The sequence below is a fragment of the Oncorhynchus nerka genome, linkage group LG27, assembly GCF_034236695.1.
Source record: "Oncorhynchus nerka isolate Pitt River linkage group LG27, Oner_Uvic_2.0, whole genome shotgun sequence".
In the NCBI taxonomy this organism is placed as follows: Eukaryota; Metazoa; Chordata; class Actinopteri; order Salmoniformes; family Salmonidae; genus Oncorhynchus; species Oncorhynchus nerka.
The window spans coordinates 14,604,964-15,181,679 of NC_088422.1; the positions used below are offsets into that span (position 1 = coordinate 14,604,964).

The 576,716-nt window shown below is 45.3% G+C and overlaps 12 protein-coding genes, 1 long non-coding RNA gene and 1 pseudogene across 26 annotated transcripts in view; 5 read left to right on the forward strand and 9 right to left on the reverse strand.

Annotated features, from left to right (window-relative positions):
• frmd3 (FERM domain containing 3) overlaps positions 1–17,541 on the reverse strand; it is a 102,452-nt gene extending 84,911 nt beyond the window's left edge. The window contains exons 1-2 of the mRNA XM_065011132.1: positions 17,443–17,541; positions 16,122–16,140 (exon numbers count right to left, since the gene is read on the reverse strand). Of these exons, the coding sequence (XP_064867204.1) occupies positions 16,122–16,140; positions 17,443–17,541 (118 nt within the window). The remainder of the gene's footprint in view (positions 1–16,121; positions 16,141–17,442) is intronic.
• Positions 17,542–18,311: 770 nt separating this feature from the next.
• Positions 18,312–21,227, forward strand: LOC115120397 (probable gluconokinase). The gene is made up of 5 exons (XM_029649323.2): positions 18,312–18,446; positions 18,711–18,741; positions 19,344–19,430; positions 19,827–19,870; positions 20,734–21,227. The coding sequence occupies exons 1-5, from the start codon at positions 18,409–18,411 to the stop codon at positions 21,083–21,085; spliced, it is 552 nt and encodes a 183-aa protein (XP_029505183.1). The 5' UTR covers positions 18,312–18,408; the 3' UTR covers positions 21,086–21,227.
• Positions 21,228–24,581: 3,354 nt separating this feature from the next.
• LOC115120398 (ubiquilin-1-like) lies at positions 24,582–35,693 on the reverse strand. 2 transcript variants are annotated; one of them, XM_029649325.2, is made up of 11 exons: positions 34,950–35,693; positions 34,298–34,449; positions 34,026–34,180; positions 29,069–29,304; positions 28,837–28,974; positions 28,460–28,670; positions 27,890–28,029; positions 27,518–27,601; positions 27,301–27,416; positions 26,924–27,095; positions 24,582–26,690 (listed from the first exon to the last, which is right to left on the reverse strand). In XM_029649325.2, the coding sequence occupies exons 1-11, from the start codon at positions 35,076–35,078 to the stop codon at positions 26,538–26,540; spliced, it is 1,686 nt and encodes a 561-aa protein (XP_029505185.1). In that variant the 5' UTR covers positions 35,079–35,693; the 3' UTR covers positions 24,582–26,537. The 2 variants fall into 2 exon arrangements, with proteins under 2 accessions (XP_029505185.1, XP_029505184.1); XM_029649324.2 differs by having other exon boundaries at positions 27,890–28,032; positions 34,950–35,692.
• An 815-nt stretch (positions 35,694–36,508) lies between these two features.
• On the reverse strand, positions 36,509–45,494 carry LOC115120400 (G kinase-anchoring protein 1). Of its 4 annotated transcripts, none has more exons than XM_029649329.1 (12): positions 45,399–45,493; positions 40,855–41,101; positions 40,561–40,719; positions 40,060–40,137; positions 39,794–39,926; positions 38,928–38,953; positions 38,610–38,756; positions 38,379–38,465; positions 38,155–38,218; positions 37,972–38,042; positions 37,812–37,892; positions 36,509–36,868 (listed from the first exon to the last, which is right to left on the reverse strand). In XM_029649329.1, the coding sequence occupies exons 2-12, from the start codon at positions 41,080–41,082 to the stop codon at positions 36,827–36,829; spliced, it is 1,116 nt and encodes a 371-aa protein (XP_029505189.1). In that variant the 5' UTR covers positions 41,083–41,101; positions 45,399–45,493; the 3' UTR covers positions 36,509–36,826. The 4 variants fall into 4 exon arrangements, with proteins under 4 accessions (XP_029505189.1, XP_029505187.1, XP_029505191.1 ...); XM_029649327.2 differs by lacking the exon at positions 36,509–36,868 and adding an exon at positions 37,027–37,208 and having other exon boundaries at positions 45,399–45,494; XM_029649331.2 differs by lacking the exon at positions 36,509–36,868 and adding an exon at positions 37,027–37,208 and having other exon boundaries at positions 45,393–45,477.
• A 1,061-nt stretch (positions 45,495–46,555) lies between these two features.
• LOC115120401 (arrestin domain-containing protein 3-like) lies at positions 46,556–52,816 on the forward strand. The gene is made up of 7 exons (XM_029649332.2): positions 46,556–47,045; positions 49,438–49,519; positions 49,696–49,843; positions 50,671–50,773; positions 50,936–51,192; positions 52,219–52,521; positions 52,657–52,816. The coding sequence occupies exons 1-7, from the start codon at positions 46,766–46,768 to the stop codon at positions 52,723–52,725; spliced, it is 1,242 nt and encodes a 413-aa protein (XP_029505192.2). The 5' UTR covers positions 46,556–46,765; the 3' UTR covers positions 52,726–52,816.
• Positions 52,817–117,049: 64,233 nt separating this feature from the next.
• LOC115111158 (adhesion G-protein coupled receptor V1-like) lies at positions 117,050–365,488 on the reverse strand. Its single transcript, XM_065011405.1, has 89 exons — positions 365,309–365,488; positions 363,086–363,235; positions 350,536–350,631; positions 348,649–348,753; positions 348,343–348,456; positions 347,567–348,135; positions 347,118–347,388; positions 345,695–346,024; positions 341,722–341,898; positions 339,104–339,327; positions 336,431–336,557; positions 335,934–336,119; positions 335,474–335,654; positions 335,090–335,253; positions 334,808–334,931; positions 334,396–334,656; positions 333,013–333,139; positions 331,839–332,056; positions 330,884–331,618; positions 324,690–325,063; positions 322,987–323,163; positions 321,760–321,940; positions 321,140–321,333; positions 319,813–319,942; positions 319,283–319,348; positions 318,451–318,590; positions 317,688–318,300; positions 310,463–310,678; positions 310,102–310,317; positions 306,681–306,925; positions 306,351–306,532; positions 304,529–305,346; positions 304,231–304,440; positions 295,815–295,945; positions 295,605–295,704; positions 295,128–295,307; positions 292,868–293,037; positions 291,088–291,175; positions 289,952–290,030; positions 289,438–289,576; positions 288,975–289,116; positions 287,834–288,099; positions 282,213–282,388; positions 281,961–282,088; positions 281,639–281,820; positions 277,162–277,308; positions 276,851–276,931; positions 276,391–276,652; positions 270,323–270,445; positions 268,835–269,057; positions 268,455–268,659; positions 268,115–268,261; positions 267,633–267,888; positions 267,125–267,327; positions 266,242–266,418; positions 265,329–265,511; positions 264,993–265,172; positions 264,704–264,868; positions 264,396–264,516; positions 264,019–264,142; positions 263,702–263,840; positions 263,262–263,447; positions 262,060–262,295; positions 261,472–261,620; positions 260,935–261,133; positions 260,121–260,340; positions 259,425–259,664; positions 259,111–259,260; positions 258,426–258,914; positions 257,014–257,157; positions 256,009–256,180; positions 254,943–255,084; positions 253,936–254,783; positions 253,394–253,514; positions 253,103–253,274; positions 245,281–245,523; positions 228,898–229,305; positions 227,265–227,449; positions 226,823–227,072; positions 226,247–226,386; positions 225,084–225,244; positions 224,627–224,727; positions 174,358–174,474; positions 164,147–164,325; positions 158,227–158,384; positions 132,423–132,544; positions 122,577–122,762; positions 120,615–120,789; positions 117,050–117,484 (listed from the first exon to the last, which is right to left on the reverse strand). Exons 1-89 carry the CDS (start codon positions 365,486–365,488, stop codon positions 117,366–117,368), a joined length of 18,630 nt encoding a protein of 6,209 aa, XP_064867477.1. The 3' UTR covers positions 117,050–117,365.
• A 33,959-nt stretch (positions 365,489–399,447) lies between these two features.
• LOC115111282 (lysM and putative peptidoglycan-binding domain-containing protein 3-like) lies at positions 399,448–403,848 on the forward strand. Its single transcript, XM_029637187.2, has 3 exons — positions 399,448–399,604; positions 401,856–402,127; positions 402,260–403,848. Exons 2-3 carry the CDS (start codon positions 401,864–401,866, stop codon positions 402,935–402,937), a joined length of 942 nt encoding a protein of 313 aa, XP_029493047.1. The 5' UTR covers positions 399,448–399,604; positions 401,856–401,863; the 3' UTR covers positions 402,938–403,848.
• LOC135565098 (DNA-directed RNA polymerase III subunit RPC7-like) lies at positions 403,162–409,281 on the reverse strand (annotated as a pseudogene).
• A 6,588-nt stretch (positions 409,282–415,869) lies between these two features.
• On the reverse strand, positions 415,870–421,732 carry LOC135565268 (uncharacterized). The gene is made up of 2 exons (XR_010461455.1): positions 421,644–421,732; positions 415,870–416,817 (listed from the first exon to the last, which is right to left on the reverse strand). It is a non-coding gene; the product is annotated as an uncharacterized LOC135565268 (long non-coding RNA).
• Positions 421,733–422,131: 399 nt separating this feature from the next.
• LOC115110976 (acyl-coenzyme A thioesterase MBLAC2-like) lies at positions 422,132–426,994 on the forward strand. The gene is made up of 2 exons (XM_029636860.2): positions 422,132–422,586; positions 423,704–426,994. Exons 1-2 carry the CDS (start codon positions 422,145–422,147, stop codon positions 424,090–424,092), a joined length of 831 nt encoding a protein of 276 aa, XP_029492720.1. The 5' UTR covers positions 422,132–422,144; the 3' UTR covers positions 424,093–426,994.
• Positions 426,938–553,431, reverse strand: rtkna (rhotekin a). Of its 9 annotated transcripts, XM_065011406.1 has the most exons (13): positions 552,958–553,429; positions 445,502–445,701; positions 445,274–445,335; positions 441,156–441,209; positions 438,241–438,358; positions 433,562–433,786; positions 433,262–433,356; positions 432,652–432,758; positions 432,434–432,565; positions 431,505–431,670; positions 431,188–431,292; positions 429,118–429,214; positions 428,865–428,946 (listed from the first exon to the last, which is right to left on the reverse strand). In XM_065011406.1, the coding sequence occupies exons 1-13, from the start codon at positions 553,066–553,068 to the stop codon at positions 428,940–428,942; spliced, it is 1,479 nt and encodes a 492-aa protein (XP_064867478.1). In that variant the 5' UTR covers positions 553,069–553,429; the 3' UTR covers positions 428,865–428,939. The 9 variants fall into 9 exon arrangements, with proteins under 9 accessions (XP_029493050.1, XP_029493051.1, XP_029493049.1 ...); XM_029637190.2 differs by lacking the exon at positions 429,118–429,214 and having other exon boundaries at positions 426,938–428,946; positions 432,434–432,562; positions 552,958–553,427; XM_029637191.2 differs by lacking the exon at positions 429,118–429,214 and having other exon boundaries at positions 426,938–428,946; positions 431,505–431,667; positions 552,958–553,427.
• Positions 553,432–560,507: 7,076 nt separating this feature from the next.
• smn1 (survival of motor neuron 1, telomeric) lies at positions 560,508–563,962 on the reverse strand. Its single transcript, XM_029637196.2, has 9 exons — positions 563,839–563,962; positions 562,876–562,947; positions 562,513–562,632; positions 562,222–562,413; positions 561,871–562,044; positions 561,609–561,683; positions 561,196–561,303; positions 560,872–560,953; positions 560,508–560,658 (listed from the first exon to the last, which is right to left on the reverse strand). The coding sequence occupies exons 1-8, from the start codon at positions 563,884–563,886 to the stop codon at positions 560,897–560,899; spliced, it is 846 nt and encodes a 281-aa protein (XP_029493056.1). The 5' UTR covers positions 563,887–563,962; the 3' UTR covers positions 560,508–560,658; positions 560,872–560,896.
• Positions 563,963–563,975: 13 nt separating this feature from the next.
• Positions 563,976–565,456, forward strand: hspb11 (heat shock protein, alpha-crystallin-related, b11). Its single transcript, XM_029637197.2, has 5 exons — positions 563,976–564,186; positions 564,563–564,669; positions 564,803–564,871; positions 564,967–565,010; positions 565,130–565,456. The coding sequence occupies exons 1-5, from the start codon at positions 564,095–564,097 to the stop codon at positions 565,217–565,219; spliced, it is 402 nt and encodes a 133-aa protein (XP_029493057.1). The 5' UTR covers positions 563,976–564,094; the 3' UTR covers positions 565,220–565,456.
• A 3,714-nt stretch (positions 565,457–569,170) lies between these two features.
• si:dkey-40c11.2 (drebrin-like protein B) overlaps positions 569,171–576,716 on the reverse strand; it is a 44,886-nt gene continuing 37,340 nt past the window's right edge. For both annotated transcript variants that reach the window (XM_029637199.2, XM_029637198.2), the window contains exons 5-16: positions 575,917–576,051; positions 575,568–575,645; positions 575,040–575,191; positions 574,831–574,885; positions 574,662–574,736; positions 574,210–574,318; positions 573,540–574,034; positions 573,121–573,414; positions 570,850–570,939; positions 570,462–570,586; positions 570,078–570,111; positions 569,171–569,970 (exon numbers count right to left, since the gene is read on the reverse strand). In XM_029637199.2, the coding sequence (XP_029493059.1) occupies positions 569,834–569,970; positions 570,078–570,111; positions 570,462–570,586; positions 570,850–570,939; positions 573,121–573,414; positions 573,540–574,034; positions 574,210–574,318; positions 574,662–574,736; positions 574,831–574,885; positions 575,040–575,191; positions 575,568–575,645; positions 575,917–576,051 (1,779 nt within the window). In that variant the 3' untranslated portion in view covers positions 569,171–569,833. The remainder of the gene's footprint in view (positions 569,971–570,077; positions 570,112–570,461; positions 570,587–570,849; positions 570,940–573,120; positions 573,415–573,539; positions 574,035–574,209; positions 574,319–574,661; positions 574,737–574,830; positions 574,886–575,039; positions 575,192–575,567; positions 575,646–575,916; positions 576,052–576,716) is intronic.

The following is a 576,716-nucleotide window of genomic DNA, read 5'->3' on the forward strand; positions in this document are numbered from 1 at the left end:
ATTCCGCGGGAATCCCATGTGGCTTCGTCCTTAGGGAGAAGTGAACCTAGTGGTGAATGTACCATAACATTTGCTCTATTGGACACACTTGATAATCTAGACAATCTCAATTAATTGGATATCATTGTCACATTCAATTGAATAAGTTAAATTGTCTAACATAACTTTTCAGGTTCTTCCAATTAAACTCAACAATATTAACTTAGATGAACCAACTTCTCAGGTTAATTAGTTTAAATTCCCAGATATCCTCTCCAGTTATGATTCATTTATTATTATTTTGCAAATTCATTCGCGTCCAACTCCCACACTACCGGTACAGTACTGATGGCTCATTAAGACCTATAAATAGATTAAAATCGTTGTTGCAGCTTCCAACGTATTCCAAAACCAAACTTTGGAAAAATAGGAACATTATTTTTTATTTGTTTATAAATGTTCTAATAATAAGCTACTAGAGGGAGTGGTTCCCTTTAGTGAAACCTCACCCATAAAAGGATTGATCTCTGACCTCAGCAGCGATACCAACCCTAACTATGCCATTAGCGGGAAAACAGTAGAAATCTCGACAAACACTCTCCAAAATCAACCATCAGGTGCAGGCCTTGTAAAGGTTTACTTCAGTTTGACCCTGATGTCTTGCCATCCAAGATTGGCATCGGTCCAATACTGCAGTGCACAGCTGAAGCACGAGCAGGACATGGTAGACATAAAGGGACAGGTGGAGAGAACAGGGAAACTGATGAAAAATGCAGACAAGGGAACAATTCTGCTAGCTATGGAAAACATTACAATTAAATGTAATTGCAAAAACTTACGATGAAGAATGAGCAAAAACTCTTCAACAAAATCGTCTTCTAAACTAACAAAATCGCATTCTAACAGGAACTCGATTTATTTAGCCAAAACCTAATACGATTATTTCCACGCCAAACTAGATAAATCTGAAGAGTTATCTACAAACGGGAGAGCTCAACTTGATAACATGCATGTCGTTTTGTTGAACGTCACTCAAAGTAATAATGTTCTCTCAACATGCTGCAGACCAAAGACGATCAGTGAATGAACACAATGACTAAGTTGGATGACAGGTCAGCAGAACTCATTGAAGTCACTGACCAAATGAATGATGAGAGAACTCAGGTGATGAAAATGGAAATATTGATTTCTAAGGGAGGAAATCTCATCACTGAATCTCTCGCTCCGTACTCAAGACCTCTATCTGCAAACAGTGATAAGTTTGAGACTGAAAGGAGCAAATGCGACACTCCCATCTACAAAATCAGTACTCTAAGCGCTCAACTCGACTCTGCAATGCAGCAGAATACCACCCTTAGGTACAGTCTGGTGGAATTCCAGAACGGTCACGTGCTACAGTGTGACTACCCAACCAAGCAACCGGAGTTCGGTACTCAAAGGAGTGAAGACGATAGAAGGTTTCAGACTTTGCCTCCCTCAAGCGTCCCTCAGTCTTCTCCTCTGAGTAATATGGTGCCTCTTTGCCAACAAAGCCAAAGCTTGGCTTCTCCTCTTGACCTTTAGGCCCCAATTTGCCCACAGGATGAAGCCATCCCTCTCCGCCCGCTTGGCATGGAACACCTTGACAAAATTTTCAAGAATTTCCTGACCTTTGACTCTGTTCCAGATCAGCCAAACGATACTGGGATGTTCCTAGCTGACATAGAGGATGCATTAGATGGCTACCTGAACGCTATGGGTTCTGACAGGGTTTACCATGTCACATGTCTATTCGAACGTTGGATAGATGCGTGACGAGGTTCATTTGTCTACAGCAGCAACACGTGCTTAACGACTACACTAAACTTGCCATAGCTTTGAAATTAGAATTCAGTGGTTCTACGACTCGCAAACACGATAGCTCACTGGTTAACACTGTCAAACAAGCTCGGAATAAACACCCACAAGCTTGCTATCATAGGCTTCGTTCAGATTACTTTGGCCTACTCACTGAAACGGGAATGGAAGAACTTTTACCATTAAAACAAATGTTTCTGTCGAACATGTATCCCACCTTCATTACCTACTTGGGCCCTACAGCCCACATTGGCTTGCCTGTCTTACAATTCAGAGAGCTTGCAAGTACAGCTTTTGAGGAATTAAAAGCTTGCAACGCTAAGAGCCCTGACCACTCGGTTTTGAAGTTTGACCAGGAGCACTCACTCCAGTTAGAGGGTGCATTGTCAGGTATTGGAGTGTTGAGAGATGACGCACAACAGTGGTTTTTGCAACGAAACCATGATTCCAATAACCACCGTGGTCCAAATAACTGTAAAGTACGTCGCCATCAACATGACTACCGCTACAATCGACCTGTTCACTACGTTCCTGCACCCAACCCACAAAGTGTCAGAGCACAAGGGTAACAAAGGGTTAAAGGATGATCAAAACGTAGACCAATGTTGTCTAGAAGTTCCATTACGTAAAGAACTAAAGCGAGAAAGATTTGAGAAAAGGGTCAAAGATTAGTCACAAGGACTAGATGGGGAATTACCGGACACCAGGTCCGCAGGAATTAACACCCATAGCAAGGACATTAAAATAAAAATGTCTCCTACTCTCACTCGAGACCATATCCAGGGCCCACTTGAACAAGAAACAAGCCCACAGGCTGTCTATAGACTCTGATACAAAGGTTGTGAAGAAAAAGGTCAAAAGCTTCGTTAAAGCCAAGCCCACTCAAAATACAAAAAGTCAATCTGCTTTCACCTTGAACAAAAATGGCGTCATTGCGAACTACCACTCCTCTTTGTGGGGAATATGTCCACTAAATATGTACAATGCGAATCTAAACGGCCATACCTGGAAACAGTCCTGGAGGACTGCTTAGCGCATGTTAATTGAGTCAGGCGTAACAATATCGCTCATCTCTCAAACATTGTTTGATGATCTCAAAAGGGCTTTGAAGCCAACTAAACATTGTCTAAAAGTGGAACGATGCGACACTACACTTCGAGGTTTCACTCAGACTACCTCGCCTCTCACATGGAGAGTCATGCTGAAACTAGACTTCGAGGTTTCACTCAGACTACCTCGCCTCTCACATGGAGAGTCATGCTGAAACTAGACTTCGAGGTTTCACTCAGACTACCTCGCCTCTCACATGGAGAGTCATGCTGAAACTACACTTCCAGGACGTATCGCTCGTTCACCCTGTGTATGTTACCAGCCTGGAACCTGAACCCCTGCTACTTGGAGCAGATTTGATAGATCAGTTACTCCCACTGATGGATTGGAAAAACAACCATGTATGGTCACAGGCCACAGTGCCTTCTCCACTGACCACACTGTCTACCTCTAACACTAGCTGCAACGCAGTCATTCACGAGGGGTATCTGTCGAAAGCACCCCCTGGGAAAAAGACGTTTCGAAACCTCTTGGTACGTAATATCTCCTTAGATCAGATTCTGATGTCTCGACACATTCCATCAGCAAACCTGATTGACCATTGCTTTCATGATTTCGAGCCAGCAGTCTCTGTGAATGAGCAACTTCCCTCCTCCTTGAAGTCATGCAATACGGTGGTTGAGATGAACTTCTCTTGCCCTTCGGACACTTCCACTAGCACTGCCGCCGTCTCAGCAAGAAAAACATTGATGCGAAGAGTGTACTCTAATTCTGATGATAGATCTTCCGCTTTGTGGGGGACTGTCACCCCTTACAATGACATTAATGGCGTCAGTCCAGCAACTGACCTGATGACTCCCACTGGTGAAACACTTTGCGATATCACAGACCAATATCCTCATCTCACTTCGCAGGTACTGAAGAGGTTGCCACATGCGGACGCTGTGGTGACTGACAGGTCTCGACAGCCACTGAGTGTTTTGAAGCACAAACACCAGAAGATTTGGTTACAGCCATTCTCATATCAAATCGGTCAATGACTCGTACATAAGGTCCGACTTTTTCGTTTGTGCCTCGGACACCAACATCAACCGCTGGTGGGGGGGTCCCGAGGGGGAATAGTAGTCCAGACCTATAATGAGCCTCATCGAGACTATGTGAAACACCGTACGAGGCCGCCAGAGCAGAAAACACATCTAGTAAACTCCCCTATGAGAACAGTGAGGAGCAGACAGGCCCCTAGATGGGGATAATCTTAGAACACATCTAGTAAACTCCCCTATGAGAACAGTGAGGAGCAGACAGGCCCCTAGATGGGGATAATCTTAGAACACATCTAGTAAACTCCCCTATGAGAACAGTGAGGAGCAGACAGGCCCCTAGACGGGGATAATCTTAGAACACATCTAGTAAACTCCCCTATGAGAACAGTGAGGAGCAGACAGGCCCCTAGATGGGGATAATCTTAGAACACATCTAGTAAACTCCCCTATGAGAACAGTGAGGAGCAGACAGGCCCCTAGATGGGGATAATCTTAGAACACATCTAAGATATTACTGAGGTGTACCACACTGGTCGTAAAAGAAGTCCAGTTTACTCCCACCTCTGAAACTAATGGCAGATAGTCAAATAGTCATGCCTTGCCATGTGTAGTTTCAACTACAATACATCTAGTAAAGTGCTCTAATCATGTGTTCCGGTAGAATAATATTTCAGAATAAATCGGTAGGACTACTGGTCCCCTTGAGTACCAATACCACAGTCAGTCCAGCAACAATCAGTAAGAGGATTAGAGACCTCACAAGTCAAATTGCTATTGACAATAGCGACAGAGGAGTTAGAAGTCACTCCGATTGCAACACGGGGAAGGGAATCTCCAGAACACTCTTCTGATGGTCAACACACATGCCACTAATACATAGAACCCTCCATTCAGGAGGAAAGTTATTAGAAGTCATGAACCATGATCACACCACGTACGACTGGTTCAGTGCTTAGAGAGTACTTCCGTGGTGAGATTAGCTCCTCCGTGGATAACAGTTAGGAAATAGACTCCTTCATAGCTATCACCGCTACAATGGTGTAAGACACAGTGACGTGTAGTAAAACTACACAGGTCCCCTTAACACGTCTTGAGGTCAACATCAATTCTTACTGACCTCCAGGCATTGACCTGGAAATGATCTGATGACGTCAGACTCATTCTGAACAAGTTGTAACCTACCAGGATACTTGGTTCTTTCCCTTGGCATGTGCGCTTATGTAAGCATAAATGCACACGTACAACGGAACATTTAATGAGGATTTATGCTCGGATCACTAAGGGTCTGGACAAAATACCAGCCTTAGAAAGTTGAAAATGCACCATTGTAGCGGTGATAGGCCTTTTTTGACTCTACAACTACAGTACTCACCAGTTTCTCCACAGAGGTCCATAGGTCATCCCTGTAGACAGCCCGAGGCTAGTGCCTTGCAGCTGTAGACGTATCATGTAGTTATCAACTTAGGATAGGGCCCTAAGCAACACACCGCAAATTAGGAATGCCCTAGAGATAACATTAGACAATGCCATGATAGGGTCATTTTGCCAAGATTTTGAATGTATGTAGAGTATAGTCCAATTAGATGATTAAGGTGTGATAACAATATTTTGTATATCTTTTGTTTATGCTTTCATTCCTTTTCATTTAATTTCCTTTGACACTTAGGAAGTGATTAGTCATAAACAAGTTCCCCATACAACCATCACTTCGTGCCACAACGCTGCTCATTTGGGAAGAAATGTAATTCTATATTTTGTGAGTGTGTGTGCATTGTTAACATCTGCTTAAGTTACTGCCCAGATCTTCCAGTCTGGACAGACGGGTCCGGAATGATGATCCCAATCCGGACATCCGCTGCCCATCCTTGTGGCGGCCTGTTCCATTGTGACAAATCCTACCCGGGTCGACCACCAGAGGGGGACTGCAACGGCGATTACCAACCAGACATCCACTGCCCATCCTTCTGTTGGACTGCTCCATTTCCAGGAAAGCTACCAAGGTTAACCACCAGAGGGGGACTGCAACGGGGATCACCAACTGGACATCCACTGCCCATCCTAGTGATGGACTGCTATTCTTTCAGAGAGCCTAACAAGGTCAACCACCAGAGGAGGACTGCAACGATGATCCACAACCAGGACAACCCATGGTCATTTTTATGTTGGTTTGCAACTTGCAGGATAATCACAACATTTAAACCACCAGAGGGGGACTGTCATGACTTTGCCCTGTTGGCTGAGGGTCATAAAAATCCCCCCCCCCCCCCCACCGGTTTATGACCCTTCCATAAATACCGAAACTCTCTCTCTCCACTCTATAGAATGGACTTTTGAAAAGCCTTTGTTACCACAGAGAGAGACTTTGCATTACTGTAACATAAAACGGTTGGGGAAATGGAACAATATTTCTGTAATCCAACCAGTTGAAAGTGTCCGTTGGTACTTAAAGAATATGATGTCAGATCAGTTGTTGTCTGGGACATTATATTTGATAGGACGACATAAATTGTATCTTGGAAAGTCTACACATTCTAGTTATCAGATTGACATGGAATTGTTGAGCAATTGAAATGTTTAAATATGAAACCATTTGCGAAAAGATCAAATGAAATTTTGGACTAGAAAACCATCCCACGTGGAGCATTGGATACACGGCTGGAAATGGTTCAACTCTGAGACTATCGATTCCCTACAGAATAAGTGAGAAATTGTAGACAACACAGATTACTAGACTGAAGCTAGAAATGATGTAAACCTAGGACGAGAATACTGACAACTGCCGAGGAATAGATGCTATGTGAACATTCCCGAATGGTACTCTGAAGTTTCCATTCTAACAACCACGAAAGACTTTGATCTTTGGGGAAAAGCAACCAGAAAGACTCTGAACTCTCCAGCAGACAGACCGGATACCAACAGAGAACACAACAATGACATACGGGCGTAAATATAAATAGCAATTTATTTTCTAATGAGGGACCGTTCGTGGGCAAAGGATTAGCATTTCAATAAATATAATTATAGACTGTGTGTAATGAATCCATGTTGTCTTTCCCGCTCTTTCTCAGTCCACACCCCCTTCACGTTGTCTACCAAGCCGTCATATCGCCTTAGCCCACTAGGGACTTTTCCATCATTATTAGTAACCAATATCTTCTGTTTGTTTGTTATGTATTTCTGTGATTGTTTAGTTAGTTAGTAAAAAAATAATTAAGCCAATTTGTATATTGTTGATTCATAATTTATGCAAGGGTTCGTGCAGATAACCAATAACTTTACGATTGTAAAGGTTTTCCTCCTCTTCGTCTGAAGAGGAGGTGTAGCAAGGATCGGACCAAGATGCGGCGTGGTAAGTGTCCATGGTTGTTTATTTAAAAACATGAACTGAACACTCAATGAATACAAAACAATAAACGTGAACAAAACCGAAACAGTACCGTGTGGCGAACAAACACAGACACGGAAACAATCACCCACAAACACACAGTGAAACCCAGGCTACCTAAGTATGATTCTCAATCAGAGACAACTAATGACACCTGCCTCTGATTGAGAACCATACTAGGCCGAAACATAGAAATTCCCAAAACCTAGAAAAACAAACATAGACAACCCACCCAACTCACGCCCTGACCATACTAAATAAATACAAAACAGGAAATTAAGGTCAGAACGTGACAACGATGTTCAGATGAGACTGATAGAAGGTGACGATTAATAACGGACTGCTATTGATATAAACATAGGATGCAAACTGGTGAGGGACCAAAATGGTGACACTTTTTTTTTTTTTTTTTGCACTGAGACATGTAAAAAAAAACACTGCTACGAGAAAATGAAGGTTTTAACTCATTAAAAAACAAAGAATATGCTCTACATGATCAGTCTCTGTGTGTAAAATAAAAAGTGCTTAATGTGAACCTAACTCACAGCTAAACAAATGTAAAGAAAGCAATCCAATGGGATTTGTTGCCTAGACTTTACTGCAAATGACAGTCAAGCCTTGAGAAAAAACAATACACTAATATTGCAGTTAGCCATGACAGCCTTGTATGACACAAGCATACAATAGAATGCTTGTGACCACACACACATCTAAATACTGCACTTGGGAAAAAACATCTTATATAGAATGAAACAAACAGGGATTCTAATTTATACTCTTATAGTGGCCACTATAGTCGACATTGATCAAGTGCACAAGGCTACATGTGTGCAAAAAATGACGTTCACTGAATAAAAAATGTAATTATCCCCCCTCACTCACACACGTTTTACTGTCAAGTTCAACACAACAAAAGCAATATCATTCGGTTACACTGCATTGTACACTTTCTGCCTGTGGACATCTGTTCTACAATGTGCCAGCAGAGCATGATACCCTTTGTTGGCATAATTTATCTCTTTCATGCAGAGTACACCTGGCATACCCATTTTCATCCACTGTATTTGAAAACTGAGAAAGAGGGAGTGTGTGGTGTTCTTTTCACCTAGTGGCATCCAGCTTAAGCCAGGCCCAGCTCCAACTACACTTGTTTGACAAGCAACGTCTCATTTTCACCTAATTCTCTCATTCTGAAAATGAACCACATGCTACTGTAAAGGGAAAACATTAGTTCACAGATGGTAGTTTGTTCGTTAGCTAATTAACATGTCACACAGATTGCCAGGGTCCAGTAAGCAACTAACACGTTATAACTTGAGGAACGGCAAGGAGTCGTATCAGGTTACCAGTTAATATAATAGCGAATTGGTTAGGTTACTAACGTTAGCTCATCTGATGTTGTGCTGTCTGACTTTATTAGCCAGATCATTTTCACACCATGAACTCAATTATTTGATCAGAAAGGTTTCTCTGGCTAGCAAACGGATCATTCGATCCCGCTAGCAAGATACTTAACAATACTTGTTCCACCACTTTCTCCCTCACTTCAAACTTTCCAAATGACAGTTGTTTTTCGGTTACAGCCCATGAAGTACGCTTCATCACCTTCTCACCCCCGTCTCCGTGGTCAGGCTTCTCACCTACCACTTAGTTATTGTTCATGGGACGCGCTGCTGTAAGTTAACTGATAAACTGCCTTTCAACTCTCCTGCTGTCTTTCCAGAGCGAGCGCTGATGTTGTAACTAGCCAATCTCTTCTCTCTTCAGTCGCATGATGCATTCTGTTATGTGAACCATTGGCTGAGCCTTGAATAAAGCCAGTATTGCCCCAAACGTGTATCACTAGTACAGATACAGCGAGTAGGCATCCAATGCACCCCCACCCAAACTTTTGAGGAAGGGGGAGGGTGGTGGTGGTGGGGAGAGGAAGGGGAGGGTGGTGGTGGAGGGGAAGGAGGTGGTGGGGAGAGGAAGGAGAGGGTGGTGGTGGAGGGGAGGGAGGTGGTGGGGAGAGGAGGGAGGTGGTGGGGAGAGGGAGGGGTGGGTGGTGGTGGAGGGGAGAGGAAGAGGGAGGGTGGTGGGGAGAGGAAGAGGGAGGGTGGTGGTGGTGGGGAAAGGAAGAGGGAGGGTGGTGGTGGTGGGGAGAGGAAGAGGGAGGGTGATGGTGGTGGGGAGAGGAAGAGGGAGGGTGGTGGTGGTGGGGAAAGGAGAAGGAAAACAAGCCCTGGAATTGCTACGCACGTGTAACAGAGTTAAGAACGTACCGTAAGCTCACTCCACAGTTAGCTTGAAATTCTGCAGATGGAGCAATCCAATTGGATCCTTTTTGATTGCTCAACCAGTTGGAAAGTTATCAGGAAGGGCTGTCACGTGTCTTAGCAAAGCAGAGGTCCCGAGTTTGCAGCCAGGTATGAGTCGAATTCAGTGGAAGTGGTACTTGCTAAGCAAGCAGCATGACGTCCATAACACACGCACACACGCTCTCTCTCTCTCTCAAAAACATACACACTCGCTTCCTCTCCTCCCACCTGCAAAGGTCCCGGACAATTCTGTAGCCACTCGGATCCTGTGTGTTGGTTACCGTCACTTTAATAATTTATCTAACATCTAGCACTTCAGACTCCAAGCTATAGGGATGTTTACAGCATATGAGAGATGAGGGGTCACACACACTGCCACACACTCATCCAAACATCTGTGTATATACACGGAGTATACCAACTATTAGGAACACCCCCACCCCCCACAACATCCGAAATTAGTTGGGGCATGGACTCTACAAGGTGTCAAAAGCGTTCCACAGGGATGCTGGCCCATATTGACTCCAGTGCCTCCCACAGTCGTGTCAAGTTGGCTGGATGTCCTCAGCCAATCAGCATTCAGGCCTCGAAGCACCCAGTTTATAATACTGTATATACAGACTTGTGGTCCAATGGGAAGGATAAAGGATCAGTGGACACATACAAGGTCAGACCCAGGTTTAACAAATTGATCTGCTGACCTTCAGCTTGATTATTTGTGTTTATATACAATATCATGAATGTATTTCATAACATTGCTGTTGTGGCTATATTGAGCCAAAAATAAAAACATGGAATCAGAGAAAATTTCAGAATTTAGTTGCAATACAGCTTTAAGACTAAGGTGGGGTTTTTCTCTCTCTCTCACACACACACACACACACACACACACACACACACACACACACACACACACACACACACACACACACACACACACACACACACACACACACACACACACACACGTTTCCTGCCACTGATGCCCTGTTGGTGAATGGGTGTCCATTACGAAAGAGACAGAGGCTAATTGGGATGAAAGCCCCATAAGTGTTCCAGGGAACATCTCAGAACGTGTATGTGTGTCAGCGGCAGCCTGCCCATTAGGGATTTAGGGGCAGCGCCCCACTTTTGATTTTTTAAATATACGTTAGGATACACCTACTCATTCCAGGGTTTTTCTTTATTTTTACTACTTTTGACTGGTACTGAATATATTGTAAAATTCATAGATATGTGTTTTAAATGCTTTATAAAAGTGTGGTAAGTGTGTACATTTTCCTATTTCTAAAATATAATGCTCAAAACAAGCTGTTCAGTTACTATTCTGCCCCTCAGTGACTCTGCTAGCAGCAGCAGCACCGTGGACATAGGCCGTGAGAACATTAGTTGGGTTATTTTGCCAGCTACTTGCTATGAGGGGGAACTGCCTCGATGAAATAGCAGGATTCCATAGCATACAATTTTATAGGACAAAGTAAATGGATCGTCTTGGGGGGCTCAAATGTGTGTCCAGTCAGAACGTCTGTGTCTGCTCTAGTCTCCCTCCCAATGCGTCTCTCGTGCCAGACTGCTTACTTCCGCACAGGAGACTAGATTTTTTAAATATATTTTGAAATGTAACCTTTTATTTAACTAGGCAAGAGTCTAGATCTGCTCGATCAGGTACAGATGGTGCTAAAGCACAAAGCAAATTGTAATGAACTTAATCATGATAACAACCATGGGAGCCTGGGACCAGATAAAGCGGAACAAGAGTCGAAGGTCAGAGGGATGCACTAGCTAGAACCTTCTCATCGCTGATCTGGTAGGACAAAGAGGCATGGCTGTGGCTGACCAATTGTATTATTTCCCCCAGTGTTCATCATGTTCTACTGTGGGTGACAGGACGACATGCGGTGTGGACTAAAACAGCATAAAACCTGGTGTAGCATGATCAAAACTAATCAGCCAGCTACAGTAATTTTGGGAAACATTGAGAAATAGTTTGGTAAAATTAACCAGTTATCTACCTTTGATACGCAACTATATGCTGGTCATGCTGGTAACTTGCTAGCAAGTTAGCTCCCATACCAATTTCAAGTATATCTAAACTAATATCTGACTAACTCGAAAAGAAAGTTATTTCAGAATGAAGTTAACTTAGCATATCATGCTTTGTGACATTATGTTAGCTTTCCCTGGTTAGCTAAACTATTTTCACTTATTGCATCTGCATGCTTGTTGCGTTCTCCCTGGTGTACTCGTTCCTTTGTGAGCTGGCTGCTCGTTCTAATTTGTTTAAAACAGTGGCAGCATGTGCAGCAGGGGTCATTCATTTTTGTGACATATAAAGGTAAACTAGGTGTATTTATGATGTTGTTCAAATGTACAGGTCCTTTTCTTCTCAGAGAAACTACCGGTAGTTCGAAAACTTGGCATCATATTTCTGTCATGCTGTTTGGTTGACAACCTGGCTACTTCTCTGAGTCTTCATTAAACATCCAACCACCTGGCTACCTCTCTGAGTCTTCATTAAACATCCAACCACCTGGCTACCTCTCTGAGTCTTCATTAAACATCCAACCACCTGGCTACCTCTCTGAGTCTTCATTAAACATCCAACCACCTGGCTACCTCTCTGAGTCTTCATTAAACATCCAACCACCTGGCTACCTCTCTGAGTCTTCATTAAACATCCAACCACCTGGCTACCTCTCTGAGTCTTCATTAAACATCCAACCACCTGGCTACCTCTCTGAGTCTTCTGTCATGACTTTGGCCTGGGGGTAGGTTTATGACAGTCATAAATACCTTTTCCCCCCTTTTTCCTCTCTCTACCTTACTGAGGTTACATTTGCAAACCCCTTGGTTAACATAGAGATTCTGGGAACATCAGAAGGTGCGGGGAAATTGACTATATTCTGGTAATCCGACCAATTGAACATATGCAGTGGTACTTAATGAATATGATGTCAGTTCGGTTGTCATCTGAGACATTCTCATCAATGATAGGATGACATAAACTCCACAGGGGAAAGTCTACACATCAGAGTTATCGGATTCACATGGAATTGTTGTTCAATTTAAATGTTTGAATATGAAATTATTCGTGATAGGATTAAATGTGATTTTAACTTCTAAAATGTGAGAATTTGGTTTTTATAAGGTTAGGGCTCTGCTCAATCAGTGGCCCGCCCCTGTGAAGGGACATGGGCTATAAAACTTTTCAAACACGCCCTCCTCTCTCTTCCTATATCAAGCCTTGACGACAATATAACCTCCTGTTCCGAGGACATGAGGACGACGGTCCAATGTCAGAGTGGTTCAGATAATAACTACAGAATGAAGCCAACATCAGCGTGAGCTTTGGTTGCAAATGGTATGAACTTTGAACTCTTATTCACTACAGAAGTGATACCTCCTAGCCGTTGAGTTAGCAACAGCAGATGCAAACGAGGGATAGGAAGGAACAGACAGAGTATCCCGTCTATCACCCAACGACGTTACTACAACGTATCCAATTGACAACCAGAGACATTCTTCAAAGGACTCGGTTGGGCAACAAGGCCTTCCATCTACCACCAACCTACCGAAGCGCAGCTCAGAGTAATGTCGTGGCAGAATCCAAATTCTTTGGGTAACATTTATAAATAAGATGTTTTATTCATTTTATAGCATGCTTATGTGGGCAAAGTTACGTGGGCCCAGAGAGGGGAGAGGTCGGGTTAGTCTTATCTGTGAATGTGTCATGTGTAAACGTATCTTTTAAACCATGTGAAGGGATGATTGAGGGGGAACCAATTATCTCTTGGCTCCACAATGTCTGTGTGCCAGTCACTGTCTCTCTGTGATCTTGTCCAGGAGGGGGTGTATTTTATATATGCCATTGGGTGAGGTAATGGTGTTGGTCCTGAGTGGTACCAAGAGCGAGATAAGCACATAGTTTAGGAGACCAAAGCTGAACGATAATTTATGGTCAATGCTGTCTGGCTATGTGTGTCTTTGCTATAAAGGATCTCAGTTGTGTAAGCACTCTCAGAGAATTCATTTATAGACACTGAATTGATCTGAGAGTCACAGGGTTGTGAAGGAGCTCATAATAATTAAAGATGGACTTTATGATAACTGTGACTTGTGTGGTGGTTTGCTCTCATGATTTGGTAAATACAGGAAATTTCCACTACAGTAAATATTTATTGCATTTTCCTTTTCCAAATGGGTGGTAATTTAGAATGCATAAGATACTGTATTTATGATAGCACAGCTTCTTCCCTTTGTTCCTCAGTCTTCCCGCTCTTTCACTCAAACCCAGACCCTTTTCTTTTGTGTAAGAAGTGGTCATATCTGTTCCGCCCGCTAGGGACGTTTTCCTTTATGACGTAATTTGTAATCAAGTTATGATTTAATTATGTGTATGTGTAATTCTGTGTGATTAGTTAGGTATTTAGTAAATAAATCATTAAACCCACATTTTGTATTGCTGATTCAACATGTTAGCCAGGGTTCGTGCAGATAACTAAGAATTTACAACTTTCAGATTAAACTGAATTAAGATGACTAAGATGATTAATATTGACTGCTATTGATGTAAAATATTACTAGGTCTTTAAGAGTTTATTCGGGAAGATAACAGCTCTATAAATATTATTTGGTGGTGCCCGACTCTCTAGTTAATTACATTTACATGATTAGCTCAATCAGGTTATATTAATTATGGAGAAATTATTTTATAGAATAGCATGTCATATCACTTAATTCGGCATAGCCAGACACGACACTTCATTCAACATCTAACCACCTGGCTACCTCTCTGAGTCTTCATTCAACATCAAACCACCTGGCTACCTCTCTGAGTCACCTCCCCATTACTCTCCTCCTCCCTTCATATTTCTCTCAGTTCCCTCATTCTCGTCTATTACTTGTCTATTGGCTCCTCTCTGATTCTCCCCATTACTTGGTGAAGTCTGGAGGATTGATCTCTTTTTTCTTTAGTCATCTTCGGAAAGACATCAAAGGTGCGCCGTGGAAGACAAGAATAGAAAACGCTGCTATTTTTAAACCCACGCTAAAGAATGCCTACTAACTGAAACACCAGCACTGCCTCAAGCACACACACATACACACACACGCACGCACGCACACACACACACACACCTCCCTCTTTCTCTCTCCTTTCCTCACAGACCTTTGAAATATGATGATTCCTTCCATTTGTTTACAGATTCTTAAATAGAAATGTATCGGTAATGTATCGATAAGGTGACTTTATAATGGACGGAAATACACTCATCCGGGGGAGGCTATAAAAGGCTCTCATCTGGTCTGATATCACAATACTATGAAGACACACACACACACACAACACAAAGTGCAGGGCATCAGTGACACCTGACTAATGTTGGCCTCATGAAGGACAATGATCATCCTTAATTATACATGGACTGTCTGAGAAGACAGAGAGAGAGGGGAGAGTGCGAGCGAGAGAGAGAGAGCGAGAGAGAGCGAGAGAGAGAGAGAGGGCGAAACAGAGAGAGAGAGAGCGAGAGAGAAGAGAGTGAGTGAGAGAGAGAGAGAGAAAGAGAGATAGCGAGAGAGAGAAAGAGAGTGAGTGAGAGAGAGAGAGAGAGAGAGAGAGAGGGTGAGCGAGAGAGAGAGGGAGAGAGAGAGAGAGAGGGTGAGCGAGAGAGAGAGAGAGAGAGAGAGAGAGAGAGAGAGAGAGAGAAAGAGAGAGAAAGAGAGAATCAAAATGCTGGCAATTTCCATTTTGAAGTGCTTCTGCAATTCCTTACATGTCCAACCATGTATCTTTGGCCAAACATTTGCTTTTCATAAAAATGGCTTAATGTTTTTGTGCATGCCAGAAAATCCCCAGACATAACAGTAGAACACAAAACTACTTTCAAACGCATGATGACCGAGGACTTTCGGTCATCTCTTCATAAGGGACAGGATGGAACTGCCACTTGACAGTAGACAGAGGGTGAAAGAGGAGAGGAGAATGTGGGGCAGAGGTGGATTGGGGGGAGGGAGGATAGAGTTCAGGGAATATTGATTGTTTGGGCTTGTCTCCCTCAGCAGGTTCGGGTTTACATTTAGACTGAACACGAGACCAGTGAGCTACAGTAGACATATTTACCCCCAGGCTCAACACCACACACTCAACACAGCCAATCTAACCCACACCAGCACTGGAAAACACACTCAGCATAAACCATTTTTAAATTTAGCGTCTTGTGAGAGCTGTCAATCGAGGGTGGGACTACATGACAACCAATAAGAATTATGCTTAAACTGTATTAGTAAGCTATTGGCTCAAATTAAGCAATGCATTACATTTCTCCCTCTCACATTGTAACTTCCTACACTAAGTACTGTTGTGAATGCATCTCCAGCACGGTTTTGAACGTCACTCCAAACGTGACATCTGTCCGAGGAACATATCTCCACACAGCTCCACACAGCTCCATACAGCTCCATACAACTCCACAGAAATGCTCCAGAAACCAACCCCCACTCACACCATGACATTTTCAGTCTGTGTCTTACATCTGTGGCTTCTGATGACCTACATATGAAGAAAGAACAGAGAAGAAGCCTTCTAACATTAAAAAGAATGTTGTCGGAGCAGAACGAACTCGGCGGAAGTTCATGAAATATGCAGAGGAATTCACCCTGGAACAGAAACCCATTAAGACACAACGACTGAAAAATGCATTTAGCTACAACACAGACATTTCCTCCTGACCGTGCACTCACTGACACACACACACACACACACACACACACACACACACACACACACACACACACACACACACACACACACACACACACACACACACACACTCTCTCTTTCTCTCTCTCACACACACACTCTCTCTCTTTCTCACACACACACACACACACACACACACCTTCTCTCACTCTATTTCTCTCTAACACACACACCTTCTCTCTCTCACACACACTCTCTCTCTTTCTCACACACACTTTCTCTCTCTCAATGTATCTCTTACATACACCCCCCACACACACACACTCTCTCTCTCTCTCTCTCTCTCTTTCTCACACACACACCTCTCTCTCTTTCTCACACACACACACACACACTTTCTCTCTCTGTTTCTCGCTTACACACACACACACACACACACACACACACACACTCTCTCTCTCTCTCTTTCTCACAGCATTTAAGAGTGGTTGTAAATCATTGATTGGGTAGATGTACATGAACACAGAGACTCTTAGTTTGTCATGGTCAGCGTTATGGTTGTGAGTCTGGTCAAACATCAACAGTTTAATGACAGATAACTATAAACACCGGTCACCCCCTTTGGGAAACCGGTGTTCACTGTCTTTGACGCTTTTTAAATGATCAATTCACAGCGTTGATTTATGCAATCAATATGAGAAATTCACTACTGGGTAGTGGTTGTTATTATTATTACGCAACAATAATAATAATAATTTATCTACGCTGATATATATATTTATTATTTAGATATCTCACACATTTTCTGATCAATTGTAGTGTAAAGTGTGTAATGTTAGTGTACGTTAATGTGTTGCTACGGTAGCTATCAGCTAAATAAGACTAGACTACTAACGTCGGAGGGGGGATATTAATCCTTGTGAGGAAAAATAACAGCTAACCAGTGTTTTGTCACCTATACTAAAATATGCGACTTGAAACCACAAACAGCCAGATGTTCTAATGTAGGCAGTAAATTAATAAAACTAGCCTATGATCTTACCCCGATAATGTGATCGTGGCAGTCAACATCCGACGCAATTATGTCACGGTTCGTAACAATCACAATAAAGATCATTGCATGCGGGCTGCGCGAGCATGGTCGCTCTTTACCTGGATGCTGCACGAGATCTCAGAGTCGTCCAGTAACCGAATCGTGACCTGGATCTCTTGATCCAGAGAGCGGAGGCTTGGACTACGAAACCGAAGCATTTTCATTCTTCTGCCCTGATTTGCCTGGTCCACATATCAAACAAACGCTTTTACTGGCAGTGACGCGTTTAGCGTAGGAATGGATGCAAGAGACTGGCGAGGTGGGAGAGGCTGCATCTGTCGCCTGCAAGAAGGGACCGGTCTGCCTTCTCTCTCTCTCTCTCTCTCTCTCTCTCTCTCTCTCTCTCTGATGTCAGTAACAAGATGCGCGCTACTCTGGCAATGTACAGTTTTGTCCAATAAATTATCAAACAGGTGCACCATGAGATCACCCACAGGAGGTGTAACAGGCCTAATATATTTATGAGAATAATCTCTAATGATTAAGCCTATAGTTGGCACATAACAATTGGCATGGTGTTAGAATCATTCCCAGCTGCGATGAACATGGCTGACGCCTCAAGTGACCCATAGCATAGTTACCACACCACTGCTTAGGCTATAGGTCTCTGGGGTGAGCCAATAACCACATGGTTCAGCAATTGTTATATCAAAACAATAGTCTCATGTAAGCTAAACTTGGGCCATCGATACGGACTTGATCCTGTCCAACGACATTACGAGTACTGGATCTATTTTCATGTCTCCATTTTGGACATAGATTTCAAACGATTAAATCTCTTTCGTCATTCACATAAAAATTGAAAACTAATTTAATGTATTTGTGCCATATGATGCGCCGTGTCCAATTTGGTTTTGAAACGTGTACTGTCGCTTTAAGCTGAAAGGGACAGGCGGCAGGCAAGACATGTATTGCGTCATTACGCTCAATACCAAAACAACCGGCAGAGCTGTTTTCCTGTATATGATCTACATTGGAGCGTCTGGGCTTCGCCTGGGCATCAGGCCATACTGACACCCAGCGAAATGATATATGTTATAATGGGAGTGTCTGGTTGCGGAAAGTAGGTGTCCTTGTTTTAGTTTATCGTTTGTGGAGCACACAGTAGTCGCATTCTAGATATCACCAGTGAGCGGCAGTCTGGAATATCATAGACTGGCCTATGTATGGATGTACTATTTCCCTGCGGAACCGCCCATCATAGCAGTGAAATCAGTCTGTTTAGGTTATGTGTATTATCGGTTTATGAGAATCGTAATATTGGACAGGTTAGCCTTACTGTATAGCTACTGTCCGAGCCTTAATGTTTTTTTTCTCTCCCACACAGGACGACACTAGGGGCCTTCCTGTCACACAAGGTAAACATTGAACGGTGCTCTCAAACTTTGACCTGGGATTCAGCGCACTCCGCCCACTTGTGTCTCTGCTGACCAGGGTTCAAATACTGTTTAAGTTACTGTATTTCAATTGCTATTAAATACATTTCGAACAAATCATTTAAACAAAGATTGTTTGAAAAAGAAGTAGTTGAATATTGTAATGTATTTGGAAGTATTTGCATATATTTACAACTACTTATATTTGAAGTATTTGTTTTGGGCTGTGTATTTGAAATAGAAATATACACACTTTCTCCAAATGCCTAAATACTTTAGTTATTGAAAACATAGGCCTACTTCATATTGTATATAAACATTTGCCTTTTTGTCAAATGTTTAGGGCAGGGTATTTAGGGGTATTTGAAATGTATTTGGAAAAAAGTATTTGAGTATTTGGTTTGTGAGTATTTGGTTTCACAAGTAGGCATTCAGATACTTCAAATATAAGTAGCGGTAGTTGATTTGGCCAGTGTATTTAAAAATACTAGCTAAAATAAACAGAAAATACAAATACTTAAATAATCATGTATTTGAACCCAGGCCTGGTTTGGCACTCCACTCACCTGTGTCTCTGTTCTCAGCTCGGGTGGCCGCTTCACGAGGGAGATGACTTTCACCCGCGGGAAAACGTTGACAAAATGGCTCGCGGGGAGCCTCTGACTGACCAGGTGACCAAATCACTCACATCACTTCTCTTAGGCTATCATCACGCCTCTGATTATTCTACGCAGTGTTTGAATAACTCAACCTTCACTTAGTGTCACCCTTCACTTAGTGTCAAAGGGAGCTCTTTCATCAAGTTCCATCATTTATGATGTCCAAAGTAATTATGATGTGCAGAAGTGAGTTCACTAAGGCTTACCTCTCTTATGTAGCCCTGTTGGATGATACTCAGAGCCAATGCCCACTGTAGAGAGAGACAATCAGTGACAGGAATATGGGGAGATAGAGCTGGCTTGTTATGTTGGCTGGAAATCACAACATAGGACTCTGATTCTGTTTCAGTATTTTGATCTGAAACTGATCCTGTGACTCATCTGTGTCTGATTATTCTAATTCATCAGGACAGACTGCCTTGGCTGCTGAAACTGCATGATGTCATTCAAAGGTAATTATAGGCTACGTACACATCATTATACATGTATAACCACCTATTATATATGCAAATACACATAGTGAAACAGTTAGTCACAATCTCTTTTTTTATGGAACAGTCTCAAATCTATCGCAAAGGCTGATATGATAGAGCTGGATGGAAAGAATGCGAGAAAAAACTCCAGATCAGAAATGCATTCTTAAAATAAGATGAGATGAGGGAGGGAGAGAGAGAGAGATGAAAGTGACAGCTCTCACTTAGAATCTGTGTGACGACTTCAAAGAGATCTGCTCCCCTTCCGGATTCTCCTAGTAATCCGCCTTCTCACTTTCCCAGTTAGTCACACGCTCCTCCTTCCTGATCCCGCTAGTGGTTTTCAACATTGAGGTTGTCCATTTTCATCTGATGAAAACTCTCCCCAGTCACATGTAATCACTGTGTTTTATACATGTTTTAAGTGTTCTTAAATGTTTGTATAACATTGTTGTTAGATGTGCAGTGTGTATCATGATACACACTTTTGCCCAGAAAATTCCACCCTTACAAAGGAAGATTGCCGTTTTGAAACTGCAGTGACTGCATTCGACTGTGGTATTTTTGATGCAGTAATTGCAGAATAACTTCAGTTGAACTGGAGTTGTACTGCAGTTGAACTGCAAAATACTGCAGTAAAATTTTCTTTGCTATTTTGGACGCAGTATTTGCAACATACTACAGTTATACTGCACTCTAACTGCAGTTATACTGCAGTGTACAGCAGTTATACTGCACTCTAACTGCAGTTATACGGCACTCTGACTGCAATTTTGTTTTTCATAAGGGCACTTCTGGTTTGTCGTCATTATCTCATAATGTTGTGGGTCTGTCTTCAATAGGGAGAGGTCTTCAGGGGGCGATGCCATCATGGTGTGTTCAGCTCTGAGGCGACTTTACAGGCAGGTTCTGCTGTTTGGCTCCGAGGCCCTGACCTACAGCTCGGACACAGCAGGCCTGCACATGTGCAGCCTGCCCGGCGTCTGGTTCCTCTTCCTGTATGGGACATATGATCTGATCCATGCGAGGATGGTGGCCCGGAGGGGACATTTCATGCAGCCTGGTCTCCTGCGCTCTCAGTTTGATGTTCTGGAGCCACCGGCGGAAGAGGAGAAGGCGTTGCTGCTTGATATTCGGAGGAGCACTGATGACATCTGCAGGGAGATACAGGAGCATCTCCGCCAACTTTCATAACCAGAGATCATGATCATGGACTCTCAAATCAAAGATAACATACTGGACTGCACTGTGTGCTAGAAAACAATTACATATCATGTCAGACTTTTATATTCTTTTATTTTACAAAGCACAATAAATCCGTGATTATATGACGCATGCTAGATGTAGAATCTCTATTGATTGTGTTTTTTAATCCAATAGGCTTGGGTCTAGGAAAACTAGCTGAGTTGAGGGAAATGTTTGAAAACATTGCATTAGTAATGCCACTCCCGAGGCACTCCCGAGGCACTCCCGAGTGGTGCAGCGATCTAAGGCACTGCATCTCAGTGCAGAAGGCGTCACTACAGTCCCTGGTTCGTATCCAGGCTTTATCACAACCAGCCGTGATTGGGAGTCCCATAGGCAGGCGCACACTTGGCCCAGCGTCGTCCAGGTTTGGCCGGGGTAGGCCGTCATTGTAAATAAGAATTTGTTCATAACTGACTTGCCTAAATAAATAAAGGTTAAATAAAATATTAAATAGTATTACTATACAGTATGACTTACTTGATTTATGCTCATAGCTCCTGAAAGGAGCATAAGCCGTTGACGAATGTCCTCCATCTTACTCGGTTCAGGGCAAGTGTTTCCAGGTCACACCAGTTGAGGAAGCTCTCAGTCATTTCTGCCTGGATGTCTTTCCTCCAAGTGTTTCTTGGTCAATACAGTATAACCATTCTTAAATGGTGACACAGACCTGCACACTATTTTGTAACAATGCCTGTCTGCCAAATGTCATGGATGGGGCGGTTAGCCCCATTAGAAACCTAAATTAGAAATCTATCACCCATAGCATCAAAGAGGGGTTAGTGGCCACTTGGGAAGACCCCACAGAATCATAGAGCTGTTTCAGGGGAATGATTCACTTCCCACCCCCAACCAGGGTATTTCAGGAGCCTCTAATCCTTGTAAACTCCCCACCACTACTCTCATATCACACAGTCTTGTACAACTAACCTTGTGGCGACACACAATACAGTCCCGTTCAAAATCCTATTTTCCCTAACCGTACCTTAACTCAAAAACCTAACCTTAACCCTAGCTCCTAACCCGTACTCTAACCCCTAACACTAATTCTAACCGTAACCCTAAACCCCCTAGAAATAGTATTTGACCTTGTGGGGATTAACAAAATGTCCCCAGTTGGTCAAATTTTTGTTCGTTTACTATTTACATTTACATTTAAGTCATTTAGCAGACGCTCTTATCCAGTTCTTGTGGGGATTCATGTTCCCAACAAGTATAGTTAAACATGTCCACACATATACACACCAGTGTTTCTACACTTACAGTATCTATACCCTTTCGGTATACAAACCTCAAAACATCGTAAGACCATGTGAGAATCTCAATTGCGTTTCCTTGATTCCTCGCATCCTCTCTACTTTCTTCCTTCTCAAAACCCATTGGATGAGAATTTCTCACCGTGTATGATCAATTCCAAATGAAAAGTTGCAATGCACATAACTGCAACTCCAGATCAGATATATAGTCCCATCTGCTGGACATCTAGATGTGCTACAAGGCAGTGGTGAAGAAGAGGGTTTCCCAAGGTCCTGCTTTCTGTAGTGGTGGGGAAAGACAGCAGAAAATACGGAGCGTTGCGCCGTGATTGGCTCAGTGCTGTGTCACTCATGGGGACACTACATCACCGCCAAGTCTAAGGGTAGACGTCGAAAATTCTAGCCCCTTGGATGCTGCCTTAGAGTTACATTAGAAGTGCCCATTAAAGAAGGCTCAAACTCATTGGCCACATAAAATTACGTCAAATCACTTTATATGTACAGTATATATATATATATATATATATGTACTTTGATTAGACTGATCATGTCAACATACATTCAAATTATTAGCTAGCAGTCATGAATCAAGTTGACAATCTACTGGCAAATTATTTTTAATCCTTGTCATAAAGAGAAATAATGAAAAATTATAGATAAAACGTATCGGTGCTCATCGGCCATTGGACATAAACATTACACAACCAGTTGGAAATCGCAAATTCAACAATGAGGGGTTCGGAAGGAATCAGTGACAGTGGCTGTTTAGTCCCAAATCTGGGATTAAGGGTCTCTTTTCCAAATTGAAAATGATAAACATTCAATATTGGCCATGCTGTCAATGAAGCATGATTTGTGCCTTGCTCAAAACAACTGTTAACTCGGAACTGCGAAAACTTGACTTCAGTGAGGTCAAGACAACTGGGAAGTCGGGAATAAACACATTTTGAACGGTCATCCAACTCTGGAATTGGAAATCCGGCCTCTTCCCAGAGCCACGACCTGAAGACCAATGACATCATCATGATTCAACCTTGTTCCCCCCCCCGAGTTCCCAGTTGTTTTTAAAGCACAATAAATCCAGAGAATGCCAGACTTTGATGACAAAATTTGCCCACAAAGGTCCGCCGCTCCACCTTCCTGTTCAAGTGAGCAGAGCACAACAAGGTGAGACCAAAAATGTATTGTATGCTGCTGCATAAATGATGTAATATGCCAGGGAGAGATGTATACTGTAGCTAAGAAAGTAATACTAAGTGTATATTGAGTAGTAAGATGTTAGTAGCCCATGTGCCTCACCCTAATAATTTGGTCTATTTACCCCTCTTAATTTCATCTACTGTTCTGACTTGGTGGTGCACATGTAGCCTGTTTTAGAGAAATGTAATAATTGAATATTGTAAGGGCTTTTATTTTCTGCTTATATGCCCCCTTTATTTATCCTACGGTTCTGACTTGGTGTACAGGCGGCAGGGTAGCCTAGTGGTTAGAGCATTGGACTAGTAACCGGAAGGTTGCAAGTTCAAACCCCCGAGCTGACAAGGTACAATTCTGTCGTTCTGCCCCTGAACAGGCAGTTAACCCACGGTTCCTAGGCCGTCATTGAAAATAAGAATTTGTTAACTGACTTGCCTAGTTAAAAAATAAATAAACAGGGAGAACACTAAGAATGGTCCACGTTCCAAATTCTGTCACTGTACATTTCAAAAGTGCTAAACAAATAATTATTGACTAAGTCTGTCCTAGCTCGCTCATTGTCTTGAATCGAAATTATGGCTTGCTTCTTATACGCTTGTCGTCCCCTTATGCCATAGTTCATACATCTCAATTGTCATTAGAAACCACATTTGTTAACGAAAGTCTGCCATATCGTTTTTTTTAAGGCAGTAAATGAGGCTGAATGAACCTATTCGCTGCCAGACAAGGCCCCCACTGACAGCCAGGAGTAGCAGTGGTAAGGTGTTGGGACTGCTGTTGGGACAGGTTTTTGTACTGTAGGCCCTAACAGTTTTTGGTCACCGTTATAATGCAATTAATGTATTGTTTAGTGTTGTATAGTGGCTTTGCTGGCATGCACTTACCTTTTATTACCCCAAGATGTACATGCTAAAATCGCCACTGCATGTCTACATCAGGAATGACCATGGCTTTGCAGTTTGTTGACAAAGACTAATACACACAAAGCAATCTTGTTTTTTTCCATTTCACTTTATTAACCAGCACACAGGAGAATGAATACAAATTAAATGCTGAAATCAAAAAGATGAAGGCTACAATTTTCCAAGGCAGTTGGTATCATCACCATACTGGCAATGTGCTAAGAAAGTGACTTCAGTAATTGCTTTGCTGAGCACTCTAAAAGATTCTACTCTATCCATTCAGGAATATCATTAAGATTCCATTCCTGCTCCCGTTTTTTGCATGTACAGTACTTCAATGGCTCCTGAATTGTATATTTTCTCTCAAGGAGGCAGAATAGTTGAGCCAACAGTGCCCTCCAGTGGTGGACAGAGCACATGGTTTTTGTTACACTAGCCAGTTTCAGTGGTGCAGTACAATTAATACATTTAAATTGTACAATGAATACATTAAAGACATGAAAAATATGAAACATGGGGTTTAGAAAGAAAAACACATATATAAGCCTAACCGTAGGAGCATAAAAGAACATACTATGAGGGTTTGAACATTAGACAATAAAACAACATAGCCTATAATAACCACGAAATAACACGCAAGTCAAAAGTACATTTTGTAAGAGTTAATAAAATGCACAGAGCTACATAGAGGTAAATAGAGCTACATAGTGAGTCATTGTATTATCAAATGGGAATAAATCTAAAGCCACAGGCACACTTATTCTTGATTGGACATCACTGCTACATCAATATCAGTGCTACAAGCTTGCACTCATATCCAAGGCTGTGCAAGCGTGATACTGCAGCGTGATACTGCAGCGTGATACGAGGGGCTGCTATTGAAGAAACTTGTCAGCAAAGGCCGGCTCCATGTAACAGTCAATTGAGCAGCCCACTTCCAAAATGAGCACCTCCCTCTGGCCTCCCCTAGTCTATACCACAACGAAGGGGTAAAACTGGCCTCCCCTAGTCTATACCACAACGAAGGGGCAAAACTGGCCTCCCCTAGTCTATACCACAACGAAGTGGCAAAACTGGCCTCCCCTAGTCTATACGACAATGAAGTGGCAAAACTGGCCTCCCCTAGTCTATACCACAATGAAGGGGTAAAACTGGCCTCCCCTAGTCTATACCACAATGAAGGGGTAAAACTGGCCTCCCCTAGTCTATACCACAATGAAGGGGTAAAACTGGCCTCCCCTAGTCTATACCACAATGAAGTGGCAAAACTGGCCTCCCCTAGTCTATACCACAATGAAGTGGCAAAACTGGCCTCCCCTAGTCTATACCACAATGAAGTGGCAAAACTGGCCTCCCCTAGTCTATACCACAATGAAGTGGCAAAACTGGCCTCCCCTAGTCTATACCACAATGAAGTGGCAAAAAGAACACATAGCATTTAGTGCATTGTGAATGCAGTCTGTTCACATTACACATATATACACACACACACACAACTAAGACTGCTATACACATGCTCTCAAGGGTCACCAGTAGGGAACCCTTGGGTTATTTTCCTGATTTGAGTTTAAGGCCTTGGTAGCAGCAGGGAAATACATCTTGATGCGAGACTAGCAGCATATTCACTCTTAAGAGTCTTGGATGGGACTCTTAGGTAGGATGGGACTCTTAGGTAGGATGGGACTCTTAGGTAGGATGGGACTCTTAGGTAGGATGGGACTCTTAGGTAGGATGGGACTCTTAGGTAGGATGGGACTCTTAGGTAGGATGGGACTCTGCATAAAGGAATGTGGCAGAAGCCAGCATGATCCAGATTAGAGCCTGAACCAACTAAGGCCATTCAGAACATACAGCACAGACAGGCCTGCACTTCACAGTTCAGCAGCTTACATATACAATATAAATGGCATTCAGGAGTGCATGTTTCACTAGTTCTCTGTGAGTGAAGAATGTGCAAGCATCTGATCGTACAACTGCATGATTGTACAAGTGAGTGTGCGCACATGAATTTGTTAATTGTATGTGCTCATGTGAAGTGTGTGTGTATTACAAGGATGGAGAGTCCAGCAGTCGTTCTACAGCGGCGTTGACGTCTCCCCCGGTAGCGATGAGGGCCTGCAGGTTGGCCTCTGGGTTGAGGAAACCCATGGTCGTCAGCTGCTCCACCTGCTCCTGGAACAGCAGCTCTTCAGTCTGAGCCTACACACAAAAAGTACAATACTTTGTCTTCCACTTGGGATGATGGTCATGTGTTTAATGCTCTCCTCCCCACCATGCTGACACAACATAGGTCCAATCCCAAATGAACCCCTAAATGCATGAAAGGGCTTAAAGGTTGATTGAGGATTGGGTCATACACACCTCTTTGAGAGGCTTTAAGTAAAACAGGGTCCGGTTTTGGGAGAATAATGCAGATCAATTCTGGGGCTAACCTGCTGATTGGTGCTAGCGAGAGCGTCTAGCATCTGACGCACAAACTGTTGTTGTTGCCGCTGACCCGTTTCCGTGACTACCTGGGACCCACTGCTGAGATCACTAGGGGCGGGGTCTGATGACAATCCAGGGGCAGGGTTAAGATCTGAGCCGGCGCCTCCCAGTCCAACCCTACAGGAACGACAGGCATCATGGTGTCAGCCGACCACAGCTCAACACTACGTTGCTATAGGAACTATGTGGGTGGAGTACAAAATATAGGTCGCTTAAAGAGGTACTGTACTGTAGGTCTTTCAGGTGAAAAGTGAAGGTGTATGTTGATATATGGATGTTCTGACTAAGTACATGTGGAGGTATGGAGAATTGGTGTACATACCCTGGTATGAATCCAGGTGCCTCAGTGGCAAGGGTCTGCAGTCCCTGTTGGATCTGCAGCAGTGCCTGCATGGCCCTGGGGTTGGACATGGCCGACAGCATCTCAGGGTTCTGCATCTGAGGAAACACCAATCAGAGAGACTCACAGCGGTCAGAGGACCAATCACAGCTTACTGTATAGTCATCCCAGCACCACTTGGTGTTTTAAGGTCACTGACCTGTTGGAGGAACATTGGGAGTTGTTGTCTCATTTGCTGCTGCAGTTGAGGGTTCCCAGAAAACAGTGGGTTGTTCAGCATCATCTAAAACATTCAGGGACATTAGAAGTGTGTGTGTATGTGTGTGTTTTTTTATTTAATTTATTTTTTAACCTTTATTTTACTAGGCAAGTCAGTTAAGAACAAATTCTTATTTTCAATGACGGCCTAGGAACAGTGGGTTAACTGCCTGTTCAGGGGCAGAACGACAGATTTGTACCTTGTCAGCTCGGGGATTCGAACTTGCAACCTTTCGGTTACTAGTCCAACGCTCTAACCACTAGGCTACCCTGCCGTGTATGTGTGTGTGTGTGTGTGTGTGTGTGTGTGTACCTGTGCTGCTAGGTCAGGGTTCTGGCTCAGGCTGTTGAGTAGGCTCCTCATGTAGGGGGCTGACAGCATGTTGTGCATCAGTGTGGGGTTCTCCGTGATCTGCTGCAGAAGACTCTGCATTCCCAGACTATTGAACATAGCTGCTATATCCACACAATAATCATTGAGGGATACAGGGGAGCTTATTAATGAAAGTGTAAGCCTACAGATTCGGTCAAGTATATTGGCACCCTTGCACAATTCATAATTTCTTAAAAAAATATGTTGAAATTGAAAACAACATGTTTGATTTACAAATGTACAAGGCCAATCAAAAAACAATTACTGAAATTGCAATTTTTCATTTTCAAAGAAAATAAAAATGGTCTAACTAAATTGTTAAAAATTCAAATGAATTTGGTTGCAGGCAATTCATTTTTTGTTTATGTGTAATTTCTCTCACATGCGGTAATTTGCACGTCTCTACATGGTAAGAATAGCCATTCAACCAGTTAAAAAACATATAACATTCCATTCTATTGACCTGTGTGAGAGGATAAATGTGTGTTTGTACACTGTTAGATGTTCTACCTCCCATGGCGGGACCTAGGTTGTGCAGGCTGGTCTGAGGGCCATTGCTGGACAGGGTGGGGGTAGTGGTGGGTGTGGCGGTGCCTATAGGGGTGTCTGTGGAAGCAGGGGGAACCCAGGGGTTGGCGAGGGGGTCTCCATTTTCCACCCGGGGGGACTGGATTTCCCCTGGTGACGAGGTCGTCAGAGAAGCAGAAGGGTTTCCTGCAATCTAAGCAAGACAGACAGACAGAGTGGGTGGGTTACAGTCCAACTAGTTAGTTAATTTACCTCCAATTTACCTTTACTTGTCCTGGTCAATGATTGGCATTAAGGGTTAACATTACACTTTAAAGTTCCATTAGGAGCTGTGTGTGTGTGTGTGTGTGTGTACCTACCGGTTCCTGAGCAGCAGCATTCAGCATGGGTCCCTGAGCATCAGTGGACATCCTGTGGAGGGCATTGTTGCTTAGTGCCCTGTCCTGGTTGCGCAACATCTCCTGCATCATGGTCGGGTTCCGTGCTATCTCCAGGGTCTGAAGGACAAGGAGAGGAGAACAATGACACAGGGAAGGGAGAGGAGGTTCGAAAGGAATAACACAGACACAAAGGTAACCGTAACACACACACCTGTCTCATGACATCAGGGTTGTTGAACAGGTGGGTGATGTTGGGGTTGTGCTGCAGCAGCAGCTGCATCTGGGGGTTGGCCATGATGAGCTGTCTCATCATGTCTGGGTTGGACAGCATGCCCTGGACCAAGGGACTGTCCATAATCTGGGCCAGCAGCTCAGGGTTGGACATCAGCTGCCTCTGCAGCTCAGCGAGACCAGGCCCCGCAGCAGCTGTCCCTGGACTGCCTAGACCTACAGGATATAGACAAAGCTAAATGTTGAGGTAGCAAATACCCATCAGAAACATTTGGCTACCAACTCATCCATCCATCCATCCGCCGACAGAGATGGCCGTCTCGCTTCGCGTTCCTAGGAAACTCTGCAGTTTGTTTTTTTACGTGTTATTTCTTACATTAGTACCCCAGGTCATCTTAGGTTTCATTACATACAGTCGAGAAGAACTACTGAATATAAGATCAGCGTCAACTCACCATCAGTACGACCAAGAATATGATTTTCGCGACGCGGATCCTGTGTTCTGCCTTTCAACCAGGACAACAGAATGGATCCCAGCCGGCGACCCAAAAAAACGTCTCCGTAAAAGAGGGAAACGAGGCGGTCTTCTGGTCAGACTCCGGAGACGGGCACATCGTGCACCACTCCCTAGCATTCTTCTCGCCAATGTCCAGTCTCTTGACAACAAGGTTGATGAAATCCGAGCAATGGTAGCATTCCAGAGGGACATCAGAGACTGTAACGTTCTTTGCTTCACGGAAACCTGGCTCACTGGAGAGACGCTATCGGAGGCAGCGGGTTTCTCCACGCATCGCGCCGACAGAAACAAACATCTTTCTGGTAAGAAGAGGGGCGGGGGCGTATGCCTTATGGCTAACGAGACATGGTGTGATCAAAGAAACATACAGGAACTCAAATCCTGATTTAGAATTCCTCACAATCAAATGTCGACCGCATTATCTACCAAGAGAATTCTCTTAGATTATAATCACAGCCGTATATATTCCCCCCCAAGCAGACACATCGATGGCTCTGAACGAACTTTATTTGACTCTTTGCAAACTGGAATCCATTTATCCGGAGGCTGCATTCATTGTAGCTGGGGATTTTAACAAGGCTAATCTGAAAACAAGACTCCCTAAATTTTATCAGCATATCGATTGCGCAACCAGGGGTGGAAAAACCTTGGATCATTGTTACTCTAACTTCCGCGACGCATATAAGGCCCTGCCCCGCCCTCCTTTCGGAAAAGCTGACCACGACTCCAATTTGTTGATCCCTGCCTACAGACAGAAACTAAAACAAGAGGCTCCCACGCTGAGGTCTGTCCAACGCTGGTCCGACCAAGCTGATTCCACACTCCAAGACTGCTTCCATCACGTGGACTGGGATATGTTTCGTATTGTGTCAGATAACAACATTGACGAATACACTGATTCGGTGTGCGAGTTCATTAGAACGTGCGTTGAAGATGTCGTTCCCATAGCAACGATTAAAACAATCCCTAACCAGAAACCGTGGATTGATGGCAGCATTCGCGTGAAACTGAAAGCGCGAACCACTGCTTTTAATCAGGGCAAGGTGACTGGTAACATGACCGAATACAAACAGTGCAGCTATTCCCTCCGCAAGGCTATCAAACAAGCTAAGCGTCAGTATAGAGACAAAGTAGAATCTCAATTCAACGGCTCAAACACAAGAGGTATGTGGCAGGGTCTACAGTCAATCACGGACTACAAGAAGAAAACCAGCCCAGTCACGGACCAGGATGTCTTGCTCCCAGGCAGACTAAATAACTTTTTTGCCCGCTTTGAGGACAATACAGTGCCACTGACACGGCCTGCAACGAAAACATGCGGACTCTCCTTCACTGCAGCCGAGGTGAGTAAAACATTTAAACGTGTTAACCCTCGCAAGGCTGCAGGCCCAGACGGCATCCCCAGCCGCGCCCTCAGAGCATGCGCAGACCAGCTGGCCGGTGTGTTTACGGACATATTCAATCAATCCCTATACCAGTCTACTGTTCCCACATGCTTCAAGAGGGCCACCATTGTTCCTGTTCCCAAGAAAGCTAAGGTAACTGAGCTAAACGACTACCGCCCCGTAGCACTCACTTCCGTCATCATGAAGTGCTTTGAGAGACTAGTCAAGGACCATATCACCTCCACCCTACCTGACACCCTAGACCCACTCCAATTTGCTTTACCGCCGAAATAGGTCCACAGACGATGCAATCTCAACCACACTGCATTACTGCCCTAACCCATCTGGACAAGAGGAATACCTATGTGAGAATGCTGTTCATCGACTACAGCTCGGCATTCAACACCATTGTACCCTCCAAGCTCGTCATCAAGCTCGAGACCCTGGGTCTCGACCCCGCCCTGTGCAACTGGGTACTGGACTTCCTGACGGGCCGCCCCCAGGTGGTGAGGGTAGGCAACAACATCTCCACCCGGCTGATCCTCAACACTGGGGCCCCACAAGGGTGCGTTCTGAGCCCTCTCCTGTACTCCCTGTTCACCCACGACTGCGTGGCCACGCACGCCTCCAACTCAATCATCAAGTTTGCGGACGACACAACAGTGGTAGGCTTGATTACCAACAACGACGAGACGGCCTACAGGGAGGAGGTGAGGGCCCTCGGTGTGTGGTGTCAGGAAAATAACCTCACACTCAATGTCAACAAAACTAAGGAGATGATTGTGGACTTCCAGCAGAGGGAACACCCCCCTATCCACATCGATGGAAGAGTAGTGGAGAGGGTAGTAAGTTTTAAGTTCCTCGGCATACACATCACAGACAAACTGAATTGGTCCACTCACACAGACAGCATCGTGAAGAAGGCACAGCAGCGCCTCTTCAACCTCAGGAGGCTGAAGAAATTCGGCTTGTCACCAAAAGCACTCACAAACTTCTACAGATGCACAATCGAGAGCATCCTGGCGGGCTGTATCACCGCCTGGTACGGCAACTGCTCCGCCCACAACCGTAAGGCTCTCCAGAGGGTAGTGAGGTCTGCACAACGCATCACCGGGGGCAAACTACCTGCCCTCCAGGACACCTACACCACCCGATGTTACAGGAAGGCCATAAAGATCATCAAGGACAACAACCACCCGAGCCACTGCCTGTTCACCCCGCTATCATCCAGAAGGCGAGTAGTACAGGTGCATCAAAGCTGGGACCGAGAGACTGAAAAACAGCTTCTATCTCAAGGCCATCAGACTGTTAAACAGCCACCACTAACATTTAGTGGCTGCTGCCAACACATTGACACTGACTCAACTCCAGCCACTTTAATAATGGGAATTGATGGGAAATGATGTAAAATATATCACTAGCCACTTTAAACAATGCTACCTAATATAATGTTACATACCCTACATTATTCATCTCATATGCATACGTATATACTGTACTCTATATCATCTACTGCATCCTTATGTAATACATGTATCACTAGCCACTTTAAGTATGCCACTTTGTTTACATACTCATCTCATATGTATATACTGTACTCGATACCATCTCCTATATCTTGCCTATGCTGCTCTGTACCATCACTCATTCATATCTTTATGTACATATTCTTTATCCCCTTACACTGTGTATAAGACAGTAGTTTTGGAATTGTTAGTTAGATTACTTGTTGGTTATTACTGCATTGTCGGAACTAGAAGCACAAGCATTTCGCTACACTCGCATTAACATCTGCTAACCATGTGTATGTGACAAATAAAATTTGATTTGACACACACACACACACACACACACACAGGAAGCCCCAAATCAAATAAAAACATGTCACATGCTTTGCAAACAACAGGTGTAGACTGACAGTAAAATGCTTACGGCCCTTCCCAACAACGTAGAGAGAAAGAATAGAAATGTCAAACACGTCATGATAACTTGGCTGTATACAATAAATACACAATGAGTAATGATAACTTGGCTGTATATAATAAATACACAATGAGTAATGATAACTTGGCTGTATATAATAAATACACAATGAGTAATGATAACTTGGCTGTATATAATAAATACACAATGAGTAATGATAACATGGCTGTAAACAATAAATACACAATGAGTAATGATAACTTGGCTGTATATAATAAATACACAATGAGTAATGATAACTTGGCTGTATATAATAAATACACAATGAGTAATGATAACTTGGCTGTATACACAGAGACCAGTACCAAGTCCATGTACGACAGATTTGAGGTAGATATGTACATATTACTAAATCAAATGTTATTAGTCACATGCACATGACTGCCTGGTATAGAGGTCTTGGATGGCAAGGAGCTCGGCCCCAGTCATGTACTAGGCCGCACGCACTACCCTCTGTAGAGCCTTGCTGTCGGATGCCAAGCAGATGCCATACCAATTGGTGATGCAGCCAGTCAAGATGCTCTCAATGGTGCAGCTGTACAACTTTGGGGATTGTGAGGGCCCATGCCAAATATTTTCAGCTTCCTGAGGGTGAAAGGGAATTGTTGTGCTGTCTTCACGACTCTGTTGGTGTGTGTGGACCATGATAGATCCTTAGTGATGTGGACACAGAGGAACTTGAAGCTCTCGACCCACTCCACTATAGCCCCATCAATGTGAATGGGGGTGTGCTCAGTCCTCCGTTTCCTGTAGTCTACGATCAGCTCCTTTGTGTTGCTGACGTTGAGGTTGTTGTTCTGGCACCACACTGCCAGGTTACTGGCCTCCTCTTCTATAGCCTGTCTCATCATCGTCAGTGATCAGGCCTACCACCGTCATGTCGTCTGCAAACTTAATGATGGTGTTAGAGTCGTGCGCAGCCAGAGTTGTGGGTGAATAGGGAATACAGGAGGGTGCTAAGCACGCACCCCTGAGGAGCCCCCGTGTTGAGGGTCAGTGTGGTGGATGTGTTGTTGATGAAGGGGGTAAGGGAGGGATATAGCTGGTCTTACCAAGGCTGAAGGTAGGGGTGGCTGAAGAAGCAGGAGAGGGTCGAGGGACAGAGGTAGGTTCTACAGGAGGGGGTCCAGGGACAGAGGTAGGGCCTTCTGGTTGGGCCTGTTCTGAGGCAGTGCTGTTGGAAGGAGAGGTACACAACTCCGGAGGCCTTCAACAGAAAGGGAAACGGACAGTTATAGTCCATCAATCCAATTTTGGGGACAACTTGAATGCTTTCATGTTTTCTTACCTACTCACACACAGTGTGTGAGATGTGTGTGTGTACCTGCTCTGGGTCTTGATGACCAGGTGGATGGTCAGTCCGTTGTAGATGCCTTGATGACTCAGCAGATCTGCATCTTTGAGGATCTTCCCAGCGAAGATGAGTACCAACTGCTCTGTTTGTGCCTGGAACCGCTGGGCTATCTGCTCCTTAAACTACAGAGACAGGCAGAAGGCAGGCAGGGAGACATGAACTAATCCCTGCCAAGTAGCAGACAGAGAGAGAAAACCCATTTTACTGTAGGCTATATCAGACATTGGGAGTCACATTTGGCCAATAACAGTAAAGAAAATGGAATCGCCATGATGACAGCATCATAAGAAAAATGTAACGTAGGCACAAACAACAAACATGGCATTATTCACAAATAAGCTGATTGCATCAGTCCAGCTGTGTGTGGCTGCACCTCGGTGGGGACAGGACCACTGGCCTGGCGGCATATAAAAGTTTACATCCATGAAAACACATAGGTGTTAAAATCCCAAACATCACATAGGTCTAGTACTGTCAAGATTAGAAATCGAAAAACTATTTAGAAATACTTGACAGTTGCCACGTGTTGTTTAGACCATGTTCCGATAAGACATCGTGACTTGACCGAATAAATGGATTCCACATAAGAAGCAAATAAGACAGTTCCAATGACCGCACTGACCTGTTTGATGGAGCTGTTCTCTGGAATGGCGATTTCCTCTTTTTCCTTTGGTGTTTTCACAGTAACTGTGATGATCTTACATTCAGCAGGGAATGGTTGTTGCTCGTCCTCATCCACAGTATTAGCCATCTTTTTGCTCTCGCGGTGGGGACAGACCTATGTCTGACCACGCGGGCAAAGAACAGACTGTTTGCATAAGCGAATCTCGTAATGTGATATTTTATTTCCTGGTGTCCTAATCTTGCTGGTTCGAAAAATATCTGCAAACGTCATAATGGATAACATTGCACGGATAACGTTATTTTCTTTACCTCTTAATATTTCAACATATTGTAGCCTAATTAATTTCGTTAGATGTTTCTGAACACTCGTACATTCATTCAGCTGCAGCCATGATTAAATACACTACATGCCCACAAGTATGTGGACACCTGCTCGTCGAACATCTCATGGGCATTAAAATGGAGTTGGTCCCGCCTTTGCTGCTAGAAAAGCCTCCACTCTTCTGGGAAGGCTTTCCACTAGATGTTGGAACATTTCTGCGGGGACTTGCTTCCATAAGCCATAAGAGCATTAATAAGGTTGGGCGATTTTACCTGGCTTGCAATCGATGTTCCAATTCAACCCAGAAGTGTTCAATGGGGCTGAGGTCAGGGCTCTGTGAAGGAAAGTCTAGTTCTCCACACCAATCTCGAAAAACCATTTCTGTATGGACCTTGCTTTGTGCAAGGGGCATTGTTATGCAGAAACAGGAAATGACCTTCCCCAAACTGTTGCCACAAAATTGGAAGCAGTCTTCTAGAATGTCATTGTGTTGTAGTAACATTAAGATTTCACCAGACCATTATTTCTCCACCAAACTTTACAGTTGTCACTATTCGTTGGGGCAGGTAACGTTATCCTGGCATCCGCCAAACCCAGATTTGTCTGTCGGACTTGTCAGAGAACGCGTTTACACTGCTCCAGCCGATGCTTGGCATTCCGCATGGTGATTAGGCTTGTGTGTGGCTGCTCGGCCATGGAACCCCATTTCATGAAGCTCCCGACGAACTGTTCTTGTGCGGATGTTGCTACCAGAGGCAGTTTGGAACGTGGTAGTGAGTGTTGCAACAGAGGATAGACTATTTTTACCCGCTTAAGTGGTCCCATTCTATGAGCTTGTGCACCTGCCACTTCACGGCTGAGCCGTTGTTGCTCCTAGACGTTTCCACTTCACAATAACTTAGTTGACCAAGACAGCTCTAGCAGGGCAGAAATTTGACAAACTATGACAGTGCCACGTTGAAAATCACTGAGCTCTTCAGTAAGGCCGTTCCACTGCCAATGTTTGTCTATGGAGATTGCATGGTTATGTGCTCAATTTTATACACCTGCCAGCAACGGTTGTGGCTGAAATAGCCAAATCAACTCATTTGAAGGGGTGTTCATGTACTTTTATATATATATAGTGTAATTTGTCATGAAACCACAAGTTAGCATCAAAAATAGGAGAAATATAGCATCTTGTGGTGTAGCCTACCATTAGCACATAGAAGTAATAAAACCACAATGAGACATGATTTTACACTGGAAAAGTCATTTATTTACCTTGCAGTAAAAGAAAAAAAAACAACTAATTTCACACCTGTCATTTGGCATCATACCAAAAAAAAAAAAGGGATGATGTCAGTCAACTTTACATGTATCTTTATCAGAGCGTTTATTAAAAGCCTTTTCATGACTTCTGCAGTTCAACACATCCAGGAGTTGGTGTGTGGTAATACGAGTCATGCATAACGCATGAAGACAGTAGAGAATAACAGTACAAACAAGGAGACCCTGAAGAATAGGAGTGGCTTAGTTTGTTTTTGCAGTCAATGTTCTTCCTTCTGCGGTCTTCATAGATCGGGCTCTGGACCCTTTTTCCCCTTCCTGTTTCCCTGCCAATCAGAGGAGACCAGGAAGTATGGAATGAGTACAGTGTCTTACATCAGTAGTTTGGTGGTTAGCTTGTCAGGGTCTAGACCGTCTACAAAGGCTTAAGACCGCTCAAGAGATTCAGCATTTCATGATATGATAAGACCGGCTTGTAAGTTGTTACCAAACTAACATCCTTCAACTGAACTACACTAGTTAGCATAGAGACTTATGGTAGTGAGTTGGACTGAGTGAATGGTTCAGTTTTGTGTCAGTCTAGTAGTGTCCTGTTCTGGAGAGTGAGGACTGCTGCAGCTGCACTGTTACCTTGGTAATCTTCCTAGGGGTGACTTCCTGGCTGATCTAAGAGGGGAGCACACACACTTGACTCACGGCTTTACACAGGTTGAACAGTAAGACAAACAAACACTGTAGCCCTAACTCCTCTCTCAGAACCAGGCGAGAGCTGCTGATTTTAAAATCAGGCAGCGACAGAGGCACTATGTAAAAACCGCTCCGCCCTTTCCTGGTTGCAAAAATTCAAATAATTTGCGACAAAACAAGTAAGTATAGTGTAGAGAACTATTGTACCATCTAAACCACTGTGTAATATATTTTCCTTAACCAAAAATATTGTTGTTTCAGCTGTTTGAAGCTGCTGTACAAAACCGAAAGTAAAAGACAAAAAGAAAACTTCACAACGGGAAGCATAGAAATAGCACACATAAAACAGATGTACCGCTTCGTAGACTTGCTTTCAATGAGAATGACATGTGATGGAAAATGTTATGTTTGTGCTTTTCTAATAATAATTTTCTGTAATTTATCACGACAGATCTATAACACCCATTTCTATGTGAATTTAGTCAAGTCGCCCAAAACACTACATATTGCAGCTTTAAACTAAATATGTGTTGTATTAAGTGCCACTTGCAAGTGTGATGAGTATGTAATGTGCCGTTCTACCTGATGGTGTTTTGGCTGATCTGTTTGTAAACCTTTCACTTTCGACTTCTCTTGTTCCAGTGAGGCATGTAGTGATGTCACCTGGAGAGTGAAATAAAGGTAATTTAACAAGGTCGTCAGCCTTGCATGGCAAGTTGAAAGGTTTGAGACACACACACACCTGTGAAGACAACTCCTCTTTGATATTTAGAAGCTCTTCCACCTGCAGTAGGATCTCGGCTTTATCTTTCACTGTGGAGAAAGGGAGAGAATAAGTGAATGAGAAGGTGAAGGCCTACCTAATGCATCAGTAATGGATTACAGTAGAGTCAGACTGAATTAGGAGTGCAGTAGCTGTACTCACTCTCTCCCTGCTGCAGCATCTTCAGGAGCTGGGAGTTTCTGGCTTTCACTTCTTTGTATTTCACCTGAGGATTGAGATCAGGAGCGGAGCCCATGGGGACCATATAGATTCATACGCACATATAGATTTACACCAAATGTAAATGGCTGATGGCAGTATTCTGTCCTTTGTATTTTAGGCATGCTCCATTAAAGCCTAGTACCAGTATCCCTACAATGACTCACCTCCCATTGTGAAATGACCTTCTTTAACTTGTCAATTTCTTGGTCTTTCTTCTCCAGATCATCCTTTAGCTGCTCAGTTCGAGGGTCCTGAGAGGTGTGATGGGAGTCACAGTTAGGCTCTGAGAGATAAGTTACACTGACCTCCATGGTCTTACCAGCAGTCACTCAAAGGTCGTTGTGCGAAAATGTTTTTTATTTATTTACACAAAACATATTTGCAGTCGGCCTTACCGGTTCATGCTCTGTTGAAGTCGTGACCTCGAGGCCAGTGCTGTTAGAAAACTGCTCACGTCTTTTTTCCTGCTGTACGATTTTGCTAACGTCATCCTCAAGCTTGTTGAAGAACTTGTCTTCTGGAGGTGCGGGTGGTTTGGGCTCCTAGAGAGTGATGTCATCAATGGATTCAGAATTTGAATTATGACATCATACACAATTTGCGCTAGTTCACATCATATCACCACCATTCCATCACATTCATCCTCACATGACAGGGTTTAAACTGTCGAAGCACTGTAAGCCCAACAAGAGTAAAACAACGTTTTCCCTCACCTCTTTCTCCTGCTTCTTACTCTGATCTGGAAAGGAGAATCATGTTTTTTAAGTCGAATACAACATGTCAAGTATTAATTCATTGTTTTTATGTCAAGTATTCATAGGTTGCACCTCCGTCACGTCATGCCATTGTTATGAACGTTGTCAAGCCGCCCTCTACTTGCTGCGCTGCAGTGGTGGATAAACCTAGTCTATGTTTTAATCTAAAATACACAATAGTGCCTTGAAATACGATAACATTGCTAAAGTAGTCAAATATTTAATAGGAACCAACTTTGCCAACATGATTATGTCGTCAATTTTACTTTACAATGATGGCAATGTTGTCATCAGCTAGCAAAGTTCGTCAAAAATATCTAGCAATGCTAACATTAGCTAGCCAAAATCAGGTGGCTTCCCCTCAATCTTAGCTAGCGAACGTTATACTGAAGTCAATCCGGTGACATCAATATTATGACAAAAGGTTTTCCTACTAATTATTTGTGTCCTTTTGAATTTCATTGCATTTCCAAGCCAATGTAATGCACTTGATGAAATTTTCACCAGCACTCACTGACAGTCGGGCATCAGTTCAAAAACAAACGGTACAAAAAATAGTGTGATTAAACATGCAACCCATGAACGTCATAAAATAAAACAGAATAATAAGATGAGTGGGACAACTGAGAAAACAGTGAGACATGTATGGCATTTCTACGCAGCACCTTGGCATATCTACGCAGCACCTTGGCATATCTACGCAGCACCTGCTCGAAGTGGATTGCTAAGCAAGTAGTGCTACTGCTATGATGGCACAGTATTGATGACGTTGGGCAGTGTTCAATGTTAACATAAGTGTAGCTCTCTGCCACTGGTGGTCTCACCCCCCTCCGCCTGGAAGTCCTTCAGAGAGACCGTCATCTTCTTGTCTTTTCCCTGCTGGTTCTTCTTCTTGTCCTTCTTCCCTACTGCTGCTCCTCGGGACTTGGGAGAGGGAGTGTCTGTACCATCATCATCCTGACAGGAGGCAATTTAAAAGAACAGCATCTCCTTAAATGGAACATTCATTAATCTCCCCTCTCTCCATGGTTCAGATTTTTGTCAAATGGATGTTTTGTAACAGCGTGCTGCGATGGGGGCAGTGTGGTACCTGTTTATGCTGCTCAAACTCCAGTTTACTCATCATCAGTGCCTTCTCCAGGTCGGCCTCATAAAGCTCGCTCGTCAACTGCATTTGGCAGAAACAAAGACAAAAAAATAAAGGACAGATGGGGACTATTAGGAAAGGGGAACACCCATGAGCAATGCTCATGCCCATGTCAGGTGTTATCATGGGCCCTGTTCAGAAACAACCCCTATCCGTTAAGGACTAAGCAATCAATATAGATCTGATTTTTTTGTTTTGGGGGGGATATGTAGCCTAGCAGTTAAAATATACCAATGTGCCCTTGGGCTAGGCACTTAACCCTAATTGCTCTTGTAAGTCTCTCTTGATAAGAGTGTCTGCTAAATGAATAAAATGTATTAGTAATATAGCAGGACCATATTTATAACTATTCAATCCTCTCAGATCTCAACAAGTTTCTGGGGGAGATAGGTTGTTTCTGGACAGGGCTCTGTTCTTAGTGATGGGGTGTCTGTCGGGTTGTACCTGGTTGTCCCTTTGCTTCCATTGCTGCCAGCCTTCCGGGGGCATGGCTTGGTCCCCTGCTGCAGGATGGAGCAGCTCATTGGCCACACCCTGCAGAGACAGGGAGGGGGGCGGGGCAGAGGACTTCTGAGGGAGCTTCTTAAAGGCAAGATTTCTTAACTGGGGACAGGAGACAGGAGTCATTATCAGTCCTCAAGCTCAGGTAAATTAGTGAAAGTGAAACCTTTGAGAACCGACAATGGAAACACCAGAAATTGGTGTTGACTAGGGAGTTGAAATGCCTCTGCCAATCACCTCATTGGCCTCACTCTGTTGCTGCTCTTTCTTCTTCTTACGCTTTTCCTTCTTCTTGTCGTTGCTTGCGGTGGATTTCCCACTGGTTGTCTTCCCGGGCCGAGTCTTTCCAGAGTCCCGGCCGCCTTTAGTCCTTCCTGACTCTGAATCGGAGTCGGAATCAGAGTCGACCTGGAGCAGGGCAAAGCGAGAGGCTGTGGTGTGGACGGAGATCATTGCTGACGCCATCTGCTGACCTGTGCACAACCTAAACCCAATAAGATACACACAGGAAGAAAACATGCACGTCAAATTAGGCACCTGCTTAGCGACAAAACCATTAAATCTAAACTTCTCCAGTACAACTCCAGCAATAAATCAAAAAACAACAATATGGAAAACGGACACAAATGTGAATGCCTGGTTCTACAATAAGCTAGACTGCCTATGTCTGATCTTTAATTTAAAAAATGTACTTTTGCTGTGTAGCCTAGTAGGAGTTAGCTACAAATGGCATGCCAGATAATGTGATAAGCAAATCCTTTTGGTGTCCATTACTGGGCATTACAGGGAAGTCCCATAAAAACCGCCATAGATTTTTCAACTAATAGCCTGTTCTTTCTTGCTGATACTTTTTTCACCGAATCGAAAACAAAGAAAATATCTTAGAATTGTCTGTTTCCAGTTGTAGGTGGTTTTACAAAAATTCAGAAAGATATTACATGTACAGTCGTTGCCAAATGGTTTGAGAATGACACAAATATTAATTTTCAAAGTCTGCTGCCTCAGTATGATGACAATTTGCATATACTCCAGAATGTTATGAAGAGTGATCAGATGAATTGCAATTAATTGCAAAGTCCCTCTTTGTCATGCAAATGAACTGAATCCCCCAAAAACATTTCCACTGCATTTCAGCCCTGCCGCAAAAGGACCAGCTGACATCATGTCAGTGATTCTCTCGTTAACACAGGTGAGTGTTGACGAGGACAAGGCTGGAGATCCCTCTGTCATGCTGATTGAGTTTGAATAATAGACTGGAAGCTTCAAAAGGAGGGTGGTGCTTGGAATCATTGTTCTTCCTCTGTCAATCATGGTTACCTGAAAGGAAACACATGCCGTCATCATTGCTTTGCACAAAAAGGGCTTCACAGGCAAGGATATTGCTGCCAGTAAGATTGCACCTAAATTAACCATTTATCGGATCATCAAGAACTTCAAGGAGAGAGCGGTTCAATTGTTGTGAAGAAGGCTTCAGGGTGCCCAAGAATGTCCAGCAAGCGCCAGGACCGTCTCCTAAAGTTGATTCAGCTACGGGATCGGGGCACCACCAATACAGAGCTTGCTCAGGAATGGCAGCAGGCAGGTGTGAGAGCATCTGCATGCACTGTGAGGCAAAGACTTTGAGGATGGCCTGGTGTCAAGGGCAGCAAAGAAGCCACTTCTCTCCAGGAATAACATCACAAACAGACTGATATTTTGCAAAAGGTACAGGGATTAGACTGGGGTAAAGTCATTTTCTCTGATGAATCCCCTTTCCGATTGTTTGGGGATTCTGGGAAAAAGCTTATCCAGTGAGAAGACAAGTTGAGCGCTACCATCAGTCCCGTGAGACCATTCATGTATGGGGGTTGCTTCTCAGCCAAGGGAGTGGGCTCACTCACAATTTTGCCTAAGAACACAGCCATGAATAAAGAATCGTACCAACACATCCTCCGAGAGCAACTACTTCCAACCATCCAGGAACAGTTTGGTGACGAACAATGCCTTTTCCAGCATGATGGAGCACCTTGCCATAAGGCAAAAGTGATAACTAAGTGGCTCGGGGAACAAAACATTGATATTTTGGGTCCATGGCCAGGAAACTCCCCAGACCTTAACCATTGAGAACTTGTGGTCTATCCTCAAGAGGCGGGTGGACAAACAAAACCCCACAAATTCTGACAAACTCCAAGCATTGATTATGCAACAATGGGCTACCATCAGTCAGGATGTGGCCCAGAAGTTAATTGACAGCATGCCAGGGCGGATTGCAGAAGTCTTGAAAAAGAAGGATCAACACTGCAAATAATCTCTTTACATCAACTTCATGTAATTGTCAATAAAAGCATTTGACACTTGTGAAATGCTTGTAAATATACTTCACTATTCCATAGTAACATTGACAAAAATATCTAAATACACTGAAGCAGCAAACTTTGTGAAAATGAATATTTGTGCCATTCGCAAAACGTTTGGCCACGACTGTATATTTTGTATCAAAACGAAATATACCTCTTGCATGTGTGTAGATCTTAGTTTCGGTTGCACTGTCATCTACAAGACTAGTTCCTGCAAAGATGCTGGGAAATGCTAGATGCCTGGCAGCTAAAATGGCAAGGAACCTCCTAATCTGGTACAAAACATGGATTTAATATCTGAGTTTTTGCAAATGGAAACTCACATTTTTAAGATACTTTCTTGATTCTGTGAAAAAAGTATCGCCAAGCAGTGGCGTAAAGTATTGAGTAAAAATACTTTTAAGTAGTACTTAAGTAGTTTTTGGGGGTATCTGTACTTTACTATTTATATTTTTTGACAACTTTTACTTCACTAGATTCCTAAAGAAAATATTGTACTTTTTACTCCATACATTTGGAACGCTTAGCAGGACAGGAAAATTGTCAAATTCACACATTTATCAAGAGAACATCCTTGGTCATCCCTACTGTCTCTGATCTGGCGGACTCACTAAACACAAATGCTTCACTTGTAAATGATGTCCAAGTGTTGGTGATAAATACATTTTTTTTAAACAAGAAAATGGTCTTACGGATAACCAGGGGCTGTCTGGTTTTCTTAATATAAGGAATTGGAAATAGTTTTACTTTTGATACTTTTTGAAACCAAATACTTTGAGACATTTACTCAAGTATTATTTTACTGGGTGACTTTCACTTTAGTAATTTTCTATTCCTTTTTAAAATGTAGCCTAAAATGTCATACCCAAATCTAACTGCCTGTAGCTCAGGCCCTGAAGCAAGAATGTGCATAATATTGGTACCATTTGAAAGGAAACACTTTGAAGTTTGTGGAATGTAGGATAATATAACACAATAGATCTGGTAAAAGATAATACAAATGGGAAAAAAAGCGTTCTTTTGTATTTTTTTGTACCATCATCTTTGAAACGCAAGATTTTGGCCACTAGATGGCAGCAGTGTATGTGCAAAGTTTTAGACTGATCCAATGAACCATTGTATTTCTGTTCAAAATGTTGTACCAAGACTGCCCAAATGTGCCTAATTTGTTTATTAACAACTTTTAACGTTCAAAATTGTGCACTCTCCTCAAGCGGGGCGAGAGGTAGCCTAGTGGTTAGAGCGTTGGACTAGTAACCGAAAGTTTGCAAGATCGAATCGCTGACAAGGTAAAAATCTGTTGTTCTGCCCCTGAACAAGGCAGTTAACCCACTGTTCCTAGGCTGTCATTGAAAATAAGAATTGGTTTTTAACTAACTTGCCTAGTTAAATAAATGTAAAATAACACTTTTTTTTTTTAAATAGCATGGTATTCTTTCACTATAATAGCTACTGTAAATTGGACAGTGCAGTTTAATCTAACAAGAATGTAAGCTTTCTGCCAATAACAGATATGTCTATGTCCTGGCAAATGTTCTTGTTACTCATGCTAATCGCATTTGCCTATGTTAGCTCAACTGTCCCGTGCAAGGGAAATCGATCCCGAAGAAGTTGAAGGTATCTTTACTTTTACTCAACATGACAATTGGATAATTTTTCCACCACTGTCGCCAACAGGCTATATTAGTTGAAAAGTCTATGGCGACGGTTTGTATGAAACCTTCCTGTAAACGCCCAGTAATAGGACACCAAAAATATTTGGTTATATCACATTATCTGGCATATAACCTGTAGCTATGACCCTACCTTATGGTGAGTAAGCAAAGTCGTAACACTTGAGTCTGGCTTCAGTGACTGGCTAGCTAGCTGGATGCAAATTAGTTTATTGCTAGTAGCTAACGTCAGTTAGCTAACTTACATGACATTATCATGTCACTCACAAGGACAGCTGGCTAGCTTGTTGCTGGCTTACCTGTCCCGCACTAGCACTTCTCTTCAGTTTAAGCTAGCCAACTAACGTTAGGTAGCTAAATTAGTTAACCAACTGGGTTTCAACGTTGTGCGAGTAATGTCTGCTAACTAGCTAGTTGGTTAACACCGTTTCAACGTGTAACGTTAATAAAACACGGCACAGAGGGTAGTGGGCATTAGATCATTGCAGATCTAGCTAGCTAACTACCGAAATAAACCGTGTCCGTCGATTAACTTGGTTCAAAAGAAAGCATCGAATGTCGTTGCCTAGCTAACTCAGTCATATAGATATAATAGTTCTAGGTGGCTAGCATATTAGCTACATTGCATCCATAACAATGATGTAGCTCGTATGTATGACAAACTAAAATGCTTTTATAATTTAGAAATCAGATTATTAAAATATTGTACCGTGTATGTTTGAGGGGGAAATAATTAAGATTTTAAAAAAGATAATTAAAAACATACTTTCACCTGTTCGAGTAGTTAACCACACGTTCACCACTTCCAGTTGCTAAAGTACCTATGGTGGCCCAGTTGCTCAAAATGTGTTCTGCAAGAAAAAAAGGGGTAATATGCGATATGGAGCAGCTCATAATATGTTGACTTCCCTTAAACAGAAGATGGAGACAGAGGTCTACATTTCCACGAGACTGTATTCATGACAGCAACATGGTACCATTCATGATGATCATAATCATACATTGATTGTATCGCGATTGGCGATCTGCTTATTTATATAGCATTCGTTCAGGTAGGACCACTCGTTTTCAGTATTAACAAGAAGTATAATCATACAATGTTTCCTGGCAGTATAATCATGGTCGGCGCCTCCATCATTTAGAATTTTACTTTAATTATCCGTGCTTATGTTATTTATTTGTTAGGGATTTTATAAATATGCATTGTGCCACCTCGACCTCTTGAAATTGGTATATGTAACCAACATGCAACAGGTGTCCTGTCATGTCTGCGAGCTTGCACCCATTGACAACGATATCCACGAGATGGCGTCTCGTGCGTCAAAGTCTGCAATGCCACCAGATCACCAGACTCAAACCAAGCCCGTCTTTTTGTAGCTATTATTTCGATTTTAATGTGATCAAATTGTTACATTTGAAACGCTGTCGAGTCCATAGCGACAGGTTTAGGCCTATTCATAGATTTAGTTGTGCACAGGTGTAGTCCCTACATAATAGCGTATAACGTTACTAAGATGTGCTGTAGCCTAGACTGTCATGTGTAAGATGTATTAATAAACAATAGGTTTGATATATACACATACTCCGGATTTTAAATTAATTAGCCTATATGAGGGAGTAGGCTAGGCCAGTATTGTATTATAGGCCTACCAACATAGTGACAGGTTTGTTTGGTAAAAGGTTATTTAATCAACCTAATCACATTTGGGGTTAACATTAAACTCGAATTATTTACACTGGATGCTTGCCTGCTATTGAAATACTATCAGCTGTTTAACCAAACTTGTTATTTGGCTCACTGCCTCAGCTCTCTTCCTTGTTTCATTAGGCGGAAGGAGAGGGGAGATAAAGTTCTGCGCATGCTCTATAGGTTGTTTTTCACAAAATCCTCGCTTAAAGTGAGCTGAGCGACGAAAGTTCCTTGTCTTTGACTAGAGACCAACGCGCGGAAGGGCGGACGATAGCAGCACCTACTGCTGTTATTAGCCTTCACATCTCAATGAGCTGTTGTCAAAGAATGCACTGATCATGCCCACTGCTTTTGCAGGGCAAAAATATTGATCAGTGTTAGAATAGTGCATTTTTTCTTATGAGATTATTTTTCATAGATTTTTATTTGTAGGTAGATATTTTTCCACCATGGTGCTAGGAAAGGTAAAGAGCTTCACCGTAAGCTACGACTGTCTCAATGACAGCAATGTCCCCGTTTTCGCAAGCGGGGATTCCGTCTCAGGTAGGGTTATCATCGAAGTCACCGGAGAAATCCGTGTGAAATCTCTTAAAATTCAAGCAAAGGGATTTGCAAAAGTTCGTTGGACTGAATCCCGAAATGCTGGATCTAACACTGCCTATACGCAAAATTACACAGAAGAAGTGGAATATCTAAACCATAGAGACATCCTAATTGGACATGAAAGAGGTAAGATAGCCTAATACAACCATATTTGTAGCTAAATAAATCACATTTTTTTCCTGAGATGCTCTGTGTAGACTAGTCATTGTGGGTCTTGAGGATCCTCACAGAGGATGCTGTTGTGCTGTCAACCTAACGTTATACGTTAGACTGGCTAATAATGAACACAATTGAATGCATAACAGATAAAGATTGGGGACGATCTGTAAATCAGCATCACAATCACAACACCTTTTTATTTGGTTTATTACTGGCTATAACACATGCATATGGGCACATGCATGTATTGCAGGTCAAATTATCATCGAGACATTTAAAACTACAGTAGGATGTTCTTCAATTAAATCATTTAAGCTTTGGGAATTTATTTTATCATGATACTTTAGAATTAGCCTGTGCTTGAAAAGGCCTACACGATTAATAAAATCTATTAAGTTAGCAATGTCTGAGCTGCAGACTGAATGACAGTGGTCTCTATCCTTCCTTCATTGTAGCCTATTATAACAATGATATAAATTACAACGTTTAATCAACACAGTACATTGAGGTACATAGCAGTCACCGTTTACATATTTGTAGTTTTACTAAAAAAATTATCGTTTTTATCGAGCGATCTTGTCATGTTTAACATTTAAGCTTTTCTTAAGTTTCCACCCATTGTTCAAAGCGGTTCAATCCTGTTCAGAAACTGGATGTGTGGGGGTTTAAGGGACTGTGCTTTCTCTCCGTTGATTGGCTGAAGTGCTCATGTGTCTTCCAATGACCTAATGCTTTTGCGGAAAGTGACAGAGAAACCTGCAATTTATCCGACCTGCCGGCACAAGGTTTACAAAGTTGCATAAAAAGAAAAATAGCATTCGTTCCATTTATTGTATTCCTTAATGTGTAGGCATGTCTAGTGTTTAGTGCTACTATATAGCCTAATATAAGCAACATTCAGATATCAAATGAATGGTGCATTAAGTCCTGCACTTGGCTATGAACTAGAAGTTGTACAATTACCAGGCCTATCTGAATGCACAACACTATAGCCTATCTGCGGATGATAAATATAGCCCTGTTTTTGTTCACTTTCAATTTACACCACTGAAACTCGGTGATCCTAAGCAGTAGAAAAGGTTTGTTAGTCTGTTGCAAATGTAAGTAGTAGATCTTTCAGCTGATTGGATAGAAAAGTCAGTCAATTTAAGTAGCTTAATTGAATATGGGGTGGAAATGCTTGCCATGAGGTATTTGATTTTGTAGGCTACAGTGTAGCCCAAACCACTTATTGGCTGCTCCTGGGTATTGTCTGTAAATGCATAATTGCATTTGAAATTAGTTTACAGACTGTAATTTGTTTCTTGATGGTGAAAATAATGTATTTGATCTGTCTCTGTATGGGGAATAATGTATGCATATGTTGTTAATGTTTTATATCAATTGTTGAATAGTTTGATTCGGTTTCTTGAAATGGTCAATGCCTTCCTTCTGTGGCTTTATTAAAATAATGTATGTAGTTTATGGATCTCAGTGGCGCTTAATAAAGGTTTAATTAATTGAATTGCTTCTTTGTCTGTTGTCTTTTTCATTCCTCTTTCCTGTCTCTTACAATCCCTGGTCCATGCTGCAGTAATTTACACGCTTCAGATCTTGAGGGGGTTGTCCCTGATAGTGAACCACTGACTGAATGCCGCACAGTGAATGCTTAATGAGAGAGCCGGGTTGGGGAAGCTGCTCGCTCCGGTTTAGGCCGGTCTTCTCCTGCTCCAGTCTGCTTTTGAGTGACAGCTCGGCAGTTGTTTACCACGACTCCACTGCTGCTAAGGCTGGGAGGATTGCTGAGCTAGAGGAAACCGAGATCCCGTTCTAAAGCGCGTTGCTTTCAAATAGCACACAGCAAGATATATTTTCGTACTGATCATATAATGTGTAATTAATTACAGAACACCAAACTCATCTCTCCATATTACACTACATAAGGAAGAATACTCCATACTTTCAGAGTAATATAAATTAGATTATATATTTTACAGTTCATAATTGGGGCTTTTATTAAACAATATATGTTATATATGTTCTCTCTTTCAATACTGACTTACACAATGTGTCAGTGTTATTGTTCGGGACTTTAAGGTTTTTGCTAGATAACTAAATATGTTTCTAGAAAGATCTTTAATTGCAGAGATCATCATTTCACATTTTAACATTTTTCTCTCATCATTCTCATATTACAGACCTTTCAGTGCCTTCCTGGTGTCCAATAATGATATTAATAGTTATATTGTGCTCTCTCTTGTGGTGTTATTGGGTTTTATCAGTGTGTTATATCTGTGTTGTAATACGTAGGTGATGTCATACTGCACATTTCCCAGGTATGGTATACATGTGTTGGAATATTGTCCTTCTGTTGTTTCAGATGAGGACAACTCAGAAGAAGGACTCACCACTATCCATTCAGGAAGACACGAGTATGCATTCAGCCTTGAGCTTCCACAGACGTGAGTATATACACCTAACTTATCAAAAAACTGACTTAAGGAAAAACGTTTCTATTGAATATCTTTATGTCTTTCCTTAGTTGAAGATTGCGCTAGAGGCTGTCTTTATGTTGTCCAAAAATGACCTGTTTTTGTACCTCCTTGTCTCTCTCTGTCCCCTCTCTTATCTCTCACAGACCTCTGGCTACCTCGTTGGAAGGGAAGCACGGGAGCGTGCGTTACTGGGTGAAGGCCGAGCTACACAGGCCATGGTTTCTGCCCATGAAGACCAAGAAAGAATTTACAGTGTTTGAACACATCGACATAAACACTCCTTTACTCCTGGTGAGCTCACGGATCTGTCTGCTGTACAGTGTCTGTATGTTTGTGCGTTGTGAACTTTTAGGGTCTTGTTCAATGTTTCAGTGGGCAGCAGAGATCTATTTCCATTGGCAGCCAAGAGAGAGACTTAAATGTGGAAGTATGACAAGTGCTTAGTTACAGGTGTTGCCTAGATATAGAAAGAATTAGCAAATGCCATTCTGTGGCAGAATGTGCTAGTCACACATTTTTTGTTTTACTAGTGGACCCCAAACCCATAGCACAGAGGACACCAGTGGACATGTCTTGTGAAAAACCCCTCATTTGGGCCATACGCTCCCAAGTGGCGCAGTGGTCTAAGGAACTGGATCTTAATGCACGAGGCGTCACTACAGTCCCTGGTTCGATTCTGGGTTTGGCCATGTTAGGCCGTCGTTGTAAATAAGAATTTGTTCTTAACTGACTTGCCTAGTTAAATAAAGGTTAAATATTTATATATTTTAAAATAAAACCTATCAGAGATTATGTTATGATCAGTTGGTAAAGTAGAGAAATCAACACATTCAAAACATGGTTCAAACAAAGCGGTGTTGTTGGTCATGTATAGATGTTAAATCACAGTCGAGGGTGAATGGATCTTTAATGTTCTGTGACAGCCACTTCGTATGGTGATGACCTCTACTGCCTAAACATGTCTTCCGGGTTTATGGAAAGAAAGAAAAAAATTCTCCATGTTTTTGAGTGACGGGCCTCAGGTGCTGTGGATCCCCCCGGGGAAGATTGAGAAAAGGAACAAGGAAGCCTGATTCTCAAGCTCTTACATTCCATTGTTTTTCCTGTCTGTTTCACAGTCACCCCAGGCAGGTACGAAAGACAAGACTTTATGCTGCTGGTTCTGCACCTCAGGTCCAATCTCCTTAAGTGCCAAAATCGAAAGGAAGGGATATACCCCAGGTGAGGAGAACACCCTGACTTTGTCACTCGAATTGATTAGTCATTTGTCACTCTTGTAGGTAAATGACTATAGATGACTGCCGTATTATGTTTGATGATGACATCTCAATCAAAGGATCTTTGGACCGATTTAACTAAACCCCTTCTTTCTTGTCTTTGCAGGAGAGTCAATTCAGATCTTTGCCGAGATCGAGAATTGTTCCTCTCGCATGGTCGTGCCAAAGGCAGCCATTTACCAAACACAGACCTTCAAAGCCAAAGGTAAACTGAAGGAGGTCAAACAGCTGGTGGCCAACCTCCGAGGGGAGTCGCTGTCCTCGGGCAAGACGGAGACGTGGAGTGGCAAAATGCTGAAGATCCCCCCCGTCTCTCCCTCCATCTTGAACTGCAGCATCATCCGAGTGGAGTATTCTCTCATGGTGAGTACAGCTACTGACCTGGGCAGACCCTCTCTTCCTCCTTCTCCCTTTGACCTCCTTCTCCCTCTGACCTTCTCTCTCTCCCTCTCACCTTCTCTTTCTCCCTCACCTTCTTTTTATCCCGCTCACATTCTCTTTCTCTCTCTCACATTCTCTTTCTCTTTCTCCCTCTCAACTTCTCTTTCTCCCTCTCATCTTCTCATTCTCCCTCTCACCTTCTCTTTCTCCCTCTCCACTTCTCTTTCTCCCTCTCACCTTCTCAACTTCTTTCTCCCTCCACTTCTCTTTCTCCCTCTCATCTTCTCTCTCTCCCTCTCAACTTCTCTCTCTCCATCTCAACTTCTTTCTCCCTCTCCACTTCTCTTTCTCACTCTCATCTTCTCTCTCTCCCTCTCAACTTCTCTCTCTCCCTCTCACCTTCTCTTTCTCCCTCCACTTCTCTTTCTCCCTCTCATCTTCTCTCTCTCCCTCTCAACTTCTCTCTCTCCATCTCAACTTCTTTCTCCCTCTCGCCTTCTCTTTCTCCCTCTCACCTTCTCTTTCTCTATCCAATTACTCATCTCTAATGTGGTGGTGACAATTGTCAACAGACTTAGTCACGTTGAGGTAAATCTGAGCATATAAATATAGAGTGATGTAAAATGTCAAGACACTGTTATGGGCCTCATATCACATTGGTACTAGGCACATTTCCAAAGGTTTCTTGAGTTCCTAGAAAGCTCTCTTAAGTTTTCCTCTGTACCTAGGTAGCTTTGGCAAAGGCATTGTCATTGTACCAGGTGTTCTCTCCATATGCAGTTAAGAGGATGAGTCTAGAATATCTGTGGCAACAGTTGTCGTAGAGGTGCTAATGACCTCTATACCCTGTCAGACTGCTTCAGGCATTCCCTTGCATCAGTGGAACACCCACATGAGATTATCTCCCATACAGAGGGAGTGTAACACTGTAGATCACACAGGTGTGATGTTCAGTGAAGGTGGAGCTACAGTACTTACCCTCTGTTGTGTGCTGCTCACCCTCTCCAGGTGTACGTGGACATCCCCGGAGCCATGAACCTGTCTCTGAACCTGCCACTGATCATCGGCACCATCCCGCTGCACCCCGTCGGCAGCCGCACCTCCAGTGTCAGCAGCCAGTGCAGCATGACCATGAGCTGGCTAGGCATGACCCTGCCAGAGCGCCCTGAAGCCCCACCAAGCTATGCCGAGATCATGACAGAGGAGCAGAGACGGAGCCTGGAGGTGACCTCAGCCAGGGATGAGTTGGAGGGATCACTCTTTGCCTACATCCAGGAGTTCCGCTTCCAGCCCCCTCCTCTCTACTCTGAGGTACGCATCAGCAAAACGTACACCCACTACTAAGACTAACTATTTTACACACTGCACTTAGTGAACATATTCAAGTCTGGTAGCCGAGAGGTGCCGTTCCAGTCATTAAAGCAGTGTTTCCTTCACTTCCGCCAGGTTGATCCCAATCCTGATCAAGCCAGCCGGACAGAGGAGAGGAGATCTGACACCTGTCCATCACGCTGAAGGAAACTCAGAGCCCCGCCCGGAGATGTTTCGGGCGTTTCTAGTCGGCTCCGTTTTTGTTTTATCCCCCCCAGCGACAGCGTTCGCATGCCGACGTCGATGTTGAGAGAAAACAAAACAGAGAAACAAACATGGATGATACCACGGTTGAACGAAGCCCCTCCCACAGAGAGAGGCACAGGAAGTCAGTACAGGAAGACTTCCTGGCAGCCTGCCTGGCCGGGGCACGGCTAGACAAACACACACCTGACCTGTGTAAAAAGAAACCCCTGTAGTGGAGACAGCCTTGGTGGAGTGATGATGCCGTGCCAGGGCCCTGTCTGCCTATAGCTCTTAATATCCTGCTCTGTTCTGTAACCATGGCATACAGACATGGCTCTCACACAGAGCAGAACTGTCATGTTGAAATCTGAGCAGAAAAAAAAGAAGAAACAGGAAGAAGAGAAAACAATATAAGCACCACTGTCTGGAGAGCTCAGCAGCAGAGAGACTACCTTCTTCCTGTCTGAAGAGCTCAGCAGCAGAGAGACTACCTTTTTCCTGTCTAAAGAGCTCAGCAGCAGAGAGACTACCTTCTTCCTGTCTGAAGAGCTCAGCAGCAGAGAGACTACCTTTTTCCTGTCTGAAGAGCTCAGCAGCAGAGAGACTACCTTCTTCCTGTCTGAAGAGCTCAGCAGCAGAGAGACTACCCTCCACCTGTCTGAAGAGCTGAGCAGCAGAGAGACTACCCTCCACCTGTCTGAAGAGCTTAGCAGCAGAGAGACTACCCTCCACCTGTCTGAAGAGCTCAGCAGCAGAGAGACTACCCTCCTCTTGTCTGAAGAGCTCAGCAGCAGAGAGACTACACTCCACCTGTCTGAAGAGCTGAGCAGCAGAGAGACTACACTCTACCTGTCTGAAGAGCTGAGCAGCAGAGAGACTACCCACCACCTGTCTGAAGAGCTGAGCAGCAGAGAGACTACCCTCCACCTGTCTGAAGAGCTCATCAGCAGAGAGACTACCCTCCTGTCTCATGAGGGATTTTTGCACATGTTATTCTTGGCTTCAGTTGTGTAGTTCCGTTTTGAAGAAGAAAAAATGATCCCTAATGTTTTTTTCAGCCTAGTAACATGCTGGACGAAAGAGACTGCAGGCTTAACGCCTAGACTCCTTATCCGCACAACTTCGAACAACGCAGAGAACATAGATACTTGGGGGAACGCAAGACTGAAAAGGACAGAAACAATGCACTGACCTTGTTTAATCTGTTTTAAGATGTTCTTTTTCTTGGTCACATTTCCTTAATGACGTGTAGACAGGACTTGAAAGCAGCAGCACACTCTCCATTCAAAAGCTATTTTTCAATGTCTCCTCAGTTGGCTTCCTTTTTACTTTACTAGATTCTGTCTTTTGATTTAGTTCCCAACTTAGAATGCCTTCGATCCGATCATATGTTGCTTTGTGTTTATGTTGCACTGTGTTCTGGAGTAGAGGAGCCTCAGACCAACACTTGCCACTCAAGTAGAGCATTAGATGCAGAGACTTGTCAGTGTGTGTATGCGTGCGTGTGGAACATATTAGAATGCCCATCCTCAGTGTCCCCGTCCCTCTACTCACAGCACAGAGCGACGCAGGCTTACATACTGGCAAAAAAAACACTGTAATAGGTGGTCTTCTCACTTGGCAAAAAACCCCAAGATGTTTTAATTGCACTGTTTGAAATAGTAAAAGGAGGATTTCTCATATTTTAAAATAGTATATTACCAAAACAAGAGAGAAGAGGAATACACAGAGCAGCAAGGTAGCTACCGAAGACCAACAACATTCCCCTTTTGTCCATACTTCACTTGCCGACTTCATTCACCAACTACTTCATTTTCCAGACCAGTGAAGACTGAAATGCTAGAATTATATATCTAAAAAAGTAAGAGTACATGGTATGATCTGCTTCTAAAAATGGGGCAGATGCAAACCCAGCCTGGCAGACTGCTGGGAGGCTGGTGGGAGGAGCTATAGGAGGATGGGCTCCTTGTAATGGCTGGAATTAATGGAAGGGTATCAAACATATAGAAACCACATGTTTGACCCCGTTCCTTTTATTCCATTCCAGCCTTTATAATAAACCCCTCCTATTGTTCCTCCCACCAGCCTCCACTATGTTAGATGTTGCTAAAGCTCCACTCAAACTGGCCAGAACAAATAGTGGTAGGTTGACATGAGTAATACATTGGTTTTCAAACTCATTCAACATCTAGACCAGCTAGACCAGAGCTCTGGCATCGTCTTAAAGAGGCACTTTTTGACAATAAAAACAAATAAACTAGCATCGATGGTGGGAGGTCTGTAAAAAGTCTGGTAACACATAATACTTTCTGATGAGAAATGTAGTCAAGCAGTGTTGTGATGGACATGAATGCATTATTTCATCTTCTAAGATTAGAGACTTTTTTAAAAAAGTTTACAGTTTTGAATTAGTTGACACAAGCGTGTATGTTATGTTTTTGTGCTCTGTTAAGATCCAGCTAGCAAATCTAAGGATACTGCTTACAGTAACAACAAACTAGGAATTCAAGTGATCTTATCTTAGTGGCCTTGACACAGATCTGACCTAATTATGATGCTTCATTATCGAATGTCTAAACAATTTACAACCTTACTCTTTTTTTTTCTCTTTTCTGTGTCTGTATGTATTAGTCATTTTATGTTTGTCAAAGGAACAAAAAGGGAATAAAAAAATAGTCCATAAAAGAAAAGAAATGACGATCCCTGGACGAGCCTTTTTGATTGTGCATTTGTCTGAATGTCTTTACTGATGGCTTGGCTAGATAATGTACTAGGGTATTGATGGTTTGTTTTCCAGTTAGTTAAGTTCTACTCACCTCTCAGCTTCATGGAACAGCTGTGGATCAGCAACCTTCCCTCCCCCACTGAGAATGAATCAGCTAACAAGTGGAATAGATCGATATTCTAAGATAAAATCTCTCTCACTTATTTTTTATTTTAATTTTTTTGTTGCTTTGATTTTTATCTTAGGGAATCTGTATCAAGTTAAAAGAAAAATGAATAAGCTTAAATCAGTTTCAGGTTGGTCGATTCTATAGTCCGTTGTTTGGTGTAGTCAGTGTAGTCCAGTGTTAAGTGAGGAATCAAAATGCTAAGAATGGGAAAGTGGATCTAAAATGTTTTAGAAACAAAGTGCAATATTACTCATTTGAATGTGTTTTATTCTCTATTTGTAAATCTAATTTCTCCTTTGTCTTTACAGTTTGTTGGGCATGAGATCGTCTATAAATATTGTATGAATATCCTGAATGATTGTAAACCATTTTGTCTAGTTATTCTTTTGAGTTTAATAAACTTTTGTAAAAAATCATTAATTTCTTTCTTCTTGATGAGACCACTAATCCAACTTCAGTAGATATGTTATTTGTATTAAGATTTTAAAAAACATGATAATTTACATCAGGTAGTCTGACATCAATTTAGTTAGGCTCAAATACCCATAGCCTATATGACGATCAAGGGCCGAACATCGGGGAAGGTGCAGCGGTCCCACATTTTGAAAGAAAACAAGCTCTCACTACCATATAGTCACTACACACACAGCCAAAGCTTCCATAATGTGCAACAGCGCCCCCTGTCGGTAATTCCTAGAACTTACACTTCACTCCAATGTATTCAATATTCTAATAGTGTGGGCCAGACACAAGACACACATAATGGTAGTGGTTTTCTAGAAACTAGATGTCACACAAGTTTCGGGAAGAGGCTTTCTAAACCGAATATTTAATCTATGCCTTTCTCTAGTCCAGTGGTTCCCAAACTTTGTATAGTCCCGTACCCCTTCAAACATTCAACATCCAGCTACGTACCCCACTAGAACCAGGGTCAGCGCACTCTCAAATGTTGTTTTTTGTCATCATTATAAGCCTGCCACACACACACTATACGATACATTTATTAAACATAAGAATGAGTGAGTTGTCGTCACAACCCGGCTCGTGGGAAGTGACAAAAAGCTCTTATAGGACCAGGGCACAAATAATAATATAAGAATCATCAATAATTGTGCTCTTTATTTAGCCACCAATAACTCACCACAGGTTAATGACAAGGGTATGCTTGAAAGGGTGCTCATTGCATTGTTGGGTTGTATTGGAGAGAGTCTCCACACCTGAAACCCCACCTCTTTAAGGAATACCTAGGATAGGATAAAGTAATCCCTCTCACCCCCCCCCCCCCTTAAAAGATTTAGATGCACTACTGTTCCACTGGATGTCATAAGGTGAATGCACCAATTTGTAAGTCGCTCTGGATAAGAGCGTCTGCTAAATGACTTAAATGTAAATGTAAATGTCTCAGTCTTAAATAATTTTCCACACACAGTCCGTGCCTGTATTTAGTTTTCATGCTAGTGAGGACCGAGAATCCACTCTCACGTACACTACCGTTGAAAAGTTTGGGGTCACTTAGAAATGTCCTTGTTTTTGAAAGAAACACACATTTTTGTCCATTAAAATAACATCAAATTGATCAGAAATATAGTCTAGACATTGCTAATGTTGTAAATGACTATTGTAGCTGGAAACGGCTGATTATTTTATGGAATATCTACATAGGCGTACAGAGGCCCATTATCAGCAACCATCACTCCTGTGTTCCAATGGCACGTTGTGTTAGCTAATCTAAGTTTATAATTTTAAAAGGCTAATTGATCATTAGAAAACCCTTTTTCAATTTTGTTAGCACAGCTGAAAAATGTTGTCTGATTAAAGAGGCAATAAAACTGGCCTTCTTTGGACTAGTTGAGTATTTGGAGCATCAGCATTTGTGGGTTCAATTACAGGCTCAAAATGTCCAGAAACAAATAACTTTCTTTTGAAACTCTTCGGTCCATTCTTGTTCTGAGAAATGAAGGCTATTCTATGCGAGAAATTGCCAAGAAACTGTAGATCTTGTACAACACTGTGTACTACTCCCTTCACAGAACAGCGCCAACTGGCCCTAACCAGAATAGAAAGAGGAGTGGGAGGCTCCAGTGCACAACTGAGCAAGAAGACAAGTACATTAGAGTGTCTAGCTTGAGAAACAGATGCCTCACAAGTCCTAAACTGGCAACTTCATTAAATAGTACCTGCAAAACACCAGTCTCAACGTCAACAGTGAAGAAGTGACTCCGGGATGCTGGCCTTCTAGGCAGAGCTGCAAAGAAAAAGACATATCTCAGACTGGCTAATAAAAATAAAAGATTCAGATGGGCAAAAGAACACAGACACTGGACAGAGGAACTCTGCCTAGAAGGCCAGCAACCCGGAGTCGCCTCTTCACTGTTGACGCTGAGACTGGTGTTTTGCGGGTGCTATTTAATGAAGCTGCCAGTTGCTCAGATGTGCACCGGGGCCTCCCACTCCTCTTTCTATTCTGGTTAGAGCCAGGTTGAGCTGTTCTGTGAAGGGAGTAGTACACAGTGTTGTACGAGATCTTCAGTTTCTTGGCAATTTCTCGCTGTTACTCAATTACCTTTCCTCATCAGGGGGCTCCAGGGTTCATGACCCCTGTGAAGATCAAAGGTCACTCACAGTGGAAGAGTACAGAGATTAGACTGGTACAGTATGGCTAAAAGGTCACGGTGACCCACCTCTCCAGGACCAGCCACTGACCCCCAACATGGCACAGAAGAACATCAAATGTGACACATGTTTTATTGATTCACATTGAATTAGGATGGACCACATGCTGGACCTTTACTCAACTTGTCTCATCATAGGAATTGGACTGGGATGTTATTTAGAGATTGACCTGGTTTTCTCTGACCATGTTTGATTAGAAACAACTGGGTTTTATTGTGCATGATTCCTTCCAATCAAGCAATGATATCTAAGGACAACAATCATATAAAATACACCGGATGGGTGTCACTATCCCGGATGGGTGTCACTATCCCGGATGGGTGTCACTATCCCGGATGGGTGTCACTATCCCGGATGGGTGTCACTATCCCAGATGGGAGTCACTATCCCGGATGGGTGTCACTATCCCAGATGGGTGTCACTATCCCGGATGGGTGTTACTATCCCAGATGGGTGTTACTATCCCGGATGGGTGTCACTATTCCAATAATTATTGTACTAACTGGACATGTTATTCCTTTCATTCAAACTGTCTTTGTACTGAGCAAAATGAAGAATATGATCAAGATATTTTGTAATGGTTCAGAACAAACAAAGCAATTGCTTACATGAATTCATTTATATTTTCACTCTGAAGATGTGTTTATAATGCCTGACATGGTTGGCATAGATGACAGATACATGACCTATTTATAATAAACCCATCAATGTAATACATATAAAATCTATTGCACTGTCTGTCATCTTTTGTAATAATTGATTATGAAAGAAGAAGAGAAGTATAGAATCTCACGGACAGTGGTGGGTTCATTCATTTTAAAAAATGCATTATGCTCAAACAAGGCTCTTGGCTCTACCCGAGCATGTGTCACGTCAACTGAACATGGCAGTATTTTGACATTGTATTACACCCATCTGGACGTAATCTGTTCTTTATCTGACCTCGAGCTTAAGATTCAAAACGATGTATGGTTCTTCGAAGTATGGACGCCAACCCTATTTGACAAGGTACTGTCAGGTAATCGGTACGCACACATGTATTTTCTGAAGTTCTCTCTGTTCTGCTCCATGATGGTGAGTCAGTTTGCGCTGTTCTGTGAAGGGAGTCGTACACAGCGTTGTACGAGATCTTCAGTTTCTTGGTAATTTCTCGCATGGAATAGCCTTCATTTCTCAGAACAAGAATAGACTTACAAGCTTTAGAAGAAAGGTCTTTGTTTCTGGCCATTTTGAGCCTGTAATCTAACCCAGAAAATGCTGATGCTCCAGATACTCAACTAGTCTAACAAAGCTGTTATTGCTTCTTTAATCAGACAACAGTTTTCAGATGTACTAACATATTTGCAAAAGGATTTTCTAATGATCAATTAGCCTTTTAAAATGATAAACTTAGATTAGCTAACACAACGTGCCATTGGAGCACAGGAGTGATGGTTAATGATAATGGGCCTCTGTTTGAACCCGATGCAATGGCGAAATACTTGGCCATGTCATCACACAGTTCCATGGTTAGTGTAGGCAATATTGTACACTATTTTCCCTATTATATTTCTATGTAAACTAATCTTCCAACATTACCATGGGTTGAAGAATGTGGCAATTTTCTGAGTGAATCCAACAACAATTTTCTTTATTTCGTGTGGTCTTTCCAAACCTGTTTTTTGTGATTAATAAATACTTTTCTAAACCTAAATAATCTACAAGATCAGAGTATTTTTAAATCTACCTATTGGTGCTGAAACGGAGACGAATATGCATATGTTTAGATGGCTTTCTTTCATTGATTGTTACTATTCTGAACCCGTTTTCTTGGTTCTGTTGATAAAATCTACACCGTATTTTTTATACCTTTATTTAACTAGGCAAGTCAGTTAAGAACAAATTCTTATTCTCAATGACGGCCAGTGGTTTAACTGCCTGTTCAGGGGCAGAACGACAGATTTGTACATTGTCAGCTCGGGGATTTGAACTTGCAACCTTTCGGTTACTAGTCCAAGGAATGGCTTAAGATAAATATACTGAAAACCCTATTGAATTTTAACTCTGTTGGCCAGCAAGTGGGAGTGTTTTCAGCTGTTGAATGAAACGTAATCAGAGTGTGCGAGGTAGCCACACCTGCATAGCCCGTTACTAGACTGAATAAGGTAAGTCTGAGAACCAAATAGTGAGAAGTGCGTCAGAAAAGCGTGCGCAAGAATGTTGTAAACTCAATCGGAATCCGCCCCTTAAGTGAATTATGTTTGAGAAGGAAATGTCAACCTCATTGTTGGAAAGTGCGTCACAGTCGAATAGAAACAATAAGAACGTTAACTTTAGCCTCAGAGTGATTTGATTTCAATGGGCAGACTGCCACGAGGACTCGGTTCTCATGCTCACTTCCTCCTTTTCAATCCCATTTTCTATTCCAGTGATGTCATCATTTTGATTGCAGCATGCTTCTCATTGTCATAAAGGAAGGTATCAGGGGATTGTTTCTACTTGAGTCCTGCATTGAATCCCGGCCTTAGTCTCAGAACCTTATAGAGTCAGAGTCCATTACAAGGGATATTTGTGTTTAGATGCATTTTAGAAGTGATGTTCTTTTCCGCCACCGGTCCTGCACTAACCCCAGCTCACACACTCTTCTTTAAAACCATGCTAGCAGTCTGCTGTTCATATCTGATATCAATACGGATGTTTTTCTGTTCCGTTTGGTTCATTAGACAGCGAGGCCATAATGTTCCCAACCACTTCAGAGAGTAAGAGTGGCCTCCGCTCTTCATTATCTTGCACATCACAGAGGAGATCAGCTCATTCCAGTTTCAAGTCCTTTTTCTCTGACACCCTCTAGCAAATCACAACGGAATGGATTTCTAACAACTGGCGTAGTCATGCCATGTGGAGGGGGACATAATGCCATGTGGAGGGGAACATAATGCCATGTGGAGGGGAACATAATGCCATGTGAAGGGGGACATAATGCCATGTGGAGGGGAACATAATGCCATGTGAAGGGAGACATAATGCCATGTGGAGGGGGACATAATGCCATGTGGAGGGGACATAATGCCATGTGGAGGGCATAATGCCATGTGGAGGGGAGATAATGCCATATGGAGGGGAGATAATGCCATGTGGAGGGGACCATAATGCCATGTGGAGGGGAACATAATGCCATGTGGAGGGGAACATAATGCCATGTGGAGGGGAGATAATGCCATGTGGAGGGGGCATAATGCCATGGGAGGGGACATAATGCCATGTGGAGGGGACATAATGCCATGTGGAGGGGACATAATGCCATGTGGAGGGGACATAATGCCATGTGGAGGGGACATAATGCCATGTGGAGGGGACATAATGCCATGTGGAGGGGAACATAATGCCAAAGGAGGGCATAATGCCATGTGGAGGGGACATCATGCCAAAGGAGGGGGCATAATGCCATGTGGAGGGGACATAATGCCATGTGGAGGGGACATAATGCCATGTGGAGGGGACATAATGCCATGTGGAGGGGGTCATAATGCCATGTGGAGGGGGACATAATGCCATGTGAAGGGAGACATAATGCCATGTGGAGGGGGAGATAATGCCATGTGGAGGGGGAGATAATGCCATGTGGAGGGGACATAATGCCATGTGAAGGGAGACATAATGCCAAAGGAGGGGAACATAATGCCATGTGGAGGGGAACATAATGCCATGTGGAGGGGGAGATAATGCAATGTGGAGGGGAACATAATGCCATGTGAAGGGAGACATAATGCCAAAGGAGGGGGACATAATGCCATGTGGAGGGGACATAATGCCATGTGGAGGGGGGAGATAATGCCATGTGGAGGGGAACATAATGCCAAAGGAGGGGGGCATAATGCCATGTGGAGGGGGACATAATGCCATGTGAAGGGAGACATAATGCCAAGGAGGGGACATAATGCCATGTGGAGGGGACATAATGCCATGTGGAGGGGGACATAATGCCATGTGGAGGGAGACATAATGCCAGTGGAGGGGACATAATGCCATGTGGAGGGGAACATAATGCCATGTGGAGGGGACATAATGCCAAAGGAGGGGACATAATGCCATGTGGAGGGGAACATAATGCCAAAGGAGGGGACATAATGCCATGTGGAGGGGGACATAATGCCATGTGGAGGGGACATAATGCCATGTGGAGGGGAACATAATGCCATGGAGGGGACATAATGCCAAAGGAGGGGACAGAATGCCATGTGGAGGGGGACATAATGCCTGTGGAGGGGGCATAATGCCATGTGGAGGGGAGATAATGCCATATGGAGGGGACATAATGCCATGTGGAGGGGAACATAATGCCATGTGGAGGGGACATAATGCCATGTGGAGGGGACATAATGCCATGTGGAGGGGGAGATAATGCCATGTGGAGGGGACATAATGCCATGTAGAGGAACATAATGCCATGTGAAGGACATAATGCCAAAGGAGGGGACATAATGCCATGTGGAGGGGGCATAATGCCATGTGGAGGGGACATAATGCCATGTGGAGGGGGACATAATGCCATGTGGAGGCCATGTGGAGATAATGCCATGTGGAGGGAGACATAATGCCATGTGGAGGGGGACATAATGCCATGTGGAGGGGGACATAATGCCATGTGGAGGGGACATAATGCCATATGGAGGGGACATAATGCCATGTGGAGGGGACATAATGCCATGTGGAGGGGAACATAATGCCATGTGGAGGGGAACATAATGCCATGTGGAGGGGACATAATGCCATGTGGAGGGGACATAATGCCATGTGGAGGGAACATAATGCCATGTGAAGGAGACATAATGCCAAAGGAGGGGACATAATGCCATGTGGAGGGGGCATAATGCCATGTGGAGGGGACATAATGCCATGTGGAGGGGACATAATGCCATGTGGAGGGGACATAATGCCATGTGGAGGGGAGATAATGCCATGTGGAGGGGAACATAATGCCATGTGAAGGGGACATAATGCCATGTGGAGGGGAACATAATGCCATGTGGAGGGGGAGGCCATGTGGAGGGGACATAATGCCATGTGGAGGGGACATAATGCCATGTGAGGGAGACATAATGCCAAAGGAGGGGACATAATGCCATGTGGAGGGGACATAATGCCATGTGGAGGGGACATAATGCCATGTGGAGGGGAACATAATGCCATGTGGAGGGGAACATAATGCCATGTGGAGGGGACATAATGCCAAAGGAGGGGGCATAATGCCATGTGGAGGGGGACATAATGCCATGTGGAGGGGGATAATGCCATGTGGAGGGGGACATAATGCCATGTGGAGGGGGACATAATGCCATGTGGAGGGGACATAATGCCATGGAATGCCATAATGCCATGGGAGGGGAACATAATGCCAAAGGAGGGGGCATAATGCCATGTGGAGGGGACATAATGCCATGTGGAGGGGGCATAATGCCATGTGGAGGGGGACATAATGCCATGTGGAGGGGGCATAATGCCATGTGGAGGGGGCATAATGCCATGTGGAGGGGGATAATGCCATGTGGAGGGGACATAATGCCATGTGGAGGGAGACATAATGCCATGTGGAGGGAGATAATGCCATGTGGAGGGGAGATAATGCCATGTGGAGGGGACATAATGCCATGTGGAGGGGGACATAATGCCAAGGAGGGGACATAATGCCATGTGGAGGGGAACATAATGCCATGTGGAGGGGAGATAATGCAATTTGGAGGGGAACATAATGCCATGTGAAGGGAGACATAATGCCAAAGGAGGGGACATAATGCCAAAGGAGGGGACATAATGCCATGTGGAGGGGACATAATGCCATGTGGAGGGGACATAATGCCATGTGGAGGGGAACATAATGCCATGGAGGGGGACATAATGCCATGTGGAGGGGACATAATGCCATGTGAGGGGACATAATGCCAAAGGAGGGGGACATAATGCCATGTGGAGGGGGACATAATGCCATGTGGAGGGGACATAATGCCATGTGGAGGGGACATAATGCCATGTGGAGGGGACATAATGCCATGTGGAGGGGGCATAATGCCATGTGGAGGGGACATAATGCCATGTGGAGGGGAACATAATGCCATGTGGAGGGACATAATGCCATGTGGAGGGGACATAATGCCATGTGGAGGGGACATAATGCCATGTGGAGGGGACATAATGCCATGGAGGGGGACATAATGCCATGTGGAGGGGACATAATGCCATGTGGAGGGGGACATAATGCCAAAGGAGGGGACATAATGCCATGTGGAGGGGAACATAATGCCAAAGGAGGGGACATAATGCCATGTGGAGGGGACATAATGCCATGTGGAGGGGACATAATGCCATGTGAGGGGACATAATGCCATGTGGAGGGAACATAATGCCAAAGGAGGACAGAATGCCATGTGGAGGGGGACATAATGCCATGTGGAGGGGGACATAATGCCATGTGGAGGGGAGATAATGCCATATGGAGGGGAGATAATGCCATGTGGAGGGGAACAGAATGCCATGTGGAGGGGACATAATGCCATGTGGAGGGGAACATAATGCCATGTGGAGGGGACATAATACCATGTGGAGGGGACATAATGCCATGTGGAGGGGAACATAATGCCATGTGGAGGGAGACATAATGCCATGTGGAGGGGACATAATGCCATGTGGAGGGGAGATAATGCCATGTGGAGGGGACATAATGCCATGTGGAGGGAACATAATGCCATGTGGAGGGAGACATAATGCCAAAGGAGGGGGACATAATGCCATGTGGAGGGGACATAATGCCATGTGGAGGGGGCATAATGCCATGTGGAGGGGACATAATGCCAAAGGAGGGGGACATAATGCCATGTGGAGGGGACATAATGCCAAGGGGGGGGACATAATGCCATGTGGAGGGGACATAATGCCATGTGGAGGGGACATAATGCCATGTGGAGGGGAACATAATGCCAAAGGAGGGGGCATAATGCCATGTGGAGGGGACATAATGCCATGTGGAGGGGGACATAATGCCATGTGGAGGGGACATAATGCCATGTGGAGGGGGACATAATGCCATGTGGAGGGGGCATAATGCCATGTGGAGGGGACATAATGCCATGTGGAGGGGACATAATGCCATGTGAAGGGGGACATAATGCCATGTGGAGGGGGACATAATGCCATGTGGAGGGGACATAATGCCATGTGGAGGGGGACATAATGCCATGTGAAGGGGACATAATGCCAAAGGAGGGGACATAATGCCATGTGGAGGGGAACATAATGCCATGTGGAGGGGACATAATGCCAATGTGGAGGGGGACATAATGCCATGTGGAGGGGACATAATGCCATGTGAAGGGAGACATAATGCCATGTGGGGGACATAATGCCATAATGCCATGTGGAGGGGACATAATGCCATGTGGAGGGGGACATAATGCCATGTGGAGGGGACATAATGCCATGTGGAGGGGGACATAATGCCATGTGGAGGGGACATAATGCCATGTGGAGGGGACATAATGCCATGTGGAGGGGACATAATGCCATGTGGAGGGGGCATAATGCCATGTGGAGGGGGCATAATGCCATGTGGAGGGGACATAATGCCATGTGGAGGGGACATAATGCCATGTGGAGGGGACATAATGCCATGTGGAGGGGGACATAATGCCATGTGGAGGGGACATAATGCCATGTAATGGAGGGAGGGGACATAATGCCATGTGGAGGGGGACATAATGCCTGGTGGAGGGGGCATAATGCCATGTGGAGGGGACATAATGCCATGTGGAGGGACATAATGCCATGTGGAGGGGGGAGGGGGGCATAATGCCATGTGGAGGGGGACATAATGCCATGTGGAGGGGGACATAATGCCATGTGGAGGGGACATAATGCCATGTGGAGGGGACATAATGCCATGTGAAGGGAGACATAATGCCATGTGGAGGGGACATAATGCCATGTGGAGGGGACATAATGCCATGTGGAGGGGACATAATGCCATGTGGAGGGGAACATAATGCCATATGGAGGGAGACATAATGCCAAAGGGGGGGACATAATGCCATGTGGAGGAGGGGACATAATGCCAAAGGAGGGGACATAATGCCATGTGGAGGGGACATAATGCCATGTGGAGGGGACATAATGCCATGTGGAGGGGACATAATGCCATGTGGAGGGGGACATAATGCCATGTGGAGGGGAACATAATGCCATGTGGAGGGGGCATAATGCCATGTGGAGGGGACATAATGCCATGTGGAGGAGACATAATGCCAAAGGAGGGGGACATAATGCCATGTGGAGGGGGGACATAATGCCATGTGGAGGGGACATAATGCCATGTGGAGGGGACATAATGCCATGTGGAGGGGACATAATGCCATGTGGAGGGGACATAATGCCATGTGGAGGGGGACATAATGCCATGTGGAGGGGACATAATGCCATGTGGAGGGGGACATAATGCCATGGGGGACATAATGCCATGTGGAGGGGAACATAATGCCATGTGGAGGGGAACATAATGCCATGTGAAGGGAGACATAATGCCAAAGGAGGGGGACATAATGCCATGTGGAGGGGGGCATAATGCCATGTGGAGGGGGACATAATGCCATGTGGAGGGGGACATAATGCCATGTGGAGGGGGAGATAATGCCATGTGGAGGGGGAGATAATGCCATGTGGAGGGGAACATAATGCCATGTGAAGGGAGACATAATGCCATGTGGAGGGGAACATAATGCCATGTGGAGGGGGACATAATGCCATGTGGAGGGGGACATAATGCCATGTGGAGGGGAACATAATGCCATGTGAAGGGAGACATAATGCCAAAGGAGGGGGACATAATGCCATGTGGAGGGGACATAATGCCATGTGGAGGGGGACATAATGCCATGTGGAGGGGAACATAATGCCATGTGGAGGGGACATAATGCCATGTGGAGGGGACATAATGCCATGTGGAGGGGGACATAATGCCAAAGGAGGGGGACATAATGCCATGTGGAGGGGACATAATGCCATGTGGAGGGGACATAATGCCATGTGGAGGGGAACATAATGCCATGTGGACATAATGCCATGTGGAGGGGACATAATGCCATGTGGGGGGAGCCATGTGGAGGGACATAATGCCATGTGGAGGGGAACATAATGGAGGAGGGACATAATGCCAAAGGAGGGGGACATAATGCCATGTGGAATAATGCCATGTGGAGGGGAACATAATGCCAAAGGAGGGGACATAATGCCATGTGGAGGGGGACATAATGCCATGTGAAGGGAGACATAATGCCATGTGGAGGGGGACATAATGCCATGTGGAGGGGAACATAATGCCAAAGGAGGGGACATAATGCCAAAGGAGGGGACATAATGCCATGTGGAGGGAGGGAGAGGGGGGACATAATGCCATGTGGAGGGGACATAATGCCATGTGGAGGGGGACATAATGCCATGTGGAGGGGACATAATGCCATGGGAGGGACATAATGCCAAAGGAGGGGACATAATGCCATGTGGAGGGGACATAATGCCAAAGGAGGGGACATAATGCCATGTGGAGGGGACATAATGCCATGTGGAGGGGACATAATGCCATGTGGAGGGGACATAATGCCAAAGGAGGGGACATAATGCCATGGAGGGGACATAATGCCATGTGGAGGGGACATAATGCCAAAGGAGGGGACATAATGCCATGTGGAGGGGGCATAATGCCATGTGGAGGGGGCATAATGCCATGTGGAGGGGGCATAATGCCATGTGGAGGGGACATAATGCCATGTGGAGGGGACATAATGCCATGAGGACATAATGCCATGGAGGGGAACATAATGCCATGTGGAGGGGACATAATGCCATGTGGAGGGGACATAATGCCATGGAGGGGGACATAATGCCATGTGGAGGGGACATAATGCCATGTGGAGGGGAACATAATGCCAAAGGAGGGGACATAATGCCATGTGGAGGGGACATAATGCCATGTGGAGGGGGACATAATGCCATGTGGAGGGGGACATAATGCCATGTGAAGGAGACATAATGCCAAAGGAGGGGACATAATGCCAAAGGAGGGGACATAATGCCATGTGGAGGGGACATAATGCCATGTGGAGGGGACATAATGCCATGTGGAGGGGACATAATGCCATAATGCCAAAGGAGGGGACATAATGCCATGTGGAGGGGAACATAATGCCATGTGGGGAGACATAATGCCAAAGGAGGGGGACATAATGCCATGTGGAGGGGGCATAATGCCATGTGGAGGGGACATAATGCCATGTGGAGGGGACATAATGCCATGTGGAGGGGAGATAATGCCATGTGGAGGGGAGATAATGCCATGTGGAGGGGAACATAATGCCATGTGAAGGAGACATAATGCCATGTGGAGGGGACATAATGCCATGTGGAGGGGAGATAATGCCATGTGGAGGGGACATAATGCCATGTGGAGGGGAACATAATGCCATGTGGAGGGAGACATAATGCCAAAGGAGGGGACATAATGCCATGTGGAGGGGACATAATGCCATGTGGAGGGGACATAATGCCATGTGGAGGGGAACATAATGCCATGTGGAGGGGACATAATGCCATGTGGAGGGGCATAATGCCATGGGAGGGGACATAATGCAAAGGAGGGACATAATGCCATGTGGAGGGGGACATAATGCCATGTGGAGGGGACATAATGCCATGTGGAGGGGACATAATGCCATGTGGAGGGGGACATAATGCCATGTGGAGGGGACATAATGCCATGTGGAGGGGACATAATGCCATGTGGAGGGGAACATAATGCCAAAGGAGGGGGACATAATGCCAAAGGAGGGCCATAATGCCATGTGGAGGGGGACATAATGCCATGTGGAGGGGGACATAATGCCATGTGGAGGGGGACATAATGCCATGTGGAGGGGACATAATGCCAAAGGAGGGGACATAATGCCAAAGGAGGGGACATAATGCCATGTGGAGGGGACATAATGCCAAAGGGAGGGGACATAATGCCATGTGGAGGGACATAATGCCATGTGGAGGGGACATAATGCCAAAGGAGGGGGACATAATGCCATGTGGAGGGGACATAATGCCATGTGGAGGGGACATAATGCCATGTGGAGGGGAACATAATGCCAAAGGAGGGGGACATAATGCCAAAGGAGGGGGACATAATGCCATGTGGAGGGAGACATAATGCCAAAGGAGGGGGACATAATGCCATGTGAAGGGAGACATAATGCCATGTGGAGGGGGACATAATGCCATGTGGAGGGGAACATAATGCCAAAGGAGGGGGACATAATGCCAAAGGAGGGGGACATAATGCCATGTGGAGGGAGACATAATGCCAAAGGAGGGGGACATAATGCCATGTGGAGGGGGACATAATGCCATGTGGAGGGGGACATAATGCCAAAGGGAGGGGACATAATGCCAAAGGAGGGGGACATAATGCCATGTGGAGGGAGACATAATGCCAAAGGAGGGGGACATAATGCCATGTGGAGGGGACATAATGCCATGTGGAGGGGACATAATGCCATGTGGAGGGGAACATAATGCCATGTGGAGGGGGACATAATGCCATGTGGAGGGGGACATAATGCCATGTGGAGGGGAACATAATGCCATGTGGAGGGGGACATAATGCCAAAGGAGGGGGACATAATGCCATGTGGAGGGGGACATAATGCCATGTGGAGGGAGACATAATGCCATGTGGAGGGGACATAATGCCATGTGGAGGGGACATAATGCCATGTGGAGGGGAACATAATGCCAAAGGAGGGGACATAATGCCAAAGGAGGGGACATAATGCCATGTGGAGGGAGACATAATGCCAAAGTGGAGGGGACATAATGCCATGTGGAGGGGGGGACATAATGCCATGTGGAGGGGACATAATGCCATGTGGAGGGGGGACATAATGCCATGTGGAGGGGGCATAATGCCATGTGGAGGGGGACATAATGCCATGTGGAGGGGGCATAATGCCATGTGGAGGGGACATAATGCCATGTGGAGGGGAACATAATGCCATGTGGAGGGGGCATAATGCCATGTGGAGGGGACATAATGCCATGTGGAGGGGACATAATGCCATGTGGAGGGGGGGGGGACATAATGCCATGGTGGAGGGGGACATAATGCCATGTGGAGGGGACATAATGCCATGTGGAGGGGAACATAATGCCATGTGGAGGGGACATAATGCCATGTGGAGGGGGGACATAATGCCATGTGGAGGGGACATAATGCCATGTGGAGGGGGGACATAATGCCATGTGGAGGGGACATAATGCCATGTGAAGGGGGACATAATGCCATGTGGAGGGGAGATAATGCCATGTGGAGGGGATAATGCCATGTGGGGGGACATAATGCATAATGCATGTGAAGGGAGACATAATGCCAAGGAGGGGGACATAATGCCATGTGGAGGGGACATAATGCCATGTGGAGGGGGATAATGCCATGTGGAGGGGACATAATGCCATGTGGAGGAGACATAATGCCATGTGGAGGGGAACATAATGCCATGTGGAGGGGAACATAATGCCATGTGGAGGGGACATAATGCCATGTGGAGGGGACATAATGCCATGTGGAGGGGACATAATGCCATGTGGAGGGGACATAATGCCATGTGGAGGGGAGACATAATGCCAAAGGAGGGGACATAATGCCATGTGGAGGGGGACATAATGCCATGTGGAGGGGGGGACATAATGCCATGTGGAGGGGACATAATGCCATGTGGAGGGGGGGACATAATGCCATGTGGAGGGGACATAATGCCATGTGGAGGGGAACATAATGCCAAAGGAGGGGACATAATGCCAAAGGAGGGGACATAATGCCATGTGGGAGACATAATGCCAAAGGAGGGGACATAATGCCATGTGGAGGGGACATAATGCCATGTGGAGGGGACATAATGCCATGTGGAGGGGACATAATGCCAAAGGAGGGGACATAATGCCATGTGGAGGGGACATAATGCCAAAGGAGGGGACATAATGCCATGGGAGGGGGCATAATGCCATGTGGAGGGGGGCATAATGCCATGTGGAGGGGGACATAATGCCATGGTGGAGGGGGACATAATGCCATGTGGAGGGGGACATAATGCCATGTGGAGGGGACATAATGCCATGTGGAGGGGACATAATGCCATGTGGAGGGGACATAATGCCATGGAGGGGGACATAATGCCATGTGGAGGGACATAATGCCATGTGGAGGGGAACATAATGCCAAAGGAGGGGACATAATGCCAAAGGAGGGGGACATAATGCCATGTGGAGGAGACATAATGCCAAAGGAGGGGACATAATGCCATGTGGAGGGGACATAATGCCATGTGGAGGGGACATAATGCCATGGAGGGGACATAATGCCAAAGGAGGGGGACATAATGCCAAAGGAGGGGGACATAATGCCATGTGGAGGGGACATAATGCCATGTGGAGGGGGACATAATGCCATGTGGAGGGACATAATGCCATGTGGAGGGGACATAATGCCATGTGGAGGGGACATAATGCCATGTGGAGGGACATAATGCCATGGGAGGGGGACATAATGCCATGTGGAGGGGACATAATGCCATGGGAGGGGACATAATGCCATGTGGAGGGAACATAATGCCATGTGGAGGGAGACATAATGCCATGTGAGGGGACATAATGCCATGTGGAGGGGGACATAATGCCATGTGGAGGGGGACATAATGCCATGTGGAGGGGACATAATGCCATGTGGAGGGGACATAATGCATAATGCCATGTGGAGGGGCATAATGCCATGTGGAGGGGACATAATGCCATGTGGAGGGGACATAATGCCAAAGGAGGGGACATAATGCCATGTGGAGGGGACATAATGCCATGTGGAGGGAGACATAATGCCATGTGGAGGGGACATAATGCCATGTGGAGGGGACATAATGCCAAAGGAGGGGACATAATGCCATGTGGAGGGGGACATAATGCCATGTGGAGGGAGACATAATGCCAAAGGAGGGGGGACATAATGCCATGTGGAGGGAGACATAATGCCATGTGGAGGGGACATAATGCCATGTGGAGGGGACATAATGCCATGCCATGTGGGAGGGGACATAATGCCATGTGGAGGGGACATAATGCCAAAGGAGGGGACATAATGCCATGTGGAGGGGACATAATGCCATGTGGAGGGGGACATAATGCCAAAGGAGGGGACATAATGCCATGTGGAGGGGACATAATGCCATGTGGAGGGACATAATGCCAAAGGAGGGGACATAATGCCATGTGGAGGGGACATAATGCCATGTGGAGGGGGCCATGTGGAGGGGGCATAATGCCATGTGGAGGGGGCCATGTGGAGGGGACATAATGCCATGTGGAGGGGACATAATGCCATGTGGAGGGGACATAATGCCATGTGGAGGGGACATAATGCCATGTGGAGGGGACATAATGCCATGTGGAGGGGGACATAATGCCATGTGGAGGGGACATAATGCCATGTGGAGGGGACATAATGCCATGTGGAGGGGACATAATGCCATGTGGAGGGGGACATAATGCCATGTGGAGGGGGACATAATGCCATGTGGAGGGGACATAATGCCATGTGGAGGGGACATAATGCCATGTGGAGGGGACATAATGCCATGTGGAGGGGACATAATGCCATGTGGAGGGGGACATAATGCCATGTGGAGGGGACATAATGCCATGTAATGCCATGTGGGGGGACATAATGCCATGTGGAGGGGGACATAATGCCAAAGGAGGGGACATAATGCCATGTGGAGGGGGACATAATGCCATGTGGAGGGGACATAATGCCATGTGGAGGGGGACATAATGCCATGTGGAGGGGGATAATGCCATGTGGAGGGGGAACATAATGCCATGTGGAGGGGAACATAATGCCATGTGAGGGGAACATAATGCCATGTGGAGGGGGACATAATGCCATGTGGAGGGGACATAATGCCATGTGGAGGGGACATAATGCCATGTGGAGGGGAACATAATGCCATGTGAAGGGGGACATAATGCCATGTGGAGGGGACATAATGCCATGTGGAGGGGACATAATGCCATGTGGAGGGGACATAATGCCATGTGGAGGGGACATAATGCCATGTGGAGGGGACATAATGCCATGTGGAGGGGGCATAATGCCATGTGGAGGGGGACATAATGCCAAAGGAGGGGGACATAATGCCATGTGGAGGGGGACATAATGCCATGTGGAGGGGGACATAATGCCATGTGGAGGGGAACATAATGCCATGTGGAGGGGAACATAATGCCATGTGGAGGGGGACATAATGCCATGTGGAGGGGACATAATGCCATGTGGAGGGGACATAATGCCATGGGAGGGGACATAATGCCATGTGGAGGGGACATAATGCCATGTGGAGGGGACATAATGCCAAAGGAGGGGACATAATGCCATGTGGAGGGGGACATAATGCCATGTGGAGGGGGACATAATGCCATGTGGAGGGGACATAATGCCAAAGTGGAGGGGACATAATGCCATGTGGAGGGGACATAATGCATAATGCCATGTGGAGGGGACATAATGCCATGTGGAGGGGGACATAATGCCAAAGGAGGGGACATAATGCCATGTGGAGGGGACATAATGCCATGTGGAGGGGGACATAATGCCATGTGGAGGGGACATAATGCCATGTGGAGGGGGACATAATGCCATGTGGAGGGGACATAATGCCAAAGGAGGGGGACATAATGCCATGTGGAGGGGACATAATGCCATGTGGAGGGGGACATAATGCCATGTGGAGGGGACATAATGCCATGGAGGGGGACATAATGCCAAAGGAGGGGACATAATGCCATGTGGAGGGACATAATGCCAAAGGAGGGGACATAATGCCATGTGGAGGGGGACATAATGCCATGTGGAGGGGACATAATGCCATGTGGACATAATGGGAGGGGGACATAATGCCATGTGGAGGGGACATAATGCCATGTGGAGGGGACATAATGCCATGTGGAGGGGACATAATGCCATGTGGAGGGGGACATAATGCCATGTGGAGGGGGATAATGCCTGGTGGAATAATGCCATGTGGAGGGGGACATAATGCCATGTGGAGGGGAACATAATGCCATGTGGAGGGGACATAATGCCAAAGGAGGGGACATAATGCCATGTGGAGGGGACATAATGCCATGTGAAGGAGGGGACATAATGCCATGGGAGGGGACATAATGCCATGTGGAGGGGACATAATGCCATGTGGAGGGGACATAATGCCAAAGGAGGGGACATAATGCCAAAGGAGGGGGACATAATGCCATGTGGAGGGGACATAATGCCAAAGGAGGGGGACATAATGCCATGTGGAGGGGACATAATGCCATGTGGAGGGGGACATAATGCCATGTGGAGGGGGCATAATGCCATGTGGAGGGGGACATAATGCCATGTGGAGGGGACATAATGCCATGTGGAGGGGGACATAATGCCATGTGGAGGGGGACATAATGCCATGTGGAGGGGAACATAATGCCATGTGGAGGGGGACATAATGCCATGTGGAGGGGACATAATGCCATGTGGAGGGGACATAATGCCATGGAGGGGACATAATGCCATGTGGAGGGGACATAATGCCATGTGGAGGGGGACATAATGCCATGTGGAGGGGGACATAATGCCATGTGGAGGGGGACATAATGCCATGTGGAGGGGACATAATGCCATGTGGAGGGGGCATAATGCCATGTGGAGGGGGACATAATGCCATGTGGAGGGGACATAATGCCATGTGGAGGGGGACATAATGCCATGTGGAGGGGACATAATGCCATGTGGAGGGGGACATAATGCCATGTGGAGGGGAGATAATGCCATGTGGAGGGGAACATAATGCCATGTGAAGGGGAGACATAATGCCAAAGGAGGGGACATAATGCCATGTGGAGGGGACATAATGCCATGTGGAGGGGACATAATGCCATGTGGAGGGGACATAATGCCATGTGGAGGGGGACATAATGCCATGTGGAGGGGACATAATGCCATGTGGAGGGGACATAATGCCATGTGGAGGGAGACATAATGCCATGTGAGGGGACATAATGCCATGTGGAGGGGACATAATGCCATGTGGAGGGGAACATAATGCCATGTGGAGGGGACATAATGCCAAAGGAGGGGGGACATAATGCCATGTGGAGGGGGACATAATGCCATGTGGAGGGGACATAATGCCATGTGGAGGGGGACATAATGCCATGTGGAGGGGACATAATGCCATGTGGAGGGGAGGCCAAAGGAGGGGACATAATGCCATGTGGAGGGGACATAATGCCAAATGCCATGTGGAGGGGACATAATGCCATGTGGAGGGGGACATAATGCCAAAGGAGGGGACATAATGCCATGTGGAGGGGACATAATGCCATGTGGAGGGGGACATAATGCCAAAGGAGGGACATAATGCCATGTGGAGGGGGACATAATGCCATGTGGAGGGAGGGGGCATAATGCCATGTGGAGGGGACATAATGCCATGTGGAGGGGACATAATGCCATGTGGAGGGGACATAATGCCATGTGGAGGGGACATAATGCCATGTGGAGGGGACATAATGCCAAAGGAGGGGACATAATGCCATGTGGAGGGGGACATAATGCCATGTGGAGGGGAACATAATGCCAAAGGGAGGGGACATAATGCCATGTGGAGGGGACATAATGCCATGTGGAGGGGGACATAATGCCATGTAATGCCAGAGGGGGGGCATAATGCCATGTGGAGGGGGACATAATGCCATGTGGAGGGGACATAATGCCATGTGGAGGGGACATAATGCCATGTGGAGGGGACATAATGCCATGTGGAGGGGGACATAATGCCATGTGGAGGGGACATAATGCCATGTGGAGGGGACATAATGCCATGTGGAGGGGGACATAATGGAGGGGGACATAATGCCATGTGGAGGGGGACATAATGCCATGTGGAGGGGACATAATGCCATGTGGAGGGGACATAATGCCATGTGGAGGGGACATAATGCCATGTGGAGGGGGACATAATGCCATGGGAGGGGGACATAATGCCATGTGGAGGGGGGCCATGTGGAGGGGACATAATGCCATGTGGAGGGGGCATAATGCCATGTGGAGGGGACATAATGCCATGTGGAGGGGACATAATGCCATGTGGAGGGGACATAATGCCATGTGGAGGGGGGACATAATGCCATGTGGAGGGGACATAATGCCATGTGGAGGGGACATAATGCCATGTGGAGGGGACATAATGCCATGTGGAGGGGACATAATGCCATGTGGAGGGGACATAATGCCATGTGGAGGGGACATAATGCCATGTGGAGGGGACATAATGCCATGTGGAGGGGGACATAATGCCATGTGGAGGGGACATAATGCCATGTGGAGGGGGACATAATGCCATGTGGAGGGGGGGACATAATGCCATGTGGAGGGGACATAATGCCATGTGGAGGGGACATAATGCCAAAGGAGGGGGACATAATGCCATGTGGAGGGGGACATAATGCCATGTGGAGGGGACATAATGCCAAAGTGAGGGGACATAATGCCATGTGGAGGGGGACATAATGCCATGTGGAGGGGACATAATGCCATGTGGAGGGGGACATAATGCCATGTGGAGGGGAGACATAATGCCAAAGGAGGGGGACATAATGCCATGTGGAGGGAGACATAATGCCAAAGGAGGGGGACATAATGCCATGTGGAGGGGGACATAATGCCATGTGGAGGGGGACATAATGCCAAAGGAGGGGACATAATGCCATGTGGAGGGGACATAATGCCATGTGGAGGGAGACATAATGCCATGTGGAGGGGGACATAATGCCATGTGGAGGGGGGCATAATGCCATGTGGAGGGGACATAATGCCATGTGGAGGGGGGCATAATGCCATGGAGGAGGGGGACATAATGCCATGTGGAGGGGGACATAATGCCATGTGGAGGGGAACATAATGCCATGTGGAGGGGGACATAATGCCATGTGGAGGGAGACATAATGCCATGTGGAGGGGGACATAATGCCATGTGGAGGGGACATAATGCCATGTGGAGGGGACATAATGCCATGTGGACATAATGCCAAAGGAGGGGACATAATGCCATGTGGAGGGGGACATAATGCCATGTGAGGGGGACATAATGCCATGTGGAGGGGGACATAATGCCATGTGGAGGGGGACATAATGCCATGTGGAGGGAGACATAATGCCATGTGGAGGGGACATAATGCCATGTGGAGGGGGACATAATGCCATGTGGAGGGGGGACATAATGCCATGTGGAGGGGGACATAATGCCATGTGGAGGGGGAGATAATGCCATGTGGAGGGGAGATAATGCCATGTGGAGGGGAACATAATGCCATGTGAAGGGAGACATAATGCCATGTGGAGGGGAACATAATGCCATGTGGAGGGGGCATAATGCCATGTGGAGGGGACATAATGCCATGTGGAGGGGAACATAATGCCATGTGGAGGGGAGACATAATGCCAAAGGAGGGGGACATAATGCCATGTGGAGGGGACATAATGCCATGTGGAGGGGACATAATGCATAATGCCATGTGGAGGGGACATAATGCCATGTGGAGGGGGACATAATGCCATGTGAGGGGGACATAATGCCATGTGGAGGGGGACATAATGCCATGTGGAGGGGACATAATGCCATGTGGAGGGGGACATAATGCCATGTGGAGGGGACATAATGCCATGTGGAGGGGACATAATGCCATGTGGAGGGGAACATAATGCCATGTGGAGGGGGACATAATGCCATGGGAGGGGACATAATGCCATGTGGAGGGGACATAATGCCATGTGGAGGGGGACATAATGCCATGTGGAGGGGAGGGACATAATGCCATGTGGAGGGAGACATAATGCCATAATGCCATGTGGGGGGGACATAATGCCATGTGGAGGGGGGGGACATAATGCCAAAGGAGGGGACATAATGCCAAGGAGGGGACATAATGCCATGTGGAGGGAGACATAATGCCAAAGGAGGGGACATAATGCCATGTGGAGGGACATAATGCCATGTGGAGGGGACATAATGCCATGTGGAGGGGACATAATGCCAAAGGAGGGGGACATAATGCCATGTGGAGGGGACATAATGCCATGTGGAGGGGACATAATGCCAAAGGAGGGGGACATAATGCCAAAGGAGGGGACATAATGCCATGTGGAGGGGGACATAATGCCATGTGAGGGGACATAATGCCATGTGGAGGGGAGACATAATGCCATGTGGAGGGGGACATAATGCCATGTGGAGGGGAACATAATGCCAAAGGAGGGGGACATAATGCCAAAGGAGGGGGACATAATGCCATGTGGAGGGAGACATAATGCCAAAGGAGGGGGACATAATGCCATGTGGAGGGGACATAATGCCATGTGGAGGGGACATAATGCCAAAGGAGGGGACATAATGCCAAAGGAGGGGACATAATGCCATGTGGAGGGAGACATAATGCCAAAGGAGGGGGACATAATGCCATGTGGAGGGGGACATAATGCCATGTGGAGGGGGACATAATGCCATGTGGAGGGGGCATAATGCCTGGGAGGAGGGGGGAGGGGACATAATGCCATGTGGAGGGGACATAATGCCATGTGGAGGGGAACATAATGCCATGTGGAGGGGGACATAATGCCAAAGGAGGGGACATAATGCCATGTGGAGGGGGACATAATGCCATGTGGGGGACATAATGCCATGTGGAGGGGACATAATGCCATGTGGAGGGGGACATAATGCCATGTGGAGGGGGACATAATGCCAAAGGAGGGGACATAATGCCAAAGGAGGGGGACATAATGCCATGTGGAGGGGACATAATGCCATGTGGAGGGGGACATAATGCCATGTGAAGGGAGACATAATGCCATGTGGAGGGGGACATAATGCCATGTGGAGGGGGACATAATGCCATGTGGAGGGGGGCATAATGCCATGTGGAGGGGGACATAATGCCATGTGGAGGGGACATAATGCCATGTGGAGGGGGACATAATGCCATGTGGAGGGGACATAATGCCATGTGGAGGGGGCCATGGGAGGGGGCATAATGCCATGTGGAGGGGGACATAATGCCATGTGGAGGGGGACATAATGCCATGTGGAGGGGGACATAATGCCATGGGAGGGGAGGGGACATAATGCCATGTGGAGGGGAACATAATGCCATGTGGAGGGGACATAATGCCATGTGGAGGGGAACATAATGCCATGTGGAGGGGAACATAATGCCATGTGGAGGGGGACATAATGCCATGTGGAGGGGACATAATGCCATGTGGAGGGGGACATAATGCCATGTGGAGGGGACATAATGCCATGTGGAGGGGAGGTGGAGGGGACATAATGCCATGTGGAGGGGGACATAATGCCATGTGGAGGGGACATAATGCCATGTGGAGGGGGACATAATGCCATGTGGAGGGGGCATAATGCCATGTGGAGGGGGACATAATGCCATGTGGAGGGGACATAATGCCATGTGGAGGGGGACATAATGCCATGTGAAGGAGACATAATGCCATGTGGAGGGGACATAATGCCATGTGAGGGGACATAATGCCATGTGGAGGGGGACATAATGCCATGTGGAGGGGACATAATGCCATGTGGAGGGGGGGACATAATGCCATGTGGAGGGGAACATAATGCCATGTGGAGGGGACATAATGCCATGTGGAGGGGGACATAATGCCATGTGAAGGGAGACATAATGCCTAGTGGAGGGGGACATAATGCCATGTGGAGGGGGACATAATGCCATGTGGAGGGGAACATAATGCCAAAGGAGGGGACATAATGCCAAAGGAGGGGGACATAATGCCATGTGGAGGGAGACATAATGCCAAAGGAGGGGGACATAATGCCATGTGGAGGGGGACATAATGCCATGTGGAGGGGGACATAATGCCATGTGGAGGGGACATAATGCCATGTGGAGGGGACATAATGCCATGTGGAGGGGACATAATGCCATGTGGAGGGGACATAATGCCATGTGGAGGGGAGACATAATGCCATGTGGAGGGGGACATAATGCCATGTGGAGGGGAACATAATGCCATGGGAGGGGGACATAATGCCATGTGGAGGGGGACATAATGCCATGTGGAGGGGGACATAATGCCATGTGGAGGGGACATAATGCCATGTGGAGGGGACATAATGCCATGTGGAGGGGGACATAATGCCATGTGGAGGGGACATAATGCCATGTGGAGGGGACATAATGCCATGTGGAGGGGACATAATGCCATGTGGAGGGGAGACATAATGCCAAAGGAGGGGGACATAATGCCATGTGGAGGGGGACATAATGCCATGTGGAGGGGAACATAATGCCAAAGGAGGGGGACATAATGCCAAAGGAGGGGGACATAATGCCATGTGGAGGGAGACATAATGCCAAAGGAGGGGACATAATGCCATGTGGAGGGGGACATAATGCCATGTGGAGGGGACATAATGCCATGTGGAGGGGGCATAATGCCATGTGGAGGGGGGACATAATGCCAATGCCATGTGGAGGGGACATAATGCCATGTGGAGGGGGACATAATGCCATGTGGAGGGGGACATAATGCCATGTGGAGGGGGACATAATGCCATGTGGAGGGGACATAATGCCATGGGAGGGGAACATAATGCCATGTGGAGGGGGACATAATGCCATGTGGAGGGGACATAATGCCATGTGAGGGGGACATAATGCCATGTGGAGGGGACATAATGCCATGTGGAGGGGGACATAATGCCATGTGGAGGGGACATAATGCCATGTGGAGGGGGACATAATGCCATGTGGAGGGGACATAATGCCATGTGGAGGGGGACATAATGCCATGTGAGGGGACATAATGCCATGTGGAGGGGATAATGCATAATGCCATGTGGAGAGGGGACATAATGCCATGTGGAGGGGGACATAATGCCATGTGGAGGGGAACATAATGCCATGTGAAGGGAGACATAATGCCAAAGGAGGGGGACATAATGCCATGGAGGGGGACATAATGCCATGTGGAGGGGGACATAATGCCATGTGGAGGGGGACATAATGCCATGTGGAGGGGGACATAATGCCATGTGGAGGGGAACATAATGCCATGTGGAGGGGACATAATGCCATGTGGAGGGGACATAATGCCATGTGGAGGGGGACATAATGCCATGTGGAGGGGGACATAATGCCATGTGGAGGGGACATAATGCCATGTGGAGGGGGACATAATGCCATGTGGAGGGGACATAATGCCATGTGGAGGGGACATAATGCCATGTGGAGGGGGACATAATGCCATGTGGAGGGGACATAATGCCATGTGGAAGGGAGACATAATGCCATGTGGAGGGGACATAATGCCATGTGGAGGGGACATAATGCCATGGAGGGGGACATAATGCCAAAGGAGGGGGACATAATGCCATGCATGTGGAGGGGACATAATGCCATGTGGAGGGGGACATAATGCCATGTGGAGGGGGACATAATGCCATGTGGAGGGGACATAATGCCATGTGGAGGGGAACATAATGCCAAAGGAGGGGACATAATGCCAAAGGAGGGGGACATAATGCCATGTGGAGGGGGACATAATGCCAAAGGAGGGGGACATAATGCCATGTGGAGGGGGACATAATGCCATGTGGAGGGGGACATAATGCCATGTGGGGGAGCCAAAGGAGGGGACATAATGCCATGTGGAGGGAGACATAATGCCATGGAGGGGGACATAATGCCATGTGGAGGGGGCATAATGCCATGTGGAGGGGACATAATGCCAAAGGAGGGGGACATAATGCCATGTGGAGGGGGCATAATGCCATGTGGAGGGGGCATAATGCCATGTGGAGGGGGACATAATGCCATGTGGAGGGGAACATAATGCCATGCCATGGGAGGGGACATAATGCCATGTGAAGGGGACATAATGCCATGTGGAGGGGGACATAATGCCATGTGGAGGGGGACATAATGCCATGTGGAGGGGAACATAATGCCAAAGGAGGGGGACATAATGCCAAAGGAGGGGGACATAATGCCATGTGGAGGGGACATAATGCCAAAGGAGGGGACATAATGCCATGTGGAGGGGACATAATGCCATGGGAGGGGACATAATGCCATGTGGAGGGACATAATGCCAAAGGAGGGGACATAATGCCAAAGTGGAGGGGACATAATGCCATGTGGAGGGGACATAATGCCATGTGGAGGGGGACATAATGCCATGTGGAGGGGGACATAATGCCATGTGGAGGGGGCATAATGCCATGTGGAGGGGAACATAATGCCATGTGGAGGGGACATAATGCCATGTGGAGGGGAACATAATGCCATGTGGAGGGGACATAATGCCATGTGGAGGGGGAACATAATGCCATGTGGAGGGGACATAATGCCATGTGAGGGGGACATAATGCCATGTGGAGGGGGACATAATGCCATGTGGAGGGGGGACATAATGCCATGTGGAGGGGACATAATGCCATGTGGAGGGGACATAATGCCATGTGGAGGGGGACATAATGCCATGTGGAGGGGGACATAATGCCATGGAGGGGGACATAATGCCATGGAGGGGGGACATAATGCCATGTGGAGGGGGACATAATGCCATGTGGAGGGGACATAATGCCATGTGGAGGGGACATAATGCCATGGGAGGGGACATAATGCCATGTGGAGGGGACATAATGCCATGTGGAGGGGACATAATGCCATGTGGAGGGGGGGACATAATGCCATGTGGAGGGGACATAATGCCATGTGGAGGGGACATAATGCCATGTGGAGGGAGACATAATGCCAAAGGAGGGGACATAATGCCATGTGGAGGGGACATAATGCCATGTGGAGGGGGACATAATGCCATGTGGAGGGGACATAATGCCAAAGGAGGGGGACATAATGCCATGTGGAGGGGACATAATGCCAAAGGAGGGGACATAATGCCATGTGGAGGGGACATAATGCCATGTGGAGGGGGACATAATGCCATGTGGAGGGGGACATAATGCCATGTGGAGGGGGACATAATGCCATGTGGAGGGGGGACATAATGCCATGTGGAGGGGACATAATGCCATGTAAGGAGGGGGACATAATGCCATGTGCCATGGGAGGGACATAATGCCATGGAGGGGGACATAATGCCATGTGGAGGGGACATAATGCCATGTGGAGGGGGACATAATGCCATGTGGAGGGGACATAATGCCATGTGGAGGGGGACATAATGCCAAAGGAGGGGACATAATGCCATGGGAGGGGACATAATGCCATGTGGAGGGGGACATAATGCCATGTGGAGGGGACATAATGCCATGTGGAGGGGGGACATAATGCCATGTGGAGGGGGACATAATGCCATGTGGAGGGGACATAATGCCATGGAGAATGCCATGTGGAGGGATAATGCCATGTGGAGGGGGACATAATGCCATGTGGAGGGGGGACATAATGCCATGTGGAGGGGAGGGGGCATAATGCCATGTGGAGGGGGGCATAATGCCAAAGGGAGGGGGACATAATGCCATGTGGAGGGGGACATAATGCCATGTGGAGGGGAACATAATGCCATGTGGAGGGGACATAATGCCAAAGGAGGGGGACATAATGCCATGTGGAGGGGGACATAATGCCATGTGGAAGGGAGACATAATGCCATGTGGAGGGGGACATAATGCCATGGCCATGGGGGGGACATAATGCCATGTGGAGGGGACATAATGCCAAAGGAGGGGGACATAATGCCATGGAGGGGGACATAATGCCATGTGGAGGGGACATAATGCCATGTGAGGGGGACATAATGCCATGTGGAGGGGACATAATGCCATGTGGAGGGGGACATAATGCCATGTGGAGGGGGACATAATGCCATGTGGAGGGGGCATAATGCCATGTGGAGGGGAGGGGGACATAATGCCATGGGAGGGGACATAATGCCATGTGGAGGGGACATAATGCCATGTGGAGGGGACATAATGCCATGTGGAGGGGACATAATGCCATGTGGAGGGGGACATAATGCCATGTGGAGGGGGACATAATGCCATGTGGAGGGGGACATAATGCCATGGAGGGGACATAATGCCATGTGGAGGGGACATAATGCCATGTAATGGAGGGGGACATAATGCCATGTGGAGGGGGACATAATGCCATGTGGAGGGGACATAATGCCATGTGGAGGGGACATAATGCCATGTGGAGGGGGACATAATGCCATGGGAGGGACATAATGCCAAAGGGGGGGACATAATGCCATGTGGAGGGGGGACATAATGCCATGTGGAGGGGACATAATGCCATGTGGAGGGGGACATAATGCCATGTGAAGGGGACATAATGCCATGTGGAGGGGACATAATGCCATGTGGAGGGGACATAATGCCATGTGGGGGACATAATGCCATGGGAGGGGGACATAATGCCATGTGGAGGGGGGGCATAATGCCATGTGGAGGGGGCATAATGCCATGTGGAGGGGACATAATGCCAAAGGAGGGGGACATAATGCCATGTGGAGGGGGACATAATGCCATGTGGAGGGGGACATAATGCCATGTGGAGGGGACATAATGCCATGTGGAGGGGGGCATAATGCCATGTGGAGGGGGGACATAATGCCATGTGGAGGGGGACATAATGCCATGTGGAGGGGGACATAATGCCATGTGGAGGGGGACATAATGCCATGTGGAGGGGGACATAATGCCATGTGGAGGGGAACATAATGCCATGTGGAGGGGACATAATGCCATGTGGAGGGGACATAATGCCATGTGGAGGGGACATAATGCCAAAGGAGGGGACATAATGCCATGTGGAGGGAGGGGGACATAATGCCATGGGAGGGGAGGGACATAATGCCATGTGGAGGGGACATAATGCCATGTGGAGGGGGACATAATGCCATGTGGAGGGGACATAATGCCATGTGGAGGGGGACATAATGCCATGTGGAGGGGGGACATAATGCCATGTGGAGGGGGACATAATGCCATGTGGAGGGGGCATAATGCCATGTGGAGGGGGACATAATGCCATGTGGAGGGGACATAATGCCATGTGGAGGGGGGCATAATGCCATGTGGAGGGGGGCATAATGCCATGTGGAGGGGGGCATAATGCCTGGTGGAGGGGGGCATAATGCCATGTGGAGGGGGACATAATGCCATGTGGAGGGGAACATAATGCCATGTGGAGGGGGACATAATGCCATGTGGAGGGGACATAATGCCATGTGGGGGACATAATGCCATGTGGAGGGGGACATAATGCCAAAGGAGGGGGACATAATGCCATGTGGAGGGGGACATAATGCCATGTGGAGGGGGACATAATGCCATGGAGGAGGGACATAATGCCATGTGGAGGGGGACATAATGCCATGTGGAGGGGACATAATGCCATGTGGAGGGGGACATAATGCCATGTGGAGGGGGACATAATGCCATGTGGAGGGGGGGACATAATGCCATGTGGAGGGGACATAATGCCATGTGGAGGGGAATAATGCCATGTGGAGGGGACATAATGCCATGTGGAGGGGGACATAATGCCATGTGGAGGGGGCATAATGCCATGTGGAGGGGGACATAATGCCATGGGAGGGGACATAATGCCATGTGGAGGGGGACATAATGCCATGTGGAGGGGACATAATGCCAAAGTGGAGGGGGACATAATGCCATGTGGAGGGGACATAATGCCATGTGGAGGGGACATAATGCCATGTGGAGGGGGACATAATGCCATGTGGAGGGGACATAATGCCATGTGGAGGGGGCCATGTGGAATAATGCCATGTGGAGGGGACATAATGCCATGTGGAGGGGGACATAATGCCATGTGGAGGGGGCATAATGCCATGTGGAGGGGACATAATGCCATGTGGAGGGGGACATAATGCCATGTGGAGGGGACATAATGCCATGTGGAGGGGACATAATGCCATGTGGAGGGGACATAATGCCATGTGGAGGGGGACATAATGCCATGTGGAGGGGGAGGCCATGTGGAGGGGACATAATGCCAAAGGAGGGGGACATAATGCCATGTGGAGGGGACATAATGCCATGTGGAAGGGGACATAATGCCAAAGGAGGGGACATAATGCCATGTGGAGGGGGACATAATGCCATGTGGAGGGGGACATAATGCCATGTGGAGGGGACATAATGCCATGTGGAGGGGGACATAATGCCATGTGGAGGGGGACATAATGCCATGTGGAGGGGGACATAATGCCATGTGGAGGGGACATAATGCCATGTGGAGGGGGACATAATGCCATGTGGAGGGAGACATAATGCCATGTGGAGGGGACATAATGCCATGTGGAGGGGACATAATGCCATGTGGAGGGGACATAATGCCATGTGGAGGGGACATAATGCCATGTGGAGGGGGACATAATGCCATGTGGAGGGGGCATAATGCCATGTGGAGGAACATAATGCCATGTGGGAGGGGACATAATGCCATGTGGAGGGAGGGGAGGGGGGGGATAATGCCATGTGGAGGGGACATAATGCCATGTGGAGGGGACATAATGCCATGTGGAGGGGGACATAATGCCATGTGGAGGGGACATAATGCCATGTGGAGGGGACATAATGCCATGTGGAGGGGGACATAATGCCATGTGGAGGGACATAATGCCATGTGGAGGGGACATAATGCCATGTGGAGGGACATAATGCCAAAGGAGGGGGACATAATGCCATGTGGAGGGGACATAATGCCATGTGGAGGGGACATAATGCCATGTGGAGGGGACATAATGCCATGTGGAGGGGGGGACATAATGCCATGTGGAGGGGGACATAATGCCATGTGGAGGGGGACATAATGCCATGTGGAGGGGACATAATGCCATGTGGAGGGGGACATAATGCCATGTGGAGGGGGACATAATGCCATGTGGAGGGGACATAATGCCATGTGGAGGGGAACATAATGCCATGTGGAGGGAACATAATGCCATGGAGGGGACATAATGCCATGTGGAGGGGACATAATGCCATGTGGAGGGGGACATAATGCCATGTGGAGGGGACATAATGCCATGTGGAGGGGACATAATGCCATGTGGAGGGGGACATAATGCCATGTGGAGGGGGACATAATGCCATGTGGAGGGGGAGGGGGCATATAATGCCATGTGGAGGGGGACATAATGCCATGTGGAGGGGGACATAATGCCATGTGGAGGGGACATAATGCCATGTGGAGGGGGACATAATGCCATGTGGAGGGGACATAATGCCATGTGGAGGGGACATAATGCCATGTGGAGGGGACATAATGCCATGTGGAGGGGGACATAATGCCATGTGGAGGGGACATAATGCCATGTGGAGGGGACACATAATGCCATGTGAGGGGACATAATGCCATGTGGAGGGGACATAATGCCATGTGGAGGGGGACATAATGCCATGGAGGGAGGGGACATAATGCCATGTGGAGGGGGACATAATGCCATGTGGAGGGGGACATAATGCCATGTGGAGGGGACATAATGCCATGTGGAGGGGGCATAATGCCATGTGGAGGGGACATAATGCCATGTGGAGGGGACATAATGCCATGTGGAGGGGACATAATGCCAAAGGAGGGGGACATAATGCCATGTGGAGGGGAACATAATGCCATGTGGAGGGGACATAATGCCATGGGATAATGGGGGACATAATGCCATGTGGAGGGGGACATAATGCCATGTGGAGGGGGAACATAATGCCATGTGGAGGGGACATAATGCCATGTGGAGGGGACATAATGCCATGTGGAGGGGAACATAATGCCAAAGGAGGGGACATAATGCCATGTGGAGGGGGACATAATGCCATGTGGAGGGGGACATAATGCCATGTGGAGGGGACATAATGCCATGTGGAGCCATGTGGAGGGGGACATAATGCCATGTGGAGGGGGACATAATGCCATGTGGAGGGGGACATAATGCATAATGCCATGTGGAGGGGGACATAATGCCATGTGGAGGGGACATAATGCCATGTGGAGGGAGGGAGGGACATAATGCCATGTGGAGGGGACATAATGCCATGGGAGGGGGACATAATGCCATGTGGAGGGGACATAATGCCATGTGGAGGGGGACATGGAGGGGACATAATGCCATGTGGAGGGGAACATAATGCCATGTGGAGGGGACATAATGCCATGTGGAGGGGGACATAATGCCATGTGGAGGGGGACATAATAATGCCAAAGGAGGGGACATAATGCCATGTGGAGGGGGACATAATGCCATGTGAGGGGGACATAATGCCATGTGGAGGGGGGACATAATGCCATGTGGAGGGGGACATAATGCCATGTGGAGGGGACATAATGCCAAAGGAGGGGGGCATAATGCCATGTGGAGGGGGGACATAATGCCATGTGGAGGGGACATAATGCCATGTGGAGGGGACATAATGCCATGGAGGGGGACATAATGCCATGTGGAGGGGACATAATGCCATGTGGAGGGGGGCATAATGCCATGTGGAGGGGACATAATGCCATGTGGAGGGGACATAATGCCATGTGGAGGGGGACATAATGCCATGTGGAGGGGACATAATGCCATGTGGAGGGGGACATAATGCCATGTGGAGGGGGGACATAATGCCATGTGGAGGGGGACATAATGCCATGTGGAGGGGACATAATGCCATGTGGAGGGGAACATAATGCCAAAGGAGGGGACATAATGCCATGTGGAGGGGACATAATGCCATGTGGAGGGAGACATAATGCCATGTGGAGGGGACATAATGCCATGTGGAGGGGACATAATGCCATGTGGAGGGGACATAATGCCATGTGGAGGGGGACATAATGCCATGTGGAGGGGACATAATGCCATGTGGAGGGGACATAATGCCATGGAGGGGGACATAATGCCATGTGGAGGGGACATAATGCCATGTGGAGGGGAACATAATAATGCCATGTGGAGGGGGACATAATGCCATGTGGAGGGGACATAATGCCATGTGGAGGGAGACATAATGCCATGTGGAGGGGACATAATGCCATGTGGAGGGGGACATAATGCCATGTGGAGGGGACATAATGCCATGTGAGGGGACATAATGCCATGTGGAGGGGACATAATGCCATGTGGAGGGGACATAATGCCATGTGGAGGGGACATAATGCCATGTGGAGGGGGACATAATGCCATGTGGAGGGGGACATAATGCCATGTGGAGGGGACATAATGCCATGTGGAGGCCAAAGGAGGGACATAATGCCATGTGGAGGGGGACATAATGCCATGTGGAGGGGACATAATGCCATGTGGAGGGGGACATAATGCCATGTGGAGGGGGACATAATGCCAAAGGAGGGGACATAATGCCATGTGGAGGGGACATAATGCCATGTGGAGGGGACATAATGCCATGTGGAGGGGGACATAATGCCATGTGGAGGGGGAAACATAATGCCATGTGGAGGGGACATAATGCCAAAGGAGGGGGACATAATGCCATGTGGAGGGGGACATAATGCCATGTGGAGGGGGACATAATGCCATGTGGAGGGGACATAATGCCATGTGGAGGGGGACATAATGCCATGTGGAGGGGGACATAATGCCATGTGGAGGGGACATAATGCCATGTGGAGGGAACATAATGCCATGTGGAGGGGGACATAATGCCATGGAGGGGACATAATGCCAAAGGAGGGGGACATAATGCCATGGGAGGGGACATAATGCCATGTGGAGGGGGACATAATGCCATGTGGAGGGGGACATAATGCCATGTGGAGGGGAACATAATGCCATGTGGAGGGGGACATAATGCCATGTGGAGGGGGACATAATGCCATGTGAAGGGAGACATAATGCCAAAGGAGGGGGCATAATGCCATGTGGAGGGGACATAATGCCATGTGGAGGGGAACATAATGCCATGTGGAGGGGGCATAATGCCATGTGGAGGGGGACATAATGCCATGTGGAGGGGGACATAATGCCATGTGGAGGGGGCATAATGCCATGTGGAGGGGGACATAATGCCATGTGGAGGGGGACATAATGCCATGTGGAGGGGACATAATGCCATGTGGAGGGGACATAATGCCATGTGGAGGGGGCATAATGCCATGTGGAGGGGACATAATGCCATGGTGGAGGGGACATAATGCCATGTGAAGGGGGGCATAATGCCATGTGGAAGGGGGCATAATGCCATGTGGAGGGGAGCATAATGCCATGTGGAGGGGGGAATAATGCCATGTGGAGGGGAACATAATGCCATGTGGAGGGGAACATAATGCCATGTGGAGGGGGGCATAATGCCATGTGGAGGGGGACATAATGCCATGTGGAGGGGAACATAATGCCATGTGGAGGGGGGCATAATACCATGTGAAGGGGAACATAATGCCAAAGGAGGGGGACATAATGCCATGTGGAGGGGAACATAATGCCAAAGGAGGGGGACAGAATGCCATGTGGAGGGGAACATAATGCCATGTGAAGGGAGACATAATGCCATGTGGAGGGGAACATAATGCCATGTGGAGGGGAACATAATGCCATGTGGAGGGGAACATAATGCCAAAGGAGGGGGACATAATGCCAAAGGAGGGGGACATAATGCCATGTGGAGGGGAACATAATGCCAAAGGAGGGGACATAATGCCATGTGGAGGGGGACATAATGCCATGTGGAGGGGGGCATAATGCCATGTGGAAGGGAACATAATGCCAAAGGAGGGGGACAGAATGCCATGTGGAGGGGAACATAATGCCATGTGAAGGGAGACATAATGCCATGTGGAGGGGAACATAATGCCATGTGGAGGGGGACATAATGCCATGTGAAGGGGGACATAATGCCATGTGGAGGGGAACATAATGCAATGTGAAGGGGAACATAATGCCATATGGAGGGGAACATAATGCCATGTGGAGGGGGACATAATGCCATGTGAAGGGAGACATAATGCCATGTGAAGGGAGACATAATGCCATGTGGAGGGGAACATAATGCCATGTGGAGGGGAACATAATGCCATGTGGAGGGGAACATGATGCCAAAAGAGGGGGACATAATGCCAAAGGAGGGGGACATAATGCCATGTGGAGGGGAACATAATGCCAAAGGAGGGGGACATAATGCCATGTGGAGGGGGACATAATGCCATGTGGAGGGGGGCCTAATGCCATGTGGAGGGGAACAGAATGCCATGTGAAGGGAGACATAATGCCATGTGGAGGGGGACATAATGCCATGTGGAGGGGGCATAATGCCATGTGGAAGGGAACATAATGCCAAAGGAGGGGGACAGAATGCCATGTGGAGGGGAACATAATGCCATGTGAAGGGAGACATAATGCCATGTGGAGGGGAACATAATGCCATGTGGAGGGGAACATAATGCCATGTGAAGGGGGACATAATGCCATGTGGAGGGGAACATAATGCATGTGAAGGGAACATAATGCCATATGGAGGGGGACATAATGCCATGTGGAGGGGACATAATGCCATGTGAAGGGAGACATAATGCCATGTGAAGGGGACATAATGCCATGTGGAGGGGACATAATGCCATGTGAAGGGACATAATGGGAGACATAATGCCATGTGAAGGGACATAATGCCATGTGGAGGGGGGCATAATGCCATGTGGAGGGGGGCATAATGCCATGTGGAGGGGGACATAATGCCTGGTGGAGGGGGGCATAATGCCATGTGGAGGGGGACATAATGCCATGTGGAGGGGAACATAATGCCAAAGGAGGGGGGCATAATGCCATGTGGAGGGGGACATCATGCCAAAGGAGGGGGGCATAATGCCATGTGGAGGGGGGCATAATGCCATGTGGAGGGGGACATAATGCCATGTGGAGGGGGACATAATGCCATGTGGAGGGGAACATAATGCCATGTGGAGGGGAACATAATGCCATGTGGAGGGGAACATAATGCCATGTGGAGGGGGACATAATGCCAAGGAGGGGGGGACATAATGCCATGTGGAGGGGGACATAATGCCAAAGGAGGGGGCATAATGCCATGTGGAGGGGACATAATGCCATGTGGAGGGGACATAATGCCATGTGGAGGGGAACATAATGCCAAAGGAGGGGACATAATGCCAAAGGAGGGGGACATAATGCCATGTGGAGGGAGACATAATGCCAAAGGAGGGGGACATAATGCCATGTGGAGGGGACATAATGCCATGTGGAGGGGGACATAATGCCATGTGGAGGGGGACATAATGCCATGTGGAGGGGAACATAATGCCATGTGGAGGGGAACATAATGCCATGTGGAGGGGGACATAATGCCAAAGGAGGGGGACATAATGCCATGTGGAGGGGGACATAATGCCAAAGGAGGGGGGCATAATGCCATGTGGAGGGGACATAATGCCATGTGGAGGGAACATAATGCCATGTGGAGGGGAACATAATGCCAAAGGAGGGGGACATAATGCCAAAGGAGGGGGACATAATGCCATGTGGAGGGGAACATAATGCCAAAGGAGGGGGACATAATGCCATGTGGAGGGGACATAATGCCATGTGAAGGGGAGACATAATGCCATGTGAAGGAGACATAATGCCTAGTGGAGGGGGCATAATACCATGTGGAGGGGAACATAATGCCATGTGGAGGGGAACATAATGCCTAGTGGAGGGGACATAATGCCATGTGGAGGGGAACATAATGCCATGTGGAGGGGGACATAATGCCATGTGGAGGGGAACATAATGCCATGTGGAGGGGGACATAATGCCATGTGAAGGGAGACATAATGCCATGTGAAGGGAGACATAATGCCTAGTGGAGGGGGACATAATGCCATGTGGAGGGGAACATAATGCCATGTGGAGGGGGACATAATGCCTGGTGGAGGTGGGGCATAATGCCATGTGAAGGGGACATAATGCCATGTGGAGGGGAACATAATGCCAAAGGAGGGGGCATAATGCCATGTGGAGGGGGACATCATGCCAAAGATGGGGACATAATGCCATGTGGAGGGGACATAATGCCATGTGGAGGGGGCATAATGCCATGTGGAGGGGGACATAATGCCATGTGGAGGGGGACATAATGCCATGTGGAGGGGAACATAATGCCATGTGGAGGGGACATAATGCCATGTGGAGGGGGACATAATGCCATGGGAGGGGGCATAATGCCATGTGGAGGGGGACATAATGCCAAAGGAGGGGGCATAATGCCATGTGGAGGGGACATAATGCCATGTGGCCAGGGGAACATAATGCCAGGGGAACATAATGCCATGTGGAGGGGAACATAATGCCAAAGGAGGGGGACATAATGCCATGTGGAGGGGAACATAATGCCAAAGGAGGGGGCATAATGCCATGTGGAGGGGGACATAATGCCATGTGGAGGGGACATAATGCCATGTGGAGGGGACATAATGCCATGTGGAGGGGAACATAATGCCATGTGGAGGGGAACATAATGCCATGTGGAGGGGACATAATGCCAAAGGAGGGGGGCATAATGCCATGTGGAGGGGGACATAATGCCAAAGGAGGGGGGCATAATGCCATGTGGAGGGGGACATAATGCCATGTGGAGGGGAACATAATGCCATGTGGAGGGGAACATAATGCCAAAGGAGGGGGACATAATGCCAAAGGAGGGGGACATAATGCCATGTGGAGGGGAACATAATGCCAAAGGAGGGGGACATAATGCCATGTGGAGGGGGACATAATGCCATGTGAAGGGAGACATAATGCCATGTGAATGGAGACATAATGCCTAGTGGAGGGGGGCATAATACCATGTGGAGGGGAACATAATGCCATGTGGAGGGGAACATAATGCCTAGTGGAGGGGGGCATAATGCCATGTGGAGGGGAACATAATGCCATGTGGAGGGGGACATAATGCCATGTGGAGGGGGGCATAATGCCATGTGGAGGGGAACATAATGCCATGTGGAAGTAGGTTACTTCCTGGGGAAGATACCACTGTTTTAGTATAGTATAACCTAATACTCTGTTTTAGTATAGTATAACCTATCACTCTGTTTTAGTATAGTATAACCTAATACTCTGTTTTAGTATAGTATAACGTAATACTCTGTTTTAGTATAGTATAACCTAATACTCTGTTTAGTATAGTATAACCTATCACTCTGTTTAGTATAGTATAACCTAATACTCTGTTTAGTATAGTATAACCTATCACTCTGTTTTAGTATAGTATAACCTATCACTCTGTTTAGTATAGTATAACCTAATACTCTGTTTAGTAGAGTATAACCTAATACTCTGTTTTAGTAGAGTATAACCTAATACTCTGTTTTAGTATAGTATAACCTAATACTCTGTTTAGTATAGTATAACCTAATACTCTGTTTTAGTATAGTATAACCTATCACTCTGTTTAGTATAGTATAACCTATCACTCTGTTTAGTATAGTATAACCTATCACTCTGTTTTAGTATAGTATAACCTATCACTCTGTTTTAGTATAGTATAACCTAATACTCTGTTTAGTAGAGTATAACCTATCACTCTGTTTAGTATAGTATAACCTATCACTCTGTTTTAGTATAGTATAACCTATCACTCTGTTTTAGTAGAGTATAACCTATCACTCTGTTTAGTATAGTATAACCTATCACTCTGTTTAGTATAGTATAACCTATCACTCTGTTTTAGTAGAGTATAACCTATCACTCTGTTTAGTATAGTATAACCTATCACTCTGTTTTAGTATAGTATAACCTATCACTCTGTTTTAGTATAGTATAACCTAATACTCTGTTTAGTATAGTATAACCTATCACTCTGTTTAGTATAGTATAACCTATCACTCTGTTTTAGTATAGTATAACCTATCACTCTGTTTTAGTATAGTATAACCTAATACTCTGTTTTAGTATAGTATAACCTAATACTCTGTTTAGTATAGTATAACCTATCACTCTGTTTTAGTATAGTATAACCTATCACTCTGTTTAGTATAGTATAACCTAATACTCTGTTTAGTATAGTATAACCTAATACTCTGTTTTAGTATTTTATAACCTAATACTCTGTTTTAGTATAGTATAACCTAACACTCTGTTTTAGTATAGTATAACCTATCACTCTGTTTAGTAGAGTATAACCTAATACTCTGTTTAGTATAGTATAACCTAATACTCTGTTTAGTATAGTATAACCTAATACTCTGTTTAGTAGAGTATAACCTAATACTCTGTTTAGTAGAGTATAACCTAATACTCTGTTTTAGTAGAGTATAACCTAATACTCTGTTTTAGTATAGTATTGTAACAATACAGAGGCGGATGCAAGATGCAAGCAACGATGGTTTAATGAATACAGGTTACAGCAGCAACAGGACAGACAGACTGTACTCAGACGGAATCCGACCCAGGGACTAGGGCGCATCCTCCTATGTGAGCGTGCTGAGAAACCCAGGGGAGAGTGTCCGGATGGGTAGGAAGGAGCACAGCAGATAATCCACACAAGGGCGGCGAGAGATGAGCACGGACACACGACACAACCTCAGGGAAGTAACAACGATCTGACAACAAGAAACACTGGTTACAGAACATATAAAGGGAAGATAAGTGATTCCAGCTGGCGCAGACAATCAGGCTGAGATTGGGAACCACGCCCACACAAACACGGGAGAGAGAGAGAGAGAGAAGGAAAAGGAGGCAGTGGATTCATGAACCGTGACAATACCCCCCCCCCTAGGAACGCCTCTTGGCGTTCCCAGGCGAATTTACCTGTCGATTGAAATCATCGATAAGGGAGTGATCCAGAATGTCCCTAGCAGGTACCCAACTTCTCTCCTCCGGGCCGTAACCCTCCCAGTCCACCAGGTACTGGAATCCGCGTCCCCTCCTTCTAGAGTCCAAAATACGATTGACAGAAAAGGTGGGTTCCCCATCAACAAGTCGTGGCGGCGGGGGAACCGGGACCGGTGGGTTAATGCGTGCCTGAAACACAGGTTTTATTTTAGACACATGAAAGGTAGGATGAATTCTCCTATACGCCGGAGGAAGCTGGAGCCGGACCGCCACCGGACTAATGATCCTGGTGACTTTGAACGGGCCGATAAATTTGGGGGCAAGCTTGTTCGAAACGGATCGGAGTGGAATGTTCTTAGTAGAAAGCCACACTCTTTGGCCAACGACGTATACCGGAGGCTTCGACCGGTGGCGATCGGCCTTAGTCTTGGTGCGCGCCCCACCCGGAGAAGAGTCTCACGGGCTCTGCTCCATGCGCGACGGCACCTCTGGATGAAAGCGTGAGCGGAGGGAACAGACACCTCGGACTCCGTACTGGGAAAGATAGGTGGCTGGTAACCTAAACTACACTCAAACGGAGAGAGACCCGTGGCTGCCACTGGCAACGAATGTGAGCGTACTCAACCATAGAGAGTTGTTGACTCCAGGAAGAGGGATTCTTAGAAACCAAACATCGCAACACTCTCTCCAAATCTTGGTTGGCCCTCTCCGCTTGACCGTTGCTCTGGGGATGAAACCCTGAAGACAGGCTGACACTCGCTCCCAGTAACCTACAAAACTCTTGCCAAAACTTGGACACAAATTGGGGCCCCCTGTCAGAAACTACGTCCATCGGCAGACCATGTAAGCGAAAGACGTGATCCACGACAGTTACCGCTGTCTCCTTGGCAGATGGTAATTTAGGCAAGGGAATAAAATGAGCCGCCTTCGAGAACCGGTCCACCACGGTCAAAACAACAGTCTTGCCCTGGGAGGGCGGGAGGGCGGTAACAAAATCTAGCGCGATGTGGGACCAGGGTCTCGAAGGGACCGACAGCGGTTGGAGTAACCCATCTGGGGGTCGATTAGAAGTCTTCCCAGTGGCACAAACCGAGCAAGCCAAGACAAAACTGTGAATGTCACGAGCCATCAGTGGCCACCAAAAGCGTTGCTTAACCAAAAAGCTAGTGCGACTGACTCCTGGATGACACGCTACGTTGGAGCAATGCCCCCACCGTAACATCGGACCGACACCCCTCCGGCACAAACAACCGATTAGGCGGGCAACCGGGCGGAGGCGTTACCCCTTCTAAGGCCGTTTTGACCCTCGATTCAACCTCCCATGTGAGTGTGGAGACCACTAGGTCCCGGGTAGGATGCACTCGGGAGTGGATGGGCGTTCGAATGGTCAAAAATGCGAGAAAGGGAATCGGGTTTGACATTCTTGGAACCCGGGCGATACGAGAGAGAGAAGTCAAAACGTCCGAAAAAGAGTGCCCACCGCGCCTGCCTGGAGTTGAGTCGCTTGGCGGTTCTGATATATTCCAAATTCTTGTGATCGGTCCAAACTATAAAAGGTACCCCCCGAACCCTCTAACCAATGGCGCCACTCCTCCAGTGCTAACTTCACTGCCAACAACTCTCTGTTGCCAATGTCGTAGTTGCGTTCCGCAGGTGATAACCGATGGGAAAGGAACGCGCAAGGGTGCATCTTGTCGTCAGAAGAGGAACGTTGGGAAAGTACCGCACCTACCCCCACCTCTGAAGCGTCCACCTCCACCACGAACTGACGCGAGGGATCGGGAGCTATGAGGATGGGAGCCGAAACAAAGCGGCTCTTGAGTTTGACGAATGCAGCCTCGGCTGTATCGGACCACCTGAACGTCACTCTGGGGGAGGTTAAGGCGGTAAGAGGAGCGACTATCTGGCTAAAGTTGCGAACGAAACGCCGGTAGAAATTGGCGAATCCCAGAAACCTCTGTAGGGCCTTACGGGAATCTGGGCTTGGCCAATCCACCACAGCCTTAACCTTGTCAGGATCCATGCGAATACCTTCAGTCGAGACGATGTAACCTAGGAATGGAACGGATTGTGCATGAAAAATGCATTTCTCCGCCTTGACAAAAAGTCCATTCTCCAACAACCTCTGAAGCACTCGTCTGACGTGCTGAACGTGTTCCTGGAGAGAAGAAGAAAAAATCAGTATGTCATCCAGGTAAACATATATGAACTGATCAATCATATCTCTCAGCACGTCATTTACGAGTGCCTGGAAAACCGCTGGGGAGTTGGATAGCCCAAAAGGCATGACCAAATATTCGAAGTGCCCTCTGGGGGTGTTAAACGCGGTCTTCCATTCGTCCCCCTTATGCGAACCAAATGATATGCATTACGTAAATCCAACTTAGTGAATACGGATGCTCCCTGTAACCTTTCAAAGGCTGAGGACATCAACGGTAAGGGATAGGTATTTTCACTGTGATGTTATTCAACCCACGGTAATCAATGCAAGGACGCAGAGATCCGTCCTTCTTCTCCACAAAGAAGAACCCCGCCCCGCTGGAGAAGAGGAAGGACGAATGAATCCAGATGCCAGAGAACCAGAGATGTATCTCTCCATAGCCTCCCTCTCAGGAACAGAGAGTGAATATAACTTGCCTTTAGGCGGAGACTCACCTGGCAATAATTCTATTGCACAGTCATACGGACGATGCGGAGGAAGAGAAGCAGCACGGGACTTACTGAACACCTCCTTCAGGTCGAGGTATTCAACGGGCACGTTAGACAAATCCACTGCCTCCTCTAGAAACACAGAATCAGACACAGACGAACAAGCAGACACTAAACAGGACTCAAGACATTTGTTACTCCACATGGATATAGAGTTATGACCCCAGTCAACTCTGGGGTTGTGTTGGGTGAGCCAAGGGTGGCCGAGAACTAATGGTGCAAGGGTGAGTCCATGAGTAGAAATGATAGTGTCTCAGTGTGATTGCCAGAAGTGATGAGTGTGATAGGTTCAGTGGTGTGAGAAATGTTGGGTAGTTCTTGACCATTGAGAGCGTTGACGGATATCTTGTGCGTGAGTGAGGTGATAGGAATCTGGAGTTTGTGAGCGAGCTTGAAGTCCATGAAATTACCCTCTGCTCCTGAGTCCAGTAAGGCTTGGGTGTCGTGCGTGTGGTTGGCCCATCTTAGTCTTACCGGGAGGAGAGTAGATGATGAGGTCTTCTCTGTGGTGACACCACCCGATAGTAGCCTCATTCTTACTACCGGGCCTAATCTTTTACCGGGCAGGAGTGGATAAAGTGGCCCGCTCTACCACAGTAGAGACAGAGCCCTTGGGATCTCCGCCTCTCCTTCTCTTCCCGGGAGAGGCGAGCTCTCCCAGCTGCATGGGTTCGTGAGCGGAGGCTGAACTGGCCGTGTTCCCGCCGCTGGCATGCCAGCCCTCCATGTCGTTATACGGTCTGTTAGGGCATGCTCGGCGCCAACACGACTCAGACGAGCGTCGACCCTCAAGGCTAGTTCCACTAGTCCATTTAAACTCCTGGGAAGGTCCAGAATATAAATCTCCTTCTGGATCCGGTCCTCCAGCCCATGCAGGAACATGTCCCACTGCGCCTCCTCGTTCCACTGACACTCTGCGGCCAGAGTGCGGAATTGGATGGAGTATTCCGATACTGAACGGCCTCCTTGGCGAAGGTCAGCGAGTAGTCTGGCCGCCTCCCTACCCGCCACGGCCCGATCGAAGACCCTTCTCATCTCCTCGGAGAGTGTCTGGAAAGAGGTGCAGCATGGGTCCTGGTTCGCCCACACCGCCGTTCCCCAAAGAGCCGCTTTGCCTGATAGCAGTGTGAGTACGAATGCTACCTTAGACTGTTCACGGTTGAAGGTCCGTGGCTGCAACGAGAAATGCATGGAACATCTCGTAAGAAAAGCTCTGCAATAGTCAGGATCACCTGAATAACCCTCTGGTGTCGGTAGCCGTGGCTCTAGCTGGGAATCCGGCTCTGGCGGGGCGGGTTGAACTGCCGGTGTAGGTGGCGCAGCGAGACCCCTCAGATGTTGTAATTGTTGGGTCAGCTGGGATACCTGCGTCGCAATGGCTTGTACTGCCCGACCTGTGCTGGAGATGTTCTCCTCTTGTTGATCCATTCTCGTGATACTACGGGAAATGAATTCGGTCAGACTCGTTGAACTCGCTGCATCCATGGTCTGGTCAGATCGTTCTGTAACAATACAGAGGCGGATGCAAGATGCAAGCAACGATGGTTTAATGAATACAGGTTACAGCAGCAACAGGACAGACAGACTGTACTCAGACGGAATCCGACCCAGGGACTAGGGCGCATCCTCCTATGTGAGCGTGCTGAGAAACCCAGGGGAGAGTGTCCGGATGGGTAGGAAGGAGCACAGCAGATAATCCACACAAGGGCGGCGAGAGATGAGCACGGACACACGACACAACCTCAGGGAAGTAACAACGATCTGACAACAAGAAACACTGGTTACAGAACATATAAAGGGAAGATAAGTGATTCCAGCTGGCGCAGACAATCAGGCTGAGATTGGGAACCACGCCCACACAAACACGGGAGAGAGAGAGAGAGAGAGAGAGAGAGAGAAGGAAAAGGAGGCAGTGGATTCATGAACCGTGACAAGTATAACCTAATACTCTGTTTAGTATAGTATAACCTAATACTCTGTTTAGTAGAGTATAACCTAATACTCTGTTTTAGTATAGTATAACCTATCACTCTGTTTTAGTATAGTATAACCTATCACTCTGTTTAGTATAGTATAACCTATCACTCTGTTTAGTATAGTATAACCTATCACTCTGTTTAGTATAGTATAACCTATCACTCTGTTTAGTATAGTATAACCTATCACTCTGTTTAGTATAGTATAACCTATCACTCTGTTTTAGTATAGTATAACCTAATACTCTGTTTTAGTAGAGTATAACCTAATACTCTGTTTTAGTATAGTATAACATATCACTCTGTTTTAGTATAGTATAACCTATCACTCTGTTTAGTATAGTATAACCTATCACTCTGTTTAGTATAGTATAACCTATCACTCTGTTTTAGTATAGTATAACCTATCACTCTGTTTTAGTATAGTATAACCTAATACTCTGTTTTAGTATAGTATAACCTATCACTCTGTTTAGTAGAGTATAACCTAATACTCTGTTTAGTATAGTATAACCTATCACTCTGTTTTAGTATAGTATAACCTATCACTCTGTTTAGTAGAGTATAACCTAATACTCTGTTTAGTATAGTATAACCTATCACTCTGTTTTAGTATAGTATAACCTATCACTCTGTTTTAGTATAGTATAACCTATCACTCTGTTTTAGTATAGTATAACCTATCACTCTGTTTTAGTATAGTATAACCTATCACTCTGTTTAGTATAGTATAACTTAACACTCTGTTTTAGTATGGTGTAACCTAACGCTATGTTTTAAGAAACTGAGGTGGGGTTACTGAGTGTTTTACTGTGTTTTTTTATACCTTCCTCCCTCCGGGGGAATGAGCTTCCTATTTTAGACATGGCTGACTCATGGTCCAGCCTTCCCTCTTGGATCAGGCCCTCTCTGCCCGATCTGTTTCTCTTGAGTCACAACAAACCCTGTCCTCACCTACCACCCCAGCCCCACCACCCCATGACTGAGTACAGCAAAACAGCCTGAGAGCTCTGCCTGCCAGTCCCAGAGAAGAACATGGCCCATTCCCCTCTCCCCACTGCTCCGTCAGGCATTCTTTCCAGTCATACAATATCCAGCCTCTCCCTCCCCTCTATCCCTGATGGCAGCACAACATTTTTTTCTTTACCTCTCCGTGTCAGTGCCTGTCCAGCCCGTCTAGCCATCAGCCACTTTTCTATGATACCATTCTCTGTTTTCTTGCCTCATGGAAAACAAGGTTCACTAATAAAAACATGCATCTGTGTATGACTATCTGGTATCTGGTATTGAACAGCACTCGTGCAACGAGAACTTAAAACTACAAGCTCTAGGTAGGCGTCAGGGTGTTGTGTTTGGAATCCACCATCACACAGTTCCACATCTCTGTAACAGATCTCTGTACAACACCCTCATAGAAGAGCTGACTCTTATCGTAGGGAGGCCGAGTCAGACCATCCACTGCAAATAGGACACTGCACACCAGTGGTGAAAAAAGTACCCAATTGTTATACTTGAGTAAAAGTAAAGATATCTTAATAGAAACCGACTCAAGTAAAAGTGAAAGTCACCCAGTAAAATCCTACTTCACTAAAAGTAAAACAAATATCTGGTTTTAAATATACTTAAATATCAAAATGTAATTGCTCAAATATACTTAAGTATCAAAAGTAAAAGTATAAATAATTTAAAATTCCTTATATATTAAGCAAACCAGACGGCATGATTTTCTTGTTTTTTTAATTTACAGATAGCCAGGGCACACTCCAACACTCAGACATAACTTACAAATAAAGCATGTGTTTAGCAAGTCCGCCAGATCAGATGCAGTAGGGAGGAAGTGCGTGAATCAGACAATTTTCCTATCCTGCTAAGAATTCAAAATGTAACGAGTACTTTTGGGTGTCAGGGAAAATATATGGGGTAAAAAGTACATTATTTTTTTCAGGAATGTAGTGAAGTAAAAGTAAAAGTAGTCAAACATATAAACGGTAAAGTACAGATACCCCCAAAAACTACTTAAGATATTTTTACTGAAGTACTTTATAACACTGCTGCACACTATCGCCACACACTAATAACTATGACTTTACAGATTTCTTCTGGCCAAGAATTAGTCAGGAAAGGCATATTTTATGTACACTACTCAGTAAACTCCTCAATAATAAACCCATTCAAATCAATCCTGTCAATAGTGAAGCACATTCCCCACAGTCTTGATCGTCCAAAAATAGGCTTTTCTTTTCTCTACTAAATCCCAAGCTATGACAATCTTCCATCACTTTAATTTGATCTATCATAAAAATATAAAAACACATCCTTAAAAAGATCACTTCTGCCAAAGGCTGAGGGGGTATTTAGGTCATATTTTCTCCTGACATTTTGCTCTCAGTACACACTCGGTGGTAAATGTATCCTGCTCTGTCAGCCACTTTATGGGGCAGTGAACTCAGCTCTCTGGCCTCGCTGGAAACAGGACAGGGACACTGTCTGTTGATACCCTAAATAAAGACTGACATGAAAAGTGAAAAGTGACAATTTCAAAGTGGTGCAGACATTGTTTGATTGCTTACCCAGGACCTACCTCTGAATGCCAGATTGGGTCCTTTATTGACTGGATGTGATCGGACAAGTGGCCTTTACCCTGGCGACATGCAAAATATTTGTTTTAAATGTTGAGGAGTGGGTCAACTGGCCATGCTGTTTGCCAGTTTCTCTAGGTGGGTTTTCATTAAGGCACTGTGGAGAGACTGAATGACCTTTAAGAAAGGGAAACAGTCCTGAGAGTGGAGTTTATCAGAGGATCATAAAAAGGTCTCTGTACTGAATGGCCTCAGGACAATACAAGTGATGCCTTACAGAAACAATAAAGGGCACAACAGACACAACCATAAAGGACACAACAGACACAACCATAAAGGACACAATAGTGTGTGTGTGATTGGTAATATAATATATTTTGATTCTTGGAAACAGCACCATTGATTACAAACACGTTGCAGTAAAAGAGTTAGGGCCCTCACTATTTCACTTTACTTAACAGATGGGTCAGAGCCACAACAGAATAAATGTATAAATACCTCTAAACATATGTATTGCAATGCACTGCTCACATTATATGTTGCCCTAGTTGTGATGCCAGGTATCTCGATGTCGGTTTCATGTTCCACAATTTTCCTGGCACCACATCCCCACCCCGAATGTAGTTCTGTCCGGTTTGAATTCCACAGCCCACACCGAGCGGTAAACATGCTGGTCACCTCAGTTGACATTTGGTCAGGCCATGAGAGGAGTCTAGAGGATGGAGCAGGCAGGAGTTGCACAACAATCCCCCAGGACTGGACCTGCTACATACGTTTTTTTGGATTATGTTTCTGATCATCTCTCAGCAACAGCCTCGGTTGTGAGTAAATGACAGTTTGACGAAAGCCACCAGGGGATCAAAACCCGAAACAAAATGAGAGAGGTTGAAATGGTGATTTGAGACGTCTTCCAACTCTGGGCAAAAGGCCAATGTTATACAACTGTTTTAATTCAATTTTATACAACTGTTTTAATTAAATGTTTAGCTCCAGAAGATTTAGGGGGAATATGATTTATGCACATGAATACTTTTTTACCTTCTCTCTCTTCTTGCCCACGTGCCAAATCCTAACAGGAAGCATGCTCCTTCAGTTTTCTGTATTCTCTTGTTCTATAATTGAGTCACTCTCCATCTTTGTCCCACAGAGGCCTATAGGGAGAGAGAAAGACAGAGAGACAGAGGTCATTGGGGCAAACTGCAGAGGTTCTTCTTGTACTACGCTTTAGTTAGCAGGCTCTCACCCACTGATTAAGGATTTGGAGATGGCTAGAATAATGTTAGTAGTGAAGTGTGAGAGCTGCCTCATGTCGAGAGAAAGGTGGTCGCGGGAAAAGGGGGTAGGAGTGGGGGGCTTAAGTCTCTCTCTCACCGATATTAACACTGAGTATACAAAACATTAAGAACACCTACTCTTTCCACGACCAGGTGAATCCAGGTGAAAGATATGATCCATTATTTATGTCACTAATCCACTTCCCATGTGTATCAAGAATGGTCCACCACCCAAAGGACATCCAGACAATTTGACACAACTGTGGGAAACATGTGCCGGCATCCCTGTCAAACACTTTGACTCCATGCAGAGTCCACGCCCCGAGGCTGTTCTGAGAGCAAAAGGGGGGTGGGGGGTGCAACTCAATATTAGGAAGGTGTTCCTAATGTTTGGTACACTCAGTGTATATCTCTGTCCATCTGTGAACCCATCTGTCCATTTCTCTACTATGGTCTCGCAATCCTCCACACAGTCCAGTCTACTAGCACAGTCCAGTCTACAGCTATGTGACTTACTAATCATTGTAGGTGCCAGTCTGACCCACTGTGATCACTGGGCCGAGGTGCCAGTCTGACCCACTGTGATCACTGGGCCGAGGTGCCAGTCTGACCCACTGTGATAACTGGGCCGAGGTGCCAGTCTGACCCACTGTGATCACTGGGCCGAGGTGTCAGTCTGACCCACTGTGATCACTGGGCCGAGGTGTCAGTCTGACCCACTGTGATCACTGGGCCGAGGTGCCAGTCTCGCCACTGTGATCACTGGGCCGAGGTGTCAGTCTGACCCACTGTGATCACGGGCCGAGGTGCCAGTCTGACCCACTGTGATCACTGGGCCGAGGTGCCAGTCTGACCCACTGTGATAACTGGGCCGAGGTGCCAGTCTGACCTACTGTCTCTTCACCCAGAGTGATGCTAAACACTACTGTCTGTTCCTCTGTCTCACCGAGAGTGACTCTACCTTGCAGTCCAACCAAGGAGCTACCAGGATATGTGAACGATATTCAGCCCCTGTCCTCATCCCTGCCTTCCCCATCGCCCATCTCTGAGATGACCCTGCAAGCACTCCTCATTGACAGTGTCTCAGGGAGACGTGAACCCAGAGCGGCCTGCTCAGGGTCTCTCCTCGTCTATGTTATTAGCTCTGTTCCAGAAGGCGTGACTCTCCTTCATGAGGGCAGCAGAAGTGGCGAATGATGAACAAAACTGGTTGAGACTGGCTCAACGACCACAGCCAGGGAGAGAGAGAGTGGGAAGAGTGATATAGAGCGGGAAGAGTGATATAGAGGTTCAGTGTACTCCTTGGCGCAGATAGCTGGTGGGGTTAGAATGCTTTTTCAGGCCTCTGCATGTTGTCTGCTACTTTGCGGCTGCACACGTGCGCTCGCACACACTCACACACTCACGCACGCACGCACGCACGCATGATAGCAGTGAGACACACATACACTGTCCTGCCACATTGGAAATGTACAGTCTATTCATAATGATTAGCCTTAAGCAGTGATGATAATCTCACAAAGAGAACAGGGAGCACTAAACACGACTGCTTATAGACAGCCATGTGAGGTAGTAGTGCGCTAAACTCCTTCAGGCTTAAAGCTAAGGAAAACAAGTCCCACTGTAGGCCCGCCAAACCAAGCCTCTATTCCCAGTCTGTGGAGGGGTTCAAAATAAGTGGCAAGCCGTCAGTGCAGGGTGCTGGCTTCTGTGTGAACGAGGGTTTAACCAGTCCCTGTCACACACAGCTGTAGGGTTTAACCAGTCCCTGTCACATACAGCTGTAGGGTTTAACCAGTCCCTGTCACACACAGCTGCAGGGTTTAAGAAGTCCCTGTCACACACAGCTGTAGGGTTTAACCAGTCCCTGTCACACACAGCTGTAGGGTTTAACCAGTCCCTGTCACACACAGCTGTGGGTTTAAGAAGTCCCTGTCACACACAGCTGTGGGTTTAACCAGTCCACGTCACACACAGCTGAGGGTTTAACCAGTCCCTGTCACACACAGCTGGGGGTTTAACCAGTCCCTGTCACACACAGCTGTGGGTTTAACCAGTCCCTGTCACACACAGCTGTGGGTTTAACCATTCCCTGTCACACACAGCTGTAGGGTTTAACCAGTCCCTGTCACACACAGCTGTAGGGTTTAACCAGTCCCTGTCACACACAGCTGCAGGGTTTAAGAAGTCCCTGTCACACACAGCTGTGGGTTTAACCAGTCCCTGTCACACACAGCTGTGGGTTTAAGAAGTCCCTGTCACACACAGCTGTGGGTTTAACCAGTCCCTGTCACACACAGCTGTGGGTTTAAGAAGTCCCTGTCACACACAGCTGCAGGGTTTAAGAAGTCCCTGTCACACACAGCTGTGGGTTTAACCAGTCCCTGTCACACACAGCTGTGGGTTTAAGAAGTCCCTGTCACACACAGCTGTGGGTTTAACCAGTCCCTGTCACACAGCTGTGGGTTTAACCAGTCCCTGTCACACGCCATATGACCCAATAACTTCGTCTAGATTCCTCCAACCCCCCCACCCCCTCGACCCCTTTAGTAGACCAAAGTCAAACAGGATTATGTTTAACTGCTGTTCAAGACGTTCACAGGCGTTCAAGCTGGCCCTCACTAAGGCATCATACTAAAAGCCCTTTGACCTTTGAGGGAGTGGACGGAATGCCAAAAGCCCATGTTATCAGACTGAGCTTATCAGACAGCATTTCCTCTGGGGACCCCGTCCCCCCTCCGTCCCCCCTCCGTCCCACAGCCTTTCCTCTGGGGACCCCGTCCCCCCTCCGTCCCCCTCCGTCCCACAGCATTTCCTCTGGGGACCCCGTCCCCCTCCGTCCCACAGCCTTTCCTCTGGGGACCCCGTCCCCTCCGTCCCCCTCCGTCCCACAGCCTTTCCTCTGGGGACCCCGTCCCCCTCCGTCCCCCCTCCGTCCCACAGCCTTTCCTCTGGGGACCCCGTCCCCCCGTCCCCTCTCTGTCCCACAGCCTCTCCTCTGGGGACCCCCCTGAACACCCTAGTCCTTCAGTGCTCACTGAGTCCCCTCTGCTGCTCACCCACCATCCCCCTTCCATTCTGTGCATGACAGGCCATGTTGACTTGTCTGGTACATACTGTACTTAATCAGACCTAGGGCTGGTTTCAATCCGTATCGTGGAAGTGTCCCAGAAGGTCCGCGTAAAAATTGAAAGGTAATTTACGACTGTGCCATCATATGCAGCTTTTATCTTGAATGCCTTTAATTCTCAATTGCGCTACAAAGTGAATCTTCAGCACTACGGATTGAATAGAACCCCTAGTGGATAACTGTGATAACTATAGTTCTGGAAGGCCAAAGAGGTTACAGCAGTCAATGTACAGATAGAACAGTACTCTACACAGCACAGTCATTTCACATTGCTATGCTCTTCATTTTGACTCACTTTTCCCCCTAACATCCTGCCCTGCCCTGCCCCCACCACTAACCTGTTCCCTCAACAGGGTTCAAAGCCATTGGCTTGTGACTGTGCACTCTTCTCCCTAACATCCTGCCCTGCCCCCACCACTAACCTGTTCCCTCAACAGGGTTCAAAGCCATTGGCTTGTGACTGTGCACTCTTCTCCCTAACATCCTGCCCTGCCACCACCACTAACCTGTTCCCTCAACAGGGTTCAAAGCCATTGGCTTGTGACTGTGCACTCTTCTCCCTAACATCCTGCCCTGCCCCCACCACTAACCTGTTCCCTCAACAGGGTTCAAAGCCATTGGCTTGTGACTGTGCACTCTTCTCCCTAACATCCTGCCCTGCCACCACCACTAACCTGTTCCCTCAACAGGGTTCAAAGCCATTGGCTTGTGACTGTGCACTCTTCTCCCTAACATCCTGCCCTGCCACCACCACTAACCTGTTCCCTCAACATGGTTCAAAGCCATTGGCTTGTGACTGTGCACTCTTCTCCCTAACATCCTGCCCTGCCCTGCCACCACCACTAACCTACTCCTAAGCCAGTGCCATGTGACTGTGACAGTGCTGTGAGGAAAAATGTAGTGGTCCAGCCTGTGATCGTCTAGCCCTGCCAGAGCCCTGCTTTATGTAGAACACATCAATCACCCAGGGAGAGCAGACACACAGGCACGACACAGAGACCCACTCATCTCCCACCGCCCTGGGTACTCATCCTGCGCAGGTCCCTTCCCTCCACAGTGGGCTTGTAAAGCCGTGTGTCCATAAATTCACAGAGCGCTAACTCTGACTCCCACTGAGTTTGATTTGGGGTCAGTTTCTGAGAAAGAAGAAACACAGGGAATGCTAGAGCTATGAAAGGGCCCGTGTGTAATATGCAGGGGTGACGTAACAGAAGCACAAATCATAGACGTAAGACCGAATGTTTTCACAAGAGAACGACGTGTCATAAACTTGAGAGGAAAGTGTGGTGCTTATACAACAGTTTCTCTGAAAGACGATTTAACGCTTGAGCCTGATTCTATATGCTTGTTGTATTCATCGAGATACTGTGATGTGCTTGGTAACTGAGCAGGGCCGGCCCTGGACCTTCTGTCGCCCCCTTCCTATCCCCGCTAGGCTATGTACTGCCTTAATCACTAATCCTCTTCATCACACGCAAACATTAAAACAACACTACAATAGTTTCATTTGCATATTCATTTTGATTCATTTTTCACAATTGGATAATCCCGTAAAAACACACTCATATCACCATAGCTACCAAGGATAGTGGGAGTGAACTTCAGGAGAAGCGGGAATGGGGTGGGGGCGGGAACTGCAGCAACCACTATGAGCTGGTGGCTGGTGCACCGCAGGTGGCGTAGTAGCCAATCAGGAGCAGCAAAATTTCCAAAATGCCGGCCCAAATTCAAGTTTGCCATAGGCGACCATCTAGTCTTGCCTAATGGGAGGGCCGGCCCTGTAACTGAGTATCCTCTGTCTCTTTAGTTGTTCCTCCACCATTTTGATATGATTTCTTTTCACTGAATTGTATCATTCACAAGGGAAATACAACGTCAACTGACTTGAATCAACTGTTTACCTCAGTAATCAGGGGCAGGGAGTCACAATGGAATTCTAAATGGTCCGGTGAAAAGATAACTAACCACTGGGCACACCACATCATTTCAACGTTGACATTTAGATAACATTTGGTTGAAACGTTGATCAATGAGATTTCAACATTTATTCACCATCTCAAAAAGACAGCCAGAAGTTTTTTGAATTCTCACTGGTTTATATCTGTGCTTTCAGCCATCTAAAATCACAACCAAATTCCAATGGAAAAACAATGTCAGATTTCTGGTTTAGTTGTCATCTAAATGTGTTATCACTGCGCTTTCAACCATTTAAAAGCACAACAAAGTTCAAATGGGAATACAATGTCAAATGTTTTTACTGTATTGTCACGACTTCCGCCGAAGTCGGCCCCTCTCCTTGTTCGAGCGGTGTTCGGCGGTCGACGTCACCGATCTTCTAGCCATCACTGATCCATTTTTCATTTTCCATTGGTTTTGTCTTGTCTTCCATCACACCTGGTTCCAATCCCATCAATTACGTGTTGTGTATTTAACCCTCTGTTTCCCCTCATGTCCTTGTCGGTGATTGTTCTTTGTATGTATTGGTGCTTTGTATGTTATGGTGTGCGATGGGTTTTGTACCCACGTTCTTTATTTTGTATATGTTGGTTATCGGAGTTTGTGAGCATTTATTAAAATACTCTGTTTAAACCAAGTTTGTTCTCCTGCGTCTGACTTCCCTGCCACCAGCACGCACCCCCTTACATGTATACAGTACCGGTCAAAAGTTTCAGAACACAGACTCATTCCAGGGTTTTTCTTTATTTGTATTATTTTTGACCTTGTAGAATAATAGTGAAGACATCAAAACATTTGCTATCTAACAGAGTCTCCTCATTGAAAACATCTGAAGTTCTTCAAAGGTAAATGATTTTATTTGAATGATTTTCTGGTTTTTGTGGAAAATGTTGCATGCTGAATGCTAACGCTAAATGCTACATTAGCCATCAATACTGTTACACAAATGCTTGTTTTGCAATGGTTGAGAAGCATATTTTGAAAATCTGAGATGACAGTGTTGTTAACAAAAGGCTAAGCTTGAGAGCAAATAGATTAATTTCATTTCATTTGCGATTTTCATGAATAGTTAACGTTGCGTTATGGTAATGAGCTTGAGGCTGTATTCACGATCCCGGATCCGGGATGGCTCCACGCAAGAAGTTAAACAACAACTTGTTATGACCTGGATTACAGTTGAGATTACATTAAAAGTACATGGTGCAAGTGATCAATGCTGTTTGAAATTCATCACAGATTATTACAGCCATTGTGAAGATCTTTACAGACCTGCGACCTTTGCATGCTATCTTGAAGATGCTCACTTTCCATTTAAAGGAGATGTGCTTGGATAGTTTAATTTGATCCACTGACTTAACCTTATTCTTTAACTTACATTTTTTGGTTAAGTTGGAGACGTGACTCCAACATATAATTTGTTAACACGTTAATATGCTGTTAACAGGCTATTTACTATATTGCAAAAGTGTGTGTTTACTTAAGAATTTTTTAAAAAATTATTTAAAAAATATCAAATAATCTGAATAGCCAATGCCTGCACATTCAAATGGGTGTCTTGAAGAATGCCAACTAGACTGAATAGATATTTCTCTTACAGGTGTTGTGCTGAAAAGATATGGAGAAAGACAAGGCAACACGAAATTGTGAAAAGCTGACATTTCATAGGTGTTACGGATACAGGTATCCTGCGTGTATTTCTTTTCTCTCCTTCTCCCCTCACAGGTGACAATCGTCATCCCCCAATCAGAAGACACCTGCTCCCTTTCCCTTACCCTATCACTTTCCCTTGGTTTAAAACCCCTGTCAGTTGTTTTCTCATGAGCTCAATCTCTCTGTAGATCTCTGGTTTGGTTTAGCAACTACATGTCACTCTGTCCGTTATCCTGTGAGTATTGTTTTGTTATGGTGATTGACTGTTTGTTTGATGGTGGGTAAAGGGGGTACCTAGACAAGTCGCCCATGGGCATACATTACACGTAGGAATACTTTGTCTAAATACCCTAGTTAGAACTGGGCGGACCACGCACTGTATTTTTGGTTAGTTAGTTAGCTGTATTGAAGTAGGCTAGTCTAGCTTAGGGGTGTTTTTGGATATTTGTTTCTTTCCTTGGGTCCAACTCAGCCCCTTTACCTGCCCCCCTTTACCGTGTGTTTACCAAGTAAACCATGAGTGTTTGACGGTAATTTAGTTGTCTGTGTTTTCTTTTCTCACTGTTATTATTTGCATGAGTCGTTAGGGGTCTCTTTTAAAAGAGACAGAAGGGGGGTTTACTGTATGTGGTTTATAAATGAAGCCAAAGTGTGTGCAGTATACATGGCTTCTGTATATTTGTGTGTCTGCTGTGAAAGAAGGAGAAAATAATGTTATTTTCTTCTCAGACCAAGAGAGAGCGAGACAGTTCTGGTGGGAAGATGTTGAATCACTTAGGAGGACTGGAGACTGGGAAGTAGGATGAGTCATCATCAGTCCCCAGGCACTGTGTTAGACATCTGAGTTACAGGCCTGCCACTCTCAGGAGCTGAGACCGGGACTGTAGGGGAAGGAGAGGGACTGGGGGGTTGAGCGACCCAGTGACTTTATAGACTGTTTCAAACTTGTCTACACTTGAGACAACATGTTCTCTTCATACAAATATTCCCTTGTAAAGGCTTGATACAAATCTGTATATTCTATATTTGAAATTCTTTAAATTTGCCAACATTTGCCTTGATGACAGCTTTGCACAGACTTAGCATTCTCATAACCAGCTTCATGAGTTAGTCACCTGGAATGCATTTCAAATAACAGGTGTGCCTTGTTAAAAGTAAATTTGTAGAATTTCTTCTTTACTTACTTGACAAGGTAGTAGTGGTATACAGAAGATAGCCCTATTTGGTAAAAGACCAAGTCCATATTATGGCAAGAACAGCTCAAATAAGCAAAGAGAAAAGACAGTCCATCATTACATTAAGATATGAAAGTATGTCAATCCTGAATATTTCAAGAACTTTGAAAGTTTCTTCAAGTGCAGTAGCAAAATCCATCAAGCGCCATGATGAAACTGGCTCTCATGAGGACTGCCACACGAAAGGAAGGCCCAGAGTTACCTCTGCTGTAGAGGATCAGTTCATTAGAGTTACCAGCCTCAGACATTTCAGCCCAAATACAGTGGGGAGAACAAGTATTTGATACACTGCAGATTTTGCAGGTTTTCCTACTTACAAAGCATGTAGAGAGGTCTGTTATTTTTTATCATAGGTACACCTCAACTGTGAGAGATGGAATCTAAAACAAAAATCCAGAAAATCACATTGTATGATTTTTAAGTAATTAATTTGCATTTTATTGCATGACATAAGTATTTGATACATCAGAAAAGCAGAACTTAATAGTTAGTACAGAAACCTTTGCTTGCAATTACAGAGATCCTACGTTTCCTGTAGTTCTTGACCGGGTTTGCACACACTGCAGCAGGGATTTTGAACCACTCCTCCATACAGACCTTCTCCAGATCCTTCATCTTTCGGGGCTGTTGCTGGGCAATACGGACTTTCAGCTCCTTCCAAAGATTTTCTATTGGGTTCAGGTCTGGAGACTGGCTAGGCCACTCCAGGACCTTGAGATGCTTCTTACGGAGCCACTCCATAGTTGCCCTGGCTGTGTGTTTCGGTTCAAACAGGTGCCATTAATACAGGTAACGAGTGGAGGACAGAGGAGCCTCTTAAAGAAGAATTTCCAGGTCTGTGAGAGCCAGAAATCTTGCTTGTTTGTAGGTGACCAAATACTTATTTTCCACCATAATTTGCAAATAAATTCATAAAAAATCCTACAATGTGATTTTCTGGATTTTTTTTCTCATTTTGTCTGTCATAGTTGAAGTGTACCTATGATGAAAATTACAGGCCTCTCTCATATTTTTAAGTGGGAGAACTTGCACAATTGGTGGCTGACTAAATATGTTTTTGCCACACTGTATCTGTCCTTTGGTCTGAGTCCAAATTTGTCTTTGTGAGATGCAGATTGGGTGAAGCATGTAGGTGTGATGGTGTGGGGATGCTTTGCTGGTGACACTGTCAGTGATTTATTTAGAATTCAAGGCACACTTAACCAGCATGTCTACCACAGCATTCTGCAGCGATACGCCGTCCCATCTGGTTTGCGCTTAGTGGGACTATCATTTGTCTTTCAACAGGATAATGACCCAACACACCTCCAGGCTGTGTAAGGGCAATTTGACCAAGAAGGAGAGTGATGGAGTGCTGCATCAGATGACCTGGCCTCCATAATCCCCCGACATCAACACAATTGAGATGATTTGGGATGAGTTGGACCTCAGATTGAAGGAAAATCAGCCAACAAGTGCTCAGCATATGTGAAAACTCCTTCAAGATGATTGGAAAAGCATTCCAGGTGAAGCTGGTTGAGAGAATACCAAGAGTGTGCAAAGCTGTCATCAAGGCAACTGGCTACTTTGAAGAATCTCAAAAAATACTTTTTGGTTACTAGATGATTCCATATGTGTTATTTCATAGTGTTGATGTCTTCACTATTATTCTACAAGGTAGAAAATAGTAAAACATAAAGACAAACCCTTGATTGAGTAGGTGTGTCCAAACGTTAGACTGGAGTTGAGCACGTTGTTCAGCTTTTCATGACCCTGTAAAACACATTTCACCGACAGTATCTGGTGTATGTGACAATAAAACATCTTATTATGTATTTATGTGCTGCCATCAGCCATATCAGATGATCCTCAGAGCCAATCGTAGACATATTTCCTCCTTCCACTTTTTGAGAAGGGAAATATCCTAAAGATCTATTTCTGCTGCAGCTCCCCTCATAACTCCTGACATAAGTAGCCGAGGACAAGTGTTGGCTGGTGGTTGTGTTACTGGACATCCCCCTGGACACACAGACAGACCACCAACAGTCAGATCTGTGGCAGCTCCACCTGCGTCAGTTACTCCAGGCCATGGAGCGATAGCAATTATACTTTGTCACCCACAAGCAAAATAAACACGGCACCTTTCAATATTCAAAATCAATGTATTAGAAGAGCGAAACGAACACGAACAGAAAGGTTGAGGCTGGACGCGTCTAATCAAAATAGTTTGGATTTGTGAAAGATGTTTAATACTGCAATGGGCCAAATCAGGGTCCCACAGAGTGATTCTTGGCAGTCTTAAACAGGTATACACCTCACACACATGGCTATGGGCTTAAAACAAAGAAGACACCTGTACCATGTCAGACAGAGTTGAAGTGTAATACATTTTTTGCATTAACTAAAGGAATAAGAGGAAGTGAATTTCTGACTACATAAATAAGAGTAAGGGAATCTCTGCAGAGCCCATTAGCTGGTGTTCTCAGTGTCCAACAATCCAAAATAACTACATTAATAAGAGGAAGGGAATCTCTGCAGAGCCCATTAGCTGGTGTTCTCAGTGTCCAACAATCCAAAATAACTACATTAATAAGAGGAAGGGAATCTCTGCAGAGCCCATTAGCTGGTGTTCTCAGTGTCCAACAATCCCAAATAACTACATTAATAAGAGGAAGGGAATCTCTGCAGAGCCCATTAGCTGGTGTTCTCAGTGTCCAACAATCCCAAATAACTACATTAATAAGAGGAAGGGAATCTCTGCAGAGCCCATTAGCTGGTGTTCTCAGTGTCCAACAACAAACTGACTACATTCATCTTCAGCTAGTAATACTCCCTCTGTCTCTCAGCTTTGCCCCCCCCCCAATTTTTTTCTTCTATCCGTTAACCAGGTCTAACAATTTACAAGGTCAGAGGTCAGTTCAAAGCACACACATACACATGTACGCATACAGACACAATGTCAATCTGGGTAATGTCAGTCTTGTCACACCCTGATATGTTTTGCCTGTCTTTGATTGTCTCCACCCCCCTCCAGGTGTAGCCCATCTTCCCCATTATCCCCTGTGTAGTTATACAAATTTTTGTTTGTCAAGTCAACCAGCATTTTTGTTATCAGCTTCTGCTTTTCCCAGTCTCACTATTTCTCTCCCTCGTGGTTTTGAACCTTGCCGGTCCTGACTCTGAGCCTGCCTGACCACTCTGCCTGCCCCTGAGCCTGTCTGCCGACCTGTACCGTTGCCCCACCTCTGGTTTACTGACCCCTGCCTGCCTTGACCTGTCTATTTCCTGCCCCTGTTGGAATACTAAACCATTGTTAATTCGACGTTGTCTGATTCTGGGTCTTACTTTCATACCTAATAAGTCTGGGTAATATCAGTCTGGGTAATAATTTGTTGGTGATCTTAACTTTTGTCATAAAGGAATGTCTCGCCCACACGAAGACCTATGCATTTTTATTACACTCTATTGATATAAAGATTTCCTGACACATAGGTGTTTCCTTTCAGATGTAATTAATACAGAAACCTGACATATTCAGTAAGGTGATATCATCAGAAAGTTGCAGATAGAAATGTAATGAATAGAGCTGATTCGATCCACTATTCAACTTGACAGACAATTCTATTTGTTCTGCGCAATTGATTTCTATCTGACCGTTCTTCAACGTTGCACGCTTCTGAACAGGCCCCTGATGCTGGGTTGGCACCAGTGCTCCAGCTTGGTGAGGCTGTTCCTTCTGTTTCAGCCTAAGACTGTGGAACTGCTTTACTTATTATCCAAACCCGATCTTTACTGTTAACTACACAAACTCTCTATTGTCTTACACCACTTTTGGTCATTCACTTCCTCAGTTTTTTTCTTATTTATGGTAATTTTCATCAGCGCTAATTGAGAATGTATTGAGTAGACCGTTCAGCTGCCATAGAACTTAACGTAACGTGCAACCCATGAATACTGTGTTTGACCTTGTATTCTGAACATTTACAGTAGATTGACAGGTTTTACGATTAGGTATTATCTCATCTATAGTTCATAGTCCCTCCGCCTCCTGCAGACACAAGCAGAAATATTCAGACCTTTCCATGGACCAGAATTCTCAGAACGTGTATAAAAAATTTGTGAAATTGCCCCACGAGACTGCATGACCCCACAGCCACTCAGCAATTCCACATCCTGCGTTACGCAACTCTCACACAGGTTCTCCTCTCTTTATGTTTGACTGCTGACATTTCCCATAGACTAATGCCGGCCACTCTAAACCCAATCACAATTGAATCAAGACAGTCCGATGTAAAATATCTATTGAAATATTTATTAACAATGTTACAGAAACCTTAGCAGCAGGTTTGAGGGTGCTGGCTTGTGTCCTAAAAACTATACAAAAGATTTTACACCCAGGAGAGATCAAATCAGCTTCGAGAACCTTTACACGTTCATTTAGTAACACATTGATGTATTCATATAAAAACAGACAAAAACATCACCAGCTTTCATGACATCAAACTGACGAAAACCAAAACTAATCTATTAAAAAAAACGTGATGTTTTTGTGCAGTAGAAAATTAAAAACACTTGTGTTGTTCTCTGTGGTATAAAAACGTGGGAGGTTAGAGGTGTGTGTCTGCGATGGGGATGCGTCGTAGTTCTACTATCTGAGACGGGGCCGTACTCCCACCGTCATGACTCCCGTGGATCGACTCGTTGTCGCTCAGATTAAGGCCCGATCCTGACAGGGGGAGAGAGACAGAGACAGCGCACGTCAAGCATCACTTATTAATAATGCTGTCATCTCTGGTCCAAGGCGTAGTGCGCGTTCATCCACTACTCTCTGTACACTACACCGTGGATCAGAGCTATGATAAATGTTTGACATCATTCAGTGTTAACTTAGTGTTAAACTGGTTAACAAAACATCAAGTCAGTTGTTCTTTGTATACCGAAGATTTCAACATCAACACCTGCTGCAGTGTCCTGTGTGAAAAGAGACTGATCAATAATCAACACTTTATGTAAAATAGCATTTTCAACATTACCAAAGGTATGAACAATGGAGTATCCAAAATGGCACCCTATTCCCTATATATACCCCAGGATCCATGGGGCTCTCGTCAAAGTAGTACACTATTAAGGGAATATGGTATTGTTTGGGATGCACCTATCATGAAAATATACAGGTCCATTAAAATGTCTGCATACTTTCTATCTGGTTCAAGAGTGGCCAGGATTGGTTGTTTTTTACCCATAATAATCACCCCCCCCTTCTATTCTGTTTAACCTTGAAGAAAATAGGAAATACTGTAAGTAGGTGGAGCGCTTCAGGTGTTCCACAACAACCAAAGGGGGTCTTGGAGGCACTCTGATGAAGACATAATAGCAAATATTTGTGTTTATACATTTTGCTTTTCAATCTTGATTGGTTGTTTGACCAGTAAGAGAGGTAATTCAGATGTAAATGCCACCCCATCCATACCTGTATTCCTCGTGAGGCTGAATGTTGGGGTGATAGAGAACGCCAGAGAAACGCTAACTCATCCTCCATAACAACTGCTTATTAGAATACAGCGCACACAATCCACGTCACAGACGGCAGAAGAAGGGTTAGCGCTCCTCTCCCCGAGGCTTTTGTTTACGGTAACATTACCCTCTCTACCCAATCCACTCTCATTAACACCTCTGACTCCCTCCAAGTCCGCTACCGCCAGGGAGACTTTTAATTTAGCATCACCACGGCAATGGACAAGTGTTTTTCTGGGTGTGGATACTGGTGTGTATTCTCGGCCCACTCCCAGGGGCCCGGTTAGCACTGAGGTGCCAGATTAACCCGTTTAGCATGGGGCCCTTCAGGGGCTGATCAATCAGGGGCTTGGCTGGCCACCACGAGGAAGGGTCAAATCCTTTTCCATGATATGGAGACGGCTACCAGGCTTGACTGGTATACAAGTTAAAGGTCACGTCTCTTTCCATGGGGTGTGTTTCTATGAACAGAGATCTTAATTGGTGAGAGAGAGAAGGAAGGTTAATAAAACTAACAGGTGTCCTCTCTAAAGAATCCAACCGCAGTGAACGTAGTAGATATGTGTGGCGAAGAGACGTCCCATCTAAACTGTATGAGGATGTCACGCTACATGTCACAACTCTTTCACAGAGCACTGACGGCTTGGTCACTACGAAAGAGCCATGACATCACCATTCTATGGTTTCGTCCCCAATGGAATCCTGTTCCCTTTATAGTGCACTACTTTGGACCAGGGGCTATATATATATTTCATACAGAAAAAGTACTGAGCACCACTTGGCATGTGTTCAGTTGGGTCCACCACTTGTTATTCAGGCAGCATGAAGCGATTACTCTGTGACTTGAGAATGGGAGGGGTGATATATCAGTCTGCTGTTAGCCCCTTATCTCATTAAACGTTGATGACTGAGGAAAAACGGTTCCTAAGGGTGCAGGATAAAAGCTCTGCAAAGGAGTGATTGAGCAGGGCCAGCAGTAATGGCTACACACATGCAAACAATACACGCACGCACGCACGCGCGCGCGCACACACACACACACACACACACACACACACACACACACACACACACACACACACACACACACACACACACACACACACACACACACACACACCCCCCCCCCCCGTGTACATGAGCCCACACAGAAAAAATCACACAAAGATTAAAAGCCATATGTGAGTCACCCATATTCCAGATAGAGAATGTATGCTCAAGTACAAATTGGACCTTTAGTCTACGAGGGAATAAGATTTGTATGTTATTCCAAGTTTTCCCATGTCACCCTGCCTCTCTGCACACTCCACTGGCCTCCAGTCTAAGCTCGCATCCACTACAAGACAATGGTATTTGCCTATGGAGCAGCAAGCCCCTCCCTACCTTCAAGCTTTGCTCAAACCCTACACCCCCAACCCGGGCCCTCCATTCTGCCATCTCTAGTCTCTTGGCCCTCCGACCCCTATAGAAGGGCAGCTCCAGCTCATCCAAGGCTAAGCTCTTCTCTGTCCTGGCACCCCAATGGTAGAACCAGCTTCCCTCTGAACCCAGGACAGCAGAGTCCCTACCCATCTTCTGAAAACATCTGAAACCCTACATCTTCAAAGAGTATCTTAAATAATCCCACAGCACCCCCTCTCCCTCACACCCCCTCCTCACACCGACCCCTCCAAAAAGGCCTTTCCTGAACTAACACTTGACTTATTTTCCCCCTTACTAGCTCTGACCCAGCTGATAGCTACTTTATTGAGGAAACATATACTTTCTATGACTGTGATATGTGGTTATCCGTCTCCCACCTAGCAAACTTCAGATTAATGTACTGAATGTAAGTTGCTCTGGATAAGAGCGTGGGGTCAATGACTAAAATGTAAAATGTAAAAAATGATATATACTGAGTCATTGTAACTTTAGTCTACGAGGGTATAAGATGTGATTTGTATTTATAGTGAGTCATTGCATTTTTCACTTCTCCCATGACACCATTATGGTGTTGAGGAGTAGGACGTTTTTCCTGAGCATGTGACCTGACCAGGAATAACTCTGGACTCTAGTTATTGGCTTCATATTGATGGCTGATGAGGAATACGTGTGCAGGATTTGCAATAGGATCCGTCCCAAATGGCACAGTATTCCCTACAAAGTGCCCTATGGGCCTTCGTCAAAAGTAGTGCACTATATACGGGGTTGGGATTGATGTGGTAAGGGTTCAGTTTGTGTTTTGACCACTACCTGTTTATCTGTGTAAACGTCCAAATGCCAAATATAAAAAACCTTGAAAAAAGTAGTGCTTTATATAGGGAATAGGGTGCCATGTGGGACTCAGCGATGATGATTCTTACCAGTCTTTAAGGCAAATATGAGGTCATCAAAGTCCTGGGACTCATCGTCGGCCACTAGGTTGGTGTTGATGAAACCTCCGTCGGTGGCGTAGGCTCCGCCCTGAGGGCTCTGCTTAAACACACTGCTGGGCTGGCTGTCCAAACGCAGAGACGCACGCTCCCAGTCCGCGGACACCTGCCACACACACACGCACGCAAGCACACACAGCCGCAGAAACGCGCAGATACACACGTTTACAGACTGAATATGGTATTATCAAAGACAGCCACTCCAACAAATTCCAACAAGTTGAAATAACAGACCCTAAAGTATGTCAGGGGTCCATTTGTACAGTGACTTTTATGAGCTAACATTTAGAGTGTCTGGATGGCCAAGTGGTTGTCCTCAAGGCGTTTCATAGACAACACTAACCAGAGATGAGCGTGTAAATGGGTCACCTAAATCTCCATGATTAATGCAATGACACACAACAGGCCCATTCTGGCACCAAGTCCGCTCTGGGTAGCAGAGAATGGGCCTGTGAGCCGTGTAATCACGTCTGAGACATGGAGGGTCACACAGAGTCTGTTGCCCAAGCTCCCCAAAGGGTTAATGCAGGATGAGGGGTCACGTGGGCCTCATACAAAATCAGGCCCTGAGCCTGCTGCTGATGAATATGAGACAGAGAGAAAGACAGAGAGAGACACAGAGAAAGAGAGAGACACAGAGAGAGAAAGACACAGAGAGAGAAAGACACAGAGAGAGAAAGACACAGAGAGAGAAAGACAGAGACACACACATAGAGAGAGAGAGAGAGAGAGAGAGAGAGAGAGAGAGAGAGAGAGAGAGAGAGAGAGAGAGAGAGAGAGAGAAAGAGAGAGAGAGAGAACTCACTGAATGTCTACAAGAGTAGTGAAGGAAAGAGAGTTCAGCACCCTCCCAGACAGCTACAGGCAGACAACTAGCTAGACACACAGGCAGACAGTTAGACACAGGCAGACAAACAGGTATACAGTTAGACACAAACAGGCAGACAAACATACAGTTAGACAAAGGCAGACAGACAGGTATACAGTTAGACACAAAGAGGCAGACAGACATACAGTTAGACACAGGCAGACAGACAGGTATACAGTTAGACACAGGCAGACAGACAGGTATACAGTTAGACACAAACAGGCAGACAGACATACAGTTAGACACAGGCAGACATGCAGAAAGACAGTTAGACACAGGCAGGCCAGGTGTAATAGCTTATCTCAGTGTTTCTTCATCTGGTCCTGGGGAATCTAAAGGGCTGCACATTTCAGTTTTAACCCTAGCACTACATAGCTGATTGAAATGAACAACACATCAACAGCCAGACCGACAGCTGGTGTACTAGCCTATCTGAACAGGCCTGTAATGACAGACAGCACTGCGTAATTGTCTATAATGGGTACAGAGTGTCTAGATCTTGGTGAATTAGGCACCACCAGGCACCAGTGGATTTGTCATATCCGCTCTGAAGGGGGTTGACGAGATGCCTCCCATGTACCAATCCCCTCCGCCTCTCTCGCCCCTCTCTTTCCTTTCCACCTCTCAATTTTCTCTCTTTTGTCTCCAGCTCCCTCCGCTTTGCTGCTGGGATGGACCCCAAGGTTCCAAATCACAACATTTGTGTTCTCATGAAAAAAACAGGATTAGTGGATTCCTACTTTCGAAAAAAAGGGACTGAGTGTTCCCAGGAGAAATGACATAAAATCTGCCCCCCCCCTGTCTCCCCTACACTGGGCAAGGGACAAAGGGGTATGGGAGGTAAGGGTAAAGCAGACTCAGAGCTTTGGTAACAGTGGTCAGCCAGCCAGTCAGCTAGTCAGTCAGCTAGTCAGTCAGCTTGTAGGGCTTGAACAGGGCTTCTCACTCTTTCTTATCCATTTTTCTCCATAGTTTGGGGCAGTGAGGGAGGGAACAATGGCAGAGAGACACTGCATGTGTGTTACCTCCTCCATGGTTCTGATGAGGTTCTGGGTGGACTTGTTGATCTCCCCCCCTATGGTGGCGGCACCCCCTCCCTGGTAGGCGGAGTCTGGACTGCCCTGGCCGTTCATCTCCACCGTGTAGCTGGCCTTGGCTGGCCAACATAGCTGGTTGTGCATCAGGAAGTACACAGCAAACACGTACAGGCCCTGGGGAGAGGGCACAGGGCAAAGGTCAGGGGTTATGTGTGTGTGTGTGTTACTAGAGGAGGTTAGGTCACAGCCCTACACCACCCTTGGAGAGAGGACATAAGAGGTACAGAGAGGCTCAGCACTAACCAGCCAGCTTCACATGTTGTGCTGCTGTCTCTACCTTTTGCCCTTCATGGTGTTGTCTGTGCCTAACAATGTTTGTACCATGTTTGTGCTGCTATCATGTTTTGCTGCTGCCATGTTGTGTTGTTACCGTGTTGTTATGTTGTGTTGCTACCATGTTGTGTTGCTGCCATGTTGTGTTGCTGCCATGTTGTTGTCATGTTGTTTAACTACCACGCTGTTTTGTCTTGTGTTGCTGCCATGCTGTGTTGTTGTCTTAGGTCTCTCTTGTCGTGATGTGTGTTTTGTCCTACATTTGTATGTTTAATCCCAGCCCACGTCCCCACAGGAGGCCTTTTGCCTCTTGGCAGGCAGTCATTGTAAATAAGAATTTGTTCTTAATTGACTTGCCTAATGAAATAAAGGTTCAATAAAACATTTAAAAGCTAGCTAGGGAGAGAATGATTTCAGTAGCATTTAACAAGACAGATAGAAATCAATTTATAGGATAATAGAAGACAGAAAGAATGTAAATTATTAAATGAGCGTGAACGACAACATTACTAAACTCAATCAGGGACATTCTAAACATTCAGCTCTAAAATGTATTAAATACTTTTATCACCCTCATCTATACACAATACCCCATAATGACAAAGAGAAAACAGGTTTAGAAAATGTTGCATATGTATTAAAAATAAAAAACAGAAATACCTTATTTACATAAGTATTCAGACCCTTTGCTATGAGACTCGAAATTGAGCTCAGGTGCATCCTGTTTCCATTGGTCATCCTTCAGATGTTTCTACAACTTTATTAGAGTTCACCTGTGGTAAATTAAATTGATCAGAGACAGGATTGTGTCGAGGCACAGATCTGAGGAAGGGTACCAAAGCAATTCTGCAGCATTGAAGGTCCCCAAGAACACAGTGGCCTGCATCATTCTTAAATGGAAGAAGTTTGGAACCACTAAGACTCTTCCTAGATCTGGCTGCCAGGCCAAACTGAGCAATCTGGGGAGAAGGGCCCTGGTCGGGGAGAAACTGATGCTCACTCTGAAAGAGCTCCAGAGTTCCTCTGTGGAGATGGGAGAACCTTCCAGAAGGCCAACCAGCTCTGCAGCACTCCACCAATCAGGCATTTATGGTAGAGTGGCCAGATGGAAACCACACCTCAGTAAAAGGCACATGACAGTCCGCTTTGAGTTTGCCAAAAGGCACCTAAAGGACTCTCAGACCATGAAAAACAAGATTGAACTCTTTGGCCTGAATGCCAATGTAACGACTGTCTTCGGGTGAAAGAGAAGAGGACCAAGATGCAGCGTGATGATAATCCATATTTAATGGGAATACTTAACCACCAAACAAAACAACAAACAGGAACGACGACGAAACAGTCCCGTCCAGTAACGTGAACATTGGAACAGGAACAATCACCCACAAAATACCCACAGAATATGGCTGCCTAAATATGGTTCCCAATCAGAGACAACGATAGACAGCTGCCTCTAATTGAGAACCAATCTAGGCAACCATAGACTTACAAAAACACCTAGGCAGGAAACACCCCCATAAACATACAAAACCCCTAGACAAGCCAAAAACACATACATCACCCATGTCACACCCTGACCTAACCAAAATAACAAAGAAAACAAAGAATACTAAGGTCAGGGTGTGACAGCCAAGCATCATGTCTGGAGGAAAACTGGCACCATCCCTATGGTGAAAGATGAACGGAGCAAAGTACAGAGAGATCCTTGATAAAAATCTGCTCCAGAGCGCTCAGGACCTCAGACTGTTCACCTTTGAACAGGATAACGACCCTCGGCACACAGCCAAGACAACGCAGGAGTGGCTTCGAGTCTCTGAATGTCCTTGAGAGGCCCAGCCAGAGTCTGGACTTGAACCTGATCGAACATCTCTGGAGAGACCTGAAAATAGCTGTGCAGCGAAGCTCCCCATCCAACCCGACAGAGCTTGAGAGGATCTGCAGAGAAGAATGGGAGAAACTCCCCAGATACAGGTGTGCCATGCTTGTAGCATCATACCCTAGAAGACTCGAGGCTGTAACCAAAGGTGCTTCAACAAAGTACTGAGCAAAGGGTCTGAATACTTATGTAAATGTTATATTTAAGTTTTGTATTTTTATAAATTTGCTAAAATTAAAAAAAAATCTGTTTTTGCTTTGTCATTATGGGGTATTGTGTGTACATTGATGAGGGGGAAAAACTAAGAATAAGACTGTAACGTAACAAAATGTGGAAAGAGTCAAGGGGTCTGAATATTTTTTTGAATGCACTGTACCTAGAACACACTGAAACATTTGTTTGTTTACTTGACCCATTCAATCCAGGCTTACATCTCTGCAATGCAAGAAAAGAACCATCCTGGACATCAAGTTACCAGCTTCTAGTTCCCTAGATGTGATAGGGCCCAAAGTCTTCTCAGAAATATTTGATCCATTCGCTGATGTTTGCCCTTCCTGTACAAATGTCCTCTGATGTAGCCTAGTAGCTTCAGAGCAGTGCTAACTAACCACTAACCAGGATGTAGGAAATATAGCCAGTGCACTGGAGCCAGCTGGCTAACGGCTGCTCAGTGGACTACTGCATGTAGTGATGCTGCTGTGGTTTAGAGACGGTAGAATACAGCCATAGCATTAACAATGTCTATAGAGTTGAAATGGATGCAGAGAAAATACCTTCTTTGCATGTTTGCACACACATACACACACACACACAGCTGTTGTGAGCAGAAACAAACAGCCTTTTACAGTCAAAGAAACAGTCACTCCAACAACAATAACAACATGGAAAATTATCCTCATGGAAAATGTACCGCATGAGGGAGATAACACAAAACATCCTGAATGAGAGTGAAATTGCCAAGTGTGCAATAGCATAGAGGCACATAAGCAACTGTGGTAAAAAAATGCTACAGGACAGAAGCAAGTGTGATAATCAGATACTATACCAAGTCAATAGATAGCTAGGATAACCTACGTCATTTCAATGATTCCTTAGGGTTTCTGAGGCTTACGGCAGCCACAACAGTAAACCGTGATCTGAAGATTTGCTATCCTGCCATACACATATAAACCTCACTCCATGCAACATAGAATGAATGTGATTATATCATATATCCTCATGAAATTATAATTTCAATGATGCTAATTTTAAAAACCTAATTCAAGCTAATGCAGCACTGTACTTTACATTTCCTGTCTGTTGATTCCACTCTATTAATGTCCATTAGTGTTGGTGATGACGTAACCTTAATGACTGTGCCACGACACAAATATCAGTGCTCTGATCTCAATGTTCCTCATCTCCCCACAAAACAAATTGTTTTTCCTCTGTAAATGCAGACTCTCAAAGCAGAACAATTGTCCTTTAATTGTGTTCCTGCTGACAGCAACAGCTTCAAAACAGGATCAAAACAGCCCGACGCTGGCATCGCTAGGAGAGAGAACAGTAGCAGTAGCAATAGGAGTAGAGGTAGGAGTAGGAGAAGAAGTAGGAGTAGGAGTAGCAGCAGTAGGAATAGTAGGAGTAGCAGTAGCAGTAGGAGTAGGAGTAGCAGTAGGAGTAGTAGCAGTAGGAATAGGAGTACCAGTAGGAATAGCAGTAGCAGTAGGAGTAGGAGTAGCAGTAGGAGTAGTAGCAGTAAGAATAGGAGTACCAGTAGGAATAGCAGTAGCAGTAGCAGTAGCAGTAGGAGTAGGAATAGGAGTAGCAGTAGGTGTAGCAGTAGGAGTAGCATAAAAATAGGAGTAGCAGTTGCAATAGGTGTAGCAGTAGCAGTAGCAGGAGTAGCAGTGGAGTAGCAGAAAAAGTAGGAGTAGCAGTAGGAGTAGCAGCAGGAGTAGCAGTAGGAGTAGCAGTGGAGTAGCAGTAAAAGTAGGAGTAGCAGTAAAAGTAGGAGTAGCAGTAGGAGTAGCAGCAGGAGTAGCAGTAGGAGTAGCAGTAGGAGTAGTAATAGGAGTAGCAGTAGGTGTAGCAGTAGGAGTAGCAGTAAAAATAGGAGTAGCAGTTGCAATAGGAGCAGCAGTAGTGTCAGGAGTAGCAGTAGGAGCATCAGTAGCAATAAGAGTAGCAGCAGGAATAGCAGCAGTAGTAGAGCAGCAAGAGTAGCAGTAGGAGTAGCAGTAGCAGTAGGAGTAGCAGTAGCAATAGGAGTAGCAGGAGGAGTAGCAGTAGGATGAGCAGAAGTATCAGCAGTAGTAGCAGCAATAGTAGTAGGAGTAGAAGTAGCAGTAGTAGTAGCAGGAGTAGCAGTAGGAATAGCAGTAGCAGTAGGAATAGCAGTAGGATTAGGAGTAGCTGCAGTAGGAGCAGGGGTAGCAGTAGGAGGAGCAGTAGAAGTAGCAGCAGTAGGAGTAGAAATAGCTGTAGCAGGAATAGCAGTAAGACTAGCCGTAGCATTAGCAGGAGGAGTAGCAGTAGGAATATGAGTAGGAGTAAGAGTAGCAGTAGCAGGAGTAGGAGTAGTAGTAGGAGCAACAGTAGCAGGAGTAGCAGCAGTAGATGTAGCAGTAGGAGTAAGAGTAGCAATAGCAGGAGTAGCAGTAGCAGGAGTAGTAGCAGGAGTAGGAGTAGCACGAGCAGCAGTAGAAGTAGCAGTAGTAGTAGTAATAGTAGCAGGAGTAGCAGGAGTAGCAGTAGCAGTAGTAGAAGGAGTAGTAGCAGTAGCAGGAGTAGTAGCAGTAGGATTAGGAGTAGCTGCAGTAGGAGTAGGAGTAGCAGTAGGAGCAGCAGTAGGAGTAGTAGCAGTAGCAGTAGCAGTAGCAGTAGGAACAGCAATAGCAGTAGATGTAGCTGTAGAAGTAACAGTAGCAGTAGGAGTAGCAGTAGGAGTAGCAGGAGTAGTATCAGGAATAGCAGGAATAGCAGTAGGAGTAGCCGTAGCATTAGCAGTAGGAGTAGCAGTAGCAGGAATAGCAGTAGGAGTAGCCGTAGCATTAGCAGTAGGAGTAGCAGTAGCAGGAGAAGCAGTAGGAGTAAGAGTAGAAGTAGCGGAGTAGCAGTAGGAGTAGGAGTAGGAATAGCAGTAGCAGGAGTAGCAGCAGTAGAAGTAGCAGTAGGAGTAGCAGTAGCAGGAGTAGCAGTAGGAGTAGCAGGAGGAGTAGCAGCAGTAGCAGTAGCAGTAGGAGTACGAGTAGCAGTAGCAGTAGGAGCGCTCTGGAATATCTAGGTCAGATGTATTTGTTTAGAGTTCAATCGATGGCCTTGAACACAGCTCGCTTTGTAAACTCATTACATGTAGAAAAGGAAACTGTCTGTTCCAGATAAATTATTCCTGTCTGACAGAGAACACTCCCTGGAAACTAATGCTTTGTTGTGGTAGGGGTGTGTGGGGGGGGGGGGGGGGGGCTAGTTGGCCTCTCTCTACATCTTCAGGGGATTTGTCCTGTACTGGAGCTTATTGTAGCAGGGAAGCCGTAAATGACAGGCTGTGAAACAAAGCCATGTCTTAGACAAAGACACTCGATTGATCTCCATCAACTGGATAACATTGGAGGAAGTAGGTCATAACGTTGGTCAGGCTGGACATCTGATCAGATGACTTCATAGTTGGGTGTTTGTGAATGGCTCGGGTTTCTAAGCACATCAGTTATTGTCATCGTGACATTCTTCCCACGGCAGGTATCCTAGTGGTTAGAGCGTTGGGCCAGTAACTGAAAGGTTGCTAGATCGAATCCCCAAGCTGACAAGGAAAAACTCTGTTGTTCTGCCCCTGAACAAGGCTCTTAACCCACTGTTCCTAGGCCATCATTGTAAATAAGAATTTGCTCTTAACTGACTTGCCTAGTTTAAAAATAAATAATTCTAAAGCAGGAAGCACCAGTGACTAGAATCGATAATAAAGTGGTCAGATGAAGCAGATGTTAAGCTACAGGACTGTTTTTCTAGCACAGATGACAGATGTACACCACATCTGTCATTGGCTTCATCAATAAGTGCATCGATGACATCGTCCCCACAGTGACTGTACGTACATACCCCAACCAGAAGCCATGGATTACAGCCAGCATCCGCACTGAGCTAAAGACTAGAGCTGCTGTTTTCAAGGAGCGGGACTCTAACCCGGAAGCTCCCGCTATGACCACCGACGAACCATCAAACAGGCAAAGCATCAATACAGGACTAAGATCGAGTAGTACTACACCGGCTCTGACGCTCGTCGGATGTGGCAGGGCCTGCAAACCATTACAGACTACAAAGGGAAGTACAGCTGAGAGCTGCCCAGTGACACGAGCCTACAAGACGAGCTAAACTACTTTTATGCTTGCTTCGAGGCAAATAACAATGAAACATGCATGAGAGCACCAGCTGTACCGGAAGACTGTGTGATCACGCTCTCCGCAGCCAATGTGAGTAAAACCTTTAGACAGGTCAACATTCACAAGGCCGCAGGGCCAGACGGATTACCAGGACGTGTACTGCAAGCATGCACTGACCAACTGGCAAGTGTCTTCACTGACATTTTCAACCTCTCCCTGTCTGAGTCTGTAATATCAACATGTTTTAAGCAGACCACCATAGTGCCTGTGCGCAAGAACACTAAGGTAACCTGCCTAAATGACTGCCGACTCGTAGCACTCACGCCTGTAGCTATGAAGTGCTTTGAAAGGCTGGTCATGGCCCACATCAACACCATCATCCCAGAAACCCTAGACTCACTCCAATTTGCATACCGCCCCAACAGATCCACAGATGATGCAATCTCTATTGCACTCCACACTGCCCTTTCCCACCTGGACAAAAGGAACACCTATGTGAGAATCCTAATCATTGACTACAGCTCAGTGTTCAACACCGTAGTGCCCTCAAAGATCATCACTAAGCTAAGGACCCTGGGACTAAACACCTCCCTCTGCAACTAGATCTTGGACTTCCTGACGGGCCTCCCACATGTGGTAAGGGTAGGTAACAACACATCCGCCACGCTGATCCTCAACACGGGGGCCTCTCAGGGGTGTGTGCTCAGACCCCTCCTGTACCTCAAAGCTCATCAGTAAGCTAAGGACCCTTAACGTGTTCAAGACAAAGGAGATGATTGTGGACTATAGGAAAAAGAGGACAGCGCACGACCCCCATTCTCATCGACGGGGCTGTAGTTTAGCAGGTTGAGAGCTTCAAGTTCCTTGGAATCCACATCACCAACAAACTAACATGGTCCAAGCACGTGAAGCGGGCACAACAAAACCTATCCCCCTCAGGAGACTGAAAAGATTTGGCATGGGTCCTCAGATCCTCAAAAAACAAACAGCTGCACCATCGAGAGCATTCTGACTGGTTGCATCACTGCCTATTATGGCAACTGCTCGGCCTCCAACCGCATGGCACTACAGAGGGTAGTGCGAACGGCCCAGTACATCACTTGGGCCAAGCTTCCTGCCATCCAGGACCTATATACCAGGCGGTGTCAGAGGAAGGCCCTAAAAATTGTCAAAGACTCCAACCACATTAGTCATAGACTCCTCTCTGCTACTGTACGGCAAGCGGTACCAGAGCGCCAAGTCTGGGTCCAAGAGGCTTCTAAACAGCTTCTACCCCAAGCCATAAGACTCCTGAACATCTAGTCAAATGGCTACTCAGACTATTTGCATTGCCACCCCCCGTTTTACACTGCTGATACTCTCTGTTATTATCTATGCATAGTCACTTTAATAACTCTACCTACATGTATATACTACCTCAACTAACCGGTGCCCCCGCACATTGACTCTGTACCGGCACCCCCCTGTATATATTGTACATTTTTACTGCTGCTCTTTAATTACTTGTTACTTTTATCTCTCATTCTTATCTGTCTTTTTTTGAAACTGCACTGTTGTTTAGGGGTTTGTAAGTAAGCATTTCACTGTAAGGTCTACACCTGTTGTATTCGGCAGATGTGACTAATACAATTTGATTTGATTTCCAATTTGTAAGTCGCTCTGGATAAGAGCGTCTGCTAAATGACTTAAATGTAAATGTAATTTTGATGTCTGCAGCTTATTGAGCCAGGGGTCATCTACATAGAGCCACGGACCTGTGTGACACACTTAATGGACAAAGACGTCTGGGAGAAAAATTGACAGCTAACAGAGACATTCACAAGGACTAAAAGAAGAATTATGCCGCTGTCTAGTCCACCGCCTACCTAATGCAACAATTGTTCGAATGTTGTAAATAAAATAAATACAAAAATAAAATTATACACTTACTTTACGTGTGTGGAACCTACCCTCAACTAGCAACAGACAATGAAGTAGGCATTAATAGTTCAAACATCTTTCAGCACATTGTCAGTTATGCAACCGTTATTAAACAAGATGTTATGTACTAGTGGCTGTAGATCATACAGCGCTGTACAGAAGTACATGATGATTAAGTTCTCTCCATCTTACGAATGGCCCCGTCTCCTCTCTCAGTCTCACCCTCTCTGATATGCATTCCCACTCTGTACTGAGAGTACTGAGAGAGTGGTCTGGCCGCCACTCTCTGGAGATATAGTATCTACGATAGTCCTCATGCTATCTTCACTCAAATAGAGCTCACACTGGCAGGGCCAGACATCAAAAGGTAGGCTTCAAAGGCACCCTTCATCACACACACACACACACACACACACACACACACACACACACACACACACACACACACACACACACACACACACACACACACACACACACACACACACACACACACACACACACACACACACACACACATATATCAAGGCATGCAGGCGCACGCCCACACACATCAATAGACAAACACGCACGCGCGCACACGCACACACGGGGCCCAACAGTGCAGTGGCTTAAAATTATACTTAAAATGCCCTTGATCTACTTCCCCAGAGTCCGATGTACTCATGGACACCATTTTTATGTCTCTGTGTCCAGTATAAGAAATGTAGAGGTAGTTTTGCCTGCCAATGCTAACTAGCGTTAGCACAATGACTGGAAGTCTATGGGTATCTGCTAGCTAGACTTCTAGGCATTGTGCTAATGCTAGTTAGAAATTTCCTTCAAACCACAAGCAAAGATATAAAAATTATATCCAAGAGTTCATCTGATTCTGGGGAAGTAGATAAAGGGCCTCATTGCCAAAATCTCAAAGTATCCCTTTAAGCCACTGCACTGTTGGGCCCCACATGTGTGTGTGTGTGTGTCCCTTTAAGGGATCAATACATAGTACCGATGTGCCTCCAGAGAGCTATGAGCTTTGAGAAGGAGAGAGGCTATTCTGCACTCACACACACTGGCAAAAACAAACCTGAGGAGAGTTACTGAACCTGAGGAGAGTTACTGAACCTGAGGAGAGTTACTGAACCTGAGGAGAGTTACCGAACCTGAGGAGAGTTACTGAACCTGAGGAGAGTTACTGAACCTGAGGAGAGTTATTACGCCAATGTCTACACATCTGGCCTCTCAAGTATCTAGGAAGTTGCTGTATCTAAGTGTGCTGTTGTAACATTTACAAAACTAAGAAAGATTTTCCTTAAGTTTTGACAGAAATAGAGAGTCAATAAGACGCACACAATGATGATACCTTACCAGCAGGAGGTTGAAGATGACGTAGAGGATGAGCATCCACAGGTATCTGTAGCCCATGTGTAGTCCTGCCCACAGCAACACCAGGGACACCAGGGCAAACAGGTACAGCACCATGGGCACCTCTGAAACACACACAACAGCGCAGAGTCACTCTAATACACAGTTAACACACACAGACACACACCCATATAATGACATTCTTAGGTTAAATATAATGTATTCATTCTATGACGATCAGAAATTGGGAGTTTTTCCTAAAAGTTCAGAGTGTTCTAAATGATCTCTGCTCTCTGTCCAGGCCTGGCTGTGGCCCAGTATAGTGTAGTGAGCTGGGACCGGGGCAGAGACCAGAGACCAGGCCCTTAGGGCTGGTTAAATGAAGCCACTCTTAATCTGGAGGCTTTACTGTAGGTCACAGATCCTGGCACAAGGCTGCCTGGTACAGTAAACCTGTCTCCACGCACGAACATACTCCCACAACCACGAACGCACACGTGCACTGACTGGACGCTGTGCCAAGTGCTCAGCTAAGACTGGGCTGTAAGCAGTCCCTACACATGCTGGTAGGACCTAAAAGTGAGTGGTCCTGGTAACCCACATTTTATAAGGACAGAACTGACCAAAACAGATAGGGGACAGAGCCATACCAGGTAGATTATATACCAGGTAGATTATATACCAGGTAGAGAATATACCAGGGTGATGCTTGACCAGGAATATGCTATACCAGGGTAATGATATACCAGGTAGATAATATACCAGGGTGATGCTATACCATGATAATGATATACCAGGGAGATGCTATACCAGGGAGATGCTATATCAGGGTAATGATATACCAGATAGATAATACACTAGGTTGATGCTATACCATGGTAATGATATACCAGGGAGATGCTATACCAGGGTGATGCTATACCATGGTAATGATATACCAGGGAGATGCTATACCAGGGTGATGCGATACCAGGGTAATGATATACCAGGGAGATAATATACCAGGGTGATGCTATACCAGGTTGATGCTATACCATGGTAATGGTATACCAGGGAGATAATATACCAGGGTGATGCTATACCAGGGTAATGATATACCACGTAGATAATATACCAGGGTGATGCTATACCAGGGAGATGATATACTGGACAGAATATGGCACATCATACCCATATCTCTAACCCTGTCAGACTCGGGCCCTGACTTCTTTAGAAAGACAGACGGACAGGAGAACCATGGCTATGGCTGAGCACTGGGATAGAAAACTTCTCAGAGCAGGCCTGAACCCCCTCTATATTAGCAGGCCTGAATCACTATATTAGCAGGTCTGAACCTCAACTATATTAGCAGGCCTGAACCTCCACTATATTAGCAGGCCTGAACCTCCACTATATTAGCAGGCCTGATCCTCCTCTATATTAGCAGGCCTGAACCTCCACTTTATTAGCAGGCCTGATCCTCCTCTATATTAGCAGGCCTGATCCTCCTCTTTGACGACAAACAAAACAAGAACTTGCATCCAAGAGAGGGCTGAGTCATTAAAAGGTGCAGTGCATCCATACAGCAAGAGAGAGAGAGAGGGAGGAAGAGATGGAGATAGAGAGAAAGAGGGAGGAAGATATGGAGATAGAGAGAGAGAGGGAGGAAGATATGGAGATAGAGAGAGAGAGGGAGGAAGAGATGGAGATAGAGAGAGAGAGGGAGGAAGAGATGGAGATAGAGAGAAAGAGGGAGGAAGAGATGGAGATAGAGAGAAAGAGGGAGGAAGATATGGAGATAGAGAGAGAGAGGGAGGAAGATATGGAGATAGAGAGAGAGGGGGGGGAGATGGAGATAGAGAGAGAGAGGGAGGAAGATATGGAGATAGAGAGAGAGAGGGAGGAAGATATGGAAATAGAGAGGGAGGAAGAGATGGAGATAGAGAGAGAGGGGGGGGAAGAGATGGAGATAGAGAGAAAGAGGGAGGAAGATATGGAGAGAGCGAGAGAGAGAGTGTTTTGTTTCTGTGCTCATTAATACCTAGCGTGTTAATCACAGGGAGCACAAAGAGCGACTGTATAATGACAGGGATGTTGAATGGGTCCAAGGCAGCAGCTAGAGTGCCTTGCAAAAGTATACACCCCCCTTGCCATTTTTTATTTGGATTTAATGTAATGGACATCCACAAAATAGCCCAAATTAGTGAAGTGAAATGAAAATTTTTTACTTGTTTCAAATTATTTTAAATTATTTTTAAAGGTGGTGTGTGCATATGTATTCACCCCCTTTCCTATGAAGCCCCTAAATAGGATCTGGTGCAACCAATTACCTTCAGAAGTCTCGTTATTTAATTAATTAAGTCCACCTGTGTCTGATTTGGGGCGACAGGTAGCCTAGTGGTTAGAGCATTGGACTAGTAACCGGAAGGTTGAAAGATCAAATCCCAGAGCTGACAAAGTAAAAATCTGTCGTTCTGCCCCTGAACAGGCAGTTAACCCACTGTTCCTAGGCCGTCAATGAAAATAAGAATTTGTTCTTAACTGACTTGCCTAGTTAAATAAAGGTAAAATAAAAAAATCTGTCTCAGTATACACCACTAAGCAAGCGGCACCATGAAGACCAAGGGGCTCTCCAAACAGGTCAGGGACAAAGATGTGGAGAAGTACAGATCAGGGTTGGGTTATAAAAAAATATCAGAAACTTTGAACATCCCACAGAGCACCATTAAATATTTTTTTTTTAAATGGATAGAATATGGCACCACAAGAAACCTGCCAAGAGAGTGCCACCCACCAAAACTCACGAACCAGGCAAGGTGGGCATTAATCAGAGAGGCAACAAAGAGACCAAAGATAACCCAGAAGGAGCTGCAAAGCTCCACAGGGGAGATTGGGGTATCTGTCCATTGGACCACTTTAAGCCGTACACTCGTACATAGAGCTGGGCTTTATGGAAGAGTGTCCAGAAAAAAATAAGCAAACATGTTTGGTGTTTGGCAAAAGGCATGTGGGAGACTCCCCAAACATATGGAAGAAGGTACTCTGGTCAGATGAGACTAAAATTGAGCTTTTTGGCCATCAAGGAAAACGCTATGTCTGGGGTAAACCCAACACCTCACAACACCCGAGAACACCATCCCCACAGTGAAGCATGGTGGTGGCAGCATCATGCTGTGGGGATGTTTTTCATCGGCAGGGACTGGGAAACTGGTCAGAATTGAATGAATGTTGGATGGCGTTAAATACAGAGAAATTCTTGAGGGAAACCTGTTTCAGTCTTCCAGAGATTTGAGACTGGGACGGAGGTTCACCTTCCAGCAGGACAATGACCCTAAGCATACAGCTAAAGCAACACTCGTGTGGTTGAAGGGGAAACATTTAAATGTCTTGGAATGGCCTAGTCAAAGCCCAGAGGTCAATCCAATTGAAAACCTGTGGTATGAGTTAAAGATTGCTGTACACCAGCAGAAACCATCCAACTTAAAGGAGCTGGAGCTGTTTTGCCTGAAGAATGGGCAAAAATCCCATTGGCTAGATGTGCCAAGCTTATAGAAATATTCCCCAAGAGACTTGCAGCTGTAATTGCTGCAAAAGGTGGTTCTACAAGGTATTGACTTTGTGGGGTTGAATAGTTGTGCACGCTCAAGTTTTCTGTTTTTTTGTCTTATTTCTTGTTTGTTCAGAATAAAATCAATTTTAATTCCATGTTGTAAAGGCAACAAAATAAGAAAAATGCCAGGGGGGGTGAATACTTTCACAAGCCACTGTACTCTTCCTGGGACCCAGCAAAATGATGGCTGTTATACATTTTAAAAACATTACAATACATTCATAACAGATTTCACAATATACTCAGTGTGTGCCCTCAGGCCTCTACTCTGCTACCACATATCGATAACACAAATCCATGTGTGCATGTGTCACGACTTTCTCCAAAGTCGGTTCCTCTCCTTGTTCGGGCGGCGTTCGGTGGTTGACGTCACCTGTCTTCTAGCCATCACCGATCCACCTTTAATTTTCCATTTGTTTTGTCTTGTTTTCCGACACACCTGGTTTACATTTCCCTCATTACTTGTTGCGTATTTAACTCTCTGTTCCCCCCCATGTCTGTGTGTGAAATTGTTTGTTGTATGTGCTTGTGCACATTTTGACTGGTGCGCGACGGGTTTTGTACCCATAATTTGTATTTCTCGATGCTGTTGGTTTTGATATTAAACTGCTCCGGTTATTACCCAGTTCTGCTCTCCTGTGTCTGACTTCCCTGCCACCAGTTATGCACCCCTTACAACATGTGTGTATAGTGCGTATGCTGTCGTGTGTTTGTACGCATGTGTCTGTTTGTGTTGCTTCACAGTCCCCGTTGTTTCATAAGGTGTATTTTTTTCTGTTTTTGAAATCAAATTTTACTGCTGGCATGAGTTAGTTGCTTTATGTGGAGTGGCAATATTGTCTGCTATTATCCTGAGTGATTTGTTGTCAGACCCAGGTGGCTTGTCATTGTTGATAGACAATAATACTTTTTTCACCTCTTCCACACTTCCTTTACGGAATTTAAAATTACAAGGCTTGTCTTTCATAATTTGGTCAGATGTACTTGGATGTGTAGTGTCAGCGTTTGTTGCTGGCATGTCATGCCTAAGTTTGCTAATATTGGCAATCAAAAAATAATTAGAGTAGTAGGCAATATCAGTGTTTTTTTTGATGAATGAGCCATCTGATTCAACGAATGATGGAGCTGAGTTTGCCCTTTTTACCCAAAATGTAATTTAAAGTGTTCCAAAGCTTCTTACTATCATTCTTTATGTAATTTATCTTTATTTCATAGTGCAGTTTCATCTTCTTTTTATTCAGTTTAGTCACGATTTCTCAATTTACAGTACGTTTGCCAATCTTTTGTACAGCCAGAACCTATTTGACATTTATTTCGCCTCATCCCTCTCAAGCATACACATTTTCAATTCCTCATTAATCCACAGGAATTTAACAGTTTTCACAGTCATTTTCTTAATGGGGTGCATGCTTATTAGTAACTGGGATAAGCAATTTCATAAATGTGTCAAGTGCAGCGTCTAGTTGCTTGTCATTACACACCACGGACCAACAAATATTCTTCACATTTACAACATAGGAATCACTACAAAACTTTTTGTATGACTTCTTATACACAACATTAGGCCCAGCCTTTGGAACTTTGGTTTTCCTAGATATGGCTACTGTATTGTGATCACTAGATATGATGGATTTGGATACTGCTTTCAAACACATTTCTGCAGCATTAATTAAGATATGATCAATACATGTTGATGATTTTATTCTTGTGCTGTTAACCTGAGCCAGGTTGCAGGGACTAGTTACAGTTTGAAGCTTTCTCTTGAGTGGGCAGCCTGATGAAAGCCAGTAAATATTTAAATCACCCAGAATGTATACCTCTCTATTGATATCACATACATTGTCAAGCATTTTCACACATTATCCAGATACTGCACTTGGTTGTCTATAGCAGCTTCCCACCAGAAAGGGCTTCAGGCAGATGAACCTGTAGCCATATTACTTCAACAGTATTTTAACATGAGATACTCTCTAAGGTTTACCGGAATGTGGTTCTGAATATAATTAGCCACACCTCCACCTTTGGCATTTCTGTATATCTTGTAACCTTGTATTGCTTCCACTGTATCTTCAAAGGTATTATCTAAGTGAGTTTCAGAGATAGTCAGAATATGAATGTCATCAGTTACTAGCAAATGATTGATTTCATGAACCTCGTTTCTTAAGCTACAGATGTTAAAGTGGGCTATTTTTAACACTTTTCTGGGATGCCTGATTTTCTGGCTTTACTGGGAAGCTTAGCAGAGGTAGACATGCTCTGGTTATTTCATTCATGCATGTTAACATCAGAAGCCTCTTCCCTACGTTTGCTTTATTCACAGCTTTTAAACACTCCGCCAAACCTTACGGCCTAGCCGTGCCTGAATCCTGGCTTAGGAAGGCCACCAAAAATTCGGACATTTCCATTCCCAATTACAACATTTTATGTCAAGATAGAACTGCTAAAGGGGGCGGATTTGCAATCTACTGTAGAGATATCCTACAAAGTTCTGTCATACTATCCAGGTCTATGCCCAAACAGTTCGAGCTTCTACTTGTAAAAATCCATCTCTCCAGAAATAAGTCCCTCACTGTTGCTGCTTGTTATTGACCCCCCTCAGCTCCCAGCTGTGCCCTGGACACCATATGTGAATTGATTGCCCTCAATCTATTGTCAGAGTTCGTATTGTTAGGTGACCTAAACTGGGACATGCTTAACACCCCGGCCATCCTACAATCTAAGCTAGATGCCCTCAATCTCAAACAAATATCAAGGAACCTACCAGGTACAACCCCAAATCCGTAAACATGGGCACCCTCATAGATATCATCCTGACCAACTTGCCCTCTAAATACACCTCTGCTGTTTTCAACCAGGATCTAAGTGATCACTGCCTCATTGACTGGGTCTGTCATGGGTCGTCGGTCAAACGACCACCCCTCATCACTGTCAAATGCTCCCTAAAACACTTCTACAAGCAGGCCTTTCTAATCGACCTGGACCCGGGTATCCTGGAAGGATATTGACCTTATCCCATCAGTAGAGCATGCCTGGTTGTTCTTTAAAAGTGCTTTCCTCACCAAATCCATGAAGAAGAGCACCTCCTCCCAGCTGCCCATTGCACAAGGAAACACTGTCACCACCGATAAATCCACGGTAATCAAGAATTTCAAGAAGTATTTCTCTATGGCTGGCTATGCCTTCCACCTGGCTACCCCAACCTCGGCCAACAGCTCTGCACCCCCTGCAGCAACTGGCCCAAGCCCTCCCGCCGCTTCTCCTTCACCCAAATCCAGGGAGCGGATGTTCTGAAAGCGCTGCAAAATCGGGATCCCTACAAATCAGCTGGGCTAGACAATCTGGACCCTCTCTTCATAAAATTATCTGCCACCATTGCTGCAACCTCTATTACTAGTCTGTTCAACCTCTCTTTCGTATCGTCTGAGATTCCTAAAGATTGGAAAGCGGACGCGGTCATCCCCCTCTTCAAAGGGGGAGACACTCTAGACCCAAACTGTTACAGACCTATATCCATCCTGCCCTGCCTTTCTAAAGTCTTCAAAAGCCAGGTGAACAAACAGATCACCGACCATTTTGAATCCCACCGTATCTTCTCCGCTATGCAATCTGGCTTCCGAGCTGGTCATGGCTGCACCTCAGCCACGCTCAAGGTCCTAAACGATATCATAACCGCCATCAATAAAAGACAGTACTGTGCAGCTGTCTTCATCGACCTTTTGACTCTGTCAATCACTGTATTCTTATCGGCAGACTCAGCCTTGGTTTCTCTAATGACTTCCTCACCTGGTTCACTAACTACTTCTCAGACAGAGTTCAGTGTCTCAAATCGGAGGGCCTGTTGTCTGGACCTCTGGCAGTCTCTATGGGGGTGTCACAGGGTTCAATTCTCGGGCTGACTCTTTTCTCTGTATATATCAATGATGTCGCTCTTGCTGCGGGTGATTCTTTTATCCACCTCTATGCAGACGACACCATTCTGTATACATCTCACACTTCTTTGGACACTGTGTAACAAACCTCCAAACGAGCTTCAATGCCATACAACACTCCTTCCGTGGCCTCCAACTGCTCTTAAATCGCCAATCGCTGCCCCCACCTGCCCGACTTGCATCACTACTCTGGACGGTTCTGACATAGAATATGTGGTCAACTATAAATACTTGGGTGTCTGGCTAGACTGTAAACTGTGCTTCTAGACTCACATTAAGCATCTCCAATCCAAAATTAAATCTAGAATCGGCTTCCTATTTCGCAACAACGCCTCCTTCAGTCATGCTGCCAAACATACTGTTGTAAAACTGACTATCCTACCAATCCTTGACTTCAGCGATGTCATTTTCAAAATAGCCTCCAACACTCTACTCAGCAAATTGGATGCAGTCTATCACAGTGCCATCCGTTTTGTCACCAAAGCCCCATATACTACCCACCACTGCGACCTGTATGCTCTCGTTGGCTGGTCCTTGCTACATATTCGTCGCCAAACCCACTGGCTCCAGGTCATCTATAAGTCTCTAAAGCTCCGCCTTATCTCACCTCACTGGTCACCATAGCAACACCCACCCGTAGTACGCGCTCCAGCAGGTATATTTCACTGGTCATCGCTAAAGCCAACACCTCTTTGGCTGCCTTTCCTTCCAGTTCTCTGTTGCCAATGACTGGAACGAATTCCAAAAATCACTTGGAGACAGTTGGAGACTTATCTCCCTCACTAACTTTAAGCATCAACTGTCAGAGCAGCTTACTGATCACTGCAGCTGTACATAGCCCATCTGTTAATAGCCCATCCAACCAACTACCTACCTCATCCCCATATTTGTTGCTCTGCTCTTTTTCACAGCAGTATTTCTACTTGCACATCCTCATCTGCACATCTATCACTCTAGTGTTAATTGTAATTACTTCGCCACCATGACCTATTTATCGCCTTACCTCCTTACTTCATTTGCACACACTGTATACAGATTTTTCTAGTGTGTTATTGACTGTACATTTGTTTATCCTATGTGTAACTCTGTGTTGTTGTTTTTGTCGCACTGCTTTGCTTTATCTTGGCCAGGTGGCAGTTGTAAATGAGAACTTGTTCTCAACTGGCCTACCTGGTTAAATAAAGGTTAAATAAAAATAAATATTTTTATCTTTCCAGGGTGAGTTTCACACAGTGGACTTCCTACTAGGGCACACCACCTCAGTGCCAACAGTATTACTCTGGTTCATAGGCATATGATTACTGCATACAATAGCTATAGGATCAGCAGAAGCATTCAGGGCAGTAAGAGGGACATACTTTAGGCCAATTTAGCCTAATTTAGCCTAATTTAGGCCAAATTACCATTATGGAGGCTGTGTTAGCTAGCCAGGCCCAGGCTAATAAAGCCCCATTACCATTATGGAGGCTGTGTGTTAACTATCCAGGCCTAGGCTAATAAAGCCCCGTTACCATTATGGAGGCTGTGTTAGCTAGCCAGGCCCAGGCTAATAAAGCCCCATTACCATTATGGAGGCTGTGTGTTAACTATCCAGGCCTAGGCTAATAAAGCCCATTACCATTATGGAGGCTGTGTTAGCTAGCCAGGCCTAGGCTAATAAAGCCCCATTACCATTATGGAGGCTGTGTGTTAACTATCCAGGCCTAGGCTAATAAAGCCCATTACCATTATGGAGGCTGTGTTAGCTAGCCAGGCCTAGGCTAATAAAGCCCCGTTACCATTATGGAGGCTGTATGTTAACTATCCAGGCCCAGGCTAATAAAGCCCCATTACCAATATGGAGGCTGTGTTAGCTAGCCAGGCCTAGGCTAATAAAGCCCCGTTACCATTATGGAGGCTGTGTTAGCTAGCCAGGCCTAGGCTAATGAAGCCCCATTACCATAATGGAGGCTGTGTGTTAACTATCCAGGCCCAGGCTAATAAAGCCCCATTACCATTATGGAGGCTGTGTTAGCTAGCCAGGCCCAGGCTAATAAAGCCCCATTACCATTATGTAGAATGTGTGCTAGCTAGCCAGGCCCAGGCTACTAAAGCCCTATTACCATTATGTAGAATGTGTGCTAGCTAGCCAGGCCCAGGTTTATAAAGCCCTATTACCATTATGTAGAATGTGTGCTAGCTAGCCAGGCCCAGGCTAATAAAGCCCCATTACCATTATGTAGAATGTGTGCTAGCTAGCCGGGGTGGAGTTGTGTATGATGTGCCACAGAGCTTTGTCATATCGAGAGGTGCTGAGGAGGAACAAGGAGAAAGTGGTGAATGCATTAGAGCATTGGACTAGTAACCGGAAGGTTGCAAGTTCAAATCCCCGAGCTGACAAGGTACAAATCTGTCGTTCTGCCCCTGAACAGGCAGTTAACCCAGCCATGGCTTGTTCCTAGGCCGTCATTGAAAATAAGAATTTGTTCTTAACTGACTTGCCTAGTTAAATAAATAAATGGAAGAGCAGCACGGCACAACATAACACAGTGGAGGACAGTCTATCACTGCGTTGATGTTTTTTTTTCTACTCTCTTCTGATCTCCCCTCTCTTAAACTCACACTTCCTTCATGCTTACATTTTAGTCATTTAACAGACACGCTTATCCAGAGCCTCCCTTCTCTCCGTCTCTCTCTCTCTCCCTGGAACGCACAAATGTTATGGAATAGAGAGAAACCAACACAAAGTGCCCACTTCTATCCAAAAGGATTGTGTTAAACAGTCTCCAGAGGAAAATAGGGAGGGATCCCTTTGCTGGGCAATATCAGAAGAGAAAAAGGACCCCCGTATATATTTGGACTGACAGGCTTCTCAGTGTGAGAAGACAAACTGTGTGGAGTATGGGTCACAGAGGGGTCACCAGCTGTCACAACGCAACACACCTACCCTTTGAGTAATACGGTGGTTATGAATTGATCGTTTGTATGTGCGTGGTTATGTGCGTGGTTGTGTGTGCATTCATGCATGGTTGTGTGTATGTGGTCTTGCAAAACTCTCTCCCAAGCCTTCCTGTGTGAGTCCTGTGGCTGGGCAGTCCAGTAGGATCTGGCTACAGGCCTGCTGTACTAACGTGGAAGAGTCAGCCGGGAGGGAAATGGAACATGTCATCACATCTACATGGCAGACTCACAAATCCCCCTCTGGGCTTCTAGAAGGCAAATCTAACCTAGTGTTGGTTGGCTCTTTTCTCTTAAATAATCAGCAGGGGCTTCCTAAATTGTACTGTATAATGAGATAATAAATAAGTATATACTGGTAATGTATAAACACTGACCTTTACTAAGGTCAATCGGTTTGGAACACAACCATCACCATGGTTTTATTGTTTTTATCAGCCTATGCAATCAAACTGTCAGTCATAGCCATTCTGTGTGAAGCAGTGAGATGACATGATATAATGATAAGATTGTGCAGCTTCTGCCCATGCAATCCAATAGCAAGGTTGTTAAGTGTTGTTAATAGTGCAATGATAAGAAAGGAGGCAATCCACATTAGATAATAAAAAGATACTGAACATTGTACTTCATAAAATATTATCAACACTAGAGATGGCTGTAAATGTTCCTCATACTCTTGGAAAGTCTGACAGTGCCCTAATTCAAATATATCATAAATATAATGTGAGCTGGAAGTTGAGGCTGTTTCAGTACAAGGGGAAGTGGTGGGAGGACAGATTTGATCTGTCCATACCCTTAGATAACAGAGTATGTAACCATGGGCTGTAATTTGGGATTAAAAAGGTGGTCTGCTGTTTGGGTGACCCCTCCCATGGCTGGTGACAGCCTGTCTAGGCCCAGTGATTGCACCCCGAATCCTATCATTGCTGTGGTATATACAGTAATTACAGTAGCAGGAGGATTTGTGGGTAGTGTATTAACAATAGAGATTGGGCCTTCATCAACAGACCCAGACTCATATGGGGTGTATTCACTTTAAAACAAACAGAGGCAAGAGGGCCGAAACGAGGACAGGCTAAATTGAACTTCTCCATTAAGAAACACAATTGTTTTGTGGCAAAACATTTTCCGTTTAGATACTGTTTGCACTAATGAACACACCCCGAAAACAACTCGGAAGTTCAAGGACATGAAAACAAAACATCAACAAGAAGGATCAAGTGTTCAAACAAGGACATGTGATTGTGCTGCTATCAACGTATTCTACACATGATCTAGAATGCATTGGTTAATTTCCTCATTCTTGGCAGACTCCTGTTGAAGTTCAAAGTGCAGTCATGGAACACTGCCATAAAGACAGAGCACAATAACACATCTCATGCTACTCTATGTTGACAGTTAAAGGTGCACACTGGTCATTACATCAAAGGTACATATTGTCTGGCAAGCACACCTTGCCTCGTGACTCAGGTACTGTGGCACAGCAGTAAGGACCTCTTGATATACAGTGGGGTCCGACATTTTTGACATCCTTGATAAAAATGAGCAAAAATGACTGTTTAAATGAAATAATTCAAATATTATATTATTTTATACTAATACAATTCCAACAAATGTACATGCCTGGATTTGGCGAAATAACATTGGCAATTGGAAGCGGTGCATTGATCAGATGACATGAAAATAGAGCTCTTTGGCCACGCACACCTCTGGTGGGTTTTGTGTGGAAATGAGAATATGCTTAAGCAGAAAAGAACCCCATTCACAATGTCAACTAGTAATGTTGATGTTATGAGGCTATTTTGCTTCCACTGGTCCTGGAGCTCTTGTTAAGGTCAACGGCATCATGAACTTTAACCAGTACCAGAACATTTTTCCCCAAAACCTGGTCGCCTCTGCCAGGAGGCTGAAACTTGGGCCCAAGTGGATCTTCCAGCAAGACAATAACCCCAAGCACAGATCAAAATCCACAAAGAAATGGTTAATTGGCCACAAATTCAACATTTTGCAATGGCCCTCTCAGTCTCCAGACTTGAAACCCATTAAAACGAAGGCTATCAAGGATCTGGAAGGACTCTGTATGGAGGAATGGTCTAAGATCCATCCCAATGTGTTTATCTCAGTAACTGTCTATCAGGGTTAAAGAGCAGAGTGGGTTGTAGACTCCGTCTCATGCTACCACTAGAGTGAAAGCACCGCCAGCATTCAAAAGTGACCAAAACATCAGCCAGGAAGCATAGGAACTGAGAAGTGGTATGTGGTCACCACCTGCAGAACCACTCCTTTATTGGGAGTGTCTTGCTAATTGCCTATAATTTCCACCTGTTGTCTATTCCATTTGCACACCAGGATGTGAAATTTATTGTCAATCAGTGTTGCTTCCTAAGTGGACAGTTTGATTTCACAGAAGTGTGATTGACTTGGAGTTACATTGTGTTGTTTAAGTGTTCCCTTTATTTTTTTGAGCAGTGTATATTCTACTGGGCCATTTACGTTGAGTTTGTATTCTTACCTTTTATTAATTCTTATTGATGTTCCATTGTCTAGAAGGAAACTGCAAGTAAGAATTTTTTGGGACGGTGTATACCATGTGTCACATACATACAACTAATTAAACTTGAAATTTGATGAGCCTAGAGAAGAGCTTCATATTGAAATGAACCAGTCATTTCCCAATAGAGGACTGAAGAAAACGTATAGCGTACAATACTAGAACTATATCCAATGAAAACACAACATTGAAATGTAATGTCTGTTTACAAGGGAAAGTAAAATGCTTTGTGTCGTGTCCACAATCGAGTATGTGAGGACTGTGGCCCTCTTTATACAGGCCGGTACTTGAATGGTGTTTAAACAGGCCTGTATTTGCCTGGGGTTTAAACAGGCCTGTATTTGCCTGGGGTTTAAACAGGCCTGTATTTGCCTGGGGTTTAAACAGGCCTGTATTTGCCTGGGGTATAAACAGGCCTGTATTTGCCTGGGGTTTAAACAGGCCTGTATTTGCCTGGGGTATAAACAGGCCTGTATTTGCCTGGGGTTTAAACAGGCCTGTATTTGCCTGGGGTTTAAACAGGCCTGTATTTGCCTGGGGTTTAAACAGGCCTGTATTTGCCTGGGGTTTAAACAGGCCTGTATTTGCCTGGGGTATAAACAGGCCTGTATTTGCCTGGGGTTTAAACAGGCCTGTATTTGCCTGGGGTTTAAACAGGCCTGTATTTGCCTGGGGTTTAAACAGGCCTGTATTTGCATGTGGTTTAAACAGGCCTGTATTTGAATGGGGTATAAACAGGCCTGTATTTGCTATTTGCATGGTGTTTGCGAATTAAGAGGGTTCACCAGAGAATTAAATCATGGTAACATGATACCAGATGGGTGCACTGACTGGCAAACAACATTGAGGAGGACTGAAGCTAGGATTAGCTGTAGTAGGAGGGGGGACTGGGGCAAGGCAGGAAATGGGCTATTTTGTGAAAATGTTCTGTATCATCGTCCTTCATGAGAAGGCTGGTGAATGCAAAACCTTTGATGAAGTTGAACCTCTTTCCATTTGCTTGAAAGATTTTCTATTTTCTAAAAGGACATTAGTTGGGTTGGGGTTGGGGAGCAGGGGGGTATGGAGTCACCTTCTGTTCCTGTGTAGCAGGCTCCTGCAGCAGGGAACTTCCAAGGGACACACTCCAAGCCACACACACACACAAATAAAGTGCATAAACACACACAAGTGCACACACACAAGTGCGCACACACACGCCCACACAGACACACCTCAAGGACACCTCCGCCCTCTGTGTCTGTGCCTTACACACTCTCAATGAGTCTGCTGCTTTTAATAGAGTGAGCCATGCCTCTCTCCCAGCCAGCGTAAATAAGGAGCTTTAGAGGCTGTTGAAAACCTGTTTACTGACATCGCTGTACTGCTATTAACCCTCCCCTGGTGTGTGTGTTTGGCGAGGGTGTTATAGTGTGCCCCTCAGGTGTCAGGGTGCTAAGCCCCGAGGAACAGACGGCTGCAGTGTCAGAGGCATGCTGAGTCAGCCAAAACAGCACAATGTGGTTGTGTATGGGGGTGTAGTTGTGTGTGTAGGTGTTTGTGTGTGTGTGTGTTTGTGAGGGACGGTGGATCTGCCTGCTCTACGGTGGAAACACACAGAATAACGGGAGGCTATGAACAGCTTGCCAAAGGACTGCCACTAATTCAGGCTTTCTTTTATCATTGGAGGGAGCGACCAAAACAAAGCCAGAGTTAAATGACCTGATATCTAGTAACACAGCCAGTCTGAACTGATATCTAGTAACACAGCCAGTCTGAACTGATATCTAGTAACACAGCCAGTCTGAACTGATATCTAGTACCTCAGCCAGTCTGAACTGATACCTAGTAACACAGCCAGTCTGAGTCTAATGAACTGATATCTAGTAACACAGCCAATTCTGAGTCTAATGAACTGACATCTAGTAACACAGCCAGTCTGAACTGATACCTAGTAACACAGCCAGTCTGAGTCTAATGAACTGATACCTAGTAACACAGCCAGTCTGGGTCTAATGAACTGATACCTAGTTACACAGCCAGTCTGAGTCTAATGAACTGATACCTAGTAACACAGCCAGTCTGAGTCTAATGAACTGATACCTAGTAACACAGCCAGTCTGAACTGATATCTAGTAACACAGCCAGTCTGAACTGATACCTAGTAACACAGCCAGTCTGAACTGATATCTAGTAACACAGCCAGTCTGAACTGATATCTAGTAACACAGCCAGTCTGAACTGATACCTAGTAACACAGCCAGTCTGAACTGATATCTAGTAACACAGCCAGTCTGAACTGATACCTAGTAACACAGCCAGTCTGAACTGATATCTAGTAACACAGCCAGTCTGAACTGATACCTAGGAAAAACAGCCAGTCTGAACTGATACCTAGTAACACAGCTAGTCTGAACTGATACCTAGTAACACAGCCAGTCTGAACTGATATCTAGTAACACAGCCAGTCTGAGTCTAATGAACTGATATCTAGTAACACAGCCAGTCTGAACTGATACCTAGTAACACATCCAGTCTGAACTCATACCTGGTAACACAGCCAGTCTGAACTGATATCTAGTAACACAGCCAGTCTGAACTGATACCTAGTAACACAGCCAGTCTGAACTGATACCTAGTAACACAGCCAGTCTGAACTGATACCTAGTAACACAGCCAGTCTGAACTGATAACTAGTAACACAGTCAGTCTGAACTGATACCTAGTAACACAGCCAGTCTGAACTGATATCTAGTACCTCAGCCAGTCTGAACTGATACCTAGTAACACAGCCAGTCTGAGTCTAATGAACTGATATCTAGTAACACAGCCAATTCTGAGTCTAATGAACTGACATCTAGTAACACAGCCAGTCTGAACTGATACCTAGTAACACAGCCAGTCTGAGTCTAATGAACTGATACCTAGTAACACAGCCAGTCTGGGTCTAATGAACTGATACCTAGTAACACAGGCAGTCTGAGTCTAATGAACTGATACCTAGTAACACAGCCAGTCTGAGTCTAATGAACTGATACCTAGTAACACAGCCAGTCTGAGTCTAATGAACTGATACCTAGTAACTCAGCCAGTCTGAACTGATAACTAGTAACACAGCCAGTCTGAGTCTAATGAACTGATACCTTGTAATAATGGAGAGGGATTGGATTCATGATACTGATGGACCAAAACAAAAACCAGGGATATTGTGTGTGTGTGTGTGTGTGTGTGTGTGTGTGTGTGTACACACTGTATGTGGGTGTATTGAATAAGTTATGTTCGTAAGGAACTGTGTTCTACCCACTCTGTGCATGTGAGTAGCCTACAGTATGTACAGTGCATTCGGAATATATTCAGGCCCCTTGGCTTTTTCCAAATGTTTTTACTTTAGAGCCTTTTTCTAAAAGGGATTAAATAAAACAGTTTTCCTCCTTGATCTACACACAATACCTCATAATGATGAAGCGAAAACAGGTTTTTAGAAATGTTAGCAAATGTATTACAATTTAAAAAACTGAAATACCTTAAGTACACTCAGACCATGAGAAACAAGATTCTCTGGTCTGATGAAACCAAGATTGAACTGTTTGACCTGAATGCCAAGCGTCACATCTGGAGGATGGAGGTGACAGCATCATGCTGTGGGATGTTTTTCAGCGGCAGGGACTGGGAGACTAGTCAGGATCAAGGGAAAGATGGAGCAAAGTACAAAGAGATCATTGATGAAAACCTGCTGCAGAGCGCTCAGGACCTTAGGCTGGGGCAAGATTCACCTTCGAACAGGATAACGACTCTCAGCACACTGCCAAAACAACGCAGGAGTGGCTTCGGGATAAGTCTCTGAATGTCTCTGAGTGGCCCAGCCAGAGCCCGGACTTGAACCTGATCGAACATCTCTGGAGAGACCTGAAAATAGCTATGCAGCTAAGCTCCCATCCAACCTGACAGAGCTTGAGAGGATCTGCAGAGAATAATGGGAGATACAGATGTGGCAAGCTTGTAGCGTCATACCCAAGAAGACTCAAGGCTGTAATTGCTGCCAGAGGTGCTTCAACAATGTACTGATAAAAATCGGTTTGAATGTATTTAACCTTTATTTAACTAGGCACGTCAGTTAACAACAAATTCTTATTTACAATGACGGTCTACCCCGGCCAAACCCTAACCCGGATGACGCTGGGCCAGTTGTGCGCCGCCCTATGTGACTCCCAATCACGGCTGGTTGTGACAAAGCCTGGGATTGAACCAGGGTCTTTAGTGACACCTCTAGCACTGATATGCAGTGCCTTAGACCGCTGCGCCACTCGGGAGTCAAAAGCAAATGGTCTGAATACTTATGCAAATCTGATATTTCTGTTTTATTTTTTAAAATAACTTTGCAAGAATTTCTAAAAAAAAAAAACAGTTTTTGCTTTGTCATTATGAGGTATTGTGTGTAGATTGATGAGGGAAAAAAACAAATGTTATTAATTTTAGAATAAGGCTGTAACATAACAAAATGTGGAAAAAGTCAAGGGGTTTGAATACTTTCTGATTGCGCTGTATGTGTTTTGCACTGAAGTGCACATTGCATAACGCTTTAATCAAGGCTGCCTTATTGTGCCTGATCAGATGCGTGGTTGCTTTGTTTGTGATATGAGTGGTGTATGTGTGTGTGTGTGTGTGTGTGTGCGGGGTGGATTTGAAGGCCATAGTAAAAATAGTCCAGCAGCCTGGGTTGGGGATTAGATGTGTGTTATAACAAGAAAGCTCAACAGGCTTTTCAGGGAACCTACCACAGAGTGCTGGAACAAGGACATCCTACCCACCATCTGTGGATGAGCCAGTCATGCAAGCTGTGCTGGGGGTTGCTGGAGTGGGTGGGATGGAAGAATAGAGCTCTCTCTGTTGAGGAGTGAGTTTGCTATAGGCTGTCTTCTCCTCACTCTGTTGAGGAGTGAGTTTGCTATAGGCTGTCTTCTCCTCACTCTGAGGAGTGAGTTTGAAATAGGCTGTCTTCTCCTCACCCTGTTGAGGAGTGAGTTTGCTATAGGCTGTCTTCTCCTCACTCTGTTGAGGAGTGAGTTTGCTATAGGCTGTCTTACTCTGTTGAGGAGTGAGTTTGCTCTTCTCCTCACTCTGTTGAGGAGTGAGTTTTCTATAGGCTGTCTTCTCCTCACCCTGTTGAGGAGTGAGTTTTCTATAGGCTGTCTTCTCCTCACCCTGTTGAGGAGTGAGTTTGCTATAGGCTGTCTTCTCCACACTCTGTTGAGGAGTGAGTTTGCTATAGACTGTCTTCTCCTCACTCTGTTGAGGAGTGAGTTTGCTATAGGCTGTCTTCTCCTCATTCTGTTGAGGAGTGAGTTTGCTATAGGCTGTCTTCTCCTCACTCTGTTGAGGAGTGAGTTTGCTATAGGCTGTCTTCTCCTCACTCTGTTGAGGAGTGAGTTTTCTATAGGCTGTCTTCTCCTCACCCTGTTGAGGAGTGAGTTTTCTATAGGCTGTCTTCTCCTCACCCTGTTGAGGAGTGAGTTTGCTATAGGCTGTCTTCTCCACACTCTGTTGAGGAGTGAGTTTGCTATAGGCTGTCTTCTCCTCACTCTGTTGAGGAGTGAGTTTGCTATAGGCTGTCTTCTCCTCATTCTGTTGAGGAGTGAGTTTGCTATAGGCTGTCTTCTCCTCATTCTCTTGAGGAGTGAGTTTTCTATAGGCTGTCTTCTCCTCACCCTGTTGAGGAGTGAGTTTTCTATAGGCTGTCTTCTCCTCACCCTGTTGAGGAGTGAGTTTTCTATAGGCTGTCTTCTCCTCACCCTGTTGAGGAGTGAGTTTTCTATAGGCTGTCTTCTCCTCACCCTGTTAAGGAGTGAGTTTGCTATAGGCTGTCTTCTCCTCACTCAGTTGAGGAGGATGTTTTCTATAGGCTGTCTTCTCCTCACCCTGTTGAGGAGTGAGTTTTCTATAGGCTGTCTTCTCCTCACCCTGTTGAGGAGTGAGTTTTCTATAGGCTGTCTTCTCCTCACTCTGTTGAGGAGTGAGTTTTCTATAGGCTGTCTTCTCCTCACCCTGTTGAGGAGTGAGTTTTCTATAGGCTGTCTTCTCCTCACCCTGTTGAGGAGTGAGTTTGCTATAGGCTGTCTTCTCCTCACTCTGTTGAGGAGTGAGTTTGCTATAGGCTGTCTTCTCCTCACTCTGTTGAGGCGTGAGTTTGCTATAGGCTGTCTTCTCCTCATTCTGTTGAGGAGTGAGTTTTCTATAGGCTGTCTTCTCCTCACCCTGTTGAGGAGTGAGTTTTCTATAGGCTGTCTTCTCCTCACCCTGTTGAGGAGTGAGTTTTCTATAGGCTGTCTTCTCCTCACCCTGTTAAGGAGTGAGTTTGCTATAGGCTGTCTTCTCCTCACCCTGTTAAGGAGTGAGTTTGCTATAGGCTGTCTTCTCCTCACTCTGTTGCTCTTCAAGGAAACCCTTTGGAACCAGACACTGCTGCTGCTTGTTGTTGATGTTTTTGTTTAACACACAACGCCTACTTGGTTGTTATGAGAAGGCACTGCCCCGTTGAGATGTCTTCTCTAAGGCTGGAGAGTAGAGCCATCATATTGAGGCTGTTCTGGATGGTAAAGGACAGGGCAGTATGAACCAGTTCTGACGAGGTTGACAGGGGGGGAGGGGGGGGGTCAGCCATTGTAGCTCCTACAAGCTGAATGAGTACTACACGCTGTAGACCAGCTGAATGACTACTACACGCTGTAGACCAGCTGAATGACTACTACACGCTGTAGACCAGCTGAATGACTACTACACGCTGTAGACCAGCTGAATGACTACTACACGCTGTAGACCAGCTGAATGACTACTACACGCTGTAGACCAGCTGAATGACTACTACACGCTGTAGACCAGCTGAATGACTACTACACGCTGTAGACCAGCTGAATGACTACTACACGCTGTAGACCAGCTGAATGACTACTACACGCTGCTAGACCAGCTGAATGACTACTACACGCTGTAGACCAGCTGAATGACTACTACACGCTGTAGACCAGCTGAATGACTACTACACGCTGTAGACCAGCTGAATGACTACTACACGCTGTAGACCAGCTGAATGACTACTACACACTGTAGACCAGCTGAATGACTACTACACGCTGTAGACCAGCTGAATGACTACTACACGCTGTAGACCAGCTGAATGACTACTACACAATGTAGACCAGCTGAATGACTACTACACACTGTAGACCAGCTGAATGACTACTACACGCTGTAGACCAGCTGAATGACTACTAGACCAGCTGCTGTAGACCAGCTGAATGACCAGCTACTACACACTGTAGACCAGCTGAATGACTACTACACGCTGTAGACCAGCTGAATGACTACTACACGCTGTAGACCAGCTGAATGACTACTACACGCTGTAGACCAGCTGAATGACCAGCTAATGACTACACACGCTGTAGACCAGCTGAATGACTACTACACGCTGTAGACCAGCTGAATGACTACTACACGCTGTAGACCAGCTGAATGACTACTACACGCTGTAGACCAGCTGAATGACTACTACACGCTGTAGACCAGCTGAATGACTACTACACGCTGTAGACCAGCTGAATGACTACTACACGCTGTAGACCAGCTGAATGACTACTACACGCTGTAGACCAGCTGAATGACTACTACACGCTGTAGACCAGCTGAATGACTACTACACGCTGTAGACCAGCTGAATGACTACTACACACTGTAGACCAGCTGAATGACTACTACACGCTGTAGACCAGCTGAATGACTACTACACGCTGTAGACCAGCTGAATGACTACTACACACTGTAGACCAGCTGAATGACTACTACACGCTGTAGACCAGCTGAATGACTGAATGACCAGCTGAATGACTACTACGCTGTAGACCAGCTGAATGACTACTACACACTGTAGACCAGCTGAATGACTACTACACACTGTAGACCAGCTGAATGACTACTACACACTGTAGACCAGCTGAATGACTACTACACGCTGTAGACCAGCTGAATGACTACTACACGCTGTAGACCAGCTGAATGACTACTACACGCTGTAGACCAGCTGAATGACTACTACACGCTGTAGACCAGCTGAATGACTACTACACGCTGTAGACCAGCTGAATGACTACTACACCAGCTGAATGACTACTACACGCTGTAGACCAGCTGAATGACCAGCTGAATGACTACTACACGCTGTAGACCAGCTGAATGACTACTACACGCTGTAGACCAGCTGAATGACTACTACACGCTGTAGACCAGCTGAATGACTACTACACGCTGTAGACCAGCTGAATGACTACTACACGCTGTAGACCAGCTGAATGACTACTACACACTGTAGACCAGCTGAATGACTACTACACACTGTAGACCAGCTGAATGACTACTACACGCTGTAGACCAGCTGAATGACTACTACACACTGTAGACCAGCTGAATGACTACTACACACTGTAGACCAGCTGAATGACTACTACACGCAGTAGACCAGCTGAATGACTACTACACGCTGTAGACCAGCTGAATGACTACTACACGCTGTAGACCAGCTGAATGACTACTACACGCTGTAGACCAGCTGAATGACTACTACACGCTGTAGACCAGCTGAATGACCAGCTGAATGACTACACACTGTAGACCAGCTGAATGACTACTACACACTGTAGACCAGCTGAATGACTACTACACCCTGTAGACCAGCTGAATGACTACTACACGCTGTAGACCAGCTGAATGACTACTACACACTGTAGACCAGCTGAATGACTACTACACGCTGTAGACCAGCTGAATGACTACTACACACTGTAGACCAGCTGAATGACTACTACACGCTGTAGACCAGCTGAATGACTACTACACACTGCCAGCTGAATGACTACTACACGACCAGCTGAATGACTACTACACGCTGTAGACCAGCTGAATGACTACTACACGCTGTAGACCAGCTGAATGACTACTACACGCTGTAGACCAGCTGAATGACTACTACACACTGTAGACCAGCTGTAGAGACCAGCTGAATGACTACTACACCCTGTAGACCAGCTGAATGACTACTACACGCTGTAGACCAGCTGAATGACTACTACACACTGTAGACCAGCTGAATGACTACTACACACTGTAGACCAGCTGAATGACTACTACACGCTGTAGACCAGCTGAATGACTACTACACACTGTAGACCAGCTGAATGACTACTACACACTGTAGACCAGCTGAATGACTACTACACGCTGTAGACCAGCTGAATGACTACTACACGCTGTAGACCAGCTGAATGACTACTACACACTGTAGACCAGCTGAATGACTACTACACACTGTAGACCAGCTGAATGACTACTACACGCTGTAGACCAGCTGAATGACTACTACACACTGTAGACCAGCTGAATGACTACTACACACTGTAGACCAGCTGAATGACTACTACACGCTGTAGACCAGCTGAATGACTACTACACACTGTAGACCAGCCAGCTGAATGACTACTACACACTGTAGACCAGCTGAATGACTACTACACACTGTAGACCAGCTGAATGACTACTACACACTGTAGACCAGCTGAATGACTACTACACACTGTAGACCAGCTGAATGACTACTACACACTGTAGACTGTAGACCAGCTGAATGACTACTACACACTGTGTAGACCAGCTGAATGACTACTACACACTGTAGACCAGCTGAATGACTACTACACGCTGTAGACCAGCTGAATGACTACTACACGCTGTAGACCAGCTGAATGACTACTACACACTGTAGACCAGCTGAATGACTACTACACACTGTAGACCAGCTGAATGACTACTACACACTGTATACCAGCTGAATGACTACTACACACTGTAGACCAGCTGAATGACTACTACACACTGTATACCAGCTGAATGACTACTACACCCTGTAGACCAGCTGAATGACTACTACACGCTGTAGACCAGCTGAATGACTACTACACGCTGTACACCAGCTGAACGACTACTACACGCTGTACACCAGCTGAATGACTACTACACGCTGTAGACCAGCTGAATGACTACTACACGCTGTAGACCAGCTGAATGACTACTACACACTGTAGACCAGCTGAATGACTACTACACACTGTAGACCAGCTGAATGACTACTACACGCTGTACACCAGCTGAATGACTACTACACGCTGTAGACCAGCTGAATGACTACTACACACTGTAGACCAGCTGAATGACTACTACACGCTGTACACCAGCTGAATGACTACTACACGCTGTAGACCAGCTGAATGACTACTACACACTGTAGACCAGCTGAACGACTACTACACGCTGTACACCAGCTGAATGACTACTACACGCTGTACACCAGCTGAATGACTACTACACGCTGTAGACCAGCTGAATGACTACTACACACTGTAGACCAGCTGAATGACTACTACACGCTGTACACCAGCTGAATGACTACTACACGCTGTAGACCAGCTGAATGACTACTACACACTGTAGACCAGCTGAACGACTACTACACGCTGTACACCAGCTGAATGACTACTACACGCTGTAGACCAGCTGAATGACTACTACACGCTGTAGACCAGCTGAATGACTACTACACGCTGTAGACCAGCTGAATGACTACTACACACTGTAGACCAGCTGAATGACTACTACACACTGTAGACCAGCTGAATGACTACTACACACTGTAGACCAGCTGAATGACTACTACACACTGTAGACCAGCTGAATGACTACTACACACTGTAGACCAGCTGAATGACTACTACAGTGGGCTCCAAAATGACTGGCACCCCTGACTGGCAATGCACAAACAATACTTTAAAAAATATAAACAATATAATTACAGAGATAAACTCAAAATACCAACATGTGAGAAACACTGTACTTTATTAATGTTTCCATGGAACCAACCAAAATCATACAATTATTTAATACAAAATAAATTGAACCAAAATCAAGGTTTCATAGTTATTGGCACTCCTCATTTAGTACTTAGTGCAACCACCTCTGGCAAGGACAACAGCATGGAGTCTTTTCCTGTGATGTTTGACAAGGTTAAGGAACACATTTGGAGGGATTATGGACCATTCCTCTATGCAGATCCCTTCAAGATCCTTCACATTCTTGGGTTTGTGCTTACCAACTGCCCTCTTCAACTCAGCCCACAGGTTTTCCATTGGATTGAGGTCCGGCCACTGAGATGGCCATGGCAGAACATTGATTTTATTGTCAAAGAACCATTTCTGTGTGGATCTTGAGGTATGTTGTGGGTCATTGTCTTGTTGGAAAGTCCACCTACAGTCAAGTCCCAGCCTTTAAAAAATATATATATATTTGACCTTTATTTAACTAAGCAAGTCAGTTAAGAACAAATTCTTATTTTCAATGACGGCCTAGGAACAGTGGGTTAACTGCCTGTTCAGGGGCAGAACGACAGATTTGTACCTTGTCAGCTCGGGGATTTGAACTTGCAACCTTTCGGTCCAACACTCTAACCACTAGGCTACCCTGCCGCCCCTTCTGGCAGAGGCAACCAGATTGTCAGCCAAAATTGCCTGATACTTGGTGGAATTTATTGTGCTATCAATCTTAACCAGTGCCTCTGGACCTCTGGAATTAAAACAGCCCCAAAACATCACTGACCCCCCTCCATATTTCACCGTGGGTATGAGGTTCCTCTCCTTGCATGCATCTCTGTTTCGACGCCAAATATGCCGATGCTGTATCTGACCAAAATGTTCAATATCAGTCTCATCTGCCCAGAGCACCTTCCTCCACTCATAATTGAAATGATGTTTGGCAAACTCCAAGCACTTGTGTCTGTGTCTTGGGGTCAGAAAGGGCTTTCTTCTGGCAACCCTTCCAAAGAGCCTGTGGAGGTGGCGTCTGATGGTGCTTTCTGAAACCTGGTGACCCCAAGACACTACCAAGGCCTGCAATTCTTTCACAGTGATTATTGGGGATTTTGTTGGTTCTCTCACCATCCTCCTCCCTATCCTGGGGGGAAAAATGCATTTGCGTCCTCTACCCGTGAGGTTTTCAACTGTTCCATATCTTTTTATTTAAAATAAAATGCCCTGACAGTGCTCAGTGGTATATTCAATAGTTTGTGGATCTTCTTGTAGCCATTACCAGATTTATGAAGGTCTACAACCATCTGTCTCTTTTGAACTGCCAGTTCTTTTTGTTCTTCATGGTGTTGGATGACAGCGGGATATTGCATGTGTGTTACCTCATTTTTATACCCTAGTGAAACAGGAAGTGATGTAATGGCTCAATATAGTTCCTTAAGACTTAGATAAACTTAAATAAGTGGAATTTAATTTGTGGTTTAATTTTGGTAGATGTTATTTACAATAGTCTTTAAGGGTGCCATTAATTGTGAAACCTTGATTTGGAGGACATTGATTTTTAATTAAATCAATAAATAATTTTGGTTGGTTCCATTGAAACATTAATAAAGTACAGTATTTCTCACATGTTGGTATTATGAGTTTCTCTGTAATTATATTGTTTATATTTATTTAAGCATTGTTTGTGCATTGCCAGTCAGGGGTGCCAGAAATTTTGGAGCCCACTGTACACACTGTAGACCACTGAATGACTACTACATGGCCACAGGACAGGTACTCCAATAGTGCAGTAGGCCGACAGACCGACCGACGCAGTCGGCTAGGTGTTCTGACATGGTCTGGTTGCTCGGGACATGGAGGTTGCTGCTATGCTCCAACCCATGCCCTATAGCTGGAAGGTGTGTGTGTGTGTGTACTATACCTGAGCTGTTGGTGCGCCCGCGGTACACGTCGTCGTAGGCCTTCCACTGCTGTGTGACCTGGTAGGCATGAATAAACACCACCAGTACCCCAACCAGGCAGATGAGAGGCACCAGGGCTGCTGTACACAGAGCAGCATAGATATTAGGAATGAAACACCTGCAGAGAGAGAGAGACAGGGAAGAGAAAGAGAGAAAGGGGTGGGAGAGAGAGAGGGGGGGAGAAGAGAGAGAGGGGTGTAGAATGAAGAAAGAGAGCAGGGAGAGAGAGAGAGAGAGAGAGAGGGGGGGAGTGAGAGAGAGAGGGGGAGGGAGAGAGTGAGAGAGAGAGAGAGGAGGAGGGGAAAAGAGAGAGACAGGGGGTGTTATTACAAAAAAACTTGCAGTAAACTGCCAAGGAAAGGAGCAAACGTAAGCTATGTTATTTTACTATGCTGCATTACAGTAGGTCAAGATCTTGTTGCTTCAACATCCTTAAACAGGATCTTGGCCCTGATACATCTGAGCCTTCACAACACACTCAGAATTCCCAGTTAATAACACGCTTCAAAGACATTTCCTTTCTGTACAAACATGAAGTTAAACCTCCCTCTCACCACTAGTTCAGCCCTGAAGCAACCTGGGGATAACATCTAAATACACTAAAGTGTTTTTCTGTTTAAGACTTTCGGGAGGGGGCAAACAAAACATTTTCCCTCCTTTTTAAAATGGAGTCTTGTTTTTTTAGAGCTTTATGTCGATATATCTGCTCTGTTTGCCCTCACTTGTATTCTCTCCAGTCTTCAGGGTGCCAAAGTGACAGACAGGTGGAGAGCGTGGCACAAGGGCAGGACTGCTCTCACCTCTGCTGCTGGTTAGGGAATGGTTAGAACTATCTGGCAGGGGATCAGATCCACCACTGTCTCTGACCACTTCAAATAAAACATCTAACACTTCTCTTCCAAGCTCTGGTCAAATACTGATCCTGGGCTCTATCATAACAAACCTAATGCAATGGTCCATCTAAGTGCTGGTGGTGGTGCTATCAGTTCAAGGGTGTGTCAGAAATCTTTTTGATAACAAGCAAGACCGATGGGTGCAGTGCTGGCGGTGGTGGTGCTAAATGGCTGGATATTGATTAATAAATCAATTGTATGTGTCGAGGCTTGACCCCTTCACTGGCCAATCAGAACCTGCTCCATGGCTAAATATGTGGTTGCTTCAAGTTGTGTTTACGGTCTTTTATGTGTTGACTTTGAATCAACTCCAATTCCAATGTTAGTCGCTTATAGTTTGTTAAATAGCTTTCAAAAGAAAAAATATATTTTTTATAGATCTATCCAATCTTTGCTTAATACATTAACTTGAACCTATTTGCAGTCCACATTGTTGTAAGTAATTGCATGGCTTCAATATGGAAATATATAGGCCTACATAGCATGCACACTGATAAAAGAGCTAGGCCTACATAGCATGCACACTGATAAAAGAGCTAGGCCTACATAGCATGCACACTGATAAAAGAGCTAGGCCTACATAGCATGCACACTGATAAAAGAGCTAGGCCTACATAGCATGCACACTGATAAAAGAGCTAGGCCTACATAGCATGCACACTGATAAAAGAGCTAGGCCTACATAGCATGCACACTGATAAAGGAGCTAGGCCTACATAGCATGCACACTGATAAAAGAGATAGGCCTACATAGCATGCACACTGATAAAGGAGCTAGGCCTACATAGCATGCACACTGATAAAGGAGCTAGGCCTACATAGCATGCACACTGATAAAAGAGATAGGCCTACATAGCATGCACACTGATAAAAGAGCTAGGCCTACATAGCATGCACACTGATAAAAGAGATAGGCCTACTGTAAATTGCATTATGGTTGAGTATGGACATGCCAAAAATTATCGGTAAGCAAGATTCAATTCATTATTGATAAGGCCTAAAAAGACAGCGAAACAAAACAAATAGGCTGTCTAAATACACTTACAGACACCATAATTTCTTCCTGTGGGCATATAATATTAAAACAACGCAGACTAAGGAGGGTTTTACGAACACATCTACACTTTTCACAGTAGCTGGACAAAGATCCAATATCAAGAGAAAAGGAGAATGTCCACTGTTATAGTGCTGCCAAATAGAATGTTTTATGAACTTCGGAATCATTTTACAGATCAGATCGCATTCATACTTCTTCAGAAGTTGCATTGCATGAGCGCCACAGACGTTCTCACCATAAAACCAGGATGGTGAAACATTTTAATATGTTTGGTTTTAGTCAAACTAAACGAAAAACAAGCTATCTGTATTTTTTTAAACAAACAAATGTAAAATGTAATGCTATTATAAAATCGTAAGGATAAAAAAAGACTGCCCTTGAACCATGCTTCTTCATAGTAGGCCTAGGCTAGGTATATCCTATGGGTTTTTGAAAATATGAAACGGAATTCAAGCAATTGTTACAGGGAAATATCTTCTAAATACGAGGTTCACCGGTTCTCATGTCTCGTTTCATGATGGGCATGGACACATGTAGCCAACATCATGGAGGGGTTTTACGCACGTCCCAAACGTAAAATAATGTAAGCCTGCCTACAATACATAGATAAAAAGGAAATGTCAGCGCACTGTTTCACTCCTCTCAAACTTGATCTTTTAATAAAGCTTTGGTGATTAAAACATATTTCCAAGCAGTCTTACGAGCAAAACTCTTTATCCACAGTCTTGACAAATTTGTGGACTAATTGGACAACAACAACAAAAAGCCTTCATTGAGAGGAGGTGAGGCTATGTTTGGTTTTTAATCAAATAAAACTAGAGGGGCCTCCCAAGTGTGGTCTAAGGCACTGCATTGCAGTGCTTGAGGTGTCACTACAGACCCGGGTTCGACCCCAGGCTGTGTCACAGCCAGCCGTTGACCCGGGAGACCCATGAGGCCCAGCGTCGTTTAGGTTTGGGTTTGGGGAGGGTTTGGTTGGCCGGGATTTCCCTGTCCCAACGTGCTCTAGCGACTCCTTGTGGTGAGCCAAGCGCCTGCAAGCTGCCATCGGTCACCAGTTGCACAGTGTTTCCTCCGACACATTGGTGCTTCTGGGTTAAGTGAGCAGCGTGTCAAGAAGCAGTGCGGCTTGGCAGGGTCGTGTTTTGGAGGACGCATGGCTCTCGACCTTCACCTGTCCCAAGTCCGTACGGGAGTTGCAGCGATGGGACAAGATAAACTACCAATTGGGGAGAAAAAGGGGTAAAACTACAACAACAAAAATACAAACAAAACAAAAAACGTGTTTTATAATGTTTGTAAATACGAAGTATACAGGCACTAAAAGCACATTACTCTTGTAACATATGGGAAGTCTGCATCACAGCTGGATAGGCTGTTTCCGCTGTCAGAACAAGCTAAAACCAGCTTTTGGTTGGTTTTAAATATCCCTAACAGGGCTGCCTGAAATGAACACTTTAGATCATGTTTTTAAGACACACCTTAAATATTTCCACCACTACCATCTTAGCAGGTTGATGAGCTGAAATACAGTGCAGTTACTTTGCCGTGTTAGTGTATGGTGTGTGTATGTGTGTGTATGGTGTGTGTGTGTGTGTGTGTGTATGGTGTGTGTGTGTGTGTGTGTGTGTGTGTGTGTGTGTGTATGGTGTGTGTGTGTGTGTGTATGGTGTGTGTATGGTGTGTGTATGGTATGTGTATGGTGTGTGTGTGTATGTGTGTATGTGTGTGTTTAAGCTCACACTCAGTGTTTGTGCCCTTGCAGCAGCACATTCCACCATGGTTGGAGAGGGTAAATAGTTCAGGACAGCACCACAAACACAACACACTGCCTAGGGAGAGTGCAGCAAGTATGTGTGTTCTTTCAGAGGGGTATCCCAGCCCCAAAGGCCCTCAAGTTACCCTCCCAGTGTTAAGCCTAGCCATGGTGTCCAGTCCAAGCTAGGCCAAGCAGCTAGCTGCTCTATGGCCAGCCACAGTCAGACCCCCCATGGTTCCTTGTTATGGATCTAAACAATACAGCAGGTACAATATTCATATTGCCTGCCTGCCTGCCTGCCTGCCTCTGCCTGCCTGCCTGCCTGCCTCTGCCTGCCTGCCTGCCTGCCTCTGCCTGCCTGCCTGCCTCTGCCTGCCTGCCTCTGCCTGCCTCTGCCTCTGCCTGCCTGCCTGCCTGCTTCTCTCTCTCCAATTTGTTCTGCCTCTGCCCTCCCTACTCTCTGCCTTTCTCTCTCCCCCTCCTTTGTGGTAATCTATTCGGAGGAATTCACTCCCATAATCTGTCCAGTACCTGTTGTGTTCTAATGGTGTCACTAAGAAGGTTGGGAGTCTGTGTCTGGCTCTGGGGAAAAAAACAACCCTAACTTGTGACTTGACGTTTATCTCAATAAGAATGCCAACGGTGCCATCTCACAGGACACAAATACAGCTGTACCCTCCTCCATCCGGATAAATAATACATGTTAGACATAGTAGAATGTGAAGTATGTGAAATAATAATAATACAGTACTGCATCATGTTCTTCCTGCTTGAGGAAGTGTAAACAGACATGTGGTGTGGTGTTTGTGTGTCCTTGTGGGAAGAGTTGGTCCTGGAACTCTTGGGTTGCAATCTAATAATCTCTCCTCTCTACTGAAGTGTGCACTTGTTCACTTTCCCTCATAGATTTGAAAGGAAATGACTGGTTTATGGAAATTCACTCTAGACCATGCTTACACCAATTCTAATGCTTTTACATTAGTGGAAAGGAGTGAACGAGTGCATAGTTCAGCGAGAAGGAGAGATTTTTGGGACGCGGGACTTAACAAGTTGATTAATATCATGTTGTAAGGATGTGATGTCCTCCACTTGAAATGGGCAATGAATTCTTATATGCAGACCAGTTTGAGAACTACAGCACGGGACATTAAATCATTAAACCTTCCTCATTGGCACACCTACCTTATACACACTGGCTCCTTATCAACTTCAATGTAGAGTTAATCACTCAGAAGTGGTTATCTTCCAACCTCCACCCTCTGTACTGCTCTACAACCTGCACCCTCCACCCCCTGTACCGCTCTCCCACCCTCTACCACCTGTACCGCTCTCCCACCCTCCACCCCTGTTACCGCTCTCCCAACCTCCACCCCCCCCTACCACTCTCCCACCCTCCACCCCTAGTACCGCTCTCCCACCCTTCACCCCCTGTACCACTCTCCCACCCTCCACCCCTGTATCGCTCTCCCACCCTCCACCCCCTGTACCACTCTCCCACCCTCCACCCCCTGTACCACTCTCCCACCCTCCACCCCCTGTATCGCTCTCCCACCCTTCACCCCCTGTACCGCTCTCCCACCCTCCACCCCCTGTACCGCTCTCCCACCCTTCACCCCCTGTACCGCTCTCCCACCCTCCACCCCCTGTACCACTCTCCCACCCTCCACCCCCCTGTACACACACACAGTCATGGGCAGGGTTAATTCTGAGTAAGGACCTCTATGTGCAGTACATACAGCTCCCGGAGGTGTTCATACAGCTCACGGGGGTGTACACCTCAGGACCTGCTGACTAAACTATTCTTCTGACCATAGACCTGGCTGTTGACCATAGCCTAACAAGGAAGCTGGGTAGACACCTGGTAGACTGGAATGGACCTACTCAAGTAACCAGAACTGGGAACATATAGGTGTGTAACTTACACATTCCTCATCCGACTATGATTAAGTGTGTGTGTGTTTGTTTGTGAGAGTGTGTATATAACATCAGGCTCTGAGTTAAGTACTGTGTGTGTATATGTAAGAATAATTTGTGTTTGTGTCATACAAAGCATGTGGGTATTTCCCTTTTCATTCACCAAGTGTGTGTGCGCTCCAGTGAGTGTGTGTACTCCTGTGTGTGTGTGTGTGTGTGTTTGTGTGTGTACTCCTGAGTGCGTTTCCTTCACTCACACATCCCCATGCACCAGGCCGTAGACACGGTGTATGGTCCAGCCAAAGCCCCCCAGCAGAACGATGACCAGGATGATGATGACCAGAGCAGGAAGTCCCCAGCCCAGCAGGAAGTAGACCAGGTAACGTCTCTCTGTCTGCTCATCGTTCATCACCAACACCTGCCAGAAGTTTACCGCCTGAGAGGGGTGGGACAAAAGAGAGGAGTGAGGTGGAGGAGAGGCAGGGAGGAGGAAGAGGAGAGGGGTGGAGGGGAGGATAGGCAGGAGGAGGAGGAGAGGGGTGGAGGAGGAGTAGGAGGAGGAGAGGGGTGGAGGAGAGGGTAGGGAGGAGGAGGAGGAGAGGAGAGGGAGTGGAGGAGAGGGATAGGCAGGAGGAGGAGGAGAGGGGTGGAGGAGGAGTAGGAGGAGGAGAGGGGTGGAGGAGAGGGTAGGGAGGAGGGAGGAGGAGAGGGGTGGAGGAGGAGTAGGAGGAGGAGAGGGGTGGAGGAGAGGATAGGGAGGAGGAGGAGGAGAGGAGAGGAGTGGAGGAGAGGATAGGCAGGAGGAGGAGGAGAGGGGGTGGAGGAGGAGTAGGAGGAGGAGAGGGGTGGAGGAGAGGGTAGGGAGGAGGAGGAGGAGGAGAGGAGAGGAGTGGAGGAGAGGATAGGCAGGAGGAGGAGGAGAGGGGTGGAGGAGAGGATAGGCAGGAGGAGGAGGAGAGGGGTGGAGGAGGAGTAGGAGGAGGAGAGGGGTGGAGGAGAGGATAGGGAGGAGGAAGAGGAGAGGGGTGGAGGAGAGGATAGGCAGGAGGAGGGGGAGGGGGTGGAGGAGGAGGAGGAGAGGGTAGGGAGGAGGGGGAGGAGAGGGTTGGATGAAGAGGAGAGGGGTGGAGGAGGAGGAGGAGTGAGGTGGAGGAGAGGGTAGGGAGGAGGAGAGGGGTGGAGGAGGAGGAGGAGAGGGGTGGAGGAGGAGGAGGAGAGGGGTGGAGGAGGAGGAGGAGAGGGGGTGGAGGAGGAGGAGAGGGGGGAGTGAGGTGGAGGGGAGGAGGAGTGAGGTGGAGGAGAGGGTAGGGCGGAGGAGAGGGTAGGGAGGAGGAGAGGTTAGGGAGGAGGAGAGGGTAGGGCGGAGGAGAGGGTAGGGAGGAGGAGAGGGTAGGGCGGAGGAGAGGGTAGGGAGGAGGAGAGGGTAGGGCGGAGGAGAGGGTAGGGCGGAGGAGAGGGTAGGGAGGAGGAGAGGGTAGGGCGGAGGAGAGGGTAGGGGCGGAGGAGAGGGTAGGGAGGAGGAGGAGGAGAGGGGTGGAGGAGGAGGAGAGGGGTGGAGGAGGAGGAGGAGGAGAGGGGTGGAGGAGAGGGTAGGGAGGAGGAGGAGGAGAGGGGTGGAGGAGGAGGAGAGGGGTGGAGGAGGAGTGAGGTGGAGGAGAGGGTAGGAAGGAGGAGAGGGTAGGGCAGAGGAGAGGGTAGGAAGGAGGAGAGGGTAGGGAGGAGGAGAGGGTAGGGAGGAGGAGAGGTTAGGGAGGAGGAGAGGGTAGGGCGGAGGAGAGGGTAGGGAGGAGGAGAGGGTAGGGCGGAGGAGAGGAGATTTAAAGAGGAAGAAGAGCAACAGGTGGTTATCAGCAGAAGAGCCATAGAAACGTGCAGCAGCCACACGGCTCACTGCTATCCGTTTTGTAATGGAGTAGCAGGCTTGGATGATCTCCCTAGGTATTAGATACTGGACATCTTGTCCAAGAGAGGCTTACGCTAACTACACTACATATCTCCAGCTTGTGATGACAACACCTGTAGAAGGCCTATCCACACGTTCCTCATCCTTTTGTACATGTTGTACAATGCTTGAAGTGAGGATTTCACAGTAAAAGGACAACAGAACATTCCACATGATTCCATTTATGAGCTGATGAGTGATCGGGTGGACATGGGGTCAAACACAAGTGACATAAAACCACAACCTCCTTCTCAAAACCCTCTGCTTCCATAATCATTGTCATTCTCTAGGTGTTGTATCATCAGTGGCAGAGAGGGAGAGCAATATATATAAAGAGAGAGTTGGAGTGAGAGAGATAGCTATAGGAAGATAGAGAGATAAAGAGAGAGAGTTGTAGGGAACTAGACAGCTACAGGGAGAGAGAGAGATAAAGAGAGAGAGTTGGAGGGAGAGCGAGCTAGGGGAGAGAGAGTTGGAGAGAGAGAGACAGCTAGAGGGAGAGAGAGAGATAAAGAGAGAGAGAGAGAGTTGGAGAGAGAGACAGCTAGAGAGAGAGAGACAGCTAGAGGGAGAGAGAGAGCTGGAGGGAGAGAGAGAGCTGGAGGGAGAGAGAGAGCTGGAGGGAGAGAGAGAGCTGGAGGGCGAGATATATATAAATAGAGAGAGTTGGAGAGAGAGAGACAGCTATAACAAAGCCATCACCTACAGAGATTTGATCTATTTTAGTCCCCATTTGGACTAATCTTCCAAGAGTCCTTAAACATTAAAATACAATTTATAATACGAACACATTTCCACATATAACACATTATTACAAACATACATAATACACTAGCATAATGACCCAATAAATACTCAATCTAAAAAAATATAGATTCTTCATCTACTTTAGTCCCACAACATTTCTATGTATTATATTTAAATCGTTTTAAAATAATGTTTAAATGTATATATTGAAAGGTTTCTGGTTTGCTCAGTTAATTTATTCCATTTCTTTATTGCTCTAAATAGAAATGGTCTTTTGCCTATTTCTCTTTTCTGTCTAGACAACTCATAGATGGTGGAAATCTATTCCCATATTTATGGAATGTCTGTCTCTTACCTACTGAATACTTTTCTGTCTAGACAACTCATAGATGGTGGAAATCTATTCCTCATATTTACAGAATGTCTGTCTCTTACCAACTGAATACCGTTGTGAATAGAACTTGGCCGTTTTAAATGATGTATATTAGGAAATAAAATAAGCATGTTCCTTTCAATTATCTTATCGATTGATGACCAACCAAGAACATTGCGCATGACTGCAACAGAAGAACCATATCTCCACCTTAAAACAATCCTTGCTGCTTTGTTCTGTTCAGTCTGCAGTCTCCTAACTTCACTAGATGATGCATTTCTCCAGACCACAGAACAGTAGTTCACCTGACTCTCAACCAATGCCTGTGTTATTTGCTGACAAACTTTTCCTGGTAAATATTTAGCTATCCTTCTGATTATACATGCTGTTTTAATATATCTATTTTTTACATAGATTAGTTATTTGAGACGACCATGATAAGCAGTTGTCTAGCTGCACTCCCAATAGTTTGGTTTCTGCCACTTATTCAATTTGTACTCCTCCCATACTTAATTGTATCCCATGCTGTTTTGGCCTTTTCCTAGTGGAACAGACCAACATAACTTTGGTTTTCTTGGTGTTTAAAACAAGTTTGTTTTGGCAAACCCACTCCCTAATATTCCCCAAATCTCCTTGTAAAGCTTGCTGTACCTGTTGAACCGATTGTCTTGCTGCATAAATTGTAGTGTAATCTGCAAATATACTAGCTTGAGTTTCAGCTAAGGCATGGGGAAGGTCTTTGGTATATATTAAATAGAGAAGTGGCCCAAGGCAGCTGCCCTGCGGTATTCCACAGTTTAACACATGAGGGGAAGAAAATGAACCATTAATATAGGTGGACTGTTTCCTGTCAGTTAGATATGACTGTAACCAATTCAATGCTACCTCCTTAAAACCATAATGCATTAATTTTGTCAAAAAAATAGTACCACCACAACCTGCCATTATCCATAGCATTGAGCCACTGATCAGTCATGTCAACCAATGCAGTGGTAGTGGAATGGTTTTTGCTGTAAGAAGGCTGATTGGCTGTAATCAGATCATTCTTTTCCATGTACTCCCATATTTGTCTACTCACAATACCCTCCAATATCTTACTGAGTGAAGGGAGTAGACTAATTGGTCGACTATTGGCAGGAATAATGGGTTCTTGGCAGTCTTTCGGAATAGGACACAGTTTCGTATGCTTCCATACATTTGGCTATATCCCCTTTTCCAGTGACCAATTAAATATGTATCTCAGTGGAACTGCAATCTGGGGAGCAGCACAGTGAAGCAAAAAAATTGTCCATAAGACCATAACCTGTAGATTTACCATCAGGTAATGACTTCAATAGGTTTAACACCTCCTCCACTGACACCGTTTGCAGACTAAAAGAGCAGAGCTTGTTGCTCATAACATGATCATCAATCCATTGGACAATAGCTTGTTTGGAAGAATGTATGTTTACATTGTTGCTCGGTAAATTCATTTTCTTTTTTAAAAATCTGCAAAATGATTGGCAACATCAACTGGTTTTGTTATTATTCTCCCGTCAACCTCCACACTAGATGGGCATGATGAGATAGATGTACCAAGCCAACCTCCACACTAGATGGGCATAATGAGATAGATGTACCAAGTAAGCCCTTAACTGTTTTACAATCATTTTTACAATCAATAAAAGCATTGTTGTAAAATAACTTTTTTTCTCTTTTGATTCAATTTAACTGCATAATTACATAATGTTCTATAATTCTGTTCATCAATTTCTAATTTTGACTCGGCTGCTAAGACCTTTGCCATATTTCTTTGAGAAAAAGCCTCACCCAGTTCATCATCAATCCATGGAGATGGACGGGCACCAACTGTACTCTTTCTTACTGGGGCATGATGGTCCATTACCTCAGTGAGCAAATCAATAAAACATTCTGTAGCGTGATTTAAATCATCCTCTAGATAAATCAGCTCCCAGGGTACAGCAGCCAAATCATTTAGAAAGAGCTCATGATTAAATGTTTTAAAATTTCTCTTAACCACAATCCTAGGGGGTTTCTTTGAAACCTTGGTGTTCATGGTTATGGTCACAATATTATGGTCTGTCCAGCCCACTGGCATTGATCTGGCTTTTAAGCATTGCAATGGTATATTACAAAAAAATCAGATCAATGCACGTGTCTGAACGATGACCCAACTTAATTGAAGATCTAGTTAACCATTTGTCTCAAACCACAGTTCTTGGCATATCTCATCAATTTTGTTCTATTCAAATTATTGTGATCCTTCCAATGTATATTAAAATCACCCAAGATAAATACATCTCTGTATGCTATCTGTGGCCTGGTCAAACCCAGTACATAAATCATCCAGATAGGACACCGTAGAGCTAGGAGGTCTATACACATCCTACCAATATGGGTGCCTGGTGAGGCAGATGTACCTGAGCCCATAGTGCCTCTACTTGTCATACATTAAGGTCATCCCTTCTCTTAAAAGGTATATGATTCTGAATGTACAGAGCTACACCCCCACCATTCCTATTCCTGTCCCTTCGATGTAGACTATCCATGATTCCTGTCCCTTCGATGTAGACTATCCATGAATGTTAATTTGTCCATAATTTACATGCATTTAAATGTGTTTCGGTCAAAGCCTAAATATGAATATTATTTACAGTATGTTGATCAAGTTAAAAACCTCATGTATTTTGTTAGAGAGACAGCTATAACAAAGCCATCACCTACAGAGAGATGAACCTGGAGAAGAGTCCCCTAAGCAAGCTGTTCCTGGGGCTCTGTTCACAAACACAAACACACCCCACAGAGCCCCGGGACAGCAGAACAATTAGAAACAACCAACTCATGAGAAAACAAAAAGATAATTACTTGACACACTGGAAAGAATTAACAAAAAAACTGAGCAAACTAGAATGCTATTTGGCCCTCAACATCATTACAACACTGTATATATACATAATATGACATTTGTAATGTCTTTATTCTTTTGGAACTTCTGTAAGTGTAATGTTTACTGTTCATTTTTATTGTTTATTTCACTTTTGTATATTATCTACTTCACTTGCTTTGGCAATGTTAACATATGTTTCCCATGCTAATAAAGCCCCTTGAATTGAACTGAATTTATATGAAGAGAGAGAGAGAGTTGGAGGGAGACAGACAGCTAGAGAGGGAGAGAGAGATAAAGAGAGAGACTGTTGTGTAACACATCATATTAGACAGCTAACAGAGTGCCACTTTAATTGAGCTCCAGCAGTGATAGCTGGGCGTGCAAATAACTGCATTAGGAGTTTGTGCTGTGCTGTTCCCTTGCTCCGGTTAAGCCGGATGAGGCTTTGGCAGGTGTTGGTTAGCCGTTATGCACTGTTGTGGAGCCCTACGGTACAGAAAGACAGTTCTGGGAGGACATCTCTATCCAAGGTGCTCAGTGTAACGACTCATAGCCTGGCTGATTCAACTACAGACTTGTGTTCTGTCAAGGGGCCGACCTGTATTTCCCCATTGCAGCGCTTCAGTGCACCGTTGACTCAAGGCTTGATGAGTGCAATAAGCATGGTCTACGAAAGCCTCCTGGCTGGCGCCCCCCGCATATGCCACTTAGAAAAAAGCTGATACTTGCTGACTCAAAGAGAGGGGGGTAATCCTCTGATCAATAGTATGGAGTATAAGGAAGGGTAGGAACATGTCAACAGAGCCAGGGGAAGGCACAGTGATGCAGAAATGTTGGTGTTTTACCCCACATATTACTAGGAGTTTAGATATATAGAGTGTGCAAGTGTAGCTGACAGAGCCAGAGATATCATCGATATTCTCATGAGCTACTGTCCCACTATACAATATAGCACAGTATTTTTTACATTTTTTTTATTTTAAATTGAACCTTTATTTAACTAGACAAGTCAGTTAAGAACACATTCTTATTTACAATGACAGCCTAAGAACAGTGGGTTAACTGCCTTGTTCAGGTGCAGAATGACAGATTTTTACCTTGTCAGCTCGGGGATTCGATCCAGCAACCTTTCGGTTACTGGTCCAACACTCTAACCACTAGTCTACCTGCCACCCCGAAAATGTATTTTTGAATAATGTATTTTATACAGTCATTTTTGCTTGTCTTTATCAAGGGTGTCAATACTGTAATTTCAGACCTGATGGTACATGACCTGTTTATTCACATGGTTGGATTAACAGATGGAACATATTTGGAAATGTAATGAGACTTATCAAACCAAAGCTGTCCTGGTTAGTTTAGGGTTAGAGCAGGGGGCATATGTTTCAAATGTCTCAGAGTAGGATTGCTGATTTAGGATCAGTTTTGCCTAGGGGCAGAACAAATTACAAATACTCTCCTTACTGTAATTGAGTAGCCATTCCGAGTACTTGTACTTTGAGTATTTTTCAGTCAGTAATTTTACTTACTTACTGTAAGTTTTGAATTAAGTATTGTACTTCGGTACCTTTTTAAAACCATCCATTACAGAGTAGAATTTTGTAGGCTATCATTATTAGTAGATCATGATGGGAAGTTTGCGAGCGGGAGCCCTTGGAGCCAGAAAAAAATGGTATCGTTGTTTAGTCAGTAACCAATCAAATTAAACACATGCAAAAAACAGGCCAATCAAATCAAGCTGTTCGCACAAACTTATGGTGGTCGGAAGATTTTCAAAAACAACTTTCATTGATGTCACAAAAGAGAGGAACTTTTTTAAAAATCAAAGTGGTGTCTAAGGACCCAGTGTCCAAGGAGGAGAATCCCCGGCCGCATTTAATACCTAGGGTAATTGAGTTAAAATGAAATAGATTGAGAACAGAACTTCCACAACGTTACTTTTGTACCTGCCGTTGGGGCGGGAGTAATATAGCTTTGGGACAGAAGTAACAGCTGGCGAGAAGCAGGGGTTGGAACCGATTCAGGGAACAGGCCAAAAATAATGAAATTGTTCGAGGAACAGAGTCAGAACCGGGAACAAAAGTGATCTATCCTGTTACGGAACAGAACCATTATTTTAAAAGCATGGGAACCGGTTAATAATGTTATTTTAAGTTCCAGTCCCACAGAAATAGCAACAAAGCACCTACAGTATGCCATCGTTTCCCAAATGAGGTCGCAACCCCAGTCGCGCTTGGTTCAAATAACCGGGGTTACGCCAGCCGCTAGATGTGGTTGTAATAAATGGACGTGGAGAGGATCTGTGTCTGCACAACATGCTTAGACTGCTGGTGTCCCCCAAGGCTCAGGTCTAGGCCCTCTCTCTATACACCAAGTCACTCGGCTCCGTCATATCCTCACATGGTCTCTGCTATCATTGCTATGTGGATTACACTCAACTCCTTTTCTCCTTCCCCCCTTCTGACACCCAGTTGGTGAATCGCATCTCTGTGTGCCTGGCAGATATCTCAGCTTGGATGTTGGCCCACCACCTCAAGACCAACCTCGACAAGACGGAGCAGCTCTTACATACAGGGATGGCCTGCCGCTCAAAGACCTATCCATCACTGTTAACGACTTCACGGTGTCCCCCTCCTAGAGTGCAAAGAACCTCGGCGTGACACTGGCCAACACCATGTCGTTCTCTGAAAACATCAAAGCAGTGGCTCACTCCTGCAGGTTCATGCTCTACAACTTCCGTAGAGTACGACCCTACCTCACACAGGAAGCGGCGCAGGTCCTAATCCAGTCACTTGTCATCTCCCGTCTGACTTGTGCCATCAAGCGCCTGAAACTTATCCAGAACGCTGCAGCCAGCCTGGTGTTCAAACTTCCCAAGTCACCCTGCTCTTCCGCACATCGACGACAAGAACATGGTACTTGCCTACGGAGCAGCAAGAGGAATTGCCCCTCCCTACCTTCAGGCTATGCTTAAACCCTACAACCCCAAGCCAAGCACTCCATTCTTCCACCTCTGGTCTCTTGGCCTTCCCACGCCTACGGGAGGGAAGCTCCAGATCAGCCCAGTCCAAGCTCTTCTCTGTCCTGGCACCCCAATCGTGGAACCAGCTTCCCTCTGAAGCTTAGACAGCAGTCCCTGCTCATCTTCTGAAAACATCTGAAACCCTACATCTTCAAAGAGTATCTTAAATAATCCCACAGCACCCCCCTCCCTCCTCACCCCGACCCGCTCCCCCCAAATAAAAATTAATTAAATAAAAACCTTTCGGAACTAGCAGTCGCACTTAACCCCCTTTCTAGCTTTGACTTTCCTGATAGCTACTTTGAGGAAACATGTAATTACAATGACTGTGATATGGGGTTGTCCCACCTAGCTATTATGATGAATGTACTAAGTTGCTTTAGATAAAATGACTAAAATGTAAATGTAAAATGCAGCTCTGTTTCCCTCTACAATGCCCACAAGCCGCGTGACCTCATCAGAGCAGAGTGGACAAGACCCGGCCCTAAATCAATTATGTTCTTTTCTACACCGAATATCATACAAAATTATTGCCTGATGATCTTCTGAACTTACCAATAAAATAAATGAACTTCGTTCGTACTGTACATATATCTCCTCTCTTCCTTTTTCTATGTATTGCATTGAAAATATAATGTCTAACACATTCAGGTAACCTTAAAATTACCTAATTATCAAGCTCAAAGTTTTTATTTTAAAAGTAACTAAATTACTTTTACTCTCAGAACTTTTCAAACGAGCTACTTTTTACTTGAGTAGTTTTTAAAATGTAATTGTAGTAACAATACTTCTACTTGAGTAGAATATTTCAGTAATATTTCCACCTCTGGTTTTGCCTTTCAGATCACAATGAAGAAAATTAAACGTATACAGGTGGGACCTCATTCTAGATCAGCGCTCCGACTCTAATATGCATGATACATACAGGCCCTGGTGTCAACAGCAGGCCTTACCTGGAGGAGCCCTGGTGTCAACAGTAGGCCTTACCTGGAGGAGCCCTGGTGTCAACAGTAGGCCTTACCTGGAGGAGCCCTGGTGTCAACAGCAGGCCTTACCTGGAGGAGCCCTGGTGTCAACAGCAGGCCTTACCTGGAGGAGCCCTGGTGTCAACAGCAGTCCTTACCTAGAGGAGCCCTGGTGTCAACAGCAGGCCTTACCTGGAGGAGAACTGGTGTCAGCAGTAGGCCTTACCTCGAGGAGCCCTGGTGTCAACAGTAGGCCTTACCTGAAGGAGAACTGGTGTCAGCAGTAGGCCTTACCTGGAGGAGCCCTGGTGTCAACAGCAGGCCTTACCTAGAGGAGCCCTGGTGTCAACAACAGGCCTTACCCGGAGGAGCCCTGGTGTCAACAGCAGGCCTTACCTGGAGGAGCCCTGGTGTCAACAACAGGCCTTACCCGGAGGAGCCCTGGTGTCAACAGCAGGCCTTACCTAGAGGAGCCCTGGTGTCAGCAGTAGGCCTTACCTGGAGAAGCCCTGGTGTCAACAGTAGGCCTTACCTGGAGTAGCATCCAGCAGAACTGGCTCAGGAGGAAGTAGTGGGAGAAGAGGCCCAGAACGGCACAGCTGTCCTCTGAGTAGACACGGCCACGAAACGCAGACACCAGGAAACAGATCTACAACACAGAGAGAGAGAGAGAGCGAGAGAGAGCGAGAGAGAGAGAGAGAGAGAGAGAGAGAGAGAGAGAGCGAGCAAGAGAGCGAGAGAGCGAGACATCTGAGAGGCCACAGAAACACACTAATGCACAAACACACAGCAACACAACATTTGCCTGCAGACTATGCACTTTACTATACACCTCTCCCATCTCTCACACAAACATATACAGCTCTTGCACGTCAAAGACCTTACACAAGCAGAAACACACTTGTCCATTGACACTTTCCCCCTGCAGACTAGTAATTGGATGATTGATGGCTGTGTTATCATGCATGTATTTTGGAACAGCTGACAATATAAGATACACCTTAGTGACATCCTGCAGACCTGTTACATCACAATGCGCAAACCAAAATAAACAACAAGTGACAAATGCTTCCTGGGTACCCATCCAGGAACCTGTGTGTGTGTCCTACAGTAAATCCTTCAGCTCTCTGATGGCAGAGCTTAATTAACCCTTGGGACAGAGCCTTGTGCCACTACCAACCCATAGCAATATTTCTGCTTATGTAACACTGTCTGACTTCCAGCCCCGTGCCAGTGCAAAACACCAGGGATGGAGGGAGAGAGGGAGGGTGAGAAGGGAAAGAGAAGGAGGACACCGAGTGTCCTAACTCCGCTGGAGAGAAAGGAGACAAGCAAGAGAGAGAGAGAGAAATAATGAGAGCGAGACAGGAAGGCAGAGAGAGAGAGATAAAAAGAGAGAGTGAGAAAGAGAGAGAGAGAGAGAGCGAGAGAGAGCGAGAGAGAGATACAGGCAGGTAGAGATAGAGAAAGACGATTGAAAGTGAGAGAGGGAGGAAGAGAAAGAGAGAGGGATTGAAAGTGAGACAGGCAGAGAAGAGGGAAAAGGACAGTGGCTGCAAAACCTGCCAGACAGCCAGGAGAGCTTCAGAACGTCCAGATGGCAGGTCAAGTACACTGCAGAATTATGCCTCTTCATCTCTCTTACAACTCTCTAGGTGCATCATCATCATCAGACTGCAGCTAATTCATCAAAGTACCATGCTGGTGTAAACACACAGTATTGTATATCGTCTACACTATATACTATACTATACATAGCATACTAATAAACTATAAACTCCGCCCTCTTTCACACACACACAGATAACAACACGCAGGTGTGAATTGCATAACGTTTGTGTGAGCCAGAGTGTTAGTTTCTTGACAGGACATAATAAGTCTGCGTATTGACTCATGTCTTGTTGTTGGGGTGAATAACATGTTTGTACAACCGGCTTGTATTTATCAGGTTGACAGTAACGTCAGTGTTACAAGAATATATTTCACCCTAGTATGTATAGTATTTACGTGTGAAGAGTTTCATAACTACTGCTTTCGTAACTCTCAAATTGTCAGAGGACCATCCGCATACGGTCATTCTCAGGGAGCTAGTTATATTTCCATGATAGAGCAACATTAGTGTGGAAACCCCAGGATGACAGGAGGGGACACTAGCCCAGAGCCACAGCCTATCCATGATGACCCAGTAAACATCACAAATACCAACTGCTCTCCATATAAGCACCTAAGCCACGCGAGAGAGCAAACAAGCTCTCCCTTCCAATCAAACAAGTTGAGTATTAGGATGCGCTGCCTATTGCGCTACAGCTGTGCTCAATTAACTTCACAACGCGGTTGCTCAGAGCAACCTAGGGCAACAAATAGAGCATGAAGCTGTGTCATTTTACTTCAGCGTTGAGATTGCACCTCCACTAGGGTGGTGTGTCAGTTGTTTGGTCCTTTCTGTTCTGTTCTTCTTTTCAAGTTGCTCTTTAAGAAGGGCTCAAGATGGGAACATAGTTTGAAACCCCACCCTGCCGCCGTCATTACAGAGCGACCTTTCCAAAGCAAACAGATAGTTAGCGACTCCACACACCACATATCTCGGATTCTGTTGTTGAATTAGGCAAAAAGTCAGGCTTTATTTAAATTAACAAATGGGGTAATTCTGTTTCCGGTTTGTTTTGCAGCTCTGTATGGTGAGAAAAAGGAGGGACGATACAGGAAGGACCTGGGATGGAGCCTTTGAAAAAGGTGGTTGCTTAGAATTGTGATTCCGGGCAGCAGTTATTGGGCCCGAATAAAACCTTGGGCAGGGTTTCGGAGTAATACATTACATGTAAGGGATTACAAAAAAACGGTAACTGTAATCCGTTATGTTACCAGCTAAAATATTGTAATCAGATTAGAGATACCTTTGAAAAACTAGATGATTACTTCGAGGATTACTTTTAAATTCAGAAAGGAGGTTTGAGACAATCTGTTTTCTCAATGACATTCAAATCAGCATTGAAAAAAGGCGCAAGTTTAAGTTTGTTCCACCTGAGCGAGTCTGACCACAAGTCAGAGACCACTATGATGTCAGAGACCACTATGATGACACACCAAATGTGTTTGATGGATTGCTGGAAAAGAGCAGGAGGCTACAGTCCAAGCTATGTCTTCCAATGGTGCGACTGCTGTTATCCAACTTGAATAAATGCTTGGAGGTAAGGATGACAGCAGTGGTGTAGTCTACGGCGATACAGATATCACTTATTATTGACATCTACACAGCACATTGATGTGAATCACACTGCTGCTCTCTCATTTAGCTATTGGCGCCTTACGGATTGTGGTTGTTGTGGACGGCTGTTCACAAATCTAAATATGTATTTGAACCCAATAATGGTTGAATTCAAGAAGTTTAAGCTGCCTATCAATCATTGTTTAAAAACCAGTTGACAGCCAGTGAAAAATGTGCTCTTGCAACAGCTGCACAGTGTGGATCCCAGCCTATGGAACAACAGCTGCACAGTGCGGATCCCAGCCTATGGAATAAAAGTGGGGCTTTTATTGCTTAATCTAATTCATGCTGATAAGAAAATACATCCATAGACCTAATGGACACAAGCTTAAACTTGCACACTTCTGATAGACTTAAAGGGGCAATCTGTAGTTGCCACATCCATTTTTGGACTTTTAAATTATAATTATATCCATTGATTCTTGAAGAATATAACTTAGAAATCCCTCATGAGCTTAAACTGTGTAGCGCCAATTCTGGGTCCAAGAGGCTTCGAAACATCTAATCAATTGGCTACCCAGACAATTTGCGTTTCCCCCCCCTTTTAAGCCGCTGCTGCTCTCTGTTATTATCTATACATAGTCACTTTAATAATTCTATCTACATGTACATATTACCTCATTTACCTCAACTAACCGGTGCCTTGCAATTCGCACATTGACTCTGTACCAGTACCCCCTGTATAAAGTCTCGCTATTGTTATTTTACTGCTGCTAAATGTATTTTTTTGTTTTGTTGATTTGATTTGATTTGAAGATCATACAGAGAGCATCAGATAGATGGGTCTACACATACAGAGAGAGAGGGATGTTGTTTTCTCGCTCGGATGCTTTCTCCGTTGAGATACAATCAACCTCTTACGAATTGAAGGAATATTATGAAACACAGAGAGGAAAGAATACATGAATACACGCCACTGACACCAACACAGACTCAGGGGTAGAAGTAACATAGTAAATGTAAATCAGGGACACTCCAATTAGTATGATATGTTACATTTCCTATGGTATGTATTCATTTGTGTATGCCATCACACATTTTGTATGATATGTTACAAATTATAATTCGCATGATATGTTATGAATTCCAATTTGTTGTGGCTAACATTAGCTAGGGGGCCAACACTAAAGTTAGCTAGGTGGTTAACGTTAGCTAGGCTAGGGGATAGGGTTAAGGTTAGGGTTTAGGTTAGGAATTAGGTTAAACATTTCGTTGGGATGGATTGGATGAAAAGCATGCCCAGAGTAAACTGCCTGCTACTCAGTCCCAGATGATAATATATGCATATTATTATTGGTATTGGATAGAAACACTCTGCAGTTTCTAAAACGGTTTGAATGATGTCTGTGAGTATAACAGAACTCATATGGCAGGCAAAAACCTGAGAAAATATCCAACCAGGAAGTGGGAAATCTGAGGTTGCTCGTTTTTCAACTCAGCCCCTATTGAAGATACAGTGGGATATTGGTCATCTTGCACTTCCTAAGGCTTCCACTAGATGTCAACAGTCTTTAGAAACGTGTTTGATGCTTCTACTGTGAAGTGGGGCCGAATGAGAGGGAATGAGTCAGAGGTCTGGCAGAGAGCCACGGGCTTGTGACGCGCGGTCATGTGAGAGTTAGCTCGCGTTCCAATGCTGTTCTACAGACAAAGGAATTCTCCGGTTGGTACATTATTGAAGATTTATGTTAAAAACATCCTAAAGATTGATTCTATTCTTGGTTTGATATGTTTCTACGACCAGTAAAAAACTTTTTGGACTTTTCGTCCGACCTTTCTGCTGGACTTGCATGCGCGTTTGGATTTGTTTACCAAACGCCATAACAGAAGGAGGTATATGGACATAAATTATGAACTTTATTGAACAAATCAAACATTTATTGTGGAACTGGGAGCCCTGGGAGTGCATTCTGATGAAGATCATCAAAGGTAAGTGAATATTTATAATGCTATTTCTGACTAATGTTGACTTCACAACATAGCGGATAATTCTTTGGCTGGTTTGGGCTCTGAGCTCCGTACTCAGATTATGTTATGGTTTGTTTTTTCCGTAAAGTTAAAAAAAAATCTGATACAGCGGTTGCATTAAGGAGAAGTTTATCTAAAGTTCCATGTATAATAGTTGTATCTATTATTAATGTTTATTATGAGTATTTCTGTAAATTGATGTGGCTCTCTGCAAAATCACCGCATGTTTTGGAACTACTGAACATAACACGCCAATGTAAAATGAGATTTTTGGATATAAATATACACTTTATCGAACAAAACATACATGTATTGTGTAACATGAAGTCCTATGAGTGTCATCTGATGAAGATCATCAAAGGTTAGTGATTAATTGAATCTATATTTCTGCTTTTTGTTACTCCTCTCTTTGGCTGGAAAAATGGCTGCGTTTTTCTGTGACTTGGTGGTGACCTTCCGCTAGAGCAACCCCGTTCCCAGACAGGTTAAAGGGTTAGGAGAAGGGTTAGCCTACATGCTAAGTAGTTGCAAATTAGTAAGTAGCTAAAATTCTAAAGCTGTCCGTGATGAGATTCGAACACGCAACTAAATGGGTTACTAGATGTTTGCGGTATATTCATATTATACGCTCACCCATCCACTCCGACCAACCACCCTACTTTAGCTTTTGCCTTAAGTAACCATCTGTCTTATGTAACCATACCAAACGTAACATATCATACTAATTTGAGTGTCCTGGACTTATGTTTACTACGTTACCTCTAGTGTATTAGACCAGGCTGCACACACACAAACTTGATTTTCTCTTCTTCGCGTGCCTTGTCAGAGTGTAGCCTATATTGCATGGCAAGGAGAGGGTCAGCTCCAGTCAATAAGCCCACCCCCAGACAGAGCCTGTCCATTGATTAAAGCGACAGTACAACCCCACCCACCATTCCCCTCCCACCCCTCTTCTGTTTCAGACAGTATCTCTATCTCATGACCTTTCTGTCTGAGACCTTGACCACCACACTCCCAAACCAGCACCCCCTTCCACTGCTCCAAACTCCTTTAATCCTAATTGAGAGAACAGGTATACCAAATTGTTTTCATCATCTGTTTTGTAAGATCATACAGAGGTGTATGATAGCTACCTCGTTGGCTTGGATGGTTTCCTACGTAGCTACCTCGTTGGCTTGGATGGTTTCTGTTTATGTGTATAGCCTTTAGCGTGCTGGTGGTGGTAGCTAGCACAGACGTGTGGAACTGTAAGTAGAGGCTAGAGGGGCTGCAGCTGCTGTGGCTACATAGCAAAACGGCCGAGTCATGATAGCTAAATCACCACATCTCTCTCTATCTGCTCTGTTGACTAATGGTGACCCTGTGATGACATAACAGAGACCCGATAGGGGTGCTACTCTAGCCAGAGGGCCTTGAAAAGAGGGTGTGTGTGATTGTGTGTGTACTGAGCCATTTACTTTATGTTTGTATTCTTATCTTTTATTTTTTCAGTCAAACAGCCAGGGATGTATTGTTCTCTGCTGGGTGAGACTCAGGGTTCAGAAAGCCTAAATCTTATACAGAGCCTTCAGAAAGTATTCACACCCCTGGACTTTGTCCACATTTTGTTGTGTTACAGCCTGAATTTAAAATGGATTAAATTGAGATTTTGTGTCACTTATCAATACACTATACCCCATAATGTCAGATGCATTTTATTTGTAGAACATTTTCACAATTAAAAGCCTATAAGTCTATAAGTATTCAACCCCTTTGTTATGGCAAGCCTAAATAAGTTCAGGAGTAAAATGTGCTAAAAAAAAATCACATAATTTTACCTTTATTTAACCAGGCAAGTCAGTTAAGAACAAATTATTATTTTCAATGACAGCCTAGGAACAGCGGGTTAACTGCCTGTTCAGGGGCAGAACGACAGATTTGTACCTTGTCAGCTCGGTGGTTTGAACTTGCAACCTTCCGGTTACTAGTCCAACGCTCTAACCACTAGGCTACCCTGTCGCATGAACTCATTCTGTATTCAATAATAGTATTTAACATGATTTTTTTAATGACTACCTCATCTCTGTACCCGACATAATTATCTGTAAGGTCCCTCAATCGAGTAGTGAATTTCAAGTACAGATTCAACCACAAAGACCAGGGAGTTTTTCAATGCATAGAAGGGAAGATCAGTCAAAATATAAAAAAAAGGAGATGCTGAATGCTGAACAACCCACTGTTCCTAGGCCGTCATTGAAAATAAGAGTTTGTTCTTAACTGACATGCCTAGTAAAATAAAGGTAAATATCCCTTTGAGCAAGGTGAAGTTATTAATTAGGCTTTGGATGGTATATCTATACACCCAGTCATTACAAAGATACAGGTGACTATCCTAAATCAGTTGCCGGAGAGGAAGGAAACTGCTTAGGGATTTCACCATGAGATCAAAGTTGATTTTAAAAAAGTTTGAGTTTAATGACTGTGAAAACAGAGGATGGATCAACATCATTACAGTTACTCCACAATACTAACCTAAATGACAGAGTGAAAAGAAGGAAGCCTGTAGAGAACACAAATATTCCAAAACATCCACCATGTTTGCAATGATGCAGGCAAGTAAAAAATGTGGCAAAGAAATGAACTTTTGGACCTGAATACAAAGTGTTATGAGCAAATCCAAAAACTTGACGTAGCTTGAAGAATTTTAAAAAGAATAATGGGCAAATATTGTACAATCCAGGGGTGGAAAGCTTTTAGTCCTACCTCAATAGACTCACAGATGTAATCACTGTCAAAGGTGATTCTAACATGTATTTATTTTTTTATTTAACCTTTATTTAACCAGATAGGCCAGTTAAGAACAAGTTCTCATTTACAACTGGCCAAGATAAAGCAAAGCAGTACGACAAAAATAACAGAATTACACATGGGATAAACAAACGTACAGTCAATAACACAATAGGAAATCTGTATACAGTGTGTGCAAATGAAGTAAGGAGGTAAGGCAATAAATAGGCCATAGTGGCGAAGTAATTACAATTTAGCAATTTACACTGGAGTGATATATGTGCAGACGAGGATGTGCAAGTAGAAATACTGATGTGCAAAAGAGCAGAAAAACAAAAACAAATATGGGGATGAGGTAGGTAGTTGATTGGATGGGCTATTTACAGATGGGCTGTGTACAGCGCAGCGATCGGTATGCTGCTCTGACAGCTGAAGCTTAAAGTTAGTGAGTGAGATACAAGTCTCCAACTTCAGTGATTTTTGCAATTCGTTCCTGTCATTGGCAGCAGAGAACTGGTAGGAAAGGCAGCCAAAGCGGGTGTTGGCTTTGGGGATGACCAGTGAAATATACCTGCTGGAGCACGTGCTATGGGTGGGTGTTTCTATGGTGACCAGTGAGATGAGATAAAGCAGAGCTATACCTAGCAAAGACTTATAGATGACCTGGAGCCAGTGGGTTTGGCAACGAATATGTAGCAAGGCCCAGCCAGTGAGAGCATACAGGTCGCAGTGGTGGGTAGTATATGTTTGCTGAGTAGCTTTTTTGTAAATGACATCGCCAAAGTCAAGGATCGGTAGGATAGTCAGTTTTACGAGGGTAAGTTTGGCAGCATAAGTGAAGGAGGCTTTGTTGCAAAATAGGAAGCCGATTAGATTTAACTTTGGATTGGAGATGCTTAATGTGAGTCTGGAAGGAGAGGTTACAGTCTAGCCAGACACCTAGGTATTTATAGTTGTCCACATATTCTAAGTCAGAACCGTCCAGAGTAGTGATGCTAGTCGGACGGGCAGGTGCAGGCAGTGATCGGTTGAAGAGCATGCATTTAGTTTTACTAGTATTTAAGAGCAGTTGGAGGCCACGGAAGGAGAGTTGTATGGCATTGAAGCTCATCTGGAGGTTAGTTAACACAGTGTCCAATGAATGGCCAGAGGTATACAGAATGGTGTCGTCTGTATCGAGGTGGCTCAAATAATCACCCGCAGCAAGAGCGACATCATTGATATATACAGAGTAAAGAGTCGGCCCGAGAATTGAACCCTGTGGCACCCCCATAGAGACTGCCAGAGGTCCGGACAACAGGCCCTCCGATTTGACACTCTGAACTATCTGAGAAGTAGTTAGTGAACTCGGCGAGGCAGTCATTAGAGAAGCCAAGGCTGTTGAGTCTGCCAATAAGAATGCGCTGATTGACAGTTTCGAAAGCCTTGGCCAGGTCGATGAAGATGGCTGCACAGTACTGTCTTTTATTGATGGCGGTTATGATATCGTTTAGCACCTTGAACGTGGATGAGGTGCAGCCGTGACCAGCTCGGAAACCAGATTACATAGTGGAGAAGGTACAGTGGGATTCAAAATGGTTGGTGATCTGTTTATTCACTTGGCTTTCGAAGACTTTAGAAAGGCAGTGCAGGATGGATATAGGTCTGTAACAGTTTGGGTCTAGAGTGTCTCCCCCTTTGAAGAGGGGGAGGACCGCGTCTGCTTTCCAATCTTTAGGAATCTCAGACGATACAAAAGAGAGGTTGAACAGACTAGTAATAGGGGTTGCAACAATGGTGGCGGATAATTTTAGGAAGAGAGGGTCCAGATTGTCTAGCCCAGCTGATTTGTAGGGATTCAGATTTTGCAGCGCTTGAGCCAGTTGCTGCGGGGGGTGCAGAGCTGTTGGCCGGGGTTGGGTTAGCCAGGTGGAAAGCATGGCCAGCCGTAGAGAAATACTTATTGAAATTCTCGATTATCGTAGATTTATCAGTGGTGACAGTGTTTCCTAGTCTCAGTGCAGTGGGCAGCTGGGAGGAGGTGCTTTTATTCTCCATGGCCTTTACAGTGTCCCAAAACATTTTGGAATTAATGCTGCAGGATGCAAATTTCTGTTTGAAAAAGCTAGCTTTTGCTTTCCTAACTGACTGCGTGTATTGTTTCCTGACTTCCCTGAAAAGGTGCATATCGCGGGGATTATTCGATGCTAGTGCAGTACGCCACAGGGTGTTTTTGTGCAGTCATGTAACGGTTGTCTTCCTCTGACGAGGAGGAGTAGTAGGAAGGATCGGAGGACCAATGCGCAGCGTGGTAAGTGTTCATGATATTTATTATAACTCAAAACACTAAAGAATAAAACAACAAAGAGAACGAAATGAAACCGAAACAGTTCTGTCTGGTGCAGACACAAAACAGAAAACAAAAAATAATCACCCACAACTCAAGGGTGAAAACAGGCAACCTAAGTATGGTTCTCAATCAGGGACAACGATTGACAGCTGCCTCTGATTGAGAACCACACCAGGCCAAACACAGAAATCCCAAATCATAGAAAAAAGAACATAGACTGCCCACCCGAACTCATGCCAAGACCATACTAAAACAAAACAAAGGAACTAAGGTCAGAACGTGACAAGTCAAGTCTGGAGTGAACCATATCTGTTCTTATTTCTACATATTTTCAAAGGGGCATGCTTATTTAATTAAGATAGTGTTTTATTTTTCAGACATTTTTAATGCATTTTAGAAATTTTCTTCCAACTCAACATATTTTGTGTAGAACGTTGGCCAAAAATGACAACTAAATCCATTTTAATACCACTTTGTAACAACAAAATGTGGAAAAAGTCAAAGGGTGTGGATACTTTTTGAAGGCGCTGTATATCAAGTACAATGAAATCATTTTCTGTCAGCGATCTACACTAAATACTCTGTAAATAGGGGAGGAAAGACAGACTTCAGTCGGGGGAGATCGACAGACCTCAGTCGAGGGAGATCGACAGACCTCAGTCGAGGGAGATCGACAGACCTCAGTCGGGGGAGATCGACAGATCTCAGTCGGGGGAGATCGACAGACTTCAGTCGGGGGAGATCGACAGACCTCAGTCGGGGGAGATCGACAGACCTCAGTCGGGGGAGATCGACAGACCTCAGTTGGGGGAGATCGACAGACCTCAGTCGAGGGAGATCGACAGACCTCAGTCGAGGGAGATCGACAGACCTCAGTCGGGGGAGATCGACAGACCTCAGTCGAGGGAGATCGACAGACCTCAGTCGGGGAGATCGACAGACCTCAGTCGGGGGAGATCGACAGACCTCAGTCGAGGGAGATCGACAGACCTCAGTCGGGGGAGATCGACAGACCTCAGTCGGGGGAGATCGACAGACCTCAGTCGAGGGAGATCGACAGACCTCAGTCGGGGGAGATCGACAGACCTCAGTCGAGGGAGATCGACAGACCTCAGTCGAGGGAGATCGACAGGAGATCGACAGACCTCAGTCGGGGGAGATCGACAGACCTCAGTCGAGGGAGATCGACAGACTTCAGTCGAGGGAGATCGACAGACCTCAGTCGGGGGAGATCGACAGACCTCAGTCGGGGGAGATCGACAGACCTCAGTCGAGGGAGATCGACAGACCTCAGTCGGGGGAGATCGACGGACTTCAGTCGGGGGAGATCGACAGACTTCAGTCGAGGGAGATCGACAGACCTCAGTCGGGGGAGATCGACAGACCTCAGTCGGGGGAGATCGACAGACCTCAGTCGGGGGAGATCGACAGACCTCAGTCGGGGGAGATCGACAGACCTCAGTCGAGGGAGATCGACAGACCTCAGTCGGGGGAGATCGACAGACCTCAGTCGGGGGAGATCGACAGACCTCAGTCGAGGGAGATCGACAGACCTCAGTCGGGGGAGATCGACGGACTTCAGTCGGGGGAGATCGACAGACTTCAGTCGGGGGAGATCGACAGACTTCAGTCGGGGGAGATCGACGGACTTCAGTCGGGGGAGATCGACAGACTTCAGTCGAGGCAGATCGACAGACTTCAGTCGGGGGAGATCGACAGACCTCAGTCGAGGGATGAGGGAACAGACAGACAAAGGCCAAAGCCGTTTAGCAAACTCCAGGTGTTTACATTTGTCAGATGTATGGAAGAATGTGTTTAAGATCCCTCCCAATGTGCTATCCAATCTCATATATATATTTGTAAAGGCCCGGTGCTGTTATCCTCGCAAGGGAGGGTGCCAGAGTTTTGAAAACAGGGGTGCCAATCATTTTGACCCATACGTTTTTGAGAGAAAAATTATTACTTGTTAAACAAAATCTCTTTCTCTGAGCAATTGCATTACTATAAAATACATAATTTTGTGAGCATACAATATAGTTGTATACATTTTTACTTAATTTTATCAAGTGTGCCAATAACTTTGGTTGTGACTGTATATACACAGTGCACTCTGGTAAAACATGAACCACTAAGGCACGCCTGAACAAACAACTAAAAGCCTGCCTCTAATTTCTGATCCCAGGGTACCAGGGTCTCTCTCTCTCTCACACAGATGCAACCCAGTTCCAGGCACCTCTGCGCCCAGGGAATAGATACATGCCTGGCATTGCAGCAGAGTGGAAGAGCAGAGGTGGGACTAAGGGAATAAAGCTTCCTCTGTGGAAGACTGCATGTGTGTTTGTCATGAAGCACCAAGGCCAAGGCGGAGGACCCGGGGGAATGCCATTGGTCACACAGTTCAGCAGACGGGCCAATCAGCGAGGCTCCCCTTTGTTCTCTGGTGTTAACAACCTGGCATCCAACCATGTGCTTTGTTTTTATGTCTCTGGTCTGAAGGGATTAGACGTGATGTCAGATTGTGCTGTCTCAGTGCCAGGTTGTTATTGTTTTTATGTCTCTGGTCTGAAGGGATTAGACGTGATGTCAGATTGTGCTGTCTCAGTGCCAGGTTGTTATTGTTTTTATGTCTCTGGTCTGAAGGGATTAGACGTGATGTCAGATTGTGCTGTCTCAGTGCCAGGTTGTTATTGTTTTTATGTCTCTGGTCTGAAGGGATTAGACGTGATGTCAGATTGTGCTGTCTCAGTGCCAGGTTGTTATTGTTTTTATGTCTCTGGTCTGAAGGGATTAGACGTGATGTCAGATTGTGCTGTCTCAGTGCCAGGATGTTATTGTTTTTATGTCTCTGGTCTGAAGGGATTAGACGTGATGTCAGATTGTGCTGTCTCAGTGCCAGGTTGTTATTGTTTTTATGTCTCTGGTCTGAAGGGATTAGACGTGATGTCAGATTGTGCTGTCTCAGTGCCAGGTTGTTATTGTTTTTATGTCTCTGGTCTGAAGGGATTAGACGTGATGTCAGATTGTGCTGTCTCAGTGCCAGGTTGTTATTGTTTTTATGTCTCTGGTCTGAAGGGATTAGACGTGATGTCAGATTGTGCTGTCTCAGTGCCAGCTGGAGGTTGTTTTTCTGTCTTTGGGATAAATATTGGGGCGGCAGGTAGCCTAGTGGTTAGAGCATTGGGCCAGTAGCCGAAAGGTTGCTGGAACAAATCCTTGAGCTGACATGGTAAAAATCTGTTGTTCTGCCCCTGAACAAGGCAGCTAACCCACTGTTCCCTGGTTGGCCGTCATTGAAAATAAGAATTTGTTCTTAACTGACTTGCCTAGTTAAATTATATATATATTTTTAAAGAATAAAGTGATCTCAAGATGAAATCCAATGTATCTGAGGTATGCAAACGAGGTTAGAACAAGAGTTAGGATTTGAGGTCTCAATAAAGCCTACAACAAATTGACATCCAATTGGCTTTTTATCTATTTAAACCATTGATGGTAACACAAAGCTGTTGCATGCAATTAGGATTAAACTGCGAACTACAAAACAAAGTTATTGCTAATGATTCAGCAATCACTGAAAACAACAGCAGCTTTTGTGATAAAAACATAACCTCACAGAAGAACACAAGGAAAAAGATGTCAAACAATGAGTGCGAGGAATTTAGTATCATGGCTTCTTGGTGCTGATCCTGGAGGCATCCTCCTTCCTTGTGTTGTGCTAATCTAACCCAATCGATAGCGCTGTGTGCTGATGCTAGCTAGCTAGCGTGCCACTGGGCTAATAATAGGATCTGACAGAAGCATTACATCAGTGGGAGTGGAGACCTGTCCGCCAGACGGTCCATAGCACCAGTCGCCGTCCTTTCCACTCCTTCTCTCCCTCCGCCCCCTCCTCCCTCTCTCCCTTCCTCCTCTATCAGCTACCGGTCTGAACTAGCTCTTTCCAGCCCAGGCAACATCTTGGGTGTTTCCTCAGCTGCTTTTGTTCAGACACAGACTGCAGTGCAGAGCACCAGCTTAAGCCCACGCCGACCCCCACCCCCATCCCCAGTGGGCCCTAGCTTCCTCCATCCCATCCCTCAGACACAGGCAAGCAGCCTGCTACTGGTCTCCTCCAGCAGCCCCACCCCATCAGGTCACATAGGTATGGCTAGCTCACTCGTTGGTGGGTTTGTGGGGCAGTGTGGGACAATGTGGTCTCAGGGAAATTTATATTATTCTGTACATAAATCCGTCCCACTCCATGTTGTATGACATGTTACATTATGAATGGAATAGCAATCGTACAATATTATACAAATTAGAGAACATATAGTGTCATACGTCTTACCTGGTCGAATAATAACGTACGAATGGGACGATGTAATTTATCATACATCTTGTATAATATTGCGAGTCATTATCTGAGACCAGGTTACTTGTTGCACTGTTACAACAAAAAAGAGAATGACTTGCACCTGCCTACCCAGGTAGGATGGTGACAGAGTGAAAAACAACCTACCGCAGCACGGTACGTGCTCAGAGTTTTAACAGCAACAACAGCAGAGGAAATGGGAACATCTAACTGCTACGTACATACCGTGTATTCAGAAAGTATTCAGACCCCTTTACTTTTTCCACATTTTATTACATTACAGCTTTATTCTAAAATGGATAAAATTGTTTTTCCCCCCCTCATCAATCTACACACAATACCCCATAATAACAAAACAAAAAAAGCTTTTTTAAATATTTGCAAATGTATTAAAAAAAACTGAAAAATACATTTACATAAGAATTCAAACCCTTTTCTCAGAACTTTGTTTAATTGCACCAAGAAGTCCCTCCTCTGTAACTTGGGTTTCACATGAGTACAGCTGTTAACTGTGAATTCACAACTGTGCACTCTTTCACTATAATAGCTACTGTAAATTGGACAGTGCAGTTAGATTAACAATAAATTAAGCTTTCTGCCCATATCAGATATGTCTATGGGGGGTGGGGCGGGAGGGGGGTCCTGTAGATGTTAACTTATTCTGTGCCTCTATGGTACAGTTTGTATTGCTATCTATCTGTGTGGTTAGTCTTTCTATTCCCTTTGTTAAAATGAACACTTTTGACCTAAATTGTTTTTGTTTAAGAGATGAGCACTGGCTTGGTTTTTGCGCTGACATGCATTGTCAAATCAAATCAAATTTTATTGGTTACATACACATAGTTAACAGATGTTCATTTGAGTGAAGTGAAATGCTTGAGCTTCTAGATCCGACAGTGCAGTAATATCTAACAAGTAATATAACAAATTCATAACAACTACCTTATACACACAAATGTAAAGGGATGAATAAGAATATGTACATAGAAATATATGGATGAGAGATGGCCGTGTGGCTTAGGCAAGATGCAGTAGATGGTATAGAATACAGTATATATATGGATGAGCGATGGCCGTGCGGTTTAGGCAAGATGCAGTAGATGGTATAGAATACAGTATATATATGGATGAGCGATGGCCGTGTGTCTTAGGCAAGATGCAGTAGATGGTATAGAATACAGTATATATATGGATGAGAGATGGCCGTGTGGTTTAGGCAAGATGCAGTAGATGGTATAGAATACAGTATATATATGGATGAGAGATGGCCGTGTGGCTTAGGCAAGATGCAGTAGATGGTATAGAATACAGTATATATATGGATGAGCGATGGCCGTGCGGCTTAGGCAAGATGCAGTAGATGGTATAGAATACAGTATATATATGGATGAGCGATGGCCGTGCGGCTTAGGCAAGATGCAGTAGATGGTATAGAATACAGTATATATATGGATGAGCGATGGCCGTGCGGCTTAGGCAAGATGCAGTAGATGGTATAGAATACAGTATATATATGGATGAGAGATGGCCGTGTGGCTTAGGCAAGATGCAGTAGATGGTATAGAATACAGTATATATATGGATGAGCGATGGCCATGCGGCTTAGGCAAGATGCAGTAGATGGTATAGAATACAGTATATATATGGATGAGCGATGGCCATGCGGCTTAGGCAAGATGCAGTAGATGGTATAGAATACAGTACATATATGGATGAGCGATGGCCGTGCGGTTTAGGCAAGATGCAGTAGATGGTATAGAATACAGTATATATATGGATGAGCGATGGCCGTGTGGCTTAGGCAAGATGCAGTAGATGGTATAGAATACAGTATATATATGGATGAGCGATGGCCGTGCGGCTTAGGCAAGATGCAGTAGATGGTATAGAATACAGTATATATATGGATGAGCGATGGCCGTGCGGTTTAGGCAAGATGCAGTAGATGGTATAGAATACAGTACATATATGGATGAGAGATGGCCGTGAGGCTTAGGCAAGATGCAGTAGATGGTATAGAATACAGGACATATATGGATGAGCGATGGCCGTGAGGCTTAGGCAAGATGCAGTAGATGGTATAGAATACAGGATATTTATGTAAATAAGGCATTTCTGTTCTTCATTTTTAATACATTTGCAACAATTTCTAGAATGAAGGATAATGAAGGATAATAAAAAATAAAAAACAGATAATGGATCATTAAGGATAATGAAAGATAATTAAATATAATAAAGGACAATAGAAAATGTAGGATAACGAAGAATAATGGATAACACACAATAATGGTCAATGAAAGATAATGGATCATACATAATTGAGTATAATGAAGAATAATGGATAATGATGGTGGTTGCAGCACTGTTCCAACGGAGAATGCAATGCCTGTTTCTAATCCACTAGGATACAGGGAAAAATGTGATCCTCTTATAACAAAAAGACCCCCTCAAAACACCAATGACAATACCTGTGACGACCGTTCTTTGACAGAGAGCCCTGCGTGACGTAGGAGATGACATTTTGCTGTTGCTGTTTGACACCTTGTACAAGTTGCTACAGGTCAATGCGTATCAGTAAAGTTCACTCATGTTTTCGGTCAACACTCTCTGCGAGCCTGGCTGAATCCACAAGGACTGGGCTGTTTTCAAATAAACAACCAGTCCTGTTTCGCACCCAAACAACCACCACGCTCCTCCGCCCCCTTGGGACATCATCACCTGCACCACAGAGACCATCGCGAGGAGTCGGGGGTGAGAGGGGAACGCGGGAAGAGACAGAAACAATGTTGAATGCATCACGAGCCTGCACAAAGCCACGACTAGAGGAGCGATGAGGGTGTTCATATAAAATATCACGGCTTCCTATACGTGAGACGATGATAGTGGTTCCTAAAACAGCAAGGCCAGCAGGGACCATGGTCACACGTTTGAAAACATGGCTATCACTCCATCAGGTCCACAGAGCCATACCCATGTCCCCAGGCGTTTGTCTGGTAACGAGATCGCCATAGTGACAGCAAAGAAGGAGAATCAACCAATTCTATGCACATAAAAGCTGTTGAACTGCCAACTGAACTGCTACGGTATGTGATGGGAAGTCTGTTTTATTTTATTTCAATTTCACCTTTATTTAACCAGGTAGGCTAGTTGAGAACAAGTTCTCTTTTGCAACTGCGACCTGGCCAAGATAAAGCACAATAAAGGCACAACTTTAAAAGTTTGTTGGGTTGGTTGCGTCATCACCAGAGCCACACGCCTCTCTGTAATCAGGGGGATCACCTAACTGTGCAACTGTAATCAAAGGATCCCGGCACCACTTGACATCCATTTGAGCGATTTGGGGATTACATCACTGGATCATTTCATCCCTTCCTGATATCATGATCCTGTCCAATAGGAGTGGGTGCTTGATGACTGTATAATGGTCCGTTGACCGAAGAGGGATCCCCCAGTATTGTACTGTACCAAGACTACTGCATTCATCAATGAGTGGATCAATAAATGAGGCAGGTCAGGTTAGGCACTGAACATTCAGTCCTGCTGTCCACACAGCCAATTCTGATGTGATTAATCAGCTGTTGCAGCCACTATATCTGGCTGTTTCAAATGAATGTCTTTAGGAAAGGAATTGTTATCTAACATCACATAGGCAGCTTTTGCACACTGACATTGGAAGGCTGTACTTGTCTTTAGGGATGCCTGGGTGCAGTGCTTTGTTAAAGAATATCCAGACTGCTTGAGTATACAGTAGGACAGGACTGTTTCCAGCATAAAGCCTCCAGAACAACCAGCAAATGAGTTATAGGAGACAGAGCTTAGGGCTTCAATTGTTTCTCCTTGGAACAGAGCCTTGAAATGTATTAGTGTGCTCTAACAGCATGGCATTAGATTGCAGTGGCGGTCTTTGGAACTATTCATTGGCAGGCCATTCATTTGTTCTGCTTTCTGTGAGCTCTGACCATGGATGGAGAGTGGCCCCAACAGGACAGAGTGGGTAACGACTGAGAGCAAGAGCAGCTGGACTAGCTATCGCTCTTTCTTGAGTGGCACAGTCAAAGAGTGTATGTGTTTGTGGGTGTGTGAGTGCGTGCGAGTGCGTGCCTGCGCGCATGTGTGTGTGAGAGAGTGAGAGACTGTGCTCGTTGGTGTGTTGTCATGGTAACCCTCGCCTTTGACTCCACAGATGAAGCCTGGTTCTGTCCCAACACTTCTCTGACGTAGTGTTAACCTAAACAAAGCTCTATGACTGGGCAGACTGAGTGTGATTGGCTGTTACTCTATACTGGGAACAAAGGTTTTAAATATAAACAAGGCTCAGTCTAATTAGGGACATTTCCACTCAGCAGCACATCCAGGCTCTTCCAGGAAATTGATCCTTTCTCCTTTTCTATTTTGGGCCGGCACACCAATCATTGTGCTTCCAGCCTTGCACAGTGTTGTTCTTCAACCTAACATTTGTCTTATTTCAACATTGTTACAGTTTAGAAAGCAAACGCTACAATGTGCAACATTGTGGGAAATGGAGCAAGGCCTTTTCAACAAAGAAGTCAAGCCACTGGTTACACAAAGTTGTATATGACATGACTGTATGTCATAGTTAAGATATCATCAATGCTGGTATACTGAGGTATCAACAAATAGTAAATAATCAATACTGGTATACTGAGGTATCAACAAATAGTAAATCATCAATACTGGTATACTGAGGTATCAACAAATAGTAAATCATCAATACTGGTATACTGAGGTATCAACAAATAGTAAATCATCAATACTGGTATACTGAGGTATCAACAAATAGTAAATCATCAATACTGGTATACTGAGGTATCAACAAATAGTAAATCATCAATACTGGTATACTGAGGTATCACCAAATAGTAAATCATCAATACTGGTATACTGAGGTATCAACAAATAGTAAATCATCAATACTGGTATACTGAGGTATCAACAAATAGTAAATCATCAATACTGGTATACTGAGGTATCAACAAATAGTAAATCATCAATACTGGTATACTGAGGTATCAACAAATAGTAAATCATCAATACTGGTATACTGAGGTATGAACAAATAGTAAATCATCAATACTGGTATACTGAGGTATCAACAAATAGTAAATCATCAATACTGGTATACTGAGGTATCAACAAATAGTACATCATCAATACTGGTATACTGAGGTATCAACAAATAGTAAATAATCTTAGTAACAGGCTGTGCCAGGAAGGGCGCTATATGCAAAAGCAACACAACACCACTGACCCCATTATTCTGAGTAAACAAACAAATCAACCATATCAAGCCAGTGAGTTGACCGTGAGTTTTCCCTGTATCACCTTCCAAAGTTCAGTCTGAAACAGATTTAGAGCCGCTAACGCAGCAGAGTGGAGTGGGCTCTCTGTCAGACAGTCCAGGTGCCCTCGCTTGTTTATCGGTTAACGTGGTGACAGCCTGGGCTGCTGAGATACAGATCGGCTCAACTCTGCTGGCCCATAGCTCTATTTCAACTCATTGCGTGTTAAATGGAAATACGAAGACAAACTAAACTACTAGGGTAATGAATGATGACTCATTTATCGTGTACACAAAAAGTACACAGCCAAAATAAATACACTTTAAACGACACAACAGTAAGGGAAAAAAAATGAAATGTTCTATGTAATGATGGTAATCCAGCCTTTCTCAGAACTCCCATGGAAACAAGAATGAGACATCTCAAATGGATTATCTTGCCCACAAACTTAAATAAACACTTGGAACAGTTTGTTTAAAACTAAAAGCCTAAAACCACGACTGTTTACACAACAGCAGCAACATAATCTTTTTGAACATTGTGAACTGCTTTATAAAACACAAACTGACTAACTAGTAAAATATTTGCAGCACAAGTAGAAGGGTCTATAGATGTGCCACAATAGTAGGATTGTAGGCTACCATTAATCTGGAGGAGAAATAAACACACTCCTGTTTAGGCGAGGTGCTGGCTAGCGGAGTAGAACACCTGAAAAAGAAAAGGAGAGCTCCACACAGGGTATAACGATGAAGACAGCTGGTCTGTCGAAACGTTGGTTATTAGGTTATTAAACGACAGCATCTGAGCTCCTAGAGTGTTTGGCTCTCCTTTTCTTTACCATTCTTCTGATGCCAGATAAGACTTCTGGGAAAAGCTGAGCAAAGCCATAAACTGTCAAGGCCACTGATACAGCTCAAACATCAAAGTAATGCTTCATAGGGTTGAAAACAACTACTGTAACACAACACATATACATCTGTCATGGCAATCTGGCCGATGCAATCAGATGTAGTACAGAACTCTTGGCCTCCAAACTGTCTCTCCACTTTGGAAACATTTAACAACGGGATTCAAACTTCGAACGCCGTAATAATGTAGTTATAACGTGGTTTGTGCTGTGGTGAAGACAGCCACAGTCAGTACTGCTGACCCATGGTGGTCCAGTCAGTCCACGTGGCCGCAGGGCCGTGCTAGTCAGATGTGGGAGAAAGGCCACACCAGCTTTGTCTGGAAAGAGGGGTAAAGTTCAATGCTGCTGAAGCTTCTGTGTTTTTGGGGTCACCCTCATTGAACAAGCCCCCCTCATTGGTAAAACAAGAGAATGAACTCGTCTGCTGTACCACAGGGGCATAGTCTAACCCACGTGGAGAGGTGGAAACTCACTGAAATGGCAAAACATACCCTGCCCTGCTTGTTCATCTCAAACACACGCAGCTTAGAGACAAAACACAGAGCAGTATCCACAAAGCATCTCAGAAAACGACTGCTGATCTAAGATCTGTCCATATAAATGTTATTCATTATGATCTAAAAGGAAAAACTGATCCTAGATCCTACTCTGATTCGCTTTGTGGATACAGACCCTGGTCTGACCCATATAAACAACTCCTACAGTTGAAGTGGGAAGCTTACATACACTTAGGTTGGAGTCATTAAAACTAGTTTACATACACTTAGGTTGGAGTCATTAAAACTAGTTTACATACACTTAGGTTGGAGTCATTAAAACTAGTTTACATACACTTAGGTTGGAGTCATTAAAACTAGTTTACATACACTTAGGTTGGAGTCATTAAAACTAGTTTACATACACTTAGGTTGGAGTCATTAAAACTAGTTTACATACACTTAGGTTGGAGTCATTAAAACTAGTTTACATACACTTAGGTTGGAGTCATTAAAACTATTTTACATACACTTAGGTTGGAGTCATTAAAACTAGTTTACATACACTTAGGTTGGAGTCATTAAAACTCGTTTTTCAACCACTCCACACATTTCTTGTTAACAAAACTATAGTTTTGGCAAGTCGGTTAGGACATCTACTTTGTGCATGACACAAGTACTATTTCCAACAATTGTTTATAGACAGATTATTTCACATAGAATTCACTGTATCACAATTCCAGTGGATCATACACTAAATTGACTGTGCCTTTAAACAGCTTCGAAAATTCCAGAAAATTATGTCTTGGCTTTAGAAGCTTCTGGATAGGCTAATTTACATAATTTTGTCAATTGGAGGTGGACCTGTAGATGTATTTCAAGGCCTACCTTCAAACTCAGTGCCTCTTTGCTTGACATCATGGGAAAATCAAAAGAAATCAGCCCCCAAAAATTGTAGACCTACACAAGTATGTTTCATCCTTGGGAGCAATTTCCAAACACCTGAAGGTACCACGTTCATCTGTACAAACAATAGTACGCAAGTATAAACACCATGGGACCACGCAACCGTCATACCACTCAGGAAGGAGACGCATTCTGTCTCCTAGAGATGAACGTACTTTGGTGTGAAAAGTGCAAATCAATCCCAGAACAACAGCAAAGGACCTTGTGAAGATGCTGGAGGAAACAGGTACAAAAGGATCTATATCCACAGTAAAACGAGTCCTATATCGATATAACCTGAAAGGCCGCTCAGCAAGGAAGAAACCACTGCTCCAAAACCGCCATAAAATAGCCAGACTACGGTTTGACACTGCACATGAGGACAAAGATCGTACTTTTTGGAGAAATGTCCTCTGGTCTGATGAAACAAAAATAGAACTGTTTGGCCATAATGATCATCGTTATGTTTGTAGGAAAAAGGGGGATGCTTGCAAGCCAAAGAACACCATCCCAATCGTAAAGCACGGGGGTGGCAGCATCATGTTGTGGAGGTGCTTTGCTGCAGGAGGGACTGGTGCACTTCACAAAATAGATAGCTGCACGAGGAAGGAAAATTATGTAGATATATTGAAGCAACATCTCAAGACATCAGTCAGAAAGTTAAAGCTTGGTCGCAAATGGGTCTTCCAAATGGACAATGACCCCAAGCATACTTCCAAAGTTGTGGAAAAATGGCTTAAAGACAACAAAGTCAAGGTATTGGAGTGGCCATCACAAAGCCCTGACCTCAATCCTATAGAAAATTTGTGGACAGAACTGAAAAAGTGTGTGCGAGCAAGGAGGCCTGCATATACCTGACTCAGTTACACCAGCTCTGTCAGAAGGAATGGGCCAGAATTTACCCAACTTATTGTGGGAAGCTTGTGGAAGGCTACCCGAAACGTTTGACCCAAGTTAAACAATTTAAAGGCAATGCTACCAAATACTAATTGAGTGTATGTAAACTTCTGAACCACTGGGAATGTGATGAAGGAAATAAAAGCTGAAATATATCATTCTCTCTACTATTATTCTGACATTTCACATTCTTAAAATAAAGTGGTGATCCTAACTGACCTAAAATAGGGAATATTTACTCGGATTAAATATCAGGAATTGTGAAAATCTGAGTTTAACTATCTATCTAGGATATAGCATATCCCCATTCAACGCACGCACACACACACACACACACACACACACACACACACACACACACACACACACACACACACACACACACACACACACACACACACACACACACACACACACACACACACACACACACTAGATGACAAGGTTGATGTATATGAGTCAATGCATGTACAGCAGATAAGGGCAGCAGACACAGTGCATTAGGGAAAGTACTCAGACTATTCTAAAATGGAGTTGAAAACAAAATCTGCCCAAAATAATCCATTATGACAAACCGAAAACAATGTTTTCTTTTTTTAAATGTGGCTAATTTATTCAAAATTAAAACATTAGTTTCCTATGAAACTTGAAATTGAGCTCAGGTGTATCCTTTTTCCATTGATCATCCTTGAGATGTATTTATAACTTGATTGGAGTCCACCTGTGGTAAATTCAATTGATTGGACATGATTTGGAAAGGACACACCTGTCTTTATAGCGATCCCATAGTTGACAGTGCATGTCAGAGCAAAAGCCAAGCCAAGAGGTCGAAGGTATTGTCCGTAGAGCTTCGAGACAGGATTGTGTCAAGGCACAGATCTGGGGAAGGGTACCAAAAAGATATCTGTAGCATTGAAGGTCCCCCAGAACACAGAGTCCTCCATCATTCTTAAATGGAAGAAGTTTGGAACCATCAAGACTCTTTCTAGAGTTGGCCGCCCACCCCAGAAGTGCCTTGGTCAGGGAGGTGACCAATAATCTGATGGTCACCCTGACAGAGCTCCAAGGTTCCTTTGTGGAGATGGGAGAACCTTCCAGAAGGACAACCATCTCTGCAGCACTCCACTAATCATGCCTTTATATTAGAGTGGCAAAACGGAAGCTATTCCTCAGTAAAAGGCACAACAGCACGCTTGGAGTTTGCCAAAAGGCATCTAAAGGACTCAAACCACGAGAAACAAGATTCTCTGGTCTGATAAAACCAATTTGGCCTGAATGCCAAGGGTCATGTCTGGAGGAAACCTGGCACCATCCCTACGGTGAAGCACGGTGGTGGCAGCATCATGCTGTGGGGATGTTCTTCAGCGGCAGGGACAGGGAGACTACACCGGATTGAGGGAAAGATGAACGGAGCAAAGTACAGAGAGATCCTTGATGAAAACCTGTTCCAGAGTACTCAGGTCCTCAGACTGGGCTGAATGTTCACCTTCCAACCTGACAGAGTTTGAGAGGATCTGCGGAGAAGAATGGGAGAAACTCAACCAATACAGGTGTGCCAAGCTTGTAGCTTCATACCCAAGAAGACTCAAGGCTGTCATCGCTTCCATAGGTGCTTCAACAAAGTACTGAGTAAACGGTCTGAATACTTATGTAAATGTAATATTTCCTTTTATATATATATACACACATTTGAAAACATTTCTAAAAACCTATTTTTGCTTTATCATTATGGGGTATTATGTGTAGATTGATGAGGGTGAAAAATGTAATCTATTTTAAAATAAGGCTGTAGCATAACTAAATGTAAAATAAAGTCAAGGGGTCTGAATACTTTCTGAATGCACAGTAATGGCAGCAAATGAGGGCAGTAAATGAGGGCAGCAGATGAGGGCAGTAGATGAGGGCAGCAGATGAGGGCAGCAGATGAGGGCAGCAGATGGGGGAAACAGATGAGGGCAGCAAATGAGGGCAGCAAATGAGGGCAGCAAATGAGGGCAGCAAATGAGGGCAGCAGATGGGGGAAAACAGATGAGGGCAGCAGATGAGGGCAGCAAATGAGGGCAGCAAATGAGGGCAGCAGATGGGGAAACAGATGAGGGCAGCAGATGAGGGCAGCAAATGAGGGCAGCAGATGGGGGAAATAGATGAGGGCAGCAGATGGGAGAAACAGATGAGGGCAGCAGATGGGAGAAACAGATGAGGGCAGCAGATGAGGGCAGCAGATGAGGGAAGCAGATGAGGGCAGCAGATGAGGGCAGCAGATGGGTGAAACAGATGAGGGCAGCAGATGAGGGCAACAGATGGGTGCAGCAGATGGGCGCAGCAGATGGGGTCAGCAGATGAGGGCAGCAGATGAGGGCAGCAGATGAGGGAAGCAGATGAGGGCAGCAGATGAGGGCAGCAGATGGGTGAAACAGATGAGGGCAGCAGATGAGGGCAGCAGATGGGGGCAGCAGATGGGGGCAGCAGATGGGCGAGCAGATGGGCGCAGCAGATGGAGCAGCAGATGAGGGCAGCAGATGGGGGAGCAGATGGGGCCGCAGATGAGGGGAGCAGATGGGAGCAGCAGATGAGGGCAGCAGATGGGGACAGCAGATGGGAACAGCAGATGGGGAAGCAGATGAGGGCAGCAGATGAGGGCAGCAGATGAGGGCAGCAGATGAGGGCAGCAGATGGGGGCAGCAGATGAGGGCAGCAGAAGAGGGCAGCCAATGGGAAGAACAGTAAACAGTTGAACTAACAGCTCAAATCAAAACTCAGTGAGTAATTGACAGACACGGGCTGACCCCAGAACATGAAGTCATGTCTAGCACCTCCGGTGGAAGCAGAATTACACCAGCCGCTGTATTGTGTATGATGTATGGTGTATGGTGTATTGTGTATGATGTATGGTGTATGATGTATGGTGTATGGTGTATGATGTATGGTGTATGGTGTATTGTGTATGGTGTATTGTGTATGATGTATAGTGTATGATGTATTGTGAATGGTGTATGGTGTATGATGTATTGTGTATGGTGTATGATGTATTGTGTATGGTGTATGATGTATGGTGTATGGTGTATGGTGTATGGTGTATGGTGTATTGTGAATGGTGTATGGTGTATGATGTATGGTGTATGGTGTATTGTGAATGGTGTATGGTGTATGGTGTATGGTCTGGAAGAATGAAGTTATTTTGAAAACATCTCTCCACTCTTGCTATGTTTGGCAATGTGTTGCAATAGAAAGAGGTGGTTGCAGGTATATAATTCATATGATCTTTCAAGATTTGGAGAAAAAGAAGAAACCCGCACACTGCTCTTTAATAAGCTTTACGTATTGACCCCAAGGCCTTTGTCAGGGCAGTTATGAAGTGCAAACCATTTTGGGGATGTTCCTTTGTGTTAAGGAGAATAGTGTGATTAGACGTGGTAGTAGGTCCCTCCGTGATAAGAAGTGTACAATTTTATCAGGTTTAGGTAGGTAGGAGGGTAAGGTTCAATGTTATCAGGTTTGGGTAGGTAGGAGGGTAAGGTTCAATGTTATCAGGGTTGGGTAGGTAGGAGGGTATGGTTCAATGTTATCAGGGTGGGGTAGGTAGGAGGGTAAGGTTCAATGTTATCAGGTTTGGGTAGGTAGGAAGGTATAGTTCAATGTTATCAGGTTTGGGTAGGTAGAAGGGTAAGGTTCAATGTTATCAGGTTTAGGTAGGTAGGAGGGTAAGGTTCAATGTTATCAGGTTTGGGTAGGTAGGAGGGTAAGGTTCAATGTTATCAGGGTTGGGTAGGTAGGAGGGTATGGTTCAATGTTATCAGGGTGGGGTAGGTAGGAGGGTAAGGTTCAATGTTATCAGGGTTGGGTAGGTAGGAGGGTAAGGTTCAATGTTATCAGGTTTGGGTAGGTAGGAGGGTATGGTTCAATGTTATCAGGTTTGGGTAGGTAGGAAGGTATAGTTCAATGTTATCAGGTTTGGGTAGGTAGAAAGGTAAGGTTCAATGTTATCAGGGTTGGGTAGGTAGGAGGGTAAGGTTCAATGTTATCAGGGTTGGGTAGGTAGGAGGGTAAGGTTCAATGTTATCAGGTTTGGGTAGGTAGGAGGGTAAGGTTCAATGTTATCAGGTTTGGGTAGGTAGGAAGGTATAGTTCAATGTTATCAGGTTGCTGCAATCAGCTCAGGAAGGGAACTGAGTTCATCAGCAGTGGTGACACTAATGACTCACAGGATGTCACAGTGTGTCACTTCCTCTTTCTAATGTGCTCTGCACTGTGGGTAGCTGTGAGCTGAGGAGACTTTCAGGGTGGGTTCATAACTGTGGGGCCCTGACAGCCCTGCTTAGCCCAGCAAAAAGAGCACAGATTGACTGATGGACAGATCACAGAACATAATAGAACCAGAATCCTCCCAGTCACCCTGACAACACCGGAGAGAGAGAGAAGAGAGAGCGAGAGGAGAGGGAGAGAGAGGAGAGAGAGAAAGAGAGAAAGAGAGGGGGTGGGAGGGAGGGAGAGAAGAGACGAGAGAGAAAAGAGAAATCTTTCATATTTTTCTAGCAGCATGGGTACGAGTCAGTCCACGTGGTCGCAGGTCTGTGCTAGTCAGATGTGGGAGAAAGGCCATCCTCCTGCCGCTGTTTGCAGAGCTATGTCTGGAAAAAGGGGGAAAGTTCACGGCCGCTGGTGCTTCTGTTATTGGGGTCAATATCTTTGAACAAACTCTCCTCATTGGTAAAACAAGAAATCTGAGAGTGACCTCGTCTGCTGGGCCAGAGGGGCAGAGTCTAACCCACGAGGAAAGGTGCAAATACACAGGGAATGACAAAACATCCTCCACCCTCCACCTTGTACTCTCCTCACCTCCACCCTGTCCTCTCCTCTCCTCTCCTCCACCCTGTCCTCTCCTCTCCTCACCTCCACCCTGCATACTCCTCACCTCCACCCTGCCCTCTCCTCCACTCTGTCCTCTCCTCACCTCCACCCTGCACACTCCTCACCTTCACCCTGTCCTCTCCTCTCCTCACCTCCACCATGTCCTCTCCTCTCCTCCACCCTGTCCTCTCCTCACCTCCACCCTGCACACTCCTCACCTCCACCCTGCACTCTCCTCACCTCCACCCTGCACTCTCCTCACCTCCACCCTGTCCTCTCCTCTCCTCCACCCTGCCCTCTCCTCAACTCCACCCTGTCCTCGCCTCACCTCCAACCTGCCCTCTCCTCACCTCTCCTCAACTCCACCCTGTCATCTCCTCACCTCCACCCTGTACTCTCCTCTACCACCACCCTGTCCTCTCCTCACCTCCACCCTGTCCTCTCTTCTCCTCACCTCCACCCTGTCCTCTCCTCATCTCCACCCTGCACTCTCCTCACCTCCACCCTGCCCTCTCCTCACCTCCACCCTGCACTCTCCTCACCTCCACCCTGCACTCTCCTCACCTCCACCCTGCACTCTCCTCACCACCCTGTCCTCTCCTCACCTCCACCCTGTCCTCTCCTCACCTCCACCCTGTCCTCTCCTCACCTCCACTCTGCCCCCTCCTCACCTCCACCCTGTCCTCACCTCTCTTCCACCCGGTCTCTCCCTTCCTCCACCCTGTCCTCTCCTCACCTCCACCCTGCACACTCCTCACCTCCACCCTGTCCTCTCCTTACCTCCACCCTGCACACTCCTCACCTCCACCCTGCACACTCCTCACCTCCACCCTGCACTCCCTCACCTCCACCCTGCACTCTCCTCCATCCTGTCCTCTCCTCTCCTCACCTCCACCCTGTCCTCTCCTCTCCTCACCTCCACCCTGCATACTCCTCTCCTCTCCTCTCCTCCACCCTGTCCTCTCCTCTCCTCCACCTCCACCCTGTCCTCTCCTCTCCTCTCCTCCACCCTGTCCTCTCCTCTCCTCACCTCCACCCTGCATACTCCTCACCTCCACCCTGCCCTCTCCTCCACTCTGTCCTCTCCTCACCTCCACCCTGCACACTCCTCACCTTCACCCTGTCCTCTCCTCTCCTCACCTCCACCATGTCCTCTCCTCTCCTCCACCCTGTCCTCTCCTCCACCCTGTCCTCTCCTCACCTCCACCCTGCACACTCCTCACCTCCACCCTGCACTCTCCTCACCTTCACCCTGTCCTCTCCTCTTCTCCACCCTGCCCTCTCCTCAACTCCACCCTGTCCTCGCCTCACCTCCAACCTGCCCTCTCCTCACCTCCACCCTACACAATCCTCACCTTCACCCTGTCCTCTCCTCTCCTCTCCTCTCCTCACCTCCACCCTGCCCTCTCCTCACCTCCATCCTGTCCTCTCCACACCCTGTCCCACCCTGTCCTCTCTCCCACCTGTCTGTCCTCTCCTTTCCTCTCCTCACCTCCACCCCGTCCTCTCCTCACCTCCACCCTGCACACTCCTCACCTCCACTCCGCAGTCTCCTCACCTTCACCCTGTCCTCTCCTCACCTCCACCCTGTCCTCTCCTCTCCACCCTGTCCTCTCCTCACCTCCACCCTCTCCTCTCCTCTCCTCACCTCCACCCCGTCCTCTCCTCACCTCCACCATGTCTTCTCCTCACCTCCATCCTGTCCTCTCCTCACCTCCACCCTGTCCTCTCCTTACCTCCACCCTGTCCTCTCTTGACCTCCACCCTGTCCTCTCCTCACCTCCACTCTGTCCTGTCCTCTCCTCCACCCTGTCCTGTCCTCTCCTCCACCCTGTCCTCTCCTCCACCCTGTCATCTCCTCAACCCTGTCCTCTCCTCCACCCTGCCCTGTCCTCTCCTCAACCCTGTTGTCACCTCCACCCTGTCGTCACCTCCACCCTGTCGTCACCTCCACCCTGTCCTCTCCTCCACCCTGTCCTCTCCTCACCTCCACTCTGTCCTCTCCTCCACCCAGTCCTCTCCTCCACTCTGTCCTCTCCTCCACCCTGTCCTCTCCTCACCTCCACTCTGTCCTCTCCTCAACCCTGTCCTCTCCTCCACCCCGTCCTGTCCTCTCCTCCACCCTGTCCTGTCCTCTCCTCAACCCTGTCCTCTCCTCAACCCTGTTGTCACCTCCACCCTGTCCTCTCCTCCACCCTGTCCTCTCCTCACCTCCACTCTGTCCTCTCCTCCACCCAGTCCTCTCCTCCACTCTGTCCTCTCCTCCACCCTGTCCTCTCCTCACCTCCACTCTGTCCTCTCCTCCACCCTGTCCTCTCCTCCACCCTGTCCTCTCCTCCACTCTGTCCTCTCCTCACCACCATCCTGACCTCTCCTCTCCTCCACCCTGTCCCCTCCTCCACCCTGTCCTCTCCTCCACCCTGTCCTGTCCTCTCCTCCACCCTGTCGTCACCTCCACCCTGTCGTCACCTCCACCCTGTCCTCTCCTCCACCCTGTCCTCTCCTAACCTCCACGCTGTCCTCTCCTCCACCCTGTCCTCTCCTCACCTCCACGCTGTCCTCTCCTCCACGCTGTCCTCTCCTCCACCCTGTCCTCTACTCCACCCTGTCCTCTCCTCCATCCTGTCCTCTCCTCCATCCTGTCTTCACCTCCACCCTGTCCTCTCCTCCACTCTGTCCTTTCCTCCACTCTGTCGTCTCCTCCACCCTGTCCTCTCCTCCACCCTGTCCTCTCCTAACCTCCACGCTGTCCTCTCCTCCACCCTGTCCTCTCCTCACCTCCACGCTGTCCTCTCCTCCACGCTGTCCTCTCCTCCACCCTGTCCTCTCCTCCACCCTGTCCTCTCCTCCATCCTGTCCTCTCCTCCATCCTGTCTTCACCTCCACCCTGTCCTCTCCTCCACTCTGTCCTTTCCTCCACTCTGTCCTCTCCTCCACCCTGTCCTCTCCTCCACCCTGTCGTCTCCTCCACCCTGTCCTCTCCTCCACTCTGTCCTTTCCCCCACTCTGTCCTCTCCTCCACCCTGTACTCTCCTCACCTCCACCCTGTCCTCTCCTCCACCCTGTCCTCTCCTCCACCCTGTCCTCTCCTCCGCTCTGTCCTCTCCTCCACCCTGTCCTCTCCTCACCTCCACTCTGTCCTCTCCTCCACTCTGTCCTCTCCTTCACCCTGTCCTCTCCTCACCTCCACCCTGTCCTCTACTCCACCCTGTCCTCTCCTCCATCCTCTCCTCTCCTCCATCCTCTCCTCTCCTCCACCCTGTCTTCACCTCCACCCTGTCCTCTCCTCCACTCTGTCCTCTCCTCCACCCTGTCCTCTCCTCCACTCTGTCCTCTCCTCCACCCTGTCCTCTCCTCACCTCCACTCTGTCCTCTCCTCCACTCTGTCCTCTCCTTCACCCTGTCCTCTCCTCACCTCCACCCTGTCCTCTACTCCACCCTGTCCTCTCCTCCATCCTCTCCTCTCCTCCACCCTGTCTTCTCCTCCATCCTCTCCTCTCCTCCACCCTGTCTTCACCTCCACCCTGTCCTCTCCTCCACCCTGTCCTCTCCTCCACCCTGTCCTCTCCTCCACCCTGTCCTCTCCTCCACTCTGTCCTCTCCTCCCTCCACCCTGTCCTCTCCTCACCTCCACCCTGTCCTCTCCTCCACCCTGTCCTCTCCTCACCTCCACTCTGTCCTCTCCTCCACCCAGTCCTCTCCTACACCCTGTCCTCTCCTCCACCCTGTCCTCCCCTCACCTCCACTCTGTCCTCTCCTCACCTCCACTCTGTCCTCTCCTCACCTCCATCCTGTTCTCTCCTCACCTCCACCGTGTCCTCTCCTCTCCTCCACCCTGTCTTCAGCTCCATCCACTCCTCACCTCCACCCTGTCCTCCCCTCACCTCCACTCTGTCCTCTCCTCACCTCCACTCTGTCCTCTCCTCACCTCCACCCTGTTCTCTCCTCACCTCCACCCTGTCCTGTCCTCTCCTCAACCCTGTCGTCACCTCCACCCTGTTGTCACCTCCACCCTGTCCTCTCCTCCACCCTGTCCTCTCCTCCACTCTGTCCTCTCCTCCACCCAGTCCTCTCCTCCACGCTGTCCTCTCCTCCACCCTGTCCTCTCCTCACCTCCACGCTGTCCTCTCCTCCACCCTGTCCTCTACTCCACCCTGTCCTCTCCTCCATCCTGTCCTCTCCTCCGTCCTGTCTTCACCTCCACCCTGTCCTCTCCTCCACTCTGTCCTTTCCTCCACTCTGTCCTCTCCTCCACCCTGTCCTCTCCTCCACCCTGTCCTCTCCTCCACCCTGTCGTCTCCTCCACCCTGTCCTCTCCTCCACTCTGTCCTTTCCCCCACTCTGTCCTCTCCTCCACCCTGTACTCTCCTCACCTTCACCCTGTCCTCTCCTCCACCCTGTCCTCTCCTCCACCCTGTCCTCTCCTCCGCTCTGTCCTCTCCTCCACCCTGTCCTCTCCTCACCTCCACTCTGTCCTCTCCTCCACTCTGTCCTCTCCTTCACCCTGTCCTCTCCTCACCTCCACCCTGTCCTCTCACTCCACCCTCTCCTCTCTCTCTCCTCCCACCCTGTCCTCTCCTCCACCCTGTCCTCTCCTCACCTCCACCCTGTCCTCCTCACCTCCACCCTGCACACTCCTCACCTTCACCCTGTCCTCTCCTCTCCTCACCTCCACCATGTCCTCTCCTCTCCTCCACCCTGTCCTCTCTCCTCCACCCTGTCCTCTCCTCACCTCCACCCTGCCTGTCCTCTCTCACCTCCACCCTGTCACTCTCCTCACCTTCACCCTGTCCTCTCCTCTTCTCACCCTGCCCTCTCCTCTCCTCCACCCTGTCCTCTCCTCACCTCCACCTCCTCAACCTGCCCTCTCCTCTCCTCCACCCTACACAATCCTCACCTCCACCCTGTCCTCTCCTCCACCTCTGTCCTCTCCTCACCTCCACCCTGCCCTCTCCTCCCTCCATCCTGTCCTCTCCTCCCACCCTGTCCTCTCCTCACCTCCACCCTGTCCTCTCCTTTCCTCTCCTCTCCTCCACCCTCTCCTCTCCTCACCTCCACCCTGTCCTCTACTCCCACCTCCTCCCACCCAGTCTCCTCACCTCCACCCTGTCCTCTCCTCACCTCCACCCTGTCCTCTCCTCTCCACCCTGTCCTCTCCTCCACCTGTCCTCTCCTCCCACCCTCTCCTCTCCTCTCCTCACCTCCACCCCTCTGTCCTCCTCTCACCTCCACCATGTCTTCTCCTCACCTCCATCCTGTCCTCTCCTCACCTCCACCCTGTCCTCTCCTTACCTCCACCCTGTCCTCTCTTGACCTCCACCCTGTCCTCTCCTCCACTCTGTCCTTTCCCCCATCTCCTCACCTCCACTGTCCTCTCCTCCACCCTGTCCTGTCCTCTCCTCCACCCTGTCCTCTCCTCCACCCTGTCATCTCCTCAACCCTGTCCTCTCCTCCACCCCGTCCTGTCCTCTCCTCCACCCTGCCCTGTCCTCTCCTCAACCCTGTTGTCACCTCCACCCTGTCGTCACCTCCACCCTGTCTCACCTCCACCCTGTCCTCTCCTCCACCCTGTCCTCTCCTCACCTCCACTCTGTCCTCTCCTCCACCCCTGTCCTCTCCTCCACCCTCCTGTCCTCTCCTCCACCCTGTCCTCTCCTCACCTCCACCTCTGTCCTCTCCTCCACCCTGTCCTCTCCTCCACCCCACTCTGTCCTCTCCTCCACCCTGTCCTCTCCTCACCTCCACCCTGTCCTCTCCTCCACCCCACCCTGTTGTCTCCTCCACCCTGTCCTCTCCTCCCTCCCTGTCCTCTCTCACCTCCACTCTGTCCTCTCCTCCACCCCTCTCTGTCCTCTCCTCCACCCTGTCCTCTCCTCCACCCTGTCCTCTCCTCTCCTCACCTCCACTCTGTCCTCTCCTCCACCCCGTCTTCACCTCCATCCTGTCCTCTCCTCCACCCTGTCCTCTCCTCCACCTCCACTCTGTCCTCCTCCTCCACCCTGTCCTCTCCTCCCACCCTGTCCTCTCCTCCACCTCCACCCTGTCCTCTCCTCCACCCTGTCACTCACCTCCACCCTGTCCTCACCTCCACCCTGTCCTCTCCTCCACCCTGTCCTCTCCTCCCTCCACCCTGTCCTCTCCTCCACCCTGTCCTCTCCTCCCTCCTCCTCCCTCCACTCTGTCCTCTCCTCCACCCTGTCCTCTCACCTCCACCCTGTCCTCTCTCCACCCTGTCCTCTCCTCCATCCCTGTCCTCTCCTCCATCCACTCTGTCCTCTCCACCCTGTCCACCCTGTCCTCTCCTCCACCTGTCCTCTCCTCCACCCTGTCCTCTCTCCCCACCCTGTCCTCTCCTCCACCTCCACTCTGTCCTCTCCTCCACCCTGTCCTCTCCTCACCTCCACACCCTGCCTGTCCTCTCCTCCACCCTGTCCTCTCTCCTCCACCCTGTCCTCTCCTCCACCCTGTCCTCTCCTCCACCCTGTCCTCTCCTCCATCCTGTCTTCACCTCCATCACCTCCACTCTGTCCTCTCCTCACCCTGTCCTTTCCTCCACTCTGTCCTCTCCTCCACCCTGTCCTCTCCTCCACCCTGTCCTCCTCTCCACCCTGTCCTCTCCTCCACCCTGTCCTCTCCTCCACTCTGTCCTCTCCTCCACCCTGTACTCTCCTCACCTCCACCCTGTCCTCTCCTCCACCCTGTCCTCTCCTCCACCCTGTCCTCTCCTCCACTCTGTCCTCTCCTCCACCCTGTCCTCTCCTCACCTCCACTCTGTCCTCTCCTCCACCCTCTGTCCTCTCCTTCACCCTGTCCTCTCCTCTCCTCCACCCTGTCCTCTCCTCACCCTGTCCTCTCCTCCATCCTCTCCTCTCACCATCCTCTCCTCTCCTCCACCCTGTCCTTCACCTCCACCCTGTCCTCTCCTCCACCTGTCCTCTCCTCCATGCTGTCCTCTCCTCCACGCTGTCCTCTCCTCCACCCTGTCCTCTCCTCACCTCCACTCTGTCCTCTCCTCCACTCTGTCCTCTCCTTCACCCTGTCCTCTCCTCACCTCCACCCTGTCCTCTACTCCACCCTGTCCTCTCCTCCATCCTCTCCTCTCCTCCATCCTCTCCTCTCCTCAACCCTGTCTTCACCTCCACCCTGTCCTCTCCTCCACTCTGTCCTCTCCTCCACCCTGTCCTCTCCTCCACGCTGTCCTCTCCTCCACGCTGTCCTCTCCTCCACCCCGTCCTCTCCTCACCTCCACCCTGTCCTCTCCTCCCTCCACCCTGTCCTCTCCTCTCCTCCACCCTCTGTCCTCTCCTCCACCCTGTCCTCTCCTCCACCCTGTCCTCTCCTCCACCCTGTCCTCCCCTCCACCTCCACTCTGTCCTCTCCTCCACCCTGTCCTCTCCCACTCTGTCCTCTCCTCACCTCCATCCTGTTCTCTCCTCACCCACCCTGTCCTCTCCTCTCCTCCACCCTGTCCTTCAGCTCCATCCTGTCCTCTCACCTCCACCCTGTCCTCTCCTCACCTCCACTCTGTCCTCTCCTCCACCTCCTCTCCTCCACTCTCCTCTCACCTCCCACCTGTCCTCTCCTCACCTGTCCTCTGTCCTCTCCTCCACCCTGTCCTCACCTCCTCCACCCCTGTCCTCACCTCCACCCTGTCCTCTCCTCCACCCTGTCCTCTCCTCCCTCTGTCCTCTCCTCCACCCAGTCCTCTCCTCCACCCTGTCCTCTCCTCCACCCTGTCCTCTCCTCACCTCCACCCTGTCCTCTCCTCCACCCTCCTCTCTCCACCCTGTCCTCTCACCTCCACCCTGTCTCTCTCCTCCACCCTGTCCCTGTCCTCTCCTCTCCTCACCTCCACCCTGTCCTCTCCTCCCCCTGTCCTCTCCTCCACCCTGTCCTCTCCTCCACCCTGTCCTCTCCTCTCACCACTGTGTCCTCTCTCCTCCACCCTGTCCTCTCACCTCCACCCTGTCCTCCTCCTCCACCCTGTCCTCTCCTCCACCCTGTCCTCCCTCCACCCTGTCTCTCCTCACCTCCACCCTGTCCTCTCCTCCACCCTGTCCTCTCCTCCACCCTGTCCTCTCCTCCACCCTGTCCTCTCCTCCACCCTGTCCTCTCCTCACCTCCACTCTGTCCTCTCCTCCACCCTGTCCTCTCCTCCACCCTGTCCTCTCCTCACCTCCACCCTGTCCTCTCCTCCACCCTGTCCTCTCCTCCCTCCCTCTCCCTCTCCTCCACCCTGTCCCTCACCTCCACCCTGTCTCTCTCACCTCCACCCTGTCCACCCTGACTCCCTCACCTCACCCTGTCCTCTCCTCTCCTCTCCTCCACCTGTCCTCTCTCCTCTCCTCCACCCTGTCCTCTCCTCCACCCTGTCCTCTCTCCTCACCCTGTCCTCTCCTCCCTCCACCCTGTCCTCTCCTCACCTCCACCCTGTCCTCTCTCACCTCCACCCTGTCCTCTCCTCCACCCTGTCCTCTCCTCACCTCCACCCTGTCCTCTCCTCACCTCCACCTGTCCTCCCTCCCTCCACCCTCCTGTCCTCCTCCCTCCACCCTGTCTCTCCTCACCTCCATCCTGTCCTCCTCTCACCTCCACCCTGTCCTCTCCTCACCTCCACTCTGTCCTCTCCTCCACCCTGTCCTCTCCTCACCTCCACCCTGTCCTCTCCTCCACCCTCACCTCCACCCCTGTCCTCTCTCCTCACCTCCACCCTGAACTCCTGTCCTCTCCTCCACCCAGTCTCTCCTCACCTCCACCCTGTCCTCTCCTCCCTCCACCCTGTCCTCTCCTCCACCCTGTCCTCTCCTCACCTCCACCCTGTCCTCACCTCCATCCTGTTCTCTCCTCACCTCCACCCTGTCCTCACCTCCACCCTGTCCTCTCCTCACCTCCACCATGTCCTCTCCTCCACCCTGTCCTCCATCCTGTCCTCTCCTCACCTCCACCCTGTCCTCTCCTCCACCCTGTCCTCTCCTCCACCCTGTCCTCTCCTCACCTCCACTCTGTCCTCTCCTCCCTCCACCTCCTCCACCCTGTCCTCTCCTCCTCCACCCTGTCTCTCTCCTCCACCCTGTCTTCTCTCCTCCACTGTCCTCTCCTCCACCCCGTCCTGTCCTCTCCTCCACCCTGTCCTGTCCTCTCCTCCACCCTGTCCTCTCCTCCACCCTGTCCTCTCCTCCCTCCATCCTGTTCTCTCCTCACCTCCACCCCACTGTCCTCTCCTCCACCCTGTCTCTCCTCACCTCCACCCTCCTGTCTCTCAGCCACCCTGTCCTCTCCCTCCCCTCCACTCTGTCCTCTCCTCCACCCTGTCCTCTCCTCACCTCCACCTGTCCTCTCCTCCACCCTCTCCTCCTCCTCTCTCCACCCTGTCCTGTCCTCTCCTCCACCCTGTCCTCTCCTCCCCACCACCCTGTCCTCTCCTCCACCCTGTCTCTCACCTCCACCCTGTCCTCTCCTCCACCCTGTCCTCTCCTCACCTCCACCTGTCCTCTCCCTCCACTCTGTCCTCTCCTCCACCCTGTCCTCTCCTCCACCCTGTCCTCTCCTCCCTCCACCCTGTCCTCTCCTCCACCCTGTCCTCTCCTCCACCCTGTCCTCTCCTCCACTCTGTCCTCTCCTCACCACCACCCTGTCCTCTCCTCCACCCCCACCTGTCCTCTCCTCCACCCTGTCCTCTCCTCCACCCTGTCCTGTGTCCTCTCCTCCACCCTGTCCACCTCCACCCTGTCTCACCCTCCACCCTGTCCTCTCCTCCACCCTGTCCTCTCCTCCACCTCCTGTCCTCTCCTCCACCCTGTCCTCTCCTCACCTCCACCCTGTCCTCTCCCTCCACCCTGTCCTCTCCTCCACCCTGTCCTCTCCTCCACCTCCACCCTGTCCTCTCCTCCACCCTGTCCTCTCCTCCATCCTGTCCTCTCCTCCACCCTGTCCTCTCCTCCACTCTGTCCTTCCACCCTGTCCCACCCCACCTCTGTCCTCTCACCTCCACCCTGTCCTCTCCTCCACCCTGTCCTCTCCTCCACCCTGTCCTCTCCTCACCTCCACCCTGTCCTCTCCTCCACCCTGTCCTCTCCCTCCACCCTGTCCTCTCCTCCACCTCCACGCTGTCCTCTCCTCCATCCACCCTGTCCTCTCCTCCACCCTGTCCTCTCCTCCACCCTGTCCCCTCTCCTCCATCCTGTCCTCTCCTCACCTCTTCACCTCACCCTGTCCTCTCCTCCACCCTGTCCTCTCCTCCACCTCCACTCTGTCCTCTCCTCCACCCTGTCCTCTCTCCTCCACCCTGTCCTCTCCTCCACCCTGTCCTCTCCTCACTCCCACCTCCTCTGTCCTCTCCTCCACCCTGTCCTCTCCTCCACCCTGTCACTCTCCTCTCCTCCACCCTGTCCTCTCCTCCACCCTGTCCTCTCCTCCACCCTGTCCTCTCCTCCCCTCCTGTCCTCTCCTCCACCTCCACTCTGTCCTCTCCTCCACCCTGTCCTCTCCTCCACCCTGTCCTCTCCTCACCTCCACCCTGTCCTCTACTCCACCCTGTCCTCTCCTCCATCCTCTCCTCTCCTCCACCCTGTCTTCACCTCCACCTGTCCTCTCCTCCACCCTGTCTTCACCTCCCACCCTGTCCTCTCCTCCACCCTGTCCTCTCCTCCACCCTGTCCTCTCCTCCACCCTGTCCTCTCCTCACCTCCACCCTGTCCTCTCTCCTCACCTCCCTCCACCCCCTGTCCTCTCCTCACCTCCACCTGTCCTCTCCTCCACCCACCTCCACCTCCTCTCCTCACCTCCACCCTGTCCTCTCCTCCACCCTGTCCTCCCCTCACCTCCACCTGTCTCTCCTCCACCCTGTCCTCTCCTCCACTCTGTCCTCTCCTCCACCCTGTCCATCTCTGTTCCATCCTGTCCTCTCACTCCACCCCTCCTCTCCTCCCTCCACCCTGTCTTCAGCTCCATCCACTCCTCACCTCCACCCTGTCTTCTCCTCACCTCCACTCAGTCCTCTCCTCCACCCTGTCTTCACCTCCATCCTGTCCTATCCTCCACCCTCTCCTCACCTCCACCCTGTCCTCTCCTCACCTCCACTCTCTCCTCTCCTCACCTCCACTCTGTCCTCTCCTCCCTCCCACCCTGTCCTCTCCTCCACCCTGTCCTCTCCTCACCTCCACCCTGTCCTCTCCTCACCTCCTCCTGTCCTCTCCTCACCTCCAGTCTGTCCTCTCCTCCACCCTGTCCTCTCCTCCACCCTGTCCTCTCCTCCACCCTGTCCTCTCCTCTCCTCACCTCCACTCTGTCCTCTCCTCCACCCCGTCTTCACCTCCATCCTGTCCTCTCCTCCACCCTGTCCTCTCCTCCAACCTGTCCTCTCCTCACCTCCACTCTGTCCTCTCCTCCACCCTGTCCTCTCCTCCACCCTGTCCTCTCCTCCACCCTGTCCTCTCCTCTCCTCACCTCCACTCTGTCCTCTCCTCCAGCCCTGTCCTCTCCTCCATCCTGTCCTCTCCTCCCACCTGTCCTCTCCTCCCTCCACCCTCTCCTCCCACCCTGTCCTCTCCTCCAACCTGTCCTCTCCTCCAACCTGTCCTCTCCTCCAACCTGTCCTCTCCTCCACTCTATCCTGTCCTCTCCTCCACCCCGTCCTCTCCTCTCCTCCACCCCGTCCTCTCCTCACCTCCACTCTGTCCTCACCTCCACTCTGTCCTCACCTCCACTCTGTCCTCACCTCCACTCTGTCCTCACCTCCACTCTGTCCTCACCTCCACCCTGTCCTCACCTCCACCCTGTCCTCTCCTCCACCCTGTCCTCTCCTCCACCCTGTCCTCTCCTCCATCCTGTCCTCTTCTCCATCCTGTCCTCTCCTCCATCCTGTCCTCTTCTCCATCCTCTCCTCCATCCTGTCCTCTCCTCCATCCTGTCCTCTCCTCCATCCTGTCCTCTCCTCCATCCTGTCCTCTCCTCCATCCTGTCCTCTCCTGGCATGGTGTCAAGAGCATCACTCCACCACAAACTGTAGTGTGGAGTAGCACTGCGAACCCATTATCATCAGTTCATGTCTACTATCAAGTGGGACCAACTCCAAATAAAAAATACAGCCTTTTCCAGGGCTCCGGAGTGGCGCAGCGGTCTAAGGCACTGCATCTCAGTGCTTGAGGAGTCACTACAGATTGGGAGTCCCATAGGGTGGCGCACAATTTGCCCAGCATCGTCTGTGTTTGGCCGGTGTAGGCCGTAATTGTAAATAAGAATTTGTTCTTAACTGACTTGCCTAGTTAAATAAAGTTTAATAAAAATTGTTTTCAAGGAGCAAATCAGCCAAGGACCTAGTGAAACTCATGGCACACACCCAGATCAGATGGGGACTTTTTCATGCTGGACAACTGAGAAATGAAGGGGAAATAAAACAATGGCTAAAGTATAGTTGGAGATTCTGACACACAGGTCAAACACTAGCTGAAGTTGAATCATTTAATACATGAAACTGAAAAAAATTAACTGTGTGCAGTAGTGGGAGATTCCAGCATTAACCCACCGGGTTGCATAGAACAGGGTGACTCAATTATTCTCCGAGGAGGGGGTTTATGGGAATAGAGGAGTGAGTGCCAGTATCTCTTCCTCTCCCCTGACTTTCTTACACCCTCCGGACTGGCCTCTGACAATAACACAGGCCTTGTGAGGAGGCTCTGACGTCACAAGCCTGCTTATTGATTTACTGTGGCCGGCGTAATGAGAAGCAGACCCTATGCTATGAGCACAATGTTCTACTTAAGTAAAGAGTCATGAACCCGCTGTTAAGCAACTACCTTGCCCATCTTCTCTCCCTTCCCTCTCTCTCTCTCCCCCCTCTCTCTCCCTCCAGAATAAATACAACGGTCTGTTGGATCACTCCAGATGGAAATTCTTAAAGCAGAGTTGCTGTGGAAGTGCACATTGCTGGACAGGATATCCTGTATTACTCACATCAACGATCACCTAAACACCTCCTGACCGTAGGGATAAACATCAGTGTGTGTCAACAGAAAACAGAATACCACCAGAAATGTCACATAGGAAGACAAAACTTAAAATCAGTAGCCTTAAGTAGTCCTGAGTGGTGCAGCGGTCTAAGGCACTGAATATCAGTGCTAGAGGCATCACTACAGACCCTGGTTTGATCCCGGGCTATATCACAAACGGACGTGATTGGGAGTCCCATATGCGGTGCAGAATTAGCCCAGTGTCGTCCGGGTTAGGTGCGGGTTTGGCCGGGGTAGGTCGACATTGTAAAATAAGAATTTGTTATTAACTGACTTGTCTAGTTAAATAAAGGTTAAATAAAGCATTTTTTAATTTATTTTTTATCATCAATAGATTTATACGGCACACAGACACTCCCCATAAATAATACTGCAGAGGGCCCCAGAGGGCCCACAACCACCACTCCCACCACCATCGCCTATCTGACTACGTAACGCATGCCTCTACTGCAATGACTGACAAGAATTATAGTCAGAACACTGACGTACAATTCTCATTAGTTTGGGAGCAATATGAATTTGAATTACATAAGAGAGAGAGAGCAAGGTTGTTTAACATGCTCTGAGTCTGAGTAGTACGTGACAGTACGTGATATGCTAGCCTCAGGATAAAATACAAAACTGTGAGCCGTCAATTCACCACATCGAGCAGTTATGTTAGCTAGGATACACCTTGTACAATGTCATCAGAGCACAACGCAATTATTGTTGTCTATCAACAATGACAAGTCACCGGGGTCTGACAATCTGGATGGAAAATTACTGAAGATAATAGCAGACGATATTGGCATATCTTCAATTTAAGCCTACTAGAAAGTGTGCGCCCTTAGGCCTGGAGGGAAGCTATTCCGCTACCCAATATAGTAAAGCCCCCTTTACTGGGTCAAATAGCCGACCAATCAGCCTGTTACCAAACCTTAGTAAACTTCTGGAAAAAATAATGTTTGACCAGATACAATGCTATTTCACAGTAAACAAATTGACAACAGACTTTCACCATGCTTATAGAGAAGGACACTCAACAAGCACAGCACTTACACAAATGACTGATGATTGGCTGAGAGAAATTGATGATAAAATGATTGTGGGGGCTGTCTTGTTAGACTTCAGTGCAGCTTTTGACATTATCGATCATAGTCTGCTGCTGGAAAAACATATGTGTTATGACTTTACACCCCCTGCTATACTGTGGATAAAGAGTTACTTGTCTAACAGAACACAGAAGGTGTTCTTTAATGGATGCCTCTCAAACATAATCCAGGTAGAATCAGGAATTCCCCAGGGTAGCTGTTTAGGCCCCTTGCTTTTTATTTTTTTTGCTAATGACATGCCACTGACTTTGAGTAAAGCCATAGTGTCTATGTATGCAGATGACTCAACACTATACAAGTCAACTACTACAGTGACTGAAATACTTAACAAAGAGCTGCAGTTAGTTTCAGAGTGGGTGGCAAGGATTAAGTTAGCCCTAAACATTTAAAAATCTAAAAGCATTGTATTTTGGACAAAACATTCACTAAACCCTAAACCTCAACTAAATCTTGTAATGAATAATGTGGAAATTGAGCAAGTTGAGATGACTAAACTGCTTGGAGTAACCCTAGATTGTAAACTGTCATGGTAAAAACATACTGATACAGAAGTAACTAAGATGGGGAGAAGTCTGTCCATAATAAAGCGATGCTCTGCCTTCTTAACAACACTATCAACAAGGCAGGAACCACAAGTCTTCGTTTTGTCACGCCTTGACTACTGTTCAGCCTTGTGGTCAGGTGCCACAAAAAAATGCAATTGGCTCAGAATAGGGCAGCACAGCTGGCCCTTGGATGTACGCAGAGAGCTAATAAACTCAGCAACAACAAAAAACGTCCTCTCACTGTTAACTGCGTTTATTTTCAGCAAACTTAACATGTGTAAATATTTGTATGAACATAACAAGATTCAACAACTGAGACATAAACTGAACAAGTTCCACAGACATGTGACTAACAGAAATTGAATAAAGTGTCCCTGAACAAAGGGGGGGTCAAAATCAAAAGTAACAGTCAGTATCTGGTGTGGCCACCAGCTGCATTAAGTACTGCAGTGCATCTCCTCCTCATGGACTGCACCAGATTTGCCAGTTCTTGCTATGAGATGTTACCCCACTCTTCCACCAGGCACCTGCAAGTTCCCAGACATTTCTGGGGGGAATGGCCCTAGACCTCACCCTCCGATCCAATAGGTCCCGACGTGCTCAATGGGATTGAGATCCGGGCTCTTCGCTGGCCATGGCAGAACACTGACATTCCTGTCTTGCAGGAAATCACGAACAGAACGAGCAGTTTGGCTGGTGCCATTGTCATGCTGGAGGGTCATGTCAGGATGAGCCGGCAGGAAGGGTACCACATGAGGGAGGAGGATGTTTTCCCTGTAAACAGCATTCAGATTGCCTGCAATGGCAACAAGCTCAGTCCGATGATGCTATGACACAATGCCCCAGACCATGACGGACCCTCCACCTCCAAATCGATCCTGCTCCAGAGTACAGGCCTCGGTGTGACGCTCATTCCTTTGATGATAAACACGAATCCGACCATCACCCCTGGTGAGACAAAACCGCGACTCGTCAGTGAAGAGCACTTTTTGCCAGTCGTGTCTAGTCCAGCGACGGTGGGATTGTGCCCATAGGTGACGTTGCCGGTGATGTTTGGTGAGGACCCGCCTTACAACAGGCCTATAAGCCCTCAGTCCAGCCCCTCTCAGCCTATTGCGGACAGTCTGAGCACTCATGGAGGGATTGTGCGTTCCTGGTGTAATTCAGGCAGTTGTTGTTTCCATCCTGTACCTGTCCCCCATGTGTGATGTTTGCATGTACCGATCCTGTGCAGGTGTTGTTACACGTGGTCTGCCAATGCAAGGACGATCAGCTGTCCGTCCTGTCTCCCTGTAGCACTATCTTAGGCGTCTCACAGTACAAACATGGCAATTTATTGCCCTGGCCACATCTGCAGTCCTCATGCCTCCTTTCACTTTCACGCAGTTGAGCAGGGACACTAGGCATCTTTCTTTTGGTGTTTTTCAGAGTTAGTAGAAAGGCCTCTTTAGTGTCCTAAGTTTTCATAACTGTGACATTAATTGCCTACTGTCTGTAAACTGTTAGTGTCTTAACGACCGGTCCACAGGTGCATGTTCATTAATTGTTTATGGTTCATTGAACAAGCATGGAAAACAGTGTTTAAACGCTTTACAGTGAAGATCTGTGAAGTTATTTTGATTTTTTACAAATTATCTTTTTAAGACAGGGTCCTGATAAAGGGTAAAGGGGAGTTTATTAATAATATGCATATCAATCTCCTGGCTCAAAGTGGAGGAGAGATTGACTTCATCACTACTTGCATTTATGAGAGGTATTGACATGTTGAATGCACTGAGCTGTCTGTCTAAACGACATAAAGCACGGACACCCATGCATACCCCACATGACATGCCACAAAAGTTCTCTTCACAGTCCCCAAGTCCAGAACAGACTATGGGAGGTGCACAGTACTACATAGAGCCATGACAACATGGAGCTCTGTTCCACATCAAGTAACTGACTCGAGCAGTAAAATTAGATAAAAAAAAACAGATAAAAAAACACCTTATAGAACAGCGGGGACCGTAAAGCAACACAAACATAGGCATACACACACAAACACACGCACGCACACACACACACACGCGCACACACACACACACACACACACACACGCACGCACGCACACACGCATACACACACGCACACACGCATACACACACACACACACGCACGCACACACACGCATACACACACGCACACACACACACACACACGATAACATACGCACTATACACACACATGGATTTAGTACTGTAGATATGAGGTAGTGGTGGAGTAGAGGCCTGAGGGCACACAGTGCGTTGTGAAATCTCTGAATGTATTGTAGTGTTTTTTAAATTGTATAAACTGCCTTAATTTTGCTGGAAAATACATATACCTAGGTGCCCTAAACACCGAGAACACACAAGAGAAACATATGAATTTGATGACAAACTGCCAGTGGTGGTGAGGTCAGGAAGGGAAACAGAACAAAGTGATGAACGTTCAGGAGGAAGTGTGTGTAGGTGGTGGGCGAGTTATGAGTTGAACATCACATTTTGGTTTGTTGTATGTTTGTATGAGAGATAAGGGCTCCCGAGGGCTCCCGAGTAGCACTGCATCCCAGTCCCTGGTTTGAATCCAGGCTGCATCACATCCGGCTGTGAGTGGGAGTCTCATAGGGCGGCGCACAATTGGTCCAGCGTCGTCCGGGGTTGGCCGGGGTAGGCTGTCATTGTAAATAAGAATTTGTTCTTAACTGACTTGCCTAGTTAAGAAAAGGTCATATTAAAAAATAAAAATAAAATGAGTCTCGTCCAGGAGGCAGAACTGAGCTATTTCAGAACTGAGCTATTTCAGGTCAAAATTGGCTATATTGTAAAAATCTATGAAACCAAAAATGTGCTCACTTGGTCTTAATTTAAGGTTAGGCATTATAGTTAGCAGTATGGTTAAGCTTAGGGTTAAGGTTAGGTTTAAAATTCGATGTTATGACTTTGTGGCTGTGCCAGCTAGTGACCACTCTGCAGAGCTGCTTCCAGTACATGACTCATGATGAAAAACGCTAGCCTGCACATTTGAACGTAAGCTCATGAAGTATGTTTTTGTTGGGAAAAACAAGTCTACATGTGCATCAGTGTGTGTGTGTGTGTGTGTATGTGTGTATGTGTGTGTTCAAGCGTTCCTGCATGCACGTAACTCACATCGAGACAGGATGACACACACACACACACACACACACACACAGTAAGCTACAGCTCTGTCCTTTATGGCAGCCCCTCTCTGATTACCCTGGGTAAATGTGCGTTATTGCCGCTCGTATGAAGAGCCCTATCGTGGTTGACACACACGCAGCCCAGGGTACATTTCCACTCCGCACAATCTTCAGTTGTCTTGCTGAGGGGAGGGCTTGTCAGTGTGTAGCATCGGGTGTCTGTCACCCCCCTGGTCAACCGGATATCATGACACAAATATTAAACACCCCAAATAATGGCCACAAAGCAGACAGAGAGAGAGGTAAAGGGAGAAAGAGTGAGGGAGAGCAAGAGAGAGAGAGAGAGAGATGGCCTAAACTCACCAAAGGCGAGCGTGGAAGGCATATGTGTGATTTATTTTAGAATGCATTGTTTTGAATTATAATGACCCAACTGAAGCCGGATGGGCGCGTTGTCCCCTTTGACGCCTCGCTCAATTAGAACGTGTCTCTATTTTTGCCTTTTGTCACTGGTGCTGTATTCACACAAAACAATTCAAATATTGTCATTATGCACTTTTTTTTAGGCTCATTTCAACTGCAACAGGTAGCTAAGGGCTGAGCCTTTACCATACATGCTACATTAGACCAATTCATCCTCTTATGGAAACAACATTGCGATCAGAAAAGGCGATTAGAGATATGGACTATTCTGCTAGCATACAGTCACTGCTCTGCCTGTCCCTTCCTTTCCACCCTCCTCGCTCTGCTTGCTCCACCCACCTCGCTCTGCTTGCTCCACCCACCTCGCTCTGCTTGCTCCACCCGCCTGCTTCTGGTGAGTTTTCACTGGAGAGTCTCTAGTAAAATGTTAAGGTACTCGTGTCTTAGCCAGAGGCTTCATGTAGACCTCCTCACACCTCCAAATGAAAGTCAGGTGAATCAGCGCCCAGAGGACTGCAAACATCTTCAAAGGATGAGAATGAGAGAGGGGGCTGAGAATGAGCGAGGGGGGTGAGAATGAGAGGGGAGCTGAGAATGAGAGAGGGGGGTGAGAATTAGAGGGGAGCTGAGAATGAGTGAGGGGGTGAGAATGAGCGAGGGGGTGAGAATGAGAGGGGAGCTGAGAATGAGAGAGGGGGTGAGAATTAGAGGGGAGCTGAGAATGAGTGAGGGGTGAGAATGAGCGAGGGGGTGAGAATGAGAGGGGAGCTGAGAATGAGAGAGGGGCGTGAGAATTAGAGGGGAGCTGAGAATGAGTGAGGGGGTGAGAATGACCGAGGGGGTGAGAATGAGAGGGAGCTGAGAATGAGAGAGGGGGTGAGAATTAGAGGGGAGCTGAGATTGAGTGAGGGGGTGAGAATGAGTGAGGGGGTGAGAATGAGAGGGGAGCTGAGAATGAGTGAGGGGTGAGAATGAGAGGGGAGCTGAGAATGAGTGAGGGGTGAGAATGAGAGGGAGCTGAGAATGAGTGAGGGGGTGAGAAGGAGAGGGGGTGGAATGAGTGAGGGGGTGAGAATGAGAGGGAGCTGACAATGAGCGAGGGGGTGAAAATGAGAGGGGGTGAGAATGAGTGAGGGGGTGAGAATGAGAGGGGAGCTGAGAATGAGTGAGGGGTGAGAATGAGAGGGGGTGGAATGAGTGAGGGGGTGAGAATGAGAGGGGAGCTGAGAATAAGAGGGGAGCTGAGAATGAGAGCGGAGCTGAGAATGAGTGAGGGGGCGAAAAGAGAGGGGAGTGAGAATGAGAGGGGAGCTGAGAATGAGCGAGGGGGATGAGAATGAGAGGGAGCTGAGAATGAGCGAGGGGTGAGAATGAGCGAGGGGTGAGAATGAGAGGGAACTGAGAATGAGCGAGGGGTGAGAATGAGCGAGGGGTGAAAATGAGAGGGGAACTGAGAATGAGAGGGGAGCTGAGAATGAGCGAGGGGTGAGAATGAGAGAGGGGTGAGAATGAGAGAGGGGGTGAGAATGAGAGAGGGGTGAGAATGAGAGAGGGGGTGAGAATGAGAGAGGGGGTGAGAATGAGAGAGGGGTGAGAATGAGAGAGGGTGAGAATGAGAGAGGGGGTGAGAATGAGAGAGGGGTGAGAATGAGAGAGGGGTGAGAATGAGAGAGGGGTGAGAATGAGAGATGGGGGTGAGAATGAGAGATGGGGGTGAGAATGAGAGAGGGGGTGAGAATGAGAGGGAGCTGAGAATGAGCGAGGGTGGTGAGAATGAGAGGGGAACTGAGAATGAGCGAGGGGGTGAGAATGAGCGAGGGGTGAAAATGAGAGGGAACTGAGAATGAGAGGGGAGCTGAGAATGAGCGAGGGGGTGAGAATGAGAGGGGAACTGAGAATGAGCGAGGGGGTGAGAATGACAGGGAGCTGAGAATGAGAGAGGGGGTGAGAATGAGAGAGGGGGTGAGAATGAGAGAGGGGGTGAGAATGAGAGAGGGGGTGAGAATGAGAGATGGGGGTGAGAATGAGAGATGGGGGTGAGAAGGAGAGATGGGGGTGAGAAGGAGAGATGGGGGTGAGAATGAGAGAGGGGGTGAGAATGAGAGAGGGGGTGAGAATGAGAGAGGGGGTGAGAATGAGAGAGGGGTGAGAATGAGAGAGGGGTGAGAATGAGAGAGGGGGTGAGAATGAGAGAGGGGTGAGAATGAGAGATGGGGGTGAGAATGAGAGAGGGGGGTGAGAATGAGAGAGGGGGGTGAGAATGAGAGAGGGGGTGAGAATGAGAGAGGGGGTGAGAATGAGAGGGGAGCTGAGAATGAGAGGGGAGCTGAGAATGAGCGAGGGGGTGAGAATGAGAGAGGGGGTGAGAATGAGAGAGGGGGGTGAGAATGAGAGGGGAGCTGAGAATGAGCGAGGGGGGTGAGAATGAGCGAGGGGGGTGAGAATGAGAATAAAAAGGTGGAGGAAGGTGCTTACTTCTGCTGGAGGAGGGAAAATAAATGTTCCAATCAATTTCCCAGGTCCAGAGGGTTGTGTCAGTGAATCATTACACTGAGGGAGATGCTCCTCTGGTCGGACTGATACCACAGAGTCTGGATCAACAGCTGGTACCTTAGAAACCCTCTAAAGAGGATGAGCCCTCAACCCTGACCCCTAACCCCTGGTCATCTGCCAGTAGCATAGGACAAGTATCTATATGTGATGGGATTGTACACAGTGGAGCAATCGCTGATTTTGGGGTTTCAATCCTATTGGTGCATGAAGTTGGATGAACAGTAGTGCTGTGGTGGTGGGTGTTCTATTCCAAGAGATTCAACCTCATTGAACCCCTCGACTGTGTCAAAGTTCAACCACACAGTGTCAAAGAACTCTAGGTCAAACTCTACACTGCTAGTTATAGGAAGATGTGGGGTTGATACTTCACCCTCTTCAGTTGTTTCAGACATGACCATTTAGACTTAGTTAATTTGGGTTTACAAGTACAACTGCATTGAACAGAATATGTATAGACAAAGAAGTCCCGACCACAGACAGTCAAGCAGACCTTCAGCTATGAAGGGCACACAACCGAGCAAGCCTTCACCCAGGCCTTGACCAGAAGGCCAAACACTCCCCTACACATACCTACCAGGGTCTACCCGGGTCTACACGGGTCCACCCGGGTCTACACTGGTACACCAGGTTCTACCCGGTTTTACCGGGGCCTACCCGGGTCTACACGGGTCCACCCGGGTCTACACTGGTACACCAGGTTCTACCCGGTTTTACCGGGGCCTACCCGGGTCTACACGGGTCCACCCGGGTCTACACTGGTACACCAGGTTCTACCCGGTTTTACCAGGGTCTACGTAGGTCTACCCGGTTTTACCAGGGTCTACGTAGGTCTACCCGGTTTTACCAGGGTCTACGTAGGTCTACCCGGTTTTACCGGGGTCTACACTGGTACACCAGGTTCTACCCGGTTTTACCGGGGCCTACGCGGGTCTACACGGGTCCACCCGGGTCTACACTGGTACACCAGGTTCTACCCGGTTTTACCGGGGTCTACGTAGGTCTACCCGGTTTTACCAGGGTCTACGTAGGTCTACCCGGTTTTACCAGGGTCTACGTAGGTCTACCCGGTTTTACCGGGGTCTACACTGGTACACCAGGTTCTACCCAGTTTTACCAGGGCCTACCCGGGTCTTAACATACAATACAGTATGTGACAAGTATAAGGACAGGACGGAATTTTCCATCCAAAACCTTTTAGGTTCAGGGGCTCCACTTGGCCGTAAAAGTGGTGTGACCGGGGTGTTTGGCCCCATGAAGAAAAAGGTTTAGTAGAGGTCTGTGTTTGTCTGTCAGGCACTGGGGACCAGTGGAAAATTCCCACTCACAGGTCTGAAGGATCTGAGACACTCCTCCACGGTAGCCCCCCACCGGCCACATTTCTCTTTCACCGCCCTAACGGTTAACGGCAGCCGTGGTTTTTATGGGAAAGGGCCCAGGGGGATTGTTTTGTTGTCAGGGCTAACAGCCTAGTCCGTAAGGTTGTGGCGGCTACATTTGTTGGCGTCTGTCCAGCCCTATGCACAATTCTTAGAAAATATCTGGTGACATCTGTAGCACCTGTTGGGGGGGGGTACATGTGCGTGTGTGTGTGTGTGTGGGGGGGGTGCGTGTGTGCGTGTGTGTGTGTGGGGGGGGTACGTGTGTGCGTGTGTGTTTGAGTAGAGTGGCTGCTGACCTATATGGCAAGGCAAATTGATCTGAATAGAGATGGATGCTTCTATCACTGGTTTCAAAAGTTTCTCAGCAGTTTAAATCTTCCCACACGGTCAGAATGTGCTAATCATCTCACTAAGACCCTGACAGAGTCAATAAAAATGCCAGGGAAACTAGTGATGTTTGTACCACCAAATGGCTAGTATGCTTGCATGAGAACATTGATCTGGACTGGGGAAGACATGTCTGTGTTGTGTGGAGATTCAGAGATGGGACAATACAGGGGGTCTTCATACCTGTGTCCCAAGGCAGCCTACCATCATGTGGGTGAGCAATTTGGCAGCAAACATGGGGAAGCGAGAACACAGCAGGTGGGATACGATGGCCAAGACGAAAGCTGAGGATCAGACCAAAAAATATGCTTTGTCATTCCATGTCAACCATAAAAACCCATGTTTTATACTTGGATCAAAAATGCTTGTGGTAAGAGCATCTAAAACCGAGTGGGAGGGGACTGTAGGACGGGAAGAGGCCCGAGCGATATCCAAAAGAAACAACAGTGATGAGGCAGACAGAATGGAGAAATGAAAGGAACAAGACAGAGGAAACGAAGGGAGACACACATATACAGAAGATATAGATAAATAGATAAAAAGAGAGCGAGAAACAAAGAAAAATGGATATAGTAGAAACAAGGACTGAAGGCAAAACTAGTTGTACTGAATACCTAGAGACTCTTCCTCCATACGGTACCTGAGATGCAGATGAAGCCTGAGGCGTAGAAGGCCTCGTTGTAGGAGGCCAGGGAAGCCATCTGGGCGTGGGCCGTGTACACAGACAGGTGGGAGCAGGCACACTCCACATAGTTCCCACTGTCCTCCACCACCCTGCAGAACTGCCCGTCTGACAGCCAGCTAGAGGAGAGGGAGAGATAATACAGGAAGTAGTCAGCCTTAGGCAGGAAGTTCATATGAAGTTCTGATTGGAACATCCAGCTCTGTAGTGTCTCTGCTTGATTGGTTGCTCCGATGTGTCCACTCTCAGATACATTAGGGAACTCAAAGAGTGACATGTATGACAAGATAAGAGCATAGAACTCATATTTTTTCCTTATGAAAATGAAGTTAATTTACTTTGTGCCTGACAGACAAGACTGATTGTCCTAGTCACGACTGCAAAGTCCATGACAAACATTAATAGACCTGTCATCAGTGCAGTGAGACAAGGAGGAAGTTGAACAGGCCTTTCTTTTCCCCCTCAGGGTGACGTTATCAACGCTGTCGTCTGCTTGGAGGTTGAACGCTGTCGTCCATCTGAGAGATGGATTGTTGTTGGATTGTAGTTATAGCTGCTCCACGGGCCAAACCAAACCGGAGAAATCTGCTTCCTGTTACAAGCTGTTCAGCCAAGAGTCCCACTTCGGACCTCCTCCGTAATGTTCTTTCAAACACACTTCTGAGGGGCGGGATTGTTCGGGAACTTGGAGCAGAGCAAACTGAACACTCACAGACATCACAGAGCAGTCTAGGCCAGCCCAGAGAGGGATTGAGGGAGGCCAATTCATCTATGTCCAAAGAAAGAGGTCATGGCTGGACAGAACCTGATCCCTGAACTCTGACCTCTCTACTAGAGGCTGACCTGAAGTGTGAGGTTCACACCTACAGAGCAGACTCGAGAAGAAAGGGGAGGACCCTTTAACTCACCTAAGTCATTGTGTCCTACAGTCATTTCACTCACACACCACATTATCACATGGGTTCAAGTTCAGGATAGCAACAGAAATTAAGAGAAATATACGTTTTGGGGAATTAATACAAAACATAGAATCTGTGATTAAGAATGCTCTGTTTGTTGTGCTAGAGCTTCATAGTACTATGCGAAGTAAAGTAACTGGGTATAGGAGTGGGGGGTCGTACCTCTCAACAGCCTGGCTCCACAGAAGGCACTGAGACTGGCCAGGTTTGACCCTCAACCCGGGGGTGTGGATACGGTATACCACCTCGTTACCCTCAGTCAGGGGTCGTGACCCTCGGCCCTGCAGGCTGGCAGAGAACACCTACACATCCAGAGAAATACCATTACAGTATAGAGTGGGATGGAGCTGGCCCGAAACACGGATCTGAGGTCAACTTTGTGCTTTTCCTATTATTGTTCAACTAAGGATTGGGGAGGGGTAAACTGATCCTAGATCTGGGTCTACGGTTGCCATGGACAAACACTATAGGTGTTTATAGCTGTAAAGACCTAGTGGCAGAGACCTGGCACAGAGCTTCAGTGGAACAACACTGCCCCCTGCAGTTTACACCAAGCACTAAGGTTCCATTGAGGAATACATTTTCAACTGTAATACCACAGGTATTTTACTTTTTACTTTTTACAAGAATGACTTCGGGAAGAATTGCAGAGTGCACCCATTTCCAGTATAGTTACCCATCAGTCGAAGTATTACTAGCTGTCATGGTGTTGCTTTGAGTGTATGTGGGTCTGCTTGCCTTGCCGTTGAGCGCGGTGGTTTTGTCGGTGAGGAACCAGTGTTCGGTGCTGTACTCTGTGAGCTGCACCCGGCGGCAGGCTGAGGGGGAGATGGTGCCAGTGGGCAAGGCTGGCACATCCAGGAGTTTCTCTGGCAACTGAAAGGTGTCTGAGTTCTTGCCTGTGAACATGTGCCCGTTGATCTGGGTAGGGTACCAGTGGTAGGAAGAGATGGAAATGTAGGCACAAGTGTCCAGAATGGTCCTCCCCCTTTAAAAAAAACAACAAATCACACTCTCATGTTACTCATATAGTCTTCTTTTTAACAGTGGGAAAGGGTGATCCATTCTATATTTTTCCCCTCAAATAAGACATCTACTATAATAGCATAGTCAGCGGCGGAAATAATAGACAGCAATACTCTTTTTTTTTACCAACAATCCCCCATGAGGCAGGACGCACCTTTGAGCCTGTGTTCCACACTGGCTGTGTGTGAGCAGGGAAAAGGCAAAGCGCTCGGCCACCTCTGCCAGTTGGCTCAGGCCTCCTGTGTCGACTCGGCTGGGGTTGGCCATGGCACACAGTAGGTCATAGGTCAAGCCACGGCTGCTGTCCGCAATAGGGGTGCGCTCTGCCTCCGTAAGCACCTGGCCAAGCAGAGAGAGAATCTCAGTTTGTGTAGAATTGGAGGTAATTATGACTAAGACAAATATATAGAATAATCTGAGAGCCACCTATCAAATTCACACACACACACACACACACACACACACACACACACACACACACACACACACACACACACACACACACACACACACACACACACACACAACCCTGTGGGATATGTAACACACACAGTACCCTGTGGGTTATGTATCACACACAGTGCCCTGTGGGTTATGTAACACACACAGTGCCCTGTGGGTTATGTAACACACACAGTGCCCTGTGGGTTATGTAAGACACACACTACCCTGTGGGTTATGTAAGACACACAGTGCCCTGTGGGTTATGTAAGACACACAGTGCCCTGTGGGATATGTAACACACACAGTGCCCTGTGGGTTATGTAACACACACAGTGCCCTGTGGGTTATGTAACACACACAGTGCCCTGTGGGATATGTAAGACACACAGTGCCCTGTGGGATATGTAACACACACAGTGCCCTGTGGGATATGTAACACACACAGTGCCCTGTGGCTTATGTAACATACACAGTACAATGCAAACACAGGCTAGGTTTGCCTCTCAGTGAGTGTGTGTGGAAGCTCTTAAGTGTGATGTCTCTTTGGACCTCCCATCTCCCTCTCAGGAACATGTTGGTTCATTCCTAGTTTGGTGGTGACAGTTATTCACTGTGTCCTTAGCCCCAATCTGCTTTCTCACATTGTAAAGACGGGTTGGTTGCTTAGCAACAAAACCGACCCGTGCGCAACTCGGGGGATAAACAGAACGTTTTGGCTTAGATTGTTGACATCATGTTAGCTATATTTCATCTCCAATATTTATTGAAAACATAAATAAATTTGCACAATGAGCACTTGCTGTCTCTCAAATACATTGTTACAGTTGTTGGTTAGTAGCTAGCAAATTTTTGCCATATTAGCATTGACATGAAATCAGTCAAACACCTCAAAACTAGACACGGTGCCAAGAACAAGATAAAACTAGCTGAAACGAGTCACCAACATGGCAGTTTCTTGTCATTGTTGCTAGCTATCTGACCATCCAGAATCACAACAACACACAACCTTCTGCCTCACTGAAGCGTGTGCATCGTTTTCGTGACATTGTCAGCTAACCCGTCTATTACAGAGCAGACTTGACTTGGCTACAGGCTGATGGATTCAGCTGCTTTAGTCAGACACTAAGTGACAACAGAGACCTTTTAAAAACTCATCTGTAGATCTGTCATTGTTTTGTACTTGGACAAAACTCACACACAGGCACACACATATGCAACACACACATATGCAACACACACTAGACACACACATACACAAAAAAAACAGAACTTGTAATAGCAAACAAAACAAATACTAGCTCCTCCTTCTCCCCACTCGCTCCCTCACTCTCCTTCCCTCTCACCTTCCCCAGTGCGTCCAGCACGGCGGTCAGTTGTTCTGGATTGAGCTGTGCCGTGAACTTGCTGAGCAGAGCCTGGAGCACCCTGTCCAGTATGGTAGTGTCCAGAGGCTGCTGGAGCTGGTCCAACAGGACCCACACAGCCTGGGCCTCTGTGCCCGACACCAGGGTCACGTTGGCCAGGCCGTACTCAGGGTGCACCCTGGCCCCTCCACTGGCCCCATACAGCTCCACGTGAAAGCGCTTCGGCGGGGGGTTGGAGGAGGCCTGGTCTGGGGTGAGGGTGATGTTCAGCCCTATGCTCCTTTGGCCCAGGTCAAAGGTCAGCTGGCCCTCTTCTTTCAGAAAGTCCATCCCGGCCACGGCAGGCCAGATCAGAGTGGGCCCTACTGCCTCAGCCCGAGGGACTTCCTTTTGGATGACAACGAAACAGGAGTGTGAGGTCACAGTAGGATGGAAAGATGGAGGGAGTTGGGAAAGAAGACGGAGAGAGAGAAAGAGAGATGGGTGGATGAATAGGGGATAGGTGTTGCGTCATTACCACTGGCGTACCAACCACCCCCGCAGCCCCTGTAAATATCACTGCACCCTCCTCTCCCTTCCCAAACAGCCTAAGAACGTGTTTTTGTTGTTGTTGAAGAAACAAGAAATTGGCTGTAAAAACTACAACATTTTATCTCAACCTCATGACAAAATGTGTAGAATAGGATGGAAATTAGCTTTAAAAATGCTAAATTATCTCAGCCTCATTGCAAGATTTATAGAATAGCATGATATTAGCTATAAAACTGGGTGTTAGGGGAAGTGGATAAGGGGGACCTGCGAAAATGCGGTATGCCGATGGTCATTTCAAAAGATAAGAGGAGATGGTTGGAGAGCCATTGAGAAACAGAAGAAGGGAAAAGGACAAATGAATGTGGAGGGACTCATGCGTCCTTTGAGTCATTGATATGTATTCTCAGAACATCATTAGTGTGAAAGATGACAGGAGATAACCTGATCATATGTAACAGGATGTGGAGACTGAAGATAACCTGGTCATATGTATCAGGATAAGATGACTGGAGATAACCTGGTCATATGTAACAGGATAAGATGACTGGAGATAACCTGGTCATATGTATCAGGATAAGACGACAGGAGATAACCTGGTCATATGTATCAGGATGTGGAGACTGTAGTTAACCTGGTTATATGTAACAGGATGTGGAGACTGGAGATAACCTGGTCATATGTAACAGGATGTGGAGACTGTAATTAACCTGGTTATATGTAATAGGATGTGGAGACTGTAGTTAACCTGGTTATATGTAACAGGATGTGGAGACTGTAGTTAACCTGGTTATATGTAATAGGATGTGGAGACTGTAGTTAACCTGGTTATATGTAACAGGAGGTGGAGACTAGTTAAATCAAAATCAAATCAAATTTTATTTGTCACATACACATGGTTAGCAGATGTTAATGCGAGTGTAGCGAAATGCTTGTGCTTCTAGTTCCGACAATGCAGTGATAACCAACAAGTAATCTAACTAACAATTCTAAAACTACTGTCTTATACACAGTGTAAGGGGATAAAGAATATGTACATAAGGATATATGAGTGAGTGATGGTACAGAGCAGCATACAGTAGATGGTATCGAGTACAGTATATACATATGAGATGAGTATGTAGACAAAGTAAACAAAGTGGCATAGTTAAAGTGGCTAGTGATACATGTATTACATAAGGATGCAGTCGATGATGTAGAGTACAGTATATACGTATGCATATGAGATGAATAATGTAGGGTAAGTAACATTATATAAGGTAGCATTGTTTAAAGTGGCTAGTGATATATTTACATCATTTCCCATCAATTCCCATTATTAAAGTGGCTGGAGTTGGGTCAGTGTCAATGACAGTGTGTTGGCAGCAGCCACTCAATGGTGGCTGTTTAACAGTCTGATAGCCTTGAGATAGAAGCTGTTTTTCAGTCTCTCAGTCCCAGCTTTGATGCACCTGTACTGACCTCGCCTTCTGGATGATAGCGGGGTGAACAGGCAGTGGTTCGGGTGGTTGATGTCCTTGATGATCTTTATGGCCTTCCTGTAACATCGGGTGGTGTAGGTGTCCTGGAGGGCAGGTAGTTTGCCCCCGGTGATGCGTTGTGCAGACCTCACTACCCTCTGAGAGCCTTACGGTTGAGGGCGGAGCAGTTGCCGTACCAGGCGGTGATACAGCCCGCCAGGATGCTCTCGATTGTGCATCTGTAGAAGTTCGTGAGTGCTCCTGGTGACAAGCCGAATTTCTTCAGCCTCCTGAGGTTGAAGAGGCGCTGCTGCGCCTTCTTCACGACGCTGTCAGTGTGAGTGGACCAATTCAGTTTGTCTGTGATGTGTATGCCGAGGAACTTAAAACTTGCTACCCTCTCCACTACTGTTCCATCGATGTGGATAGGGGGGTGTTCCCTCTGCTGTTTCCTGAAGTCCACAATCATCTCCTTAGTTTTGTTGACGTTGAGTGTGAGGTTATTTTCCTGACACCACACTCCGAGGGCCCTCACCTCCTCCCTGTAGGCCGTCTTGTCGTTGTTGGTAATCAAGCCTACCACTGTTGTGTCGTCCGCAAACTTGATGAGTTAAGTTAACCTTGATGAGTTTAGTTAACCTGGTTATATGTAACAGGATGTGGAGACTGGAGATAACCTGGTTATATGTAACAGGATGTGGAGACTGTAGTTAACCTGGTTATATGTAACAGGATGTGGAGACTGTAGTTAACCTGGTTATATGTAACAGGATGTGGAGACTGTAGTTAACCTGGTTATATGTAACAGGATGTGGAGACTAGTTAACCTGGTTATATGTAACAGGAGGTGGAGACTAGTTAACCTGGTTATATGTAACAGGAGGTGGAGACTAGTTAACCTGGTTATATGTAATAGGATGTGGAGACTGTAGTTAACCTGGTTATATGTAACAGGATGTGGAGACTGTAGTTAACCTGGTTATATGTAATAGGATGTGGAGACTGTAGTTAACCTGGTTATATGTAATATGATGTGGAGACTGTAGTTAACCTGGTTATATGTAACAGGATGTGGAGACTAGTTAACCTGGTTATATGTAATAGGATGTGGAGACTGTAGTTAACCTGGTTATATGTAACAGGAGGTGGAGACTAGTTAACCTGGTTATATGTAACAGGATGTGGAGACTAGTTAACCTGGTTATATGTAATAGGATGTGGAGACTGTAGTTAACCTGGTTATATGTAATAGGATGTGGAGACTGTAGTTAACCTGGTTATATGTAACAGGATGTGGAGACTAGTTAACCTGGTTATATGTAATAGGATGTGGAGACTGTAGTTAACCTGGTTATATGTAATAGGATGTGGAGACTGTAGTTAACCTGGTTATATGTAACAGGATGTGGAGACTAGTTAACCTGGTTATATGTAATAGGACGTGGAGACTGTAGTTAACCTGGTTATATGTAATAGGATGTGGAGACTGTAGTTAACCTGGTTATATGTAACAGGATGTGGAGACTAGTTAACCTGGTTATATGTAACAGGATGTGGAGACTGTAGTTAACCTGGTTATATGTAACAGGATGTGGAGACTGTAGTTAACCTGGTTATATGTAATATGATGTGGAGACTGTAGTTAACCTGGTTATATGTAACAGGATGTGGAGACTAGTTAACCTGGTTATATGTAACAGGAGGTGGAGACTGTAGTTAACCTGGTTATATGTAACAGGAGGTGGAGACTAGTTAACCTGGTTATATGTAACAGGATGTGGAGACTAGTTAAGCTGGTTATATGTAATAGGATGTGGAGACTGTAGTTAACCTGGTTATATGTAACAGGATGTGGAGACTGTAGTTAACCTGGTTATATGTAACAGGATGTGGAGACTGTAGTTAACCTGGTTATATGTAATATGATGTGGAGACTGTAGTTAACCTGGTTATATGTAACAGGATGTGGAGACTAGTTAACCTGGTTATATGTAACAGGAGGTGGAGACTGTAGTTAACCTGGTTATATGTAACAGGAGGTGGAGACTAGTTAACCTGGTTATATGTAACAGGATGTGGAGACTGTAGTTAACCTGGTTATATGTAATATGATGTGGAGACTGTAGTTAACCTGGTTATATGTAACAGGATGTGGAGACTAGTTAACCTGGTTATATGTAATAGGATGTGGAGACTGTAGTTAACCTGGTTATATGTAACAGGAGGTGGAGACTAGTTAACCTGGTTATATGTAACAGGATGTGGAGACTAGTTAACCTGGTTATATGTAATAGGATGTGGAGACTGTAGTTAACCTGGTTATATGTAACAGGATGTGGAGACTAGTTAACCTGGTTATATGTAATAGGATGTGGAGACTGTAGTTAACCTGGTTATATGTAACAGGATGTGGAGACTAGTTAACCTGGTTATATGTAATAGGATGTGGAGACTGTAGTTAACCTGGTTATATCTAATAGGATGTGGAGACTGTAGTTAACCTGGTTATATGTAACAGGATGTGGAGACTAGTTAACCTGGTTATATGTAATAGGATGTGGAGACTGTAGTTAACCTGGTTATATGTAACAGGATGTGGAGACTGTAGTTAACATGGTTATATGTAACAGGATGTGGAGACTGTAGTTAACCTGGTTATATGTAACAGGATGTGGAGACTGTAGTTAACCTGGTTATATGTAACAGGATGTGGAGACTAGTTAACCTGGTTATATGTAACAGGAGGTGGAGACTAGTTAACCTGGTTATATGTAACAGGAGGTGGAGACTAGTTAACCTGGTTATATGTAATAGGATGTGGAGACTAGTTAACCTGGTTATATGTAATAGGATGTGGAGACTGTATTTAACCTGGTTATATGTAATATGATGTGGAGACTGTAGTTAACCTGGTTATATGTAACAGGATGTGGAGACTGTAGTTAACCTGGTTATATGTAATAGGATGTGGAGACTGTAGTTAACCTGGTTATATGTAACAGGATGTGGAGACTGTAGTTAACCTGGTTATATGTAATAGGATGTGGAGACTGTAGTTAACCTGGTTATATGTAATATGATGTGGAGACTGTAGTTAACCTGGTTATATGTAACAGGATGTGGAGACTAGTTAACCTGGTTATATGTAATAGGATGTGGAGACTGTAGTTAACCTGGTTATATGTAACAGGAGGTGGAGACTAGTTAACCTGGTTATATGTAACAGGATGTGGAGACTAGTTAACCTGGTTATATGTAATAGGATGTGGAGACTGTAGTTAACCTGGTTATATGTAATAGGATGTGGAGACTGTAGTTAACCTGGTTATATGTAACAGGATGTGGAGACTAGTTAACCTGGTTATATGTAATAGGATGTGGAGACTGTAGTTAACCTGGTTATATGTAATAGGATGTGGAGACTGTAGTTAACCTGGTTATATGTAACAGGATGTGGAGACTAGTTAACCTGGTTATATGTAATAGGATGTGGAGACTGTAGTTAACCTGGTTATATGTAATAGGATGTGGAGACTGTAGTTAACCTGGTTATATGTAACAGGATGTGGAGACTAGTTAACCTGGTTATATGTAACAGGATGTGGAGACTGTAGTTAACCTGGTTATATGTAACAGGATGTGGAGACTGTAGTTAACCTGGTTATATGTAATAGGATGTGGAGACTGTAGTTAACCTGGTTATATGTAACAGGATGTGGAGACTAGTTAACCTGGTTATATGTAACAGGATGTGGAGACTGTAGTTAACCTGGTTATATGTAACAGGAGGTGGAGACTAGTTAACCTGGTTATATGTAACAGGATGTGGAGACTAGTTAACCTGGTTATATGTAATAGGATGTGGAGACTGTAGTTAACCTGGTTATATGTAACAGGATGTGGAGACTGTAGTTAACCTGGTTATATGTAACAGGATGTGGAGACTGTAGTTAACCTGGTTATATGTAATATGATGTGGAGACTGTAGTTAACCTGGTTATATGTAACAGGATGTGGAGACTAGTTAACCTGGTTATATGTAACAGGAGGTGGAGACTGTAGTTAACCTGGTTATATGTAACAGGAGGTGGAGACTAGTTAACCTGGTTATATGTAACAGGATGTGGAGACTGTAGTTAACCTGGTTATATGTAATAGGATGTGAGACTGTAGTTAACCTGGTTATATGTAACAGGATGTGGAGACTAGTTAACCTGGTTATATGTAATAGGATGTGGAGACTGTAGTTAACCTGGTTATATGTAACAGGAGGTGGAGACTAGTTAACCTGGTTATATGTAACAGGATGTGGAGACTAGTTAACCAGGTTATATGTAATAGGATGTGGAGACTGTAGTTAACCTGGTTATATGTAACAGGATGTGGAGACTAGTTAACCTGGTTATATGTAATAGGATGTGGAGACTGTAGTTAACCTGGTTATATGTAACAGGATGTGGAGACTAGTTAACCTGGTTATATGTAATAGGATGTGGAGACTGTAGTTAACCTGGTTATATCTAATAGGATGTGGAGACTGTAGTTAACCTGGTTATATGTAACAGGATGTGAGACTAGTTAACCTGGTTATATGTAATAGGATGTGGAGACTGTAGTTAACCTGGTTATATGTAACAGGATGTGGAGACTGTAGTTAACATGGTTATATGTAACAGGATGTGGAGACTGTAGTTAACCTGGTTATATGTAACAGGATGTGGAGACTGTAGTTAACCTGGTTATATGTAACAGGATGTGGAGACTAGTTAACCTGGTTATATGTAACAGGAGGTGGAGACTAGTTAACCTGGTTATATGTAACAGGAGGTGGAGACTAGTTAACCTGGTTATATGTAATAGGATGTGGAGACTAGTTAACCTGGTTATATGTAATAGGATGTGGAGACTGTATTTAACCTGGTTATATGTAATATGATGTGGAGACTGTAGTTAACCTGGTTATATGTAACAGGATGTGGAGACTGTAGTTAACCTGGTTATATGTAATAGGATGTGGAGACTGTAGTTAACCTGGTTATATGTAACAGGAGGTGGAGACTAGTTAACCTGGTTATATGTAACAGGATGTGGAGACTAGTTAACCTGGTTATATGTAATAGGATGTGGAGACTGTAGTTAACCTGGTTATATGTAATAGGATGTGGAGACTGTAGTTAACCTGGTTATATGTAACAGGATGTGGAGACTAGTTAACCTGGTTATATGTAACAGGAGGTGGAGACTAGTTAACCTGGTTATATGTAACAGGATGTGGAGACTAGTTAACCTGGTTATATGTAATAGGATGTGGAGAACGTAGTTAACCTGGTTATATGTAATAGGATGTGGAGACTGTAGTTAACCTGGTTATATGTAACAGGATGTGGAGACTAGTTAACCTGGTTATATGTAATAGGATGTGGAGACTGTAGTTAACCTGGTTATATGTAATAGGATGTGGAGACTGTAGTTAACCTGGTTATATGTAACAGGATGTGGAGACTAGTTAACCTGGTTATATGTAATAGGATGTGGAGACTGTAGTTAACCTGGTTATATGTAATAGGATGTGGAGACTGTAGTTAACCTGGTTATATGTAACAGGATGTGGAGACTAGTTAACCTGGTTATATGTAATAGGATGTGGAGACTGTAGTTAACCTGGTTATATGTAACAGGATGTGGAAACTGTAGTTAACATGGTTATATGTAACAGGATGTGGAGACTGTAGTTAACCTGGTTATATGTAACAGGATGTGGAGACTGTAGTTAACCTGGTTATATGTAACAGGATGTGGAGACTAGTTAACCTGGTTATATGTAACAGGAGGTGGAGACTAGTTAACCTGGTTATATGTAACGGGAGGTGGAGACTAGTTAACCTGGTTATATGTAATAGGATGTGGAGACTAGTTAACCTGGTTATATGTAATAGGATGTGGAGACTGTAGTTAACCTGGTTATATGTAATATGATGTGGAGACTGTAGTTAACCTGGTTATATGTAACAGGATGTGGAGACTGTAGTTAACCTGGTTATATGTAATAGGATGTGGAGACTGTAGTTAACCTGGTTATATGTAACAGGAGGTGGAGACTAGTTAACCTGGTTATATGTAACAGGATGTGGAGACTAGTTAACCTGGTTATATGTAATAGGATGTGGAGACTGTAGTTAACCTGGTTATATGTAACAGGATGTGGAGACTAGTTAACCTGGTTATATGTAATAGGATGTGGAGACTGTAGTTAACCTGGTTATATGTAATAGGATGTGGAGACTGTAGTTAACCTGGTTATATGTTATAGGATGTGGAGACTGTAGTTAACCTGGTTATATGTAATATAATGTGGAGACTGTAGTTAACCTGGTTATATGTAACAGGATGTGGAGACTAGTTAACCTGGTTATATGTAATAGGATGTGGAGACTGTAGTTAACCTGGTTATATGTAACAGGAGGTGGAGACTAGTTAACCTGGTTATATGTAACAGGATGTGGAGACTGTAGTTAACCTGGTTATATGTAACAGGATGTGGAGACTAGTTAACCTGGTTATATGTAATAGGATGTGGAGACTGTAGTTAACCTGGTTATATGTAACAGGAGGTGGAGACTAGTTAACCTGGTTATATGTAACAGGATGTGGAGACTAGTTAACCTGGTTATATGTAATAGGATGTGGAGACTGTAGTTAACCTGGTTATATGTAACAGGATGTGGAGACTGTAGTTAACCTGGTTATATGTAACATGATGTGGAGACTGTAGTTAACCTGGTTATATGTAACAGGATGTGGAGACTGTAGTTAACCTGGTTATATGTAACAGGATGTGGAGACTAGTTAACCTGGTTATATGTAACAGGAGGTGGAGACTAGTTAACCTGGTTATATGTAACAGGAGGTGGAGACTAGTTAACCTGGTTATATGTAATAGGATGTGGAGACTGTAGTTAACCTGGTTATATGTAACAGGATGTGGAGACTGTAGTTAACCTGGTTATATGTAATAGGATGTGGAGACTAGTTAACCTGGTTATATGTAATAGGATGTGGAGACTGTAGTTAACCTGGTTATATGTAACAGGATGTGGAGACTAGTTAACCTGGTTATATGTAATAGGATGTGGAGACTGTAGTTAACCTGGTTATATGTAACAGGATGTGGAGACTAGTTAACCTGGTTATATGTAATAGGATGTGGAGACTGTAGTTAACCTGGTTATATGTAACAGGATGTGGAGACTAGTTAACCTGGTTATATGTAATAGGATGTGGAGACTGTAGTTAACCTGGTTATATGTAACAGGATGTGGAGACTGTAGTTAACCTGGTTATATGTAACAGGATGTGGAGACTGTAGTTAACCTGGTTATATGTAACAGGATGTGGAGACTGTAGTTAACCTGGTTATATGTAACAGGATGTGGAGACTAGTTAACCTGGTTATATGTAACAGGAGGTGGAGACTAGTTAACCTGGTTATATGTAACAGGAGGTGGAGACTAGTTAACCTGGTTATATGTAATAGGATGTGGAGACTGTAGTTAACCTGGTTATATGTAACAGGATGTGGAGACTGTAGTTAACCTGGTTATATGTAATAGGATGTGGAGACTAGTTAACCTGGTTATATGTAATAGGATGTGGAGACTGTAGTTAACCTGGTTATATGTAATATGACGTGGAGACTGTAGTTAACCTGGTTATATGTAACAGGATGTGGAGACTAGTTAACCTGGTTATATGTAATAGGATGTGGAGACTGTAGTTAACCTGGTTATATGTAACAGGATGTGGAGACTGTAGTTAACCTGGTTATATGTAACAGGATGTGGAGACTAGTTAACCTGGTTATATGTAATAGGATGTGGAGACTGTAGTTAACCTGGTTATATGTAACAGGAGGTGGAGACTAGTTAACCTGGTTATATGTAACAGGATGTGGAGACTAGTTAACCTGGTTATATGTAATAGGATGTGGAGACTGTAGTTAACCTGGTTATATGTAACAGGATGTGGAGACTGTAGTTAACCTGGTTATATGTAACATGATGTGGAGACTGTAGTTAACCTGGTTATATGTAACAGGATGTGGAGACTGTAGTTAACCTGGTTATATGTAACAGGATGTGGAGACTAGTTAACCTGGTTATATGTAACAGGAGGTGGAGACTAGTTAACCTGGTTATATGTAACAGGAGGTGGAGACTAGTTAACCTGGTTATATGTAATAGGATGTGGAGACTGTAGTTAACCTGGTTATATGTAACAGGATGTGGAGACTGTAGTTAACCTGGTTATATGTAATAGGATGTGGAGACTAGTTAACCTGGTTATATGTAATAGGATGTGGAGACTGTAGTTAACCTGGTTATATGTAACAGGATGTGGAGACTAGTTAACCTGGTTATATGTAATAGGATGTGGAGACTGTAGTTAACCTGGTTATATGTAACAGGATGTGGAGACTAGTTAACCTGGTTATATGTAATAGGATGTGGAGACTGTAGTTAACCTGGTTATATGTAACAGGATGTGGAGACTAGTTAACCTGGTTATATGTAATAGGATGTGGAGACTGTAGTTAACCTGGTTATATGTAACAGGATGTGGAGACTGTAGTTAACCTGGTTATATGTAACAGGATGTGGAGACTGTAGTTAACCTGGTTATATGTAACAGGATGTGGAGACTGTAGTTAACCTGGTTATATGTAACAGGATGTGGAGACTAGTTAACCTGGTTATATGTAACAGGAGGTGGAGACTAGTTAACCTGGTTATATGTAACAGGAGGTGGAGACTAGTTAACCTGGTTATATGTAATAGGATGTGGAGACTGTAGTTAACCTGGTTATATGTAACAGGATGTGGAGACTGTAGTTAACCTGGTTATATGTAATAGGATGTGGAGACTAGTTAACCTGGTTATATGTAATAGGATGTGGAGACTGTAGTTAACCTGGTTATATGTAATATGACGTGGAGACTGTAGTTAACCTGGTTATATGTAACAGGATGTGGAGACTAGTTAACCTGGTTATATGTAATAGGATGTGGAGACTGTAGTTAACCTGGTTATATGTAACAGGAGGTGGAGACTAGTTAACCTGGTTATATGTAACAGGAGGTGGAGACTAGTTAACCTGGTTATATGTAATAGGATGTGGAGACTGTAGTTAACCTGGTTATATGTAACAGGAGGTGGAGACTAGTTAACCTGGTTATATGTAACAGGATGTGGAGACTGTAGTTAACCTGGTTATATGTAACAGGATGTGGAGACTAGTTAAACTGGTTATATGTAATAGGATGTGGAGACAGTAGTTAACCTGGTTATATGTAACAGGATGTGGAGACTGTAGTTAACCTGGTTATATGTAATATGATGTGGAGACTGTAGTTAACCTGGTTATATGTAACAGGATGTGGAGACTAGTTAACCTGGTTATATGTAATAGGATGTGGAGACTGTAGTTAACCTGGTTATATGTAACAGGAGGTGGAGACTAGTTAACCTGGTTATATGTAACAGGATGTGGAGACTAGTTAACCTGGTTATATGTAATAGGATGTGGAGACTGTAGTTAACCTGGTTATATGTAACAGGATGTGGAGACTAGTTAACCTGGTTATATGTAATAGGATGTGGAGACTGTAGTTAACCTGGTTATATGTAACAGGATGTGGAGACTAGTTAACCTGGTTATATGTAATAGGAGGTGGAGACTAGTTAACCTGGTTATATGTAATATGATGTGGAGACTGTAGTTAACCTGGTTATATGTAACAGGATGTGGAGACTAGTTAACCTGGTTATATGTAATAGGATGTGGAGACTGTAGTTAACCTGGTTATATGTAACAGGAGGTGGAGACTAGTTAACCTGGTTATATGTAACAGGATGTGGAGACTAGTTAACCTGGTTATATGTAATAGGATGTGGAGACTGTAGTTAACCTGGTTATATGTAACATGATGTGGAGACTGTAGTTAACCTGGTTATATGTAATAGGATGTGGAGACTGTAGTTAACCTGGTTATATGTAACAGGAGGTGGAGACTAGTTAACCTGGTTATATGTAACAGGATGTGGAGACTGTAGTTAACCTGGTTATATGTAACAGGATGTGGAGACTAGTTAAACTGGTTATATGTAATAGGATGTGGAGACAGTAGTTAACCTGGTTATATGTAACAGGATGTGGAGACTGTAGTTAACCTGGTTATATGTAATATGATTTGGAGACTGTAGTTAACCTGGTTATATGTAACAGGATGTGGAGACTAGTTAACCTGGTTATATGTAATAGGATGTGGAGACTGTAGTTAACCTGGTTATATGTAACAGGAGGTGGAGACTAGTTAACCTGGTTATATGTAACAGGATGTGGAGACTAGTTAACCTGGTTATATGTAATAGGATGTGGAGACTGTAGTTAACCTGGTTATATGTAACAGGATGTGGAGACTAGTTAACCTGGTTATATGTAATAGGATGTGGAGACTGTAGTTAACCTGGTTATATGTAACAGGATGTGGAGACTAGTTAACCTGGTTATATGTAATAGGAGGTGGAGACTAGTTAACCTGGTTATATGTAATATGATGTGGAGACTGTAGTTAACCTGGTTATATGTAACAGGATGTGGAGACTAGTTAACCTGGTTATATGTAATAGGATGTGGAGACTGTAGTTAACCTGGTTATATGTAACAGGAGGTGGAGACTAGTTAACCTGGTTATATGTAACAGGATGTGGAGACTAGTTAACCTGGTTATATGTAATAGGATGTGGAGACTGTAGTTAACCTGGTTATATGTAACAGGATGTGGAGACTGTAGTTAACCTGGTTATATGTAACAGGATGTGGAGACTGTAGTTAACCTGGTTATATGTAACAGGATGTGGAGACTGTAGTTAACCTGGTTATATGTAACAGGATGTGGAGACTAGTTAACCTGGTTATATGTAACAGGAGGTGGAGACTAGTTAACCTGGTTATATGTAACAGGAGGTGGAGACTAGTTAACCTGGTTATATGTAATAGGATGTGGAGACTGTAGTTAACCTGGTTATATGTAACAGGATGTGGAGACTGTAGTTAACCTGGTTATATGTAATAGGATGTGGAGACTAGTTAACCTGGTTATATGTAATAGGATGTGGAGACTGTAGTTAACCTGGTTATATGTAACAGGATGTGGAGACTAGTTAACCTGGTTATATGTAATAGGATGTGGAGACTGTAGTTAACCTGGTTATATGTAACAGGATGTGGAGACTAGTTAACCTGGTTATATGTAATAGGATGTGGAGACTGTAGTTAACCTGGTTATATGTAACAGGATGTGGAGACTAGTTAACCTGGTTATATGTAATAGGATGTGGAGACTGTAGTTAACCTGGTTATATGTAACAGGATGTGGAGACTGTAGTTAACCTGGTTATATGTAACAGGATGTGGAGACTGTAGTTAACCTGGTTATATGTAACAGGATGTGGAGACTGTAGTTAACCTGGTTATATGTAACAGGATGTGGAGACTAGTTAACCTGGTTATATGTAACAGGAGGTGGAGACTAGTTAACCTGGTTATATGTAACAGGAGGTGGAGACTAGTTAACCTGGTTATATGTAATAGGATGTGGAGACTGTAGTTAACCTGGTTATATGTAACAGGATGTGGAGACTGTAGTTAACCTGGTTATATGTAATAGGATGTGGAGACTAGTTAACCTGGTTATATGTAATAGGATGTGGAGACTGTAGTTAACCTGGTTATATGTAATATGATGTGGAGACTGTAGTTAACCTGGTTATATGTAACAGGATGTGGAGACTAGTTAACCTGGTTATATGTAATAGGATGTGGAGACTGTAGTTAACCTGGTTATATGTAACAGGAGGTGGAGACTAGTTAACCTGGTTATATGTAACAGGAGGTGGAGACTAGTTAACCTGGTTATATGTAATAGGATGTGGAGACTGTAGTTAACCTGGTTATATGTAACAGGAGGTGGAGACTAGTTAACCTGGTTATATGTAACAGGATGTGGAGACTGTAGTTAACCTGGTTATATGTAACAGGATGTGGAGACTAGTTAACCTGGTTATATGTAATAGGATGTGGAGACTGTAGTTAACCTGGTTATATGTAATATGATGTGGAGACTGTAGTTAACCTGGTTATATGTAACAGGATGTGGAGACTAGTTAACCTGGTTATATGTAATAGGATGTGGAGACTGTAGTTAACCTGGTTATATGTAACAGGAGGTGGAGACTAGTTAACCTGGTTATATGTAACAGGATGTGGAGACTAGTTAACCTGGTTATATGTAATAGGATGTGGAGACTGTAGTTAACCTGGTTATATGTAACAGGATGTGGAGACTAGTTAACCTGGTTATATGTAATAGGATGTGGAGACAGTAGTTAACCTGGTTATATGACAAGTTGGGAGCCCCATGTAGCCCAAGTGTAGATAATCCTATAATAAAAGCAAAATGGTACAAACCTCATGTCGCTGTCATAATCTGTTCAACAGTTATTTGAGTTCTTACCCTTGTAGGATAGCCAGAATTAAGGTGACTAAATAAATGGAGGCCAGAGGGGAAAAAGTGGCAAATAACCTGGAAAATTGAATGGCGTCAGCTAGGCTGGATTCTGTGTAAGAATTAAAGCTACTGGCAACCTGACAGGGTCACTTTCCCATTGAACTCTTCATCCCTCTTCTCGAATTCACATTCAACAATAGAGGGAAGATGGATATTGATATTGAGACATGACGTGTTATTTTCATATTTTAGTATGTATTTTCATATTCATTCAAAATGCCTATTATTTTTGAAGATTTCTCACAAAAACAATAGTACCTCTGAAATGTCAACGGAGCACTGAGCGAAAACTACAGTTTTTTATTTTCAAAGCCTTTTACATTTAGTTCAGCTCACGTCATGCTAATTTAGTTGTTACGAGGAATCTGCATTGCTATGTCAACAGAGCTCAGTGCTTATTATTGGATGTATTTGGAATCGAAATCCAACTTTTTTTAATCCAAAACACGAATAATCATATTTGTTTTGGTAATATTTATTTTATAACATAAGGAAATTCAATTTCATCACAAAAGCGTGTTTTCAGTAGACACCCTACACAATAGATCGACAGAAACCACTTGAGGAATAGGGAGCTACTGGATGGAGCGTGTCATTGATACATCCTGAGCCATTTCCTGGGGGCTAGGACTGAGGCTGGGACTGGGATTGAGGCTGGGGCTGGGACTGGGGCTAGGACTGGGGCTGAGGCTGGGACTGGGCCTGGGGCTGGGACTGGGGCTGGGGCTGGGGATGAGACTGAGGCTGGGGTTGGGGCTGGGGCTAGGGCTAGGGCTAGGGCTAGTGCTAGGGCTGGGACTGGGACTGAGGCTGGGGCTAGGTCTGGGACTGGAACTGGGACTGGGGCTGATGTTAGGGTTGGGTGGCTGGGACTGAGGCTGACACGGGGGCTGAGACTGAGGCTAGGGTTGGGGGGCTGGGACAGGCTGGGACTGGGGCTGGGAATGGGACTGATGCTAGGGTTGGGTGGCTGGGACAGGTTGGGGTTGAGACTGGGACTGAGGCTGGGGCTGGGACTGAGGCTGACACTGGGGCTGAGACTGAGGCTGACACTGGGGCTGAGCTAGAGGCTAGGGTTGGGGGGCTGGGACAGGCTGGGGTTTAGGCTGGGACTGGGACTGTGAGGCTGGGACTGGCTGGGACTGGGGCTGACACTGGGGCTGGCTGGGACAGGCTGGGGTTGAGGCTGGGACTGATGCTGACACTGGGGCTGAGACTGAGGCTAGGGTTGGGGGGCTGGGACAGGCTAGGGTTGGGTGGCTGGGACTGAGGCTGACACTGGGGCTGAGGCTAGGGTTGGGGGGCTGGGACAGGCTGGGATTGAGGCTGGGGCTGGGAACTAAGGCTAGGATTCGGGGCTAGGTGCTTTTTGGGTGTTAGTGTCTCTCGCTGACATTGCAGTAGAGTTTGACTTAGATGACCCATGACCAACACACCGTGAGACATTGAAGGTGAAACACATCCGGTCAGTATAATTAGGTGAGGGAGATGAATGGAAATCTGATCTAGTGAGTGAGACAATACAACAACCTGAATAAGATGGGACTGGTGATTTTCAACCAGAAGGATGTGACTGGTTACAAAGGGAGACAATGTATGGTGTGGGAATGTATGGCAATATTTGTGTGGCTATTCCATGAACACTGTACTGTATGTAGTGTGTGTACAGTGTATGTGTGTGTGTGTGTGTGTGTGTGTGTGTGTGTGTGTGTGTGTGTGTGTTCGCTGTGTGTGTGTATGCTTCTCACCAGCATGCGGTAGAGTACGGTGATGTTGGAGGCCGTGCTGGCCTCTCTGTACACCTGCAGACTGAGGTGGGTGGTCTTGAGGTGGGCTACAGGCAGTCTGGACCCAACTGCAAAGTAGACCAGCCCCAGCGGGTCATCGCTCTCCAGCAGGGTGATGTTGGCAAAGCGGGAACTTTCATTGATGGCAGCGCCAACACCCACCTGGTAGATCTCAACCAGGAACCAGGCCTGGTACTCGGGTTCCTATGGCAATAGGCAGACAGAGGGAGTTAAGGAACGTCTAACTGGTTATAGATGGCAATACATAACAGAGGAGAAAAGGAAGAAGAAAATAAAAATAGAATGTGAACATGGGATTCTGGGCTTCCCCAGCCATAAAACGACTTTAATGTTGAACATGGGATTATGGGCTTCCCCAGCCATAAAACGACTTTAATGTTGAACATGGGATTCTGGGTTTCCCCAGCCATAAAACGACTTTAATGTTGAACATGGGATTCTGGGCTTCCCCAGCCATAAAACGACTTTAATGTTGAACATGGGATTATGGGCTTCCCCAGCCATAAAACGACTTTAATGTTGAACATGGGATTATGGGCTTCCCCAGCCATAAAACGACTTTAGTGTTGAACATGGGATTATGGGCTTCCCCAGCCATAAAACGACTTTAATGTTGAACATGGGATTATGGGCTTCCCCAGCCATAAAACGACTTTAATGTTGAACATGGGATTATGGGCTTCCCCAGCCATAAAACGACTTTAATGTTGAACATGGGATTATGGGCTTCCCCAGCCATAAAACGACTTTAGTGTTGAACATGGGATTATGGGCTTCCCCAGCCATAAAACGACTTTAGTGTTGAACATGGGATTATGGGTTTCCCCAGCCATAAAATTACAGTACTGTTGAACATGGGATTATGGGTTTCCCGATCCATAAAATTACAGTACTGTTGAACATGGGATTATGGGTTTCCCCAGCCATAAAATTAATTACAGTACTGTTGAGCATGGGATTATGGACTTCCCCAGCCATAAAATTACAGTACTGTTGAACATGGGATTATGGGCTTCCCCAGCCATAAAATTACAGTACTGTTGAACATGGGATTATGTGCTTCCCCAGCCATAAAATTACAGTACTGTTGAACATGGGATTATGGGCTTCCCCAGCCATAAAATTACAGTACTGTTGAACATGGGATTATGGGCTTCCCCAGCCATAAAATTACAGTACAGTACAAGCAATGTTTATAAAATGAGTTATAGAATTGAGCCCCATGTCACATAATGGTGGTCCAGTCCTGCAGCCTCCAACAATCTGGGACTCATGTCTCTCCTCTCCAGGTCTGAGGACTGTGTCATAACAGCAGGGAAGTAGGAGGGGAGGAAGCACAGCAGACAGACAGCACTCAATAGGAGGAGGTGTGCCCTAAAATAGCCCTCATACACAGACACATAGCAGGACAGGATGTGGGCTGGGTGAGCTGCCTGGTCAGACCACCCAAAAAATAAAATATATGTTTTATTGTTACATACACCGGATAGGTGCAGTGAAATGTGTTGTTTTACAGGGTCAGTCATTGTCAACTTGGGTATTCAAATCAGTGACCTTTCAGATACTGGCCCAACGCTCTAACAACTAGGCTAATTACTGACCGAGGAGATGAGATGAGAGGAGAGGAGAGGAGAGGAGAGGAGAGGAGAGGAGAGGAGAGGAGAGGAGAGGAGAGGGAGAGGAGATGAGAGGAGATGAGAGGAGATGAGAGGAGATGAGATGAGAGGAGAGGAGAGGAGAGGAGATGAGATGAGAGGAGATGAGAGGAGAGGAGAGGGAGAGGAGATGAGAGGAGAGGAGAGGAGAGGAGAGGAGTGGAGTGGAGTGGAGTGGAGATGAGAGGAGAGGAGAGGAGAGGAGAGGAGAGGAGAGGAGAGGAGAGAGAGGAGAGGAGAGGAGAGGAGAGGAGAGGAGAGGAGGGTGTGATTACGCCACAGGACCTTCCTGCCCTGCTAGGCTAATTACTGACCGAGGAGATGAGATGAGAGGAGAGGAGAGGAGAGGAGAGGAGTGGAGATGAGAGGAGATGAGATGAGAGGAGGGTGTGATTACGCCACAGGACCTTCCTGCCCTGCTCCTGTGACCCTATATTGACCTCGATGCCACTCACAGCCCAATCTCTCCACTAACGTCCACATTAATACACAGCCAGAGCCTCTGACACTACAGCAGAAAGAAACGTGGACAAACAAAAGAGATGTGTGGTCTGCCAGGGACAGAGCTTCAGTATTAGGACATCCAGGGACAGAGCTTCAGTATTAGGACATCCAGGGACAGAGCTTCAGTATTAGGACATCCAGGGACAGAGCTTCAGTATTAGGACATCCAGGGACAGAGCTTCAGTATTAGGACATCCAGGGACAGAGCTTCAGTATTAGGACATCCAGGGACAGAGCTTCAGTATTAGGACATCCAGGGACAGAGCTTCAGTATTAGGACATCCAGGGACAGAGCTTCAGTATTAGGACATCCAGGGAGAGAGCTTCAGTATTAGGACATCCAGGGACAGAGCTTCAGTATTAGGACATCCAGGGAGAGAGCTTCAGTATTAGGACATCCAGGGAGAGAGCTTCAGTATTAGGACATCCAGGGACAGAGCTTCAGTATTAGGACATCCAGGGAGAGAGCTTCAGTATTAGGACATCCAGGGAGAGAGCTTCAGGATTAGGACATCCAGGGAAAGAGCTTCAGTATTAGGACATCCAGGGACAGAGCTTCAGATAGCATCACAGGACAATCCAAGATGGCGTAGCAGTAAGTCCTGTCGTGTCGTGTCTCTGTATATATCTCTTTCGTTTTTTACATATTTTTCTTCGCATATCTCTTTAAAAACTTTTTGCTAAACCTAAGCTTCCAATTACTCTCCAGCAACCCGCCTCACCCAATGTAGCTATTTTTCCTAAAGTATTTATATTTATATTTACTTGGAACCGGAACCCCTCAACTGAAGCTCAACTGAAGCTAGCCAGCAAACCACTAGCCATGCTAGCGGTCTTCAGCTAACCGGTCATCAGCTAACCTTCAGCCCGGAAAGCTCTCGCCAGTTCGAACAACGCGACTCTAACCAGAGCATAACGGACCTATTTATTTTTTTCATCCACCGATTTCTTCCCCGGATTCCCACCGCAAATGGAACATTTTTCAGCTGGATCTTCACAACTAGCTATCTAGCTATCTACGAACTGTTAGCTTGCTAGCACAGGCATACTAACCGTCTGCATCGCCGCGTCCCAAACACCCATATTTACTTTCTATCTCTTTTTGATTTTTAATTTGTTTATACCTTCCGGAAACCTGCCTCACCCAATGTGATACGGAATCGCTATTATTTTAATTTTTTTTAGAACACACTCAAGAACCTGCAGAAGCTAACCAGCTAACTAGCTACAAGCTATTTAGTCATTGTTCGTTTTTTTTTTTTTACCTGGATAACACTCGCCAGTCCAGCTTCCCTGCCCCATCCACCGCTGCCCCCTGGACACTGATCTCTTGGCCACATAGCTGATGCACGCTGGACTGTCCATTAATCACGGTACTCCATTCGGCTTGTTTGTTTTATCTGTTGGCCCCGTTGCCTAGTCAACGCCATTTTACCTGCTGTTGTCGTGCCAGCTGATTAGCTGTTGTTGTCTAACCTACTGTTTTAGCTAGCTTTCCCAATTCAACACCTGTGATTACTGTATGCCTCGCTGTATGTCTCTCTCAAATGTCAATATGCCTTGTATACTGTTGTTCAGGTTAGTTATCATTGTTTTAGTTCACAATGGACCCCTAGTTCCACTCCTCATACCCCTGATAACTCCTTTGTCCCACCTCCCACACATGCGGTGACCTCACCCATTACAACCAGCATGTCCAGAGATACAACCTCTCTCATCATCACCCAGTGCCTGGGCTTACCTCCGCTGCACCCGCACCCCACCATACCCCTGTCTGCGCATTATGCCCTGAATATATTCTACCATGCCCAGAAACCTGCTCCTCTTATTCTCTGTCCCCAACGCTCTAGGCGACCAGTTTTGATAGCCTTTAGCCGCACCCTCATACTACTCCTTCTCTGTTCCGCGGGTGATGTGGAGGTAAACCCAGGCCCTGCATGTCCCCAGGCACCCTCATTTGTTGACTTCTGTGATCGAAAAAGCCTTGGTTTCATGCATGTCAACATCAGAAGCCTCCTCCCTAAGTTTGTTTTACTCACTGCTTTAGCACACTCTGCTAACCCTGATGTCCTTGCTGTGTCTGAATCCTGGCTCAGGAAGGCCACCAAAAATTCAGAGATTTCCATACCCAACTATAACATCTTCCGTCAAGATAGAACTGCCAAAGGGTGAGGAGTTGCAGTCTACTGCAGAGATAGCCTGCAAAGTAATGTCATACTTTCCAGGTCCATACCCAAACAGTTCGAACTACTAATTTTGAAAATTACTCTCTCCAGAAATAAGTCTCTCACTGTTGCCGCCTGCTACCGACCCCCCTCAGCTCCCAGCTGTGCCCTGGACACCATTTGTGAATTGATTGCCCCCCATCTAGCTTCAGAGTTTGTTCTGTTAGGTGACCTAAACTGGGATATGCTTAACACCCCGGCAGTCCTACAATCTAAGCTAGATGCCCTCAATCTCACACAAATCATCAAGGAACCCACCAGATACAACCCTAACTCTGTAAACAAGGGCACCCTCATAGACGTCATCCTGACCAACTGGCCCTCCAAATACATTTACATTACATTTAAGTCATTTAGCAGACGCTCTTATCCAGAGCGACTTACAAATTGAAATACACCTCCGCTATCTTCAACCAGGATCTCAGCGATCACTGCCTCATTGCCTGTATTCGCTACGGAGCCGCAGTCAAACGACCACCCCTCATCACTGTCAAATGCTCCCTAAAACACTTCTGTGAGCAGGCCTTCCTAATCGACCTGGCCCGGGTATCCTGGAAGGACATTGACCTCATCCCGTCAGTTGAGGATGCCTGGTCATTCTTTAAAAGCAACTTCCTCTCCATTTTAGATAAGCATGCTCCGTTCAAAAAATGCAGAATCAAGAACAGATACAGCCCTTGGTTCACTCCAGACCTGACTGCCCTCGACCAGAACAAAAACATCCTGTGGCGGACTGCAATAGCATCGAAGAGTCCCCGTGATATGCAACTGTTCAGGGAAGTCAGGAACCAATACACGCAGTCAGTCAGGAAAGCTAAGGCCAGCTTCTTCAGGCAGAAGTTTGCATCCTGTAGCTCCAACTCCAAAAAGTTCTGGGACACTGTGAAGTCCATGGAGAACAAGAGCACCTCCTCCCAGCTGCCCACTACACTGAGGCTAGGTAACACGGTCACCACCGATAAATCCATGATTATCGAAAACTTCAATAAGCATTTCTCAACGGCTGGCCATGCCTTCCGCCTGGCTTCTCCAACCTCGGCCAACAGCTCCGCCCCCCGCAGCTCCTCGCCCAAGCCTCTCCAGGTTCTCCTTTACCCAAATCCAGATAGCAGATGTTCTGAAAGAGCTCCAAAACCTGGACCCGTACAAATCAGCTGGGCTTGACAATCTGGACCCTCTATTTCTGAAACTATCCGCCGCCATTGTCGCAACCCCTATTACCAGCCTGTTCAACCTCTCTTTCATATCGTCCGAGATCCCCAAGGATTGAAAGCTGCCGCAGTCATCCCCCTCTTCAAAGGGGGAGACACCCTGGACCCAAACTGCTACAGACCTATATCCATCCTGCCCTGCCTATCTAAGGTCTTCGAAAGCCAAGTCAACAAACAGGTCACTGACCATCTCGAATCCCACCGTACCTTCTCCGCTGTGCAATCTGGTTTCCGAGCCGGTCACGGGTGCACCTCAGCCACACTCAAGGTACTAAACGATATCATAACCGCCATCGATAAAAGACAGTACTGTGCAGCCGTCTTCGTCGACCTTGCCAAGGCCTTCGACTCTGTCAATCACCATATTCTTATCGGCAGACTCAGTAGCCTCGGTTTTTCGGATGACTGCCTTGCCTGGTTCACCAATTACTTTGCAGACAGAGTTCAGTGTGTCAAATCGGGGGGCATGCTGTCCGGTCCTCTGGCAGTCTCTATGGGGGTGCCACAGGGTTCAATTCTCGGGCCGACTCTTTTCTCTGTATATATCAATGATGTTGCTCTTGCTGCGGGTGATTCCCTGATCCACCTCTACGCAGACGACACCATTCTATATACTTTCGGCCCGTCATTGGACACTGTGCTATCTAACCTCCAAACGAGCTTCAATGCCATACAACACTCCTTCCGTGGCCTCCAACTGCTCTTAAACGCTAGTAAAACCAAATGCATGCTTTTCAACCGATCGCTGCCTGCACCCGCATGCCCGACTAGCATCACCACCCTGGATGGTTCCGACCTTGAATATGTGGACATCTATAAGTACCTAGGTGTCTGGCTAGACTGCAAACTCTCCTTCCAGACTCATATCAAACATCTCCAATCGAAAATCAAATCAAGAGTCGACTTTCTATTCCGCAACAAAGCCTCCTTCACTCACGTCGCCAAGCTTACCCTCGTAAAACTGACTATCCTACCGATCCTCGACTTCGGCGACGTCATCTACAAAATGGCTTCCAACACTCTACTCAGCAAACTGGATGCAGTCTATCACAGTGCCATCTGTTTTGTCACTAAAGCACCTTATACCTCCCACCACTGCGACTTGTATGCTCTAGTCGGCTGGCCCTCGCTACATATTCGTCGCCAGACCCACTGGCTCCAGGTCATCTACAAGTCCATGCTAGGTAAAGCTCCGCCTTATCTCAGTTCACTGGTCACGATGGCAACACCCATCCGTAGCACGCGCTCCAGCAGGTGTATCTCATTGATCATCCCTAAAGCCAACACCTCATTCGGCCGCCTTTCGTTCCAGTACTCTGCTGCCTGTGACTGGAACGAATTGCAAAAATCGCTGAAGTTGGAGACTTTTATCTCCCTCACCAACTTCAAACATCAGCTATCTGAGCAGCTAACCGATCGCTGCAGCTGTACATAGTCTATTGGTAAATAGCCCACCCATTTTCACCTACCTCATCCCCATACTGTTTTCATTTATTTACTTTTCTGCTCTTTTGCACACCAATATCTCTACCTGTACATGACCATCTGATCATTTATCACTCCAGTGTTAATCTGCAAAATTGTAATTATTCGCCTACCTCATGCCTTTTGCACACATTGTATATAGACTCCCCCCTTTTTTTTCTTTTCTACTGTGTTATTGACTTGTTAATTGTTTACTCCATGTGTAACTCTGTGTTGTCTGTTCACACTGCTATGCTTTATCTTGGCCAGGTCGCAGTTGCAAATGAGAACTTGTTCTCAACTAGCCTACCTTGTTAAATAAAGGTGAAATAAATAAAAAATATTTAAAAAATGAGGTCATCCAGGGAGAGAGCTTCAGTATTAGGACATCCAGGGACAGAGCTTCAGTATTAGGACATCCAGGGACAGAGCTTCAGTATTAGGACATCCAGGGAAAGAGCTTCAGGATTAGGACATCTAGGGAGAGAGCTTCAGTATTAGGACATCCAGGGAGAGAGCTTCAGTATTAGGACATCTAGGGAGAGAGCTTCAGTATTAGGACATCCAGGGAGAGAGCTTCAGTATTAGGACATCAGTTAAGAACAAATTCTTATTTTACAATGACAGCCTACCCCGGCCAAACCCTCCTCTAACCCAGGGAGAGATACTAGAGATACAACCTCTAGTACTACCTGGGACTCACCTGGTCCTGTCGGACCTCCATGCTGAAGACACAGAGGACCTGTCCTCTCCTGCAAAGCACTTTGCCTGAGGTCTGCCACAGCTCCCGTGTCAGGTTCACTCCGTTGTTGACCAGGGATGGCTCCGCCCTGCTGAACGTGGCCCGCCACTTCACCTCAACGTCCTCAAAGGCCCTGCGTGGGGGAAGCAGACCGGTCACACAAACACACACGCAGCACCCCGAGTGGCTGGGGTTGATCATTGCAGCTTTCAGATGACAGTCATATGGGAACAGATGGAGGAAATGACCTACCTGTTTTGTTGTCTCTGCAAGTAAAGAAGGGCTGTTCTGTTTACTTCTGAGTCCTCGTCCAGAACCTGACCCAGCAGAGAACTCACACTGAAACCCACTATCCCGTTATGGAAATCACTCCCTGAGAGAAAGTGGAGGGAGGGAGTGGGAAGAAAGAGAGGGAGACAGACAGACAGACAGACAGACAGACAGACAGACAGACAGACAGAGAAAGAAGGAGAGAGAGATATTGATATTACTTTTTCCATATGTATGCTATTCACTGTATGTACACAGAGCATTCAACAAACCAGCGCATCAAGCTTCCCAATCCTGTTGTAACGGTGCCTTTGAACAGTGGAATAGATTTCACATCACTGGATCTGCAATCAGATGCCCAGTGACCGAATTTAGGGATTGAATTGGAAAACAATGACCTAGACAGAGAACACAGTGTTCTAGAGAAACTAGAGCATGACATTACCTTGAATTGGCTGACCAATGGGTAGACTGAGGAGCATATGACATGGAGCCCGAGGCAGATATAGCATTTCAGTATTTACCGAGGATGATGATTTTGGCAAAGGAGCTGAAGCCCTGCTGGTCGGGCCCATCTGCGATCTGCGCACCTCCCTCTGGGTCGCTGAGGTAGATGAAGAACACTTCCTGTCCCTCAGGCTCAGAGTCGTCTAGGATGATGAGGCTGACCTCGGCCTCACTCTGCCCCTCCTGCAGTGACACCAGGGCGGACTCCAGCTTGAAGTCTTGCCCCACCAGGGCCAGGGTCTTGTTGGGCTCTGGAGCAAAGGGAAGAGATGGACCCCCAACACTCCCACCTCCATAAGCCTGCACCTTGACCCTCACTGGCCCAGCCAGACTGCTAGACCTATGGACCCTGAGGAGCACTCTCTTCTCCTGCTGGCTCCCTTCCTCCCTGTCCTCTGTTGTCTCAACCAGTCCCGGCCCGATGCTCAGCACCCCCACCGTGACATCGCTGGCCAGGATGGTAACGGTGGCCACGCTGTGTTGTGGGATGAGATGGGGCCGGGGTTCACCCGATTGGGGGACACCACCACCGCTCAGTACCTGGACGTCTGTCAGGTTGACAAAGAAGGTTTCGTCTGGCTCCAAGAGCGCGTCGTCCAGAACGGACAGCCGGAGCAAGGCGGAGGTCTGGCGAGGTGAGTCAAAGAACAGCTCTCCGTCACGCACTCCAGCGAAGTCCTGTCCTGCCAGGGCACTGCCCGACACCGTCTGGTAAGACAGGCGGGTACGGTTGCTACGAAAACCATAGAGCCGCTGGACGTAGAGGGTGATGGTCTGCACGTCCTCCTTGATGACCAGCTGGCGGGAGTCCGGGGCGAACTGGTACAGCCCCAGAGGCTCAACCTCTGCCACCGTGAACCCTGACCTGGAGAGGGAAACAGAGAGTAGCATCACACCATGGCTGTTAAAGTTTGTAACATTACTGTTACATACAGAATGCCATCTTCAGTCAGAGGGTTCCCGGCCCTATGTCTACAGTGCATAGAAGCGCTATAAGCTTGGCAAGTGAGTCTGTTTACTGTACCGGAGTCTAGCTACCCCAGGAGCAGGGGAGCTGGAGCCGGCTGCAGTGAGGTGGAGGGCGAAGGCCGCTGGCTCAGACACATTAGAGAGTGCCTGGAGGGACAGAGCCTTGCTCCTCTCTCCATGGGCCATTGTCACTGAGCCTGAGGAGGAGGACAAACACCCTCAGACAACTCCTTCAGACAAACACCCTCAGACAAACACCCTCAGACAAACACCCTCAGACAAACAACCTCAGACAAACAACCTCAGACAAACAACCTCAGACAAACAACCTCAGACAAACAACCTCAGACAAACAACCTCAGACCACACAGCTCACAGCAATTCCTCCTATCTGCGTGGTCATTTTCTAGAGTGTTTGTTGGTGGTGGTGTTTGGAAAGGGAGAGAATTAAATGAGACTGGAGGAGGTATAGGTAGATTATCTGGTGGGTTTACTTAGAGAAAATGAGACCTTCTCAGCCTGTTCACATGCCCTCCTTCGGTTAGAGAGAGAGAGGGAAAATTAACCAATAGGGAGAGACCTGGATTTTTTTTTGATCCACACCAAACCTCTTCTAAAGCTCACAGTGGTCAGTTTCCCTCGGAGCTCACAGTCATCAGTTTCCCTCAGAGCTTACAGTGGTCGGTTTCCCTCGGAGCTCACAGTGGCCGGTTTCCCTCGGAGCTCACAGTGGCCGGTTTCCCTCGGAGCTCACAGTGGCCGGTTTCCCTCGGAGCTCACAGTGGCCGGTTTCCCTCAGAGCTCACAGTGGTCAGTTTCCCTCAGAGCTCACAGTGGTCAGTTTCCCTCAGAGCTCACAGTGGTCAGTTTCCCTCTGAGCTCACAGTGGTCAGTTTCCCTCTGAGCTCACAGTGGTCAGTTTCCCTCTGAGCTCACAGTGGTCAGTTTCCCTCTGAGCTCACAGTGGTCAGTTTCCCTCTGAGCTCACAGTGGTCAGTTTCCCTCTGAGCTCACAGTGGTCAGTTTCCCTCTGAGCTCACAGTGGTCAGTTTCCCTCTGAGCTCACAGTGGTCAGTTTCCCTCTGAGCTCACAGTGGTCAGTTTCCCTCTGATGTCCTTACCTGAGCTGGGGGTGATGACTCCAGGCCTGAATCCTAACGGAGCCTGTCCGGGGGGGTACCCTGCGCTCCACTCCACCCTCACTGCTCCAAATAGCCCAGTCCTGTACACCAGCGCCTCACACACACCCGTCTCCACACTGGAGATCTGCAACGCCAACGAGACAAAGCCCACCTACACGCACACACACACACACACACACACACACACACACACACACACACACACACACACACACACACACACACACACACACACACACACACACACACAGAGGAGGAGGAGGAATAGGGAAGGATGTGACACAACAGTTCCATTAAAGCCCAGTACAGATCTAACAACCTGTGAGACGAAGCAAAACTACATAGTATTAGAATGTTGTGTTGAAGAACGGCTGCCTAAAGACGGATCAAAAGGACAAGATGAGTGTTGGAGACCATTTCCATGGTAACGGTGCCTCTGTAGAATGAGGTGATGCCATTATGAGTGTCCACAGCCCTGTGTACCGCTGTAATGCTTTTATAATACTATCTGTTAGCAGAAGAGGTGGTAGTGGTAGCTAGCTAGGTCAAAATGCCAAGTCTATGTCGTGGTCAGCACCAAGCTGGTCAACTGACTTTGAAAGGCTCATGTAACATGTACTTCTTCTAAGGTCATGACTGAGAGAGGTTGTGTGTCCACAGGGAGGTGCTACCAACCGCAGAGCAGTAATTCAGTTACATACAGAGCATCCTCCCATCCGTCTTTCCAATGTAGTGGGAATGGAGATGGGTTTCAAAAAGGGTGTAACTACGCCTCCTAGTGTCTAACAGGGGAGCCACACATGCAGCACTTACATCTTCCCCGTTGGGACAATAGTAAGCTCCAGAGTCAAGTTTCCCTATATATGCAGGTCTGGGATCAGCTTCCCATAACCTAATCCTAGCCATAACCATTAATGCAAAACTGAACCAAGATCAGCATTTAGGTGCAACTTCACCTTACTCCATAAAGTTATTGACTGATACCTCAGCGCTGGCTGCTTCCTCTGGGACGGTCACTATGGCGACCCTGGCCTCCAGTAGGAGGCGAGGTGGGGAGCTGAAGAGAGGTCCCAGGAGGCGCACGTCTGTAAGCTCCAAAGTAAAGTTCACACCCACTGAGAGAAACACCTAGAAGAGAGAGAAAACTTTCAGCCTGGTAACCAGGACTACAGAGGCAGGGTCAGTGACACAGCACTAGAGGACAGAGAGAGAGAGACATTCAGCCTGGTAACCAGGACGACAGAGGCAGGGTCAGTGACACAGCACTAGAGGACAGAGAGAGAGAGACATTCAGCCTGGTAACCAGGACGACAGAGGCAGGGTCAGTGACACAGCACTAGAGGACAGAGAGAGAGAGACATTCAGCCTGGCAACCAGGACGACAGAGGCAGGGTCAGTGACACAGCACTAGAGGACAGAGAGAGAGAGACATTCAGCCTGGTAACCAGGACTACAGAGGCAGGGTCAGTGACACAGCACTAGAGGACAGAGAGAGAGAGACATTCAGCCTGGTAACCAGGACGACAGAGGCAGGGTCAGTGACACAGCACTAGAGGACAGAGAGAGAGAGACATTCAGTCTGGTAACCAGGACGACAGAGGCAGGGTCAGTGACACAGCACTAGAGGACAGAGAGAGAGAGACATTCAGCCTGGTAACCAGGACGACAGAGGCAGGGTCAGTGACACAGCACTAGAGGACAGAGAGAGAGAGACATTCAGCCTGGTAACCAGGACGACAGAGGCAGGGTCAGTGACACAGCACTAGAGGACAGAGAGAGAGAGACATTCAGCCTGGTAACCAGGACGACAGAGGCAGGGTCAGTGACACAGCACTAGAGGACAGAGAGAGAGAGACATTCAGCCTGGTAACCAGGACGACAGAGGCAGGGTCAGTGACACAGCACTAGAGGACAGAGAGAGAGAGACATTCAGCCTGGTAACCAGGACGACAGAGGCAGGGTCAGTGACACAGCACTAGAGGACAGAGAGAGAGAGACATTCAGCCTGGTAACCAGGACGACAGAGGCAGGGTCAGTGACACAGCACTAGAGGACAGAGAGAGAGAGACATTCAGCCTGGTAACCAGGACGACAGAGGCAGGGTCAGTGACACAGCACTAGAGGACAGAGAGAGAGAGACATTCAGCCTGGTAACCAGGACAACAGAGGCAGGGTCAGTGGAGTACTGGAGACAAGTTTGGTTTGATAAAATGGCCTTATTAGGGAGGTTATGGAAAGCTATGAAAAACTATACAGATTCAATGTTATCTTCATAAATGGCCAGAAAATGTATGAGTATATTCATAGCACGAGTGCATGATCCCACATTGATGCATCAAAATCATATAAAACCATGGCAACCCTGGTCTTGAGTATATCTTTGAGTCCTCTCTTACCTGAGTACTGATTGGCACTGAGTCAGAGGCTGAATCCTCTCCATGCTTGATCAGGACTCTCCCCACAGCCGCCCCCCCTAGCAACTCCTGTCCATTTAGCCCAGGCCCAGTACTGATCCGGTAGCCCACACTGGCGTTGCCGAAGGCCCCAGCCTGGCGCGTCACGTTCAGGGACAGGAGTCTGACCAACCCAGCCCCCCTCCCCACCACAACCACCGCCTGCCGCTCCGCCGCCAGGCCGAACACGCCGTGCGGCTCGTCGTTGGCACGCACCCTGAAGAGGGTGGTACTGCGGTTGGTGTTCAGGGTGGCGCCACCCTCCACGGAGCTCAGCCGGAGCAGGTAGAGCTCCTCCAGCTCGGGCACAGCATCAGGTAGAAGAGTGAGGACCACCTCTGCCCCCCTCTGACCATCCAGGATAACCACGGAGCCGTTGAGGGCCGAGAAGTCCCCCGTTGTGTCAGAGTCACTCAGGATCTGCCAGTGCACCTGAGAGACACACACACACATCTATAACATACCTGTAAATTGGCTGTATATTTTATCGGACAGACAGTGTAATGAACTCGGCTCATACAGTCTCCCAGCAAACCTCAGTTAAAGGGACACACTCAAAGCCGGAGCATTGCCCTTAAAGCCATATTCTGTCTGTAACAGTATGATGTCACCCTCGAGGTGGTCGTACCGTGACGTTGCCCATGACACCGTGTCTGCGCGTGATGAGCAGGGAGATGTTGAGCGGCCCCTCGCCGGCTGTGGGCTCACTGTACACACGCTCTCTAAGGTCCTCCTCTGTCAACTCAACTATACCATTAGGGTCTCCAAACTTCTCAATCTGAGGCACACACACACACACACACACACCAAACCAAGAGAAAGCCACGATTCAGAGAATCTTAATATCAATAAGAGCCTGTGAAGTCATTTCAATATAATGGTTTTAATACAACTGGGGTTCGTATTAATATTGAGATGTCACTCATTGGGACTGTGATGTACCTTGAGTGTGACAGAGCCAGCTCGGGGGTCAATGTCCATGTCACCTGAGAGGAGTTGAAGCACGACCACAAAGGTCTCCGCCACCTCCACCTCCGCATGGGGTAGAATCCTCAGATCAATGGTGCGCAATCCCCCCTCCCCGTCTCTGAAATGGAATGATCCGTTCACGGGATCTCCAATGTCTGTGTTTACGGGTGGCAAGACCTCTTTGGTGTTGGGACCCAGAATGCTCCATGTTATCTGAGGAAAGGAGATCAATGATTCCGATTGGCTGGTATGCATCACTCTCATGCTGGCAAAGACAAGAAGACTAGATTAATATTACTGCCAAATATATTCGGACCAATCGTTCCCTTATGAAAAATACAGAATCAAGACATTATCCGCTGCATAGGCTAACAGGTATGGCAGTGTCATTAAGTTTATCATGAGTGATGGTTATCTGGCAGAGAGATGGTGACAGTGAACAAGCTCTTGTACCTCTGTCAGAGAGACAGAACATGGCAGTTAGACACTAGTGGCCGATTCCGCGAACACAAATTCACCTTCCCTCTGGACTAAAAAAACACTTTCACTGGAGATTCTCTATCGAGCGTTCTTTTTAGTCTGTGTCTGGGACACCGTCCCGAAGGTGTCTGAGGCTACAGACCTAACAAGAGGGAGACAGAGTGAGGGGGAGTGTCCCAGTAGGCTTACCGTAGCATTGCCTACAAACCCCCCCGCCCTCTCCAGGTGCAGGCTGAACTTCAGGGTACTGTTGGGGTTCACCAAGGTGATCACACTCGCGTTCAGGAAACGAACCACGCCATTGGGCGAGTCGCTCTTGGCGATGGTAACCCTGGCAATCAGATGAGTACCCAGTATGGCTCCGCCCGTGGCACCTGACAGCTGGATCTCAAACGTCTCGGCGTCCTCCCTGGGAAAAGAGTTATGACAACTCCACTAATCAAATCAAATTGATTTATATAGCCCTTCGTACATCAGCTGATATCTCAAAGTGCTGTACAGAAACCCAGCCTAAAACCCCAAACAGCAAGCAATGCAGGTGTAGAAGCACGGTGGCTAGGAAAAACTCCCTAGAAAGGCCAAAACCTAGGAAGAAACCTAGAGAGGAACCAGGCTATGTGGGGTGGCCAATCCTCTTCTGGCTGTGCCGGGTGGAGATTATAACAGAACATGGCCAAGATGTTCAAATGTTCATAAATGACCAGCATGGTCAAATAATAATAAGGCAGAACAGTTGAAACTGGAGCAGCAGCATGGTCAGGTGGACTGGGGACAGCAAGGAGTCATTACTGCTCTTTCATGTTCACATCCATTTTCTAATAGAATGTCGTAGACTTCAGATATACCAATCTCATAGGAATAAAATGATCACAAAATGTGCAGCAATACCACAATCAAATAATGAAACATTGTTTCGAGGCTGGGAGAGGAAACATTTTAAAGGTGATCTGTGGAGAGACAGAGAGAGAGACAGAGAGGGAGACGGAGAGGGAGACAGACTTACCTGTCCTGGTCGTCTATAATGGACACGTTGATGTGACTGGTGTTGTGGCCATGGAGGAAGGTGAGCGAGCCGTTGCCCAGGATATAGTCCAGACCGGCCCTGGCAGTCAGACCCCTAGAGGTGTACTCTGCTGTGACCAGGCCGTAGGAACCCACCCTCCTCACCACCGGGATGGAAGCACTGCCCACATCCTCCTCCACTGGAGAGAGACGAGAGGAAGATCAAATACAATCAGTGCATCCCAAATGGCACCTATGGGGCTCTGGTCAAAAGTAGTACACTGTGTAGGGAATAGGGTGCTATTATGGACGGGGACAAATGTACACTTTAATGCTGTATTGTAATACTCCTTACATATTGCATTCATCCAATCACCACTCTCAGAATCCCTCTGTTTTAATAATGTCCATTACATATTAAGAGGATGAAATGACATTTGCTAAAGTGATGCCTGATACTAATAGCTATGTTGAATAGTGTCAACGTGTGTGTGTGTGTGTGTGTGTGTGTGTGTGTGTGTGTGTGTTAGAGGCTGACCTGTGATGTTGACATAGTCAGGGAGGAACTCCAGAACGCCCTCTGAGTTGTCACTCTTCTGGATGACGATCATGACGGAGGAAACATTGCCGATGGCTGGAGGCTGGTCTCGTTGCAGGCCGTGCTCCCTCACACTGAAGTCCACATTACTGGCCACAGGAGGGGGACAGAGGTCAGAGACAACACCACTCCGTCTCACACCCAGTGATGTAAAGGTAAAAATAAATAGATGGATAACACTGATCTCCGTTTGTGGTGAAAGGTGGGTGAACGTTCAAACTAAATAAAAAAGGTAGGTAAAACAGCATTAATCTGCGTTTACCCTCAACTATACCACAGCTCACACCACAGAGACCCACACCTTCCACCTCACTTAGAGTGAAATCCACATGTCTGACCATGGCATTTTGATCACTAACCAGGTTTGGGATTCTCCTCCCACACCTAAACCCCACATCATCAGCTCAGGGTAGAAGTTGTCCTTAGCAACAGATCTAGGATCAGCTTTCCCTCTTCAACCCCCCTAACCTTAACTGGAGGACAGGAAGCACAGAAATTACTCTAGATCACTGTCCAGGGTCTACCTACCTGTCATTGAGGAGCTCCACTGTGGTGATGTTGAGGTAGAACTCCTCAGGTCCCTCTGGGAGGTCGTCGTCATGGATGCTCAGCGTGACCCCACGCGTGGTCTGGCCTGGGCCAAACAGAAGCCTACCCGAGGCACTGGTGAAGTCCATTCCACTGACCGCTACACTGCCTGCTGTCTGGTAGGTTACCCACACACTCCCAAACCTGCCCATGGAGCGCACCACTGTTACATTGACCTGGGGGAGAAGAGAAGGTGGAGGAGGAGGGGGCAAAAATAGGCAGTCATATCATCATATGATGACTCTTGACTAAAACACAGTGTCACGACTTCCGCCGAAGTCTGTCGCTCTCCTTGTTCGGGCTACGTTCGGCGGTCGACGTCACCGGTCTTCTAGCCATCGCCGATCCACCTTTCATTTTCCATTTGTTTTGTCTTGTCTTCCCACACACCTGGTTTCAATACCATCATTACATGTTGTGTATTTAACCCTCTGTTCCCCCCCCATGTCCTTGTCCAGTATTGTTTTTTGTGGTGCTTGTGCACGTTATGCTGGTGTGTAACGGGTTTTGTCCAGTATTGTTTTTTGTGGTGCTTGTGCACGTTATGCTGGTGTGTAACGGGTTTTGTCCAGTATTGTTTTCTGTGGTGCTTGTGCACGTTATGCTGGTGTGTAATGGGTTTTGTCCAGTATTGTTTTTTGTGGTGCTTGTGCACGTTATGCTGGTGTGTAACGGGTTTTGTCCAGTATTGTTTTTTGTGGTGCTTGTGCACGTTATGCTGGTGTGTAATGGGTTTTGTCCAGTATTGTTTTTTGTGGTGCTTGTGCACGTTATGCTGGTGTGTAACGGGTTTTGTTAACCCATTGATTTATTGTTCAGTTCACGGTGGTTTTGTTTATTAATCTGCGCCGTTGTAAATCTGTTTTTTGCTCTCCTGCGCCTGACTTCTCTGCCACCAGTACACACCCCCTACACACAGCTAAATTACTTCATTTACACTTCTGACTATCAACCATTCTATTGCTCCCTCAGCCCACCCTCCCTCTGATAGGACAGGTCAGACCATTCTCAGGCTCTGATAGGGCTGGTCAGACCGTTCCCAGGCTCTGATAGGGCAGTTCTAACCAGTTAGACATCCTCTAGTGAGTTTCACCAATGTGGTTGTTTAAGATCATGGCCCAAGACTGCCCAGGCGCGCTCACCTTGCCCTCCTCCTCAGAGGCCCTGACGAGGCCTTGGACAAAGGAGAACAGGCCGTGGGGGAGATCACTGGCTGCCATAGTGACCGTGGCCCTCTGGGCCAAGGGGCTGATCCCTGCCCCGGGCGTGACTGAGGTCAGGGACAGCAGGTACACACGCCGCTCCTCTGCCGTGTCATCATCCAGCGCCTGAAATTACAACAATAACAAACGCCACTCCCTTCAGCCTGTGACCCAATATCCATACTAGGACACTGTTGAAAATGCATGTTCAATACAATAGGTTACATCACTTCACTCTAAGTAGCAGTCAAGTATTGATATTGGGACACAGTTTTACAATTTACATTGGTAAATACATTTTCACTTAACAATAAGATGAGGTATGATAAAACAAGAACATAGCGATGAATATCATTCCATAGTCAGAGAGATTGTCATACTTTGAGGCGTATGGTGGCGGCAGACTGTCTGTCCCTCATGGTCACCACACCAGACAGCTCCTCAAACTCAGGGGCCACAGCAGGAGTGATGTTCCAGTACACCTGGATCTCTCCAAAGATGCCAGGGCCGCGTACAAGGCTGAGACACACACACACACACACATAATGGTATCATTGCAACATGCATTTGGTCGACATCATATTAACCAAAAGAAGACTTTCTCAACGGCACAACAGAAATATTCTGACCAATGAACCAATGTGAGGCTTTCCCATTAGCCAGTGATATGTGTGTGTGTAACTGTCTGTATGTGTACCTGACCAGAGCAGTCCCATTATAGTCTCCCTGAGGTTCTCCGATAAGGATGCTCCTGGAAGCCTCAGCGATGCCCACTATTCCCAGGGCTGCACGGTCTCCCAGGATGGTGATGGTGGCTGACCCTACAGACACACACCAACCCAGGGGACACAGTTCAGTCTAATGCCCTCCTCTGGTGCTCCTTACACACAAGTTGCCTCTAGGCGTAGATCTAGAATCAGCTTACTCTCCCTCAATCCAAACCATAACCATTAGAACTTAAAACGCAGAAACTGACCTCAGATCAGCTTCTAGGGGCAACTTAATCCCTCCCCTCTCCATAGACCAGAGACCGTGTGTATGTTTAAACACAGTGAGGCAGCCAAAGACACTGACCATTAATGGGGTCGATTACAGCACCACTCTTGGCAGCCAGGAGCTGGACAGTGAAGCTCTCTTCTCCCTCCAACACAGCGTCAGCCAGAGCCCGGATCACCAGCGTTCTCCAAGACTCTGTCTGAGGTTCACAAAGCCTCCCATCAATGTCTTCCCTACAAACTGCAGTTTCAACTTCTAAGATAAACTGTACATTTAGCACCAACTATTATTACATTTGGTATCAATTATTACCAAGTAGTTACTTAGTTAGTTCACATATAGTGTAAAACACTGTTAACTGACCTGCTATCATCTTCCCTACTGACCTCATTGAAGACCAGTGTTCCGTTGAGAGGTGAAAGGTCGTCCCAGGCAGTGTCCTCCAGGCGCCACATCAGTGTCACCGCCCCCTCGCCTTCTGCACTTCGCACCACCGTCAGCGTTGCCATGGCAGCCGGGTCACTAGTGAACTCTGGCTCGCTGATAGTGAACTAGAAGGAGATTTGTTTACTTAGCCTAATAATGGTTTACAATAAGGTTGTATTGGATTGGAAAATACAACTTCTTCCATTCTCTGTAGGACAACTTGTTGGGTGACAATGAGTTGTGACTCACAGTCTTCTCCTGGAAGCCGAAGCTGCCCAGCGGTGAATCGTTGGGTGGGATGGTGACGGTCACAGAGATCTCCACCCCCAGCCTGGCTCCACCAATAACACGCATTAGAGTAACACTGAAGTGCTCCACAGACTCCACCTCCGTGTCATCCACGATGCTGACGTCTATGATGCCCTGTCCCTGCAAACAGAACCAGAGTTTATTTTACCTGAGGTATACATCTTATCCCTCATAGAAGCTCAACTAGACTTAGTGGATCGAAGTTACATAGGTCCCCTAACTTAACTATGTGATCTAACAGGAGAAACTCTCTAACCATAGTTGTAATCAAATCACCTGTCCATCTTGAAAGGTGATATTCCCAGAAGAAGGAGTGAAGTCATTGAGACTGGTAGTGATTGGCCGAGCCTCCCAGTACACCACCACTCTCCCAGTCCTGCCAGCCAATCGCACCACTGCTAGATGGAGGACGTTTCTGGGCGGAGCCACCTCATAGGCCAGCAACCCTCCAGCCTCTTCCTAAGAATTAGACACAGAAACAGAGTTGGAGCATTAAAATGCCTATTTGTACCATAGGGTTAACATACCCATTTGTACCATTGGGTTAACCTACCTATTGGTATTCATTCACTCGTTGGTCAGAGCTTTCAGATAATCTCTAAACCTTAGAGCACCATATAGTTACTGTTGTAAGATGTTGTGACATACTTTAGAAAGGAATGGAGTGTTTCATTCAAGGAGAATAAAGGAATGGAGTGTCATATTCAAGGAGAATAAAGGAATGTAGTGTCATATTCAAGGAGAATAAAGGAATGTAGTGTTTTATTCAAGGAGAATAAAGGAATGGAGTGTCATATTCAAGGAGAATAAAGGAATGGAGTGTCATATTCAAGGAGAATAAAGGAATGTAGTGTTTTATTCAAGGAGAATAAAGGAATGGAGTGTCATATTCAAGGAGAATAAAGGAATGGAGTGTCATATTCAAGGAGAATAAAGGAATGGAGTGTTTTATTCAAGGAGAATAAAGGAATGGAGTGTCATATTCAAGGAGAATAAAGGAATGGAGTGTCATATTCAAGGAGAATAAAGGAATGGAGTGTTTTATTCAAGGAGAATAAAGGAATGGAGTGTCATATTCAAGGAGAATAAAGGAATGGAGTGTCATATTCAAGGAGAATAAAGGAATGGAGTGTTTTATTCAAGGATAATTGTGTAGCATATGGGTAGAGGTAGTAGTGTAAGGTATTACCTGGGAGACGTTGAACTGCAGGACCCCCCGTGGGTCATCGTTCTCCTGGATGGTGACCTCAGCCACCTCCATGCCAGGCCTCTTCACACTGGGCTGGGCCACCCCCGTCAACCCCCCCACTAGTTCCACGCCTGTGATGTTCACCAGGAAACTTTCAGCCAGCTCCGGAGCCTCATCCTGGTTGATACATACACACACAGCCCTCAGGTCTGGAGGACCTGACCAATGCTGTGGGGTATGGTTGCCTGCTATATTAGGAGCAAATAAATCCCAACCCACAGACAGGAACTACTGATCTTTCCCATGTTCCACTTCTAAAGAGCCTTTATTCCCCAATCAACCTTAAATAATGTTGGCAGTTTCAGAGCACATAGAAACCCGGTCCATGTTTTTCAAAACTTCCTCTCAGTCTAAACAAAACACAAAAGTAGTTACCATTAAAATAGCCACTCAACACTGCAATTTACGAGGAATGGATCTATTCCGATGGGAAATAAGTAGTGGGTTTCCTCTGTGGCAGACCCAACACTGGTGGTTTTAGACCTAGTATGGACCTAAGCTGTAGGCAGAAAGCAGCCAGAATAGGCAGAAAGCAACCAGAACAGGCAGAAATCAGCCAGAACAGGCAGCCAGAAGAGGCAAAAAGCAGCCAGAACGGAGCCAGAACAGACAGAAAGCAGCCAGCACAGGCAGAAAGTAGCCAGAACAGGCAGAAAGCCAGTGTCTGCTGAACCAATCTAGATTTATACTGCTGGGGTGGAAGAGGAGAAGGAGAGGAGGAGGGTCCGGTCCCCAGTCATCCCAAGATGAGTCTTGGGGATGGTTTGTCCATAAAGTAATATTCTTTCATTTTCTATTCTATTCTACTATATTCTATGCGTACCGGTAGTATGGTGATGGTGATGAGGGCAAGGGTGGCGTTCTCCTTCATGATGACGGTGCCCTCCCGGGGTGTGTAGTCCTGTGGGGCGCTGGCCTGGTTGGAAGGGGACTTGGATAGGGCTGGTCCTGTCTGGTAGTGCACTGCCACCTCCCCAGAAGCCTCCTGCTCCCTCACAATGGTCAGGGTGACATTAGTGGGACTCTCTTGGGTGAAAAGCAGAGACAAACATGTACAAGGAGCATTAGACAACTTACATAAACCTTATAGCCTGAACAAGGACAGAAACAGATTGGATAATGTGTAGTAGTGAATCACACCAACATCATAGTCCCTGTCAAATCAAGTTATGATCGCTCATGACAACCTACTTTACACAAGTAACCAAACACTTCAGTAGCTTTAAAAATGTACATTTTTCAAATAGGGCTTATTTTTAACTATACACATTAGAAATGATTTTTCCACTGTATAAATAAATGTATAAGAATGCAAACAGCTGGCTTCTTACTCTGAGGCTCCTGTGTGAGGAGGTACTGGGAGTCCAGGTGCCAGCCTATCAACCCGTAGGGTGAGCCGTTGGGCAAGATGGTGAGGAGGGCCTGTGCTCTCTGGGGGTCAATCAGCGCTCCCCTGGAGTGCTGGTCTAGGCCCACCGTGGTGACATCCAGCAGGGTGATGGTGACCCTCTCCTTCAGCTCAGGGATGCTATCTGCTAGCACGGTCAGATTGATGGTAGCCACCACCTGGCCCTGGGAAAACGTCACCTGAGAAACACGGTAGAGGACAACAGGATGGATGTCTGATCCTCTGTAGCTCAGCCAATCCAGGAAGTTAATTTGCAACCAATGAACTAAACTAGAAATGGCACATCAGTTGTTTGGTATCTCTTCTATTTCTCTATATCTAACACATGGAAGTTAGCCATGAGAGAGAGAGAGAGAGAGAGAGAGAGAGAGAGAGAGAGAGAGAGATGGAAAGAGAGAGACTCACCACTCCTGACGTGGGAAAGATATCTTCCAGACTGCCGTTGGCTGCCCAGTGGATGGTCAGTCTCCTGAAGGTCCCTCTCCTCCTCTCAACACTCAGAGAGATAGGGTTGCCCTTCGTCAACTCCTCCAATTCCACAGATAGAGAGCCCTGGAGAGACAGCATCAATGTCAGTATGCACTGTAATATCATAAAGATTTTTACCATTCAACTGTATTGGAAAATAAAATATGAGCATAGAGCGTTAGCACTATAAATTTATGTATGTATAGACATAGAAATGCAAGCAACAGAAACCTATTTGGAAATTGACAGTGAATCAGAGTTAAACAACAGAGAGTACCTGTGTGAAGCCTATGACTCCATGGGCGTCATCATTGGTTGGAATAAGCACGGTCACCTGACCACCAAAGCCAATCTCAGCCCCTCCCTTGGGATTCTTCAGGACCACCCGGAACTGTTCCTCCTCCTCTGGGACATCGTCGTCGACGACGTTCACCGCAATCTCCAACTCCTGGTCACCGGGCACAAAACGCAACTCGCCATAGCTGAGAGTGAAATGCATTACGGTCAGAGAAGACAGCCACTGAAGAATGAACGAAGAACAACAGGCACAAGTGACGATGTAAGGGCCAATTTCCTCAAAGTTTGATCAAACATATGACCAATGCCTCTGGTCTGAATGTAATGGGTTGCCATGAGAACAGTGGGGCACATCTGTACCTGGGTATGAAGTCGGAACGGTTGGAGACAGAGGTGAGCTCATACATAGTGGTGCCTGAGGGCTCGGTGGCTGCTAGGAGGCTCTTAGTGGTGTTGATGTAGGGGAGAGGGAGAGAGAGGAAGTTGGAGGCTGGAGGAGACGTGAGCACCAGGGCAAACAGCGTGATGTCAGACCTCCAGGTGTACAGCGCTGAGCCGTTGCTCCCGGCCAGCAGGAGATGGGCTACGAGACACACAATTAGTAAGAATGTCTCACTCCATGTTCAAGAATGGCCTTTTCCCTCACTCATTTTATGTAATTTGAAAACAAAATCATCTCTAAAATATGTAAGGTGCATTACACTAATAATGGAGCTGACTAGGGAAACGTTCTGTTCTGTTCTTAGTGCCAGTCTGCACGTTCAAACTAAAACAATGTAACTAACAATGGCATCTTTATGCTTTCATTAATAAAATAATGATAAAAATACTCTTTCAAAATGCCCATGTTTATTTAGCTATGGATCCATAATGAATTACTATGGGAATAAATATCACTGAATTACAGAAATATCCTCCAATCCTCTTTATGTATTATGTAATTATTGGCGTAGAGTCACATCATGTTTTTCTATATACTGTAGACCTACCTTAGGCAACATGAGTCTCACTAGTGTTGAGTAATGTGCTGTTAAACGTGGTTTAGGTCTTATTTATTTAAAGAGCATATTGAAGTTAGAAGCAATAGGATTTGAAGCAATAGCCTACAACTATTTTAGCACCATTTCGCGGAGCTCTGAGACAAGCATGGGAACAGGTCTTGATAAATCAATGAGATTGTTATGTTCACTTCATCTCTGTTTGGCTATTGGTTAGGCTAGAATTACAAACATAGAGTGCAGAAATGTTGTGCTTTTAGTGTGACCTTTATTTAACTAGGCAAGTCAGTTAACAACAAATTCTTATTTACAAGGACAGCAGACTCCTTCCTCCCCGTCTGGCAATTGAACCCCTCTAGTACAGCCATTATTGAAAGCTATCAAATGTTTCTCAAAGATGACCTCTGGTGGTCAAACTAGCACTAACTAGCATTAATGGTACCAGTGGTTCACACTTAAATAACATGCCATAGAATTAAGAATAGAATAACATAGAATAGCATGCCATAGAACTTTAAAGGACGAACCACTGTAGCCTTGCTATTGAGAAAGGCTGCCGTAGGCAGACCTGGCTCTCAAGAGAATACAAGCTATGTGCACACTGCCCACAAAATGAGGTGGAAACTGAGCTGCACTTTCAACCTCTTGCCAAATGTATGACCATATTAGAGACACATGTTTCCCTCAGATTACACAAACCCACAAAGAATTTAAAACCAAACCCAATTTTGACAAACTCCCATGTATATTGGGTGAAATACCATCACAGCAGCAAGATTTGTGACCTGTTGCTACAAGAAACAGGCAACTAGTGAAGAACAAACACCAATGTGTGTGTGTGTGTACTCACTGATCCCTGAGGGTAGAGTGAAGGGCTGGGCAGAGGCCAGGCCAGGGTGGGGGATAGACTGGCTGTGCTGGGGGAACAGCTGCTGGGAACCCCATACAAACACCTCACAGGAGGAAGAGGAACCTGGGGATAGGAACACACACACAGACGGGCGGACACACACACACACACACACACACACACACACACACACACACACACACACACACACACACACACACACACACGGAGACACACACACACTGCTTTATGTTATCCCTCAATTCTTTCACTCTACCCTCAGCTACTATAAATGACATCCTCTGAGCCTGCCTGTGGTTTTCCATTGGCCTACGACACTCAAAAGTTTCCCATTGGCTACTACATTGACAGGCTCTTCCGTTTCAACAGGCTCTTCCGTTGCGACGTCCCCCGTCCTCCCACCATACACTTTTCTGTACATTATGCCTTGAATCTATTCTTTCTCGCCCAGAAATCTGCTCCTTTTACTCTCCATTCCGAACACACTAGACAACCAGTTCTTGTAGCCTTTAGCCGTACCCTTATCCTACTCCTCCCCTGTTCCTCTGGTGATGTCGAGGTTAACCCAGGCCCTGCAGCCCCCAGCACCACTCATATTCCCCAGGTGCTATATTGAGTTCTGTAACCGTAAAAGCCTTGGTTTCATGCATGTCAACATTAGAAGCCTCCTCAAATTTGTTTTATTCACTGCTTTAGCACACTCCACCAACCCTGATGTCCTAGCCGTGTCTGAATCCTGGCTTAGGAAGGCCACCAAAAATCCAGAAATGTCTAACTAACTATAACATTTTCCGACAAGATAGAACTGCCAAAGGGGGCGGAGTTGCAATCTACTGCAGATATAGCCTGCAGAGTTCTGTCTTACTATCCAGGTCTGTGCCCAAACAATTCAAGCTTTTACTTTTAAAAATCCACCTTTCCAGAAACTAGTCTCTCACCGTTGACGCTTGTTATAGACCCCCTTCAGCCCCCAGCTGTGCCCTGGACACCATATATGAATTGACTGCCCCCCATCTATCTTCAGAGTTTGTACTGTTAGGTGACCTGTTAGGTGACATGCTTAACACCCCGGCCGTCCTACAATCTAAGCTAGATGCCCTCCATCTCACACAAATCATCAAGAAACCTACCAGGTACAACCCTAAATCCATAACCATGGGCACCCTCTTAGATATCATCCTGATCAACTTGCCTTCTAAATACACCCCTGCTGTCTTCAACCAGGATCTCAGCGATCACTGCCTCATTGCCAGCGTGTGTAATAGGTTGTCGGTCAAATGACCACCCCTCATCACTGTCAAAAGCTCCCAAAAACACTTCTACAAGCAGGCCTTTCTGATCGACCTGGCCCAGGTATCCTGGAAGGATATTGACCTCATCCCTTCAGTAGAGGATGCCTGGTTGCTTTTTAAAAGTGCTTTCTTCGCTATCTTAAAAAGCATGCCCCATTCAAGAAATGTAGAACTAAGAACAGATATACAGTTGGAAGTTTACATACACCTTAGCCAAATACATTTAAACTCAGTTTTTCACAATTCCTGACATTTTGTCCAAGTAAAAATTCCCTGTCTTAGGTCAGTTAGGATCACCACTTTATTTTAAGAATGTGAAATGTCAGAATAATAGTAGACATAATGATTTATTTCAGCTTTTATTTCTTTCATCACATTCCCAGTGGGTCAGAAGTTTACATACACTCAATAAGTATTTGGTAGCATTGCCTTTAAATTGTTTAATTTGGGTCAAACTTTTCAGGTAGCCTTCCACAAGCTTCCCACAATAAGTTGGGTGAATTTTGGCCCATTCCTCCTGACAGAGCTGGTGTAACTGAGTCAGGTTTGTAGGCCTCCTTGCTCACACACGCCAATACATTGACTTTGTTGTCCTTAAGCCATTTTGCCACAACTTTGGAAGTATGCATGAGGTCATTGTCCATTTGGAAGACCCATTTGCGACCAAGCTTTAACTGATTGATGTCTTGAGATGTTGTTTCAATACATCTACATAATTTTCCTGCCTCATGGTGCCATCTATATTGTGAAGTGCACTAGTCCCTCCTACAGCAAAGCACACCCCACAACATGATGCTGCCACTCCCGTGCTTCACGGTTGGGATGGTGTTCTTTGGCTTGCAAGCATCCCCCTTTCTTCAACCAAACATAGCGATGGTCATTATGGCCAAACAGTTCTATTTTTGTTTCATCAGACCAGAGGAAATTTTTCCAAAAAGTACCATCTTTGTCCCCATGTGCAGTTGCAAACTGTAGTCTGGCTTTTTATGGCGGTTTTGGAGCAGTGGTTTCTTCCTTGCTGAAGGGCCTTTCAGGTTATGTCGATATAGGACTCGTTTTACTGTGGATATAGATACTTGTACCGGTTTCCTCCAGCATCTTCACAAGGTCCTTTGCTGTTTTTCTGGGATTGATTTGCACTTTTCGCATCAAAGTACGTTCATCTCTATGAGACAGAACACGCCTCCTTCATGAGCGGTATGACAACTGTGTGCTCCCATGGTGTTTATACTTGCGTACTATTGGTCGTACAGATGAACGTGGTACCTTCAGGAGTTTAGAAATTGCTCCCAAGGATGAAACAGACTTTTGGAGGTCTACAATTTTTTTCTGAGGTCTTGGGGGATTTCTTTTGATTTTCCCAAGATGTCAAGCAAAGAGGCACTGGGTTTGAAGGTAGGCCTTGAAATACATCCTGTCATGTATTGTCATGTTATGTCTTGTTCCTGTTCTTTCTCTTCACTTCGTTTCCCCCTGCTGGTCGTATTAGGTTACCTTCTCTTCCTTTCCTTCCCCCAGCTGTTCCTCATCTCCTTTAACTACCTCGTTTACCCTCTCCCACCTGTTCCCTTTTTCCCTCTGATTAGGTCTCTATTTCTCTCTCTGTTTCTGCTTCTGTCTTTGTCAGATTCTCGTTTGCTTCACCCTTGTCCCGTCCTGTCGTAATCTGCCTCTTCATCAGATGCTACGTGTGATCAGGTACCTCTGTCCTCTACAACTCGCGCCTACCCGGAGAGACCAGCAGTCTGTTGCCGCTAACCCTGCTATTCTCCTCTGCTGCTATAGAAGGGGACTCTCCTGTAAAGATCAGAGGACTTTATGATTTATTTGTCGCCCTCTCTGCGGGTTGTCTATTTTGTCAATTGATACATCTGAAGAGGATCTATGTCTTCCCTGTGTTTTGACATTAAAAGACTCTGTTTCTGTTAAACCGCTTTTGGGTCCTCACTCACCTGCATAACACATCCACAGGTACACCTCCTATTGACTTAAATTATGGAAATTAGCCTATCAGAAGCTTCTAATCCATGACATAATTTTCTGGAATTTTCCAAGCTGTTTAAAGGCACAGTCAACTTAGTGTATGTAAACTTCGGATCCATCCACTGCAATTGTGATACAGTGAATTATAAGTGAAATAATCTGTTAGAAAAATTACTTGTGTCATGTACAAAGTAGATCCACTTGCCAAAACTATTTTGTTAATGGGCACCTCCTCCAAGCTGCCCATTGCACTGAGGATAGGAAACACTGTCACCACCGATAAATCTACAATAATTTCAATAAGCATTTTTCTATGGCTGACCATGCTTTCCACCTGGCTACCCCTACCCCGGCCAACATCTCTGCAGCAACTTGCCCAAGCCCCCACTCACCCAAATCCAGACAGCTGATGTTCTGAAAGAGCTGTAAAATCTGGATCCCTACAAATCAGTTGGGCTAGACAATCTGGACCCTCTCTTTCTAAAATTATCCTCTGAAATTGTTGAAACCCCTATTACTAGTCTGTCCAGCGTCCCTTTCGTATCGTCTGAGATCCCCAAAGATTGTTGAGCTGCCGCAGTCATCCCCCTCTTCAAAGGGGGAGACACTCTAGACCCAAACTGTTATAGACCTATATCCTTCCTGCCCTGCCTTTCTAAAGTCTTCGAAAGCCAAGTTTTTCACATTTTTTATTTCACCTTTATTTAACCAGGTAAGTTGGTTGAGAACAGGTTCTCGTTTACAACTGCGACTTGGCCAAGATAAAGCAAAGTAGTGTGATACAAACAACAACACAGAGTTACACATGGAATAAACAAGCGTACAGTCAGTAACACAATTGAAAAAAAAGGGGGAAAAAGTCTATATTCAGTGTGTGCAAATGGTGTGAAGAGGTAAGGCAATAAATAGGCCATAGTAGCGAAGTAATTACAATTTAGCTAATTAACACTAGAGCGATAGATGAGCAGATGGTGATGTGCAAGTAGAAATACTTGTGTGCAAAAGAGCAGAAAAGTAAATAAAAACAATATGGGCATGAGGTAGGTAGATTGGGTGGGCTATTTTGAGATGGGCTATGTACAGCTGCAGCGATCGGTTTGCTGCGCAGATGCTGATGAAAGCCAAGTGAACAAACAGATCACCGAACATTTCGAATTCTCCACTATGCAATTTGGTTTCAGAGCTGGTCATGGATGCACCTCAGCCACGCTCAAGGTCCTAAACGATATCATAACTGCCATCGATAAAAGACAGTACTGTGCAGCCGTCTTCATCGACCTGGCCAAGCCTTTCGATTCTGTCAATCACCGCATTCTTACTGGCAGACTCAATAGCCTTGGCTTCTCTAATGACTGCCTCACCTGGTTCACCAACTACTTCTCAGACAGTTCAGTGTGTCAAATCGGAGGGCCTGTTGTCCGTACCTCTGGCCGTCTCTATGGGTGTGTCCCAGGGAACAATTCTCGGGCCGACTCTTTTCTCTGTATATATCAATGATGTCGCTCTTGCTGCAGGTGATTCTTTGATCCACCTCTACGCAGACGACACCATTCTGTATACATCTGGCCCTTCTTTGGACACTGTGCTAACAAACATCCAAACGAGCTTCAATGCCATACAACACTCTTCCGTGGCCTCCAACTGTTTTTAAATGCAAGTAAAACTAAGTGCATGCTCTTCAACCGATTGCTGCCCGCACCCTCCTGCCCAACTAGCATCACTACTCTGGACGGATCGGACTTAGAATATGTGGACAACTACACATACCTAGGTGTCTGGTTAGACTGTAAACTCTCCTTCCAGACTCACATTAAAACGTATTCAGGCTAGGGTCTATTTTTCTCCACTTCCTGTCTGACTGACGTGCCCAAAGTAAACTGCCTGTTACTCAAGCATATAATTGGTACCATTGGATAGAAAACACTTTGAAGTTTGTAGAAATACTACACTGAACAGTTTCCAATTGGCCTACTACACTGAGCCTTCTGGGAAACTCACATCATAGAGACCTACTTCACTTATTTGGATTGTGGTCTGTGGTGTTTTATCAATGCTCCAATATACATAAGGACTTTTGTCACCTTACTCCCTCCCTTCTGTGCACACAAACCATGTTTTGTCAACAGTGGATTGGGAACACATTAACTATGCCTGGTAAGTATCATATCTGCACCTTACCATCTCTGCACCACATGAGACACTTCTTTATCTCTGCACCACCTAAGCCACGTCACCATCTCTGCACCACATAAGTCACGTCACCATCTCTGCACCACATAAGTCACGTCACCATCTCTGCACCACATAAGTCACGTCACCATCTCTGCACCACATAAGTCACGTCACCATCTCTGCACCACATAAGTCACGTCACCATCTCTGCACCACATAAGCCACGTCACCATCTCTGCACCACATAAGTCACGTCACCATCTCTGCACCACATAAGCCACGTCACCATCTCTGCACCACATAAGTCACGTCACCATCTCTGCACCACATAAGCCACCATCTCTGCACCACATAAGCCACGTCACCATCTCTGCACCACATAAGCCACATCACCATCTCTGCACCACATAAGCCACATCACCATCTCTGCACCACATAAGCCACATCACCATATCTGCACCACATAAGCCACTTCAGAGCACACAGAAAATAACTAATAAATACAAAATGGCACCGTAGCAAAATGTCAACATAGAAGATTTTAGAATGCAAAGACAAATACAGAGGATGTGGTTTTTAGAGAAGGTCACATGAGGTCACCTTCAGTGATGACCAAAAGGAGAGTGTCTGCTCCTTTGTTGAGAGACTCTACTTGTTGAGCTCTGCTGCTGACAGGCAGAGGCCTAGGGTTCTGGAAGTGCCCTCCACTCCACTGGAACAGCACACAGCCGTCCCCCATCTTTATCCTCACACAGACAACCAGATAGAGGGTGGTCCCATGGGAGAAGGGAGACACGCTGAGGACACCCTGAAGCTCCAGGCTCTGATGAGGGGCCAAGACACTTCCGGTCCAAACGAACACCTGGTAAAAACAAGACAAGTTAGCTACTAGCTATTCGAGATCAACTCCAGGTGGTGAAGTCAAAATCCATTGGCCGTTTTGATTTGAATGACAATCGTAACGTGGTGGTGTGCATGTGGATATCATGTCCTGGAGCACCTGTACTGTACAGGTATGTTTCACAGGCTATGACAAGTTCATTTTAACCCCCAAACTCACCTGGCTTGAGGCAATCAAGTAGTGTCTTTTTTCAATGGAGAAGTGTTTAACATCAAGAGCTTCAACAGCCAGTGATTGTTCCTATGGGGAAAGGTTTGATGTTCAATATACATTACTGAACTTAATGCCACTGACATGGACTGACTGTCAAAAGAGAACTAACCAGAGGAACAGAAGGCCAATGAGTGATTGATTTATAGTAAGTAATTGATTACTATGTAGATATTACATAATGTCTGCAGGCAGAAAACACATCATAAGGACCACAGATTAAAAGACAACAGTCAAGTCCAAAAGGTAACAGGCTTCACCAGGGTTAGATTGAGGTTCTGTTGCACTCTGAACAGGCTGAGGTTGACAGCAGGGGAGTCCGGGAGGGCGCCATGTGTGATCGCTACATAGGATGAGCCGTTCATAGAGAAACCAACACACATCCTAGGGTCCTGGATCGTCACCGACTGAAAACAAGAGAGAATTATATGTATTTTTGCCATTTAGCAGATGGTCTTATCCAGAGCAACATACAGGATCAATTAGGGTTAACTTCTCAAGGGAACAAACATTCTCACCTTGTTGGCTCGGGGATTCGAAACAGCAACCTTTCGATTACTGGCCCAACACTCCTAACCACTAGACTACCTACCACCCCATAGTGCAATCAGGCATCATGATATAGAATAAATAGACTGATGCATATGTGTATGCAACACAAAGCAAGGCAGTTTTCTAAAAGCTGTTCTGGGTGAGTCGTTCATGTCTTCCTTCCCTCTTCCCTTCATCTTTCTGGCCTCCTACATAGTTCAACTACTGTCCCTACAGTGCCTTCAGTAACTACTCACATCCCTGGACTTTTTCCAACATGTTTTGTGTTACAGCCTGAATTAAAACATTGATTCAATTGAGATTGTGTCACTGGCCTACACACAATAACCCATACTGTCGAAGTGGAATTATGTTTTTAGAAATGTTTAGAAATTTATTAAAAATGAAATGCTGAAATGTGTTGAGTATTCAACACCTTTGTTATGCAAAGCATAAATAAGTTCAGGAGTAAAAATGTGCTTAACAAGTCACATAATACGTTGCATAGACTCACTCTATGGCAATAATAGTATTCAACATGATTTTTGAATGACTACCTCATCTCTGTACCACACACATACAGATAATTGTAAGGTCCCTCAGTCAAGCACAGATTCAACCACAAAGACCAGGGAGGTTTTCCTATGCCTCACAAAGACCAGGGAGGTTTTCCTATGCCTCACAAAGACCAGGGAGGTTTTCCTATGCCTCACAAAGACCAGGGAGGTTTTCCTATGCCTCACAAAGAAGGGAACTTATTGGTAAACAAAAAGCAGACATTGAATAACCATTTGAGCATCGTAAAGTTATTAATTACACTTTGGATGGTGTCTCAATACACTCAGGCACTACAATGATATTGGCATCCTTCCTAACTTAGTAGCTGGAGAGAAGCAAACCGCTCTGGAATTTCACCATGAGGCCAATGATGACTTTAAAAAGTTACAGAGTTTAATGGCTGTGATAGGACAAAACTGAGGGTCAACATCATTGTAGTTACTCCACAATACTATCTAAATGACAAATTGAAAAGAAGGAAGCCTGTACAGAATACACATTCTCCAAAACATGCATCATGTTTGCAATAAGGTACTAAAGTAATACTGCAAAAAAATTGGCAAACTAATTAACTTTATGTCCTCAATACAAAGCGTTATGTTTGGGGCAAATCCAACACATCACTGTGTCGTGTCTGTGACTATCATTAATTGTGAAGACTGTTATTTTATCAAATAACTTCTCTATGTGTATTACTATTATGTGATTAAACTAATAGTGCAAACTTTAATTAACTAGGAAGTTGGGGCACCACGGGAAAATATTTTCATCTCTAGTTCCCGAATCTTCAGATATTTTCACATCTTATCAATTAGTCTTCTATTAATTAATTATTAATTGTTACCTCATTAGTCTCATTCCAAAAATCGTAAAATTCTTGGTTATCTGCACGGACCCTAGTTTCCATCATGAATCACCAATATACAAATTGGCTTCATTATTTATTTACTAAATAAATAAATAAATAATCACTGAAATACATAACAAACAAACAGTAGATATTGGTTACTAACAATGATAGAAAAGTCCCTAGTGGGCTAAGCCGATATGACGGGCTGGTAGACAAATGGAAAGGGGTGGGAACTGAGAAAGAGCGGGAAAGACTAAATGTATTCACTACACACAGTCTATAATTATATTAATTGAAATGCTAATCCTTTGCACATGAATGGCCGCTCATTCGAGAAAAAATACAATTTATATATTTTCGCCCGTATTTTGTTGTCTTCTCTGTTGGAATACTCAATCATCCTGTAGAGTTCATCAGAGTCTCTGGTTAACTTTCCCAGAAGTCACAATGTCTTTTGTGGTTGTAGGTGGTTAGAATGGATACTTCTCATAGAATAGATGCTTCGGCTGTTGTCTGTATTCTCATTCTAGATTTACGTCATTTCTAGCTGCAGACTAGTAATTATACTTCTAAGATTGTATCTTATTCTGTAGTGATCGATAGTGTCAGAGTTGAACCATTTCCAGCCGTGTAGCCAAAACTACAGCTGTATGGTCTCCGATGGCATATAGAATTGTAGCCTAGAGGAAACCCTGTTTCAGTCTGCCTTTCAACAAATCTACGCTTTAGTTGCTTCCCAAGACAACATTGAATGTTCCTGAGTGGGTAGTTACAGTTTTGACTTAAATCGGCTTGAAAATCCATGGCAAGACTTGAACATGGCTGTCTAGCAATGATCAACAACCAACTTGACAGAGCTTGAATATAACAAAATAAATGTGTACGTATTATACAATCCAGGTGTGCAAAGCTCTTATAGACTTACCCAGAAAGACTCACAGCTATAATCGTGCCAAAGGTTATTCTAACTGTCACGTTCGTTATAAGGATCGGACCAAGGTGCAGCGTGGTATGTGTACATTCTTATTTATTTAAAGAATGAAACACTGAACAAAATAACAAAACGAAACGCTATACAAACAACTACACACAGACACGATCCCACAAACACCAAAGGGAAATGGCTACCTAAATATGATCCCCAATCAGAGACAACGATAAACACCTGCCTCTGATTGGGAACCATATCAGGCCACCATAGACATACAAATCACCTAGACCTACAAAAACCCTAGATATACAAAAAACCCTAGACAATACAAAAACTAGCGTACCCATCCAAGCTATGGACTGGGAACTGTCGCCGGAAGCTATGGACTGGGAACTGTCGCCGGAAGCTGGTGGGACCGGGCTGAAGACATGCATCTCAGGTCGAGTGCGGGGAGCAGGCACAGGATGTACTGGACTGTGGAGGCGCACTGGAGATCTGGAGCATAGAGCTAGCACAATGCGTCCTGGGTGGATGCTCACCTGAGCCCGGCAAGTGCGGGGCGCTAGCACAGGACGCACTGAGCTGTGCAGACGCACCGGAGACACAGTACGCAGAGCCGGCGCAGGATATCCTGGTCCAAGGAGGTGTACTGGAGACCAGGAGCGCATCACTGCGTAACACGGTGTCTGATCTGTCACACGCTCCCCACGGTAAGCACGAGGAGTTGGCTCAGGTCTCCAACCTGACTCAACCAATCTCCCCGTGTGCCCCCCAAAGATTTTTTATGGGGCTGCCTCTCGTGCTTGTCTCGTTGGTACAACTCCTCCTAATATCGCCGTTCCGCTTTCGCTGCCTCTATCTCCTCATTAGAACGGCGATGCTCCCCAGCCTGCGTCCAGGGTCCTGCTCCGTCCAGGATCTCCTCCCAGGTCCATTCCTCCTGAACACGCTGCTTGGTCCATTTTTGGTGGGATCTTCTGTCACGTTCGTTATAAAGATCGGACCAAGGTGGTATACGTACATTCTTATTTATTTAAATAATGAACACTGAACAAAATAACAAAACGAACCGTGAAGCTATACAAACGAGTGCTGACAGGCAACTACACCTAGTCAAGATCCCACAAACACCAAAGGGAAATGGCTACCTATATATGATCCCCAATCAGAGACAACGATAAACAGCTCCCTCTGATTGGCAACCATATCAGGCCACCATAGACATACAAATCACCTGGACCTACAAAAAAACCCTAGACATACAAAAAACCCTAGACAATACAAAAACTAGCGTACCCACCCTAGTCACACCGTGACCTAACCAAAATATAAAGAAAACAGAGATATCTCATTACAGGGCGTGACACTAACATGTTTTGACTCAGGGTGTGAATACTTATGTAAATTATATATTTCTGTATTTCATTTTCAATCATTTTGCAAACATTTCTAGAAATATGTTTTCACTTTGTCATGGAGTATTGTGTATAGATGGGTGAGAAAAAAAGTCAAGGGATATGAATACTTTCTGAAAGCACTGTATATAGTTCTACTATCGTACCTATGTAGTTTAGCCTAGCAGAGGCCAAGATGGAGCTTATAGCTAAGCCTATAAGAGGCCAAGATAAGCTATGCAATAAGTTCTATCAGAGGTCAATACGGAGATAATTGCTTAGCCTATCAGGGGTCAAGATGGATATTTTTGCTTAGCCTAAAAGAGGTAAATATGCAGCATATTGCTTAGCCAATTACCATATTACTTATCGCTGCCACATCCTCTCCGATCTCCACCTGCTTAGGGTGTAGGGTCTAGGGGTCGATATGGAACTGGGCTATAGGATACTGTTTAGATACATCACTAGATTACCTGTATAGGCACCAACACGCCCTGCCACCTGTAAAGAGTGGCGTGGGTCTGGGTGGAGCCTCCAGTTGAGGGCCTGTCTAGCCTCATGGCCAGAGGAGAGGCTCCACCAGCCAGGGAACACCAGCCTGAGGTGGGGGTCTCTGGGAAGATCTGATACACTGCCATCACTGGAAGAGTCCCCTCTGAAAATTGACTAGTATAATCACTGTATATCATGGTGAACATATGAATACAGACCTGGAACTGAAATTACCACTATATTTTCTACTGAGGGCATATGACATTAACTGAGTGCAGAAATTAAGTACCTAGCCCATCTTACCCACGGCAACAGCTGTGTCCGACTGAGTCTCCCACTCCACACTGACCGCTGCCTCCAGACCTTTAATGCGGGACACAGTCAAGAACACGGTCCTACCGCCCTCCTTCCCCAACACAGAGCTATCAGTCCTGCAGAGATAGATGTACATGTGTGTGAGCGTGTCTGTGTGAGCGTTTGTGTGTGTGCATGTTTGTATGTGTGAATGCATGTGTGTGCATGTGCGTGTGTGAGTGTGATCCAGTGTTCGCTCACCTGTTGAGGGAGGAGGCGATGCGGAAGAGGCCCAGAGGGGCGGAGTTTTGCAGCACAGTGATGACTGTGTAGAATATGTCACCAAGCCGCGCCCCTCCAGTTGGACTGGACAGGGTCACTGTGAATGTCTCGTTCACCTCAGGCTCAGCGTCCAGAACTGCCCAGATCTCCAAAGTCTACAACGTCAACACATCAGAGAACATCAACCAACACGTCAGAGATCATCAACCAACATGTCAGAGATCATCAACCAACATGTCAGAGATCATCAACCAACATGTCAGAGATCATCAACCAACATGTCAGAGAACATCAACCAACACGTCAGAGAACATCAACCAACATGTCAGAGATCATCAACCAACACGTCAGAGATCATCAACCAACATGTCAGAGATCATCAACCAACATGTCAGAGAACATCAACCAACACGTCAGAGATCAACCAACATGTCAGAGAACATCAACCAACATGTCAGAGAACATCAACCAACATGTCAGAGATCATCAACCAACAGAGAACATCAACCAACATGTCAGAGAACATCAACCAACATGTCAGAGATCATCAACAGAGATCATCAACCAACATGTCAGAGATCATCAACCAACATGTCAGAGATCATCAACCAACACGTCAGAGATCATCAACCAACACGTCAGAAATCATCAACCAACCAACACAACCAACACGTCAGAGATCATCAACCAACACATCAGAGAACATCAACCAACATGTCAGAGAACATCAACCACCACATCAACCAACATGTCAGAGATCAACCAACATGTCAGAGATCATCAACAACATCAGAAATCATCAACCAAAACAGAGAACATCAACCAACATGTCAGAGAACATCAACCAACACGTCAGAGATCATCAACCAACACGTCAACATCAACCAACACGTCAGAGATCATCAACCAACATGTCAGAGATCATCAACCAACACGTCAGAGATCATCAACCAACACGTCAGAGATCATCAACCAACACATCAGAGATCATCAACCAACATGTCAGAGATCATCAACCAACACGAGATCATCAGAGATCAGAGATCATCAACCAACACGTCAGAGATCATCAACCAACACGTCAGAGATCATCAACCAACACGTCAGAGATCATCAACCAACACGTCAGAGAACATCAACCAACAACGTCAGAGATCATCAACCAACACAGAGATCATCAACCAACATGTCAGAGATCATCAACCAACAAATCATCATCAACCAAAACGTCAGAGAACATCAACCAACACGTCAGAGAACATCAACCAACACGTCAGAGATCATCAACCAACACGTCAGAGATCATCAACCAACATGTCAGAGATCATCAACCAACACGTCAGAGAACATCAACCAACACGTCAGAGATCATCAACCAACATGTCAGAGATCATCAACCAACATGTCAGAGAACATCAACCAACACGTCAGAGATCAACCAACATGTCAGAGATCATCAACCAACATGTCAGAGATCATCAACCAACACGTCAGAGATCATCAACCAACACGTCAGAGATCATCAACCAACACGTCAGAGATCATCAACCAACACGTCAGAGAACATCAACCAACATGTCAGAGATCATCAACCAACACGTCAGAGATCATCAACCAACATGTCAGAGATCATCAACCAACACGTCAGAGATCATCAACCAACACATCAGAGAACATCAACCAACATGTCAGAGAACATCAACCACCACGTCAGAGATCATCAACCAACATGTCAGAGAACATCAACCAACACGTCAGAGATCATCAACCAACAGAGATCATCAACCAACACGTCAGAGATCATCAACCAACATGTCAGAGATCATCAACCAACACGTCAGAAATCAACCAACACGTCAGAGAACATCAACCAACATGTCAGAGAACATCAACCAACATGTCAGAGATCATCAACCAACATGTCAGAGAGATCATCAACCAACATGTCAGAGATCATCAACCAACACGTCAGAGATCATCAACCAACCGTCAGAAATCATCAACCAACACGTCAGAGATCATCAAACCAAGAACATCAACCAACATGTCAGAGAACATCAACCAACACGTCAGAGATCATCAACCAACACATCAGAAATCATCAACCAAAACGTCAGAGAACATCAACCAACACGTCAGAGAACATCAACCAACACGTCAGAGATCATCAACCAACACGTCAGAGATCATCAACCAACACGTCAGAGATCATCAACCAACACGTCAGAGATCATCAACCAACACGTCAGAGATCATCAACCAACACGTCAGAGATCATCAACCAACACGTCAGAGATCATCAACCAACACGTCAGAGATCATCAACCAACACGTCAGAGAACATCAACCAACACGTCAGAGATCATCAACCAACACGTCATCAACCAACACGAGACATCAACCAACATGTCAGAGATCATCAACCAACACGTCAGAGAACATCAACCAACATGTCAGAAATCATCAACCAACACGTCAGAGAACATCAACCAACATGTCAGAGATCATCAACCAACACGCCAGAGATCATCAACCAACATGTCAGAGATCATCAACCAACACGTCAGAGATCATCAACCAACACGTCAGAGATCATCAACCAACATGTCAGAGATCATCAACCAACACGTCAGAGAACATCAACCAACATGTCAGAAATCATCAACCAACATGTCAGAGAACATCAACCAACACGTCAGAGAACATCAACCAACACGTCAGAAATCATCAACCAACACGTCAGAGAACATCAATCAACATGTCAGAAATCATCAACCAACATGTCAGAGAACATCAACCAACACGTCAGAGATCATCAACCAACATGTCAGAGAACATCAACCAACACGTCAGAAATCATCAACCAACACGTCAGAGAACATCAACCAACACGTCAGAGATCATCAACCAACATGTCAGAGAACATCAACCAACACGTCAGAGATCATCAACCAACATGTCAGAGAACATCAACCAACACGTCAGAGATCATCAACCAACATGTCAGAGAACATCAACCAACACGTCAGAAATCATCAACCAACACGTCAGAGAACATCAACCAACACATCAGAGAACATCAACCAACATGTCAGAGAACATCAACCAACACGTCAGAGATCATCAACCAACATGTCAGAGAACATCAACCAACACGTCAGAGAACATCAACCAACACGTCAGAGATCATCAACCAACATGTCAGAGAACATCAACCAACACGTCAGAGAACATCAACCAACATGTCAGAGATCATCAACCAACACGTCAGAGATCATCAACCAACATGTCAGAGAACATCAACCAACATGTCAGAGAACATCAACCAACACGCCAGAGAACATCAACCAACACGCCAGAGAACATCAACCAACACGCCAGAGAACATCAACCAACACGTCAGAGAACATCAACCAACATGCCAGAGAACATCAACCAACACGTCAGAGAACATCAACCAACACGCCAGAGATCATCAACCAACACGTCAGAGAACATCAACACGTCAGAGATCATCAGCACGTCAGAGATGAGAATATAAAGGGCTTTATAGCTTCCCTGACCTCTGTGCTTCCAAGGTACTGAAACACATCAAGATAAGATGTCTATACCTAACGGCCTTTGATATTCTCCAAATAACACGCCTCTTGCCTTTATATCAATTAACTCAATTATCCAATACATATCTTCAATCTTTTCAATCAATTATACAATATATATCTTCAATCAATTATCCAATATACTGTATATCTTTAATCAATTATCCAATAAATATCTTCCATCAATTATCCAATATACTGTATATCTTTAATCAATTATCCAATAAATATCTTCAATCAATTATCCAATATTTTTCTTCAATTTATTCAATCAATTATTTAATATATATCTTCAATATTTTCAATAGATTATCCAATAGATATCGTCAATTTATTCAATCAATTATCCAATATATATTTTCAGTCAATTATCCAATATTTTTCTTCAATTCATTCAATCAATTATCCAAAATGTATATTTAATCTATTTAATCTATTAAAACAAACCTCCAATATATGTCTTCAATCAATTCATTTAATTATCCAATATATATCTTCAATCAATTCATTTAATTATCCAATATATATCTTCAATCAATTCATTTAATTATCCAATATATGTCTTCAATCAATTCATTTAATTATCCAATATATGTCTTCAATCAATTCATTTAATTATCCAATATATATCTTCAATCAATTCATTTAATTATCCAATATATGTCTTCAATCAATTCATTTAATTATCCAATATATGTCTTCAATCAATTCATTTAATTATCCAATATATGTCTTCAATCAATTCATTTAATTATCCAATATATGTCTTCAATCAATTCATTTAATTATCCAATATATATCTTCAATCAATTGGATAGCCTAGTGGTTAAGATAGTCTAGTGGTAAGAGCGTTGGACTAGTAACCGAAAGGTTGCAAGTTCGAATCCCCGAGCTGACAAGGTACAAATCTGTCGTTCTAACCCACTGTTCCTAGGCCGTCATTGAAAATAAGAATTTGTTCTTAACTGACTTACCTAGTAAAATAAAAAATAAATAAAATCTTCAATCAATTCATTTAACTATTAAATCAAACCTCCAATATATGTCTTCAATCAATTCATTGAATAATCCAATATATATCTTCAATCTATTCAATCAAGTATCCAATATATATATATTAAATCAATTATTCAATATACATCTTCAATCAATTATCCAATATACTGTATATCTTTTATCAATTATCCAATAAATATCTTCAATCAATTATCCAATATACTGTATATCTTTTATCAATTATCCAATAAATATCTTCAATCAATTATACAATATTTTTCATCAATATATTCAATCAATTATCCAATATATATTTTTAATCTTTTCAATCAATTATCCAATAGATATCTTCATTCAATCAATTATTCAATATATATCAATATATATTCAATATATATCTTCAATCAATTAATTTAATTATCCAATATATATCTTCAATCAATTCATTTAATTATCCAATATATATCTTCAATCAATTCATTGAATTATCCAATATATATCTTCAATCAATTCATTTAATTACCCAATATATATATCTTCAATCAATTAATTTAATTATTCATTATATATCTTCAATCTATTCAGTTCAACAGTTCAATCAGTTCTCCTGTATCTATACCCGGGATGGGCAACTGGCGGATTTTTGTTGGTCCACAGATCAATTTCCACAAAATAAAAATGTTTTGGAATCCAGTCGGCTTCTCAACTTCCTGTTGAAATTTAGAATAGTAGAATACCCAAGGTGCAATATTTGAAATGTTTCTCTTGTTATGTCAGTCACTCAATTTGCCAATGTCAGCTAAAAAGTTGATTTTGTTAGTCATTTTAAAAACATTTCTCTCCACAAAATGTGTATTACTGCAGAAAAGTAGCTGTAAAATTGCTAAATATTTTCTCCGCCCCATGGCAAAATGTGTAGAATTGCTCTAAAACTTAAACATTTATGTTTTTCTCTCAGCTGTCAATAGAGGGGCCGCTGAAATGTTTTGCTTTGATCCCACTGACCTTGAACTTGACTCCGTCCTCCAGCACCACAAAGCCCTGCCAGGGTATGAGATCGTCCTGGGCCAGTGTTCCGTTGGCGTGTGTAATGGTGAACTGGACAGTGACGGTGCCGAAGGTGCCCTGGGGTGGGTCACGCACAACGTACAGGGTGGCAACGCTCTCCCCGAGCCCGGACAGCGACGTAGGCTCCCTCAGCAGGAAGGGCTGGCTGCTGTTGAAGGATATGACACCGTGGCCATCGTCGCTGGCCAAGATGTTCACCGTTGCTATAGGCGACAGGGGAGAAAGGGAAAGCACATATTTCACGTGTGAAACCACAGGTACGTAGTCTAGTGTTTCCCAACTCCAGTCCTCCAGTTCCCCCAACAGCACACATTGTTGTTGTAGCCCCAGACGAACATACCCGATTCAACTCATTGAGGGCCTGATGATTAGTTGACAAGTTGAATCAGGTATGTTTGTCCAGGGTTACAACAAAAATGTGTACTGCTGGGGGTACTGGAGGACTGGAGTTGGAAACACTGATGTACACTTTACAAAAAGTACCTTCAACACAATATAAAACAGGAAGAGGTGTAAAAGTACTTACGTAAAAATACTTTAAAATACGACATTTTTGGGGGTATCTGTAGTTTACTATTTATATTTTTGACAACTTTTACTTTACTCCGAAAGAGAATAATGTACTTTTTACTCCCTACATTTTATCTGACACCCAGAAGTACTCCTTACATTTTGAATGCTTAGCAGGACAGGAAAATTGTCAAATTCATGCACTTATCAAGAGAACATCCCTGGTCATCCCTTTTGCCTCTGATCTGGCAGACTCACTAAACACAAATGCTTAATTTATAATGTGTCAGAGTGTTGGCGTGTGCCCCTGGCTATCAGTAAATTTAAAAAAACAACAACAAGGAAATGGTGCAGTCTGTGCAGAAAATATGTATACTTTTGATACTTAAGCATATTTAAACCAAATACTTTTAGACTTTTACTCAAGTAGTACTTTATTGGGTGACTTTCACTTTTACTATTAAGGTATCTTTACTTTTACTGAAATATGACAATTGGGTACTTTTTCCACCACTGTAAACAGGTTTAGTGAATGTGCATGATGCTACAGGCTTCCAGCACATCCTACCTGTGGTATTGGCCCCCAGCTTAAGCCCAGATGATGGATTAGCCAGAATGAGCTGGAACCTTTCAGCTCCCTCTGGGATGACGTCATCAATGATCTGCACCTCAACAAACTGATGCCTCTCGCCATCAGCGAAGTGGAGCATCTGAAGAACAAACAAAACGTACTGCATGAACTCACAATAGAGCATGATGTGTTTAGTCTCATTGTTGGGGCCCAGAGTTTTCCCAGGTCAGATCACCTGGTCAGGGAAAACTCCTGGGCCATGTTCAATAGCCAAAAGTTGTCAAACGCTGCAGATGGAAATACCAGGAATACAGTGTACGTCAGAGAGGCATGTTTGTTCTACATAGCATATTTTATATCTGAACGTTCCAAAACAATGTGTCTTGCTGAGCACGCCCCTGGCCCTACATAATTTAAGAACTCTGATTGGCGGTTTAGTGTGTTAGGGGGGTGGCCTCACCGATGGTGTGGCGTTGTAGTCCAGACCCAGCTGACCTTCCAGGTTCTGAGTGTAGAAGAAGAGCGAGACGTTTCCGTAGGTCCCTGAGCTCCTGTAGACCACCAGGTTCAGCATTCCCATGGTCTCATTCACCTCAAAGCTACAAGGAAAAACACACAGCCAAACATCAGAAGTGTCTGCCACCTGAGGTTGAATGCACTAATTGTAAGTCTCTCTGGATAAGAATGTCTGCCTCAGTAAATTACTAAAATGTACATTTAAATGAGAATAAGGATCCCTGTGTTTTAGTGACTTGGGTGATTTATTAATTGACAGTCATGAAAGGGGACAGAAAAAGATGGAGGGGAGCAGTGTGGGCTTTTCCCAAACAAGCAACAGTGTCAGTGGGAGGGGGAATTATACAGAGTGTTTCCAAGTGTAGTGCTTTCAAAACCAGACTACACTACATGTTGTAGAGGTAAGACAGGAGGAAAAACTGACAATGTAAAGGACAATGTTAGGCGGAGCCACTTACTTAGTATTGGTCCATTCAATGACACCTCGAATTCCATCATTGGCACCGATGCTGATTTCTGCCACCAAACCATGTGTATCTGAAGAGGAAAGGCAAGGGTCTTGTTCAAGTAATATTATCATTCAAAAACTAGCATTATCTTCAGCATGAACACTATGACCTGAAAAGCTGGGCCAGAGCATCGAAAAATGCTACAACGTTGGTTGTTTAGCAACAAAACCGACGTGGTTGACTTAGATGGTTGACAACATGTAAACTATATTTAGTCTCCAATGTTTGTTGAAAACATAAATTAATTTGCACAATGAGCACTTGTGGTCTCTCAAATACGTCATTACAGTTGTTGGTTAGCTAGCTAGAGATTGTTTTGCCATATTAGTCAGAACAAAACACCTCAAAACAAGACATGGTATCAAGAACAAGATAAAACTTCTTGTCATTGTTGCTAGCTATCTGGCCATCCAGATTCACAACAGCACACTGCCTCTGTCCCATTGAAGTGTGCACATCATTTCCGTGAAGTTGTCAGTTAACCATTCTAATAGAACTGGAGATGAGGGACATTCACTTCTCACATGCAGCTGAGAGTCAGAGTATGTGTTGACTTATTTATAATGTCCTTAGTAGCGCTGTCTGTCTGTCTGTCTGTCTGTCTGTCTGTCTGTCTGTCTGTCTGTCTGTCTGTCTGTCTGTCTGTCTGTCTGTGTCTCTGTCTCTCGGTCCGTCTCCGTCTTTCTGTCCGTCTCTGTCTGTCTGTCTGTCAGTCACTCTGAGCACAGGCTGCATGAGGTCCATTTAAAACATTTGGTTTGGCTGTCCCATTTCTCACCAGACAGCGTTTTTCAGCTCGACCCAAACGGCCCCTCAAGGAAGATATCAATCATAAGAAGCGTAGCCACTGAGTGCTGGCAGATGGGCCTGTGTCTCTCCAGTCTGTTTAGTATTCTGTCTACTCATAATTTTCTTAAGTTACCCATTCATAAAATTATGGCAGACAACAGAACGCACAAGGGAATAGAAAACCCATAGAATTACATGTAGAAACGAAAGTGATTTGTAGGATCTCTGTGGGAAAATGCACATTTAGAAAGCTTTGTGATTTACATAGTTGTCCATTTGGGCCAAACCCAGCGTACCTAGTTTAGGGCCAGGTGTGAGGGTGGTGATGAGTACTGCAGACGTAACGTTGACCAGGAAAAATTCCTCCAACTCAGGGATGTCATCCTGGAAAAATAAATGTATACAATTTGTATGACATATAGCCTACATTTATACCGTATGAAAACTCCAATGAAATCCATACACATCTACAAGCCTTCCAGAGCACCAACAGAGCCAAATGAGTGAAGTTTCCTGGGTGGGCCAGAGTTGGGTTAAATTCCATTTCAATTCAGTAAGTTACTGTTAGAGATAGGGGGCAGTATTTCCCCTTTGGATGAATTGCGTGCCCATAGTGAACTGCATCGAAATCTGTCCTAAATTGCTAAGATATGCATATTATAATTAATATTGGATAGAAAACACTCTGAAGTTTCTAAAACCATTTGAATTATGTCTGTGAGTATAACAGAACTCACGGGGCAGGCAATCTTCCAAACTAGTTTTGAAATCCTGAAAGTTGGGGCAACTTTGACGTCATCGCCCCCTCCCTTCCCAACTAGTTATGGATCTGGAAACACTTCCTATGTCTTCCACTAGATGTCCTCATTCAGTAGAAAGTCTAATGGAGCATTTGCTGTGAACTTTGACCTAATGGGAAGGAAAGTACTAAAGTGTCGCAAAAGATTCAGGTGCTTGAAGGCGCGTATGCGTTCGAGTGATTCGGCTGTTCCAATCAGCCCCAGATGAACATGGATGGCCCGGTTGGAATGCTATTCGATTTGTATGATTATAACATCCTGAAGATTGATTCTGCACTTAGTTTGACCAGTTTCGTCGACCTGTAATATGTAATTTGGAAGTTTTGATGCAAAATTATCCTGGACCAGAAGTCATTTTTTGGGCATTTGAGCTGAAAGTGGTAGCAAATGCTGCTACATGGACACTAGAATTGAACATTATGAAACACTACACTACACTACACTACATTCTGATGGAAGATCATCAAAGGTAAGGGAATATTTATGTTGTAATTTTGTATTTCTGTTGACTCCAACATAGCGGAGAAATATTGTTACGTCTGAGCGCCGTCTCAGATTATTGCAATGTTAGGCTTTTTCCGTAACGTAAAAAAAAATGTGACACAGCGGTTGCATTAAGAACCAGTGTATCTTTTTAATTATATGTAGAACATGTATCTTTAGTCAAAGTTTATGATGAGTATTTCTTTCTATAATTCCTCCGGACATTTTGGAGAATTTTCTGAACATGGCGTCAATGTAAACTGAGATTTATGGATATAAAATGCATATTATCGAACAAAACATAAATGTACTGTGTAACATGTCATATGACTGTCATCTGATGAAGATTTTCAAGAGGTTAGTGAATGATTTTTAAAAAATCCTGCTTTTGTCATTTTATCTTTTGTTGTACAAAATGGCTACGTTTTTCTTTGTTTTGGTGGTGGTCTAACATAAATATATGCTGTGTTTTCGCCGTAAAACATTTAAAAAATCAGACACGCTGGGTAGATGAACAAGGTGTTTATCTTTCATTTGAGGTATTGGACTTGTTCATGTGTGGAGGTTAAATATTTCTAAGAATATTTTTGCATTCCCTGCGCCACCGTTTCAGCTGAACGGGGGGGTGGAGTGCCTGTAGGGGAACCCATAAGCTTAACAAGTTTAACAACAATTACAATTCCCCAAAAATACATAGAGAGGCATTGAGGAATATTGGTATAGGAATTTCCGTTGACTTGATGAATTGACTAAATTGAAAAGGCATTGAGCACAGCCCTGGTGGTGGTCTTACATCCAGTATGGTGACAGGGATGGCCACAGAGATCTGTCCATCCTGCAGGATCACTGAGCCCGATACAGAGAGGAAGTCCTGTCCTGGTTCAGCCAGGGCCCCACCCCCTTCCACCTGGGAAAGGTCCTGGAGGGATCCTCGGACCGTCTCATAGCTGATATTCACTACCCCTGGAAACACAACACCAACAATACTTAACTGATAACACATACAGTACCAGTCAAAAGTTTGGACACACCTACTCATTCCACGGTTTTTCTTTATTTTTACTATTTTCTACATTGTAGAAGAATAGTGAAGACATCAAAACTATGAAATAACACAAATGGAATCATGTAGAAACCAAAAAAGTGTTAACCAAATTATATGTTATATTTGAGATTTTTCACACTTTGCCTTAATGACAGTTAAGAACAAATTATTATTTACAATGACGGCCTACAGTGGCCAAACCCGGACGACGCTGGGCCAATTGTGCCCCGCCCTATGGGACTCCCAATCACAGCCGGTTGTGATACAGCCTGGAATCGAACCAGGGTGTCTGTAGTGACGCCTTAAGCACTGAGCTGCAGTGTCTTAGACCGCTGCACCACTCGGGAGCCCTTAATGAGGTAGACACCTGGAATGCATTTCAATTAACAGTTGTGCCTTGTTAAATGTTAATTTGTGGAATTTCTTTCCTTCTTAATGCGTTTCAGCCAATCAGTTGTGTTGTGACAAGGTAGGGGTGGTACACAGAAGATAGCCCTATTTGGTAAAAGACCAAGTCCATATTATGGCAAGAACAGCTCAAATAAGCAAAATAAATGACAGTCCATTATTATTTTTGATATGAAGGTCAGTCAATGTGCAAAATTTCAAGAACTTTGAACGTTTCTTCAAGTGCAAAAACCATCAGGCGCTATGATGAAACTGGCTCTCATGAGGGCCACAGGAAAGGAAGACCCAGAGTTACCTCTGCTGCAGATGAGAAATTTCAGCCCAAATAAATGCTTTACAGAGTTTAAGTAACAGACACATCTCAACATCAACTGTTCAGAGGAGACAGTGTGAATCAGGCCTTCATGGTTGAATTGCTGCAAAGAAAACACTATTAAAGGACACCAATAAGAAGAAGAGACTTGCTTGGGCCAAGAAACACGAGCAATAGACATTAGACCGGTGGAAATCTGTAATTTGCGATTTTGGTTCCAACCGCCGTGTCTTTGTAAGACGCAGAGTAGGTGAATAGATTCTCTCCGCATGCGTGGTTCCCACCGTGAAGCATGGAGGAGGAGGTGTGATGGTGTGGGGGAGCTTTGCTTGTGACATGGTCAGTGATTTATTTAGAATTCAAGGCACATTTAACCAGGCTACCACAGCATACTGCAGCGATATGCCATCCCATCTGGTTTGCGCTTAGTGGGACTATAATCTGTTTTTCAACAGGACAATGACCCAACACACCTCCAGGCTGTGTAAGGGCTATTTGACTAAGAAGGAGAGTGATGGAGTGCTGCATCAGATGACCTAGCCTCCACAATCACCTGACCTCAACCCAATTGCGATGGTTAGGGATGAGTTGGACAGCAGAGTGAAGGAAAAGCAGCCAACAAGTGCTCAGCATATGTGGGAACTCCTTCAAGACTGTTGCAAAACCATTCCAGCCATAGCTGGTTGAGAGAATGGCAAGAGTGTCATCAAGGCAAAGGGTGGGTACTTTGAAGAATCAAAAATATATTTAGATTTGTTTAACACTTTTTTGGTTACTACATGATTATATGTTTTATTTCATAGTTTTGATGTCTTCACTATTATTCTACAATGTAGAAAATAGTAAAAATAAAGAAAAACCCTTGATTGAGTAGGTGTGTCCAAACTTTTGACTGGTACTGTACATTACTACTTTTTCAATGCGATCACATAAAATACGATAACAGTTACCTGCAGACTTGGATGTGTGAACAAAACTGCATTTACATAGGCAGCCCAATTGGTCTTTTGACAAATCAGATATATTTTTGCAAAAAATTGGGTTTATGAATTTGGCTGCCTGAGTAAGCGCAGCTTAAGTGGCAAAAAGTCTGATGTTGTTTTGAGAAAATTGATCAAATGTACAGTATAGTCTGAACTTTTCCCATCATTAAGAACTGGAATTTTTCCAGCTCAGATCAAGTGGTCAGGGATAACTAACTGTCGCCACTAGTCCCAAGTCCCTATCCACGACTGACCTGAAGCCAAAAATGATCTTTTGATAAAGACGTTGAGGTCCCAGACTGACCTGAAGCCCCAAACTCTCTGTTGATGAAGACATTGAGGGTGCTGTCGCGCTCCTCCGTGTTCAGTCTGAGGGAGGACGGGGCGATGCTAAGCATCCCAAATGGCCCATCACTGGTCTCCATGGTAACCACCGCCTCGCGCCCCTGGTCATCCAGCGCTCCGTGACCCGTTACCAGAACACCTGGGGGGACAAGGAGAACAGAACTGACAGATACTATCAATACAAACCCTAGTCAAACTCATCCCCAGCCTTAGGTGCTCTTACAGACTTAACTCTTTGCTATGGTAACCTATATTGCTGATCAATGCTACACAGAGTCATTGCCAGGCCGTCACTGTAAATAAAAAAGTGTTCTTAACTGACTCGCAATGGTTAAATAGAAGTTGCATAAACAGAGATCCAAGTACATCATAGGAAAGATTTTGAAATGTGCCTGTTCAGTACTTTGACGGGAAGAGGACAGAGAAGGTGATTTACCATATGTGCGGACGTTGGACAGGATCACCCTGTACAGCTCCTTCTCCTCAGGTTTTGAGTCTTCAAGCAGCTGGAGGACTATGGTAGTGTTCAGTGTTCCCTGTGTGAGCGACAATATGCTCGTACTGTATACACCCGAATAAACCTTGTACTGTGCATGGCATGTAAACCATGTGAAACAGAGGAAGCAACTTGGTCAGTTTAATTTACCCCAGTGAAGAATAGTAGTCCCGAGGTGGGTGTGAAGGTCCTGGCAACGCGGGGTCCTTGGATGGCCCAGTCTACTGTGACGTTCCCCAGCCCGGGAGCTGTCCTGATCACCAGCAGGGGCAGCCTCTCCCCTACAACACACACACGGACGAACGGACGCACGCAAGCGCACACACACACATACAAACGCAGGCCGCACACAAACACATGCACACACAGTGGTTGAAAAAGTATCCAGTTGTCATACTTGAGTAAAAGTAAAGATACATTAATAGAAAATGACTCAAATAAAATGACTCAAAAAAAATATCAGTAAGTATCTCCAATACTCAGACATAATTTACAAACCAAGCATTTGTGTTTAGTGAGTCCGCCAGATCAGAGGGAGTAGGGATGACCAGGGATGTTCTCTTTATAAGTGTGAATTTGACCATTTTCCTTCCTGCTATGCATTCGACAATGTAACAAGCACTTTTGGGTGTCAGAGAAAATGCATGGAGTAAAAAGTACAATATTTTCTTTAGGAATGTAGTGAAGTAGAAGTAGTCAAACATATAAATAGTTAAGTAAAGTACAGATATCCCCCAAAAACATTTTAGTATTTTTACTTTACACCACTGCACACACACACATACACACATACACACATACACACACGTTAGTCACCTTTTAAGATAATACATGTGGAGCAACATTTTCATCATGCAAAATAGCACATGCTAATTTAAAACTGTTCCTTAACAATGTGCGTTATAAGCAGTGTTGGGGAGTAGTGAACTACGTGTAGTTCAACTAGTAATTTAACTACATTTTGCAGTAGCTTGGTGGTAGTTGAACTAAATTTAAATCTTGTTAGTGTTTTCAGTAGTTAATTACTTTGTTGCCATGTAGCGTTGTAGCTAACTACTGGAACTACACACTACATTGTTTTGCAAGAATATAATAAAATATGAGTAAATTAAGGCAATATTTTTTTTTCTTCATGAGACCTGCTTTATTTTCATTTGAAATATTGTTAAATAGCTAAATTACACATTCTGTTAACATCAGAGTGATCTGTTTTTGCAATTTGTAGTCTGACATTTCAGATTTAAATATGATGAAGTAGTTTGGATGTAGTGAACTACTTTTTCAAAGTGACTTTAGTTCAGTAAACTGTATGTTTCTTAAGTGGGCAATCTGCAGTAGCTTCTTCCATTTTCGGACTTCTGAATTTGTATTTATTTATTTTTTATTTCACCTTTATTTAACCAGGTAGGCTAGTTGAGAACAAGTTCTCATTTGCAACTGCGCCCTGGCCAAGATAAAGCATAGCAATTCGACACATACAACAACACAGTTACACATGGAATAAACAAAACATAGTCAATAATACAGTAGAACAAAGGAAAACAAAAAGTGTATATACAGTGAGTGCAAATGAGATAAGATAAGGGAGTTAAGACAATAAATAGGCCATGGTGGCAAAGTAATTACAATATAGCAATTAAACACTGGAATGGTAGATGTGCAGAAGATGAATGTGCAAGTAGAGATACTGGGGTGCAAAGGAGCAGGTGGCTATGTAATTACAATATAGCAATTAAACACTGGAATGGTAGATGTGCAGGAAATGAATGTGCAAGTAGAGATACTGGGGTGCAAAGGAGCAAGATAAATAAATAAATAAGTACTGTATGGGGATGAGGTAGTTAGATAGATGAGTTATGTACAGGTGCAGTGATCTGTGAGCTGCTCTGACAGCTGGTGCTTAAAGCTAGTGAGGGAGATATGAGTCTCCAGCTTCAGAGATTTTTGCAGTTCGTTCCAGTCACTGGCAGCAGAGAACTGGAAGGAAAGACTACCAAAGGAGGAATTGGCTTTGGGGGTGACCAGTGAGATATACCTGCTGGAGCGTGTGCTACGAGTGGGTGCTGCTATGGTGACCAGTGAGCTGAGATAAGGCCGGGCTTTACCTAGCAGAGACTTGTAGATAACCTGTAGCCAGTGGGTTTGGCAATGCGTATGAAGTGAGGGCCAACCAACGAGAGCGTACAGGTCGCAATGGTGGGTAGTGTATGGGGCTTTGGTGACAAAACGGATGGCACTGTGATAGACTGCATCCAGTTTGTTGAGTAGAGTGTTGAAGGCTATTTTATAGATGACATCACCCAAGTCGAGGATCGGTAGGATGGTCAGTTTTACGAGGGTATGTTTGGCAGCATGAGTGAAGGATGCTTTGTTGCGATATAGGAAGCCAATTCTAGATTTAATTTTGGATTGGAGATGCTTAATGTGAGTCTGTAAAGAGAGTTTAAAGTCTAACCAGACTAATTAATGACATATAGCCCATTGATTCCTGAAAAATATCAATTATAAATGCCTCATGAGCTTAGTTCAACTGTTGTACCCCATCAGAACCCAACATACGCTTGTTTTCAATGTTAGTAAACAAATTAAATGTAAACAACACTATATAGCCTCAAAACAGGGTTAAAACTATAATTTGGATATCATGGTCAGTCCTTGCATACATAGCTCTGTTTATGAATTTGAGAGTGGTTAGACTTTTCCAGCCCTATCCCTTAGCTGTGTTATTGTTTCAACTGCTGATTGCCACTTTAAGAGGAGCTTTAAATGTAACTTAACTTCTTCCAGTATGAAGTAATTGGTAGCTTGGTAAACTCTATTTTTAGAGTAGATTCCACACCACTATATTATAAGGAGACTATTGTTCGACATGGGTTTAGTAAACTGTGTGATGCATGTGATGAGAGGCAGTATTTGGAACTTGCATTTGATTATATAGGTTTCCTTCCTGGTTATTTCTCATTGCCATTTCATCATGCAAATGTTAGCCATAGTCTGCTGTTTTAGATTAGTTAACCAGGATATAAGACTTGACGAGGGCAATTGGAAGGACCTTCCTTAGCTACCGTAGGTGCTTCAGAGACTGATTATATCAGCAAGTGGTGTAAGGATTTGCCACAGATAAAAGTGGAAGAGCTCTGTCATGCATGCCCAATGAGCTATGCCTGGAACTAACTACATGAGCCACCTATTGCCACATGCTCCTCCCACTACCTGCTGCATTCCTTCATTAATTCATTGGTTGTCTCCGAATCCCACGGAGTGCAAAGTGATGAATGAGGTTGGTAGCGGTGTTGAGCTATGCTAACTGTGTTTGCGGTATGGTAGCTGTGTTGAATGAGGTTGAGCTATGGTAGCTGTATTGAATGAGGTTGAGCTATGGTAGCTGTGTTAAGCTATGTTAGCTGTGTAAAGCTATGGTAGCAGTGTTAAGCTATGGTAGCTGTATTGAATGAGGTTGAGCTATGGTAGCTGTGTTGCCGAATGGTAACTGTGTTGAATGAGGTTGAGCAATGGTAGCAGTGTTGCGCTATGGTAGCGTGGTTGAGCTATGATAGCGGTGTTGAGCTATTGTAACTGTGTTGCGCTATGGTAGCTGTGTTGAATGAGGTTGAGCTAAGGTAGCAGTGTTGAGCAATGGTGCGGTGTTGCCCTATGGTAAGTGTGTTGAATAAGTTTGAGCTATGGCGTGTTTAGCTATTGTAACTGTGTTGCGCTATGGTAACAGTGTTGAGCTATGGTAGCTGTGTTGAGCTATGGTAGCTGTGTTGCAGTATGGTAGCTGTGTTGAATGAGGTGGAGCTATGGTAGCAGTGTTAAGCTATGGTAGCTGTGTTGCTGCATGGTAGCTGTGTTGAGCTATGGTAGTTGTGTTGAGCTATGGTAGTTGTGTTGAGCTATGGTAGCTGTGTTGAATGAGGTTGAGCTATGGTAGCAGTGCTGCTGTATGGTAGCTGTGTTGAGCAATGGTAGCTGTGTTGAATGAGGTTGAGCTATGGTAGCTGTGTTGCTGTATGGTAGCTGTGTTGCTGTATGGTAGCTGTGTTGAGCAATGGTAGCTGTGTTGAGCTATGATAGCGGTGTTGAGCTTTTGTAACTGTGTTGCGCTATGGTAGCGGTGTCGAGCTATGGTAACTGTGTTGCCGTACGGCAGCTGTGTTGAATGAGGTTGCGCTATGGTAGCTGTGTTGCCGTATGGTAGCTTTGTTGAGCTATGGCAACTGTGTTGAGCTATGGTAGCGGCGTTGAGCTATGGTAGCTGTATTGAGCAATGCTAGAGGTGTTTAGCTATGGTAGCTGTGTTGAATGAGGTTGAGCTATGGTAACTGCGTTGAGCTATGGTACCGGTGTTGCGCAATGGTACCGGTGTTGCGCAATGGTAACGGTGTTGCGCTATGGTAACGGTGTTGCGCTATGGTACCGGTGTTGCGCTATGGTAGCTGTGTTGAACTATGGTAGCAGTGTTGAACTATGGTAGCATTGTTGAGCTATGGTAGCATTGTTGAGCTATGGTAGCATTGTTGAGCTATGGTAGCGGCGTTGCGCCATGGTAACTGCGTTGCGCCATGGTAGCGGTGTTGAGCTATGGTAACTGTGTTGAGCTATGGTAACTGTGTTGAGCTATGGTAACTGTGTTGCCGTATGGCAGCTGTGAAATTACTTTTAAAGAACGACCAGGCATCCTTGACTGACGGGATGAGGTCAATATCCTTGCAGGATACCCGGGCCAGGTCGATTAGAAAGGCCTGCTCACAGAAGTGTTTTAGTGTGCATTTGACAGTGATGAGGGGTGGTCGTTTGACCGCGGACCCATAGCGGATGCAGGCAATGAGGCAGTGATCGCTGAGATCCTGATTGAAAACAGCAGTGGTGTATTTGGAGGGCAAGTTGGTCAGGATAATATCTATGAGGGTGCCCATGTTTACGGATTTAGGATTGTACCTAGTGGTTTCCTTGATAATTTGTGTGAGATTGAGGGCATCTATCTTAGATTGTAGGACTGCTGGGGTGTTAAGCATATCCCCGTTTCAGTCACCTAACAGAACGAACTCTGAAGATAGATGGGAGGCAATCAATTCACATATGGTGTCCAGGGCACAGCTGGGAGCTGAGGTGGGTCTATAACAGGCGGCAACAGTGAGAGACTTATTTCTGGAGAGATTAATTTTTAAAATTAGAAGCTCGAACTGTTTGGGCATAGACCTGGAAAGTATGACATAACTTTGCAAGCTATCTCTGCAGTAGATTGCAACTCCACCTCCTATGGCAGTTCTATCTTGACAGAAAATGTTGTAGTTGGGTATGGAAATCTCAGAATTTTTGGTGGCCTTCCTAAGCCAGGATTCAGATACGGCAAGGACATCAGGGTTGGCGAAGTGTACTAAAGCAGTGAGTAAAACAAACTTAGGGAGAAGGCTTCTGATGTTAACATGCATGAAACCAAGGCTTTTTACGATTACAAAAGTCAACAAATGAGAGTGCCTGGGGATACGCAGGGCCTGGGTTAGCCTCCACATCACCCAAGGAACAGAGGAGGAGTAGGATGAGGGTACGGCTAAAGGCTAGCAAAACTGGTCGTCTAGAGTGTTGGGGACAGAGAATAAAAGGAGCAGATTTCTGGGTGTGGTAGAATAGATTCAGGGCATAATGTGCAGACATGGGTATGGTTGGGTGCGGGTACAGTATAGGTAAACCTGGGCACTGAGTGATGATAAGAGAGGTTGCATCTCTTGATCCAAATCAGTCAGGTTTCAAGACTAGTCATTCAACTGAGACTGCTCTTCTCTGTATCACGGAGGCGCTCCGCACTGCTAAAGCTAACTCTCTCTCCTCTGCTCTCATCCTTCTAGACCTATCGGCTGCCTTCGATACTGTGAACCATCAGATCCTCCTCTCCACCCTCTCCGAGTTGGGCATCTCCGGCGCGGCCCACGCTTGGATTGCGTCCTACCTGACAGGTCGCTCCTACCAGGTGGCGTGGCGAGAATCTGTCTCCTCACCACGCGCTCTCACCACTGGCGTCCCCCAGGGCTCTGTTCTAGGCCCTCTCCTATTCTCGCTATACACCAAGTCACTTGGCTCTGTCATAACCTCACATGGTCTCTCCTATCATTGCTATGCAGACGACACACAATTAATCTTCTCCTTTCCCCCTTCTGATGACCAGGTGGCGAATCGCATCTCTGCATGTCTGGCAGACATATCAGTGTGGATGACGGATCACCACCTCAAGCTGAACCTCGGCAAGACGGAGCTGCTCTTCCTCCCGGGAAGGACTGCCCGTTCCATGATCTCGCCATCACGGTTGACAACTCCATTGTGTCCTCCTCCCAGAGCGCTAAGAACCTTGGCGTGATCCTGGACAACACCCTGTCGTTCTCAACTAACATCAAGGCGGTGGCCCGTTCCTGTAGGTTCATGCTCTACAACATCCGCAGAGTACGACCCTGCCTCACACAGGAAGCGGCGCAGGTCCTAATCCAGGCACTTGTCATCTCCCGTCTGGATTACTGCAACTCGCTGTTGGCTGGGCTCCCTGCCTGTGCCATTAAACCCCTACAACTCATCCAGAACGCCGCAGCCCGTCTGGTGTTCAACCTTCCCAAGTTCTCTCACGTCATCCCGCTCCCCTGCTCTCTCCACTGGCTTCCAGTTGAAGCTCGCATCCGCTACAAGACCATGGTGCTTGCCTACGGAGCTGTGAGGGGAACGGCACCTCAGTACCTCCAGGCTCTGATCAGGCCCTACACCCAAACAAGGGCACTGCGTTCATCCACCTCTGGCCTGCTCGCCTCCCTACCACTGAGGAAGTACAGTTCCCGCGCAGCCCAGTCAAAACTGTTCGCTGCTCTGGCCCCCCAATGGTGGAACAAACTCCCTCACGACGCCAGGACAGCGGAGTCAATCACCACCTTCCGGAGACACCTGAAACCCCACCTCTTTAAGGAATACCTAGGATAGGATAAAGTAATCCTTCTCACCCCCCCCCTTAAAAGATTTAGATGCACTATTGTAAAGTGGCTGTTCCACTGGATGTCTTAAGGTGAACGCACCAATTTGTAAGTCGCTCTGGATAAGAGCGTCTGCTAAATGACTTAAATGTAATGTAATGTAAATGACACGCTGGCTGGGTGAGGTCACCGCATGTGTGGGAGGTGGGACAAAGGAGGTATCTGTGGCATGTACAGTGGGACTAGGGGCTCCACAGTAAACTAAAACAATGATAACTATCCTAAACAACAGTATACAAGGTATATTGACATTTGAGACATCAAGCGAGGCATAAAGCAATCACAGGTGTTGATTGGGAGAGCTAGCTAAGACAACAACGGGTAAGACAACAACAGGTAAAATGGTGATGAATGGGCAGAGAAGGTTGGTTCACTACACACAGGGCCTGAGTTCGGGGCTGACAGATAAACAAAGGTAAACAAAGTGGAGTACCATGATAAATGAACAGTCCAGCAGGCATCAGCTATGTAGCCAAGTGATCATAGGGTCCAGTGTACAGCAATAGATGGAACAGGGAAGCCGCGGGGTAGTTGTTGCATCGCTAGCACGCGGGAGACACAGCGTTTAAAGTTAGCAGACCGGGGTAGTTAGAAGCGTCTGCTCCGACGTCCGGCAAAGGCCAGTTGAAGGCACATTTGATGGAATTACGTCTGCGGACTAATCGTGGTGGCACGGGCTGGCCGCCGTGTCGACGAAGGGACAGGGCAGATGGCGAAAGAGGTATTGTAGTTGTGGTAATTTAGTTTGCTAGCCCGGGAGATGCGCCTGGCTCAGGGCTAGCTTCGGGGCCGGGTCACTCAGTGGCAGCTAGCTATCTGTGATGATCAATGGTCCGGGGTTTACGTCAGGAATCAGGCGTTGTAGTGGAGAAAAACAGTCCGAGGCTGCCAGGTATTATCCAGGCTAAAAAAACGCTGGTGCCTGAGCAGAGGGTAAAGGCCGCTAGCAGTGGCTAACAATGACTAAATAGCTAGTAGCTAATTAGCTGGCTAGCTTCTGATGAAAGTTTTGGCTATAAGATCTAAAAAATGTAATATCGGAACCGTGTCACATTGAGTGAGGCGGGTTACCGGAAGGCATATTTAATTTAAAAGTGGAAAAAGAGATTGAAAAATAAATAGGAATTTATGCAAAAAATACAAAAAATACAAAAATGAAACGAGAGAATGACAAACCACGGCTGCACTGCTACGCCATCTTGGAAAAAATTGGTAGTGGTGTTGAGCTATGGTAGCCGTGTTGAGCTATGGTAGCCGTGTTGAGCTATGGTAACTGTGTTGAGTTATGGTAGCGGTGTTGACCTTTACAAACAGCACTTTTATGAATGTATGATCATAAATCCATGAAGAGAAATACAATGTTCAGCTTATTTCGGTACGAAATGGTTGCATTTTGACAGGTATTAATATTGTTACTTTCAGGGAAGGTAATTTTGTCATTAGTGTCTGCTTGGTAAACTGTCTCGATGCAGAGACATAATAATAATTTACAGAGTGATTAACATTGTGGCTTGCTTCATTAAAGTGACTGACAGGGGCCCCTCTACCACACTCACCCTTTCTGGCGATGACAGAGCGTGAGGCTGAGTGGAAGCCCACCACCCCAGCCACGTTGTCGTTAGCCAGGATGATGATGGTGACCGTGTCTGAGCTGGGAAGGATCCGACTGCCTCCCGCAGTCTTCACCAAGCCAACCATCAGGGTCTCGCTGTCCTCGGGCTCCAAATCATCCACGATCACTATCTCAATGTTCTTCTTAATATCGCCTTGGGATGGAGGGAACACAATATATTGCATATCAAAAAATGCATTCATATCCAAAAAGCCTTCTGTAGTACTAGATTTCAAACCTACCATCGGCAAAGACAAGTGTTCCTCCAGTCCCGGTGAAGTCAGTGCCCGGTGTTGCCATTCCACCCACGAACCTCCACTCCACAGTCACCTGCCCTAGGCTGCCCCCCCTCCTCTCTATGACCAGGGGTACTGGCACACGTGGTTCCTCCCTCACCTCCAGATAGAGCCCGTCCTGTGAAGCATTAGAGCTGAGGCTATAGATGAGAAACACCCCAAAGGCATCCCCATTCATGCCTATGGTGACCACTGCCTTGTCCGGATGCCCTATGGAGGGCAGGTTCTTCTGAGCCACCGTCAAGTTCACCAGCACCACCTTCAGGATGCGGATGGAGAAGCTCTCGTCCATTTCGGGGAGTTTGTCCGTCAGAATGGGCACGGTCAGGTTGGCTTCCCCTGAGCCGTCCTCCAAGATGGCTGTCTGTGCTGTCGTAGTGTAGTCACTCCCCGCCATGGCCTGCGAGCTGAAGAGAGCGGCGGTGGCCGTGGTGTTTTTGGTGTAGGTGAGGGTCTGGGCGGACTCGGTCAGCTGATCGGCCCCGCTGGTCACCCAGGTGCAGGAGGCCATGGGGGAAGATCCCCCAGGAGGAGACAGGGAGAAGGCCTGGCAGGCTCTCTCCCTCAGGCAGGCAGCAGCACAGACAACCAGGGGGTCCCCCTGAGAGCTGATGTTGACTGGCCTGCGGGGGGCGCCAGAGGGCACTCCTGACACCGGGGGGCTGTAGTACAACAGCAGGTTCTGGCCTTCAGTCTGGGCCATGCTCACTATGTCTATCTCTGAGGTGCTGTAGAGGACCTCCACTCGGCCAAAATGACCACCACTGGCAAGATGAGTGAGAGAGACAGAGTTGAGATGAAGGACAGAGGGAGAGAGAGTTAGTTGAGATGAAGGACCGAGAGAGGGAGAGAGAGCACATTGAGAATAAGGACAGAGAGAGGGAGAGAGAGTAATTTGAGATTAAGGACAGAGAGAGGGAGAAACAGTTAGTTGAGATGAAGGAGAGAGAGCGGGAGAGAGAGTTAGTTGCGATGAAAGACAGAGAGAGGGAGAGGGAGTAAATTGAGATGAAGGAGAGAGAGTTAGTTGAGATAAAGGACAGAGAGAGGGAGAGAGAGTTAGTTGAGGTGAAGGAGAAAGAGAGGGAGAGAGCGTTAGTTGAGATGGAGAGAGTTAGTTGCGATGAAAGACAGAGAGAGGGAGAGGGAGTAAATTGAGATGAAGGAGAGAGAGTTAGTTGAGATAAAGGACAGAGAGAGGGAGAGAGAGAGAGAGAGAGAGAGAGAGAGTTAGTTGAGATGAAGGAGAAAGAGAGAGAGAGAGAGTTAGTTGAGATGAAGGAGAGAGAGAGGGAGAGAGAGTTAGTTGAGATGAAGGAGAGAGTTAGTTGCGATGAAAGACAGAGAGAGGGAGAGGGAGTAAATTGAGATGAAGGAGAGAGAGTTAGTTGAGATAAAGGACAGAGAGAGGGAGAGAGAGAGAGAGAGAGAGAGAGAGAGTTAGTTGAGATGAAGGAGAAAGAGAGGGAGAGAGAGTTAGTTGAGATGGAGAGAGAGAGGGAGAGAGAGTTAGTTGAGATGAAGGAGAGAGTTAGTTGCGATGAAAGACAGAGAGAGGGAGAGGGAGTAAATTGAGATGAAGGAGAGAGAGTTAGTTGAGATAAAGGACCGAGAGAGGGAGAGGGAGTTAGTTGAGATGAAGGAGAGAGAGTTAGTTGAGATGAAGGAAAGAGAGAGGGAGAGAGAGTTAGTTGAGCATTCCAAGTCAAAAAACAGAAAAGTAGCAATATGTAATTTCACTGCCATATAGGTCCTGCAACAAACATACCTTCGACGTACAGTAATGTTGGCCACAAAAATTCCCTGGAGAGGTTCCTGCACTTGATACATAGACTGGTCAAAGTAGACTGTCCCATACGGGTTGTCATTGGCTGGAACAATGATACTAACTGTTTTGTCTCTTCCAATGTTGCCTCCATTAGTGGCACTAGTCAATTCCACCTTGATTATCTGAAAAGCACAGAACATTTAGAGGAAAAATGGCATATGTTATATTATTGTATTATAGGCCTATATATTATATAGCATATATTATGATACAAGCCTTTGTTTGGCAAAAAATAACAACAATGTAAGAAATTACGATTGTGTTTCTTACTTCCTCAATTTCCGGCACATCGTCTGCTAGGACCTCAACTTTCAACGTCTTCATAGTTTCTCCTGGCGCAAAGGTGACCTCTCCTGACACAGGCCGGAGGTCCCCTACTGCTGCTCTGCCGTTCACCGTGGCTCGCCACTGGACAACTACAGTCCCTATGGCCCCAGCGTTTCGCACGATGGGCAGTGTCACCTGGAATGAGTTCACCCCTGGCTCCTCTATGGTGACAGGACCAGCCTGAAATACTAGGGTTAGGGGTTAGGAGTTAGCAGTCTGAAATACTAGGGTTAGGGGTTAGGGGTTAGCAGTCTGAAATACTAGGGTTAGGGGTTAGGGGTTAGCAGTCTGAAATACTAGGGTTAGGGTTAGGGGTTAGCAGTCTGAAATACTAGGGTTAGGGGTTAGGGGTTAGCAGTCTGAAATACTAGGGTTAGGGTTAGGGGTTAGCAGTCTGAAATACTAGGGTTAGGGTTAGGGTTTAGCATTCTGAAATACTAGGGTTAGGGGTTAGGGGTTAGCAGTCTGAAATACTAGGGTTAGGGGTTAGCAGTCTGAAATACTAGGGTTAGGGGTTAGGGGTTAGCAGTCTGAAATACTAGGGTTAGGGTTAGGGGTTAGCAGTCTAAAATACTAGGGTTAGGGGTTAGCAGTCTGAAATACTAGGGTTAGGGTTAGGGGTTAGCATTCTGAAATACTAGGGTTAGGGGTTAGGGGTTAGCAGTCTGAAATACTAGGGTTAGGGTTAGGGGTTAGCAGTCTGAAATACTAGGGTTAGGAGTTAGGGGTTAGCAGTCTGAAATACTAGGGTTAGGGTTAGAGGTTTAGCAGTCTGAAATACTAGGGTTAGGGTTAGGGGTTAGCAGTCTGAAATACTAAGGTTAGGGGTTAGCAGTCTGAAATACTAGGGTTAGGGGTTAGCAGTCTGAAATACTAGGGTTAGGGGTTAGGGGTTAGCAGTCTGAAATACTAGGGTTAGGGTTTAACATTCTGAAATACTAGGGTTAGGGTTAGGGGTTAGCATTCTGAAATACTAGGGTTAGGGGTTAGGGGTTAGCATTCTGAAATACTAGAGTTGGGGTTAGGGGTTAGCAGTCTGAAATACTAGGGTTAGGAGTTAGGGGTTAGCATTCTGAAATACTAGGGTTAGGGTTAGGGGTTAGCAGTCTGAAATACTAGGGTTAGGGGTTAGGGTTAGGGGTTAGCAGTCTGAAATACTAGGGTTAGGGGTTAGCAGTCTGAAATACTAGGGTTAGGGGTTAGGGTTAGGTGTTAGCAGACTGAAATACTAGGGTTAGGGGTTAGGGTTAGGGGTTAGCAGACTGAAATATTAGGGTTAGGGGTTAGCATTCTGAAATACTAGGGTTAGGGGTTAGCAGTCTGAAATACTAGGGTTAGGGGATAGGAGTCTGAAATACTAGGGTTAGGGTTAGGGGATAGCAGTCTGAAATACTAGGGTTAGGGTTAGGGGATAGCAGTCTGAAATACTAGGGTTAGGGTTAGGGGTTAGCTGTCTGAAATACTAAGGTTAGGGTTAGGGGATAGCAGTCTGAAATACTAAGGTTAGGGTTAGGGGTTAGCATTCTGAAATACTAGGGTTAGGGTTAGGGGATAGCAGTCTGAAATACTAAGGTTAGGGTTAGGGGATAGCAGTCTGAAATACTAAGGTTAGGGTTAGGGGTTAGCATTCTGAAATACTAGGGTTAGGGTTAGGGGATAGCAGTCTGAAATACTAAGGTTAGGGTTAGGGGTTAGCATTCTGAAATACTAGGGTTAGGGTTAGGGGATAGCAGTCTGAAATACTAGGGTTAGGGTTAGGGGATAGCAGTCTGAAATACTAGGGTTAGGGTTAGGGGTTAGCAGTCTGAAATACTAGGGTTAGGGGTTAGGGGTTAGCAGTCTGAAATACTAGGGTTAGGGTTAGGGGTTAGCATTCTGAAATACTAGGGTTAGGGTTAGGGGTTAGCATTCTGAAATACTAGGGTTAGGGGTTAGGGGTTAGCATTCTGAAATACTAGAGTTGGGGTTAGGGGTTAGCAGTCTGAAATACTAGGGTTAGGAGTTAGGGGTTAGCATTCTGAAATACTAGGGTTAGGGTTAGGGGTTAGCAGTCTGAAATACTAGGGTTAGGGGTTAGGGTTAGGGGTTAGCAGTCTGAAATACTAGTGTTAGGGGTTAGGTTTAGGGGTTAACAGTCTGAAATACTAGGGTTAGGGGTTAGCAGTCTGAAATAATAGGGTTAGGGGTTAGGGTTAGGTGTTAGCAGACTGAAATACTAGGGTTAGGGGTTAGGGTTAGGGGTTAGCAGACTGAAATATTAGGGTTAGGGGTTAGCATTCTGAAATACTAGGGTTATGGTTAGGGTCAGGGGTTAGCATTCTGAAATACTAGGGTTAGGGTTAGGGGATAGCAGTCTGAAATACTAGGGTTAGGGGTAAGGGGTTAGCTGTCTGAAATACTAGGGTTAGGGTTAGGGGATAGCAGTCTGAAATACTAGGGTTAGGGGATAGCAGTCTGAAATACTAGGGTTAGGGTTAGGGGTTAGCATTCTGAAATACTAAGGTTAGGGTTAGGGGTTTGCAGTCTGAAATACTAGGGTTATGGTTAGGGGATAGCAGTCTGAAATACTAGGGTTAGGGTTAGGGGTTAGCATTCTGAAATACTAAGGTTAGGGTTAGGGGTTAGCATTCTGAAATACTAAGGTTAGGGTTAGGGGTTAGCATTCTGAAATACTAGGGTTATGGTTAGGGTCAGGGGATAGCATTCTGAAATACTAGGGTTATGGTTAGGGTCATGGGTTAGCATTCTGAAATACTAGGGTTATGGGTTAGGGGATAGCAGTCTGAAATACTAGGGTTAGGGTTAGTGTTAGGGGTTAGCATTCTGAAATACTAGGGTTATGCTTAGGGTTAGGGGTTAGCATTCTGAAATACTAAGGTTAGGGTTAGGGGATAGCAGTCTGAAATACTAGGGTTAGGGGTAAGGGGTTAGCTGTCTGAAATACTAGGGTTAGGGTTTAGCTGTCTGAAATACTAGGGTTAGGCGTTAGCAGTCTGAAATACTAGGGTTAGGGGTTAGCAGTCTGAAATACTAGGGTTAGGGGTTAGCAGTCTGAAATACTAGGGTTAGGGGTTAGCAGTCTGAAATACTAGGGTTAGGGGTTAGCAGTCTGAAATACTAGGGAACACAAACAGTACTTTGAGGTCTAATGGGTCATTTACTAATAAAGTAACAATGCAGGATTTTTCATTGGGCTCTTTTAGACAAAAATACAATAGATTATTGGCTAATGTAGTCAGTTATTGTGCATGTACTGTAATCTGATTTGAATGACCATCTGTACATTCTAGAACTATATTGACTAGTATACATGCACGTACGTGAGGGCATGTCTGTGTGGGAGAGGAGAGAGACGTGAGCTAACCAAAGGCCCCAAAGGGGTCGTCGGAGGGCAGGATGGTGATGATGGTGCGGGTGAGCACCCCCAGTTTAGCACCCCCTGTGGTGACGTTGAGCAACTCGATGCGGAAGGTCTCCTCCAGCTCAGGAATCACATCATCAATGATGTAGATGGGAACTGGCTTACTGGTCTCCCCCTCCAGGAGAACCACGTCAGAGGATGCTATGCTGTAGTCATCACCTGGGTTGACACACACATTGTTAGACACACACTATTTATTACATACACTTTGCATGCGCACACTTGTATACACACACACAGTCCCTGCTATACAGTTTATATGAGACACTATTGATACTATTGAGATGATGTAGACCACACTGACCAACTCTGGCAGTCATTGGTACAGCCCTGAACTTCACAGACACGTCAGCAAAAATTCCCCCAATGCGTGTGACATTGATAATGGGTCCAACATAGTCCTCGGCCACGTTGACGGCAGGGGCGGACAGCTGCAGAAACCCAAAGGCGTCATCATTGGCCTCTACTATGACCTGGGCCACGATCTCTGCCTTCGGACCAAGACGAGGAGAATGGACAACTAGGAAAGAGAAGAAACTGTATGGTTTGACAAAAAAACAATATCCCTAGTCCAGCTGCAGACACTACATGACCAAAAGTATGTGGACACCTGCTCTTCAAACATCTCATTCCAAAATCATGGACATTAATATGTAGTTGGTCCCCCCTTTGCTGCTTTAACAGCCTCCACTCTTCTGGGAAGGCTTTCCACTAGATATTGTAACATTGCTGCGAGGACTTGCTTCCATTCAGCCACAAGATCATTAGTGTGGTCGGGCACTGATGTTGGGCAATTAGGCCTGGCTCACAGTCGGCGTTCCAATTCATCGCAAAGGTTTTCGATTGGGTCACTACTTTGGTCACTACTCTTTGCAGGCCAGTCAAGTTCTTCCACACCGATCTCGACAAACCATTTCTGTATGGACCTCGCTTTGTGCATGGGGGCATTGTCATGTACAGGGCCTTCCCCAAACTGTTGCCACGAAGTTGGAAGCACAGAAAAGTCTAGAATGTTATTGTATGCTGTAGCGTTAAGATTTCCCTTCACTGGAACTAAGGGGCCTAGCCCGAACCATGAACAAGCCCCAGACAATTATTCCTCCTCTATCAAACTTTACAGCTGGCACTATGCATTGGGGTAGGTAGCGTTCTCCTGGCATCTGCTAAACCCAGATTTTCCGTCGGACTGCCAGATGGTGAAGAGTGATTCCTCACTCCAGATAACGCGTTTCCACTGCTCCAGAGTCCAATGGCGGCAAGCTTTTTTAAATGTATTTTTAAATAAAAAAAATGTAACCTTTATTTAACTAGGCAAATCAGTTAAGAACACATTATTATTTACAATGACGGCGAGCTTTAGAACACTCCAGCTGATGCTTGGCATTGCGCATGGAGAACCCGGCTGCCGAAACCAATTTCATGAAGCTCCCGATGAACAGGTATTGTGCTGACGTTGCTTCCAGAGGCAGTTTGGAACTCGGTAGTGAGGACAGATTAGTTTTATATGCTTCAGCAGTCGGCAGTCCCGTTCTGTGAGCTTGTGTGGTCTACCACTTTATGGTTGAGCCGTTGTTGCTCCTAGACGTTTCCACTTCACAAAATCAGCACTTACAGTTGACCGGGGCAGCTGTAGCAGGACAGAAATTTGACGAACTGACTTGTTGGAAAGGTGGCATTCTATGACCGTGCCATGTTGAAAGTCAATAAGCTCTTCAGTAAGGCCATTCTCCTGCCAATGTATGTTTATGGAGATTGCATGGCTGTGTGCTCGATTTTATACACCTGTCAGCAATGGGTGTGGCTGAAATAGCCAAATTCACTCATTTGAAGGGGTGTCCACATACTTTAGAATATATAGTGAACAGTTGAAGTCGGAAGTTTACATACACCTTAGCCAAATACATTTAAACTCAGTTTTTCACAATTCCTGACATTTCATCAGAGTAAAAGGTCCCTGTCTTAGGTCAGTTAGGATCACCACTTTATTTTAAGAATGTAAAATGTCAGAATAATAGAGAATTATATATTTCAGCTTTTCTTTCTTTCATGTAACTGAGTCAGGTTTGTAGGCCTCCTTGCTCGAACACGCTTTTTCAGTTCTGCCCACAAATTTTCTATGGGATTGAGGTCAGGGCTTTGTGATGGCCACTCCAATACCTTGACTTTGTTGTCCTGAAGCCATTTTGCCACAACTTTGGAAGTATGCTTGGGGTCACTGTCCATTTGGAAGACCCATTTGCGACCAAGCTATAACTTCCTGACTGATGTCTTGAGATGTTGCTTCAATATATCCACATAATTTCTCTCCCTCATGATGCCATCTATTTTGTGAAGTGCACCAGTACCTCCTGCAGCAAAGCACCCCCACAACATGATGCTGCCACCTCCGTGCTTCACGGTTAGGATGGTGTTCTTCGGCTTGCAAGCTTCCCCCTTTTTCCTCCAAACATAAAAATGGTCATTATGGCCAACAGTTATAATTTTGTTTCATCAAACCCAAGGACATTTCTCCAAAAAGTATGATCTTTGTCCCCATGTGCAGTTGCAAACCGTAGTCTGGCTTTTTTATGGCGGTTTTGGAGCAGTGGCTTCTTTCTTGCTGAGCAGCCGTTCAGGTTATGTCGATATAAGACTCGTTTTACTGTGGATATAGATACTTTTATACCGTTTTCCCCCAGCATCTTCACAAGGTCCTTTGTTGTTGTTCTGGGATTCATTTGCACTTTTCACACCAAAGTACGTTCATCTCAAGGACACAGAACGCATCTCCTTCCTGAGCGGTATGACAGCTGCGTGGTACCTTCAGGCATTTGGAAATTGCTCCCAAGGATGAACTAGGCTTGTGGAGATCTAAAATGTTTTTTCTGAGGTCTTGGATTTCTTTTGATTTTTCCATAATGTCAAGCAAAGAGGCACTGCGTTTGCAGGTAGGCCTTGAAATACATTCACAGGTACACCTCCAATTGACTCAAATTATGTTAATTAGCCTATCAAAAGCTTCTAAAGCCATGACATCATTTTCTGGAATTTTCCAAGCTGTTTAAAGGCTCAGTCAACTTAGTGTATGTAAACTTCTGATCCACTGGAATTGTGATAATCTCTATGTAAACAATTGTTGGAAAAATTACTTGTGTCATGCACAAAGTAGATGTCCTAACCAACTTGCCAAAACTGTAGTTTGTTTGGTTGAAAAACGAGTTTTAAGGACTCCAACCTAAGTGCATGTAAATTTCTGACTTCAACTGTATGTATATATAGTGTTCAAATATAGTGAATGTGTATATATATATATATACAGTGGGGCAAAAAAGTATTTAGTCAGCCACCAATTGTGCAAGTTCTCCCACTTAAAAAGATGAGAGAGGCCTGTAATTTTCATCATAGGTACACTAACTATGACAGACAAAATGAGAAAAAAAATCCAGAAAATCACATTGTAGGATTTTTAATGAATTTATTTGCAAATTATGGTGGAAAATAAGTATTTGGTCAATAACAAAAGTTTATCTCAATACTTTGTTATATACCCTTTGTTGGCAATGACAGAGGTCAAACGTTTTCTGTAAGTCTTCACAAGGTTTTCACACACTGTTGCTGGTATTTTGTCCCATTCCTCCATGCAGATCTCCTCTAGAGCAGTGATGTTTTGGGGCTGTTGCTGAGCAACGCGGACTTTCAACTCCCTCCAAAGATTTTCTTTGGGGACTGGCTAGGCCACTCCAGGACCTTGAAATGCTTCTTACGAAGCCACTCCTTCGTTGCCCGGGCGATGTGTTTGGGATCATTGTCATGCTGAAAGACCCAGCCACGTTTCATCTTCAATGCCCTTGCTGATGGAAGGAGGTTTTCACTCAAAATCTCACGATACATGGCCCCATTCATTCTTTCCTTTACACGGATCAGTCGTCCTGGTCCCTTTGCAGAAAAACAGCCACAAAGCATGATGTTTCCACCCCCATGCTTCACAGTAGGTATGGTGTTCTTTGGATGCAACTCAGCATTCTTTGTCCTGCAAACAAGACGAGTTGAGTTTTTACCAAATGGTTATATTTTGGTTTCATCTGACCATATGACATTCTCCCAATCTTCTTCTGGATCATCCAAATGCTCTCTAGCAAACTTCAGACGGGCATGGACATGTACTGGCTTAAGCAGGGGGACACGTCTGGCACTGCAGGATTTGAGTCCCTGGTGGCGTAGTGTGTTACTGATGGTAGGCTTTGTTACTTTGGTCCCAGCTCTCTGCAGGTCATTCACTAGGTCCCGCCGTGTGGTTCTGGGATTTTTGCTCACCGTTCTTGTGATCATTTTGACCCCACGGGGTGAGATCTTGCGTGCAGCCCCAGATCGAGGGAGATTATCAGTGGTCTTGTATGTCTTCCATTTCCTAATATTTGCTCCCACAGTTGATTTCTTCAAACCAAGCTGCTTACCTATTGCAGATTCAGTCTTCCCAGCCTACAATTTTGTTTCTGGTGTCCTTTGACAGCTCTTTGGTCTTGGCCATAGTGGAGTTTGGAGTGTGACTGTTTGAGGTTGTGGACAGGTGTCTTTTATACTGATAACAAGTTCAAACAGGTGCCATTAATACTGTTAACGAGTGGAGGACAGAGGAGCCTCTTAACGAAGAAGTTACAGGTCTGTGAGAGCCAGAAATCTTGCTTGTTTGCAGGTGACCAAATACTTATTTTCCACCATAATTTGCAAATAAATTCATTAAAAATCCTACAATGTGATTTTCTGGATGTTTTTTATTCATTTTGTCTGTCATAGTTTAAGTGTACCTATGATGAAAATTTACAGGCCTCTCACATCTCTTTAAGTGGGAGAACTTGCACAATTGGTGGCTGACTAAATACTTTTTGCCCAACTGTGTGTGTGTATGTATATATATATATATATATATCTATATATAGTGTATGTATATATAGAGTACATATATATAGTGAAGGTATATATAGAGTACATATATATAATGAATGTCTGTATATATAGTTTATGTACACTATCGTTCAAAAGTTTTGGCTCACTTAGAAATGTCCCCATTTTTGAAAGAAAAGCTAAATTTTTGCCCATTAAAATAACATCAAATTGATCAAATTGACATTGTTTATCCTCTTAAGTCTACCCCTGATTACTGCCCCTTCTGGAGGAATTCGGTACCCATATAAAACATGATAAAAAAAATTCAAAAGTTGCTAATATATGCATATAAAAAATATTATCGAATAGAAAACACTCTAAAGCTTCTAAAACCGTTTAAATTTTGTCTCTATGTAAAGCAGAAGTGTCAGGGCATGCATTCTCCCAAAGTCTCTCTTGTAATGAAAAAAGTTGCCACCACTTTGACGTCATCGTATACGCACTTACCAAGCAGTTACAACCCTGGGAAGACTCTGTATGTGTTCAGCACGAAGCCTGCTTTCGATGAGGCGTGTAACTGTGAGAATCGCGCGCTCACGAGACTTTTGAGCGTGCCGAAAGGTCTCGGTCATGCCAAAAAAAAGTGCACCCCTTTGCGCGCTCTGGACTTTTTCTCTCTTTCCCTCAGGATCGATTAAAAGACGTGTGTGTGTCTGTTCGCCCTCACAATTGCTGTAGACCTTTATAACATGTTAAAGCTTAATTATGAACATAGTTTGACAAGTTTACTCGACATATTATATATACTTTTGACGTTTTGGTGCGCATCCACTAGAAATTTGCCTACATTTCGACCGAAATGTGGCTAGTTTGAGAACCGAAAGACACAGACTTGAAAACTGAACGCTAATTTGGTGAGTATTAACCCTTCCAGGTCTTCTGATGGAAGAACAGCAACGGTAAGGGAATATTTATGTGTTAATTTTGGGTTTCTGTCGACTCCAAGATAGAGGAGTCATTATGCTAATGTGGGAGCGCCGACTCCCTATTATAGCCTAGTGAACGCAAAATGTAACGTTAAAAATAAATGTAACACAGCGATTGCATTTAGAAGAAGTGTATCTTGCTATACATATGTAAAACATGCATATTTAGTCAAAGTTTATGATGTGTATTCCTTGTTAGCTGACGTTATCTGCCGGAGCTATTTCATTTCTCCTGACATTGCAGTAGCATTTTTTGAACGATGCATAATTGTAAACAGAGATTTATGGATATATATTGCAGATTATTGAAAAAAAATGAATGTACTGTGTAACATGTTATATTACTGTCATCTGATGAAGATTTCAAAAGGTTAGTGAAATGATTTTTCTTTTAATCCTGCGTTTGTTGATTGCATATTTTTTCCTACTTGGCTATGCTAATGAGGTATGTCTGCGGTGGTGGTTGGACATAAATATGTGCTATGTTTTCGCCGTAAAACATTTTAGAAATCTGACTTGCTGGGTAGATAAACAACTTGTTTATCTTTCATTTGAGCTATTTTTCTTGTTAATGTGTGGAGGTTAAATATTTTTAGGAATATGTTTTCGCATTGTGCATTATGCTAATGAGCTTGAGCCCTAGTCACAAACCCGCATACGGTATTGGTGTAAATGACCATTGTAGCTGGAAACTGCAGATTTTTGGGGGAATATCTACATAGTTGTACAGAGGCTAGCATCTTCACTGTTGACGTTGAGACTGGTGTTTTGCGGGTACTATTTAATGAATCTGCCAGTTGAGGACTTGTGAGGCGTCTGTTTCTCAAACTAAACACTCTAATGTACTTGTCCTCTTGCTCAGTTGTGCACCGGGGCCTCCCACTCCACTCTATTGTGCACCGGGGCCTCCCACTCTATTCTGGTTAGGGACAGTTTGCGCTGTTTTGTGAAGGGAGTAGTACACAGCGTTGTATGAGATCTTCAGTTTCTTGGCAATTTCTCACATGGAATAGCCTTAATTTCTCAGAACAAGAATAGACTGACAAGTTTCAGAAGAAAGGTCTTTGTTTCTGGCCATTTTGAGCCTGTAATCGAACCCACAAATGCTGATACTCCAGACACTCAACTAGTCTAAAGAAGGCCAGTTTTATTGCTTCGTTAATCAGCACAAAAGTTTTCAGCTGTGCTAACATAATTGCAAAAGGTTTTTCTAATGATCAATTAGCCATTTAAAATGATAAACTAGAATTAGCTAACACAACGTGCCATTGGAACACAGGAGTTATGGTTGCTGATAATGGACCTCTGAACGCCTATGTGGATATTCCATAAAAAATCTGCTGTTTCCAGCTACAATAGTCATTTACGACATTAACAATGTCTACACTGTATTTCTGATAAATCTGATGTTATTTTAATGGACAAAAAATGTGCTTTTCTTTCAAAAACAAGGACATTTCTAAGTGACCCCAAACTTTTGAACGATAGTTTATATAGTGTATGTATATATAGGGTTTGTATATGTGTGTATATATATATATATATCTATATATTAGTTTTTGTATATATATATATATTAGTTTTTGTATATGTAGTGTACGTATATATATATATTGTATGTTGACCATGTATAAGGCTGGATATTCATAGTTGCGATGTGAACATGTTGCAGTGATTTACTTAATCTCTCATGCTGTCCTCCTCCTATGAGATTGACACTGATCAGCTCCATGAATACAGACTCATCCCTCTCAGGCTCTTCATCATCCAGCACTCGAAGGGTTACTTTAGCCTCACTCTGATTGGCTGCGAACCCCACCGACTCCAGGAGGGGGACAAAGTCCTTCCCCTCGTTGGCCCGGCCCACCCCCGGGGTCATGAAGGGGGCGGCGTCGGCCTCACTCAGGGTCCCATACGTAACGCGCACCCTTCCCATCAGCCCCCTCTGTCTGTAGATGGTGAGGGTGACCAGGGTGTGGCCCTCAGGCAGGCGGACCGGCCTGCTGCTCTCAGAGAACACAAACACTCCATAGGGGTCGTCACTGGCCAGCACGGTCACAGTGGCCTCAGTCCTCAAACCCAGACGCCCATGGGAGACGTTGATTAGGGACACACTGAATCTCTTGTCCAGCTCAGGCACCTCGTCCTGGGCCACCTGGAGCTCAATCTCCCCCCTGGTCTGGCCCACTTGGAAGGTGATGTTCCCGGCCCTGCTGATGAGGTCTTCCTCAGAGCTGACATCAGCCTCCCAGAATACAGTTACTTTGGACAAGGCACCGAACAACCGCATCACCTGAGATGGTTAGAGAGGGGGCCCAGAGAGAGAGTAGAGTAAACACAAACACACTGAAACACAGAGACACACACACAGAGACACACACACACACACACAGTGAAACACAGCGATACACTCAGAGACACACACACACACACACACACTGACCTGCAGCAGCACAGTGCTGCGTCCCTCCTCAGGCTCGGTGCCATTGACAGACAGAGAGTCCAGGCTGAACTGAAACACTCCATGTGCGTCGTCAGAGGCAGCGATGGTCACAGAGATATGGGAGGCGACTCCCAAGCTGGCTAGAAAGACATACAGGTGTTTACCTATCGGGACATCACAACGTGTGACAGCCAGGGGAGTAGCACACACTGTAAACCCTGTCATTATTTTCATAACCAAAAATCAATGACTGCTTCCTATTGTGCCACATTGTGTAGAACTGAATTCCAATCGAATCCTATTGATCCTCTTGAAATGCTAGACCTGAACACTGCAGTGCATTGTCGGTTTTTAATAAGGGAGAGGGTGAAGCCCTACAGAGAAACAATGATCCCTGGGATCTGGGACATTTTCTGTTCACCACTTACCACTGCTGCCCTCATCTCAATGCCTATTTACTTTTCCCACATCCCTCTCCCCGGTCACAGATCACTGGAACCATTGACATTTTAATCCCCCACACACACACGAAGGCACGCAAGCATACACGCACACACACACGAAGGCACGCAAGCACACACGCACACACACACGAAGGCACGCAAGCACACACGCACATGCATACAAAGGCACACACTGAGGCGTGAGCACGCAAAGACAAGCGCATGCATGCAAACACACACACACACAGAGCCTGGCCTTATCAGAGTAGGGTAAGAACTACAGAGCACGTAACACCTCTCCCAACAATATATACATATGCTTAGGAGGAGAGGGACAGTCTAAAAGGATAGGAGGTATTTGGGGGGAGGTGTAGGGGAGGTGGTCTTACCACGGTGGTGAGAGGACAAGAGGAAGAAGTTAGTGTCACTTTCTCCACTGCCAAGGAACTGACCCACTAGGAGCACACCAGAGTAGTGGGGATCATTGGGGAGTACAGCACACAGGAGCACACCAGAGTAGTGGGGATCATTGGGGAGTACAGCACACAGGAGCACACGGAAACACACAGGAGCACACCAGAGTAGTGGGGATCATTGGGGAGTACAGCACACAGGAGCACACGGAAACACACAGGAGCACACCAGAGTAGTGGGGATCATTGGGGAGTACAGCACACAGGAGCACACCAGAGTAGTGGGGATCATCGGGGAGTACAGCACACAGGAGCACACGGAAACACACAAAGTTGCAGAACACAGGCAAAGGATCAGTTAGAGCAGGATTTCAGGGGTGGGAAACACTGACATATGATTACAGGATCGGAAGGTGGACTATTTACAATGATCAGAAACAAGAGAAGAGGTGGTAAGAAGATCATCACCAATTGGACAATCAATCAATCAATGGTATCTGTTTTACCTCCTCCGTCAGGGTTGTAGAGCTCCACTCTGAACACCTTGTCCAACTCAGGGACGGGGTTGTCTATGACGACCACACTGATGTACTTGAAGCGTTCTCCTGGCAAGAAGTCTAGCATGCCGTCTGAGTCCTGTATGGGCCATGGAACAAGTGCAGGCAGAGTAGGTAGGGAACAAGGGGTTAGCTTGGGGAGTTAGTCTAGTGACAACCTATCAAACAGCCATCAAAGGAGTTAGTCTAGTGACAACCTATCAAACAGCCATCAAAGGAGTTAGTCTAGTGACAACCTATCAAACAGCCATCAAAGGAGCTAGTCTAGTGACAACCTATCAAACAGCCATCAAACGAGTTAGTCTAGTGACAACCTATCAAACAGCCATCAAAGGAGCTAGTCTAGTGACAACCTATCAAACAGCCATCAAAGGAGCTAGTCTAGTTCAAACAGTCTAGTGACAACCTATCAAACAGCCATCAAAGGAGTTAGTCTAGTGACAACCTATCAAACAGCCATCAAAGGAGCTAGTCTAGTGACAACCTATCAAACAGCCATCAAAGGAGTTAGTCTAGTGACAACCTATCAAACAGCCATCAAAGGAGCTAGTCTAGTGACAACCTATCAAACAGCCATCAAAGGAGTTAGTCTAGTGACAACCTATCAAACAGCCATCAAAGGAGTTAGTCTAGTGACAACCTATCAAACAGCCATCAAAGGAGCTAGTCTAGTGACAACCAATCAAACAGCCATCAAACGAGTTAGTCTAGTGACAACCTATCAAACAGCCATCAAACGAGTTAGTCTAGTGACAACCAATCAAACAGCCATCAAACGAGTTAGTCTAGTGACAACCTATCAAACAGCCATCAAACGAGTTAGTCTAGTGACAACCAATCAAACAGCCATCAAACGAGTTAGTCTAGTGACAACCTATCAAACAGCCATCAAACGAGTTAGTCTAGTGACAACCAATCAAACAGCCATCAAACGAGTTAGTCTAGTGACAACCTATCAAACAGCCATCAAACGAGTTAGTCTAGTGACAACCTATCAAACAGCCATCAAAGGAGTTAGTCTAGTGACTCAAACATTATGTAGGGTATGCCTTATTATTCTCTTAATCTTTTCTAAATAAAAGCGCAGCAGATAGCCAAGTATAAGGATCGAATAGGACGTTCTTACGGGTAAAATCATATCTAAACACACATTCTTAAATCATAAATCATGCATCATTCTTGTATTAAGATTTTTTTTTTTAAATGGTCAAGTGACCATCCATCCCTGTGTCTGTCTGAGACGCTGATCTACAGTACAAGGATGGCAGGAAATGACCTCATAGTCCTCTGGGCTGGCGGCGGTAAACGGTGAGGTCCTGTAGCCGACTATGACTCTTCCCAGGAGACCTTGGGCCCTGGCCACCAGCAGGCGAACCTCGCCATCGTCCTCGTTGACCGTGACGTGGGCAAGCTCTGTTGCCGGGGGGATTATGCCCTCAGCCGGCAGGCTCGGCTGGAACTGGAGCAGACCTGGGAGAGAGGGAACCAGTACTCACAACAGCTGCTCATCTAGCTGCATAGAACAATAAGCCTGGTCAGAGATGATCAGCGAGGGGATCAATACATGACATATTACTGATACATTAATAACGTGGGAACATCCATAACTATGAGTGATCTAACTGTGTCTGTGACAAATGTATATCAACAGTTGATGATTGACTCGCACCAACAGCAGTTTGATACAGTGTTTTTACATTATGCCACAAACTGAACCTATTTCCAACAGATTATAAGCAAAACGTCTTGTGTTTGTCAACTATGTGTTTTTACAGATATCTGCAGTTCTTGATTCATGTACTCTAGATGAGAATTGGCATTAGGCAGTTTGATGTGAAAATCAGTTTGAGGTTCTACTGGGGTGGCACAGGGGTGTTTGTGTGTCTCTCCCTGCACCATAGGGATGGTCGCTGGCCATGACGGTGACCCTGGTAGCTGAGTTGTCAGGATTGATGCTGGATCCACTGGTGGGGGTGGAGCCTGGCTTCCCATCGCCTGACTCTGCTGACACCAGAGTGACCTGGAAGGACTCTGCGAACTCAGGGGTGTCATCATTCAACACCAGCAGGTTCAGGACCTGGGAGTCGCAGGGAGATGATGTCATAACACATGAGAGATAGTCAAGATTTCAATCTAAAATTAACTGCGTAGATATGTGTAGATATTCATAATGTATTTGTTTGCAGGCTTTAGTGTCTGTAGTGGATTTGTAGCTAAGCCTAATTATTAGCAAGCACCGTTGACCAGAACAACATATTCCTCTCAGCCACTAGGTGGGGCTAGAAGTTACCAACACTACTGAGTGGATGAAAATAGTTTTCTGGGATGAAATATGGTCAGAAATGTAGATGAATGGTAAAAAAATTCTCCTGACTTGTTTGTCTGACCTTTCAGTGTGTTTGTGTGCATGTGTGAGTGTATGTACAGTGTGTGTGAGTGTATGTACAGTGTGTGTGAGTGTATGTACAGTGTATGTACAGTGTGTGTGTGTGAGTGTATGTACAGTGTATGTACAGTGTATGTGAGTGTATGTACAGTGTGTATGTGTGTGTGTAAGTGTATGTACAGTGTGTGTGTGTATGTACAGTGTGTGTGAGTGTCTGTACAGTGTGTGTGAGTGTCTGTACAGTGTGTGTGAGTGTATGTACAGTGTGAGTGTCTGTACAGTGTGTGTGAGTGTATGTACAGTGTGTGTGTGTGTGTGTGTGAGTGTATGTACAGTGTGTGTGAGTGTATGTCCAGTGTGTGTGAGTGTATGTACAGTGTGTGTGAGTGTCTGTACAGTGTGTGTGAGTGTATGTACAGTGTGTGTGAGTGTATGTACAGTGTATGTGAGTGTATGTACAGTGTATGTGAGTGTATGTACAGTGTGTGTGTGTGTCAGTGTGTGTGTGTATGTACAGTGTGTGTGAGTGTCTGTACAGTGTGTGTGAGTGTGTGTGAGTGTCTGTACAGTGAGTGTATGTACAGTGTGTGTGAGTGTATGTACTGTGTGTGTGTCTGTACAGTGTGTGTGAGTGTCTGTACAGTGTGTGTGAGTGTATGTACAGTGTGAGTGTATGTACAGTGTGTGTGTGTATGTACAGTGTGTGTGTGTGTGTGACTCTGGTTGTTCCTCCACACCTCAGAGCGCTGACCGGGAAGGAAGAGCACCGAGCCGCTGGCCTTGGTAAAGTCCTGGTGGGCCGGAGCCTGGCTGTCTGAGTGAAGCTGAGTGACCGTGTAGTTCACATAGACGTGGTCCAGAACCCCGCGCGTCCGCTCAATAACACAGGAGATGGTGGAGCCTTCCTCTGTCGTCTGGCCATAGAGGAAGGACAGAGAGGACAGGCACAGAGCCAGGTTGTTAATGATGCTCCCTAAAGCAACCCGACATTGTCACATTTTAAAACATATTGTCACATCACACATCAAAATTGTAAACAAACTTTCATTTGATGACAAACTCTGACAAGATATCACAAACTTGTTATCAATTCAAGACTGACACGACTCATTCCAAAAATGTACCTTTGCTCTTTCATGGACAGCCCTCCTCTAATTCCTGCAGAGTCATGATGTGATTTGCAAAGAGACACCCGATAGCCACACATGCCTCTGAGTCCCTTTGTCCCCATGCAGAATTAGAGGGACCCTTGTTCTGATGGAATGCCATCCCCTGGTCTACCACCTGTTCTGCTACTGGGACTCTACTTCCATGGGAATGCCCATGGCTGGTCTATCACCTTTTGCTCTACCTGAGAGGAGCCATCAGAGATGCCATGTGTCCCGTCTCTCTAAAGGGCTGAGCGCACACTTCCTCCACCCAGGCGTGAACAATGGTTAAATATGCACGAGGACACACAAACCACTGGCTTCAATTACATCTAGGTAACCAAATATCCATATTCTCAGGGTACATGGCTCAAAGCTAGTCAGAGAATGTGACAATAATGTGCTGTTCTCCAGTGTGCTGTTTTTCTTACATCATTTAGCTGATGTGTCAGTCAGGTTCAGAGCTGTACGAATGACTGCCTTAGTTGGCAAGTGGGGTCTACATTTCATCTCAATAGTGTCAATAGTGTCTCATTTATACTGTAAAGCAGGTAAGATACTGTATGTGTGCGTGTGTGTATGTATCAGGGGTCGTGTTAATGCAGGATTCTGCACTTTTCATGCAGAAAAGGAAAGATAAAACGCAAAATAAATATATTGCTGCGTTGAAGAAAGAAAAAAGCAGATCTAAAGAAAAAAAAGATTGTAAATTCTGCTCTGCTTCAATCAGGGTTCAAACGACATCATGACTGTAAAAGGACTCATTTTGTGCTTCAGTTGCACTTCACCATCAAGATGAAATATCTTTGCTCTCCTCATTGGATCACCAGACAGCACTCTGACTGATGTGTAGGCTACTTTTCTCTGGTACTTTCATCCGGTCTAGTTTTTCCTCTGGTAGCAGGTTAAAATGCAAGATTAACTCCAAGCAAAACATCAGGAAATGTAGCTGGCTACATTCTTTCTATGATAAATATTAGAAATGTGATGGCCATGCATAGTTTTTGCGAAAAAATACCTTAATTTAATGTTAATGTACTTGTGAGCTAATGTAAGTTAATGCATGGGTGGCTGCCAGCCAAATAGCATTGTGTTGCAGTAATGTATTTTGTGTGAAGAAAAACTAGTAGCTCGCCCCTGATCACTCTATTGAAGAAAAAAACACTGTTGACTTTCAGTATAAGACCCAGGTGAAATGGTTCAAAACAAAGATTTTTTTTATGTTCTGCGTTTTGAAAATGCAGATTTCTGAAAGCTAATGCGACCCGTGTGTGTGTGTGTGTGTGTCTTACGTCTGGTATGCAGGTGCCGGTGAAGCCAAAGAAGCCGTTGGCGTTGTCACTCTTCATCACCCGTAGGGTGGCGGTGGGGCGGGGGAGGGGGAGGCGCGCCCCCCCGTGGGCCGCCACCAGCTGCAAGTAGAACACCTCCTCCCCCTCCTCCTCATTGTCGTCCCGCACCGTCACCACAAAGGCCTTCTGCCTCTCGTCCTGCCTGTACTGCAGGTAGCCAGAGATGTTCCTCAGGTCCGTCTTGGCGGGCTGCGCGTGGAGCTCGTGGATCTCTGAGCGGTTCAGTCTGCTGTGGTAGAGACGCAGATCCTGCAGGAGGCCTGTGTAACGCTCCTCTCCGTAGGGGTCCGATCCGATCCGCACAGGAGCTGAACCTGCAACACACACAGGAGGTAGAAGAATACACTCAGAAAAACATCAAGCAGTAGGTGATCATGCTGCTGTCAAAAAAAAAAGCTTTTTGTATACAGAGAAGCTGACAAGCATGTATTGTACAGTGTATCCATTCCAGAATGATTAATTAATGCTACAGTGCCCCCCACCCTCACAACACACACACACACACACACACACACACACACACACAGACCACCAGCGAGCATTGCAACAGCAAAGAAAATACAAATAGAGGAAGCTCTCCACGGTGACCACGGACAAAGCTCTCAGAAAAAGCAGTAGAACACTGTTTGGGTTGACAGTATGGGATGTGTCTGTTGTTTACATGTATATCCATTTGATTGAAGTTAACCCAAGAAGAGCCATTGAAACAGACAGTCCCATCGTGGGGGGGCTACAGAAAGCACATTGTCTTCAGTTATTGGGGGAGAACGAAAACTGCAGCCTGCTTTCATCTGCCTGTAACAATGTCCAATGTAACAATGGTGGCTAAGCGCTCGCTCAAGCATTGCTGAGTCTCTGTAAGTCCAAACGATAGGAGAGGAGGAATGGGAAAGGAGGAATGGGAGAGGATGAATGGGAGAGGAGGAAGACTGGATGCAGTCTATCACAGTGCCATCCGTTTTGTCACCAAAGCACCTTATACCACCCACCACTGCGACTTGTATGCTCTAGTCGGCTGGCCCTCGCTACATATTCGTCGCCAGACCCACTGGCTCCAGGTCATCTACAAGTCCATGCTAGGTAAAGCTCCGCCTTATCTCAGTTCACTGGTCACGATGGCAACACCCATCCGTAGCACGCGCTCCAGCAGGTGTATCTCACTGATCATCCCTAAAGCCAACACCTCATTTGGCCGCCTTTCGTTCCAGTACTCTGCTGCCTGTGACTGGAACGAACTGCAAAAATCGCTGAAGTTGGAGACTTTTATCTCCCTCACCAACTTCAAACATCAGCTATCCGAGCAGCTAACCGATTGCTGCAGCTGTACATAGTCTATTGGTAAATAGCCCACCCATTTTCACCTACCTCATTCCCATACTGTTTTTATACTGTTTTTTATTTATTTACTTTTCTGCTCTTTTGCACACCAATATCTCTACCTGTAAATGACCATCTGATCATTTATCACTCCAGTGTTAATCTGCAAAATTGTATTATTCGCCTACCTCCTCATGCCTTTTGCACACATTGTATATAGACTGCCCATTTTTTTCTACTGTGTTATTGACTTGTTAATTGTTTACTCCATGTGTAACTCTGTGTTGTCTGTTCACACTGCTATGCTTTATCTTGGCCAGGTCGCAGTTGCAAATGAGAACTTGTTCTCAACTAGCCTACCTGGTTAAATAAAGGTGAAATAAATAAAAAAATATAAAAAAAGAGAGGAGTAATGGGAGCGGAGTAATGGGAGCGGAGTAATGGGAGAGGAGTAATGGGAGAGGAGTAATGGGAGCGGAGTAATGGGAGCGGAGTAATGGGAGAGGAGTAATGGGAGAGGAGTAATGGGAGAGGAGTAATGGGAGAGGAGTAATGGGAGAGGAGTAATGGGAGCGGAGTAATGGGAGAGGAGTAATGGGAGCGGAGGAATGGGAGAGTAATGGGTAATGGGAGCGGAGTAATGGGAGAGGAGTAATGGGAGAGGAGTAATGGGAGCGGAGTAATGGGAGAGGAGTAATGGGAGCGGAGGAATGGGAGAGGAGTAATGGGAGCGGAGTAATGGGAGCGGAGGAATGGGAGAGGAGGAATGGGAGCGGAGTAATGGGAGCGGAGTAATGGGAGAGGAGTAATGGGAGAGGAGTAATGGGAGAGGAGTAATGGGAGAGGAGTAATGGGAGAGGAGTAATGGGAGCGGAGTAATGGGAGAGGAGTAATGGGAGAGGAGTAATGGGAGCGGAGGAATGGGAGAATGGGAGAGTAATGGGAGCGGAGTAATGGGAGAGGAGTAATGGGAGAGGAGTAATGGGAGCGGAGTAATGGGAGAGGAGTAATGGGAGCGGAGTAATGGGAGCGGAGTAATGGGAGCGGAGTAATGGGAGCGGAGTAATGGGAGCGGAGTAATGGGAGCGGAGTAATGGGAGCGGAGTAATGGGAGCGGAGTAATGGGAGAGGAGTAATGGGAGAGGAGTAATGGGAGCGGAGTAATGGGAGCGGAGTAATGGGAGCGGAGTAATGGGAGAGGAGTAATGGGAGAGGAGTAATGGGAGAGGAGTAATGGGAGCGGAGTAATGGGAGAGGGAGTAATGGGAGCGGAGGAATGGGAGAGGAGTAATGGGAGCGGAGTAATGGGAGCGGAGGAATGGGAGAGGAGGAATGGGAGCGGAGTAATGGGAGCGGAGGAATGGGAGAGGAGTAATGGGAGAGGAGTAATGGGAGCGGAGTAATGGGAGCGGAGTAATGGGAGCGGAGGAATGGGAGAGGAGTAATGGGAGCGGAGTAATGGGAGAGGAGTAATGGAGAGGAGTAATGGGAGCGGAGTAATGGGAGAGGAGGAATGGGAGAATGGAGAGAATGGGAAGAGAGAGTAATGGGAGAGGAGTAATGGGAGCGGAGGAATGGGAGCGGAGGAATGGGAGCGGAGGAATGGGAGAGGAGGAATGGGAGAGGAGTAATGGGAGCGGAGTAATGGGAGCGGAGGAATGGGAGAGGAGTAATGGGAGAGGAGTAATGGGGGAGGAGTAATGGGAGCGGAGTAATGGGAGCGGAGGAATGGGAGAGGAGGAATGGGAGCGGAGGAACGGGAGAGGAGGAACGGGAGAGGAGGAACGGGAGAGGAGGAAGGAGAGAGGAGGAATGGGAGAGGAGGAATTGAAGAGGAGGAAGAAGAGAGGAGTAATGGGAGCGGAGGAATGGGAGCGGAGGAATGGGAGCGGAGGAATGGGAGAGGAGGAAGAAGAGAGGAGTGATGGGAGCGGAGGAATGGGAGAGGAGGAAGGAGAGAGGAGGAAGGAGAGAGGAGGAATGGGAGAGGAGGCATGGGAGAGGAGGCATGGGAGAGGAGGAATGGGAGAGGAGGTAGAAGAGGGGAGTAATGGGAGCGGAGGAATGGGAGCGGAGTAATGGGAGCGGAGGAATGGGAGAGGAGGAATGGGAGAGTAGTAATGGGAGAGGAGGAAGAAGAGAGGAGTAATGGGAGCGGAGGAATGGGAGAGGAGTAATGGGAGCGGAGGAAGAAGAGAGGAGTAATGGGAGCGGAGGAATGGGAGAGGAGTAATGGGAGCGGAGGAATGGGAGCGGAGGAATGGGAGAGTAGTAATGGGAGAGGAGGAAGAAGAGAGGAGTAATGGGAGCGGAGGAATGGGAGAGGAGTAATGGGAGCGGAGGAAGAAGAGAGGAGTAATGGGAGCGGAGGAATGGGAGAGGAGTAATGGGAGCGGAGTAATGGGAGCGGAGGAATGGGAGAGGAGGAATGGGAGAGGAGTAATGGGAGCGGAGGAATGGGAGAGGAGGAATGGGAGAGGAGTAATGGGAGCGGAGTAATGGGAGCGGAGGAATGGGAGCGGAGTAATGGGAGCGGAGGAATGGGAGAGGAGTAATGGGAGCGGAGTAATGGGAGCGGAGGAACGGGAGAGGAGGATGGGAGAGGAGGAAGGAGAGAGGAGGAATGGGAGAGGAGGAATTGAAGAGGAGGAAGAAGAGAGGAGTAATGGGAGCGGAGTAATGGGAGAGGAGGAAGAAGAGAGGAGGAAGAAGAGAGGAGTGATGGGAGCGGAGGAATGGGAGAGGAGGAAGGAGAGAGGAGGAATGGGAGAGGAGGCATGGGAGTGGAGGCATGGGAGAGGAGGCATGGGAGAGGAGGAAGAAGAGGGGAGTAATGGGAGCGGAGGAATGGGAGAGGAGTAATGGGAGCGGAGGAATGGGAGAGGAGGAATGGGAGAGGAGTAATGGGAGAGGAGGAAGAAGAGAGGAGTAATGGGAGCGGAGGAATGGGAGAGGAGGAAGAAGAGCGGAGTAATGGGAGCGGAGGAATGGGAGAGGAGGCATGGGAGAGGAGGCATGGGAGAGGAGTAATGGGAGAGGAGGAATGGGAGAGGAGGAATGGGAGAGGAGGAAGAAGAGAGGAGTAATGGGAGCGGAGGAATGGAAGAGGAGGAATGGGAGAGGAGGAAGAAGAGGGGAGTATTGGGAGCGGAGGAATGGGAGAGGAGGAAGAAGAGAGGAGTAATGGGAGCGGAGGAATGGGAGCGGAGGAATGGGAGAGGAGGAATGGGAGAGGAGGAAGAAGAGGGGAGTATTGGGAGCGGAGGAATGGGAGAGGAGGAAGAAGAGAGGAGTAATGGGAGCGGAGGAATGGGAGAGGAGGAATGGGAGAGGAGGAATGGGAGAGGAGGAATGGGAGAGGAGGAATGGGAGAGGAGGAAGAAGAGAGGAGTAATGGGAGAGGAGTAATGGGAGAGGGGTAATGGGAGAGGGGTAATGGGAGAGGAGTAATGGGAGAGGAGGCATGGGAGAGGAGGCATGGGAGAGGAGTAATGGGAGCTGAGTAATGGGAGCTGAGTAATGGGAGCTGAGTAATGGGAGAGGGAGGAATGGGAGAGGAGGAATGGGAGAGGAGGAAGGAGAGAGGAGTAATGGGAGCGGAGGAATGGGAGAGGGAGGAATGGGAGAATGGAGGAATGGGAGAGGAGGAAGGGAGAAGAAGGAGGAGTATTGGGAGCGGAGGAATGGGAGAGGAGGAAGAAGAGAGGAGTAATGGGAGCGGAGGAATGGGAGAGGAGGAATGGAATGGGAGAGGAGGAATGGGAGAGGAGGAAGAAGAGAGGAGTAATGGGAGAGGAGTAATGGGAGAGGGGTAATGGGAGAGGGGTAATGGGAGAGGAGTAATGGGAGAGGAGGCATGGGAGAGGAGGCATGGGAGAGGAGTAATGGGAGCTGAGTAATGGGAGCTGAGTAATGGGAGCTGAGTAATGGGAGAGGAGGAATGGGAGCGGAGGAATGGGAGAGGAGGAAGGAGAGAGGAGGAATGGGAGCGGAGGAATGGGAGAGGAGGAAGAAGAGCGGAGGAATGGGAGCGGAGGAATGGGAGAGGAGGCAGGGAGAGGAGGAATGGGAGAGGAGTAATGGGAGAGGAGGAATGGGAGAGGAGGAAGAAGAGAGGAGTAATGGGAGCGGAGGAATGGAAGAGGAGGAATGGGAGAGGAGGAAGAAGAGGGGAGTATTGGGAGCGGAGGAATGGGAGAGGAGGAAGAAGAGAGGAGTAATGGGAGCGGAGGAATGGGAGCGGAGGAATGGGAGAGGAGGAATGGGAGAGGAGGAATGGGAGAGGAGGAAGAAGAGAGGAGTAATGGGAGAGGAGTAATGGGAGAGGAGTAATGGGAGAGGAGGCATGGGAGAGGAGGCATGGGAGCGGAGTAATGGGAGAGGAGGAATGGGAGCTGAGTAATGGGAGCTGAGTAATGGGAGCTGAGTAATGGGAGAGGAGGAATGGGAGCGGAGGAATGGGAGAGGAGGAAGGAGAGAGGAGGAATGGGAGAGGAGGAATGCCTAGTGGGGTTTTAACTAGAGCTTCCCTGACCAGATGTGGGCCAAGAGAGTGAGGAGACGAGCAGGGTCCCACAGCGCTCACTCACATCGTTAACTCAAATAATTTAACTATGCAGAATCAGATACATAATATGCCCTTTACAGGACTGAGGTGGTTGTCATAGCTACAGGAAGAGGCTGGAACTCTAGCTAGTGGAGTAGAAGCCCGGTTCAGTTTGTAACTCCTACAGTAAACAAGACACTCCCATAAGATCCTGTCTTAATAAGTATTAGGACTCCTGTCTTCAAGAGATAATTACATTCTTGGGACTCACCGTCAGTGATGGCCTCTCCTTTTAGACTCTTGACCCCTCCGGGCATGAGGTTCCCATCCAGGAAGAACTCAATCATCCCATCACCCGCCATGATCACCACATGGAGCCACACGTTGTCCTCCACAAACCTCTCTGCCGTGGTCCGGGCCACCTGGGTGTAGTTGGCCCCCAGGGCTGTGTAGTACAGCATCACGCTCACATGAGACTCATTAGTCTGGACCTTCACCCCATAGTACAAAGTCCTGTTACTGTTACCCTTAGACACGATGAAGCCGTTGGTGTCCAGCCTGGGAATCAGCCAGGCCGAGAAGGTGAAGTTAGCCAGGTTGCCAGGCCCGTCCTCTGGGCTGATGGTGCCGTAGGCCCCCTGGCGGCCCGAGAAGAGCCAGGCGTCGGTGCCTGAGTGGTGCCTCCTGGAGTGGGGCCTGAGCTCCACCTCCTTTGGGAAGAAGGCGCTGAGAAGGAGGTCCTGCATAGGAGGGAGGCCGAGAGGGAAACGGTCGGATACGATCTCCCAGGCAACCCGCACATCCCCGAAGGTGCCCTGCTGCCGCAGTATGTTGAAGGAAGTGACATCAGACATGTCCAGTTCTGACAGGACGTCCTCAGCCACTTCCTGGTCCAGATTGTCATCAGCTATGGCGAACACTCCAAAGGGGTCATCGTTTAAGGGTATCAGGACGGATGCGTTGAGGGATGTAGTAGCCAATCGGCCGCCCTCGCCAGGGTAACCACCTATGAAATATCACCGGAAAGGAAATGGTTAATGCTTTAATGTCAACAATATGTGTAATGTGGCACAGCGTAATTCAGGACTAACCCATACCATCCCATTTCAACTGAGAGAACATGGGTAGCGATCTCAGATATTGATGTTCCAGTCAAGAAGATACTTCAGCTTTGTTTCCACATACCTCACCTGGAGCATACCTGCCTCATCCCTCACCTCCCCTACCTGAGATGTTGATGAGTCTGAGGACGTAGAACTCGTTGAACTCCGGGAGCTGGTCTGAGATGGCCTGCAGGACAATGGGCTTGGTCTCCTCTCCCGTGGTGAAGGTGATGGAGCCAGAGGTGTTGATGAACTCATGACCAGGCTCCAGGGCTGTGTCATTGGCATAAAGGCGCCAGAACACCGTCACGTTGCCAAAGTGTCCCCTGGCCCTGATAACACTAGGAGATGAAAGGACTGCATGAGGGACCGAGAGAGAAGAGTGCCACAGACACTACGGCCCCCAAGGACCCAAACTGACACAGTCCCGGATTCAATTATTACAGCAGTTGCTAGGATCATCAACTCAAGAAGTTTGGTTAGATCTAGTTCTGAGAGATTAACAGAAATGTCTAATTTGTAGTTTTTTTAAACAACTAATTGACTGACATCGGTTCAATTATTTGAATTCTATTTCGTTTGCTTTCTCTAGAGACAAATCAGATCAAGCCCAAACTGTTCGATCTAGTGGGGAGTTGTAGTTTCCAACAGGCTAAAATATTAGACATAGTTTAGCACAGAAAATGCGGTAATTAACTACAATAACCATAATCCACTGCGCGCCTACTGTCCGGTCTGTGTGGGGCGTGCAGACACATTGAGGAAGATACAGAGAATGTGCGATTGAGAGGGATAGAGAGCAGTTGCTTCGTGAGGTATCTCTATCTGAAAATACATTATCTAAGTAATTGATAGTTGGTATTCAGCAGTCATAAAAGTATGCCTTATTTACTTTGAAGAACTACTAAAATAGTGATTTTGTCAGACAGCATAGGCAGCAGCTCTATAGTGATGAGATGATGACTTGGAATGAAATAATAAAGTCATCAAATAAAACTAATGTAATATACACAATAACTTAACTATTTTATTCAATTAAAGTAATGTGAATAAATGATGGTTAGTTAATAAGCAGTAATGGGCAGTCACTACCATCATGGGACTTGTATTAAATGTTTAAGTCTGTGTTGTTACAGCATTCAACCCACATAATGCATTTGCATTTAATGTTCTAAACTATTTTTGAAACCCGAAATCGAAAACTGTGATTTTAACAGAAACCAAACTGACCTCAAAAAACACAAATTGCTCAGCATCATGGACAGGTGTATGATGTATTAAGGCTGGGCTTCCTTACTAGAAGTTGTTGGTCTTGCCCTCTTTCACAGGCCTCTCTGTCGATTCCAGGGAGAATATTCCGTTGGCCTCATCATTGGCCTCAATCACCACTGTTGCTGTGTCACCCCCATACACAACAGCATCACCTGTACCCCACACACACACACACACACACACACACACACACACACACACACACACACACACACACACACACACACACACACAGGTCACAATGTGAAATTACACAGTTAGTTGCTGGGTGTCAAGGTCAGATATTTTCACTCAACCACTTTCAAAGCACGCAGTCACTGAATACATCTACAATGTTAAAAATATGTCCCTCTGTTTTTATTAAATAACAAATGACTGAACATGAGAGAAACATTTAATGTCCTTCAAGTCAGTCAAAATAATATGATGTTCTTGTTTGAACGTAACATCTTCATTTATTTATTTTTATAATACGTTTGTAAAAGAAAATGACTCAAATGTCTTCTTTAAAATAACCTCTTTAAAGTCTGTCCTCAGCAAATGTCTTCTTTAAAATAACCTCTTTAAAGTCTGTCCTCAGCATGCGGTTCCGCTTTTTATAAGGAATACAGAGAGAGGCAGAGACCAGGTTGCTTTGAAATACACACATTGTAATTGTCATGCTAAATATCATAACATAAAGGAAAGAGTGCTCTCATTAACATAGTACACGGTAACCACCGCAACCTAGCAGAGAGGGTCAGGGTTCTGCGTGCACATGTCCGCCACAACAACAAAAACATAAGAGCCCTCTTATAAACTAAGGCTTGGAGTGGAGCAGAGTGAGTCAACACGTATTCTCTATCAAAGTGGTCCATGCGTATACAGCCATCCAAGCAGGTCGAGTAGTGGGCTGGCTGTGTGCTGCAGCTTGCAGAGTGAGTCTGAGTTCAGTAATTAAGTTCCCCCACAGCCTTTCATCCCTGTCTGTTTCCCAAAAACCTGGGATTAGGAGGGCATTTCAGAGTCACCAGAGTCAATGCTAATCAACCCAGTTACTCACCAATGTACAGAAAAAACTGTCAAAGAGACTGGCTACTAAACATGGAAATACAGTCAACGCAATGAGGCTGATTGATTCGTACTACAGCTGCCTCCAAAATGACTTGACCCATGTAACTTTGTGCTATTGTATTGAGAGTATAAATTAGATTGAGTAATTGTATAGAATGTAATTGAATAGAACGTTATCAAACATAAGAATGGCCAGGGGGTTTTCTTGGTCACGTGACCTGACCAGACCAGGCAACATTCTAGATTTTAGCTATTGGCTAAAACTAGGGCTCAGAGTTTTTCCTGTTCAGATTACGAGGTCAGGAGAAATATCTTGTCTGTTTCAGTGCAAAGAAAGCGTGTCAGCCTTCCACACCTGTAGTGTTGTAGAGAATAATATAGAATGGTTCTTCGGTCTCAGGTATGTCGTCCTCCTCCACGACTACATAGATGTTCTTCATCCATTGTCCCACGCCAAACACCAGCACGGTGTTGTTACTCAGCGGGGCCAAGTCACGAGGTGACGCCTCGCCATAGTCCACGCGATACATCACCGTGGCAACAAAGTCAGCCGTACCAGCCCTCAAAACGGTCAAGTTAGCCACGCCCCCCTCCTGAAGCCTGACAACCACAGGCTCTGAAGGACAGAGAGACAGAGTGTTATGTCACCTTATGTCAACTGACAAACTATGTCACTTGACATAAAAACAATGTCCTTTGGAATAAAAATATGTCACTTGACATATCCACTTTATGTCTGGCGATACACAGCTGAACTTGATCCTCACCTGCAAAGTAAATCGGGTTATCGTTTTTGTTTATGTGCAAGCTGGCGTCGAGTATGTTCCCAAGTCTTACTCCCCCTGTCGCATTGAGGAGAGTGATGGTGAAATTCTCCATTGCCTCTGGGATCTTATGGGGAAACAAGACACTGTCACTATTGAGTAGAAAAGATACAGTACCATCCAAATCATGAAACTCTATTAACATAAATCACACAATATATTATGTCAAGGAGACTTGATTGTAGTAGTTGGTCAGATACCGTTGTGTTTGAGAGACAGCTTTACCTCATCAGGTACAGAGAAGAGGGTGAGGTTTTTCAAATACTCCCCCTCAGCAAACACAATGTATCCCTGTACGGGGCTGACGTCAGCAGACATGTGGGGCTCTAGGACCCAGGACACTGACACCTTCCCGAAGTGACCCATGTTCCTCACCACGGGATAGGCCACTGCCAAGCAGACCCACAACATAACACACTGTTCACAATACAATACACTCAATCCTATTAGTTCATTTATCATCTCTCTACTGCATCCTCATTTTAAATAATTAAAATGACTTCAAATATGGATCACAACTGTTTTCCTGTTACATTTCTTTTGTTATACTACATAGTCCTAAAGTGCTGTATAGTTGGTAGTCACTGTTCCTCCACTGCTCCATTGTACCTGAGTGAGACTGGGAGCCTTTGCTCTCGTTGATGGCCTCTGCCAGTCCAGAACGGATGAACTCGATGACCCCGAAGGGGTCGTCGTTCCTGCGCACTGTGATGTTGACCTCTCGGTGGTTGCCAAGGCGACTGGCTGGAGTGCTGTAGCTGCTGAGTACCATCGAGAATGTCTCATCCAGCTACACGCACACACACACGCACACACACACACACACACACAATAACAGGACTGTCTCACTGTAATCTGCCCACCGTGCTCTACACTCAAACACATACCTGTATACTGTTAACTATCGTAACAAAACAACTGATGTTGAATTTCAAAGGCAATTCAAACTGGAAACTGTAAGACCAGTGACACGCTAACAGTCAGGAAGAGGTGTCCATGCCATTCATGATGCCATACATGATGCCATACACGATGCCATATATGATACCAGACAGCAGTGTAGCTGTACCTCGGGGACCTCGTCAGGCCGTGCCACCAGTGCTACCAGCACCTCCCTCTCCCCGGGCTTGAACTCCAGGACACCGGTAGCGCCGTAGAACTCTGTGTAGCCCGAGGGTATGAGGGCGTACTGCACAAGCTGTTTGAGTAGCTGCCCCTTGGTCCGGATCACACTCAGCTCCACCGCCTCACCCTCCTACAGGGCAAAGGTCACAGGGCAGAAAAAAGGGACAAACTATGGGTCAGAAGTGTTGCTGTTTTTGATGTAGGTTAGCCATTGATTTAACCATATTTAGAAAAAGTTCTGATTTAGGATCGGGTCCTGCCTCTTATTCATTATGATATAAAAGGCTAAACTGGTTATAGATCAGCCCTTCTATTCTGAGATGCATTGGGGCCATGGTCTTTCGCAAAAATGACCTGGTTTGTCATTTCAACATGCAGTCCAGTGGATGAAACAGATGAGAATCAACAACCATGATATCTAAGTGTGTGTGTCAGACGTACGTTAATGTACCAGGGTCCTCTGGAGAAGGAGGAGAACTCAAAGACTCCACCTGGGTCGTCGTTCTCCACGATGACAATCTCTCGCCGGGTGAAGCCAGGTTTCAGGATCTGGTTCTCAACGTTAGTCCTGCAACACAGAGGGGAACTCAGTATCTAGACTACGAAGGAGCTCACAGGCCTCTACAGTGCATTCGGAAAGTATTCAGACCCCTTGACTTTTTTGTAAAAAAACAAGACTGAAATATCACATTAACATAAGTTTTCAGACCCTTTACTCAGTACTTTGTTGAAGCACCTTTGGCAGCGATTACAGCCTTGAGTCTTCTTGGGTATGACGCTACAAGTTTGGCACACCTGTGTTTGGGGAGTTTCTCCCATTCTTCTCCCCAGTCTGAGGTCCTGAGTGCTCTGGAGTAGGTTTTGAATAAATATATCTCTGTACTTTTCTCAGTTCATCTTTCCATCAATCCTGACTAGTCTCCCTGCCGCTGAAAAACATAATCACAGCATGATGCTGCCGCCACCATGCTTCACTGTAGGGATGGTGCCAGGTTTCCTGCAGATGTGACGCTTGGCATTCAAGCCAAAGAGTTCAATCTTGGTTTCATCAGACCAGAGAATCTTGTTTCTCGTGGTCTGAGAGTCGTATAGGTGCCTTTTGGTAAACTCGAAGCGGGCTGTCATGTGCCTTTTACTGAGGTGTGTCTTCCGTCTGGACACTCTACCATATAGGCCTGATTGGTAGAGTGCTGCAGAGATGGTTGTCCTCCTGGAAGATTCTCCCATCTCCACAGAGGAACTCTGGAGCTCTGTCAGAGTGACCATCGGGTTCTTGGTCACCTCCCTGACCAAGGTCCTTCTCCCCCGATTGCTCAGTTTGGCTGCGTGGCCAGCTCTAGGAAGAGTCTTGGTGGTTCCAAACTTCTTCCATTTAAGAATGATGGAGGCCACTGTGTTCTTGGGGACCTTCAATGCTGCAGTAATTTTTTGGTACCCTCCCCAGATCTGTGCTTCAACACAATCCTGTCTTCTCGGAGCTCTACAACAATTCCTTCGACCTCATGGCTTGGTTTTTGCTCTGACATGTCTGTCAACTGTGGGACCTTATATAGACTATTGTGTGCCTTTCCAAATCATGTCCAGTCAATTGAATTTACCACAGGTGGACTCTAATCAAGAGACATCTCAAGGATTATCAATGGAAACAGGATGCATCTGAGCTCAATTTCGAGTCTCATCGCAAGGGGTCTAAATATTTATGTAAATAAGGTATTTCTGTTTTTATTTTTAATATATTTGAAAAATTCGAAGAAAAAAAACTGTTTTCACTTTCTCATTATGGGGTATTGTGTGTATATTGATGAGGAAAAACATTTTAGAATAAGGCTGTAACGTAACAAAATGTGGAAAAGTCAAGCGGTCTGAATACTTCCCGAATGCACCGTACACCAGGGGCATGGGGTTGCAGTGTACCTTTAAAACCATCGAAGAGTGTGTGTAAAACAACAAGGAGTGACAAAATCAAAGTAGGGGACATGCACTTCAAAGCTTGCACCAGGTATTGTCATCTAGTAATTCCTTATATTGTGTCATGTTCAGTAATGACCAGAGAGGCCTGTTATTGTGACTGCTCTGAATAACATTGTCACTCAGTGGCCCCCCAAGCCTCTCTCTCACACAGCAGGAAGCCTGTGTGTAAAGCATTCCAAACAATCCCTTGCAGGCAACGTGCAGCATGCATACAAACACTGATCTCTTTACAGGAAGAATGGTTCAATTAGGTGCAACACAAAGAAGATCCCTCCTTATTCATCACACCCTCTCTTCCCACAACAACCACGTCTCCCATCAACCAAAGGTCACAGAAATCCTAAAGTGGTCCCTTTTTCCCAGAGAAAGTTCTGATTCACAGCACACAAAGGGTCCAGACTCACTCCCCTCTCCACTTACACAAAGTACACTACAAAGCGCGCAGTCTCCACTCTGCAGGATAGGGGTGGGAGGGAGGGAGGGAAAGAGACAAGGTCATGGATAACAGATGACAGGCAGGGATTGGGGTAAGGGAAAGGGGTAAGAGAAAGGGTAGGGGTAGAGGTAGAGGTAGGGGTGAGTGTAGGAGAAAGGGCAAGGGTAGGGGTAAGAGAAAGGGTAGGGGTAGAGGTAGAGGTAGGGGTGAGTGTAGGAGAAAGGGCAAGGGTAGGGGTAAGGGTAAGGATAGGGGTGAGGTAGGGTAAGGGGTAAAGATAGATGTAGGGGTGAAGTAGGGGTAAGGTAGGGGTAGGGGAGGGGTAGGGGAAAGGGCAAGAGTAGGGGTGAGGTAGGGGAACGGGGTAAGTGTAGGGGTGAGGTAGGGTAAGGGTAAGGGATGAGCTCTCCTTAAAAGCCCATGACACCCTGGTCTCACTGCTCGCATTAGCAATTCTTAGAATAGACTCTATTGATTTTTTGTTAGAATTTTAAGCACAGCCTTGTATTGTTCAGTAAATTAACTAGTGGCCAGTAATCTACTGAATCAAACCCCAGGTAGGACATACCATATGGCAATGGTGTGTGGTGTGTGGTACCTAAACAGAGCATAGTCAGACACAGGCACTTATGAAGTCACATTGCCACTGATTAACTGAATGAAAATATGTTGGCCAACCAAAGCTCCTCAGGGTTGCAATGCAGTACCTGTCCAGGGTGAGGAGAAGGGTCTCGTTGACCTCTGGGATGTTGTCGGCCATGATGGTGACGTTGATGACCGCGTCACTCTGTCCAGTCAGGAACACCACTGAGCCGCTCAGGGGTTTCAGGTCGTCAGGGGTGACGTCAGCCGGGTTGTCTCCGATTGGTCGAAGGCTCCAGAATACCACAGCCTGTCCATCTGTCCCATCCCGCCTCAGGCTGAGGGTCACCTGAAACAGGAGGCAGAATATCTTAACCCTCAACCATCAGCAGTCATATTAGAGACTTGAACGAACTGACTTATGACACTGACTTCCATTTCAAAGATTATATGAGGGGAATTGCTGATTTTGCCCAAAAAATTGCCATCGCAGAAGCGCAAAATTGATGCAGACAGAGGATTAGCATGTTAACTTGTGTTCCATTGATGTAGACAGAGGGTTAGCATGTTAACTTGTGTTCCATTGATGTAGACAGAAGGTTAGCATGTTAACCTGTGTTCCATTGATGTAGACAGAGGGTTAGCATGTTAACTTGTGTTCCATTGATGTAGACAGAAGGTTAGCATGTTAACTTGTGTTCGATTGATGTAGACAGAGGTTAGCATGTTAACTTGTGTTCCATTGATGTAGACAGAGGGTTAGCATGTTAACCTGTGTTCCATTGATGTAGACAGAGGGTTAGCATGTTAACTTGTGTTCCATTGATGTAGACAGAGGGTTAGCATGTTAACTTGTGTTCCATTGATGTAGACAGAGGTTTAGCATGTTAACTTGTGTTCCATTGATGTAGACAGAGGTTTAGCATGTTAACTTGTGTTCCATTGATGTAGACAGAGGTTTAGCATGTTAACTTGTGTTCCATTGATGTAGACAGAGGGTTAGCATGTTAACTTGTGTTCCATTGATGTAGACAGAGGGTTAGCATAAAGTGGCTAGTGATACATGTATTACATAAGGATGCAGTCGATGATGTAGAGTACAGTATATACGTATGCATATGAGATGAATAATGTAGGGTAAGTAACATTATATAAGGTAGCATTGTTTAAAGTGGCTAGTGATATATTTACAACATTTCCCATCAATTCCCATTATTAAAGTGGTTGGAGTTGGGTCAGTGTCAATGACAGTGTGTTGGCAGCAGCCACTCAATGTTAGTGGTGGCTGTTTAACAGTCTGTTGGCCTTGAGATAGAAGCTGTTTTTCAGTCTCTCGGTCCCAGCTTTGATGCACCTGTACTGACCTCGCCTTCTGGATGATAGCGGGGTGAACAGGCAGTGGTTCGGGTGGTTGATGTCCTTGATGATCTTTATGGCCTTCCAGTAACATCGGGTGGTGTAGGTGTCCTGGAGGGCAGGTAGTTTGCCCCCGGTGATGCGTTGTGCAGACCTCACTACCCTCTGGAGAGCCTTACGGTTGAGGGCGGAGCAGTTGCCGTACCAGGCGGTGATACAGCCCGCCAGGATGCTCTCGATTGTGCATCTGTAGAAGTTTGTGAGTGCTTTTGGTGACAAGCCGAATTTCTTCAGCCTCCTGAGGTTGAAGAGGCGCTGCTGCGCCTTCTTCACGACGCTGTCAGTGTGAGTGGACCAATTCAGTTTGTCTGTGATGTGTATGCCGAGGAACTTAAAACTTGCTACCCTCTCCACTACTGTTCCATCGATGTGGATAGGGGGGTGTTCCTTCTGCTGTTTCCTGAAGTCCACAATCATCTCCTTAGTTTTGTTGACGTTGAGTGTGAGGTTATTTTCCTGACGCCACACTCCGAGGGCCCTCACCTCCTCCCTGTAGGCTGTCTCGTCGTTGTTGGTAATCAAGCCTACCACTGTTGTGTCGTCCGCAAACTTGATGATTGAGTTGGAGGCGTGCGTGGCCACGCAGTCGTGGGTGAACAGGGAGTACAGGAGAGGGCTCAGAACGCACCCTTGTGGGGCCCCCGTGTTGAGGATCAGCGGGGAGGAGATGTTGTTGCCTACCCTCACCACCTGGGGGCGGCCCGTCAGGAAGTCCAGTACCCAGTTGCACAGGGCGGGGTCGAGACCCAGGGTCTCGAGCTTGATGACGAGCTTGGAGGGTACTATGGTGTTGAATGCCGAGCTGTAGTCGATGAACAGCATTCTCACATAGGTATTCCTCTTGTCCAGGTGGGTTAGGGCATGATGTAGACAGAGGGTTAGCATGTTAACTTGTGTTCCATTGATGTAGACAGAGGGTTAGCATGTTAACTTGTGTTCCATTGATGTAGACAGAGGGTTAGCATGTTAACCTGTGTTCCATTGATGTAGACAGAGGGTTAGCATGTTAACCTGTGTTCCATTGATGTAGACAGAGGGTTAGCATGTTAACCTGTGTTCCATTGATGCAGACAGAAGGTTAGCATGTTAACTTGTGTTCCATTGATGTAGACAGAGGGTTAGCATGTTAACCTGTGTTCCATTGATGCAGACAGAAGGTTAGCATGTTAACCTGTGTTCCATTGATGCAGACAGAAGGTTAGCATGTTAACCTGTGTTCCATTGATGCAGACAGAAGGTTAGCATGTTAACCTGCGTTCCATTGATGTAGACAGAGGGTTAGCATGTTAACCTGTGTTCCATTGATGCAGACAGAAGGTTTGCATACCATGCTAGTGTTGGTGTCCTCTGGCTCATACACCACCACCGTAGTGTTACTGGTAAAGCCGATCTCCCCATTTGCGATGTCAGGGGTGACTGTGAGGGTGAGGTTGACCGCCCCTTTGAAGCGAGGACTCACAGACGGGATCAGAGGGCTGATACTGACCAGGTCCACACGGTCCAGCTGAGAGAGAGACAGCAATGATCATTAAGCACAAATCTTCATCAGAAATACATGACTCAACATTAATACCAGTATGTAACATTCTGTTAGCCAAATGGAAAATGAAACAATGTTAAAGATGTCTTTAAGAAAGGAGAAAATAAAATACAGCCTCCATGACTCTCATATGGGCGGTATATAAGTAGAGGCACGTGTGTGTGTGTGTGTGTGTGTGTGTGTGCGTGTGTGTGTGTGTGTGTGTGGGAAAGCAGTTTGGGACCCATTGAATATGAAGGAGGTACTTCAATTTAGTGTTCGTTTTTATGTGTTGCTTAATGAGGGCTATTTGTTTGGACTGTTGGACAGATCCCCTGGCAAAGGGCCCGACCACAGTTCTCAGGTCCAAGGCACTCACACATGCAAATGAGGGACCGTGTCTCTGGACAAGCTTGACTAAACCAAGAACCAACCAACATTTCCCTGAGCTGGAGTAGCTGACAACTTTCCAATAGCATTAGCATACAGCAGTACACATGAGCTAAATTCATGTCTTCTCACATTTGAACAAAATGGATCTTCTAATCTACTGTATATGAAACCTCCCATGTAAGACTTGTGTCTCCAGCTCCCTGTGACAGTGCTTCAATGATTAGATCAGTATTTTACCAAACAGTGTTGCTGTCTGTGACAGCACAAAACAGCTGTATTCTTTCAAAATACTAGTCAAATATAGTTTAGAAAGAGTTTCAACTAAAAAGACAAAAATGTCATTGATATTCAAAAACAAATAATATTTGGTCACACTTCATAAACAAATAAGATTTGAAGGTATTTGAACACATGCAAGTTATTTGAAAACAAAAACATTTATTTGATGGCTGTCAAATATTTGATGAAGAACCAACAACTACAACAGTGGGATGAATTAGTCTAAATATATGATCATAAGCACATGGTTCGGAGGGCTCCTGGATTACAGGGGCTGAGTCACTGGCTTACTGGGGCTCTCTCATGCCGTCCCTGGAGGGGGTGCATCACCTGAGTGGGTTGATTCACTGATGTGGTCATCCTGTCTGGGTTGGCGCCCCCCCTTGGGTTGTGCCATGGCGGAGATCTTTGTGGGCTATACTCAGCCTTGACTCAGGATGGTAAGTTGGTGGTTGAAAGATATCCCTCTAGTGGTGTGGGAGCTGTGCTTTGGCAAAGTGGGTGGGGTTATATCCTTCCTGTTTGGCCCTGTCCGGGGGTGTCCTCGGATGGGGCCACAGTGTCTCCTGACCCCTCCTGTCTCAGCCTCCAGTATTTATGCTGCAGTAGTTTATGTGTCGGGGGCTAGGGTCAGTTTGTTATATCTGGAGTACTTCTCCTGTCCTATTTGGTGTCCTGTGTGAATCTAAGTGTGCGTAATCTAATTCTCTCCTTCTCTCTTTCTTTCTCTCTCTCGGAGGACCTGAGCCCTAGGACCATGCCCCAGGACTACCTGACATGATGACTCCTTGCTGTCCCCAGTCCACCTGGCCGTGCTGCTGCTCCAGTTTCAACTGTTCTGCCTTATTATTATTCGACCATACTGGTAATTTATGAACATTTGACCATCTTGGCCATGTTCTGTTATAATCTCCACCTGGCACAGCCATAAGAGGACTGGCCACCCCACACATATGCTCTCTCTAATTCTCTCTTTCTTTCTCTCTCTCGGAGGACCTGAGCCCTAGGACCATGCCCCAGGACTACCTGACATGATGACTCCTTGCTGTCCCCAGTCCACCTGACCGTGCTGCTGCTCCAGTTTCAACTGTTCTGCCTTATTATTATTCGACCATGCTGGTAATTTATGAACATTTGAACATCTTGGCCATGTTCTGTTATAATCTCCACCCGGCACAGCCAGAAGAGGACTGGCCACCCCACATAGCCTGGTTCCTCTCTAGGTTTCTTCCTAGGTTTTGGCCTTTCTAGGGAGTTTTTCCTAGCCACCGTGCTTCTACACCTGCATTGCTTGCTGTTTGGGGTTTTAGGCTGGGTTTCTGTACAGCACTTTGAGATATCAGCTGATGTACAAAGGGCTATATAAATACATTTGATTTGATTTGATCCTGGATAAGAAATGTAATATTGCCTATAATCTAGAATTAAATACATGAATCACCTCAACATGAGAGTAGACCATTTTTGCAGTTTCAAAATGACTAACAAATATATTAACGCAGACACAAGAACAGTTTAATGTTATATGTTACTGAGAAAACCAACAGTAACAAAATATGCCTATTACGTGTTGAAAGGAAACTAAATACCCCAAAACGACCTTAAATCAACTACAGCAAAGGTCAGTGGAAAATCATGTTAGTTTGCATTCTGAGTAAACTGTCCCTTTAAAGATGGTATAGTGTGTGTTTGAAACAAGAACATTCACCCTCAGATGGACAAAGCGGTTCAAAATTGTTTTAGCATCCCAACCTGCTGTTTACAACTGGCTTTGAATTACTCTGCAGTATTTTCAGGTATCATAAAATTAATTGCCGTTTTCAACCTTTTCAGTGGTTGAAAAAGACACAGTAGTTGCACCTTATTTAAACTTCTCTGTACAAAATAGCACTGGTTAAGTGGTTTGACTTGATTATGTACACCTGGGGAAATGGACATTCAGGAGAATCGACACAGAATGTTCAAATGTATATGTTTTGTGTAGATCAAATATGACTGTCAGATAGATTGGAATAGAACAGGAGATGGTGTGTGCTCTAGTCATTCTATTTCTATCTTCAACAAGCAGTACCCCTACCTACATGTCAGTGATGTAAAGTACTTAAGTAAAAATACTTGAAAGTACAACTTAAGTAGTTTTTTTTGTGGTATTTGTACTTTACTTTACTATTTATATTTTTGACAACTTTATACTTTTACTTCACTACATTCCTAAAGAAAATTATGTACTTTTTACTCCATACATTTTCCATGACAGACAAAATTACTCGTTAGCAGGACAGGAAAATGGTCTAATTCACACAGTTATCAAGAGAACATCACTGGTCGTTCCTACTGCAGACACTAAATACAGGCTTTATGTCTGAGGGTTGCAGTGTGCCCCAGTCGATCCGTAAAGTATTTAAAAAACAAGAAAATGGTGCGGTCTGGTTTGCCTAATACAAGGAATTTGAAATTATTTATACTTTTACTTTTGATACTTAAGTATATTTTAGCAATTCCATTTACTTTTGATACTTATTTTGATGCATATTTAAAACCAAATACTTTTAGACTTTTACTGAAGTAGAATTTTACTGGGTGAATTTCACTTTTACTTGAGTCATTTTCTATTAAGGTATCTTTACTTTTACTCAAGTATGACAATTGGGTACTTTTTCCACCACTGCTACATGTACATATTACCTCAATTACCACAACTAACCTGTACCCCTGCACATTGACTCGGTACCGGTACCCCCTGTATATAGCCTCGTTATTGTTATTCTATGTGTTACTTTAAAAAAATATATACTTTAGTTTATTTTGTAAATATTAAAAATGCATTGGTGGGAAAGGGCTTGTAAGTAAGCATTTCATGGTGAAGGTTTAGACTAGTTGTATTCGGCGCATGTGACAAATACAATTTGATTTGATTTGAGATACAGCTTTGCCATTAGTTGAAGGCAGCCAATAGTTTCTGAAAAGTCGTCACTTCCTGACATCTGTATTCAAATATCTGTATTCATCTCCAAAGTAACTATTTGTGCCCTGACTTTAAAAAAATGTTTCACAAAGAATAGTTAAAAGTATAGTTATCCTAGGTCTGATCTGTGACCTCTCACCCCACCTGGATAAGGAAGTGGGCTCCGTTTTGCAGGAAGGCGTCGTTGCGGATAGGCAGGGTGAGTCTGGCCTGGTCCTGGCCCTGAGAGAACAGCACGGTAGTAGAGCGGCTAGCGTTCAGGACCCTGTCCCGGGCCAGCCCAGGGTCCGCGGGCCCAGCAGGGATGTAGAGGGCGGTGAGGGACAGGGCCACCTCCCCCAGGGTACCCCCCTCCCGCAGAAAGCTGAGGGACAGGAAGCGGCTGTCGGGTTGACTCTGGATGGTCTGGGTCTTCTCGGGGTGGAAGAGGAACAGGCCGTACACATCATCACTGTCCTGGATGTAAAACACCATCTGTGGAAGGAGGGAGGAGAGGAAGGAGGGAAGAGAGTAAGGAGAGAGGAGAGGAAGGAGAGGAGAGGAAGGAAGGAAGGAGGAAAGGAAGGAGTGAGGAGAGGAAGAAGAGGATAGGAATGAGAGGAGAGGAAGGAGTGGGGAGAGGAGAGGAAGGAGAGGGAGAGGAGGGAGGAGAGGAGAGGAAGGAGAGGATAGGAAGGAGAGAAGAGGAAGGAGAGAAAAGGAAGGAGAGGAGAGGAAGGAGTGAGGAGAGGAAGGAGGGAGGATAGGAAGGAGGGAGGAGAGGAAGGAGAGGAGAAAGCATCCTTGTCATAAAAAGGAGCCCTGGGATAATTTTAGAGATGCATCCTCTTTAATTAAATGGGCTGAAATAGTTTTCATTAGTTTTTTTACTAGGACTTACTGTAGTCATTTGTCCAGGACTGTGTTGTAGCATTTAGAACTGTGTGGTAAATAATTTACAGTATATAAACTTGACATATACAGTGATTAACTACAAGAGTTTCCTTCTAATGCTTACAAGCACTTCTGAATGAATTCCCTAAACACATAAGGACAGCAGATACCACACGCTGAGAGTCCAATCACTGTGTGTGTGTGTGTGTTCTAATGTATTTAAACATAAACAAGGTTTAGATGTAGCTATTCCTTTCACACATAGCTAAGATGGGAAGCTGTGACAAAGACATTACAGTGCCACACACACACACACACACACACACACACACACACATACACATACACACACACACTCTCAGCCAGCCACTGCCCTGTGCTAGACATGGCACTAAGCTCCCAGACAAGCAACTTTCTCAAACTGTCTATCTGGTATGGCAAATAACCAAAAAAGCCTATACAGAGCTCCACAAAACACCAGCATTAACAACATGACAGAAAGGAATATTACATCTGATTAAGAAATACTAGAAAAACCTTTGGATGTATACAAAACAAATCATCAAACTCTAGTATTAGAAGAAATGATAGAAACTGAAATGATAGAACCATACTTTTGGACCTATCAATCAATAAATCAATCAAAAGCAGTAGAATCCGAATCTATAGCTGTAGTGTGATTGGCCAGACTGACCTCCATAGGTTCGTCCACCTCGGCCCCTCCCTGCACAGTGTCTGGCAGCAGTTGGAGGACGAAGGCCTCTGCCTCCTCTGGAAGCTTGTCTGCTGTGATGTTCAACAGCAGGGCCGTACTCATCTGGCCCGCCCTGAAACGCAACATGCCCCTTTCTGGGCTCAGGTCATCTGACACAGGCGAGCGGTCACTGGAGTTCCGACTGATGGTCCAGTTGACGGAGACGTCGCCATAGTTCCCCCCGTTCCTCACAATGGAGATACCGTCAAATCTTTAGGAATGAGAGGGGGTGGGGTTGTGAAAAGAGTGTCAATGTGTTTGGAAACTATTATGTAAAAATTGCATTGTACATTTTTTTTTCCATGCAATGTAAAATAAAATGGGATAATTGTGTGTAACACTTCAACCTGATCCAATGAGATTCTCCTCCTGACTGTAGTTCAACCCACCTGTCCGTTACATCCTCGTTGATACTGATTGGCTGAGTGAGAGGGCTGCTGCTGATTGACAGGACCCCGTGTGGCTTATCATTGGGTTCGATGGTGACCAGGATGGCTTTGGGAGGGATCAGCACGGCGTCTCCTCTCACAGTATCCTCCAGCAGCACCACTTGGAACGACTCTGCGATCTCCGGCACCTTGTCATCGTTGACTCTGAAGAGCAGTGGCACCTTGTAGACCCGCGGGGGAAACGTCACCCTGTGCACCGTCTGCAGGTCCACAAAATCCACCGCCGGTGTAGCGCTGCCCGCCCCTTCGCCACTGACGACCACGTAATCTACAGAGACCTCTGTGTCGTCGGAGCCCACCAGACGGCTGTGGTCAGCCAGGCTGCCACGGGTCACGGTCAGGGAGATGACCCCGGCGTTCTCGGCCACGGCCACCAGAGACAGGGAGAAGCGCAAGGGGCTGTCGTTACGGCGGATCTTCAGCTCTACACTGCTGCCGTTGGGGTTGAGGAGCGCCCCGCCCGCTACGCCAGTCAGCTTTACTGTGAACACCTCGTCATCCTCAGGGATCTGAGAGAGATGACAGGAAAAAAAGGTTTAGTGATATGTTACCATATAGAAATATATACAGTAAATAGATAGTGTTATCTCAATGGTTTAGTAACTCCTGGTTTACTTAGCCAGCAAAAGAAAGCTTCAGATGATCCATGTGTTTGATGTGGAGTTGTCTGGTGAAAGGTGTGATAACATGTGAAAGGAGGAAAAAGGACAGGGTACCTGGTCATCCTGGATGAGGAGGCTGAAGACCACCATAGCCCGTCCAGGTGGGATGGTGATGTTCCCCTGGTCTGGACTGAGGTCCTCCAGGGCAGAGTTAGGGCCTCCAGAGATCTGACCGTGTACAAAACACAACATAATGCCATAATGACAGTTCTGGAATAAGTTTACCTGAAAGAGGTGTGTGTGTGTGTGTGTGTGTGTGTGTCCTTGTGCATGTGAGGTTGGCATAAGTAGACCAGGTAGCTAAAAATGAAAACGGCCTAATGAAGGAGGTCAAACAGGGGTCAGTTACAGTGAACTCACCTCAAAGTTGACCGTCACTGTCCCATACGTCCCCTTCTCTCTGACCAGGCTGAGAGGCACATACTGGCTCCTCCCTCTAGGCTCATCCACGACGATCTGTTTAGTCTGGAGGAGAGAGAAAGATGAAGGGGTGGGGGGGGGATAAGTCAAAGGCAGTCAGAACTTGTCTTTTGTTTCACCTGAGAAACAAAGGGTCCTGCAGTCCCAGTATTCAGGGTGAGGCAGCTTTAGTAAGTTTGTTTACGTTTCACACAAAGTCTTCAGTGATTATGAAATGAATTAGTTCCTCTCCACAAGACGACAAGTTTCATTGACCACACAATGAGCATATTGACTCTAGAAACTAAACAAAAAAACATTGTTCAAAATCATAATTCCAGAGTCCTTTAATGATTTTCGAAGAAGATCCCAAATAAGACCCCAAGGGGAGCGCAAGGCAAGCCCCAATACATGGTTACCATAGTAACCCCAAAAACTGCCACTAACAAGTCCTGGGAGCAAACTGCTGCCATTGTGGTTGTGCTGCCCCTGGCAACCCCTGAACCCTTCTGCACAACCATCTGCATGGATCTGCTCTGTGGCGTTTAACCCCCACTCCTGACCCACTCCTGACCCACTGCACCCTTGTCCTAAACCTCATTTCCTTATCCTGACAGTGACAAAGCCTTCCCTCTCAAAACATCTAAGATGGTACGTACTGTATTCGGTAGCCAAATTATACCCCCTACGTGCTCTCAAATTCTCTGTGATAATAACAAACAAGACTGCAGAGTGAGACAAATTTAAACTACTGTAAAACTTCAATTAAACTCAGTCTCAAATAGCCGCCAGTCCCCTTTAATAGTCAGGCAACCGCGCATATGTCAGCAAATAAACGCCTTGTATCAAATAGACCCCGGGTCTAAAGGAATTCTATATGAGTTGATTTTTTAAAAATGTATTTAACTAGGAAAGTCAGTTAAAGAACAAACTCTTATTTACAATTACAGCATAGGAACAGTGGGTTAACTGCCTTGTTCAGGGGCAGAACAACACATTTTTACCTCGTCAGCTCAGGGATTCGATCTAGCAACTTTTCGGTTACTGTCCCAACCCTCTAACCACTAGGCCACCTGCCACCCCAAGGTTAACATGAATGACCATGAATTGTTTACGAAGTTTCATGTTTGATTTGTTACATTAAATAATTCAGTAATTAAAATGATGGCAATCATCTGTTTTTATCGTCAGTAAGAAGCTGAGAACTGCTAGCCATTGGCTGCTAACAGCTGAGAACATCCAGCTAACTGGCAAGCACAAAAACAGTCAACAACTTTGGAAGTACTGAACACCAGAAATCGGCCCATCGCCCTCTAAGTGGCGAAAGTAAGAACTGCCAAAAATGCACAGTCAAAGAGGAGAACAATTATTCTGTCAAGGAAAAAATAAAAATTCATTAAAAAAGGCATACTGAGACAAAGGAAACGTGACACCATGGAAATGATAACACATTAGTGCAGGAAATGATAACACATTAGTGCAGGAAATGATAACACATTAGTGCAGGAAATGATAACACATTAGTGCAGGAAATGATAACACATTAGTGCAGGAAATGAATACCTTTATTACAATCTTCCTCATTAACTATGAAAATGGGCAAAAGCTGTTTGCATTAAGTCATAGACACCTGCCTCAAATAGAAGCCTGCCTCAAATAGAAGCATGTCTCTAATAAGTGCCTGTTGTGATCAGTGATTTAAGTTTCACGGTAAAAGTAAACTTTAAATACAGAATGCTCAGGACTTGGGATTCACTTTACATTTACTGAAGGTTGAACTAATCGTCTTAAACTGGTTGAAACAGAATGCAAGCAAGAATCAACACTGGACAGACAGGTGAGTCTTACCGAGTTGAAGGAAATTATTCCGAAGGCGTTGTCATTGGACAGGATGGTGATAGTGGCTCTGTTGGGGGTCCCCAGTCTCACGCCATTGGAGGAGCTCTGGAAGAAGAGCAATGATGAGAGATGTATAAACCTGTCCCCTTATCAGGCATACAAACATAGTCACAGACACACACGCACAAACTCACGCCCAAACTCACGCATGTACACACAAACACACACACACACACACACACTCTCAGATTACTATAGCTCTCAGCAGCCTACCTCTCAGGTTAGCTCTCAGCAGCCTACCTCTCAGATTAGCTCTCAGCAGCCTACCTCTCAGATTACTATAGCTCTCAGCAGCCTACCTCTCAGATTACTGTAGCTCTCAGCATCCTACCACTCAGATTACTGTAGCTCTCAGCAGCCTACCTCTCAGATTACTGTAGCTCTCAGCAGCCTACCTCTCAGATTACTGTAGCTCTCAGCATCCTACCACTCAGATTACTGTAGCTCTCAGCAGCCTACCTCTCAGATTACTGTAGCTCTCAGCAGCCTACCTCTCAGATTACTGTAGCTCTCAGCAGCCTACCTCTCAGATTACTATAGCTTCCAGCAGCCTACCTCTCAGATTACTGTAGCTTTCAGCAGCCTAGCTCTCAGATTACTATAGCTCTCAGCAGCCTACCTCTCAGATTAGCTCTCAGCAGCCTACCTCTCAGAGTATCTCTCAGCAGCCTGCCTCTCAGATTAGCTCTCAGCAGCCTACCTCTCAGGTTAGCTCTCAGCAGCCTACCTCTAAGATTAGCTCTCAGCAGCCTACCTCTCAGATTACTATAGCTCTCAGCAGCCTACCTCTCAGACTAGCTCTCAGCAGCCTACCTCTCAGATTAGCTCTCAGCAGCCTACCTCTCAGATTACTATAGCTCTCAGCAGCCTACCTCTCAGGTTAGCTCTCAGCAGCCTACCTCTCAGATTAGCTCTCAGCAGCCTACCTCTCAGATTAGCTCTCAGCAGCCTACCTCTCAGATTACTATAGCTCTCAGCAGCCTACCTCTCAGATTACTGTAGCTCTCAGCAGCCTACCTCTCAGATTATTGTAGCTCTCAGCATCCTACCACTCAGATTACTGTAGCTCTCAGCAGCCTACCTCTCAGATTACTGTAGCTCTCAGCAGCCTACCTCTCAGATTACTGTAACTCTCAGCAGCCTACCTCTCAGATTACTATAGCTTTCAGCAGCCTACCGCTCAGATTACTGTAGCTCTCAGCAGCCTACCTCTCAGATTACTGTAGCTCTCAGCAGCCTACCTCTCAGATTACTGTAGCTTTCAGCAGCCTACCGCTCAGATTACTATAGCTTTCAGCAGCCTACCGCTCAGATTACTGTAGCTCTCAGCAGCCTACCGCTCAGATTACTGTAGCTCTCAGCAGCCTACCTCTCAGATTACTGTAGCTCTCAGCAGCCTACCTCTCAGATTACTGTAGCTCTCAGCAGCCTACCTCTCAGATTACTGTAGCTCTCAGCATCCTACCACTCAGATTACTGTAGCTCTCAGCAGCCTACCTCTCAGATTACTGTAGCTCTCAGCAGCCTACCTCTCAGATTACTGTAGCTCTCAGCAGCCTACCTCTCAGATTACTATAGCTTTCAGCAGCCTACCTCTCAGATTACTGTAGCTCTCAGCAGTCTACCGCTCAGATTACTGTAGCTCTCAGCAGCCTACCTCTCAGATTACTGTAGCTCTCAGCAGCCTACCTCTCAGATTACTATAGCTTTCAGCAGCCTACCACTCAGATTACTGTAGCTCTCAGCAGCCTACCTCTCAGATTACTGTAGCTCTCAGCAGCCTACCTCTCAGATTACTGCTAGCAGCCTTTCTAGCAGCCTACCGCTCAGATTACTCTCAGCAGCTTTCAGCAGCCTACCGCTCAGATTACTGTAGCTCTCAGCAGCCTACCTCTCAGATTACTGTAGCTCTCAGCATCCTACCACTCAGATTACTGTAGCTCTCAGCAGCCTACCTCTCAGATTACTGTAGCTCTCAGCAGCCTACCTCTCAGATTACTGTAGCTCTCAGCAGCCTAACTCTCAGATTACTGTAGCTCTCAGCAGCCTACCTCTCAGATTACTATAGTTTTCAGCAGCCTACCTCTCAGATTACTGTAGCTCTCAGCAGCCTACCGCTCAGATTACTGTAGCTCTCAGCAGCCTACCTCTCAGATTACTGTAGCTCTCAGCAGCCTACCTCTCAGATTACTGTAGCTTTCAGCAGCCTACCACTCAGATTACTATAGCTTTCAGCAGCCTACCGCTCAGATTACTGTAGCTCTCAGCAGCCTACCTCTCAGATTACTATAGCTCTCAGCAGCCTACCTCTCAGGTTAGCTCTCAGCAGCCTACCTCTCAGATTAGCTCTCAGCAGCCTACCTCTCAGATTAGCTCTCAGCAGCCTACCTCTCAGATTAGCTCAGCAGCCTAGCTCTCAGCAGCCTACCTCTCAGATTAGCTCTCAGCAGCCTACCTCTCAGATTACTGTAGCTCTCAGCATCCTACCACTCAGATTACTGTAGCTCTCAGCAGCCTACCTCTCAGATTACTGTAGCTCTCAGCAGCCTACCTCTCAGATTACTGTAGCTCTCAGCAGCCTACCTCTCAGATTACTGCTAGCCTACCACTCAGATTACTGTAGCTCTCAGCAGCCTACCTCAGATTACTGTAGCTCTCAGCAGCCTACCTCTCAGATTACTGTAGCTCTCAGCAGCCTACCTCTCAGATTACTATAGCTTTCAGCAGCCTACCTCTCAGATTACTGTAGCTCTCAGCAGCCTACCTCAGATTACTGTAGCTCTCAGCAGCCTACCTCTCAGATTACTGTAGCTCTCAGCATCCTACCACTCAGATTAGCTCTCAGCAGCCTACCTCTCAGATTACTCTCAGCAGCCTTCTCAGATTACTGTAGCAGCCTACCTCTCAGATTACTATCAGATTACTGTAGCTCAGCAGCAGCCTACCTCTCAGATTACTGTAGCTCTCAGCAGCCTACCTCTCAGATTACTGTAGCTCTCAGCAGCCTACTCTCAGATTACTGCTCTCAGCAGCCTACCGCTCAGATTACTCTCTCAGAGCCTACCTCTCAGATTAGCTCTCAGCAGCCTACCTCTCAGATTACTATAGCTCTCAGCAGCCTACCTCTCAGGTTAGCTCTCAGCAGCCTACCTCTCAGATTAGCTCTCAGCAGCCTACCTCTCAGATTACTGCTCTCAGCAGCCTACCTCTCAGATTACTGTAGCCTACCTCTCAGATTACAGCCTACCTCTCAGATTACTGTAGCAGCCTACCTCTCAGCAGCCTACCTCTCAGATTATTGTAGCTCTCAGCATCCTACCACTCAGATTACTGTAGCTCTCAGCAGCCTACCTCTCAGATTACTGTAGCTCTCAGCAGCCTACCTCTCAGATTACTGTAGCTCTCAGCAGCCTACCTCTCAGATTACTATAGCTTTCAGCAGCCTACCGCTCAGATTACTGTAGCTCTCAGCAGCCTACCTCTCAGATTACTGTAGCTCTCAGCAGCCTACCTCTCAGATTACTGTAGCTTTCAGCAGCCTACCGCTCAGATTACTATAGCTTTCAGCAGCCTACCGCTCAGATTACTGTAGCTCTCAGCAGCCTACCTCTCAGATTACTGTAGCTCAGCAGCCTAGCTCTCAGCAGCAGCCTACCTCTCAGGTAGCTAGCAGCCTCCTCAGATTAGCAGCCTACCTCTCAGATTAGCTCTCAGCAGCCTACCTCTCAGATTAGCTCTCAGCAGCCTACCTCTCAGATTAGCAGCCTCTCAGCAGCCTACCTCTCAGATTACTGTAGCTCTCAGCAGCCTACCTCTCAGATTAGCTCTCAGTTCTCAGCAGCCTACCTCTCAGATTAGCTCTCAGCTCTCAGCATCCTAGCAGCCTACCTCTCAGATTACTGTAGCTCTCAGCATCCTACCACTCAGATTACTGTAGCTCTCAGCAGCCTACCTCTCAGATTAGCTCTCAGCAGCCTACCTCTCAGATTACTATAGCTCTCAGCAGCCTACCTCTCAGGTTAGCTCTCAGCAGCCTACCTCTCAGATTAGCTCTCAGCAGCCTACCTCTCAGATTAGCTCTCAGCAGCCTACCTCTCAGATTACTATAGCTCTCAGCAGCCTCAGCAGCCTCTCAGATTACTGTAGCTCTCAGATTACTGTAGCCTACCTCTCAGATTACTGTAGCTCTCAGCAGCCTACCTCTCAGATTACTGTAGCTCTCAGCATCCTACCACTCAGATTACTGTAGCTCTCAGCAGCCTACCTCTCAGATTACTGTAGCTCTCAGCAGCCTCCTCAGATTACAGCTCTAGCCCTACCTCAGATTACTGTAGCTCTCAGCAGCCTACCTCTCAGATTACTATAGCTTTCAGCAGCCTACCGCTCAGATTACTGTAGCTCTCAGCATCCTACCTCTCAGATTACTGTAGCTCTCAGCAGCCTACCTCTCAGATTAATGTAGCTCTCAGCAGCCTACCTCTCAGATTACTGTAGCTCTCAGCATCCTACCACTCAGATTACTGTAGCTCTCAGCAGCCTACCTCTCAGATTACTGTAGCTCTCAGCAGCCTACCTCTCAGATTACTGTAGCTTTCAGCAGCCTACCGCTCAGATTACTGTAGCTCTCAGCAGCCTACCTCTCAGATTACTGTAGCTCTCAGCAGCCTACCTCTCAGATTACTGTAGCTTTCAGCAGCCTACCGCTCAGATTACTATAGCTTTCAGCAGCCTACCGCTCAGATTACTGTAGCTCTCAGCAGCCTACCTCTCAGATTACTGTAGCTCTCAGCATCCTACCACTCAGATTACTGTAGCTCTCAGCAGCCTACCTCTCAGATTACTGTAGCTCTCAGCAGCCTACCTCTCAGATTACTGTAGCTCTCAGTAGCCTAACTCTCAGATTACTGTAGCTCTCAGCAGCCTAACTCTCAGATTAGCTCTCAGCAGCCTACCTCTCAGATTAGCTCTCAGCAGCCTACCTCTCAGATTACTATAGCTCTCAGCAGCCTACCTCTCAGGTTAGCTCTCAGCAGCCTACCTCTCAGATTAGCTCTCAGCAGCCTACCTCTCAGATTAGCTCTCAGCAGCCTACCTCTCAGATTACTATAGCTCTCAGCAGCCTACCTCTCAGATTACTGTAGCTTTCAGCAGCCTACCGCTCAGATTACTATAGCTTTCAGCAGCCTACCGCTCAGATTACTGTAGCTCTCAGCAGCCTACCTCTCAGATTACTGTAGCTCTCAGCATCCTACCACTCAGATTACTGTAGCTCTCAGCAGCCTACCTCTCAGATTACTGTAGCTCTCAGCAGCCTACCTCTCAGATTACTGTAGCTCTCAGTAGCCTAACTCTCAGATTCTTGTAGCTCTCAGCAGCCTAACTCTCAGATTAGCTCTCAGCAGCCTACCTCTCAGATTAGCTCTCAGCAGCCTACCTCTCAGATTACTATAGCTCTCAGCAGCCTACCTCTCAGGTTAGCTCTCAGCAGCCTACCTCTCAGATTAGCTCTCAGCAGCCTACCTCTCAGATTAGCTCTCAGCAGCCTACCTCTCAGATTACTATAGCTCTCAGCAGCCTACCTCTCAGATTACTGTAGCTCTCAGCAGCCTACCTCTCAGATTACTGTAGCTCTCAGCAGCCTACCTCTCAGATTATTGTAGCTCTCAGCAGCCTACCTCTCAGATTACTGTAGCTCTCAGCAGCCTACCTCTCAGATTACTGTAGCTCTCAGCAGCCTACCTCTCAGATTACTGTAGCTCTCAGCAGCCTACCTCTCAGATTACTATAGTTTTCAGCAGCCTACCTCTCAGATTACTGTAGCTCTCAGCAGCCTACCGCTCAGATTACTGTAGCTCTCAGCAGCCTACCTCTCAGATTACTGTAGCTCTCAGCAGCCTACCTCTCAGATTACTGTAGCTCTCAGCAGCCTAACTCTCAGATTACTGTAGCTCTCAGCAGCCTAACTCTCAGATTACTATAGCTTTCAGCAGCCTACCGCTCAGATTACTGTAGCTCTCAGATTACTGTAGCTCTCAGCAGCCTACCTCTCAGATTACTGTAGCTCTCAGCAGCCTACCTCTCAGATTACTGTAGCTCTCAGCATCCTACCACTCAGATTACTGTAGCTCTCAGCAGCCTACCTCTCAGATTACTGTAGCTCTCAGCAGCCTACCTCTCAGATTACTGTAGCTCTCAGCATCCTACCACTCAGATTACTGTAGCTCTCAGCAGCCTACCTCTCAGATTACTGTAGCTCTCAGCAGCCTACCTCTCAGATTACTGTAGCTCTCAGCAGCCTACCTCTCAGATTACTGTAGCTCTCAGCAGCCTACCTCTCAGATTACTATAGTTTTCAGCAGCCTACCTCTCAGATTACTGTAGCTCTCAGCAGCCTACCGCTCAGATTACTGTAGCTCTCAGCAGCCTACCTCTCAGATTACTGTAGCTCTCAGCAGCCTACCTCTCAGATTACTGTAGCTCTCAGCAGCCTAACTCTCAGATTACTGTAGCTCTCAGCAGCCTAACTCTCAGATTACTATAGCTTTCAGCAGCCTACCGCTCAGATTACTGTAGCTCTCAGCAGCCTACCTCTCAGATTACTGTAGCTCTCAGCAGCCTACCTCTCAGATTACTGTAGCTTTCAGCAGCCTACCGCTCAGATTACTATAGCTTTCAGCAGCCTACCGCTCAGATTACTGTAGCTCTCAGCAGCCTACCTCTCAGGTTAGCTCTCAGCAGCCTACCTCTCAGATTAGCTCTCAGCAGCCTACCTCTCAGATTAGCTCTCAGCAGCCTACCTCTCAGATTACTATAGCTCTCAGCAGCCTACCTCTCAGATTAACTCTCAGCAGCCTACCTCTCAGATTACTGTAGCTCTCAGCATCCTACCACTCAGATTACTGTAGCTCTCAGCAGCCTACCTCTCAGATTACTGTAGCTCTCAGCAGCCTACCTCTCAGATTAGCTCTCAGCAGCCTACCTCTCAGATTACTATAGCTCTCAGCAGCCTACCTCTCAGGTTAGCTCTCAGCAGCCTACCTCTCAGATTAGCTCTCAGCAGCCTACCTCTCAGATTAGCTCTCAGCAGCCTACCTCTCAGATTACTATAGCTCTCAGCAGCCTACCTCTCAGATTACTGTAGCTCTCAGCAGCCTACCTCTCAGATTACTGTAGCTCTCAGCAGCCTACCTCTCAGATTATTGTAGCTCTCAGCATCCTACCACTCAGATTACTGTAGCTCTCAGCAGCCTACCTCTCAGATTACTGTAGCTCTCAGCAGCCTACCTCTCAGATTACTGTAGCTCTCAGCAGCCTACCTCTCAGATTACTATAGCTTTCAGCAGCCTACCGCTCAGATTACTGTAGCTCTCAGCATCCTACCTCTCAGATTACTGTAGCTCTCAGCAGCCTACCTCTCAGATTACTGTAGCTTTCAGCAGCCTACCGCTCAGATTACTATAGCTTTCAGCAATCTACCGCTCAGATTACTGTAGCTCTCAGCAGCCTACCGCTCAGATTACTGTAGCTCTCAGCAGCCTACCTCTCAGATTAATGTAGCTCTCAGCAGCCTACCTCTCAGATTACTGTAGCTCTCAGCATCCTACCACTCAGATTACTGTAGCTCTCAGCAGCCTACCTCTCAGATTACTGTAGCTCTCAGCAGCCTACCTCTCAGATTACTGTAGCTCTCAGCATCCTACCACTCAGATTACTGTAGCTCTCAGCAGCCTACCTCTCAGATTACTGTAGCTCTCAGCAGCCTACCTCTCAGATTACTGTAGCTCTCAGCAGCCTACCTCTCAGATTACTATAGCTTTCAGCAGCCTACCTCTCAGATTAGCTCTCAGCAGCCTCAGCAGATTACTGCTCTCAGCAGCCTAGATTAGCTCTCAGCAGCCTACCTCTCAGATTACTGTAGCTCTCAGCAGCCTACCTCTCAGATTACTGCTCTCAGCAGCCTCCTCTCAGATTACAGCTCTAGCCTACTCTCAGATTACTGTAGCTCTCAGCAGCCTAACTCTCAGATTACTGTAGCTCTCAGCAGCCTACCTCTCAGATTACTGTAGCTCTCAGCAGCCTACCTCAGATTACTGTAGCTCTCAGCAGCCTACCTCTCAGATTACTGTAGCTCAGCAGCCTCCTCTCAGCCCTACATCCTACCTCAGATTACTGTAGCTTTCAGCAGCCTACCTCTCAGCTCAGCCTACCCTCTCAGATTACTATAGCTTTCAGCAGCCTCCGCTCATTACTATAGCTTTCAGCAGCCTACCGCTCAGATTACTGTAGCTCTCAGCAGCCTACCTCTCAGATTACTATAGCTCTCAGCAGCCTACCTCTCAGATTAGCTCTCAGCAGCCTACCTCTCAGATTACTAGCTCTCAGCAGCCTACCTCTCAGATTAGCTCTCAGCAGCCTACCTCTCAGATTACTGTAGCTCTCAGCAGCCTACCTCTCAGATTACTCTCAGCATCCTACCACTAGCTCTCAGCAGCCTACCTCTCAGATTACTGTAGCTCTCAGCAGCCTACCACTCAGATTACTGTAGCTCTCAGCAGCCTACCTCTCAGATTACTGTAGCTCTCAGCAGCCTACCTCTCAGATTACTATAGTTTTCAGCAGCCTACCTCTCAGATTACTGTAGCTCTCAGCAGCCTACCTCTCAGATTACTGTAGCTCTCAGTAGCCTAACTCTCAGATTACTGTAGCTCTCAGCAGCCTAACTCTCAGATTAGCTCTCAGCAGCCTACCTCTCAGGCTAGCTCTCAGCAGCCTACCTCTCAGGCTAGCTCTCAGCAGCCACACCATTAAAGCACCATTATTGTATTTTCTGTGTGGAAAAATCTTTTTTACTCATTACCTTAAAGGGAAGGCTAGTTAGCATTGTCTCGCAAAACTACCTCTAACTTTCATCATACTGAACACAGAGACATACACTGTGTGTAATGTTTTGCAAATAGTGTGAAGCTGACAATGTGCTTACAGTTGTGCAAATCTAGCCTTGTGTTTTGCTCCTTGAGTGTAAGGTTTTACTGATTGTGGGAAAAGTTCAATTTTAGTGTGTAAGCAATCGTAAAAAACAAACACTGTCAAAGTTATAGACACTCTGTCTATGTAGGGACTGTTGGTGGAAGAAGGTGAGGACCAAGATGCAGCATGGTACGTTTTCATCATTATTTTAATAAACTGACCACTAAATACAACAAGGAACAAAATAAACAGCTCCGTCAGGTGCAAAACACACAAAACAGAAAATAACTACCCACAACCCATAGTGGGAAAACAGGCTGCCTAAGTATGGTTCTCAATCAGAGATAATGACAGACAGCTGTCCCTGATTGAGAACCATACCCGGCCAAAAACAAAGAAATACAAAAACATAGAAAAAAGAACATAGAATGCCCACCCTAGTCACACCCTGGCCTAACCAAAATAGAGAATAAAAAGCCTCTCTATGGCCAGGGAATGACAGTCTAGTCTGGAGGCATTCTTCCTCGTTTTTTTGGATCCAGCTTTATTTACATTCTGCACCTGTATTAATTAATATCATCACCTGACTCCTGCCTGACTGTTGATGCTTCACAACCCCTGATAAGACCGTATAGGGTCCACTATTATTAAACTACCCTGACCTGACTCTATTTCGCTTGGTATATGTATCGAAATCAGCTGAACAATAATAACCTATTACCAATAATAACCTTATTCAAGAAATGCAACTCTTCCCCCCCCTTTCTTTCTGTGTGTGTGTGTGTATGTGTGTTTGCGGGTTTGCTTGCATGCCAGTGTGTGTGTGTGTGTGTGTGTGTGTGTGTGTGTGTGTGTGTTTGTGGGTGTGCTTGCATGCCAGTGTGTGTGTGTGTGTGTGTGTGTGTGTGTGTGTGTGTGTGTGTGTATGAGATACTGAGTGAAAGAAAAAGCTTATCTCCTCTGCTTTCACGCCTTTATTCAAACATGACTTTTCCCAGCTGTAACAGAGCTTTCTTTCAGGCGCTGAGCTTTTGTCATAGCCGACACACAGACACAGAATCCAAACGCTCTCCCAATCCAGCCTGCAGGCCCTGCCAGGGGTCCGTACCCTCTGGGACACCATCACAACCCAACAAGCACCAACACTCCACAGGAATCCCAGCCCCCAAGCCCTACCCAGACCCCAAGCCCAGACCCCAAGCCCTGCCCAGACCCCAAGCCATTCCTAGACCCCAAGCCCAGACGCCAAGCCCTGCCCAGACTCCATGCCCTGCCCAGACCCCAAGCCCTGCCAAGACCCCAAGCCCTGCCCAGACCCCAAGCCCAGACCCCAAGCCCTGCCCAGACCCCAAGCCCTGCCCAGACGCCAAGCCCTGCCCAGACTCCAAGCCCAGACCCAAAGCCCAGACCCCCAAGCCCTGCCCAGACCCAAGCCCAGAACCAGTAGCCCTGCCCAGATCACAAGCCATTCCTAGACCCCAAGCCCAGACGCCAAGCCCTGCCCAGACTCCAAGCCCTGCCCAGACCCCAAGCCCTGCCCACACCCCAAGCCCTGCCAAGACCCCAAGCCCAGACCCCATGCCCTGCCCAGACCCCAAGCCCAGACCCCAAGCCCTGCCCAGACCCCAAGCCCTGCCCAGACCCCAAGCCCAGACGCCAAGCCCTGCCCAGACTCCAAGCCGAGACCCAAAGCCCAGACCCAGTAGCCCTGCCCAGATCACAAGCCCTGCCCAGACTCCAAGCCCAGACCCCAAGCCCTGCCCAGACTCCAAGCCCAGACCCCAAGCCCTGCCCTGCCCTGTGGGATTACAGTATGAGGGACCGTTCCTGGACAATTCCAGCTCACCCTTTGTTTATGATTGTCTGGAATTCTATTATAAAAATTATAATCTTCTATCTAGCATCCTGGGAAGTGTAGCCCAGCTAGTGATGACATCATTACTCAAAAGCAGAAGGGGAACACCAAACCCTCTCATCTCCAACCAATCCCACCCTGTCCAAAACAACTGTCCTTCCAATCCCAATCCCACCCGGTCCAAAACAACTGTCCTTCCAATCCCACCCTGTCCAAAACAACTGTCCTTCCAATCCCACCCTGTCCAAAACAACTGTCCTTCCATCCATTTTTAAATGTATCGAGCCTAACAGCTTTCTGCTTGTCAGAAATGACTGATTCGCCAAGCCATCATCCTCTCATCCCCCCTGTGCTTGATCTGTGAGGCCCCTTAGCACGTAGATCATCATTCAGACAGACCTTTGCCTGATGTAGGCTGCCTGTCTGTTACAGAGCCATTAGTCAAAGCGTGTAGACAGTCAGACAGTGGGAGCCAGCCCCTTCATCATCAATCACATGGCGACAGCCTGCTAATGACACCATGGCGACAGCTTGCTAAGGACACCATGGCGACAGCCTGCCAATGACACCATGGCGACAGCCTGCTAAGGAAACCATGGTGATCTCCTCTCTATGCATCGTGGGAGAGGTTTCTCTCTGCACAGCCCATCACTGTTTGGCTATGTCATGGCCTACTACCCCCATGCCGGGCTCTAGATTATACCCTTCTCGTGTGAGGGAATCCTCCAATATGTTCTCTAGTGTCTGTCCGTCCATCCTGTCCCCCCGTAGCACGGTCCCAGCTATAGGAAGCACGTTGGTTTCTCCCACATGGTTTGTTTGATGATGTGAAACGGCTGTCTTACTGTGACTTCACACAGCTCCTGACTCTGGGCTTTAATCTACTGTGTGGTGAAGCCTTGGCTGTCAGAATTACTTTCTGCTCACAAAGGTGTCTTTTGGTGGAACCTTCTTCAGCAGCCCACTGGCCCAGCCCTGGAACAGCCCGGTGGCCCAGCCCTGGAGAACCCCGGTGGCCCAGCCCTGGAGAAGCCCAGTGGCCCAGCCCTGGTGAACCCCTGTGGCCCAGCCCTGGAGAACCCCGGTGGCCCAGCCCTGGAAAAGCCCAGTGGCCCAGCCCTGGAGAACCCCGGTGGCCCAGCCCTGGTGAAGCCCAGTGGCCCAGCCCTGGAGAACCCCGGTGGCCCAGCCCTGGAGAACCCCGGGGGCCCAGCCCTGGAGAACCCCAGTGGCCCAGCCCTGGTGAAGCCCAGTGGCCCAGCCCTGGAGAACCCCAGTGGCCCAGCCCTGGTGAACCCCTGTGGCCCAGCCCTGGAGAAGCCCTATAGATACACATCAATGGGAATCCAGGGCCTCTCAAGTCTTTCTGCTGGTGTTGAAATGGGGAGGCCCTGGGGCAGTGGTTGGACCAGGGTGAGGGATTAAGACACTCAGACACACTCATAAGCATTGCAACACATACACACATATAAATGCACACACGCACATATTGACACATGAGCATGGTACAAGGGAAACCATAATAACTCCTGAATTTGAATGACCACACACACACACACACACACAAACACAAACACAAACACACACACAAACACACACACAAACAAAAACACACACACACACACACACACACACACATACACACACACAACCCAACACACACTCTCTTTCCATTACCTGTAGCCTTAGGTTGAAGACAAAGGTCTCGTCGGCCTCGGGCAGCTCGTCGTCCCTTACAGCGATGAAGATGGTCTTACTGGCCTCTGACGACAGCAGGAAGGCTGCAGCCGTGGAGGCCTCAAAGTCCCCTGTGTCATCTCCCTCCAACTAGAAGCACCATTACAGTTGATGTTGTAATAATTTGACTTGATCTTACACCACTTAAAGACAGACTGACTCACACTCAGCCTGTATGAAGATATAGAATGCTGGGGTCAACTCAACTGTGCCAACTGCTAGGGATAGAGTATTGAGATTTAAGGAACTGTTGAAAGAATATAGGAGCCTCAATAGGCCTGGGAAAGCTCCAAACAGGCCATAATATAAGAGCCTCAATAGGCCTGGGAAAGCCCCAACCAGGCCAGAATAGCTTCAATAGGCCTGGGAAAGCCCCAAACAGGCCACTAGTTTGCCAGACACCCATGGGGAGGGAGAAGACACTGGCTCCCATGTGGAAGCTGACACATTCATTCTGATATGGGTGACAGTTACTGCCAACGTACTGCAGGCCTTTCATCTCACACACTGCCTCCCACAGTACAAAGGTAACTTATCTTATCCTCTTAAGGATACCTGCATTTGACAACTCAGGAGCAGACCAGCTTCGGTGACAACCGGGGTTGAGGCTAATGCTCCACTGTTCAGCCCTAGTGCTGTGTGATGCTAAATACGGCTGCTAGAATCCTGATGAGGACCAAAAAATGTGATCATATTACTCCAGTGCTAGCCTCCCTACACTGGCTTCCTGTCAAGGCAAGGCCTGATTTCAAGGTTTTACTGCTAACCTACAAAGCATTACATGGGCTTGCTCCAACCTATCTCTCTGATTTGGTCCTGCCGTACATACCTACACGTACGCTACGGTCACAAGACGCAGGCCTCCTAATTGTCCCTAGAATTTCTAAGCAAACAGCTGGAGGCAGGGCTTTCTCCTATAGAGCTCCATTTTTATGGAATGGTCTGCCTACCCATGTGAGAGACGCAGACTCGGTCTCAACCTTTAAGTCTTTACTGAAGACTCATCTCTTCAGTGGGTCATATGATTGAGTGTAGTCTGGCCCGGGAGTGTGAAGCTGAACGGAAAGGCACTGGAGCAACAAACCGCCCTTGCTGTCTCTGCCTGGCCGGTTCCCCTCTTTCCACTGGGATTCTCTGCCTCTAACCCTATTATAGGGGCTGAGTCACTGGCTTACTAGGGCTCTTTCATACCGTCCCTAGGAGGGGTGCGTCACTTGAGTGGGTTGAGTCACTGATGTGATCTTCCTGTCTGGGTTGGCACCCCCCCTGGGTTGTGCCGTGGCGGAGATCTTTGTGGGCTATTCTCGTCTCAGGATGGTAAGTTAGTGGTTGAAGATATCCCTCTAGTGGTGTGGGGGCTGTGCTTTGGCAAAGTGGGTGGGATTATATCCTTCCTGTTTGGCCCTATCCGGGGGTATCATCGGATGGGGCCACAGTGTCTCCTGACCCCTCCTGTCTCAGCCTCCAGTATTTATGCTGCAGTAGTTTATGTGTCGGGGGGCTAGGGTCAGTTTGTTATATATGGAGTACTTCTCCTGTCCTATCCGGTGTCCTGCGGGAATTTAAGTGTGCTCTCTCTAATTCTGTCTTTCTTTCTCTCTCTCGGAGGACCTGAGCCTTAGGACCATGCCTCAGGACTACCTGGCATGATGACTCCTTGCTGTCCCCAGTCCACCTGGCCGTGCTGCTTCTCCAGTTTCAACTGTTCTGCCTGTGATTATTATTATTTGACCATGCTGGTCATTTATGAACATTTGAACATCTTGGCCATGTTCTGTTATAATCTCCACCCGGCACAGCCAGAAGAGGACTGGCCACCCCACATAGCCTGGTTCCTCTCTAGGTTTCTTCCTAGATTTTGGCCTTTCTAGGGAGTTTTTCCTAGCCATCGTGCTTCTACACCTGCATTTGCTTGCTGTTTGGGGTTTTAGGCTGGGTTTCTGTACAGCACTTTGAGATATCAGCTGATGTACAAAGGGCTATATAAATGAATTTGATTTGATTTGCTAATCGTGGCTGGACACCATTGCATTAAACCGACACTTACCCACAACTGTCCCCTACAAGCCTTTGTCAGAGAGACTAGTGCCAAGTTAGAGGAGATTACGTAAACACAAAGGTATCTAGATAACACTAGGTCGAATATGACCAGGTCGTTCTTACCAGAACCAGTGTGGTCACGTTGACCGGGTCTCCGATCCTCTCCACCACTAGGCGAACCACGGTGGTCTCGTTGACCACAAAGTCCGTCTGTCCCAGGAACCTCAGCTCAGCTGACTCAAGCCTGGCACTCGGGATGGACAGAGCCAGAATCAACCCAGCTAGTGTGAGGACAGTTGGCATTCCTGTCAGATGGATAGAAGACAGACAGACAGACGGCACAGACAGACAGACAGACAGACAGACAGACAGACAGACAGACAGACAGACAGACAGACAGACAGACAGACAGACAGACAGACAGACAGACAGACAGACAGACAGACAGACAGACAGACAGACAGACAGTGAGAGAGACAGAGAGACAGAGAGACTGAGGAAGATCTTCACAAAACTGAGCATTCATAGAACATTGTTGGGATACAAAAGAGGAGTATATTGGTGTATGTTGGCCATTGACACAGTGTTATAGGTTAGGTGCTCCAGAATAAGCAGAACAGGATCAGATTGGCAAGATAGAAGGGAAATGCCCCCGATAAAACCATAGTCCCGCTGCTCACCGGAATATAAAGGAATAGTTGAACTAAACTATTCCATGGCCTAACTGATGCTGTCTATGGGTTTTTATATTGACCTAGATTGTAGTTTCTCCTCCGCCTGACCACATCTATCAATAATACATGTCATAGGTGACGTTGTTCGTAGAGACAGTTGATAGCCTTTGGGGTTTTATGAGTCAGCGTGTCATGGCTTATACACACATACTGCCAGCGCTCTCCTTTCTTCTCAGAATCTAATCCGTTCTTCTGTCATGATTGACAAAACAAACAACGCAACCAGTGGGTGTGGTCAATATAATGCAAAGTTGTGGGCATCCAGATCCTGGTGAACATTTAAATATTTGCTGAAAATTACAAGGTTGAAAAATACACCCGCAATGAATGAAGTCATGTTGTTTTCCTTTTTGGGGAGAGAAATGTCTTAGGAAACTTGGACATTGAAAGCATCCCATTTTTCATATGTTCCGTCCCTGTTAGATCAGTTATTTCCAGTATCATGGGGTGTTTCTGAGAGATACATGAATCAATACAGGTGTCATGCTAGAGAGCAGAGTGAAACAACTACATAGTGGAACATCTAAATGAAACAGAAAAACAGATATAGTGATCCAGAGTGTGTGTGTGTGTGTGTGTGTGTGTGTGTGTGTGTGTGTGTGTGTGTGTGTGTGTGTGTGTGTGTGTGTGTGTGTGTGTGTGTGTGTGTGTGTGTGTGTGTGTGTGTGTGTGTGTGTGTGTGTGTGTGTGTGTGTGTGTGTGCGTGTGCATGGTTGCATGCATGTGTGTGTCTGTGTGTATGCCTGTGGTGGACAGGGTGCTTTGAAAGCTATCAAAAGTTGATTAAGAGCTGCTGTGTAGCAGAGTAGGGCAGAGGGAGGCAGAGGAGACAGATGGAGAGAGAGAGAGAGAGAGAGAGAGAGGGAGTGAGAGGGAGAGAGAGGGGGAGAGATGGGCCTTCTGCCTGCTCTCTCCCCTGGGGAGGGGAACTTCCTGCCCCCTTATACAGATTACATCACACTCTCTCTCTCACAGATCCCCTCCTCTTCTAAAGCCATCATGACCTCACTATCACTCACTTCTTCTGGCACACACAACTAAAGACCCTTCAAATAAGGTTGTTGCTGGGCAGATGCTGTGTGTATTGCCTGGGTCTGGTTATGTGCAGCGCAACAGTCTGTCCTGACACCGGCACCACTGGGGCTTCTGGGCCATGCAGGGCCTGTCTGTCAGAGCAGGCTCTCTGTCTGTGGAGAGCCTGTCAGAACCTCCTGACATTGATAAGGCTCTGAGCAGTCCAACTGCACACACACTCATGCCAGTACTGTTACAGGACAGACACAGGATCATCAAAGGCCTCAGCGTCCAGAGACCCCAGATAGCGGGGCGATAGGCCAGGACAGTGGAGCACAGATTGGTGCGGTAACCACAGTAACCATATCTGTCCATCACAGATCTTTTCAGCCGAAGAGAGAGGGAGAGGGAGGGTAGAGGCCAGAACACAGGGGACTTGGCTGTCTTAACGCCAACCTCACAACAGACCCCTGATGAGATGATACATACAGACAGATACAGTGAAGGCTGCAGAGTGGAAACACATTGGATGGAATTTATAAGATCCCAATTCATATCAAACCAGTTTGTGTTCACTGTATTTAGACTGCATATTCAGCTAAACCTTAAAGCTGTGATCAAGATACATACTGCACGCCAGCAAGCTAAGTAATAATTATTATTTGTATTTTTTATTTTATTTATGCAGTTGGTTTGGAATTATTGCCCCAATGCAAAAGTGCCAAACACGCTTGGCAGGAAAGTTTCTTAGTGTTGGGCATTGAGCTTCATTCAGGAGGGTGATAAAGCCTCTAGTTTCATAAGCTTAAGAGTAGAGAACACAGTTGGGAGACTCTGCACCGCTTATCATTGGCACTAAACGGTGCAGTGCCTTTAGGCAACTGGTCTCACTCGGCTGCCAGGAGCGTGACAGAGGTGCTCAGGGGTGTTTTGACACTGTCACCTGTCAGTGACTTGGCAACAGGTTGACAGGGCTACGCTGGGCCCATAGTAACTGAGACTGGGGAGATTAGTGGATCCTGTGCAGCCGATGTGACGGGTGTTGGGTTACCAGGCTGCTCCTGGGGTCAGCCTTGGCCTGCCTCTAGGGTTTCTGCTGCCAGGAGCCAGGCCCGCTCCGTAGTCTCAACATGAATTATTAATTCACCAGACAAGACTTCACAGCCAGTGGGACCAGGAGTGTGTGTGTGTGTGTGTGTGTGTGTGTGTGTGTGTGTGTGTGTGTGTGTGTGTGTGTGTGTGTGTGTGTGTGTGTGTGTGTGTGTGTGTGTGTGTGTGTGTGTGTGTGTGTGTGTGTGTGTGTGTGTGTGTGTGTGTGTGTGTGTGTGTGTGTGTGTGTGTGTACAGTCACCGGCTTCTTCGCGGTCGTTGATGACACCATGTGTAGTGTCTGGTTGATGATGTGAGAACAGTGTTGAAGTGTAACAGAATAACACTGCTGTCTCATGCTGACAATTCCCTTCTAAGGAAGACTTAGTGATGAGCTTGGAAGGCATTATGGTGTTGAACGTTGAGCTGTAGTCAACGAACAGCATTCTCACATAGGTGTTCCTTTTGTCCAGGTGTGAAAGGGCAGTGTGGAGTGCAATAGAGATTGTATCATCTGTGGATCTGTTGGGGCGGTATGTGAATTGGAGTGGGGTCTAGGGTTTCCGGGATGATGGTGTTGTTGTGAGCCATGACCAGCCTATCAATGCATTTCATGGCTACAGATGTGATTGCTACGTGGCGATAGTCATTGAGACAGCTTACCTTGGTGTTCTTGGGCACGGGGACTATGGTGGTCTGCTTGAAACATGTAGGTATTACAAAGTGGGTCATGGAGAGGTTGAAAATCTCAGTGAAGACATTTGCCAGCTGGTCTGTGTATGCTCTGAGTGTTGCTTGCCTTGAAGCGAGCATAGAGGCATTCCGCTCGTCTGGTCGGCTCGCGTCACTGGCAGCTCTTGGCTGGGTTTCCCTTTGCAATCTGTGATTGATGCTTGTCAGGACTTGGAAACTGAGCCTGTAGAGTCAGATTCAATCTTAGTCCTGTATTGACGCTTTTCCTGTTTGGTGGTTCGTCGGAGAGTTGTAAGCAGGATTTGTTATAAGCCCCCAGGTGAGTGTCTTCATTTACATTTACATTTAAGTCATTTAGCAGACGCTCTTATCCAGAGCGACTTACAAATTGGTGCTTTCACCTTATGACATCCAGTGGAACAGCCACTTTACAATAGTGCATCTAGGTCTTTTAAGGGGGGGAGAAGGATTACTTTATCCTATCCTAGGTATTCCTTAAAGAGGTGGGGTCTTCATACATCATACATCACTAAGTGTCCTTACATACAGTATGTACTTATTGATGATGTAATGTGTCATTATGAGTGCGTCGTGTGCATCGTAACGGTGTTACAGGGCCGAACATCAGAGAATTCTGTAAATATACGTTGGGCAGAACCGTCCTGAAGCTGAATTAAAACGGTATTAAAGTGCAGGGAAAGGATATGTTGAAAATGGAGGTGTCACCAAGTCTCTACCAATCCTGGCTTGGCACTGCAGGCCTTCCTCCGATGGCCCCGGCACCAGCAGGACTTTCAGCCAGGCAGCACAACAACAAGTGATGAAACCACCAATGCTGTGGCCACAGAAGTTTAGCCGTTTTTCCCAGGAAAAAGCTCTTTATGTTTCTCTTAATTTCTGTGTTTTTTAACCAGAATGTAGCCTCTGTTTGGTGGTTTATTCTCTAGTTGAGCACACACACACACACACACATACATACATACATACATACATACATACATACATACATACATACATACATACATACATACATACACACACATACGCATACGCACACGCACGCACATCCACACACACACACACACACACACACACACACACACACACACACACACACACACACACACACACACACACATGTACACACATGCACACATGAAAAGCTGCCATATACGCTCAGCTCACAACCCCATAATCGCAATTCACATGTACGTTTAGATCAGTGAACATTCTCAACATCCAGAGGGTGAGGGAAATTAAGAAATGCAATAAGTGACTATGGCTAAAATGTACATAATTTAATCTGACGGGTATTCAGTAAACCACAACGTGTTGTCGGCTAGACGCTAATTTAACCCTCCCGTTGTCTCGGCGGGTCAGAGTGACCCTGGCAGCATTAGCAAGGTGTATGTTGTAACCCTCCTACCCCTGTGTGGGCGGGGTCATAGTGACGTCAGAGTGACCCCGGGCAGCGTTACGAGTTGATCCCCCGTGTCTGTGTGGGCCAGAGTGACCCTGGCAGCCTTAGGAAGGTGTATGTTGTAACCCTCCTACCCCTGCCTGGGCCCTGTGTAGGCCCTGTGTTATGAGTTGTTCCCCTCTGTCCCGGGGGCTGGAGTCAGAGTGATCCTGGCACCACTTGTCCCCAAGAACTCAGTGCACGACCTCGGTGCAATCACACGGGGAGGCCAGCCAAGCGTACCGGATGGGCCGAAGGGCCCGAAGGAGCAGACAGGGCCGACCACGCGCCTCTTCCATTCGCGTGCCTCGTCCCATTCACGTGGCCACTGTAAGCCGGCCGTAGAGAGGCTACTAATATTGTCAGGAAGAAGAAGGAGAAGAAGGAGAAGAAGATGAGCGTGAGCCCTCCGCCTACGACGCCTCGCAGTCCTTGTTTCAGCGCGGCTCAGGTCCTGGAACAGATATCCTCCAGTGTCGACCAAGAAGACGAAGAAGACAACTGCGAATCCGAAGAGGAGGACGTTTCGGAAGATGAAGACAGTGAGGAATACAACCCCGAGCGACGATGACTCGGCCTCGCGGTCGTGCTCCTCTTCGGAGGAAGAGCGAGAGGGAGAGCGAGAGGGAGACACGGCCGCTGCCCGAGAGCGAGACAGAGAGCGAGAGCGAGACAGAGAGCCAGATCGAGACAGAGCCAGAGAGCCAGAGTGAGACAGAGAGCCAGATCGAGACAGAGCCAGAGAGCCAGAGCAAGACAGAGAGCCAGATCGAGACAGAGACAGCCGCCGAGCCCAAAGGGAGACGTTGCTGTCAAAAAATTGCAAAATCAAATGGTCCTCCGTGGCCTATCGCGGCCTGGACCGGCCCCGCGCCATCCGCTGCCCCGGCCCCGTCGTGACGCCGGGCCCCATCTCTCTCTCTCTCTCTCTCTCTCTCTCTCTTTCTCTCTCTCCATTAGGGAGGACAAAGTAAAAGAAAAAGAAGACTACATGAGGTCGGTCACATATTGAGGTCGGTCACATATTGAGGTCAGTCACATATTGAGGTCAGTCACATTTTGGGATCAGTCACATTTCGAGGTCAGTCACATATTGAGGTCAGTCACATATTGAGGTCAGTCACATATTGACTAGAATAGATATAGTCCTTGGTTCACTCCAGACCTGTCTGCCCTTGACCAGCACAAAGACCTCCTGTGGCGTTTTGCCTTAGCATCGAATAGTCCCCGTGATATGCAACTTTTCAGGGAAGTTAGGAACAAATATACACAGGCAGTTAGGAAAGCTAAGGCTAGCTTTTTCAAACAGAAATTTGCATCCTGTAGTACTAACTCAAGAAAGTTCTGGGACACTGTAAAATCCATGGAGAATAAGAGCACCTCCTCCCAGCTGCCCACTGCACTGAGGCTAGGAAACACTGTCACCAGCATTTCTCTATGGCTGGCCATGCTTTCCACCTGGCTACCCCTATTCCGGTCATCTGCCAGGCACCCTCCACAGCAACCTGCCAAATCCCCCACCATTTCTCCTTTACCCAAATCCAGATAGCTGATGTTCTGAAAGAGCTGCAAAATCTGGACCCCTACAAATCAGCCGGCTAGACAATTTGGACGATCTCTTTCTAAAATTATCTGCCGAAATTGTTGCAACCCCTATTACTAGCCTGTTCAACCTCTCTTTCGTATCGTCTGAGATTCCCAAAGATTGGAAAGCTGCCGCGATGACCATCCCACTCTTCAAAGGGGGTGACACTCTAGACCCAAACTGCTACAGACCTATATCTATCCTACCCTGTCTTTCTAATGTCTTCGAAATCCAAGTTAACAAACAGATTACAGACCATTTCGAATCACACCGTACCTTCTCTTTGTGGGCTATTCTCGGCCTTGTCTCAGGATGGTAAGTTGGTGGTTGAAGATATCCCTCTAGGGGTGTGGGGGCTGTGCTTTGGCAAAGTGGGTGGGGTTATATCCTTCCTGTTTGGCCCTGTCTGGGGGTGTCCTCGGATGGGGCCACAGTGTCTCCTGACCCCTCCTGTCTCAGCTAGGGTCTCTCTCTCTCTCTGTGTGTCTCTGTGTGTGTCTCTCTCTCTGTCTCTCTCTCTCTGTGTCTCTCTCTCTCTCTCTCTCTCTCTCACACTCTCTTTTCTGTGTGTCTCTGTCTGTCTGTCTGTCTGTCTGTCTGTCTGTCTGTCTGTCTGTCTGTCTGTCTGTCTGTCTGTCTGTCTGTCTGTCTGTCTGTCTGTCTGTCTGTATGTATGTCTGTCTGTCTGTCTGTCTGTCTGTCTGTCTGTCTGTCTGTCTGTCTGTCTGTCTGTCTGTCTCCTCTCGCTCTCTCTCTCTCTCTCTCTGTGTCTCTGTGTTTCTCTGTGTGTGTGTGTCTCTCTCTCTTTCTCGCTGTGTGCGTCTCTCTGTGTGTGTGTGTGTGTGTGTGTGTGTGTGTGTGTGTGTGTCTCTGTGTGTATCTCTCTCTCTCTCCCTGTTAAGGGGCAGGGTGAGGTTGGGGTCTGCGTTAAGGAGCAGGGTGGGGTTGGGGTCTGGGTTAAGGAGCTGGGTGGGGTTGGGGTCTGGGTTAAGGAGCGGGTTGGGGTCTAGGTTAAGGAACATGGTGGGGTTGGGGTCTGGGTTAAGGAGCGGGTTGGGGTCTGGGTTAAGGAGTAGGGTGGGGTTGGGGTCTGGGTTAAGGAGCAGGGTGGGGTTGGGGTCTGGGTTAAGGAGTAGGGTGGGGTTAGGATCTGGGTTAAGGGGTAGGGTGGGGAGGGGAGGGAGGGGTCTGAGTTAAGGAGCGGGTTGGTGTCTGGGTTAAGGAGCAGGGTGGGGTTTGGGGATAACACTAGGGGATTGGGGGATAACACTTGGGGATTGGGGGAAACGCTAGGGATTGGAGGATAACACTAGGGGATTGGGGGAAAACGCTATCGGATTGGGGGATAACACTAGGGGATTGGGGGATAACACTGGTGATTGGGGGATAACACTGGTGATTGGGGGATAACACTAGGGGATTGGGGGATAACACTAGGGGATTGGAGGATAACACTAGGGGATTGGGGGATAACGCTATGGGATTGGGGGATAACGCTATGGGATTGGGGGATAACGCTATGGGATTGGGGGATAACACTAGGGGATTGGGGGAAAACGCTATCGGATTTGGGCATAACACTAGGGGATTGGGGGATAACACTGGTGATTGGGGATAACACTGGTGATTGGGGATAACACTAGGGGATTGGGGGATAACACTGGTGATTGGGGGATAACACTGGTGATAGGGGATAACGCTATGGGATTGGGGGATAACGCTATGGGATTGGGGGATAACGCTATGGGATTGGGGGATAACACTAGGGGATTTGGGGATGACACTAGGGATTGGGGGATAACGCTAGGGGATTGGGGATAACGCTAGGGGGATTGGGGAAAACGCTATCGGATTGGGGGATAACACTAGGGGATTGGGGGATAACACTGGTGATTGGGGGATAACACTGGTGATTGGGGGATAACACTAGGGATTGGGGGATAACACTAGGGGATTGGAGGATAACACTAGGGGATTGGGGGATAACGCTATGGGATTGGGGGATAACGCTATGGGATTGGGGGATAACGCTATGGGATTGGGGGATAACACTAGGGGATTGGGGGAAAACGCTATCGGATTTGGGCATAACACTAGGGGATTGGGGGATAACACTGGTGATTGGGGGATAACACTGGTGATTGGGGGATAACACTAGGGGATTGGGGGATAACACTGGTGATTGGGGGATAACACTGGTGATTGGGGATAACGCTATGGGATTGGGGGATAACGCTATGGGATTGGGGGATAACGCTATGGGATTGGGGGATAACACTAGGGGATTTGGGGATAACACTAGGGATTGGGGGATAACGCTAGGGATTGGGGGATAACGCTAGGGGATTGGGGGATAACGCTATGGGATTGGGGGATAACACTAGGGGATTGGGGAAAACGCTATCAGATTTGGGCATAACACTAGGGGATTGGGGATAACACTGGTGATTGGGGGATAACACTAGGGGATTGGGGGATAACACTGGTGATTGGGGGATAACACTGGTGATTGGGGGATAACGCTATGGGATTGGGGATAACGCTAATGGATTGGGGGATAACGCTATGGGATTGGGGGATAACACTAGGGGATTGGGGGAAAACGCTATCGGATTTGGGCATAACACTAGGGGATTGGGGGATAACACTGGTGATTGGGGGATAACACTAGGGGATTGGGGGATAACACTGGTGATTGGGGGATAACACTAGGGGATTGGGGGATAACACTGGTGATTGGGGGATAACACTAGGGATTTGGGGATAACACTAGGGGATTGGGGGATAACTAGGGGATTGGGGATAAGTCGCTCTGGATAAGAGCGTCTGCTAAATGACTTAAATGTAAATGTAAATAACGCTAGGGGATTGGAGGATAACACTAGGGGATTGGGGGATAATTCTAGGGATTGGGGGATAACACTAGGGGATTGGGGGATAACACTAGGGGATTGGGCGATAACACTATGGGATTATGGGATAACACTAGGGGATTGGGGGATAACACTAGGGGATTGGGGGATAACACTATGGGATTGGGGGATAACACTATGGGATTGGGGGATACCACTATGGGATTGGGGGATAACACTCGGGATTGGGGGATAACACTAGGGAATTGGGGGATAACACTAGGGAATTGGGGGATAACACTGGTGATTGGGGGATAACAATAGGGGATTGGGGGATAACACTCGGGATTGGGGGATAACACTAGGCGATTGGGCGATAACACTATGGGATTATGGGATAACCCTGGGGGATTGGGGATAACACTAGGGAATTGGGGGATTACACTAGGGATTGGGGGTAACACTCTGGGATTGGGGGATAACACTAGGGATTGGAGGATAACACTCGGGATTGGGGGATAACGCTAGGGGATTGGGGATAACGCTAGGGGATTGGGGGATAACACTGGTGATTGGGGGATAACACTGGTGATTGGGGATAACACTGGTGATTGGGGGATAACACTAAGGGATTGGGGGATAACACTAAGGGATTGGGGGATAATACTAGGGGATTGGGGGATAACACTAGGGGATTGGGGGATAACACTATGGGATTGGGGGATAACACTATGGGATTGGGGGATAACACTATGGGATTGGGGGATAACACTAGGGGATTGGGGGATAACACTAGGGGATTGGAGGATAACACTAGGGGATTGGGGGATAACACTGGTGATTTGTATGATCAACAGTGGTGAAACACTTATTTTGCTTCATTGATGTTCCTGTATCACTGAAATAATATATGCAGTGCAGCAACTGCAAAACACATTGAAACTGATATTGTCTGTTTTATAGGATTGTGGCATGATAAATTCGGGTCTTTATTGACAGTTCTTTCCTGTAGGTGGAGTAAGTAGTGGCTTTTGACATCAATAAGATTGGACAAGCCGGTCATGCATTGCAGGGCCTAACAGGGTGCCAAGCCTCTGAGTCAGCCATTAAGAACATCAGAGAAAGTCAGACTTCATGTTTAATGCCCCAGGAAAATGTGATGCAAGACAGTTGTGTGTGGTCTCTTCTTTGGCCCTTCAGAGTACAACTCAGACCAATTTGTGTGTGTGTGCGTGTGTGTGTGTGTGTGTGTGTGTGTGTGTGTGTGTGTGTGTGTGTGTGTGTGTGTGTGTGTGTGTGTGTGTGTGTGTGTGTGTGTGTGTGCATTTGTGTTTAGCTGTTGTGCTTGCATAGGGAATGGATTTTAGTTCACAGGAAGGTCATGGTCGAGAGCGGGGTGGTGTAGTAACCAAACGATCCGCTCATCAGAAACCATAGCTTAACAACCGAGGCCTGTCAGGCAAAATAAAGAGACCTCAGGATTGTTGGAACCTTCTCGGAAGGCTGAAGATGTTTGGCCACTCTCCTGTCGCTCTGCTCCAACGTCAACTGTTACTGAAACATGATACTGTGTCTTAATGGTCAGCATGAGTTGACAAAATGACGCTGAACACAGTCTATAAGATCCTTCAATAGTAAATGAGCTTGAATCAAGTCGAGAGGAGAAGAGATCACTGCCGTTCTATCTAAGCGATGGCGATAGCAACTTAAAACATGTGGTGGTGTGGTGATTCCCTCGTACAAGTACTTGGGAGTGTGGCTAGACGCACAGTGTCCTTCTCTCAAGCACATATCAAAGCTGCAGGCTAAAGTTAAATCTAGACTTGTTTTCCTCTATCGTAATCACTCCTCTTTCACCCCAGCTGCCAAACTAACCCTGATTCAGACCATTCTACCCATGCTAGATTTCGGAGACATAATTTATAGATCGGCAGGTAAGGGTGCTCTCGAGCGGCTAGATGTTCTTTACCATTTGGCCATCAGATTTGCCACCAACGCTCTTATAGGATACATCACTGCACTCTATACTCCTCTGTAAACTGGTGATCTCTGTATACCTGATGCAAGACCCACTGGTTGATGCTTATTTCTAAAAACCCTCTTAGGCCTCTCTCCCCCCTATCTGAGATATCTACTGCAGCCCTCATCCTCCACATACAACACCCGTTCTGCCAGTCACATTCTGTTAAAGGTCCCCAAAGCACACACATCCCTGGGTCGCTCGTCTTTTCAGTTCGCTGCAGCTTGCGACTGGAATGAGCTGCAACAAACACTGAAACTGCACAGTTTTATCTCAATCTCTTAATTCAAAGACTCAATCATGGACGCTCTTACTGACAGTTGTGGCTGCTTTGTGTGATGTTTTCTTGTCTCTACCTTCTTGCCCTTTGTGCTTTTGTCTGTGCCCAATAATGTGTGTACCATGTTTGTGATGCTACCATGTTGTGTTGCTACCATGTTGTTGTCATGTTGTGTTGCTACCATGCTGTGTTGTTGTCTAAGCTTTCTCTTTATGTAGTGTTATGTTGTCTCTCTTGTTGTGATGTGTGTTTTGTATTTATATATTTAAACATTAAAAAAATTGAATCCCAGTCCCCGCAAGAGGCCTTTTGCCTTTTGGTAATCTGTCATTTTAAGAATTTGTTCTGAAATGACTACCTTAGTTCAATAAAGGTTAAATAAATAAATAAAAAATGAAAAAAATAACCAAAGTATCTCATATTTTCTCTTACTTTTGACGATAGGGGCACTAAATCCATATGACCTTCAGTTCCTTCAGTGCAGTAGAAAATCAGTAGTGAATAAGTAGAGAATCAATAAAGGATCAGTAGAGGATCAGTAGTAGATCAGTAGAGGATCAGTAGTAGATCAGTAGTAGATCAGTAGTAGATCAGCAGAGAATCAGTAGAGGGTCAGAAGCAGATCAGTAGTGGACCAGTAGAGGATAAGTAGTAGATCAGTAGAGAATCAGTAGAGGATCAGTAGTGGATAAGTAGAGGATCAGTATTCGATCAGTAGTGGATCAGTAGAGAATCAGTAGAGGATAAGTAGTAGATCAGTAGAGAATCAGTAGAGGATCAGTAGAGGATAAGTAGAGGATCAGTATTCGATCAGTAGTGGATCAGTAGAGAATCAGTAGATCAAGTAGAGGATCAGTAGAGGATCAGTAGTGGATCAGTAGAGAATCAGCAGAGGATCAGTAGAGAATCAGCAGAGGATCAGTAGAGGATCAGTAGTGGATCAGTAGAGAATCAGCAGAGGATCAGTAGAGGATCAGTAGTGGATCAGTAGAGAATCAGTAAAGAATCAGTAGAGGATCAGGAGTAGATCAGTGGTGGATCAGTAGTAGATTAGTAGAGAATCAGAAGAGAATCAGTAGAGGATAGGTAGTAGATCAGTAGAGAATCAGCAGACAATCAGTAGTGGATCAGTAGTAGATCAGTAGAGAATAAGTAGAGGATCAGCAAAAGATCAGTAGAGGCTCAGAAGTAGATAAGTAGTGGATCAGTAGAGGATCAGTAGTAGATCAGTAGAGAATCAGTAGTGGATCAGTGGTAGATCAGTAGACGATCAGTAGAGGATCAGCAGAGGATCCGTAGTAGGTCAGTAGAGGATCAGTAGAGGATCAGTACTAGATCAGTAGGAGATCAGTAGATGACCAATAGAGGATCAGTAGAGGATCAGTAGTAGATCAGTAGAGAATCAGTAGAGGATCAGTAGAAGAACAGTAGAGGATCAGTAGAGGATCAGTAGAAGAACAGTAGAGGATCAGTAGTGGATCAGTAGTAGATCAGTAGAGGATCAGTACTAGATCAGTAAAGAATCAGTAGAGGATCAGTAGTAGAGCAGTAGAGGATCAGTAGAGTATCAGTAGTAGATAAGTAGAGGATCAGTAGTAGAGCAGTAGATGATCAGTAGAGGATCAGTAGTAGATCAGTAGGGGATCAGTAGTAGATCAGTAAGTGGATCAATAGTATATCAGTATAGAATCAGAAGTTGATCAGTGGAGGATCATTAGTAGATCAATAGTGGATCAGTAGAGGATCAGTACAGTATCAGTAGTGGATCAGTGGAGGATCAGTAGGTGATCAGTAGTAAAATCAGTCGAGAATCAGAAGAGGATCTGTAGTAGATCAGTAGAGAATCAGTAGAGGATCAGTAGAAGAACAGTAGAGGATCAGTAGAGGATCAGTAGTGGATCAGTACTAGATCAGTAAAGAATCAGTAGAGGATCAGTAGTAGAGCAATAGAGTATCAGTAGTAGATAAGTAGAGGATCATTAGTAGATCAATAGTGGATCAGTAGAGGATCAGTACAGTATCAGTAGTGGATCAGTAGTGGATCAGTAGTAGATTTGTAGTAGATCAGTAGTGGATCAGTAGAGGATCAGTAGAGGATCGGTCGATGATCGGTCGATGATCGGTAGTCGATCAGTAGAGGATCGGTAGTGGATCGGTAGTGGATCATTAGTGGGTCGGTAGTGGATCAGAGTAGATCAGTAGTAGATCGGTATTGGATCAGTAGTGGGTCGGTAGTGGATCAGAGTAGATCAGTAGTAGATCGGTAGTGGATCGGTAGTGGATCAGTTGTTGATCAGTGGTGTGTGTGTGTGTGTGTGTGTGTTTTCCCCCGCGACATACTGTTTCATCCCGCGGCCTCTTCACTGTTTCCTTATTGGAATCAGAGCCCTAATTATATTGTCTGCCCACAGCTGTGCTTTTCCACATTGACCAAACATCACATATTCGAGGCGCACCCCACCACCAACCAGCACACATGTAACAAAATCGGAATAGTTCCCATGCCTGATATTAATGTACATTCCTTTAGTTGGTGTCAGTGTCATTTTTAATGTTACACACACCCCCATAAACATCCCCTGCCTCCCTTACCACTTACCTTTCTACTGTACCCATGTGGAAGAGTTAGGTTACTGTACAATTGTCCCAATAAAAATTCTCATCAATGTAACATGTAAAAGCACAGATGAGTTGATATTGTAAAATTCTTCTACCAGTATATTGTGATATCTATGCTTTTCTGTCATTTATTAACTTTATCTGTTGATTTGTAAATGCTGTACATGTTAGCTAGTTAATGTACATTTCTCTGTACATGTCGTCATTGGGCTAGCATGGATATTCATATCCCCTTTCATTGTTAATTTGTACTTTGCAGAGGTAATGGCCTATAAGGGCAGCATTTGTTTATGGACGTTTTTCCTGTCATTATCAGGTACCGTATGTCATATGTTTTTTATTAAGATATTTTACTGACTGTTAGTTGTTTGCAAGTGCACATCACGTCACTGAACAGAACGCCTGGCAGTCATTGAGACAGTTGGCTAGCCTAGGCCCATAGGTTGCACTGTACATTTCTACTTCATAATGTAAATTGCATTTACATTACATTGTTATGTCTTTCATGAGATTAGTGTTATATGGCCCTTTCTACTGTAACCATGTGGAAGAGAGGAATTGCCGTATAAGTATTAGTGTTTATTACCACAGTATTACAGTGTTTATTACCACAGTATTACAGTGTTTATTACCACAGTTTTACAGTGTTTATTACCATAGTATTAAAGTGTTTATTACCATAGTATTAAAGTGTTTATTACCACAGTATTACAGTGTTTATTACCACAGTATTAGTGTTTAAGATCAGAGTATTAGTGTTTAAGATCAGAGTATTAGTGTTTATTACCACAGTATTACAGTGTTTATTACCACAGCATTAGTGTTTATTACCACATTATTAGTGCTTAAGATCAGAGTATTAGTGTTTATTACCACAATATGAGTGTGTGTTACCAGAGTATTAAAGTGTTTATTACCACAGTATTACAGTGTTTATTACCACAGTATTACAGTGTTTATTACCACAGCATTGGTGTTTATTACCACATTATTCGTGTTTATTACCACGATATGAGTGTGTGTAACCAGAGTATTACAGTGTTTATTACCACAGTATTACATTGTCTACTACCACAGTATTAATGTTTATTCTCACAGTATTAGTGTTTAAGACCACAGTATTAGTGTTTATTACCACAGTATTAATGTTAATTACCACAGTATTAATGTTAATTACCACAGTATTAGTGTTTATTACCACAATATTGGTATTAGTGTTCGTTACCACATTATTACAGTGTTTATTACCACAGTAGTACAGTGTATCTTACCACAGTATTAGTGTTTAGTACCACAGTAGTGTTTACTACCACAGTATTAGTGTTTATTACCACAGTATTAGTGTTTATTACCACAGTTTTAATTTTTATTACCTCAGTATTAATGTTTAAGACCACACTATTAGTGTTAATTAACACAGTAGTAGTGTTTTTTCCACAGGATTGGTATTAGTGTTTGTTATTACATTATTACAGTGTTTATTACCACAGTATTACATTGTTTACTACCACAGTATTAGTGTTTATTACCACAGTATTAGTGTTTAGTACCACAGTAGTAGTGTTGATTACCACAGTATTACAGTGTTTATTACCATAGTATTAATGTTCATTACCACAGTATTAGTGTTTATTAATAACATTTATAAACTTCGAGTCACCCTGACCCAGGCAGGGTCCACAGAATGAGCCCTGCTGCTGGGTTTCAAATGATACCCACTCCCACCACCGTTCAAAAAAACACAAAAACAGCCATCTCTGTGATTAATCTAATCAGCGCCCAGATGAGCTTATTTCCTTACATCCACTGCCACTCATTGGGGATTCTCTATTGGGTTTTAGAAACAGCACATTGGCCCTCTGTGATGGTGCTGATTGGGAGGCGGTCTCTTTGTCCGGTACTCCATCATTCCTCGCCCTGTGAGGCCTCTCTCCAGCAGACATCCATCAAAGTCTGGCCATGAGGCACTCTAGCACCTTATCAATGAGGACAGCCTGTTTATGGCCCTATCCCCTTTGTGAGCTGTGGCAGTAAGGGGAAGCTACAGAGGCAGAGCAGGTCAGGCAGTAAAACAGCTTCCGCCCAGTGAATCACATTCACATCCACACACAGGCTGCTGTGCTGTAAGCCGTACCAGGCAATAACATAAAAGCAAACAAGCAAAGAAGCCTAACCAACAAAAGACACCGTGTGCAACTACGGCAACAAATTAGACCCAAGTCTGCCCAAAACATGGTGGAAAGTGGCTTTACTGAAAACGGACGCAGACTCTGGGGTTCAACACTCTTAATACAAGTACTTTGGTTTCAAATAAGAGTGGAGAAAACACCATTCTTTTGCTGCCTGCAAGTGCAAATGATTCTACACATTTCTGCTTGACCACGGAAAAACATTACTGTTCCAAGGCCGGTAGACAGGCCTTAATGGAGAAGAAGCATTATTAAACCAAGAAGAAGCATTATTAAACCAAGAAGAAGCATTATTAAACCAAGAAGAAGCATTATTAAACCAAGAAGAAGCAGCTGTATGCTGAATGGATACCAATCTAATCAAATCAAGCTTTATTTTACAGCACATTTCAGACAATGCAACTAAATGTGCTTCACAGGAAAAAACGAATAAAAACAATGAAAATGGAAACATTTACAACACAACAAACATAAGACATAACATACAAACCAAAAGAAGAAGAATAACAACTGAATGACTAAAAAGCACCCTAAGGGAAGGCAAATCTAAAAGGGTGTTTTAAGATCAGAGTTGTGGACACCCTCAGGGTCTCTGGCAGGCTGTTCCAGAGGCTGGGGGCACAGTAACTAAACGTTCTCTCTCCATGCCTCTTGGTCCTGGGCTTTGGGATAGTTAAAAGGTCAGTGCCAGAGGACCTGAGGGACCTACTGGGTACATAACTTAAAAGTATGTCTGACATGTATTGGGGCGCAGAGTCGTGGATTGATTTAAAAAAACAATATAATTGCTTGTATTAATTGTAAAACTCACAGGCAGCCAGTGCAGAGACCTTAAAACCAGTGTAATGTGTGCTCTCTGTCTGGTCTTGGTCAGTACCCGTGCTGCAGCATTCTGTATGTTTTGCAGTTGACCAATGCTTTTCTTGAGTAGACCAGACAAGAGAGCATTACAGTAGTCAAGCCTGCTTGTAATAAAAGCATGGATGAGTCTCTCTGTATCAGCCTGAGAGAGAAACGGCTGCACCTTGGCAATGTCCCTCTGGTGGTAAAAAGCTATTTTGGTCACATTCCTAATGTATGAATCAAAATTGAGTTAAGAATCTAAAATGACACCTAGGTTTTTTATTTTTACTGCCCGTGAATTAAAATGTGTGGACAGATTCTCTCTCAGTGCTTTGGCTCCAACAATAAGTACCTCGGTCTTGTCTTGATTTATCTGGAGGAAGTTGTCTAATAATTTATCCTTGGAGCTAAAATCCTCTGGTGACAAAGAAATGTAAAGTTGTGTATCGTCTGCGTAGCAGTAAAAATCAATGCTGTGCTTTCTGATAATGCTGCCAAGGGGTAACATATATAAACTGAACAGTAGCGGACCCGAAATCGAACCTTGTGGAACTCCCCATGAGATAGGTATTTTCTCTGAATTATGTTCACCTAGGATGACAAAACTATCAACCGGTTAAATAGATCCTAAACCAATTTTGAACTGGATCGGAGAGGCCAACCCACCTCTCCAGTCTGTCCAGAAGGACATCAAGGTCAAGAGTGTCGAATGCAGCACTTGAATCCAAGAGTACAAGGACAGAGAGCTGTTTGGCATCTGTGTTGGCTCTAAGATCATTTACAACTTTAACTAAGGCTGTCTCTGTGCTGTGGTGGGCCGAAAAACCAGTTTGGAATTTTACAGTTGGCACTTAAAAAATAATTTAGGTGTTTGAAATCAAGTATTTTGATTAAGAATGGAAGGTTGGCAATTAGCTGAAAATTGCTAAGAACTGAAGAATATTGGTTACTTTTCTTCAGAAAGAGTTTCACAATAGCAGTTTTTAGTACAGTGGAGAAAGTGCCTGTGAACAGGGAGAGATTAACATTAGTTTGCACTTCTTCAGATATGCAATTAAAACTGTTTTAGAGAAGGTGGTGGGGATAGGTTCAAGAAGGCAGGTAGAAGGCTTAAGTTGTGATATCACTTTCCTGAGCATGTCTGTATCAACCAGGGAAAATAAATCCATAGTGCCAGGGCTGGTTCACTGCCGACTGACAAAATTGGTCTAAGTCACCTATGGCACCAGAGAGGAAGCAACACAGGAGACTTAAATCGCACCAATAGGAAATCGTGTCAAATTAATTTGATTTTGTGCATATGATTAATTACTTTGAAAAATCGGGCAGGCACATCTAAATGTTAAAACCTACTGAAATTGTAACGGGCGCAAAGCAGTTATTTTACTAATAGCTGTCACGAATATTACCGAAGGTGACTCCCCTTCTTGTTCGGGTGGCACTCGGCGGTCGTCGTCGTCGCCGGTCTACTAGCTATCACCGATCCGTTGTTCTGTGTTCCTTTGGTTTTGTCTGATTGGTTTCGTGCGGGCTTGTTCCTCTGTTCTGTGTTTGAGTGTATTTTGTTTGCATTTCCGGGTTTCACGCTGTCCGTTATTATTTCTGATCATTTGTTTTCCTACTTTTGTTCATGTTATTTTTCCTGGACATTAAAGCGTGTTTTTCCCACATCTTTTGCTCTCTGCGCCTGACTCCACACCTCTTCACTCATTTGTCGTAACAGAAGCCCGCACCACGATATGGAGTCAGCAGGAGCAGCGACCACTCCTCTTCCCACGATAGAGGAGAGAGTCCTTCATCACACGTCCATCCTCCATCGCCTAGGATCAGCGATGGATCAAATGATGGAGAGGATGGAGCGTTGGGAGAGGAATGGTCTCCCTACTACCCCACCAACCCTCCCACCAGCAACTCTACCATCTTCCCCATCTGGATCCGGTTCCAGCGCTCTGCGCATTACGCCTCCGAGGGAGTACGATGGAGCAGCGACGGGGTGCCAGGGATTCCTGCTTCAACTAGAACTCTACCTGGCCACCGTTCGGCCGGCTCCCTCGGACGAGGAGAGCGTGTGTGTCCTCATCACCTGCCTTATGGGTAGAGCCCTGGAGTGGGCTAATGCGGTCTGGAACGGGCCCGACTCAGCGAAGGGCAATTACCCGTAGTTCACCCGCCGTTTCAGGGCCGTGTTCGATCACCCTCCAGAAGGTCGAGCGGCGGGTGAGAGATTGTTCCATCTCAGACAGGGGACGAGGAGCGCGCAGGACTTCGCGCTGGAGTTCCGGACCTTGGCCGCTGGAGCAGGGTGGAACGACAGGGCCCTGATAGACCATTACAGGTGTAGCCTGAGAGAGGACGTCCACAGGGAGCTGGCCTGTCGGGACACTACACTTAGCCTGGATGGACTGATAGACCTGTCGATCCGGTTGGACCATCTGCTAGCTGCTCGCGGACGTTCTGAAAGGGTCCTGTCAGTTCTACCTCCTGACCCTCCTGCTCCTATCCCGATGGAGCTAGGAGGGACCGCGTCTAGGGAGATCGGAGGAGGAAGCTCCTCCTGTACCAGTTGTGGCCGGAGAGGGCACACGTCTGGTCGGTGCTGGAGGAATTCATCTGGGAATCGAGAAGGCAGGCAGAACACTCCTCGGTCACCCCAGGTGAGTAAGCACCACACTCTCCCAGAGTTTCCTGTTGGTCACATGTTCTTATTAATTTGTTTCCTTAATTATTCTCCTTCTCTCCAGCATAAGGCACTGGTAGATTCAGACGCAGCTGGAAACTTTATAGATCGCGGACTCGCTCAGAGGTTGAGGATTCCGTTAGTAAAAGTAGACCCCCCTTTTCCCGTGCACTCTTTAGATAGTCGACCATTAGGGTCAGGGCTGGTGAGGAAAGACACAATTTCGTTGGAGATGATTACGCAGGGGAATCACAAGAAGCGAATTAGTTTGTTCCTTATCGATTCACGTGCGTTTCCATTGGTGCTGGGGATTCCCTGGCTAGCTATTCATAATCCTATGATTTCGTGGAAACAGGGAACTCCCCAGGGGTGGTCTGATGAGTGTTCAGGCAGGTGTGTAGGGGTTTCCATCGGTGCGACAACGGTGGAGAGTCCAGACCAGGTTTCCATCGTGCGCATTCCAGCTGAGTATGACGATTTGGCTATCGCTTTCAGTAAAAAGAAGGCGACCCAATTACCACCCCATAGGCAGGGGGATTGCGTGATAAACCTCCAGGGTAACGCTGCACTCCCCAGGAGTCATGTGTATCCTTTGTCCCAGGAGGAGACGGTGTCTATGGAAACATATATCACGAGGCTCTGGGACAGGGGTACATTCGGCCCTCCATGTCACCTGTCTCTTCGAGTTTCTTTTTTGTGAAGAAAAAAGGATGGTGGTTTGCGTCCGTGTATTGATTATAGAGGTCTAAATTCCATCACGGTGGGTTTTAGTTACCCACTACCTCTCATTGCTACGGCAGTGGAATCATTTCACGGAGCGCAGTTACATTTACATTTACATTTAAGTCATTTAGCAGACGCTCTTATCCAGAGCGACTTACAAATTGGTGCATTCACCTTATGACCTCCAGTGGAACAGTAGTGCATCTAAATCTTTTCAGGGGGAGGGGGGGTGAGAGGGATTACTTTATCCTATCCTAGGTATTCCTTAAAGAGGTGGGGTTTCAGGTGTCTCCGGTTCTTCACTAAACTGGATCTCAGGTGCGTATTCGGGATGGAGATGAGTGGAAAACTGCATTTAGTACTACTTCTGGCCATTATGAGTACCTCGTCATGCCATATGGTTTAAAGAATGCTCCAGCTATATTTCAATCTTTCGTGGATGAGATTCTCAGAGACCTGCACGGACAGGGTGTAGTGGTGGCGTAAAGGCCGTGCGTAATTGGTCGACTCCGACCACGGTAAAGGAGGTGCAGCGGTTCTTAGGGTTTGCCAATTACTACCGGAGATTTATCCGGTGTTTTGGTCAGGTAGCTGCCCCTATTACCTCACTGCTGAAGGGGGGCCGGTGCGTTTGCAGTGGTGGACGGAGCTTTTCGTAGGTTGAAGGCGATGTTCACTGAGGCGCCGGTGTTGGCGCATCCGGACCCTTCTTTAGCGTTTATAGTAGAGGTGGACGCATCCGAGGCTGGGGTTGGAGCGGTGCTCTCACAGCGTTTGGGTGCGCCACCGAAGCTCCGCCCCTGTGCCTTTTTTTCAGCGAAACTCGGGCCAGCGGAGCGGAATTATGATGTGGGGGATAGGGAGTTGTTGGCTATGGTTAAGGCCCTGAAGGTGTGGAGACACTGGCTTGAGGGGGCTAAGCACCCTTTCCTTATCTGGACTGACCACCGTAACCTGGAGTATATCCGATCAGCTAGGAGACTGAATCCTCGTCAGGCAAGGTGGGCCATGTATTTCACCAGATTTCGTTTTACTATCTCGTATAGACCAGGTTCCCTCAACACTAAGGCCGACGCGCTGTCAAGACTCTATGACACTGAGGACAGGTCCATCGATCCTACTCCCAGCATTCCGGCAGCTAAGCTGGTGGCACCAGTAGTATGGGATGTGGACGCGGACATCGAGTGGGCGCTAAGGGGGGAACCTGCGCCTCCACAGTGTCCGGAGGGTCGTAGGTACGTGCCGCTCGCTGTTCGTGATCAATTGATTCGATGGGCTCATTGTTTACCCTCGTCGGGTCACCCAGGTATTTTTAGGACAGTGCGAGGTCTTCAGAGGAAGTACTGGTGGCCCACTTTGGGGAGGGATGTGCGATTCTATGTCTCCTCCTGCTCACTGTGCGCCCAGAGTAAGGCTCCTAGACACCTGCCACGAGGTAAATTACAACCTCTTCCCGTTCCACAACGGCCGTGGACCCATCTATCGGTGGATTTTCTTACTGACCTTCCCCCCTCTCAGGGTAACACAACGATCCTGGTCGTTGTGGATCGGTTCTCTAAGTCCTGCCGTCTTATCCCATTGCCCGGTCTCCCTACGGCCCTGCAGACTGCGGAAGCTCTTTTCACCCATGTCTTCCGGCACTACGGGGTGCCCGAGGATATAGTTTCTGATCGGGGCCCCCAGTTTATCTCCCGTGTATGGAGGGCATTTATGGAACGTCTGGGGGTCTCGGTCAGCCTTACCTCAGGGTATCACCCGGAGAGTAATGGGCAGGTGGAGAGAGTGAACCAGGAGGTGGGTAGGTTTCTGCGGTCGTATTGCCAGGACCGGCCAGGGGAGTGGGGGAGATATATTCCCTGGGCAGAAATGACCCAGAACTCACTAAGCCACTCCTCTACCAACATGTCACCATTTGAGTGCGTGTTGGGGTACCAGCCAGTCCTGGCACCGTGGCATCAGAGCCAGACTGAGGCTCCTGCGGTGGAGGAGTGGGTGCAGCGCTCTAAGGAGACCTGGAGGGCTGTCCAAGAGTCATTATGCCAAGCGAGTGTAAGGCAGAAGAAGAGCGCTGACCGTCACCGCAGTGTGGCCCCCGTGTTTGCACCTGGGGACAGGGTCTGGCTCTCGAACCGAAACCTGCCCCTCCGCTTGCCCTGCCGGAAGCTGGGTCCGCAGTGTATAGGGCCATTTAAAGTCCTGAGGAGAATAAACGAGGTTTGTTATCGATTATTACTTCCTTCGTATTATCGTATTAACCCCTCGTTTCATGTGTCTCTTCTCAGGCCGGTGGTAGCTGGTCCCATGCAGGAAGGTGAGGTTCCGGAGGTTCCTCCGCCCCCTCTGGACATCAAGGGGTCCCCGGCGTACACGATACGAGCTATTCTGGACTCGAGACGCCGGGTGAGGGGCTTGCAGTACCTCGTTGACTGGGAGGGGTACGGCCCGGAGGAGAGGTGCTGGGTTCCGGTGAGGGATATTCTAGATCCATCTATGTTGAGAGAGTTCCATCGCCTCCGTCCGGATCGCCCGGCGCCTCGGCCCCCGGGTCGTCCCCGAGGCCAGCGTCGGCGCGCTGCGGGAGCTGCGCGTCAAGGGGGGGGGTTACTGTCACGAATATTACCGAAGGTGACTCCCCTTCTTGTTCGGGTGGCGCTCGGCGGTCGTCGTCGCCGGTCTACTAGCTATCACCGATCCGTTGTTCTGTGTTCCTTTGGTTTTGTCTGATTGGTATCACCTGTTTCTCGTTTGGTTGTTAGGGTGGGGTTATATAAGTTTGTTCAGCCCGCTTCTGTTTCGTGCGGGCTTGTTCCTCTGTTCTGTGTTTGAGTGTATTTTGTTTGCATTTCCGGGTTGAGAGGGTTCTGTTTCTGTTTCGTGCGGGCTTGTTCCTCTGTTCTGTGTTTGAATGTATTTTGTTTGCATTTCCGGGTTTCACGCTGTCCGTTATTATTTCTGATCATTTGTTTTCCTACTTTTGTTCATGTTATTTTTCCTGGACATTAAAGCGTGTTTTTCCCACATCTTTTGCTCTCTGCGCCTGACTCTACACCTCTTCACTCATTTGTCGTAACAATAGCCACATATGCATAATCTGAGCTCATTCTACAGTAACATCACTAGGGCCAAGTTTCCTGCCATCCAGGCCCTCTATACCAGTCGGTGTCAGAGGAAGGCCCTAAAAATTGTCAAAGACTTCAGCCACCCTAGTCATAGACTGTTCTCTCTGCTACCGCATGGCAAGCGGTACCGGAGTGCCAAGTTTAGGTCCAAGAGGCTTCTAAATAGCTTCTACCCCCAAGCCATAAGACCCCTGAACACCTAATAAATCCAGAATATTTGCATTGCACCCCCCCTCTCCACCTCTTTTACACAGCTGCTACTCTCTGTTGTTATCATCTATGCATAGTCACTTTAATAACTCTACCATGTACATATTACCTCAACTAACCGGTGCCCCCGCACATTGACTCTGTACCGGTACCCCCTGTGTATAGTCTCTACATTGACTCTGTACCGGTACCCCCTGTGTATAGTCTCTACATTGACTCTGTACCGGTACCCCCTGTGTATAGTCTCTACATTGACTCTGTACCGGTTCCCCCTGTGTATAGTCTCTACATTGACTCTGTACCGGTACCCCCTGTGTATAGTCTCTACATTGACTCTGTACCGGTACCCCCTGTGTATAGTCTCTACATTGACTCTGTACCGGTTCCCCCTGTATATAGTCTCTACATTGACTCTGTACCGGTACCCCCTGTATATAGTCTCTACATTGACTCTGTACCGGTACCCCCTGTGTATAGTCTCTACATTGACTCTGTACCGGTTCCCCCCTGTGTATAGTCTCTACATTGACTCTGTACCGGTTCCCCCCTGTGTATAGTCTCTACATTGACTCTGTACCGGTACCCCCTGTGTATAGTCTCTACATTGACTCTGTACCGGTACCCCCTGTGTATAGTCTCTACATTGACTCTGTACCGGTTCCCCCCTGTGTATAGTCTCTACATTGACTCTGTACCGGTTCCCCCTGTATATAGTCTCTACATTGACTCTGTACCGGTACCCCCTGTATATAGTCTCTACATTGACTCTGTACCGGTACCCCCTGTGTATAGTCTCTACATTGACTCTGTACCGGTTCCCCCCTGTATATAGTCTCTACATTGACTCTGTACCGGTTCCCCCTGTGTATAGTCTCTACATTGACTCTGTACCGGTTCCCCCTGTGTATAGTCTCTACATTGACTCTGTACCGGTTCCCCCCTGTGTATAGTCTCTACATTGACTCTGTACCGGTACCCCCTGTATATAGTCTCTACATTGACTCTGTACCGGTTCCCCCTGTATATAGTCTCTACATTGACTCTGTACCGGTTCCCCCTGTATATAGTCTCTACATTGACTCTGTACCGGTTCCCCTGTATATAGTCTCTACATTGACTCTGTACCGGTACCCCTGTATATAGTCTCTACATTGACTCTGTACCGGTTCCCCCTGTATATAGTCTCTACATTGACTCTGTACCGGTACCCCCTGTATATAGTCTCTACATTGACTCTGTACCGGTTCCCCCTGTATATAGTCTCTACATTGACTCTGTACCGGTTCCCCCCTGTGTATAGTCTCTACATTGACTCTGTACCGGTTCCCCCTGTATATAGTCTCTACATTGACTCTGTACCGGTTCCCCCTGTATATAGTCTCTACATTGACTCTGTACCGGTACCCCTGTATATAGTCTCTACATTGACTCTGTACCGGTTCCCCCTGTATATAGTCTCTACATTGACTCTGTACCGGTTCCCCCTGTATATAGTCTCTACATTGACTCTGTACCGGTTCCCCCTGTATATAGTCTCTACATTGACTCTGTACCGGTACCCCCTGTATATAGTCTCTACATTGACTCTGTACCGGTTCCCCCTGTATATAGTCTCTACATTGACTCTGTACCGGTTCCCCCTGTATATAGTCTCTACATTGACTCTGTACCGGTTCCCCCTGTATATAGTCTCTACATTGACTCTGTACCGGTACCCTGTATATAGTCTCTACATTGACTCTGTACCGGTTCCCCCTGTATATAGTCTCTACATTGACTCTGTACCGGTTCCCCCTGTATATAGTCTCTACATTGACTCTGTACCGGTACCCCCTGTATATAGTCTCTACATTGACTCTGTACCGGTTCCCCCCTGTATATAGTCTCTACATTGACTCTGTACCGGTTCCCCCTGTATATAGTCTCTACATTGACTCTGTACCAGTACCCCTGTATATAGTCTCTACATTGACTCTGTACCGGTTCCCCCTGTATATAGTCTCTACATTGACTCTGTACCGGTTCCCCCTGTATATAGTCTCTACATTGACTCTGTACCGGTTCCCCTGTATATAGTCTCCACATTGACTCTGTACCGGTTCCCCCTGTATATAGTCTCTACATTGACTCTGTACCGGTACCCCCTGTATATAGTCTCTACATTGACTCTGTACCGTTCCCCCTGTATATAGTCTCTACATTGACTCTGTACCGGTTCCCCCTGTATATAGTCTCTACATTGACTCTGTACCGGTTCCCCCTGTATATAGTCTCTACATTGACTCTGTACCGGTACCCCTGTATATAGTCTCTACATTGACTCTGTACCGGTTCCCCCTGTATATAGTCTCTACATTGACTCTGTACCGGTTCCCCTGTATATAGTCTCTACATTGACTCTGTACCGGTTCCCCCTGTATATAGTCTCTACATTGACTCTGTACCGGTTCCCCCTGTATATAGTCTCTACATTGACTCTGTACCGGTTCCCCCTGTATATAGTCTCTACATTGACTCTGTACCGGTTCCCCCTGTATATAGTCTCTACATTGACTCTGTACCGGTTCCCCCTGTATATAGTCTCTACATTGACTCTGTACCGGTTCCCCTGTATATAGTCTCTACATTGACTCTGTACCGTTCCCCCTGTATATAGTCTCTACATTGACTCTGTACCGGTTCCCCCTGTATATAGTCTCTACATTGACTCTGTACCGGTACCCCCTGTATATAGTCTCTACATTGACTCTGTACCGGTTTCCCCCTGTATATAGTCTCTACATTGACTCTGTACCGGTACCCCCTGTATATAGTCTCTACATTGACTCTGTACCGGTACCCCCCTGTATATAGTCTCTACATTGACTCTGTACCGGTTTCCCCCTGTATATAGTCTCTACATTGACTCTGTACCGGTACCCCCCTGTATATAGTCTCTACATTGACTCTGTACCGGTTCCCCCTGTATATAGTCTCTACATTGTTGTTTTACTGCTGCTCTTTAATTACTGGTTACTTTTATTTATTATTCTTATCTGTATTTTTTAAAATTGCATTGTTGGTTAGGGGCTCGTAAATTGCATTGTTGGTTAGGGGCTCGTAAATTGCATTGTTGGTTAGGGGCTCGTAAATTGCATTGTTGGTTAGGGGCTCGTAAATTGCATTGTTGGTTAGGGGCTCGTAAATTGCATTGTTGGTTAGGGGCTCGTAAATTGCATTGTTGGTTAGGGGCTCGTAAATTGCATTGTTGGTTAGGGGCTCGTAAATTGCATTGTTGGTTAGGGGCTCGTAAATTGCATTGTTGGTTAGGGGCTCGTAAATTGCATTGTTGGTTAGGGGCTCGTAAATTGCATTGTTGGTTAGGGGCTCGTAAATTGCATTGTTGGTTAGGGCTCGTAAATTGCATTGTTGGTTAGGGGCTCGTAAATTGCATTGTTGGTTAGGGGCTCGTAAATTGCATTTCACTGTAAGGCCAGTTGTATTTGGCGCATGTAACTAATAACATTTTATCATTATTTAATTTTATTTTATTTGTTGACCCAGATCACTAGTTGCTGAGAAAAAGGAGGAGGTCAAAAGGGGGGTAAGTTTAACCGGTGTGAAATGGCTAGCTAGTTAGCGAGGTGCGTGCTAATAGCCTTTCAATCGGTGACGTCACTCGCTCAGAGATTTTGAAGTAGTTGTTTCCCTTGCTCTGCCAGGGCTCTGAATTTGTGGAGCGATGAGTAACAATGCTTCGTGGGAGACAGTTGTTGATGTGTGCAGAGGGTCTCTGGTTAGAGCCCAGATAGGGGCGAGGAGAGGAACGGAAGCAAAACTGTTACATGGGCACGTGCCCAGGGGCCATAAGCTCCAGAGGGCCCACATTAATTTTGTTAGTCACTCTCACTCAGATATCATTAACATGGCATAAGTGATGGCAAAGTTGGTAGAATAGTAGAAATTGTAGAAATCTCCACCCCATGGCAAAATGTGTAGAATTGCAGAATTGTATTTTTTTTCCTTCATTTTTTATCTCCGCTATCAAGAAGAGGGCCACTGAAGTTTTTTACCCCAACCAAATCTTGCTTAGGGCCACAGCCCTGCATATGCCTAACTCAATGTGAGCGAAGATTATGACTGAGTGTAACATTAGTCTATGCAGCCTTTATGAGCGGGTCCCAGCTGATTGTTGTTTTATTTCAATGGAAAAGAGAGGTAACACACAAAGCACAGTGACCACACTGAAGAGCCAGAGAGTAACCATGGAAGCGTTTGTCTCACTAGTCAATGGGTTACCCCACCATTCATTTAGTCATTTCACTGATTCAATATTTAGGCTTTTAAAAATATATTAGCCACTCCGAGGGGATTTTTGGCACTGTGCAAAAAATAAATTAGTATCGGCTCAATCATTTTTTATTTTGTTTAGTGTTAAACAATTCGTCTGCATGATGAGGACAATGAGGGGCACACAACAAATATCTCCAAACCTCCACTTATTCGCCTATTATGGTTTCATATACCTCTGACATATCTGATTATTATTAGGCAAAAAAAACTATGTTTTGTCATAATTGGATAAATTGGAGCCACTGCAATACTCTATAAAATGAATTGCACATAATAATGAAAGGTGCATGCAAAGCGTATCAAGCCAACAATCCTGTAGGAAAAACTTTTTATTAGACTAATGATTGTCACAAATAAACTTGCTGTATAATGTGTTCAAACACCTGTTCAATAAATTATTAAATGTATCCAGACTTACCTGACACTTTGCTGGCTATCAGTCCAGGATAAATGGTAGAAATACAGCTATTGTTGAGGATATCATCGATAACTCCTATCAATAATCTCTAACGTTTTTCTCAGATGATATTCTTGGTCAATGAATGCATCTTGATACTCGTAGGGTGTTCCTGACAGCTGTCTCTACCCCCAGCGAACAACCACACAAAAAGCACGTCACACTCCGGGCGGACTATGGGAAATAAACTAACGGTATTTCCTATGTGGATAGAAACGTAGACTAAAGCCAGATAACGTTTTTTCAAACCAGCTGACTGCTCGAGGGTTCGCGGGGATAAAGAATCTGCGCAGCCATGTCGAGGGAAGGCAAGATTTGCTAATCGCATTTGCCTCAGGGAGGTCGACCGTAGCAGCGGGCAGCTCCACCCAGCGAACCGTTGTTCTTATACCCAACTATTTAGATAGGCCGAGTAGCTAGTAGAGGTATCACCACACCATAAAGAAAAGGGTCAAATTAGGCTACGCAATACTGATGCGTAGCCTTATTTGTCTCATATATATATTTTTAACTATTCACCAAGAAACATCTTAGTTGTTCTTAGTTGTTTAGATGTGTGTATTGTTATGTATTATTAAATACTTCTTCACTGTTGGAGCTACGGACGCAAGTATTTCGCAACACCTGGAATTAACATCCGCTAAATATGTGTATGTGACCAATAACATTTTATGTGTTCTTATAGCCTAGACCACAATTGACACACATTATAAAATGATTATCAAGACTCCAATTTTAGTCACTTGTTAATTTATCCCGAGTAGGCTAATTTGTATGACATTTTAAATACCATTGATAAGAAATACTACAGCAAAAATAATAGGCCATCAATTAAAGTTTTCAATTATGCAATTTGGCCTCTATAGGGCCCTTATCCATGTGGCCTCTGATAAAGGAACTGCACTTGCGCCATCCAGTGGTCAGTTCAAGAATTTGAGTTCCGAGCCAAAAACGTCATCGCGTTAGTATTCTGTTGACGTGGACTACTGGCGTTCATACGTGTTCGTTGTGAACAACATTAGTGGAAACGGCGGTTCGCCTTCAAAATAATAGTCCCCCATCGAAACTGACACAAACTGATAAAAATAGTGAAAACCTGCCACAATTGGACTATATAATGCTAAACAGGGTTGGAATTTTGTTATATAAATTCAACAAAAGAACGTTTTTTTGTAAAAAAAATACATGTAAAAGTACAAATCAGTTAAAATCGCACTGTGGCTGTATTTGAATTCAGCATTGCATTGGGGGCATACTTATTTTAAAAAATTTTATTTCACCTTTATTTCACCAGGTAGGCTAGTTGAGAACAAGTTCTCATTTGCAACTGCAACCTGGCCAAGATAAAGCAAAGCAGTGTGACACAGAGAACAACACAGAGTTACACATGGAGTAAACAAACAAGCCAATAACACAAACAAGTCAATGGCACAGTAGAGAAAGGAAAGTCTATATACAGTGTGTGCAAAAGGCATGAGGAGGTAGGCAATAAATAGGCCATAGGAGCGAATAATTACAATTTAACAGATTAACACTGGAGTGATAAATGAGCAGATGATGATGTGCAAGTAGAGATACTGGTGTGCAAAAGAGCAGAAAAGTAAATAAATTAAAAACAGTATGGGGATGAGGTAGGTAGATTGGGTGGGCTATTTACAGATGGACTATGTACAGCTGCAGTGATCGGTTAGCTAGTCAGATAGTTGATGTTTAAAGTTGGTGAGGGAAATAAGTCTCCAACTTCAGCGATTTTTGCAATTCGTTCCAGTCAGTGGCAGCAGAGAACTGGAAGGAAAGGCGGCCAAATTGGGTGTTGGCTTTGGGGATGATCGGTGAGATATACCTGCTGGAAAGTGTGCACCGGGTGAGTGTTGTTATCGTGACCAGTGAACTGAGATAAGGCGGAGCTTTACCTAGCATAGACTTATAGATGACCTAGAGCCAGTGGGTCTGGCGACGAATATGTAGCGAGGGCCAGCCGACTAGGGCATACAGGTCGCAGTGGTGGGTGGTATAAGGCGCTTTGGTAACAAAACGGATGGTACTGTGATAGACTGCATTCAGTTTGCTGAGTAGAGTGTTGGAAGCTATTTTGTACATGACATCGCCGAAGTTGAGGATCGGTAGGATAGTCAGTTTTACTAGGGTAAGTTTGGCGGCATGAGTGAAGGAGGCTTTGTTGTGAAATAGAAAGCCGATACTAGATTTGATTTCGGATTGATGATGTTTAATATGAGTCTAATATGAATACCTAGGTATTTATAGTTGTCCACATATTCTAGGTCGGAACCGTACAGGGTGGTGATGCTAGTCGGGTGGGCGGGTGCGGGCAGCGAACGGTTGAAAAGGATGCATTTGGTTTTACTAATGTTTAAAAGCAGTTGGAGGCCACGGAAGGAGTGTTGTATGGCATTGAAGCTCGTTTGGAGGTTAGTTAGCACAGTGTCCAAGGAAGGGCCAGAAGTATACAGAATGGTGTCGTCTGCATAGAGGTGGATCAGGGAATCGCCCGCAGCAAGAGCGACATCATTGATATATACAGAGAAAAGAGTCGGCCAGAGAATTGAACCCTGCGGTACCCCCATAAAGACCGCCAGAGGTCCCGGACAACATGCCCTCCGATTTGACACACTGAACTCTGTCTGCAAAGTAGTTGGTGAACCAGGCGAGGCAGTCATCAGAAAAACAGAGAAACCAAGGCTGTTGAGTCTGCTGATAAGAATACAGTGATTGACAGAGTCAAAAGCCTTGGCCAGGTCGATGAAGACGGCTGCACAGTACTGTCTTTTATCGATGACGATTATGATATCGTTTAGTACCTTGAGCGTGGTTGAGGTGCACCCGTGACCGGCCCGAAAGCCGGATTGCACAGCGGAGAAGGTACGGTGGGATTCGAAATGATCAGTGATCTGTTTATTAACTTTGCTTTCGAAGACTTTAGATAGGCAGGGCAGGATGGATATAGGTCTGTAACAGTTTGGGTCTAGGGTGTCACCCCCTATGAAGAGGGGGATGACCGCGGCAGCTTTCCAACCTTTAGGGATCTCGGACGATACGAAAGAGAGGTTGAACAGGCTGGTAATAGAGGTTGCAACAATGGCGGCGGATAGTTTTATAAAGAGAGGGTCCAGATTGTCTAGCCCAGCTGATTTGTACTGGTCCAGGTTTTGCAGCTCTTTCAGAACATCTGCTGTCTGGATATGGGTGAAGGAGAAGCTGGGGAGGCTTGAGCGAGTAGCTTATAAGCATTGTACAGCCTAACCCAGGGATTCTCAAATTCGGTCCTGGGAGCCCAAGTGGTGCACGTTTTGATTTTTGCCCTAGCTCTACACAGCTGATTTAAATAATGAACTCATAAAGCTTTGCTTATTTGAATCAACTGTGTAGTGGTAGGGCAAAAAAACAAAAGGTGCACCCCTTGGGGTCCCCGGGAACGAGTTTGGGAAGCCTATGGATTGTGCACCCATGAAATGGGGTATCAGCCTACCCATTGACACCCACAGAACACAACTATGTAGAGTTTACACAAATATTAGTGTCTTAGCTCTTATTGCAAGATTTTGACTGTGGGAAATCATCTTTCATGTAAGACCATTGTTTGTATTGGACATTCATATTGAACTATACAGCCTTACCTATGGATTGTGCACCCCTGAAATGGGGTATCCGCCTACTCCGTGACACTCACAGAACACAACTGTGAAGAGTTTACACAAGTATTAGCATAGTAGCTCTTATTACGGGACTCTGAAACTACTGTAAAATGTGCAATAAGTGACTTCCCACAGTCAAAGTTCTACAATAAGAGCTAAGATATTAATATTTGTGTAAAAATAGTTTTGCTCTATGGGTGTCACTGAGTAGGCTGATACCCCATTTCATGGATGCCCAATCCATAGGTTTGGCTGTACAGTGCACATACAGTGCCTTTAGGAAGCATTCATAGCCCTTTTTGTTGTGGTACAGACTGAATTCATCTATATACAATACACCATGATGACAAAGCCAAAAGTTTTTTTTGAGCAAATGTATCGAAAATGAAATACAGAAATATCTCATTTACATAAGTATTCACAACCCTGAGTCAATACATGTTGCAATCACCTTTGTCAGTGATTACAGTTGTGAGTCTTTCTGCGTAAGTTTCTAAGAGCTTTGCATACCTGAATTGTACTATATTTGACCATTATTATTTTAGATTTTGTATTCTTCAAGCTCTTTTGAGTTGGTTGTTGATCATTGCTAGATAGCCATTTTCAAGTCTTAGATTTTCAAGCGGATTTAAGTCAAAACTGTAACTAGGCCACTCGGGAACATTCAATGTCATCTTGGTAAGCAAATCCATTGTATATTTGGCCTTGTGTTTTAGGTTATTGTCCTGCTGAAAGGTGAAGTTGTCTCCCAGTGTCTGTTGGAAAGCAGACTGAAGTGCCTTACTTAGTGCCGTGTTGCTAACAGGATGCATGTTTTGGAATATGGTTTTATTTTGTAAAGGCTTCCTTTTTTTACTCTGTCAATTAGGTTAGTATTGTGGAATAACAGCAATGCTGTTAACCATGTTAAACACTATTATTGCACACAGAGTGAGTAAATGCAACTTCTGTGACTTGTTAAGCATATGTTTTACTCCTCTATTAAGGCTTGCCATAACAAAGGGGTTGAATACTTATTGACTCAACCATTTTAGTAATTTATTTTAAAAAAATCTAAAAACATAATTCCACTTTGACATTATGGGGTATTGTGTGTAGGCCAGTGACACATCTCAATTTAATCCATTTTAAATTCAGGGCGTAACACAACAAAATGTGGAAAAAGTCACAGGATATTAACACTTTCTGAAGTATTTGTGTGGCTCAGTTTGCAGAGCATGGTGCTTGCAATGCCAGGGTTGTGGGTTTGATTCCAACTGGAGACCAGTGTGAAAGATGTATGCTCTGGATAAGAGTGTCTACTAAAATGTAAATGAAGGACAATGTAATTATGCCCCCAATGCAATTTTGAATTCAAGTACATCCACAATGTGATTTCAAAGGATTTTTAATTAGCTAATAATTGTAACATTCCAACCTTGTTTAACATTATCTAGTTCAATTGTTGCATGTTTTCACTATCTATATCCGTTTGCTACCGAGTAGCGCAGCGGTCTAAGGCACAGCATCTCAGTGCTAGAGGCGTCACTACTGACCCTAGTTTGATTCCAGGCTGCATCACAACCGGCCAGGATTGGGAGTCCCTTAGGGCGGCGCACAATTAACCCAGTGACGTCCAGGTTAGGTCGTCATTGTAAATAAGAATTTGTTATTTTAACTGACTTGCCTAGTTAAATATAAGTAAATACAATTGCATCCGTTTCAATGGGGGACTTTTATTTTTTAAGGCTAACTGCCGATTACGCAATTGTTGCTCACGACACGCTGGTGGCGTTCATTTGTTTCGCTAGTAGCCAATTATGTATTTGATAGTAGCCAGAGGAAGAATGGAAATGGCTTAGGTCGTCGAAGAACGTTGCTCATGTTTTCAGGTAAATAAACTATTGGTACTTCGTGACTTTTTAATTCGCTAAATGTAACACGAACCTTTCCACGCGACAATAATCGTCAATGTACTATAGATAGCTATCTAACTAAGGCACGTTAACTGAAAAAAAAAAATGGGTAGAGATGCTAGCACAGGTTAGCTAGCCCTCCTTTAGTTGCCAGCCAAGCTAACTAGTTTAGCGTTAGTTAAGTATTTGACACCTGCCCCAATTAGTTGGGTTACAAAGTGATCGGTTGCTTGCGTTTTAGGTGTAGATAACGTTAGTTTATCGTGAGAACACAATCGCTAGCTTGCTAGTTGCCCGCATAGTGTTAGTTTACGATTAGCCAGTGCGGTATCTCCGTGCTCCTGTATAAATTGACATAAATTATTAGTGAAAGTGAATTTCGTTAATAAGTCTGCTTCTTTCGCATGACAGTTATAGTGGTGAGGAGTCTACCGGAAAACGATTTCACTATTAATTCCATGTTAAGGGTTCACGCAAACATAATTTTAAACTTTGTTTTACTATTGACAGATACAACTGATTTCGGGATTGTATATCCATTCGCTCTCCTTTAAATATGTAGTGTGATTTTATTCCTTTGTCACCGAATTGTTTAATCAAACGTTTCGCTGCCAGCTTCTGATATCTAAAAACGAGTCTCTTGAATTAGACGAGCGCGCACTAGGCCAGAGCTAATTTGAAGTTTCAAGTCATGGTTAGACTCGAACAGAAAACAGAAGTTTTTATGCACTGATACCAGGAGATGACAGCGACACGTTTGATTAAACAATACAGAGACAAACAAAGCAGCTAATTGGGACCCATAATACATACAATACACGATTACTTGTATTTAATGAAAACGAATCGATTCAACTTCTATCAAAATAATACCAGAAGGAGATTTTTTGTTGTTGTGCATTTTGGCTAACTCTAACCCGTTTCCTAACCTGCTACGAAAAGTCAAATCTGACGTTAATTTGACAAATGCTGGATCCCTTCCAGCCATGATCTGGTTTCCCTTGGCTAAACTAGCTGGCTTGCAGAATTACGCTAGTTTTCGTCCTCATTGCCAAACTTCATAAATACTGTACCCTCAACGTCAAAACTCCTTTGCTATTTAGAATGAAACTTTTAAAATATTTTACTTTGTTGAATAGTTGTGACTGTGTTGAGACACATTATCTGTCATAAGACGACTGTGATGAAATATATTATTGCTACTTAACGCAGATCCAAGTTCAGTTTTGAGATCCACCGGCGTCATTGGTGTAGGGTTAGCTGGACGATTCTGACTGGTCTTGGAACTGTGACAACAGGCAGCCTCTCCCCGCCTGACTCGATGGGATATGTAGGGATTTTGCCAACACAGCCAGATATGTTCCCATTCTTGTACCCTTAACTATCGTATTGTACCAATGTTTGTCCTCTGTAGTTGCGTGACTTTCTTTGTTTGCTGAAATATATACTTTTTCAATAAATGTTAATCAAATACTACCACTGACTGTTTGCTTGTTGATGTTGCTCTAAGATGACAATTAAGTGCAAATTTGCATGTGCCAATTGAATCTCAACAAGGAAACCAAAGTATTGACCTTGGGTGAATCAATGTACTCCGAGTTGGATTCCAAAGCCTGGTCTCTGCTCCACTCCGTTGGTGAAGTTCATCAGAAACTGCCTTCACCATGGAGTGGAATTCAGTCGGCTACATCAGTAGCAGATGTTCCTCTCTGAATGTCAAATGGAAAACAACGGCTACATTAGCTAGCCACAGATGATATAAACTAGGACCTTGATTACATTGCAGTCACTGGGGCATCTATCTTATCAGTCAGTATTACTGGTTGAACGTACAAGATAGGTGCAGTGGACTTTAGCTAGTCAGTTAAGTTTAATCACCCCTCTGAAGATCCATTCAACTGGAAGAGTTGGACTAAATGCTCTGCGCCTCACATACTAGAGGCTTCAAAACGTGCCAATGCATGCTATATTGAATGTAATGTGTAGGCTAGCTGCAGCTTTCAAAACAAGCTGAAACCTGACAAACATGGTTTACTCCTTTATTGAAAGAACTGACAGCTGTTGACAGTGATGCCAATATTCCCTGTACATCTTTGAAAATCTGGAAATTTCCTTTGGGAAATATTAAACAGGTGAAATTTTACTTCAACCTCATACATTAGGTATCATTTTTAATGACACAACTCTTGTATAGCTTTCAATTACAATGTCTTGCTCCTCTGTTTAGAGTGAAAAATGACTGGGAGAAGCCCGCACTATGGTTTCCAGTCGGCCACGACGGTGCAGCCTGCCAATGGAGGACACGCCTACCTATTTGGGAACAGCTCTGAGAATGATCTCTCGGAGGAGGATGGTGAGAGCTACGAGCTGCGCTCCCGAGGCCGGGACAGGCTGCGCAGGAGCACCTCCAGGGAGAAGTTGGACGACATTGTCCACCTGGTCCGAGACATCAAAGAAGGGGACACTCTGAATAGCTTCTCGCTGCAGTACCACTGCTCAGTAAGTCAACCCTAATCCCTGTCTTACACTCTAATGACAAAGCCCTTACAGACAGACCAGCTTTGACTTTTCGCACCACTTTTTTTGCTACCCAAGTAAAGTGAAATCCTTTGTTTTGTCTGTGTGCCGTAGGTGGCGGACATCAAGAGGGCCAACAACCTGTTGACAGAGCAGGACTTCTTTGCGCTGAGATCCATCAAGATCCCTGTGAAACGCTTCAGCGTGTTGACAGAGACCCACAGCATCGCGCCTCTCAAATCTGCCTCCCCCACAGGCCTCCGACGTTTCCCCCAGCCCCCTATCTCTATGGAGATCTCCACAGACTCCTCCTCATCCACAGACAGCGTGGGCAGCTTCCTGCAGGAGAAGGACAAAGACATCGAGCTGCTAGTCAAGTCCACCGGCACCTCCAGAAGCAGCCTGAATGAGGTGGTCTCCTCCCTGACCCTCCAGCAGCCCTTACTACTGGGGGATTCTGACTTCAAGCCTGTCTTCAGGAAGGACCCCTACCATGGGGCGGACTGGGGCATGAGGTGGTGGACGGCAGTGGCCATCATGGTGGTGGTTGTCATTGTCGCACCAGTGTTCTACCTGCTGTATTATGAGGTGCTGATGAAGGCGGACGTTAGCCACCACACCACCACGCCGTCGACCAATCTTAAGGGCATGCAGCATGCCCAGATTCCTGAGCCTGTGGAAGTCCATGGAAAGCCCAACTCAGGACCTCAGGCTGGAAACATACCCAAACCAAACTCACAGAGACACAATGAGGTGGATGACCACCCAGGCCCTAAGAAAGAGAAAACGTAGTGCGGGATTTAGACAAACTGCAGGAGCTGGAGGTATCTGAGCAGTTGTGAAAAAAGTGATTATCCAAGTTCTCTGAGAATCACTTTATACGGAACAGAATCCATTGGGAAATTATGATGAGGGGAAAATGAGGACAATCTGTTGAATTGTTTCAGTGGACATGCAGTATGTACGTTTTTAAAACATGTTTTTAAAGCAAGTTTTTTTTTTTTTTGCACAGTGGGACCCAACTGCTTATTCTGCCCCTCTTGTCAGCTGATGGGACTAGTTCACCATAACACTGTCTGACGTGTGGGGTTTGTTCTTGGTCAAAACAGTACTGATTGCTGCCACTTGTCACTTAAAATAAGTAATTTATCTGTGGAATATTAGTCTTATTCCAACATCAGTATTGAAGTTAGTCTAAAATGTGATGCAAATTTTCTTGAACATTGTTTTGATATTTTTGCTTGTCTGGGAAGAACTGCGTTTGGAGTCCCACAACCTTCATTTCTACTAAGGGCAAGGGTGACGAAACGGGAAATGCACAATGTTGCCCAACACTAGCTAGATATATTCCAGTGAAATGTTATATTTATAAACTGGTTGCCAATGTAATTAGAGCAGTAAAAATACATGTTTAGTCATACCCGTGGTATACGTCTGATATACTACAGCTTTCAGCCAATCAGCATTCAGGGCTCAAACCACCCAGTTTATAACGTAGTTTATTTTCCTCATCACTAGTGTTACGAACAGTATGTGCCTTCAACCTGTGGAACACTATGGCTGCATAGACACAGGCAGCCCAATTATAATTTTTTCCAAATATTGGTCCAATTTATGACAACTCCAGAATTGGGCTGCTCGTGTAAATGCAGCCTTACAGGCTGAAAAGAAAGTATATTTTGAATAAATTATTGATGCTCAGACTTGAGTGTGTTCATGTTGGTTTTTGTTTTGTATAATTCTCATTTGTTTATACAAAGATCGACATATTCTAATACAAACTCACTTCCACCACACACGTCTTGATGATTCTCTAATTGTGCGTATAGTTTCACCAAACAAAATGTGTAAACTTGCTGACAGTGTTCGTCATATAGCCAATGGCTATTTGGTAAAAGATCAACCATAACTTTCAGGAAAAACATACATTTGGAAGAATGACATTCAGCCAGTATCCATTAACATGCAGTCGGAGGTTAAATATGAGGCTTCATCCATGTCCTCACTACACCAAAATCATCAAAATAGCAATGTCATTTTCCTACAAAAAGGTAGCTGTTAAGCTGGGCATTTCTCCATTAAACTAAATTGGTGTGTGTGAATGTTATGTGCATGCATAAGTAGCAATCCAATGCCTCATATTTCACATCGTGATCTTCCAGCATTACAAATGCATGCCATTTATCATCCCCAGAAACTATCTGAGATGCCTCAGTACCAAATGCAGTAATTGTATGGAAGTGTGCAGGCGAACAACTTGTATCTATTTGAAATCTAATACATTGTGTGATAGAAGTTGACTACTAAAGTAAATCAGATCAAATTGTGCTTCTGTTACAATGAGGGGGAGAGTTACCTCTTCTAAATCCTCCTCGTACAACTCCTCCAATTTCTTCTTCTCTAGTCATTTTCTTTCTTCATTTGATTTTTACATCATTCTTTTCAACTTCCTGAAGAAATAGCCATAATTGTAAGTTTATCCAGACAGACAAACAGCTTTCACACACACTGCACATTATGGGAAGGTCATTAGAATGACACTTCCGAATGTACAAACTAATCCCAAACCCTAATTTCCACAGAATGGTTGTTTAATCAGTACATTTAAATAAGAATAAAAGTGATGAAAGTGACATCTAATTTACTGAGCACATCTGCTTTTTCTTTGCTTGATACCTTATGGGTATTTTCTTTGCACTTGCTAATATTATGTTTACTTGGAAATATGTCTGTTAGTATGATGTCATATTGTAAAAAAAAAAAAAAAAGTTTGATGAAGAGCTAAGTACCCGGTTTAAAGTTAAACTTTTTCTTTTGAGGCATCAGTTCTTTTGGAAAGAGCTGCCAGTCTAATGCCAAACATAAGTTCTATTGAAATCAAACAGATGATGACCAAATTCACTATTTTCCTGGTATCCTCTCCTCAGCCAACAAGTTTTGCCTCTTGACACCTCGCCTTGTATCTTTCCACATCCATTTGATATGTAAACAGTAAATGTTATGAATGCTGACACAGACACTAAATGCTCAATTAAGTCAAGCAAGCACGTTTTGAATCATCTTTAAAAATCTGCAGAAAATCTCTTAAATGTGTTTCTCCTGTAGTACATTGAGCATATGAGACATTGGACAACTCAAAGCTCCAGATAAATGAGTTATTCTTCTATATCAAGAAGCGCAATAAGGCTGCACTTGATACACGGATACACCAATTTACCCCAGAAGAGTATGTGCTCTAAATTCAAGCTTAGTCAGAACAGGGATTTCTAAAGCATTAGTCTCTCCTAGATCTGCCTCTCTGTCTCCAGATAGAATATGATTAAATGGCTCCGGTTCCTGAGTGTACCATTAACTCACCTCATCCTATTGTCTTAGTGGATGATGTCATACAGTACTGTACATTGACTATTGCTGCTAATGCACTCTCTCACCTTTCCTAGCCAGAGGCCTGATGTTGGGTAGTCGACTCATGGTTTCCGTCATCTCCTGTTACAGGGCCAGCATGTACTCCTCATCTTCTCTGGCTTTCAGTGGCACAGGCTTGAACTCCACATCCTGAATGTGGAAAATAATTAATCACACCAGGAATCCACCCAGAAACAGTAGATGTTGTACTTATAGTAAACAAGGTATTTCATCAGTGAAAATACTGTCGTACTAGAAGCCCATTCTTCCCAAGACGGTGTCTCTTACTAAAACCATGAAACTGAGACAAAAGAATCCATAAACCTGAGATTTATTCATTAAAAATGACCATCCTACCGATCCTCGACTTCAGCGATGTCATTTACAAAATAGCCTCCAACACTCTACTCAACAAATTGGATGCAGTCTATAACAGTGCCATCCATTTTGTCACCAAAGCCCCATATACTACCCACCACTGCGACCTGTATGCTCTCGTTGTCTGGTCCTAGCTACATATTCGTCGCCAAACCCACTGGCTCCAGGTCATCTATAAGTCTTTGCTAGGTAAAGCCCCGCCTCCAGCGAGGGTTCCCAGTCCGGAGCCTTCAGCGAGGGTTCCCAGTCCGGAGCCTTCAGCGAGGGTTCCCAGTCCGGAGCCTCCAGAGAGGGTTCCCAGTCAGGAGCCTCCAGCGAGGGTTCCCAGTCCGGAGCCTCCAGCGAAGGTTCCCAGTCCGGAGCCTTCAGCGAGGGTTCCCAGTCCGGAGCCTTCAGCGAGGGTTCCCAGTCCGGAGCCTTCAGCGAGGGTTCCCAGTCCGGAGCCTTCAGCGAGGGTTCCCAGTCCGGAGCCTCCAGCGAGGGTTCCCAGTCCGGAGCCTCCAGCGAGGGTTCCCAGTCCGGAGCCTCCAGCGAGGGTTCCCAGTCCGGAGCCTTCAGCGAGGGTTCCCAGTCCGGAGCCTTCAGCGAGGGTTCCCAGTCCGGAGACTCCAGCGAGGGTTCCCAGTCCGGAGCCTCCAGCGAGGGTTCCCAGTCCGGAGCCTTCAGCGAGGGTTCCCAGTCCGGAGCCTTCAGCGAGGGTTCCCAGTCCGGAGCCTCCAGCGAGGGTTCCCAGTCCGGAGTCTCTGGCAACGATCTACGGTTCGGAGGTCCCCGCCTCAAGCGGAGCGGGGTCGGCGTCCCGCACCGGAGCCTCCACCGAGAGTAGATGCCCACCCGGACCCTCCCCTATAGGTTCAGGTTTGCGGCCGGAGTCCGCACCTTTGGGGGGGTACTGTCACGCCCTGACCTTAGAGATCCTTATTATTCTCTATGTTTGGTTAGGTCAGGGTGTGACTCGGGTGGGAAAATCTATGTTTTCTATTTCTTTGTGTTTTTTGGCGGAGTATGGTCCCCAATCAGAGGCAGCTGTCTATCGTTGTTTCTGATTGGGGATCATATATAGGTTGTCATTTTCCTTTTGGATTTTGTGGGATCTTGTTTTATTTATGTTTTATTTTGCCTTACAGAACTGTGCGCTTTCGTTTTTGTTGTTATTTTGCTTTGGGTGTCATCAATAAAAAGAACGATGTACACCTACCACGCTGTACCTTGGTCCGGTCATTCCACAAACGAGGAGCGTAACACCAGCAGCATCTAGTCTCCCATCTAGGGACCAACCCAGACCACCGTCTGCTTAGCTTCAGAGGCAAGCGAGCAGTGGGATGCAGGGTGGTATGCTGCTGGCCTATAAGTAAATAAATGCAATGCTGGAGAAATAAGAGTTGTCACTCATGTCTATCAGAGCAGAGAGAGATCATAGAAAGTTAATCTGGTTCTAGTTCTGTGAGAGATACAGGCGTGCTACTCACACAGCCATGGCCACGCATTGGTCTAAACATAGGTTACAATGTTACACAACCCATAAACCCGGCTGACCCAACCCGAATCAACTCTTAGAATATCAGGCCCGGGACAACAACTTTTTCACATTACATAACGAAGAGGAAACTCGAATGAACATTAATCGCTTTTATTCATATTTTTACATTGCAAAAAGTGAGCTGGCTGCACCTAGGTTCCGGAACTAAACAGTGGAAAATGGAAAGGTGCAACCAGCTCAAATGAATCCCAAGGCATATTCCCCCTGCTAAGGCCCAGGGGTTTGATGTTGATACTGAAGGCAGCTATCCCACAGCCTTCACCACCTGCAATGTCTGCACTACTGAGGGAGCTACTCCTGAACGTCTCATAACAACACTATGTCCTCTGTAATATAGGTTAATGGCTCACTCTCTCTCTCACACACAAACCTTGCACACAAGCGTGTGCTCACACACACACCATTTCATTCACTGACAGCTGCATCACAGTAAGCCTATGGTGTGAATTCAATGAATGTTTGTTTGGTGCATGTTTGTTCTGTTCTTTCTTTCTTTTGAACTAGAATAACATGTTCTGTGTCAGTTAATGTGTGGCTTAATCAGATAGTTTAATGTCATGAAGTTAAATGTAGGACCTAATTACCACACAACCACGCCAACAATTAATCATTGGTTGAAGCTCAATGTTAAATTAAAATCTCCATACCATCATATCTTTTTTTGTACCCCTTTTTTTGTACCCCTTTTTTCTCCCCAATTTCGTGGTATCCAATTGTTGTAGTAGCTACTATCTTGTCTCATAGTATCATTGGTTGAAGCTCAATGTTAAATTAAAATCTCCATACCATCATATCTTTTTTTTTTATCTTTAAAAAAAAAATGTACCCCTTTTTTCTCCCCAATTTCGTGGTATCCAATTGTTGTAGTAGCTACTATCTTGTCTCATCGCTACAACTCCCGTACAGGCTCGGGAGAGACGAAGGTTGAAAGTCATGCGTCCTCCGTAACAACACAACCAGCCGTACTGCTTCTTAACACAGCGCGCATCCAACCCAGAAGCCAGACGCACCAATGTGTCGGAGGGTACACCCGTGCACCTGGCAACTGTAAGGAATTGCTATTTTGTATGCAGGTGACTAACTTACTGCTAATTACATGGCTACAACTCACAGTAAAGCCTGTGGGGTCCCCTACAGGATAGCTCCCACATTACACACATAATCTCCTTTTATTTTTAACCGAACACTGTGTGCCCGAAGAAGATCCTACGATGATGGACAGACAACTGAGCCAATGGCGGAAGACTACAGACTACAACCAGCTGAACCAATCCGGAGATCCGATCTTCCTAGGGTCAACCTACTTTCTGTGACGTATATAAGAGCTGTGCTGACTGTATACGCTCTCTCTGCCTGCCGTTCCACACGAACTAACGGAAGAGCCGTAATTACGTTGTAATACATATTTTCACTCTGAATAAACTGTTTACTTGTCATAAAATTTACCACTTAGTCTGAATCGATCCTTGACCGGCTCACCCATCTACATATCCAATTGCTAACACAACCTTGGTTAGCGCTCACTGCGCCCGGCCCGCCACAGGAGTCGCTGGTGCACGATGAGACAAGGACATCCCTACCGACCAAGCCCTCCCTATAACGACGCTAGGCCAATTGTGCGTCGCCCCACGGACCTCCCGGTCGCGGCCGGTTACGACAGAGCCTGGGCGCGAACCCAGGGACTCTGATGGCACAGCTGGCGCAGCAGTACAGCACCCTGATGGTATGGGGAGGCCCATACCATCATATCTAAGCCAAAATCACACCAATGTCGATGTAAATTAGCAAATAAATTTGGAGGTACATGAGCCATCCGGCAGTTCCTGACAACCACAAACAAGATTTTTAAAACAGTGTTACAGAAATGGAAACACAATGGAGTAAAGGAAAATAATTATAACACTTGACACGTGTAAAAAAATAAAATAATGTTAAACAGATAAAAAAGAATGTGGTTAAACAGACTAACATACAACATCTGACCACAAAAAAAGGATGACAAAATCAACTTCAGATCCATTTCCAATTACTGTGGAACTCATTTCCAGGGGTTGTGTTGTTGTTTATGTCTGGCTGGCGCCACTCGTCAAGTGAGAGATATCGATCACCTCCAGATTGTGGCTTCAGCCAATCAGACTGTTCCCATGCACCCACACCCTGCCCATGCACTGATCATGCATCATGTGATTCTACCTAGCCCAGCACTGGCCAGTTGGGTCAGTTGCATTCTCTCTCAAGTGTATTTTGTATTTATTATGGATCCCCATTAGCTGTTGCCAAGGCAGCATCTACTCATACTTGGGACCAGCAAAATTAAGGCAGTTTATACAATTTGAAAAACATTACAATACATTCACAGATTTCACAACATACTGTGTGCCCCCTCCTGTCTCAGCCTCCAGTATTTATGCTGCAGTAGTTTATGTGTCGGGGGGCTAGGGTCAGTTTGTTATATCTGGAGTACTTCTCCTGTCCTATTCGGTGTCCTGTGTGAATTTAAGTGTGCTCTCTCTAATTCTCTCTTTCTATCTTTCTTTCTCTCTCTCGGAGGACCATGCCTCAGGACTACCTGACATGATGACTCCTTGCTGTCCCCAGTCCACCTGGCCGTGCTGCTGCTCCAGTTTCAACTGTTCTGCCTTATTATTATTGGACCTTGCTGGTCATTTATGAACATTTGAACATCTTGGCCATGTTCTGTTATAATCTCCACCCGGCACAGCCAGAAGAGGACTGGCCACCCCACATTGCCTGGTTCAAAATCAAATCAATCAAATCAAATTTTATTTGTCACATACACATGGTTAGCAGATGTTAATGCGAGTGTAGTGAAATGCTTGTGCTTCTAGTTCCGACAATGCAGTAATAACCAACAAGTAATCTAGCTAACAATTCCAAAACTACTACCTTATAGACACAAGTGTAAGGGGATAAAGAATATGTACATAATGATATATGAATGAGTGATGGTACAGAGCGGCATAGGCAAGATACAGTAGATGGTATTGAGTGCAGTATATACATATGAGATGAGTATGTAAACAAAGTGGCATAGTTGAAGTGGCTAGTGATACATGTATTACATAAGGATGCAGTAGATGATATAGAGTACAGTATATACGTATACATATGAGATGAATAATGTAGGGTATGTAAACATTATATTAGGTAGCATTGTTTAAAGTGGCTAGTGATATATTTTACATAATTTCCCATCAATTCCCATTATTAAAGTGGCTGGAGTTGAGTCAGTGTGTTGGCAGCAGCCACTCAATGTTAGTGGTGGCTGTTTAACAGTCTGATGGCCTTGAGATAGAAGCTGTTTTCAGTCTCTCGGTCCCAGCTTTGATGCACCTGTACTGACCTGTACTGACCTCGCCTTCTGGATGATAGCGGGGTGAACAGGCAGTGGCTCGGGTGGTTGTTGTCCTTGATGATCTCCTCTCTAGGTTTCTTCCTAGGTTTTGGCCTTTCTAGGGAGTTTTTCCTAGCCACCGTGCTTCTACACCTGCATTGCTTGCTGTTTGGGGTTTTAGGCTGGGTTTCTGTACAGCACTTTGAGATATCAGCTGATGTACGAAGGGCTATATAAATACATTTGATTTGATTTGTGCCCTTAGGCCCATATTCCATCACTAGCATATATCTACAATACAAAATCCTTGTGTACTTGTGTGAAAAGTGTGTAATATATCATTTTGTGTATATTAATTTTCCTGATTTTTCCCCACATTCCCAGCATAAGGCGCTCGTAGATTCAGGCGCAGCTGGGAACTTTATTGACAGATCATTTGCCCATAGTTTAGGGATCCCTATTGTTCCAGTGGATATGCCCTTTCCTGTTCACGCCCTAGATAGTCAACCATTAGGGTCGGGGCTAATTAGGGAGGCCACCGCTCCACTGGGCATGGTGATGCAGGAGGGTCACAAGGAGAGAATCAGTCTCTTCCTTATTGATTCTTCTGTGTTTCCTGTGGTGCTGGGCCTACCCTGGTTGACCTGTCATGACCCCACTATTTCGTGGCAACGGAGGGCTCTCACGGGGTGGTCACGAAAGTGCTCGGGGAGGTGTTTAGGGGTTTCCGTCGGTGCTACTACGGTGGAAAGTCCAGACCAGGTCTCCACCGTGTGCATCCCCTCTGAATATACCGATTTGGCTCTCGCCTTCTGTAAGAAGAAGGCGACTCAATTACCACCCCATCAATGGGAGGGGGGGGGTGTTGTGCGATAAATCTCCTTGTAGACGCAGCACTTCCCAGGAGTCACGTGTATCCCCTGTCACAGGAGGAGACGGCGGATATGGAAACAAACGTCTCCGAATCCCTGGGGCAGGGAAAGATTCAGCCTTCCACTTCAAGTTTATTTTTTGTGAAGAAGAAAGATGGAGGTCTGCGCCCGTGTATTGACTATCGAGGTATCAACCAGATCACTGTTAGGTACAGTTACCGGCTACCTCTCATAGCCAGTGCGATTAAGTCAATGCACGCGGCGTGCTTCTTCACCAAATTGGATCTCAGGAGCGCTTACAACCTGGTGCGTATCCGGGAGGGAGACAAGTGGAAGACGAGTGTAAGACGGCTTTCGGTACCACCTCAGGGCACTATGAGTACCGTGTCATGCCATACGGGTTGATGAATGCTCCACCAGTCTTCCAGGCCTTTGTAGATGAGATTTTCAGGGACCTGTGTTTTTTACCCGTTTTGTTTTCACCCTGTCCTACAGACCAGGTTCCCAAAATGTGAAGGCAGATGCACTGTCCCGGCTGTATGACACAGAGGAGCGTCTCACGGATCATACTCCCATACTCCCGGCCTCCTGCCTGGTAGCGCTGGTTGTGTTGGAGCTGGACGCGTTAAGTACAAAGCCCCCAAATTACCGCATTAACCCCTCGTTCCATGTGTCTCTCCTCAGGCTGGTGGTGGCTGGCCCGCTCCAGGATTCTAAGGTGCAGGAGGTTCCTCCGCCCCCTCTGGACATCGAGGGGGCCCCGGCGTACTCCGTTCGTTCCATACTGGATTTGAGACGTCGGGCGAGGGACCTTCAGTACCTCGTAGACTAGGAGGGGTATGGTCTGGAGGAGAGATGCTGGGTTCTGGTGGAGGACGTGTTGGATCCTTCAATCCCCGAGGCCGGTGTCGATGCGCTGCTGGAGCCGCACGTCAAGGGGGATACTGTCACGACTTCGGCCAAAGTTGATGCCTCTCCTTGTTCGGCGGTCGACATCACCAGTCTTCTAGCCATCGCCGATCCATTTGTCATTTTCCATTTGTTTTGTTTTGTTTTTCCTCACACCTGGTTTTCATTTCCCAATTACTGGTCATGTATTTAACCCTCTGTTTCCCACATGTCTTTGTGTGTGATTGTTATTTATTCAGGTCGGAATGTTCCGGCTGGTTTGTACCGGTGCTGTTTATGACCCATGTTTTGTGGCAACCGTTCTTTTTTCCACTTTGTAAATTGTTTACTTTGTGCTGTCGGGTAATGCGTTGTTTCACTCATCTCTGCTCTCCAACGCCTGACTTTCTACACCTACCAGCCTGACATCATTCAGAGCAGTTAGAGGGACATAAATTAGGTTACTTACATTGTATTGTGTCTACCAACGCCCCTGGTGTAATGTACAATTTCTGAAGCATTATGACAACTCTGTTACAATGGTAGGGATAAGCTGAGCTGGGCTTGAGTCATTGATAAGTCATTGTCTGAACGCAGCCCTATAATGCTGTGAAAGGATCCAGGAATAATTTGGGTGGATCCCATCCTCCTTATAAAACGTGTTTTGTTTTCAAAAGGTATTGAAATTGTCCAAAAAAAGTTACACCCATTGAGCTGCAATAATCACGTAACCAGTTGTGAAGAGAAAGAATCCTGCTAAAGTGTTCAATGCCACGATTCAATGAGGGCACAGGGCCAGATAGGATGGGTGTCAAGTTCGTTATAAAGATTGGACCAAGGCGCAGCGTGGTATGCGTACATTCTTATTTATTAAAATAATGAACACTGAACAAAATAACAAAATAACAAAATGAACCATGAAGCTATACAAACGAGTGCTGACAGGCAACTACACAGCCAAGCCAATCAAAGACAACGATCAACAGCTGTCTCTGATTGGGAACCATATCAGGCCAACATAGAATTATCAAAACCCAGAGACCTACAAAACCCTAGACCTACAAAACCCTAGACATACAAAAACCCTAGACAATACAAAACAGCGTACCCACCCTAGTCACACCCTGACCTAACCAAAATATAAAGAAAACAGAGATATCTCAGGTCAGGGCGGGACAATGGGTCTTCTGTTAGTGTCAAACAGAGAGTCAATTAGCTCTTTACAAACAGAGAGTCAATTAGCTCTTTAAAATTCAATTTCAGCTGTTCAGAGCTGCCCTTCACAATGTAATTAAAACCCACATGGACTACAATAGAATCGATTTCCATGTCCTGATGTAGTACATTCGGGAGCAGCTTAGTAATATTATTTACTCCAGCTCCGGGATGGGACATTGTTTTTGCACCAGGAACAGTCACATTTCTTACCATGGAGCTGCCCAAAATCACGGCTGGAGAGAAGGACGAGGAAGGAAAACGTTCAGGAATTAGTGGCTGTGATAGGAGAAAACTGGGGATGAATTGTAGTTACTCCACATTACTTACCTAAATGACAAAGTGAAAAGAAGGAAGCCTGTACAGAATACAAATATTCCAAAACATGCATCCTGTTTGCTATAAGGCACTAAAGTAAAACTGCAAAAAAATGTAGAAAAGAAAATAACCTTATGTCCTGAATAGGAAACGGTATGTTTGGGGCAAATGCCCCCAACATGTTACTGAGTACCACTCTTCATATTTTCAAGCATGGTGGTGACGGCATCATATTATGGGTATGTTTGTCACCGGCAAGGACTGGGGAATTTATAATACTGTACACCTTTTGTTTAATGGGTCCGCACTCAAAAATATATTGCATAAAGCATACTTCGTTTTTTCATCCTTTTCACTGAATCAGGGATAGCGTCCACAGATGCTTTACAGCTTTCTTCTTGGTAAAAAAAATGGAATAATGCTAAGCACAGGTAAAATCCTAGGGGAAAACCTGTTTCAGTCTGCTTTCCAACAGACACTTGGAGACAAATTCACCTTTCAGAAGGATAATAACCTAAACCACAAGGCCAAGTATACACTGGAGTTGCTTACCAAGAAGACAGTGAATGTTCCTGAGTGGCCAAGTTGCATTTATGTGCAAAGCCTCTATATAAAGGATAAACATATGAAATGTGCCCCTGACTAAAGGTATGAAATGTGCCCCTGACTGTCTGTTAACATTTGGTAATGTAGGCTAGGTTTGGTTAAACCTCCTCCAGCAGTTGCAGCAGCAGCAGCAGCAGCTGGATTTGGGTACTGAAGGCTTGACTTCCCATCAACAAAGTTCTGAAAGAATGATGACTTAAGATTTGTGATACACCATGTAGCCTAACAAAGTTAGCTAGCTGACGTTAGCTAACAAAGTTTAACTTAGTTGTATAATGTTAACATTGTTGCTAACTTTATCTAGCCAGTTTATTTTATTTCTCTTAGTAATATATTGAGATATCACACACTATGAAAAAGGTTAACTTAGTTGCTTACCTTGGAGCAAACGTGTCCTTCATTAGCTATATTGCTTGTTGTGTTCAACTGTGAATGAAGTCGTCCCAAAAATTTTATCCACAAACTACACTTCTCTCTGTTAGATTTAGGTTTTGGAAAGGGTGTATCACATATAGATATCGCATAAAGCATACTTTATATATATATATATATATATATATATATATATATATATATATATATACACACAGAGGCAACTTTGCCTGTTTTGCATGTTATTTTGGCATTAATATGTGTCACATATCAGTTTGCTGTCATGACTTCTACCGAAGGTAACTCCTCTCCCTGTTCGGGCAGCGCTCGGTGTCGCCGGTCTACTAGCCACCACCGATCCTTTTTTCCCTTTCTGTTTGTTTTGTCTTTGGTTCTTTTTTCACACCTGGTTTCATTTGCGTTAATTTCTGTGTGAATAAGGGTAACCTGTTGCCTGCCTAAGTTTGTGCGGGATTAGTCTTTTTATGTGATGTGCTCGGTTGTATTTACCTTTATTTGTTTTCACGGTTACGTAAGTGTATATAGTGTCGGAACTGTGTTTGTTCCTCCGTGCGTTTGCATGGGTTCTCTGTTACGAGGGCGTAGTCCTTTTCGACTGTGCCATTCCTGTGTTGGTGGACTGTCTTAATAAAACACGCTTCTCAGACATCCCTGCTCTCCTGCGCCTGACTCCTACACCTATCACCTAGACGCACCTTATCACATTTGCAAACAATGTAAAAAATATATATATCATAGAGTTAATAAAGCCGCATACAAACATGGTCTCTTTTATTTTCTTGAGTAAGGCAGTTCCAAAATGCAGGTGTTTCAGCCTAGCTCAATGCTTTCTGTGGTTGTGGGGCAAGCCAGCAGAATATACGAAGCGCCGTGGTTGGCCCCATGTTCTGTCACTCATGGGGACACTAGGTCACCACCAAGTCTAAGGGTAGTGCTAGAAAATTCTAGCCCCTTGTGTGCTGCCATAGAGTTACATTAGAAGTGCCCATCCAAGAAGGCTCAAGGTCATTGGCCACAGATAAAACCACGTCAAACCACGTTATATGTAGAGTAGCTTTGATTGGACTGATCATGTCAACATCATATTTTCAAAATCTTAGTTGGAAAATCCATTTTAATCCTTGTCATATGAAGAGAAATAATGAAGAGAAATTATAGATAAAACGTATGGGTGCTCTTTGGCCATTGGACATAAACATTACACAACAAGTTGGAAATCGCAAATTCAACAATGAGTGGTTTTGGAAGGAATCAGTGACAGTGGCTAACTGCAAGCATTGCAAAGCAATCACTAGCCTACTATTCAGTGGAGTTACTGTGTGGTCCCAAATCTGGAATTAAGGGGATCTTTTCCAAATTTAAAATGATAAACTTTCAACATTGGCCATGCTGTCAATGAAGCATGATTTGTGCCGCACTCAAAACAACTGTTAACTGCGAAAACTTGACTTCAGTGAGTTCAAGAACACTGGGAGTCGGGAATAAACGAGCTCCGACTGAGAAAATACGTTTTGAACGTCATCTAACTCGGAATTGTAAATCCAGCCTCTTTCTAGAGCTGCGACCTGAAGATCAATGACGTCATCATGATTCGACCTTGTTTTTTTTAGAAGTTCCCAGTTGTCTTGAAAGCACCATAAATCCAGAGAATGCCAGACTTTGATGACAACATTTTCCCACAAAGGTCCGCCGCTCCACCTTCCTGTTCAAGTGAGCAGAGCACAACAAGGTGAGTCCAAAAATGTATTGTATGCTGCTGCATAAATGATGTAATATGCCAGGGAGAGATGTATACTGTAGCTAAGAAAGTAATACTAAGTTTATATTGAGTAGTAAGATGTTAGTAGTCCAAGTGCCTCACCCTAATAATTTGGTCTATTTACCCCTCTTAATTTCACCTACTGTTCTGACTTGGTGGTGCACATGTAGCCTATAACCCTCACTAACTTTTATAGCTGTATCACCGCCTGGCACAGCAACTGCACCGCCCGCAACCGCAAGGCTCTCCAGAGGGTGGTGCGGTCTACCCAACGCATTAACGGGGACAAACTACCCGCCCTCAAGGACACCTACAGCACCCGATGTCACATGAAGGCCAAAAGGATCATCAAGGACATCAACCACCCGAGCCACTGCCTGTTCACCTAGCTATCATCCAGAAGGTGAGGTCAGTACAGGTGCATCAAAGCTGGGACCAAGAGAAAAACAGCTTCTATCTCAAGGCCAGCTTCTATTCTAAACAGCCATCACTAGCACATTAGAGGCTGCTGCCTATAAGCATAGACTAGAAATCACTGGCCACTTTAATAATGTTTACATATCTGGCATTACTCATCTCATATGTATATACTGTATTCTATACTATTCTACGGTATCTTAGTCACTAAATGTTTACATATCTGGCATTACTCATCTCATTTGTACAGTGGGGAGAACAAGTATTTGATACACTGCCGATTTTGCAGGTTTTCCTACTTACAAAGCATGTAGAGGTCTGTAATTTTTATCATGGCTACACTTCAACTGTGAGAGACGGAATCTAAAACAAAAATCCATAAAATCACATTGTATGATTTTTAAGTGATTAATTTGCATTTTATTGCATGACATAAGTATTTGATCACCTACCAACCAGTAAGAATTCCGGCTCTCACAGACCTGTTAGTTTTTCTTTAAGAAGCCCTCCTGTTCTCCACTCATTACCTGTATTAACTGCACCTGTTTGAACTTGTTACCCTTATAAAAGACACCTGTCCACACACTCAATCAGACTCCAACCTCTCCACAATGGCCAAGACCAGGGAGCTGTCTAAGGACATCAGGGATAAAATTGTAGACCTGCACAAGGCTGGGATTGTCACGAATCCCGCTTCCTGAGTCTGTGTTTGCTTGTGTTTCTGTCCTGGAGTGTGTTTCCGGTGTCCTGGAACGCACCCTGTCTGGTTGCCGGGCGAATTAGCTTGTTGGGAGATCGATGTTCACCCGCACCTGTATCCCATCAGTAATCTGCACACCTGTTCTGATCATCACCTCTCCCCTTCAAAAGCTCTGACCTGACATCCATTCCCTGCCGGATCGTTAGCCATGAACAGTATGTTGTGCCATAGTATCAGCCTCAAGTTGGATAGAATTTGTTTTGTTGTTTTTTACGTATTGCTTGCCTTAAACTTACCTCCGTTTGTTCTGTCTTCAGTTACTCACCCGGATCATTTACCCCATTCCCGCCTGGTTGTCGGAGGATTCCGCTACCCCATTGGATCCACCTATTTACTCCCATCAACTCACCACCGCTGCCCGCTACGCCACCTGGATATATCTACCCATTCACATTCGCTTGTAAATAAATACTCACCTTCTTCCTACTCTCCTTGTCCTGGTCTGCTTCTGGGTTCGATTTTGAAAGAACGTGACAGGGATGGGCTACAGGACAATAGGCAAGCAGCTTGGTGAGAAAGCAACAACTGTTGGCGCAATTATTAGAAAATGGAAGAAGTTCAAGATGGCGGTCAATCACCCTCGGTCTGGGGCTCCATGAAAGATTTCACCTCGTGGGGCATCAATGATCATGAGGAAGGTGAGGGATCAGCCCAGAACTACACGGCAGGACCTGGTCAATGACCTGAAGAGAGCTGGGACCACAGTCTCAAAGAAAACAATTGGTAACACACTACGCAGTCATGGATTAAAATCCTGCAGCGCACGCAAGGTCCCCCTGCTCAAGCCAGCGCATGTCCAGGCCCGTCTGAAGTTTGCCAATGACCATCTGGATGATCCAGAGGAGGAATGGGAGAAGGTTGTGTGGTCTGATGAGACAAAAATAGAGCTTTTTGGTCTAAACACTCGCCGTGTTTGGAGGAAGAAGAAGCATGAGTACAACCCCAAGAACATCATCCCAACCGTGAAGCATGGAGGTGGAAACATCATTCTTTGGGGATGCTTTTCTGCAAAGGGGACAGGACGACTGCACCGTATTGAGGGGAAGATGGATGGGGCCATGTATCGCGAGATCTTGGCCAACAACCTCCTTCACTCAGTAAGAGCATTGAAGATGGGTCGTGGCTGGGTCTTCCAGCATGACAACGACCCGAAACATACAGCCAGGGCAACTAAGGAGTGGCTCCGTAAGAGGCATCTCAAGGTCCTGGAGTGGCCTAGCCAGTCTCCAGACCTGAACCCAATAGAAAATCTTTGGAGGGAGCTGAAAGTCTGTATTGCCCAGCGACAGCCCCGAAACCTGAAGGGTCTGGAGAAGGTCTGTATGGAGGTGTGGGCTAAAATCTCTGCTGCAGTGTGTGCAAACCTGGTCAAGAACTACAGGAAACGTATGATCTCTGTAATTGCAAACAAAGGTTTCTGTACCAAATATTAAGTTCTGCTTTTCTGATGTATCAAATACTTATGTCATGCAATAAAATGCAAATTAATTACTTAAAAATCATACAATGTGATTTTCTGGATTTTAGAGACCTCTACATGCTTTGTATGTAGGAAAACCTGCAAAATCGGCAGTGTATCAAATACTTGTTCTCCCCACTGTTTATACTGTTTTCTATACTATTCTACGGTATCTCATTCACTCAATAATGTTTACATATCTTGCATTACTCATCTCATATATATATATACTGTATTCTATACTGTTCTACTGTATGTTAGTCCATTTCGCTCTGACATCGCTCATCCATATGTATATAGTCTTAATTCATTCCTACTTAGATTTGTGTGTATTGGGTATATGTTGTGTAATTTGTTAGATATTACTGCACTGTCGGTGATAGAAGCACAAGCATTTTGCTACACCCGCAATAACATCTGCTAATCACTTGTATGTGACCAATAAAATTTGATTTTTTATAACCTGTTTTAGAGAAATGTAATCATCAAATATTGTAAGAGCTTTCGTTGTCTGCTTATATGACCCCTTAATTTATCCTATGGTTCTGACTTGGTGTACAGGGAGAACATTGTAAGAGCGGCCCATGTTCGGAATTCTGTCGCTGTACATTTCAAAAGTGCTAAACAAATATTTATATTGACTATGTCCGTCCTAGCTCGCTCATTAATGTCTTAATCGAAATTACGGATTGCCTCTTATCAGCTTGTTGTCCCTTTATGCCATAGTTTTTACATCTCAACTGTCATTAGAAACCACATTTGTTTAAGCAAGTTGGCCATATCAGCTATGTTTTTTAAAAGACAGTAAATGAGGCTGTGTGAACTGTTTTGCTGCCAGGCAAAGCTCCGCTAATAGCCAGGTGTTGCAGTGGTAAGATGTTGGGACTACTGTTGGGACAGCTTTATGTAGGCCCTAACAGTTTGTGGACACCGTTTGTCACCGTTATAGTGCAATGAATGTATTGTTTAGTGTTGTGTTGCCACTACACATTTTTTTTGTTTTGCCCCACCAAGATTTACAAGCTAAATCCGCCACTGTATATATATATATATAAAAAGACACCACCCTCTTACCTCTCTAGGTACCAACTGTCAGTATTACATGTGCCCCAGGCACACTGTTTTACAGTTTATGTTCACTTGAAAAATATTTCTCCCTGGTTACGGTCCAAACACTTAAAAGACAAACCCTCATCCCAAGGAGGGCGGTCCAAATGATTAGCCAAGCAAGGGAGGTTTGCAACATAAGCCCCTCAGCCCTCGTTTTTAGTCGGGTTTGCGAGTGTACAATTATGTTCACTCCGGGGCCTGAAACGCCCCATAATTACATTTGCGACGATTGTACATCCGCTAAGAAAAGTACATTAGGAAAACACGTATGAGTATGGTGGGCTGAAATTTCTGGACTTTACTACCTTAAATAATACTTTTAAGATCAATTGGATAAAACAATTCCTAAGAAGACCCCCTTCTATGGGGAATGTTATTCCTCGTCGTGTCTTCTCTACTTTTGGTGGCCTTAACTTCATGTTGGTTTGCAATTATAATATTGACAATGTTCCAGTGAAACTCTGCTTTTCATCGGCAGGATCACTTGTCATGGTCCTTAATTTATAAGCATAATTTTTCTCCACGCAGATATTATTTGTGAATAATCTGTATAATCTATATTGTATAAAAATACTTTGTTTTTTGAATATTGGTTCTGAAATAATATCCTATTAGTGAGCCAACTTGTAAATGCAGAGGTGTTTTTGACTTGGTTATAAGGAATTCTTATCACTTTACAAGATCCCTGTAACACCTAAAGATTGTACAATTGTTTTAGATGCCTTTATTCTTCAGGAACGTGTCAAGATCTGACCCTCAGAACCTACCTTCCATTAACCCTGTTGACTCATCAGTAGGAAAGATTTGTTTCTCTATTGGTCCATTCAACAACAGAGCAATATGAACCTTGTTTCAGCAGGATGTTGTAGCTCTATACCTTATGTCATGCCTTATTGGAACGGTTTTATTGATAATACCCATGTACTTTCTGTATTGATTTGTTGTTAATAAAAATAATACAAATTACAATAAAAAAGGGACTGTGTGGATAGTGTGTGTGTTTTAAGTGTTTGGACTACATACCAGGGCTGGGGGGATTACGTTGCAAACTTCCCTTGCTTGGATAATCATTTGGACTGCCCTCCAAGATGGCGACGAGGGTGAGTGTTTTAAGTGTTTGGACCGCAGTAGGCCAAAGGCGCAATGTAGATTCTTTGCGAAAAGTGTCCGAGGTCTGAGTGGCTGGTTACGGTAAACTCTGGTTGGTCAATCGCGGTTCTAGGGGGAGTTTAGAGCAGGTTCAATCGGATGGAAACCGTTCTCCTCCGCACACAACTGATGCTTTGTAGCGATGCATTCAAGGGCATGGTTTTTATGACGACATGGTGGGTGTGTTCTTAGCTGACAATTAGTATTTGGTTTCACATTATATTCGTTCAGTCAACATGCGTTTCTCCCACAACTGTGTATCCGGAGACCACCATTATTTTTTTGCGTAAATAGAGTTGTATTATAGTACCAGTGTGCAGCAACAAAATTGACCGCATAACATATTTGATTATTACGCCAAGTGCATGAACTGGGATGTCTGCAACGGATTGGTACGCGCACAAATCCATCGGAGAAGGTCTGTACTGGATCCAGGAGAAGTTTTTTGATTCGTCAAACAGAGCAAATATTTGGCTCCTTCGAGGGTCTCACCAAGATGTAGTGATAGACACAGGCTTGGGGTTGAGGAGTTTACCAGATTACATTAGCACCAAAGGTCTGCTTGGAGACGACCCGCAGCGAAAGAACCCCATTTTGGCGATCGCCACCCACGCCCACTTCGACCACTCAGGTGGTCTGCATCAGTTCGAACAGGTGGGAGTCCACAGTGCAGAGGTCGATGCACTGGTCAACGGAGACAACTTCGAGACCGTTACGTGGCTGTCTGACAGAGAGATAGTCCAGGCTCCCTGGCCAGGATGGAGGGCCAGAGGATACAGAGTCAAGGCTGTACAACCAACACACATACTACAAGAAGGTAATAACCAAACCATACAATCTAGTGGTTATGGTACACCAATGTGGTGGCATGATTGTTACCAGTAATCTGAAAGATCATTTGCTGTGTTCAGTCTCTAATGCATGATATGGATTTGAGAGAAGGATATGGTCAATATGAATGTAATTACACAGTCCTTAAAGGATGTGGATTTGCCCCTTGTTACAGAAAATCAACATTGCATTGGAATCCGCTTTCACATTAAGCTGCATCCCATAGGGAAATGTATACTGCAGAGTAGACTTGGCAGGGCACCAACACTGACCTCACACACACACACACACACACACACACACACACACACACACACACACACTCGCGCACAGGTGCGCATGCAAGCGCACACATGCAAGAACACACGCACACACACACACACAGCCTCACATTAAGCATGATCCACCCTTATTTTATACAGTTTTCTAACTGTATAATCAATCTCATCATACTCTCAATAGAAGTCAGAGCTTCAAAAAGGCCTATCGTTGAGTCTCTCACATTGTTAAGATGACGTTTCACTCCCTACATCAGTTTGACTCAGTTACATGAACTGTACAATGTTGTTGCTTACAATGGGCCCCTAGGAGGGATTATTTAAGGTCATGGCTTTAATGTGTGAATGACAGTGGCTCACAAATAGCATTAGTGGTTGTTATTCTGCAGTATGCCTGTATCTGCAGAGATGCTATTTTCATACTCATATGAAAATACTCATAGCCCATAACTGTGATGGATTTTATTTCAGCCAGGGAAGTACAGCAGCCTAGACCCAGCCATACTGAATAACTACAGAGCCTGGCAGAGAGAACGTCCTCATTTTCATTCACATCCACAGAGATCAGACCACAAGTTATCTTCTTTTTATGACACACACTCTCTCTCTCTCTCTCTCTCTCTCTCTCTCTCTCTCTCTCTCTCCTGATCCATATTCTTCATCATAGCAGGTCTTTTTCAAACTCTCCCCACCTAGCGTCCTATCCCTGTGTCATTTTTACACCAGTCAATACACTTCTGCTGTGTCAGTGCTGCAATGCAGTTGGAATATCTTATTGCTCAATGAGTCCATTTTCCACGTCTCTCTCTCCTTGCTCTCCCTCAGGTGATGTCATCAACCTGGGCGACAGGCAGCTGAAGGTGCTGCACATGCCCGGCCACTCCCGGGGCAGCATCTGCCTGCACGACGGGGACAACAAGATGCTGTTCAGCGGGGACGTGGTCTATGACGGAGCCATGATCGACTGGCTGCCCACCAGCCGTGTCAGCGACTACGTCAGTAGCTGTGAGCGCCTGGTGGGGCTGGTGGATAGTGAGCAGGTGGACCAGGTAATGCCTGGACACTATCACACGTTTGGTGCGAAACGGCTCCACCACATCGCCTCGGGGTACATCGACAGAGCCGGCACCTGCCCGGCACGCTTCTCCACGTTTGCCTGGAGGACCTTGGCCGGATTGGCGCTACGGGCGTCCAACACACATGGCATCTGCTAGCCACATGGCATCTGCTAGCCACATGGCACCCTCAGTTTGAATCTTTTGCAGAGATAGGTTGGGGGATGTGAGGAATATAATTCACCCCCTCAATTAACAGGATTTCCCTGTACTGTCTATTATAAACTGATGTGATCCAAAGTATGTTATTTTAAATGATTCATCAAAATGCCCCCCATTGAATTACATCAGGCAATGATTGACAGAATATTGAGATTCCCATTATTACAGGATTCATTAAAGACTGGAAAATAAACCTTGTTTATTATGTAATATTTAGATAAATATTAAGTTGTGTGATCGTTGGAATGCTCTTTCCCATGAGGCAGCCTCTCATATGACAGTGTTTCTTAACCCCAGTACCTCGGGAGTCCCCACAACTACTCAAGCTCTTGATCATTAGTTGCGTAGCTGAATCAGGTGTGCTGTCGCTGGGCTAAAACATATTTAAGAAACCTTAGGGAGGCCCGCTTGGACTGGAGATGAATAACATAGTTCCCTTAGGGACACAATGTGACAGCACAACACCTACACAGAGACAGACAGGCAGACCGACAGACAGACAGACAGAGGGCATGACTCATCAGTATCTTTTATAACATTGTCCCCAGGCTAAGAGAGAGGGAGACAGCCAGCTGGTGGAGGAGACCTATATATTTTGTAACACTAGTCTCGGGCGGGCCAAGTTTTTTTTCGGGCCGCCTATGAATAAAATACAAATATATTTTTTGTCAGTGTTATCTAATATTTATTAATTCCATTATTTTATTTCTCGATGTGTGTATTGTTGTGAATTGTTTTTAGATACAACTGCACTGTTCGAGCTAGGAACACAAGCATTTTCTCTTCACCCGCAATAACATCTGCTAAATATGTGTATGTGACCAATAACATCTGCTAAATATGTGTATGTGACCAATACAACTTCTTTTAATTTAATTGACTTAAACCAGATATAAAGTATGTAGAAAAGATAATGGGCCTATATATTTATAAACAGGATTATATTTGAGAACTAACAATCACTGAAATAAAAGCTAGACAGTCAGGGAGAATAAAAAAAATAATTAATGGATTTTGTTTTTGTTCAGATAGCATAAACATGGCAAAATGTGTAGAATTGTAGGACCATTTTCTTAGAAAAAAAAGAGCCTCATTGCAAAATGTGTAGAATTGTAGGACCATTTTCTTAGAAAAAAAAGTCAGCCTCATTACAAAATGTGTAGAATTGCGGCAACTTTGCTTTAGAACAGCTACATTTAGTCACTGGAGCCAACAGGAAGGCCTCTAAGTATTTGTTAGTTCTCAAAGATAATAAAGTTCCTGTAATTCTACACATTTTGCAATGAGGCTGACTTTTTTCTTTTAAGAAAATGTCCTACAATTCTACACATTTTGCCATGGTTTGTACCATCTGAGTGACTCAAACAACAAAATTCATTTAATTATTTTTTTCTAAACTCAGATAGCATAAACATGGCAAAATGTGTAGAATTGTAGGACCATTTTCTTAGAAAAAAAAGTCAGCCTCATTGCAAAATGTGTAGAATTGCGGCAACTTTGCTTTAGAACAGCTACATTTAGTCACTGGAGCCAACAGGAAGGCCTCTAAGTATTTGTTAGTTCTCAAAGATAATAAAGTTCCTGTAATTCTACACATTTTGCAATGAGGCTGACTTTTTTCTTTTAAGAAAATGTCCTACAATTCTACACATTTTGCCATGGTTTGTACCATCTGAGTGACTCAAACAACAAAATTCATTTAATTATTTTTTTATTCTCCCTGACTGTCTAGCTTTTATTTCAGTGATTAAGTCAACAGCTGCACCATTGGCCATGCCCTCCACCTAAACCCCATTGGCCATGCCCTCCACCTAAACCCCATTGGCCATGCCCTCCACCTAAACCCCATTGGCCATGCCCTCCACCTAAACCCCATTGGCCATGCCCTCCACCTAAAACCCATTGGCCATGCCCTCCACCTAAACCCCATTGGCCATGCCCTCCACCTAAACCCCATTGGCCATGCCCTCCACCTAAAACCCATTGGCCATGCCCTCCACCTAAACCCCATTTGAATCCAGAAAAAGCCCGCTCTGTATAATCCATCACCCTCGCAATAGAATAAAAGTGTTAGCACATTCTTGAAATGAGACAAACCGGTTACTGTGTGGTTTTCCTTTTACTTTCAACACTGTGAAAATGGCATTTTCAACAAGCACAAATTCCTATTGAAAGATTCATGTGACAGTTTGGCTGCTTCCCAATTCTTTACCCTTTTCCCAAAGTGTGCACTTTTACACTCCACATCATAGATTTAACAATGGTGGAAAGTCTGTCTAGCAAAGGATTTGACCAATCCACAATTCTTTTAAATCCATGACTGTTCATGTGTGGAAGTGCACACTGGGAGACGGGTGGAGAATGGCGACGCAGCCTTGGATTCCGTGTGCAGAGAATGATCGTGATATCTAGGTCAATGGCTCTTGGAGCACATTCAGACTTCATCTCTAAATGGGGGAAATATTAATTCAGTCTCTAAACTATATAAAAACAAAATAATTTGGCATGCACTCGTTTTATTATTTATTTTGAATAAAGTGTGTGGGCATGTTCTGTAAATAGAATGGGTCTATGTTGACATAGGTTTTTGGTCAACTGACACAGAGTTAGTCAACATTGACAAAAAGCACATGATGTTTGATCGAGAGGGATGTTTGATCTAGAGTTAGTGGATGGCTTTAATCCATATGTCATACTGACGTGACATTTCTACTGGGATTATACGATGTATATCATTTCCACTAAAAAGGATTGATATGACAGAATAAATAATCCAAGGCTGTTTCTGAATGGATACATCATTTATTGTTGTTATGTTAATACAGTATTTAAAACATGACTGACCGTTCTTATTCCTTTCTCCCCTAGGATGACGTGCATGCAGACAGTCTGCTAACACAAGACACTCTTGCAAGGTTAACATTCAATGTGATCTATTAGACACAGTTATAGATATGCAATCTCTTAAAAATAAATCAATATAGCTGTATTTATAACAAAATCAATCATGTATAATGTATAAGAAAAAGAGTTAACTTATTACAAAAAAACTTTACAGTAACAAATGCCACTTTGAAGCATGTACAGTTGTTTTGCTCTGAGTAAAAAGGAGTGAGTCAGCTGCGAGCCCTTGTGACACAGTAGCATGTTAGAAAGTCCATTAGAAGCACAGGGATTGTTAGGCTTTACTGCACAGACCAGAGACACACCTACCCCTGCCCACCTCATCACTTAACCAATACAATCAGCTGCTTGGCATTAGGTGAAAGACTACACTATTTCAAGACAAAAAAACACAACACAATATTTTCTAGAGATCAATATGTCCTGCATTGCATACTTGATCGATTACAATGTTTCATATGGTATTGCAGCAGAATTATGAGACCGGTTTGCCGGGCATAACATTATGACTGTAGTACCACAAACAAAGAGGTCAGAGTTGTGAGATTCCAAAACTCTTCACCCATGTATGCACATTCCCAGGTTCTACGCTCTTCAAAGTCAGTACATTTGCACACAGTACTTGAATGAGGCAGTGTAACACAGGAGTTAATATGGCTTCTCGTGATTATGTAGTACATTACCTTTGGCTTCCTTCAATTCATTATAATTACTCCATAATTGCAGTCAGGTTTCTTAACAGAATGTCCTGGTGAACTCAAATATTGGTTGATGTGTATTAGGCCTACAATGTGTTCATGAATGTAGGGGAAGTTCTGGAAACCCAGCAGAGGAAGTGACCCGGATGTTATCACAGTAGTAGTAGTAGTAACAAGTAGCACAGTAAATTAATGGGAGCACAGTTGCATTAAGTTGAGTTTTCAAAATTCATTCACTTTCTGAGCAGTTTAAAGATCTGAAACAACACATTCCTTGACTTCGAGCAGAATCATGCAATAAGCAAATCAGTGTATTAGTAGTTTCAGAGGACTTTTTCTGGCAGGATTTAATTGCCATTACCGACGACAGTGGGTCTAGCCATTTGAATAGATCACAAGTTACACCAACAACCCTATGACCACACTCAGATACTAAACATTCCCATACACTGACAATTCTCCTGTCACTAGATTGAAGTCATTCCAGTTAACACCAAGGCCCTTTCATCAGAGAGGAAGTGGGGGCTTCCTTCCTGTCAGTTCTTACCAGGGCCTTGGGTGATTTGGGGGTCTGAGCTTGGTTATACCTGGCTCTGGAGCCAATTCCGGGGGTCCAGTTTAGCCCTCAAGTTCCTGAGGCTCTGACGGGCCGAAGAGGGGTGTGAGAAAGGGGTGCCGTCTGACAACTCAGGGCTGTGGCTGCCCTCGCTGGAGCTGTTACTGGAGGTAGAGTTGGAGCAGGACAGGGTGGCCTGGGGAACGCGTTGGGCTGGGATGGGGGCAAGGGAGGAGGAGGGGGGCTGACAGGAGCACTGTAACACCCCTCCACACCCCCTGCCCCGGAGGGTGCTGAGCTTGGCGTCCAGGGAGAGGGTGCGGGGGCGGAAGTGTGAGGAGGGGGAGGAGAGGGAGAGGGGCTCTGCCCAGCCACTGTGGCGGGAGCAAGGGCTGGTGCTGCAGGGGCTGTCGCTGTCCGAGGTCAGGCTGGCTTCTGAGGAGAGCAGGCCGGGCCGGGGGCAGCGCAAGGGGCTGTGGGGGAGGCGGTTGTGGGTGCGGGGGCAACCAGGAGAGTCCTCGAACAGGGACATCCAGGGAGGAGAGGTCCCCAGCTGGCTCCTCAGCTCCAGCTCCTGCATCCGCCGCGCCAGGATGTCCGTCACCGTGCTGATGTCATCAGAGGTGTCAATAACTAGGAGGAACAGAGGAAAGTCATTACTGTGGCCGGACAGACCGTCCTAATAACGTTGAGACAGTCGAATACAGTTCAGAGGGTAGACCTAGACTTGGTGATGCTAGTTGAAGGGGGGGTGGGATCAGGTTCAATACTGCAGTGTGTGAGTGGACCCCACTGGTACTTCACCTGTCGTTGTAATAGGAGGAGAGCAGAGCACGAATCTCAGCAGACACAGCATTATCCTGCAGCAAGATACCCTCACAGGACGGGATGGTGAGGGGGGCTAGGGTCCGGGGGGGCAGGTTTTATGTGCATTGACGGGCAGGGTGAAATAAAGTTGTGATACATGATTTGGGGAATAAATTGATGTGCATAACACGGTAAAAAGGAGTTAATTTAGAATGTATGAATATTAGAATTCCATTGGAGTGTAAAATTAACAATGATGGGAATAGAATGATAATGGTGGAAAAAAAGGGGGGGGAGAATGTAATTTGAGGACAGGAACAAAGGAGAGTGGCAGGGAAGGTGATCGCCAAAAAGGAAGGATTGAGAGACACACAATGAGAGAGATAAAGGAAGAGGGAGAGAGAGAGTCAGCACGTCAGAGAAAAGAACACTTCCATCCATTATGCATAGAGGTTGGTGTGCTAGTGCGGTAATAGGCAGCTCAGAGTAGAGTCCGATGGAGAGCTCATGCATATGTACCACCACTGTTAGAACAGTCAGAAACACGCATGCGGTTAAGGGGACTATCATCCTCTGGAAATATACTGAATAAAATTTAAAGTGTTGGTCCCATGTTTCATGAGCTGAAATAAAAATCCCAGAAATGTTCCACGCGCACAAAAAGCGTATTTCTCTAAGATTTTGCCCACACGTTTGTTTACATCCCTGGTAGTGAGCATTTCTCTTTTGCCAAGATAATCCATCCACCTGACAGGTGTGGCATATCAAGAAGCTGATTAAACAGCATGATCATTACACAGATGCACCTGGTGCTGAGGACAAAAGGCCACTATAAAATGTGCAGTTTTGTCACACAACACAATGACACAGATGTCTCAAGTTTTGATGGAGTGTGTAATTGGCATGCTGACTGCAGGAACGTCCACCAGAGCTTTTGACAGATAATTTAATGTTAATTTCTCTACCATAAGCCGCCTCCAACATCTTTTTAGAGAATTTGGAAATACGTCCAACTGGTCTCACAACCGCAGACCACGTGTAACCAGCCCAGGACCTCCACATCCTGCTTCTTCACCTGCGGGATCGTCTGAGACCAGCCACCCCGACAGCTGATGAAATTGAGGAGTATTTCTGTCTGTAATAAAGCCATTCTTTTTGGGATTTTTTATTTATTGGCTGGGCTTGACTCCACAAGTGTGGGCCTACCCATGGCTGCACCCTGTCCAGTCATGTGAAATCTATAGATTAGTGCCCATTTGATTTATTTCTATTGACTGATGTCCTTATATAAACTGTAACTGAGTAAAATCATTGAAATTGTTGCAATTTGCATTTATATATTTTTGTTCAGTATATATTTCATTTATTTGTTTTTGTAAACCTATTAACCTATTATTAAGCTATAATTTTTGTAACCCTACACGTATTGTCACGCCCTGGTCGAAGTATTTTGTGTTTATCTTCAGGTTTGGGTCAGGCCAGGGTGTGGCATGGGGTTTTTGTATTGTGGTGTGTTTTGTCTTGGGGTTTTGGTATGTATCGGGATTGTAGCTAGTGGGGTGATCTAGCAAAGTCTATGGCTGTCTGGAGTGGTTCTCAATCAGAGGCAGGTGTTTATCGTTGATTGGGAACCATATTTAGGCAGCCATATTCTTTGGTTGTTTTGTGGGTGATTGTCCTTAGTGTCTTTGTTCCTGTCGCTGTGTTAGTTGACACAAGTATAGGCTGTTTCGGTTTTCGTTACGTTTATTTGTTTTGTAGTGTTTGTATTGATTCGTGTTTACGTTTTGTTGATTAAACATGGATCGCAATCTACACGCTGCATTTTGGTCCGATCCTTGTTCCACCTCTTCGTCAGAGGAGGAGATAGAAGAGAACCGTTACACGTATAACTAACAAATTACTATATGTTCTAACTAACAAATTACTAGGGCATGGAGCTGGGCAGTTACTGTTCTAGATTTATTACAAATAAATAAAAGCAGAAAGAAACTCAAGTCTAAGTGTCCACAACATATTACTGAATCATATAAAAAGTATTTTGGACAATTTGGCTCGCTGTCTTACCCATTTCATGGTAAAGAGAACCCTGTTTCGATGTGACCAGGGTTGGTTTCCGGGGCGATGGCAGCTCAATCTTCATTAGGTCGTCACAGCACTGCTTCCATTGGCCTGCATGGAAGAAGGAAACTGTCAGTCATCTTCCAACATCCAATCAACCTGAGAAAACCACTAACGACACATCAGGAGTCAATGAGCACATGAACAAGAGCATATCAGGACCTATAGTGTAGGGTGTGTATGTCTACTCTAGGGCCAGGAGTTTTTCCCTGAGCTCACCAATGAAGAACTCATGCCCCTAATCATGTGATCCTTCTACTTACTCATGTCATAGAACTGTTGCCAGAAGGCCTCCATCCAGCGATGTGTGTCTTCACGACTGTCTGCTGAGAGTGTGTGTGTCACCTCCTCTCCTCCATAATGGTTACTGATACAGATGCTCTGGGCCTTATTGTGGAGGTCCTTCTCCGACGCCCGTATTCTCGTCTTCTAACACACCGGATACACACACACAATCAGCTAATAATGTTGCATTTGACCAAATGATTCAATAACCTCCCCAAAAAGATGAATTTAAGCATCAAAGCATTGATTTTCTCGTCAACTCACAGTGCGTGAATGCACTTACTGACACGCAGAGCGGTGAGTGACATATGTGCCAAGTCCACTCAAGTAACCTCAAGCATGAATCTGTCCCAGTTATCAGCTATCCAGGCGTGATTGGGAGTCCCATAGGGCGGTGCACAATTGGCCCAGCGTGGTCCAGGTTTGGCCTAGGTAGGCCGTCATTGTAAATAAGAATTTGTTCTTAAGGGACTTGCCTAGTTAAATATAAGTTAAATACGTCCCAGTTGTGCACAAATTGGGAGGAATGAGAGACATGTTCACTTCCCTTCACTAGTTTGAAAGGAAAGGACAGGTATAATGGGTGGAAACTTCCTGTAGCCCATGCCTCCACCAATCCAAAGCTTTGGGAAGTAGTAAATGAGTGTACATTTCAGGAGAAAGGAGATATTATTGTGACGCCCTAAAGACAGTACTCCAAATGTATTTCCCCATCCCCACCAGTAGGTGGAAGCAGTGCCCTGTTCCGCCTCACTGGGTTCAACTTGATCCTCCTGAGAGCAGAGCAGTCAGAGCTGTTGATTGATGCATGATTCTACAAAACTGTCTCTGTCTGAAGCTGAATGAGGACTTTTTGCTGTGGGTCAGGGGCCACCAGCTAGCATGCTTTATTGTTTCATCCACTGACCTTATTGATGGAAATGGTAAACGCTGGCTCTATGTTAGCCTCTACATCCTCTTGCCGGTGATAACAGAAAAGGTTTGTCCCTTTAAGGACGCCGTAGACGTTTGTCCAACTCTGAGGGTCACCTCCAAACTGCTGTGAGAGACAGAGGCGCTAATTAGAGAGAGAGAGAGAGAGAGACATGCCTTGCTATCCTCCCAAACACACACAGACACCCTCACCTTGACCTTCAAGCAGCCGCTCATCATCTGTTGGGTCATACAGTGAGGCTGGGCAGCCAGGCGACAACACACATTGCCGTAGAGAGGCACCCAGTGTGAACACTCCTCTAGAGGGAAAGACAGAGAGGGGGATAGAGAGAGCAAGGAATGAAACAAAACACACACACACAATAGCAGGGAATAAAAGTCTCACAGCTGCAAGGTGAGCCCCTTAACAACATGAAACTATATTACAGCTGTAATAATGAATTAAGCTGCAGCACATGTCAGGGTGTCTACTCCCCTGTACACATCATTGGAGTTTTACACAGCACTCCAATTTATCACTATGACCTTGACAATGACTGTCAGTCAGCTAACATCGTGGCTGGGAGAGGGAGGGGGACTGGGATAAAATGGAGAGAGAAAGAGATGGGAAAGAGGATATCTAGTCGGTTGCACAACAATGCATTCAACCAAAATGTTGTCTTCCGCATTTAACCCAACCCCTCTGAATCAGAGAGGTGTGGGGAGCTGAGAGAGCGAGAGGTACTGAAACAGAGGGAGGGAAAGAGAAGTCTGACCCATATTTACTGTACATGGGATAAACCACATCCCTTCTGTGACCTACCGTTGCCCGAGATGCTGAGGTCATGTGTGCGGAAGCTGTCCTGGACGTGTGACAGTGACAGGGTGGTGTGGGCCAGGAGATGGTACTTCGGTCCCCTGTGAACAGAACACATGGCAGAGGCACTGGTGAGCTGTGTGACTGTGGTACTAAATACACACGTCGGTGTCTACGTCAGTGACTTTGTGTGGGTGATTCGCTGCAGGACTGCATACGTGCGTCTGTATGAATGACTAGAAATACGTCTCAGGATGTGTGAATATCACTACAGAAGTAGCGTGTGTACACAACATAAACACTCACACCACTGTGGGCAGAGGCAGCAGCAGTGTGGCTCCTCCTCCGTTGCTGATGGGGCTGCAGGCTCCAGGGTCCATGGCGACGCGGAGCTTCTTCCCTGCCGAACGGCCCAGAGAGCTGCTCAGTTTGCTGGCTAGTTTCCGAGGCGTGCTCCCTGTCGAGTAGTCATCCTCTGAACAGCAGCTGTACAGCTCCACGCGCAGCTCAAATCCCGGGCTGGCCTCGCTGCTTGACACGGCAAACACATTTGGAGAGATACACAGTTATACGTGCATAGAAATGCATGCACACACATGCACACAGCAAAAACAAATATATGCAAACACACACAGAAAACACATACTTATACATACACAGAATGTACACTGAGTGTACAAACATTACGAACACCTTCCTAACATTCAGTCGCAGACACCTTTACCCTCAGAACAGACTCAATTTGTCAGGTCATGGACTCCACAAGCTGTCGAAAGCGTTCCACAGGGATGCTGGCGCATGTTGACTCCAATGCTTCCCACAGTTGTGTCAAGTTGGCTGGATGTCCTTTGGGTGGTGGACCATTCTTGATACACATGGGAAACTGTTGAGCGTGAAAACCCCTGCAACATTGCAGTTCATAACACAAACCAATGCGCCTGGCACCTACTACCATACTCAAATATTTTGTCTTGCCCATTCACCCTCAATTGGTGAATGACACATATACACAATCCATGTCTCAATTGTCTCAAGGCTAAAAAATCCTCCTTTAACCTGTCTCCTCCCCTTCATCTACACTGATTGAAGTGGATTTAATAAGGGACATCAATAAGGGATCACAGCTTTCACCTGGATTCACCTGGTCAGTCTATGTCATGGAAAGAGCAGGTGTTCGTAATGGTTTGTACAGTCAGTGTACAGTACCAGTCAAAAGTTTGGACACTTACTCATTCAAGGGTTTTTCTTTATTTTGACTATTTCCAAAATGGTAGGATAATAGTGAAGACACCAAAATGATTAAATAACACATACGGAATCATTTATTAATCATCAAAGTGTTAAATCAAAATACATTTTATATTTGAGATTCTTCAAAGTAACCACCCTTTGCCTTGATGACAGCTTTGCAAACTCTTGACATTCTCTCAACCAGCTTCATGAGGTAGTCACCTGGAATGCATTTCAATTAACAGGTGTGCCTTGTTAGAAGTTCATTTGTGGAATGTCTTTCCTTCTTAATGTATTTGAGCCAATTAGTTGTGTTGTGACAAGGTAGGGGGGTATACAGAAGATAGCCCTATATGGTAAAAGACCAAGTCCATATTACGGCAAGAACAGATTAAATAAGCAAAGAGAAACGCGAGTCCATCATTACTTTAAGACATGAAGTCAGTCAATGCGGAAAATGTCAAGAACTTTTAACGTTTCTTCAACTGGAAGTCGGAAAAACCATCAATCGCTATGATGGAACTGGCTCTCACGAGGACCGCCACAGGATAGGAAGACCCAGAGTCACCTCTGCTGCAGAGGATACGTTCATAGAGTTACCAGCCTCAGAAATTGCAGCCCAAATAAATGCTTCACTGAGTTAAAGTAACAGACACATCTCAACATCAACTGTTCAGAGACTGTGTGAATCAGGCCTTCATGGTCGAATTGCTGCAAAGAAACCACTACTTAAAGGACACCAATAAGAACAAGACACTTGCTTGGGCCAAGAAACACAAGCAATGGATATTTGACTGGTTGAAGTCTGTCCTTTGGTCTGATGAGTCCAAATTTCAGATTTTTGGTTCCAACCACCATGTCTTTGTGAGATGCAGAGTAGGTGAACGGATGATCTCCGCATGTATGGTTCCCACCGTGAAACATGGAGGCGCAGGTGTGATGGTACATTGCTGGTGACACTGTCAGTGATTTGTTTAGAATTCAAGGCACACTTAACCAGCATGGCTACCACAGCATTCTGTAGCGATATGCCATCCCATCTGGTTTGCGCTTAGTGGGACTATCATTTATTTTTCAACAGGACAATGACCCGACACACCTCCAGGCTGTGTAAGGGCTATTTGACCAAGAAGGAGAGCATTTCAGGTGAAACTGGTTGAGAGTGTGCAAAGCTGTCTTCAAGGAAAAGGGTGGCTACTTTGAAGAATCTCAAACATAAAATATATTTTGATTTGTTGAACACTTTTTTGGTTACTACATGATTCCACATGTGTTATTTCATAGTTTATGTCGTCACTATTATTCTACAATGTAGAAAACAGTCAAAATAAAGAAAAACCCTTGAATCAGTAGATGTGTCCAAACTTTTGACAATATATTTATCAGATACTGACACAGGATTTCAAAAATATATCCATTATCTTATCTATCTTTATCATACAATCATGACATTAAATAAACATGCCCTTATACAGACCAAACAACACTCTCTATATGAAAGATAAGACAGCAAGGCTGTGTTTACACAGGCAGCCCAATTCTGATATACAGTCTGCTCAAGAAAATAAAGGGAACACATAAACAACACAATGTAACTCCAAGTCAATCACACTTCTGTGAAATCAAACTGTCCACTTAGGAAGCAACACTGATTGACAATAAATTTCACATGCTGTTGTGCAAATGGAATAGACAACAGGTGGAAATTATAGGCAATTAGCAAGACACCCCCAATAAAGGAGTGGTTCTGCAGGTGGGGACCACAGACCACTTCCTATGCTTCCTGGCTGATGTTTTGGTCACTTTTGAATGCTGGCGGTGCTTTCACTCTAGTGGTAGCATGAGACGGAGTCTACAACCCACACAAGTGGCTCAGGTAGTGCAGCTCATCCAGGATGGAACATCAATGCAAGCTGTGGCAAGAAGGTTTGCTGTGTTTGTCAGCGTAGTGTCCAGAGCATGGAGGCGCTACCAGGAGACAGGCCAGTACATCAGGAGACGTGGAGGAGGCCAACAACCCAGCAGCAGGACCGCTACCTCCGCCTTTGTGCAAGGAGGAGCACTGCCAGAGCCCTGCAAAATGACCTCCAGCAGGCAACAAATGTGTCACGAATCCCGCTTCCTGAGTCTGTGTTTCTGTCCTGGAGTGTGTTTCCGGTGTCCTGGAACGCACCCTGTCTGGTTGCCGGGTGAATTAGCTTGTTTGGAGATCGATGTTCACCCGCACCTGTATCCCATCAGTAATCTGCACACCTGTCCTGATCATCACCTCTCCCCTTCAAAAGCTCTGACCTGACATCCATTCCCTGCCGGATCGTTAGCCATGAACAGTATGTTGTGCCATAGTATCAGCCTCAAGTTGGATAGAATTTGTTTTGTTGTTTTTTACGTATTGCTTGCCTTAAACTTACCTCCGTTTGTTCTGTCTTCAGTTACTCACCCGGATCATTTACCCCATTCCCGCCTGGTCGTCGGAGGATTCCGCTATCCCATTGGATCCACCTATTTACTCCCATCAACTCACCACCGCTGCCCGCTACGCCACCTGTATATATCTACCCATTCACATTCACTTGTAAATAAATACTCACCTTCTTCCTACTCTCCTTGTCCTGGTCTGCTTCTGGGTTCGATTTTGAAAGAAGATGACAAAATGTGCATGTGTCTGCTCAAACGGTTAGAAACAGACTCCATGAGGGTGGTATGAGGGCCCGACGTCCACAGGTGGGGGTTGTGCTTACAGCCCAACACCGTGCAGGATGTTTTTCATTTGCCAGAGAACACCAAGATTGGCAAATTCGCCACTGGCGCCCTGTGCTCTTCACAGATGGAAAGCAGGTTCACACTGAGCACGTGACAGACGTGACAGAGTCTGGAGACGCCGTGGAGAACGTTCTGCTGCCTGCAACATCCTCCAGCGTGACCGGTTTGGCGGTGGGTCAGTCATGGTGTGGGGTGGCATTTCTTTGGGGGGCCGCACAGCCCTCCATGTGCTCGCCAGAGGTAGCCTGACTGCCATTAAGTACTGAGATGAGATCCTCAGACCCCTTGCGAGACCATATGCTGGTGCGGTTGGCCCTGGGTTCCTCCTAATGCAAGACAATGCTAGACCTCATGTGGCTGGAGTGTGTCAGCAGTTCCTGCAAGAGGAAGGCATTGATGCTATGGACTGGCCCGCCCGTTCCCCAGACCTGAATCCAATTGAGCACATCTGGGACATCATGTCTCACTCCATCCACCAACGCCACGTTGCACCACAGACTGTCCAGGAGTTGGCGGATGCTTTAGTCCAGGTTTGGGAGGAGATCCCTCAGGAGACCATCCGCCACCTCATCAGGAGCACGCCCAGGCGTTGTAGGGAGGTCATACAGGCACGTGGAGGCCACACACACTACTGAGCCTCATTTTGACTTGTTTTAAGGACATTACATCAAAGTTGGATCAGCCTGTAGTGTGGTTTTCCTCTTTCATTTTGAGTGTGACTCCAAATCCAGACCTCCATGGGTTGATACATTTGATTTCCATTGATCATTTTTGTGTGATTTTGTTGTCAGCACATTCAACTATGTAAAGAAAAAAGTATTTACTAACAATATTTCATTCATTCAGATCTACGATGTGTTATTTCAGTGTTCCCTTTATTTTTTGGAGCAGTGTATTTCCACTAATTGGTCTTTTGACCAATCAGATTAGGTCTTTTGCCAATAATGGCGTAAACACAGCTTTAGATACAACATAACACAAATAGGACTTACAACACTATGGTGTTGTCAAAGCAGATGTCGGTGAGTGTCCGGTCCACTATCACCATGTCTGTGTCGTGGATCTCCGCCCCCACCTGGAGCAGACAGAACACTGCACACCGATGCAGCTCTGAGAGAGGTAAAGAGAGACAGACAGAGAGAGAGAGAGATAAAGAGAGACAGAGAGAGACAGAGACAGACAGAGAGAGAGACAGACAGACAGACAGACAGACACAGAGAGAGACAGACACAGAGAGAGACAGACACAGAGAGAGAGACAGACACAGAGAGAGAGACAGACACAGAGAGAGAGACAGACACAGAGAGAGACAGACACAGAGAGAGACAGACACAGAGAGAGACAGACAGAGAGAGACAGACAGAGAGAGAGAGAGAGACAGAAAGAGAGAGAGAGACAGAGACAGAGAGAGAGAGAGAGACAGACAGAGAGAGACAGAGACAGCGAGGTAGAGAGAGAGGTAGAGACAGAGAGGTGGAGAGAGAGAGAGAGAGACAGACAGAGAGAGAGACAGAGAGAGAGAGACAGAGACAGAGAGGTAGAGAGAGAGAGAGAGAGAGACAGAGGTAGAGAGAGAGAGGTGGAGAGAGAGATAGAGAGAGAAGTGAGAAAAGCAGCATGTGGAAGACATTTGACTAGATTTCCCCACTTGAGAACTCCTCTGGCACTATCTGCACCCTCTGTGGATGTTTTAAACAGACGGAGGCTACAGAGTAAATGTTTGGAGGATTGTGGGTTTGGCTGTCAAACTGGACAGACTGGGATGAACAACACCAACTCTAGCAGCTGTTGGACTTGGACAGCCGCACTGTGAGAGTCTGGCCTAAGTAGCTTTAAGAGTGTTCTTCACATGCAGCACGGTGTGTGAGTGTATCGTTTTACACTAAATGTATTTGGGAGTGTGAGTGCGGGTGTGTGTGTGCATGCATCAAAAGCGCACACTCTATCAATGCCATCTTAGGCTTCCTTATCTTCCCACTGCACTTAAAAACCGGCACTAATTGCCTCATTATAGATCTATTAGGTCATGCAGACCTCACCAAGGAGTCGGGTTTCAGACCTCACCAAGGAGTCGGGTTTCAGACCTCACCAAGGAGTCGGGTTTCAGACCTCACCAAGGAGTCGGGTTTCAGACCTCACCGAGGAGTCGGGTTTCAGCACTTTTTTTTTTTTTACCATAACGTTTTGACCTTAACACGTAGCAGTCAACATAAACCATAACACAGCGGTATCAAATGAGCACCTAGAACTACAAATACCAGATCCTACGCAGATCCAGGCCTCTTTGCTGCAGTAGCACAGACAAAGACAACAGAACAGAAGAGGGCTGTCTGTGCAGCAGGTTTCTAAGCCAGAGGCCATCACACCCAATCACTTACTGTTGGAATGTTTGCTTGTCAGTGAGCTGCTGACTTTACAGAGGGAAAAATAGAAACGTACATACATTTCAATAGCCGTATAGAAGTTAAGATCTACAAGTCTTTTTAAAAGAGCATGACCTGTTATGCTCACGTGTTCAGTGTTTCAGTTCTAATACATTAAGAGTTCTCTTTCTCAGGGCCCGTATCCACAAAGCGTCTCAGAGTAGGAGTGCTGATCTAGGAACCGATCTCCCACCTGTCCATGTAATGTTATTCATTATCATCTAAAAGATTCAACTGATTCTAAAATCAGCCCTCCTACTCTGGGAGGCTTTGTGGATACCACTTTACCCAAATTCTAATCGATTCACATGGCTTCACTCACTCAGTTGACTCACATGACTCATTGATGAGTCTATTCACACCAGTTCTAGCACACTGATATGACTCATTGATGAGTCTATTCACACCAGTTCTAGCACACTGACATGAATCATTGATGAGTCTATTCACACCAGTTCGAGCACACTGACATGAATCATTGATGAGTCTATTCACACCAGTTCTAGCACACTGACATGAATCATTGATGAGTCTATTCACACCAGATCTAGCACACTGATATGAATAATTGATGAGTCTATTCACACCAGTTCTAGCACACTGATATGAATAATTGATGAGTCTATTCACACCAGTTCTAGCACACTGATATGAATCATTGATGAGTCTATTCACACCAGTTCTAGCACTGACATGAATCATTGATGAGTCTATTCACACCAGTTCTAGCACTGACATGAATCATTGATGAGTCTATTCACACCAGTTCGAGCACACTGACATGAATCATTGATGAGTCTATTCACACCAGTTCCAGCACACTGATATGACTCATTGATGAGTCTATTCACACCAGTTCTAGCACACTGACATGAATCATTGATGAGTCTATTCACACCAGTTCTAGCACACTGACATGAATCATTGATGAGTCTATTCACACCAGTTCGAGCACACTGACATGAATCATTGATGAGTCTATTCACACCAGTTCTAGCACACTGATATGAATCATTGATGAGTCTATTCACACCAGTTCTAGCACACTGACATGAATCATTGATGAGTCTATTCACACCAGTTCTAGCACACTGATATGAATCATTGATGAGTCTATTCACACCAGTTCTAGCACACTGATATGAATCATTGATGAGTCTATTCACACCAGTTCTAGCACACTGATATGAATCATTGATGAGTCTATTCACACCAGTTCTAGCACACTGACATGAATCATTGATGAGTCTATTCACACCAGTTCTAGCACACTGATATGACTCATTGATGAGTCTATTCACACCAGTTCTAGCACACTGACATGAATCATTGATGAGTTTATTCATGCCAGTTATAGCACACTGACTCAAATCAAATGTATTTATATAGCCCTTCGTACATCAGCTGATATCTCAAAGTGCTGTACAGAAACCCAGCCTAAAACCCCAAACAGCAAGCAATGCAGGTGTAGAAGCACTCCTCACCTCCTTTGTTCTTGAAGTACTCTGTGTCTTTCCACATGAGAGGGATCCGCAGGTCTGCAATGACAAAGGACAGTCAGAGTGACAGTGAAATCCGTCACAAATGTACGATATACACAACCACAAACTCATACCACACACACACAATATTTGATCTCCTCCACCAGGCAGTTACTGTCATAATGCGCGTCCGCGCTTGTGTGTATGATGATGAAGCCCATGCTCTGCACTGAGCTTACTCGCTAAACGGCTTCCTGTCGACCCAGTCAATCAATGATAAGTCACAACTTCTGTTCATAAACTGTGTGTGTGTGTGTGTGTGTGTGGCCCTCCAGCTGTGAGCAGTCTGAAGCAGACAGACAGACCTCAGAGCCCCCTGTCCTCCTGTCCTCCCACTGAACCAGCGCAGTTCATCATAATCCTTTAATTACCTCTTCTCTCTCCTACTCCCACCCTCATCCTTTTATGTCAGTTTATTATGATCCCCATTGGCTTTGCCGAAGCAGCAGCTACACTTCGTAGGTCTATAAAAAACATGACAAGTAACAAAACATTGATAGACAAGGAAAGCCACACAAATGTCAAATACAACGATATCCAAACAATGCAACTAAAACATTATACAAACAATACAACTAGATGTGTGTTAGAGTGTGCCCTCACAGTCTCTGCCTTTCCATTAGTTGTTACTTTGTATCAAAAACATTTTTAAAGGTAATTTTGCTGTTTGCTTGAGTAATGGGAGATGGAAGGGAGTTCCATGCGATCATGGCTCTGTATAAAACTATGCATTGCTGTCAATTCCTTTTGGGGAACATGAAGAGACCCCTGGTGGCATGTCTTGTGGGGTATGTACGGGTGTCCGAAGAGACCCCTGGTGGCATGTCTTGTGGGGTATGTACGGGTGTCTGAAGAGACCCCACAAGACATGCCACCAGGGGTCTCTTCAGACACCCGTACATACCCCACAAGACATGCCACCAGGGGTATGTACAGTGCCTTGCGAAAGTATTCGGCCCCTTTGAACTTTGCGACCTTTTGCCACATTTCAGGCTTCAAACATAAAGATATAACACTGTATTTTTTTGTGAAGTGATTGTGTCCCACTTGTTGTTGATTCTTCACAAAAAAATACAGTTTTATATCTTTATGTTTGAAGCCTGAAATGTGGCAAAAGGTCGCAAAGTTCAAGGGGGCCGAATACTTTCGCAAGGCACTGTACGGGTGTCTGAAGAGACCCCTGGTGGCATGTCTTGTGGGGTATGTATGGGTGTCTGACCTGAATGTTATTTGATTATGCAGACACTCTGGAATTTGTCACAGTATTCCTCAAAAAAACTAGAAGAGAAGCAGTTAATCTCTCGTCAACCAGGAAAGACTGGCATGCATGTTGTTGATGTTAGTTCTCTATGTGCTGTTAAGGGCAAGGTGTGCTGCTCTGTTCTGAGCCAGCTGCAGCTTTGCTAGGTCTTTCTTTGCAGTACATGACCATATTACCAGACAGCTATCAAGATATGACAAGACCAAAGCCTGAACAACTAGTACAGTAGACTTTTGTCTAATGATAATTGACCATCCACTGTTATACCTAGGAGTTTTGCTTCCTCAACTTGCGATCACACCCTTTAATGAGTAGGAGTATGTTTACATGCAAACAATAATGAGACTATTGTGGATAGTCAGATGAATATAATAGTTCAAATTAAAATGTTTACATGCTTTGGAAGAAGAATGATTTCCTTAATAATCCTGTTTACATGGACACATCTGAAATCAGGTTTCCTGATGGTACTTTGATCAATGCCGAAAATCACCAATCAAACTAAACGTTCTACCACAGCGACCATGTTATTTTTGGGAAGCATGTTTGATTCTGAGTTAGGACATAATATATCATGTTTGTTTGTGAAAACTACTTCTAAGACTCGTACATTCAGTTGTTCCGACTTCACTCGCGCTAAAGAGAGAGATTTGAGCTCCCGGTGCTGGCACATGAGCAGATCAGATACACCACTATGCCCATTAAGATGTTTACACGTCATGATAATTCAAAAGATTGCCCAGAAAACCAGGTGTTTTAATCAGCAGATGCTTATTTAGATTTTGACCGTACGCCGATTAATATAAGTAGAATAATGTGTTTACATGACTATTGCATAATCTGCCTACTGGCATAATCAGTTGAATATCGAATTATTACTGTGAGCTCACTGGCTTTGGGTGCTGACATGTAGAGTGCGGAATCAGCCGCATACATACTCATTCTAGCTTTGTGTAAGACCAGTGGCAAATAATTTGTAAAAATAGAGAAGAGTAACGTTCCAAGGCAACTGCCCTGAGGGACACCGCATTGTACATATCTGATGTTAGAGAAGCTTCCATTGAATAATAGTCTGTTTTTTTCGTTGATAAACAACTCTGTAGTGAAATAGTCATTGAAATGATTGGCAATATCGAAAGTTTTGTTATAAATAAACCATCACCTTCAATGAACGATGGAGATTAATTGGGTTTTCTGCCCATGATATCATTTAAGGTACTCCAAAGCATTTTTCCATTGTGCTTTATGTCATTTATCTTTATTTGGTAATACAAGTTATTTTTCTTTGTGTTAAGTTTAATCACAACATTTCTCCATTGACAATATGTCAACCAATCAGATGAGCAGCATAACTTGTTTGCTACCTCTTTTGCATAATTTCTTTAAACCATAAAATGTTTAAATCCTCACCCCTCGTTCCCTCCCCCTCCACATCCTCACCCCTTATCCCCCAAACCCATTCCTCACTCTCCCCCAAACCTTCATTCCTTATCCCCCCAAACCCATTCCTCCCTCTCCCCAAACCCATTCCTCCCTCTCCCCTCAAACCCATTCCTCCCTCTCCCCCAAACCCATTCCCCCTCCCCCAACCCATTCCTTCTCTCCCCCAACCCATTCCTTCTCTCCCCTCAAACCCAATCCTCCCTCCCCCAAACTATTCCTTCTCTCCCCCAAACCCAGTCCTCTCTCCCCCAAACCCAATCCTCCCTCTCCCCCAAACCCATTCCCCCTCCCCCAACCCATTCCTTCTCTCCCCCAAGAGCCATTCCTTCTCTCCCCTCAAACCCAATCCTCCCTCCCCCAAACCATTCCTTCTCTCCAATCAAACCCAATCCTCCCTCCCCCAAACCCATTCCTCCCCCTCCAACTCATTCCTTCTCTCCCCCAAACCCATTCCTTCTCTCCCCACAAACCCAGTCCTCCCTCTCCCCTCTCCCCCAAACCCAGTCCTCCCTCTCCCCCAATCCCAGTCCTCCCTCTCCCCCAATCCCAGTCCTCCCTCTCCCCCAATCCCAGTCCTCCCTCTCCCCCAATCCCAGTCCTCCCTCTCCCCCAATCCCAGTCCCCTCTCTCCCCCAAACCCAGTTCTCTCTCTCCCCCAATCCCAGTCCCCTCTCTCCCCCAAACCCAGTCCTCTCTCTCCCCCCAAACCCAGTCCTCCTCCTCTCTCCCCCCAAACCCAGTCCTCCCTCTCCCCTCTCCCCCAAACCCAGTCCTCTCTCTCCCCCCAAACCCAGTCCTCTCTCTCCCCCAAACCCAGTCCTCTCTTCCCCCAAACCCAGTCCTCTCTTCCCCCAAACCCAGTCCTCTCTCTCCCCCAAACCCAGTCCTCTCTCTCCCCCAAACCCAGTCCTCTCTCTCCCCCAAACCCAGTCCTCTCTCTCCCCCAAACCCAGTCCTCTCTCCCCCCCAAACCCAGTCCTCTCTCTCCCCCAAACCATTTCTCTCTCTCCCCCAAACAATTTCTCCCTCATTATAACCCCTCTTTCACTCAGCCTAACCCCGTATCCCACACTCAGCCTTTAAATTAACCCCTTTCCATAACCCACATACCCTCACCCCTCCGTAGTGGGGGGTCCTCCTTGGAGTGTGGCTATGAGACCCAGAGAAGATCTTGCTTATCATCATGAGCCCGCCCCCCTCAGCATGACGGACAGCATATGCATGGCATAATAGGAGATGAGACAGGGTGTCAGGGCCTGATGAAGTGGACTACATGAAGCTCTGCTATTGGGTAGACATGCAGCTTTCCTTTACAAAGGTACACACACACACACACACACACACACCTCGGGCCTACCTGAGATGGCCACCCTTCCTTTACAGGGTAGTCTGTCGTCCGTGGGCCCTGCGTCCGATGACCTAGTCGAGACAGAAAGAAGAGGATGACAACAACGGAAAATCTAATTGTAAACCCTGCTCAATTGCCCACTCAGACCACATTAAACCCTTCACCCTATGGGTATAGCTCCATTTATGCACCTAAGTTCCTACCCCGCCCCCTTGCCCTGCCCGTTTGCCCTCTGACCTTAGTGCAACCCTCTGCATGACCTGGGCCTCCTTCATCCTCTGCAGCTCCGACATGTAGGCCATGATGCGGGTGTTGCAGGTGAGCAGGCTCTTGGAGGCCTCCAGGGCCTGTTCTCTCTGGGAGCACGCAGCCAGCAGCTTACAGGCCCCGTCACGCATCCGGATCTCATGGTCTATTTTCTTCTGGATGTTACTGTCCTGCAGGCAGAGAGAGAGAGAGGGAGGGAGAGATGGGTTTGGACATTTTACTGACTGGTACAGGGTTGGTCTTTGAGTGTGGAGTGAGACTGTAACAAGAGGGTAAGTGTGACAGTTCAGTTTAAATGTGACAATGACTGTGAAGAAGAGCGTTTGTGTTTATGGGAGAAAGAGGGCAAACGTGTGTGTGTGTGTGTGTGTGTGTGTCTCGTGGGCCCATTAGTGGGGTGTATCCATGAAAGCATTCTGGTGTCTCTGTGCATTGAGGCGTGGGTCAGTCAGGGCACAGAGTAGTCAGGAAGAAGCTGTAAATATGCCCTTACACCCTTCTGCCTCCCCTCCGGCACGCAGACACCAAGATGCTTAATCATTGAACATACACACCTGTCTATATAAGATCCCACAGTTGACAGTGCATGTCAGAGTAAAAACCAAGCCATGAGTTCCAAGGAATTGTCTGTGACAGGATTGTGTCGAGGCACAGATCTGGGGAAGGGTACCAAAACATTTCTGCAGCATTGAAGGTCACCAAGAACACAGTGGCCTCCATCATTCTTAAATGGAAGAAGTTTGGAAACACCAAGACTTTTCCTAGAGCTGGCCGCCCGGCCAAACTGAGCAACCGGGGGAGAAGGGCCTTGGTCAGGGAGGTGACCAAGAACCTGATGTTCACTCTGACAGACCTGAGTTCCTCTGTGGAGATGGGAAAATCTTCCAGAAGGACAACCATCTCTGCAGGACTCCACCAATAATGCCTTTGTGGTAGAGTGGCCAGACAGAAGCCACTCCTCAGTAAAAGGCACATGAAAGGCACCAGAGAAACAAAATTCTCTGGTCTGATTAAACCAAGCTTGAACTCTTTGGCCTGAATGCCAAACGTCATGTCTGGAGGAAACCTGGCACCATCCCTACGGTGAAGCACGGTGGCGGCAGCATCATGCTGTGGGGATGTTTTTCAGTGGCAGGGAGACTAGTCAGGATCAAGGGAAAAGATGAAAGGCGCAAAGTACAGAGAGATCCTTGATGAAAACCTGCTCCAGAGCACTTAGGAACTCAGACTGGAGCGAAGGTTCACCATCCAACAAGACAACGAGCCTAAGCAGACAGCCAAGACAACACAGAAGTGGCATCAGGACAAGAATGGCCGAGCCAGAGCCCAGACTTGAACCCGATCGAACATCTCTGGAAAAATCTGAAAATAGCTGTGCAGCGACGCTCCCCATCCAACCTTACAGAGCTTGAGGGGATCTGCAGAGAAGACTGGGAGAAACTTGCCAAATACAGGTGTGCAAAGCTTGTAGCATCATACCCAGGAAGACTTGACGTTCTAATCGCTGCCAAAAGTGCTTCAACAAAGTACTGATAAAAGGGTCTGAATACTTATGTAACTGATTTAAGTTTTTATTTTTAATAAATTAGCAAAAATGTCTAAAAAACTGTTTTTGATTTGTCATTATGGGGTATTGTGTGTAGATTGATGAGGGGAAAAAAACAATTTAATACATTTTAGAATAAGGCTGTACAGTAACAAAATGTGGAAAAAGTCATATGTACACACACACACAGTCACACAGTCAAAAGTTTGGGCACACCTACTCGTTCAAGGGTTTTTCATTTATTTTTAGTATTTTCTACATTGTAGAATAATAGTGAAGACATCAAAACTATAAAATAACACATATGGGATCATGTAGTAACCAAAAAAAAAGTGTTAAACAAATCAAAATATATTTTATATTTGAGATTCTTCAAAGTAGCCACCCTTTGCCTTGATGACAGCTTTGCACACTCTTGGCATTCTCTCAACCAGCTTCATGAGGTAGTCACCTGGAATGCATTTCAATAAACAGGTGTGCCTTGTTAAGGCCGTCATTGTAAATAAGAATTAGTTCTTAACTGACTTGCCTAGTTAAATAATGGTTAAATATATGTATATATTTTTAATGTTTACCAAGGAGAGAGACAGAGGGGGAGATGAGAGAGAGAGGGGGATAGAGAACAATATAAAGAGAAGGATGGACCTTAGGGAAAAGCAGGAGAGAGATAGAGAGCAAGATCTGGGTAGAGTGGGCAGGCACAATTTGTCTGCCACAACTATGTGTCTGCCCACTCCACCAGAGTGGCAGGACCTGGGGAGGGAGGGAGCGAGGGAGGGGCATGGGCAGGAGAGGGAAGCAGTGAGGGGCAGGGCCAGGGGAGGGAGTGAGGGAGGGGCAAGGCCAGGAGAGGGAGGGGTGGCGAGGGAGGGAGGGAGAGAGAGAGAGGGAGGGGAGGGAAGGAGCGGGGGGAGAGAGCGAGGGTTAGGGCCAGGAGAGAGAGAGAGGGAGGGAGTAAGGGGCAGGGCCAGGAGAGGGAGGGAGTGAGGGGCAGAGGTAGGAGAGGGAGGGAGGGAGCGAGGGGCAGAGGTAGGAGAGGGAGGGAGGGAGCGAGGGGCAGAGGGAGGAGAGGGAGGGAGGGAGGGGCCAGAAGAGGGAGGGGCATAGCTAGGAGAGGGGCGAAGGAGGGGCAGTGCCAGGAGAGAGAGAGGGCAGGGCCAGGAGAGGGAGAGGCAGGGCCAGGAGAGGGAGGGAGTGAGGGGCAGGGGTAGAAGAGGGAGGGAGCGAGGGAGGGGCAGGGCCAGAAGAGGGAGGGGCAGGGCCAGGAGGGGGGCGAAGGAGGGGCAGAGCCAGGAGAGGGAAAGGCAGGGCCAGGAGAGGCAGGGCCAGGAGAGGGAAGGATTGAGGGGCAGGGCCAGGAGAGGGAGGGAGTGAGGGGCAGGGCCAGGAGAGGGAGGGAGGGAGCGAGGGGCAGGGCCAGGTGAGGGAGGGAGGGAGGGGCAGGGCCAGGAGAGGGAGGAGCAGGGCCAAGAGAGGCCCCAGGGAACTGTGGGATATGATCATGGGGGCGAGAGGAACGCACATCAGCAGACTGTCATTAACACACAACACATGGGCTCTCTCTCTCTCCTTCACATAGACACGCAAGCTTGTCACACGTAAACATACACTTGCAAGCACACACACCCTAGTTTCAAGACATGCACAAAGAAACAGGCTCAGAATTTGTTCGTCTATCCATCCCTCATACACACAAACACAGAGACATAGCCTATGCTAACACATACACACAAACACAGAGACATAGCCTATGCTAACACATACACAGAGACATAGCCTATGCTAACACATACACAGAGACATAGCCTATGCTAACACATACACACAAACACAGAGACATAGCCTATGCTAACACATACACAGAGACATAGCCTATGCTAACACATACACACAAACACAGAGACATAGCCGATGCTAACACATACACAGAGACATAGCCTATGCTAACACATACACACAAACACAGAGACATAGCCTATGCTAACACATACACAGAGACATAGCCTATGCTAACACATACACACAAACACAGAGACATAGCCTATGCTAACACATACACAGAGACATAGCCTATGCTAACACATACACACAAACACAGAGACATAGCCGATGCTAACACATACACACAAACAAATTCCACCAGACGCAAATATACAAAAAATTAAATAAAATCACCCAAAACCAATGGCTTGTTCAAGTAGGACAGTGGTTCTCAACCTTTTTCGGTTACTGTCCACCTACAAAATGTTGCTCTACCTGGAGTACTCCTAAAGTACACTTTCATATGCATTTTACCAGTTAGATTTTGGTCTCATGATTCTTCAAGTAGCCCCTATGGATGGGCCAAGTAGCCCCTATGGATGGGCCAAGTACCCCCAGGTGTCCTAGTACCCCTGTTTGGGAACCACTGAAGTAGGACACTCTGTCATAGTTTGGTTCTGGCACCATGGGTTACGAGGCATGATAGAGAACTGGGAAGGGGGGGGGGGGGGCATTCAGCCTGATCACTGAAAATAGACGGCTGTTTGATAAGGTCCTGAGAACATCATATATGTCATCCTCTGCAGAAACAATAAAAATGATTTCCCAGCACTGAACGCCAACTCCTGATGGTTGATAGTTGGTGGAAACAGCATGTTGTTTTTAATTATAACCATTTGGAGTGAATACCTAAGCTTAACCCTTTGAGTTGTTTCTGTTTTAACCCTGTAACCATGCGGAATTGACCCTGTAACCACGCGGAATTGACCCTGTAACCACGCGGAATTGACCCTGTAACCACGCGGAATTGACCCTGTAACCACGCGGAATTGACCCTGTAACCACGCGGAATTGACCCTGTAACCACGTGGAATTGACCCTGTAACCACGCGGAATTGACCCTGTAACTACGCAGAATTGACCCTGTAACCGCGCAGAATTAATGCCTTAAAAATGCCTCGTTTGGGTATTTGTGTACCTCCATTAACGATAGCAACGCAGTGGCAAAGCAGTTCAACCACGATCCTGTCCAAGGCACAGACTTCTCCCTCCGGTCTGAGTGTGTTTCCCAGTGTACAGCCAGAGTGCTGAAGTCACCAGGGCCCGAACGAAATCTGCAGTGGTCTAATGGTGGAAGAACCAGAGGATTTGTCCCAATACATATAGCACTGAACAGAACCAGCAAATGTAATAAACTATCCACAAACAACTCACAAGACACACACTGGTTGAATCAACTTTGTTCTCACGTCATTTCAAATCAATTCTTATTGGTCACATACACATGGTAAGCAGATGTTATTGCGAGTGTAGTGAAGTGCTTATGCTTCTAGATCTGACAGTGCAGCAGTATCTAACAGGTAAAATCTAACAATTCCACAACAAAACCTAATACACACAATCTAGTAAAGGAATGGAATGAGAATATAGAAGTATAAAATATATGGATGAGCAGAGACAGAGCGGTTAAGATGCAATAGATAGTGAAGGATACAGTATACAATATATACATATGACATAAGTAATGTGAGATATGTAAACATTCTTAAAGTGGCATTATTAAAGTGAATAGTGTTCCATTTATTAAAGTGGCCAATGATATCAAGTCTGTATGTAGGCAGCAGCCTCTCTGTGATAGTGGTGGCTGTTTAACAGTCTGATGGCCTTGAGAAAGAAGCTGTTTTTCAGTCTCTCTGTCCGAGCTTTGATGCACCTGTACTGACCTCGCCTTCTGGATGATAGCGGGGTGAACAGGCAGTGGCTCGGGTGGTTGCTGTCCTTGATGATCTTTTTGGCCTTCCTGTGACATCAGGTGGTGTAGGTGTCCTGGAGGGCAGGTAGTTTGCCCCCGGTGATGCGTTGTGCAGACCGCACCACCCTCTGGAGAACTCTGCGGTTGTGGGCGGTGTAGTTGCTGTACCAGGCGGTGACACAGCCCGACAGGATGCTCTCAATTGTGCACCTGTAAAAGTTAGTGAGGGTTTTTGGTGACAAGGCAAATTTTTTCAGCCTCCTGAGGTGCTGTTGTGCCTTCTTCACTACACTGTCTGTGTGGGTGGACCATTTCAGTTTGTCCGTGATGTGTACGTCCAGGAACTTTCCACCTTCTCCACTACTGTCCCATCGATGTGGATAGGGGGTGCTCCCTCTGCTGTTTCCTGAAGTCTACAATCATCTCTTGATTTACTGACATTGAGTGAGAGGTTATTCTCCTGACACCACACTCCGAGGGCCATCACCTCCTCCCTGTAGGCCATCTCGTCGTTGTAATCAAGCCTACCACTGTAGTGTCGTCTGCAAACTTGATGATTGAGTTGGAGGCGTGCATGGTCACGCAGTCATGGGTGAACAGGGAGTACAGGAGAGGGCTGAAAACACACCCTTGTGGGGCCCCAGTGTTGAGGATCAGCGGAGTGGAGATGTTATTTCCTACCCTCACCACCTGGGGGCGGCCCGTCAACGAAATTACGTTGAACCAACATGGAATAGACGTTTAATTGACGTCTGTGCCCAGTGGGAATGGACGGCTTAAGGCATACGTGCGACTGTGTGTTTGTCGGGAGAGTATCAAATCAAATCAACAACATAGTGTGTGACTGCTGCCAGCTGTTCTCACACAAAGGCACTGAGTGTTCCAGTGCAGCTGGGCCCCTGCTCAGAGGGGAGCGGTGTGTGTGGATGTGGACAGAAAAATATGTGATTGTATATATATGTGTGTGTGTGTGTGTGTGTGTGTGTGTGTGTGTGTGAGAGATCTGGAGCAGAGATACAGCCTAGGGGTTCTACATAGCAAACTTTCCATGGGTCCAGCTCTATGAAAGAGTACACTACTAGCTGGGGGTCGGTGGGATTCATGGGTCCAGCTCTATGAAAGAGTATGCTACTAGCTGGGGGTCGGTGGAATTCATGGGTCCAGCTCTATGAAAGAGTACACTACTAGCTGGGGGTCGGTGGGATTCATGGGTCCAGCTCTATGAAAGAGTACACTACTAGCTGGGGGTCGGTGGGGGTCATGGGTGCAGCTCTATGAAAGAGTACACTACTAGCTGGGGGTCGGTGGGGGTCATGGGTGCAGCTCTATGAAAGAGTACACTACTAGCTGGGGGTCGGTGGGGGTCATGGGCGCATGCGTGTGAGAGTAGGAATGTTTTAGCGTGATGTTTCAAATGCCTTTATCGCGGTCGGGATCGCAAGAATTAAGGTGAGTCTTTTTTTTTTTCAGTTTCACGAGCGTTCGTTTTTTTTGGTCCCGTCTCCTTCACTTCTTCTGTGCACCTTCCCGCTCGCACAGACACCAAGCTCCTCCCCCTGCCTCTCACAACAACAAAGAGACTAAAGATCACTTCTTCCTCTCTGACGCCAAGCAGTTTCAACTCGCTATTTGAATCTGAGGTTTGGTCCGACATAAAATCGGTCATATGGAAACCGACACACATTATTTTACTGTAATAGAGGAGAACTTAACATTTGTAACGATACCCTTTTTATGTCTCAACTCCCACAATGTTGAACAGATCTTTCGCTTGACATTAAAAATAAATATAATGTGGCTACTCACGAGACCTGTGTTAATTTTCTATCATGCCTGAAACCAGAAGTTGGTGATTATTAACCAATGTGCATTGTCCATAATTCTGGTTAAATTTGGAACCAAAATGTCATTTTAATAGACAGACTTGAAAGCCAGATCAGTGATTACTACAAATAAGCAGGTTAAACCATTTTGATGAAATAATGCCATTATTAGTTGGTCTGATGGTTGTGGAGGGTTTATATTTAGCCTAGATGTCCTTTTACAAGCCCTGAATTCATTAGATTACTGCTGACTGTTTGAAATGCAGTGTATTGACCTTAATTATACAACAAAGCTTATTTAGAGAAAAAGGTTTAAAAAAAATCTCTATATATATATATCGTGAATCGCCCACGAGTAAAAAAAACAATAATAATACAACAATCTGATTTTAGGCTATATCACCCAGCCCTATGTGAATGTGTATTTGCATGTGTGTGAGGGTTTAGTTTGAAGAGACCAAGCCTGTCCATGGTGAAAGGAAAGTGCCTAAGAGCTTCACAACAACAAGCTCATCCGTTAAGAGTAGAGACTGGCAGCCAAGCCAAGCCCTGCTTACAGACTCACTAAGACCTTCTGGCAGACTCACCCTCATGAACTGAGATTAGCTTGGTTTGTTATCAATTACACAGGGCTAGTACCACTTGTACCTCATAAAGTGTCCTCAAGGCTCAGGTTTTAAAGGTGTGACTAAAATAAGTAGGCTAATCTGAGAAGATACTGAATTTACCAAATTCATTCATTGGCGTGCACATTCAGAGAGTTAAAACCTCCAGAATCTTTTTTTCAATTTTCGTCTAAAATTACATTCCCAAATCTGAGCTCAAGACCTGAAACAAGGATATGCATATTCTTGACACCATTTGAAAGGAAACACTTTGAAGTCTGTGGAAATGTGAAATGAATGTAGGAGAATATTACACATTCTATCTGGTAAAAGATAATACAAAGAAAAAACATGTTTTTTTGTAATTTTTGTACCATCATGCAAGAAATGCAAGAGAAAGGCCATAATGTATTATTCCAGACGGATCCAATTAACCATCGTTTCTCTGTTCAAAATTTTGTATCAAGAATTCCCAAATGTACCTAATTGGTTAATTAATCACTTTTCAAGTTCATAACTCTGCACTCTCCTCAAACAATAGCATGATATTCTTTCACTATAATTAATAGCTACTGTAAATTGGACAGTGCAGTTAGATTAACAATAATTTAAGCTTTCTGCCAATATCAGATATGTCTATGTCCTGGAAAATGTTCTTGTTACTTACAACCTCATGCTAATCACAGCCTACGCTAGCTCAACCGTCCCGAGGGGGACCCACCAATCCTGTAGAGGTTTTAACCCACTGTGCCCCGGTAGGCCGTCATTGTAAATAAGAATTTGTTCTTAACTGACTTGCCTAGTTAAATAAAGGTTATATTTAAATATGATATTTGGGCCATATCGCCCAGCCCTAACTCCACTACATTCCATTGTCTGCCAATCTAACAGGAATGGGAAAAACTCTACTGAGAATGATTGGCATAACTGACTGTACGGGAGCTGCAAGAGGAAATTAATTACACACAAAACCATTATGCACAGCAGGGCGCCTATACACACACAAGCATAATAGACAGTAGAAAAGGCCCAGTGTTAAATTGTAGGTTGGAACAAAGCCACAAACTACTACACATGTTCAGAGCGCTGGCTCGTTAACTGATTAGCTGGCTTTTCTTGTAAGCTAATGGAAGAGAAAAGAGAGGAACTGTTAAGATAGGCCTAGGTAAGACCCTGATCAAAGTCTCCTATGACCTCTCTCAACGAGACCACTTGGATTCTTCTCTTCATCCTGGAATTCAATTGAAGAAAGACGGAGCGAGAGACAGACAGATACAATGCAGAGAGAGGAATCTGCTGTACAAGAGAGGAGGGATGAGGGGGAGAGGACATGGTGTGCCAGAAAGAGATAGACCCCACTTGTGGTGCCTGTACACACACACATACACCCCACACACAGTCACACCCACACTGCTGGTGGCTGCGTGGCACTCTCTAATCCAGGGCTTTTCTGTGTCTGAAGCTGGATGAGGAAATCAGGGCTAATCAGATGAGCCGTTCTAGCTGGCCCTTAAACTCCCCCCCTAACCCTCCCACTCTAACCTTCCCCTAATATAGACTTCCAGCAGACATTGCAGGGGGACCTTGGACCCTGGGTGACTACACACATAGACCACACATCCAAAACATGCATTCACAAACACACCAAACGAAAACAAACACACCCTGACTTAACGTCACTGCTGCTGCCTTATTTAGAACACACACACCACACACACACACACACACACACACACACACACACACACACACACACACACACACACACACAAGACATAGAAGTAGATAGCAAGTAGAAGATGCTTGTGGTGTTGCTGTGAGCAGGACCATTGGCTCTGCCACCTTGTCATATCATTACATTGTGAGATTTTCAGTGAAAACCTCCTTCCATCAGCAAGGGCATTGAAGATGAAACGTGGCTGGGTCTTTCAGCATGACAATGATCCCAAACACACCGCACGGGCAACAAAGGAGTGGCTTCGTAAGAAGCATTTCAAGGTCCTGGAGTGGCCTAGCCAGTCTCCAGATCTCAACCCCATAGAAAATATTTGGAGGGAGTTGAAAGTCCGTGTTGCCCAGCAACAGCCCCAAAACATCACTGCTCTAGAGGAGATCTGCATGGAGGAATGGGCCAAAATACCAGCAACAGTGTGTGAAAACCTTGTGAAGACAGAGAAAACGTTTGACCTCTTTCGTTGCCAACAAAGGGTATATAAAGTATTGAGATAAACTTTTGTTATTGACCAAATACTTATTTTCCACCATAATTTGCAAATAAATTCATTAAAAACCTACAATGTGATTTTCTGGATATTTTTTTTGTACCTAGTGTACCTATGGTGAAAATTACAGGCCTCTCATCTTTTTAAGTGGGAGAACTTGCACAATTGGTGGCTGACTAAATACTTTTTTGCCCCATTGTAGGTGTGGACTGTGGTAAAACACACACACCTTTCAATCAGACATAGAGTAGTGTAACACGGATCATCGTGAACTGTTCTCCCACTAAACAGGTAGGCCATACGAGGGCCTGACAGACAGCCTATATAAATGACTGACTGGTTCCAGTCTGCTGCGAGAGATGCCTGCCACACTGAATTACCTGTCTGGCTGCTGGAGTCTATCTACATACACATAAATCTATCCCCTGCAGAGGCATCCATCACTTTGACTGTCTAATATACTGCTCTCCATCTCTCCTCCATCCCTCTTCCACATCTCCCCTCTCAACAGGCTCGTAGGAGGCACCCTGCAGCTCATCAGGAAAAACCAACCAGAATGATTCGCCGCTTCTAAAAACAAGTCGGGACAGAGAGAACTAAATTGTATTTTTTAAATTTTATTTCACCTTTATTTAACCAGGTAGGCTAGTTGAGAACAAGTTCTCATTTACAACTGCGACCTGGCCAAGATAAAACATAGCAGTGTGAACAGACAACAACACAGAGTTACACATGGAGTAAACAAGTCAATAACACAGTAGAAAAAAAGAAAAAAAGAGTCTATATACATTGTGTGCAAAAGGCATGAGGTAGGCGAATAATTACAATTTTTCAGATTAACACGAGTGATAAATGATCAGATGGTCATGTGCAGGTAGATATACTGGTGTGCAAAAGAGCAGAAAAGTAAATAAATAAAAAAAGTATGGGATGAGGTAGGTAAATTGGGTGGGCTTTTTACCGATGGAATATGTACAGCTGCAGCGATCGGTTAGCTGCTCAGATAGCAGATGTTTAAAGTTGGTGAGGGAGATAAGTCTCCAACTTCAGCGTAAAGGAGTAAAGGACGCATTTTATGTCTGAATGTGAGGTAAAAAGGGTACACTATTGACTGAGCATGTGGAATGTGTGTGGCTCGGTTCTCACAGATGATAAATGACATTGACCCGATACTGTAGTGGCCGCTCTAACAACAAAAAGCAATGTCTTCAAAAACGGAAGGCCCTCGGGAGGAGGCAAGATAAGGTGGGACCACTCGAGCCAATGAGAGGCCACATAACGCATGTGAAGAAAAGGCACAAGGGGTTTACACTACTTACCACAGCGAAATTTTAAACATCTGTATCTTAAAAATTAACCCCCAGGACAGGAGTCCTACAACATCATACCCGTGTCACGGTCCTTAACCCCCAGGACAGGAGTCCTACAATATCATACCCGTGTCACGGTCCTTAACCCCCAGGACAGGAGTCCTACAACATCATACCCGTGTCACGGTCCTTAACCCCCAGGACAGGAGTCCTACGATATCATACCCGTGTCTCTGTCCTTAACCCCCAGGACAGGAGTCCTACAACATCATACCTGTGTCACAGTCCTTAACCCCCAGGACAGGAGTCCTACAACATCATACCCGTGTCACGGTCCTTAACCCCCAGGACAGGAGTCCTACAACATCATACCCGTGTCACGGTCCTTAACCCCCAGGACAGGAGTCCTACAACATCATACCCGTGTCACGGTCCTTAACCCCCAGGACAGGAGTCCTACAATATCATACCCGTGTCACGGTCCTTAACCCCCAGGACAGGAGTCCTACAACATCATACCCGTGTCACGGTCCTTAACCCCCAGGACAGGAGTCCTACAATATCATACCCGTGTCACGGTCCTTAACCCCCAGGACAGGAGTCCTACAACATCATACCCGTGTCACGGTCCTTAACCCCCAGGACAGGAGTCCTACGATATCATACCCGTGTCTCTGTCCATAACCCCCAGGACAGGAGTCCTACAACATCATACCTGTGTCACAGTCCTTAACCCCCAGGACAGGAGTCCTACAACATCATACCCGTGTCACGGTCCTTAACCCCCAGGACAGGAGTCCTTTAACATCATACCTGTGTCACAGTCCTTAACCCCCAGGACAGGAGTCCTACAACATCATACCCGTGTCACGGTCCTTAACCCCCAGGACAGGAGTCCTACAATATCATACCTGTGTCACGGTCCTTAACCCCCAGGACAGGAGCCATGATATTGCGCTGGCCTGGGTGGCCAGAGGCAGAGTCACAATGACAGATATGTGAAAGACAGAGGAAACATGTCCTGACCTTTACAGCTGAAGCCGAGCAGAGAGTGAGAGAGAGAGACAGGATGTTACTGCATTCTGCTCCTCTGCAGTGACTATATTGATTGTGGAAAGCAGAGGAATCACATGTACACAGACTGTAGGCCTATCATTACACTAACGCAAAAAGAGATCTCTACTGAAACTAGCATGATGACCTTTTTACATTTAATGATAAGAGTATGTCTGTCTCTGTGACTAGTAATGACAGGGAATGGAGATGTAGAGAGATTCCTAGAATTAAAATATATAAAAGAGAGACTGGCTGTAGCAGCCTCTGTGTCACAACGCAAGTGACTTTTTCCATATTAGACTACAACGCATCCGTAGAGGCAACAAACATGCACACACACACACAACAGGAAGGAGTCCTAGACAGTCCTCATAAGAGCGGTCACACACCCTCAAGCTCAAACATTTCTGTCTGCTGCAGCAGTGCTTCAGTGATGCTGGCATGTGCCTGGAGCCCAGCACATAGAACAACACAAGTTGACATTGAGATTGTATATGATAAGACAGGTCCAAATACAGGTGATCTTGTCCGTTATCAAAGTCAGTGTGGTACAAGAGAAATGGACAGAGATTCAGGCCACTGCTATAATACTCTGACGGAAGCACAAGGCATCTACAGCAGCTCTCCACAGTCTGGAAATGTATTGATGACTGAAACGTCATTAAAAAGCACAGTAGCTGCAATGTCCCACTTCTCAGAAGTTAAAAGACAATGTCTCCTAATGTCCCACAGAATATCCCAAACCACACCCCATCTACCCTGTGACCCAACCAGATGAGAGCTATGCCACAGCCAAAGAATGTGTGTGTCTTTGACTAATGTCCATTTGTAGAGAATAATCTAGCATGCCTTCAATGTCACCACAGAGAAGAACTGTTTGTTCGTGGTCATGATGGCATACAGTATGTCATGCACTCTCCTTGTCCCCACAGGGTTTCGCCATAAAAATGGCACGACTTTTAACAATGTACTTTCCCTGCTGTACAATGAGCTACTACAAGTGGACTTGTCATATGTATTTATGTCATGACAGACTGTTGTGATGATTTTATGGCAGAAGAACGCACAATTCCTATGTAGCCTAGATCAAATAGTCTCTAAATTAAAGCATGTCAACATTTCCACTAGAAACACCTATGAAAACATAAATTACCTGTTTACTTAGATCAACATAAAGCCAGCACACTTACCCGCTGATTCTTTGAGTTATTCATGCCGGCCATGATTGAAAGATGTACACTCTTCAAGTCTCCAAACCGGCAAAACGCTTACGCAACAGGCTACACGCAACGTTCCAAACCTCCCTCACACCCAGAAAACAGATTCCTCAAGACATAAATCAATCAATTAACAGAATATCCAAGTATCTTCAGAAAGGTTGTATGTAGCCCACTGCAGTGTGTTGTGTGATCACTATAGTCCGTTCACCAAAACCGGATATCCCTGGCTCGTGCAGGACCAGTGGTGAATGTGGCATTCATCTGCCCAAGCTCATCTCTGCGCTGTCATCAGTAAACTAGCCCCTCCGACTCGCTCTCCAGCACCGGGCGGGTGGCTGAGGAGGCGGGTGTGCACACCCGAGAAAGCAGGCAGGAGCGTGGGCAAGGTTTTAGTATAAGGTTGCGCGTCTGTCAATACCGTTGCTGACTGTGGCTATAGCTGCCCACTATGGAAAATGATATCCAAAATAAATAGAATGCATGTGCGTCCGATTCCACAGTGGTTTTGAAATAGTGACAGATCCCGTATGACTCAAATCGCCTGTGTTAAAGCAAAGGTACGTTGTTTTCTTACAGCGCATGAGTCCACAGCTAGGCTACTGTGCCACAACAGTACTGTAACCCAAATCCCTGCTAAATCTCTTCCTCCTCCCCCTCTTTTCTCTATCCTCGCCGAATATCCATTGCTCAAGCAAATAACGTTTCAAGATTACATCATCGCCAGTTTACGGTGTGGAGACTGTGTGACAGTCGGTGCTTGTGAGGGTCTGAAACAGTCATTGCCTGGACTCTGTTTAAATAAAGGATAATCTGAGGTGTTTGGAAAATATGAAGATGAATATCATCTATCCAAATTTCAATCCGGGACTGTGACAACATTTCGCCTCAATACTGTGCGCAATAAGCAAATATAAAATACCAAATGTTAGCAAATGTTTTACATGCAGGGCTGGCTCTAGCCTTTTGGGGGCCCTAACCGAGATTTGGTTGGCGAGCCCTCCACCTTGCATACACATTTTACATCTCTTGATGGTGGAGAGAAATTTACGTTTTAAAGTACATTTCTTGCAATTATATAAAATATACACTATGTTCAAAAGTTTGGAGTCACTACCCGCAAAACACCCGTCTCAACGTCAACAGTGAAGGGGCGACTCTGGGTTGCTGGCCTTCTAGGCAGAGTTCCTCTGTCCAGTGTCTGTTCTTTTGCCCATCTGAATCTTTTATTTTCATTGGTCAGTCTGAGATATGGCTTTTATCTTTGCAACTCTGCCTAGAAGGCCAGCATCCCGAAGTCGCCTCTTCACTGTTGACGTTGAAACGGGTAATTTGCGGGTACTATTTAATAAAGCTGCTAGTTGAAGACTTGTGAGGCATCTGTTTCTCAAACTAGACACTAATGTACTTGTCCTCTTGCTTAGTTGTGCACTGGGGCCTCCCACTCCCCTGTGAAGGGAGTAGTACACAGCGTTTTACGAGATCTTCAGTTTCTTGGCAATTTCTCGCATGGAATAGCCTTCATTTCTCAGAACAAGAATAGACTGCCGAGTTTCAGAAGAAAGTGTTTTGTTTCTGGCCAGTTTGAGCCTGGAATCGAACCCGCAAATGCTGACGCTCCAGATACTAAACTAGTGTAAAGAAGGCCAGTTTTATTGCTTATTTAATCAGGACAACAGTTTTCAGCTGTGCTAACATAATTGCAAAATTATTTTCTATGATCAATTAGCCTTTTAAAATGATCAACTTGGATTAGCTAACACATCGTGCCATTGGAACACAGGAGTGATGGTTGCTGATAATGGGCCTCTGCATGGGCCTTCCGCTATAGGACAGGAATTACTTCAAAATAGGGTCAGTATTGCCCTCTGGTGGGGGCCTTTAAAGCTAAATTCCTACAATTCTACACATTTTGGCAATACTTATGCCATGTTAATATGATATCTAAGTGAAAATAACTAACTAAATCAAAAAGGGAGGCCCCCTGGAGGTCAAGGCCCCTGGGCACGTGCCCTGCATGCCCGGTCGGTATTCAGCCATGATTACTACAAGTTTGATCGCTGGCTGAACTAACTACCAATCTAAAAATTGACATGACTAATTATCAGCTAATTGAGTGAATGACAAGAGAAAAACTGCTGATGCACAACCAAATTTTCTAAATTGCACCTGGTGTATTTTACACAATAGTGTGCAAAGCTGTCATCAAGGTAAAGGGTGGCTACGTTAAAGAATCTAAAATATATTTAGATTTGTTTCACACTTTTTTGGTTATTAATTGAATCCATATGTGTTATTTCATAGTTTTGATGTCTTCACTATTATTCTACAATGTATAAAATAATAAAAAATAATGAAAAAAAAAAAACTCTTGAATGAGTAGGTGTCCAAACTTTTGACTGATATATTATAATATTTGTCAATTAAATCAGTATATTTATCCCAAGCCTATTCTATAAGCAAAACATTAGCCGTTCCTTGTTCCCTGGCCGTGGCTAAATTGCAAAGCCTTGTGGGTGCGCTGGGAAGTTGATGTGCACTGATGCGTATCGTGCTGTCAGCCGGTGATGGATGAAAGCGTTTTGCAGCCTGGGTGATGGAAAGGAGAGTGGAGGAAACGGATGGCCTACAGAATTAACTGAGAACAATCGGGCTTCAAATACACCGACTGCATGCTCTGCCAAATACAAGTTCTTAGCGTTCAACTAGCAATGTTTCTGAAAGCATAAATCAGATTGTTAATACTTTATAGGCACTATAGGTATAATGTGTGATAACTTATGAGCATACATTAAATGGCTTATACAGTAAAAGTCTATAGTATGAGATGCATGGCATGCTACTGACATGTCTTGGAATTAATTTTTAATGGTTAGAGCATTGGGCCAGTAACCAAAAGGTTGCTGGATCAAATCCCCGAGCTGAGAAGGTAAAAATCTGTTATTCTGCCCCTGAGCAAGGCAGTTAGCCCACTGTTCCCTGGGCGCCTAAGACGTGGATGTCGATGAAGGCAGCCCCCCGCACCTCTCTGATTCAGAGGGGTTGAGTTAAATGCGTTAGACACAGTTCACTTGAAGGCATTCAGTTGTACAACTGACTAGTTATCCCCCTTTGCCATTGTAGCCTCCCTACAGCGCCTTCAGAAAGTATTCACAACCCTGGACTTAGTCCACATTTTGATGCGTTACAGTCTGAGTTTAAAATGGATTAAATAGAGATTTTGTGTAACTGATTTACACACAATACCTCATATTGTCAAAGTGGATTTTGTTTTTGTAGATTTCTTTTTTTAAATTAATAAAAAAAACATTTAAAGCTGAAATGCCTTGATCCGATAATTATTCAACCCCTTTGTTTTGGAAAGCTTAAATAAGTTCAAGTGTAACAAATTGCATAATAAGTTGCATGGATTCATTCCGTGTTCAATAATGGTGAACATGTACCACACACACACAATTATCTGTAAGGTCTCTCAATTGAGTAGTGAATTTCAAACACCTTTCAATTCTTTCTCAAATCATCAACAGCCTATAGTCACATCATTTAGCCCATATACTCTATGTTTTGATTTCTAAGACATTCTAAGGGTTGTATTATTCACAACTAAAGTTGCCAAATAACTCTAAATCTAACATATAGGACCTGTTTCAAATGATCACTTTCACGCTCAACATAGCCACTTCATATGTGCACTCTTGCTGCAAGAATGGGAAACATATCCTTACTATTTTATTCAGCTAAGTTCAATTATAATCTTCTTACCAAAAACTGTAATAATAGCATGCGATTAATAAGCATATCTTGACCCCTATATGAACAAGTCTACAGACTATGGCACGGCGCATATCCAGATTACAGTAGGCCAACTCATATTCTGTTCTCCTGAAATACATGATCTTTATATCATAATGTTTCTTTAGACCTGACTAAAATAAATCATGGATGTATTGTGATGGTGTATATTCAATTGATTTATTATACTTTAAATGTTTCAAAGGCTCGCATCAGCGGCTTGTATGTGTGGAGGCCTGGAGAAGCTATACGTGTTCATGTTAATTAATGGCCAATTACCGTGAGACCGGCAGTCTTTTGCATGACAATAACCTGCTGATAAAATTTCACGACCGCCACAGCCCTAGATGTGGTCGGGTAAAGAAGTGGAATGGAAAACAGATGATGATCTGGTAAGATATAAGAAATGAGGTTTGGAGGGAGGAGGAGTGGGCCTGTTTGGCATGACTACACTCAAATACAGTGCAGTCACGCACTACCCATCTCTACATCTATAACAGAGATCTTCACCTCCGGCTAAAGACTGTGGAGGAGGCAGTCTCGCGACGGTTTGTCATGGTAACCGCTTCACTGTGAGTACTGTTATGACTACCACACTGTTAAGAGCCAGGGGCAGTGTGGTCAAGCAGCCATCAACATCATTTGCTATAGGTCCATCATCTGATCAACATCATCTGATCAACATCATCTGCTGTACGACCATCATCTGATCAACAACATCTGCTGTAGGACCATCATCTGATCACCATCATCTGATCAACATCATTTGCTGTAGGACCATCATCTGATCAACATTATCTGATCAACAACATCTGCTGTAGGACCATAATCTGATCAACATCATCTGATCAACATCATCTGATCAACATCATCTGCTGTAGGACCATCATCTGATCAACAACATCTGCTGTAGGACCATCATCTGATCAACATCATCTGATCAACATCCTCAGATCAACAACATCTGATCAACAACATCTGCTGTAGGACCATCATCTGATCACCATCATCTGCTGTAGGACCATCATCTGATCAACAACATCTTATCAACATCATCTACTGTAGGACCATCATCTGATCACCATCATCTGATCAACAACATCTGCTGTAGGACCATCATCTGATCAACATCATCAGATCAACATCATCAGATCAACATCATCTGATCAACAACATCTGATCAACAACATCTGCTGTAGGACCATCATCTGATCCACATCATCTGCTGTAGGACCATCATCTGATCCACATCATCTGCTGTAGGACCATCATCTGATCCACATCATCTGCTGTAGGACCATCATCTGATCCACATCATCTGCTGTAGGACCATCATCTGATCCACATCATCTGCTGTAGGACCATCATCTGATCCACATAATCTGCTGTAGGACCATCATCTGATCCACATCATCTGCTGTACGACCATCATCTGATCAACAACATCTGCTGTAGGACCATCATCTGATCACCATCATCTGATCAACATCATCTGCTGTAGGACCATCATCTGATCAACATCATCTGCTGTAGGACCATCATCTGATCAACATCATCTACTGTAGGACCATCATCTGATCAACATCATCTGATCCACATCATCTGCTCTAGGACCATCATCTGATCCACATCATCTGCTGTACGACCATCATCTGATCAACAACATCTGCTGTAGGACCATCATCTGATCACCATCATCTGATCAACATCATCTGCTGTAGGACCATCATCTGATCAACATCATCTGCTGTAGGACCATCATCTGATCAACATCATCTACTGTAGGACCATCATCTGATCAACATCATCTACTGTAGGACCATCATCTGATCAACATCCTCAGATCAACATCATCTGATCAACAACATCTGATCAACAACATCTGCTGTAGGACCATCATCTGATCACCATCATCTGCTGTAGGACCATCATCTGATCAACAACATCTGATCATCAACATCATCTACTGTAGGACCATCATCTGATCAACATCATCTGATCAACAACATCTGCTGTAGGACCATCATCTGATCAACATCATCAGATCAACATCACCTGATCAACAACATCTGATCAACAACATCTGCTGTAGGACCATCATCTGATCAACATCATCAGATCAACATCACCTGATCAACAACATCTGATCAACACCATCTGCTGTAGGACCATCATCTGACCCACATCATCTGCTGTAGGACCATCATCTGATCAACATCATCTGCTGTAGGACCATCATCTGATCAACAACATCTGCTGTAGGACCATCATCTGATCAACATCATCTGCTGTAGGACCATCATCTGATCAACAACATCTGCTGTAGGACCATCATCTGATCAACAACATCTGCTGTAGGACCATCATCTGATCAACATCATCTGCTGTAGGACCATCATCTGATCAACAACATCTGCTGTAGGACCATCATCTGATCAACATCATCTGCTGTAGGACCATCATCTGATCAACAACATCTGCTGTAGGACCATCATCTGATCACCATCATCTGATCAACATCATCTGCTGTAGGACCATCATCTGATCAACATCATCTGCTGTAGGACCATCATCTGATCAACATCATCTACTGTAGGACCATCATCTGATCAACAACATCTGATCAACATCATCTGCTGTAGGACCATCATCTGATCAACATTATCTGATCAACAACATCTGCTGTATGACCATAATCTGATCAACATCATCTGATCAACATCATCTGCTGTAGGACCATCATCTGATCACCATCATTTGATCAACATCATCTGTTGTAGGACCATCATCTGATCAACAACATCTGCTGTAGGACCATCATCTGATCACCATCATCTGATCAACATCATCTGCTGTAGGACCATCATCTGATCAACATCATCTGCTGTAGGACCATCATCTGATCACCATCATCTGATCAACATCATCTGCTGTAGGACCATCATCTGATCAACATTATCTGATCAACAACATCTGCTGTATGACCATAATCTGATCAACATCATCTGATCAACATCATCTGCTGTAGGACCATCATCTGATCACCATCATCTGATCAACAACATCTGATCAACATCATCTGCTGTATGACCATAATCTGATCAACATCATCTGATCAACAACATCTGCTGTAGGACCATCATCTGATCAACAACATCTGCTGTAGGACCATCATCTGATCAACATCATCTGATCAACATCCTCAGATCAACAACATCTGATCAACAACATCTGCTGTAGGACCATCATCTGATCACCATCATCTGCTGTAGGACCATCATCTGATCAACAACATCTGATCAACATCATCTACTGTAGGACCATCATCTGATCAACAACATCTGATCAACATAATCTGATCAACACCATCTGCTGTAGGACCATCATCTGATCCACATCATCTGCTCTAGGACCATCATCTGATCCACATCATCTGCTGTACGACCATCATCTGATCAACAACATCTGCTGTAGGACCATCATCTGATCACCATCATCTGATCAACATAATCTGCTGTAGGACCATCATCTGATCAACATCATCTGCTGTAGGACCATCATCTGATCAACATCATCTACTGTAGGACCATCATCTGATCAACATCATCTGATCAACATCATCTACTGTAGGACCATCATCTGATCAACATCATCTGATCAACATCCTCAGATCAACATCATCTGATCAACAACATCTGATCAACAACATCTGCTGTAGGACCATCATCTGATCACCATCATCTGCTGTAGGACCATCATCTGATCAACAACATCTGATCATCAACATCATCTACTGTAGGACCATCATCTGATCACCATCATCTGATCAACAACATCTGCTGTAGGACCATCATCTGATCAACATCATCAGATCAACATCATCTGATCAACAACATCTGATCAACAACATCTGCTGTAGGACCATCATCTGATCAACATCATCTGCTGTAGGACCATCATCTGATCAACAACATCTGCTGTAGGACCATCATCTGATCAACATCATCTGCTGTAGGACCATCATCTGATCAACATCATCTGCTGTAGGACCATCATCTGATCAACAACATCTGCTGTAGGAACATCATCTGATCAACAACATCTGCTGTAGGACCATCATCTGATCAACATCATCTGCTGTAGGACCATCATCTGATCAACATAATCTGATCAACACCATCTGCTGTAGGACCATCATCTGATCAACATCATCTGCTGTAGGACCATCATCTGATCACCATAATCTGATCAACATCATCTGCTGTAGGACCATCATCTGATCCACATCATCTGCTGTAGGACCATCATCTGATCAACATCATCTGCTGTAGGACCATCATCTGATCCACATCATCTGCTGTAGGACCATCATCTGATCAACATCATCTGCTGTAGGACCATCATCTGATCCACATCATCTGCTGTAGGCCCATCATCTGATCACCATAATCTGATCAACATCATCTGCTGTAGGACCATCATCTGATCAACAACATCTGCTGTAGGACCATCATCTGATCAACATCATCTGCTGTAGGACCATCATCTGATCAACATAATCTGATCAACACCATCTGCTGTAGGACCATCATCTGATCAACATCATCTGCTGTAGGACCATCATCTGATCACCATAATCTGATCAACATCATCTGCTGTAGGACCATCATCTGATCCACATCATCTGCTGTAGGACCATCATCTGATCAACATCATCTGCTGTAGGACCATCATCTGATCCACATCATCTGCTGTAGGACCATCATCTGATCAACATCATCTGCTGTAGGACCATCATCTGATCCACATCATCTGCTGTAGGCCCATCATCTGATCCACATCATCTGCTGTAGGACCATCATCTGATCCACATCATCTGCTGTAGGACCATCATCTGATCCACATCATCTGCTGTAGGACCATCATCTGATCAACATCATCAGCTGTAGGACCATCATCTGATCAACATCATCTGCTGTAGGACCATCATCTGATCCACATCCACATCATCTGCTCTGCTGTAGGACCATCATCTGATCAACACCATCTGCTGTACCATCATCTGATCAACACCATCTGCTGTAGGACCATCATCTGATCAACACCATCTGCTGTAGGACCATCATCTGATCAACATCATCTGCTGTAGGACCATCATCTGATCCACATCATCTGCTGTAGGACCATCATCTGATCAACATCATCTGCTGTAGGACCATCATCTGATCCACATCATCTGCTGTAGGACCATCATCTGATCAACATCATCTGCTGTAGGACCATCATCTGATCCACATCATCTGCTGTAGGACCATCATCTGATCCACATCATCTGCTGTAGGACCATCATCTGATCAACACCATCTGCTGTAGGACCATCATCTGATCAACATCATCTGCTGTAGGACCATCATCTGATCAACATCATCTGCTGTAGGACCATCATCTGATCAACATCATCTGCTGTAGGACCATCATCTGATCAACATCATCTGCTGTAGGACCATCATCTGATCAACACCATCTGCTGTAGGACCATCATCTGATCAACATCATCTGCTGTAGGACCATCATCGGATCAACATCATCTGCTGTAGGACCATCATCTGATCAACATCATCTGCTGTAGGACCATCATCTGATCAACATCATCTGCTGTAGGACCATCATCTGATCAACATCATCTGCTGTAGGATCATCATCTGATCAACATCATCTGCTGTAGGACCATCATCTGATCCACATCATCTGCTGTAGGACCATCATCTGATCCACATCATCTGCTGTAGGACCATCATCTGATCAACATCATCTGCTGTAGGACCATCATCTGATCCACATCATCTGCTGTAGGCCCATCATCTGATCCACATCATCTACTGTAGGACCATCATCTGATCAACATCATCTGCTGTAGGACCATCATCTGATCCACATCATCTGCTGTAGGACCATCATCTGATCAACATCATCTGCTGTAGGACCATCATCTGATCCACATCATCTGCTGTAGGACCATCATCTGATCAACATCATCTGCTGTAGGACCATCATCTGATCCACATCATCTGCTGTAGGCCCATCATCTGATCCACATCATCTGCTGTAGGACCATCATCTGATCCACATCATCTGCTGTAGGACCATCATCTGATCCACATCATCTGCTGTAGGACCATCATCTGATCAACATCATCTGCTGTAGGACCATCATCTGATCAACATCATCTGCTGTAGGACCATCATCTGATCCACATCATCTGCTGTAGGACCATCATCTGATCCACATCATCTGCTGTAGGACCATCATCTGATCAACACCACCTGCTGTAGGACCATCATCTGATCAACACTATCTGCTGTAGGACCATCATCTGATCAACACCATCTGCTGTAGGACCATCATCTGATCAACATCATCTGCTGTAGGACCATCATCTGATCCACATCATCTGCTGTAGGACCATCATCTGATCAACATCATCTGCTGTAGGACCATCATCTGATCCACATCATCTGCTGTAGGACCATCATCTGATCCACATCATCTGCTGTAGGACCATCATCTGATCCACATCATCTGCTGTAGGACCATCATCTGATCAACACCATCTGCTGTAGGACCATCATCTGATCAACATCATCTGCTGTAGGACCATCATCGGATCAACATCATCTGCTGTAGGACCATCATCTGATCCACATCATCTGCTGTAGGACCATCATCTGATCAACATCATCTGCTGTAGGACCATCATCTGATCAACATCATCTGCTGTAGGACCATCATCTGATCAACATCATCTGCTGTAGGACCATCATCTGATCAACATCATCTGCTGTAGGACCATCATCTGATCCACATCATCTGCTGTAGGACCATCATCTGATCAACATCATCTGCTGTAGGACCATCATCTGATCCACATCATCTGCTGTAGAACCATCATCTGATTCACATCATCTGCTGTAGGACCATCATCTGATCAACATCATCTGCTGTAGGACCATCATCTGATCAACATCATCTGCTGTAGGACCATCATCTGATCACCATCATCTGATCAACATCATCTGCTGTAGGACCATCATCTGATCAACATCATCTGCTGTAGGACCATCATCTGATCAACATCATCTACTGTAGGACCATCTACTGTAGGACCATCATCTGATCAACAACATCTGATCAACATCATCTGCTGTAGGACCATCATCTGATCAACATTATCTGATCAACAACATCTGCTGTATGACCATAATCTGATCAACATCATCTGATCAACATCATCTGCTGTAGGACCATCATCTGATCACCATCATTTGATCAACATCATCTGCTGTAGGACCATCATCTGATCAACAACATCTGCTGTAGGACCATCATCTGATCACCATCATCTGATCAACATCATCTGCTGTAGGACCATCATCTGATCAACATCATCTGCTGTAGGACCATCATCTGATCAACATTATTCTGATCAACAACATCTGCTGTATGACCATAATCTGATCAACATCATCTGATCAACATCATCTGCTGTAGGACCATCATCTGATCACCATCATCTGATCAACAACATCTGATCAACATCATCTGCTGTATGACCATAATCTGATCAACATCATCTGATCAACAACATCTGCTGTAGGACCATCATCTGATCAACAACATCTGCTGTAGGACCATCATCTGATCAACATCATCTGATCAACATCCTCAGATCAACAACATCTGATCAACAACATCTGCTGTAGGACCATCATCTGATCACCATCATCTGCTCTAGGACCATCATCTGATCAACAACATCTGATCAACATCATCTACTGTAGGACCATCATCTGATCAACAACATCTGATCAACATAATCTGATCAACACCATCTGCTGTAGGACCATCATCTGATCCACATCATCTGCTCTAGGACCATCATCTGATCCACATCATCTGCTGTACGACCATCATCTGATCAACAACATCTGCTGTAGGACCATCATCTGATCACCATCATCTGATCAACATCATCTGCTGTAGGACCATCATCTGATCAACATCATCTGCTGTAGGACCATCATCTGATCAACATCATCTACTGTAGGACCATCATCTGATCAACATCATCTGATCAACATCATCTACTGTAGGACCATCATCTGATCAACATCCTCAGATCAACATCATCTGATCAACAACATCTGATCAACAACATCTGCTGTAGGACCATCATCTGATCACCATCATCTGCTGTAGGACCATCATCTGATCAACAACATCTGATCATCAACATCATCTACTGTAGGACCATCATCTGATCACCATCATCTGATCAACAACATCTGCTGTAGGACCATCATCTGATCATCAACATCATCTACTGTAGGACCATCATCTGATCACCATCATCTGATCAACAACATCTGCTGTAGGACCATCATCTGATCAACATCATCAGATCAACATCATCTGATCAACAACATCTGATCAACAACATCTGCTGTAGGACCATCATCTGATCAACATCATCTGCTGTAGGACCATCATCTGATCAACAACATCTGCTGTAGGACCATCATCTGATCAACATCATCTGCTGTAGGACCATCATCTGATCAACAACATCTGCTGTAGGACCATCATCTGATCAACAACATCTGCTGTAGGACCATCATCTGATCAACATCATCTGCTGTAGGACCATCATCTGATCAACATAATCTGATCAACACCATCTGCTGTAGGACCATCATCTGATCAACATCATCTGCTGTAGGACCATCATCTGATCCACATCATCTGCTGTAGGCCCATCATCTGATCACCATAATCTGATCAACATCATCTGCTGTAGGACCATCATCTGATCAACAACATCTGCTGTAGGACCATCATCTGATCAACATCATCTGCTGTAGGACCATCATCTGATCAACATCATCTGCTGTAGGACCATCATCTGATCACCATAATCTGATCAACATCATCTGCTGTAGGACCATCATCTGATCCACATCATCTGCTGTAGGACCATCATCTGATCAACATCATCTGCTGTAGGACCATCATCTGATCCACATCATCTGCTGTAGGACCATCATCTGATCAACATCATCTGCTGTAGGCCCATCATCTGATCCACATCATCTGCTGTAGGCCCATCATCTGATCCACATCATCTGCTGTAGGACCATCATCTGATCCACATCATCTGCTGTAGGACCATCATCTGATCCACATCATCTGCTGTAGGACCATCATCTGATCAACATCATCTGCTGTAGGACCATCATCTGATCAACATCATCTGCTGTAGGACCATCATCTGATCCACATCATCTGCTGTAGGACCATCATCTGATCCACATCATCTGCTGTAGGACCATCATCTGATCAACACCATCTGCTGTAGGACCATCATCTGATCAACACCATCTGCTGTAGGACCATCATCTGATCAACACCATCTGCTGTAGGACCATCATCTGATCAACATCATCTGCTGTAGGACCATCATCTGATCCACATCATCTGCTGTAGGACCATCATCTGATCCACATCATCTGCTGTAGGACCATCATCTGATCCACATCATCTGCTGTAGGACCATCATCTGATCCACATCATCTGCTGTAGGACCATCATCTGATCAACATCATCTGCTGTAGGACCATCATCTGATCCACATCATCTGCTGTAGGACCATCATCTGATCCACATCATCTGCTGTAGGACCATCATCTGATCAACACCATCTGCTGTAGGACCATCATCTGATCAACATCATCTGCTGTAGCACCATCATCGGATCAACATCATCTGCTGTAGGACCATCATCTGATCCACATCATCTGCTGTAGGACCATCATCTGATCAACATCATCTGCTGTAGGACCATCATCTGATCAACATCATCTGCTGTAGGACCATCATCTGATCAACATCATCTGCTGTAGGACCATCATCTGATCAACATCATCTGCTGTAGGACCATCATCTGATCCACATCATCTGCTGTAGGACCATCATCTGATCCACATCATCTGCTGTAGAACCATCATCTGATTCACATCATCTGCTGTAGGACCATCATCTGATCAACAACATCTGCTGTAGGACCATCATCTGATCAACATCATCTGCTGTAGGACCATCATCTGATCAACAACATCTGCTGTAGGACTATCATCTGATCAACATCATCTGCTGTAGGACCATCATCTGATCAACATCATCTGCTGTAGGACCATCATCTGATCAACATCATCTGCTGTAGGACCATCATCTGATCCACATCATCTGCTGTAGGACCATCATCTGATCCACATCATCTGCTGTAGAACCATCATCTGATTCACATCATCTGCTGTAGAACCATCATCTGATTCCATCATCTGACCATCAACATCATCTGCTGTAGGACCATCATCTGATCAACACCATCTGCTGTAGGACCATCATCTGATCAACACCATCTGCTGTAGGACCATCATCGGATCCACATCATCTGCTGTAGGACCATCATCTGATCAACATCATCTGCTGTAGGACCATCATCTGATCCACATCATCTGCTGTAGGACCATCATCTGATTCACATCATCTGCTGTAGGACCATCATCTGATCAACATCATCTGCTGTAGGACCATCATCTGATCAACACCATCTGCTGTAGGACCATCATCTGATCAACATCATCTGCTGTAGGACCATCATCGGATCAACATCATCTGCTGTAGGACCATCATCTGATCCACATCATCTGCTGTAGGACCATCATCTGATCAACATCATCTGCTGTAGGACCATCATCTGATCAACACCATCTGCTGTAGGACCATCATCTGATCCACATCATCTGCTGTAGGACCATCATCTGATCCACATCATCTGCTGTAGGACCATCATCTGATCCACATCATCTGCTGTAGGACCATCATCTGATCCACATCATCTGCTGTAGGACCATCATCTGATCCACATCATCTGCTGTAGGACCATCATCTGATCCACATCATCTGCTGTAGGACCATCATCTGATCCACATCATCTGCTGTAGGACCATCATCTGATCAACAACATCTGCTGTAGGACCATCATCTGATCCACATCATCTGCTGTAGGACCATCATCTGATCCACATCATCTGCTGTAGGACCATCATCTGATCCACATCATCTGCTGTAGGACCATCATCTGATCAACAACATCTGCTGTAGGACCATCATCTGATCAACAACATCTGCTGTAGGACCATCATCTGATCAACAACATCTGCTGTAGGACCATCATCTGATCAACAACACTGACTGATGCTGTTGCATTTTAGATTAGAGACGGTTAACATCGAGAGACACAATACCAGTTTATAATAGGTCGTAATCAATAAAACGTCACAATAAGATGCAGAGCATTTGAAATGTGTAGTTCAGACGATGCTCGTCAAGAGGTGTGGATATTTACACCAAATTAGTTATAACATGTATTTAACAATCGAATGAAAACGGCATGTAGTTGTCAATGGTTTTAGCGGAGCTGGGGGTCTCCTTGCCCAGCATCAGCCAAATTGAACGCTGTTGTTACGTTTTATTGATAATGACCTATAGGATTAGACAGGAGGAAGTGGTCACTTTAGCCTCAGGGCACTGGGCCACAGACTACACTGCCACGTACACTACATTACAACAACAAGCAGACACCATACATGGTCACACGCACACACAAACACCAGCAACAACAAGGCGCCCACACACAAGAGAAATTGATGTAGAAAACAAAACTGTACACAGACGGCGTGAATGATAAAACGAAGAGGCTAACCCAAGGATCCGGAATGAGTTTTAAAAAACCCAACTGTAATCCCCAAATGACTATGATAATCTCAATCCTGAATACATGCTCAGATGTTTGATGTCCCAAATTGCACCCTATTCCCTTTGTGGTGCACTCCTTTTGATCAGGGCCCTATGGAGCCCTAGTGCACTATAAAGGGAACAGGATGCCACCTGGGACAAAAAACTGATGCCTTGCATTCCACTGGATGCATTTCATTGATGTGTCTGACCTCTCCAGCTACGTCCCACTGACATGACCGCTTCCTTTCTATTTACTGTCTCACTGAAATAAACACTTTGCCAAACAAACAACCATCTCTTTTCCGATGTGAACCGTGAGTCCCTGGAGATCCCTCCTGTCCTTCCTTCCTCGTCATACACATCACGGTCTGTCCGTCCATCCATACACCATTCGGTCTCAAATGCTGTATGCTCGTGCTACTTTCTCTCCTATTTTTGATAGATTTTGTTTTTGATAGATATTCATTGTTTTTGTATTAGGGCTTGAGACATGATGACGTGGCCTATTTCCTTCCTAGAGGCAGGGGAGCGTTTCGGTCAGGAAATGGCCTGAGTGTACTAACTGTCGGGTAAATTGGACCATCAATCAGAACAGCACATGACAGGCTGTGTTGGGTTTCTTTAACAAAATTGGAGGTTTTGGTTTTCAACTGTTCACCTGGACTGCAAGAAGTGAAAATGACATTTTCCAGAATGACAGACATGTTGTCATGGATCCCTCCGGTACTGCTGCTCATTCTGTTCACCAGTTCCGGAGGTCGACTTCACCGGCCTTCTAGTCTGCGCTGAACTGTGTCATTACGCACACCTGGTTCCAATTCCTCACAGATTGTGTTTGTATAAATGTGCCCTTAGTTTCCCCATTGGGCTGTGGATTATTGTTCCCATGTCCGTTGCTGGTGTGAGTACCTATGTGTTGTCTCAGCCTGTGCTGCGTGTTTTGTGCATTGTGTATTACAGGTCTTGTCCCGTGTGGTTCTAAGAGGTTTACCCTTGCTCTTTGTTTGGGAACATCCCCGTGTTTTGTATACGTGTTTGTTTAGGGTGTATTAAAAACCCAGGTGATGTATTCCTGCACCTGTCTCCAAATCCTTTACACCAGCGTGACACATGTCTTGACATTATTCAACTATTGTAATACATGAAGACTACTGTATAGTTCAGGGGTGTCAAACTCATTCCATGGAGGGCCCAGTGACTGCTGATTTTTCTTTTTCCTTTCAATTAAGACCTAGACAACCAGGGGGGTTCCTTACTAATTATTGACCTTAATTCATTCATCAAGTGCAAGGGAAGAGAGAGAACCTGCAGACACTCGGCACCTCCGTGGAATGATTTTGTCACGTGGTTTAAATGGATTCTCTAGATTCTCACAGCAACAGGCATTACAAGACAGCCGTCGTCAACAACAGTGGGGTCAAGGGGCTTAAGTTCCACCTAAGTGTCCCTGACACAAACATTATCTACGAACATGACCGGTGTTCTGACACACTGACCAATGACACCTTGTCTGAGGGGGGCGTGGCTGAGCAGGGGTTAACAATGGGTCTCTGGGACAGACAAGTGGCCAGCCGGTGAGGAGTGAGCTGTGTGCTTCCAAGGGTCAATGAAAAGGCCTACACCACTACAGTAAACTAGCTTAGCCTTTACATCTCCCAGTCAAGATTAGACACCCCCCTGCTGGAGGAAGAGTGTGGCATTCTGCTTCTTCACTGGGAAAGGCTATTGTGCAGAGAGAGAGAAAGAAAAAGAGAGGAAAGAGAGAGGAGAGAGAGACAGAGAGGGCAAGAGCAAGGGGAGAGAGAAAGAGCAAACATGTGCAGGAGAAAAGAGCTCCACAACATAACAGGCAGACAGCCTTATGGGAAGGCATCCCAGAGTCAAAGTCAGCCAACTTAAAAAAGAGCACTGTTTCAACACCCCAGACCCCCACTCCGTCTGTGACCCTGTACTAGTGACACCTAATCGAGAGCTTGTGGGTAGGGGGGTTGCATAACATCACCCTGTCTGAGGGTTTGTTCCGCTGACGACATCTTCCGGAGGCAGAGGGGAGAACAGGCTGTCCGGGCAGCCCATTCCAGCCAGCCCAGTCAAACCCAGTCAAGCCCAGCCAGCCCACCTCAGTCCAGACCAGAGAGACTGACCCAGTCCCAGCTCCCACAGTCCTCTCTGGGGATTTACACCTAAAGTAAAGGTATCCACACAGCCATCTACAGTTGAATTCTGAAGTTTACGTACACTTAGGTTGGGGTCATTAAAACTTGTTTTTCAACCACTCCACAAATTTCTTGTTAACCTACTATAGTTTTGGAAAGTCGGTTAGGACATCTACTTTGTGCACGACACAAGTCATTTTTCCAACAATTGTTTACAGACAAATTATTTCACTGTATCACAATTCCAGTGGGTCAGAAGTTTACATACACGAAGTCGACTGTGCCATTAAGCAGATTGGAAAAATCCAGAAATGATGTCATAGCTTTAGAAGCTTCTGATAGGCTGACATAATTTGAGTCAATTGGAGGTGTATCTGTGGATGTATTTTAAGGCCTACCTTCAAACTCAGTGCCTCTTTGCTTGATATCATGGGAAAATCAAAAGAAATCAGCCAAGACCTCAAAAAAAAATCATAGACCTCCACAAGTCTGGTTCATCCTTGGGAGCAATTTCCAAACGCCTGAAGGTACCATGTTCATCTGTACAAACAATAGTACGCAAATATAAACACCATGGGACCACGCAGCCGCCATACCGCTCAGGAAGGAGACGCGTTCTGTCTCCTAGAGATGAACGTACTTTGGTGCGAAAAGTGCAAATCAATCCCATAACAATAGCAAAGGACCTAGTGAAGATGCTCGAGGAAACATGTACAAAAGTATCTATATCCACAGTAAAACGAGTCCTATGTCGACATAACCTGAAAGGCCACTCAGCAAGGAAGAAACCACTGCTTCAAACTCGCCATAAAAAAGCCAGACTATGGTTTGCAACTGCACATGGGGACAAAGATCATACTTTTTGGAGAAATGTCCTCTGATCTGATGAAAGAAAATTAGAACTATGTTTGGAGGAAAAAGGGGGCGGCTTGCAAGCTGAAGAACACCATCCCAACCGTGAAGCACGGGGGTGGCAGCATCATGTTGTGGGGGTGCTTTGCTGCAGGGGGGACTGGTGCAATTCACAAAATAGATGGCTGCATGAGGAAGGAAAATTATGTGGATATATTGAAGCAACATCTCAAGACATCAGTCAGGAAATTAAAGCGGCAGGGTAGCCTAGTGGTTTTCGGGCGGCAGGGTAGCCTAGTGGTTAGAGCATTGGACTAATAACCGAAAGGTTGCAAGTTCAAATCCAATTTAAAGGCAATGCTACCAAATACTAATTAAGTGTATGTCATCTTCTGACCCACTGGGAATGTGATGAAAGAAATAAAAGCTGAAATAAACCCCTCTCTCTACTATTATTCTGGCATTTCACATTCTTAAAATAAAGTGGTGATCCTAACTGACCTAAGAGAGGGAATTTTTACTAAGATGAATTGTCAGGAATTGTGAAAAACTGAGTTTAAATGTATTTGGCTAAGGTGTATGTAAACTTCCGACTTCAACTGCATCTACCCATAAACAGGCATCAGTTAGACCCTCCAGTATAACCTTACTACCAGGTATCCTAAGATTGCAATAGCTTAGTTTGAGAGGCACAAAGAGCAGCGTACTATCTTTGCTTTGACCTAGGGAAATTGTGTTGAAACATGCATACACTGAGTATACAAAACATTCACCAGGTGAATCTAGGTGAAAGACAAATTGAGACATTTATTTATTTCACCTTTATTTAACCAGGTAGGCAAGTTGAGAACAAGTTCTCATTTACAATTGTGACCTGGCAGACATGGATTGTGTTAGTATGCCATTCAGAAATGTGAATATATAGACAAAATATTTAAGTGCCTTTGAACAGGGTGTGGTAGTAGGTGCCAGGCGCAGCGATTTGTGTCAAGAACTGCAACGCTGCTGGGTTTTTCATGCTCAACAGTTTCCTGTGTGTATCAAGAATGGCCCACCAACCAAAGGACATCCAGACAACTTGACACAACTGTGGGTAGCATTTGAGTCAACATGGGCCAGCATCCCTGTGGAAAGGATCTGACACCATGTAGAGTCCATACCCTGATGAATTGAGGCTGTTCTCGGGGAAAAAGGAGGGGGTGCAACTCAATATTAGGAAGGTGTTCCTAATGTTTGGTATACTCTGTGTATAAATCAAAAAAATTTGCCGCAAATGTGAAGATGTATAAGCCCAACAGAGGATATCTAGCTGAGAGCCAAACTGAAATCTAAAATTAGAAGCATCTGGAGTTCCCTGAATCTGCACGCCAATTAATTAAAGTTCAGTATCTTCTTGCTTAGCCTAGCTGTTTTTGCCCACAGGACTGCCGCCAACCCTAGACACTGTCGTGCATGAAAAGTGCAGGATTGCGTCAGTTTCTGAGATACTGGATCCGGTGCGCCCAGCACCAACGATCCTACCACACTCAAAGTTGCTTAGGTCACTTGTTTTGCCCAACGTTCACTCAAACAGTAACTGAATGCCTCGATGCCGGTCTGCCTGCTTTACAGTGCCTTGCAAAAATATTCATCCCCCTTGGCATTTTTCCTATTTTGTTGCATTACAACCTGTAATTTAAATATATTTTTATTTGGATTTCATGTAATGGCCATACACAAAATAGTCCAAATTGGTGAAGTGAAATGAAAAAATAAAACACGGAAAAGTTGGCATGTGGGAGACTCCCCAACATATGGTAGAAAGTACTCTGGTTAGATGAGACTAAAATTGAGCATTTTGGCCATCAAGAAAAACGCTATGTCTGGCGCAAACCCAACACTTCCCTTCACCCCGAGAATAACATCCCCACAGTGAAGCATGGTGGTGGCAGCATCATGCTGTAGGGATCTTTTTCCATCGGCAGTGACTGGGAAACTGTTCAGAATTGAAGGAATGATGGATGGTGCTAAATACAGGGAAACCTGTTTCAGTCTTCCAGAGATTTGAGACTGGGACTGAGGTTCACCTTCCAGCAGGACAATGACCCTAGGCATACTGCTAAAGCAACACTCAAGTGGTTTAAGGGGAAACATTTAAATGTCTTGGAATGGCCTAGTCAAATCCCAGACCTCAACCCAATTGAGAATCTGTTGTATGACTTAAAGATTGCTGTACACCAGCAAAACCCATCCAACTTGAAGGAACTGGAGCAGATTTGCCTTGAGAAATGGGCAAAAATCCCAATGGCTAGATGTGCCAAGCTTATAGAGACATACCCCAAGAGACTTGCAGCTGTAATTGCTGCAAAAGGTGGCTCTACAAAGTATTGACTTGGGGGGGGGGTGAATACTTATGCACGCTCATGTTTTCAGTTTTTGTTATTTATTATTTGTTTCACAATAAAAAAATATTTTGCATCTTCAAAGTGGTAGGCATGTCGTGTAAATCAAATGATACAACCCCCCCCTAAAATCAATTTGAATTCCAGGTTGTTAGGCAACAAAATAGGAAAAATGCCATATACAGTGAGGGAAAAAAGTATTGGATCCCCTGCTGATTTTGTACGTTTGCCCACTGACAAAGAAAGGATCAGTCTATAATTTTAATGGTAGGTTTATTTGAACAGTGAGAGACAGAAAAACACATGTCAAAAATGTTAGAACTTGATTTGCATTTTAATGAGGCCCCTCTGCAAAACATGACTTAGTACTTGGTGGCAAAACCCTTGTTGGCAATCACAGAGGTCAGACATTTCTTGTAGTTGGCCACCAGGTTCACACATCTCAGGAGGGATTTTGTCCCACTCCTCTATGCAGATCTCCTCAAAGTCATTTAAGGTTTCGAGGCTAATGTTTGGCAACTCGAACCTTCAGCTCCCTCCACAGATTTTCTATGGGATTAAGGTCTGGAGACTGGCGAAGCTACTCCAGGATCTTTAATGTGCTTCTTCTTGAGCCACTCCTTTGTTGCCTTGGCCATGTGTTTTGAGTCATTGTCATGCTGGAATACCCATCCACAAGCCATTTTCAATGCCCTGACTGAGGGAAGGAGGTTCTCACCCAAGATTTGTCGGACATGGCCCCGTCCATCGTCCCTTTGATGCGGTGAAGTTGTCCTGTTCCCTTAGCAGAAAAACACCCCCAAAGCATAATGTTTCCACCTCCATGTTTGACGGTGGGGATGGTGTTCTTGGTGTCATAGGCAGCATTCCTCCTCCTACAAACACGGTGAGTTGAGTTGATGTCAAAGAGCTCCATTTTGGTCTCATCTGACCACAACACTTTCACCCAGTTGTCCTCAATCATTCAGATGTTCATTGGCAAACTTCAGACGGGCATGTATATGTGCTTTCTTGAGCAGGGGGACCTTGCGGGCGCTGCTGGATTTCAGTCCTTCACGGCGTAGTGTGTTACCAATTGTTTTCTTGGTGACTGTAGTCCCAGCTGCCTTGAGATCATTGACAAGATCCTCCCGTGTAGTTCTGGGCTGATTCCTCACCGTTCTCATGATCATTGCAACTCCAAGAGGTGAGATCTTGCATGGAGCCCCAGGCCGAGGGAGAATAATCGCACCAACTGTTGTCACGTTCTCACCAAGCTGCTTGGCGATGGTCTTGTAGCCCATTCCAGCCTTGTGTAGGTCTACAATCTTGTCCCTGACATCCTTGGAGAGCTCTTTGGTCTTGGTCATGGTGGAGAGTTTGGAATCTGATTGATTGATTGCTTCTGTGGACAGGTGTCTTTTATACAGGTAACAAACTGAGATTAGGAGCACTCCCTTTAAGAGTGTGCTCCTAATCTCAGCTCGTTACCTGTATAAAAGACACCTGGGCGCCAGAAATCTTTCTGATTGAGAGGGAGTCAAATACTTATTTCCCTCATAATTTTTTTGTTGTTGTTATTCTGTCTCTCACTGTTCAAATAAACCTACTATTAAAATTATAGACGGATCATTTCTTTGTCAGTGGGCAAAAACATACAAAATCAGCAGGGGATCAAATAATTTCCCCCCTCACTGTATATAGCCACATGACTCACTGTCTGTAAGAGCGATCCATTTCCATGAACCTAATAAACGGTCTTGCAGAAGCAAAATAATGAAAGCCATAGAATTGGGCCACTTGAGCTCAAAGCGACTGGTAGAGTTTAGAGTCATTTAAGAACATTGACAGTGTTTCTCTCCTGCCCAGACTCCGAACTACAGCGGCCTTCAACTCTTGCTAGGAGAGACAATGTGTAGTCCTGCAGAGGCATCCTGCACATACACACACACTCCTGTGGTGAGGCGTGATTCAATTTCACAGCCTGACACATGCTTGCAATACACACACACCTCGGCAATCTGTCCCAGCAACATAATTCTCTGAGTCACAAGAATGTCTGCGCTAGCCACTTCAGGGGAATATCCAGCAGTGACTTGTTTGTTTTGATGGTGATAAGTGTTTGTTTATTTGGTCCCGGGGGAGGGAGGGAAGGAAGGAAGAGCGAGAGAAGCACTTATAAATGAGACTCCACCTTCCCGTCCTAACACTGGCTTCTTAAAGACAGAGTGCCTACCATAACTATATACACATATACAATAACTGAAATGGACAGGCTAACACACACACACACACACACATCAATCCGCACAGACGCAGATAAATGTACATGGATTCTGTAAAAATACACTAATACTCACATAGAACAGAATCACAACACTCCTTGACAATTGTCTTGTAAACAATAGACACACACACAATTATATTCATGTACAAATACTGTACATTACAGTACAGAAGTACACAAAAATAATAACCACAGATGTACATTACATCAACATGGACAAATTAAAACGCTTTTTCACAGACAATTTACATGAAAAGACAGCCGACATCTGTAAAAACAGCACACACAGCCAGCTGCAACTCCAGAGTATCTTCAGAAGTTTTTAGGACTTGTGTTTTTAATTTCTCCTCTTGGGCAAGGTTGTTAACAATTTACACAGTGGTTTTTTGACTACTTTCTACTCAGAGACAACATGAATCAAGCTGAGATTTGTTCTGGCTCTGTATTGCTGTCCATCTTATCATGCCAGAGTGCTACGTCTGAGTGAGCTGTGTTAGCTGAGTAGAGAAGGAGAGAAGGAAGAGAGAGAGAGGACAAGGTAGAGAGTGGTAAAACAGAGTGGTAAAACAGAGTGGTAAAACAGAATGGTAAAACAGAGTGGTAAAACAGAATGGTAAAACAGAGTGGTAAAACAGAGTGGTAAAACAGAGTGGTAAAACAGAATGGTAAAACAGAGTGGTAAAACAGAGTGGTAAAACAGAGTGGTAAAACAGAGTGGTAAAACAGAGTGGTAAAACAGAGTGGTAAAACAGAATGGTAAATCAGAATGGTAAAACAGAGTGGTAAAACAGAGTGGTAAAACAGAATGGTAAAACAGAGTGGTAAAACAGAGTGGTAAAACAGAATGGTAAAACAGAATGGTAAAACAGAGTGGTAAAACAGAATGGTAAAACAGAATGGTAAAACAGAGTGGTAAAACAGAATGGTAAAACAGAGTGGTAAAACAGAGTGTGAATGAGAACAGAGGGAGTTAAACATGATGTTAGAGAGAGTGCATGGGAGGACAGTGTAGGATGTTAGAGTGAAAGGACAGAGTGGGCAGCAGGGAGAAAGCAGAGAAAGTGAGGGCTGGGGGAGGGGGCTGTTGCTAGGCTGTTGCTTGGCTGGCTGTCTGTCTCCTCCTGCACCCTCCTGGCTCCTGACTGGTGTCTTTCAAAAGGAAGCTGGCTCAAGTCAAGGCATTTCACTGGTTCCTGAGACTAGAGCAGGCCTGCTCCTAGTCCTAACCACACCAGGACCCAAGCTGGGGCCAGCGGGGGCGTGGGTGACCATACACAATGTCCCCTTTCTCTACCGCCTATCCCCATGCCCACTCCCTCTCCACAACTGCAGGGCACAACTGCGGTGCGACAGCCATGCAGGGCACAGTTGCAAAGACAGACAGAGTCCCATTATGATAGAACCCAGAGAGATCAAAATACACGCATGTAGTGGCCCTCACCATAACAACAGGATTCTGTATAGACTGAAGGCTTACTTACTGCATACACATAACCCTACAACCGCACTCTAACACACACAACCACACTAACATACAAACACAAACGCACTAACACACACACACAAACACAACCACACAAACACACCCGCACTAACATACAACCCTACAACCGCACTCACACACACACACACACACACACACACACACACACACACCTACAACCGCACTAACACATACAACCCTACAACCACACTAACACACACACACACCCGCACGAATACCCACACACACAGCCGCACTAACACCCCCACACACAACCGCACTCACACCCCCACACAACCGCACTAACACACACACACACACATACACAGCCGCATACAACTGCACGCGCACACACACACTCACACCCCTACAACAGCGGTAACACACACATACAACCCTACAACCGCACTAACACACACTCACACAACCGCACTAACACACACACACAACCACACACACACAACCACACTAACACACACACACATACACAACCACACACACACATACACAACCACACACAACCGCACTGTCACACACACAACCGCACTAACACACACACACAACCACACTAACACAACCACACACACACCCCTACAACAGCACTAACACACACACAACCCTACAACCGCACTAACACAAACACAACCGCACAACCCTACAACCGCACTAACACACACGCACCTGCACTAACACACACACAACCGCACTAACACACACACACACCCGCACTCACACACACACCCGCACTCACACACTAACACACACACACACACACAAACTCACTAACACACACCCTCACTAACACACACACATTCCGACAACCACACTAACACACACACAACCGCACTAACACACACCCACACGCACACAGACACACGCACACAGACACACGCACACAAACAGACACACACACAGACACACATTATATATCCAGCTACACCAAAGGCTTATCTGGGATGGCTTAGCACACCTTCTGTGCGGAAGGCAGATCTGGGATCAGTTAAGCTACTTCCACAACCTGACAGCTGAACCAACACTGGGAGAGGAGACCCTGGATCTCCCTGCTGACTGGACATTAATTAATTAATGGATGGATGGGTGCATGGTTGGATGAATGGAGGAATGAATGGGTGGATGGACCTTTGTAGTAGCTTTGAGCGTACACCATCACTTTTACTCTTCTGGGTCTTAAACCAAGTAAACAACCAATAAATCAACAAGTATATCAACAAAAACAGAGTTGACCTCCTAAATACATGATGGCCTAGTACTCAGCATACCAGGACCAGCAGGGACAGCCTTCATATCGGTCTTGTTAGTCTACATTATGGAACATGTTTATTAATCACGGCCCACCAATACACCACATATCAAAATGAACCATGTAGGTAACTGTGGTGACACCATACCATTGTGACAAGGTCAAGGAAACAAAAGTATCCCTTTAATAGTACAGGGTATTCCACCTACAATGGACTATTGTGTGTAACCTACTTTTCATTGCTTTTGTTGCACACAACAGTGGTCAGTGTATCATCACAGCGGATAAGACAGGGAGAAGCTGCTCCATGCCATTGTTGTGTTGCTCAGCCTGGGTAGGGCTGGCTGGGTGTTACTGGGGTTACTCGTTGGGTCAACTAATCCTCTCTGTCCCTGAGCAGCTGATCTGTGATCTTTCTAATATCTCGGCAAACAGAGGCAGCATCCAGTGGAATAACAAGGGGAGAGGTACAGAGGCGAGGAGATGGGAGAGGAACGGAGGAGGAGGAGATGGGAGGAGACCGAACGGGAGGGGAGGAGATGGGAGAGGAACGGAGGAGGAGATGGGAGAGGAACGGAGGGGAGGAGATGGGAGAGGAACGGAGGAGGAGATGGGAGAGGAACGGAGGAGGAGGAGATGGGAGGAGACCGAACGGGAGGGGAGGAGATGGGAGAGGAATGGAGGAGGAGATGGGAGGAGACCGAACGGGAGGGGAGGAGATGGGAGAGGAACGGAGGAGGAGATGGGAGAGGAACGGAGGAGGAGATGGGAGAGGAACGGAGGAGGAGGAGATCGAACGGGAGGGGAGGAGATGGGAGAGGAACGGAGGAGGAGATGGGAGAGGAACAGAGGAGGAGGAGATGGGAGGAGACCGAACGGGAGGGGAGGAGATGGGAGAGGAACGGAGGAGGAGATGGGAGAGGAACGGAGGAGGAGGAGATGGGAGGAGACCGAACGGGAGGGGAGGAGATGGGAGAGGAATGGAGGAGGAGATGGGAGAGGAACGGAGGAGGAGGAGATGGGAGAGGAATGGAGGAGGAGATGGGAGGAGACCGAATGGAGGAGGAGGAGATGGGGGAGGAACGGAGGAGGACATGGGAGGGGACCGAACGGGAGGGGAGGAGATGGGAGAGGAACGGGGGAAGAGGAGATGGGAGGAGAACGAACGGGAGGGGAGGAGATGGGAGAGGCACGGAGGAGGGGAAGATGGGAGAGGAACAGAGGAGGAGGACATGGGAGGAGACCGAACAGGAGGGGAGGAGATGGGAGAGGAATGGAGGAGGAGGAGATGGGAGAGAAACGGAGGAGGAGGAGATGGGAGGAGACTGAACGGGAGGGGAGGAGATGGGAGAGGAATGGAGGAGGAGATGGGAGAGGAACGGAGGAGGAGGAGATGGGAGGAGACCGAACGGGAGGGGAGGAGATGGGAGAGGAACGGGGGAGGAGGAGATGGGAGAGGAACGGAGGAGGAGGAGATGGGAGAGGAACGGAGGAGGAGCAGATGGGAGGAGACCGAATGGAGGAGGAAGAGATAGGAGGAGACCGAACGGGAGGGGAGGAGATGGGAGAGGAACGGAGGAGGAGATGGGAGAGGAACGGAGGAGGAGGAGATGGGAGGAGACCGAACGGGAGGGGAGGAGATGGGAGAGGAACGGAGGAGGAGATGGGAGAGGAACGGAGGAGGAGGAGATGGGAGGAGACCGAACGGGAGGGGAGGAGATGGGAGAGGAATGGAGGAGGAGATGGGAGAGGAACGGAGGAGGAGGAGATGGGAGGAGACCGAACGGGAGGGGAGGAGATGCGAGAGGAACGGGGGAGGAGGAGATGGGAGAGGAACGGAGGAGGAGGAGATGGGAGGAGACCGAATGGAGGAGGAGGAGATGGGAGAGGAACGGAGGAGGACATGGGAGGGGACCTAACGGGAGGGGAGGAGATGGGAGAGGAACGGGGGAAGAGGAGATGGGAGGAGACCGAACGGGAGGGGAGGAGATGGGAGAGGAACAGAGGAGGGGAAGATGGGAGAGGAACAGAGGAGGAGGACATGGGAGGAGACCGAACAGGAGGGGAGGAGATGGGAGAGGAATGGAGGAGGAGGAGATGGGAGAGAAACGGAGGAGGAGGAGATGGGAGGAGACCGAACGGGGGGGGAGGAGATGGGAGAGGAACGGAGGAGGAGGAGATGGGAGGAGACCGAACGGGAGGGGAGGAGATGGGAGAGGAATAGAGGTGGAGGAGAAGATGGAAGAGAAACGGAGGAGGAGGAGAAGATGGAAGAGAAACAGAGGAGATGGGAGAGAAACGGAAGAGGAGGAGGAGATGGAAGAGAAACGGAGGAGGAGGAGATGGGAGAGAAACAGAGGAGGAAGAGATGGGAGAGGAGCGGAGGAGGAGGAGAAGATGGAAGAGGAACCGAGGGTAGAGGAGGAGATGCTCGGGGCTCCCGAGTGGCACTGTGGTCTAAGGCACTGCATCTCAGTGCTAGAGGAGTCATTACAGACCCTGGCGCATACACACACACACAATGTGGTACAGTATGTTTCCAAAAAAGATCAGAACAGAGTAGTAAGGTTCTTCAATGAAAAGAACCCCCTCCCTACAGTCAAACATGGGGAGGTTTGATAATGCTGTGGGGTTGCGTTGCTGCCTTTGGTACTTGGGGGCCTTGAATGTGAGTAACGCATCATGAAATCAGCAGATTATAAAAGGTGATTTGGAGTCCAATGTTCAACCCAGTGTCCAAAAACTTTGTCTCAATTGAAGGTTGTGGGTCTTCCAGCAGAACAACAACCCCAAACACACATCAAAAAGCACCCAGGAACGGTTCAAGAAGAAACGCTGGACTATTCTGGAATCGCTGGCAAAGAGTCGAGATCTGAAAACAAATCCACTACCTATGGCGAGAGCTGAAAACACATCCATTACCTATGGCGAGAGCTGAAAACACATCCATTGTCTATGGCGAGAGCTGAAAACACATCCATTATCTATGGCGGGAGCTGAAAACACATCCATTACCTATGGCGAGAGCTGAAAACACATACATTATCTATGGCGAGAGCTGAAAACACATCCATTATCTATGGTGAGAGCTGAAAACACATCCATTACCTATGGTGAGAGCTGAAAACACATCCATTATCTATGGCGAGAGCTGAAAACACATCCACTACCTATGGCGAGAGCTGAAAACACATCCATTATCTATGGCGAGAGCTGAAACGCATCCATTACCTATGGCGAGAGCTGAAAACACATCCATTATCTATGGCGAGAGCTGAAAACACATCCATTACCTATGGCGAGAGCTGAAAACACATCCATTATCTATGGCGAGAGCTGAAAACACATTCATTACCTATGGCGAGAGGTGAAAACAGCAGTTGGTGGAGGGCACCCCTCAAACGTGAAAGAATTAGAGCAGTTTGCTGAAAAGTGAGCCCAATTGCCAGTAGAAAGGTGCAGGAAGCTACAAGAAGCATTTGTCAGGAGTCATCTTGGCCAACAGCTGTGCAAACAAGTACTAGTTTCAGGGTGCCAATAATGTTGTCCATGTTAATTGTATTTATTTTCTGAATTACATTTCTAAACTTAAGTTTGCAAAAATACTATTTATTCTTAAATGTTGAAAATCCAATAAGGTGTGGAGATCAAATGTTTTTTATTTTTTATTTCAACTTTAGAAGAAATGGAGAATTATTTAAGAAAAGTGCAAGGGTGACCTATCATATAGTGTATTTGACCTTAGACAGCACTCTGGGCCACAGGCTAATTATAGCCATTTAGGGCCCTCCCCTCTGCCTGTGACCCCCAGTAAAAGGACAGGGGGGCATGGGACTGGCCAGTGACTTGGAGGACAGAGCCCTGGAAAGCACACTCACTAATGCAGTCACTCAGGCATCTCCACTATATCTATCAATGATCTACAGTGTGTGTGTGTGTGTGTGTGTGTGTGTACAGGCATCATGCTGACCCCTCTATTGGGAACCATTTGTTTCACTGGGCTGTTTCCTGTTCCCATCAGCAGGCAGTGGGCTGGGAATTCCTGCATTCCGTAGACAAAAGGGCTTCACAGCGCTCTCACTGACTAGGTGTTTTACTGTGGCCCTTAGGAGCGTCATAACTGAGGTGAGCGAGAGAGCCATGAAAAACAAGAATCACAGCTCAGAGGAGCCAAGAATATGGTGATTCCTATTTTAAAAAGGAACTTGTTAAAGGGTAGGTAACATAAACGTAACCTCATGCAACATATGGATTTGCATTAGTATACGCATCAAAAGTCCTGATGCAAAATTACACCTATTTTTCAAGTTATTACATGAAACTGATCAGAATTCCAAAGAATGCCAAAGTCATGCCAGAAACTGTTTTGCGGGGTGTGACATTATATGAAGGATCTGGCAAGCTAGCCGATTCCCTATAATGTAAACTTCAACAGAAATAACTTCAAATGTATATTGAACAAAAATATAAAAACACAACATATGTAAAGTGTTAGTCCCATGTTTCATGAGCCGAAATAAAAGGTCCCAGAAATGATGAAAGTCCAACAAAGCTGTTGCCAGAGAATTGAATGTTAATTTCTCTACCGTAATGTCAATTTTGAGAATTTTGCAGTATGTCCAAAATCAGCCTCACAACCGCAGACCACGCACCAGCCCAGGACCTCCACATCCGGCTTCTTCACCTGCGGGATCGTCTGAGACCAGCAACCAGGACAGCTGATGAAACTGTGGATTTGCACAACTGAATAATTTTTGCACAAACTGTCAGAAACGGTCTCAAGGAAGCTCATCTGTGTGCTCGTCGTCCTCACCAGGGTTTTGACATAAGTGCAGTTCGGTGTTGTAAAGGTCTTTAGTGGGAAAATGCTCACCTTCGATGGCCACTGGTATGCTGGAGAAGTGTGCTCTTCATGGATGAATACCAGTTTCAACTGTACCGGGCAGATGGCAGACAACGTGTATGGAATCGTGTGGGCGAGCGGTTTGCTGATGCCAACGTTGTGAACAGGGTGACCATGGTGGCGGTGGGGTTATGGTATGGGCAGGCATAAGCTACGGACAACGAACACAATTGCATTTTGTTGGCCATCGCTGTAAAATTCATTTGTTCTTAACTGACTTGCCTAGTTAAATAAAGGTTCAGTTTGAAAAAATATATCAATGTCAATTTGAATGCGACGAAATCCTGAGGACCATTGTGGCATGGCATTCATCCGCCGCCATCACCTCATGTTTCAGCATAATAATGTCGCAACAATCTGTACACAATTCCTGGAAGCTGAAAATGTCCCAGTTCTTCCATGGCCTGCATACTCACCAGACATGTCACAGATTGAGCATGTTTGGGATGCTCTGGATCTATGTGTACGACAGCGTGTTCCAGTTCTCACCAATATCCAGCAACTTTGAACAGCCATTGAAGAGGAGTGGGACAACATTCCACAGGCCTCAATTAACAGCCTGGTCAACTCTATGCAAAGAGTGTCACAATGTATGAGGCAATGGGCACACCAGATACTGACTGGTTTTCTGATCCATGTCCCTACCTTTAAGGTATCCATGACCAACAGACGCATATTTCTCATTAATGTGAAATGTATTGATTAGGGCCTAATGAAATTATTTCAATTGACTGATTTCCTTATATTAACTGTAACTCAGTAAAATCTTTGAAATTGTCGCATGTTGCGTTTATATTTTTGTTCACTGTATATATGTATAACTTTGAGCTGGATTGCCTGTCTTTGCAATTCGTATATTCTGGTAATAGACGCCCAATGGGCGTTGTTGGTGCCCCCTTGTGTACTAAGCCGGTAATACCGTAAATCCCAGTGTGAGAGAAGGACGGTATGAGGGTACGCGGATAGGAAAATCTGGTTACAGCCCAAACCTACCACCTAACCAGTTATCAAATAATGTTACTGGTATATACAGTTATATCTTAGCCAGCCAGCTATAGCTAGTTATTTTGCCAGGGACCTCACAATACAATATTATCATGATACTTTGGTGCCAATATGATATTTATTGAGATTCCCATGATTCTATTTCTATTGCAATTCGATACAAGGATTTTATTGTGTTCCAAACATATTGCTCACCATATGTCTGCTGCAGAGGCACAAGAGAGAGCCATGAGAAAACAAGTTGAGATCAGTCATAGAAATAAAAGCGCTGAAAATAAATTGGCTCCCTGTTAAAGAAAAAGAGAACAAACTGTGAAGGAGTTTTTGTGCAGGTACAGCCAACTAGCGCAAACATATTGCGATATTGTCAAAATGATACAAAATATCGTTAAAAAGAACATTCCGATATGGAACTATCAATTTTCCCCCATCACTATTAGCTAGCCAGCTAACTAGCCTAGATAGCCAAGTAGTAAGCCAGAGAACACCAACTAGTCTAGCACAGGCAGGAACCCACAAAACACAACAACAACAAATCCAGCAGATAGAGAGAAGAGTTACCTCATCCTTGTGGGTATTATTACTGCAACCATCAACAACAAACCTCCTTGGCATATTTAGCTTTTTAAAAAGCTGTTGGGTCTGAAATGTAAACTAAAACTAGCTACAGATGACGGAAAACTAAAACAACTCACCTCGCTTGACTACCAAATGCACAGGAGAAGAGGAGATGCACTTTGTTGAATTCATTTATATTGTTTCATCTTCATGGATGTACATAGTAGTTCACCAATACCAACACAAGGGCTTGAATGTAATTACATACTAGCATGGCTAGTAGCTAACATTAGCCAGCTGGAGCTAGCTAGGTAGCACCAGTTCTCCACATGACATTTACAATAGTGCATTGTGGGTAGTTCCGAAGATATCCGAAAATATGTTGACTACAACTAAGTTACTAAGTCATTGACCACACTACATTGTTACTTTGGTGAGTAAAAACTCATGCAATCTACCCTTTAAAACCTGAACAAACAGGGATGTTGTAAGGAGGGTAAGGAGTGTCTACCTGGATGACTAAAAACAAACCATAACTTGCTGTGAGCCGGAGCATTGACATACTCTGATTATGTAAAGGTCTGGAATGCTGGCTCTGACCCTCTGGGTGTGTTCTCTTGTTCTATGTAAGCACAGCAGCTCAGGACAGCTGCCCACCGATGACCAATGTCTTACCAGTAGAACTCCAGGAACTAAGCTGAGAACTCATGTTTGCACCTTGGACAGATACAAGCCTCCCAGACAGCAACAAGGGGGAAGTTTACTGTTTTTAGTCATCCACAGGACTCTTCTAAACTACCAACCTTTAGGGCAAATGATGGTCTGCTACAGCTTATGGAGGCCACGCTGCAGCACACGGAGAACTCAGCATGGAGTTGTAGTGGGTCGCACAGCTCTACCACATATATATAATCGATTCCAGCAACCCACCCAGACAGGGAAACCATTCAGGACACTGAAGATCAGTGTTTACTGAGATCCTACACTGACAACCCAGTTGGGATCTCTTTGTTGAGAGTGTATCTGCCACTGCTTTCTGCCAGCATAGAACACAGATTCGGCATGTAGACTGACTGGCTTTTTCCAGTTTGTTTGTGAAGTAAACAAGTCAGTGGCTCAAAGGAAGCTCTTTCATAGAGTATAAATGAGTGGTTTGAGACTGATTGACATCTGGTGACTGGGATGAAAGGGTACAACTCGTGAGAGCATCCGTGATGATTCTGTAATGGCTGAGGGATTGAGGGATTGAGGATTCAACGGGGAGGCAGGGAACGTCAGGGGAAAAGCCGGTGTTATAAATTCTCTTCTGGACACAAAGGAGACCCATCTGGGTGGGGGTGTCCGTGTGTGGTATTGTTCTTCTATCCTCATGGGGACCTGAAACCCCCAAATGTCCCCACAGGGATAGTAAAATGAGGGAACATTTCCCACGTCTCCATGAAGACAAAGGCTATTTTCATTTTAGGGGTTAGAATTAGGGTTAAGGTTTAGGGAAAATAGGATTTTGAATGGAAATAAACTTTAGGTCCCCAAGAGGAGAGAAGAACAAGTGTGTGTTTGTGTGTATGCGTGTGCCCATTAGACACCAACTGTTCTATTAAAAAGTAATGTTGTCCATCGTATACCCAAATGGACCAACTGGTTTTCTGTTTGGGCCAGATTAACTAAGACACAGCTCCATGAGTAGTGGAGGTGAGATGCCAACCTGTGCCATGGTGATACTACTGCCCCAACACAGCACCCTTCAGGTCCCACAGTTGCAGAGGCTGACACTCCCATTGTTACTTAGATGGTGGGTCACGACCTTCAATGGGTTTGAATATATATTTTTTTATTGTAATAAAATACTCCAGTCTGAACTTAAACAACTAAAACCAGGTAGAAAGTGTGTAAAAATGATAATGAACCTATATTTTTTAATAATTTAACCTCTATACTAGTATTTAAAATATAGAGTTATTAGCAGTGCTAATTCACGGATGTGGTTGATTTTGTGGTCTCAAAACAGTGTTAACATTATGGGCAAAATTGAATTATTGACAATAAAAAAAGAAGGGACTGTTGTCATATAATTGGTACATTTACTATCAATATAGAATGAAACATAGTTTTCCAGATTTCAACAACTAAAAACTAAAAATCACCATGCGAATATTGGATGACAGAAAACCTGGTTCAAGGTCCCAAGGTAAAACCAGTAGATGACACGCTCCTAACACACAACAGCTGCAGAGCTAACATAGTTTCACAATAGAGCAGCCAAGCATCCAAAAATGTTACATTAGAATTTCCTTTTGATATTCCCTGTATGATTTCCAATGGCCATGTGTCTCCTGCCTCTCTCCTCAGATTAAAGCCTCCATGCAGTGTTTTAATGTTATTTTTAAATCATCACTGTATGTCTAATAAATCACTGTGTGTGTTTATTTAATGAAAATAACTCCAAAATATAATTGTAATAATTTAGTTCCCCGAGGATCTTTTGGCCATTGAAATGCTGTCTGATTGTGTGGGAGAAATAAATGAGAATATATTTACATACACAGCCCTGATTGGCTTATAGGATGGTCTAGAGCCCTCTCTCTTACCCAGATGAATGGTCATTGGTCTATTATAAATCAGATCAGATTGTGATGTCATGATCTGGGCTAAAAACTCCACCCCACCTGAACAGGCAGACATTTCTGCCATCTTTTCAAACAGCTCATACACAAAAAGGGCATTATCATAATTTTCACAATTTCAGAGTGTTATTTTAACCTTCTAGTGCAGAAATATTCAATGCCCCTTTAGTTCAGACACTCTGCTCATCAAAGAACAGACACATTGTGTTCTCTGTGAGGTGGACTGTAATGCTCAGCTTAGTCCCAAAATGACTAAATTGTTATGTATAATGTTCACATCAACGATATAACACTGACTACATAAGAACCAGTACAGTCCTATTTCACTTGGCAATTGATACGTATTGCATCATTAGGCCTCTTCCTTTCCATCTCTCTTTCCCTGTCACACGCACCCACGTTTACCCCATTGGGGACTTGTGAGTCCCACACATACAGCATGCAGCTGCAGATAGAGTGTTAGTACGCTGGGTTAGAGAGTAAGTAACTGTACATGACTTGTGGTGTTTTCTGTTCTCTCTCACTGAGAACTTCTGGAGACCACACCAGAGTAAGCATGACACCTTGGTCAGGGACATTCTTCAGCTAGCCCCTCCTAACTCTTAATATGTAAAAGCAGCGGAGCTGGGAACTCAGTAAACTGGCTCATGTAGTCTACTGTATGTACATAGTTCAGTGGAAATTCGGAAGTGAGCGCCTGTACACTCTGGTCCCTGCCACATCAGATACTGTCTGAGATAGACCACAGCTTACTCGTTCTCCCTGTCTATTGCCACCCTATGATTTGTACACCTACACTTCAAAATATAACTTAACTGAAACGCCCTGCTTGACTTCGACTAGCAGGTGAAAGAAGAGCTAGGACATCAGCTCCTGTGAGAGGCGCTGGGAATCAGTTGTGACTTCCATAAAAGTGCAGTCAACCTTTGGGGACGGTCTACGTTAATTACCTGTAAACTCAGGGCAATCTGGCGAATGTACATCATGTTCAGGTCCTCCAAAATGCGCAGTTTGTCCTCCATGTCAGCGTATCTGTCCATTGGCATCCCTCGAAGAAATATCCACAAATTGAGGTAGCCTGTGATTTAAGGTTTTCACTTCCACGCCCCCCTTTAAAATGAATTTGTTACAAATGTGAGGCGTTTAAGGGAGCTGAGAACTCAAATTCCCAATGAAAAAAATGCTACGAACGCTTATGGTGGCAAATGAAAAACTTAGCAGACAGTAACATGAAGATTTAGAGAAAATACTAATTTTGAGAATGTACTGTTAGATAAAGTACTGGAGGCGCGCAGCGGTCTCCAAATCCAATGCGCAAAGAGCATACGCCATAAACGTTTTGTCTTTCGAACTATTCAAACCAGTTTCTCTGTTAAAACTGCACAGCACTGACTTTTCCGCGAACCAAAGAGGTAGAGAGACGTGTGCGAGCGCCCTAACAGTATACAGTAACACTGTTCATAAAACATACAGCTAGTCCACAGTGCATTTTCTTGGCTACTTCTTTTCAAGAAACAAAGGGCCTCTCAAACACCCACAGTCAACACCCCTCCTGGGCAGTTGCGGAAAGAATGGTCCTTTTTAATGCAATTATTCTCTTTGTGTCCTTGCGTCCTGATTGTGAGGGTGCCGTCTGTCCACTGTGACAAGACCTCTCCGCAAAAGGGCATCGCCTCCGCGGGAACGAACAGCACAGCAACCCCACTGTGCGCAATAATCGCTACTGGAGCCGGGGGAACTCGCGCTAAATTAACCCGTACAACGCGCCTTTCGAAACGGAGCATTAAACACAAAGTGGGAGAAAAAAAGAAAGAAAGAGACTCCACTCCCTTTAAAATAAACAAATACGAAATACCAAACAATTAAATGGGCATCTGAAAAAAGGGAAGTGGCGAGGGGGATAGCTTTGTTCTTTTCAGACACTTGATAACAAGTGATATTAAAACCGTGTCAGATGGCGCATTACCACACTTAGATAAAACAAGAAAAAAATATGCCCAACCTAACAGCAAATGAAAGACTAATGTAAGGAATTGCTATTTCGTATGCAGGTGACTAAACTTACTGCTAATTACATGGCTACAACTCACAGTAAAGCCTGTGGGGTCCCCTACAGGATAGCTCCCACATTACACACATAATCTCCCTTTTTTAACCGAACACTGTGCCCGAAGAAGATCCTACGATGACGGACAGACAACTGAGCCAATGGCGGAAGACTACAGACTACAACCAGCTGAACCAATCCGGAGATCCGATCTTCCTAGGGTCAACCTACTTTCTGTGACGTATATAAGGGCTGTGCTGACTGTTTACGCGCTCTCTGCCTGCTGTTCCAACACGAACTAACGGAAGAGCCGTATTTACGTGTACCAGATATTCTCCCTCTGAAATAAACTGTCGCTTGTCGTACAATTTTAACACCTGGTCTGAATCGATCCTTAACCGGCTCACCCTTCTAATATCCTTTTATCAACAAAACATGGTAGCCAGAGGATGGTTGAATAACGGTCCGGTCGAAGTGAGTTGATTGGGTGTGAGAAGGAGAGTGACGGAAGGACGGTTCCAAAAAGAGACGGGTGAAAGAAATTGGGGGAGGACAATAATTCTGCTCAACTCGGGAAACTGATCTAAAAGGTGCACCATAAACAAGGTAAGCAAAACCTGTTAAATCAAACTTTGCATATTGTCGTATAGTCTGTCTAAATTCTGATCAGTATTTCCGAGTAAGTATGAATTCTTGTGTAAATTTATAATTTGCTGACGAGTCAAAGAACAGTAGAGTGAACATATGTGGTACGAACCGGCGACGGCCGGGTGATTAAATCATTGATGAGATATCAGCGAGGGGATAGATTGTGTAATTTTGTCCCGTGACCCGGTCAGCGCAGTCTGATAGCTTTCAATGATGAGGGATCACTTTTGAGGCCTGTAGTTCCGAAAGGGGTCGGACATGTGTACAATTTTGATAAGGGATCAGCACGATAGAGATTAGGGATAGATATCAGTAAGGGAATAGCAAATTGCTATTCATTAAACCTGGCGCCGAGGTTGTCCAGCGGCTCGGTCGAAGTCCAGTCTGATAAGGGGTCCATAGGGATAGATGTCAGTAAGGGAATAGCAAATTGCTATTCATTAAACCTGGCGCCGAGGTTGTCCAGCGGCTCGGTCGAAGTCCAGTCTGATAAGGGGTCCATAGGGATAGATATCGGTAAGGGAATAGCAAATTGCTATTCATTAAACCTGGCGCCGAGGTTGTCCAGCGGCTCGGTCGAAGTCCAGTCTGATAAGGGGTCCATAGGGATAGATATCAGTAAGGGAATGGCAAATTGCTATTCATTAAACCTGGCGCCGAGGTTGTCCAGCGGCTCGGTCGAAGTCCAGTCTGATAAGGGGTCCATAGGGATAGATATCAGTAAGGGAATAGCAAATTGCTATTCATTAAACCTGGCGCCGAGGTTGTCCCGCTGCTCGGTCGAAGTCCAGTCTGATAGAGGTCCAATGATAAAGATAAGCTGATAGGGGTCAGAGAGATGACGTGTATTTGTAACGGTTTATATTAAAATGTAATGTGGTTGTAATCGTCTCCATTAAGATTGTTGATGGTTTGAGAGACAGAGAGAGAGAGAGAGAGAGAACTCAAGAAGGGTTATTGAATAAATCTGAAAATTCTGTGTTGTATGTAAACTTCCATGTTGTGTGTATCTATAACTTCTGTGTAAAATGTATAATATGTAAACTTCCATGTTGTGTGTATCTATAACTTCTGTGTAAAATGTATAATCAGGAACAAAATGACTGATGTATAATTGAAATAAGATCTGAATATAATATTTAATATTGCGACTATATAGTCGAATAGATCCCTTGGTTGCGCGCTCCACGAAAGCTATACCAACCCAATCGTTTTCTCGAACTGAATATACAAGGAAAAGCTCTGAGATAAGGCAGAGTGTGAGCAATAGTGTCTCCTCGAATACATCGTTGTTATTAACTAACGACGGACTAAGTATATTCTAATTATATTCAAGTAGTCTGGTAAAATTCCGATTGAATTAAATTGAATCACGATTAAAAATTCACAATGGCGACCCCCAATACTCCAAAGCTGAAGTTTAATGAGTTCCTAGAAGAAAAAAAAATGGAATATAGATCAGGGGGAAAGGGACAGTGGAAGGATATAAAGAAAGTCTGGGAGGGAGTAAAGTTAAGATGGACGCAAGCAGGTTACCTAGGAGGGGGACTGCCAACCGGGGTCCAGTTGAAAACAATTGAATGTGGGTTAAGAGAGAAAGAGGCAGAAAAGAACAAAATTCACGTATTTAAGAAAGAAGGGTCAGATACGAAGGGAGCGAGATTAATGAGAATCCTAATTAAGGGAAAACTTTGGGCGTTTAAATTAGTGCTATTTTCTGTTGTTCAGATGCCGGAGTAACAAATACAGATAACTGTAAATTGGGTCTATTTGCTGAGAATCTCCATAAGCATTGGTGGTTCAGTGGTAGAATTCTCGTCTGCCACGTGGGAGGCCGGGGTTCGGTTCCCAGCTGAGGTGTAAAGAATAGTTATATATGTCTGAGTCTTTGGTTGTAATTGAACTGGTTGTTTTGCAGAGAAAGTTATAGTCACTAGTATTGGTATAAGATATAAACTGAACGTTTTAAATAGTTTGTTTGGTTCAAATTGAAAGACTAATTCATTTAACTTAATATAAGAACGGAGATTTTGATGCAAGGCGATGTCTGTTCACTAAATGATTTGTTGGGAATAATACATTGGGAAAAGAGTCGTAATTAAAATGCTAATTCAAAGACGAGACAGTAATTTAAATCAAATTAATTCTGAATAATAACGGGGAACAATTACGATAGATTTGTGTCCATCGAAATGTTTTTATAAGATTAGCGAATTGAGAGATGTTGATTGATGTTGTAAACTCTAAATCAGGATTCAACAGATGTGATAAATTAGGTTTGGTTTATCGAACCCGAAATACTGTTGTTGCAGAAGGCCAACCATTATTTACAATGAGTTGAAAATCGTTGCGAAATGAGTAAGATTGAGCGCTTGTTGATGACATCACTAGCGAGGTTTCCGTCGCCACGGAAATGATGTCTTGACTGGGGGTGACAGAGAAAATGGTTAGTGTCCTTTAAAAGGAGTATGTAAATCGTCAGGAAAGATGCTAAAAACTAGCAGCTGATTCGCTGGGTGGGTATCATTGATTTGTGGCGTTTATTTGGACTGTAATTGGGCCGTGAGAGAGAGGGATTGGATGTCTGAGTCATAAAACATCGTGATGGTGGATTCTGATGGTTGTTGATTCTTGGTTTGATCGTTTGAATAGCACCAGTGAATTTGAGCACTGTTTCCATTATGTGGAACGGTGTCAGGTATTACTGGTGAAAAGCAACCTCTATGGTAAAACATTGTACATGTTTCGGTAAACTAGCGAGGTTGAATTTGGTTATTTGAACATTTCCCTTGATACGTAGACATACGTAACAGGGGCAAGTTGTTTTTCCTTGAGGAACACGCAGATGGTGTTTTGTTATATTGAGATGTAAATGTGAGTTGAAGGAGCCAAGGAAAATACGTTATTTTTATTAAATATCAGGGATTATAATATTGGGGAGAATGAGGCCATAAACGACCAAATTGGAAAGGCCTGGAAGTTTTGATTAATCATTAAGGTTTGCAAATATATACACATAAAACATTTGTTAGGACTATTTGTTTTGGTGCAAAGGTATTTTAAAGAGACACGCTCAAATATGGAACTTTATGAGTTTTTATTTTATGAGTTTTAAATTACACAAGTGAATTTGGATTTTAAGGATAAAGGGTTCTTTAATATGTCTAGTGTAGTATAGAACTTGACTATAAATGGGTGGGTTGACTCATGGACCTTATCATGACTGTCTTCTAAGGTCTGATCAGCCTTGGGGGAGAGTCATTGGTATAATGAATGTGGTCATATTGAGTACTAGTTTTAAGGTAAATTCATTATAAAGGAGTTTAGGTTAGGAGGTTAGGATAGGATATATATTAAGCCAATAGGGCAGGGAATTACATAGAAAAATAAATTTCAGTTCTTAGGGGTGATAAATCACTGTAGACAAGGAATTCTGCACTCTGCAACATATATTAAATTCATGTTATTGTCAGATAGAATACTGAGAGTCCTTGAAGGAAGGATTTTGATATGATAAGCATTTGTTTTGATTTTTTTTTTGACCATTGGGGGTTTAAAAAAATATATAGTATTAAATTTAACAGGTATATAGGACATCTGTGATGATTTAGGATTATTGTTAGGTTGATTAAGGAAATGTAAGGACTTTAGAGATTGACACTCATAGACATGATTTTGGATAAAGTCAAACAGTTAGAAGCTTAGTGGTATTTGAGAAATATGAGAGAAAAGGTTTAAATTGGTAAATATATATTTAAGAAAATATATAAGTAGCGCAGATAGTTCTTAAGTAGATAAGAAACTTGACAGGGAATTGGTACTGGATTGACGCCCAAGGGAGAATTGGACATGTGGAAAACTAAAAGGGCTCCTTCATGATGTCAGACATAAAGATAATATACTAATCTTACCTAAGTCATTATTTAGAGTAGGTAAGGTTGATACCTGGGCAGAGTCAGGTATCAAAAGGGGGATGGGTAAATTGTGGTCTAGGATAGGATGGGGCTTATTGGATAGGAAAAAAAAAAAAAATGTAAGCTAACAATTGGGCATAGAAGTTAAAGATATAATCAGATAAAACATATGAGAAATTGTTTGTTAACCAAGCCTGTATGTCCAGGATTGTATGCATTACAGGTGAACTACAGGTGAAGTCACTCAATCCAGTCCCAGAGGCTTGGGGACCATAGAAGACCCCTGGTGACAGCTAGCTGAAAGAGCTACCCAGATTCATATCGCACGGCGGAAGGGTAAGACACTTTTTTTTTCACTGTCGGACAATAAACAGAGTTCGGGAGAAGAACTGGAATTAACAGAATTCCGGGGGCCAACTCTCGAATGAAGTAACCCTACCTGTCCTATCACCCCTGTTTTTGTTCATAGAAGTGAAGATGTGTCTGGCTCTGGCTAAGTGATGTGTATTTTGTTCCAAAATAAGCATACGAATCCCTAGATCTGGGTAGACAAGAAGTTAGAGTAGAGATTACATGGTAACCGACTTCGGACAGTTCTAGGATTGGAGAAGAGGATATCCGTATAGCATGGAGGATCCCACAAGGGTGGATAGGTTTTCCATGATATGGGGAAACCTGGGAGCAATGTTGAACTTTGTAAAGGTGATGAAATCCTACTAACCATCAAAACTATTAAGCTCTCTGATGCAGGCACTCACACCCTCGGACTACAAAGGACGAGGACAGACATGATGGGTGTGTTTTCTATCAGGGTACTGCCAAGACCAGAGGTAACCGGACACACTCCTCTACCACCACTGTGTTAAAAATACCATTCAGGTAATTAATGTTAGAGTCTATTCGGCTATTGATCAATTATAAACTGAGACTGGTTTTGATAGTAGGGACAATTTGTGGCTGTCTTATATGAGGTACACAGCTAAAACCCTGAGAGGAAAGGACTGTATTATTTGAAGTTATGCTAGACCTGTTCTGGCTACACCCATTTGCTGTAGGAGAAGGAGAGGGGTGGTTGTGTATTTTGAGAAGTTTTTACCAGGTTAAGCCCAATTCAACCCTCTGTTCCTCTTTGAGCCTTGTGTTTCCTGCAGTACCTCCTCATCGGGCCTCTTGGGGTGTTGAGGCATATGGGGGCAATTACGAGTGCATCACGGGTACAGGTAATGGCATTGATTATGGGAGATTGCCTGAAGCTGATTGCAGGAGTAACATAACCATTAATTCCACTTGGCCAGTTACAGGCCTAAACCAAACTAGTGGTCTGGCTGATGTATGGTGGATGAGTGAAGCCAAAAGAGGGCTGAGACCCATTCTTAGAGGAGAATGGCAAGGTACGTGTGGTCTGACCAGTTTGATAATTCCACTGACCATTGTTGATGTTGTTGCTGAACAGCTGCTGAGTTCTGTAACCAGGGGACCTGAAAACATTCCATCCCATGGGAGACAAATGTTGTAGTGCTCCATGGACAGAGGATGTAGTTGACATACACACTAACCTGTTGGGAGTGCCAGTGGGGATTCCTCATGAGTTTCAGGCCTTGGGTAGGAATGATGGACTCTGGCACTTACTACCTACTATGGGTCCAGCCATGGTGGATGCTGGACAGACTGCATGGATTAATTATATCTACTATGACCAACAGCGTTTTGTGAATTACTCCCGTGATGCACTCACTAGTATGTCTGAACAGCTTGAGGCCACATTTGGGGTTTCCAGACAGAATAGACTTGCCTTGAATATGCTTCTTGCCAGTCAGGGGGACGTCTGCAAGATGTTCGGTAAACAATGTTGCACGTATATTCCTAATACCAGTCCAGATGATAGTTTTTAAACTTCACAATCTAAGGCGGGGTTGATGCACTATCTGCTAAGATGAGGTCCACGGGGGGGGTTGGAGGAGTCTGTTCTCTTGGCCTGGTTTGGTAAGTGCACTGGTAGGATGGTTACTGGATTTCTGACCCTAATTCTTGTATTATTTGTTATTGATGTGATGTGCTGCTTGCATCATACCGTGTTTTAAGTCTGTTACAGATGTGGTGAGGGCTTCAGGCATATGCCTTTGCTTGATGCTCCAGTTGGCGATGCCGATACGGAAGCATGCTTTCAGGGGAGGATGGGACTGACTGATGATGACACATGGTTTGGAGTCCCTGGGTGGCAAGGAGCCCACTTGGTACAGGATAGAAGTAGCTGAGAGGACCAGATGGTTTCTAATAATTATTTACTCTGTTTTCCATGACCAAAGTTTTATCCTACATCTTACATGTCAATAACAATAAAGTTTTATCCTGTTTTTGATAAGTGACACCCTTGGGGGGGAACAAAGGCATACAACAAAGGCATATATAACTTGTTATTAGTAATAAACTTTTTATTATTTTCATGAAATGCTATGACTGCTGGAATAAAGGATAATTGAGTGACACCCTAGCAGGAGTAAAAAGGGGGATCCAGTTGCTTTTATTGATTAAGCTTCTCCATTGTATGTCGTGTCCCATCTGGGATGGGAAGAGGGGGAATTATTTTTCTTTGTGGGCCATTTCCGGATAGACATACCTAGTTTAGGATATTTTTCCTTTTTGGATTATGTCTTCGTTTTTGCTTGGAGTAATGTATCTGGACTATATCACATCTCTTAGGAGATGTGAAGAGAGGGTATCAGAAACTTTTTCCTGCTGGAAAAGCTGGCTAATGTGGACAATAATTTTTACTTTTATTTTGAGCTGTTCTCCGCTCTGTTAAATGAGGGTTGTAAGCCAACTTAGTACATAGTGGGATTGAATGGAGAACATGATGGGAATACATATATATCTATTTCTGTTTAGTACCGTGCCTTATTTCATAGTCCCTTAGGGAGAAGTTTTTTGTTTGTTTTTGTTTTTTTGTGTTGTGTCTGGATCTAGTTAGGTGGTGTCACGTCTCTGAGGAGACGTGAAGAGAGGGATTTGTAAGGAATTGCTATTTCGTATGCAGGTGACTAAACTTACTGCTAATTACATGGCTACAACTCACAGTAAAGCCTGTGGGGTCCCCTACAGGATAGCTCCCACATTACACACATAATCTCCCTTTTTTAACCGAACACTGTGCCCGAAGAAGATCCTACGATGACGGACAGACAACTGAGCCAATGGCGGAAGACTACAGACTACAACCAGCTGAACCAATCCGGAGATCCGATCTTCCTAGGGTCAACCTACTTTCTGTGACGTATATAAGGGCTGTGCTGACTGTTTACGCGCTCTCTGCCTGCTGTTCCAACACGAACTAACGGAAGAGCCGTATTTACGTGTACCAGATATTCTCCCTCTGAAATAAACTGTCGCTTGTCGTACAATTTTAACACCTGGTCTGAATCGATCCTTAACCGGCTCACCCTTCTAATATCCTTTTATCAACACTAACCCCTGAAAACCTCGCTATCGTAAGGCAACGGTGACAATGAATGAGATGAGAAAAATATCTGAATTATTCATATTTTAAGAGTGGATATAGTTCGTTTCTGTATATTCACGAACGAGAGGGAACTATTATGCATAATGTCGGACACCGGGGCTTTTGGGATGGTCAATTAAAATGCATATTTGACAATACAAGTCCCGTATGACATAAACCTTTCCATTGCTTATTTAATAATGTATTATAGACTATTCAGGAAAACCCAGTCAATTTAAAAAGAAGCGTCCTCAAACGGAAAACAGGCTAATGGATGGAATTCTCCAATTTAAATATAACAACAAAAAAATAGCTAGTATCATTAATGAAATTGTGAAAACTATCAGTTGAAACTATAGGTCTATTACTGAATTTGATACTCTAAAAATAGTCTACAATTTAGGGCTTGCAATCGATGGGAAGTGTATTTCCAAGTTGTAGCCTAATAAATAGTCTACAATTTGGCCTTGCAATCGAAGTGTATTTCCAAGTAGTAGCCTATTAATGATGTCAGGCGTATATGTTTATGAGAAAAAAATGTGTTTTCCAAGCATCAGTGAATTTATTAACAGTATAACTTTCCTGTGTTTTCTCAGTTCACGCAGCCAAATGTTGGTGCCCATTCTTCAACTCTTGAAGCACTGGCTCTCTGACTTGCACAGTTATAGTTATTTCTAGGTGTTCCTCTTCACCAGTGGAACTTCGGAGTCCTGAAATTGAGAAAATCCCAAAGCTAAACGTTCTAGAGTCCACTTTCTGCCAAATGTTCCTCTCATTTTCCTCTGAGAAACTTCTGGGGTTATGTCTTCTGTGTTCTTCAAAACAGTAACGAAATGGAGATGGCTGAAATCAAGAAAACTGCTCCCAAATCCGGGCCGATCCCACCATCATTTTCTGTCTCCTGTCTCATTTGCGCGCGTCCTGTAGCGGGTCCAGGCGTTCCAGTGAATTACAGATGATGTGCCAGTGCATCTGGTGTGTGTGTCCTTCCATGTGGCGTGGGAGAGACCGCAATAACTACAAGCGAAGCCCCTCACAGGAAACTGGGGTCATCTCGCGCACAACTCTCACGACCTTCTTACACACATTTATTCCTCTGTTTTTCACAAACACTACAAAATAAAAACACATGTGCACGCACAATTCCCTGCACCGCACCCCCCCAAAAAAAAAAACACACACACTTCCATGTCATCCTCACTCTTTCACACAAACACATATTTGCTAACGTGAATGTTATACTCTAGGGTTTACAAGACAGGGATAAGGCAAAAATCTGAAAACAAATCAACTGTACTAAGCCCCCCCCCCCCCACCACAGAGCACAGGAGCAGTAGCTCACCAGGGTCATTTCCCCAAGAAAAGCCTTCAGCCTGAAGTTTAAATTACCCAGCTAATCTTCCTCAGACACTGGGTTAGGCTATGTACAGTAAGAAAATAGATGTATTGTTCTAGTGGAGGGAGGTGGAAAGATAAATAGTGGATTAGAATGCACTGGAGGGAGGGTGTTGAGTGTTTATGAAAACAGCCTGTGACTGGTTCAGAGGTTAAACCTCCAGGTACCACCTAGCAGTTCCACCAGGAACTCTATCTGACATGTGGAACTCTGCAGCAGCAGTTTGGGCAAAATCCTGTTTGTAAGTCACTTGTCAAAACTTCAAAACCACAGTACTAAAACAACATTAGAATGTTAAAACACCAACACTCTTAAACAAGGGAAGGAATCCTCTGCATAGTGCTCTCAGAGGCAGGAGAGAACACCTATTCTCGTCTCTCAAGGCTTCTTTCTGCTGAGAAGAGTTCCAATGCTAGCGGGAGGTGTGTGAAGTCACTCCATTGCCCATTCAGGCATTAGGGCACATCTTTAGATCATGGATTCATGTGATTTTAGGACTTCGAGGCAGTGAAATCTATAGACTCTTTTGATGGAAAAGGTCACATACACAGAGCCAAGAACTATTCTAGAATTGTAGCATCAGAACTAATCAGTTGCTTCTTTTACATTACAGAACCATTCTATTATAATGTACCTGCGTCTATGTTCACCATATTTGATCAAATAGGAGAACATGTGGAAAATATGATGACCATGTCCCAAGGTGAGATGGGCCGAGAAAGAGGGAGAATCTTATCACATAACACACACATTCCTCAGTGTGCCAGTCTAGCTTGCCCTGGACCTTACGTAACAGCCTGGGATATTGGGCTGTGTTCACAATGCCCGGCGTGCTCTGTGTTCCTGAGCGGATGTGTAGAGTAATATGGGACATTTCCTGTCTGTAATCAGCAGGGTGGAACACACGGCCAGTCGGCCAGTCAATAGGTAGTGGCTATTAGCTACAGACTAGCCAGAGCTGGCCAATCCTGGTCTTTGTTCCTCACCTCATTAAACTCCACATGATCTAGAGGTCGAAGACTATGATTGATATAGTCTTCGATATTATGAATCAGGTGTTTTAGTGTGGGGTCGAAACAAAATCCTGCATACACTGGAGCCCTTCAAGAGCAGGGTTGGCCAGTCACTGCTATGGATACATTGGTAGGGGATGAAGGGGATGGCAGCTAAGAAGATAAAGGGAGAGTCTCCACTGTCCACTGTGTAACTTTAGCACATTAAACATTAACCAACCAGCATGATTGAATTGGATTCTTTCACATGAGGAGAGAAACCCCCTGTTGGTTTGACCGTTTACTGTTCAGGTCATCAGTCAACCTACTGAATCACTAGGTTAGATGGGCCTGTCTAAAACCCATTCCAATTCTTATCTCTGGCACAATTATTGGCAAAAGAGGCAATGTTGATCGGTCAAATGAACAATTATTGATTTTTTTTATTTTTAAATAGGGCTTCCTGTGTAAACACAGTCAGAGTAGGAAAGGGAGTACAGATACATTGTCACGACTTCTACCGAAGTCGGTTCCTCTCCGTGTTCAGGCGGTCAACGTCACCGGTTTTCTAGCCACCATCCATCTATTTTTCATGTTCCATTTGTTTTGTCTCACCTGGTTTCAATTGGTTTCATCTGGTTTCAATTCCCTAATTATATGTTGTATATGTTCCCTCTGTTTCCCCCATGTCCTTGTCGGGAATTGTTTATTGTAAGTACGTGTGTTTTATGTGACTGGTGCGATACAGGTTTCATGTCCATGTGTTTTGTTATTTTTGTATGCCGGTAGTTATGTACATTAAACGGCTCCGGCTATTTTCTAAGTTCTGCTCTCCTGCGTTTGACTTCCATGCTACCAGTTACACATCCCTGACATACATGGGGACGTGTCGAACTGACCAAGTTGCAAAGGTCCAAAATATTTTAGGGTATTTCTATCAAAAAGGACCCATGAACACAAAACATGAAGTTCCTAGGTGCACATCAACTTGGGTGTCAAATTTCAACCTTTCTTCATCTTCAAAATGTGGCAGAAGAAAAGGCTTTGATAAACAGATGGAAAGGGTCTAGGAAAGCACATTCTTAAAGGTATCAGAAATACATCAAAACACAATGTTGACGTAAAGACCACCGCCACCTAATATCAACACTTAGATTTAGTTTTTGACAAATTCTTTACCTTCCGTAAATATTGCCTTCTGTCTCGTAAATATTGCCTTCTGTCTTGTAATTTACAATTACCAACAACCCATATATCTTGAAGATATTTCCTAATTTCTCTCCCTCATGAGGAGGAAGGATAATGTTCACAGAAGTTCACAGAATTAACAAGTAATGGTAGACCTATCATATTAGTTATAGTGATTTTACTGATATCAACTTTGTTTATGAATTAAGTGATTCAAACTTGTAATTCAGTTAGCAAATTGGTAACAGAAGTACCCCAAAAAATCCTTAATGGAATTACTGCAACTGAATTGGCTTCAATGGTAAATCATAATAGTCATGAACCACAGTTGGGTCACCTGCTACTGTCCTCCCTTCCACCAGCATACCGTTATGTTCAGCTCATAAATGGAAATCTGAACCTATCATAGATTTATGCTTCACAAGTTTGGATTGCAGTGAATAGAGCAAAGTACAGTATAGTACAGTAGAGCATAGTACACTGCTCCAAAAAATAAAGGGAACACTTAAACAACACAATGTAACTCCAAGTCAATCACACTTCTGTGAAATCAAACTGTCCACTTAGGAAGCAACACTGATTGACAATAAATTTCACATGCTGTTGTGCAAATGGAATAGACAACAGGTGGAAATTATAGGCAATTAGCAAGACACCCCCAATAAAGGAATGGTTCTGCGGGTGGTGACCATAGACCACTTCTCAGTTCCTATGCTTCCTGGCTGATGTTTTGGTCACTTTTGAATGCTGGCGGTGCTTTCACTCTAGTGGTAGCATGAGACAGAGTCTACAACCCACACAAGTGGCTCAGGTAGTGCAGCTCATCCAGGATGGAACATCAATGTGAGCTGTGGCAAGGTGGTTTGCTGTGTCTGTCAGCGTAGTGTCCAGAGCATGGAGGCGCTACCAGGAGACAGGCCAGTATATCAGGAGACGTGGAGGAGGCCGTAGGAGGGCAACAACCCAGCAGCAGGACCGCTACCTCCGCCTTTGTGCAAGGAAGAGCACTGCCAGAGCCCTGCAAAATGACCTCCAGCAGGCCACAAATGTGCATGTGTCTGCTCAAACGGTCAGAAACAGACTCCATGAGGGTGGTATGGATGTCCGACGTCCACAGGTGGGGGTTGTGCTTACAGCCCAACACCGTGCAGGACGTTTGGCATTTTCCAGAGAACACCAAGATTGGCAAATTCACCACTCAGGTGCTCTTCACAGATGAAAGCAGGTTCACACTGAGCACATGTGACAGGCGTGACAGTCTGGAGACGCCGTGGAGAACGTTCTGCTGCCTGCAACATCCTCCAGTATGACCGGTATGGCGGTGGGTCGGTCATGGTGTGGGGTGGCATTTCTTTGGGGGGCCGCACAGCCCTCCATGTGCTCGCCAGAGGTAGCCTGACTGCCATTAGGTACTGAGATGAGATCCTCAGACCCCTTGTGAGACCATATGCTGATGCGGTTGGCCCTGGGTTCCTCCTAATGCAAGACAATGCTAGACCTCATGTGGCTGGAGTGTGTCAGCAGTTCCTGCAAGAGGAAGGCATTGATGCTATGGACTGGCCCGCCCGTTCCCCAGACCTGAATCCAATTGAGCACATCTGGGACATCATGTCTCGCTCCATCCACCAACGCCACGTTGCACCACAGACTGTCCAGGAGTTGGCGGATGCTTTAGTCCAGGTCTGGGAGGAGATCCCTCAGGAGACCATCCGCCACCTCATCAGGAGCATGCCCAGGCATTGTAGGGAGGTCATACAGGCACGTGGAGGCCACACACACTACTGAGCCTCATTTAGACTTGTTTTAAGGACATTACATCAAAGCTGGATCAGCCTGTAGTGTGGTTTTCCACTTTTAATTTTGAGTGTGACTCCAAATCCAGACCTCCATGGGTTGATAAATTTGATTTCCATTGATAATTTGTGTGATTTTGTTGTCAGCACATTCAACTATGTAAAGAAAAAAGTATTTAATAATAATATTTCATTCATTCAGATCTACGATGTGTTATTTTATTGTATGTGTATATTGTACTGTACTGAAATATACTGTACTATACTGTGATGTCCAAACTTGTAAAACATGAGGAGAATGACATTCATATTTATGAATTTCTTTGTAGTACAAATCAGGAACCAACGATGTAAAATATTTTTTTTTTTCCAAAGTCAAGGTGTCATGTCATCGCTGACACCACATTCTTTCTGCAGACATCTTTCAATCTTAATCTGGAGATGATAGCTCACAGAGTTTTTGGGAAACGTGGTCGCATAAAAACCTGAGAAAGATTTGAAGGTAATATAGTTACTTGTGTTTGCATCTGCACAGTTCTTACACTAAATTCGTTTTTTTGTTCATTTTTTAGGGGAAATTGTTAAAAGTAGTCCTTGTGTTAAACTGTGAAAATCAAATGGTTTTTGTTTGTGTTAGCAGTTGATGTTATTCTTTAATAACACAGACCCCAAAGCAAATCAATGGGAGGAAAATAGGTTTATTTGAAGAGGACAAATCATATAGAAGTAATGGTCATTCTCCCCTGTCCTCAGTGATGCTCTCCAGTGAACAACGGGACAGAATGTAGTTTATAACCCAGCCCTAGCCTGTGGTTGACCAATTAGAATTGCTTGCAGTAAAACTGGGTCAAATTGGCCAAATAACAAGTATCCTATTTCAGGTTGAATATATAGACAAACTCCTCCCATGCCTCTGCATTAATCACCTATTACAGAAAATCCACCATTTCCTTTGATCGTTAGTACTGCATTAACCTCTCGTCCTCTGTCTCTGCGTTGTGTATTTATCTTCGAAATATTCTTATATTTAACATACATTTTCAAGAGAAAAAAACTGAGCCAGAGTGTAATTCCGTTACCGTGGAATTCCATTAATACTATGTGTGTGTAAGTCCTTTCAGTAGGAGAGAGTACCAGAGTCAGATCCGTTTAAGTGTCTCCAGTCTGCCAACAGTCAGGCAGCAGGGCAGGGCCCCAAACCACAACAAAAGCACCCTGGCTGTCATCTACCCCCAATCGGTAAACTGAGCCCCACCCACGCCACAGCTCCCACGCACAAACATCAGCATGCGCTGATATAGACACATATAAATAGAAAGACTGTGGGAAAACATACGCAAAACATCCCCCCACACACACAAAATCTCAAGGACACTTTGAGACGGTCAAGGACTGTGTGAACTTGTGAGCCAATAAATGATCTATGGAATTGGGTGTTAGTCTGAGAAACCATTTGATGATGCGGTACACTGTCTGTGTGATTCAGTGTGTTTTTCTTCTAGTGGGAGTCAGTAGGAGTCAGTCGGCAGGCGTATCATGCAACACACCTGTTTCACCTAATGATATCGTCTGATGAGCTGTGAAACCAGACGGCAGTCATACAGAAACCTCCGGAGGACACAGACCCAGACAGATGACAGAGGGAATTCACTTTGTTGTCTGTTCTCAATGTGACATCATAGCTCACTAGAATACTGTAAACGAGCTTTCACAATAGTTTTTAACAGATTTTGCAATATAGAGTGATATCATTGTTTTCTATCATTAGTGGGCATGTAGCATGAGAACAGTGAATCACACACTTGGAGCGGTATGGGAGAGTAGTAGTCTATGTCACGTTTTTCCAGCATCAGTAGCAGAAGGAGAGCTAGCATAGGGACCTTTGACACATTTGAAATATCTCAGCAGCATTCTTGGCTGACAACTACGAGAGATAAACAGTGAGACACACACACACACACACACACACACACACACACACACACACACACACACACACACACACACACACACACACACACACACACACACACACACAGCTAACAGGCTACACATGTTCACTGACACAAGCATTTCCTCCACACTTATCCCTCTGGAGACACTTCAACACCAAGTCAGCTGTAGCCTGCCGGAACTTTCTGTGAGCCTCCAAGCCACCCTCCCTGGCCGCCTGTAAGCCCTCAGTCACTGTACATACGCTAAGCTTCATCCCATCACCCTGTATCTCAATTAACTCGTCATGAGCACATTAGCCAATTCAACTCCATTGATTTCCATCCTCACGAAGGTAACGTCTGTATTGTGACAATTCATTGTTTTGTCTCTTTTGGATGAAGTTGGATTTCTATGGCTCATCAAGTTGTCTATAGAGACTCATTTTGATGGATACTCAGAGAGATGAATCCTAGATTTACATGTATATACATTCTACATACAGTAGTTATGTAGACAATAGTTAGACAGAATGAGAAGTTTTTGCTCTGTACTAGACAAGGACATTACACAATGGAACAATGGCTCCCTCTACAGGAACAACTGCAAATGGCGCTTTCCAAATGGCGCGCGCACACACACACACACACACACACACACACACACACACACACACACACAGCATGTGAGTACTAAGTGAATCCACAACAAACCAAGAACTCTGTGTTAGTCCAAACAAAGCAATTAAGAGTAAACAAGTTTGAGGAGAGGTCGAGTACAGCACTGCTGGAAGACAGTGTTCAGTTGTCTTGTTTTCCTTCTTCGGTAGTGAAAGAGAACCACAGCAGAGAGAAACCGCAGGCCTATTTTCTATCACCAACTGCCCTCTGAGGCCACAGTCATTGTTCAAATGGGGGCAGTAAGAATGGGAATGGGGTCACTGGAGAAAAATCCATTCTGTAGCTATTAAAAATCCAATCTGTCGCTATTACCTGAAGAGGGATTGTAATGAGCATGAAGAGAACTATAAACTATAAAAGGGAACCAGAAATTAAAATCAAGGCTAAAAGGGTACTCAATAACAACTGAAAATGGACAGTTAGGTACACGTATTGGTGTACAAACACAGCCGCTCATTCCTCCAGACCAACCGTAACCAGTGACCTCAGCCCTTGCAAACTCAACAGCTGTCGAGCATCCAAAAGTTGAAGTGGATTTCACAATAGAGTGGCATTGTTTTCTCAGTCAAATCATAATCAAATTGTATGTCACATGCGCCAAATACAACGGATGTAGACCTCATCGTGAAACACTCACAGCCCTTCCCAACGATGCAGAGTTAGAAAATACAACGGGTGTAGACCTCATCGTGAAACACTCACAGCCCTTCCCAACGATGCAGAGTTAGAAAATACAACGGGTGTAGACCTCATCGTGAAACACTCACAGCCCTTTCCAACGATGCAGAGTTAGAAAATACAATGGGTGTAGTCCTCATCGTGAAACACTTACAGCCCTTCCCAACGATGCAGAGTTAGAAAATACAACGGGTGTAGACCTCATCGTGAAACACTCACAGCCCTTCCCAACGATGCAGAGTTAGAAAATACAACGGGTGTAGACCTCATCGTGAAACACTTACAGCCCTTTCCAACGATGCAGAGTTAGAAAATACAACGGGTGTAGACCTCATCGTGAAACACTTACAGCCCTTCCCAACGATGCAGAGTTAGAAAATACAACGGGCGTAGACCTCATCGTGAAACACTCACAGCCCTTCCCAACGATGCAGAGTTAGAAAATACAACGGGTGTAGACCTCATCGTGAAACACTCACAGCCCTTCCCAACGATGCAGAGTTAGAAAATACAACGGGTGTAGACCTCATCGTGAAACACTCACAGCCCTTCCCAACGATGCAGAGTTAGAAAATACAACGGGTGTAGACCTCATCGTGAAACACTCACAGCCCTTCCCAACGATGCAGAGTTAGAAAATACAACGGGTGTAGACCTCATCGTGAAACACTCACAGCCCTTCCCAACGATGCAGAGTTAGAAAATACAACGGGTGTAGACCTCATCGTGAAACACTCACAGCCCTTCCCAACGATGCAGAGTTAGAAAATACAACGGGTGTAGACCTCATCGTGAAACACTCACAGCCCTTCCCAACGATGCAGAGTTAGAAAATACAACGGGTGTAGACCTCATCGTGAAACACTCACAGCCCTTCCAAACGATGCAGAGTTAGAAAATACAACGGGTGTAGACCTCATCGTGAAACACTTACAGCCCTTCCCAACGATGCAGAGTTAGAAAATACAACGGGTGTAGACCTCATCGTGAAACACTCACAGCCCTTTCCAACGATGCAGAGTTAGAAAATACAACGGGTGTAGACCTCATCGTGAAACACTCACAGCCCTTCCCAACGATGCAGAGTTAGAAAATACAACGGGTGTAGACCTCATCGTGAAACACTCACAGCCCTTCCCAACGATGCAGAGTTAGAAAATACAACGGGTGTAGACCTCATTGTGAAACACTCACAGCCCTTCCCAACGATGCAGAGTTAGAAAATACAACGGGTGTAGACCTCATCGTGAAACACTTACAGCCATTCCCAACGATGCAGAGTTAGAAAATACAACGGGTGTAGACCTCATCGTGAAACACTCACAGCCCTTTCCAACGATGCAGAGTTAGAAAATACAACGGGTGTAGACCTCATCGTGAAACACTCACAGCCCTTCCCAACGATGCAGAGTTAGAAAATACAACGGGTGTAGACCTCATCGTGAAACACTCACAGCCCTTCCCAACGATGCAGAGTTAGAAAATACAACGGGTGTAGACCTCATCGTGAAACACTCACAGCCCTTCCCAACGATGCAGAGTTAGAAAATACAACGGGTGTAGACCTCATCGTGAAACACTCACAGCCCTTCCCAACGATGCAGAGTTAGAAAATACAACGGGTGTAGACCTCATCGTGAAACACTCACAGCCCTTCCCAACGATGCAGAGTTAGAAAATACAACGGGTGTAGACCTCATCGTGAAACACTCACAGCCCTTCCCAACGATGCAGAGTTAGAAAATACAACGGGTGTAGACCTCATCGTGAAACACTCACAGCCCTTCCCAACGATGCAGAGTTAGAAAATACAACGGGTGTAGACCTCATCGTGAAACACTCACAGCCCTTCCCAACGATGCAGAGTTAGAAAATACAACGGGTGTAGACCTCATCGTGAAACACTTTACAGCCCTTCCCAACGATGCAGAGTTAGAAAATACAACGGGTGTAGACCTCATCGTGAAACACTCACAGCCCTTCCCAACGATGCAGAGTTAGAAAATACAACGGGTGTAGACCTCATCGTGAAACACTCACAGCCCTTCCCAACGATGCAGAGTTAGAAAATACAACGGGTGTAGACCTCATCGTGAAACACTTACAGCCCTTCCCAACGATGCAGAGTTAGAAAATACAACGGGTGTAGACCTCATCGTGAAACACTCACAGCCCTTCCCAACGATGCAGAGTTAGAAAATACAACGGGTGTAGACCTCATCGTGAAACACTCACAGCCCTTCCCAACGATGCAGAGTTAGAAAATACAACGGGTGTAGACCTCATTGTGAAACACTCACAGCCCTTCCCAACGATGCAGAGTTAGAAAATACAACGGGTGTAGACCTCATCGTGAAACACTTACAGCCCTTCTCAACGATGCAGAGTTAGAAAATACAACGGGTGTAGACCTCATCGTGAAACACTCACAGCCCTTTCCAACGATGCAGAGTTAGAAAATACAACGGGTGTAGACCTCATCGTGAAACACTCACAGCCCTTCCCAACGATGCAGAGTTAGAAAATACAACGGGTGTAGACCTCATCGTGAAACACTTACAGCCCTTCCCAACGATGCAGAGTTAGAAAATACAACGGGTGTAGACCTCATCGTGAAACACTCACAGCCCTTCCCAACGATGCAGAGTTAGAAAATACAACGGGTGTAGACCTCATCGTGAAACACTCACAGCCCTTCCCAACGATGCAGAGTTAGAAAATACAACGGGTGTAGACCTCATTGTGAAACACTCACAGCCCTTCCCAACGATGCAGAGTTAGAAAATACAACGGGTGTAGACCTCATCGTGAAACACTTACAGCCCTTCTCAACGATGCAGAGTTAGAAAATACAACGGGTGTAGACCTCATCGTGAAACACTCACAGCCCTTTCCAACGATGCAGAGTTAGAAAATACAACGGGTGTAGACCTCATCGTGAAACACTTTACAGCCCTTCCCAACGATGCAGAGTTAGAAAATACAACGGTGTAGACCTCATCGTGAAACACTCACAGCCCTTCCCAACGATGCAGAGTTAGAAAATACAACGGGTGTAGACCTCATCGTGAAACACTCACAGCCCTTCCCAACGATGCAGAGTTAGAAAATACAACGGGTGTAGACCTCATCGTGAAACACTTACAGCCATTCCCAACGATGCAGAGTTAGAAAATACAACGGGTGTAGACCTCATCGTGAAACACTCACAGCCCTTCCCAACGATGCAGAGTTAGAAAATACAACGGGTGTAGACCTCATCGTGAAACACTCACAGCCCTTCCCAACGATGCAGAGTTAGAAAATACAACGGGTGTAGACCTCATCGTGAAACACTTTACAGCCCTTCCCAACGATGCAGAGTTAGAAAATACAACGGGTGTAGACCTCATCGTGAAACACTCACAGCCCTTCCCAACGATGCAGAGTTAGAAAATACAACGGGTGTAGACCTCATCGTGAAACACTCACAGCCCTTCCCAACGATGCAGAGTTAGAAAATACAACGGGTGTAGACCTCATCGTGAAACACTCACAGCCCTTCCCAACGATGCAGAGTTAGAAAATACAACGGGTGTAGACCTCATCGTGAAACACTCACAGCCCTTCCCAACGATGCAGAGTTAGAAAATACAACGGGTGTAGACCTCATCGTGAAACACTTACAGCCATTCCCAACGATGCAGAGTTAGAAAATACAACGGGTGTAGACCTCATCGTGAAACACTCACAGCCCTTCCCAACGATGCAGAGTTAGAAAATACAACGGGTGTAGACCTCATCGTGAAACACTCACAGCCCTTCCCAACGATGCAGAGTTAGAAAATACAACGGGTGTAGACCTCATCGTGAAACACTTTACAGCCCTTCCCAACGATGCAGAGTTAGAAAATACAACGGGTGTAGACCTCATCGTGAAACACTCACAGCCCTTCCCAACGATGCAGAGTTAGAAAATACAACGGGTGTAGACCTCATCGTGAAACACTCACAGCCCTTCCCAACGATGCAGAGTTAGAAAATACAACGGGTGTAGACCTCATCGTGAAACACTTACAGCCCTTCCCAACGATGCAGAGTTAGAAAATACAACGGGTGTAGACCTCATCGTGAAACACTCACAGCCCTTCCCAACGATGCAGAGTTAGAAAATACAACGGGTGTAGACCTCATCGTGAAACACTCACAGCCCTTCCCAACGATGCAGAGTTAGAAAATACAACGGGTGTAGACCTCATTGTGAAACACTCACAGCCCTTCCCAACGATGCAGAGTTAGAAAATACAACGGGTGTAGACCTCATCGTGAAACACTTACAGCCCTTCTCAACGATGCAGAGTTAGAAAATACAACGGGTGTAGACCTCATCGTGAAACACTCACAGCCCTTTCCAACGATGCAGAGTTAGAAAATACAACGGGTGTAGACCTCATCGTGAAACACTCACAGCCCTTCCCAACGATGCAGAGTTAGAAAATACAACGGGTGTAGACCTCATCGTGAAACACTCACAGCCCTTCCCAACGATGCAGAGTTAGAAAATACAACGGGTGTAGACCTCATCGTGAAACACTCACAGCCCTTCCCAACGATGCAGAGTTAGAAAATACAACGGGTGTAGACCTCATCGTGAAACACTCACAGCCCTTCCCAACGATGCAGAGTTAGAAAATACAACGGGTGTAGACCTCATTGTGAAACACTCACAGCCCTTCCCAACGATGCAGAGTTAGAAAATACAACGGGTGTAGACCTCATCGTGAAACACTTACAGCCCTTCTCAACGATGCAGAGTTAGAAAATACAACGGGTGTAGACCTCATCGTGAAACACTCACAGCCCTTTCCAACGATGCAGAGTTAGAAAATACAACGGGTGTAGACCTCATCGTGAAACACTTTACAGCCCTTCCCAACGATGCAGAGTTAGAAAATACAACGGGTGTAGACCTCATCGTGAAACACTCACAGCCCTTCCCAACGATGCAGAGTTAGAAAATACAACGGGTGTAGACCTCATCGTGAAACACTTGCTTACAGCCCTTCCCAACGATGCAGAGTTAGAAAATACAAATAGTAACGCAAGAGGAATAAAATACACAAGAATGGAACTATAAACAGGGTGTACCAGTATCAAATCAAATTGTATTGGTCACATACACATGGTTAGCAGATGTTATTGTGTGTAGCGAAATACGTGTGCTTCTAGTTCTGACAGTGCAGTAATATCAACAAGTAATATTTAACAATTCTACAACTACCTAATACACACAAATCTAAGTAATAAGAATATATAAATATAAATATATGGATGAGCAATGACAGAGTGGCATAGGCAAGATGCAATAGATGGTATAAAATACAGTATATACATATGAGATGAGTAATGCAGGATATGTAAACATTATTAAAGTGGTATTTTTAAAGTGACTAGTGATCCTTTTATGAAAGTGGCCAATGATTTCAAGTCTGTATGTAGGCAGCAGCCTCTCTGTGTTAGTGATGGCTGATTAACAGTCTGATGGCCTTGAGAAAGAAGTTGTTTTTCAGTCTCTCTGTCCCAGCTTTGATGCACCTGTACTGACCTCGCCTTCTGGATGGTAGCGGGGTGAACAGGCAGTGGCTCGGGTGGCTGTTGTCCTTGATGATCTTTTTGGCCTTCCTGTGACATTGGGTGCTATAGATGTCCTGGAGGGCAGGTAGTTTGCCCCCGGTGATGCATTGTGCAGACTGCACCACCCACAACCGCAGGGCTCTCCAGAGGGTGGAGAGAGTTGCCATACCAGGCGGTGATACAGCCTGACAGGATGCTCTCAATTGTGCATCTGTAAAAGTTTGTTAGGGTTTTAGGTAACAAGCCAAATTTCTTCAGCCTCCTGAGTTTGAAGGGGCGCTGTGGCTCCTTCTTCACCGCACTGTCTGTGTGGGTGGACCATTTCAGTTTGTCCGTGATGTGTACGCCGAGGAACTTAAAAGACGTTCCACCTTCTCCCCTGCTGTTCTGTTGATATGGGTAGGGGGGTGTTCCTTCTGCTGTTTCCTGAAGTCCACAATCATCTTCTTTGTTTTGTTGACATTGAGTGAGAGGTTGTTTTCCTGACACCACACTCAGAGAGCCCTCACCTCCTCCCTGTAGGTTGTCTCGTCATTGTTGGTAATCTAGCCTACTACTGTGTGTGAGTGAGTGTGAATATAGTCCGTGCAAGATAGCATCAGTGCAGATAGTTATTTAACTATTTAGCAGGCTTAAGGCTATTTAGCAGTCTTATGGCTTGGGGGTAGAAGCTGTCTTGGAGCCTGTTGGTCCGAGAGCCGATGCGCCGGTACCATTTGTCAGACGGTAGCAGAGTGAACAGTCTGTGGCAATTTTTTGGCCCTTCCTCTGACGTCGCCTGATATAGAGATCCTGGATGGCAGGGAGCTCGGCCCCAGTGATGTACTGGACCGTCTGCACCACCATACTTTGGGGTCGAGGGCAGTGCATTTACCATACCAAGTGGTGATACAGCCAGTCAAGATACTCTCTTTGGTGCAGTTGTAGAACTTAAGGATCCGAGTGCCCATGCCAAATATTTTCAGTCTCCTGAGGGGGAAGATGAGGTGTCGTCCCCTCTTCACGACTGTGTGGGTGTGTATGGACCATGTTAAGTCTAGGGCCGGGACGATACCAGTATCATGATACACGTTAGTATCGTGGACAGGAAATGTAACAAAGCGTATTTAACTTCTTTAGGAAAACAGCCCTAATGCTGTAAATAAACATTACGTTGTCTTCCAGTCACACTTATTCATTCTCCAAGCTATAGCACACAATATTATACATACAGAGGTTTTTAAAAGACCAAAGAGTCTGTTCTGCTTCATGTTTAAATTTTTACCACACAGCACGGACTTCAATCAGCCACCAGCCTACACACACACACACACACACACACACACACACACACACGCACGCACACGCACGCACGCACACACACACGCACACCACACAATCTACAGACATTTACCTAGTATTTTGGTTACAATATGTACTGTGAAATTCCACAACATAACTATAAATCCATCCCGAGCATACATGCACAGACACACAGAGGGAGAGAATGAGAAAGCACACCCCTCTGAGAGGGAGGCCCTGACTGCCTCTACTCACAATGGCCAGGTGTTGATGTGATGTTGATGTGATGTGTGTGGGAGAGAGAGTGAACAGATCCTTTGTCCAAAGGAAAGGAAAGGAGAGGGGGATGGAGGGAAGAGTACAGGTGCTGTAAGCAGACAGATATGTGACCTGGCTCTGGTTCCCCTGTTCCTGAGGCTTAGGATGCATACCTGGTATTCTATTCCCTATGTAGTGCACTACTTTTGACCAGAGCCCTATTGACTAAATAGGGAATAGTGTTCCAATTGGAATGCAATATTAGTGACCGTGGCTACACTTAAACCAACAGGCTCTGAATAGTAACACAAAGACACCACCACCCTGGGCACTGGACTCTGACACTCTGGATACTGACCCCACCACCCTGGGCACTGGACTCTGACACTCTGGATACTGACCCCACCACCCTGGGCTCTAGACTCTGACACTCTGGATACTGACCCCACCACCCTGGGCTCTAGACTCTGACACTCTGGATACTGACCCCACCACCCTGGGCTCTAGACTCTGACACTCTGGATACTGACCCCACCACCCTGGGTTCTAACTCTGACACTCTGGATACTGACACCACCACCCTGGGCACTGGACTCTGACACTCTGGATACTGACCCCACCACCCTGGGCACTGGACTGACACTCTGGATACTGACCCCACCACCCTGGGCACTAGACTCTGACACTCTGGTTACTGACCCCACCACCCTGGGCACTAGAATCTGACACTCTGGATACTGACCCCACCACCCTGGGCTCTAGACTCTGACACTCTGGATACTGACCCCACCACCCTGGGCACTGGACTCTGACACTCTGGATACTGACCCCACCACCCTGTGCACTGGACTGACACTCTGGATACTGACCCCACCACCCTGGGCACTGGACTCTGACACTCTGGATACTGAACCCACCACCCTGGGCACTGGACAGACACTCTGGATACTGACCCCACCACCCTGGGCACTAGACTCTGACACTCTGACCCCACCACCCTGGGCACTAGACTCTGACACTCTGGATACTGACCCCACCACCCTGGGCACTGGACTGACACTCTGGATACTGACCCCACCACCCTGGGCTCTAGACTCTGACACTCTGGATACTGACCCCACCCCCCTGGGCACTGGACTCTGACACTCTGGATACTGACCCCACCACCCTGGGCACTGGACTGACACTCTGGATACTGACACCACCACCCTGGGCTCTAGACTCTGACACTCTGGATACTGACCCCACCACCCTGGGCACTGGACTCTGACACTCTGGATACTGACCCCACCACCCTGTGCACTGGACTGACACTCTGGATACTGACCCCACCACCCTGGGCACTGGACTCTGACACTCTGGATACTGACCCCACCACTCTGGGCACTGGACTGACACTCTGGTTACTGACCCCACCACCCTGTGCACTGGACTGACACTCTGGATACTGACCCCACCATTATGTGCACTAGATTGCAATGTCATCCCAGACCAGTAGCAGGCAGTCCGCATCTGGCAAGGCAAGAGAAGGCTCAGAGTCTCAGATACTGTGCAGACAGCTAAAAACATCTCAAAGCAGAGGGGGGCTGTTCTATTGCTGCTGTGACCACAATGTGTTAAAGAAACCACCTGCTGGGGGACAGCGAACGGTTGGTGTTTGTGTCACCGTTAGTGTGTTTCCTCTCAACGAGGAATAGAACCCCAGCATCTGTTACTGCCTGGTTTGAGAAAGCTGTGAGCTTGAAACATGCTACTGACTAACTGATAGGTCTGAAATCTCTCCGTCTGTTTAGTCCCAGAGGGTATTATCAGGGCTCTTATGTACAGGAACAAGGACATTAAACATGAATGAATGCAGACATTCCATCTCTACCCATCCAAGTAAACTCCAGGGGGTATGGATGCGTGTGTTCCTATCCTTCTCTCAACTAGGTTAGTGAGAGACCTCCTCTGCCAAACTATCAGTACAATAGACGAAACAGAAACTAGTGGAATGGCCTCCCGAGTGGCACAGTGGTCTAAGGCACTGCATCGCAGTGCTAGCTGTGCCACTAGAGAATCCGGGTTTGAGTCCAGGCTCTGTCGCAGCCAGCCGCGACCGGGAGACCCATGGGGCAGAGCACAATTCTCCCAGCGTCAGCTGGGTAAGGGGAGAGTTTAGTCGGCTGGGTTGTATTTTGGAGGACGCACGGCTCCTGGTTGGAGGATTATGGATTTCCTGCTTATTCCCTCTTGATTCCGGGCAATCTTCCAACTTGGATTTCAGGAAAATCAGGGAATTTATTGAAAGTTCCTGGAATTGTGCAACCCTACCAATGGGAGTAATCTTCAGACTCCTAGACTTTTGGAAGGTATTCAGGAATGATGCATCTCCATTGAACTGTGTTGCATAGACAAGTCTTAACCCATGACAGCTCAGGAGTCGGTGCCCACACACAAAAGCCTGCTTGTGACTGTGTGAATGGGGCTGCCGTGAGAGGGCGTTGGTGTTAGTTAGTCATTGTCTTGGTGTGTGTAGGCTTTTGTGTGTGTGTGTGTGTGTGTGTGTGTGTGTGTGTGTGTGTGTGTGTATACACGTGTCCATACACATCACTGATAGGGGCATAGACATTCTAGAGACAGACTTGTGTTAGTCACTTCCTGACAAAATACAGAAATACAGCTGATGCATGCTATGTTGTTGTCTTTAGGTCTCTCTTTATGTCGTGTTGTCTCTCTTGTCATGATGTGTGTCCTATATTTGTATTTTATTTTTAATCCCAGCCCCCATCCCCAAAAGGAGGACTTTTGGTAGGCTGCCATTGTAAATAAGAATTTGTGACTTGCTTAGTTAAATAAATGTTAAATAAATCATACTGCCTGTATTTCTGTATTTTGAAAGTACATATCTTGAAAACTTGATTGTTGACATGCAAAACATTTTGGGACTATATCAACAATGGACGAATGAAACAAATACCAAAAGATAGTCTTTTTTGCAGAGAGCCACATTAATTTACAGAAATACTCATCATAAACTTGATGAAAGGTACAAGTGTTACACATAGGATTAAAGATAAACTTCTCCTTAATGCAACCGCTGTGTCAGATTTCAAAAAAGCTTTACGGCGAAAGCACACCATGCGATAATCTGAGTACAGCGCTCAGCCACCAAAACAAGCCATACATATACCCGCCAAGTTGTGGAATCAACAAAAGTCAGAAATAGCATTATAAATATTCACTTACCTTTGATGATCTTCATCGGAATGCACTCCTAGGAATCCCAGTTCCACAATAAATGTTAGTTTTGTTGGATAAAGTTCATCTTTATGTCCATATACCTTGTTTTTGTTCGCACGTTTAGTTCACTAATCCAAATGCAGAAAGTGCAGGCACTAAGTCCAGACGAAAAGTTTTTAAAAATCCATTCAAGTTCGTAGAAACATGTGAAACTATGTATATAATCAATCTTTAGGATGTTTTTATCATAAATATTCAATAATATTCCAATTCTATTATCATTAGAAAGGAAAGGGAACGGAGCTCGGGCTCTCGTGCGATAAACAACTCATGGCTTTCAGCTGAGCCACCTGCTTTGAGTGGTCTTATTCTCTCCCCTTTCACAATAGAAGCCTGAAACAACTTTCTAAAAACTGTTGACATCTAGTGGAAGCCTTAGGAAGTGCAATCTGACCCCACAGACACTGGATAGTGTATAGGCAATCTCTTGAAAAACTACAAACCTCAGATTTCCCACTTCCTGGTTGGGTTTTTCTCAGGTTTTCGCCTGCCATATTAGTTCTGTTATACTCACAGACATCATTCAAACTGTTTTAGAAACTTCAGAGTGTTTTCTATCCAAATCCAAATAATATGCATATCCTAGCTTCTGGGCCTGAGTAGCAGGAAGTTTACTCTGGGCACGCTTTTCATCCGGACGTGAAAATACTGCCCCCTAGCCCAAAGAGGTTATTAAGTGCCTGAAAATAAGCATTTTACGGTAAGGTACACCTGTTGTATTTGGCTCATGTGACAAATAACATTTGATATGTCACTCGCCTTGGAAGTTGAAGTAAGCGTTCTCTGGCAAAGAGGGCCTGCTTGGAGATGTTAAGCCCGGATGGGACGCAGACCAGAAACGTCTTTCCCGCCCTGGATCCAGAGGTTCTGGCGCCTTATTCCTTAGGGGCTTCAGATCTCTGGTGGCTTCTACCTTGTGTCCCGATCCTCAGAGCTCCCACCCTTATCAGACCGTGAGGCTGCCTGAGAGACCGGCCCAGTCATCATCTATGATGGATACTGCAGCCCGCTCAGGTCTATCGGGCCCCACCACCATTTGGTCCCCGAGGGGGGTCTTCTAAACCACTCAAGGCAAAAGAACGGCCGGACCTCCTCGGCTGTTTCACCAGCTGTCATCATCAGCAGCTCTATGGTGAGAAACATCTCGGTTCCCAGTGCAAAAACCCTTTGCTACTCAGGCACAAGTACAGAACATAACAAGGCTGCTTCTGACTGTTCTACCACAGATGCCAGGAGCTCACACTGTCATATTAGATGTGGGGTCAAACGACATCAGGAGGGCTAGCTTGGAACTTCTGAAAATGGATTTTAAAGAAATGATTCTAGCATTGAAAAATTCAAAAAAGCGGCCAATCATTTCAGGTCTGGTACCATCATTGGGCCGCAGGTGTGAAAGATTCAGCAGACTACTGGCATTACACACCTGGCTAAAAGACTACTGTAGCTCTGTTTGAATCACTTTAATAGAGAACTTTGACACCTTCTGGAAACAGGAATAACGGAGTCCATCCAAATCATCTTGGCTCCTGTCCACAATGACTTATCAATGACCCAATACCAGCTCAGTTAATCCCTACCATTGTGACAATGAGTTGTCATAATGTTGCATCAAATGTACATAATCCCAGGGGCGTTGGAAGATACAATGTAATTAAACTTAATTTATGTACCCCTAACTTCCCTGAATACCTCTGTTGATCCTCCAGCTATTGTATGCAGTAATCATGTGCCTATGAACCAGAGTTACACTGTTAGCACTGAGGCGGTGTGCCCTAGTAGGAAGTCCACTGTGTGCAGCTCAGCGTGCTCAGCTCCAATACAAATAACATGAGCAAGTCTACTTCTGATAAGCTTTCCAGTAAAGCATTGAAAACAAATCAAGCAACCCAGATAAGTGTTAAAAAATAGCCCATATTAACATATGTAGCCAAAGATCCAAAGGCTGGGCCTAATATAGTGTATAAGAGTTCATACAATACGTTTTGTAGTGATTCATATGTTGATGATGTAAATCATATTTGCTGGTCTGTGGTGTGTAATGAGGAGCAACCAGACGCTGCACTTGACATATTTATGATATTGCTATTCCAGTTAATAATAAGCATGCACCTATTAAGAAAATGACTGTAAAAACTGCTAAATCACCTTGGATTAATGAGGAATTGAAAAATTGTATGGTGGAGAGGGATAAGGCAAAAGGTATGGCAAATAGGTCTGGCAGCCCAACCAATTAGCAAACGTACTGCAACTTGAGAAATCATGTGACTAAACTAAATAAAAATAAACTATACTATGAAACAAAAATAAATCATATAAAGAATGATAGTAAAACACTTTGGAGCACCTTAAATTACATTTTGGGAAAAAAGTACAACTCAGCTCCATCATTCAATGAAATACTTTCAATTGCCAATGACATTCAATGGCAAGATTAGCTAACTTACACATGACATGCCAGCAACAAACGCTGACACTACACATCCAAGTATATATGACCAAATTATGAAAGATAAGCATTGTAATTTTGAATTCTGTAAAGTGAGTGTGGAAGAGGTGAAAAAATTATAGTTATCTATCAACAATGTCAAAACACTGGGGTCTGACAACTCGGATGGAGAATTACTGAGGATAATAGTGAACGATATTGCCACTACTATTTCACATATCTAAGCCTACTAGAAAGTGTGTGCCCCCAGGTTTGGATGGAAGCAAGTCATTCCGCTACCCAAGAATAGTAAAGCCCCCTTTACTGGCTCAAAACAAATGCATGCTTTTCAACCATTCGCTGCCCGCACCCGCCCACCCGACTAGCATCACCACCCTGGACGGTTCCGACCTAGAATATGTGGACAACTGTAAATACCTAGGTGTCTGGCTAGACTGTAAAACTCTCCTTCCAGACTCATATTAAACATCTCCAATCAAAAATCTAATCTAGAATCGGCTTTCTATTTCGCAACAAAGCCTCCTTCACTCACGCTGCCAAACTTACCCTAGTAAAACGGACTATTCTACCGATCCTCGACTTCGGCGATGTCATCTACAAAATAGCTTCCAACACTCTACTCAGCAAACTGGATGCAGTCTATCACAGTGGCATCCGTTTTGTTGCCAAATCACCTTATACCACCCACCACTGCAACCTGTATGATTTAGTCGGCTGGCCCTCGCTACATATTAGTCGCCAGACCCACTGGATCCAGGTCATCTATAAGTCTATGCTAGGTAAAGCTCCGCCTTAACTCAGTTCACTGGTCACGATAACAACACCCACTCGTAGCACACAGCAGGTATATCTCACTGATCATCCCCAAAGCCAACACCTCATTTGGCCGCCTTTCCTTCCAGTTCGCTGAAGTTGGAGACTTTTATTTCCCTCACCAACTTTAAACATCAACTATCTGAGCAGCTAACCGATCGCTGCAGCTGTACATAGTCCATCTGTAAATAGCCCACACAATCTACCTACCTCATCCCCATACTGTTTCTATTTTATTTACTTTTCTGCTCTTTTGCACACCAGTATCTCTACTTGCACATCATCATCTGCTCATTTATCACTCCAGTGTTAATCTTCTAAATTGTAATTATTCGATCCTATGGCCTATTTATTGCCTACCTCCTCATGCCTTTTGCACACACTGTATATATAATTTTTTCTACTGTGTCATTGATTTATTTATTGTGTTACTGGTTTGTTTATTGTTTACTCCATGTGTAACTCTGTGTTGTTGTCTGTGTCACACTGCTTTGCTATATCTTTGCAGGTCGCAGTTGCAAATGAGAACTTGTTCTCAAATAGCCTACCTGGTTAAATAAAGGTGAAACATTTTTATTTATTTTCTATAATAAAAAATAGCCAACCAACCCTTAGTAAACTTATTCTATAGTAAACCAAATTAACAACAGACTTTCAGCACCCTTATAGGGAAAGACATTCAACAAGCAGGGCACTTACACAAATAACTAATGATTGGCTGAGCGAAATTGATGATAAAAAGATTGTGGGTGTTGTTTGTTAGACTTTTGACATTATCGATCATAGTCCGCTGCTGGAAAAACTTGTGTTATGGAGAGGGTGTTCTTTTTGTTGAATTTTACCCCCTTTTCTCCCCAATTTCGTGGTATCCAATTGTCAGTAGTTACTATCTTGTCTCATCGCTACAACTCCCGTACGGGCCCGGGAGAGACGAAGGTCGAAAGCCATGCGTCCCCCGAAACACAACCCAACCAAGCCGCACTGCTTCTTAACACAGAGCACATCCAACCCGGAAGCCAGCCGCACCAATGTGTCGGAGGAAACATTGTGCACCTGGCGACCTGGTTAGCGTGCACTGCACCCGGCCAGCCACTGGAGTCGCTAGTGCGTGATGAGACAAGGATATCCCTACCGGCCAAAACCTCCCTAACCCGGATGACGCTAGGCCAATTGTGCGTCGCCCCACGGACCTCCCGGTCGCGGCCAGCTGCGACAGAGCCTGGGTGCGAACCCAGAGTCTCAGGTGGCAGTGCACTAGACCACTGCGCCACACGGGAGGCCCAGAGGGTGTTCTTTAATGGAAGCCTCTCCAACATAATCCAGGTAGATTCAGGAATTCCCCAGGGTAGCTGTTTAGGCCCCTTAGTTTTTTCAATCTGTACTAACAACATGTGTCTATGTATGCGGATCACTCAACACTATACACGTCAGATACTACAGCAACTGAAATGACAGCAAAACTTAATAAAGAGCTACAGTTAGTTTCAGAATGGGTGGGAAGGAATGAGTTAGTCCTAAATATTTCCAAAATTAAAAGCATTGTATTTGGGACAAATCATTCACTAAACTCTAAACCTCAACTAAATCTCGTAATCAATAATGAGGACATTTAGCAAGTTGTCATTTTCAAAACATATTGATAACGCAGTAGCTAAGATGGGGCTGAAGTCTGTCCATAATAAAGCCCTGCTCTGTCTTCTGCCCTGCTCTGCCACTATCAACATGGCAGGTCCTACAGGCCTAGTTTTGTCGCAACTGGACTACTGTCTGGTCAGGTGCCACAAAGAGGGACTTGGGAAAATTGCAGTTGGCTCAGAACAGGGCAGCATAGCTGACCCTTAAAAGTACACGGAGAGCTAACATTAATGATATGCATGTCAATCTCTTATGGCTCAAAGTGAAAGAGAGATTGACTTCATCACTACTTGTTCTCGTAAGAAGTGTTGACAAGCTAAATGTACAGAGCTGTCTGTACTTGCACATAGCTCGAACACCCATGCATACCCCACAAGACATGCCACCAGTGGTCTCTTCACAATCCCAAAGTCCAGAACAGACTACGGGAGGCACACAGTACTTCCTAGAGCCATGACTACATGGAACTCTATTCCACATCAGGTTACTGATGCAAGCAGTGAATCTGATTTTTTTTAAATTGGTGAAAATACACCTTATGGAACAGCAGGGAATGTGAAGAGACACACACAAAAGGAACAGGCAAATAAAAAAAGGCTACCACTGCTATACAGACATACAGTTGAAGTCTGAAGTTTACATACACCTTAGCCAAATACATTTCAACTCAGTTTTTCACAATTCCTGACATTTAATCCTAGTAAAAATTCCCTGTCTTAGGTCAGTTAGGATCACCACTTTATTTTAAGAATGTGAAATGTCAGAATAATGGTAGAGAGAATTATTTCTTTCAGATTTTATTTCTTTCATCACATTCCCAGTGGGTCAGAAGTTGACATACACTCAATTAGTATTTGGTAGCATTGCCTTTAAATTGTTTAACTAACGAGTTTTAATGACTCCAACATAAGTGTATGTAAACTTCCGACTTCAACTGTAGGTGTACAGAAGGAGACTAATTTGTTCATTTTTTATCAAAATATTTTCTAGCGAATGGTGAGTTGCACACAGTCCATTTGGCTGCTCCAATGTTCTTATCATATTTTTCCCTAAAACATGTCCCCACCTCCGGCTTCTCTTCCTCCTCTGATTTGAATTTGCCATCAACAGTAGTCTCTCTCTCTCAATGGAATTACATCACGGGTTCCTGATCTGTACTACACAGAAATGCATAATTCTGGCTATGATGAATATCATTCTCCTCATGTTTCACAAGTTTGGACATCACAGCGCAGCAGAGCATAGTAGAGTCCATTGCGGTACTATACAGCACAGTAGAGTACAGTGCAGTACTTTTCTTTACAGTACTGTGCTATCCAAATTTGTTTAACTTACATCTATGATAGTTTCAGATTTGGTCCAGTCAGATCAGTCTGTGGACCTTAATATCAAGGCCAGGGTTTCAACTACACTGAACAAAAATATACAAGCAATATGTAAAGTGTTGGTCCCATGTTCCATGAGCTGAAATAAAAGATCCCAGTAATTTTCCATACGCACAAAAAGCTTATTTTGCTCAAATTTTGTGCACACATTTTTTTACATCCCTGTTAGTGAGCATTTTTCCTTTGCCAATATAATCCATCCACTTGACAGGTGTGGCATATCAAGAAGCTGATTAAACAACATTGAATTGATTAAACATTACATAGGTGCGCCTTGTGCTGGGAACAATAAAAATCCACTCTAAAATGTACTGGTTTGTCACACTGCCACAAATGTCTCAAATTGTGGGAGCATGCAATTGGAATGCTGACCTCAGGAATGTCCACCAGAGCTGTTGTCAGAGAATTTAACATGAATTTCTCTACCATAAGCCGCCTCCAACATCGTTTTAGAGAATTTGGCAGTACGTCTAACAGCAGACCACGTATATGGGGCGGCAGGGTAGCCTAGTGGTTAGAGCATTGGACTAGTAACCGAAAGGTCCCCGAGCTGACAAGGTACAAAATCTGTCGTTCTGCCCCTGAACAGGCAGTTAACCCACTGTTCCTAGGCTGTCATTGAAAATAAGAATTTGTTCTTAACTGACTTGCCTAGTAAAATAAAGGTAAAATTAAAAATTAAATATGGCATTGTGTGGGCGAGCGGTCAATGTTGTGAACAGAGTGCCCCATGGTGGCGGTGGGGTTATGGTATGGGCAAGCATAAGCTATGGACAATGAACAAAATTGCATTTTATCAATGGAAATTTGAATGCACAGAAATACCATAACAAGATCCTGAGGCCCATTGTGAGGTCCATTTAAAAAAAAAAAAAGTATCTGTGACCAACACATCCATATCTGTATCCAGTCATGTGAAATCCTTATATTAGGGCCTAATGAATATGTTTCAATTGACTGATTTCCTCATATGAACTTACTCAGTAAAATCTTTGAAATTGTTGCATGTTGCATTTCGATTTTTGTTCAGTATACTTTCAATGTCCATGGACGTCCGGTGTCGGTCGGTGCTCAGTGGGTGAGGATGCTTTACTGTAATTGGAAAGGGAGGGGGCTCATGGGTAGGTGTCGGTCGGTGCTCAGTGGGTGAGGATGCTTTCCTGTAATTGGAAAGGGAGGGGGCTCATGGGTAGGTGTCGGTCGGTGCTCAGTGGGTGAGGATGCTTTACTGTAATTGGAAAGGGAGGGGGCTCATGGGTAGGTGTCGGTCGGTGCTCAGTGGGTGAGGATGCTTTACTGTAATTGGAAAGGGAGGGGGCTCATGGGTAGGTGTCGGTCGGTGCTCAGTGGGTGAGGATGCTTTCCTGTAATTGGAAAGGAGGGGCTCATGGGTAGGCGTCGGTCGGTGCTCAGTGGGTGAGGATGCTTTCCTGTAATTGGAAAGGGAGGGGGCTCATGGGTAGGTGTCGGTCGGTGCTCAGTGGGTGAGGATGCTTTCCTGTAATTGGAAAGGGAGGGGGCTCATGGGTAGGTGTCGGTCGGTGCTCAGTGGGTGAGGATGCTTTACTGTTATTGGAAAGGGAGGGGGCTCATGGGTAGGTGTCGGTCGGTGCTCAGTGGGTGAGGATGCTTTACTGTAATTGGAAAGGGAGGGGGCTCATGGGTAGGTGTCGGTCGGTGCTCAGTGGGTGAGGATGCTTTACTGTAATTGGAAAGGGAGGGGGCTCATGGGTAGGTGTCGGTAAGAGCTGAGAGAGGCGGCATTAACTGGAGAATCAGAGAGTGAGGCAGAGTAAAAAAACGTTATCAGCTGAACGCAACAGAATGCCAGTGGAAGGGAGGACAGTAACAGGTCACGCAACTGTGGTTTGTGACTATTATGATTTTCCAATGTAGCCAAACCAGTTGCAGTAATTCCGTTAAAGATTTTTGGGAAATTCCGTTATGAGTTTCAATCACTTAATAATTTATAGGTCTACCATTACTTGTTACTGTGAACTTTCATTATGCTCCCTCATAAGGAAGACAAATAAAAGATAGCTGAGGCACAAGGCAATATTTATCAAACTTACATAAGGTAAACAGTTTCTCCAAAACAAAATGTAAGTGTTGATATTAGTTGGCAGGGGTCTTTAGGTCAACATTGTGTTCCTATCTATTTCTGATACCCTTTAAGACTTTTCTGATGTTTTCTAAGACCCCTTTTTCATCTGTTTATCCAGAAATTGTGACGACCCTCCCACTCTGTCTGCCGTATTCTCTTTTTGTTCTTGTTTCCTTATTAGGATGCCGGTGGGCGGAGTTGGGAGGGTCGTCAGCTACATGGGAAACACCTGGGCCAGGTGTGTCCCAGGATAAATAGACCTCTTCCACATTCATGGAGGAGACTCTCTCCATGCAGACACTTTGATAGATTTTGTTGTGTTTCATGGTGGTTTTTGGTTGTTTGCTTTAGCATCTTTCAACACCCTGCATTATCACATTCATGCAAAACACTCACTTAACCTACTGATTACTGATTACACACACCATTGTATATTTTCCTTAGTTGCTTTATTTAATAAATATATATTTTGTTACTCCTTACCTCCACGTTGTCTCCCTTTTGTTACGGGCTTTGAGCCGGTTCGTGACAAATTCAAAACTCAAAAATTATGCAAATATTCAGGGATGGAACATTTTTGAAAAATGCACCTATGCCTTCATTTCACAAAAATAAACTTTTAGCTTTCATTTGACATGCTCCTATGAACTTCACATGTTGGTGCTCATGGATAATTTTCAGAGGAAATGCCCACAACCAACTTAACAGGAAGAAAGGAGGAGGAGAGAGGAAAGAGAGAGAGAGAGAGAGAGAGAGAGAGAGAGAGGCTGGTTCAATTGTAAGGCATGCCATTTGTTTTTCCCTTCTCACCAAGCATTATAATACTATTGCATTGTGAATTGTGAACAATGGCAGGATGCTGTTTTCAAAAAATTAAATGTTTAATCTTGTGCAAAGATGGGGGGGCAGCTTGATGTATTACATTTGGACAAAGTATTCTCTATCTTGGATGTACAAACAGTCACAAGCATTGTCCACACACACAGACAAAGCCGGCAGCTAGCAAAACAAACTCAAGCTATACACGCCATCATTTATTTGCCAAAGGTACATTCTGCATACCAAGGAAGGCTCTCAGAAAAGGAGAGGGTCCAGGCTTTGTTTCAAAGGGGGGGTGAGGGGGTAAACCTCCTCCTGGCATCACTAATGCACCCCTGTCACTACTGACACATGCATTATGCCAGGGAAACCTAAGAGGAACCCTTTGGCTCCCCCAGCCCCTTAAGGCGGTCCCTCAGCGTGGCATTTGTGCCCCAGGCATGAGTCTTGAGCTGGGCCAGAGCACTGAGTGATAGATTGTGTATTGTTCTCCAGGCCCTGGGCTGTCTTGAGCATAGCTGAGTTGAGGGGATGTTTTTGCATTCCTCGACACGACTCCCCCCGTGTTCATGATTTGAGGTGCTTCCTCTCCGTGGCAACAGCACCAGCATCAGTGTGAATCTGAGTTTGAGTGAGTGACAGAGCGACCACCAGTCACATACACCCCCCCTTCGGAAAGTATTCCGACACCTTGACTTTTTCTACAACCTTATTCTAAAATTGATTTTTTTAAAACTAACAAATCCTCAGCAATCTACACCCAATACCGCATAATGACAAAGCAAAAAGAGTTTTTTAGAAATTTTAGCAAATGTATAAAAAAATTAAGAACAGTAATACCTTATGTTCATAAGTATTCAGACCCTTTGCTATGAGACTCAAAATTGAGCTCAGGTGCATCCTGTTTCCATTGATCATCCTTGAGATGTTCCTACAACTTGATTGGAGTCACCTGTGGTAAATTAAATTGACACAGAGCATTCGGAAAGTATTCAGACCTCTAGACTTTTTCCATATTTTGTTATGTTACAGCCGTATTCTAAAATTGATTAACTCTTAAAGAGGCTGCGAATTTTCGCAGCTTTCTGTGAAAAATCGCACACAATTTCAACGTCCTGCTAGTCATGCCAGGAATATAGTATATGCATATGATTAGTATGCGTGGATAGAAAACACTCTGAAGTTTATAAAACTGGTTAAATCATGTCTGTGACTATAACAGAACGTGTGTAGGAGGCAAAATCCCAAGGAAAACTGTTCACAAAAAACACAAAAAAAATATCACTCCGCCAGTCTCTGTATTGTCTATGGCAAGGGAAAATAGATAGCGTCCAGTTTACAGTTCCTACAGCTTCCACACGAGAAATAGGCACTTCCTGTCGTCGAGTACACCGGAGGAAGTTATGAAAGGGAGAATATGGACCATGATTTCAAGACTTGCTGCTATTGAATACAGATCACCCCGTGATCAATTTGATCGATTATTAACGTTTACTAATACCCAAAGTTGGATTACAAAAGTAGTTTGAAGTGTTTTGTCAAAGTTTATAGGCAACTTTGTTAATTTTAAAAAATGACGTTGCGTTTTGGAAAGCAGTTTTTTCCTGGATCAGACGGGCTTCATAAATTGACATTTTGGGTATACATGGATGGATTTAATCGAAAAAAAAGACCCAATTGTGATGTTTATGGGACATATAGGAGTGCCAACAAAGAAGCTCGTCAAAGGTAATGAATGTTTTATATTTTATTTCTGCGTTTTGTGTAGTGCCGGCTACGCTAATTATTTTGTTTACGTCCCCTTTGGGTATTTCGGGGGTTGCATGCTATCAGATAATAGCTTCTCATGCTTTCGCCGAAAAGCATTTTAAAATTCTGACATGTTGGCTAGATTCACAACGAGTGTAGCTTTAATTGAGTACCCTGCATGTGTGTTTTAATGAAAGTTTGAGTTGTATCGAGTACTATTAGTTGTCACTCTGAAATTTCCGCTGATGTTGATCCCTGTACAGGGACAGCAGCCGTAAAAGGTTAAATCGTCCCCTCATCAATCTACACACACTTTACCCAATAATGACAAAGCAAAAACAGATTTAAAAGGACATTTTTGCTAATTTATAAAAAACAAACTAATGAAATATCACATTTACATAAGTATTCAGACCCTTTACTCAGTAGTTTGTTGAAGCACCTTTGGCAGCAACTATAGCCTCAATTCATCTTGGCTATGACGCTACAAGCTTGGCACACCTGTATTTGGGGAGTTTCTCTGAATTCTGCTCAGCAGATCATCTCAAGCTCTGTCAGGTTGGATGGGGAGCGTTGCTGCACAGCTATTTTCAGGTCTCTCCATAGATGTTTGATCAGGTTCAAGTCCGGGCTCTGGCTGGGCCACTCAAGGACATTTCAGAGATTTGTCCCAAAGCCACTCCTGTGTTGTCTTGGCTGTGTGCTTAGGGTTGTTGTCCTGTTGGAAGGTGAACCTTTGCCCCCATCTGAGGTTCTGAGCGCTCTGGAGCAGGTTTCCATCAAGGATGTCTCTGTACTTTGCTCAGTTCATATTTCCCCTCGATCATGACTAGTCTCCCAGTCCCTGCCACTGAAAAAACATCCCCACAGCATGATGCTGCCACCAACATGCTTCACTGTAGGGATGGTGCCAGGTTTCCTCCAGACGTGACGCTTAGCCAAAGAGTTCAATCTTGGTTTCATCAGACCAGAGAATCTTGTTTCTTAAGATCTGAGAGTCCTTTAGATGCCTTTTTGGCACCTTTTACTGAGGAGTGGCTTCCATCTGGCCACTCTATCATAAAGGCCTGATTGGTGGAGTGCTGCGGAGATGGTTGTCCTTCTGGAAGGTTCTCCCATCTCCACAGAGGAACTCTGGAGCTCTGTCAGAGTGACCAAGGCCCTCCTCCCCAGATTGCTCAGTTTGGCTGGGCAGCCAGCTCTAAGAAGAGTCTTGGTGGTTCCAAACTTCTTCCATTTAAGAATGATGGAGGCCACTCTGTTCTTGGGGACCTTCAAATGCTGCAAAACCTACATTATTGGTACCCTTCCCCAGATCTGTGTGTGACGACCCTCCCACTCTGTCTGCCGTATTCTCAATCCTGTCTCTGAGCTCTACAGACAATTCAACTGTGGGACCTTATATAGACAGGTGTGTGCCTTTCCAAATCATGTACAATCAATGTAATTTACCACAGGTGGACTTCAAGTTGTAGAAACATCTCAAAGATGATCAATGGAAACAGGATGCACCTGAGCTAAATTGAGTCTCATAGCAAAGTGTCTGAACTTATGTAAATAAGGTATCCATTATTTATTTTTAACACATTTGCAAAATGTTCTACAAAACTGTTTTATCTTTGACCTTATGGGGTATTGTGTGTAGATTGAAGAAGGAAAAAAAACATTTAATCAATTTTAGAATAAGGCTGTAATGTAACAAAATTTGAAAAAATTGAAGGTGTCTGAATATGTTTTTGTGTATATATATTTTATAGCTACTATTTTTATTATTGTCTTCATAATTTTTGTATATCACTACGCTTTGCCAACATTGATTGACCTTGTCATTCATGCCATTAAAGCATATTGAATTGAGATGGCCCTATATCCATATAGGATATAGGGCCTGTCTCTAAGCCTGTATGCTTATGCACAGACAGGTTTAAATAAATCATCTGGAAAAACACATTGGTGGTTTATAGTCATGCAATCTCTGCCAAACCACATTAAACATTTTAACTGTGCCCTCATGCCCGAAATAGTGCATGTCTGAGAACAGTGCAGGTATGCGCCAGGTCTCAACAAAACTTCTGGAGCATTGAATGTTGCAGATAGATTACAAGCAGTCACACAACTCGTAAATGACTCCAGCAAAATAACTTCTACACCACAAAGCTGGGAATAAACTACATCCCTGGTAATTTAAGTTGTTTTGCACCAGCTCCACAGCATCATAGGCCCAGCCGGACTGAACTGGTACAGATCAAAGAGAGATGGGTCCTCCCTGCCTTGACATTCCCACTGATTGGACAATGTAGGATTGGTGAAAGCAATAGGTTGGTAACCTTGCTCTCACTCATCCAATCATTTCTAGATCATTTATAACCTCCAGGAAGGCAGGGTGCATTTTGTAAGTATTGGAACGACGCCCATGGTGCTCTGCTCCACAGGCCCTGCCACATGCTCCTGGAGGCTAACTGGACTGGGAGAGAGTGGGTGGAGAGCTGGGACTGGGAAAGAGTGGGCGGCCGCCAGGGACTGGGAGAGATTGGGTGAAGAGCTGGGACTGGGAGAGAGTGGGTGAAGAGCTGGGACTGGGAGAGAGTGTGCGGCCACCAGGGACTGGGAGAGAGTGGGCGGCTGCAAGGGACTGGGAGAGAGTGTGCAGAGAGCTGGGTGTGGGTGTCTCCATCACAACATCACATGATCCAACCACTTCCTAAACCAAAGTATAGCTGCTGGTGGCCATGGTGGTTGGGTGGGTAGTGTCATAAATTACATTGTAGGGTCGAGTTTGAACTCTTAGCGTTCCATTTCTCTCTCTATCACTCCCACTATCCATACATGGGTGTCTCTCTGTGGCAGCAAAACAGCATGGACAGAATAGTTTGCAGTGAGTTTAGTGTTTTGTGCGGGGCAATTGAAAGTGTTGATTCAGCAGTAGTCTCAGGGTCTGGTAGTCAGATGGAGATCCATCCATCATGAACCCCAGAGACAGAGTAACCAGGAAGACCCACAGGAATACTACTATACTGGAACTACAGTAGCAGATGTGGACACACTCCTCCAGGAACACTCACAGGTGGAAAGAAAGACATATATGCAAGAGTTCTCAGAGTGAGTGTGTTCAAACCAAGTCCACAGCAATTCTATATACAGTATATATTTTTAATTCTCCCTAATTTTGTGATATCCAAATTGGTAGTTACAGTCTCGTCCCATCGCTGCAATTAATGTATGGACTCTGTAGAGGCGAAGATCGAGAGCCATGCGTCCTCTGAAACACGATCCCGCCAACCTGCACTGCTTCTTGACACACTGCTCGTTTAACCCGGAAGTCAGCCGCACCAATGTGTTGGAGGAAACACTGTGCAGCTAGTGACCGAAGTCAGCGTGCATGAGCCCGGCCTGCCACAAGGAGTCTCTAGAGCGCGATGGGACAAGGACATCCCAGCCGGCCAAACCTTCCCCTAACCCGGACGAAGCTGGGCCAATTGTCAAGTGTGCAAAGCTGCTATCAAGGCAAAGGGTGGCTACTTTGAAGAATCTCAAATATAAAATATATTTTTGTTTGTTGAACACTTTTTTGGTGACTACATGATTCCATATGTGTGTTATTTCATCATTTTGATGTCTTCACTGTTATTCTACAATGTAGAAAATAATAAAAAATAAAGAAAAACCCGGGAATAAGTAGGTGTGTCCAAACTTTTGACTGGTCATATATATATATATATATATATATATATATATATATATATATATATATATATATATATATATATATATATATATATACACACACACACAAACACACACACCACACAACCGTTCAAATGTTTGGGGTCACTTAGAAATGTATTTTTGTTTTTGAAAAAAAAGCACATTCTTTTGTCCATTAAAATAACATCAAATTGATCAGAAATACAGTGTAGACATTGTTAATGTTGTAAATGACAGTTGTAGCTGGAAACGGCAGATATTTTATGAATATCTACATAGGTGTACAGAGGCCCATTATCAGCCACCATCACTCATGTGGTCTAATGGCACGTTGTGTTAGCTAATCCAAGTTTATAATTTTAAAAGGTTAATTGATCATTAGAAAACCCTTCTGCAATTATGTTAGCACAGCTGAAAACTGTGTCCTGATTAAAGAAGCAATAAAACTGGCCTTCTTTAGACTAGTTAAGTATCTGGAGCATCAGCATTTGTGGGTTCGATTACAGGCTCAAAATGGCCAGAAACAAAGAACTTTCTTCTGAAACTCGTCAGTCTATTATTGTTCCGAGAAATGAAGGCTATTCCATGTGAGAAATTGCCAAGAAACTGAAGATCTCGTACAACGCTGTGTACTACTACCTTCATAGAACAGCGCAAACTGGCCCTAACCAGAATAGAAAGAGCAGTGGGAGGCCCCAATGCACAACTGAGCAAGAGGACAAGTACATTAGAGTGTCTAGTTTGAGAAACAGACACCTCACAAGTCCTCAACAGGGAGCTTCATTAAATAGTAGCCGCAAAACACCAGTCTCAACATCAACAGTGAAGAAGCGACTCTGGGATGCTGGCCTTCTAGACAGAGTTCCTCTGTCCAGTGTCTGTGTTCTTTTGCCCATCTGAATCTTTTATTTTTATTGGCCAGTCTGAGATATGGCTTTTTCTTTGCAACTGGTTTGACCCCCCCCCCCCCCAAAAAAAAAAAAAAACATAAATATATATATATATATCAATATTTTTTAAAAATACAAACAAATTTTAATTTGGTGGATTTCGAAAAGAGGTGTATCCAGAAAACATGATGCTAACAGAAAGGAATGAGGTAGGTAGCTAGCTAACTGTGTGCCATTGTGGCAAACTATTTATACTGAACAAAAAATTTAAAAATGCAACATGCAAATATATCAATGATTTTACTGAGTTACAGTTCAAATAAGGAAATCATTAAATTTAAATACATTCATTTGGCCCTAATCGATGGATTTCACAACTGGGCAGAAGCTCAGCCATGGGTGGGTCTGGGAGAGCATAGGCCCTACCACTGGGGAGCCGGGCCCACCCACTCGGGAGGTGCACCTGTGTAATGATCATGCGGTTTCTTCAGCTTCTTGATATGCCACACCTGTCAGGTGGACGGATTTTCTTGGCAAAGGAGAAATGTTCACTAACAGGGATGTAAACAAATTTGTGCACAACATTTTGAGAGAAATAAGGTTTTTGTGCGTATGGAACATTTCTGGGATCTTCTATTTCAGCTCATGAAACATGGAACCAACACTTCACATATTGTGGTTATACTTTTATTCAGTATATAAACAAAAAAATCTGATCTCTTAAAAGTTTAGTTCATTTTTGTTCTATTATCTATACAATAGGCTTGATCATTGATTTTTACCCAATAGACCTGACATCCTGTATTACCTCTCAAGTAGCTTTCCGTTTTGATAGGGTTATTTTACCTAAAATTCTTCAGGCCTACCTATAAAAAAAGAAACAATAAAACTCTGAACCTCTGCCCAGCCTGGCAAGAGTGGTGGAACAAACAAAGACACACACATGACTTTCTGTTCTGGAAAATGTGACTCAGGACATTTGACCTGCAGCATTTAAGTGTATCGGTATCATAACCCATTAGGGCGTTCACCACGGTGCTCAGAATGACAGAAATCACAAATAGATTAAGGTAATTCATATTAACAGAACATGCAAGTCAAGGGTGCAACGATGTGTAGTCTTTCTTTCCTAATTCTGATGAGCAATTTGACGATATTAAAATAACTGTCCACGTTTACTTTTCCTCGGCAAACAACTTGAGTAACGAACAGAAAAAAAATCACTAGCCTATGTCAAACTACTATCCCCACAGTAGAAAAGTTGACCTATTCTATTGGTCAGCTTGTCGAGAAAGAAATAGCCTATAACAAACAGACTCTGGGACAGTTGTGGGATGATAGATCCCAAATTCATACAACCAGTAGGCTGTAGGCTACATAATATATATTTTTTAAAGCAAATGAGTCTGATGCCACAGATCAGAACGTTTATCTTAAAATGTTGATGAACTATTTTTGTTCACATAAGCGCAGCAATGCGCACAAGGCAGTAGGCTACGTGCAAATGTTTGTTCCATAATGCATTTAGAGGAAAAACACCATCTAAAGCACACGCACATGAGAGCGGAATTTAGAAAGAGGGAAGATCTGATATGCAATAACTAACATGTGCTCATTTTATTTATCAGCTTTTCTATACATTTAAGTCGACCAAAAGCCGGCTATTACCGGCTAATGGAAACCCCACACAGAGCCTGTATTGGGCTTCACAGGGTGAAAGGGGTTCTTTCACAACACCATGGCCTGCTTCATTGATATGCCACTGGCTGTGTCGGAGCATTGAGATCTAATGGGGGCACTGCAGTCCCACAGGGAAGGAATTGGCTGTGAGAAACTCTCAGGTATTCCAGGGTATCAATAACATGGAACACAATGGCTGAAACACACATTATCTAACATCATTCAAATGGACCACAATGGCTGAAACCTACATTATCTAACACCATTAACATGGAACACAATGGCTGAAACCTACATTATCTAACATCAATAACATGTACCACAATGGCTGAAACCTACATTATCTAACATCATTAACATGGAACACAATGGCTGAAACCTACATTATCTAACATCAATAACATGTACCACAATGGCTGAAATCCACATTATCTAACATAATTCAAATGTACCACAATGGCTGAAACCTACATTATCTAACATCATTAACATGGAACACAATGGCTGAAACCTACATTATCTAACATCATTAACATGGAACACAATGGCTGAAACCTACATTATCTAACATCAATAACATGTACCACAATGGCTGAAATCCACATTATCTAACATCATTCAAATGTACCACAATGGCTGAAACCTACATTATCTAACATCATTAACATGGAACACAATGGCTGAAACCTACATTATCTAACATCATTAACATGGAACACAATGGCTGAAACCTACATTATCTAACATCATTAGCATGGAACACAATGGCTGAAACCTACATTATCTAACACCATTAACATGGAACACAATGGCTGAAACCTACATTATCTAACATCAATAACATGTACCACAATGGCTGAAATCCATATTATCTAACATCATTCAAATGTACTACAATGGCTGAAACCTACATTATCTAACATCAATAACATGTACCACAATGGCTGAAATCCACATTATCTAACATCATTCAAATGTACCACAATGGCTGAAACCTACATTATCTAACATCATTAACATGGAACACAATGGCTGAAACCTACATTATCTAACATCATTAACATGGAACACAATGGCTGAAACCTACATTATCTAACATCATTAACATGGAACACAATGGCTGAAACCTACATTATCTAACATCATTAGCATGGAACACAATGGCTGAAACCTACATTATCTAACATCATTAACATGGAACACAATGGCTGAAACCTGCATTATCTAACATCATTAACATGGAGCACAATGGCTGAAACCTACATTATCTAACATCATTAAAATGTACCACAATGGCTGAAACCTACATTATCTAACATCATTAACATGGAACACAATGGCTGATACACACATTAATCTTGTATGAGGAATGGAAAGCGGATTATGGAGAGAGAAGGCAGTGATTGTTTGGTTGTTGTCGGTGGAAAGACTAAATGACAAACTGAAAAACAAAATGTGAAAATCTAAACAGTTTAGATGCTCATCAACAAAATGGGCAATGCCACTGGAAATTCAACCTAAGCATGCAAAACTAAAGTTAGTATTTTCCGAATGTAACATTCAGCATTTAGGAGTCCACATTTTGGGGTATACTGTTCTATATACACACACACACACATCAAAACATTGTTTGTCAATTCAGTCTCATCCATAACACTAGAATTGCCCATAAGTAATGTGTTAACACTGGAAGAGAAAAGGGCCTATAGGGCAGGATTTATTCAGGGTGGAACATCCCTATCAAGCAAAAGCTACAGTACAGCTACAGTACAACAGAGCTACAGTACAGCAGAGCTACAGTACAGAACAGCAGAGCTACAGCTACAGAACAGCAGAGCTACAGTAACAGAACAGCAGAGCTACAGTACAGCTACAGTACAGCACAGCAGAGCTACAGTACAGCACAGCAGAGTTACAGCTACAGTACAGCAGAGCTACAGTACAGCACAGCAGAGCTACAGCTACAGAACAGCAGAGCTACAACTACAGAACAGCAGAGCTACAGTAACAGAACAGCAGAGCTACAGTACAGCTACAGTACAGCAGAGCTACAGTACAGCACAGCAGAGCTACAGCACAGTTACAGCTACAGTACAGCAGAGCTACAGCTACAGTACAGCACAGCAGAGCTACAGTACAGCTACAGTACAGAAGAGCTACAGTACAGCTACAGTACAGCACAGCAGAGATACAGCACAGCTACAGTACAGCTACAGTACAGCACAGCTACAGCTACAGTACAGTAACAGTACAGCACAGCTACAGTACAGCTACAGTACAGCACAGCTACAGTACAGTAACAGTACAGCACAGCTACAGTACAGCTACAGTACAGCTACAATACAGCACAGCTACAGCTACAGTACAGCTCAGCAGAGCTACAGTACAGCAACAGTACAGCACAGGTCCAGCTACAGTACAGCTCAGCAGAGCTACAGTACAGCAACAGTACAGCACAGCTACAGTACAGCTCAGCACAGCTACAGTACAGCTACAGTATAGTACAGCTACAGTACAGCAGAGCTACAGCACAGCTACAGTACAGCACAGCTACAGCTACAGTACAGCTACAGTACAGCACAGCTACAGTACAGCTACGGCTACAGTACAGCTACAGTACAGCAGAGCTACAGTACATTTACAGTACAGCACAGTAGAGCTACAGCACAGCACAGATACAGCAAAGCTACAGTACAGATACAGTACAGCTACAGCTACAGTACAGTACAGCTACATCAGAGCTACAGTACAGATACCGTACAGTACAGCTACAGCATAGCAGAGCTACAGCAGAGCTACAGTACAGCACAGCTACAGCTACAGTACAGTACAGCTACATCAGAGCTACAGCAGAGCTACAGTACAGCACAGCTACAGCTACAGTACAGTACAGCTACATCAGAGCTACAGTACAGCTACAATATAGTACAGCTACAGTACAGCAGAGCTACAGTACAGCACAGCTACAGTACAGCAGAGCTACAGTACAGCTACAGCACAACTACAGTAGAGCTACAGTACAGCTACAGTATAGTACAGCTACAGCTACAGCAGAGCTACAGTACAGCTACAGTACAGATACAGTACAGCAGAGCTACAGTACAGCACAGCTACAGTACAGCAGAGCTACAGTACAGCTACAGCACAGCTACAGTAGAGCTACAGTACAGCTACAGTACAGTAGAGCTACAGCAGAGCTACAGTACAGCAGAGCTATAGTACAGCTACAGTACAGCAGAGCTACAGTAAGTGACAGGGTTTCTGTTAGCCGAGTTTCTGTTAGCCGGTAATAGCCGGCTTTTGGCATCTTTTATTGGTATTGGTGTCTTTGCAATATATACTCCAATTTAATGAAATATCTTGTTTTTGTCTATAACTGTTCTGTACTTTGTTATGTATTTGTGCATTTTATGTGGACTCCAGGAAGAGTAGATGCTGCATGTGCAGTAGCAAATGGGGATCCTAATAAACTAAACCCACTAGTAATAACTTTCCGACATGATGCCTCTCCAAAATCAGATGGCCATGAGCAGTCCAACCACATCTGCACAGACACATTCATTCATCAACTAGTACAGCATTCAACACCACTGTCCACTCCAAGTTTGTCACCAAGCTTAGGACTCTGAACACCTCCCTCTGCAACTGGATCCTGGACTTCCTGACGGGCTGATCCCAGGTGGTGAGGGTAGGCAACATCACCTCCGCCACGCTGCCCCTTAACATAGGAGCCCCACAGGGGTGTGTGCTTAGTCCCCTCCTGTACTCTCGGTTCACCCATGACTGTGTGGCCACGCACGCCTCCAACACCATCATCAAGTTTGCAGACGACACAACGATGGTGGGCCTGATCACCGGTGACAATGAATCAGCCTACAGGGAGATGTTTAGTGACTTGGCAGTGTGGTGCCAGAACAACAACCTCTCCCTCAACATCAGCAAGAACAAGGAGTTGATCGTGAACTACAGGAAACGGGGGGCCGAGCACGCCCCTATCCACAGACGGGCCGCAGTGGACCAGGTCGACAGCTTCCTCAGTTCCTCGGTGTCCAAATCACTAAAGACATAAAATGGTCCAAACACACACACACAGTCGCAAAGAAGGCACAACGGCATTTTGACTGGCTGGATCACTGCCTGGTATGGCAATAGCACCGCCCTCGATTGCATGGCACTACAGAGGGTGGTGCAGACAGCCCATGTTCATCACTGGCGCCGAGCTCCCTGCCATCCAGGACATCTATATCAGGCCTGGAAAATCGTTAAAGACTCCAACCACCTCTCTGCTTCCGCACGGCAGGCGGTACCGGTGCATCAAGTCTGGCACCAACAGCCTCTTGAACAGCTTCCATCCCCAAGAATAAGACTGACAAAAAGTTCACAAAAAATCGCTACACAGACTGAGTTAACCTTGTATCCTCATTGACCTTTTTATTTTTGTCTCTGTGCACACTCACAGGGCCCTAGACACACACTCACTCACTCCATCTTCTGATCACTCACACATAACATGCAAATACATTTATACTGACTCTACTCCCACTCACATACAAGCTGCTGCTCCTCTGTTTATCTTACATCATGTTGCCTAGTCACCTTACTATTCATATCTACCTGGATCAGTATCCCTGCACATTGTAAATATGCTATTGGAACGGACCCTGTATATTGTATGCGAACTTACTTATTATGGTCTTCATATGACTTATTTTTGTGTTTTCTTTTTCTTGTATTACATTGTTATTGATTATTGCATGGTTGGGTTTTGCAAGAAAGACATTTCACTGCACTTCGTGTGACATTAAAACTTGAAACATGAAATTGTTTCTTGCTAGAGAGAATGTCATCTGATCTACGGAGGTCAAATAAAAGGGATAGCAGCTTTCACTCAGGGAACCAAGGCAAGTAGCGAATCAATACAATAATGGAGTGCTCCTCTCTAGCCATTTATTAGGTTTCCTGTGACATGAATTGTTAAAAAAACACAGCACAGCAAGATAGACAGAGATTCATTCCCTACACTATGGCACAATTAAGATTCCTTAAAGTATCCTTTCAGAATTCACAGTCTGCACTGCTACATTCACATTCTCTTGTATTGTATTTATTAAGGATCCACATTAGCTGCTGCCAAGGCAGTAGCTACTCTTCCTGGGGTAGAGCAACATTAAGACAGTTACAGTGCATTCGGAAAGTATTCAGACCCCTTCACTTTTTACACATTTTGTTACGTTACAGCCTTTTTCTAAAATGGCTAAAAAAAAATGTACCCCTGAATCTACACACAACATCCCATAACGACAAATCGAAAATAGGTTTTAGAAATTTTAGCAAATATATAAAAAATGTTTTATTTTTTACAGAAGTATTCATACCCTTTGCTATGAGACTCGAAATTGAACTCAGGATGATCAATGGCAACTCAGGAATCCTGTTGCCATTGATCATCCTTGAGATGTTTATACAACTTGATTGGAGTCCACCTGTGGTAAATTTAATTGATTGGACATGATTTGGAAAGGCACACACCTGTCTGTATAAGGTCCCACAGTTGACAGTGCATGTCAGAGCGAAAACTAAGCCATGAGTTCGAAGGAATCGTCCGTTGAGCTCCGAGACGACAGGATTGTGTTGTGGCACAGATCTGGGGAAGGGTACCAACACATTTCTGCAGCATTGAAGGTCCCCAAGAACACAGTGGCCTCCATCATTCTTAAATGGAAGAAGTTTGGAACCACCAATACTCTTCCTAGAGCTGGCCGCCTGTCCATACTGAGAAATCAGGGGAGAAGGCCCATGGTCAGGGAGGTGACCAAGAACCTGATGGTTACTGACAGAGCTCCAGAGTTTCTCTGTGGAGATAAGAGAACCTTCCAGAAGGACAACCATCTCTGCACCACTCCCCCAATCAGTCCTATATGGTAGTGGTCAGGCGGAAGCCACTCCTCAGTAAAAAGGCACATGACAGTCTGCTTGGAGTTTGCCAAAAAGGCACCTAAAGGACTCTCAGACCATGAGAAACAACATTCTCTGGTCTGATAAAACCAAGATTGAACACTTTGACCTGAATTCCAAGTGTCACGTCTAGAGTGGCTTCGGGTCTCTGAAGTCTCTGAATGTCCTTGAGTGGCCCAGCAAGAGCCCGGCCTTGAACCCGATCAAACACCTCTGGAGAGACTTGAAAATAGCTGTGCAGCGACGCTCCCCATCCAACCTGACAGAGCTTCAGAGGATCTGCAGAGAAGAATGGGAGAAACTCCCCAAATACAGATGTGCCAAGCTTGTAGCATCATACCCAAGAAGACTCGAGGCTGTAACCAAAGGTGCTTCAACAAAGTACTGAGCAAAGGGTCTGAATACTTATGTAAATGTTATATTTCAGTTTTGTATTTTTAATGCATTTGCAAAAATGTCTAAAAACCTGTTTTTACTTTGTCATTATGGAGTATTATATGTAGATTGATGAGAGGGGAAAAACGATTTAATAAATTTAAAAATAAGGCTGTAACGTAACAAAATGTGCAAAAAGTGAAGGGGTCTCAATACTTTCCGAATGCACCCAAAAAAACGGCATGACATGACATAACACTTTTCACAACACATTAAGTGTGTTCCCTCAGGCCACTACTCTACAATACAAAATCCATGTGTATAGAGGTCGGACGATTATGATTTTTCAATGCCGATACCGATACCAATTATTGGGGGACCAAAAAAAGCTGATACCGATTAATCGGACAATTTTTTTATTTATTTATAATAATGACAATTACAACAATACTGAATAAACACTTATTTTAACTTAATATAATACATCAATCAAATCAATTTAGCCTCAAATAAATAATGAAACAGGTTCAATTTGGTTTAAATAATGTAAAAACAAAGTGTTGGAGAAGAAAGTAAAAGTGCAATATGTGCCATGTAAAAAAGCTAACGTGTAAGTTCCTTGAAATGAAAACATATGAAAGCTGGTGGTTCATTTTAACATGAGTCGTCAATATTCCCAGGTAAGAAGTTTTAGGTTGAGGTTATTATAGGAATTATAGGACTATTTCTCTCTATACCATTTGTATTTCATATACCTTTAACTATTGGATGTTCTTATAGGCACTTTAGTATTGCCAGTGTAACAGTATAGCTTCCGTCCCTCTCCTCGCCCCAACCTGGGCTCGAACCAGGAACACATTGACAACAGCCACCCTAAAAGCATCATTACCCATCGCTGCACAAAAGCCACGGCCCTTGCAGAGCAAGGGGAACAACTACTCCAAGTCTCAGCGCGAGTGACGTTTGAAACACTATTAGCTAACTAGCTAGCCACAACACCCTGCTAACTAGCTAGCCATTTCACATCGGTTACACCCGTCTAATCTCGGGAGTTGATAGGCTTGAAGTCATAAACAGCTGCTGGCAAACGCAGGAAAGTGCTGTTTGAATGAATGCTTACGAGCCTGCTGCTGCCTACCATCGCTCAGTCAGACTGCTCTATCAAATCATAGACTTAGTTATAACATAATAACACACAGAAATATGCGCCTTAGCTCATTAATATGGTCAAATCCGGAAACAATCATTTTGAAAATAAAACGTTTATTCTTTCAGTGAAATACGAAACCGTTCCGTATTTTATCGAACGGGTGGCTTCCATAAGTCTAAATATTCCTGTTACATTGCACAACCTTCAATGTTATGTCATAATTACGTAAAATTCCTGCAAATTAGTTCGCAACGAGCCAGGTGGCCCAAACTGTTGCATATACCCTGACTCTGCATGCAATGAACGCAAGAGAAGTGACACAATTTCCCTAATTTATTATTGGCTGCTAACATTAATTTCTTTTAACCAAATATGCAGGTTTAAAAATATATACTTCTGTGTATTGATTTTAAGAAAGGCATTAATGTTTATGGTTAGGTACTTTCGTGCAACGATTATGCATTTTTCGCAAATGCGCTTTTGTTAAATCATCCCCCGTTTGGCAAAGTTGGCTGTCTTTGTTAGGAAGAAATAGTCTTCACAGTTCACAACGAGCCAGGCGGCCCAAACTGCTGCATATACCCTGACTCTGTTGCACAGAATGCAAGAGAAGTGACACAATATCCCTTGTTAAAAGAAATTCATGTTAGCAGGCAATATTAACTAAATATGCAGGTTTCAAAATATATACTTGTGTATTGATTTTAAGAAAGGCGTTGATGTTTATGGTTAGGTACACATTGCGAATGCGCTTGTTAAATCACCCATTTGGCGAAGTAGGCTGTGATTCAATGATAAATTAACAGGCACCGCATTGATTATATGCAACGCAGGACAAGCTAGAAAAACTAGTAATATCAACCATGTGTAGTTAACTAGTGATTATGTTAAGATGGATTGTTTTTTATAAGATACGTTTATTGCTAGCTAGCACCTTACCTTGGCTCCTTGCTGCACTCACATAACAGGTAATCAGCCTGCCACGCAGCCTGCCACGTGGAGTGCAATGTAATCGGCCATGACCGGTGTCCAAAAATGCCGATTACCGATTGTTATGAAAACTTGAAATCGGCCCTAATTAAATCGGCCATTCCGATGAATCGGTCGACCTCTAATAGAGTGCATGTGTTACCATGTGTATGTGTGTGTCTGAGCGTCTCTTCACAGTACCGGCTGTTCCATAAGGTCTATTGTTATCTGTTTTTTAAAATCAGATTCTACTGCTTGCATTAGTTACCTGATGTTGAATAGCGTTCCATGTAGTCATTTGGTATTTTAATAGGGTCCCCATTAGCAAACTCAGCAGCTACTCTTCCTGGGATCCACACAAAACACAATACAGAACATCAATAGACAAGAATAGAACTACATTCATTTTTTTTAAAGGCACAAGTAGACTACATATCAATGCATACAAACGTTTTGCTATCATTCTATGTCATTTATCTTTGTTTCATATTGTAGTTTCTTCTTTTTATTCAGTTTAAATCACGATTTCTCAATTTACAGTACATTTGCCAATCAGCTGTGCAGCCAGAGTAATTTGCCATTCCTATTGCCTCATCCCTCTCAAGCATAAAATGTTCCAAATTCTCATCAAGCCACAGGGATTTAACCGTTTTTACAGTCATTTTCTTAATGGGGGCACACTTATTAGTACTGGAATAAGCAATTTCATAACTGCGTCAAGTGCAGCGTCTAGTTACACACCACAGACCAGCAACTATTCTTTACATCTTTAACATATGTACACTACAAAGAGTATTGTATGACCTCTTATACATTGTATTAGGCCCAGCATTTGGAACTTTGATTTTCCCAGATATGGCTACTATATTGTGATCACTACATCCAATGGATGTGGATGCTGCTTTAGAGCAGAATTCAGCAGCATTAGTAATGATGTGATCAATACATGCGGATGATTTAATTCCTGTGCTGTTTGTAACTAACAGGGTAGGTTGACTTATAACCTGAATAAGGTTGCAGGCACTTGTTACAGTTTGAAGCTTTTTCTTGAGACAGCTTGATGAAAGCCAGTCAATATTTAGGTCACCCAGAAAACACATCTCTCTGTTGATATCACATACATTATCAAGCATTTCACACATATTATCCAGATACTGACTGTTAGCACTTGGTGGTCTATAGCAACTTCTCACAAGAATAGGCTTTAGGTGAGGCAGATGAACCTGTAGCCATATTACTTCAACAGTATTTAACATGAGATCCTCTCAAAGCTTTACAGGAATGTAGTGACCATATTACCGCCAGTCATGTGTCATGACCACAGTAAAATTGGACATGACCGTTGAGTCACAGTAATGTACTTTTATGCACTCTGGACATGCGTTGGTTCTACCAAACTTGCTAAAGATCATCAGATCGCTAATGGCCTGGTACTCAGGAATCTATTGTCCCTCCATCAGGTCCTAATGGCCTGGTACTCGGGGATCTATTGTCCCTCCATCAGATCACTAATGGCCTGGTACTCGGGGATCTATTGTCCCTCCATCAGGTCCTAATGGCCTGGTACTCGGGGATCTATTGTCCCTCCATCAGGTCCTAATGGCCTGGTACTCGGGGATCTATTGTCCCTCCATCAGGTCCTAATGGCCTGGTACTCAGGGATCTATTGTCCCTCCATCAGGTCCTAATGGCCTGGTACTCAGGGATCTATTGTCCCTCCATCAGATCACTAATGGCCTGGTACTCGGGGATCTATTGTCCCTCCATCAGATCGCTAATGGCCTGGTACTCGGGGATATATTGTCCCTCCATCAGGTCCTAATGGCCTGGTACTCAGGGATCTATTGTCCCTCCATCAGGTCCTAATGGCCTGGTACTCAGGGATCTATTGTCCCTCCATCAGATCGCTAATGGCCTGGTACTCGGGGATATATTGTCCCTCCATCAGGTCCTAATGGCCTGGTACTCAGGGATCTATTGTCCCTCCATCAGGTCCTAATGGCCTGGTACTCAGGGATCTATTGTCCCTCCATCAGATCGCTAATGGCCTGGTACTCTGGGATCTATTGTCCCTCCATCAGATCGCTAATGGCCTGGTACTCGGGGATCTATTGTCCCTCCATCAGGTCCTAATGGCCTGGTACTCGGGGATCTATTGTCCCTCCATCAGGTCCTAATGGCCTGGTACTCAGGGATCTATTGTCCCCCCATCAGATCGCTAATGGCCTGGTACTCGGGGATCTATTGTCCCTCCATCAGGTCCTAATGGCCTGGTACTCAGGGATCTATTGTCCCTCCATCAGGTCCTAATGGCCTGGTACTCAGGGATCTATTGTCCCCCCATCAGATCGCTAATGGCCTGGTACTCGGGGATCCATTGTCCCCCCATCAGATCGCTAATGGCCTGGTACTCGGGGATCTTATTTTCCCTCTAACCACTGATTTCAATGCAAATGCAATAGGAAATTACATCAAAAACTTATCAAAACAACATCATGCTTTTAAAACTCACCTCACTGTGATGATCAATTTGAAAAAAGAAGTTCAACAGCAGGTTGAAACTGAGTGTAAAATAAGGTTGTTGTGGATGTTGTTTCAAAGTCTAACACAACAAGGTGATGATTCATTCAAAACCCTGTATGCATATTAGAGCTTATGCATAGGCTTATGAGTCCAAGCCCCCCCCCCCCAAAAAAAAACCTGAATTAAAATGATGTTTGTGCCTTTATACAATACATAACCTACCGCATATTACACATGGCAGAAAAACATCAAACAAAACTGATTGAAGATGTCTTTGGTATGTGTTTATATGCTCATAATGAATTGGGTGACACATTACTTTTAGCAACACAGAATATCTCACCACCGTGGGTTTCCATCTCCTCCTCTCTCCTTTATTCATTTTTAGAGGGGCTGTCAGCAGTTTAGTGAAATATATTTTGATTGAAAAAACATGTTACTACCGAAGTTCCCGAACATATTTCACTTGGTTTCCCCAAGTGATGCACATGGTAGCTGCAGGAAAAGGGTTGGAGAGCCCATGGCATACAGAGTTTGGGCAGAATATTACCTGTCCCTTAGTGAGATCATGCTCCTCAAACAGTGGGTGATGCCCGAAGTGAAATAAGTTATCTTATATTTATTTGTCAGCTGCTCATATTAAGCACAGCTCCACTATAAAACCAACTACCCGGCATCATTGAAAAACGGACCGGCAGGAAAGCGTGCGGCCTCCGGATGACAGGTCTTTCTCAAATGATTAGTAGCCTGCGGTCCAGCATGCGGTCCATATATCTTTAGATTTCTAATGTTTGTATCATTCACAATTGAAGTTCCCAAACGATTGTAAATCTAGCGTATAGAAACTTTTTCAAATTATCACTTTTACGCTCAACCTAGACACTTCATATATATATATATATATATATATATATATATATATATATATATATATATATATATATACACATACATACATATATACACATACATACATACATACATACATACATACACATTATATACACATACACATACATACACATATTTAAAATGTTGTTAATATTAGGACAAAATGTATATTTGTGGGAACAAATTTGAGATTGTCCCATTTTTTAAGAATCCCTTAGCTCTAAAACAGCACCATTTTATCTTAGGCTCATGACAAAATGTGTAAAAGCCTGAGATTAGCTATAATACTCCACATTTTTTTCAGTGCCCCATGGAAGAACAAATGATTGCGGGGCACCGCGAAACTGCGCTACGCCACTGGGCGAAATCATTGCGTTTTGATGCATGGCGGAACGACCAGTGAAAGTAAACAAAATCCCATACGCTTGTCCTCGAAAACCACATACTGAGAAGGACATCGTGGTGGCAATAAAGAAGAACCTCAATTACCTGTAAAGTGTCCAACAAAACACTTCGTCTGAATTTTCCTCGCCGTATCTCCATTTCAAGGGCTGAACCCCGGGCAATCGTGGCTCTTGTTGTTTGATTTCGGCAAAACATTGCAAACTTCTGGTGCTAATCAAAATGACCTTGCTGTTTTTGAAACGTCGTATTGGTAGAGCGCTAGTGTGAATATCCTTTTCAATGTAGCTCATCCAGGTGCGCAGCTACTGCAACATTTATCGAAAGGACACAATTATGTCAACTCAGTCTTACAATTATTTCTCAACCGCAAAGAACAAACTATTCATAGATTAACGTTTACAGACTCCTTCCGTTCCAGCATCTTTCCAAGACTGTTATATATTCCCTGGTGTGCCCACTATTGTGTGACACCGCTGTGGTGCGCGACGTAACTTTTCCACTATCCCAGTTCAGACCTCTACGGGCGGTGTCTCGCTTAGCGCTGTGTGTAGGCAGTGATTTGGCTTTGTACTGCTGCTGGTTGGTTGGTTGGTAGGCTATGATTGTGTAGTGCCGGGCACGGTACGGTTGGAGGGAGGGAGGGACTGCAACTGAACAAACACCCGAGAAATGACAGAGGCCTGTTTCTTCTGGTTGAGTTACAAAGTCGATCACCTCCACTAGGCATTGCTAGGGCAGTGAATGGGGACAACCTGCCGGCCTATTGACTGTACAGCCTAGCTACTGTAGAAAAATGACATCAGTCTACTGTTGGTGCTGCTACTGATTCTCGTAACAGATTATTCATAGGCAAAAGAGAGGACAAGTAGGATGGGGGGGGTGTACATTCAGGTAGGTGTCATGGACCAGATGGGGCAAATAGGTTTCTGTCTGGACAGATGTGTCTACGCAGGGTTGGATCAAAAACCTACAGGAGGGTAGCTCTCCAGGAACAGGATTGGAGTGAAAACCTACAGGACGGTAGCTCTCCAGGAACAGGGTTGGAGTGAAAACCTACAGGACGGTAGCTCTCCAGGAACAGGGTTGGAGTGAAAACCTACAGGACGGTAGCTCTCCAGGAACAGGGTTGGAGTGAAAACCTACAGGACAGTAGCTCTCCAGGAGCAGGGTTGGAGTGAAAACCTACAGGACGGTAGCTCTCCAGGAGCAGGGTTGGAGGGAAAACCTACAGGACGGTAGCTCTCCAGGAACAGGGTTGGAGTGAAAACCTACAGGACGGTAGCTCTCCAGGAGCAGGGATGGAGGGAAAACCTACAGGACTGTAGCTCTCCAGGAACAGGGTTGGAGGGAAAACCTACAGGACTGTAGCTCTCCAGGAGCAGGGTTGGAGGGAAAACCTACAGGACTGTAGCTCTCCAGGAACAGGGTTGGAGAGCCCTGGACTCTACTGTGTTGCTCATATCATATACAGACAGACAGGAAAGCATGAGGATGCAGGATGTGTGTTTTGGGTATCAACTATAATTGAAAAAGATAATGGACGGCTCTTGAAGAGAGTGAATATGACATATAAAGTTTTATACCTAAACTAATGGAGCCTACCTCTCCCATCACTCCCTTCCCCCTCACCGCAATCAGTTCTATTGGAGTGATGCTAATGGTTGTTGCCTGTGTGGGTAAGGTAGGTATGGGTGACAGAGATCATGTCCGTAGGGGCACCAGCCTGGGTTCCATGGTTGAGAGGCCACCTGTAATGGCTGGTGGGCAAGGCGCTATGTTTAATTTATGACCACCTGTAATGGCTCATAAAGATCAAGGAATGTGTATCAGAAACCCTCCCTGCACTGAGTCATATGGACTACTAGGCCTGCTGAGATTGGAATCTGAAAGGTCAAAGGTTGTCTGTCTCGGATAGGTCTCGCTGAAGACTTTTCGCTGGTATTAGCTACTCGGTCCTCATTCTTCTAATGGTCTCAATCCAGAGAATCAGTTCATTTTACTAAATTTAGTTTTCAGCCATGAGGGTTTAAAGTTTCTACTGTCTAATAGAATGTGAAGGTGGCTGTGTGCCTCAATTTTCATTTGAAAGGGGGGAGGGGCAGTTTAGTCTTGCCAAAGCTGTAAATGTCAGACCTGGCTGCCCTCTCGGACACAAACTGCCTTCCGTCTCCTGACCAGCCCTCAGAACTGGCTGCCCTCTCGGACACAAACTGCCTTCCGTCTCCTGACCAGCCCTCAGAACTGGCTGCCCTCTCGGACACAAACTGCCTTCCGTCTCCTGACCAGCCCTCAGAACTGGCTGCCCTCTCGGACACAAACTGCCTTCCGTCTCCTGACCAGCCCTCAGACCTGGCTGCCCTCTCGGACACAAACTGCCTTCCGTCTCCTGACCAGCCCTCAGACCTGGCTGCCCTCTCGGACACAAACTGCCTTCCGTCTCCTGACCAGCCCTCAGACCTGGCTGCCCTCTCGGACACAAACTGCCTTCCGTCTCCTGACCAGCCCTCAGACCTGGCTGCCCTCTCGGACACAAACTGCCTTCCGTCTCCTGACCAGCCCTCAGAACTGGCTGCCCTCTCGGACACAAACTGCCTTCCGTCTCCTGACCAGCCCTCAGACCTGGCTGCCCTCTCGGACACAAACTGCCTTCCGTCTCCTGACCAGCCCTCAGACCTGGCTGCCCTCTCGGACACAAACTGCCTTCCGTCTCCTGACCAGCCCTCAGACCTGGCTGCCCTCTCGGACACAAACTGCCTTCCGTCTCCTGACCAGCCCTCAGACCTGGCTGCCCTCTCGGACACAAACTGCCTTCCGTCTCCTGACCAGCCCTCAGACCTGGCTGCCCTCTCGGACACAAACTGCCTTCCGTCTCCTGACCAGCCCTCAGAACTAGGCACGCCATATGCCTAAAGGGCCATCCTCACAACACTATCAACAAGGCAGGTCCTACAGGCCCTGGTTTTGTCGCATCTAGACTACTGTTCAGTAGTGTGGTCAGGTGCCACAAAGAGGGACTTGGGAAAATTGCAGTTGGCTCAGAACAGGGCAGCACAGCTGACCCTTAAAAGTACACAGAGAGCTAACATTAATGACATGTGTGTCAATCTCTCATGGCTCAATGTGGAAGAGATATTGACTTCATTACTACTTGTTTAGGTAAGAGGTGTTGACAAGCTGAATGTACCGAGCTGTCTGTTTAAAATACTGGCACACAGCTCAGACACCCATTTATACCCCACAAGACATGCCACCAGAGGTCTCGTCACAATCCCCTGGCATCTTGCCAGGGGCGGCACGGTGCGTCCACACCAACATGTTTGGAATGGTGACATTTGCGCGATTGGTTTTCTATCGCTCATTTGCACGTCACGTCAATGATATCATGTCACTGTGTGGGACTGTGGGTCAATTAACCTTGTTGGAGTGGGCGCCCTGATTCTAGTTTGTGAGCTTGGCAGGTTACTGCCTGGGAATGTCTCCCACTCAGAAGTACGAGATGGGGAGGGTGCCGGGGGTAGGTTGACCTCAGGTCTCCCCACAGGAAGCCCGAGGTAGGGGAGCGGGGGAATCTATCAAATAGTGCACCTCTAACTTTGTACAGTACTAATGCAATTAGTAAAATCAGTCACACTACGAAATGCAACCAAATAAACCACAATTAATTCATAATACTGTTAATATACAGTTTCACAGACATATTGCTGCATTCTTTTCTGGTTTGTGTGAAATTAAGAACACTACAAACCATCAAGGTGAACTGGTTTAGTCTTGACTCTTGGTTGACAGTGTTGGGGGATGGGTAATGCATTGATGCTCGAGCGGAAAATCAACATAATTTGTTTTCTATTTGTCTTTGTTACTTCTTGTTTATATTTATGAGTCTTATTTGTTTCTGTGGGGGGGGGCTGCTGAAGGGGGGGTTTGCCCAGGGAGCCATACAAGCTAGAACCGCCACTGCGGTTGATGATAACATGCACTATACACACACATACACATTGATTTTGCATTATAGATATGTGGTAGTGGAGTAGGGTTCTGAGGGCACACACTTAGTGTGTTGGGAATTCTGTAATGAAAATATTGTAATGTTTAAAAATGGTATAACTGCCTTAACTTTGCCGGACTCCAGGAAGAGTAGCTGCTGCCTTGGCAGGAAGTAATGGGGATCCATAATAAACTCCAGGAAGAGTAGCTGCTGCCTTGGAAGGAACTCATGGGGATCCATAATAAACTCCAGGAAGAGTAGTTGTTGCCTTGGCAGGAACTAATGGGGATCCATAATAAACTCCAGGAAGAGTAGCTGCTGCCTTGGTAGGAACTAATGGGGATCCATAATAAACTCCAGGAAGAGTAGCTGCTGCCTTGGCAGGAACTAATGGCGATCCATAATAAACTCCAGGAAGAGTAGTTGTTGCCTTGGCAGGAACTCATGGGGATCCATAATAAATTCCAGGAAGAGTAGCTGCTGCCTTGGCAGGATCTAATGGGGATCCATAATAAACCCCAGGAAGAGTAGCTGCTGCCTTGGCAGGATCTAATGGGGATCCATAATAAACTCCAGGAAGAGTAGCTGCTGCCTTGGCAGGAACTAATAGGGATCCATAATAAATACAAAATACCATACACAAGCACAATATTTCATACTGTAAATGTGTTATACATCTGATGCCTTTATGAGCACATGGTTAAGCGTCTTCTCTCTGTTAAATCGGAAAACGGATTGTCTTTAAAGAGCCTTGTTAACCAAAGACTTGTTTGTCTGTCTGCCTGCCACTTATAGAAGATAATTAGGCCTATGTTAAACACATGCTGTATTTGTCACTTTAGAAGGAACATTTGTCTTTTGTCACATATTATATAGGTCTGTTTTTCTGTCCAAATATTTTATGCTGGGTAAACTAAATGAAGGAGAGGCATGTTAGCCGCACAACAAAATGTTCCATAACTTTGTGTCTAGTTTTTGCACGACACAAGATTGTCTCTCACTGTCTGTGTCATAAATTGTTTGTCTAGATTTTGCATGAGTGTCTGTGTCTTCTAATGAGGATGAATATGGTGTGTCATGGAGTTGGTGTAACTCTTACCACCCAGTCTCTCATTTCAGAGCAGCTTGTTTGGAATAGAGGTTTAGCTAATGGCCATAGGCATTGGAACACATGTGCACCATGGCTTCACTGTGGCTTCACTTGGATATATCCATTTCAGTGTCTATGTGAAACAAATTATGTTTACATGTCACATGCCTCTGTGGTCGGAAGGGAGAGAAAATCATAGAGGGGTCGATGCGTTACCAAGCTGGGGCTGACCCTCTTTAAACTCCCAAGCTGGGGCTGACCCTATTTTTTAAAACTCCCAAGCAGGAGCTGACCCTCTTTGAACTCCTCGCTGGGGCTGACCCTCTTTGAACTCCTTTCTGTGGCTGACCCTCTTTGAACTCCTTTCTGGGGCTGACCCTCTTTGAACTCCTTTCTGTGGCTGACCCTCTTTGAACTCCTTTCTGAGGCTGACCCTCTTTGAACTCCATTCTGAGGCTGACCCTCTTTGAACTCCTTTCTGAGGCTGACCCTCTTTGAACTCCTTTCTGGGGCTGACCCTCTTTGAACTCCCTTCTGTGGCTGACCCTCTTTGAACTCCTTTCTGAGGCTGACCCTCTTTGAACTCCTTTCTGGGGCTGACCCTCTTTAAACTGCCTTCTGGGGCTGACCCTCTTTGAACTCCTTGCTGGGGCTGACCCTCTTTGAACTCCCTTCTGGGGCTGACCCTCTTTGAACTCCTTGCTGGGGCAGACCCCTTGGGGACGGCTCTGCCTATGCCTGCCTGGACCTAGAACTTGGAGGCAAGGCATGGTCCAACCCTAGCTCTGAGATTCCCCGCTATGTCATCATTGTTCCACCCCAGATTGTCTGACTTTGTGATTCCTCTGTTCTCTGATGGGCCAACTAGGAAATTATCTTAGCAACTGCCTCCTCCTCTCTCTCTATCTGTACATGCATTGCACCCGCATAAACACTACAAACAACATAAACAGCAAATACTGCTGAGAGTCAAACACAGTGGCAAACAGAGGCACAACGGGTGCAAAATGTCAGTGACAGAACACATACAAAGAGACCATCTCATAGCTGCGAGAGCAATGCCTGGAGAACAGCTGGGACATGATGGCATAGTGTAAAATAGTCCTCTGTCATCGCAAACACAGAATCATTTCTCTGTCTCTCTCACGCATGCACCCACACCGGAGAGGAAGGAGGAGAGACAGAGACAGACACCCACAGGGGAGTGAGCAAAAACCACTGGTATGGCAGTGCTCCCATACGGCCCCCAGTATCACACTCTGCTCACTATAATTACATATGGCTTTTTTATACTATACACTGCCCTTGAATTTTGTACATGCCCTTCTTTATATTTTGGATTGTGGATTAGGTCCTTTGGGGATATTTAAGCAGGAAGGCCCAAGGGGGTGTGGTATATGGTCAATATACCACGGCTAAGGGCTGTTCTTAAGCACAACGCAATACAGAGTGGCTGGACACAGCACTTAGCCGTGGTATGTCCATATACCACAAACCCTGAGGTGCCTTATTGGTATTATAAACTGGTTACCAACGTAATTAGAACAGTAGAAATACATGTTTTGTCAAACCTGTGGTATACAGTCAGATATACCACAGCTGTCAGCCAATCAGCATTCAGGCTCAAACCACCCAGTTTATATAACTACTGTAGATAAGTAATGAACCTTTATTGATGTGAAAGGACTTGAGGGTATCAAGGGTTAAAGAGGATACAGAAAAATATAAATATTTATGTGTTCAGTCTCAGCAGAGGACACACTGTACAGTTAGATTAAAATTATAAACTGGGTGGTTCGAGCCATGAATGCTGATTGGGTGACAGCCGTGGTATATTAGACCGTATACCACGGGTATGATAAAACTTATTTTTACTGCTCTAATTATGTTGGTAACCAGTTTATAATACCATTAAGCCACCTCAGGGTTTGTGGTATATGGCTACGGGCAGAGGGGCTAAATTGGCTTCCCTCCAGCCTAAGGTCTTGGTAAAACTATTTTGGCATTGATAAACCAGGGGTGTATTCATTATTCAAACAGTTTTGCAATGAAAACTGCTTTTATTGAGCAAATTCAGGTAGGTCCATCCCCATTTCATCATGTCTGCTTCCTAGTGAATACATCCTAGCTTCGGAAGGGTCTCATCAGGGAGCCGAGACAATAGTTGTGCTGCACAGAGATAGATAACAGGAGTGTATTATCACAGATTATGCATTTGGTATTTTATGAAATGTTGTTGGCCACCATTGAAAATGTCTTTCAAAACGCTCATAATTTGACCTTTAATTGATCAATTGACATGATTGAATATGGTGTAGAAAGTAGAAACTTTTAAACAAATACTATAACATCCATTAACTAATTTCACTGTACTTGAATGTGTGTACAGGAATAGCCTGCCATCTACTGGGGAAGAATTGTTACAATATCTAAGGTGCATTTTGCAAGCACCTTATCAACACCCTTGTAAATATAACCATCTTAGTTTTCCTTATATATTTGTGACCTCAACTAGTTGAATATTCACATGTATCAAACAGATTAAAGGAAACATTAAAATGTGAGCTAAAACAGCCTTTATTTGTTTTATTTACAAAGAATAGAAAACATGCCTCCAAAGTGTTTCGGAGTTTTGAAACAGGAATGCATTCACACTTTACATTTAATTGACAACACTCCCGTCCTCTTCATCTGGGATGGAGACACACACCTAGGACACACAGCAGAGAACAAATGTTTTAAAGATGTAAGTTGACGGTTTGTTAAAAATGGCAACAATTATAGAGGAAGAATTTATTCTGTAGTATCTAAACATCTGAGGCTCATATAAGTCAGTCAAGGAAGAATTCAATGGAATTCATTCCTAGCAGGTAGTAAATCAGTTTAGTACCGGACTAAGCACAGCAAATGACTGTTTATTTACCTGGTAAGGACAGAAGTCCCCTTTCTCACTTGTGGCGAGTCTTCCTTCCAGACGCAGCTTCTTTGCGGCCTTGTTTCAAACCCTGTAAGAGACAAATAAACCATTAAAACAGTTCCTTTTGCATTGAAGAACCCATTTACTCCTGGTATTGAATTCAAAATTAATGTCCGAGCAATCATGGCACGTGATCCAATCACGTCCCAGATTCTGTCAGAACTTGAATGCAACCTAATGTACACACATAGAAGCCACAATGTGTATTAAATAGGAATTGCTTTGATGTAATAAACCTATCTACAGTATGCGAAGGGGGTGTAACTGTACCAGGTAGTATCCAGTGTGGTAACCACTCATGTACCAGGCGAGCAGCATACTGCCCAGAGCCTCATCATCCTCTCCGTTTGGACTCATGGGGGGAGGAGGAGGGATCATCTGACAGAGACAAAATGCGTTCAGAGGGAATCTATCGTAACGTTGCAGAGATAAATGTCCTAACAAAACACTGCTCAGTAAGCTCCACGTGTGTTCTCTATCAGCAACACTAAACATTCGAGAGGGGGTTTGACTCTTTATTCAGAGAGTAAGGAAGATCAGAGTGGGAGACAGGCAAGTGGAGAAACTGTGGGAAAAGTGGAAGCAGGGATTGAATTCTTGTTATAAATGTGACTCATGCCGTGGACTATTACCACGGCAACACAGCTCTGCACCAGAGGAAATATTTCTGCACTCCATCATACCGGTGGCCCACAGGGCATCATAGGAGGCCATCCTGGAGGGGCGGGACTGGAGGCCCCAGGTCGCCTTGAGTCTCCCTGTAGACAGAACAACAACTTCAATGTGCAGCACACTCCATTGTCAAAAGATTCATTCCATTATCACTTACAGGGGTTCCTTGGAGTAATGTATTCTTACATTTACATGGTAAGACAACCACATATAAAATAAAAAAAAATGCATGGAGAAATAGTGACTGACAACCTACAATTAGAATCTTCTTACCATTCTGAAGCCAGGCATTGGAGGGGGACCTGGGGGAAAGCCAGGGAAGCCTGGACCCGACATAGGAGGTCCTTTGGGGGATTTGAATTTGGGTTTAGAGCGTGGCACATGACTGTGAGGGTGTGGGGTGGAGGACCTGTCGCTCTCCTCTGTAGAAGACTCTGCTTCTTTAACCTGCATTACAGAAAGAGACACGAACACTGACAAAAATGTTTCCAGTCAGATGTGTTCAAGAGGCTGAATACATAAATGGTGGTCCACTAGCCTGGTGGAACCATTCTGATCTAGTTCATGTGCAGTAAAACAGTATGGTGAATGCAGCAATCATCCCCACAAACAGCCTAAACGTACCTTACTAGGGGCTTCCTCATCTACCTCTGAGCTCTCTATCAGAAGGTCTCGGAGGTTCTGCTCCTCCTCGTTCCCATAGTGTGTGAACACAACTATACAGGTGCCCCTCTGCTCATCTATGGATGAGATCGTGGCAGCGTACAAATTGCCATCTTTAGACCAGTAGGCACAGCAGGAGTCTCCGACTCGCCACTGCAACACAACACGTTGTATAACTGTTAAACCGATTAAAGGAACAGTTAACAGATCCTTTTTAATGGGTCGTTGTATCTCTTATAACGTACCACCTACCTCTTTATCCAGAGGAGCATTGCTTCTCTTTCTGCTGCGGTTGTTTCTGTTGTTTTTTCGTTTCTTTCCAGGGTTGTCTCTCTCTGAGCTTTGTGTGTCCTCCTCACCTTTCAGGGCAGTCTGACAGTCAGGATCAGGAATAGTTAAAACATCAAAATGTGAGAATGACATAGGGACAATAGAACATTTTCAAGGACACTGTTCTGAGTTGCTGCTTTAGGAGACATGTCACTGTAGCTGTACATGCATGGTTCTCAACCTAAGTATCAAAACCATTCTAACAAAGAGGGAAAAAAAGACTAGCTTTATTTGCAGAATAGTGTCAATGAGGTGGCAAACAATGTTATAACACTGTAATGGCACCTTAAATGATGCAACTGCTTTGTCGTAGGCCTTTATCAGTGCAGTGTCATCCCAAATGTCTGAATCGTCACTCTGGGAAAATAAGAAAATGAGTTTAAGAGCAATCAACCATCTGAGACTCTTTTACATAGCACATTATTTATATTTATCTACTAGCAAGACAGCTACAGCCAGCTACCCAAGATTACATCTAGCCAGTCGTGATGCACTGGCACACGGCTCTATATTCATACATAATAAATGGGTCATAGTTAGCCTGGCCAGCTGGTTATCTAACTAGCATCTAGTCATACATGGCCAGCTGATCATTTTTAATCTTATGTCAGTGACTTTCCTAGATCCCTGCTAACCAGATATCTAATTGAAACCGTTTTGGGAATTGGGCCATCAGACTTGAGTGACTGATGCTGGAATATCTGCTGGCAAACTGCCTTGTTACCACTAACAACGATAACTAACCCTTCACTGAAACAGTGTTGTGAGGATACTCCGAAAATATTGTTAACCAAGATTCTAGAGGACTAAACTCCATTCCATGGTAAGCGATGTATCAAGACGCCAATTACTTAAAATGGGAACTTAAGCTACACTAAAGCTCCCATTTAAAAAAGTGTTTACTTAAATAACTAATGTTAATTTGAAAAAGTAGTTCACTACATCCAATCTAATGTGTGAACCATCATATCAAAAAAGTAATTACACTACTGAAAACACTACTGTTCCAAGATTTGAATTTAATTAAACTACCACCAAGCACCTGCAAAACGTAGTTAAATTACAAGTTTAACTCGATGTAACGTTATCCAACACTGCTCTGGGTGCCAGGTTTAGACCCAATAGCTAGCTATTAACTAGCTAATGTTAGCTAGTTGGTATCTAGCCAATCAGCAAACAACTAGCAAACCAATTTACGCACTTAGCTAGCGATGTACAGACTGAGTAGCTACATAATTGATAACTTACTTGTGCAGCTCCACGAGCAAAAAGCACATCTTTACACCCATGTGCCATGAATAGGCAGAAATATGGCTGCTCTCACAGCTTTGATAGCCCCCAGCTACTGAAGCAACGTGCGTCGCTGGCCGACGTTCCTAAATAATGATGACGTGGTAAAAACTGCGACAAAAATAGTTAGCACGTTGGCTTGGGAACGAACTAACACTTTTGTTTACCTAGCTAGCTAGAGTTGCGTGCAAGTCGTGATTTGTTGGCTAAAACGATGATAGATCCTGCTTTAGTTTCTTTGGGTGCTCAGATTGTCTTGGCTGCGTCCAGTGATGAGAATCATCCTCCAGAAAACATTATTGACGGGTGAGACGGGTTTATTTATTTACTCTTTCTAAAATATAATTTAGAACCTCTGTGCCTATCTGGTATGCTGTTAGCTAACGTTATATAGCTAGCTAAACTAACCTAAACGTGCTGTATGTCAGAGTATCTAGCTACGTGCTTTGTTGTTAAAATCAAGATAAAAATCTAGCTATGGTAGCGTGAGAAGAGCTAGCGAGCTAACGTTATCAGTCTTGTACAGACACCCAACAATATTTCCACACAAAGTCAACATCCTATTGCTATACAATGTCATGTTACACCAGTCAGTAACGCACAGCCAGCAACCCCATGCCACACCATTCATTAACTCACCACCACTGTGCATACCTTGATGAGTCACTTTCTCTCTTCTCAGGAACACTGCAACATTCTGGATGTCCACTGGAATGTTTCCACAGGAGTTCATAATCCGCTTCGCTGAATCTATGAAAATTGCCCTTGTGACAATGCACTGTTATAATGGTATGAAACAAGGTCAAAAGTAACGTATCAAATGGCACACTGTCTAGACCTAAGTATTGGTGTATGTTTAGTTACTACAGTTTGATCATGTTGCTTGAAATGTATCCGTTATTTTGTTCTCATTGTCTTTCAGTTAAGACTCTTAAAATTGAGAAGAGCATCTCAGATGATGCTACTGACTTTGAAGCTATTTCAGAAAAAGGTAAGCAAAGCCACTCTACGGATCCACAGTGTCTCAAAGCAAATGAAGTCTGCCTTTCAAAGCAGTATTGTAATCTTCATTGCATCTTGTTTCAGAATTTGAACACACAGAGGGGCATCTTCAAACAAATGATATTCCAGTGAGTTGACTTCCTATTCTAATTACATAATGTTCTACATGGTGTCTGCAAATGGCATATACTGTATATACACGTGACTTTGAGTGGTTTGAACTTGTCTTGTTTTTTCCTCTTTACAGCTAAATGGAACGACTGCAACACACTTGCGCTTCATCGTTACCTCTGGTTATGACCATTTTGTCTCGGTACACAGGGTCAGTGTAGAGTGATGAAATATATAGTACCTTCTCATAATGTTCAGCTCTACTTATTAAGGAGTTTGTCTGAATATCTAATATGTTTTACATTGCATCATTTTTGTTGTTGTTGTTTATACCTTTTTTTGTAATGAAACAGGATTTAATTTGACATCACCTGAGGCACAATTAATAGTTTGTTTCAGTCTACCTGTTCACCAAATCCAAATTGCAATACAATCTTTTCAATAAATCTGACTACTGCTGTAATCTGCTAACAGTTGCATTTGATCCAAAGCATATGGTGACAGTTGATGTGAAGTGAAATAAGGCAGTATTCAAACTTCAAAGGTTTTCCAGCTGTTGATGTGTCATCAGTGTGTCCGTCATCCCACTATATTGTTAAGGATGTTCTTCACTCATGCATTTGTGTGCTGCAGAGGTAGCCTGGCCAAAGATGCATTTTCAAAATACATTTTAAGTTTACTAAACAGTGTGTTATTGGGGAATAATCTCACACTTCCTGTGGAGTGAAAGTGTTTAAAAATGCCCACGTTCCAATCTTACATTATTGCGCAATTAAAAATCTGTTCATGTGCGAGGATTCAATGTCACACATAGAGGGTTCGCAAATCATTATAGGCAAACATCTTACTGCATAAATTGTGACAACAAATCCTTGTTGGTTTTATACACAGTCACATGTTAAAATTGTTTTCACAGACTAGGGATAACAATCATTGGTTTTTACAAAGGCCTTGTATTGGCACTGAAGTTGGGGCAATCGTACTGGAGGGAAATATTCTAATCTAGATAATAATTTATTTGATACATACATATGTATGGGGAAACATGTTACCGACATACTGCATAATCAGACAACCTGGTGGAGATTCAGGAGTCATCTGTTCTGATCCTGAAATCATTCCAGCACTTCAAAGCTTTTTTATAATTTTTATTATTTAACTAGGCAAGTCAATGAAGAACACATTTTTATTTACAATGACGACCCTGGGCCAATTGTGCACCACTCTATGGGACTCCCAATCACAGTCGGATGTGATACAGCCTGGAGGTGATGCCTCTTGCACTGAGATCCAGTGCCTTAGACCACTGTGCCACTCGGGAGCCCAACTGCCTATGTTGTTGTAAAAGTTCAAAGGTTAGGATTCAGCCCAATTAGATATGTTATTTTACCTTCATTTAACTAGGCAAGTCAGTTAAGACGGCCTAGGAACAGTGATTTAACTGCCTGTTCAGGGGCAGAACGACAGATTTGTACCTTGTCAGCTCGGGGGTTTTAACTTGCAACCTTCCGGTTACTAGTCCAACGCTCTAACCACCAGGCTACCCTTATAAAGTTGAAGTCAGAAGTTTACACACATCTTAGACAAATACATTTAAACTCCGTTTTTCACAATTCTTGATGTTTAATACCAGTAAAAATTCCCTGTCTTAGGTCAGTTAATATCACCATTTTATTTTAAGAATGTGAAATGTCAGAATAATAGTAGAGAGTGATTTATTTCAGCTTTTATTTCGTTCATCACATTCCCAGTGGGTCAGAAGTTCACATACACTCAATAAGTATTTGGTAGCATAGCCTTTAAATTGTTTAACTTGGGTCAAACGTTTCGGGTTGCCTTCCACAAGCTTCCCACAGTAAGTTGGGTGAATTTTGGCACATTCCTCCTGACAGAGCTGGTGTAACTGAGGCAGGTTTGTTGGCCTCATTGCTCGCACACGCTTTTTCAGTTCTGCCCACAACATTTCTATGGGATTGAGGTAAGGGCTTTGTGATGCCATCTATTTTGAGAAGTGCACCAGTCCCTCCTGCAGCAAAGCACCCCCACAACATGATGCTGCCACCCCCGTGTTTCATGGTTGGGATGGTGTTCTTCGGCTTGCAAGCCTCCCCCTTTTTCCTCCAAACATAACGATGGTCATTATGGCTAAACAGTTCTATTTTTGTTTCATCAGACCAGAGGACATTTCTCCAAAAAGTATGATCTTTGTCCCCCTGTGCAGTTGCAAACCATAGTCCGTCTTTTTTATGGTGGTTTTGGAGCAGTGGCTTCTTCCTTGCTGAGCGGCCTTTCAGGTTATGTTGTTATAGGACTCATTTTACTGTGGATATAGATACTTTTGTACCCGTTTCCTCCAGCATCTTCACATGGTCCTTTCCTGTTGTTTCGCACCAAAGTACATTCATCTCTAGGAGACAGAACGAGTCTCCTTCCTGAGTGGTATGACAGCTGAGTAGTCCCATGGTGTTTATACTTGCGTACTATTGTTTGTACAGATGAACGTGGTACCTTCATGCATTTGGAAATTGCTCCCAAGGATGTACCAGACTTGTGGAGACCTACAATTTTTTTTCTGAGGTCTTGGCTGATTTCTTTTGATTTTCCCATGATGTCAAGCAAAGAGGCACTGAGTTTGAAGGTATACCTTGAAATACATCCACGGGTACACCTCCAATTGACTCAAATTATGTCAATTAGACTATCAGAAGTTTCTAAAGCTATGACATATTTTCTGGATTTTTCCAATCTGTTTAAAGGCACAGTCAACTTAGTGTATGTAAACTTCTGACCAACTGGAATTGTGATACAGTGAATTCAGTGAAATCATTTGTAAACAATTGACTTGTGTCATGCACAAAGTAAATGTCCTAACCGACTTGCCAAAACTATAGTTTGTTAACAAGAAATTTGTGGAGTGGTTGAAAAACGAGTTTTAATGACTCCAACCTGTATTTTACTTAAAGGAGGTTAAATATATATATACAAAAATTAATTTGTTAGTATGTGGTTGTTGTCCCTGAATAAGAGCAATTGTTATTTTTATCCACCCGTCATTTAAATCGAGGGAGAGTAAATATGAAAGTGAAGAGAGAGGGAGTGAAGAGAGGGAGTGAAGAGAGAGGGAGTGAAGAGAGAGGGAGTGAAGAGAGAGGGAGTGAAGAGAGAGGAAGTGAATAGAGGAAGTGAAGAGAGAGGAAGTGAATAGAGAGGGAGTGAAGAGAGAGGAAGTGAATAGAGAGAAGACAGTGAACATGTGAGGAAAGTTTAAAGTTGTCACTTGATCAACAATCAAGTAAACGTCCACTACGTGTGTTAGACGAGGGATGCAAAACGGAAACATGACGCTAATATATGTAACTTGGTTGAAAACTCTGCAAAAATGTACATAGCCATCATTTTTTTCAGAATTTAAAAATATTTATTCTCATGAAGCTGAGAGTAAATATCCATCTCAAGCTGAAGTACAATGTACAAGTGTTTTACACTTTAAAATGGTACAAAGCTTTTTTTGTGAGGAAAAATACATACTATACTATTATTCGGTTGGATTCAATGAAATTAGAATTCATGTTCTAAAATAAATTCTAGAGTTCTGAAAGTGATTAAAAAGTAACGTTTCAAGTTTCATTTAATAGTATAATATGCATGATAAAGTTATTTTCTGCTTCATGTTTCTGCTATTTTCATAAAGAAATATAACTTCAAAATAGTATGTCTTTTAATGTAATAACAAAAACAATCAAGACCTGTAATATATATATACAGTATATCACAAAAGTGAGTACACCCCTCACATTTTTGTAAATATTTGAGTATATCTTTTCATGTGACAACACTGAAGAAATGACACTTTGCTACAATGTAAAGTAGTGAGTGGACATTTTCACTTAGGGGTGTACTCACTTTTGTTGCCAGCGGTTTAGACATTAATGGCTGTGTGTTGAGTTATTTTGAGGGGACAGCAAATTTACACTGTTATACAAGCTGTACACTCACTACTTTACATTGTAGCAAAGTGTCATTTCTTCAGTGTTGTCACATGAGAAGATATACTCAAATATTTACAAAAATGTGATATATACTGTATGTATATGCTAATGTTTAAGAGTATTATATGTTTGTAAATGGTACTATTTGTAAATGTGGAGTAAATGCAGGGAGTACAAACCATGCACACTTGTAGAAACAAACCTTTAACTTTAAAGTTCTCACTTCAAAAAGACAGTTACAAGTAGCATTTTAAATGTATGTGACATTAACATAATGCTATCTATTAGCATCAGATGTACTGTAGGAATACCACTCCGCTTGGATTCAAAAAAAGCTTTAGATAAAACAGATTATATACACATACCGTACCACCAGTACAGAAACAAGAAAGACAGTCCCTTACGTTTCAGTTAATTAACATAGAAAACACTGTTAAATGTACCAAGGAAATGACACATTCACACAGACAGTATCGCTTAGTGTAACAATCATCAAAATAGTAGTTGTAGAGGGACTCATTTTGAGCCTGCAGACATCCCGTCTGGTGGTCCCTCTCTTTCCCAGTCCTTCCTCTTGTGAAGGGAACGAAGGAGACATCTTGGTGGACCTCAACTGTGTGTTTCTGACAGTTCGGAGTCTAACTGGATCGAACAGGAGACACGGTCTTCCACCACAACACAGGCGAGTTGGAATGGGGGCAGATGATGGCATGGATTCCAAGGGAAGTTTGTTCATTGTGTGTCTATTGAAGCTAAGGAAGACTATGTATATAGAAAGTACACTATGGTGTTTTCAATGTAGGGGAACGAGTGTTCAGTCCCTGAGTGTGTATGTGTGTGTGTGTGTGTGTCTAGATGGTCTCCACGTAATTGGCTGGAAAGAGTCCCTGGCGTCCATCTTTAGTGCAGCCCTGCCACCAGGCCTTGTCCACGGTCTCCACCGCACTTATGATGTCACCTGGCTCAAAGGAGATCTCTGATTCATCCTCTGTGAGGAAAGAGAAAGGCAAGTTTAACACTCAGAGAGAATCATAGTGTGTGTCTGTGTGTATGTGTAGGTGTGCATGTGTGTCCATGGTTACACTGAGAACTGACCTGCTTGGTAGTCATAGAGAGCTCTTACACACGTCTGAAACAGAGAAAAACAATCATGAATGCCCCCTGTCTGAGGAAAATGTCACAATTCACTATTTTTCCCATTGCAGAGCCCTCGCCTGGTTGTCATCGACATGACATTCATGTTAAATTAGTCAGTGTTTTTCTATCCTAGTCCTGGAGACCCAAAGACCAGCACTAACACACCTTTTATAACTTATCAACTAATCATCATGTCTTTTTATTAATACAGGGTTGGAACAAAGGTCTGCACACCGTGTGGGTCTCCAGGACCGGGTTTGAAGCCCAGTAGTGAATAGGGTGGCAGGGTACATATGACTTTGTGTGTTTCCATACCTCTTGACTTTGTGTAACATTCCATACCTCTTGTCCATTCTCTGAAATCTCCTCAACCTCATTCTCTTCAACAAAGTCCTCCTCCTCTTCATCAAAACAAACAGCCATCTCTGGAGTACCTTGGTCCCTTTCAGGTGGACTCATGGATCGCTCTGGAAAAGAGGAACCATGACAGTGGTTGTATTCTGGGTCCCTACCCTATGCTAAGCAAGTGTGTACTTTTCAATCGCCTTCATGGATTTAAAAGCCCACGAGGAAGAGGATTCCTGGAAAAGGATAGGGAATTGCAATGTAGGCATCTGGTATGTCTATTCTATGTTATCTCATCAACATGAAGGGTTCATTCAGTTTGAGAGCAACTTGGGTAATGTAGGCTAGTGTAGATCCCTCTCACTGGATGAGTGGAGTAACATACCTGTACCATTGTGTTCCACCAACTCCTCCTCATCGGAGGTGGACGGGACCACAACCTTGTGTGTGATTAGCTGAAGAATAACCTCTGCATCTGAAACATAACATGTCAGTGGTTATATTGTGTCTGATGTGTCACACACTTTTTCCACAACCTTCTCATTACATAAAACTCTTATTCTCTTTCAATTGTTGTATTTAGCCTGTTTAAAAAAAATACAAATTATAATAGGACAGGCCTATACAAGATGCAAAAAAAATACACTACCGGTCAAAAGTTTTAGAACACCTACTCATTCAGGGTTTTTCTTTATTTTTTACTATTTTCTACATTGTAGAATAATAGTGAAGACATAAAAACAACTATAAAATAACACATGGAATCATGTAGTAACCAAAAAAAGTGTTAAACAAACCAAATATATATTTTATATTTGAGATTCTTTAAATAGCCACCCTTTGCCTTGACAGCTTTGCACACTCTTGGCATTCTCTCAACCAGCTTCACGAGGTAGTCATCTGGAATGCATTTCAAATGCCTTATAAAAAGTTAATTTGTGGAATTTCTTTCCTTCTTAATGTGTTTGAGCCAATCAGTTGTGTTGTGACAAGGTAGGGGGGTTTACAGAAGATAGTAAAATACCAATTTGGTCTTATTTGGTAAAAGACCAAGTCGATATTATGGCAAGAACAACTCAAATAAGCAAAGAGAAACAACAGTCCATCATTACTTTAAGACATGAAGGTCAGTCAATACGGAACATTTCCATAACTTTTTGCAGTCGCAATAACCATCAAGCGCTATGATGAAGCTGGCTCTCATGAGGACCGCCACAGGAATGGAAGACCCAGAGATAACTCTACTGCAGAGGATACGTTTATTAGAGTTACCAGCCTCAGAAATTGCATCCCAAATAAATGTTTCACAGAGTTCAAGTAACAGACAAATCAACATCAACTGTTCAGAGGAGACTGCGTGAGTCAGGCCTTCATGGTTGAATAGCTCCAAAGAAACCACTACTAAAAGACACCAATAATAAGAAGAGACTTGCTTGGGCCAAGAAACACGAGCAATGGACATTAGACCGTTTGAAATTTGTCCCTTAGTCTGATGAGTCCAAATTGGAGATTTTTGGTTCCAACCACCGTGTCTTTGTGAGACGCCGTATGGGGTGAACGGATTTTCTCCGCATGTGTATTTCCCACCGTAAAGCATGGAGGAGGAGGTGTGATGGTGTGGGGGTGCTTTGCTGCTGACACTGTCTGTGATTTTGTTAGAATTCAAGGCACACTTAACCAGCATGGCTACCACAGCATTCTGCAGCGATACGTCATCCCATCTGGTTTGGGCTTAGTGGGACTATCATTTTGTTTTTCAACAGGACAATGACCCAACACTATTGGGCTATTTGACCAAGAAGGAGAGTGATGGAGTGCTGCATCAGATGACCTGATGATGGCCTCCATAATCACCCGACCTCAACCCAATTGAAATGGTTTAGGATGAATCGGACTGCAGAGTAAAGGAAAAGTAGCCAACAAGTGCTCAGCATGTGGGAACTCCTTCAAGACTGTTGGAAAAACATTCCAAGGGCCTCCCGAGTGGCGCAGTGCCACTAGAGATTCTGGGTTTGAGTCCAGGCTCTGTCGCAGCTGGACGTGACCGGGAGACTCATGGGGTGGCGCACAATTGGCCCAGCGTCTTCCGGGTTAAGGGAGGGTTTGTCCTTGGCCATCGCACACTAGCGACTCCTGTGGCGGTCCGGGTGCAGTGCTTCTGACATGGTCGCCAGGTGTACGGTGTTCCCTCCGACACATTGGTGCGGCTGGCTTCTGGGTTAAGTGGGCATTGTGTCAAGAAGCAGTGCGGCTTGGTTGGGTCTTGTTTCAGAGGACGCATGGCTCTCGATCTTCGCCTCTCCTGAGTCCGTACTGGAGTTGCAGCAATGAGACAAGACTGTAACTACCAAATGGATACCACGAAAAACGGGTAAAAAATATTTAAAAATAAATAAAAAAGGAAAACCATTCCAGGTGAAGCTGGTTGAGAGAATGCCAAGAGTGTGCAAAGCTATCATCAAGGCAAAGTGTAGCTATTTGAAGAATCTCAAATATAAAATATATATTTTTTTGGTTACTACATGATGATGTGTGTTATTTCATAGTTTTGATGTCTTTACTATTATTCTACAATGTAGAAAATAGTGCAAATAAAGAAAATCCCTTGAATGAGTAGGTGTGTCCAAACTTTTGACCGGTAGTGTACAAAGTATACCTGTTACTGCTGGCTCCTGCTCCTCTTCTGAAAGCTCGACCAGGAATGGCTCAGCAGAGACCTGGCTGTAATCGGATTGGCCCTTCTCTTGTCCAGCTTCCTTTGCCTCCTCTCCTTCCTCTGCCATAGGCTCCTGTACTGATGTAAGGTCTGAATCCTGTGCTGAGCCCTCCCCTCCCTCCTCCATATTTGGGTTTGACTCTGTATTCTCAATGCTGGGCTCTGGCTCTGCCTGGTCTTCCTCTTCATCTTCCTCTTCCTCCACCAGTACAACTTGTACAGCTGTGTACTGCTCTGGAAGAGAGATAATTACCAATGTTGTTTTAAGTGCAGCCCTGGTAAACTGAGAACCCACTATAATGGTATGAAAGACATCAATGGTCATTCTACAGTAGGCTGTGTGTATGATGGGGAACTACCTGTTGGCTGCAGTGGACTCTCTGGCACAGGGGCAGTAGGAGGCTGTGGTGCTGAGACAGGCTTCAGGGAAACTAGGGGATAGGGGAAGCACTCAGGCTGGGACTGGGGCCGGAACTGGGCCTGGAGCTGGTTCTCTAGAGGGGAGGTGAGGGACATGTTGGCGAGGAGGCCTGGAGAGGATGGGAGGGCAGAGTGCTGGGTTTGGAGCTGAGACTGGAGGCTGGGTGATGGGAGAGTAGCCTGGGCTGAGACAGGTGGGGATGAGTGGAGGGCCGATTTCGGAGGGGACACCAGGGGCGCGCGAGGGCTCTGGGGAGAGGTGATTGGGCGGAAGATGGGGCTGGGCGGGGACATGGTGCGGTGGAAGGGGGAGGTTGGGAAGCGGGAGACCAATGTGGGACTGCGGGGGGAAGTGGGGATGGGGCTGTCTGATTTCCCAAAGTTGAATGCTGTGTCAGTCAAGCTGCGCTGGTACCGCCTTAATGGAGGTTTGACTGTGTGGAGAGAGAGGGAGGGAAGAAAGACCAACATGAAGAAATACACTACAACCAGGCAGATAATGGTTGTTAAGGTTCAGGCATGATTGACTGTTACTGGCTTCATAGTCACACATTGCGTAGAGCCACTTCTTGGTTTGTCAACACTCACACACACACACACACGACTTACCTGTGCGGGGGGAGCCGGGGCTGGATGGGCTATGGGATGATACTGATGACAGCTGTCTGAAAAACTCTCTGGGGTTCATGGAGCGCTGTGATACCAGCATCGCTGCCTCCTACAGATAGGATGCGGAATCACACCATGCTTTACTGAATGATGTAAAGAAAACTACAGGTCTCAATAGTCTAGAGCTGCCTCCTCTACTCCTTGCTCTCCATTCCTTCCCTTCATCTGCGCTGGCTTGACAGAAGCAGACTGGTTCCTATAAAAGGCCATATTCCTTTGCCCTATCCTGTGTTTTCAGATCTGTGCAGATGAAGGACAGCAGACTAGGAAGCCATTTCAGAGCATTGGGATACATTGTATGCGAGAGGTACAACAGGTAAGGAAGTAGTATGTTTAGAGAAGAGTATGATGGGAGTTTATATGGAGAAGAGAGGTCAGTATGAGAGACTCACTGCTGCTTTCTCAATGGACTCGCTGCGTCTGAAGCGAAATCTCATGTCCTCCTCATGCTCTCTCTCCTGCAGCTCCTGCCACACCCCAACAGAGGTCAGAATTCAGACACGAGTTCAGACACACTTCAGTAGCCCAATAACTTCCTCACTAATTGGTTATTTCTCTCACCCATCTAGATTTCTCCTGTTTCCTCACTTCTCCCTCCAGCTGGACCTGCATTCTCCTGAGAGATACAGAGATGTCAGAGACCTTATAGGTCTTAGGTAGCCTTTCCAATTATGAGGACACATTCAATACCTGACATGGCCACAAGAGGATACCCTTGAGTCAGAGATCGTTTGAGTCTTGAGTCAGTGTGTGTGTGTCCTAGTCCTGACCTCTGCTCTTCGATCATCTGTAGTTTCTCGTTCATCTTCCTCTCCCTCTCGTCAGCCTCTTTCTGTTCCTTCAAAACTCTTTCTTTCTCCCAACGTCGTCTGTCCTCCACTGCACGCTTCCTCTCCTCTTCCTTCCTCCGCTCCTCCTCACGCTGAGAGAGAGAGATGGAACACAATAGATGAAGACTTAATAACAGTTGATAATGTGAACGTTAAAGATGTGATGTGAACATTGAAGGTAAATACTAAGTCTGTTACATTGATGGATTACTAGAAAAACTGTCTAAGCTATGAGGGTAACTTTTTTAAATTTTAATTTATCTTTGTTTAACTAGGCAAGTCAGTTAAGAACAAATTCTTATTTACAATGACGGCCTAGGAACAGTGGGTTAACTGCCTTGTGCTGAACGACAGATTTTTACCTTGTAAGCTCAGGTATTCGATCTAGCAACCTTTCAGTTACTGGCCCAAAGCTCTAACCACTAGGCTACCTGTGGGTAGCTGTGACTGTGTGCCTGTGTAAACTACCTCTGCACGTGCCCAGAAGGAGTCTCTGTTGGCGCGGCTCATCTCCATGGCAGCGTTAGTTTTCCTGTAGTTCGTGCCCTGTCAACAGAGAGATACAGACGCAGAGGAAAGAGTGTTAATGGAGAACAACACTGTTTGAACACACAGTTTGTAACTTAGACTATTGACAAGGAGCCTTGGGTGTTTTTAACTCGTGATTGATTTTTTTTTAAAGTAAACATACAGTAAGTACAATTTATGACAAGAGATTAAAACAGAGAATCTGAATGTGTGGCACAGTTCCAGGATGTGTCCAGGTGTTAGCACCCCCTCTTGTGGATAGAGATGGTATTGCAAGGGGACCACTCACCACTGTCTCCTTGTCCTTGGACCGACTGCTTCTTCTGACATGCTCTGTCGGGGAGCGGACTTTATTGAGCTCAGCACCTATCTTCTCCTCTGTCACATCCTCCTTACTCTCAGCACTGATAAACACATAGGCCTCCTGAGAGAGCGAGAGCGAGTGTGTGTGTGAGTACAGTGGGGAGCTGCTACACAGGCATCTGATGTCAAGTCTATAATGCACCAGTGACAGGTTGGTTGCTGTATGTTCATATCTGCCCCAGACAGTGCTCTGATGAACAAACTTGTTCTGAAACATGTCAGCATGAAAGATTATTGAAGGGAAACAAGTTGAACATTGTTTGACATTCCAAGCGAGGATAACCTTCAGCTGTAAATTGGTCTGCACACTACAGCTGTGCCACAGACTCTTTGCATGATGTCACTTGAACCTTTCCTGAACTTTCCGGACAAAATAATGGCATTTTTATTGGCTGCTACAGTATCAAAATGTGTGAAACTACATCGCTCAGATAGAATTCTACTCTGTTCCAAATGAGAGAAAGGGATATTTTCCCACCTTTTTCATTTACCCCCTGACCCCCTGAAATCATATGTACACACACACACACACACATGCGCGCACAAACACTCTGAAGTAGTTCTTTGACAGCTTTTCCCCCCAGTGGTTTCCTCTTGGCTGTGGACTTAGTTGTGTAACAGCTTTAGCGATGAGGACAGACAAAACGAGTCTCTGGCTTACACTAGAGAAGACAGGACAAAACGTATCAGTTTGGAAGAGATAGAGAGGGAAGAGAGAGGTGTAGA

What these genes read in the sequence shown, in the direction of transcription:
- hspb11 (XM_029637197.2), top strand. Translation starts at nt 564,095, where the DNA reads ATGATAGATCCTGCTTTAGTTTCTTTGGGTGCTCAGATTGTCTTGGCT. An exon ending in GACAATGCACTGTTATAATG is followed by an intron (nt 564,670 to 564,802) that starts GTATGAAACAAG and finishes ATTGTCTTTCAG; the next exon opens with TTAAGACTCTTAAAATTGAG. An exon ending in TTCAAACAAATGATATTCCA is followed by an intron (nt 565,011 to 565,129) that starts GTGAGTTGACTT and finishes TCCTCTTTACAG; the next exon opens with CTAAATGGAACGACTGCAAC.
- LOC115111158 (XM_065011405.1), bottom strand. Translation starts at nt 365,488, where the DNA reads ATGCCAACTGTCCTCACACTAGCTGGGTTGATTCTGGCTCTGTCCATC. An exon ending in TGCCAAAATCATCATCCTCG is followed by an intron (nt 253,515 to 253,935) that starts GTAAATACTGAA and finishes ACTTTCTCTCAG; the next exon opens with GGAGTGATTTCCATAACGGG. An exon ending in CGGGCGCACCAACAGCTCAG is followed by an intron (nt 132,545 to 158,226) that starts GTATAGTACACA and finishes TGTGTGTTTCAG; the next exon opens with AGGTGCCCATGGTGCTGTAC.
- rtkna (XM_029637188.2), bottom strand. Translation starts at nt 553,068, where the DNA reads ATGTTTTGCCGAAATCAAACAACAAGAGCCACGATTGCCCGGGGTTCA. An exon ending in TTTTGTTGGACACTTTACAG is followed by an intron (nt 445,702 to 552,957) that starts GTAATTGAGGTT and finishes CTCTGCCTGCAG; the next exon opens with GACAGTAACATCCAGAAGAA. An exon ending in CTGCCTCTGCCCACAGTGGT is followed by an intron (nt 433,357 to 433,561) that starts GTGAGTGTTTAT and finishes TTCTGTTCACAG; the next exon opens with GGGACCGAAGTACCATCTCC.
- LOC115120400 (XM_029649330.2), bottom strand. Translation starts at nt 41,136, where the DNA reads ATGTTTTCTTCCTGTGTGTATCTTATTGGGTTTAGGTTGTGCACAGGT. An exon ending in AGTTTGAGCAGCATAAACAG is followed by an intron (nt 39,927 to 40,059) that starts GTACCACACTGC and finishes GCCTCCTGTCAG; the next exon opens with GATGATGATGGTACAGACAC. An exon ending in GATGCTGCAGCAGGGAGAGA is followed by an intron (nt 38,043 to 38,154) that starts GTGAGTACAGCT and finishes CTTTCTCCACAG; the next exon opens with TGAAAGATAAAGCCGAGATC.
- LOC115120397 (XM_029649323.2), top strand. Translation starts at nt 18,409, where the DNA reads ATGATATATGTTATAATGGGAGTGTCTGGTTGCGGAAA. An exon ending in GGAGTGTCTGGTTGCGGAAA is followed by an intron (nt 18,447 to 18,710) that starts GTAGGTGTCCTT and finishes TCTCCCACACAG; the next exon opens with GACGACACTAGGGGCCTTCC. An exon ending in CTGCATGATGTCATTCAAAG is followed by an intron (nt 19,871 to 20,733) that starts GTAATTATAGGC and finishes TGTCTTCAATAG; the next exon opens with GGAGAGGTCTTCAGGGGGCG.
- smn1 (XM_029637196.2), bottom strand. Translation starts at nt 563,886, where the DNA reads ATGGCACATGGGTGTAAAGATGTGCTTTTTGCTCGTGGAGCTGCACAA. An exon ending in TTGCTCGTGGAGCTGCACAA is followed by an intron (nt 562,948 to 563,838) that starts GTAAGTTATCAA and finishes TTATTTTCCCAG; the next exon opens with AGTGACGATTCAGACATTTG. An exon ending in ATGAGGAAGCCCCTAGTAAG is followed by an intron (nt 562,045 to 562,221) that starts GTACGTTTAGGC and finishes TCTGTAATGCAG; the next exon opens with GTTAAAGAAGCAGAGTCTTC.
- LOC115120401 (XM_029649332.2), top strand. Translation starts at nt 46,766, where the DNA reads ATGGTGCTAGGAAAGGTAAAGAGCTTCACCGTAAGCTACGACTGTCTC. An exon ending in AGCCTTGAGCTTCCACAGAC is followed by an intron (nt 49,520 to 49,695) that starts GTGAGTATATAC and finishes TATCTCTCACAG; the next exon opens with ACCTCTGGCTACCTCGTTGG. An exon ending in TAAACACTCCTTTACTCCTG is followed by an intron (nt 49,844 to 50,670) that starts GTGAGCTCACGG and finishes TCTGTTTCACAG; the next exon opens with TCACCCCAGGCAGGTACGAA.
- LOC115110976 (XM_029636860.2), top strand. Translation starts at nt 422,145, where the DNA reads ATGTCTGCAACGGATTGGTACGCGCACAAATCCATCGGAGAAGGTCTG. An exon ending in AACACACATACTACAAGAAG is followed by an intron (nt 422,587 to 423,703) that starts GTAATAACCAAA and finishes GCTCTCCCTCAG; the next exon opens with GTGATGTCATCAACCTGGGC.
- LOC115120398 (XM_029649324.2), bottom strand. Translation starts at nt 35,078, where the DNA reads ATGGCTAATACTGTGGATGAGGACGAGCAACAACCATTCCCTGCTGAA. An exon ending in CACCCCTACCTTCAGCCTTG is followed by an intron (nt 29,305 to 34,025) that starts GTAAGACCAGCT and finishes TATATCCTGTAG; the next exon opens with GTCTAGGCAGTCCAGGGACA. An exon ending in GCACCTGGATTCATACCAGG is followed by an intron (nt 27,096 to 27,300) that starts GTATGTACACCA and finishes TCGTTCCTGTAG; the next exon opens with GGTTGGACTGGGAGGCGCCG.
- LOC115111282 (XM_029637187.2), top strand. Translation starts at nt 401,864, where the DNA reads ATGACTGGGAGAAGCCCGCACTATGGTTTCCAGTCGGCCACGACGGTG. An exon ending in CGCTGCAGTACCACTGCTCA is followed by an intron (nt 402,128 to 402,259) that starts GTAAGTCAACCC and finishes TGTGTGCCGTAG; the next exon opens with GTGGCGGACATCAAGAGGGC.